The 576716-nt window shown below is 39.9% G+C and overlaps 2 protein-coding genes across 3 annotated transcripts; one reads left to right on the forward strand and one right to left on the reverse strand.

Annotated features, from left to right (window-relative positions):
* Positions 1 to 251373: 251373 nt before the first annotated feature.
* VSTM2A (V-set and transmembrane domain containing 2A) lies at positions 251374 to 276110 on the forward strand. Its single transcript, XM_045564089.1, has 5 exons — positions 251374 to 251589; positions 253382 to 253548; positions 254515 to 254565; positions 257376 to 257712; positions 275843 to 276110. Exons 1-5 carry the CDS (start codon positions 251511 to 251513, stop codon positions 275929 to 275931), a joined length of 723 nt encoding a protein of 240 aa, XP_045420045.1. The 5' UTR covers positions 251374 to 251510; the 3' UTR covers positions 275932 to 276110.
* Positions 276111 to 426017: 149907 nt separating this feature from the next.
* On the reverse strand, positions 426018 to 432049 carry SEC61G (SEC61 translocon subunit gamma). Of its 2 annotated transcripts, XM_045564901.1 has the most exons (4): positions 431962 to 432049; positions 430500 to 430599; positions 429130 to 429232; positions 426018 to 426176 (listed from the first exon to the last, which is right to left on the reverse strand). In XM_045564901.1, exons 2-4 carry the CDS (start codon positions 430591 to 430593, stop codon positions 426167 to 426169), a joined length of 207 nt encoding a protein of 68 aa, XP_045420857.1. In that variant the 5' UTR covers positions 430594 to 430599; positions 431962 to 432049; the 3' UTR covers positions 426018 to 426166. The 2 variants fall into 2 exon arrangements, with proteins under 2 accessions (XP_045420857.1, XP_045420860.1); XM_045564904.1 differs by lacking the exon at positions 431962 to 432049 and having other exon boundaries at positions 430500 to 430602.
* Between the last annotated feature and the right edge of the window lie 144667 nt (positions 432050 to 576716).

Genomic DNA, 576716 nt, shown 5'->3' on the forward strand with positions numbered 1-576716 from the left:
CTGGGGTCACACATCCTTCAGGACTGTGCTACCCACCCTGCATTCTTCAGGACTTTGTCCAACAGTTGACTCAGGGAAACACTAGAGACATCAGCTGGTGCTGCCTGGACTCCCCAGACACAAGGTGGGCAGGTACAGGTCCCCTGTCACGTCAGCCACCTGTGCTCTAAGACAAAGCCAGAGCATCTTGTGCTGCACCACAGCAGATGTAGCCGGGTCTGCTGGGATAAGCCTGGGAGCAGACTTACAGGGATGGAATAAACATGTGGGTCTCCAGTGCTCGGCACTCCGAGTATAGGTGTCACCTGTTTAAGAGCCTTAACTTAAGTTGGGCTCCCCAAGAGGTAAACCTTTTAGACAAGAGTTTAAACCTCTCCAAGTAGTTTACTTGGGAGGCATGGTAGCTTGTCAGCAACACGGCCACCAATAATTCTCTGGACAGACATGCCACTGTGCAGACATGCCCCTCCTGTCACCAAAAGATGGAGCCTATTTCTGTCCTCTTTGTATCTGGGCTGGCTCTGTGACCTGTTTCGGCCAACACCAGCTAGCAAAGGCGGTGTTCTGAAACTTGTGAGCCGAGCTTTAGGAGCAAGACAATAAGGATTTCTCACAGCATTTAATTTCCTAACCTTTTATTTTTAATTGACAAATAAAATTGTACATATTTATCAAACACAATGTGATGTTTTTAAATATATATGCTTTGTGGAATGGCTAAATCAAGCTAATTAACACATCCATTACCTCACATAGTTACCATTTTTGTGGTGAGAACACATAAAATTTACCCTCTTAGCACTTTTCAAGAATAAAATATGTTGCTATTAACTATTGTCACCGCAATGTAATAGGTATCTTCAATTTATTCCTCCTAACTGAAATTTGTGTCTCTTGACACACTCTCCTCAACCTCCCGTGCCCCACCAAGCCCGCTAACCATCATTCTCCTCTCTGCTTCTGCGGATTTTAACTTTTTTTTGACTTCACGTATATGAGATTATGCAGTATTTGTGTCCCTGTGCCTGGCGTGTTTCACTTAACATAATGTCCCCTAGTTTCGTCTATGTTGTTGCAAATGACAAATTTCCTTCTTTTTTGTAATCTTGGGTCACTTAGCTGCTCTCTTCATCCTGCTGGGCTCCAGCGGCCCAGTGAAGAAGTTTGGGTGTCGGACTCCTGCGCTGGCGACAGCGCTCAGCGCAAGGCCGGGTGACAGTGCAGGTCCAGAGAGGCTGCCCGGCAGAGCCCAGCACACACTGGCATGTCACTGTGAAGGCCACCGAGTTCTGAGCGATGTGTTAGGCAGTAAGAGCTGACTGGCACAGGGGGAGATGAGGGGCACCCGAGGGAGGAAACGTGGATGCGGGAAGGAAAAGGCCGGGAAGCGGGCCCCCCGCTGCTGCCACGGAGCCCGCAGCTTTCCGGCCTGCGGAAATGGGGAGCGGAGCGATTTTCCCGCGAACTCCTCTCGGTCATCGAGTGGGACGCTCCCTGGGGGGTTCCCTGCGGTGCACGGGGACAGGGCGACATCCTGGCGCAGCCATGGCGGACACGGGCGGGGGTAGACTGGGGCCGCGGACGCCGAGGCAGGTGCCGGCCCGGCACGGAGAGCTGGGGTGAGGCCACGAGTGTGTGCAGGAGGTTCCCAGCGCCGCCGTCGGCGTCCCCTGCCCCGCAGAGCCGGAGCGGGGCCGCCCGGGGTGCGGCGCGGCGGGCGGGGCGCTCCGAGCGGGAGCGGGGTCCCCGCACCCCGCAGACTGACGGGCGGCGGGCGCCCCGCACCCTCACAGCGCGTCTCTACGGCCGGCTGGGAAATGAAAACATACCAGCAAAATGCCGCGAGCCCTGCCGGGAAGAACCCGGGCCCGCACCCAGCCGAGGGGCCCCGAAATCCGGCCCCGGGCTGCTGGGCACGGAAGCGGTACCGCGTGGCAAGACGACAGACTGAGGCAAGAGCCGGAAAGAAAGATAAAGGAGCTGAGTTAAGGGAAGATAGTAGCAAACTAAAAACAAATATTTTTAAAAACCCGAAAATCCAAATTAGAAGTAGTTTACAATGTATATGATCTAACAAGCCTGTGACGGAAAACGTGAATCAAGATCCACAATAATTCATAATAATAATAATTCATAAAAAGATGCGGAGAAGGTTATCGATGTGGCAAACGGACTGTGAGACGTGCGGAGCAGCCGCACTTCCCCAGACGGAAACCTGCGCGAGGACACGGGCCGCGCCGGTCCGCGGGTGCCCGGGGCGCGGGCCACCAGCTCGCTCTCCGCCGGCCGCGCGGCCCCCCCAGCTTCTTGTCCAGTTACTAACATGCACAGCAGCTTATTTCCTGAGAGAACGAGGCGCTAAGCTGGGGTGGGGTGCGGTAATTCTTTCAAAGGGCCGCATAGGCTGGGTGGGGCCGCTCACCCTGAACCCCAGCGCCTGGGGAGACCGAGGCAGCAGGATCACGTGACCCAGGGGTTCCAGGCCGGCCGCAGGGAGCTGCCATCACCGCTGCACTCCGGTGAGGAAGACAGAGGGAGACCCTGTCTCTCTGAAGGAGGAAAAAAAGGCAGCGCAGAGGACCAGTTAGAAACACAGGCTGTGGCTTCCAGGGTTTGAACTAAAAGCTCCTTTAGTTTTTATACATGAAGGCCTGGGGCAGGTTCCTTTTCCTCTTTGTCCCTCTGTTTCCTCATTTGTACTGGATATAATTTCAGTCTTCCTAAATGTGCCAAGACTTGTCTTGTGCCTTGCATACGCTCTGTCCTAGAGAGTGTTCCACGTGCACTTGAGGAGCGCGTGTTTGCTGTTGGTACCGGACCGCGAGTTGTAGCCGTCTGTGACGTCCACTGGCCTGAAGTGCTATCCAAGTCCCATGTTTCCTTACGGATTTCTGTCTAGATGCTCTGTCCATTATTGAAGTGGAATATTGAAGTCCCTATTATTGTTTGCTGCCCATCTGTCCCTTCAGACCCTTTAATATTTTGTTTATATATTTAGGTGCTCCTATGTTTGGTGCTGATGTATTTATGGTTGTATATTCTCTGGATAAATTGATCCCTTAATTATTACATAGTGACTTTCTTTGTCTCTAGTGACAATTTTTTACTTAAAGTCTCTTTTGATTAGTATAAGTACAGATACCCTTGCTCCCTCTTGGCTTCCATTTGCATGAGTCTCTTTTACATCCCTTTGCTGTCAGCCTGCATGCAGCTGGAGCTGGTCTCCTGCAGGCAGCAGACAGTCATGTCTGGTTTTTATCAATTCAGCCACTCGGTATTTTTTAATTGGAAAATTTAATGCATTTACATTCAAGGTAATTATTGATAGGTAATAACTTGTTATTGCCATTAATTATTGTTTTCTGATTGTTTTGTAGACATGTTGTTTCTTTCTTCCTCTCTTGGTATCTTCCTTTGTGGTTTGTTGGTTTTCTCTAGTGGTATTCTTTGAATATTTCCTATTTTTGTTTTGTGCATCTACTAGAGATTTTTGCTTTATGATTATCATGAAGCTTTACACAGAACATCTGATAACAGTCTATTTCAAGCTGATAACAACTTAATTTTGATTGTGTACAACTGTACACTTTTATTCCCTCTTGCCACTTTTTTTACCTATAATTGTTATTAAGAATTCTGTCTTTTAACCCTCATACTAGAAATAAGATTGCTTTAAACGCCATTATTACAGTTCTAGAATATTCTGAACATAGCTTGTATTCTTGTATTACTTATACTGTTGAGTTTTGTGGATTCTTTAATTTTTATGTTATTAATTAGCAGCATTTTGTTTCAGCTTAAAGAAATCCTCTTAGCAATTCCTGTAAGGCAGTCCTAGCAGTGATGAATTCTGTTAGCTTTTGTTCATCTGGGAAAGTTTTTATTTCTCCTTCATTTGGGAAACACAGATTTGCTGGGTAAAATATTCTCGATTCGCAGGGTTTTCTTTTTTTTCCCCTTCAGCTCATGAAATATATTATCCCATTCTCTCTTGGACTCTCAGATTTCCTCTGAGAAATCTATTCCAGTCATATTGGGACCCCTTTTTCTATACTGTGTTTTGTATCCATTGCTATTCTCAGAATTTTTTCTTTGTCTTTGATTTGCGATGGTTTGATTATTATGTGTCTTGGAGAATTCCTCTTTGAGTTGAATTTGATTGGAAACATCTATGCTTCCTATACCTTGATGTTGTCACCTTTCTTTAGATAGAAAAGTTTTCAGCCAGTATGTCTTCAAATGTACTTTCTTGATCTTTTTCTTTTTCTTCTCCTTCTTGAATTCCTATTATGTGTATATTAGGTCTCCTGATGGGGTCCCATAATTACCATAGTCTTTCTTCATTCTTTTTCATTCTTTCCTTCTTTTTGTTCCTCTGATAGAATAATTTCAAATGTTCTATCTTCAAGCTTACTGATTCCCTCTTGAGCTTGTTCAAGCCTGCTGTTGAAGTTTCCTACTATTGTTCAGTTCAGTCGCTGTCTTCATCTCTAGGATTTCTATTTTTTGTTGTTTCTATTTCTTTATCAAACTTCTAATTTTATTATTGTTTTCCAAATTTCATTTAATTTTTAAATCCATATATTCTTATAGTTTGCTGAAATTCTTTACAAGGATTCTGAATTCCTTGTCATTTCTTAGATTTCCCTTTCTTTAGAGTTCATTTTTGGATCTTTGTCAGTTTCTTTTGGAGGTGTCATGATTTTATGTGTCTTTGTAACCCTTGTGTTGTTGCATTAGTGTCTGCACACTTGAGGAGCATACACTTTTTCCAGCTTTTGCAAATGTTGTTTGGCAGGGATAGACCTTCACTATTTAGTCTAGGCTAGTGATTCTGGATGGGCTGGCTGATAATGGCCCTGGGCAGGCAGAGCTTGCTTTTAGGTTCTCTAAATGCCTTGGCCACTGTCTTTGCTCAGAGTTTGGGTGGAGGAGCTGGTTGGGCTCTGGTACTGGGCACCAGTATCTGAGCTCCGCAGTCAGGCTGAGTTGCTGGTTAGGCCCTTCAATCACCTCTGATCTGGCTGGGCCACAGCATGTTTTCCCAAGCTAGGTGGTGCCAATTTTTGAGCTTGGCATCTGGACAGGTCTTCAGGAGGATCCTGGAGGTTAAGTGGAATTGCTGATCAGGATGGATGGGACTAGCTGCTGGGCTCAGTAGGAATGCATGGTTGAAATTTGCCTCCCTGCCCAGATGGGAACTTGGGGTGGGCTTTGAAGCTGATCTGAGCACTGTTTAAACTCCTAGCTGTGGCAAAGATATCTAGCCTCTGCTCTTTTCTAAATTTGCTGTGGCATCTCTCTCCCTGGGTAGAGCACCAGGGTATGTCAGAGGCTTGTTCTGGAAGTTGGCCATGTGAGATTTCAAGCCACGTGGAACTTCCCTTTACTTCTGGAAGTGACCAGGCCAACTCTGTGGGTGGGCCTTCCCATTAGCTGTAGGTTATGCAGTTAAACCTCTGACTGGGTGCCAACCTGCCAAATACCCGGAGTTACCAAGATACTCGCTGGTGCCTGTGGGCTCGACCTCCTTGGCTTTGTTTCTTTGATCCCTCCTGTGTTTCCCTTGAGGTTAGAATAAAGTGGGTTCCTGGGAAGAATCCCAGAATGCAAGAGAAGCTTCATGGCAGCCTGCAGTTCTCCTTTCCCTCTGCAGTAACCGTGGTCCCTGGGGAGTCATCTCTGGTGACACTGTGCTGACTTGGAGGAGCCTGAGGCGTGAGATGATCAAAATGAGACTGTTCGTCTTACCCTTTCTGTGTGGTTGTTATGCTGCTCTGTGGACCACACAGGTGACCCAGGCTTATTTCCAATTTTGAGAGTTTTCACCAAGGTGTTCTTGTTTGTGGCCAGTTGCTACTGAAATTTCTGTGGCAGGTAGTGAAGCTGGCCCTCTTATCCTGCCACCCTGCTTACCGCCTGCTTCCTAATGTGCAAAAGCACATCCACCCCACAGATACAGGCTAATATGTGTAAATATAATTATAACAGGGCCTGACACATATTAGCTGTTACATAAATACTAGTCCTCATGATTTGGAGGGCATCAAAATTCTGTTTCAGAGGAAAGTGCATATAGTTGATAGCCTTACTAATTTTAGTATTCCATTACTATCATGTTAAAACTGGTGAGTATTCCAGCTGAGATTTGGCCTAAAATAATCTCTGTACATTGTGGTACTGTTTGATACTATCTTTAAAATAATGGTAATGATTATTATTATCATTTTCATGAATATTTAATGGAAAATTCAGGAAAAGTAAATGTAAAATATAGTGTCTACTACCAGGCTAGTCCAGACCTCTCAAGTCAAGTTTGCAGCAAAACCATTAAGTAGAAAATACTTGTCTTCATCTTGTTCTTTTACAATCTCTTCATTAACTTTTTAAATTTTTTTTATTTGTTAGAGACGAAGTCTCACTATCCTGGGCTCAAGGAGTCCTCCCACCTCAGCCTCCCGGGGAGCTTGGACTATTGGCAGGTGCCACTGCCCCAGCTGTACCCTCATTTCAACATCCCTCCCAGAACGGCACTGGGATAAAGGACTTCTCCTCACGCTAAAGAGCCCTTTGTTCTGCCACGTGACTGTTAATCAGTCAAGCCAAGTCCTTTCCTCATGATTTCCATATAAGGCAGTCACCCTTATGTACCAAGGAACGGCACAAAGGAAATAAACATTTCTGGCTTGGAACATCTAGGACGGGACACAGGAAAATGGACACCCAGGTTAGTGGCCTTCGTAGTCAGCATAGCTGACAGGGCGTCTTAATCTCAGATCGCTCCCTTTGGGATCTTTCAGGACCAAATCTCTTTTCATGAATATATTGACTTCTGTTCACATTTCAACACAGCTCACTTATTACAATCTGTTTGCCAGCACTTTTATCAATGTCTTAGTTAACATAAACCTTTATTATTACTCATAAAATTACCAAGACATATATTTACTTAGCTATCTTTCTGTGGCTATGAATTTTACAAGGTGACTATCTGTTGCATAAAGAAATATTTATTTACCATGCTTTAAATTTACTACCCTCTTAATTTCCCTTAGTGTCTCTATGAGAACCTTCATACCCAGGCATTTGGAAAGTCATACTCATTTATCTTGTTGCTCATAACTCATTTAAAAGCCATAACATTTACACTCTCACCAATCACTGGAGTGCTGCCCTAGACCTTAGCAGGTTTAAATGCCAAATTTTAAAACCACAATTAAAATATTTCATCAATTCATGAGGCTTATCCTTACTTTTTCATAATTTCTTGAAATATTGTGGATGTTTTTGCCATATTCTGCATGTGTTTAAACACACTAACACAAGATTACTCAAACAATTCTTCATTTAGATGTCAAATTGTGCTTAAAATAATCAGAGAAAACATATTTACACTACATTTTGAAAAAATGTACCTATGCAATTTATATAAGCTATTCTCATGTTGGCTTCACTTAAACAATATCTTAATAGTGAATAAAAGTTATACCCTAATATTTGAACTGCAGCTGTTTTTTGGTGGTATTTTTTTCTCAATTATTTCTGTCATCTTATCATAATTTCTGTGATTGTTACTACGTTGTCTTATCAGCATTCCTATAAGTTTTATTATGAACTTAAAATATTTATGAAGAAAAAATAAAATTGTAAATAATAGCAATTTTGAATTTTGTGAAAATGCTATATTATAGAAATTGATACTCATTTGTATTTATCTAAAGATATTATTCATATCAATGTCCTTGCTTTTTTTTTTTGTATTTTTAACAGCTTTCTTGAGATATCACTCATGTATCATACTATTCGTCCATTTAGAGTACACAATTCAAAGGATTTTAGCGTATTTGGTGTTGCATAATCACCACCATAATCCATGTGAGGGCATTTTTGTCACTCCAGAAAGAAACCACAGACCTATTTCCCCGCAAGTTCCCAGGAGGGAAAGAGAAGTGAGATGGAGGCAGAGGCCGGCGTGAGCAAGGCAGGAGCCGCGAGTCGAGGACCATAGAAGTTGGGCCTGCAGAGGTTGGGAGAAGCCAAGAACCAAATCATCCCGCTGAGCCTGCAGGCAGGAGCGAAGCGCTGTCGACTGCTTGACTGTAGCCAGTTGAGCCCCCTGTCACCCTGCCGACCCGCAGAACTAAAAGATAATACATTTATTTTATTTTAAGCCCCCCAATTTTTGGTAATCTGGTATAGCAGCAGCAGTAGAAAACTAATACACCAGTGTAAAAATAAAACTGATTTTTGTATACTGATCTTCTGTCTTGTAACCTGCTGAAATACTATTTATAATACTTTTTTAGTGGCTTCCTTAGAATTTTCTACATACAAGGTCTGCAAATAAAGATACTTTTATTTCTACCGTTGCAGCCTGGATGCCTGTTACTTCTTTCTCTTGACTGATCGTCCTGTCTGAAGTTTCCTGCACAATTTTGAATAGAAGAGGCAAGACTGGATATCCTTGTCTTGTGTCTGATATTAGGGGACAAACATTCCTTCTCTCAACAATAATGTGATGTTAGTTGTGAGTTTTTCATAGATGTTCTTTATAAGTTTGAAAAAGTTCCCGTCTATCTCTAGTTTGTTGAGTAGTTTTATCATGAAAGACTGCTGGATTTTTTCAAGTGCTTTTTCTCTGTCTATTGAGATAAATCATGTGGCTCTTCCCTATGTTTTAAGGGAACTCAGAATTTTTAAAAATCCTATATAGTAAGACACACATACAAGGAAATGACTGTCATGAAGGAAGAAGTTTACTCAGAGTTCCCCAGAAACAGGAGGTGTTTCTTCCATGTAGGGCCACGCGAGGAGCAGCAGGGTCTGCCAGGAGACAGAAGGACCCAGGGAAGCAGTGGGCAAGGGCCTTTGCTGTAGTTTCCATGGGGAAAAATGGGCAGGACAGGTTAAATTGGCTTGGGTTTGCTAGCTTTAACAATTCCAGCTGGCTCTGAGACTCTCCTAGTAGTCTACCTGTCGGACACTTGACCCTGGGGAATGTATCCCTGAGTGTGAGAGCCCAGTAGAGGAGGTGCTTGGGTGTGTGGGCTCTGGGCGGGCTGGTTTATGGGTGAAAGGTGTTCTTGTAGGCAAGTTGTTTGCTGTGTCTAGGAATTGACTAGCCGCGCAAGGAGCAGTTGCTCCAGAGTCTACAAGGCTCAGATGTGAAAGAATCAAAAATAACAAACAAATGAACAAACAAAACAAAAAACATTAAGAAAAAGACATGCTTAAGGACAGGCATGGTGGCTCATGGCTGTAATCTTAGCACTTTGGTCTCTACAAAATTAAAAAGTTAGCCAGGCATGGTGGCCTGTGCCTGTAGTCACAGCTACTTGGGAGGCTGAGATAGGAGAGTCGCTTCAGCCCAGGAGGTTGAGCTTACCATGAGCTATGATTGGGCAACTGCACTCCAGCCTTGTAGGAACTCAGGAACTCAGGGCAACAGAATGAGACCCTGTCTCAAAAACAAAACAAATAAACAAAAACAAAACAAAAATCTTAATACACTATTCATTCTATTGAATGATATATTAATCAATTTGGGGATAATTAAACTAATATTGCATTCTTAAGATAAATCTCACTTGATTAAACTATATAATCCTTTTTACACATTGCTGGAATCTGTTCTATTGAATCATTTTGTATCTATATTAATAAAACCTATTGGTATGTAGTTTTGTGTCTTTTGTTTTTTCTTTTTATCCCCTTGTGATGCCTTTTTCTGGCTTTGTTATCAGGGTAATTATGACCTCACAGAATGAGAGTAGAAGTGTTCACTACTCTTTTATTTTTTGGGAAGAGATCTTAGAGAACTGGTATTAGTTTTTCTTTAAAGGTTTGGTAGAATTCACCCATCAAGCCATCTGAGTTTGGACTTTTTTATGGAAATGTTTTAAGTTATTAATTCAATCTCCTTGCTTGTGATAGATATATTCACATTTTCTGTTTATTCTTGATCCAGTTTTGGTTGTCTGGGTCTTTCTAGCTATTTTCCCATTCTAAACAATTCTGGGCCAAGTTTTAAATACATAATTTCATGAAAATTTTCAAATTCATTAGCAGTCATATAAATATCTCTTTAATAAGTTATATTTCTTTTATATTTGGTATTTATTTTATTTTTTTCTGCAAGCAGAAAAGACATTGAGATAAATTTGATATTATATCTCCATTTTCTTCTACGATTTTCTGTTTTCTTGGTTAGAGGTGTCACTTTTATCATGTCTCCTTCCATGAATCCTAAGCAAAAAGTTCCTGGATTTTAAATAAATCTCACTATTTCCACTTTCTAATTCATGAATTACTACCTTCATATTTATTTCCCTGCTGTATTAATTAGAGTATTTTAACAAGTCTTGTAGAACTGTGAATTTATAACAGAACATTGAGCCATAGTGGGAGACTAGGCAGAGGGACTGAGTTTGTGGGGTCATTCTGAACATAAATGTAAATATTTATTATCTTATTTCATATGAAATTGCCTTTTATAGATACAAAGGTGTAACTGTCTCCATGAACAAAAATGTCTTTTTGCAGTTCTCTTATGTTTCAAGTTCCCGGGCCAGTAGGATTTGCTGACCAGAGCTTTGTGAATTTCTGTTTCACTGATCCATTCCCTTTTGAGTAGTTTTTCAGAAACAGTGAACCTCCGCGCAGCCACAAGGTAACTACAAGGCCTCACATCACTTCAGTGAAGTCAAAATAAGTGACATTCCACCACAAATGAACAATCTAATCCCCAACACCTGCATGTGCACAAGACCAAAATGATGGCCAGTGTTAACCGCTAGCTCATCATACTACTATTTATAAAATCTCTACTTTCGGAGGGGCTTATCTGCCATTTTTTGAGCATGCCATGTATGTGCCAATACGATTTCTCACTGTGTTTGCATGCCCTGCACTCCACCCGAACATGTAGTGATGCTCACTCACTGCATGCATTATTTATTTCACCTCTAGAAAAACCCCTGGCCCAGGGAGGAGGATTTGAGGCAGTCCTCCCATCTTCCAGTTGACATAATTCACAATAAACTTCCTTTCTTCCTTCACAATCTTCCTTGTGTCAGTAATTAACTTTCTATGTGGTAAGCAACTAAGCCTAGAAAATAAATAAAACCTTTTGTGGGTTCACTAACAAAAATGGTCAAATATTGTCAATTTCATGTGGCTTAAACTTTGAAGTTGGCCACACATATCTCAAGCTTGGTCTGTTTAAATAAAACATTATCTTTCCATTCCTATTTACTGTTACTCTTCTATTCCCTACCTTAATCTGCAAATCCACCCAAATATGCAAGCAGAAACAAAATGCAACTTAGAGACCTTAGCTCCTTCCTGTTTAACCTCCTTCCAAACCAGGTCTTGGGTTGCTGCAGATTCTTACGTGTTGGGGTGTCCCGTATCTTATATCCAGCTCCTTCTCTTATCCACAGTGTGGTCTGGGGCTAACTTCACGTTTGCTCTCTTTTGGATTACTGCCTCTAGTCATTCCCTTCCCCCTTCCAAAATTCATTCTGAAATCAGAGTGACTTTTTCTTAATATAAAGCCTATGTTTTCCTCTGCTTTAAAATCTTACACTGACTATAGGATGAAGTTCAAAGTTATTTAACAATAGTTTATCTTCCTCTTCAAAGCCTTTCCCATTCCTAGACCTTAAGACATGTTTATAATTATACCTTTTTTATTTTCTAAATTTCAGGTATCCCATATTACTTCCAGTGCCTTGATTCTTTTATGATTTCACTGCTTGGACCTTATTTCTGCCTGGAATATTTTTCGTTGTTTAGTAGCCCAGTAAATGTCTGTTTATATTTTAATTCTTAGTGAAAATATCTACAACCCTATGTTGGTTCTTCTGTTATCCTTCCTACCCCATACCTATTAAAATATATCTACACTTACATGTTTTCAACCTTGCAAAAATTCTGTCACTGAAATTGCAACATATTACTCCTGAAAACATATAGGTACACACACACAGTCCGCACCTGTCTGTCAGAGTCTACGGTCCTTGTGGGCAGCACCATGTCTTACTGGTACAGTTGTGCCTGCTAATTACTGTACTGGAGCTCATTCAGAAAGAGTTGCCAAAAAAGTAAGAAGAGACAGATTTATATATGTGATGAGGTAAAAACATTGTTTAGCAAACAAAATATTTCAATGAACAAATTTGTCTTAACTTAAATGTGGATTTCTTAGGACATAGCAGAAGCAGCAAACAGAGGGTTAAGCAAGAGCTGTACAAGGAGGAAAGAAATGATGGCTCTGCAGGGTTTGGAAATAAATGAGAATCAGTGAATAAGATGCAACAATTTTCACCAAGTAGGTCAAGATTTGACATAAATATACATTTATTTTGTACCTAAAATATAGCGGGTACATAGTATTTTTTAGATTTATTCCAAATAAAATTCTTATAGCATGAGTAGATTTTTCTTAGTCCACCTCTATTTGTGCAATGATAATGATTCAGGAGTTACTTTAAAAAAAAAAAAAAAAAAAGAACCCAAAATCTTTTCTCAGCTCTCGTTTGTATCCCAGTGAGGCTCACTAGTCATAAGGTATCTCAAAGCAGACACTTTTGAAAAGGTTTAAACAACTCTTTTCTATATTTCTTAAATTACAAAGGCTCAGAATATCATGAGAAATTTTTATATATTAAGGTAAGTGACCTTCTCAAAGCCGGCTATCACACAGAAGGGAAAACTGAGTGTTTTGTTCCAGATTCTGCACTGCCTGCGCGGCGCTGCCCCGCCCGGCGCCGTCTGCGGGCCAGACCCGCTCTCCGGCCACGGGCGGGCCGGGCCGGGCGGAGGGACCGACGCGGGTCAGCCCCGAGCCCGCTCCGCACCGCGCTCCCGCCGGCCGCTCAGAGCGCTGAGTGTGCGCCGCCCGGAGCTGTCCATGCGGACGCCGATGGGCACGGACAAGGCTTCGGGTACTGGGTTAAAGAATCACCACTGAGTCCTCTGCAGCGTGTCCCCCCACCCGGGTTCCAGGACGGCTTCGTATTGTAAGCTATCGTTATTTTTATTTGTTAAGTAGAAAACTAGAGGTTAAGCAATCTCCTCAGACTGTGAGACTCACTCCTCTCTCTTTTCTTCTCTGTTCCATGGGAATATTTCTGTTTCCCAAGGAATGCAGGCAGGTTATGCTGTAGCAGTGCAAATTTTGTGATGGCTTGTAAGAGGGTGAGATGGCCTTTGTCCCTGACATCAAAAGGTTTAAGTGTCTGGGTCCCACCAAGTGGTAGTTCCACGTCCTTGGACACTGTGGTTGGGCTTCCTCATCTCTAGAACAATGAGAATAACGCCCACTTTACCTATGTCTCAGAGCAGTTGGGAAGATTAAGTAAGAAGTTATAAATAGTGTCTTGTGAACTAAAGAAGTCCCTCTAATACTAGATGCTATTATGTAGAAGAGATGAATAAAAAGAAAAAAATGATTTTTAGTAAAGACAAAGTAAATCACACAACATGAAGAACATGCAGATGTAAAAGATTATATTAGAAAAAGTATACACCCCATGTTTTCTCTAGATTAAGTATGGATTGCATTTTAAATACCTTAAGCATCATTTAATCTCTCCATATTTTAAATAAACTGTTTCATTTTAAAAATCATTGTTCTTTGAAGAGAGCATGAAAGATAGAAAAAATTTACATAAGAAAATAAAAAGCCTTTATAACTTAAAGCTGATTTAGAATATCGAAGTTGCCCATAATTTATATGCATATTTTTACATATATATACTATTTTGCTTTTTGATGCCTTTTTAAACATATGTATGCACACCTTCAAGATCCTATGTAAATACTCATTTAATGAATATTCTCACAATGCATATTTTACTTTTCTTTTAACTTCTGTGTAGTACCAGTCCTCTCTCATCTTAGCCAGCTCAAATGACACGCAACTGTATTCGACCTCAGCCCATTGTTTCTCATCCCAGCCTGTTCTCTCCTTATGGCTCCCAGTTACTGATGAATGGAGAAATATATTCCTGTAAGTGCCAACTCCTGCCTGTGGCCTGATTCCCTGGGATACAGAGAGGGACTGAAACCAGTGGGCAGATGCCTCCAGGTTAATGATGGGGTCTCTGCTACCCACTCACCTCCTGGGGAACCAGCTAAGACCAATGCTATGGCTGTCCTCTTCCAGTTGCTCCTCTGGTCTAAAGCTCCCAGGGAGCTCTGGGTCCCTGGCTGCATTGGGCAAGTCCCTTTCTCTCTGCCCTCCTCTGTCTCTGGACATGGATTTCCCACAGGTGTGAGAGGCTGAGCATGAGGGGAATACTGGACTCAGCACAGTGGAATCCCAAACGCAGAAAGGGTGTGGCTGCCCCATCTTAGGAATCTTCAAGCTGGAAGGCTGGAAATAGGGAGGCCTAAACCTGCCTATTCCAAGACTGCTTTGGGCAGCTGTCATGTTTGTGCTTCCTCTCTCACTGGCCCTCTGTTTGGTAGAAGTCCTTTCCAGAGTCTGGAAATAAGTACACTGGTAAACTATGCATTCTTTTCTGTTGTGACTTTGTGAATTTTTTCCTATCCCTTTGCAGGTGGTAGAACCTTTGGAAAAGCTGCTGCTGTCCAGACACATCTCATCCTGGAGTCTAAATCATGCTGTTAATATGTGGGGGAAACAGATTCATTTGGCTGGGAGAAGAGATGAACTGTGACACCAAATGTTTAATATGGTGTGATTTTTAAAAGCATAACAGCAAAATGAATAATGTCCTATAATAACTTTTGCTATGTCACAAATAATTGGGCACAATGACATAAAGAGCAATTCAGAATGATTTTTAGAAAATTTATTAAATACAGTAGCATAGCATTTTATTGAAAAGATAATTATCTGCTTTAAATAATTACCGATTTATTTTAAATGTAAATTCATACAACATTGTACTGCAATTCTTACCCTTACCATTAATTCACAAATATTTCAGCTATGCATTCTAGTATTTTACTTCAAGTTCATACCAAGATCATAAGCATTCATTACCAAGTCAAAATAAAAATGAATTGGTACCAGGAAAAAAAAAATCTTCCAGTGGGTTTCATAAAATTTGCTTTAAAAGTTAGCACTCAGAAGATAATCAAAAGAACTAGCACTGTATATTCAGATTCCAATTCCTTTGTCTATTTGAAATGTGGGCAGATAAAATGACTTCAAGGAAATGTTTGTAATTATTGTACTAACATGTTTCAATATTCTTCATGTTAAGGGAATGCAATAAAATCTTAAGTAATAGAATTTCAAAATCAAAGTTACTCTTCCACCATTATCAGCATTCTAATGGTCCCTTGCCAACAATATACCAGCACATTCTAAAAGCTTTGCACATAGAAAAAGAAATGAATACTTTTTATCACTACTAAAAAGAAACCCACAGAAAAGGGTTTAAATATCCAAGGTAAAATATATATAAAAACCCTGACTGCCATATAACTCTCTTTATTACAAAGGTTTATGAAAACAAGTGTATTTGGTATTTTAGGAGGAATAAAAAGTTCAAGCAGTTTTTGGAATTTGAACATAAAATATAGCTTTTATAGTCATACAACAACTCTTTGTTCTGTGATTTTTTTAACTTCTAAATTTTTAAGTATTTATTGAGACAAATTTTAGAATGACTAATATTTTATATTTATTAAGATTCGTTATTGTAATATTAAACTGTTTAAAAGTTTGTACTGGCTTATTTCTTATTTTACAAATTATTGTAACTACCTAGATGTGATTATATCTAGTAACTTAGAAACATTTCCAAAGACGAGGACATTTGTGGTTCGAAGGCTGAATGTATTTCCTTCCATTAAATTGTGCTGTAGCAACATAGAGTGAAGTGAAAAATAAAATTTATTCTATTACTATCTCTACAGTCTATTCTTCAGCTCAATAGTAAATTTTTGCAACTACAATGTGAACTGTTGTGTTTAACAGGTTAATATGGAACACAGACATACGTGTTATTTTTGTTGTGATTTCCCCATTCCCATCCACCTGCATCCTCCCATGTTGTGATGTTTTGGGCAAATTGAAAAGGAGTCACGTGCTGCCATAGGAAAGCAGAGGGCTGGCAAAATGGTGTTAATTGATAATAACATAATCAAATTTACTTCAATACTTTCAAGGAAGAAATGGAGCCAGGTTGTCTTCTCCCCTACGTCACTTCCGCATCCCGTCGGGTCCAGACACATTCAGTCACATTGCGAGTCCTGACCGCCCTTTCCCTTCGCTCCCACGGACTGACTCGCAGCTTCTCCCTTGTGCCCAAATCACCGCAGCGGCCGTGCAACCGGCCCCTCAGAGGCTCTTTCAAAACGCATGTGTCATAACACTTCTTAATACATGTTTTCTCAATTGCACCCTTCCCTGCTGAGTAATTTATAGTGACTCCCTCTCGCCCAGAAGTAGTTTACTAATAAAAATAAACAACAATTTGTCACAGCCAGTATCCATATTTTCCACAGTTTTAAAAACTTTCAAAAGCAAATTTTGTACAAATAGATTTATGATATTTCTTGAGAATTACTTGCTTACAAATTGACAAGTGGAGTGAAAACACCATCAATTCCACGTGGAGAGATCATGCTTTAGTCTGTGCTGCTATCAAGGAATGCCTGAGGCTGGGTACTTTGTACAGAAAAGAGGTTTATCTGCAGGTGGTATGAGAAGCACGGTGCCAGCATCTGCTTTGGTGATCAAGGCAGAAAGCAAAAGGGTATCAGGTTTGTTGGGTGGCCAGAGATGGAACAAGACAGAGGAGGAGGTGCCAGGCTCTTTTAAACACCCAGCTCTCCCATGAATCCATAAGGCGAGGACTCACTTATTACAGCTGGTGGGGCACCAAGCCATTCATGAAGCATCCGCCCTCTTGACACAAACACCTGCCACCAGGCCCCACCCCCAACACTGGGAATCACATTTCAACATGAGATTTGGAGGAGACAAACATCCAAACCATATCAAGGACGCATCCTTTAAACATTCTTACCCAAAGCACACATATCATGTGACTGAGCCACGAGTTGCCCTCTGGATGGAGAAACCCAGCCTGTTTGTCCTGTTCTGATCTGCTCCTGTTGCTGCTGCCTGAACTCAGCTGGAAGCCAGAGGGCAGAGCGCCCAGCCATCAGGCACACAGAGGTCATCTTCCAAGGGCAAAGGTTGGGGCAGAAAAGGGCAGACAAGTGGACCAAAATGAGCAAACAGAGAATATCCAGTGCATAACCCCGGTCTGGAATTCCACCTGGATTAAAAATTTTAAGGCCAGATTACCTGATTACATTTTCCTAGCATGGTTCATGGAGAATGTAAACATATGGGAAGGACTAATTTCAAGCCACACTTGCCAAAATTTAATATTACACTTTAAAAAACTTTATTTACAATATCTCCTAATTACACAGCAGGTTCAGGAGACTCCTGCCACTGGCCCTTGTGGTTTCAACTTCAGAGAAGGAGTCCACTGATTCCGCGCACAGAGCATTGCTGACGCCGCGGAGACTGTGCTCTCTCTAGCCTGTGACCTCGCAGGCTTTCATGCTCTCTTAGCGTTTTCCCCAACTTAGCCTCTTTCCAAAGCACTTGTCAGGACATTCTTATAGATGGAATTTCAATTACGGATGTTTCCTAGTTTCAGAGAAGGAATTTTCTGAATCTTTTGATGCTTACAGCATGTGGTTAGTGTGAGGAAGAAAGAGGAACAGAATTGCTATCCTCCTCTGTCGTTATCTGGACAGTCCGCTATTATATATGTTTATTGAGATACGACCCAGGTTTTATTTGCATAAGAAAATGGAAGGAAAATACCAATTTGTATGAATTGTAGTATTTGGGCATAAATATTATAATTGACTGAGATTACATGTTTGTTTTAAGAGGTACATATCCCATGTGTTATGCAAATAAAATGTCTCAAATGTGTATATACCATGTGAAAATTATACAACAAAAAAACAATAGTTCAAAAGGCCAATGGTTATCTACAATAGAGAAATACACTTGATTAATTCTGAATTTCTAAACTCTTCTGTTGATTATTTATAACTCAGACTGACATCTTCATTTCTGATTTTTTAGCCAAATTAAAGTCTTATATTTCATTTCTAATATAATTTAATTATCTCTGTAAAAGCCAACATCGTTCTTTGACTAAAAGACACCAAATTTTATTCAGTCTAGCAATAACGATAATAAAATGAAAGTATCATCATAAAGTCTTAAATCTTGTTACCTGTTATGGGCATTGGCAAAACTTTGTGACTACTGCATTGCTTTGAATCAAGAACCATGTACTCAGAGACATTCAATGTTTTGCACTTACTGGAAAATTGAAATGAATACAATCCAAAATCAATTTTTTCTCCTAAATATAAAAAATTTAATGGAATACTATGATACAAATTTTATAATCAGAACACCCATAATGTAGTGGATAATCTACATACTTTGAAATACAACTTCATAGTCCAAAGTGCTGTTGGGGCTCAGAAAGTGACACCCCCAGATGCTTTGACACACTGGACTGGAGCAGCAGCCTGGGGCTCCTTGATCTTCCCAAACCCACCCTGTCTCCCAAAGCACAGGGTAAAGCTGAAGTTCCTTTATCTGCATAAAATCCAGACCTCCCAAGGAGAACACCTGTTCTTCCTTCCTCTTCCTGTAAGACTGCAACCAAACTTTTCACAAGGTAACCTACAAGCTAATCTGTTTCCTGACCCATTCATTCTCTCTAGCAATTCCTCTTCTCCCCTCTCTCATAACCTGTTCTGCCTGGGTGGTATATGAGCTTCTAGACCCCATTGAGGGGGGCAGTAATCACTCGGTGGTTTCCCTATGTCCACATTAATAAAAATGTGTGTGCCTTTTCTCCAATTAATCTACCTTTTGTGAGTTGATTTTTCAGTGAAACTTCAGAGGACAAAAGGGAAGCTTCCCTTTGATATTCTCTTTGATATTAAAATGAATAATTGGACTTCTCCTGTGGATAGTCAGGACACACCCCTGGGCCCTTGGGCTGTGGCTTGGGACAGCACAGTTGTTAGGGTCCAGGGAACCAGAATTTAAAACTGATCTGGACCTGCAGGCAAGGCATCCTGGATTTCCTGAGTCCTATTCTCCAGCAAAGCCGTTTCATACTACAGAAAACTGTGCAATTTGGGCTTTTCCGTAATCCCACTGAGGTCTTACTGGGAATATCATGGTATTTTTTTTTCCTTTTTTTTTATTTCAGCATATTATGGGGGTACAAATGTTTAGGTTTTGTATATTGTCCTTACCCTCCCCTCCCCCACCCTGAGTAACAGCTTCAAGCATGTCCATCCCCCAGACGGTGCACATACCACTCATTATGTATGTATACACCCATCTGCTCCTCCCCTCACATCTGCCCAACACCCAATTAATGTTATTCCTATATGTGCACGTAGGTGTTGATCAGTGAAACCTGATTTTTCTTCCATTCCTGGGATACTTCACTTAGTAGAATGGGTTCCAGCTCTATCCAGGAAAATACCTGCAGGCAAGGCATCCTGGATTTCCTGAGTCCTATTCTCCAGCAAAGCCATTTCATACTACAGAAAACTGTGCAATCTGGGCTTTTCCGTAATCCCACTGAGGTCTTACTGGGAATATCATGTGTTTTTTTTTCCTTTTTTTCTTATTTCAGCATATTATGGGGGTACAAATGTTTAGGTTGTACTAGAGGTGCTAGATCACCACTGTTTCTTATAGCTGAGTAGCACTCCATGGTATACATGTACCACGTTTTATTAATCCACTCATATATTGATGGGCATTTGGGTTGTTTCCACATCTTTGCAATTCTGAATTGTGCTGCTATAAACATTCAGGTACAGATGTCCTTTTTATAGAATGTCTTTTGTTCTTTTGGGTAGATGCCCAGTAATGGGATTCCTGGATCAAATGGCAGGTCTACTTGTATCTGTTTAAGGTATCTCCATGTTGCTTTCCACAGAGGTTGCACTAGTTTGCAGTCCCACCAGAAGTGTATGACTGTTCCTGTCTCTCTGTGTCCACACCAACATTTATTGTTTTGGGACTTTTTGATAAAGGCCATTCTCACTGGAGACAAGTGATATCTCATTGTGGTTTTGATTTGTATTTCCCTGATGATTAGAATTATTGAGCATTTTTTCATATGTTTGTTGGCCACTGTTCTGTCTTCTTTTGAAAAGTTACTGTTCATGTCCTTTGCCCACTTTTTGATAGGGTTGTTTGATTTTTTTCTTGCTGATTTTCCTGAGTTCTAAATAGATTCTAGTTATCAGCCCTTTGTCAGATGTCTACCATAGGAAATTTTTCTCCCATTCTGTAGGTTGTGTGTTTGCTCTCGTGACAGTTTCTTTGGCTGTGCAGAAGCTTTTTAATTTGATCTGGTCCCATTTATTTATTTTTGTTATTACTGTGATTGCTTTTGGATTCTTCTTTATAAATTCTTTGCCTAAGCCAATGTCTATAAGAGTTTTTCCAACATTTTCTTCTATAATTCTAATAGTTTCACACCTTAGGTTTAAGTCTGCTACCCACTCTGAGTGGACTTTTGTGGGAGGTGAAAGGTGTGGGTCCTGTTTCAGTATTCTACATGTGGCTATCCAGTTTTCCCAGGATGATTTATTGAATAAGGATTCTTTTCTCCAGTGTATGCTTTTGTCTGCTTTGTCAAAGATTAGATAGCTATATGAGGATGGTTTTATATCTGGGTTCTCAGTTCTGTTCCACTGGTCAATGTCCCTGTTCTTGTGCCAGTAAAAAGCTGTTTTAATTACTATGGCCTTGTAGTATAGTTTGAAGTCTGATAAATTGATACCTTCCATTTTGTTCTTATTGCCTAGGATTTCTTTTGCTAAACGGAGTATTCCCTGGTTCCATATGAAGCATAAAATTATTTTTTCTATATCTGTGAAAAATGATGTTGGTATTTTAATAGGGATTGCACTGAATCTTTTTTCATAGTATAGACATTTTAACAATGTTGATTCTGCCGATCCATGAGCATGGTAGGGGTTTCCACCTGTTTACATGCTCTGCAATTTCCTTCCTCAGTGTTTCATGGTTCTCCCTGTAGAGGTCTTTTGCCTCTTTAGTTAAATTTGTTCCTAGGTAGTTTATTTTATTTTTTGATATTGTAAAGGGTATTGAGTCTTTGACTTGGATCTTAGTTTAACTACTATTAGCATATATGAATGCCTCTGATTTGTGTGTATTGATTTTGTATCCTGAGACTTTACTGAATTCATTTATCAATTCCAGGATTCTCTTGGTTGAATCCTTGTGGTTTTCTAGATATAATATCATATCATCAGCAAACAGTGAGAGTTTCATCTCTTCTGCCCCCATTTTGACATCCTTAATTCCCCTCTATTGTCTAATTGCTGTAGCAAGGACTTCCCATACTATGTTGAATAGAAGTAGAGATAGTGGGCAACCTTGTCTTGTTCCAGTTATAAATGGGAATGCTTTCAATTTTTCCCATTAAGTATGATGTTGGCTGTGGGTTTGTCATATATGGCTTGTATCACTTTTAGGTAAGCCCAATCTATGCCTATTTTGTTAAGCGTTCTCATTATAAAAGGGTACTGAATTTTGTCAAATGCTTTTTCTGCGTCTATTGAGAAGATCATACGGTCTTTGCTTTTGCTCTTATTTATGTGGTGAATTACATTTATAGATTTGCATATGTTGAACCATCCTTGCATCTCTGGGATGAAGCCCACTTGGCTGTGATGGATTATTTTCTTGATAAGCACCTGGATTTGGTTTGCTAGAATTTTCTTGAGAATTTTGCATCTATATTCATAAGGGATATTGATCTGTAGTTTTCTTTTTTTGTTGTTTCCTTCCCTGGTTTTGGTATCAGGATTATGTTGGCTTCATAAAATGTGTTGGGGAGGATTGTGTCCTTCTCGATGTTGTGGAATAACTTTTGTAGTATAGGCACCAGTTCTTTGTAGGTGTGGTAGGTAAAATTCAGGTGTGAAACCATCTGGTCTGGGGCTTTTCTTTTTGTGAAGGTTTTTTACTGCTGTTTTGATTTCAGTTCTTGATATTGGTCTGTTCAGGAATTCCATTTCTTCCTGGTTGAGCCTAGGGAGGCTGTGTGTTTCTAAAAATTTTTCCATTTCCTCCACATTTTCCAGTTTGTGTGCATAAAGGCTTTTGTAGTATTCATAAATAATATCTTGTATCTCTGGTGCATCAGTTGTAATTTCTCCACTTTTGTTCCTGATGGAGCTTATTAGATATTTTTCTTTTCTGCTTTTTGTTAGGCTAGCCAAAGGTGTGTCAATTTTATTTTTTCAAAGAACCAACTTTTTGTTTTATTAATCTTCTATATAGTTTACTTCTTGTCAAATTCATTTAGTTCTGATTTGATCTTCTTCTGTTGGGTTTGGGGTCAGTCTGTTCTTCTTTTTCCACCTCTTTGAGTTGATTCATTAGGTTGTCTATTTGTGATCTGTCTGTCTTTTGAATATAGGCACTTATGGAAATAAACTTTCCTCTCGACTGCTTTAGCTGTGTCCCACAGACTTTGATAACTTGTGTGTCTTTTGTCATTTAGTTCAAAAAATCTTTTGATTTCCATCTTGATTTTCTCGTTTGTGAAATAATCATTCAACAGAAAGTTGTTTCCATTACTTTGTGTATAAGTGAGAGTTTCTGTTAGGGTTGAGTTCTACTTTTATTCCCCTGTGATCTGAGAAGATGTATGATATAATTTCTATTTTTTAAAATTTTTTAAGACATGCTCTGTGTCCTAGGATATGGTCAATCTTAGAGAATGTCCCATGAGCTGATGAGAAGAACATATATTCAGTGGCTTTTGGGTAGAATGTCCTGTAAATGTCAATGAGGCCCATTTGTTCTAGAGTTCTGTGTAAGTCAATTATTTCTTTGTTTATTTTCTGTTTGGGGGATCTGTCCTGTGGTGTCAGTGGGGTGTTGAAGTCTCCAGCTATTATGGTGTTACTGTTTATCATTTTGTTTAGATCCAGTGGGGTTTGTTTTATGAATCTTGGTGCACCTAAGTTGGGTGCATACATATTTAGAATTGTTATGTCTTATTGAACTATACCCTTTACCACTATATAGTGACCTTCTTTGTCTTTCATTACTTTTGCTGATTTAAAGACTAAGTTATCTGAAATCAAAACCACCAGTCCAGCCTTATTTTGGCTTCTGTTTGCTTGAACTATTGTTTTCCACCCCTTTACCTTCAATCTAAATGCATCCTTGCAGGTTATATGTGTTTCCTGAAGACAGAAGATACTTGGTTTGTATTTTTTCATCCATACAGCCAGCCTATGTCTCTTGAGTGGGGAGTTCAAGCTATTCACATTATTGAGAGAACTGATAGGTGGGTCAAATTTCTGTTCATCTTTTGTTGAACTTCATTGCTTTGTTTTCTTGAGCCATTGTGGTATCTGGCCTTTGATCTTTAGCTTTTGAGTGGTTTTACATTCATGAGTATTTATTGTGCTGAGCTGTGTGCAACTCTGTTTGAGTACTTCTTGGAGGGCTGATCTTGTCTTTGTGAATTCCCTCAGTGTTTGCTTATCTGAGAATGTCTCAGTTTCTCCTTTGCATACAAAACTTAGCTTAGCTGGGTACAAGATTCTAGGCTGGGCATTATTCTGTTTCAGAAACGTGAGAATGGGGCCCCAGTCTCTTCTTGCTTGTATGGTTTCTTTGAGAAGTCTGGTGTAATTCGGATGGGCTTTCCTTTGTATGTTACTTGTTTCTTTCACCCTACAGCTCATAGAATGGCCTCTCTAGGGGATATTTTGGTCAGTCTGATGACTGCATGATGTGGTGTCTTCCTATTTGTAATCAATCTCCCAGGGTTCCTTTGGGCTTCTCGAACCTGGATATCTAGATTTTTAGCAAGGCCTGGGAAATTTTCCTCTATTATATCTTCAAATAGCTTATCCAACCCTTGCGCGTTATCTTCTTCACCCTCAGGAATGTCCATAACTCTTACATTAGGCTTTTTCATATAATCCCACATTTCTTGCAGGCTTTCCTCTTTTCTCTTATTTCTCTGCTCTATCTCTGTGACTGACTTATTTAATTTGAAGATGTTATCTTCAATCTCTGAGATTCTTTCTTCTGTTTGATCTACCCTATTCTTGAGGCTTTCCACTGTGTTTTGTAGTTCCCTGAATAAATTCTTCATTTCTAGGAGTTTGGTTTGATTTTTCTATAATATTTCAATTTCTTTCACAAATTTTTCTTCCAAGTTCTGGATTTTTTTGTGGTTTCTTTGTTGGTTATCCATTTTTTCTTGCATATATTGAGTTTTCTTACAATCCATGTTTAAAATTCTATTCTTCTGTCGTTTTAGTGTTCTGAATTTGGTTAATGTACACTGCTAGAGAGCTGGTGTTCCTCTTTGGGGATTCCCTTTCCATTTGATTCTTCACACTTCCAGAGTTCTTTCACTGTGTCCTTCCCATCTGGATCAGATGTTGCTTCCCACCTCTCAGTTTTCATTTGGAAAGTAACATGCCCTGTGTAGGCTCTGTTCCAGTAGATGCTGTAGGAGCAAGGCAGATCGCAGCTGCTGCCTACCAGCCTGGATGTGTGCGCTTTTATGGTTGTTTGATCTTCTGCTAGGGCAAGCCAGTAATATGTTGTTCAGGGTTCTTCTATCACAGTTGAGAGGCTGCTCCTGGTGGGAGGGGTTACTTGGGGAACCTGTTTTGGACTTTTGCCAGGGTTTTTGTTCCCTGACCATGGACCCCACTGTTGGCAGCTGACTGGAGTTATTATCCTACTGGATGACTTAAACCAGTCTGACAAGCAAAGTCACTGGGCTGTCAACTGTTGATCTGCACCAAGGCTGCACAGATTCACGCTAGTTGCTCAGGGAAAGTGGCTTTTCTTTTCTCACCCTACCTCCAGGTGTGGAGCCTACCACTTTTGGCCCAAAAGATGCTGGCTACAGAGAGGCGGTGGTGCCCCAGTCTGCCTAGCTCCCCACCACCTGTAAGTTTCACAGGCATTAGCCTCCCACAGCTAGGGAAGCACTCAGAACTCACCATCAAAACGGGCCTCGCTAGTTGACCATAGATTGTGTAAGGAGAGAGCTTGTCCTGAGAGTCCCTGGGTTGGGGGAAGGGAGCCACCTCACACGGTATCACACTGCAGTGGCTGGGTTGTGGACCCCAAAAATGGTGATCGCGGCCCTCAGAGTGCTAGCACTGGGGGCGACTGTTCAGGGGTTGACAGGTGCAGGGTTGGGGGCTGAGTCATCAGGATGCCCCCTTGTCTCTTTTATGTCACCCTCGCGCAATCTCTTGCCTGTCCAGCAAGAGCTCTCACTCTTTCTGATCCACCCTGAGAGGGCCTATTAGCCCACGTCAGTTTCCAGGTTAGAGTCCCCTACCTAGTGTTCACCTCCACCAATCTGGACCCACTGAGTGCCAGAGGCAAGTTACCTGTCTCCTAACTGCCTCCAGTGGTAGCCCAGACCAGTCCCTCCCCCACCCAGTGCAGTCCTGGCGCAGAGCTCGGGGGTCCAAGATGCTTCAGGCTAATGTCTCCTCTCCACAGAGCCCCACGTCTCCCGTGGTGACTTTGCACCAACTTCAGGCAGATCCCTGTCTGAGTGGGTGTGGATGTCAGTGGGGAAGCAAGATGCTCTCCTGTGGGACTGATCCCACCTCACTCACTGGCCAGGCAGGCACAGTTGTCCCACGCTCCACTCTCTATTGTCTGTCTGGCACTCTCCAGATTTTTCAAGATCTTATCTCCTGTTCACCTGTTCTTTTTCCTGCATTTTGTGTCCCATGCTGACTCTCTGTGTGGATTCACAATGCTGTTCTTGCGGGGAAGCGATCCACTCATGTGTCTACACCATCCTCTCTGGGAGCAGGAATGCAGGAGGTCACCTCCACTCCGCCATTTGTGTCTCTCTCCAATATCATGGTATTTTGAAGTGAAACCAAAATATCCAGAATGATTTAACTGTAGATCGGATTGCAGGACCTAGGTCTTGTTTAAATTTCTAAGGTTCTTTTCTTATTTCTTTTCTATTCTCCAGTCTATTTTTTCCTCACTCCGTCTTTTCCAAACTTTATGTGTGGGGGGCAGGGATAAAAAAAATGAACTTTATGCTTATTGACAGTACATGGTATCACTGACCTCTGCTTCATAATAAAGAGAGAAAATCACAGAAATGTGAGTTCTCTTGATGATTTCTTGTTTTAAACATTAAAAACATATGCAGGCTTGAATGTAAAAGAGCTAATTTAGTTAATCCAATTAACTTCATAATGCAAGTGCGACATATCATTAATGCTATTTCCTCCCATTTGTTTAATGGATTATCTAATTGGTTTAATATAAAAAAGTAAAGCAGAATTAGAGTCAGATGTTGAAGGATTTTATTGAGAGATTGTGGGATAGAAAAGAAACAATGTGGGATTCTGTAATGACAAAGCTTAGGCATGAAAGAAGCCTGATGCATCCATAAGCCTTTAACTAGATTTAATTTCAACAGAACTGAATCGAGCCATTTACATAAGCGGGTGCCAGGGCTGTTTCTGAGTTGCCAGGTGCCCCTTACACACGAGCTCCTGAAGCCTTAAACTCACCTTTCCTTGCAGCACAGGAACCTAAGCAAATCCAGCCCCAGGTTATGTGACTAGACATTATATCAGATTGGCTGTCTTTGCTCCATTTATACTTTTCCTTTGATCCATTATCAAATTGCTGTTGAATTTTGAAAACTAGGCTGTTTGGAAGCCTGCTCCCAAACACGCACCAATGTAACTGAAACTCCTGCACACCTTCCCTAGCTCTGTTTCTCTTCCTCTCTTCCTTATTTCTTCATTTTTAAAATGGAAATAGGTACTGATGCAGGTTAGTTTTAGGCTCATAGAGTACTAAATGTTTTAAGTAGAAAGAAAAAACACATTTCTATGTTCTGACAAACCAGAGAGAAGTTTTCTTAAAACTTTGAAGCTAAAATATAATCCTTTTGTTTTGCTTTGTTTTTCTTTTGTTTTGTTTTATGGAAAAAATAATACAGGTGGTTTATTTTCTGGGTCTTTACATACCAAATATGCCCTTTTATCTTCTTACTTTATTGTTTCTATGGTTTAAATATAACCATTGCATATAGTATGACTTTTTTAATTCAAACAGAAATTCTTTGTCTTTAAACAGAATAATTATGCACATCTTAATTCTGCTCTTATTTTAAATCTTACATATATTTTGTAGTTTTTCTTTCCCCATGCCTCAGCTTTTGCTAGATTACACGTTTATTTTTAAACTAATTTTTGCCTGCTTTTGTATGTTATTTTTATCCTCCTAGTGAAATCCCTCATATTTTCCTGTTATTTGTAAAATATAGAGGATTGCCTGCATTTTTCTAACAACCTCAAAAATTAGTCAATGCCAGCAAGAATAGAAGAATATAGAATTATTTCCTTCCCTCATGTCATGTTGTGGGTTTGTTGAAATCATTCGAAATTTGAGTTACAGGCTGTTGTTTGTGTTTATGTTAGTAATTTGTGCATCATGCCCCTTCCACTTCACAAGTCTCCTTCACAAATGCATTGATTATCATACTCATCGCAAATCTGTTTCCAGTACTTTTTTTTTTAATTAACTCATGTTAGCTAATGTATACTGCCATTGGGTTCAAATTCATTCAAAATGAACCCTGTCAAGAGTGGTGGAAGGAATTTGCTGGGCATATGGGAGGCAGAGATGGTGCCCGCAGCTGCCCTGGTACTCCTGGACCCGAACTCACCTTGTAGGACTCACCTTGTCAGTTCAAGTGCCACCACAACTCTGCATCATCTCAAACACCACTGCTGCTGAATCTCTAAAATGAGGTGTTGTATGTGTAGTATGATTTGCTAATTCTTTCTGTTGATGATGAGTTTTAAACAGCCACAAAATACAGCTTAAACACCCAAGTCTACTCGTCTTCTCCCTCTCACCCTCCTTGTGTTACACAGAACCACCACTGTGCCTGGCCTGCTTTGCCTAAGTGTCTTATGACTATACTTCAGAAATAATCCATACCAAGTCCTGTTCTTCAGGACAAAGAGCAAACCTGCAGAGGTTTCTAAGTTTCTGTGTTCTCCTTCTCTTTTTATTCTAGTACGTGCAAGGAAAAATTGCAGGATTTATGTCATAACTCATCAATTATGACACACCTTTCTATAGTTAGATGTAAGAGATGAGTATAATCAGTTTGAATTTCTTTTTCTTTGTTAAAATTGTATCTCATAACTTTCCTCTTATTTATTTTTAAATTTATTTTTCAGTTTGGTTATTATTTATGTTATTATAGAATTGAGAAATTTATTTTTAACTTCAAATTTTGTGCCTTGTGTACTTTTTGAGTCATTATATGACAAACTTACACTTGAATGAAAGTTTGGCTAGGGAATGTAGAATAACAAATTAAAATTGTGTATTTTTCCCTACAGGGTCTATATAATGTTTTCATTGCCTTATTACATTTGTCCTGTGTCAAGCTGGCTGTCTTTCTTTGCAAGTACCTATTTATTTTCTTTCCTCTCTAGAAGTTTGTAGAAGATCTCTTGGTTCCCTTTAGCCTATCAAAGTGAGACTTTCCTTTGACATATTCCATATGAGTACTAAATCTTTTCTTAGTTCAGTTAGATTTTTTTCTCTGGCTTCTTTTGTCTTCTTTGTATTCTTTCCTCTCTGTTGTCTTTCGTATTTTCTATGACATAAATTAGATTACTACTGTTACATATCTTGCATATATCCCACATTGCTCTTTAAATTTTGCCTAATATCAAACTCTTTCTCTTATTTCAAAGTCTGGTAAAATGGCTATTTGATTTTCCCCATTTCTGATACAATTTTCAGAAATATCAGTTTTGTTATTTTTTTTTTGCAATTGGTGTTCTTAATATGTACTGTGTTTTTCCTTCTCAGTATTTTTTAACAGTATATTATTGCTTTTGAGTACAACGTCCTCTCAATATTTTGCTGATAACACTATTTGGAAGATAACATGGGAGAAAATTTAGATGACCTTGGGTACGGTGTAGACTTTTTAGTTATAACAATGAAGACCCAATCCATGAAAAAAGTGATTTATAAGCTGAGTATCACTGAAATGAGAAACTTCTGCTTTAAGAAGGACAAGGTCAAGAAGCCGCTGCCTAGGAGTGGCTTCTTTGGCTTTAGCAAAAGACACATCTGATAAAGAATTGTCATCCAAAATATACCAAAAACTCTTAAACTCAACAAGAAAAGAAGCTGAATAAGAACTGTCAAAAGTCTTTAATAGACGCCTGACCAGAGAGGACGCGCAGGCGTCAAATTGGCGCAGCAGAAGCCGCCCGCCGGGTGCATCTTCAGGGGACGCCAGCTAGAGCCACGCGCTGGCTCCGGTGCGGAGCGGCCAGGCCGCAGCGCGCAGCCCCAGTGCGGCCTGAACGTCGCGCAACAGGAAAATGGCACAGCCGCTGTGGAAGTCAGTTTCGCAGTTTCTTCCAGACCTAAACACACTCTTACCGTACAATCCAGCAGTCACGCATTGGTATTTACTAAAAGTAGTAGAAAACCTATGCCCACTCGAAAGCCTGCACACGGATGTTTAGAGCAGCTTTATTTATAAATACAAAACACGGAAGCAACCAAGGTGTCCTTCAGTAGGTGAATAGATAAGTAAACTGTGGTCCATCCAGACAATGAAATATTACTCAGTGCTCAAAAGATATGAGCTAGCAAGCCATGAAAACACATGGAGGATATTTAAATGCATATTATTAAGTGAAAGAAGCAAATCTAAAAGGTCTACATAGTGTATGGTTTCCATTACATCAGAACCGCGGGAAAGGCAAAACTGTGGAGACAGTACAAGAATCCGCGGGGCCAGGTGTTGTGGGGAGGGAGGAGGAGCAGATGGAAGGCAGGGAGTGTTCACAGCCAGGAAAGGTCACTGTGTGACGTTGTAAGGGTTGGATACATGTCATTATGCCTTTGTCCAAACATAGAATGTAAAGTACCAGAGTGAACCTGGTGTAAACCATAGGTGTTAGGTGATCACTGTGTGTCAACGTAAGTCTATCGATTGCGAAAATGTACCACTCTGGTGGGGAATGCTGATGATGGGGAGGTTGTGATGGGGGGGTGGAGTATGAGAGAAACTCTGTATCTTCCTCTCAATTTTGCTGTGAACCTACAACTTTGCTAAAAAAAAAAATAAATAAAGTCTATAAGAAATAATAATAATTTAAAAATAAGCAAGCTGTGAAAAGACCTGGATGGGTCTTAGTGCATATTGCTTAGTGAAAGAACCGGTCTGAAAGGCTTCACACTGTTTAATTCCAATGCTATGACATTCTGGAAAAGGCAACAGAATATCGACAGCACACAGATCAGGCATTGCAAGGAAACTGGGAGGGTGGGTTGAGAATGTGACGTCCAGGAGATTCTTTGAGGTGATAAAACTATTCTGCTTCGTGATATGATGTTGAATATAATGCATTGAGCATTTATCAAAACTCATAAATATTTCTGTTTTTGTTTTCTTCACTTTTATTTATTCACATTTTAAAAGTTTATTTTATTTTTTATTGTGGTATGAACATATAACATGAGATCTACCCACTTAAATTTTTAAGTGCACATGTAGTATTGTTGACTACAGGCACAAGGTTGTACAGAAATTCTCTAGAACTTATTCCTCTTGAATAACTGAAACTTTATACCTGTTAAAACAGCGCCTCCCCATTCTCCCCTCTTGTCAGCACCTGGCAACCACCATTCTGCTCTCTGCTTCCACCAGTTTGGCTATTTCCCACAGCTCCTGTGAGTGCAGTCACCCAGTATTTGTCCTTCTGTAAATGGCTTATTTCGCTTTAGAATAATGTCTTGTAGGTTCATCTATGGTTTGCGGATGGCAGGATTTCCTTTTTATTTTAAGGCTGAATAATATTCTTTTGCATGTATGTACATTTTTATCTATTTATCCATCAGTGGACATTTACACAGTTGCCATATCATAGCTATTGTGAATTTCAGTTCTTTTGAATATATACCCAGAAATGGGATTGCTGGATCAGACAAGAGTCTTATTTTTAATTTTTTAAGGAACCTTTATACCATTTTCTGTAGCATCTTTACCATTTCACATTTCTACCAATAGTGTACAAAGGTTCCAATTTCTCCACATCCTTGCTAACACTTGCTATATTTTGTTTGCTTGTTTGTTTTTTATAATTTCCATTCTAATAAGTGTAAGGTGATACCTCATTGTGGGTTTGATATCTAGTTGCTTTTCCCTGATGATTAGTGATCTTGAGCATCTTTTCATATACCTGTTTTTTGGTCATTTGTATGTCTTCTTTATAGAAATGCTTATTTACATTTTTTCCTATGTTTTAATTGGGTTATTTGGGTTTTTTACTGTTGAGATGTAGGATATTAACCCCTTATTATATATAGAGTTTGTGAATATTTTCTCCCAGTCCACATGTTGCCCTTTAACACTTTTCATTGTTTTGTTTGCTGTGTACAAGTTTTTTAGTTTGATGAAGTTTCACTTTTCTACTTTTGCTCTTGAAAAACCCATAAAACTTCACAGAACAAAGAGTAACTTTAACATATGCAATTTTAAAAATCACTTCAGTCAGAGCATCCCAGTATGGAAGGCAGAATGTGACAAAGAATTCTAAATTCATTAAAAATATATGAAATAACTTTACTTCTGAATGTTTTGGGGAATAAGTTGCTAACCTGAGTAACTTTGGAAATAGAGTCTGTAAAACTATAGGTAAAAGCAAACGTACACGAGCACTGTACTCTAGTTGATAAAATTGTTTCCCAAAAAGGTACAAGTATACAATTCTAAGACCACTAGACATGTAGACGGGAACTGAACAGGTAGGTGCATGGTTGCAGAGGGAAGCCACGTGTCTTGCTGTTGGAGGTTACAGGTAAGCAAGGAGAGGAGGCTGGAATGGTCCATACAGTAATGGATCAGAGCCAGAGACGTCAGCATAAACTCTTGTTTTGCTTAATGGAGACACAAATGGCTACATACAAAAATAGAAAGAGACATGTGTACATGTGGGTTAACACACACACACATATGCCTTGATCCTGTTGGCTGAGAGAGCCTAGAAATGTCAGCACCCCAATGCCAGTCTAGTGCCCTGGTCTTGGTTTCTAATATTTTTTCCCAAAAAAAGGAATCAGGGATCCTTGGAGAAACAGCTGATGCTAGTACTTGGGTAGGAAATATGCAAGATGAGTCCGGAGTATCTTATGGCCGAAAGTAAAGCAGTGGTGAAAAACAAACGACAGCAAACAAGCAGAAAAAACCCATGGTGATGCAAGCATGTCAGAGGGACTCAGAAGCTAACTGAAGAGCTCCCAATGGTCACAGCTGGAACCATTTGAGCAAGAAAATAAAGTAGTATTTAGATTATAACCCAAAGTATTAAATAAATACCCCATCAATGTTGATATAAATAAATGATTGAATAAATAAAGAAGAGAGAAATTCCAAATAGCAGAAAAATTCCAAATAGCATACTTTCCACTTCTTAAGTGTGGGCTACACATAGTGATTTCTTTCAAAGAATACAATACGGAAAATTAATTCTTTAAAAAAGAATTTTTTTCTTCTTTGCAAAGAAGAAAACTGATAACAACTACCTCAAGCCAGGTGATAAAGTTTAATAGTAATAATGATGTATCATATTGATAATATGTGCACTTGATATAATGTGATGAAAATGACAGTTTACCTCTGTGATCTGCCTCCAATAAACATATTACCCCAGTCTAGTCATGAGAAAATAGCACATTGAAAGAAATAATTTAGTAGTGCTAAAAACATGAAACATATATATAACTATTCTTTTTCTGCATGTAGTAATCATAAAATACTTGTCCTTGAATTCCTCTGGAAGGTAACCTTTAACCATCATAATATTTGAATTTGTAAATTTATGTATATAATTTTAGAAGATGTATAAACAGCAATTCCTCTTTTTTTAGTCAAAAGAATCTTATCTTTCCTTCTGTTCTATTATGCCAAAAGAGAAATAAATTGATGCTGTCTTATTTTAAAACAATGGGTATACATGATTATTGCCCCATCATCTGTGACACACAGGAATGAACAGCTTCAGACACATCATTCCACATGGCCATGCTGCATGTACAAGGAGCAACATTGAAGTATCTGTCATATTGCTGGCTTTTTACTGACCTGTGATTCCATGGAAATTTATTCCAACAGCATCACTCCATATGTGGAATCTATACTGTGGGAGGAGTCTATGAACAAACCGACTAACTTCTGCTCAGATAAATTATTGCTGATATTATGGTATCATCCTCTTTTCTTTATAATTTATTTCTAAATCACCTGACAATCTTTTGAATGAAGGCCTACTGAAACATTAAAAGATAGAGGTTATATGCAAATGTTATGTGCAAATAATAGAGAAGCCCAGCACAGGTGAGTCTGAGAATTGTGCACTTAGCTCTTTAGTTTATGAGCTCTTGTCCTATGCTGTGACACTTTCTAAACACCAGCATTGTAGGAGAAAACATTCAGGTCAGCTGGGTGTGAGGAAAATCAAGTGGCCAGCTAGTTGTCTGTTGGCTAAACTCCTAGGACACCTCTGCTTTAGTCAAAAAGCCTTGTCCACTCACACAGTCTAATTCATTAGCTCTATACTGGAGTCTAAAGCCAAAGCCCAGCTGTATTTTAAAAATATGTTTATGTTCTGGTTTTCATCTTGTGTACATGCATTTTCTTTCTGGACATGAAAAGGATCAAATTAAGGTGTTTTTGAGTTGTAAAATACTTTCTTAACATCACTCTTTCCCCTGAGCTTTTATAAAAAAATCAACCCTACATACAAATTTACTCTGTGATTCCACTGAAAATATAGTGTATAGTCTCTGACACACCGCCACTCATTATTTAGCAAAAGCTCAGCTGAGACACACTTTTCAAGGAGAAGTTTTTGGAAAAAAATGCAAACCACCTGCACTTGTGGTATATTCAAAAATTTACTTTTTCACATACCTGTCATTAAAGACCAGAAGCAATATGGGTAGTTGGAACAAATCACATAGAACTTCTGGACAATTAATTTTATCCAATCACATTTTGATTTGTTTCCAGCACCCTATATTCATGATTTTTAAAAGAAACCACCCAATAAAAACTGCTTGTATCAACAATAAATATTTATAATCATTATAAGCTTCTTTAGGAAGACTGCCATCAGAATTCCTATTGAATTTCTATTACTGTCATCACAAATCACATCACCTTAATGTTGCCCCATGCCCTTCGCTGGGTGTGCGAAGTTTAGGGCCAAATCAAGGCCTATTTGGCTAATGGGCTCATTAGACCTAATTTCTAAATTCACTGTGTCCTGTCACTTTTAGCGTACAGTAGAGGTCACTTTTAGTGTTCAGTAGAAGGAGACGAAATGAGTGATTTCTTGATGAAATTATATGTTATTATGTGTGTGTGCATGCGCACATGTAGGACAACACGTTAATATGTATAAAAGTTCTTAAAAATGTTCATGCACTTTGACTCAACAATTTAATATCTCAGGATATAGCCTAAGAGTATAATCAAATATACACAGGATGATTTATGAACTATTATTAATTTCATATAATTGAAAGTAGTTAAAATTATGAAATTGCATCAGAATACAGTAATAGGAGAATTGTTAATTAAATTCTATGCTAATAGTACAAAACTAGTGCTCATAATACATTTAAGGACAAGGGAAGGTCCTTATGCTACGATGCTGGATGAACTAAGCAGAATAAAGTTACAATGAACGTAGGAACTATGTGTACTTTAAAGGAAGAGAAACTGAAGAGCCCTACACCATAATGTTCTCAGAGGTTCTCCCAATGAAGGGATTCTGGATAATATCGTTAGCTTGTTGTATTTTTTTTCATTTTCTAAACTTTCTAAAATAAATGTGTATTATATTTTATAAGCAGAAATGAGAGTATATTAAAATGATGATTTTGCAGGGCCAAAGAAAAAGAAAATTACATGGAATATCTAGTAGAAATTTGGTCTTTGTTTTGTTTTGTTTGCAATTGCCTTTCCAATTACCAAAAAATAAAACATTTAGCAGTTGTCTTGTGCATTGAATGATTACATTTTTATGAAAGAGTTAGATAAATTATTTATGAATTTTGAGTATATTTTTTAAAATGCTCACTTGGTAAAACATTTTCTGGGAGCTATACAAAAATTCAAAATGTAAAATCAACTATAATTAGGAAAATTACCAAGAAGAAAAGAGACAGGACTGAAACATTACATTTGGAAAACTGACCAGGAGGACAAATAAAGCTAAAATAGTATGTTTTTGAATTGGAGATTAAGAACTGACTTTAATGCGATCAGCAAAAAATAGCAAAAATAAGAATTTCTTAACCCTGTCTCTCTCAACTGTGGGAAATTCACTGTGTACACATGAAGTGGTTTGTCTGGAAATAAAGCAGGTGGTGTTCACAGGCCCAGCCTGTGCCCTGTGCTCGTGGTCATGCCCACTTCCAGGTTCCTGCCCTTCTTTCACTCATCCCAGTCTGAAAAGCCTCCCTGCAGCACACAGGATGCTGCACAAAAGAATATGTGAGAATAAAGTGATATCACACACTACATTCTGTACTTCAGCCTCTTAACAACTAAAAACAACCACAAACATATAAACAAAAACTTATGATATGTTTCCTATAAAGACAAACGCGTGAATATCCACTCTTGCAAATTCAAGATATTTTACAAATAATGCGTTTTCTTTGATTTCTATTTTCATGTGTTTCATAAATAAATAGCTAAAGATGGAAATAAAATAAATGTACAAAGCCTCTTTAGAGGTTATATAGTACTTTTGAAAAATATTTTACAAGGAAGATTGAAAGAATTCACTTTATGATCCATAAACTCACAAAACAACTTCAAAATATAAGAAAGAATAAAAATAAGGCAAAAGTAAAAATTATTTTCTTTCTTTATCTCTATTTTTGAATCCATATATTTTGTTCTTCACCATTTTTAAACAAATCCCTATTGGCATACACATGGTAAAATTACTTTATTACACAGCACTAAACAAAGTTATAAATGTAATCATAGATTAATATGCAAATTATTCTGGCATAAAATTTGCTTTAGTATAACTAGAAATCATATTTATTTACTTATTTGTAACACACAAACTGCAAATAATTAAAATGTGATCTCTATTAAAAGACTGAATTTCAGTTAGAGCTCACTTATAATAAATGTGATCTAAAATACTCTTGAGTAACTGACACTTAAAAGATTTTAGTTGGTGCTAAATATTTCTACTGAGGGGTTAGATTCAATAGTTTAGGAAATACGCCCTAAATTAAAATTCATTTTAAATGCATTTCTGCGCCATGATAGTCATGTACCTTTCTCCTGGGCATCTGATCAGATGTCAGCAACATGCTCCCTGAAAACTGAAGACATCCACACCATGCCTGCCCCTGTACTTACAATTATTAAAATTATTGTTTGATGAAGAGAACAGATTCTAGATATTCTGTTTTTTAACCACAAATTTCTCTAAAGTAAGTACGTATATTCTTAGATGTCCCTATATTTATACATGCAACAGAAACCCAGGCAAACGCTCACAGTGCCTCTCTAACACCTGTCTGGATGTTGAAGGGACGAAAATTGGTCGTCTGAGACACCGACAGGCAGAAGACACGCTGGGTGGCCCTGAACACTTTTACATAGAAGCGGTCTATAGTTGACATTTAATGTAATTCGGGGCTTTGGAAAAACTTACATGAAAGATTCCAACGAAATAACACATTAACACATTCATGGTAAATTAATTCTGAAGAAAAAAACAAGAGCAAATTTTCCCCCTACTTTATTACACAATCACACGAAACTCAATCCTTCACCTTCCGTCACTACAGTGTGTGGGACTTTCACCCCGACACGAGTAGTTCCCCAGTGAGCACCAAATGGGTGTCCTGCAACTCAGTTCAGTTCGGACACGGTCTACCCGGAGGTAGTCAGGCCCCCCAGGTGACGGGATCGGTAGAACAAGACGGTCCCCACTCCAGACGCCAGGTCCAAACCGCCGCAGACCGGTCTACATCGGGGCTCCCACGACCCCTGCTCGGCCCGTGTATTTGCTAGAGTAACTCCCAGGGCTCGGCAGAACACATTGTTACGTCTGCTCGTTTATTACAAGGGACATTGCGTGGGACACGGACGCACAGGGCAGGGCGGGGGAGGGGCGTGGTGCACCGCCCTCTGGGCGCCTCCCGGTGCTCAGCCACCGCCACCGCCACCGGGAAACTTTCCGACTTCCCGAACTTTCCTGTTGGGTTTTGATGGCGGCTTCGTTAAGTAGGCATGATGGTCGCCTCATGGCCATTGTAGACCGAGTCTACCTCCAGCCAACCCCCACTCCCCAGGTCTAATCACAAGGCTGGTTCCCCTGGCAACCAGCCACCACCCTGAGGCCTCCCAGGAGCCCGCCAAGAACCCCTCCATTAGAACAAAAGAAGCTCCTGTCTCTCAGGAAATTACAGAGGTCTTAGGGTGCTTTGTCAGACACTGGGGTCAAGGAACACACATTGGAACAGAAGATCCCTCCAGCACCTACCTGCAACTGCTTTATGAGCTACGTCCCAGGAGTAGGGGGCCAAGATGGCTATATATATTTCTTATTATCAGTGCCAACGAAATGACACAATAATGGTAAATTAATGTTCAATATTATGTAAAATAGTCACTTTTAATATATTAACGTTAGAAATGTAGAAATAAATATAAACATAATTAAATATATAGAGAGAATCTTTAGCCTGAAGAAAAATTCTAAGATATTTTGTACTAAACATTTATTTTCTTGTATTTACATTTCTTATATATTTTGTTTATATTTATGTTTATATGTTTTATATAACATTTTATATTTATGTTACATTTTATAAGTAAAAATAATTTTATTCTGTCATGTACACATAAACACACACATATATTCATATTTGGAAATCTATATACAGAAATCTACCTGCAACATTTGAAAAACATTTTCTAATTAAAGTATTACAAGCAGTAGAGTTTAATAATTTAAATAAATAAAAAAGATTTTCTTCTACAATTTCCATACTAAAAAGGATCTAAATCTTCAATTTTCTCTAAATCCAGCTAGGAAGAATTATTATTTAATAGCAAAGAGTTTTGAAGGTCTGTTTGTAATGTTAAGCAGACTCAGATGTTACTTTGGAAAATCAGCTGAGGCTGTAAAGAGCTGACTACAGCTGTCCTCGTGGACAGATGATAGCCATTTGAACACACAAACAAGGCCTCAAGGCGGCAATCACAGTAGACACAGTAATCCATTAAATTATTTTAAGATAAAACCATAGTAAATGTTTCAGGCCATAGAGTGCTCACATGAGATTTCTTTTATTTTATCTTAATCAGGAGAAAATTACATACTTCAAGCCATCATGTTAAGGACATAGTTTTCATTAAATCTTGGTTTTATTTTGAACCAGTTAGCAAATTGGAAAGCAGGAAACAGAGCTAAGTGCTGGTTGTGGAAAAATTAATGTATATTAAAATGTTCAAATTCTGAAACTTACATTTAAATTATTAATACAAATATTTTTGTGATTTTATAAGCATACCGTGTAAAAATATAAAACAAAATATTCATTCAAAATCTGCATCATATCATCAATAATTATTGGCTGATAATACAAAAAGTGTACTACATTTTTCTTAGTAACTGGTCATATGATTCTATTCCGAGAAACTTTGAGATCCTATCATTTTAATTACAGGTGGGAGAGCAAGCTCTTATTCTTTCGTCCCACCTTAACCTACCTTGAAACACACATATAAAACCAAATGATTACTTGGGACATTTCAAACTAAAATGCCCCCACTCTAGGTACTCTCTCAGGAATACCTCATTTATTATTCCATAACTCTAAAATCATTTTAGAAATTGTCTTCTGGGCAATAAGAATAAAAAAGGAATGAAGTCCCATGAGCCCCAGATAGTTAACATATAAATATGCTATTTATAAGCAACACTTTTTACACTCTGGAATTTTAAGGTAGGTAATGGTTTATGATAAGAAATATACATATAAGCTAAAGGACCCAAATGCTTTGCGGGACATAATATTCTAGAATGTTCTGCTTCAGAGAGCACTGTTTCTAAAAATCACTTTCAAGGAAACAGTCTATTTTGGCTCAGTGTTAAATGATTGCATTTCTAGTTCATTCATTTGCTATCCACTGGAATTCTCTGCAGTGTCAGACACTGAAGCAAGCTTCAGTTAATATCTCAGAAGACATATAAGATGTGGGTGTCAGTTGGGCCCAATCATATAAATATGACCAGGAATATTTGGAAATTGTCTATCATGCCAGGAAAGATAATAGCTTTCTGAAAGCAAAGAGGCGAAGACTTTAAATGCTTAGAATACCATGTGGAGGAAATATAAAGGAAGTATTTATCTGTGGGAGAGGACACCATTAATCCACTGAATATGAATTTGAATTAAAATTTCTCTGCAAAGGTATTCCAAAATTTTAAGGCACTTCTATAAGAAAAATCTTTTTTATTTGTCTTTACATTTAAATAAATTAAAACTCCAATTAATTTTCAGAATATGAATAAGAACCCGTGGTAATATAATAATGATGTTATGGAATAGTAACCTTCAAATGGCTCCTAGATTTTATTGTTTTTTAATTATAAATACATCAAGCATATAAAAGACTACATCCAGTATATTTTAAGCTTAAAGGAATAATGTTAAAACCAATGTGTCCATCTTAAGAAACAATGTCACCAGTTCCGTCAAAACCTCCTTTGTGCCCCTCCAGCCCACCACAGTAGCAAATGACTGCTGTCTTAGATTTCTGTAAAATATTCCATTGAATTTCTCTAAAATTTTTAACCCCTATGAATGATTTCCTAAACCAGTGATCCCCAACATTTTTGGCACCAGGGACTGTTTTCATAGAAGACAATTTTTTCACAGACCAGGGGTGAGGGGGATGATTTTGGATGATTCAAGTGCATTACATTTATCGTGCACTTTCTTTCCATTATTATTACATTGTAATATGTAATGAAATAATTATACAGCTCACCATAGGTTGGGGACCCCTGCTCTAAACAGCATGCTGTTCAAATTTGTTTAGTCTGACCTCTACATTAAAGCAATCATTTTTTGTTTATTCTTCTATGACTTGCTCTCCCCCCCCCCCACCAATGGGTTTTTGAGTTCATGGCATCTTTACTTGTGATTCACCATTTTCCATTCTGAATTTATTGCGTGAATAAGCCAAAACTTATTCTTTTGTTGATGGGCATTTGCATTGTTTCCACTTGTGGCCATGACAACCAGTGCTATCAAAAATACTCTTCTTATATTTCTTCTGGGACACAGACACAATACCTCACAGTAAATATCTAGGAGCAGCATCTTTTATACTCATAAAATTGGTGAGTAATTTTATTTTTCTATTCTCTGAAAGAATTTGCATAAAATTCTAAGGATTTGTTCTTTGAATGTTTTAAAAAATAAAATCACGTGTAAAACCATCTGGGCTGAGTATTTCTTTAGGGAAGAATTGTAACTACTCTTTTTATTGTGGTGACTGTGCTGCTCAATTCTAAAGCTGAGGTTCTTGCAAAGTAGATGCAGTTATATTTGTAAGGATTCTTTGAAGTAGCCGGCGCCAGAGAAAGAAAGATGAGCACAGTTGAAAGGGATAGTAAAGAGGATTTATTGGAGCGCTCCGGGTGGGCGTAAGGAGTCCCAACAGAGGGACCTGGGCGAGCCTCACGGGACCCACGGAGTGGTACCAGAGAGGCCGCCCCGCCCAGCAGTCTGAGAGGGTTTAAATAGGTTCTTAGGCCTGGGGGATGGGAGCTTCTTCGGCCAGGAGATGTCCCTGCGAGGAGTGAGGAATTTCTTTGTTTCAGCTTTGGAGCGGGTATTGAGGGATAGGAGGGACTTCTTCTTTTTTCATTAGGGAAGGGAGGGGTACCTGCCACCAGCCTTACAATATTCCCATGGCCTCTACCCCTGAAGTTCAACACAACCGAGTTGGGCAAACACCAGTGCTGCAGCATTAAGGCCCATTTCGCATCCCAAGTGTGGAGCACACATTTCTCACTTGACCTCCCTCTCTTCTGAGTGCCGTGCAGGCATCACTACCTCATAACAAACCTCCCCAGAGCCAGGGAAGGGCACGCTCTCAGCATGGGGCTGAGAGCATTATCTCGCTCCCACCAGAATTTCACAGATGCTCTTCTCATGTTTTCATATAGTATAATATTTTTTATAATATAGCTTTTTCAAAAAATCTCAATTTAATTCTTTTCTGCAGTAGAACATTAATTCACAATTTGACTGAATTCTACCTCTGTTAGTGATTTGCTATATAATTATCTCTTCTAAAGGCTAATAGAACCAATTGAACAATTCTTGGGGAAATCTGTGGCTTCTAAATAAGATTGTTTTTTAAAAGAAATGACCTTTTTATCAGTTATTCGTTCTTTTTTCTCATACCTCCTTTTTGCAAATATATTTTCTATATTTCATCTTTTGGTCTGAATACTGAATATACATTTGCTAAGTTAATCATCACAGCATTCATTTGAGATATGAAGTAATATCACCACATACAGATAATAAAATTGGGACTCAGAATGGTCATGGAATTGTTCAAAATCACCTTGCTAGGAAATGGGAAGTTTCAATGCAATTCTTTGAGCAGAGCTTGTGCACAAGACTTTACTCTGAGGCAACTGAAAGGATATTCTATTTTCATTGTACCCATGGGCCTTTCTTTGGGGCTGAGAAGATTATAAAGTCTTTCAATGATCAATTAGAGAACTACAATAATATTCCTTAATATAGTTTTAAAAATGAAAGAGGTCTTGACTAAAAACTGTAAATTGGATTAGGCATTGAGCCTAGCAGAATATTTAAAAATACAATAACTAAGTTAAAGAGCATGTTAGATAAAACTGGAGAGAACATTACAGAATTGGAAGAGAGATATGAAGAAATTATCTAGAAGGCAGACTGAAAAATAAAGAAATGGAAATATACAAAAGATGTTAAAGATACAGGGAAGGAAATTAAAAGGTCAAACATATTTCTGATTGGAGTTTCAAGAGGAGATAGTGAGTGGGGTGGGATCATGTTCTAAGAGATAAGAGTTGAGGATTTTCTGGAATTAATGAACAAAAGAAATCTTTAGATTCAGGAAAGCTAACAAACATCACACTAGGTACAGAAAAAGAGCAGAGTAAAACTATAGAGCAGGAAAGGTAAAGAAAACAATTTAAAACAACAAAGAGAACAGAGATTTTCCATAAGAGAATGGTGATTAGGCAAACACCGCTTACCAACATGCTGATGGGACCCAGATCCAGTGGACTATACCTCCAAACTCCTGGAGCACACAGCTGCTGACTGACTACTGTTCCATAACATTTCCTAGGGGTGTTTTGTACAATGCATTGGAAACATATGCCAGAGTGTTTATTGCACCATGGACTTGAGCAAGATACTATATCATTTAAAATACAGTGAAGAAATGTGAGAACAGCTAAATGAGAAATTTGGAAGGTGACAATTAGAGAAAAATTCAAAGATATTGCCAGGAATTCAAGAAGTTTAGAACAGGTGGTTCCTTGGCATAAAATGAGGCCCGATCACTGATGGGAAAAAATGGAAGAGAACCTTGAAATAGAGTTTTAAAAAACAGATTCACAAAAAAAAAAAAAAAAGGAGTTGATCCCAAAGATAATCCAGAAAGAAGCACTGTACCTAGAATCTGCACTTCTGGAATTACTACCAAACTGAAAGTGTAGTAATTTTGTCACAGGAAGAAGGATGCTTTATCATTACTTTGTGATAAGACTTAGACATGCTCTAGAATCTTAAAATTCCATCTTTGTTATATGATTCTTTTATGCCAATGTTATAGTAAAACTAATATAGCTAGAAATTTACAAGACGAGAGTAAAAATCCTGTTGATTTTACGTCGTGTGTATGCAAGTGTAACATCTGTACAGTGTTCCAAACCACTGCTAACCACCGAGACCAAACCCCCACCACCTCCCACAGGAACTGCACAGCTGCTTTCATGGCTCTGTGCTTTCAGTCTTGTTTTTTGACAATTACTCACTGCTCTGCATAGCAAACATAATTATTACTTGATTATTACCTCTGATCAAAACTGCCTCCTAAAACCCAACACATCGGCGTCCCCTCACGCCTGCAAGGCCTTGCATGAGCTGGACCTGCCCCCTTTGCCAGCCTGCCTGGTGCTCCTCTCCTCTCTCCCGAAGCTTCATACTATTTCGGTTTTCCAGACCTGGCAAGATACCTGGCATTGGGGACGTTTTCTCACCTCTACTCACAACAGTCTTCGTGCTCTCCAGCTGGTTGACTCTGACTCACCTTCAAGTCTCATCCTAAATACTTTTCCTTAGAGAGGCCTTCCACAACCACCCAATGTAAATTACTTCTCATTTAAGTCTAACACCCTGCACATTTCCTTGTAATATTATATTAGGAATATTGGAATATAGAGATATAATATTCTATATATTTTATGTGTATATCATATTATAATATTATATCTATAATTTCTTCCTCCCATTTTGTGAATCATTGCTTTCATTCATTTCCCTCATATATAAGCTATAATCATTATGTCACTGCTATTTTTTTTTTTTTTTTTGAGACAGAGTCTCCCTCGGTTGCCCGGGCTAGAGTGCTGTGGCATCAGCCTAGCTCACAGCAACCTCAAACTCCTGGGCTCAAGCGATCCTCCTGCCTCAGCCTCCCGAGTAGCTGAGAGTGCAGGCATGCACCACCATGCCTGGCTAATTTTTTTCTATATGTATTTTTTATTTTTATTTCAGCTTATTATGGGGGTGCAAAAGTTCAGGTTATATATATTGCCCATACCCCCCCATCCCCCCGAGTCTGAGCTTCAAGCGTGTCCATTCCCCAGACAGTGCTCATTGCACTCATCGTAGGTATGCACCCATCCCCTCCCCCACCCCCGCAGTCAGAACTTCAAGTGTGTACATTCCCCAGACAGTGCGCATCCCACTCATCAAGTAGGTATACACCCATCCCTTCCCCTCTCCCCCCACCTCTGTCCAATACCCAATTGGTGTTATTCCCAAATGTGCACTTAGGTGATGATCAGGGAAACCAGTTTGCTGGTGAGTACATGTGGTGCTTATTTTTCCATTTTTGGGATACTTCACTTAATAGAATGGGTTCCAACTCTCTCCAGGAGAACCAAAGAGATGCCATATCACCGTTATTTCTTATATCTGAGTAATATTCCATGGTGTACATATACCACATTTTGCTAATCCATTCATGAATTGATGGGCGTTTGGGTTGTTTCCACATCTTTGCAATTGTGAATTGTGCTGCTATAAACATTCGGGTGCAGGTGTCTTTTTTATAGAATGACTTTTGTTCTTCTGGGTAGATGCCCAATAATGGTAGGTCTACTTGAATCTGTTTAAGGTATCTCCATGTTGCTTTCCACAGGGGTTGCACTAGTTTACAGTCCCACTAGCAGTGTATGAGTGTTCCTGTCTCTCTGCATCCATGCCAACATATTTGGGCACTTTTTCATAAAGGCCATTCTCACTGGAGTTAAGTGATATCTCATTGTGGTTTTGATTTGCATTTCCCTGATGATTAGGGATGCTTAGCATTTTTTCATATGTTTCTTGGCCATTCTTCTGTCTTCTTTTGAAAAATTTCTGTTCATGTCCTTTGCCCACTTTTTGATAGGGTGTTTGATTTTTTTCTTACTGATTTTCCTGAGTTCTAAATAGATTCTTGTTGTCAGTCCTTTATATGTATTTTTAGTTGTCCAAATAATTTCTACTTTTAGTAGAGACGGGGTGTTGCTCTTGCTTGGGCTGGTCTTGAACTCCTGACCTCGATCGATCCTCCCGCCTTGGCCTCCCAGAGTGCTAAGATTACAGGCCTGAGCTACCAAGCCCGGCCATGTCATTGCTGTTATTAGTTTAAGCAAACTGTTATCTGTTAGCTCAATTAAGAATAAGGGAAAAAAAGATTTTATCTTCACTTATTCCTTCCCTAGTGCTTCCCTTTCTTTATTTATGTAGATCCAAGGTTCTCACCTAGATCATTTTAAAGAACTTTTTAAAAAACATTTCTAGCAAGACAGGTGTACCAGTAACACATTCTCTGAATTTGTGTTTGTCTGAGAAAGTTTTTATTAGGTCATTAAATCTGAAATGTTCTATTTTGAATCAAAAGTGTAGTTTATTATATCTCAAACAAGAAGCAGTATAATTAATCAAAGTATGCACCTAAACTATCAGCCCAGTTTTGCCACCCTAAGGGTAGCTTTTGTATGCCAGCAGCGAAGAAGCCTGGAGTGCCAGGGGTGATGAAATTACAAAAGATGTTTTCCACAGCTCCTTGAGAACTGCATATTTTTCCTTGCAAAAAAACGGTCCAAAGTTAGGGGGAAGTGGTAGTCAGTTAGTGCAAGGTCTGGTGATTATGGTGTATGCCAGAGAGTTTACAAGTCCAGCTGCTGGAGTTTGAACAGCGTTGTTAGTGCGACATATGGTCAAGTGTTGTCTTGCAAGAGGACTGGCCTGTCTGTATCAACCAATCTCAGCTGCTTAATCACAAGCAACCTCATCATTTCATCCAGTTGGTTGCAGTAGACATCCGCTGTAATTGATTGACGAGGTTTCATGAAACTGTAGTGGATACCAGTGCTGGACCACCAAACACACACCATTAGCTTTTTTTGGTGAATTTTTGGTTTTAGACTGTGTTTCGGCACCTCATCTTTATCCGACCTTTGTGCCAAATGCTTGCGAATGTCAAAAATGATCCATTTTTCATCACATGTAGCAATACGGTGTAGAAATGTTTGCCTTTATGTTGTGACAGCAAAGAAAGGCAAGCTTCAAGACGATTTCCCTTCTGATGCTTGTTTAATTCATGCGGAACCTATCTGTCCAGCTTCTTTACCTTGCCCTTTTGTTTCAAATGGTTCAATATTGTTAGAATAGTGATGTCAAACCTTGCTGCTAATTCACGTGTAGGTTGAGATGGATTCACTTCCACTACAGCTTTCATTCAGCTCATCATTATCCGCCTTGGTCTCAGGTCACCCACATGGCTCATTTTAAAGATTAAAATCACCAGAGCAGAACTTCTCAAACTATCCATGTACTGTGCGTTCATTAGCCACATCCTTCCCAAACACTTCATTGAAATTTCTAGCTGTCTGTGCTTCATTGGTTCCACAATAGAACTCATATTCAAAAATAACACAAATTTTTGACTTATCCATGGTTTCACAAAAATTGCTCTAAAAAAATGTGAAAGATAATCACAAGCTAAACAATGTGTTTGGAAGACTGAGGATGTGCCTTCGCAACAGAAAAAAAAGAAGTGTCAAAGTGAAATGTCAGAGATATCAATTGTCAAACTTAGTACTTAAGGAAATTGCACATTCCATACTTACTGATCTAAAATATTTCTCCTTCATGTTTGAGGAGTAAGTTTGAAGAGTACAGAATTCTAGGTTGGTGGTTTTTCCTCGCAAAATTTTAGATATTTCCCTCTACTCTCTTCTTGCTTGTCTCATTTTTGAGGAGAAGTCAAATGTAATTGCTGTAATTACATCTCTATAAATAAGGTGTTTTGGGCTTCATTCAAGATTTTTTCTTTATCTTATATTTTCTGCAGTTTGAGTATGATATGCCAATGTGTAAGTGTAAGCACTGGGTATTTTTATTTTATTTTATTTTATTTTATTTATTTATTTATTTTTTGCATTTATCTTACTTGATGTTCTGTCATCTTCCTGAGACTCTGCTTTGTCATCTGCCATTAATTTGGAGAAATTCTCAGTCATTATTGTTTCAAATATTTCTTCTGTTCCTTTTTCTCGTTCTTCTCCCTCTTGCATTTCCTGTGGGTGTTTGTTACACATTTTATAGTTGTCCCACAATTCTTGGATATTCTATTCCATTTTTTCAGTCTTGTCTTTTTTGGGGGTCTTTCAGTTTTGGAAGTTTTTATTGACATGTCTTCAAGCACATGGTTCCTTCCTCAACCATGTCCAGCCTACTAATAAGCCCATCAAAGGCATTGTTTAAAAATTGTGTTCCTGTGTTTTTCATTCTGGAATTTATTTTTAATTCTTTCTAGAATTTCCAGCACTCTGCTTACATTGTCCATTTGTTCTTGGATGTTGTCTATTTTTTCCCTTAGTGTTAATCACAGTTTTCTTATATCCCCAGTCTTACAATTCTGACATCTCTGCCGTATCTGAGTCTGGTTCTGACGCTCAATCTGTCTCTTTAAACTGCATGCTTTGCCTTTCGTGAGCAGCACACCGTGTGATCCTGGTTGCAGGCCCAACACGAGGTGCCTCACGTTGTTGCCTGCAGAGCATGTGCTCCTCCTTATCTGCCTGTCTGTCTCTTCAGTTTTGGAGGCAGCCGTTTGTCCTGTAACTTCATTTCTCTGATGGGTCTTAAGAGTTGCTGGTGTTCAGGTTATTCAGCTGTTCACCTGTCAGGATGGAGGAATGACGTCCAAGCTCATTCCGTTCAGGGCCAAAGGCCAGAACCACGTTTCCTTCGAAGCACACATCTTATATATAAATCATTCCTTTGTGACCTTATTTTCTATGTCTCTCCTAGAAACCTAAAAGGGACAGAACCTGTGACCCTTATGCTTAACAACTTATCCCTAGTATTAGCTGCAAATGCATAGTAGAAAATCTGTCAGTATTTCAGATCTAAGGAAAAAGAAATTAGGTCTTAGATCTAGTTTGTCACTGCAGCAGATAAATACTACTACTTTTTTGGTCATTATTTCTACTTAAAGATTCTCTACTGAGCTGCAGCTTTTAACATACTACTAACTGCTCATTTGTACCAAGAAACACTTTCATTACCAGTTTGTGCTCATGTGAATAACATAGAGGTTTTTGAAATGTATGTGCACAAATTCCTCTCTCCGAGGTGGTGTTTACATGTCACAACACCAGGCAGAGTGTTGTAACCATTGCCTTAAGGTTTGCAGTAAACCCAACTCCTATTAGCATTAATGAGAATTGCTCAGTTGCCTCAATGCATAAAGGACTAGAATCCCGTCCCTAGGTCATGTTGCCTTTGGGTTTGTGTGGCTAATATATGTCATTAAGCCATAATGGTAAACATAACTACTTCGAAATTACTTTTCGCCTTTTTGTCCTGCAGATCCCAAATCAAATTGCAAGCAATTAACTGTGCTTATAACACTACTGCAAAGTACTTTTGAAAGGCAATATATGAAGATAACCTATACCACTTTTGAAGTTTCAGCTGAGGGGAAATGAATTCTTATATGACAGCATACTTATAAATCTACAATGTACAAAGGTAGGAAATGTAAATATGACCTCATTATAATTAGAAAAATAAATTGGCAGGTATATTTAACTCTTAAAAATTCTGCCAGGACCCTAGGTTTAATAATGGCAGAGTAATGTAAAGTGTTTAAATACAGCTTAAATTCCATTTTCATGATCTGTTTTCAGCAGATACACTTTCTCTAAATAAATTAAATTATATTTGTAGAACACTAAAATATTACCTCCTCGTTCCTCATGACTTTGGTACACTCTGGGAGCATCTGATTAGCCAGGGAGGAAGAGGAGGTATGTGAGTGGCTTGGACCTGGCATGGGAAAATGGCTCAACTACCAGCTGGGCAGAAGCTGCTGGGCCTATGGGCCATGATTTAATGGGGTCTGTGAATTCAAACTGGATTTGCAATCAGGGACAGCCAAGGAAATACTTGTCAGTGCTGTTTGCCAAGCCCTGTTCAACATGATGGAGACAAACGCCTTGGCATAATCAGGCAAGGCCTCTGTTCTCATGATTCGTACCTTCTAGAGGGCAGAGACAGAAAGCAAATTAGTCAGTGAGCATTGCCCAAAGTTTTTTGGTATGAGGACCCCTTTATACTATTAAAAATTGGGAGCTCACAAAAACTTTTGTTTCTGTGAGTTATATCCACTGATATTTACTGTAGTCAACATTAAGGCCAAGTCTTTTAAAAATAATATTTATTTATAAATAACAATAAAGTCATTATATATTAACTTTAAACTATTTTATGAAAAAATAACTATTTTTTAAGTAAAAACAATGAGTGTCGTTGTTTTACATTTTGCAAACCTCTGTAATATCTAATTTTATACAATACAGCTGGATTCTCAGATCTATGGCTGCATTAAATGCTATAATATATTGTTTTGAATGAAGTATATAAAGAAAATTTACCTTGGAAAAGGTGGGTGTATTTTAATAGACTTTCAGATACTCTCCTTTGATACTGCCCTGAAACTCTACAAGAAGGAGCTTTATAAAGATTAATTGCAATGTGGAATCTATAGTCATATCAATGAACTTTCCGCATTCTGTTACATACATATCATTTTATCTTGCACTTTGAATGGATCTTTTACCCATTGATGATTCTATAAAATTATGAATTAATTATTTAAAAAATAACAAATGATAGATTTATGCAGATCTTCCAAATGTTAACACATTTGATTACATTTTTATATGAGTATTTTTAATCACATTTATTAATATCACCCCAAATATCAATGAAAAGACTTTAAATATTAGGAAGCTGTCAATAGTGGCAGATATAAATTTTCCAAAAGTCTAATTTTCACCTCAAAGCTGTAATTTTATTATTGGCAACAAAATACCATCAGTTGTGTGACATGTTCTCTTGGTTCATTTCCAAAAAATACAGAGTCTTCACTCATTTATTCAAGTAAAGATAGTTGTTTATAAAAAAACCTCTAGTTTGGCTCGCAATTGAATTTCACAAGTGAGCCGTCAAGAATTTCCTCTTACTCCAGAAGGCTGTCGAAGTGCTTGATGTGTACTTCCCATTTCATAGCACGCATATTAAAAATACATGGACTAATGGCTCACAATATAGTAAAATTAAAGTAAAATTAATTTTTTGTGCTTCATCCAGAGATACTTTAAGTCAAACTAGCTTTATTTCACTTTTTGATTGCAAGTGTGCGGCAAAGAAGAATTTAGTGCCCTGCTTTTACACAGCTTGTGGACGCTGCCTTGATGTGCCCATAGACATCAATAGCATTACTATAATTGCTTTTGCACTTTGACAGCAAAGGCAATGCACTTGGCATTTACAAATAACGGCTTGATTATTATGCTAAGGACAAATAACATGTTAGTATTATTAAAAATATATTTTTAATTTGGAAACATGCACAAAGGCTTGTGGTGGGTCCATGTACCATGCTTTGGGAACCACTGGAGTAAACACATGAATTATCATGATCGTTACAGAGATGACGAGGACCGTAATTATAATAAAATATGATATGGGGGAGGGTAACTGCTCACTGAGCTGTATTAAATTCATTTAGTGATCTAGGAGCCTGTCTATAAAGGTGATGTTTAAGTCAAAATCTCACCCAGCCATACAAAATCTGCCAGAAAGATGCGAAATACATAGGTCCTAAAGTCAGCAACATGACTTGTTCCAAGAAAAGAAAGAACACAGTGTGACCAGGATCTAACTAGAGAACCGGAGAGCCAGGACGCTGGAGAGACAGGCCGGGAGGTAACTTGGAGGTTTGTGAGCCATGGGAACAGACTGGAATCATATTTTACGGCCATAGATACTATTAGAGGATTTTATTTATTTATTTTTTATTTCAGCTTATTATGGGGGTACAAAAGTTCAGGTTATATATATATTGCCCATGCCCCCCACCCCCCCGAGTCAGAGCTTCAAGCGTATCCATTCCCCAGACAGTGTGCATCACAGTTGGGTGTATACCTATTAGAGGATTTTAAAAAGAGAAGAATATAATCTAATCCATCATTTTAAAATGATACTTTAAGAAGTGTAGATAACAGAGGGCAAGAGTGGCGATGGAGAGACCAGGTAGAAAATAAACAATGATGAGCATTTGAACTCGGTGGCAGCAGTCAAGGCGGAGAGAAGCACACATGTTCGAGACCCGCTTTGTGCGCCTCACTTCTAGATGTCCATGGATTGGACCTGGGAGGGCAAAGTAAAAGGAAAGATACCAGGAAATTCATGGAACATGGTGCTGTTCATTAAAATTTGAAAAAATGGAAGAGAAAGAAAGAGATTTGATGGGTGTGTGGAAAATTTTTGGAGGAAACCCTTAGGAAAAACCAAGGGGTCTGTTTTGAACATATTCATATTAAGTGTGAAGCACTTGTAAGGTTTTCAAGTAGAGCTAGTAAATACAGTAAAATAGCACAAAGAGAGAAAAGACTCAAGACTGAGTTCTAAGTATGACAACACTTAGATTGACTTTTTGCATATTATAAGTTATTTTCTTTATTATGGATATCCTATTGAACTAGCATTGTCTCTTGATGTAATTGGCATGTCTTCATTGATCTGCACTGCTATCTTTATCATAAATCAACCTTTCGTATATGTGAGACTCAGTGTCTGGACTTGCTACTTTATTCCTATTAGCTATTTTCTATTATTGTATCCTGTGTTGATTACTGAGTTTAGTAAACCACAAGATTCTGTAAACCAAGTTTTCTCATATTTTTCTTCTTCTAAATTGTCTTGGTTATTTCTTGTCCTAATTTTAGAATTAGCTCATCAAACTCCATAAAACAATATAAAACAGAAAACAAAAATGTTGCAGCATTTTAACTGGTATTGCATTGAATCAATATATCAATTGAGAAATGAAATGTTTACAATACTGAACATTCCTAACATAAACATGGACTATTTCTCCATTAATTTAATTTTTTTTTATTTTTCTAAATATTATTTTATAGTAACATGCTTAATAATCTTGCAAATCTTTTGTTAAATTATTCTGATATATTTGAATTTGTGAAGCTATAGAAAATGGCATCATTTTTAATTTTATTTACCATTTATTTCTGTTATATGTGGTGTGAATAGAACTCATATAAAAATAATTTATATTTTTTGTATGTTGAACTTTATTTCCACAAATTTGCTAAAATAATTTATCAGTCTCATAATTCACCAATTTTTGTATTGTTATGTACACAATCATATTATCTGTGAAAAATTACTTTTGTACATTTTTCTTTCCAGTTCTTAAATTTTTTGTTCTATTGCAATGGCCAAGAAGTATAGTACAATAGCATTTACTTTTAGCTTGCTGTAGCCCATTATTTTTTTTTAAACTATGTGCAATTTTATTGTTCATATCAAATTGACATCTATTATAGAATTTATCATCATAAATTTAAATAGTTACTAAAGTGTAATTCCCAGAATATGTGAACATTCCCATTTAAATATAAAACTGTATTACCTATCTTTTAAGTGAATCAAATGTTATTTATTTATTTATTTATTTCAGCATATTATGAGGGTACAAAAGTTTAGGCCCGTGCCCCTCCACTCCAAATCAGAGCTTCAAGCGTGGCCATCCCCTAGATAGTCTGCATCGTGCTCATTTGAATACTGTAGCAATTTTATATTTTGCGTCTTCTATTAAAAATATACACTTCAAAAGTCTGTCATTTCACATCCTTTCTCTTCCTTGAACTTATATTTCTGTTTCACTTCCTTCTCAGAATTTTATTTTCATGAAGTATATTTTTATTCTTGTAAGTCTTTTGTTGGTCATCTTATAATAATAGTATTCTGAAGTAAAAATGACTATAAGCTTTAAAATTTGTCTTATAACCACAGGACAATGAGTTAAAATGTTATCAATTATTGCTATAATTATTATTACACAAACAAAATACATATATTACAAATTTTTATTAAAGAGAGAGAGAGAAAACATTAGGCCATTAGTTAAGTGCTAAGCCTTCAAAGGTATATTAGTGACTTCCCTAAGGATACCAGGATAGAATAAAAAGTTGAAAAGAATGAGAGAAAATTTAAAATACATATGCTGTTGTCAACAGTCTAGGAACACCAGGAGAAAAAAGAATAAATTTTACCAAAAAAGGGAAAAAAAAAGAATGAAAATAAGAATAATGGCTGAGAATCCCCCAGAAATAAAAATGATGCATATAAAACCTTAGATTTTAAAGCTTATTAACATCATGTGCCGAAAAGAGCTCAAAAACATGTCGGTGGAGCCACACAGTAATGCACAGGCAGAGGAGACAGCGGCGTCCCCAGCCCCTTCCCGAACCATCTTGGAGCAGTGGGCTAGATACACCAGGAAGAGGAGTCCAGTAGAAGAGATCGACCCTCGTAATCTCACACACATGTTTAGGCATGAAGGAGCAGGGGGACGCACGCAGCAAAAACAATGGGAACTTTCCACTCAAGGTGGGCCCTGGGGAAGTGATTTCTGCAGCATGCGAAGCTGGAAGCGGGCTGTTTCTCCACTGAGTTAACTCAGATGCCGCAGTGAGCTCTTTGGTGAGCTACCGAGCTGGAAAGAAAGAAGCTTCCAGGTTTGTCGAGGTTCATGTCTCATCATTATGACTATAATTAGAATAGTCATTATTGCTTTCCAGCTTAAACATACTTTGGTAGTAGAATGTGGTCTTTATTATACTGATTCGCAGAAATTTCTTAGTTAACTGAAATATGGTGAAATTTCATAAATGTTTTATAGGTTTAAATTTCTCCAATATTGTTCACATCTTCAACTGTTACCTTCATTCACTTTCTTCCACACAAATCCTAATCATCCTCTAGAACTCAGGTTGACTATGACACACAAAAAATTTCTTCCTTTGCTTCCCAAAGTATACCATGGAGTGCTATTCAGCTGTAAGAAACAATGGTGATATAGCACCTCTTATATTTTCCTGGATACAGCTGGAACCCATTCTACTAAGTGAAGTATCCCAAGAATGGGAAAATAAGCACCACATGTACTCACCATCAAATTAGTTTCACTGATCAACACCTAAGAGCGCATTTAGGAATAACATTGATCAGGTGTCGGGCAAATGGGGGCGGTGGGGATGGGTGTATACACACATAATGTGTTCGATGCGCACTGTCTAGGGGATGGACATGCTTGAAGCTCTGACTTAGGGTGGGTGGCAAGGGCAATACATAACCTAAACTTTTGTACCCCCACAATATGCTGAAATAAGAATAAAAGTAAATAAATAAATAAATAAACAAAAATAAAAACTAGTTCCTGATAATATGTCTGCTAAGTACCCGAGACCATCATTTTTTTGCCTTGGTTAGGCTTGATTAGAACTCCCCATATTTCAAATCACTCACCAGAAGAGTGATTGATAATTTGGTTTGTGTGTGCAAATGTGTGTATTAAAGTTATATACTCCATGAATGCATATTTTGTCTTGTTAAACTTTTATTCTTAATGCTTTACTCTGGATCTGACTTGAGTTAGAGTTTATATATATATATATAGAGAGAGAGGACATAAATTTGAGAGGGAGAAGTGGACACAGTGAGTTCTGTTTTCCACATTATCAACATGATCTACTTGGAAAATGGCTGACAAAAGGTGGATATGTGAGCCTGGCCCTTAGCAGAGAATTCTGTGTTAGAAATATAGATTTGGAGACTCAGCTTATAATTGGCAATTAAGATCATGGAACAGAATAATCTCACACTAGACTTTGTAATAGTTTGGAAAGGGGAAACAGCCAGGGATAAAATCCTGAGACAAACTGACATTTGGAGAAACAGTGAGAAACGCAAAGAAGAAATTGAGAAGTGTTCTCCTACACGCTTGGCTTAAGCCAAGATAATCACTTTCCTACACAGTAATTATTTTGTTTACATGACTGTCTCTTCAAAGAGCCATATTTCAATCATCTTTGTATCCCTAGCAGCTAGCACCTAATATCCATCAAATTTAATCCATTTTATGAATCAGTATTTCAATGAATATGACCTTATCATTTAAATTTTGTTCTTTTTTCCCCACACATATTTTCTTTCATTCCATTAGGAAACATGGAAAATAAGATTGCTGTTGTAGTAGGATTATCTCCAGTGTTTTGACTGCTTGAGTGTTCTTTCACCTGCTACTTGCCCTGTTTCTTAAAAAATATCCCTTCTTAGAATTTGACTTTTTGATAAAGAACAGATCTTAGTTGGTTAGCAATATAGGAATATAAGAAAATGAGTCCATCTTTGGCTGACAAGTCAATAGGATTTTTCTGCTTACTTATTTTTTCAATGCAGGTAAAACTTTTATCCTCAAAATGCATGGTAATAAGCCATTTAAAAAGTGAGTCACTAACAACTTCACTTAGGGCTATGTATATACATTCTCTGTAAAATTCACCCTGCTTTTCAAAAAGTTTTATTGAATTCCAAAATCTGGTTCTCTAAAAATATGTGGTAAATATTAATAATTTTCATATGATATCAAGAAACATATTTCAAAGATGTGGATAAAGTCATTACCATCTTAGTTAGGAAAATTAAATCTAATTTTCCCTGATCTAAAACTAAGAAACAATACATCACAAATTTAGAACTAAGTTTGCATAAAATACAAAATATCAAATGTACAAATCATCCTGATGTAATTAAGACCTGTGCTTTCATGGAACTATTTTAAAAACCACAGGCATACATGCACATAAGTCAGTAAAGACTCAAGTTGTACAATGCAGACTATAGATGTGTGCACATGCACACACATGCACACATAAAACAATGCTCCAGAGAAAAATACACATTTGATAAACAGCAAATTAAAAATTTCATCTTCTTTTTCAGTAACAAATGAAAATATATAGACCTTGAGAAACTGAGAAAGTTGGAAGATTCTTGAAGAGGCCTTAGTACTGTCTTTTGGGAATGGATCACCTCCACAAACACATGAATACAGAAATATCCGTGGACTCTTACTCAGTTTGCTGACCACACAATGAAGGAGGAGACAGGTGTTCATAGGATATTTGCAGGTACCAAACTTGTACAGATTGAGCATCCCAAATCTGATAATCAGAAATCTGAAATGCTCCAAGATTTGGAACTTTTTGAATGCTGCCTTGACAGTCAAAGGCAATGTTCATTGGAGCATTTTAGATTCTGAATTTTCAAATTTAGAATCTTCAACTGGGAAATAAAATGCACATGTTCTGAAATCCAAAAATATCCAATATCCAAAATACTTGTAGTCTCAAGCATTTTGGACAAGAAATATTCAGTCTATACCTTTAAAAAATCAATTTAAAGCTTTGAATTTAATAATGGAAAATAAAAGTTTTCATCTAAATTACCCATTTATTTCACACAATTTTAAATCCATCACTTAAATATTGTGGCCTCAAATCCCCAAGCCAACGTTGATAACAATGTTAAATATTAACTTAGGCTACAGAATAGTTTATATATTGAGTCAACATCAGTCTCACGTCTCCGTAGAGGCAAGCTGTTAATAAAGCACATGGGGGGGATTTCTGGCCACTGTGAGGCTATAGTACAACATTAGTTGCTTTATACTTAACCCTAAAAATACCACTTCCTTTGCAGACACATGTACCCAGGGTTGTATTCAGGTTTAGCAGGCTGAAACTTACCCAATTTAGGAAAAACATCTCAAAATTGGTAGATAAAATTATGAACCACATCTTAAAATTTCAAAAGCCATCTGAAGGCTGCATGCGTTTCCAGCCTTGAGGCTTCTCCACGCCACAGACTCGTAGCACCTGGCACTTCCTGGGCTGGGACCTCGCCTGCCAGTCTCTCTTCTGCTGGAAAGCATCTGGCCTCACCCGACTGAGCAGGAACGTCTGTAGCCTGGCGCTGGGGAGCATGTGGTCCAGTGCTGCGCACACTCTGCAGATGTGCTTTGCGAATAGTGATGTTTGTGATCCCATCTATTTACTTATTTTTCCTTGTGAATACATGGGGTTTCCTCTTTCTCTGAACTTAATGTCATTACTTCACAGCCATGACTTTACCTGGCTGGCTTCCTCCTGTCACACTGCCCAAAGCAGTGGTCACAATGATGCATTTGGACTAGAAAAAACTCAAGGCCTTGAGCAATTGCCCCATTTGCTAAATGTTGGGCAAGGCTCTCTCCTGGGATCTATTGCTAAAGAATTGTAACACCAAACCCTCTTTACTTAGGTTTAAAAGCATTCCTTTGCTTGTTCGTTTTTATCACCATTTAATAAAGATATTTCCCCAAACTGAAAAAAACAACTCATTTTTAACCATCTGTTAGGAATGAGTACTGGTATACTTTTAAAATATACAAATATAGCATTTTTATGGATTAGGCAATATTGAGAAGTGTGTGTCAATATAATGAACTATGTTCTTTAAAGCATTTTAGGAAAGTTAGTGGAGCATACAAAGAAATGCTATTTTCAATAACATTGCAATGGAAGGTCCACAGTTTTATAGTTTTTTTTTTTTCTGATAATGATTCCACCAATAACCTCCATGTATATTATCTCATTTAATCTTCATCCCAACTCTATGAGTCAGCAGAGGGTGGTAAAGCCCCCAATAACATCATTCTCTTGATGTTTCAGGAATAATATTTTGGAGGTATTATCTGTGAAGTTCAACAGCTTTGGCAAAGATTTTCCTCTTTCAGCAGGGCAGAAACTGAGCTTAACAAAAGTGAGGAGGTAGAGAATCATTGTCGAAGATGTTTCCTTTTCCCTTTGTCAGTTTAAAGGAAGGGTCACAGAATACAGGACTGAATGAAAGTCATAGAGTTTTGAAGTTCGTATGGAATCCCAGACACCACAAGCTGTATACCCTTCTATCAAAATGAAAATTATAGCCCTGAGCTCCATTTCTATCAGAGAAAAGCAAATGTTGTGATTTCTGCACTGAAATCAAATTTAACTGGAATGATTCGATAAAATGATGGTGTCATTATGAATGTTGCACTCTTTCTTAAAGCATGATTAGTCTAGACACCTGAGTTGAGAAATGACTGATGCTTAATGCTTCAAAGCATACTTGGCAACTTTGATTAAATATTTATGTTAAATGTAGATGACTTAAAATAAAATGTGTTCCAATCAAGACACCAGCAAGCTGAACATGTGTACTTGTCAGTTTTAGAGTGCTGGTTTCAGGTGGTATAATGTGAGTTTCAACCAACTCCAAAGGAGCAGCCCTCACAAGCCCACTAGTTCAATGAGGGTTACTGCGGTCTGTGATTCATGCGATCATATCTAAGCAAGTCGGTATCTATAATCACTCCAAGCTTTCGGAAAGAATAAAAAGTAAATGAGGAGTGCAGCATGTTGTTTTCTCTCTTCCTTCGTCCCATATCACAACAGAATCTCCCCATGCATACTATCTAGTAAGCAAAATTTTAAAATACCTCCTACGACAACTCTAACTCTTAATCTTTCCTTTTAAAAATGTTTTCAATTCTCATTCTTATTTCTAATAACCTGAGAATTAATATATGTTTGTTCAAGTAAAAATAACCCTATTGCATTTTCTTCTAAAGTAGACTAAATCCAGAATATATTTGCACTTACATTCTGAGAGAGAATATTAATATCTGCTTAATTGCTTAAGTCAGGAACCTGGAAGCCATGTTTGGTTTTCCTTTTTCATTCTTCCCGCACCCTATCAGGTACTGAGCACCGTCCAATCTACCTGGCCTGTTTTGTGTCTGTTGTTTTCCTGCCCAGCTGTGCATCCAGACCGACTCTCTGTTGCCCCTGCGGCAGCTCAGGCCCTCGTGCCCCCAGCCCTGACCGCTGGGCGACCCTCTCTGGCCTGCTAGGGGGCTCCCCTGTGCATCTCTAGTGGGCCACAACCTACCACGTGCTTCCAGAGCTCTTAGGTCAGTCAGTCTGACATTTTGCTCGCTTTGAACCCACATTCAGATCTTTGTTAATTCTAAAGGTACTTTGTACCTTTTTACAATTCTACTATTTTTTGGCTTTTTAATTGTGTATCATATGTTATAGAAATGTGTACATAATTTTTAGTTTCATTGTATTTACTAAAAAAAAAAAAATGTCTTCTTTACAAAACTCAAACAATACATACTTTTAAAAGTGAAGACAGAGTGACCTCTACACTTTTCTCTCTGGCCCCAAATTAACCAGTGGTAACAGTGTATTATCTACCTCCCGGGAGTTAGAATTTCTTCAGTGGCCTCCCTTTGCAGACAGCGTAAATTACACGTTCCTCAGAATTCGTCTTTGGACCTTCCCCCTCTTTTTTTCTCATAAATCGGGGACCCAACTGGAAAGAGAGGAGGAGGCACAATGTGTTCGAACTTTGCCCCTGTTTTGCTGCACCTATTAATTAAGATTAAGCAACACTTTCTCTAGTAAAATTTTCTTATTGGCTTCTCTTTAAGTTAGTGCTTTTTGTTTAAAAAAAAGATACGTAAGCCAACCTAAGTTGGGCATTAACAGTTGCTTTTCAGAATATATCAAGTTATTTAAAAATAAAAACTTCAGTTGTGATGGATCTCATGGAAGCTGGAATTAGAATTGAGGCAGCATCATCACCCTTTTCATATTGTCTCCATTTTTATCTTAGGTCATTTCTTATGCTCTCTGAAACCAGGCCCTTCTTTTAAATAACTGAATACCCTTTATTTACTTCTTCCTTATGATTTTGATTTATACATAATTTTGATTATCTTGGCCCTGGCTTAAAATTACACAAGCTTCCACTTTTTGCCTCTCAGGTTGTTTATGCAGCTTTCATACTTTCCAATTGCAAACTATTGCAATAAAAATATTTTTGGTACAATGAATTTTTTTCCGTCTAGGTCAGAAGACATAAATTGCTCTCTAGGCCGTATGAGGTTTTCCCAGGGCCGGGTGCCCACTGCTAGCTAGGATAAGAGACTACAGGGTGAAACAGACACCCATTGCAATAGTAAACTTACATGTCAGCCAAGCTAGGACAAGGTGTCCAGTTGTGTGCTCAAACACTAGTCTAAATGTTGCTCTGAAGGCATTTTGTAGATGTGATTAACATTTGCAATCAACTGACTTTAAGTAGAGGAAATTGCCCTTGATGTGGGTGATCCTCAGTCAGCTGAAGACCTTAATAGCAAACATCGAGGTTTACAGAGAAGGAGGAATTCTGCCTCCAGACTGTGACACCAAAACCCCACCTGAATTTCCAACCTGCCAGCCTGCCCTGCAGATTTCAGACGCATCAGCCCCACGACCACATGAGCCAGTCCAATTCCTCAAAATAGATCCATCTCTATCTATTAATCTATCTGAAAATCGCATTTGTCCTACTGCTTCTGCTTCTCCGGAGAGCCCTGACTGGCACGGGGAGTAATCTCCCTTTAGATGTGATGGCGGGTTGGCACCATAGGGCATTTCTTGACAGTGCTCTGCTGGATCATTACGGTAACACTAACTGCCATTACGCATTAACCCCACATCTCAGCTCTGACAGTGGAAATGAACACAGCCCGCTCACTCAGGCCCACGCATGTGTTCCCCTGAGCAGTAGGCTGGAAGGCACACGGCCTCTCCCAGCTGTGGCTTTGCCTCCGCCAAAGCCTGGGTGTCCCCTCGTCCAGCTGCTGGGTGAGGAAAGAGCGGACCAGGCACCTCTTCATTAGGCTCCTTGCTTCAGAAGTGGCATGCATCACCTCTCTTCGTGTTCCATTGATACAACAAGTCATGGGTCCTCCCACATTTCCAAGGGAGTCTGGGAAAGGAATCCCTCATGGGGTTGCCAGTCTTCAGGGGCAGGCCTCTGGTGTAGAAGAGAAAGGAAAACTTTATGTGCATTTGCCCTCTTTAACACACTCACCATATATGATAGTTCAGCAATAGCAACTATAACACTTTGGCTTTTATATATAATATGTATGATATATAAAATATATCATGTATATGATATGCAAAACATTTTCTTTGCTAGCCTATATGATTTTAAGTGCCTGGAGCAATAAATAATTTAAGTCATTACCCAAAGTTCTGTAAATTTTAATATATTAAATATATATATTGCCAAATATTTTTTAAAATTGTGATTTTATTGGAGGCCAAATTATGTATATATTAGTTTGTCTGATGATTTGGGAGAAGAGAAAACTAATACAATCAATTCTGAGCTACAATACAAATACTATGTCGTGGAACAGGAATATTATGCTCCATTTAGCACATTGCTGCTGACCTGCACCTAGAACACTCTTCTAGCTGATGACACAGATGTAAGAATGATGAAGTGAATTCGGTAGAATTAAGAGAACAATGAAAAGAACAATAGAGTTGATGGGATGTCATAAGGAAACAGCAGGAGGAACTAAATAATAGCTGCCAAGCACTAAGGACAGGGATCTAGAATGACGTGATTCTACTCTGACCACTGCTTATGACTGAACTTGATTTCATTTTTCAATACTTTCATTTAATAGTATATCCTTCATTACATGTGAACAACACTCCAGGATAGTAAATCATGAAATGGAAATAAAGCCTATAATTTTAATTAACATATTTTAAACTGTTTCTAATTTGTATGCATTTGATCAAATTTTCATTTGCAGTGAGCTATTTTTTTCTTTCTCATGTAATGTTTGACATTACCATTTCTTTCCTTAATGAAATACCAATATTTAATAAAATATATTCCATTCTTAATAAGACTTGTCAGGAATTTCTCTTCCTCAAATATTTGTGTAATGGAAACTAAAACAGCCAGATTTAATCTCAGTTGACAAGGGAAAGTAAGCATTATCGATGTCTTGTTCCCTTCCTCTTACCTCCATGAGGCCAAAATAAACGGTCAGAGCCATTCACCCTCACTCCTGACTCCCTTCCAAGGCCACATCTGTAATCAGCTGCTCATTTGGGGAAGTAGGAATGGAATATGCAATACAAAAATGAGGATTAAAACTATATAACCTGCAGAGACACTTTATAAATATATATTTTTTCTTTTAGCCAGATATAGAACACTTTTATTTGCTTAGTTCATGGCAAATAGCAAGTCTGATTGGTCTGGACTCTGCACAGGATGCACCGAGCCATTCTGCGCTCTTCTGCGCACGCGGGTTGTGAACCGTCCCCTCATGCATCCATGCAGGTGGCCAGCGGGCATGTGAACACACAGCTCACAAAACAAAAATTGTTCCCAGTAAGGAATCCCTAAGAGCAAGGATCATGTTTAATTTTGTTAGTACTCCCTGGACTTATTGGGCACTCAATAAATCCTTTTTTGCCTTAAGTGGAGGTTAATAAACGTGTCTGAAATTTCAGTATGAAAAAATAATATTCTCAGGCCTTCAGACATGAGCTTCCTCAACATCCTTCCCCTCCTATCCGTGAGTTCTTTCCTCCATTCCATACCTCCCAGAATGTGGAAGAAAAAAGAGACCCACTAATCGCCACATCCAAAAGTCTCCTCTCCCCTCAAGTTTCATCTCACCTAACCTTTCTACAGAGTTTGCCAAATCCAGGTACTCTCTTTTTCCAGAGGCAGGATGGCAGGGGGGGTGGGGGGGGGGGAGATCCTGCTGGTGGGAGGCTGGATTAATGTGAAACCCAAACAAATTGTTTATTACAGGGCCTGGTACGTAGTAATTTCTCAGAATATATTACTGTTATTATTACTTTGTGATCATTAAAGATGCCAAAAACATTTATACCTCTGTGCTTTTAGCCATGTAGTTATTAGTGCTTAAGATGTACCTTTGCTTACGTTTTTACTTGTCAAAGAGATGCTTATCTTTAAAGGAGTAATTGAAATGTCACTTCCTTTGATTACTTCCCTGATCCTCTTTATGGGGAAAATTATTGGTTCCCTTCCCAACTCTGCTGTTTCCAATGAAAGTATTGCTAAACTGCAGCAGTGAGAAGTGAGGTGTAAAGTCAGGGTGTAATTTATGCATCTGTCCTCTATGTGAGCATTCCTTGCAGGAGGCAACAAGTTTGGAAGGGGGGCAGGCTTGGTCTCCTAGGTACTAAAACACAGAATTATCAAGATAAGAGCACAATTTTTTTATCTTAATAAAAACAAACTAGATTAGAATTTTGCTTTGTTTTTACATTACATGGATGTTCGATGCATAAATAAGAAAAATACACAAATTTGATCTTCAAGTTTTTGGTTTCTTTGTATTCATTTTTAATCTTACCACAGTTAGCATACTGGCATATATACTAAGAGCACCATCTCTACATATCTGCATGTGCTTTTAAAAATTTTTCATGGCATAAATCAGTTTTGTATTCATTTTCTAAATTAGCAATATACTATGAACATTGTCAGCAGTCAGTAAGTATTACTCTACGATGTGTATTTTCATGACTTCACTGTGTGATGTTCCACGTTCCAGATGCACCAGATATCTAGGGATTAAATTTGTATTTGGCTGGGTGTCATGACCATCCCTGCATGGGTAGAAACACATTGTACTAACAGAGAAAATTTGTGGAAACACAGAGAAAAGGAAATAATAAACACTTATAATGGTATATTTTACTCTCTCTCTCCATAAATATATGTCTTTTTATTTATATACTCTATATGTATAAAGTTGTTTGTATCTTTTTGCTTATAAACAATGCCAAAACACATATTCTATACACAAAATTATGGAAAATTACTGGGAGAGGAATCATTTCAGCAAAGCCTTGCAAATTGTGAAAGCGTTTTTAATACACATTTCCAAACATCTGTATAAAATATTTGTACTGCATTCGATCCCATCAATAACTGCCTCTCAATCTAGGCAGGACTGTGTTCTTTCAAACTGTTGCAGATTTTGCAGGGAAAAGGGAGCAGGCTGTGGAATAGAGTTTATCTTTCATTTTTCGACTTAAATTTCTTTAATTGCTGCTGAGCTCAAACATTTACATACCATTTCAGTTGGGAGGGGGGCTGAAGTGATCAGTTAATAACCTCGGAGAGTTTGTAAAGTTGTGGAGACTGATGATTTGTCATAGCTTACCTGGCACATAATTTATCTAGCACTCATAAGAATTTTAAAGGTATGTTTGTGAACCACCATGTTAAAAGTACATATCTTTTCTCATTTCAGATTCATTCTTTAATTTTAACTTCATTCCCAGGAAACTGAAGGACAACTTCATGTAATATTTTTTCAGAAATATTCTTTGATAAAATTCAAGATTGGTGCTGTCAGGAATCATTTAGACACCTGTTCAAATGATTCATTCACTGATAAAGAGAGGAAGGGACGGCGTCAGCTCTGCATGGGCCTGCCCTGCCCGTCAGGTGACAGAAAGGAGAGGTCCCACGGCGGACTGGCCGGGAACGCGCCGCCGCTGTCCCCGAGAGAGTCAGCGCTGCGCCCACTGCACGGAAGCGCCAGGAATTCTTCTCTCAGTGAGTGACTTGGGATCACTAACAGGAGTGTGACTTTGTCCTCATTTGCTTCTCAGCTCCGGCTCCTCTTCCCGCCTCGCTTTCGCGGGGGAAGTGGCGCAGGTTCCCCGCGGCCCGGGGGGCGGGCTCCGCCTACCGCCAGGTGCACGAGAACCCGCGGCTCCTTCCTCGCACCGCGGCCAAACGCCTTCGCCCCGGCCAGAGCCCGGCATGTGCCCGCTGCGTTTCCGTTTTTGGAAGGCGGGTTCCTCACGACTCGCGCCTCGCACCATCGGGCTAGAAGCTTCTGCTCTGCCGCGGGCTCGCGCCGTTCCCTGGGCGCTGTGTCCGGCGTCCCTCCGAGGGCTCCGTGCTGTCGCATTTTTCTGGCTTTGTTTCATGTGAGAATTACCTGAATTCTGTGCAGGCCTTGTGGCTGAAGCAAAGGCAGGCGACGTGGAGCCCCATCACCCGCATTCCTGCTCCTTTTGCACTTGGACGTCGTGGGATCGTGCTGCCCACAGTGACCACCCGGGCGTCGTGGGATCGTGCTGCCCACAGTGACCACCCGGGTGTCATCGGATCGTGCTGCCCACAGTAACCACCCGGGCGTCGTGGGATCGTGCTGCCCACTCTGACTGTCCGGGCCGGGGTCCGCGAACAGAGCAGAGGAGCTCAGGCAGGCCTTAGTTCTTCCCGGACATCTGTGTTCTCATGGTTTCCCCATGGAGGTGAACATATTTGTAAATCAATCTTCTACTGATCCCTTGATACTTATTTGTTGAGCCTTATTCTCTATGCTGAAAAATCAGTGGTAGATAAGACAGAGAAAGTCTCTTCCTACAGGGACTTTGGTTTGAGAAGGGGGTAGAGTGAAGACTGTCAATAAACGTAAATAAAAAAAACCAATATAATTGTAGATAGAAGCAAAGACCAGGAAGAATATTATTTCAGGGATTACTATCACTTCATGGTGATAAGATGAGGACTAAAATGAATTGAGAGAGAATGTGTTTTATTTAAATAAGATATTAAAAAAATATATTTTTAGGATAATTCTACTTGTTAGGTTACAGCTTACTTTGAAAAGCAGGTGCAGAGAGCAGAGGAAAACCCAAAGAATACCAATAATACAAAAAAGAAGTGATGTTGAACTTGGTGGAATGTTGGTGAGCAGTCTGGTTAAATGAGGCCAGTGTCCCCTGGATTTTGCACCATGCAGGACATGATGACCTCACCAAGAAGGGAAACTGAGGAGAGAAAGGTGGGCACCTAGTCACACAAGGAACAAACAGTATGTCAATAAGATGACTTAACATCTGTCACTATTAAAGCATTGTGTACTTGTTTGTTTTTGTATATTTTAACCAAAAGCAGGCCACCTCCAATATACTGATAGGTGATTGATTTATCTTGCCTTTGAACAGCAGCCCCCTCTCTTGTAGCTGCAGTTAGTCCTTCTTTTTAAGTTTTTGTGCTTATTTAAGTTGCTATGGGGGAGATGAGCTTATGTTACCCCACTGCTGTGGAGCTGGCTTGAATCACAATATCCAAAGGGGTCCTAAAACATTGTGATGATAATGCATGTCAGTTCAAGTTTCTAAAGGCAGCTCAGTATATGTAAACTCTGTGACAAAAAGATATCAGCATCACCCTGGCTTTCATGCAGGCAATAAGCTCTTTATTTTGGATTTAAATTCCTGTTCAGGAAAATGTATGTATTAGGTTGAACCATGTGAAGTTGCAGTTACTGTAGGTTAAAATCAGTCAAATATTGGTCATTTCATGTAGTTCAACCCAATGTATTTTGTGTTAGAATGCTACACTGCCTGCTCAGAATGGTGCCCCTTAGCAAAGGGTGAATCCTTTGGTTTCATGAGCACAACTTTATGTTTCGTCTTCGTTGCATATTTTTAAAGACATCACTAGATAGGGCTGGAAGTATGCAAAATTTAGATCTAGATACTGAAAGTTTAAATCGTTCTTCATTGGACAGGAAAAGAACTTCTGTGTGGATATAGCCAGGGAAGACTAGGACAGGAAGAAGAGGGGACTAGAAGGCTTCAAACACTTTTTGCCTTGGAGGAGAACTGACAGCTCAGCAGTTCGCTCTGCATGCTCCCTGTGGGTGTGTGCTCCTGGGGAGGCCTGTGTGTGGAGAGTGCTCCCAGTATTCAGAAGACAGCCTCACAGCCTTCTCATTCTTTCTTCTTCCTCTCACTTTTTTTTTCTTTGTCTTCTCCCTCTTTTATACAGAAACAGACACTGCTATTCTTCTAAATTCTTTTTTAGCTTTCTTATCTTTTATTTCAGAATACTATGGGGGTACAAATGTTTTCGTGACATAAATTGCTTTTGTACCATTTGAGTCAAAGTTATAGGTGTGCCCATTACCCAGATAATGTGGATTGTACCCATTAGGTGTGAATTTACCCATCCCCTTCCTCCCTCCACCTGCCCGATTTCCCATGAATGTTATTTCCATATGTGCCCATAAGTGTTGATTGATTACTTCCAATTTAATGGTGAGTACATGTGGTGTGGTGCTTGTTTTTCCATTCTTGTGATGCTTCACTTAAAATAATGGTCTCCAGCTCCATCCATGATAATACAAGAGGTATTAATTCATCATTTTTTGTGACTGAGTAGTACTCCATGGTGTACATATACCACATTTTATTAATCCACTCATGTACTAATGGGCACTTGGGTTGTTTCCACATCTTTGCAATTGCGAATTGTGCTGCTATAAACACTCCAGTGCAGGTGTCTCTTTTATAGAATGTCTTTTTGTTCCTTGGGTAAATACCTAGTGGTGGGATTGCTGGAACAAATGATAGTTCTACTTTTATTTCTTTGTGGTATCTCCATACTGTTTTCCATAGATTGTACTAGTTTTCAGTCCCACCAGCAATATATGAATGCTCCTGTCTCTCCTTATCCATGCCAACATTTGTTGTTTTGGGACTTTTTGATAAAGCCATTCTCACCGGAGTTAGGTAATAGCTCATTGTGGTTTTGATTTGCATTTGTCTGATGATTAGAGATGCTGAGCATTTTTTCATATGTTTGTTGACCATTAGTCTATCTTCTTTTGAAAAGTCTCTGTTCATGTCCTTTGCCCAGTTTTTAATGCAGATGTTTGGAATTTCTTGCTTGTTTGGTTTTTTCAGCCCTTTATCAGATGAATAGCATGCAAATATTTTCTCCCATTCTGTAGGCTATTTGCTCTATTGATTGTGTCCTTGGCCACGCAGAAGCTTTTTAATTTTATCAGGTCCCATTTATTTATTTTTGTTGTTGCTGTGATTGCTTTTGGGGTCTTCTTCATAAATTCTTTGCCTAGGCCAATGTCCATAAGAGTTTTGCCAACATTTTCTTCTAGAATTCTTATGGTTTCATGCCTTAGGTTTAATTCTATTATCCATAGTGAATTAATTTTTCTGAAAGGTGAGAGGTGCAGATCCTGTTTCAGTCTTCTCCATGTGGCTATCCAATTTTCCTAGTACCTTTTATTGAATAGGGATTCTTTTCCCCAGTGTATGTTTTTGTCTGCTTTGTCAAAGATCAGATGGCTATATGAGGATGGTTTCATATCTGGGTTCTCCTTTCTGATCCATAGGTCTATGTCTCCGTTTTTGTGCCAGTACCATGCTGTTTTGGTTACTATAACCTTGTAGTATAGCTTGAAGTCTGGTAAAGTGATGCCTCCCAATTTGTTCTTATTACATAGAGTTGCATGGCTATTCAGGGTCTTTCTGGTTCCATATAAAGTGTAGAACTATTTTTTCTAGATCTTTGAAAAATGGCTCTGGTATTTTAATGGGGATTACATTGAATCTGTAAATCACTTTGGGTAGCATAGATATTTTAACAATGTTAATTCTGCTGATCTATGAGCATGAAGTGTTTTTCCATTTTCTAACCTCTTGTACAATGAAGAGTTTTATACACGAATGTTTTACAATCATGTGTTTTGTTTTTTGCCAGTTCCAAGGAAATAAGAGAAAGTTGTTGATGATCTTGTCACTCTTTAATGTCAGCTTAATCATATTAACCAGTGCAGAGAGGTTTTTATCAGGGACATTTCATTATGAGGAAAGGGTCATCTACTCTATATTCAGCAGCACATTTATTTTACTTCCCCACTTGCAATTGCTATTTTTGAAAAGGACTGATAATCTTAAATTATTCCTTGGATTGGAGAAAGATCAGTAATACATAATTGTTCTATTTAGCGAACAGCATTTAAGTTTTTATATAACTTGAAAAGTAAGAAATGGTTATAAGAAACTCTTTACATGTGCTGTTTATATCACTGATCCTAGAGAGAATATTCCATTAATTCAATAACTACAGCACCTTACTACATACAAAATGCTATTAATCTTCATTAAAAATTACAGGCTGGGCACAGTGGCTCACGCCTGTAATCCTAGCACTCTGGGAGGCCGAGGCAGGAGAATAGTTTGAGCTCATGAGTTTGGGATTAGCCTGAGCAAGAGTGAGACCCTGTCTCTACTAAAAATAGAAAAAATTAGCTAGTCAACTAAAAATAGAAGCAAAAAAAATTAGCCAGGTGTGGTGGCTCATGCCTGTAGTCCAGCTACTCCAGAGGCTGAGGCAGGAGGATCACTTGAACCCAGGAGTTTGAGGTTGCTGTGAGTGAGGCTGATGCCATAGCACTCACTGTAGCCTGGGCAACAGAGCGAGACTCTGTCTCAAAAAAAAAAAAAAAAAAAAATTACAGAGTATACTCAGTTGAAATTACTATCAATTATCCTTTGGAAAATTTGGTGGAAGTTACCAGTATTTTCGAGTGTGACAAGGGACCAACTAGAACGTAAAATTTTAAAATGTGTTAATGTCTGTTAGTATAAATGAAATGTCAAATAAAATAATTTTCTCAACAAGTTTGTCTAAATGAATTAGGCTGAAAGCAATCCAATACTCCCTGGAAGTTATATATTCCTTACTTATTAAGGAATTCACAAGTTTTGATATTTAAGAAAATTTACTATGATTATTGGCATTTTGATTACATACCTGCATTTGGGTAATTGTGTATCAAATGTATTTAGACTACTTATCAAATAATTAAAATATGCTACATGAGTAGGGGTTATTTTAGGACTTAAGATACTGGTTTGAAAATGCACACATATAACTACTATAATCTCTAAAATCTATAATAAGACATTTAAATACTAAATCATTCAATCATACATACATTCAATGTATAGAGTTTACTAGATACTAAAGAAGCTACAATAAACAAAATGTATATTGTCTGCCTTCATAGCGTTTCCAGATTTATGATAGAGATAGTGATATAAAAAGTGCTCTAAATTGTACTGCTACAAAAGAGAAGTATATGGTGCTACAAGAATGTATAATTTTACCTCCTAAAGTCATGAAATTCAGCTTGTCAGGAATCTCAAGCTTAGCTACAGGAGTAAATCTTTAAATTCCATATTGGAAAAGCATATACCCATTGCAGTATTTGTCACTGAAACCTCCCAGTTAAGCCAATGGGGTAACAACCTGTATATATCCCGTCAGAAGCAGTGGGAGAATTGTCAGAAGAATCCTTAACAAGTCTGAAACCTTGACTGGCAACAGGGAGGCAATTGTAACTGGAATTTCCAATCATAGGTTTTGTCATGATCTTGGGAGCTCTCAGAACCTTAAGAGTTGCAGCATTTGTCCATTAATACTGGGAAAGTCTCTAGATGGATACTAAATATGGCATAAATCTAAGTATATCTCACATCAAATGCCACAAAAGTACACAAACTTGAAGAATCCCAGCTGAGAGTATAAACCTCGTGATCTTTGTAAATGGAAGTTACAGAATGATTAAAGATAGGAAAGAAGCATGATACTGCTGGAAGACAGATACCGGAATCATGATGAAGGCCCACCTCAGAGACAGAGCAGAGGGAAGAAGGGTGATGTCAAAGTAACCAAAAATACACTCAAGACCCACCTTCCTCAGTGGGACACAGTAGAACGCACTGAAATTCTACTTGAGCATTTTTCTTACCTACCTTCCCCCACAGAAAGTGCTTTTCTGGGAGAACACGCCACAGTCATTTTTCTTTGTAGAAGACATCGGCCAAAGGTGGACCTTGTCAGAGGCTATATTCTGAAAAATAACTTAGATAAGGAAAGTTTCTTCCACTTACATAGAGATAGCAAGTAAAAAGTTCGTGCTAAAATTATATGTTGCTGATCTCTTCTTCTACCAAATTAGGCCATTAGTGTATTTACCATAGAAATATTTTCCCCCATATATCAGATTGTGTGGGCAGGCATACAGAGGTGCTGTGTCAGCATACCTTGTCAGTCAAGAAGTTTTACTCTCAACTCAGAGGAGTTCCAAACATTGTAGAAGTTTATAGAGAAGCAAATTAGTTTTTTGGCCTGGGAAGACTCTCTGGGTTGTGTTACATGCAGAGAGGCAAAGCAGGTTCAGAGTGATCGATCAGTTAGACATGACAGGGGCACTTCTATAGTACAAACTAAGACAAGAATCTTCCTAGAATGACAGGGAACTTGTGGTTCAATCCATTGTCAGAAGTCCTCGTGGATTAAAAGTCATCACAGACCAAAGAATTCCCAGGACCAATTCACATATGTGAATTTAATATAAATCATTAGAAATGACCATTGGATCATTTGGTTTTATGGGTGACATATTAATTAGTAAGATAGGATTCGGGAGAAAGATGAAAGTATGTATAATCTTTCTTCAGATTATTAACAAAACAAGGTTTTCCAAAAAATTATAGTATTTGATATTATATATTAGTTACTGAGTACCCAATAAAAGACAATTTGCAAAAAAATACTTTATATAAATTAAAACATATTTCATTTAGAATTATAAAATACATAAGTTTTGTTTGTTTGTTTTTTACCAGGAAGTATGTATCATTAGTTTTTAAAGCAAGCATTTAAAAATGTTATGTATGGTACCTACGTTCTCAAAGTTAAACATGTTTGCAAGAAATACACCACTTATTAAGCAGGCCCTAAAGAGCAAAAATAAAACAAATAAACAACTCATAGTTATGTTGGAAAATAAAAGACATCCAGTAAAAGAGAAGAACTAGATGTTATATTCAGTCCTATTCAAATTAGTGAATAAATATTAAATATTACTGTTTTCAATTATTCAATGATATCATAAAATAATAATTTTAATTGCGTGTGTTTTACATGGCATTCAAATAATATAAACAATGACAGAGTTAATACACAAGTCTCTTTCATATTATGCTTACTGGAGATAAAGAAATAGGAATAACAAGTTCATTTATCATAACACTCATGAGATTAGAGTCTTCAAGCCTTAAACCTACTGCAGAAAGCCCTTATGTTTTATTACTGGATAGTTCAAATCAATTAAACTAGTGGATAAATAATTAATGCTTCCTGTAAATAATGCAAGGAGTTTCTTTGGCCAGTACCACCTTTCCTCTTTGTGAGTGATTCTCTGTGGTGGATATATGACCAAATTCTAACATCTCAAAAGAAAACATTTCCAGAGATATACCTATTAAAAGTAATTCAAGAATTATTTTGCCAAATAAGTAAAAGCTGATATATATTCCCTCATTAATATATTTATGAAGTTAATACATCTTCACATATGAATGAACAGATCTAAAGACAAATGCCTACCAATAGGAATGCACCTGTAATTAATTTACTTCAAATATGTCTATGAAACTCTCAGTTATACTTATGTTTTTATTTTATTTGTGACTAAAAAAAATCCAACCTTATAGATTCCCCCCAAATCAACTTTTTTACATGTTATTTTTATCATAGTTAAACTTGACAAAACAAAATATTATTTGACTCACTAGATAAATCAGATACACACTTGGATTTAGGCAAGTGGGAACGGAGAAGCAATCCAGGAAGAAGGAGTTGTGTGAACAGCCATGTAGGAGAGTGATGCAGGGGGTGCATCCAGGAATTACCGAATAATAAGCACTCCATGTTCTTGAGTCCTCCATGGGCTCTGAAGCCTCCAGAAGGATGCACCAGCCTGGTCCCTTCTGACAGCTGTATGAATGCTCTTGCTCACGGGAAAGCACCCAGAGGACCCATCAGTCATGCCTCAGCTCAGCCTTGGAGAAATGGTGCAGAAGGTAGGTTCTATGAAAGAGGCTTTGACATTGGCCAAAGTGAAGCCAGAAGGACCCAAGTTAGGTGGACTTTGACATCTCGTGGCTTAGGTAGGGAATCTGATTTAAGAAAGAAATAGACACAGCATATACTATAAAGGCTTTTCCAGGAGTGAGTGTCTCTGCCTGCGATTGTAGTTACAAAAAACAAAAAAAGTGATTCTTGGTCTTAAAGGGAACAGCTTAGTTAACATGGAAGACACAGTTAGTTGTCCATATAATAACCATCTCCCCCTTTTCTGCAACAACTGAGCTCTGATTTTCTTTGTCCTCCTCAGAGCATTCATGACCTTTGTGGGAAGCTGCTTCTTAATCAGCTTAGGTCAGTTCTGAATGTCTAATTCTCCTTCCCAGGTATGTGAGTTTTCTCAAACACACTCTGCCCAACAGACACTGAAGAAAGTTTGCTGGAAGGTCCAGAAAAGGTTTTCCTCATTCATGAAAATAGATAGATGGTGGGGATTTTCTCCATTCTGCCTCTGCCTGCATGTGACAATTTGAAGGGCTGCATTCATCCCAGGACTGTCAGGCGAATGCCTAGAGAATTGCAGAAAAGTGAACTGGGCCCATAAGGAGACTGAGATTTTTAACTAAACAATCATTGCCCTCTTACTTTCCTACTTCTTTTTTGTGATTTAATAGGGTCTTTATTGTTTATGCTACTTTTAATATACCATGTGTGGCTTGTAGGCAAAGCATGCTCAGATGTATACTAGGAGGTTGGTTGCAAGTTGGTAAGGCAGTAAAAGCAGGTGGAGACAAGATTGCCAAGGAGGCAGAAGTCAGGCCAAGGGGTGGGGGCTGTACTTCATCAACAGTGGGGAGCCACCGATGGTTTTTGAGCAGGGAGAAACATGATCAGTGCTGTGCTTCGAAGGATTAATTTAGAAATTGTGCGTGGGAAGGATTTAAGACAAGCCTTGGAACATTTCGGCATTTTGAAGGCATTGTTAAATATTCATAAAAAACTAGTTTATGGCTCAGCATAAATAATTTTTAAATACAAAGTAAAATACAGTATGTGTTGCCATGGAAGTGACAAAGCCTAGGAAGATAATGACAAGCAGAAAAGATGGCACCATTGTAATTTAAATTATTATAAAGCTTTCTAGAGTTTAAGCACATTTTCAGGCAGAGTATTTTGAATACACGAGGAAAAGATTATGGCTATTTTACAGTTTTATAGTTCTTACTAAGAAAGAAAACAACAAAAGAGGTTTTTGTTGTGTGTGCCTTTTTTTTTTTTTTGCACATGAGACCTATAAAGCTAAACAAAATAAAATTCACAAAATCAAAAAGCTGACTAGGGTTTGGAAGAATGAATGAGTCCGTCAATAACAAAGACCCCGTGCAGGGCACTGTCTGGTGAGGATGCCATTGGTCGCATTGGTAAGCAGGGCTGAAAGGCATCGATTCCGATGACGGGCGGGCTCTGCACAAGACACCCAGGGCACGCAGCGTCTCTTCTCCCTGCCCGTCACTCACACTCACCAGTGACGATGGTGTACAATGCGTGTAAAGAAGACATCTTTGCTGAATTCAGAGATACAGCAAACACAAGCAAATGAGAAATAAAGCCATATAATATACAAATGGTTATTGTCAAAATTTCTGAAAGCATGAATTAATAAATTATTTAAAAAGGATGATGGGCATATGGATATTAATTTGAAGGAGATAAATATTTCAGGGTTTAAAATTGAAGACGTTTTAAGCAATTTCTTAAGTGTAAAATTACACTAAAGAGAGAGGTTATAAAATTTAAAAAAAATTCCTCAAATAAATAATTATACTACAAATGTTATATTAAGTCAATGCAAGTGGGAGTTGAAAGCAGATAGAGAAGAATAAACACACCAGAAAATCAAACTTCTTGAACATATAACTTAAGACAGCAACTTCACAAAACTTGGGCACGATATCGTGGCAAGGAGTCTCCGTTTCTCAGATTCACCCATTACTGTTTTGGTATGGAAGGCACTGTGGGTACACACTTGCATGTCTCTCTTTTTTAGACAGCAATAAGTGAACTAAAGAAATTAAGAATGGACACGCTTATAACTTTGACTAAATCTGTACAAAAGCAAATCATGTAACCAAAATGTTTGTACCCCCGAAATATTCTGAAATAAAAAGAAAATTAAAAAATTAAAATTAAAAATGGAGAAGGAAACTCCACCGGTTATGAGGGTGTTCATTGGCTATAGTTTATCTCCATAAACCTTAAAGAATATTCTAGAGCATTGCTTCCCTAGGATCTGCCCCCAGAGGTTCTCATCAGTGGTTTGGGGGCAGGGCTCAAGAAACGTTCCCACACGTTCCCAAATGATGCTGACGCTGCTGTTTCTGCCACTGAATCCGCTGCCCGAGATCAGAGGGTTCCCAGACAACCTCCGGCCGGGCTGCTCACGGCCGTCTGAGGGCAAAGCGTGCCGTTCCCTGCTCCCCAGACACTCCTCAGGCCACTCGCATTTGGCTTTGACTTCAGACGTGCTGCAGAAGCAGCTGGTTAGGGTTACCACCCCTCCGACACCTTAGCAGACCTCTCAACGCCGGGGTGCCTTACTGCACCCTGGACTTCCCGGCTTTCAGTGATAGCACCCCCTTCTTGTTTTGTTCCCCGACACCAGTGCCTTTCTTCTCAGTTTCCTTCGTTGACCCAAGCTCCTCCCTAGTTTCAACTTCGAACAGAGTAAATTGAGGCCCCATTTAAATCCTCAAATTTCTTCCCACCTCTCTGGGGGTTTCTTCCACCTGACTGCATGCATAAGACCACTACGGTTCATGACTGGTCATTTTTCACCTCAGTCCCCTGAGGAAAGTAGTCCTCGCCCACTGTACTCTCTAAGAGCACCTTGAACTTTGTGTAAGTTTGCTAGGGCTGCCATAAACCATGCACCACGAACTGGGCGGCTTGTAAACACAGAAAGTGCCGCCGTTCTGGAGGCTGCGAGTCCAAGATCAAGGCGTTAGCAAGTTTGGTTTCTCCCAGGGCCTTTCTCCTTGGCTTGGTGGTGGTCTCTTCTCTGCGTGTGAACATCCCTGGGTCTTATCAACTCTCTCCGTGAGGACGCCAGTCAGATCGGATTAAGGCCCATCCTAAGGGCACCATTTTAACTTAACTACCTCTGTAAAGCCCTACATCCAAATACAGTCACATTCTGAGCTATTGGGAGTTAAGGCTTCAACATACGAATTTGGGAGGAGCACAATTCAGTCCATAAAAAAATCTACATTGCGGCTTTTATTAAAATTGTGATTAAGTTATTGTTCAACTTCACGGCTAGGGTGCTCAGTGCTGGATCTGAAGCACCTGCCATCTGTCTGTCACATAGAAGGGTCAAGGTGAGCTCCTCTCCTATTGAAGGAAGGAACCATGGTCAGAAAAAACAGGGACACGATGAACTTGGAGCAGCTTTCCCTCCACTTGACTGGAGGTTCCCACACAGACCCACCAAGCAAAATGCCCATGATCCACACGGCTTTGCCACAACCCTACCTCTCACCAGGAACTAGGGGCTCAGCACATGCAAAGGGCAATTCCCTGCTGTTCCTGGGATAGATGTGATTCCAAGGCAGATCAGTCAAATTCAAAGGAAAGTGTTCAGAATCTAAGAATCCTGTCTATAGGCTACATAAAGTTGGTGACCAAGCACAGTTCCTTCCCCAGTTCTCCTTGTCCAGCAGCTAACTACACAGAGTGAGAATAAGCAATGTCCAATCAAATTCTCATTATTGAATCCAATAACACCAAAGTAAACACGGTATGAGGGAAATCTATTCTTTCTGTCCTGCTGCACCCTTTCTTCTGCCCTTGGTCAGGCAGAACAAGACACACTTCCTTAGGTGCAGGCTGTTGTCCAATGCCAGATTCTCAGACCTTATGCAGCAGTTATATAAAATAAAGGTAATACATTTTTTTACTTTATTGTAAAGCATAATTACTGTTCTTTGGAAAAAGAAAGTTTACAGAAATATATAGATAGATATAACTAAAAAATATCATTCAGAAGGTAGCTACCATGCACACAATTTCCATGTGCCTAATTTTATATGCATATATTAAAATATGCATGCATGCTTTATGCAAACATGCATATTAAACAAAAAGGCAAGTATGACATTCAGTGATTTTTTCAGGTGTTTTGTCTTTATAATGATCCTAATTTTGAGGAAACCTTTAGACCTTTTGGGTTTCACTTATTACATCTCTCTCTCCTGTCCATATAGAACTGGTTTTGGTATATTCTATAATGTGAGATATAATTATTCTTCTTTTCTTTTTATTTTAAAATAAAAAGGTATTTTTTTTTCCTTTAAAAAATTTAAAATGAAGCATTACCCATTGATAAACAAGTGATTCTGTGCAGCTTTGAGTGAAATGGACTGGTAATCCATTCTCTCCCCGTACCCTAAGCCCACAGAGCAGAGGTTGCCACAGTTTACATTTTCCATGTAGATTTCCAGACATTCTTCCTGTACATATCGTTAGTGGGCTAGAGTCTTAGTCCCATTCTGGCTGGGCTGCTATAACAAAATGCATTGTATTGGGTAAATTATAATCAGAATTTATTGCTCACAGTTCTGGAGGCTGGGAGTCCAAGACCAAGGCACCAGCAGATTTGGCATCTGATGAGGGCTCTCTGCTTTGTACACAGTGCTTCTAGCTGTGTCTTCATAGGATGGAAGGAGTAAACAAGCTCCCTGGGGCCTTTTATAAGGGCACTAATCCTATTCATGAGGGCAGAGCCCTTAAGACCTAATCACCTCCCAAAGCCCCACTTCTTGATACTATTGCATTGACAATTAGGTTTCAAAGTATGAATTTTGGGTACACGCAAGCATTCTGACCATAGCAGCTAGTTATATCTCTTCTTTTGTAAATCGAAGGTGGTCAATAAGTTATACTACAACTTGCTTTCTCATACATAACATTTACTTGGTCATTTCATGTTTCCAAAATAATTTACAACATTTTTCTTTAAAGTTACATGTGATTCCAGAGTGCCATAATAAATTTAACTGTGCTACAGATCGGTATTTGTTTCTAGTTTTTTTCTATTGCAAATAATATTGCAACAGATATTTCTGTACGTACTCCATTTCATACAAGTGCAATATGAATGTAGGACTAAATTCTAAAATTTAAATTGTCAATTAAATGTTGACAGACTTCCAAACTGGCTTCAAAAATTTTTCATCAACCTACATTCTCACCAACAGTGTATGAGTAATCTTTTCTTCCCACATCACACCAACTTGGCATAAATAAAGCTATCTTCATTTTTTCACAACTAATGGACAAGAAAATTGTATCAACTTTATTATTTTGCATTCCAATACTTTTCTGTGTACACAATTTTCTTATTTATATTTGTATTACTTATTTGTATTTCTTGTTTTTAAATTGGGATCTCAACTTTAAATTATTTTTCAAGTTATTTGAAGTATTTATCTTCATCTGTTTCCCTTTTGCTGAAAAATAAAATCTTTTTTCTGCTATATTGATGGCAAATACTTTCATCTGTCCATTGTTTCCTTTTTACCTTTCTTAATTTTCACTTTTTATGTAGTCCAACTTCTCAATTTCATGCTTTAAGAAGTTCGTACTATAAGGTATAGATACATCCCTACATACTTTTGTCTAGTATTTTAAAATTTTGTAGCTTAAGTTTAGACCTTTCATCAAGTTGGGTTTGGCTCTCTGAGCCACGTCTGGGTCCATGTGGTCCATGCAGCTCGCACAGACCTGCAGTCAGGGCGTGTTCACACCTGCTGTGCCTAAGGCTTCTCTTCCCATCCCTTCGTGAATCCACTCCAGTAAGATTTTTGTCTCTCAGCTTCTCCAATAATCTCCACATTACCAAATCCAGTGGTTATGTTTTAATGTTCCTCACTTTCAAACTTATGGGCACATTTGATACTGACAGCATTCCTTTTTCTTGGCACACTTGCTTCATTCAGTGTCTGGAGCTCCATGCTCTTCATTCTGGCCATGGCCCCTGGGTCTGCCTGAGCAGTCACCGCCCCAACTTCTAACCATTAGCGTGCCTAGGGCTCAGTCCTGCACCTCTCTCTGTCCACATTCTCTTCCTGTGTGATTTAATCCAGCAACATTTCTGAGTTTTGGCCTGTCCAAAAATTTATTTATTTTGCCCTCACATTTGAATGGTAGTTTCACCTACATAAATGCGTTTTCCTCAAGCCAGTCTGAGGGATAGCCTCTGTAATTAGGCTTCCTGAATTTGAATCCTTTTCCACCACATATTAGCCGCATGTCCTAGGCAAGTCTAAACTTCCTTCCCTGAAAAACGAGGCTAAAAATAAAAACCCACCTCATCAAGTTCTTAAGAAAATTCAAAGAGAAATATGTACAAAGAAGTTAGAACAAAGCCGGCACTAAATGCATTAACTATCAATATTGTTTGATGACATTGTGCATAAAAATAGCTGGTGTTGCTCTGTGCCTTGATGCTCTATCAGTAATCTTGTCAAGAGTTTCCACTCTGAAGAGTTGTAGGATTTTCTTGTGGAATACAGACATTCACTAGGATGGCTCTAAATGTGACTCTTCTTTTCTCCTAAGGTATTTCCACCTTGGTGCTTGTTAAATCTTTGGATCCCAAAACCTGTGTCTCAGTTCTTGAAATGTTTCAACACTCAATTCCTTGATTTGATTTTTGTGGTTTTTTCCCCATTCTTGTGATTCTTCCTACAGAACTCCTGTTGTATAGATAGTGAAGCTCCTTGATAGACGTTCCATGCCAGTTACCTCACTCTTTCACATGGTTTCATCTCCTTTTCCTTTTACACTATGTTCTTTCTCTCCTTTTGACTTAATCATCCAGATCACTAATGTGTTAGTGCTTTGCATTATTTTCTTTTGGAACTGACTTGTAATTTACTAAATAACTTAGGTTGCTTTTTTTTTTTTGCATATATGAGCATTACCCTAGTCATTTCTCATATGGAATAACACTCACATTTTCATTAAAGTCTTCTTTTCTCTGTTGTCAAAAATACACCAGATAATTAAGGAAATGACTTGATTCAGACTACTACAACAGAGAAAAATGTTCATTAATGAGGAATGTCTCAGAAAAAAAGAAAGGGGATTTAGAATTTTATGGGGACAGGTAAACAAGTGAGTCTTAAGAAACAACGGAGGCAGGTCTTATCTCAAAACACAGAGTGGTCTTCTGAGGTTCCCAGGGCACAGGAGTCAGGGGAGCAGTTCTCGACCTTTGCCACTGTTTTCCGGGACCAAAGGACTCAGGTAACACAACACCATCAACTGTCTAGTTTTTGTTTGTTTCATCTGGTAGGTGAACTTGGTACCTTACTTTCACACTACTGAGTTGCCAAAAATTTATGATAATTCTTTGTTTTATATTTGTTCTGCTACTGAAAGTTTGGTACTTGTCTCTGAGGCAGAATCAGTGAGAAAGAAGAATGAAGACAAGTGGTTTAAGGAAAAGGAAAGAGAAGTTTATTAATTTGCCAGCAAATGGGGAGGGCAGCAGACTAGCATCTCAAATTTCTGCCTTTAAGCAGAAACACAGGGCTTGGTAAAGGGGGGTTTTCAGAGGTTGGGCTTAGGTGCCAGTGACCAGTGTCACATGTCATGGCTTTGGGCTGTTGCCGTTTAACTGAAGTTGGTGGTTTTGGTCAACCTTATCTCCAAGGAAGATGATCTCTGATCTCATGACCTCAATTCTGTTGAGCCATCTCCTGTGGTTTAAGATACTAGAAAACAGAGCAAACAACATTTTTCTACCCCTTTTAATTACTGGTCTTGGGCAGGAATGCAGGTTTTAATTCCCAAAAAGGGTGGAGGTTTTAAAGGGACAACTTATAACACATTTTCCCCTTTTCCAGACCTTGCCTCTGTTACAGTTGTGTGCATTCATGTGAAATGAGAATGCTTGTAACGTTACATCCTTCAGCTGTTTTCATTAGTCACACAAATCATCATAAATGCTACCATGCTTTTAAACAGAAATAATATGGCTAGCTAGGATTTAAGAGCAAATTCATATATCAATATTATTCTCAACTTCTTCATTTCTTAACTGTGTTAAGTTTTTTCTTGCTGAGCCCATTCTAGTGTTTCCATGGCAAGCTCTGGTGTCATATAAATTGTGAAGATCCTTCTCTTCCTGTTTCCTTTAATTTGAGTGGCCATATGTTGCTGCTGAAGTGGAATATATGTAGAATTTTCCAGATGTCTTTTTAAAACTACATTAGAAAGCCATACACAGGGCCCTAGTAGTAGTATTCATCAAGCTGGTTGCAGGAGCTCCATTGTATAAATAATTGTCCCAACTTGGTTTCCAGATCATTTTAGTATTCAAATAAAGACTGTCAAAGATCTCAGGGACTCATCCTGCCTAATTGCCTGATTTGAAGGACGGAGATTGCAAGGGTCTCCAAATGTGGTTAATCTCATGGCAGTTTTAAAGGTTGTACTTGTTTAAAACCATCATGACCAGGAGCGTACTACGTGTTCATATTTACAGATGGGAGTCCCAACAGTCAGTCTCTCAGAAGTGAGTTAGGGAAATCACACTGCTTCTCACAGGCCAAGGGTCCACCTGGGAGCCCCGGGGTCAGAGTACCCATGTTCATGTTTTCATTGTAGCAGTCTAATGATGTTATTGAAAACAAATTTAAAATGCAGAGAAAATACCTAGAGAACTTGTTTGGAGGCTTGGAGGGATACTGATGTAATCAGCACTGAAAGGCAGAAAATTCCAGAACAGGAACCTCCCAGAGAGATGGGTCCACATCCCCTCAGGGCCTTTGCCAATTCTAGGCCTAGAGCAAAAAACAGAGATCCATGCAGAAAACGGAACAAGAACCAGAGAAATCTGAAAAACTTTCACAATCTTGCAGGGGTAGAGAGGGAGGAGACAAAAGGATATCTGTGAGGTCAGGGTTCTAGGAGGAGAGAGGAAGGTGGAAGAATTCTCAAAACTCACCAAGCCCAAAATCCCTTTCTCGTGCCATTCACCAAGTTCTGAAGCAGCTTGGAACAGAAAACCAAGAAGCCAAACAAAAGTTGGACATTCTCATTCTCAAGAACTAAGAAAACAAAGACAAGCATTACGCAGGATCCAAACCGCAGGACCCACCCCAACCACCCTGGAAAAAGGAGTCCTTAAGCTCTCAGTACAATTGAGGGTGACAAACCCTAGAAACCGGAGAAGATTAGAGTGTGGTAGAGCCCTACACAGCTGTGAGTTAGCTAGCCTTGAACTGGATTAGGGTAATTAGCCCCATTCTATCTTCAGGAAGAAAATATTTTATAAATATCTGCAATTTTTCTAATATAATGCATAGCATTTAGTGAAAAATTACAAGTCACTCCAAGAAATAAGATCAAAGGAACAATAAAGAAGTACAAAAAACAGTTTCAGAGGAATAATTTCAGAGATGGTCTACTTAGTTATCAGAGCTTCAAACAGGATTTTAAAAAGCTGTGTATAATACATTCAAAAAATAGAGGAAAAGATTTTAAAATTATTTTAAAAATATATAGTTAACAAACTAATGGAGCAGAAATGTTGCCTAAAATATGTTTTGATGAATCCAACAGAAGAAACATAAAAATAAAAGAAAGACAAGTGGTTCAAATAGAAAATAAGTATAATTTTTAAAAACCCCAAATATATTAGTAATTATATTAAATGAAATGCTCTAGTTTAATAAACAGATTAATACTGTCATACTAGAATTAAAAAATAACTATATGCTGCCTATAAGAAACATACTTTAAATATAAAGATAAAAGTTTAAACAAAAGTAAATTTGAAGTAAAAATAAAACTACATCATGCAACAATTAACCAAAAGAAAGCTCATGATGCTTTACTATTGCCAATAAATAGGTATTTTAATGACAAAGGAATCAATCCATCAGGAAGATATTATAATCCTAATTAGTATAACCCCCCAAAATATATATATATATTTTATATATCGATATACATAGGTAAGATAGATGGAAAACTACTAGACTGCAGCTAAAAATTTGCTTAGGGGAGAGAGAAGTCTTAAATACAATATTAGAAATTTTAAAAAGCTAAAAATTAATTATCTAAGTGTACATCTCAAAAAATTACTAAAGATAAGGAAATTCAATCCAAAGGAAAAATTTTTACATTGTTTTTTAAGAAAAGAAACACACAATTAGAAAAATCATTAAAACCAAACCTGTTCTTTCATAAGACTAACATAATGCCTAGCCTTATAACAAAACTGCTAAAAAATAAGAAAAGCGGAGTTTATCAATAGCAAGAATGAAAAAGAAAACATCATTAGAGATCCATAGACATTACACAGTTAAAGAGAGATTATTATGAACATTATTTGAGGAAACACAATTTACCAAATCTGAAACTAAAAAATTTGAAAATGTGAATAGGTGTCTTTCTTTTAAAGTAATTAAATCTGTAGTTACAAACCTATCCATCTCGTGAAGATATCTATAGGCCCAGATAAACTCATTGGTCCATTCTTTCAATCATTTAAAGAAAAATTAGACAAGATCTTAAGACAATGAAAATGAAGGACAGTTCAGCATTGTGTGAGGCTGGGACAAACTTCATACAAAATCTTATTAAGGACATAACAGTAAAGAAAAAAATAAATTTTTGTTACGAACATAGAAGTAAAACAAATATTATATATAAAATATTATACATGAAATTTACCAATATAAATAAAGGATAGCACATCATGACCAAGTTGAATCTATTCCAGGAATGCAAGGTCAGCCAACAGTTGAAATTCAGTTTATTTCCACATTGAAAGTGAAATAAAAGAAAAATATTATGTAATTATCTCAATATATATGGAAATATTCATGGATAAAATTCAACATCCATTTATGACTTTTTAAAGAAAGTAACTCTTAGCAAACTAGGCCTAAAAATTAACCCTTAGTCTGAGAAAAATATTTATAAAATATCTTCACAAATGTACTTAATGGTGAAGTATTGTAAGCTTTTCCTCTGGGATTAGGAACAATTCAAGGATGCTCACTGTGATCACTTCTATTCTATTCTCCTGAAGAGTCTAGCCAGTACAATATGATAAGAAAAATAAATAAGATATATAACTTGGAAAGAAGAAATTAAGCTGTTGCTATTTGTAGAAAATGTGATGATGGATATATTTAATGCAAAATTCAAAAAGACATTGAATATAAGCAATTCAAATTAATAACAAATGTGGCAAGGTTGCTGGATACAAAATCAACACACAAAAATCAATAGACGAATCAATTTTTATATATTAGTGACAAAAAATAAAGTTTTAAAAATATTAATTTCAATAACATAAAAATAACAGAAATACCTATTAAAATTATTTTTAAAAAGTCTAAGACCACCACTTTAAAATTGTAACACAGTATTGAGAGAAACTGATAAGATTTAAGTAAATGCAAGGATATGCTATATTCATGTTTGGAAGACTCAGTATTGTAAATATATGCTTTCCCCAAAACTTATCTATTAATTCCTCTCAATTTTAATTACAGTTCCAGCAGGTAGTTTTTTTATTTTTATTTTTTATTGAGGTAAAATATACAAATATAATTTATCATCTTTACCACTTTTAAGTGTATGGTTTAGTGATGATAAATACCTTTATATTATTTTTTTCACTTTATTCCCCCACTCTTGCCTCCCCTCTGCCAGCCTCTGCTTACCACCTATCTACTCTATCTTCATGAGAGCCACTCTTATGGCTCCCACATATAAGTGAGAACATGTGACATTTGTCTTTCTGTGCTTGACGTAGTTCACTTAATGTAATGTTCTCCAGTTCCGCTCATGTTGCTGCAAATGACAAGAATTCATTCTTTTCTACAGCTGAATAATATTCCATTGTGTATATAGACCACGTTTTCTTTATCTATTCGTCTGTTAACAGGCACTTAGGTTGATTCCATATTTTGGCTATTGTGAATAATGCTGAAATAAACTTGGGAGTGCAGACATCTCTTTGTTATATTGATTTCCTTTCTTTTATACATACATCAAGTAGTGGAACCCAGCAGGTAGTTTTTGTTGAAGTTGACATGCAGATTCTTAAATTTATATGGAAAAAAAAAAGAGCAAAGAATACCCAAAACAAATATGTGGAAGACGAATAAAACTGGATGTTTTACAATGCCAGATATTGAAATATTATAAAGTTACTAAAATTTATAAATCAATACTAAGTTATACTTTATATTATTGGTGCAAGTACAGATAAAAACACCAGTGAAACAGAGTAGGGAGCCCAGGGATAGAATCTGCATATATGTGATCACTAGATTTATAACAAAGTAAACCTTCAGTACGCTGAGGAAAGGATGATTTTTAAAAATAAACACAGCTAGGTCAACTAGATATTAATATGAAAAGAATCCTGATTCCTCATATCATACACAAAGGAAATAACAAATAAAATGTAAATCTTTGTGTAAAATATTTAAAAATATAAAGTTTCATAAGAAAAGGGGAGAATATGTCATTGGAGTAGGCACACATTTCTCAAACAGGACACAAAAAACACTGAGCAGAAATGAAAATCTTGACAAATTACATTACACTAAATTTAAGAGCACTTAGTTATCAAAAGATCACTATTAAGAGAGTGAGTTTATCAAGCAAATCACAGAGTGGACAAGATATTAGTTAAATGGATATTGAACAAAGAACTCATACCTATAATATATATAAAATATCTACAAAAGAATAGGAAAAGGAAAGAAAACCTAATAGAAAAAAATGACAAAAGATTCAAATAGATTGTTCACAAAAATGTATACCTGTATGGTCAATAAACCTTAAAAAATGCTCAGCTTTATTAGTGATCATTAGTAGCCACTAGGCATCCACCAGAATGGGTAAAATAAGAAATGCAGGTAATACCAAGTGGTGTCAAGGATTTGCAGTGGCTGGAATTCTCATGCACTCCTTGTTGGAGGGTGTATTGGTACTTCTTTGAATAGCAGTTTGGTCATAGCCTCTAAACTGAGCATGTGCATATCATGTTATCCAGCAATTCCTCTTCTGTCTGTGTTCTCAACAAAACATATGTAGTGCTTCTTTAAAAGACCTGCATAAGAATGTTCATTGTGACATCATTGATAAAAGACCCAAATCTGAAACATCCTAAATGTTCATTAGTAATAGAATAAATAAATAAATTGGAATTTTCATTCAATAGACTCTGTAACGGGAACACTATAATTGACAATTTATGTCCTATAGGCCAAATCTGGCCCACAGCCTGTGTTGGTAGGGGCCACAAGCTATGCATGTTTTTACAAATATTTTTAGAGGTTTGCTTAGAAAATAAATTTTAAAAAAATACTTGACAGAGACCAAAATGTCTAAAGTATTTACTACCTGGTGCTTTACGGAAGTTTGCTAGTCCCTATACAGCACTGACAATAAGTAAACTATTTGCTACGTATTGTAATCTAAGTGAATCTCACTGACTTAATACTGAGACAAAGAAACTAAATACCAAAGTGCATGCTATTTTCCATATACCATCTTTATGAGGTTCAAAAACAGGAAAAGCTAATCTATGAGAACAGAAGGTCATGGCAGTGGCTAGCTTTGTGGGCAAATCCTGCCTGGGAGGAGGTATAGCGGGGTGTCTGGACTGGCAATGTGCTAATTTTTTATCTGGAGATGCTTACACAGGTGTGTTCACTCTGTGAAAATTCATTGAGTTCCACACTTTGCTTTGTGGACTTTTTGAGCCTGTTTTAATGAAATCAACATTTAAAGTATATCCCTAGAAAAATAATGAAACCTGAATCTCAGAAAGCAGGGAATTTTTGGAGCTGCCCACAGTTACCACTGGTATACCCCATATTCCTCTGAGCATGGCCTACGTAATGTTGGGTTTTTCTGTAAAAGCACTCTTCTTGGAAATCCTTCTTTGTTTTGAAGATTTATTTGTATCTATTTAGGATTGCAGATTGTTCAGCTATTTGGGCTTCACAATAAATTTGGTTGCATTTTATTTATGCCTTTTGTATTTTTAAAAAATTTTTCATTGACTTGTGGGGTATGTGTGCAGAATTTGTTACGTGGATATATTGCATAGTGGTGAAGTCTGGGCTTTTTGTGTAACCCTTACCCAGTTGGTGTGCATAGTACCCATTAGGTAATTTCTCACCCCACACTCCTCTCCCACCTGCCCACACTCTTGCCCTCCAAGTCTTCGAATCTACTGTTCCACTCCCTGTGTTCATGTGTACTCAAATGTTTTTAGCTCCCTCTTATAAGTGAGAACATGTGCTTGAATTTCTTAATTCACTTCTATTTCACTTAAGATAATGCCCTCTAGTTCCATCCATGTTGCTGCAAAAGACACGATTTCTTTTTCATGGCTGAGTAGTATTACCCAGTAGTGTGTGTGTGTACGCACACACACACCACATTTTCTTTATCCAGTCAATTGATGGACTAGGTTGGTTTTGCATCTTTGCTGTTGTGAATAGTGCTGCAATAAACATACGAGTGCAGGTATCTTTTTTATATAATGATTTATTTTCCTCGAGGTAACAACCCAATAGTGGAATTGCTTGGGTTAAATGATAGATCTATTTTTAGTTCTTTGAGGCATCTCCATACTGTTTTCCACAGAGGTGGTACTATTATAATTTACACTTTCACCAACAGTGTATAAACTTTCTCTCTTTTTTTGCATCCTCACCAACATCTATAGGTTTTTAACTTTTAAATAATGGCCACTCTAACTGGAGTAAGATAGTACCTCATTGTGGTTTTAGTTTGCACTTCTGTGATGATTAGTGATATTGAGCATTTTTAATATGTTTATTGGCCATTTGTATGTCTTCTTTTTAAAATGTCTGTTCATGTCCTTTGCCCACTTTTTAATATGGTTATTTTTTTCCCTTTGTTCAGTTGTTTGAGTTCTTATAGATTCTGGATATTAGTCCTTTGTCAGATGTATAGTTTGCAACCCATTCTATAGGTCTGCTATTTGTTGATTATTTCTTTTGCTACATAAAAACTTTTTAATCTAATTAAGTTCCATTTGTTTATTTTTGTTTTTATTGCATTTGCTTTTATTGCATTTGCTATTAGTCATAAATTCTTTACCTAGGCAAATGTCCAACAGAGTTTTTACTAGGTTCTAGAATTTTTATAGTTTCAAGTCTTAAATTTAAGTCTTTAATCTCCTTGAGTTAATTTTTGTATATATATGGTGAGATATAGGGATCTAATTTCATTCCTATGCATATGTCTATCCAGTTTTCCCAGCACCATTATTGAATAGGGTATCCTTTCCCCAGTGTATGTTCTTGTCTACTTTGTCAAAGAGCAGTTGGTTGTAGGTATGAGGCTTTATTTCTTGGTTCTCTCTTCTGTTCCATTGATCTGTGCATCTATTTCTATACCAGTACCATGCTGTTTTGGGTACAGTAGCCTTATAATATAATTTGAAGACAGATAATGTGATGCCTCCAGATTTGTTCTTTTTGCTTAGGGTTTCTTTTGATATTTGGGCTTTTTTTTTAGTTGCATATGAATCTTAGGATTTTTTTTCCTAATTCTGTGAAAAATGATGTTTGTATTTTGATTGAAATTGCACTGAATCTGTAGATTGCTTTGGACAGTATGATCATTTTAACAATATTGATTCTTATAATCCATGAGCATGGGATATTTTTCCATTTGTTTTTGTCATCTATGATTTCTTCCATGTTTTTTGTAGTTTTCCTTGCAGATGTCTTTCACCTCCTTGGTTAAATATACACAGTCCTTAGGTTATGGATGACCAAACTTATGGCATTCTGTGCTTACAAACAGGTTACCAAGGCTCCCCATAATGATAATTTATAAATAAATAATTAATAATTATGAAGTAGTTTCTTCCACATATGTAAACAAACCCACATGGCATAAGTGGTACCTTGGTACAACATCTTTATGTTAGCAGTCAGTCTCATTCATAGAGAAGCAACTGATGGCAGCATAAGAATGCAAAAATCAGAATATTCAAAGCCAAGACAGTTTACAGTAAAAGAATTAGCTGCAGGCTTTCATCTCACTGAAGCAGGACTTGCTAAGCTTGAAGAATAAGATCCTAACATTGAGCAGTTTACAAAGGTTTAACATTCAGTTAGTAAGAACAGCAGCTGCTACAAGACCATTTATGATGTAAAAAAGAAAAAGACCTGAAAACAACCCTAGATAGTTTTTCAAGAAACTGACCTCAGTGGTAAGCTCCCCACTTCCAGCATCAAAATCAAATCCTGACTCCCCAGCACCCATCACCATCATCATCTTCTGATTAATGTCAGCTATCTTCTTGCCCTCAAAATGCCCCTTTCAGGAAGCAAGACATTGATGCAAATTAGGTGCTAATTTTAATATTCTTTTTTGAAATTTTTCTCATCTCTTATATAAACTTATTGTATCAGTTTGTTTTTATGTTGTTTGTTTGAATTAAAAGAAAGAGCACAATAGTTTTATAACTTACTATTTTAGTACAGAGATACTATATTTATTACAGTATTACACTGTATTATTATTTCCACATATGAACCATTATAGTGTTATTATTATTGTATATGTGCTGTTCATCAGGTATCTGAGTTACATATAAATCCAACCTAAAGATGTTCTCAGGAATGTATCCCATCTGTAACTGAGGGATCGCCCTTCGAGCATGCTGCAGCTAGGAGTCACTCTGATCTGCCCTTGAAGGCACACACACCTCAGTAGACTAGTTCACAAATATCCCTTCTGTGTCCCCCGGCAATGTGATCAAGACCTGGGTGTATGAGATCTGGCCTGCAGGCCTGTACCCCAGGCCCCAGAGATCAATCCCTGACCATGCCAGGGAGAAGAGTGCTGGTCTCAAGTCACCCACAGTGTGTCCAAGCTGGGTCAATGTCTCTCCATCTTGAGATTTGTCCCACTCTGCTAGCATCACCAGGCAAGCAGCACCGGGGAGGGCTGGCAGCTAGGGAGCTCACAGTCTGAGTACCCCTCAGTCCACTGCAGGACCCCAAAAGGAAAGGTCCTGTTCCCTGCAGACACCTCCAGGTGGTGGCCGCAGGTAGGGGAGGGGAAGGGAGAATGAAGCTATATGGCGCCTGCTGCTGGGCTCGGTTCTGTGGGTTGGGAGGTGCTCCGAGGGAGCTGGGAGCCTGGTGCCTTGTCTGTGGGTTGGGAGGTACCTCGAGGGAGCTGGAATCCCAGTGCCCTGTCCACAAGAGGCTCACGGGCAGCAACTGTCTGTCAGCTGATGTTGGCAGGTCTCTCCAGCAGCTCAGGATCCCACCAGCAGTCCGAGATGCAAGGGAGGGGAAATTTAACCGCTCTACCTACCCTTGTCACTGGTCTCCAATCCTCTCTGGGTTTAGATCCTGCCAGTGCCTTTCTCCTTCCAGTTCTGCTCCACAACTTCTTCCTGTGGAGTCTCCTGTAGTTTCAGGCACCCTTCCTTCTGACCCTCATCCACTCTATGTTTGTCTGTCTGTTTGTTTTTATTCTCTTTCATCTAAAATCTGTCTTGCACAGACACTCTGGCTGGAGGTTTTTTTCATCTGCCATGTTGCCTCCACTCCCCTCTTTAGGATTTTCTACCTATAAGGTGATGTCATCAGTGAACAGAAATAATTTGACTTCCTCTTTTCCAATTTAGATGCCTTTATTTCTTTCTCTTGCCTGATTGCTTTGGCTAGGGCATCCAGTACTATGTTGAATAGGGGTGGTGAACATGGGCATCCTAGTCTTGTTCCAGTTCTTAAGGGGAATGCTTTCAACTTTTCCCCTTTTAGTATGATACTGGCTGTAGGTTTGTAATATATGGCTTTTATTATTTTTAGGGAGGTTCCTTTATCCATAGTTGAGGTGTGCTGAATTTTATCAAATATATTTTTGCATCTGTTGAGATGATCATATGGTTTTCGTTTTTAATTCTGTTTATGTGGTGAAACACACTTATTGATTTGCATATGTTGAACCATCCTTGCATCCCTGGGATAAAACCTACTTGATCATGATGTATTATCTTTTGGGTGGGCTATTGGATTCAGTTTGCTAACATTTTATTGAAGATTTTTGCATCTATGTTCATGAGAGATATTGTTCTGTAGTCTTCTTTTTTGTTGCACTATTTCCTGGCTTTGGTATCAGGGTTATACTGACTTTGCAGAAAGTTAGGGAGAATTTCCTCCTTCTCTATCTTTTGGAACAGTTTCAGTAGGATTTCTACCAGCTCTTCTTTGCATGTCTGATAGAATTTGGCTGTGAATTTGTCTGGTCCTGGGATTTGTGGGTGGGGAGATTTTTTATTACTGATTCAATCTCACTACTTATTATTAGGTCATCTGGAATTTCTATTTCTTCTTTATTCAAGCCTGGGAGATTGTATGTTTCCAAGAATTTATCCTTCTCTTCTAGAATTTCTAGTTTGTGGGAGTAGAGATGTTCATAGTGGTCTCTGATGATATTTTATATTTCTGTGGTATCAGTTATATTTTTTTTTCACTTTGACTTATACTTTTTAAAAAAATCTTCTTTGTTACAGTTTTCTGATGGCTCTAACACAGACTTTCCAAGTTTTAAGTATTTCTCTTCTTAGCCTTTATCTTGAGAAAATGATTTTCAATATTTTTTTTACCAATTAAGTCTTTCAAGTCGTTTGAAATATATTTAAAAGTATATATATCTTGCAATTAAATAGTATTTTAAACTTTACAAGCTGCTTCATATTCATTATGACTCAGAATTCAAATAAAACAGTACATAGTTAAAAATAGCCAAAGCAGTTTTGGGGAAAAAAATTGAATTGTGTGTGAGTGCTGGGTAAGAGGGCTTGAACTAACATATGGCAAAACATGTTAAAAAATTATTATAATAAAAACAATGTGGTACTGGCACAAGTACAGGAAAGTGGATCAACCAAACAGAATGAGAACTCCGGATGAATTAAAGGCAAAAGGAGAAGAAAAAGCAATGCTAATGTGTTGGGAGAATTGGCTTATCAAGTTGGAAAGGGAATTTTTTTCTTAAACATAATTCCAAAGGCTAAAGTACTAAACTAAACTTAAAAAAATGAAAGTGACAAAACTTAGTGACACAGAAAGATACCATAAAGTAAAATACAAGAAATAGATTGGAAAAAATTTATAACATAAATATACATTTACATATACATATAACTCATAAAAGATATGTGCTTAGAATATATAAAGAAATGTCAAAAACATCAGATCAGATACCATGCTCTCCTCTCCTCATCTGCTGCAGTCTAGGCTCCTTGGCACACACAAGTCCGCCTTTTTGCTGTCTTCCTTTCTCTCAGCTCCCCAAACCCTTCCAGTGTTCCCTATAAAATTTATGGTTTGCTGTCAGCAAAATCCTTTATGTCTTCAGTCCTATTCTCTGAATGTTCCATTCACCTCTTGCTCTAATAGAATCTTGACTCTTCAAGACTCTAAACCTTAAATATTTAAACCTTTCAAATACTGGCTGTCCTTTTATTCCTCTCTGTTCTGACCTTCATGTTACTAAACCTGTAGATAGAGTGTCTTCTTGATCCTTCCTTCATTTGAGACCCCTTTTCTTTCTTTCTTCAAACACAAGGCATAACAAACCAAATCAAAACAAAACAAAAGAAAATAAAAAGTTTTGGATATTATATGATCAGATTAAATCACCCATACCCCTTCAAGGTGGCCCTCCCCCACCATGTCCAGTAGTGTCCCCTTTGTTTTCCTGGATCACTAGTCCTATTGAATTCTTGGTGATTTCAGTATCCACCACCCAGGACACTCAGTTCCTCATCCTCGTTGTCTTCTCCCCCAGTGAGCCTGCCTCCCTCTCTGCCACAGCCGTCACTCCCACGACCTTACCCCAGTGCTTTTCACTGCTGCAGCCCTCCTTAACTATCATGTCCACCCTGTGAACTCCATCTGCTATTTTTCACATACTTCCGCCAGTAAACTGCACTCGACAGCCTTCCAACCCCATGGGGACTTTCTTTCTGTTAATTCCACCAACATTTTTCCCTGGCAATTACTCTTTTAATGGGCTCACTTACCTCCCTACTCAGCTTAAATTCTGTAGTCAGTCATTATAACCATGCTGCCCTGATCACGTGACAAAACTACAGCCCTGTCTTCATCTGTTTCCGTGGCCACTCCTCGCTTGAGCTTCCGTGCTGAATGTGGCTGGAGGAGAAGAGACAAGCAAAGCTAAGTAGACGTGCACTAAACTCATGATCATCGTCAATTGTCGTGTTATGGGTCCTCAATCTATTTCTCCCTTTCTCTTGCACATCTATTTTACACTTTCTCCTCTCTCCTCAAATTCCCAACACCTTCTTCCCCCCTCCTTACTCTCATATTTTCTACTGAGAAAATTTGAAGAATCTTAAAAGAACTTCCATAAGCCTCATTTTCACATCTACCTGCCCACAACACCTCCACCTACATCCTCTGCAGTCCTGCCAATTGCCAAAGAGCTGCCCATGGTCCTGTCTAAAGCTAATCCCTCCGACTGACCAGGGGTCCCATCCTTCCAGCCTCTTCATCAATATAAAATTATCATTGTTGAATCATTTCCATCGAACATACATTTTTGTTTCTCCTATAAAGCAAAAACCCACTTTTCATTTCCACCCCAGCTTTCCTTTCTCTTTTACCCTCTTAAACACACAGTAATATGATCTTTAACCCATTACTTTACCAAAACTTCTTCTGTCTAGTTTATTGATGGTCTCTGTGTTGCTAAGTGTGTTGTTGATTCACAGACATCATTGACGTAATCTACGAAGGGTGTTCGACACAGTTTCTCTCTCCCTCCCTGAGACATTTTCTTCGCCTGCCATCTGAGATACCACACTCCCCCAGTGTCCCCTCCCGCCGCTGTCTTTCACAGACCATCCTCTCTACCGGGATTCTTCCCAGTGCAACACCGTTGCGCTCAGTCTTTGCTCTGCATTCTACACTCACCTCCCTGGCAACCTCTTCAAGTTCCAGGACTTTAAACATCCTCTCTATGCCAACAGCTCCAAAAATGTATATCCACAGTCCTGCACTCCCTCCCAAATTCCAGATTTATGTATCGAACACCTACTTGACTTACCACTTGGCGGTTTAATAGACATCCCAAAGTGAACACTTACATTACAAAATCACAACTGCAACAAAATAAAGGCAAAGAGAGTTGGGAGAACCTGGAATGAGACCTGGGGTGTGGCGTAGGCGTGCTGTTGTGCCATTTAGGGCATAGCGGGGAAGCCTCACTGAGCAAGGACTTGGAGCAGGTGACGGCTGAGCCAAGCATACTGTGTTCCTTTCACCAGGATTACGGCATGACATGGTTTGCATGCTGGTCCCTCCAAATCTCAGGTTGAAATCTGATCCCCAGTGTTGGAGGTGGGGCCTCCCAGGAGGTGTTTGAGTCACCTGGGGTGGATCTATCATGAATGGCTTGCTGCCCTTCCCAGGATAATGAGTTCACACCAGAGCTTGAGAGCTTGTTGTTTCAAGAAGCCTGGCACCTCCCCCTCTTTCCCCGTGTGACGCACCTGCTCCCCGTCACCACCCGCCTTGATTGGAAGCTCCCTGAGGCCCTCACCAGAAGCAGATACTGGCCTGACGCCTCTTGCACAGCCTGCAGAACCCTGAGCCAAATAAACCTCTTTTCTTTATAAATTACCCAGCCTCAGGCATTCCTTTACAGCAACACAAACCGGACTAACAGAAAATTAATTGGTCGGGAGGGGTGGGGCGTTGCTATAAAGATACCTGAAAATGAGGAAGAAACATTGGAGTTGGGTAACGGACAGAGGCTGGAAGAGTTTGGAGGGCTCAGAAGAAGAAAGGAAGTCGCTGGAAAGTTTGGAGCGTTCTCTAAGAACAAGTTCTTAGAGACTTGTTAAGTGGTTGTGCCGAAAATATTGATAGAAATGTGGACAGTGAAAGCTAGGCCCATGAGGTCTCAGCTGGAGATGAGGACTGTATTGAGAGCGGGGGCAGAGGTCACCCTTTTACATCTCAGTAAAGAATTTGGCTGCATTGTATCCTTGCCTTAGGACTTCGGAAGGCTGACCCTGAGAGAGAAGACCTAGGGTATCTGGCAGAAGAAATTTCGAAGCAGCAAAGCATTCAAGGGATGGTGTGGCTGCTTCTAACAGCTTACAAGCAGATACAAGAGCAAAGAAATGACTTAAAATTGGAACTTCTAATTAAAAGGAAAGCAGAGCATAAAAATTTGGAAAATTCACAGCCGGGTCACACAGTAGAGAGACAAAGAGCACTTTCAGGAGAGGAATCCAAGCAGGCTGTGGAGCAACCACTTGCCAGAGAGATAAGCAGGACTGAAAGGAGCCAGGTGCTAATTAAGACTCTGGGGAAAAGTCCCCAGAGGCATTTCAGAAATCCTCCAGAGGCTGCCCCTCCCTGTGCAGGCCCAGAGGCCTAGGACAACTGGATGGTTTCCAGCAGCTGGGGCAGGGGAGGGCACTGTGCTGCACCGCCTGGGAATGCTGCTCCCCCATCCTGGCCCCTCCAGCTCCAGCTGGGCTCAAAGGGCCCCAGGTACAGCTCAGGCCTCCACTCTGGAGGACACAAGCAGTAAGCCTTGGTGGCTTCCACGTGGCTTCCACAGTCTGCAAATGTGCAGAATGCAAGAGTGATGGAGATTTCAGAGGATGCATGGGTAAGCTTCGGGGTCCAGGCAGAAACTGCTGCAGGGATGGAGCCCCTGCAGAGAGACTCTACTAGGGCAGAATCAAAGAAAATGTGGGGTTGGAGCCCCCACACCGTGTCCCCACTGGGGCACTGCCTAGTGGAGCTGTGGGTAGGGGGCTGCTGCCCTACAGACCCCAGAATGGTAGAGCCACTGGCTGTGTACCCTCAGCCTGGAAAAGCCGCAGGCACCGGATGCCAAACCGTGAGAGCAGCCCTGTGCTTTGTGCCCAGCCAAGCCTAGGGGCAGAGCTGCCTGAGGCTCCAGGGCCCATGCCCTGCACCAGTCTGCCCAGGAGGCCAGACACGGAGTCAACGGAGATCATTTTGGAACTTTAAGATTTAATGTCTGCCCTGCTGGGCTTTGGACTTGCACGGGGCCTACTGCCCTTTCTTTTGGCCCATTTCTCCCTTTTGAAATGAAAATGCCTGAACCACCCCCAGTATCTCCAAAGTAAACAACTTGGTTTTGATCTTACAGGCCCATAGAAGGTAGGAACTTGCCGTGAGTCTCAGATGAGACTTTGGACTTTTGAATTGATGCTGGAAGGAATTAAGACTTGAGGACTATTGAGAAAGGGTGATTATATTTTGCAACACGAGAAGAACATAAAATTTGTGGGGCAGAATGATATGGTTTGGACGTTTGGCTCCACCAAATCTCATGTTGAAATTTGTGTTGGAGGTGTCCGGTTGTAGTTGTCTGTTCTTGGTTCTTGGTGTGCCCTTGGCCAAGAATGACCAGACACACCAAAGTCAGGCAAACACGAGGTGAAGTTTATTCAGTAAAGTTAAGATATGTTCACCACAGACAACAAATATACCCCCTGTCATAATGAGAGGGCCCTGATTATGATCTGGGGTCCTGTTTTATATTGCCTAGGCTGGGCCCTCCTCATTATAGATGTCACCATCGAACCACTTTGAGGGACAGTTGGGAGTTATATGAGCTGAGTCTTACTGAGCCTTCGGATCTCCCCTCAGCCTCTCTGAAAGCCCTTTTGGGAGCTGGGGAATCCTCTGTGTTCCTTTGTGTTTGGTGCACTAAGTTCTGATGGGCAGATGGTAGGGTGTTCCCTCCTCCCCCAGGAGTGGCAGTTGCTGGGGTGCCTGCCTTTGTCCCCAGGAGGGCTGGAGGTCCCTCACTGTCATCTAACAGAGGTGGAGCCTGGAGGGAGGTGTTTGGGTCCTGGGGGCAGATCCCTCGTGAATGGCTTGGTGCCCGCGCTCTGATAAGGAGTGAATTCCCACTTCATTCAGGTAAGAATTGGTTGTTTAGGGAGCCTGACACCGCCTCCCTCTCTCGCTCCCTCTCTCACCTGGTGACACACCTGCTCCCCCTTCACCTTCGGCCTTGAGTGGAAGCTCCCTGAAGCCCTCACCAGAAGCATATGCTGGTGCCACGCTTCTTGTGAGCCAAATAAACCTCTCTTCTTTACAAATTAGGTAGACTCAGGTATTCAGTTATAGCAACACAAAATCAATAAACACATAGCAGTGAAAGGAAAAGACAAAAAACCCTACCTTCTTAGAGTTTACATTCTAGGTCAACCTTTATTGTCAAGTCATTTAAATAATTACTTATAAAAATAATAATAAAAATATAAATTGCAAACAAGAGATAATGGGTAACTAAATGTGCTTATTAAATTAAACATAAATGAGTTTTTCAAGATACTATTTTAAGAAAGCAAAAAAAAGGACTTTTCAGCAGAAAAGTGCTAGCTTCTGGAGAGTTTACATTTGCTGCATTAAGAAAGATGGATGCAATTTGACTAAAGGGAACTACATACACTCTTACATCTGCAGTATAAATGTTATAAATAAATAGGCTTACAGGAAATAAGCTCTTCTTTCTGAAATATTACTGCTCCTTGAGCAGAGGCAAAGTCAGACAGGAGCCCCGAGCCCCAGGCCCAGGGCAGGGTGCTCTGTCGCACCCTCCCCCTTCACCCTGAGCGAGTCCCTGCAGTGGGCCCCAGGTGCCACGCATCATGGTGCAAGGCGGGCACTGAGACCCTGGGAGTCCTGCCAAAAGTGCAGGAGCAGCAGATCAGGAAGTGATGGAGGCAGGTACTGGCTTTATCACATCCTGTGTCACGGTGACAAAGAGAAACAATCCTCTGCAGAAATGCTCCAGAGCGGAGCTGCAGAGGACTTCACCATGAAGTGGGTGAGGGAAGGCGGGGATGGACTCTCTCCCTTTGGGGTCATGCAAAATACAGCTGTAAGTAACTTCTTATCTGTCTCACTATGTCATTAAAAGTAGAAGAAAAACTCAAACATAGTGCTTAACTCTGAGTGATGGGTTATCGGAGATGATTTTTATTTTCTTATTTAATCATTTCTGAATATATCAAATTGTTTATTTCATATAAATAGCAGTATGTATTCCATTATAACCAGAGAAATAAACTGTACATTTAATATTTTTAAAATAGCAATAAAGCCTTCTTGTCTTTCCCTAGCATCAAAATCAAGTTCATCAATATTTTTCCTCAAAATCAATCTTTTAAAAAAAATCCCCACCTGAATTTTATGTAGATCTTTATATTTTATCTATGATAATGAGTGACAAATTACAGATCATATTTAGTTTTACTGTAGGAACAGGTAATTGATACATATAAACAAGGTCATTTAGGAAGCCAGACCCCTTTAACTAGCCCCTTGTCTATCTCCAGGTTCAATTTCACTCCAGCCATGACCCATTCACTCTTTTACATTTTAAACTTGCTTTACAGAGAAAGAAGCAAAACACAATTTGAACACCATGCTTCCTGATTTTGTAAGACATTGTCAATTCATACTCAGATTAAAATTAAAAGATTTTATGCTCCTTAATTTTTTTTCCCTCAAGCCTTAGTTTATTCTTAGACTTTATTTTCCTGACACCATTATTATAGGTTGGCCCCACTCTTTTGAAAACAAAGAAGGATGACTGTACCATTCCATATAGTTAAAATTACATTATATGCTTATTTTGCTTCAAAGTTTTAGCAAGAAGACTAAAACAAGTATTCATGGGTAGTCTGTAATTATGTCCAGACACCAATTGTTTGTCCATCAGATAAATGCACTTCTAATTAGATATGGAGAAAACTGAAAATACACACCAATCTTTTTTGCATTTACTGAACTTTTCCTCTTTCTATTTGGAACACATCATCGTTCTGCAAATGAGCATCCATCTGTTACAGCGGGAAGAAAATGTAACCCTTTGCTCTTTAGTTCCTATGTTCCCATTAGGCCATACAAGGAAAGGAAATGAGTTCTAGGCTATACTTTTGATTTATTGCAGAACTGAACACATTTACACAGAGAAAAGTGCTATTTTAATTTTACACACTTCAATAAACACACATACACATGTTCAACCTTTAGATGTAGTCATAAAAATGAAGATTCTGGAAATAGAGTGAAAACATATATAAAAGTTTCACTTTTAATAGTATTGTTCAGAACTCTATTATTCAAAATTAAAAATAATTTTCTAATTTTTTTTAAAATGCACATTCTTAAATTTAGCCTTTCAAAACTATTTACATATTACATTGCAGTATCTTTTCTTCATTATAGTATTTAATGCTTATCACATTGGAATCATATGTTATAGATTTTTTCAAAAGATTTTATTTTTTAAGAGCAGTTTTAGGGTCACAGAAAAAGGCAGAGGAAGGTACACATACATGCCAGAACTCTCCTGCCCCTGTCCGTGCAGAAGCCTGTCTCGTCGGCAGCATCTCCCACTGGAGTTGCACATTTGTTACAACTGACGACCTTACACCCACACATCGTTATCACCCAGAGTCCAAACTTCACATTAGGGTCCACTCTGGGTGTTGCACATTTTACGAGTTTCAAAAGAAAAATCTATAAAGACAGGTGTCCACCATCACAGTATCGCACAGGGTGCTTCCACTGCCCAAACATCCTCTGTGCTCTGCCTGGGCATCGCTCCCCTCAACCCCGGGCAACACTGATCTTTCACTGTCTCCACAGTTTTGCTTTTTCCCGAATGTCATGTAGTTGGAATATTGCAGTATGTAGTCTATTCAGATTGTCTTCCTTCAGTTAGTAAGATGCATTTACATTTCCCCCATGTCTTTTCAAGGTTTCATAGCTCAATACTTTTTAGAGCTGAATAACATTCCATTGTCTAGATGTACCACAGTTTATTTCTCCATTTTTGTACTTAAAGACATCTTGATTGCTTCCAAGTTTTGGCAATTATAAGTAAAGCTGCTATAAACACCCATATGCAGGTTCTGTGTGGACCCCTTTCAGTAAATACCAAGGAGTGTGACTGCTAGATCATATGCTAAGAGTACATTCAGTTCTGTAAGAACCTGCAAAACTGTTTTCCAACATGGCTGTACCATTTTGCATTCTTTTCAGCAATAAATGAGAGTTTCTGTTGCTCTACATCCTCATCTGTGACAGGATTTGATAATGCATTCTGTTTGGGCTTGGCCATTCTGATAGGTATATAGTGGGATATAATTGTTTTAATTTGACTTTCCCTGAATACATATAAATTTGAATATCTTTTTATATGCTCATTTGCTATCTTTATATCTTCTTTGATGAAACATGTTACATTCTTTGGCTCATTTTTAAATTGTGTTATTTTCTTATTGTTGGGTTTTAAGAACATCATATATTTTTGATAATAGTCCTTTATCAGATACAGCATTTGCAGATACTTTCTTCCAGTCTGTGACTTGTCTTTTCATTTTCTTGGCAGCATCTTAAGAAGAGAAGAAGTTTTTAATTTTAATAAAATTCAGCTTATCAATTATTTCTTTCATGCATTATACCTTTGGTGTTATATCTAAAAAGTCATCACCAAATCCATGATCATCTCTATTTTTTCCTATGTTATCTTCTGTGAATTTTGTAGTTTTGCATTTTATATTGAGATCTGTGATCCATTTTGATTTAGTTTTTGTGAAGGGTATGAAGACTTTGTCTAGATTCATATTTTTCCGTATGGTTGTCCAGTTTTCCTAGCACCATTTGTTGAAAAAACTATCTTTTCTCCATGGTATAGTCTTTGCTCCTTTGTCAAAAATAAGTTGACTGTGTTTATGTGGGTCTATTTCTGGGCTTTCTATTGTATTCCATTAATCTGTTTGTCTATTCTTTCACCAATACCACGCTGTCTCGATACTGTAGCTTTATAGTAAGTTTATAAGTGAGGTGGTGTCAGTCCTCCAACTTTGTTTTCCTCCTTCAATATTGTGCTGGATAGTCTGGGTCTTTTGTCTTTCCATATAGACTTTACAATACTGTGTTAGTATCCACAAACTGTGTTGTGGGATTTTGACTGGAATTCCACTGAATCCATGGATCAAGTTGGGAAGAACTGACATCTGACAATATTGATTCTTCCTATCTATGGATACAGAATAGCTCTCCATTTATTTAGTTCTTCTTTGATCTGTTTCATGAAAGTTTTGTAGTTTTCCTCATATAGACCCTGTACATATTTTGTTAGATTTATACCTATTTCATTTTTTATTATGCTAATATAAATGATACTGCATTTTTAATTTCAAATTTCTCTTACTCATTGATAATATATAGGAAAATGGTTGATAATTGTATATAAACCTTGTATCCTGTAATGCTATAATGGTTTATTAGTTTCAAGAGTCTTTTGTCAATTGGTTCACATTTTCTGCAGAGACAATTCTGTCATCTGCATTTAATTCTGTTCGTGGTCCTACAATTTTTCATGAATGACCTCCAGCATTTTTCTTTGTAATCAAGTTCTTGAAGACCTTATTGCTAAGATTTCAAATCAAATCAAACATAGGTTTTCACGAATGCTTCTCTTCAGGAAATTCTTATTCTTAGCATTACAAATTTTTTAAAAAATATATTATTACATTACATTTCTCTCATATTTGTCAATACTATTTCAGCTAAGATGTACATTTTGAATGACAGTTTCCTTACCACACCTCTCCCCCAAAGTTCTAAGATAAACCTGGAACTATTAATATGTACCCATTGGTAAAGTATTTTTTTAAATTTTGGAATCTTAACTTTTTCTTTGGCTCATTGCTATTTTTTCCTCTTGCTTATGTACTGATTCTTCTCCACCTAAAACATCCTTCTATCCCTATAATATTTTTCACACCTATTATGAAGCTCTTGCCTATTTTTCTAATGACTTTTGTCTGTTTGTTCACTATATTTGTCTCTTCATTCTTTACGTATAAGTTTCCCAGTCTAATGTCTATTATACTTGTCTACTATTGTATTCAGTGTATTTCTAAATACATTCGTTATATTTAATTTTTTGGAAATAACATTTTGTAATCTCATGTTGTTCCCTCTAAACTAATGAAAAGCCTGCTTAGATATGATATTTGGGGAATGTTCTGTACATTCAAAACACTGCCCATTTTCATGGGAGTCTCAAAAACAAACAATACGAAATAACTTCTGGAATAACATGTTAAATCAATTTATATGTCATCTTTCATTTCCGCTCATTAACTTGTAAAATGAGCACTCTGGCTGCTGTCTGGAGAACGAACTGGAGGGGGCAGAATTATAGGTGGGAATCAATTAAACCAGTTGTTAAAACCATTAAAGTAGAGGGTGATGCTGATTTGGACTACAGAGGTGGGAGTAGAAATAGAAATGACCTCATTAAAAAAGGTAAATAAAACTTAAAACTTAGTGAAGGATTGAACCAGGGTTGAGGAAAAATAAAGCCAACGTGAAGAATGTCTCTGTGTTTTTGGATTTTAACACTGGATTGAGAAAGTTTCCTTTTACTAAAACATAGAAAAGTGGAAGGGGAGTAGGTAGGTGAGAGATCAGGGGTTCAACTCCGAACACCTGAAGCTTGAGGCACGTGTTGCCTGACCAAGTGGGTATGTCAAACTGGGAGTGAGAAGGAACATTCAAGATTTCAAAAGAGAAATTCAGGCTGGAGTTATAAATCTGGATGTAACCGGCATGTAGACGATATAATTAATAAAAATAATCGCTAAAATTTATTGAGTCCAAGGCACTGTGCTCAGTGCTTTACATGAGTTACCTCAATTAATATTCAAAATACCCTTTCACCTAAAATCAGTATCAACTCCATTTTACAGATGATGAATCTGAGACAAACGGTAGTTAAGCAACTTTTCAAAGATCACACAGCATCTAAGTGACCGTCAGGATTCAAAACTTTTCACTCTAAAAACTCTGCAGTCCTCACTGCTACATTACATCCATAATCCAGCACGAGAGGGGAAAAAACAGAGCGCAAGACTTACCGCCAGGTAGCTCAGCATTTAGAAGACAAGTAAATAAAAATAGCAAGTAAAGGCCACTAAGAATCCCTGACCAGAATAGTATGTCATGTAAACCGAGAAAAAGAAACTTCACGGAAGAAATTAACTGTTCCAAGGAGGGCCACGGTGCGCGGTAAGATGGGTACTGAGCACCAGGGGACCTAAGAGACGCTCCGTGCCGGCCAGGTCGCTCCGAGGGCGGAGCGAGAGAGTGGGGTCGGCAAGGCGAGCGTGTTCGCCACGCGGCGGATCCTGTGCTTCAAACACGCGGAAACGGTGAATTAAATTTAAAATAATAAAAATAAACTAAAATAGTAATAATAGAACTGAAGAGGCATATTCACGCTCAGAAGTAAGAACAAAACAGAAATGCAAACATCAGGGCGGAGGCTGTGAGCCCGTCAGTCCTGAGCCCGGGCGGGGACTGCAGCTGCCCCTGGGAGTGGGGAGAAGGACCCGCCACACAGCCGAGCCGGTGGCGCCGGTGACAGGGGGACAGCCGAGCGCACAGGCGCGCTGTGATACGGGTGCCAGGCATCACATACATATGGACACATACAAATATATGTACATTCATTTCAAGTATTCATAAAACACAGAAAAAGTGAATATATACCAGAGCATAAAGTAAGCCCAACAAAATTTCAGAGATCCAAAACCATGTTGATCATATATTTAATTATAAAGTTGTAGGAACCAACAGAAAAATTCAAATTTTAATTTTTAAATTTAATGAATAATAGCAAAGGCACATAATTGATCATTTAACAGATGGTACAGTAGAAGGAGGAAATCATTCTGAAAAAGAATAGAAAATAAGAGACACAAAAATAAAATGTGTGTTTTAGAAGATGAAATAATAGTAAATAATAATAAAATTTGTTACAAAATTTCAAAGATTCATCTCTGAGGCCACTGATAAAATAGAAAAGAATAAAGAGCGAATACACATGTACATTAAAAGTGGGACTAAGGGGCAAGGGCAATATACCTAAACTTTTGTACCCCCATAATATGCTGAAATAAAAAAAATTGGGACTAAATGTCATTATGTGCAATATAATAAAATAGCAGTGAAATAGAAGGAATAACAAATTACAAAACATAAATTGAGAGAACTTCTTACACTACAAAAAAATATCAAAAGGCAAACAATGAAAGGGAATAATTTTGTAATTATATTTATATATATATGAGACAAAAATTCAATATACTATGGAAAACAGAAAATCTCATATATTGTCATAAATATGGAAAAGAGTGCAGCCACTTTGAGGGCAATTGGACAATCCTTTGAACTGATGAGTTAAATGTTTTATAAACATGGGGAGAAGTATGCTTATTTTAAGTACAACAAAGCTCAGAAGTCACAAGAGTGGCGTCGCGTCATCAATCTGAAACGAGATCTGCGTGCTGTGTTCTCTGAATCTTAGTCTATAGACGAAGGAGCATGTCGGGTTAACCTCCACTCCTCACCGTGCACTCATTTCCCCAGGACGGTGCGAGCAAGCCTGTCACACTACCTCCTATCTAGCAGTGACACTACTGTATCCCTCAAAACTTTGTCGTTTGTCAGTTGTGGATGCTAAGCCTCCCTAATTAACATAGACAATAAGGGTTTGTTTGCTTTTTGCCCTATTTTTATATGCAATGGGTTGTTTCAATGTAAAACACCTGTCCTCACACTTCCACTTACTTCAGAAATATTTTCTTGGTGATACTTTGAAATATTGCCTACACTTTTATATTTCATCTAGATGGTTACCATCTCACAGGCATAACGTTTATCTCCTCCCTTCAGATTTATGCATGCACTATTTTCAGTGTTCCACTAGTGTCTTTTACTCTGGTGAACATCAATGTCATCATTGATATATTTAATTTCTTAGTCCCCCAGTTTATTCCTGTATAAAATGGGATGTTGGGCTATATGTACATATAACTAAATAATTTTAAAGGATTCATCCACCTACAAAAAACGGATATGGAAATGTCCTCTTCTATGTTAATTCAAGAAAGCCATTAGTTTCTCAATATGGAGAAAACAAAGAAGGAAAAATTAACAGAAGTTTTGAGAAGCAAAAGTTGCTTGGGTTTTTACTTATTCTATTTTTGTTTGTTATTTTTAATTCTAGCTTCCTTTTTTTTAAATAGACTTTATTTTTTGGAGCAGTTTTGATTCAAGCAAAATTGAATCAACAGTACCGAAAGTTCTGTATATCCCTTGTTGTAACAAATGCCTAGTGGCACTAACAACATCCTGCACCGTCGTGGTGCATTTATTGTAACTGATGAACTTGCACTGACACATCATTATCATCTAAAGTCCACCCTTTACATTAGTTCACTCTTGGTGTTGTACATTCTATAGGTTTGAACAAATGTATAATGACATGAATCCACTGTTACAGTATCACACAGAATAGTTCCACTGCCCTAAAATCCTGTGTGCTCTACTGATCCCTCCTCATCTGTGGTAATCGCTGATCCTTTTACTATCTCCATAGTTTTGCTTTTTCCAGATTCTAACTATATGTTAAAATCATGCAATATGCAGGAGCCTTTACAGATTGGCTTTTTACACACTTAACAATATGCATTTAAGTTACCTCCATGTCTTTTCATGGCCTGATAGCTCATTACTTTTTAGCACTGATTAATAGTCCATAGTCTGGATATATCACAGTGTAGTTATCCATTCACCTACTGAAGGTTGCTTCTTTGTTGCTTCCAAGTTTTGACAATAACGAATAAAGCTGCTATAAATATTTGTATGCAGGTTTTGACATAGAGATAAATTTTCAATTCATTTAAAATAAAGAAGCCAATTGCTGGATTATATGGTAAGATCATGTTTAGTATTGTTAATAAACTGCCAGACTGCCTTCTAAAGTGGCTGTACCGTTTTGCATTCCCACCAGCAATGAATTAGGGTGTCTGTTGCTCCACATCCTCACCAGCATTTGATATTGTCAGTGTTCTGAATTTTGGCCAGAATGCTCTGGATTTCACAGAGCAGAATGTTTTAATTTTAATGATGTCCAGCTTATCAAATTTTTTTCATGGATCTTGACTTTGATATTGACCTAAGTTCATCTAGATTTTCTCCTATGTTATTTTCTCAATATTTTACAGTTTTGTATTTTACTTTTAGGTCTATCACTTTTTTTTTTTTGAAATAATTTGGGGGAAGTGGGTAAGGTCTGTGTCTAGATTCTTTGTGTGTGCATGTGTGTGTGTGTGTGTGTGTGTGTGTGAGAGAGAGAGAGAGAGAGAGAGAGAGAGAGAGAGAATGTGGCTATCCAGTTGTTCCAGCCCCATTTGTTGAGAAAACTATTCTTTTTCCTATTGCATTGCCTTTGCTCTTTTACCAAAGATCAGTTGACCCACTTTCCAATGATGTGCTACATGCTAATAAACAATTTCAACATAAATAAGAGATCAGAGCACATGGTTGTTGATGTGCTAAGGTGAAAGAGAAAAAAAACAAGAAGTAGAAAACAAGCTGAGTGAGCACCTGGAAAATAAGAAGCTCAGAGCATGTCATCTTGTCCCAAATGTTGGAAATAAAGTGGATGGAATCGTCTCTGAAAAACAGATTCAGGACTTGCTATGTCTGTGAAGGGATGATGTGTAAAATATTGGGATTTTCCTGGCTTGCTTTTCAATTCCCAACTGCAATCTGTAAGACTTATTTAATATTAAACTGGCATTTTAACAACTAGACATTTATTGTATTCTTTATGCCTCTTTCTGTAATCTTGTCTTGAAAAGGCACTGGTGGGAATAATGTGTGCTTTCAACATAGTTGCAATTCTCAGCTGTAGTGTTGATCTATGACAAGATGCAGGTGACAGTCCTACATCAATCACCTGTTGTCATGACAGTTCATTCTTAACATAGAATTCTGGTCTAGGTTCAAATATTCAGATTCATTATTGTCCTATTTCTGCTGCCTTACTGATTTTTCTGCAGTATTTAATACCAAAGTAAGACATTAATTCTTACTTTCCATGACTTAGTTGGTATAACTCAAAGAATCAAGGAGACACAGGATTCCCTATAAGAAATACATAAATTAAGTATATGATGCCATGCAAAAGAGCCAACTGTGTCAAATGGATGGCATAATTAACCAAAAGTAGCTTTAAAAATACCTACTAAGATGAAGACAAAAAGAACTGAAAGAGATCAGTAGTATTGTTGCTAATATTAATATTACAGTTGTCATTTTGAAACTAGTAAACTTATATTGTGGAATTAATGTAATTAGAAATAAATATTTTAGTAGTAAAAAAGAGAGATAAAATTATCAAGTCAAAGAAATTAAGTAAACTTCCTATAATCTTAAATTTGATTCAAAATATTGATACAAACTCAAACTTTGTTCTCCTTTCCAAAACAATACAATTATTCAGCATAAAGGTCTAGAAGCAAAGACAACCCAGTAGCAATACATATCCCTAAATCCCTGAGTGTGGTCTTCAAGTATTCCATTCCACTAAAATGAACATTCTGGAAAATGTGTGATTGTAAGAATGAACAAGAGATGAGCAAGAAGACCATGGGGAAGCAAAGGGATGATCAAATGCAGTCATGTCAAAAAGACATGAATCTCATTTTCTGATCAAACATCAAAAAAAGCTTGGAAATCATCACTCCTACCCTTGCAACAAAGAAGAGCTGAACAAACTGATCATCAAGAACTCCTCTTAGATACACGGAAGAATTGAAGTCCTAGGGGAAACCACTGCCCAGGGGGCTAAGACGGCAAAGACTGAGTCACCGCTGTCCCGGAGCAGAAGCCCAGGGCAGAGCCCCCATGGTGGCCACACTGGCAGGACGACAAACTGTGACTGAGGAGCTGCTGAAGGCTCAGCGTGGACAGGTCTGAGAGCTAAAAACTCCAGGAGGGTCCAGCCATGAGGAGAGTTTTACCTCCAGGAGCCTCGCCAGGTTGTCGGGGCGAGGATCACAGAAACATCCCCCGGTCATCCCATGACGGGGAGGAGAAAAGTAGCCATTGTGGAACACTCCCGAGCTCTTTACTCGCTCAGCAAAGTGCCGTCTTTGATAGAAACTAGTTTACCGAAGTCTACCTGACCTTGGACCAAGCCACCTCTGTCCTTGGACCCAACATTGGCCCTCGGGCCTCACCGTCCACCTAGCGGGCACAAACCCGGACAAGCGCTTGTGTAGCTCGAGCCACGGGCACGGCCCCTGCAGGCTGGAAGCGGAGCGTCTCTGTGGCGTGTGAAGGCATGCAGACACGTGTGCTTGCATTTGGCAAGAAGGTCATTAAATCGTTACCATTTCTATCAAGATGCTCCTTTTTAAAAGTTATTTCATTTCTTAACTATTTTTTTCTAGGTCTACATTGAAGTGGCAGTTAAAAATAATGTCACTAGTTAGGGTAAGAAGGGTCTGTATTTCAGTCTTGACTCTGCGTCCTAACTTGGGCCAAACAGCATGGCACGGGTGGGAGTCTGTTCTCTCATCTCTAGCGAGGCTTTAATGCTGACTTTTTCTTTCTTTCTTTCTTTCTTTCTTTCTTTGTTTTTTTTAATTTATTTTTTTTTTATTTCAGCTCTTCATGGGGGTACAAAAGCTCAGGTTATATACATTGTCCGTGTCCCGCCCATCCCCCTGAGTCAGAGCCTCAAGCGTGTCCATTCCCCAGACAGTGCGCCTGGCACTCATCATGTAGTCATACCTTCATTCCCTCCCCCCACCCCCCACCTCCCCGAGTCAGCACCTTTAATGCTGACTTTCTAAAGGTAGTTGGATGGCCGCTGTAACAAATGACCACGAATTTAGTGGCTTGAAATAACACAGATTTATTATCTTACAGTTCTGAAGGTCAAAAGTCTGAAATCGGTTTCAAAGGGCTAGAATCCCAGGTGCGCAGGGCTGTGCTCCTGCTGCAGGCTTGGGGACAACCTACTCCCTGGCCTTTTCTGCTTTGAAAGGCTTCCTGCGTTCGGGGCTCTCATTCCCGCTCCAGGCTGCTTCCTCCGTCTCAGCGTGAGCAGTGGCTTGGGGAGCCTCGTGGGCTGCATCCCTCTGACAGTAACTCTCCTGCCTCCCTTTTGCTTGTAAGGACCGTTGTGATCACATCCGACCCCCCCGCCCCAGATAATCCAGCATAATTTCCCCATCTCAAGATCCTTAACTGAATTATATCTGCAAATTCACTTTTGCTGTGTAAGCCAACAAATTCAAAGGTTTCAGGAATTAGGATGTGGACATTTGCGGAGTCATCATTCTGTCTAGTACAGTATGATTAGGCAGCTTAGGAGAGAAAATGCACAAATTAAAATAATGCTATGACAAAATGATTTCCTTTCTCTCTCTCACAGAAACACACACACACACAGAGTCTTTGGGTCCTCCTCCTCTTTCTCCTTCTCCCTTCCTTTTATGGGACTATATATTTTAAAATTGATTTTTGCATCTTGTATTTGAGAATTTAATCTCATTTTTATTTACTGCATTTTTTCCTCCTTCTCATTATTTTCTACCCTCTACCTGCCAATATTTATTTCAGCATCCTTGAGTCTTACAAAAAGTAATCGTGTTTGACAGTCAATTTCTGCTTGGTATTCCCTTGTGATTGGCTATTTCTATCTCCCTGCTCTATGCAGGCACCATCCACACGCTCTCTATGCAGGCTCTTCTCTGTCATATCTTAGGATGCATCATTTATGAACCATTCTCCTGAATGTTTTGACTATTGTGTTACCTCTAGATGAACACTTTTTCTCTTGAAATACTAAATACACTACAGTTCATACATGTGCAAAGCTCGGATACCTCCTGGTTGCTCTGTTTTATCTCACTCTGTTTTAAGGGGCACGTTTTTTGGTAGTTTTCCATATTCTCAAGTTTTCCTCACATATTTGAAGAACTATTAATGGAGAAACAATTTCATCAACTTTATATCTGAGTAATACAGCAATGTAGAACTTCAACAAGTATCTAGTGAGCAAGATCAGTGCAGATAGCTAATATAACACAGTACACAAGATGGCATTAATGTTAAATTGAATTTTAGAAATGTATGCAAAAGAACAGTAAAATAAAATGTAGATGGACAATTGCTTAAGGTGTTTCATCAATGTAGAATGCAAGAACGGATTGTTTGATATAGCAAATAAATGTTTTTGAAGCAAGATTGTCCTGATGAATACCCTTTTTTATTCAATTCATTACACAGTATACTTTGACTCAATTTAATACTGTTTTCATGAATGAAAATGGAGAGGCTTCTGTGCACCTATTGACTGTGTCCTCTTCCCTTAATTAACTGCAAATAGTAACATTTAGGTATGCTGGAGCTAAATATATTCTATTTATTTGTGTACAAATAATATAATTATATAACACATTAAGTATATTTATATATAAATCACTAAAAATATTTAAAATTATCAATGATATAATATGTTGTGATATAAACAAAGTCTACATCTAAAAAATGCCAACAAACCAGAAGAAAAAAAAATCCCACATTTTAAATTTGCTTGAACAGGTATTTGGAAATATCCAGTTAACTTAATGTATTTTTTTCCATGTTTATCTTAATATTTGTCATTACTAAAGCACATTTTCCAGGAAATTGCTTTTGTCTCTCTGCAATTGTCATTTGATACCTAGGCAATAGTCCACTTGGATAAAATAATATACTAAGTTATAATAGTGCATTTTTCTGGGTAAAGACTCTCCATTAGCAGTATAGGTATATCAATGCTGATCAAAATTACATATATGCTTTGCATAATATCATAATAGAAATAAAATTAAGACAAAAATTGTCTCATTTGTCTAGAACACATGACAAGAACCCAAAAGCATCACTGCCATTTTGCTGTATGACACTAATTTTTTTTATTTGTTTTTTTTTAAAGTTTTTACATCTTTTTGTTTGTTTGTTTGTTTTTAGACAGAGTCTCGCTCTGTTGCCCAGGCTAGAGTGAGTGCTGTGGTGTCAGCCTAGCTCACAGCAACCTCAAACTTCTGGGCTTAAGCGATCCTTCTGCCTCAGCCTCCTGAGTAGCTGGGACGACAGGCATGCGCCACCATGCCCGGCTCATTTTTTTTTCTATATATATTTTTAGTTGTCAAGATAATTTCTTTCTATTTTTAGTAGAGACAGGGTCTCGCTCTTGCTCAGGCTGGTCTTGAACTCCTGACCTCGAGCAATCCACCCACCTCAGCCTCCCAGAGTGCTAGGATTACAGACGTGAGCCACTGTGCCCAGCCAACATCTATTTTTAATTATAATACATAACATTGTTCTGTGTTAATATGGTTATTTTATTATTTTTTACCTAAAATTCACCTTTTTATTTTATTTTATTTTATTTTTTAGGATATTATTGGGGCACAAACATTTTGGTTACATGTTACGACTTTGCCTCACCCAAGCCAGGATTAGAGGTGTGCTCTTCCCCCATACAATGCTCACTGTGTCCATTAGTTGTGAGTTTACCCACCCCCATACCCCCAGCCCCGGGTGAATATTACTACCATTTGAGCACCTTAGTGTTGATCAGTTAGTGCCAATTTGATGGTGAGTACATGTGTTGCTTATTCTTCCATTCTTGCGATACCTCACATCAGAGAATGGGCTTAAGCTCTATCCAGGATAATATAAGAGGTGCTAGATCACCATTGTTTTCTGTAATTGAGTACTATTCCATTGTATACATATACCATATTATATTAATCTACTCATGGATTGAAGGGAGCTTGAGTTGTTTCCACATCCTTACAATAGTGAATTGTGCTGCCATAAACATTAGGGTGCAGATGTCTTTATTATAGAATGTCTTTTGTTCCTTTGGGTAGATGCCTAGTAGTGCTATTGCTGAATCAAATGGTATTTCTATTTGCAGCTCATAGAAGTATCTCCAAATTATTTTCCACAGAGGTTGTACTAATTTGAAGTCCAACCAGCAGAGTAAGAGTGTTCCAGTCTCTCCACATCCTTACCAGCATTTATCATTTTGGGACTTTTTGATAAAGGCCATTCTCACTGGAGTTAGGTGATATCTCATTGTGGTTTTGATTTGCATTTCCCTAATGATTAGAGATGTTGAGCATTTTTTTATATGTTTGCTGGCCATTATTCTGTCTTCTTTTTTTTTTTTTTTTTTTTTTGACACAGAGTCTCACTTTGTTGCCCGGGCTAGAGTGAGTGCCGTGGCGTCAGCCTAGCTCACAGTAACCTCAAACTTCTGGGCTTAAGCAATCCTACTGCCTCAGCCTCCCGAGTAGCTGGGACTACAGGCATGCACCACCATGCCCAGCTAATGTTTTTTATATATACTTTTAGTTGTCCAGATAATTTATTTCTATTTTTTTTTTTTTTTTTTAGTAGAGACGGGGTCTCCCTCAGGCTGGTCTCGAACTCCTGACCTCGAGCGATCCACCCACCTCGGCCTCCCAGAGGGCTAGGATTACAGGCATGAGCCACCGTGCCCGGCCTATTCTGTCATCTTTTGAAAATTTTCTGTTCATGTCCTTTGCCCATTTATTGATGGGATTGTTTGATTTTTTTCCTGTTGATTTTTTAAAGTTCTAGATAGATTCTTATCAGACCTTTATCAGATGTGTAGAGAGCGAATATTTTCTCCCATTCTGTAAGTTGTCTGTTCACTCTAATGATAGTTTCCTTAGCTGTGCAGAAGCTTTTTAATTTGATCAGGTCCCATTTATTTATTTTTGTTGGTGCTATGATTGCTTTGAGGGTCTTCCTTATGAATTCTTTGCTTAGGCCAATGTCTTAAAGACTCTGCCCCACATTTTCTTCTAGGATTTTTAAGGTTTCATGTCTTAGGTTTAAGTCTGTTATCCATCGTGAATTGATTTTTGTAAGAAGTGAGAGGTGGGGATCCAGTTTCAATATTGTGCATGTAGTTATCCAGTTATCCCAGCACCATTTATTGAAAAGAGATTATTTTCCCCAGTGTATATTTTTGTCTGCTTTTTTAAAGATTAGATGACAATATGCAGGTGGTTTCATTTCTGGGTTCTCGTTCTTGTTCCAAAGGTCTATATCTCTGTTCTTGTGCCAGCACCATGGTGTTTTGTTTACCTTGCAGTAAAGCTTGAAGTCTGGTAGCCTTATACCTCCCAGTTTGTTCTTTTTACTTAAGATTTCTTTGGCTATATAAAGTCTTCTCTGGTTCCATACAAAGCATAGAATTATTTTTTCTAGATCTGTAAAGAATGATGATAGTACTTTCACAGGGATTGCATTAATTCTGTAGATCACATTGGGTAGTATGGACATTTTAACAATGCTGATTCTGCCAATCCATGAGCAAGGTAGATTTTTCCATCTGTTTACATCTTCTACAATTTCTTTTCTTAGTGTTTCATAGTTCTCCCTGTATATGTCTCTCACCTCTTTCATTAAATATATTCCTAGATATTTAATTTTCTTTGAAGGTATTGTAAAAGGTGCTGCATTTTTTATTTGATTTTTGGCTTGACTGTTATTGGCATGTATACATGCCACTGATTTGTGTGCATTGAGTATATCAATATCAAGCACAGAAATTGGAGCAGCAATTAAAAACATTCCAAAAAGGAAAAGTCCCAGACAAGATGGGTTCACACCTGAATTTTACCAATCATACAAAGACGAACTCATACCTATACTACAGAAATTAGTCCATCACATTGAGAAAGATGGTATCCTCCCCAACTCATTCTAAGAAGCCAATATCACCTTGATACCAAAGCCAGGAAAGAACACAACAAAAAAACAAAACTACAGACCAATATCCCTCATGAATATAGATGCAAAAATCCTCAACAAACTCTTAGCAAACCAAATCCCACAGCATATCAAAAAAATAATTCACCATGAGCAGGTGGGCTTTATCCCAGAGATGCAAGGATGGTTTAATATATACAAATCTATAAATGCAATTCACCACACAAATAAAAGGAAGAACAAAGGCCATATTATTCTCTCAATAGACACAGAAAAAGCATTTGACAAAATCCAGCACACATATTTATGATAAAAACCCTTAACAAAATAGACACAGATGGGACCTACCTTAAAATTATTAAGGCCATATATGATAAGCCACAGCCAATATAATACTGAATGGGGAAAAATTGAAAACATTCCCTCTTAGAACTGGAACCAGACAAGTTTGCCCACTATCTCCACTTCTATTCAACATAATGCTGGAAGTCCTTGCCAGAGCAATCAGAAAAGAGAGGGAAATTAGGAGCTTCCAAATGGGGGCAGAAGAGATCAAACTCTTGCTCTTTGCCAATGATATGACATTATATCTAGAAAACCCCAATGAGTCAACCAAGAGACTCCTGGAATTGATAAATGAATTCAGTAAAGTCTCAGGATATTTGTTTGTTTGTTTGTTTGTTTTGAGACAAGTTCTTGCTCTGTTTTCCAGGGTGGAGTGCTATGGCATCATCATCATAGCTCACAGCAACCTCAAACTTTTAGGCTCAAGAGATACTCCTACCTCAGCCTCCCAACAGGCTGGGACTACAGATGTTCAACCACAATGCCCAGCTGTAAGAGCCTAAATTCAATTGCTGTGCCATGGACCAAAAACAGTTTAGTGATGTGTCAAAGTTTAGGTGTTATCTTTGAAATCTGATTCTCCTTCATTGGCATTCCTTTTACTGTGGCCGAATCAAGCTAGTCAAGACTGGGCCAGGCAAAATATGTTTACATCAGCAGTTGATGGCTGTAATATTTAATCCACTGTAAAGTATAAAGAAATAGAAATTTCAAGTATGAGAGTTGACTTAGGTTAATAAAACCAAGTGAACTTTAGGATATATGGTTTGTCAAAATATGAGAAATTAATAATTTACAAAATGCTGAGATATGAGGGGAGGAGTTAGAAAATATGGAGAAATTTAGGGTACTCTGAAGCCATAGAAGAAAGGAGGCAAAAAAGAAAAATGAACTGACTTTCTTACTTGTGTTTAGGTTTGTGGATGGAATAGATACAAAAAAATAACTGTCAACTGTTATTTTGCCTGGTGCCTGGACCAAATAATAGACATCTGAAAAAGGTTTTGGCAACATGAGGAGAAATTAAAGGAGAAAATGTCAACCATATCTCCTTCCTGGACTTAGATGATGGTGTCCAAGCAACAACATGTAGATGCCTTGGAGGAATGTGGCAATGATCCCAACACCTCTGGGTTCAGGCTGTGACACTGATTTATAAATAGATAGCAAGCCATTGCTCTGCAGGAACTGAAATGGGGCTGGTTACACCTTGGGGTCTAGAAGACCAAGAAATAAAATAGAAAATAGGCAGAAAAATTAATCTTAATAAAATACATTAAAAAATTACTTTGTCCTTGAAAAAAACAAGGCCTTAGGCAGATAGGAATTGCACGGAATCTTTTTGTGAGCCTGGTCATGGGGTGATGCAGGCTTTTTGTTATCTGAGATCATGACTGGACTATTGGCCAGTACATCCTGGAGAACTACCTACTACAACTGTAAATGTGCACGCACCTATTGAGCACATGCTATGTATTTCACATTGTTCAGAGGACTTGAGATACTTTGTCTAATTTAACACAACAATCACACCAAAAAAAAATAGTCTCTTTAATTCAAAGAAAACTGAGTCCTGGGAAGGTCAAGTCTCGCTGCATCCCATCTAAGTGCTACCCAAGAGTGTGAGCCAAGGATGCCTGGTTTCATCACATTTCTGTTAAACATGTCAAATCAAAAATTTTAGATCAAATTGAGAAATATACAGCACCACTTCTTCAAAAGTCCTCTAGCCTTTAAGAATAGATATCACTAATAAATAAGTGTATAATAATTTTTAGTTTCAACATAAACCATGTAAAAGTAAGAGGGTATCATTTCCATTTCTGAGCAAGATTAATGTTTTCTGTAGCTCATTTGCAATTGAAAAGGATATACTGTGTTCAGTTTGTTTTATCTGATCTTGGCAAAACTTAATCCCTACAGAAGGTGAAATGTTATCTAGGCACAAATTTTCCAGAGAATTCAATTATATGTGTAAAATCATACAAAAGAGGACCTGAAATGTGTGTATATGTGTGTACATGCATACACACATACCAGTAGTTGGGAGCTGGAGAGGAAGACAGGACCATAGAATAGAAGAACATTCTATTCCATTTGCTTTTTATGTATGATCTTACCCTTCTCTTTCTGGTTGACTGTGAAACAGTCACAAATTTCCTTCCACCTTTTACTTCCTCTTTTTTATCTAATTTCCTTAATTTTAAATTGTCTGTCTTTACTCTCCTGTTTCTCCTTTCATCTTTCCACAAGGGATTAAGGTCATAGAGTTAGCTGAGCTGGAGAAGAATAAATATATTGCAATTTTTTATTTTTCCTCTTCAAGTCTTGATGGAGACAGTGAATTATTTGACTGGCTAATAACCATCTACAATGTAACATAGAACTTTAAAATGTTGAGAGTTACTACAGTGGGGTTTTTTGTTGTTTTGTTTTGTTTTAACTTTTAATACCTAGTGAAATAGGTAATATTCTATCTACTATTTGGAAACTTCATGTTTTGTGTAAGAATTGCTTTCCTCTAAAAAATTTAGTTGACTTAATTGAATTGATTTAATTAAAGTAACAGTCTGAAGACATCCAAAGACGTGTGTTGACCTAAAAATAGTTTTAAAAATTAAAGAACAATTGTCAATTGACATAAAATTGAGTGATTGGTTAATTCATGGAAATTAACTATTGAAGTTAATGAATTGTAAAACTGTATTAGAGTTGTCTTGGTCATTACAAATAAATTTTTCTGGTGTCTGTTAAAGCTTAGGAAGAAAACAATTATAAAATTCTTTACAATTCTATTTAGTGAGCCAAAGATTGCTTATCCTTTCTAATACACTTAATTCATATATTTAAGAAAACTATTTATAGAGAGGCTGAAGTGTATTGGGAAGATCAATACTCTACTAAACTTGAGATTTTTCAACATTTTCTTTACTTGATGGTTAACAGGGTGCCAGAAGCACTAACAGAATCCTTAACTCTTTGTTAGGTCTCTATTTCCTCTAATTACCTACATTTTAATTATGGTCAATTGTTATACAAATTAAATAATGCTTCTGGAAAGTTAATAAAGAGATTCTAAACCAAATTATGGTGGTCAGGGAGTTCACTCTAGTCAGTCTAGAATGGAGTAGCCATTGTGAAAAGAAAACTAAATTTAATGGCTACTAGTATTTAAATCTTTAAGTACAACATTTCACATACTATGATTAGAACTTATTGAAAATATAATATAAAATGAAATTTAAAATCTAAAAATCTACTAAACAGTGTTAAAAATTCAAATACAGTATTTAGTTTAATAGTTTTATAACTAATGAGAGAAAATGTTAAAATGAGAAAAACAGTTTTCACATCTGATTAAATATAAGTGCATATAATACCAATATTTAAATTAAGAAATGACATACATTATTAAAAAAAAACAATAATATAAAAGTGGACATAATAGTATATCAAATTGAACAGCTACACAAATTAAATGTGATATCATTCTCATATCTTTTATAATTATCACAATGAATTTATAATAAAAATATTCTCTGGGGAAAAAATGGAACTGAAATCCTGAACTCAATAAGTTCAATAAAACGTAAAATAAAACCATATTTTGACCAATAAAAATATTCCTAATCATCAGTTGCATTTATAATGTTTTATTATGATTAATTCCTGTGACATAATTAGTATAGAATTGAAAGAAGGTCATGATTTAAAATACATTACTGACTTAGCCCAATGTAGTTCTATCTGTTTTTCAAAAATTGAGTGGGAAAAAAAGATGTTTTTGCTAAACAGAGGAAAGAGAAATTCATTTATGTGAATACCCAACCCTGACTCACACTCTTGCCTTTGTGAGCATCTGTGTTCTGTAATGGAAAAGGACCACCTTGTGGGAAAGAAGAGTTATACGCCCTGTTACAACATCCTTGATAACTTTCATTCTATTCCATTTTGGCAATGTGGTTGAAGAGTTTCAGATTGGTAATATGAAAATATAGATGATAGTGTTTACTATAATGATAATAATAACATTTCCTAAATATTATCTTGTAGAGAACACTTAACAACTTTAAAGAATTCATACTAGTGTATGATTGCAGGGCTGGTATGTCTCCATTTAACCTATGAATAACAGATAGACTCAATAAGATTGCTAGGAGGTGGTAAAACTTGGCAACATTCAATCATCAGATGTCAATCCTAAGACAATTTCATTATCTCATAGCTACCTTTACAATTGATTCTGGATGTACCAGTAAGTAGCGTTCTGATCAACAGTTGGCCAGCATTGGGTCATACAGTAAAACATATTTAATTTAATAAAAAATTACTAACTGCTTTACACAGTGTCTATAACATTTTGTATTCTTACAAACAATGAACAAAAGTATTTCCAATTGCTCAATGTTCTCACTAACACGTGGTATTATCATCACTTTTTAAAAGTATAACTCATTCTAATAGGTTTATAGTGCATCTCATTGGCATCAATGAATGGGTCAAAAAAGAAAACAAAAAGGAAATCAAAAATTATCTTGACACAAATGAATATGGAAACACAATATACCAAATGTATGGGATATAGCAAAAGAACTTGTAAGAGGTATATTTGTAGCAATAAATGCCTACATTAAGAAAAAAGAAAGATATAAACAAAAACCTAACTTTACATTTCAAGGAACTAGTAATGAAGGACAAACTAACCCCAAAGTCAGAAAAGAAAGGATGTAGTAAAGGTCAGAGCAGAAATAAATAAAACAGAGACTAATAAAACAACATAAAAGGTCAATGAAACTAATAGGTTGTTTTTTGAAAAGATAAACAAAATTGAAAAACTTTTAGCTACAGTAAGGAAAAAAAAAGACTCAAATAAGTAAAATTATAAATGAAAAAGGAGACATTACAACTGATAACACAGAAGTACAAAGGATTATAAGAGACTACTATGAACAATTACCTACCAACAAATTTGATAACCTAGAAGAAATGGAAAAAATCCTAGAAGCATACAACCCACAGAAACAGAATCAAGAAGAAATAGACAACCTTAGCAGGCCAACTATGAGTAAGGATATCAAATCAGTAATCAGAAACCTCCAAAAAAGAAAATCTCAGGACCTGATATCCTCACTGGTGAATTCTATCAAACATTTAAAGAAGAAAATAGCCCCAATTCTTCTCAGACTTCTCCAAAATTTAGAAGAGGAAGGAATACTTTCAAACTCATTTTATGTGGCCAGAATTATCCTGATGCCAAAGCCAGACAAGCAAAGAGAATTACAAGCCAGTATCACTGATGAGCACATATGGAAACACCTTCAACAAAATACTAGCAAACTGAATTCAACAGCACAATAAAGGATCAAGTGGAAGTTATCTCTGGGATGGAAGAATGGTTCAACATACACAAATCGATAAACATGATACACTACATTAACAAAATAAAGGATAAAGGTCATATTAATATAATCATCTCAATAGATTCAGAAAAAATCTGACAACATTCAACATCATTTTATGGTAAAACTTAACAAATTAAGTATAGAAGGAATGTACCTCACTATAGCAAAGGTCATATATGACAAACTCACAACCAACATCATACCCAATGGTGAGAAGCTGAAAAATTTTCCTCTAAATCAGGAACAAGACAAGGATGCTCACTCTTGCCACTTCTATTTAACCCAGTACTAGAAATCCTAGCCAGACCAGTTAGGCAAGAAAAAGAAATAAAAGTCACCCAAAATAGGAGAGAAAAAATGAAATTTCTTTCTTTGCAAATGACATAATTTTATATATTTATATATGTTACCCTAAAATCCCCACCAGAAAACTATTAGCAGTAATAAACAAAGCCAGTAAAGTTATAGGGTACAAAAACCAACATACAAAAACTAGTAGCCTTTCTCTACACTAACAACAAACTATCTGAAAAAGAAATCAAAAACTCATTTACATTTATAATAGTATTACAAAATAAAATATATAGGAATAAATTTAACTAAAGAGACAAAAAATCTGTACACTGGAACTATAAAACATTAATGAACAAAACTGAAGAAGACAACAATAATAAAAAGGTATCCCATGTTCATGAATTGAAAGAATTACCATTGTTAAAATGTCCATACTATCCATGGTAATCCACAGATTCAATAGAATCCCTATTAAAATTCTAATGATATTTTTCACAGAAATAGAAAAATATCCTAAAATTCATATAAAACCACAAGAGACCCTGAATAGCCAAAGCAATCTTAAGTGAAAAGAACAAAGCTGGAGGCATCTTTCTACTTAATTTCAATATTTATTACAAAGTTATAATAGTCAAAACAGCATGGTACTTGCATAAAAGTAGTCATATAGACCAATAGTACAGAATAGGGAGCCAAGAAATAAATCCATGAATTTAATGTCAATTGACTTTTAACAAAGACATCAAGGACACACTGTGAGGAGAAGACAATCTCTTCATTAAATGATACTGGGAAAACTAGATGTTCACATGTAGAATAATGAAATTAGACCTTTATGTCACAGCAGGTACAAAAATTGAGTCAAAGTAGATTAAAGATTTAAATATAAGACCTGAAACTGTAACACTACTAGAAGAAAACAGTGGAAAAGCTCCATGACATTGGTCTGGGCAATGACTTTTTGGATATGATCCCAAAATCACAGGTAACAAAGCCAAAAATTGACACATGGGATTGTATTAAATTAAAAAGCTTCTGCACAACAAAGGAAACTATCAACAGGATGGGAGAAAATATTCCAAACCATATATCCAATAAGGGGTTTATAGTCAAAATATATAAGGAACTCAAATAACTTAATAGCAAGAAAACAAATAACCCAATTTAAAAATGGGTGAAGGACCAAAATAGACATTTCTATAAAGAAGACATGTAATGGTCACCAGGTATATGAAAAAAATGCTCAACATCACTAACCATCAAGGAAATGCAAATCAAAAGCACAACAAGGTATCACCTCACACCTGATAAAATGGCTATAATCCAAAAAAATAAAAGGTAAGTGTTGGTGAGGATGTAAAGAAATTGGAATCTTTGTACACTGTTGGTAGGAATGTAAACTAATTCAACCATTATGGAAAACAGCATAGAGGTTTCTCAAAAAATTAAAATTAGAGCTATTATATGATCCAGCCATCCTCCTTCTGGGTATATATCCAAAGGAAATGAAATCAGTACATTGTTGAGATATCTGCACTCCCTTGTTTATTGCAGCATTATTTACAATAGCCAAGAGATAGAATCACTCTAGTGTCCATGGACATATTAATGGATAAAGAAAATGTGATATGTAGAGAGAGAGAATATCATACACACACACAGACACATGAGGGGAGTTAGCTACGCTCCCAGCAAAAGTTTGGGTCCCTCAGACAAGGGTCATCACAAAGGATGAAAAAATAGTAGTAAACAGAAATAAAAATAATATGCAGAGCGAAAGATATAGTTTATAAAGTAAAGATTTATGAAGATAGACAAAGCAGGGTGCCCGGAAGGTTACATTTCTTCCTGCCGAAATGCAACCAAGACTGAAGTATTACACAGATATTTATAGCGCAGGTACAGTTTTTTGGTTGCCAAGGGTAACATGATTTACATAATAATAGGGAGTTTGGTTTAGGGTCAGAGTCTTCTAAAAGGCTACTACAGATCTTTTAACTAACTCTATCTAGGTGAACAATGAGTTATAAAATCTTCTTAGGGCAAACTTCTAAGTTTTATGATAAGGCTATTACTTTAGCAAAAACAGAGACATCATGGCTCTGGTTATTGTGTATTAGAACAAAGATTTCAGAAGTCAAGCATGAGCTGTCTTTTATGCTATTTAACCGCATGGTTCTGTCTGGGCCTGGCTCGGGCAGCATATCTGTTTGATCAGCTCTCATCTCCAGAGGCCTGTCATCAGCTCCGGCATCCCATGGCTCTAGGCAAGACCTGCTTTGTCTTTCAAAGCAGGTGAGAGCCACAGGCCTGGACTGCAGCATCACCTTGGAATGCAGCTGCTACTGACCATTAAGATGCCCTCCTGAGGCGAGGCAGCTTTTGATATGTGAACTAACATGTTTACATTTTCCTTTAGGGCAAAGCCTTGCAAGACTTCTGAAATCATTTGTGTCTCTAAAAATATATTGGGCATTTCTATAAATCAATATTTCTTAGGCTCAACAGACACAGAGGAATATCATTCAGTCTTTAAAAGAAGGATATCCTGTCATCTGGGCAACCTGGATGAATCTGGAGGACATTATGCTAAGTGAAATAAGCCAGGCACAGAATGACAAATACGGCATGGTCTCACATACATGTGAAACATAAAAAAGTCAGACTCAGAAGTAGGGAGTAGGACGGTGGTTGCCAGGGACTAGGGTGATGGGGAAAGTGGGGTGCTGTTGGTCAAAGGCACAAGTTTCAGTGTGCAGGATGAATCCATTCTGGAGAGCTGGTGCATTACATAGTGACTATAGTTAATAATATTGTATTCTATACTTGAAATTTGCTGGAAGTAAATTTTAAATGTTCTCACGGCACACACACAAAAAGGAAACTATGTGAGGTGATGGATATGTTAATTAGCTTGATTGTGGTAATCATTTCACAGTGTATACACATATTAAATCATGTTATATACCTTAAATATACACAATTTTGTCAATTATTCCCTAAATAAAGCTGGGAAAAAGGAAAACTTCTTTCTGTATCCTTTTATCCAACAAAACTGCTAAAACACTGAGTAGTTTTTAATATTTTTTCCCATATTACTTTAAGTTTTTCTAGTGGAAAATTATATTATTTTATAGACACTTACCTTATTTATTCCTTTACTATTCTTAATTTTCCCAGATTATATTTTTATTTGTGTTTTCCATTAGCTAGGACCTTCAATGACCCATGTATTTTTTTATGTTCATTGATTACATAGTGGACATGAGATAGATGAGAGTTCACAATCCCCAGTAATGGCTTGGAAGGGGTCCGCAGAGGACACTGCAGGCCTCAACCCTCAAGGCACTGTCAGCTTCGGCTTCCCTCATTCGCCTAACTAAATGCATCTGAGATAGATGTACTTTTTACCTAATTAGGTTAGCTAATGATTTTGGTTGATTTTGATTTCCACATGGTAACAAATGACTGTGTAAATATTATTTAGTTTTTATACTTTACCTGATTGTTTTGGCCATGTGCTGCTGCTTTTGGCATCTGGTCTGCTGGACTCCATGATCAGAGTCCTGTAGAAGACCGGTTTGCACTCACATTTGGATTAACAGGAACATGGAGGTTATTCTATGTAAGGTAAAGAATAAATTCTAGAATATTAAAAAGAAGAGCCGTTCTCCTGCATGTGGACAGCATGATGAACCCTGCCAGTAAAGGACAGCAGAACAGAGGGCCTACTGGATCTTCACTAAGGTACAGGAAAAAGTCTTTCAGGATTAACTCAGCAAATTGATGTTGTTAATGTGACTGAAAATTCCTTCTCTTAGAACAGCAAATACTCCCTATAAAATCTTGTTTATACTTAACTTTCTTTCCAAAACGGTTTATCTCTAAATTGCATAAATAGCACTTTTTCAAGTTATCTTAAATGCTGTATTAATGACTCTAAATTAATAAGGCTTTGCAATATTTCAGCTATTCCATAATTAAAACAGCATTTTTATCAGCCTAGAATTAAAGTATTTTAATCTTGAAAGATAAACTAAAAATAGTAATAATTAATACAACATAAACTATATTACAGTATCATTTTCCTGATTTTTTAAAGCACTGTGATAGAAACAAATTTAAAAAAATTTGTTACATATGGAAAATTTGCTATTTTATGTTGCATCTCAGCAGGTAAACATCTTCAAGTGGATGTGCAAAGTAAATAAAGTAATGTTTAAAATCATTTTTTAAACTTAACCCTTTCCATGGTCTATAAATATAGATGCTAATCATATAAAGTGGTATGAAGTGGTGGTAATGTAAGATTATACAAAAAGGCCAAAAAAAAAAGCCTCAAGTGTAAACTTTCAAAAATATTTTTAATAAATTGTATTATTTCAATTTGAAATATGTGTGTATAATTTTTTTAAATACTTCCTAGTTATAATCATACATAAAATTAGACAATCCCAGGCATTTATTTTGCCCATATATATATACTTCTTTTTTGTTTATGAAAGCGAAGCTTCTGTTTAGCCATTTTCAGGTGATTTGGCTAGATTTACATCAGCAAGTTGAAAGAAATTCAAGAAAAGCCTCCTAACATATTACTACACAGGGCATGTGTATGTGCACATTCACAATTGGATTCTCCCAGTTAAGAAATAAAAATATTTGAAGAATTTGGAGGAAAAAGTCTTTTTCCTCTGACTATTTAAACTAGGTCAGGAGTTTTTACCCTGGGGTCCATAAATAGGACTTATCCTGGGAAATCTCTGAATATGTCTCTCTCTATATATATAGTTTTCTATCTTTAAGAAAGAGAATTCAGTGGTTTCATCAGAACCTTGGTGGCGTCAATGGCCGGGCAGTGCAAGCGCTCCCTATCCAGGCGAAGGTGCGAGTCGGCCCCTAGCCAGCTCTGGCCAGTCCGACACAGCGCACTCCGCTTGCAGCCTTGGAGAAGCTAGGGAACTTCTGTTCCACGTCACCTCAAACCCTAGGCCATCTTTAAAAATGTTAATATTCAAGAGTATTTTGCCTATTTGTTCTGTATTTTTGACAAATCTCAGGAATTTCCAAATAGGAAAAATAAATAAATTATGGCTTTTTATTTACCAACAAGTTTAACCATGGTTATGATGGACATCCTTCATTACCAAAATGTCCAGGAAGAAAGTTTCCTATTTTTTTTAAAGTTATGCATATTTAAATGCCTAAATAAAAAATTGTAAGGTGAACCCACATTTTAACTTTCTGATTATTCCTGCATTAAAGGTGATAGCAAAACTTTGTTCAACGTGAAATAGAAGGAGATCTGTTGCCAGTGTTAGCAGAACAAGGAATTTGAACAGCCCTTCCCAGAAGAACAACTGAATAAGCTAAGGAAGATATTTTAAATATGTATATCAATGCAACATAGAGTGAAAGAGATAGTGAGGAACTTTGTCGTTGACGCTTCCGAGAAGAAGAAAATCCGGAGATGCGAATCTTGTTTTTCGGTATTTCCCAGGGGAATCTGCTCATCACAGAGGCCAGAGAGAGGCCAAGAAAATGAACACTGTGTCCAGCCACATGTGGAGCCAAGAATAAAAACAACCAGAATTCAGGGCCCACTAAGAAGGGGGAAGTGATTGGAATTTTGAAGAGTAGCACCACAGGAGAGCAGTTTTCAAAGTGTAGTCCGCGCACCCCAGATAATTTCTCCTCACCTAAGTTCCAGAAGGAAGTGTGGAGAAACAAAATGATGAAAAATACAGAAAAGATCTAGCACATGTAAATTGGAGTCTTGGAGTCCATATAGGAAAACAACCCCTTTCCTCTTCTCGGCTCAGCACCTCACTCCAACATCCCGTGTTGGCAGGGGATGGGGGGTGACAGGGGAGTGTTTCTCACGCCAACAAATTATCCAACTCTCCAAACACTAACTTGGTGTCTTCAATTCAATTATGGCACAAAATACCTGGAGTTAGTGCAGACCCTACAGGCTCAGGGATCACTCCCACAAGACTGCCCTGCACTTTAGACACCAATTACAACTAATCAGTCCCTACATCACATGCATTTCTGTCTGACTTGGCTAAAAGTCAGAGGTTCCCATGACCCCTTCCTCAGGTTCAACACTTGACTAGAACGGCTCACAAAACAATGAGCTCACAGGAACAGAGGTCCTCCCTTCTTCTAACAGGAGGGGCTGTCCCCAGTTTAACTTCCCATGGGACATTAGAAGAGAGTTGGCCTTGCAGACAGTAGTGAGGCTTTAACCCACCTGGGAATCTTCTGGATGTTTGGGTCCACAGCCTTGGTCAAACCTGGAGCCACTGCCACTTGTGGGCCATTCCTTCCCTCTGGCAGAGGAATTGAGCAAACCTATCATTCATCCTTTTCCACCCCAAAACCACTGCTCTGTGGTTTCCCAAGGACCAGTGAGTACTAACGTCCCATTAAGAGGCTGGGACTTTCCTGGTCTGTGGCCACAGGAACTGTCCACTCACTCAAGGGCTATTAATTAAGCACCACATGACACAGATTTGGGCACCAGGGAACAAAAAATAAAAACCCCTGCCCTGTGACACTTCCATTCTGAAGGACAAGACAGAGAATCAACAAAACACATGAAATGAAGCAATCCACGTAACACTGCAGGGAGATGAGAGGCGGGGAATTAGCGTGGGTGGGATGTGGTGGGCCAGGGGAGGAAGATGGAAACATAAATCATTCAAATACAGTTGCCAAGACAGAGCTTGTCGAGCGGGTGATTAGAGCCATTTGACTTTTCCAAGCCCTGAAAGTCATAAGTCCACACCTGACTTACAGAACTTCTGAGAGGATAACAAGGGGTAAAAAAATACACTTCCAACTTCTCTGAAAACCTGAAATCCCAGATGTGTTTAAGCTATTGTTTCCAGGTCTTTTGTGTGGACATTAGTGCCAGGTAAATAAACCACCTTCATAGTTTCTGTTCTTTGTGAGTCCTTTGAAACAGTATAAAGTGAATTAGGCCCCCTAGAAATATTTTATTTTAGTCAAACAAACCAGCTGTTGTAATTTCTTTCTTCTGATGACATTTTGTTGCCATTTGTAAGAGGTTCATGCAAACTGGGTTCCATCCAGCTCATAATACTGGGAGCCCATAGGTACCCATAGAGTGACAAGTCTCCACAACATAAAGTTTCTGGGTATAGAAATAAATTTTGGTGAATGGAAAATTATTTATCAGAAAATCTAGTGCACATTTTCCCCATCAGCTAAATTGTTCTAAAACTTTACAAATACAAAATGATATCAGCTTTTAGCATCTCTAATACATTCCTTTATTGCAGACAGCTTTTTGAATCACATTAAAACCACAGGATTGGAGTTGTCATGAGTTGCATTTTATCAGCACAAATGAGGGTGCTTTTTTTTACCATACAAATTAGGGCGATTATTTCAATTCAAGCTGTGATAGTTCTGGGGAGAATGATTGCACATATATTATTCAAAAAAAAAAGAGAGAGAAAGAAAGAGAAAAGAAAAGCTCACAGTAGGAATCTGCAATGCAGTGTTTAGTTTTGTTTGTGTTTGTTTTTTTTAATCCAGCTACTTAGCAGTAATTTATTGCCCTATTACTTCCGCACTTTGCTGCATTCAGAAAGTCTATACTTGTCATGTTTACAACTAAAGATACCCATAGTCCTTTTTTTGTACTGAAACTTTAAGAAAGCCATAAACCAAACTAGACATCAAGAGCTGCTGATTTTTAATTTAAAAGACATTAAATAAAATTTTTTAAAAACTGTTCTCTAAGGTTTCATAGAGTACAAAATTATACATTTAATAAACTGTTCAGTCAGTGCTTATCCAGGTTGCATAGCTTCCTGGTCTTTGCTGAGGGGTTTTCAAAATAAGTGGATGCAGAAATTTCTGTAAAATGCCCTTCTGCACCAAGCTCCCACTAATATTTTTCAGCACAAAATCAGATTAAAGGGGAGTTCAGGAAGACCTGTAGCCTACTTTGATATATCTGAATGTAGGATAGAATGTATAAAATGAAATTTGTTCTCACTTTTTTACATCTAAAAGAAAGTTCATTTTTTATAAACCTCAATAATTAAACACAATTTTGCTTTCAAATTTTTGAAACTCATCTACTTTGTGTTAATTAAATTAAAAATTTTAAACTTGAAATGAAAACTCTACGTATTCAAAGGTAATTTATACTCTTGCTTCTGACCCTATTAGAAAACTGAGGCTGAACCAAACTCAGCACTCGGTGAAGCTAGTGCAAAGCCAGTTTAGGTAGAGGGTTGGGTCTCAAACGCGGTGGCAGCAAGGAAGGGGAGGAATTCAGCCCTGGATGGAATAGTGGACAGTGGGGAGAAGAAGACCGGAGGAGTGGCCGCTAACTCAGGCAAAGATTTTTGATTCTTCCAAAGAGCAGTTTTTCTGGGGCCACTGCTGGAGATTCACTTACAATGGGGTACCTGTGGTTTTCCAGTAACCAACAGTTTTACATGTCTAGGGAAGGAAAAAAGAAAAAATACGTTTTTACTGCTGGTGAAATTAATAGAATTTGTATATAAATGTCTTTTGGAAATCGTTTATCTTATGCAGGCTATCCATGTGTTGTTTGATGTGTGTGGTTAATACTAATTGGGGCTAATTGATTATAACTCAGTGGTTAGAGGATCAGTACTGTATTAATGGTGTGACCAGCAGTGAGTAGAAAAAAAACATGCTGCTGATCAACATCCCTTGAACATAATTCCTACAGGAATAATGAAATTCTCATGAATGAATTCCCCTTGTGTGAGTCTGTGAAATTCCAGAGTCATTTTTCTAAGGACTTATGGCTTTTCCCTTGCAGTTTTAAAACCAGACTGCATCCTGGCAATACTTGATCATGCTGCTATGTGAAAGGATTCCTTGAACCTACTAGAAATATAAATCAAGTTTAGGCATTAATAAAAAAGAGTCTCTTTCAAAGTTATACAAGATTCTCTCATATTTGAGAAGAATAGAGGAGAAATAAATGCTATGTATTTTATTTCTCACTTTAGTTTGTATCTTTTGATTTAGGTGTATTAGTGCTTTTTCAGAAAAAAAGTAAACTGAATCTTAAGAATAAAACACTAACTATTAGGGACACTCTCATGGGGCAGAAAGATATATCAAAATAATTAAAGATACACCTTATTGACATCCCTTATATGATAAACTAAACTTACCTATCTTTAAAAAAAAATAAGGTATTTGAATTCATTCTTCTCAAATTGAGTATCAGGAGACATCCCAAATTCTTGGAAAAGTAGCAAACATATACATTATTCCACCTAAGGCATAACTAGTTGAAGGTGCCCTTCAATGTGATGCCATAAATTACAGCTTGAGTATGAGGGAAATTGCAATATGAATATACATAAATCATTAAAAATACAATCTGTCTTTCAAGCTATGTATGAAATGGAATGAGATAAACTATAGGACCATATTTCAAAACTGGAAAGAAACCCAGAATAATTTCCGCTGGATGGAGAACAGTGACATGCTATTATGATAAAAATTTCCCCAAACCATCATTAATGTCTAATACAAAGAAAAGATAGCAATTATTATTATTAGGTTAAATAAGAGAAATACAAATGGCTGTGTGGTAGAGAGAGGATAAAATAAATAGAAGGGAGCACATTTTAGTTATAAGGCAAATTAAACAATGAAACAGTTGGCAAGGGAAATTTACTTTCATTGCTATCAAAGTTGGCTTCAGATCTAGTAAGAAATTCTTTTAGAAATCTTTTAAAGGACATTGTTTACTAATTTGCCAAGTTTCTGGTAAAAGACAACATTTGAGATTTCCTTGTAATACAAGAGATATCATAATCTAGTTAAATATGTTTTGATATAAAATTAACTAATCTCAAGGTTTTCCCAACTCATTTCCAAATGTCTAGAGCTATATAAACATAGCTCTAGAAAGCAAGAGCTTTACGAGAAAAAATTTGACTATTTAAATTAATACTTTAGGTGTAGGGAAAACATGATACACATGTAAGATATTAGAGCAGAAGGCAGAAAAGTCCACTAACCCACAGCTAATTATGTAATGACAAAGTTGCCTACACAGGGGCAAATAATATATGTGCTCATTTCAATCCATTGCTGAAAAAAAGGATTTATCATATGTGGAATACATATGTGTGTGTGTATATATGTATATGTATATACATATGAAGAAAAAGGGCATTCATTAGTTATGTAAATATAGAGAATAAAATAATTATCACTGGAGAAAAGAATGACTTAAAAGTATTTTAAATCTGTATGGGCGGGTCATTCCCTTTGAATCTTTCAAAGATTTTTTGCCTCTATTTCAATTTTCATCTGTCATTTCAATTTATAATTATAAAAAGAACATTGCTTAGTGGTTACCATAATGGGATATCATAATGAAATCATTAACAGAGGAATTTGAGACCTTGAGATGAAAAGAAATGTAAAGCACTAGCTTTTAGTAATAAATGTCATAACTTAGATTGTGCCTACAGCAACTAAAAGTTTCAGTAACTGGGGGCACAAGAAAAGAATCTATCATCTGATGCTTCCAGATGCCAGGTCCTCTGCTAATTGCTACAAATAAAACACAAGGACAGATACAGTGCCTGACTTTAGCAAGTGGAGGAGGCACGCACTAAAACCACATTACTGATTAATAACAACTGGTGTCAGGGCCTCAAAGGAAAGATATGGGGAGCAAAGAGAGAATATACCTAGAGGGCTTAATGTAACTCAAATAATGATGGAAGGCGTTCCTCAGAAGACTGAAGTGCTAGGAGCCAACCAGGAAAAAGGATGGGAGGAAGATATTCTAGGCAGAGAAAACTGCATGAGCAAAGGCCCTGAGCTGAGAGATACCTTAACATATTAGAGGAAAAGAAAGAGGGTCTGGGTGGCTGGTCATAAGGCCACAGAGAAAGTGGAGCCAGATGAGGTTGCAGAGCTAAGCAGGACCTAGATCACACAAGCTTTTAAGACTGCATTGAGAATTCTGCAGTTTATCACTCAAAAGTGTGAAGCAAGGAAGTGGCAGGATGACTTTACGTGTTGCCTCAATGAGACGTTCACCACCACATCATCAGGAAGTTGGCCAGAAGTCTGAATTCCAGTGGCAAGAGAATAAAACAAATCTAGGCTCAATTTAATTACAAGTTAAAATCCCCAAGTGTCTTAATCTGAGAGGTGAAATATAGTAAGGGGAATATTTACATGCTTTGCTAATATTCAGACTGATTCTGTGGTAAAAGTAGGGATTACAGGTAGGTTCCCTTGAATCAAGTCCTAAGTTAGCAAAGAAGAGTCTGGGAAACATGATCTATTAAGTTCTGGGGTTAAGGGTGTGCAAAGGGCAGACTGCACTGGAAGAGGCTTGGTCAAGGGGAGAAAGGTCTAGACTGAGGCATGGTACAGGCCCCTCCGCCTAGGCAAATGAGGGCACACGGTGAGGGAGGCTGGGGCACAATGAGCAAAGCATTGTTCCACACACAGATATTTTCCTTCCCTTCCTGAAAGAAGCAGTTGAAAGTTTGTTTGTTCTGTTAATATTCTGTTATTATTTACAAGATTATAGATGAATGCATTCATTTCCTATTGCTGCTATAACAATTTACTGCAAACTTACTGGCTTAACCCAGCACAAATTTATTATTTAACATTTCTCGAGGTCAAAAGTCTGTAATGGGTTCCTCTGGGCTAAAATCAAGGAATGCATCCCTCTGGAGGCTCTAGAAGAAAACAATTGTCCTTGCCTTTTTCAGCTCCTAGAGATTACCACATTCCTTGGCTCATGGTCCCTTTCTTACATCACTTTAACCTCTGCTTCTATTGTCACATCTCCTTTGCCTCCTGCCTCCTTCTTGCACTTACAAAGCCCTCTGTGATGACACAGGGCCCACCAGGTAATCAAGGATAATCCCCCATTTCAAGATCCCTAGCCACACCTGCAAAATCATCTTTTCCATGTAAGGTAATATAGTCACAGGTTCTGAGAATTGGCATGTAGACATCTTTGGAGGACCATTACTCTGTCTACCACAATGACTTAGCCAAATTTCTGGGAATAACAGAAACATTTTACTAAGCATTCAAACCTCCCTTCTCAAAATAACTGAAATGAAAAAGGCCCTCCTCAGCAATAGTAGAAATCGGGAATATATATTAAACATACTTTCTTTTAAATAGAATAGAAAGGAACAAATTAAAGGAGGACACAAAGGTTCAACTCAAGATTTCATCTTCCAGATGAAGCACAAATTTATTTCAAGGAGTCAATAGGTGAGATCTAGGCAGGACATTCTCAACACAGCCTGAATTAGAACAACAGACTTGTCAAGAAAGATGTACCTTGGAAAAGGAAGAAGCTGATCCACATGAAATCCCACTCACTACTGTAGGTCAGTATGTGCCTAAGGGAACAATCACACCAAACAAAGCTTCTCTCTAATTTGGAATCAACATAATGCTTTGAAATTCTTTTTCTGTGATTCATTCATTCATTGATCTAATCATTCAACAAATACTTAATAAGTACACCCACACCTATTATAAATTCCTGGGATACAGCAGTGAATAAAACAAAATATTTCCTGTCATAAAACTTGTGTTCCAGATAATAGAGAAGGAAAACAGAAAACAAATAACTTGTAATATAGTATCAAGTAGCACTAAGTTTTATAAAGGAAAATAATACAGAATAAGGTAAAGGGAGGGAGAAAAGAGAGTAAGAGACATTTGAGTAGAAACTTAAAGGACAGAAAGGGAGTTATCTCAGTGGATGGATATTCCAGGTGTAGGCAGAGAGGAAAGCAAGAACCAGAAACCTCTCTTTGGCATTTCCAATGAACAGTGAGGAGCCAGTCTATCCGGGGAAGAGAAAGCAAGGGGACAGTTGGAAGGTAATAAGGTTAGGAAGGTGTCCTAGGGTCTGATCATGTAGGTTAAGCCTCTAGATTTTATTTTAAGGCTACTGGAACAGGGGAATAAGGAGATCTAATTTACATTTTAAAAAGCAAGGTGCAGTTTTTCAGCTACCAGAGAGACAGTAGAGCAAGAAAAGATAATAAAGATAGTACTTTGTTGTTACAGGGTGTAAATAGGGCAACTGCAATCAGAACTCTACTTGAATTCTGTAATATGGAAAGGGAAAGAAAAGAAGTTTCCTCAGTCTATTTTTGCTGCTATAACAAAATACCACAGACTGGGTACAATAAAAATTTATTTCTCATGGTTCTGGAAGCTGGGAAGTCCAAGATCAAGGTGCTGGCCAGACTGGTATCTAGTGAGGGAAGCTCTCTGCTTCCAAGATGATGCCTTGTTGCTGAATCCTCCACAGGGTAGCAACATTATGTCCTCACATGGTAGAAGGGATGGAAGGACAAGAGAGCACTCCCTTCAATCTTGAGTGCTTTTATGAAGGTGCTAATCCTAATCACAAGGGTGGAGCCCTTATGACTTTGTCACCTACCAAAGGCCAGACCTGTTAATTCTGTTGCATTGGGAATTAAGTTTCAACATGAATTTTGGAAGGAAGGGACACCATGATTGGGGACACCATCATTCAAACCACAGCAGAAGTGATTATGTGCTTCTGGAGAGAGTGTGGCATTCCTCTTTAACTCTGTCCATAATTTGTAGACTTTTGTATCTATAGCATTGTTCAGCTTCATAGAAATGGCCCAAAGGTATCAATGACCATACATGCAGAGAGATGGGCTTCTCCCTGACAGTGGTTCTCTATGGGGCAGAGAGACTCTTCGCTGAGATGGGGGGAGGGGAGACAAACCAAGTTAGAAGCAGTATACTGTGAGTGGAGGCCAGACAAAGAAAGATGACTCGGTAAAAAAGGACTCTGACAGTATTCAGATGTACAGTAATGTACATCATCATCTCAATAGAGGCAGAAAAGGCATTATATAAAATCCATCACTCTTTCAATGTAAAAGCCCTCAACAAATTGGGCATAGAAGGAACACATCCCAAAATAATAAAAGCAATATATGACACACTCACAGCCAATATTATGTTGAATGGGGAAAAGTTGAAAACATTCCCCCTAAGAAGTGGAACAAGACAAGCGTGCCCACTGTCAGCACTTCTATTCAACATAGTATTGGAAGTCCAAGCCAGAGTAATCAGGCAATTGAAAGAAATAAACGGCATCCAAATCAGGAGAGGGGAGGTCAAACTATCCCTGTTTGCTGATGTTGTTATTTGGTATCTAGAAAACCCTACAGACTCCACCAAAAGACTCCTGGAATTGATAGATAAATTCAGCAAAGTCTCAGGTTACAAAATCAATGCACATATTAGTAGCATTTCTTTTTTTTTTTTTCTTCTTTTTTTTTTTTTTCTTCTTTTTTTTTTTTATTTCAGCTCATCATGGGGGTACATAAGTTTAGGTCATATACATTGTCCATGTCCCGCCCATACCCCCGAGTCAGAGTCCCAAGCGCATCCGTTCTCATTCTCCAGACAGTGCGCCTGGCACTCATCATGTAGTCATACCTCCATCCCCTCCCCCCCCACCTCCCCAGGTCTGCACCTTCAAGCATGACCATTCCCCAGAGGGTGTGCAACGCACTCGTCATGTAGGCATACACCCATCCCCTCCCTCCACCCCCCCATCCCAGTCTGATATCCAATAACAGTCAAGCTGAGAGTCAAATCAAGGACTCAAGACCATTTACAATAGCTATATACCTAGGAATATTCTTAAGGTGAAAGATCTCTACAATGAGAACTACAAAATACCAATAAAAGAATTTGCAGATGACAGAATCAAATGGAAGAACATCCCTTGATTGGTAGAATCAACATCATTAAAATGTTCATACTGCCCAAAGTAATTTATAGATCCAATGCAATCCTTATCAAAATACCATCATATTTTACAAATCTAGAAAAAAAATAATAATCCTAAGCTTCATTTGAAACCAAAAAAGAGGCCAAATAGCCAAAGCATTCTTACACCAAAAGAATAAATCTGGAGGCATCACATTACCTGACTTCAAATTATACTGCAAGGCTATAGTAATCATAAAAGCATGGTACTGGTATAAAAGTAGATCAAAGGAACAGAATAGAGAACCCATAAATAAAACCATGTACCTACAACCAACTGATCTTTGACAAAACAGACAACAACATACACTAGAGAAAAGAAGCCCTATTTGATAAATGGTGCTGGGAAAATTGAATAGCCACATGCAGAAGAATGAAACAGGATCCCTATCTCTTGCCATATAAAAAAATTAACTCAAAATAGGACTTAAATGTAAGGCATGAAACTATAAAAATTCTAGAAGAAAATGGAGCAAAAACTCTTCTAGACATTGGTGTAGGCAAAGAATTTATGACTAAGACCTCAAAGGCAAATATAGCCACAGTAAAAATAAATAAATTGGACTTAATTAAATTTAAAAGCTTCAGCACAGCAAGGAAATAATCAACAGAGTGAATAGACAACCTGCAGAATGGGAAAAAATATTCACAAACTATACATACAACAAAAGACTAATATCTAGAATTACCAAGAACTCAAAAAAATCAGCAAGAAAAAAACAAACAACTCCACTGAAAAGTGGGCAAAAGACATGAACAGAATTTAAAAAAAAAAAAAAGACGAGTGACCAACAAACATGAAAAAATTCTCAATGCTCAACATCATTAGTCATCAGGGAAATACAAATTAAAACTACAGTGAGATACCACCTTACCCCTATCAGAACAGCCATTATTAGAAATTCAAAAAATAATAGATGCTGACATGATGCAGAGAGAAAGGAACGCTTATACACTGTTTATGGGACTGCAAATTAGTACAACCTCTATGGAAAACAGTATGGAGATTCCTCAAAGAAATAAGTGTAGACCTACTATTTAATCCAGTAATACCACTGATGGGTACCTACCTAAAGGAAATGAAAAGACACTTGCACTCAAATATTTATTGCAGCACAATTCACAATTGCAAAGATGTGAAATCAACCTAAAGTTTCTTTACCAGCTCAATTCATGGGTAATTAAAGAAAATGTGGTATACATACATATACACCATGGATTACTACTTAGTCATAAAAAGGAATGTAATAATGTCATTTGCAGCAACTTGGATGGAACTGGCGACCATTACCCTAAGTGAAGTGTCTCAAAAATGGAGGACCAAACACCACATATTGTCACTAATAAGTGTGAGGTAAACGATGGTTACATACAAAAACAAAGCAACATAAAGGACATGAAATACCAAGAAAGGGGGAATGTGAGATGGAGTGTGGCATAAAAACTTACCTGTTGGGTACAATGAACACTACTCTGGTGACAGGCATACCAAGAGCCCTGACTTAAGCATTATACATGGTGTTCATGTAACAAAAACCCTTGTACCCCCTTAATTAATATTTTGAAAACAAAACAAAAAAAGCAATAAATGTACTTAACACAGTTTCTTTGTGGTACTTTCCTACTCTTTGATACCATGTGGCTGTCAATGTAATATTTTTTGAGAAAACATGTACAGGAAAGTTCAACTTACATTTCAAATAAAGGGCTATTTATGCTGACATATGGACATTAACCACTGTAGTATCCATATAATAAAGCAATAACCCCATATTTGAAATGATCATGGCAGCACTAAATAGCAAACCTTAGTAAAAATTGCCATACCCCTTAAAATTTTATGACTAAATAGGAAAGAATAAAAATAGTGCCAAAAATAATGATCAAAAAAACAATTACAAAATGTAAGACCTATAAAAGAGATTAGTTGATAAAGACACTATAAATTCAGAAATTAAAAACCAGAAGGAGAGAGAAAAAATGGCGGAGTGGAGGTAACCTCCTGGATTCCTACTCCCAGAGAGGGAGGCGTAGATCTTGGTCTGCTACACATGAGTGGATTGCTCCCCCGCAAGAACAGCATTGTGAATCAGCAGAGAATTAGCATGGGACACAAAAAGCAGGAAAAAGAAAAGGTGAATGGGAGATAAGATCACAAAATCTCGAGACTGTGAGACAAACAATAGAGAGTAGAGTGTGGGATGGCTGCGCCCACCTGGCCAGCGAGTGAGGTGGGATCAGTCCCATGATCAGGAGAACATCTTGTTTCCCCACTGGCCTCCACACTCACTCAGACAGGGATCTGCCTGAAGTCAGTGCAAAATCACCATGGGAGACATGGGGCTCTGTGGAGAGGAGACATTAGTGGGAAATATATTGAACTCCCCGAGCTCTGTGCCAGGACTGCACTGGGAGGGGGAGGGACTGGTCTGGGCTACCGCTGGAGGTTGTTAGGAGACAGGTAACTTGCCTCTACCACTCAGGGGGTCCAGATCAATGGAGGTGAACACTAAATAGGGGACTCTAACCTGGAAACTTCTGCAGGCTAATAGGCCTGCTCAGGGTACACCAGAGAGAGCAAGAGCTCCTGCTGGACAAGTGTGAGATTGTGGGAGGGCAACATAAAAGAGACAAGGGGGCATCCTGATGACTCAGCCTCCCGACGCTGCACCTGCAAACCCCTCAACAGTCGCCCCCAGTGCTAGTGCTCTGCAGGTCGGAGGTCACCATTTTGGGGGTCCACAACCCAGCCGCTGTGGTGTGACACGGTATCAGGCAGCTCCATTCCCCCAGCCTGGGGACTCTCAAGACAAGCATTGCCCTTACACAACCTACAGTAAACTAGCCAGACCCAGACCCGTTTTGATGTGTGAACTCTGAGTGCTTCCCTAGTCATGGGAGGCTAATGTTTGTGTGACCTACAGTTGCTGGGGCATGAGAGACTAATGCCTGCTGGATTTACAGATGCTGGGGTGCTGGGTGGACTGTGGCACCAATCCCTCCCCCTAGCCAGAATCTTTCACACTTAAAGGGGTAGGCACCACCTGTGGAGGTAGGGAGAGACAAGAAAAGCCACTCTCCCTCTTTGAACTAAATGAAAAAGGAGACACAAGTTATCAAAATTTGTGGGACACAGCTAAAGCAGTCTTGAGAGGAAAGTTTATTTCCATAAGTGCCTATATCCAAAAGAGAGAAAGATCACAAATAGACAAACTAATGAATTGACTCAAAGAGCAGGAGAAAGAAGAACAGACTGACCCAAAACCCACCAGAAGAAGTGAAATTAATAGGATCAAATGAGAACTAAACAAAATTGACAACATGAAAAGTATATGGAAGATTAATAAGACAAAAAGTTGGTTCTTTGAAAGGATAAATAAAATTGACACACCTTTGGCTACACTAACTAAGAACAGAAAAGAAAAATCACTAATAAGTTCCATCAGGAACATGAAAGGAGAAATTACAACTGATGCCACAGAGATAAAAGATATCATCTATGAATTGTACAAAAAATCTTTATGCACACAAATTGGAAAATGTGGAGGAAATGGACAAATTTTCAGAAACACACAGCCTCCCTAGGCTCAACCAGGAAGAAATAGAATTCCTGAACAGACCAATATCAAAAATTGAAATTAAAACAGCAATAAAAAACTTTCCTAAAAAGAAAAGTCCCAGACCAGATGGTTTCACACCCGAATTTTACCACACCTACAAAGAAGAACTGGTGCCTATCCTACAAAAGTTATTCCATAACATCAAGAAGTATGGAATCCTCCCCAACACATTTCATGAAGCCAACAGAACCCTGACACTAAAACCAGGAAAGGACACAACAAAAAAAGAAAACTACAGACCAATATCCCTTATGAATATGGATGCAAAAATTCTCAACAAAATCCTAGCAAACCTAATCCAGGTGCTTATCAAGAAAACCATCCATCACAACCAAGTGGGCTTTATCCCAGAGATGCAGGGATGGTTTAACATACAGAAATCTAAAAATGTAATTCACTACATAAATAGAAGCAAAAACAAAGACCATATGATCCTCTCAATAGATGCAGAAAAAGTATTTGAAAAAATTCAACACCCTTTTATGATAAGAATGCTTAATAAAATAGGCATAGATAGGGCTTACCTAAAAATGATACAAGCCATATATCACAAACCCACAGCCAACATCATACTGAATGGGAAAAATTGAAAGCATTCCCACTTAGAACTGGAACCAGACAAGGTTGCCCACTGTCCCCACTGCTATTCAACATAGTGCTGGAAGTCCTTGCTACAGTGATTAGACAAGACAGGGGAATTAAGGGCATCCAAATGGGGGCAGAAGAGATCAAATTCTCACTCTTTGCTGATGATATGATATTATAACTAGAAAACCCCAAGAATTCAACCAAAAGACTACTGGATTGATAAATGAATTCACTAAAGTCTCAGGATACAAAATGAATACTCACAAATCAGAGGCATTCATATACACCAATAACAGTCAAACGGAGAACCAAATCAAAGACTCAATACCATTCACAATAGCAACAAAGAAAATAAAGTACCTAGGAATATATTTAACTAAGGAGGTAAAAGACCTCTATAGGGAGAACTATGAAACACTGAGGAAAGAGAGAGCAGAGCACGTAAACAGGTGGAAAACCATACCATGTTTGTGGGTCGGCAGAATCAACATTGTTAAAATGTCTATACTACCCAAAGTGATCTACAGATTCAATGCAATCCCTATTAAATTACCAACATTTTTCTTACAAACATAGAAAAAATAATTTTACATTTCATATGGAAGGAGAGAAGACGCCCGTTTAGCAAAAGCAATTTTAGGCAATAAGGACAAAATGGGAGGAATTAATTTACCAGACTTCAAACTATACTACAAGGCTGTGGTTATTAAATCAGCTTGATAGACACAAGAACAGGGACACAGACCAGTGGAACAGAACTGAGAATCAAGATATAAAACCATCCTCATATAGCCATCTAATCTTTGACAAAGAAGACAGAAACATACACTGGGGAAAAGAATTCTTATTCAATAAATGCTGCTGAGAAAACTAGGTAGTCTCATGTAGAAGACTGAAACAAGACCCACACCTTTTACCTCTCATAAAAATCAAATCACGGTGGGTAACAGACTTAAACCTAAGGTGTGAAACTGTTAGAATTCTAGAAGAATATGTTGGAAAAATTCTTACAGACACTGGCCTAGGCAAAGAATTTATGAAGAAGATCCCAAAGGCAATTACGGCAACAACAAAAATAAATAAATGGGACCTGATCAAATTAAAAAGCTTCTGCACAGCCAAAGAAACTGTCATGATAGCAAACAGACAACCTACAGAATGGGAAAAAATTTTCACATGATACACATCCGTTAAAGGGCTGATAACCAGAATCCATTTAGAACTCAGGAAAATCAGCAAGAAAAAAATCAAACAACCCTATCAAAAAGTGGGCAAAGGACATGAATAGAAACTTTTCAAAAGAGACAGAACAATGGCCAACAAACATATGAAAAAATGCTCAACATCTCTAATCATCAGGGAAATGGCAAATCAAAACCACAATGAGATATCACTTAACTCCAGTGAGAATGGACTTTATCAAAAAGTCCCATAACAACAAATGTTGGCGTGGATGCGGAGAGACAGGAACACTCATACACTGCTGGTGGGACTGCAAACTAGTACAACCCAGTAGAAATCAATATGGAGATACCTTAAAGATGTACAAGCAGATCTATCATTTGATCTAGCAATTCCCATTATTGGACATCTACCCAAAAGAACAAAAGACATTGTATAAAAAAGACATCTGCACTGGAATGTTTATAGCAGCAGAATTCACAATTGCAAAGATGTGGAAACAACCCAAGTGCCCATCAGTACATGAGTGGATTAATAAAATGTGGTATATGTATACCATGGGGTACTACTCAGTTATAAGAAACAATGGTGATCTAGCACCTCTTGCATTTTCCTGGATAGAGCTAGAACCCATTCTTCTAAGTGAAGTATCCCAAGAATGGAAAAATAAGCACCACATGTACTCACCATCAAATTGGTTTCACTGATCAACACCTAAGAGCACATATAGGAATAACATTAATCAGGTGTGGGGCAGATGGGAGGCAGGGGATGGGATGGGTGTCTACATACATAATGAGTGCAATGCACACTGTTTGGTGGATGGACACACTTGAAGATCTGACTCAGGAGGAAGAGGGGGTAAGGGGAATATATGTAACCTAAACTTTTGTGGCCCCATAATATGTTGGAATAAATAAAAAAAAATTTTAAATCAAAAGGTACAAAAACTTTTAAAAATACTTATTTATCATAACTTTTTTAGCTCTCCTTTTAACAATATGTTCTAAGACTACACCACAATATTAATGAGCATTGTATCTTAGAAGACTCATTATAGTTTTTTTCTAATTTATATTTCTCATTTTGGTTCTATTTCCTTTTTTATATGATAGATATTCAATACATGTAAATTTGAACAATACATGAATGTTTCTGTTTAGGATGTAGGAAAATGGAAAGAGGATCATTCCACTCATACATCAACAAAAATAAGGTCTGAAAATATGCAAATTAAATTTCTTGAACATATCAAAGAACTGAGGTCACAGGTTTGGGTACAGCTTCTTTGTCTCCACCAAAACTTATGTTCAAAATTGATCCCCAATGTGGTAGTGCTGGGAGATGGAGCCTGGTGGGTGGTGTTTGAGTCATAGGGCAGATGCTTCATGATTGGCTTCGTGCTGTTCTGCAGTTGTGAGTGATTTTTCTCTCTAGTGAGACTCAGTTTCCAAAAGAGTGGGCTGTTACAAACCCAAGAACTCCCTCAAGTTTTGTCTCTCCACACGTTTGCTTCCCTTTGGCCCTCTCCACCATGGTGTGGTGCACGTGAGAAGCCCTTGCCAGACATTGACCAGCTGCTGTTGCAATGTTTCTTGTACTTCCCAACCTGCAGAACCATGACCAAAATAAACCTCTTTTCTTTGTAAATTAACCAGCCTGAGGTATTCTAAAACATCAAACAGACTAGAACATGGGAAACCAATTAACCTTTAATCTAAAGAAAGACAGGCACTTCCCTGGAGAGATGAGATGTGAACTCTGGTTTACCTGGGCTAGATGTTAGTGGATACTGGTAAGAATTCATCCGAAACTTATAATGAATTGCAAGCCTGGCTGTGGGCTGCAAAGAGAATAGAGAACCTCTGGAGACTATAGACAAAAGGTAAATTCAACTCCACCTGCAAGCTGTTCTCCACACACCTCATTGGGTGCTCTCTCACACACCCACACACAAAGACTAGCAATGGTCCTGAGGAAACATGCCTGCTGATATAAGTATGACAGAAGGGGATGGCAGGTGTGCAATTTCAACTGAATCCTTATCCTTTTATGCTTATGGAAAAAAAGAAAAAGTTGCACTGCTTGATAAAAGGGCAACAAATCCTTTTGCTCTTTAGGCACTGGGGAAAACCTACTGTATATGGGGCAGAAGGAGACAGGAAAGAATATCTGAAACAATCAGACCTACAGCTGGAAGTAGGCAGGATGACTGAGAGGGCCACTCACAGATCTGAGACACAGTGGAGGAAGGAATCCATGAACCACAAGATAAGTCAATAGAAATTGCTCAAATGAAACACAGAGAGGAAAAAAAGATGAAAAAGAAGAGATGCATGGAAATATAAAATGCTCACAGGTGTGTAATTGTAATCCCAGAATGAAAATGAAAGAGAACAATGCACAAGAAATATTTGAACAAATAACAGCTAAGAACTTTGCAAAATATTTAAAAAAAAAATCAAACCACAAATTCAAGAAGCTCAGAGAACTAACTAGGGTACATACCAAACAGATACACAGTGTGCACAAACCAGAACACACACACATACATGGTGGCATATGATATTCAAACTGTCAAGAAGAAAAGACAAAGAAAATCTTAAAGGCAGCAAGAGAAGAAAAGACATTATAGACAGAGAAACAAAGATAAAAGTAACAGCAGACTTTGCATCAGAAAGTATGTGAGTGAGAAGAAAATGTAATGAAAAATTGCCAATCCAGAATTCTATACCTGGACAAAATATTTTTCAAAAATGAAGGAGAATTAAAACCACATGTCCACACAAAAACTTGCACATGGATGCTTATATCAGCTTATTCTTAACCAAAACTTGGAAGAAACCAAGATGCCCTTAGGTAGATGAATGGATTAAAAAAATAAACTGAAGCAATTTAATAATGAAAGGATCATTTTTTTCAACAAAAGGTGTTGAGACATTTGTATACTCACACCCAAAAACAAAGAAACAAGTGAACTAAAACACATCAATCCATACCTCACACCCTATAAAATAATCAACTCAAAATGAATCATAACCTAAATATAAAACCTAAAATTCTAAAACTTCTAGAAAAAAATGGGTGTGAAAATATTTCTAATTTTGAGTTAGAAAAAGATTTTTTAGATACAATCAAAAGCATAATCTATTAAAAAATAATGTAAAATGATAAACTGGACATCATCAAAATTAAGAATGCCTTCTTTGAAGGGCAATTTTAAGAGAGTAAAAAGATGAGCCATAGACAGGGGGAAGGTTTGCAATCATACATCTGATAAAGGGCTTGTAATCATTAAATACTCAAAGACTCTCAAAACTCAGAAATAAGAAAATAACCATCTTCAAACAATCCTACCATGTATGCCACCATGTATGTGTGTGTGTGCATTTGGTTTGTGCACACTGTATATCTGTTTGGTATGTATCCTAGTTAGGATCCTAAATATCTGCAAATTCACACACAAGATATGTGAACAGTCAATAAGCATATGAAGAGTTGCTCAGTGTCAGTCACCATTAGGGAAATGCACATAACTATAATGAGATACTACTATTCACTAATTTTAAATGAAGTGCTGTCAGGGATGCTAACTGGACACTCATACATTGCGTTTGGTAATGAAAAATGGTATTAACATCTTTGTAAAATATTAATAGTTTGGTGGTATCTTATAAAATCAAACTTATATTTAACATAGTTACCACTTTTAGGTGTTTGCACATATGAAATAAAAATGTGTTCAACAAAAAAAAAACCTGTATACAAATGATGATAGTGGTTTTGTTCATGAACTGGAAATAGTCCCTATGTTCTTCGACCACAGAATGTGTAAACCCACCAGAGTGCATATATACAACGGAGTACAGCTCAGTAGTAACGAACAGTGCACTACTGATGCACACAACAGATGACTCTCCAGTGGGTTATGCTACATGAAAGGGGCTGGGCTCAAAGGGTTACATACTACATCATGCCATTTATATGTCATTATTTCAAAAGCAAAACTAGGGCAAAAAGTAGATTAGTGGATGTCAGGGCTGGGAACAGGTGAAGGGTTGAATACAAAGAGTTTATTAGGGTGATGGAGCTGTTCTAACTCTTGATTGTTATGGTGTTTATATCACTATATGTTTGTCAAATTCTCAGAACCATACACCAAAGTAGGTAAATTTTACTCTATGCAGCTATGCCATAATTAAAAATGGGAAAAATTAAATACTATAAAGCAATCATATAAATTATCTTAATAATATAAATCAGAGATGTGAACAAAAAATGCACGTGGAAGAGGTTTAAAATCATTTAATTTACTTTCAATAAAATTTAGTAATTATGTAGATATTCACCAGTTTAAAAATCTCAAAAGTTGTTACACAAGAAAAGAATATTTTTTAAAAAGGAAATCATAACAATTACAAGACTAAATGTTAAAATATATTGAGAAACAGTCACACACACACACATCAATGGTATGTCAAGATACTTGAATATTTTCTACTATTTCAGTAATATCTTTACACACTGATTCTTGGGGGTTTATAACAGCTTAATTCAAAAATGTTTTTATCTTATACCTGCGCAGACACCTAGAAGTTTCAAGTGAAGAAAGCTTAAAACACTTTCACAATGTAACTTCTGGGAGCACCTCTTGTGTTATTGCTAAGAGATTGGATAGGTCATAGTGGTTTCACCATAAAATGTTTAGAAAAGCAAAACAAGAAGGGCCGCACTGCCAGTGTGGACTGCAGTGTCACTGAGAGGCATCTTTTCTCAGTGGATCCCGTGCAGGGCCAAGGAACCCTTCTGTGCATTTCTCTGTGACTGATATGGTGCAATCACCAGCTTATTTGTTGTTTTGTGTTTAACAAAAACCAACCAGACATGGTAGTTTTAAAGGTAGTTGAAACAGAGTATAATAATTGGGTTGGCGGCTGTCGGGTGGACCTCAGTTCAACTGCCAGCGCCACCACACCTCAACCACAAGACCACAGAGAGGTCACTCACCTTTTTGGCTTCTGTTTTCTGATTTAAGAAATGGAGATTGGAAGAAGAAAAGAATGGAAACTGTCGTTCAGTCACTTGACAATCATACACTGAGTAACTACGTGTCATGCACTGACCTGGAACATAGAGGTGCAGGGATTTCCTGAAGCCTCCCACAGCTGTGTAAAAGACATGTTAATCCAATGATAACACTAATGAGTAGATAAATGCTCTAAAGAAGCTCCAAATACTCCACGAGAGTTACGGGAAAGACCAGGCTGGCCTGGACTGGGATTGAGGCTGAGGAAGGAGGGTGGGAAAGGTTTCTCTGAAGACAGGGTATAGAGCTGTGAGCACAGGGACGAGGCAAGCCTGCGACAGAACCTGCTACCTGCCGTCACCTGTGTGTTGGATAGAACTGCCAGGGAAAAGAAGCAATAAGCCTACGGCACTACCGAGATGCCTGCGAAGTTTGGAGAGACACCAGGGAAGAGCAGAGGGGCTTGCTCGGGGGGCACCTGCAGCCCTGCTGGGCCAGCCTCCCTGTAGGCACCGCCGGCTGCCACAGGAAAAAGTCATTTCCTGAAAGTTGAGTGCTCCTGCTTGCCTAACAGTCTCCTCTTTCTAATCATGCAAAGCTTTTGGCAAAAGAAATTTCTCAACATCTAACTGGCTTCAATCAATATGATCCACATCTCCCTCCGTGGTGGGGACTATAAAAATAGATCTGAAATTTAGGCCTGGACTCTGGGGAACAGAAGCACACAGAAGTAAGGGAAAGTGTTTCGCTTTGAATTCTGATACTTGACATTTAGACCTGAGAAGTCAGTGGAAATGACAGAAAAGTAAAGCAGTGTAAGAAATGGGAGCCTCGCAGGGAAATGATGTCATTAAGATTTTTCCTATTTATTTCCCTTCTTTTCAAACTTTGACCTGCAGTTATGAGAAGACTTCCCAGAGCTTTTTAATATAATTTGCTGTGGGTAAAAGAACTTTACAGGAAATGCTCATCTTTGGAGCTGCTCGTCCCTGGGACTGCTATGAACAAAGCCTGAGCTTCACGGAGTTGGGGCCAGAGGACAAGGCACAAAGCCAATACTTAACAGTGTGGTGTGTTTGTGTCATTTCCCTATAGTTTCCCTCAAAATTGGTAAAAGAGCCAGGTCATCACTTGCTGTCACCTTCTAAGCAACCTCAACACGTAGGTGATTTTCATTGTTACATAAGGGAGAGGTTTGCCTCCTGCTGACTTAGATCTATCTAAAAAACAGAGCTTTAGAGTGGGGAGAAAGCTGACAGGGAGACTCCTTCACATTCCACCTTTTAAAAGTGAAAAACCGGAGGCCCACACAGATTCCACGACTTTCTTAAGACTTTGCTGTTAGTGTCGTGGACGCGACCCCTAGTCTGCTGTCGAAGTGGGTGCTAGCTGCGGGGTCTGTTGCCCCAGTCTTGGGTCATCAGCCACTGCTTTAAATTGTGACCTCTCAAGTAACTCAGACCACATCAGTCAAATCTTCACGAGATATTCTTCCAGATAGGTATGGTTCTGTCTCTCTACACGTGGCCCACTTTCTCTAAGCACCCTTCCTGCTGTGTCCTGGCTCACTGACGATACCAGAGCAGGCCGTATTCCCAAAGGATGTCTGCCTCAGTCCTCACACCGCACACTGTTCCACAGTGTGACTTTGCCACCTTCCCATTCAGGGTGGGTCTGCATTCCCCTCCCTTAAACGTGGGCAGCCTTCAGTACGGATTTAACACTGTGTGACTTCCAAGAAGGGGTCATAAAAAGCCATGCAGTCTCACAAAAGAAGTTATAAATTTGCAAATAAGTATATGAAAAGATACTTCACATCATATGTCATCAAGGGAAATTAAAACAACAATGAGATACCACACACAGAACATCTATTAGAACAGTGAAAATCCAAAATACTGGCAACACCAAATGCTGGCCCAGATGTGGAGCAACAGGAACCCTCCTTCACTGCAGGTAGGAGTACAAAGTGGTACAGCCACTTCAGAAGACAGTTTGACAGTTTCTTACAAAACTGGGCATACCTTTTACTGTATGACCCAGCAATTGAAAATGTGTGGGCACTCAAAACCTGCACGGAGATGCCAAACTTTGGAAACAAACAAGATGTCCTCCAATAAGAGTGGGTAAATAAACTGTGGTACATCCTGACAATGGAACATTGTTTAGCACTAAAAAGAAATTGCCTGTCAAGCCATGAAAAGACATGGAAGAACCTTAAATGAACACTGCTAAGTGAAAGAAACCGTAGCAGCAGGAGGAGCAATAGGTAAGACAGGTAAATGGCACCTGGGAGGTGTTATACGTAGAGAACTCTCCTCCCTCTGGTCTTCAGCTGAGTGTGACCAACATGCGTGCAAGGAAACAATGCAAGGCTGGGGAAAGAATCAGCAGAAAGGAGCAGAGACGGAAATCCCTGAGCTCACCCAGTGACAAGAACAGTTTATATTCCTATTGGCCAGCCTGGGCATGGAGCACTGGATGGAGCATTCAGGAGGGTCTTTCTGAGACTGGGCAAACCAGCCCAAGATGGAAAGCCACTCTGGTCCCACCATGCTTGTTAAGCTTACTCTCAAAAGGACCAAATTATTTCCAAGCCACTTGGCAGCATCCTAGACCTAAAAATGAAAATATTTATGGGAATATAAAGATAAATAGCATCTAAGAAGATAAAATACACAATGTCTGGCATCCAGCTGAAATATCCAGACATGCAGAAGACAATGTAACCCATACTGAGAAGACACTCAATCAATGAAAACAGACCTGGCTGTGACACAGATCATATAATTAGTAGACAGGGACATTGAAACAGTTATTATAAATATAATCCAAGTGTTCAGGAAGTAGAGAAATACCTGCGCATTTTTAACTAGAGATTTAGAAGACATTTTTTTAAAGATCCAAAGTGAACTTCTAGAGATGTAAAATATGTCTGGGATGAAAAATATACTGGATAGGATTAACTGCAGGTTGAACATTCCACAAAAAAAAAAAAAATTAATAAACTTGCAGACATAGCAATATAAACTACCCAAAATGAAATATACAGAGAAAAAAGACTGAAAAGAAAGAAATAGATACACAGGAAGGTATGTAGACAGTACAGAGAGATCCTACGTACACTTTACCCAGTTTTCCCAATGGACACATCTAACATAACTATAGTACAATATTAAAATCAGCAGCTGACATTGGTTTTGTGTGTACAGACCCTTGTCATTTAATCACTTGTGTAAATCAATGAAAGCACCACTTCAAAAGGCAGAGCCATCCCATTACCACAAAGACACCCTTTGTGCTACCCCTTTATTGTCACTTCCCACATTCCCCTCCTTCATCTCTAACCCCTGGCAACCACGAATTTGTTTTTTATATCCATGATTTTGTCATTTAAAGAATGCTATAGAAGTGGAATGGACAGAATGCGACCTTTGGAAATTGGCTTTGTCACTCAGCACAATGCCCTTGAAATCCGCCCAAGCTGCTGCATTCATCAACAGTTCATTCCTTTTTATTCCTGAGTACTACTCCATGATAACAATGTATCACAATTTGTTTAACCAGTCACCTGTTGTAGTGCATCTTGGTCATTTCCAGTTTTTGCCATTGCCAATAAAGCTGCTATGAAAAATCATAAACAGGTTTTTGCTTAAGCATGTCTTTGATTCCTTGGGATAAATGCCCAGGAGGGCAATAGTTGAAATTGCCAAATGATTTCCAGGGTAGCTGAACTATGTCACATTTTCCCCAGCAGTTAATGAGAGATTCTGTTGTCCACACCCTCACCAGGGTCGGGTACCATCGCTGTGTTTTATTTTAGCTGTTCTGATAGGTGTGTAGTGTCATTGCAGGCTTAATCTGCCTTTCTCTGATGGATACTGGTGTTGAACTTCTCATATCCTTATTTGCTTTCACTGATCCCCTCTACGAAATGTCTTTTCCCATCATTTACCCATTTACTAACTGGATTGTTTGGTTTTACCACTGAATTATGAAATTTCTTTATATATTCTAGATAAGTTCTTTGTAAGATGTATGATGGGCAAATATTTTCTCCCAGTCTTTAGCTTGTCTTTACATCCTCTTAACAAGATCTTTCACAGATAAAAATTCTTAGTTTTGATGAAGTCCAGTTTGCTGATTTTTCTTTCTATGGATTGTGCTTTTGATGTCATATCTAAGAACTCCTCACAAAGCCCCAGATCCCCAACATTTTTCTCTTGTGTTTTCTTCTAAAAGTTTTATAGTTGTACATTTTCCATGTAGATATATGAGCCACTTTGAGTTTATTTTTGTATAAAGTGTGAGGTTTAATTCAAGGTTCTTTGTTTTACCTGCAGATATCTGATTGTTCCTACACCATTTAGTGTAAAGACTATCCTTCCTCCATCAAGTTGTTCCTGTACCTTTGTCAAAAATCGTTTGACTGTTCTTGTGTGGGTCTATTTTTGGGTCCTCTATTCTGTCCCATTTATCTGTCTATTTCTCTATCAATACCACAATCTTGATTACTGTAGCTGTATATTAAATTTTGAAATGAGGTAGAGTGATTCTTCCCACTTTATTATTTTTCAAAATTGTTTTAGCTATTCTAGTTTCTTTGTCTTTCCATATTATTAATAGTTTTAGAATAATCTTGTTAAATAAAAATCTTGCTGGGATTTTACATTAAACCTGAATATTAATTTGTGGAGAATTAACATCCATACTCTGTTGTCTCTTCCAATCCATGAACACTGTATGTCTCTCCATTCATTTACATTGTCTGAGATTCCTTTACAGCCTTTGGTAGTTTTCAGGATGGAAGTTTAGTACGTGTTTTGTTAGATATGCACCTTGATGTTTCACTTTTTGAGTGATGGTAATGGGATTGTATATTTGATTTTGGTTTCCACGTGTTCATTGCTAGTATATGTAAAAAAAATTTTGTGGATTTTTTTCTGGTATTCTGTGATCTTGCAGAGAACTCACTATTCAGTTCTAGCAGTTGTTTACTTGTATTGATGGATCCCTTGGCACTTTTTATGTAAACAATGAGTTCATCTGCATATATGGACAGTTTTATTTCATCCTTTTCAATCTATATGTTTTTATTTTCTTTTGTTTCCTTATTGTATTGACTAGAATTTCTAATATTATGTTGAATAAATGTGGTGAGAACAGACATCCCTGATTTGTTCTCAATCTTAGAAGGAAAACGTTGAGTCTTTTACTATTAAGTAGAGTTCTAGCCAGAGGGGTTTTGGAGATGCTATTTATCAAATTGAGGTAGTTTGTCTTATTTCTAATTTTTTGTTAGATTTTATCAGGAGTTGTTGGATTATGTCAAAGGCTTTTTCTGCATAAATTCATATGAACATGTGATTTTTCTTCTCTAGCCTGTAAATAGTGGTTTATATCAATTGATTTTTTTGAATATTGAATCAACTTTATTGACTCCATCATGGTGCATAATTCTTTTTATGTATCATGGAATTCTATTTGTTAATATTTTGCATCCATACTTATTATTTTGCAAATAAGGGTTTTAACATCCACATTCATGAGGAATACTGGCCTGTATTTTCTCATTTTCTACTGTCTTTTTATGGTTTTGATACAGTGAATACTTATATTTTCTGAATTCAGGCATATTCCCTCATCTTTTATTTTAGAAAGACATTGAGTAGAATTAGTGGTGTTAATTCATCTCTAAATATTTGGCTGAATTCTCCAGTAAAACCTTCTGGGCCTTGAGAGATTTGCGGGAATTTTTTTTTTTTTTTTTTTTTTTTATGGAGTCTCACTCTATCGCTCAGGCTAGAGTGTCATGGCGTCAGCCTAGCTCACAGCAACCTCAGACTCCTGGGCTCAAGCGATTCTCCTGCCTCAGCCTCCCAAGTGGCTGGGACTACAGGTGTGCACTACCATTCCCAGTTAAATTTTTCTATTTTTAGTAGAGACGGGATCTTGCTCTTGCTCAGGCTGGTCTTGAAGTCCTGACTCTGAGTGATCCTCCCGCCTCGGCCTTCCAGAGTGCTAGGATTACAGACGTGAGCCACTGTGCCCAGCCTGGAGGGATTTTTTTTTATTTCAGCTTATTATGGGGGTACAAAAGTTCAGGTTATATATATTGCCCATGCCCCCCATCCCCCCAAGTCTGAGCTTCAAGGGTGTCCATTCCCTAGACAGTGCACATTGTACTCATCATGTAGGTATACACCCATTCCCGCCCCACAACCCCCATACCCCCGAGTCAGAACTTCAAGCCTGTCGAATCCCTAGACTGTGCACATCGCACCCATCACGTAGGTATCCACCCCAGTCAGAACTTCAAGCGTGTCCATTCCCCGGACAGTGCACATCGAACTCATCAAGTAGGTATACACCCATCCCCTCCCCCCAGCCCCCAGCTCTGTCCGATACCCAATTGGTGTTATTCCCAAATGTGCACTTAGGTGATGATCAGGGAAACCAATTTGCTGGTGAGTACATGTGCTGCTTATTTTTCCATTCCTGGGATACTTCACTTAATAGAATAGGTTCGAACTCTCTCCAGGAGAACCAAAGAGATGCCATATCACCGTTATTTCTTATAGCTGAGTAATGCTCCATGGTATACATACACCACATTTTACTAATCCATTCATGACTTGACGGGCATTTGGGTTGTTTCCACATCTTTGCAATTGTGAATTGTGCTGCTATAAACATTCGGATGCAGGTGTACTTTTTATAGAATGACTTTTGTTCTTCTGGGTACATGCCTAATAATGGGATTGCTGGATTGAATGGTAGGTCTACTTGAATCTACTTAAGGTATCTCCATATTGCTTTCCACAGGGGCTGTACTAGTTTACAGTCCCACCAGCAGGGTATGAATGTTCCTGTCTCTCCGCATCCATGCCAACATGTGTTGTTTTGGGACTTTTTGATAAAGGCCATTCTCACTGGAGTTATGTGATATCTCATTGTGGTTTTGATTTGCATTTCCCTGATGATTAGAGATGTTGAACAGTTTTTCATTATGTTTCTTAGCCATTCTTATATCTTCTTTTGAAAAATTTCTATTCATGTCCTTTGCCCACTTTTTGATAGGGTTGTTCGATTTTTTCTTACTGATTTTCCTGAGTTCTAAATAAATTCTTGTTATCAGTCCTTTATCTGATCTGTAGTATGCGAAAATTTTTTCCCATTCTGTAGGTTGTCTGTTTACTCTTGTGACTGTTTCTTTGGCTGTGCAGAAGATTTTTAATTTCATCAGGTCCCATTCATTTATTTTTGTTGTTGCTGTGATTGCCTTAGGGAACTTCTTCATAAACTCTTTGCCTAGGCCAATGTCTGTAAGAGTCTTTCCTACATTTTCTTCTAGAATTCTAATAGCTTCACACCTAAGGTTTAAGTCTGCTATCCACCGTGATTTGATTTTTGTGAGAGGTGAAAGCTGTGGGTCCTGTTTCAGTCTTCTACATGTGGCTATCCAGTTTTCCTAGCACCATTTATTGAATAAGGAATCTTTTCACCAGAGTATGTTTTTGTCTGCTTTGTTGAAGATTAGATGGCTATATGAGGATGGTTTTATATATGGATTTTCTGTCCTGTTCCACTGGTCTGTGTCCCTGCACTTGTGCCAATACCAAGCAGTTTTAATAATTACAGCCTTGTAGTATAGTTTGAAGTCTGGAAAATTAATACCTCCCATTTTATTTTTGTTGCTTAAAATTGCTTTTGCTAAACAAGGTCTTCTCTGGTTCCATACAAAGCGTAAAATTATTTTTTGTATATCTGTGAAAAATGATGTTGGTAATTTAATAGGGATTGCATTGAATCTCTAGATCACTTTGGGCAGTATAGACATTTTAACAATGTTGATTCTTCCGATCCATGAGCATGGTATGGTTTTCCACCTATTTACATGCTCTGCGATTTCCTTCCTCAGTGTTTCATAGTTCTCCCTATAGAGGTCCTTTACTTCTTAGTTAAATATATTTATAGGTATTTTATTTTCTTTGTTGCTATTTTGAAGGGTATTCAGTCCTTAATTTGGTTCTCCGTTTGACTGTTATTGGCATATATGAATGTCTCTGATTTATGTGTATTGGTTTTGTATCCTGAGACTTTACTGAATTCATTGATCAATTCCAGGGGTCTCTTGGTTGAATCCTTGGTGTTTTCTAGATATAACATCATATCATCAGCAAAGAGTGAGATTTTGATCTCTTCTTTCCCTATTTGGACTCCCTTGATTCTGCTCTCTTGCCTGATAGCTTTTGCAAGGACTTCCAATACTATGTTGAAAAGTATTGGGGACAGTGGCACCCTTGTCTGGTTCCAGTTTGAAGTGGGAATGCTTTCAATTTTTCCTCATTCAGTATGATGTTGGCTGTGGGTTTCTCATATATGGCTTGTATCATTTTTAGATTGGCCCTGTCTATGCCTATTTTGTTAAGTGTTCTTATCATAAAAGGGTGTTGAATTTTGTCAAATGCTTTTTCTGCATCTATTGAGAGGATCATATGGTCTTTATTTTTGCTTCTATTTATGTGGTGAATTACATTTATAGATTTGCATGTGTTAAACTATCCCTGCATCTCTAGGATGAAGCCCACTTAGAGGCCCTTCTTCAAGCTGTAAGGAGAAAGAAACAAGTAACATACAAAGAAAAGCCCATCCGAATTACGCCAGATTTCTCAACTGAATCCTTACAAGCAAGAAGAGATTGGCATCCCACTCTCACTCTTCTGAAACAGAATTATGCCCAGCCTAGAATCTGGTACCCAGCTAAGCTAAGTTTTATATACGAAGGAGAAATTAAGACATTCTCAGATAAACAAAAACTCAGAGAATTCACCAAGAGAAGACCAGCTCTCCAAGAAGTACTCAAAACAGACTTACACATGGACCAGCACAAGAAAGACCCACAGATGTAAAACTACTCAAGAGATAAAGATCAAAACCCAGTTTTCACAATGGCTCAAGATAGAAAACATAACAATGAAGTTCTACCCAATAAGATGAATAAAAATCTTTCTCACTTATCAGTTCTCTCATTAAATGTGAATGGATTGAATTCCCCACTCAAGAGACATAGACGGGCCCAATGGATAAAAAAATACAAGCCAAGTATCTGCTATCTTCAGGAAACTCACCTAACCTGCAAGGATGAATTTAGACTGAAAATAAAAGGGTAGAAATCGATATTTCAAGCAAATGGAAGCCAGAAGAAAGCTGGTGTGGTGGTTTTAATCTCTGATAACTTAGTTTTTAAATCAACAAAAGTAATGAAAGACAAAGATGGTTACTATATGCTGGTGAAGGGTACAATTCAATAAGAAGACATAACTATACTTAATATATATGCACCCAACTTAGGTGCACCCAGATTCATAAAGCAAACCCTAATGATCTGAACCAAATGATAAATAACAATACTATAATAGCCAGAGACTTTAACACACCGCTGACAGTACAGGACAGATCCTCCAAACAAAAAATAAACAAAGAAATAATGGACTTAAATAGAATGCTAGAACAAATGGGTCTGACTGAGATTTACAGGACATTCTACCCAAAATCCACTGAATATACTTTCTTCTCATCAGCTCATGGGACATTCTCCAAGATTGACCATATCCTAGGACATAAAGCATGCCTTAAAAAATTTTAAAAAATAGAAATTATACCATGCATCTTCTCAGATCACAGTGGAATAAAAGTAATAATGAACCCTAACAGAAATTCTCATTCCTACTCAAAGTCATGGAAGCGAAACAACCTTCTCCTGAATGATTATTTTATATATGAAGAAATCAAGATGGAAATCAAAAGATTCTTTGAATTAAATGACAAAGGAGACACAACTTATCAAAATCTGTGTGACACAGCTAAAGCAGTCCTGAGAGGAAAATTTATTTCCATAAATGTCTATATCAAAAAGACAGAAAACTTACAAATAGACAACCTAATGAATAGACTCAAAGAGCTGGAGAAGAAAGAACAGACTGACCCCAAACCCAGCAGAAGGATAGAAATTATTAAGATCAAATCAGAACTAAATGAAAAGGACAACAAAAAAATCGTAAGGGAGATTAATAAATCAAAAAGTTGGTTCTTTGAAAAGATAAACAAAATAGACACACCTGTGGCTAGACTAACCAAGAGCAGGAAAGAAAAATCTCTAATAACCTCTATCAGGAACATGATAGGGGAAATCACAACTGATGCCACAGAAATACATGATATCATCTATGAATTCTATAAAAATCTTTATGCACACAAATTGGAAAATGTGGAGAAAATGGACAAATTTTTAGAAACACACAGCCTTCCCAGGCTCAACCAGGAAGAAATAGAATTCCTGAATAGACCAATATCTAGATCTGAAATCAAAACAGCAATAAAAAACTTTCCCCAAAAGAAAAGCCCTGGACCAGATGGGTTCAAACCCAAATTTTACCATACCTACAAAGAAGAACTGGTGCTCATCCTACATAAGCTATTCTCCAACATCGAGAAGGATGGGATTCTCCCCAACACATTTTACCAAACCAACATAATTTTGATGCCAAAACCAGGAAAGGATGCAACAAAAAAATAAAACTACAGACCAATATCCCTTATGAATATAGATGCAAAAATTCTCAATAAAATCCTAGCAAATCGAATCAAAGTGCTTATCAAAAAAATAATCCATCACAACCAAATGGAGGGATCTTTTAAATTACAAATTCAACTTCTTTAATAGATGCAGGAACAGTCCGTTATTTATTTCAAATTTTCTTTCTGGACAAATTATGGTAGTTGTGTTTTTTGAGGAAATAGTACATTTCTTCTACATTTTACAGTTTATGTGGGCAGAGTTCCTTCCAGTAAATCCTTGTTATCCTTTTGATTTCTGCAGTGTCGGTGGTGATATTTCTGTTTCATTCCTCAGACTGGCAATATGTTTCTGGTTTTCTTGTCAGTTTTGCTGGAGGATTGCAGATTTTATCAACTTTTTCCAGGACCCACTCTTTGATTCTTTGCTGTTCTCATGTGCTCTGTCTTCAGTTTCATCGATTTCTGCTCTTATCTTCATTTCATTCCTTTTGAGTGCTTTGAGTTTATTCTGCTTTTCTTTCTCCTCATATCCTGAGGTGGGACTTTCGATTCTTGATTTGAGACTTTAGCATTTTAGAATGTAATTTTTTTTAGAATCCAACTACTCAACATGGTATAAGCTTTTACTTGTATAAGTTTCCCCCTTAGAACTGCTTTACCTGCATCTCACAGGTTTTAATATGTTGAATTTTCATTTTCATTCAGTTCAATATATTTTTTAAATGTGTTAAGCCATCCTCTTTAGCCCATGGATTACTTAGTAGTGTGCTGTTTCTAAGTGTTTGGAGATTTTCCTATTTTTTCTATTATTTTTTCCTAATATGAGTTCCTTGTAGTCAGAGAACAAGCTCTGTATTGTTTCAAATGGTTTAAATATGTTGAGGGTTTTTTCCCCCCAATCATCCAAGATACAGTCTATTTTGATGCACATTCTGTGGGCACTTGGAAAGAATGTGTACTCTACGGTTGTTGAGTAGAGTGTTCTATACATGTTAATTAAAATCTGTTAGTTAATGGTATTGTTGAGTTCTATATGTGAGAAATGATTTTTATATAATTACTTTGGAAAATAGTGCACTAAAAACTAACAAAATTAATTATAATAAATCTGAAAGATGAAAAAATATAACCTTAAAACATAAAAATTTGTTCCAATGCAAAGAGCAAAACATTAATTTATCATGGGCAAAGGAATAGAAAGTAACATGTCATAGAGAAACAAATACAATAATGCATAAAGATGAAAAATTTTTAAGCAACACTACTAGTTAAAACTAGAGATTAAGAAGAAATACTTCTTTTTAACTCATTAATGTAATAAAGATAAAAAGGCAATATTAATTCCAGTGATGATTTGTTGAAACTGAACCCTTCTTAATAGAGCAGAAATTTAAGTTGTGAAAAATTTTTAGAGGAAATTTTGACTTTTTGTTTATAATTTTTATGTGGAAAACTTCCTAAGGAATGTGTTTACTATCTTTCTTTGTTAAATAATGAGGGAGGAAAAACTCAAGTTTATTTATGAACCACAATGCTGTGAAAAAAAAGACCATGAGGCCAGGCTTAGTGGCTCACACCTGTAATCCCAGTACTCCGGGAGGCTGAGGCAAGAGGATCCCTTCAGGCCAGGGCTTCCAGACCAGCCTGGGCAACATAACAAGACCTCACCTTTACAAATTTTTTTTTTTAAAAATTAGCTGGACATGATGGTGCACTCCTGTAGTTCTTGCTACCCAAGAGGCTGAAGCAGGACAATCACTTGAGCCCAGGAGTTTGAGGTCACAGTGAGCTATAATAATGCCACTACACTCCAGCCTGGGGAGTAGTGAAACCTGTCTCCAAAATAAATAAATAAAATTTAAAAAGACCTTGAGGCCTTGACACAAAAACATTATAATCATAATATTAGTAAAGCTTTTCTTACTAAATAATATAAAATAGTTGAGATAATAGTAATCAGATACCAGACTGAAGTGTAATATTCCAGTGAATATTAAAATTCTGACATAACAAATTTTAAGAAGATGGATTGGTGAGGAACAGGCAGTGATCAGAGCAATAACAGAAAATACATTTAAGAGGCTGAATCCTGGTTGAAACGTGGGGTTAACTCAGTGCACTTCCTGCTTTTGCATAGCACGCTGAGCCTCTCAGCCTGCACCTTCCTGCTTTGAACAAGCATCTGTGCGGAATGCTGTCCACCAAGGGCCATTAGCCTGTTCTCAGCCATCAATCACATTCATTTTGAGGCCTAAACCAAGAGTGAAAGAATGAGTGTTAAAAATATTTTTTTATTTTCCCATTGTGTCCCATTTTAAGACTGAAGAATTAGATATTTAATTCAATTTATGAGATTGATTATTAAATTGTTTTACCCAAGTTTTTGTTCTTTGTTTTGTTTTTGTGTTTGGTCTTTACCAAGGATGATATTTTCATTTTAACATTACCTTTATGCTAATTACATTATGTATGTGCCTATTGTTCTTTTTTTCTTTCATAAGCTTCTGCTATTTAGTTGACAAGCTTAAATACCACCTGACCCTCACCTCTTACCTACTCAATAAGCTTGTTCTATTTTCCCATTTCTATATTCTTTGAGCTTCCATTTATAAGTTGGTTATTAACACCTTACAGATCATATCACAAGTATATATTATATTTTCAGCCCATCTCTACTTTAATTTAGTCTTAGATTTACATTCAATATGTTCAATTCTCCCTGCCATTTCCCCCCTATGTTTCTTCCATTATCTCTTGTTTAAATAAAGCTTTTTTCTACCATAATCCTCAGGAAAGGTTTCTGAATACAAGATTCCCAGTGCTCTTGTATGTTTAAATTGTTTTTCTATTGCTTAAAGAAACTGAAAGAAATTCAACTGGATATAAAATTCTTGACTTGCACTTTTCTTCCTCAAACTTCTTGATTATGTTGTCTCACCACTGTTTACCTGAGACAATGGGCACCATGCTGATTGTCTTTCCATTTTAAGTGATTGGACATCTCGCCTGGAGGCCCTCAGGATTTTTTTTTAATATTTATGTCTAATAACTTTGCTAGGATAGATTTCAGAATTGACCATTTTGACTCAATTTCCCTGAGTACATAGTGGGTTCTTCTCATATGTAGTTAAGTCTTTTTTCTTTTCTAACAGAATTTTTTGTGAGTTTCAGATTAAAATATTAGTTCTGTCTTATTATTTTTCCTCTTCATTGACTCTAATCATATATTTTAAGTCATCTTCCCTTATATGCTATGTATGTCACAAAATTTCTATTGGATATTATTTCTTTCTTTTTTATTGTGTTTTCATTTCCTTAGTTCTTTCAATTCCTAGTGTTCATGCCCTTATGGTACCTTTTGTCATCTCCATTCTACCTTGGGGTCTTTGCAATTATTATTTCTGGAATGATTTCATCTGCTTTGTTTTTAATTTATGGTAAGAATTCGGCTGGCTCGCTTTTTACTTTCTCCTTGTTGTCCATTTCCATTCTGAGTCTTGAAATTTCAGATACATGGTATTCTTTTTCATGTGCAATTGCTTTATTTTATTTAATTAAATTTGATTCATTTTGGTATCCTGCATTATCATTTTTCTCTATTTGGTGGTTTGACGGTTCTTCTCTTTTTCAAACCTTTCGGTCATTGCACTTTTTCGTTACTTTGCATGGATGTTCATGATCTTTTCATGATTCCTAAGTGAGATATTCCTGAAGCAGCAATCACAAGCCATCCTGGGGTGGGGGTCAGGGTTCTGTGGCTTCCTTGGTTTCCTAGTTCAGGAGTGCCCTCTCCTGCTGCTGCTGCAGGTGCACTTTTTGTGACGAAAAGAGCCTACCGCTGCTGCTGTCAACTTAGTCTTCGTTCTTCTGATGTTTGAGACTAATCTGATGCAGGAGGGCCTGCTTCCTTCTCCTCCTTTATGAGCAAGGCTCCAAAAGTGTCTCCTCTTTCCGAGTAGCTCCCTCCTCCTGAGTGCTGTGCCTTCTCACTGCTGCCACCCTGCACACACGCCCTTTCCCAGCCACAGCCTTTCCATTCCCCAGTGGCCAGTGCTCCGGACCACCGAGTCTCACATAGGCTTTTAGCATGTTCCTTTCAGAGCAGACCCTTCCCGACTGCGGATGGACTCTGGTTACTGCTGTCTGTGTTCATCACCGGTAGGACCCGACACACCCTCTTCCCTTGCATTCCTGGTTCTCAAGTCTAGTGTCCGCTAAGGCGTCTATTGCCACAAGTTTCCTTATTCTCTGTCTCCTAGTTCTACACTAACGTGGGTTCTGGATAATTTCATTCCTCCTCCCCGCTGGTCTCTATGACTTTCTCCAGGGCTTAGGGAGAGAGTCTCCCTTCACTCTACAAAGCCAGGCAGTTCACCTTTCTCAGGCTTCCTTCCTCCATGCAACCTAAAATTTACCTAAAGACATCTGATAGAGTAACTTCATTTCTAGAAGGTGAAATTAAAGAAAATTTGGAATTCAGATAAAAATTTATGTAAGGGATACTAATGACAACTTTAATTATAATATCAAACTTGAAAATAAATAAATTGACCAAATAAATGAAAATAACTTGCTATAGCCATAGTCTAGAATAGATTTTAGCTGTCACAAATTATGTTTGTGAAGAATAATTAATGATGTCAGAAAATACTCTCATTAATTGGAAGATTAAGACACAATGTTTTATATCCAATATAACTTCACTTTTAGTATTTCTGTGTGTACACACACAGAATGGCAAGAGGGAAATATCGAATGCACAGCCTTTCAGTGGGATGTTGGGTGATCATGTTTGTTTATATGTCTCTATAAATTTTAAAATTCCCTCAATGAGCATATATTTTTCTATGCTTCTTTTTGCACTTAAAAATATATATGTAATGTATGACCTTTGTAGAAAACTTAAAAAATTCAAAAGGACAACAATAACAAAAAATGGAAACACCACCAACAAAAAATGTTCTTGTGTACCAAAAACACTCATTAGGATACAATGAAGGAACAAATCCTGTTCATAGCGGCAAGTAAAAAGCTTTAAAAAATCAAAGCTTATTAAAGTTAACTGGACTCATCTATTATCAAAAATTATAAAACTTTACTGTAGAACATAAAAGAATATGTAAATTTTAAATAACTGGATTTATTAGCTGCATTTGTAGCTAAAAAAATTAAAATTATAAACATTCATTTTTCCCAAATTCATCCATAAATTATGCTATGAAATCACATCTATGTGTGAAATCACATCTATGTGTGTGTTGATATCCATAAAGCTAAAATCACAAATGGAAGATACCTGAAGAGTACAGAAAAATAAGAACACTCAAGGGAAACTGCCTTTTCTGATACTTAAATATATTCTGTAGCTTCAAACATTAAAAATGCTGTTGGCATAAATAAGCATAAATGTAAATAAAGGTAAATGAAAGAAGAAAAGAACAAATATGAAAGTTGCATAATTATAAAAATGGTATTGTAAATCAGTGGGGAAAGCGTGGAGTATAGTGTAAGTACTTTGGCAGCAAAAGGACATTTATTAAGAAAAGTTAAAAGACAGGTAGGTTACAGGGACTCTGGTTTTCTGTGTTTTGAGTAGCAGAGGAAAGATAGTGTTTGCCTATTCTTTTCTTAGAAATTTTTACTTGGAAAAATAAAGAAAAAAGAGAATAAAAAACAGAAACCCAAACTCTTATATTCAATGACACAAGCTATATCTTTAACTATCCCAACCCACAAAATATAAGACTGTGCTCCCAGGTGCAGTAAAGGCCAGCAGGTGTGGGCAGGTTCCCAGAGCGAAGGCTTTTAGTGCAGATCTCAGAGAGTCACCTGGGTCAGTGAGTTCTCGTTCAGATAAACTGGGGCAGCGATGAGTTCTTAGCTGGGAGACCATTCTTCTCAGTATTGTCATCGTGATGAAGAAAGCTTCTAGCAGATGGCAGTAGGGTGTCTTCTAATTGCACCAAGCCACCCCCTGTGTTGGTGAGGCTGGGCTGAGCTGCTGTGACCCCTCCCAGTGGGCTCACACCACTGTCAGCTGCCCCCAGATGGGAATGGAGGGAGGGACGTCTCTCTCCAAGGAAGATTGAAAGACACAGATCACCAAGAAGTCCCAGAGGCAGTACCAGGCTTTCTCTAACAAGTGATAATGATCCAGGTTTGGCTGGGTGTAGTGGCGCATGCCCATAATCCCAGCGAGGCGAGAGGATTGCTTGAGCCCAGGAGTTCAAGACCAGCCTGAGCAAAATGGCAAGACTCTATCTCTACAAATATATATATATATATATATTTTTTTTAATTAGCCCGACATAGTATACTTGTAGTCCCAGGGGGAGGACCACTTGAGCCCAGGAGTTCTAGGCTGCAGTGAGCTATGGTCATGCCACTGCACTCCAGCCTGGGTGACAGAGCAAGACCCTGTCTCTAAAGGTTACTTGTTACTCCCCTCTTCAGCAAGTAGCTCTTCCCCATGGCAGGGTCACCAGCAAAAGCTTCCTTGTGTATTTTGTTGTGACCCCCAGTGAGAGACAGAGAAAGAGAAGAAGTTACTTCTCTTAAGTTAAAAGAAGCTACTTTAAAGTAAATGCTGTAAACACATACTATATACACAATTAAGACATTTTCTCCTAAATTTGATTATATTAAATTTTTAAACTATAATTTTGAAATTTAAAAAACATGACAAATCACTAAACCTTAAAACTCATTAAAATATGTCTTTAGAAGAGCTTTATTTCTGAAACAGTGGTATCTAGCCTTCCTTTTAGTGCGTGCCCAGTCTGCCCGGGTGCAGCTCCACCTGACCCTGCTAGCGGGGAGGCAGAGCGTTCCAGCCGAGTTCTCCGGGACAGGCACCGGGGTGTGATTCGGATGGGTGTGATTACTGTTGTCTGAATCACTGGGTACTTTAACAGAGAAAAGAGGGAAAGTGTGCTTCCGGCAGATCTTCCCAGGAAGTAACATCTCCTCTTCCATTGGGAAAGTTTTCAAGATATGAGGCAAAACTAATTTCACATATTTACTATTTGTCTAGATCTGACTAGATAGGCAGTGAGTAAATATCCTGAAACAGGATTAACCTGATTTCCCTAGCTCGCTTTTAGAAAGACTGAAGATTTTATGGCCGATTTGTAATACTAAGGTATAAATCTTTAAAATATTCAGGAAACAAAAATAGTAAACATGGCAGTCAAATCCCCCAGACAAAGAGTGTCGTAAAAGCTGTGTGAACTCAGGTCATTTTTAAAGGCCTTGCTTGGACCACAGATCCACAACATGGGCATGGACTGGGAGCCGATTAGATTGCAGAATCAGAGAAGTGGTAAATGGTGCAAAAATCATGAGTATCATTGGTAGAAGGAAAACCTAGTCAAAAATAATGGACAAAGCTCTTAAAGTTTGTTGGTTTCCAGAACTGGGATTCCAGATATGTGACTGGCAGTTCGGTGCTCTTTCCATGTTACAAGCTATTTATGCGAATGCCTCAATCAGTTACCAAAAATAGTCTTAAATGTCTATACCCAAACATAGAATTTTATTTGAAAATATCACTGGTATAATACCAAACTAATTTTTAATAATCTCTCTTCTACCTCTCCTTTTAAATATTGAGATCTCTACTATTAAAAAAGCACTTATTTAAAGTTTAAAATTCAAATAAGTGAGTTAGTTTTACCTCTGTTTCTTTTTAAAATCAAGTTTAATAAAATTAAATGTATAACCTTACTTAAAACTAAAATGCAGCATCAATTTATGTATGACTAAGAAAGGAAAACTGCCAATTAAATAGTGACACAGTGCTTCCTTATAACTCAGGATTTTTATTTTATACTTACAGAAAGTCCTCTTTTAGATAAGCTTTTATCCTAAATCACCCTTGTACATTCATAAGGAAAATATAAGCAAAATGCATTAATGGATGTATTCCCAAATTTCTTCATCTCTAGATGTCCATTCTTCTGAAAGTGCTTTGGTTACTCTCTGTTAATATTCTGCTATTTCCACACAACCCTGCTCTTTGTGTGGTAAAGGGCATTGACCCTGCAGCACTTCATAAAACGGCTTCATTATCATCTCTGGGAATTTTTTTCAAGGCATAGATGTCTTTCTGTAAGTTTTGATGCTCTCACCTTCTTAATCCTAACAAATAACAGCTGGGACTCAGAGCCCTTCCTCAAAGGGTTCTTAAAAGTTTTGCTGACTGACACCCTGTGCCTGACACATGTCCCCAGGAGAAAGAATGAGCTCTGTGCAAGCCCCTCCACGCCACACTCTGGGAAACAGGCTTTGTGAGGCCCATCAATTGCAATGCACATCCTGATTTCAGAGATGCAAAAGAAATGAAAAGTTGTGTACTTATAAAGCTTCTTTCTCCCTCCTTTTCTCCCCTCTTTTCTTCTCTCTTTTCTTTCCTTCCTTCGTTTTTTTTATTTGTTCTTCCTTTGAATTCCTTTCTCCTTCTCATTTTAATGTAGGAAAACCAGCTCAACGATAATAATACAGAAGTAATTTAAAGTGGAAACAGGCGCTGGCTTTTTAAATTTGCTTTGCATTTTGATAGAATGGTAGCTTTGAGAATTCAAAAATATAGAAAACACAGCAAGCCTCCCATTCCAGGGAAATAGAGCTGTACTTGGAAGTCTTCTAAAACACTTTTAAATTATATTATTTAGAATCTGTAGGGACTTATGAACTCATAAAAGGAGGTAAAAATGTTATCCAAGTAGGCACACCCCCATATAGGAGGTCTCTGGGTTTTATTAATATTTCCTCATTTTTTTGATTGTTGGAAGTAGCACATAGTGGGACATATTAATATTATTGGACAAAACTTGAGAAATTGTTTATGCACATACAGTTTGACTTAATGAGAGACTAGAGGATTGTAAAATTTCAGCAATACAAGAAAACAGAAACAGGTTTTGTTGTTTTTTTTTTTTTTTTTTCATTTCTTCACTGCATAACCCTCAAGTATCTTTTATCTTTTGGCATGAAAAAAGTCCCTGACCTATTAAATTTTCTGCAGACTCAAATGGAATGATGATATAAATAAATACAAGAAAAGAAGCTTAAAACTTGAATTAATTTTCAATTTGGTTTGTTTGTATTAATATTTTTAAAAAGATACATTGGTATCTCAGTAATTACAAAACCTCAATATAATAATTATAAATTAGACAATGATTATGGTAAGATTTCTAATTTGACCTTTCAAAAATGTAATACACAAACTAAAATTTGAATATCAGAAAATTAAAGTTCTTTAAAATTGACACTATGCTTATTATTTCACATGTGGAACCAAAAAAAGCACATAAAATACAAAGTAAATTTCAATTGTTAATTCAGATGCGTATGTTCGTGTGTGCATTTCAGTCGCTGAATGCTTACTGGTCTGCATGGCCATGAGAGACGGTAGTGGCCCCCGTGTTCTGTGCTGTAACGTGGTGGATATCTTCAAATCTTCAGTCAATCTACGCTGTAGTGGTTACATTGACTCTCTTCTTTTAATGAAGAAATTTCCTGCAAATTAAATAATAAAATGGTTTAATTCATATGTACACAAAATGCTCTCAATTACAACTAAAACTTTCATTTATAAAAAAGTAATACCTAATAACTAAATCCACAAATAATGAATCTGAAAATCCAATGAAGTAGTAAATATGTTGCTAACATCTGTCAACACCGAAGATATGTGCCTAATAAACCTTTTTTTTTTTTTTTATTGACACGGATGTGAACTCAGGGACAAAAGTAATTAGGAACTAGAAAGAAAAATTAGGGGCTAGAATAATGGTAGACCATGAATTATCGTGTTTTTCCTGGAATTGCCGTGCAGCCTTGTGCGTGCCTCGCAGCCGCGTGAGGAGCGCTTGTGCGCAGGCGCGGGCGCTGCGCTCGCAGCCTGGTCAGGGTGCCCACGTGGCAGCGCGTAGTCTCTCCAACCTCAGTTTCCTGGTCTATAAAATGGGGAATGAGTGCCTTTTCCTAAGATTTTTGTGAAGTTTGTGACAGTCGATGTAAATAAATTCACAGTGCCTGGTCTCTTTAGAAATAGCAGCTCTTACCGAGATGGTAGTAAAACTCCTACTACCACTGAGGTGGCACTTTGACTTCAGGACATGTGTGGGAGTAATGACTATGAGTTGTTGGGGCTCAGAAAATAATACCCTGAAATGCGGCGCTTTGACCCCTGAACGAAAGCAGCAGCCTCAGAGTTCCCCGGCCTGCCCTCCTTTCCTGGCTCCTCTCAAGCTCCCGTGTCTACCCGGAAACCAGTCCCCAGGGAGGAACCAAATTGCCTTTGGTCCTTTCCGTGACATTTCATTAACCACAGGAGATTAAAACTCATATCACAGAGGAAGAGACGAAATTAAATACCACACGTGGAGGCCTGTTACACTTTGTCCCAAACCATTGTCATTCTCAGGTGCCATTCAGTACACAAAAGGAATCATTTACAAGCTAATTTCTGTCTCCCAGATTGATTCAATCCCCTAAAAATCATTTCCTACCTCTCAAAACTGCCACATTTCCCCCATCTCCTCATCCCTTGTGAGGAAGGCACGAAAACATCTGGACCTGATGGGGTCACTGGACAATCACCTTCCAAAGCCCCCACCCCCCTCACCCCTGGCTCACGCACAGTAAATACAGTTGTACACCTTTGTCTCCTCCTAACCTGCCTGCTGTCAGTTCATTTCCCCGTGAACCTTCAGAGAGAAAAAGGGAAGCTTTCCCTTGGCCCCTGCATAGTCTAGCATGTTCTGCTTGTTGAAAGCAGAATTCGTTCTTTCGGGATTCAAGTTAAATCTTAGGGATCTGCTATTATACATCAAAGCATCAGGTACCAGTCTAATTCCAGACACCAAGGAGCTTGTTCCACCAAGATTTTTTTACATTGAAAATGTTAAAATATGGTCTCCAAACTTCTCTAAATTTGACCTCATGCCATCACCAAAGCTTATATTGCATAATATAGGAAGAAGAGGAAAGTTGTGCTTGTATTTCTTTTCCTAATGTGAATGGTCTACAACACGGATGATTTATTATCATTTTAGACCACTCACATCTTACAATGTTTTCTTCCCGACAGTATTCTATGAAAATTGCAAACATTGGACCAGATAATTGAAAATTGCAAAAATGTCCAGATTCTTAAGAAAAGGACCGCAATGATACAAAGTGTAAGGAAGGTGTTCTAAAGTAATTAGCTATGAATACAAAGGGAACACAAGAAAGGCCATTATGCAAATAGATAATCATTCAAAACTAGTCTTCTGGAAGAAGTACAAGATCCTTGGTTTGGATCTCAAACAGAGCACTCCTTTCTAAATCCTCTACCCTTCAAACTAAGTCTTCATTTTATTGCACTTCATTTCTGAAATTTCTGCTATAAGATAGACCACAGAAAAGAGCTCTAGGTATAGAATTACAAGTTTTCTGCTCCAAAGGAACATATAGTCCCTGAATTAGTCAACTTTTGCTGCAGTAACAAACTCAAAATCTCAGTCCTTTGCACCAACGTTAATTTCCTGCTCATGTCACATGGAAGTGGTAGGTTGTTCTGAGTGGTTGATCACATTTCTTCTTATACCTGGCTGAAGGAGCTGCCCTTCCTGGGATATATTGCTTTCCTAGCAGAGAATAAAAGCCCAGAAATGCTCAGCTGAACCCCATGGTGGCATTTAAAGCTTCTAGGCAAAGGTAGCCTATGTCATACCAATTTACATTCCTCTTTCTAAAGTGTATCATTCCATGGCCAAGCCCAACATGGATGGGCTAGGAAGTATACCCCTCCTATTGTGGGAGGTGGGAGTGAATATTTGTTACACAAAATATTTGTTACACAAATATAGCCCCATTGATGGTACATTATGTATAACAGAGAAATAATATAAACCAAATAGTCAAAAATAGTGTGAAAAACAAACATATCACTTTTGGAACTAAAAACGTAAGCCATAATTATTTACAAAGATTTCATAGAAAGAGAACTTAACATTTTGGAAACCAGTGGATCATCATTTTAGCTTCCAACCCTATCCATCCATAAATCATGTCAAATCAATCTCATAGAAAATCTCATAATTCAACCATTTCTCCCCCAATCTTGTGTCCACTCTTGTGGTTCAGGGGACAGTATCTCTTCCCTGGTCTGTTAAAATAGTCTTAGTGCTTCTATGAGGGCCTTTCTTCAAATTTTTATCCTATTGTTGCCCTGTTGATTTTTCCATTTAAAAAATCTGAAAATGCTACTACCACACCTCAAATTCTTCAATATATACATTGCTTGCTGTTTAAAATCCAAACTTTTTGCACCAAAGTGCTTCATGCCTTGGCACCTGCCAACCACTCTTGCCTCACATCCTTCCTTTGCTCCCACTCATGTTTCCTGTTTCAGGGGCACTGACTTGACTATACCTCATGTTCCTCACCTCCTTAATCCTTATTAAGTTAAAAGGCACCAGATCCATAAATTTGGAAGGAGCTCTACTTCTTATAAAGGGCTGCAGCTTGTGAGGGGGCCATTCTGACAGGCTGGGAAGAAGAGCCCCTGGCAGAGCCCACAGATGGGTCCTTTGAGGGAAGGAGGGTGAGAGAGAAATGGGAGCTGAGTGGTCTGCCTAAGTATACGTATTTAATAGGTTACAGGAAGAGCTATGAGTATTCATAAAGGTGGTCCTGACTCATGCATATTGAACACACATGCACGCTACATATGACCCATGTCCAGTTTGGAGTGGAGATATAACATTTAAATATATCACAATAGGCCCTATGCATCAAAAGCTCTTTTCAGAACTCAACGACACTCAAATGTACAGACTCGATAAAACTTGCCAGAACCAGTCCATGGTCAGTGAGCTCTCATCAGGAGAAAGTTATGGAAATCCCTCTCTTGTCTAGTCAAAGCTGTAGTTGTGGATTACAGAGCAAGGGGCTGGGGTCAGCGTCTGGTGGTAGAGCTGCAAATTGTTTCCATATTTCTCATCTGGGGGCCAGTGCTTGTTTAGCTGTTATTAGAAAACAAAAACCTTGTGGCAGTTAGAGCAGGGTTTATTCTCTAAGTGTATAGGTGCATGACTTAACCCTTGCCTTAGGTCCTGTTTATAATTTGGTATCTTATTGTCACAAACAGTCTGTTCTGTCAGACTTATAATCCCTTTAATATTAATGCTGGTCAGTTGAAGTGTCTAAATCCCAAAAGGGAAGGGGTATAATGAGGCGTGACTGACCTCCTGTCCTATTGTGACTGGGAACTCAGTTTCTCAGATTTCTCTGGGATCCCCTTGGCTGAGAGGGGGTCTGCTCCATCAGGGGGTAGGATTTTATTTTTAGTTTGTACCCAGAATATGATCATCTACACTTCTTGTTGGGAATGACCTGTCTGTACTTCTGCTTTTGTGAATTCTTGTTCCTCTTCCAAATCTCAACTCAAATACAGCCTCCCCTCTGGAGTTCATCCTGATTCTCTGAAACAAATGGGGTGCTTCTTTTCTGTGTTCCCGCTGACCTCTGTCTATCCATGTCAACATATCATAGCAGACTATGAATCTATGAGTATTTGAATACACTCTGTTTACTGCCTCTCGGATTCCCTTACTCTTTTACTCTTCCTTTATTTTTTTTGTCATATAGTCATATATGTTTCCATAACCTTTTGTCAGCCTAACCACACCCTAAATGTTATTACATTCTCTCATGCTTTCCTCTGAGAACACTCATCTAAATTTACCTTTGAAAGAAAAAATAGTCCCATTTGTTTACAATCAAACTCTTTATTTGTGTTACAATTAATAAGTGCTTTCTGCAAAGAAATTAGCATTTCTAATTAAATTCTTAAGCAATTTTCACCATAGCTATATGTGCTTTAACTGCTCTACATTTGAGTACCAGGAGTGTGGGAAGGCATAGCAAAAGAGAGAGAGAGAAATTATAGCTGGTACTGGGATGAGCTTGAAGTATACAGAAAAGAGTTATCACTGGTGGCCAATAGGTAGTTACAAGAGTTTACATATATTTACTTATTGCAGTTCGGAGATATCATAATAGTTTCATAAATCAAATGAAATTTTTATACATATCAAAGGAGTGAGTTTCTCTCCTGTAAATTTTTGAATAAACACTTTAAAATTGAAATGTGTCCATGTGATTACAATAATTTTTTACAGAAAGCAATACTACACATTCAGTTAAGAAATTCAACAATCTACTAACTAATATACTATGACTGAGAAGGACTACTGTCTCAGTCTATTTATGTAGCTATCACAAATGCCCAAGACTAGGTAATTTATAATGAACAGAAATTCATTTCCTCTGAGTTCTGGAGGTGAGAAGTCCAACTTGAAGATGGAGGTGCTGGGATTCTGTGTCTGGTGTAACCCATTCCTCATGGGTGACACCATCCAGGAGTCCCCGTACGGCAGGAGGGACAGAAAGGGCAAAGGTGGAAGAAGAGATGGAATGGGGAGAACCCTCTCCCTCAGGCCCTTTAATAAGAGCCCTAATCCCATCCATGAGGGCTCCACTCTCATGAGTGAATCAACTCTTAATACTACCACACTGGCAACTAAGTTTCAGCATATGAACTTTGGGGGACACATCAGACCACAGCAACTGTCCCTGTAAAGTGTTTCTCTTTCCTTTGCTGAATGTGCTAAGGAGGCTCCTGGGTGCTGGGATCCCTCCACCTCCCTGCGGCCACTTTCCTTCCAGTGTTGCCCAGGACTGGACCTCTGTCCTGGACAGAGCACGGGATGGGACAGCTCCTGGGACAGCACTATTGGCATCTCTCACTTTCCCCAGCTCCCACCACCTGTTTGTGAAAAGTGCAGCGCACATGTCCACACAGAGGCTGAAGAAAGACAAAGGTGCCTTCTGGAGCTGTCTGACTGTCCTTGGTCACATGACACCACGGATTTGGTAATCACCCACATCTTCACAATTTCTCTCTTTGCATTTCCTACTCATAAAATTAATGTCATCAGTGTCTCAGAGTTGATAAGATTCCCAGACACTTGTTCATGCTAAACAGTCATATGAAACTGATTGACAAACCAATTTATAGTTTAAATTTCAAATTTTAATTATGAGTCAGACTAGACATTTGTGTCAGTTCAACCAGTGCATACTCTCCCCAAAGTAAATTTTTATGAGGTTGTACTATAAACATAGTTTTGATGGGGAATTAAATTATATGATTAAAATTTAATAGTATTAGTCTCCAATAGCTTTGTGCACCTCTTTAAAATAGAAATCTTACTGCAAGGCTGAGTGAAGACTCTAATTAGCCTGGAAGGCCACTTTTTCTCTTATATAGGGTCTGGATGGCCATGGTCAACTTTGCCACCGTAATTCTCCATTTGTCAGTCTTACTTGGCTAATGACTTCCATTTCTCTTGATGTACCCTTTCTTTAGATAAGTCATTATTTTATCTAAAGAATGACTTGAGCTGACAGACATGTTCTATTGACATTACATAGGTAACACACATAAACTTTTTTTTTTAATTTCAGCTCATCATGGGGGTACAAAAGCTCAGGTTATATACATTGTCCATGTCCCGCCCATCCCCCTGAGTCAGAGCCTCAAGCGTGTCCATTCCCCAGACAGTGCGCCTGGCACTCACCATGTAGTCATACCTCCATCCCCTCCCCCCACCCCCCACCTCCCTGAGTCAGCACCTTCAAGCATGACCATTCCCCAGACGGTGCACAATGCACTCATCATGTAGGCATACACCCCTCCCCTCCCCCCCACCCCCCGTCTCAGTCTGATATCCAATTGGTATCCTTCCCCAATGTGCATTTAGGTGATGATCAGGGAAACCAATTTTCTGGTGAGTACATGTGATGCTTGTTTTTCCATTCTTGGGATACTTCACTTAATAGAATGGGTTCCAACTCTCTCCAGGAGAACCAAAGAGATGTCGTATCACCGTTATTTCTTATAGCTGAGTAATATTCCATGGTATACATATACCACAGTTTACTAATCCATCCGTGGATTGATGGGCATTTGGGTTGTTTCCACATCTTTGCAACTGTGAATTGTGCTGCTATAAACATTCGGGTACAGGTGTCTTTGTTATAGAATGACTTTTGTTCCTTTGGGTAGATGCCCAATAATGGGATTGCTGGATCGAATGGTAGGTCTACTTGAATCTGTTTAAGGTATCTCCATAATGCTTTCCACAGGGGTTGCACTAGTTTGCAGTCCCACCAGCAGGGTATGAGTGTTCCTGTCTCTCCACATCCACGCCAACATGTGTTGTTCTGGGACTTTTTGATAAAGGCCGTTCTCACTGGAGTTAAGTGATATCTCATTGTGGTTTTGATTTGCATTTCCCTGATAATTAGGGATGTTGAGCATTTTTTCATATGTTTGTTAGCCATTCTTATATCTTCTTTTGAAAAATTTCTATTCATGTCCTTTGCCCACTTTTTGATAGGGTCGTTCGATTTTTTCTTACTGATTTTCCTGAGTTCTAAATAGATTCTTGTTATCAGTCCTTTATCTGATGTGTAGTATGTGAAAATTTTTCCCCATTCTGTAGGTTGTCTGTTTACTCTTGTGACTGTTTCTTTGGCTGTGCAGAAGCTTTTTAATTTAATCAGGTCCCATTCATTTATTTTTGTTGTTGCTGTGATTGCCTTAGGAGTCTTCTTCATAAATTCTTTGCCTAGCCCAATGTCTGTAAGAGTCTTTCCTACATTTTCTTCTAGAATTCTAATCGTTTCTCATTTAAGGTTTAAATCTGTTAAAAATTCAACACCCTTTTATGGTAAGAACGCTTAACAAAATAGGCATAAACGGGACCTACCTAAAAATGATACAAGCCATATATGACAAACCCACAGCCAACATCATACTGAATGGGGAAAAATTGAAAGCATTCCCACTCAGAACTGGAACCAGACAAGGCTGCCCACTGTCCCCATTGCTTTTCAACATAGTATTGGAAGTCCTTGCGAGAGCTATCAGGCAAGAGAGCAGAATCAAGGGTGTCCAAATAAGGAAAGAAGAGCTCAAACTCTCACTCTTCATTGATGATATGATGTTATATCTGGAAAACCCCAAGGACTCAACCAAGAGACTCCTGGAATTAATTAATGAATTCAGTAAAGTCTCAGGTTATAAAATCAATACACACAAATCAGAGGTATTCATATATGCCAATAACATTCAATTGGACAACCAAATTAAGGACTCAATACCTTTCAAAATAGCAACAAAGAAAATAAAATATCTAGGAATATATTTAACAAAAGAGGTAAAGGACCTCTATAGAGAGAACTATGAAACTCTGAGGATGGAAATTGCAGAACATGTAAATAGGTGGAAAACCATACCATGCTCGTGGATCGGAAGAATCAACATTGTTAAAATGTCTATACTACCCAAAGTAATCTACAGATTCAATGCAATCCCTATTATATTACTAACATCACTTTTCACAGATTTAGAAAAAATAATTATACACTTTGTATGGAATCAGAGAAGACCCCATATAGCAAAAGCAATTTTAAGCAACAAAAACAAAACGGGAGGTATTAATTTGCCAGACTTCAAACTATACTACAAGGCTGTGGTTCTTAAAACTGCCTGGTATTGGCACAAGTGCAGGGACACAGACCAGTGGAACAGAACAGAAAATCCAAATATAAAACCATCCTCATATAGCCATCTAATCTTTGACAAAATAGACAAAAACATACTTTGGGGACAAGAATCCCTATTCAGTAAATGGTGCTGGGAAAACTGAATAGCCACATGTAGAAGACTGAAACAGGACCCACAGATTCACCTCTCACAAAAATCAAATCACGGTGGATAACATACATAAACTTTGAAATTCACTTTTCAGTGGCCAATACTATTTCCAAGTACAGTGCACACAGGAGAGAATAAAAACATGTCTCTTCCTGTAGCTTTAGCCTGTTAGTCTTCTCATTCCTGAGGCTACAGAAAAAAATAGCCCACTTTTTTTTCAATTGACACCCTAGTCAAGTATGTGAAGATGGCTTTGCTGGTTTTCTTGAGCCAGTCTGAACACCTCTTAGTATCTTGAACTCCTCTCTGATTGCAAGCTTCAATCCCCATGCCATCACTTGAATGCTCTCCAATTTATTTACATATTTCTTAGAGAATACTATTCAGAAGGAACAACATAATCTAAATGTGAATACGAGTACCTGTGTCAGTGCTCCCTTCTCCCTTTCTGCGCTCATTCATTCATCAGCCAATTCAGATAGGCCACATGCTGTGCACTGACGACATAAAGTTAAATGCACAGGGTAGGAATTGAGACATGTAATACACTGCACACACTTGCTGTGTAAGAGCGGGACTCAGTTTCTTATCTCTTCCCCTTGAAGGAGCTTGTTCCAGAGTCACATTCCAGAGGAGGAGATGAGAAAGGCCTCCTGGAGAAGGTGATGGCTATGTTGTTTATTGAAAGATGACAGAGAACTTGCAAATTGGAGAAAGACCTTAGAAACGGGAAGGAACACGCTAATGTTTCAGGCGGCCGGGTATAACTGGGAAAAGCCGACAATCCAAAAGACAGGAAGGTGAGATGGCTACACAGAGCCTGTTGATGTCAGAAAAGAAAGGTAAACCGTAGAGCTGGAGCTAAGAATAAGGGGATCTTTACGTCTTGCTAAGGAATTTGGTCCTTATAATTGAAGGCAATAGAAAGAACTTATACTAGATTTAAAAAAAAAACAACAACAAAGGAGTATCATGTCATGCTGGTTGATAAGCTACCAAGTGAATAAATCCAGTGTGTGTGTGCAGAGAAGAGAATGAAAAACCCCTAAGGGCAGGTGTGGAGACACATCACAAGGAGACGGAATCGCTTCCGCCAGACGAGATGAGGCCCACAGTCAGGCAGGTCTGGCAGCGAGTTGACGGCGGAACGCGCTGAACTCAGAGGTGGTCCTGGCGGCCGGCAGGGCGAGGAAGCCTCCACAGAGCTCTCTGTGCCTGGAGTAACTGAGGGACCTGAGACGCCGAAAGCGGAGACAGGGACCCCAGCAGGAAGAGCGGGATGAAAGAAGTGAAGAAGTTGAGTTTTAGGCAAAAACAGAGAAACCATTCTGAAAAAAATCAGACATATTTTAGAAGATAATTTTAAAAGAAATTTTAATAATTTCTTATATAAAATATATTTCTAGATGTAAAATGTGGGAAGTACCTAGTGAGTGAAATCAGATAACTTATGAAAACACAGAACTTATTGTTTAGCTCTTTTATATAGTATATAAAGGCTTTTAATACACAAATTCAATTTCTATTCCTAGAAGTTGAGAGCCCTTTTATAAATGTTTAAGTTTGATTATTTTTATATAGATTTTGCTTTAGGTAGTTTCCTCTCATGACTAATTTGGGGAAAAATAATATTTGAACATATTAATAATTAAGAGCCTTGTAGGGGCTTTTTTTTTTCATGTGGAGGAACTGAATTAATGAGCTTTTAACATATTTGATAACGATTTTTTTTTGCAAAAAATGGTGATTTTAATGGAGTTAATTTTAAATGTTAAAGTTTTAAGTTTAAATTATAAGAAAACCAGTATAAGTTAATAATCCATTAATTACTAATGTTAACCAACAATTTTGAGTAGCCTGATTGAATTTTGTCATATCCATTTTTATTGAACTGATTCATGTAGCACTTTATTTTATTTTACCTTCTTTTTTTTATATTTTTATATTATTTATTTCAGCTTATTATGGGGGTACAAAAGGTCAGGTTATACAGATTGTCCGTGTCCTGGTTTCAGTGACCTCTCCTTTAACAAGTGTTGCTTCATTTAGACTGTCCACTCAGTTTTCTGTAATTTCAATTATCAAGCTCTATGAAAGAATAAAGTTTTATTTTGTTATTTCAAACTCTGGTTATACATGGAGATTGTTAATAAGGCTTCGTCACCAAAATGACCCTTTCGTCTTTTTGTTCTCAAATAATAATGTAAACAAAGCAATTGATTCTTTTATCTCCATTATAATCTTGACATTGAAGCCTGCCTCCAGGGACGAGGGAGGAGCAAGATGGGAAACAGCACCCGCCACCGGGACGCCCTGCTCGGGTTGGGGACGCAGCGGGAGCCTCCCGCCGGCGACTGGGCGCGACCCTCCCCGGGAAGCCGCCGCTGCCGCCCCCGCAGGAGCCCGCAAGGGTGGGACGGGAACGAGGAACCGGCCAACGGAGGAGCCCGTGACTCTCACTGTCACAGTTGTCTTGTATTTTCTATCACTACGGGCACGTGTGGAAATACGCTAGGAAGCAGGCGAGGAAGAGACAAAGCACAGGCTCTAAGCAGCTTGTGAGCAGTTTCCTCGGGGGAGCTCCTGAGCGCCACGGCTTCCACGTGCCCGAGGAAACGGTTTGAGGCAGCTTCCCAAGGACGGCGACGTCGCATCACCACCTGGGGCGGATCGTCCTCTTCCCATGGCGGAAATCGCTCCTCCAGAGCGGGTGCGTGTCCACCGAGAGGGCTCCTTCCTCGTCCTGGCTGCCTGCTCTCTGCTGCTTCCGGGCCCCCTAAAGCCAACGGTGGCCCCCGGTCTTCCTCCTCTGATTGCTCCTGATCCATCTTACTTGACCCACAAAGTTGTAGTTAACACCTCTCTTTTTTCTCCTGTTAAAGTTCTTTCTAATTATGTTTCACCAGCTAAGTTCAGAGAGGGTCTCAGCACCCCTTCCAGGACCACAGTTTGCACGTGGGCCCCTGCCTCTGGGTACCACTGTGCCAGACGGGGGCCCTTCCCATTCACGGAAGTCCCTGTCTGCTGGGCAGTGGGTAATAATTCCTGGAGAAGGCGGTGTTGAACACCCAGCCTGCGCATCCCTGCCTGTCTGGACCCGACTCGGTGAATGTGAACTCCTACGTGGCAACAACAGCCCACAGGTGGCTGCCCTGCACCCCAGGCCCTCCCTCTGGAGCACAGTACAGAGTCTGAGCACAACAGCCTTTTGTCTAGAAGGGTCCTTCCCTCATCCGAAATGTAATAGGGGAGTGGTACTTCTGCTCTCCTGACTCCCAAGGCACACCTCGGGAGCATTGCCCTTTGGGAGGTGGATACCTGTCCCTCTCACAGCCAGGATGACCACTGGCTGTCCCTGGCATCACACCATAGGTCAGTGGTTCTCGCAGTATGGTCCTCCATCCCGCCAATATCACATCACCTCGGCAAATTCTCTGACCCCTCCCCAGACCAACTGAATCAGACGCTGTGGTGGGCCTGGCAGTCTGGGCGTAGCAAGCCCTGCAGGTGATTCTGACGCTGCCATTCTCAAAGTCTTGGGAGTTTGCTGGAAATGGAACAAACCCCTGTATGGGTCCCACCCTTACCTACTGACTCAGAATGTCTAGGGATAACGCCCAGGAAGGGAGTTGTCACCAGCCCTGCAGATACTGCTCGTGCCCATTGAAGTACAAGAACGACTGCTCTGCATCACTGGGCTGACAGGGGAACTGTCTCCACAATCCCGCCTTGTCCCAAGTCTACCCCATGCAGACGAACACAAGCAGGTAGCATTTCAACTGAGGACTGTAATTCTGTTTGTGGCCACCTGTTTTCATTTATAAAAAATGAGTGGGCCTATCGTCTTGTCTGGGCCCAAAAACTCTCTGGAAGGCCAGATGGACGAGACTTGAACACTTTTGGATCCCAGCTGACTCTGCAGTTAGTCCTGCCACATTCGAGGCTGAAACTCTATACTATTAGCTAAGATAAAGGTAACTTACTGAAAACTTCCAAGGTGTTTCATATCCCCTGTATAGGCAGAATATTTTTAGTTGTGTTGATCAGGGTTCTTTGCCCACGCCGTTCCAGTGTAAATCGCCCTCCTAATGCCTTGTTGCAATTGAGCCGGGTCCCATTTCTCCCTTTGATAGCACTTTACTGAATGTCCCTTTGCAAAAGTCCCTCTAACAGTACATTTTCTGATTCCTGTTGTCTTTCATATTATTGCCTAGACAGAAATTTGGCACACAAGTTTCAGCTGTTTTCTACACTGTTGGCAGGGCTTGGGCTATGGATCAGAGACCTGTGAGCCCTGGAGGTTTGCAGGCCCTGCTAACCCACCTTGGTTACCCTGCTGGGTCTCTGAGCTGCAACCCTAAGCATTTCAGCAACCTCTTCCAACCGCATCTCTCAACTGTTCTGAGACAATCTCTAGAGTCCATTTGTGAGTGCCTGGGAAAGAGCTCAGTGTCCCCAGACAAAGTGGGAAAGGGACTTTTGACCAATCCTGGCTTGTGTCTCTTGACTTTCCTTTCTCTTTGCAGAAAAGAGTTCATTACTTTTAAGATATCAGTTGAATCTGGCTTATACACCAATATTCAGCTTCCACCTTGTCACTATAGCATTTTAATATTTGTTTCCTGATAAAAAAGACCTTAGAGGCAATAAAATCCAACCCACTAAGCACTAAACATGTTTGCATTTTTTCTGTAACGCCAAAGAATACCTTCCAAGCCGTAGTTAATTCCCTTGCAACAAATCTCATCCTGTTTTCGGACGATCCTCATGATCAAAACAAGTCTTGTCTAAAATCTCTCTGCTTTTCAGGACTTGACACAGGGAGCTGTACTAGGAGTTACACCTTTGGCTGACACATCTAGGAGCTAAAAGAAAAATAGGCTGTTTCTTCCTTGAAAATCAGAGTTAAGTATTTTCAGTCAATGACATGTGATTTTACCAATCTGTGCTTTACTCTCCCTCTGGAAATTACCCAATCATTATCATTCATATTTTCAAGTTTAAAAATTTTAATTAGACTACACAATAAGGGAGCAATTAAAAAATAACCAAGGAGAAATATGGATATTGAATGAATTATAGATTTTGGAAATATGTACTGCCTAATACACTTTTATAACTAACTAGATTTACTCTTTGAGGGGAATATCAAACAGAGAAGTGATATTTATTGTCCAATATAAACAGTTCTAAGTATTTTTATTATTCTTACTATACTGCGATCATTTACTATTTCTTGGAAAATGCTAATTTTCCCTTTTGCAGATGGTGTATTATGGTTATATTTATCTAAATATAGATGGAATTTCCCAAGAAGAAGACTTAAATAAGTATGAAGAATAATTCAATGTTCCTTAGTAGAGCATTGTAAGCAGCATATTTCTTTGGGGTAAATAAATGTTTATGTCAAAAACCTTCTTGCATATTGGAGGAATAAAAATATACTTTTTTATTTACTCTACAACACAGTAATCCCAAAACAGTTTGAAAATGAAATACATGATAAGATAAATTGAGCACTGTATCTCACATGCTGTAAGTATTTAATGAATGTTTTAATGAGTAAATGAATGAATCAATTAACATGTTTAGTCAACAATTCCCCTCTTTTGAACTTAATATGGGATGTGCTTTAGCAAAATTTTGATACTGATTTTATTTGACTTTTTCCCACCCTTGTTTGAGATTTGCTTTCTGATTCACTGGTTACTAAGCTAATTATCAGTCCTGGTAAATCAGGTCTAAGCGCCACTCAAAACACAGCCTCTTGGTAAAGAAGATCGAAGCCACATCAAATTGTCATAAGATGTGCACGTGAGTCACGACTCTCCCCAGGTTCTGAGGTAGAGTTATTGAATCCTCAGTGAGCTGGAAATCCAGGAAGGTAGGTCATGAACAAAATATGTTTATGAGTAAAATTATGCTTCCACAATATCAAGCATTTTATCTTTTCTATTCTCCTTTTATTTTTTAATATGGGAAGTAATTATTGATTCAATAAAACCAAAAACTTTTTTACTTTTGTTAAAAAAAGTATTTGTGTGTAACAAAATTACCACTAAAGGATACATTGAAAAGGATAATAACAGGCATAAAGGGCAATGATACATACTTCACTTCTATCACTAGAATACTCTCCTCTAGGGATACACTAAGCAAAAAAAAAAAAAAAAAAAAATCATTTAGAAGAATTCTTTGGCCAAATGTAGAAAACCTAATTAAAAATTAAATTACTTTATCTTTGTTTCATAATTTCAAAACCTTTTCACTGAATTGAAAAGTTGGTCATAAATAGTTAACAGAATTAACAACTATATTAAAATACATACATGTGTCTTAACATACACACATGTCTATGGTAGCAAATAAAGTATTGAATTAAGGTGATTATTCAGATGATTAACAATTAAATCTACTTCTGTTCCTGGTCCACACTATTAAATGAGTTTCCATCACCTATGAAATAAAGTTCAAACTCTTCTAGGCTGCAGCCACTAAGATACAATTGTTTTAGTTGGAATTTGTCTATTTGAAGTACTGATAAAATATTGCTCTCTGATTCCTTCATCTTTCACATTGCCCCATATAGCACTGGAATGCCTTAGTTTGGAAACATTAAGAAGTAGACTTTCATCCTATTATACCAATATTTCATAGAAACAGAAGAATTACAACTGTGGAAACTTCTATCCAACTGTCTTCAGATCATGATCACACATGATTGTTAGGTCTTAGGTTCATGCATCCCTACAATGGTCCCCTTAAAGCTTGATTGTGCCAGTCTTCATCCATTAACTGTGATTAGGTCAAACATCCTTGATTGGAGCCTCCTTGTCTCAAACGAAGCTTCGATCTCATTGATGGACTCAGCCCCTCCCTAAATGTCCTCCACCATCATAGGAGTAACTTTCCTATAAATAATTCACCTATTACTTGTTTTATTTATTTTGTATTCAGACTGTAGGAACAGTTATAAATGTGGAGATATGTAGAGGAGAAAATAAAAGTCTAAGTCATGTGCACGAAGGAAAGAGTGCTCGGCTGTGTCCGGTGTTCACCCTGAGTGGGCATCGCAGCCCCGGCTCTTCAAGTGCGTCTGCACGTCAGGAGACTCTCCCACGGCCCCGCGACCTTGCCATGCTCTATGACATGCACCACGCACAAAGGAAGAAAACATAATTTATTTTATAATTCCATCCTCAGGTTAATGAATATTTACTGAGTTCCTACCACAGCACTATTTTAGGCCCTGGGCTTATATCTGAGAACAAAAGACCACACTTTTGTGGAGCATACACCCTGAAGCTTGGTGGGAAAGTCAAAAGACAAACATATGTGATATGTGGGGTATAAATGTGTGATATGACAGGTAGGTGATAAAGCTGTGGAAAGGATGCAGATTAAGCTAGTGTTGGCTATGTTATCTCTGTGTAATGGAATTATAGGTAATTACATTATATCTTTATCCTTTTGCTTACATGTGTTTAATACGTAAGCCTGCAGCTCACCAACTTTTAAAATATATATTTTATATAGGTACATATATAAACATGTGCATATATAGGTATATACAAATATGCGTATAAACTCTAGTTGTCTTTAGCAAAACTTAATTAACATGCTGTGCTCCCCTCCCCCAGAGATGAAGAGTTTGAGGTCTACCCCCAACCCAAGTCATTTTCCCAAGGCTAACACCACATTCTAGGAAGCTCACACAGTGTCAAGCCTTCATTGCAGGAACTTAACCAATTCCTTTCTGTAGTCACTTTACTGCATACTTTGTCCCTATGAAACAGGGATTTGTTATAGCACTATTTTTTTTAGAAATATTTCACCTTAGTTAGTAACTGGTAATGTTCAATTTCTTCACCCGAGTGGTGAATGCATCTTTTTGTTCCCTTTGATAAGTCTCTGAGCCTTATGTCTGGATATTGGGTTTCAAGAGACCAACTCTTTTTGTACTTTAATGCAGGTAATGCGCTAGTCCCCGTGTATGGCTCATGAGGGGACCCAAAGGTGCCCAAAATCCAGGTCCTTTGGAGTCTATTTCCTTTCTCTCTCATGAGGAAAATCAAATCAAGCACTGATAATGTCCATATTATTCAAATAAATATGATGCAATAGCTGCAGACTTAAGAGCATACGGATTTTCCTGACCCGCGTCCCGCCCCGCCCCCACGTCTGGGCTTTCCTGCCGGCGCAGCAGCAGCCCCTGAATTGACCAAGCCTCTCTGGGCAGCGCTCCATGCCTGCACCACTGGCATCACCGCACATCCTGGGAGAGGATAAAAAGACAAGGTCTGACGCCTGGTGCTTTGTGAACACGAAGCAGTTCCCTGAAGAGACCCAGTGATGTGCCTAAGACTGACCACCGTGCATGTAGTTACCCAGTCTTAGCTAATGTTCTGCGTTCACTTTCTAATTATGGAAGCTGCTTTCTGGAAAGCAGTTTCTCTTCTCGTTGTTCTCCGAATCATGAGAAAGCAGAATACCTTTAAAAAGCTCTATGAGGTCAGAGACCTTTGATTCTTGGATGTTTCCCAAGTGCCTAGAATAGTGGCTGCTTCATAGTAGATGCTCACTCAATATTTATGGATTGACTGAATAAACGATGACTTCCATGCCTCAGCACAGAAAACCATCATACTAGAGTAATAACGAAAGCAGTCAAGGCCGTGAATTCTGACTGAGAGTAGCTTTTGCCTCTTCCTATAGACGCTGAGCCATTGTTATTGCCAATACAGTCTTATTATTTCCATTTTCAGTTACACAGGTGAATATTAATTGTAGAAAAATGTGGAAGGACCGTATTTTGATATCTCTGTCATATTAATCAATGTAATCTATCTGCCCACCTGCAACCCCAGTGTATCTGTTACCCCAAGACTCTCCCATGGGGAAGCCAGACCACCCAGCTTCACTATTGCTGCTAAGGAGGATTTCTAATATTATAGCATAACATAAAATGTAAACAAGTCAGATTCTTGGCTTTTGCATTTTACATTCCAAGATGCTGCCATAGACCAAAAATTTGGATGAATATATGAAGTATAACAGAATAAGAAGGATTCCATCAGATGACAGGAAAAAAGAAAAGAAAAGTCCAAGAAGAAGCAGTAAGTAGGCACTGGAAGTGTTTCCTCAGGAAAGAGTTTTTTGCAGTCCATCAGGTTCCCATCCGTGGACCAGGAATGAGAGAAATCCCAGAGAGGTTTCTGGAACAGGTAACCACTGCTCACAATTAGTATTTATCTTTTTTATACTTCATTTTCTAGGCACATAAATTCAAGTTTTGTTTGTTTAGCCAACATGCGTTTTATAACCTGATTTTTAAGATATAAACTAAGTATCAGTTACATTTTTTGGTTAATAAAGTTAATTTTTATAAAATCCTAACTTCATTAATATAATATAAATAACCAGAGTTGGCATAGACAGGCTCCAGGGTATGGACATCACCAAACTCCCCTTCACAGAGCTGGTGTCAGTTTAAACCTTCACCAGAAGACAAGAAGCATCCACTGTGCTTCCAGTCATCAATCCCAGATGCTGCTGATGTTAACTCAGGTCTAGGTAAGACAAAAGCTACCTGATCGGATTTCAACTCACATTTCTCAGATCATATGTGTGGTTGAATATTTTTATATCCTAATTAAGCATTCCCATTTCACATTTTGAAAATTGACTGGTATTGGCCTTGTATTCTATGTTGTATCAGTTTTCTGAGTGATTTCAAAGAAAGCTGAACCATTAGAGATATTAACCCAGGATCTGCCACTTACATTGAAATGACTTCTAAAGACGTGGGTAGTTAGTCTTTTAATTTTATTAATTTTATTAATGGTATTTTTGCCATATTTTAAATTTTATGTATTCACATTTATTTTTTAAAAATGTGCATATGTATATGATTTTTGCCTTTGGTGCTTTGCTTTTAAAAACCTTGCCTAGCCAATGATGATGCACAAATTCAGTTAGAAATGCTCCCATTTTTATAATGATATTATTAGCTTTTGTGTGCAGGATTTTAGAATTTAATTTTATCCTTTTACAGTTGGTAATTCCATTATCACAATACTCATTTAAGCTGCCATTCTATTACTACTCAATTTTATTTGTGTCTGGAATTGTTTCCCAAAGTTCTGTCCTATTAAATTAATCTCACTGTTTATTCCTGTTCACATTAATTGTTTGAGTTTTATTACACATTTCAATATCTGGATAAAGAATAACACCCCCGTATTACTTTCAAAATATTCTTTCCTCTCTTTTTTATTTATCCAGATAAACTTTAAAATTCCAAAATTATTTCTTACAATGTTTTGTTACTGTATTACATTAATTATACAAGCTTATTTGGGCAAACATATTTTCCCAATATAAAGAATATGTTGTTCCATGTATTCACATCTTCTCTTATATCTCTCAGAAAAATACTGTAATTTTTATTTTTTTTTAGGTCCTTGTTACTACCTAGTTTTTCAACAAACATTATGTACCTGCTGTATTCTAGGCACTAGACTAGCCACTGGTATGAATCCATGGGCATTGAACAAGAACAGCTTGGCTTTTTTGTTTCAAGTATATAGATTACTGGGCAATAAAGACACTAAAGAGTGTATTATTAATACAATCAAATGGCATGAATATTAGTAGAGAGTGTGCAAAAAGACACTATGAGAATAAATGGTGAAGAACCTAAGCTCGCAGTGGGAGGGCCAGCAGGGCCACACTGATGCTGTAGCCTGCTGAGACATAGTCCAGGAAAGGGACAGGAAGGTGCTCTAGGAAAAGGGGGTGTCAGAGGCCAAAGGTGTGTGAGACCACAGAGCAGGGAGGGAGTGAGGGCTGCAGCGTGGGCAAGAGGGAGGTGGGAGATGAGGCTGGAGACCGGGCAGGGGCCAGAGTTCAGGAACTGCCTGCAAGTCAGAGTTGATTTCATGGCATGGTCATATTTAGATTTTTGAAAATTTTCTCTAGTTATGGTATTGACAATGAATCTGAATGGAGTAGGCATAGAGACAAAGACCTTTGAAGAAACTGTTATTAAAAATAGACTCAGGCAAGGAATGAAGATAGACTAGAATAGAGCAGGGCCAATGGGATGAGGACAAGGCAGTGTGACTGAAACCAATGTCTAGTCAGAGTCACAGGCTGAGGACACATCAGCAAAAAACAGTATTTATTCCCACAAGGTAATAAGTAGGTAATGACACAGCTAGTGATATGCTAAAGCTGCTCATTCCGCTGAATATTATTAGCTTGGTAAGCCCAGATTTGTACTTTCTTATAAAGGACTTTGGAATAATTTTTAGATGGAATACCTGCCATCTCATCCAGTGGGGTTTTTTTGTTTGTTTTGTTTTTTTGTTTTTGTTTTTTTTTTATTGTGGGGAGGAAAAAATGGGATAAAATGTACTTTGGCAGGAGATTTCATGAGACCACACCCACTGACTTAGGGCAAATTGTACTATTTCTAGCACACCAATTGGAGTAATTTCTTTTTTCTTTTTTTCTTTTTTTGAGACAGAGTCTCACTCTGTTGCTGGGGCTAGCATGCTGTGGCATTAGCCTAGCTCACAGCAACCTCAAACTCCTGGGCTCAAGAAATCCTCCTGCCTCAACCTCCAGAGTAGCTGGAACTACAGGCATGTGCCACCATGCCCAGCTAATTTTTTCTATATGTATATTTAGTTGTCCAGATAATTTCTAATTTTAGTAGAGATGGGGTCTTGCTCTTGCTTGGGCTGGTCTCAAAACTCCTGACCTCCAGCGATCCTCCTGGCTCGGCCTCCCAGAGTGCTAGGATTCCAGGCGTGAGCCACCGTGCCCAGCTGGAGTAATTTCTTAATAGTCTGGAGTCAGAAAATACTTGACTGCTTTATTTAGACTGTAGTCTAATTGTCTTTATTTTCATCCAAATGCAAAAAAAAAAATTGGCCCAAGTAAGAAATAAAAACCTTGAATGAACCAATAATTATCAAATACATATTTTAAGGTTTGTAATATTTCTATGGCTTTGTTAAATTTTTCATTTTAAAAATAATCAACACACACAATAAAACCCAACAGAGATAGCTCAAGAAAAGAAACACATATCACTTACTAACATAGATGCATAAACCCTAATTAAATACTAGTAAAATGCCTAAGTATTGTGATTAAAAAAAAAAACTGTAATGACCAAAAATGTTTTAGGAATGGATTAAAATTAGGAAACTATTACCATAATATATATGACCAACTGAGAGCAGATAAAGTATGCAATAAAATTCAAACATCACTGGAAAAAAGCAAATCCTCGTGATACCAGACACTAACATAAGATTGAAAGGTACTAGCAGGATGACTATGGTTAAAAACAATGTACTGTGTTTTTCAAAAGAGCTGGAAGAGAAGACTTGAAAAGTACCAGCACACAGAAATGGTAAGTACTTGGGTGACGAACAGTCTAACAGCCCCAACTTGATCATTACACATTCTATGTATAGAGCAGAACTTCATATGTATCTCATAAATTCCCACAAATACAATGTATCAAAAAAAGTTACATGAACAAAGCAAGACACATAGTAGTAAGGTCTTTGTGCTTTAGCCCAAGTAAAATGCATCATAAAAAAACCTGTAATGATTATAAAATTTATTAATATAATGTTGGTCTCTCAACAACAAAAAAGGACAATGTAGCATAATAAAAACTAAAAACTCAGCATTAGAGACAGACTTTTCTCAAAAGACTTTTGCCAACTTCACTCTCACATCTTCTCTTGTCAATTTGATTCTGCCAGGCCAGCCCTGGGTAATCAAGTGTCCCTGTAGTGATTTATGGCCAGTTTTTAACACTGCCAGCCTTCCTCAGCAAGACCACTTTTCTGGACAGGTGAGTTAATGGGGAAGGAGACACTCAGAAACTGCACGCTCAGCACCGGCTGCAGCCGCCCTCAATCCCCAGCACCGGAGGCCGCCCCAAGGCCCTGGCTAAAGAGGGCCTGACACGCACTGGTGACAAATGAGCAACCCGCATGATTGCCCATCAAGCGGTGAAAGGCACGGGACTCAGAACTTTGGCTTACAGAGCTACTGCGCGTAGTAACACCTTCATAGCAGTCGCACCCGCTTTGTGGTGCAGGATGAGGGACATTCCCGCAGCAGGGACAATCCTCCCCTCGCCGTCCACGGCAGAGGCCCCGCACCTGCGCCAGCCGAGCTGCCTCTGCGCAGGCCCTGAAAAAGACGTTGATAATCTCTCAGTTTAAGTTTTTATTCTAGTTAGATCCTACCTTGAAATATGAAATAGCTAAAGTAACTAATTTTCAATGCTTCAGCAAAAAGTTTGCCAACTCCTATTAACTCCTCCAGTCTCAGATTTTTCCAGTTGGCCCAGAAATACGTCTATAAGAATTGTGAAGAGAAATTAAGCCCAATTAGTGTCACACATGGCAATGAAGAGGCAAGTAGAAAAATCAAACCTTTACCAAGAGTGAATGTTTCAACCATGGCTGAAATAAAGGTGGTGTACCCAAATATCACTGCCATTTGCCATTTATTATCTCATGTTGCATGTACGTGTTTTTGTTCTTGTGTATCACATTTTAATTTGTGAGTTTTCCAAAATGTTTGAAACTAAAGATAATTTTTAAAAGAGGCCTTTGAAAATATTTTCCCTATGAAATATTTAAGTGAAACAGCATAAGGATTTGTTGTTTTTCCTCCTAAAATGTTATATGAAAACTAAAAACAGAAAGAAGAAAAAAGATATGTCAAAAAATAATAACATCCTCCTTTCTGTCTCAAATTACTTAATAGTCTTCTCCACCATTCAATTGCATGTGCACCCCAAAATCAGTAAATGTTCCATATTCATTTCCTCTACCAATTAAATAAAGTTAATCCTATTTGACTAATAGTTGCAGAAATACATTATTCTTTAGAAATAACTATTTCATCCTGTGTTCTTAGAGTCACTGGACTTTCACTATGAACCTCCTGTTTTCTTACAGCATTTCATATGACATGAAATTTCAATTCCTAGTAGCAAATAATGATGCCATTTACAATGCCATTTTAATAAATGTATCTTTACAAAATAATTGAAATGATAGAAAAGCCTTAGCAAAATTCAAACTGCCAGTGTCAAATCTGGGAAAGGAAGAAATTATCTTTCATCTGAGGGAGACCCAGAGGCTGTGACTTCTGCTCCAACCGCCTGCCATGGCTGGGCGTCTCCTGGGGATCCATCCTGTCTGGAATGTTCGGTTGTCCTGACACTGAGAAGCCCCAGTTTGGCCAGGAATTTGATACTCTTATCCAGGTTGCATAAAAATCTTCTTCTTTTTAAAGATTGCTGTACTATCTCATACTTTATGTGTTCAGGTTTGTTCTGCCTTACATTTTGTTATGGATATTATGTATATGTTTTATTTTAGAGTCTGAAATGATTAGAAAGACACACATCTCATTTTAGATTGTACAAGTTGTTCCTAAGTATATTTTATGTACATTTAATAATAAAGTTAAAAAGTAGTACTTCTTGGCTCCCTTTTAATCCATTTGCTCCCAAACATACACCTCAACCTTGTTTTGGTCTACAGTAACTTAATATTTCCTACACACCCACTGTTCTAAAAATGCATTTCCGAGAAGGACTATATTTCTCAGAGACCACAAATCTCTGTTCCTGTTTCTATGTCATGGACTTTCTCCCCATCAGTTCTGTATTGAATTATTTGAAACAAGAGGGTAATACATCAAGAGGCAACTCTCACCCTTTTAAAAGTTCCACCAGCCATGGAGGTAGGGTGAGACAAAAAAAGCCACTTTTCCTCTGCAACTAGCGTGAACCCATGGGGCCTTGACACAGATCAATAGTTGACTTTGCTTGTCAGAATGGTTTAAGTCATCCAGTAGGATCATAACTCTGGGGCTGGATTTCTGCCTCTGGTCAGCTGCCAACAGTGGGGTCCATGGTCAGGGAACAAAAACCCTGGCAAGAGGCCAAAACAGGCTCCCCAAGTAACCCCTCCCACAAGGAATAGCCTCACAACTGTGGTGGAAGAACCCTGAACAACATATCAGCAGTTACCCCTCGCAGCAGATCAAGCAACCAGAGAAGTGCACACATCCAGGCTGGTAGGCAGCAGCTGCGATCTGCCTTGCTCCTACAACATCTACTGGAACAGAGCCTACACAGGGCATGTTACTTTCCAAATGAAAACTGAAAGGTGGGAAGCAACAGCTGATCCAGATGGGAAGAACTCAGTGAAAGAACTCTGGAAGTATGAAGAATCAAATGGAAAGCACACCCCCAAAAAAGAACATCAGCTCTCTGGCAATGGACATTAACCAAATTCAAACACTAAAATGACAGAAGAAGAATTTCAAACATGCATTGTAAGAAAACTCAATATATGCAAGAAAAAATGGATAACCAACACAAAGAAACCACACAAAAAAAAAATCCAGGACTTGGAAGAAAAATTCACTAAAGACAATAAAATATTAAAGAAAACTCAAACCGAACTCCTGGAAATGAAGAATTTATTCAGGGAACTACAAAACACCGTGGAAAGCCTCAAGAACAGGGTAGATCAAACAGAAGAAAGAATATCAGAGATTGAAGATAACATCTTCCAATTAAATAAGTCAGTCACAGAGATAGAGCAGAGAAATAGGAGAAAAGAGCAAAGCCTACAAGAAATGGGGGACTATGTGAAGAGCCTAATGTGAGAGTTATGGGCATCCCTGAGGGTGAAGAAGATAATATGCAAGGGTTGGATAAGCTATTTTAAGATATAATAGATGAAAATTTCCCAGGCCTTGCTAAAATCTAGATATACAGGTACAAGAAGCCCAAAGGATCTTGGGACATGCATTGCAAATAGGAAGACACCACAACATGCAGTCATCAGACTGACCAAAATATCCACTAGAGAGGCCATTCTTCGAGCTGTAGGGTGAAAGAAACAAGTAACATACAAAGGGAAGCCCATCTGTATAACGCCAGATGTCTCAAAGAAACCATACAAGCAAGAAGAGACTGGGGCCCCATTCTCACTCTTCTGAAACAGAATAATGCCCAGTCTAGAATCTTGTACCCTGAAAAACTAAGTTTTGTATATGAAGGAGAAATAAAGACATTCTCAGATAAGCAAACACTGAGGGAATTCACCAAGAGAAGACCAGCCCTCCAAGAAGTACTCAAAATAGAGTTTCACATGGATCAGAACAATAAACACTCATGAATGTAAAACCATTCAAAAGCTAAAGATCAAAGGCCAGATACCACAATGGCTCAAGAGAGAAAACAAAGCAATGAAGTTCAACCCAACAGGATGAACAGAAATTTGCCCCACCTATCAGTTCTCTCAATAAATGTGAATGGCTTGAACTTCCCACTCAAGAGACATAGGCTGGCTGAATGTGTAAAAAAATACAAGCCAAGTATCTGCTGTCTTCAGGAAACACGTCTATCCTGAAAGGATGCATTTAGACTGAAGATAAAAGGCTGGAAAACAATATTTCAAGCAAATGGAAGCCAAAAGAAAGCTGGAGTAATGGTTTTCATTTCAGATAACTTAGTCTTTAAATCAATAAGAGTAATGAAAGACAAAGAGGGTCACTATATAATGGTGAAGGGTACAGTTCAACAAGAAGATATAACAATTCTAAATATGTATGCACCCAACTTAGGTGCACACAGATTCATAAAACAAACCCTACTGGATCTAAACAAAATGATAAACAGCAACACCATAGTAGCTGGAGACTTCAACAACCCATTGGCACCACAGGACAGATCCTCCAAACAGAAAATAAACGAAGAAATAATTGAATTACACAGAACTCTAGAACAAATGGGCCTCATTGACATTTACAGGACATTCTACCCAAAAACCACTGAATAAACGTTCTTCCCATTAGCTCCTGGGACATTCTCTAAGATTGGCCATATACCTGGACACAAACCAAGTCTTAAAAATTTAAAAAAATAGAAATTATACAATGCATCTTCTCAGATCACAGTGGAATAAAAGTAGAAATCAACCCTAACAGAAACTCTCATTTGTACACAAATAAGTGGAAACTAAACAACCTTCTGCTGAATGATTATTTCATAAATGAGGAAATCAATATGGAAATCAAAAGATTGTTTGAACTAAATGACAAAGGAGACACAAGTTATCAAAATCTGTGGGACACAGCTAAAGCAGTCCTGAGAGGAAAGTTAAATTCCATAAATGCCCATATCCAAAAGACAAAATAGACAACCTAATGAATTGACTCAAAGAACTGGAAAAAGAAGAACAGACTGACCCCAAACCCAGCAGAAGAAGCCAAATTAATAAGATCAAATCAGAACTATATGAAATTGACAACAGGAAAACTATACAGAAGATTAATAAAACAAAAAGTTGGTACTATGAAAAGATAAACAAAATTGACACGCCTTTAGGTAGATTAAGAACAGAAAAGAAAAATCTCTAATTCGCTCCATCAGGAACATGAAAGGAGAAATTACAACTGATGCCACAGAGATACAAGATATCATCTAGGAATTCTACAAAAACTTTATGCACACAAACTGGAAAATTTGAAGGAAAATGGAAAATGGACAAATTTTTAGAAACACACAGCCTCCCTAGGCTCAACCAGGAAGGAATAGAATTACTGAACAGACCAATATCAAGAACTGAAATCAAAACAGCAATAAAAAACACTCCCAAAATGAAAGATAGTGGACCAGATGGTTTCACACCCGAATTTTACCACACCTGCAAAAAAGAACTGCTACCTATCCTGCAAAAGTTATTCCACAATATCAAGAAGGATAGAATCCTCCCCAACACATTTTATGAAGCCAACATAACCATAACACCAAAACCAGGAAAGGACACAACAAAAACAGAAAACTGCAGACCAATGTCCCTTATGAATGTAGATGCAGAAATTGTCAATAAAATCCTAGCAAACTGAATCCAGGTGCTTATCAAGAAAATAATCCATCATGATCAAGTGGTCTTCATCCCAGAGATGCAGGGATGGTTCAACATACACAAATTTATAAATGTAATTCACCACATAAGTAGAACCAAAAACAAAGACCATATGATCCTATCAATAGATGCAGAAAAAGCATTTGATAAAATTAAGCACTCTTTTATGATAAGAATGCTTAAGAAAATAGACATAGATGGGGCCTACCTCAAGTCATATATGACAAACCCGAAGCCAACATCATACTGAATGGGGAAAAATTGAAAGCATTCCCACTTAGAACTGGAACAAAACAAGGTTGCCCACTTTCTCCAATGCTATTCAGCATAGTGCTGGAAGTCCTTGTGAGGGCAATCAGTCAAGAGAACAGAATCAAGGGTGTTCAAATTGGGGGAGAAAAGATCAAACTCTCACTCTTTGCTGATGATATAATATTATATCTAGAAAACCCCATGGATTCAACCAAGAAACTCCTGGAATTGATAAATGAATTCAGTAAAGTTTCAGGCTACAAAATGAATACACACAAATCAGAGACATTCATATACATCAGCAGTCAAACTGAGAACCAAGTCAAAGACTCAATACCCTTCACAATAGCAACAAAGAAAATAAAGTACCTAGGAATATATCTAACTAAGGAGGTAAAAGACCTCTATAGGGAGAACTATGAAACACTGAGGAAAGAGAGAACAGAGGATGTAAACACGTGGAAAACCATACCATGCTTGTGGGTCGGCAGAATCAACATTGTTAAAATGTCTATACTACCCAAAGTGATCTACAGATTCAATGCAATACCTATTAAATTACTAACATCATTTTTCACAGATATAGAAAAAATAATTTTACTCTTTGTATGGAAACAGAGAATATCCCATTTAGCAAAAGCAATTTTAGGCAATAACAACAAAATGGGAGGTATCAATTTACAAGACTTCAAGGCTATAGTTATTAAAACAGCTTGGTATTGGCACAAGAACAGGGACATCAACCAGTGGAACAGCACTGTGAACCCAGATATAAAACCATCCTCACATAGCCATCTAGTCTTTGATAAAACAGACAAAAATATACACTGGGGAAAAGAATCCTTATTCAATAAATGGTGCTGGGAAAACTGGATAGCCACATGTAGAAGACTGAAACAGGACCCACACCTTTCACCTCTCACAAAAATGAACTCACGGTGGGTAACAGACTTAAACCTTAGGTGTGAAACTATTAGAATTCTAGAAGAAAGTGTTGGAAAATCTCTTATAGACATTGGCCTAGGCAAAGAATTCATGAAGAAGACCCCAAAGGCAATCACAGCAACAACGAAAATAAATAAATGGTACCTGATCAAATTAAAAAGCTTCTGCACAGCCAAAAAAAACTGTCATGAGAGCAAACAGACAGCCTACAGAATGGGAGAAAATTTTGACATGCTACACATCCAACAAAGGGCTGATAACTAGAATCTATTTAGAACTCAGAAAAATCAGCAAGAAAAAAAATCAAATAACCCTATCAAAAAGTGGGCAAAGGATATGAACAGAAACTTTTCAAAAGAAGACAGAACAATGGCCAACAAACATATGAAGAAATGCTCAACATCTCTAATCATCAGGGAAATGCAAATCAAAACCACAATGAGATATCATTTGTCTCCAGTGAGAATGGCCTTTATCAATAAGTCCCATAACAACAAATGTTGGTGTGGATGCAGAGAGATAGGAACACTCATACACTGCTGGTGGGACTGCAAAGTAGTGCAACCCCTGTGGAAAGCAACATGGAGATACCTTAAAGAGATACAAATGGATCTACCATTTGAATTAGCAATCCCATTATTGGGCATCTACGCAAAAGAACAAAAGACATTCTATAAAAAAGACACCTGCACTCGAATGTTTATAGCAGCACAATTCACAATTGCAAAGATGTGGAAACAGGGGAGAAAAAAATGGCAGATTAGGGGTGACCTCCTGGCTCTCTGCTCCCAGAGTAGGAGGTGAAGAATGTGGACAGCTACATTGGAGTGGACCACTCTTCCATAGGATCAGTTTCGGGAATCTGCAGAGAAGCAGCCTGCGACAAGCAGCGCTGGCAAAAAAAAAAAAAAAAAGGTGCATCTAAGAATCGTCCACAAAGTCTGGAGAGTGCGAGATGTATAATAGGGAATAGAGCATGGGGCGGCCATGCCTGCTGACCACCCGGGGCAGTGTGATCTGACCCACAGGAGAACGACTCTTCCTCCACCGACCTCCACAACCATGAAGGCAGGGAAGTGCCTAAAGTTAGTGCAAAGTAGTAGCACGGGCCAATAGGCTGTGTGGAGTAGAGACAGGAGTGGTAAACATTTTGAACTCTCCAGTGCACTGTGCTGGATCTGCTCTGGGCAGGGGAGGGACTGGTCCGAGGGGACACTTACTGGTTCCGCAAGAGGAAGCTTGGAGAGAGGCTTCTCCCTTCAGGAGGCTGCCTGGACCACAACAAGGGAGGTGAACACCAAAAACACCTCAGAAATCACCGAAGATTTGGCTGGCTCAGGGTGGGACAGAGTACAGTTCCCTCCCACTGAACAGTCGTGAGTCAGTGTGTTAGGGAAGTGGTGGGCTCAGCAGGCGACTCTTAGAGACAGTGCGCCAAACCCAGCCCCACTACCCACCGTACAGTCGCCTTCAGCACTGGCTCTCTGTGTGGCCGGCCACCATTTGGGGGTCTATAGCCTAAAATCGCTGTGGAGTGGTGCCCAGGCAACGGACTCTGCCAACGTCCCCGCCCCTGCCCGTCAGAGCAGGTCCCGCCCTTGGAGGAGGGGAGTAAGGAGAGAAGCCACTTTAGCTCCCAACCCAGCCGCTGGCCTTTTTGCACCGGCAGGTCGAACCCCGCCTTTCAAGGGGCGGAATAACGAGAGAAGCCGCTTTCTTGTCTGAGTCACTAGGCAGTCTCCGGTGCCCCCCCATCCCACTGAGTCAGCTGTGTTTCACGCCAACGGGAAAAAGCCCACCTCTAGAAGGGCAGAGTAGCGAAGGAGGCCATTTTGCAATTCGAGACCCGCTGCGGGATTGCCAATGCCACTTTTCTGCAACTCTGCTGCTGTGGTGCTTCGCGCCAGTTAGACCCTGCCCTGGAAGGGCGGAGTAGTGAAAGAGGCAGCTTTTCGATTCGAGACCTGCGGCGGATCACGACCACCCCTTTGCATTGTCTCCGCCACTGGGCTACTTTGCATCAAAGGGACAGACCCCACCCCTGAAAGGGCATACTAGTGAAGGAGGCCGCTTTTCGAGCTGAAACCTGAGGTCACCTCTTTGCTGCAACTTGGTTGCCAGTGCCTCCAGCCAAAGGGACAAACCCCACCCTTGGAAGCGCAGAGTGGTGAGGGAGGCCGCTTTCAGGCCTGAGACCCACAGGAGTGGTGGCGGAGGGCCCTGGGCTGCTACCAGGCTGCTGGTATTTCACGCTGAAGGGACTCACCCTGCCTCTGGAGGTGGTGGACTAGTGAAGCAAGCCCCTTCCAGGTCTGGGTTCCTCAGTGGCTTTGGGCAGGGCTTCTCCAGCAGCCTTGAGGTGTGTACTTCATGCCAACTAGACTAACCCTGCCTTTGGAGGGGCGGAGTAACGAGAGTAACCACTTCTTGGACTGAGAAACCCAGAGGCCCCAGGAAGTGCCCTTCCCCCAGTCCAACGGGTGATCTTCCCCTCTGGCAGGGCAGATCCCGCCTTCGGAAGAAGGGAGAAATGAGAAAAGACATTTTCCGGCTGGATCTTGCGGAAGTCTCAACCAACACCCCTCCCCCAGCCCGTCAGGACAGACTCAGCCCTTGAAGGTAGAGAGAAAGGAAAAAGTAGCTTTCCCTGTGTGACTAGATTGAATCTGTGGGACCCTGGAACTAAGCAAAAGGGTACAGACTGCGGCCTTGATACAGTGGGTTGGTTTTGATCATTTGATCAAATCATAACAGAAAGGCTTGCCCTTGGCACCCAGGCTGTTGCCAGCTTAGGGGCTTGTGATCTGGGAAGGAAAATCTTGACCACAGTCCTTGGCAGTTTCACCAATTGACACCCCCGCCATCAGGAGCTGCTTCGTAAGAGTTGCAAAAGAGTCCTAAGTAACATATAAGCAACTCTCCCCTAGCTGCAGACCAAGTATCCTCTGAGGAATACACTATTAGGCTCACCAGTGCCTGTTGCTCTTCTCACCCCACCTAAACTGGTAACAAGGCTCAAGTAACCCTTGGGAGTGGCATGACATTCCCCAAAGACTGAGGCACCTGTATATCCCATTTAGGGGGTTAGAGCTCAACACAAAGGTATTGGAATACCTTGATAACGGACTCCTCCACACAAACTACAAGAAACAAAAGAGATGGTAACCTTATAGCCCAACACTGTGTCTTCCACCTCAAACTAGTGGTCGGCGGTTGAGTCACACACACAAGAGTGATCCAACTCCTGGGAGTCTAAGCAAGGGATCCAAACTGACTAATCTCCTTAAGTAGGAGGTGAAGACAACAGGTCAGAGATAACCCAACAGGCTAAAACACCTCTAAGACAATACAGGACCAAAGCACATCTCCCCAGCATTGTCAAGGAACATCCTTTGGGGACCCAGAATTAAGTCCATAAACCAGTCCCAGCACCCCCAGTCTTTGACAAAGTAGCCTGATGAGAAAGAATCAGCTAAAGAACACAGGAAACATGCAAGATCGGAGAGAAAAGTCATCTCCAAAAGAAAATATTCAATCTCCATCAATTGATACCAACTTACATGATATGATTAAACTGACAGAGGAAGAATTCTGAATATGGATTGTAAGAAACAATGGAATTGAAAAGAAAATAGAATCCCAACATAAAGAAACCACAAAATAAATTCAGGAAATGAATGAAAAATTCTCTAAAGAAAATGAAATACTACAGAAAAACCAAACACAAATCTTGGCAATGAAGGAAGCATTCAAGGAACTACAAAACACAGTAGAAAGCCTCAAAAATAGAATGGATCATGCAGAGGAAAGACTCTCAGAGCTTGAAGATAATATCTTTGTGCTAAACAAGTCAGATGAAAAAAAGAACACATAATCAAGAGACAAGACCAAACTATACAAGAAATGTGGGATCACATAAAGAAGCCAAATATAAGAATCACTGGCATCCCAGAGGGAGAAGAAAATTCACAAGGACTGGAAAACTTATTTCATGGAATTCTGGAGGAAAATATGCCTTGTGTGGCCAGAAATCCCAGATATCCTGATACAAGAAGCACACAGAACTCCTGGGAGACTCAATGTGAAAAAGCAATCACCACATCACATAGTTACTAGGCTGATCAAAGTAAACATGAAAGAAGCAATTCTCAGAGCTGTGAGATGAAGGCAACAAATAAACCACAAATGTAAACCTATCACACTAATTGCAAATTTCTCATCTGAAACTTTACAAGCCAGAAGGGATTGGGTGCCTATCCTTAATCTTCTAAAACAGAATAATGCCCAACCTAGAATTCTTATCTTGCAAAATTAAGTTTCATCTATGAGAGAGAAATAAAGTCCTTCCCAAACAAGCAATCACTGATGGAATTTGCAAAGACCAGACCAGCCCTACAGAAAGTGCTCAAATCTGCATTACACACCAAACAGTGCAATACTTTTCAAAGTAAAATCATTTGACAGTCAAAGGCTAGAACTTGGACTTAATGACGGCTCAAGGAGTAAAACAAAACAACAAGATTTCACCCAACAATATAAATGAAAATCTATCTCAAATTTTAATTCTCTCAATAAATGTGAATGGCTTAAACTGCCCTCTGAAGAGACATAGACTGGCAGAGTGGATAAAAATCCACAAGCCTAGTATCTGCTGTCTACAGGAAACATATCTAACCCACAAAGAGGCCTTCAGTTTCAAGGTCAAGGGCTGGAAAACTATCATCCAGGCAAATGGAAGTCAAAAAAAGCAGGGGTAGCTATACTGTTTTCAGATAACACAAGCTTCAAAATAGCAAAAGTAAAAAAGGACAAAGATGGCCACTATATGATGGTGAAAGGGAAGAACCAACAAGAAGAATTAAGTTCTTAATATGTATGCAACCAACTCAGGAGCACCCAGTTACATAAAGCAAACCTTGTCAGATCTAAATAGCATGATAAACAATAATGCCAGGGCTGGGCATGGTGGCTCATGCCTGTAATCCTAGCACTCTGAGAGGCTAAGGCGGGAGGATCGCTCATGGTCAGGAATTTGAGACCAGCCTGATCAAGAGCGAGACCCCATCTCTACTAAAAAATAGAAATAAATTAACCAGACAACTAAATATATACATAGAAAAAATTAGCTGGGTATGGTGGTGCATGCCTGTAGTCCCAGCTACTCAGGAGGCTAAGGCAGTAGGATTGCTTGAGCCCAGGAGTTTGAGGTTGCTGTGAGCTAGGCTGATGCCACAGCACTCTAGCCCAGGCCACAGAGCCAGACTCTGTCTTAAAAACAAACAAACAACAACAAAGAAAAAAACAATAATGCCATACTAGCAGGGGACTTCAACACCCCACTGAATTAATGGGCAGAACTTCCAAACAGAAAGTAAGCAAAGAAATAATGGACTTAAATAGAGCTCTAGAGCAAAAGGGTCTGGCAGATCTCTACAGAACATTCCACTCAAATAAAGCTGAATATACATTCTTCTCATCAGCCCATGGAACTTTCTCCAAAACTGATCACATACTAGGCCATAAATCAGACCTCAACAAACTCAAAAAAATAGAAACTATTCCATTTATCTTCTCTGATCATAGTGGTATAAAATTAGAGTTCAATTCCAATAGAAATAATCACCATCTCACAAAGTCATGGAAATTAAACAATCTATTGTTGAATAGCTATTGGGTCAAGGAGGAAATACAGAGGGAAACAAGAGTTTCTTCAAACTAAATGATAATGTAGACACTAGTTATCAAAACCTGTGGGATACAGCAAAAGCATACCTGAGAGGAAAACTAATAGCAATAAATGCTCACATCCAAAAAACAGAAAGCTCAAAAATGGACCATCTAATAAACAGTCTCAAGGAATTGGAAAAGGAAGAGCAAATCAATTCCAAACCTAGTAGAAGAAAAGAGATAACTAAGATCAAAGCAGAACTAAATGAAATTGAGAACAAGAGAATTATACTGAAGATCAAGAAAACCAAAATCTGGTTTTTTGAAAAGATAAACAAAATTGACATCCCTCTTGTGAGACTGACAAGAATTCACAGGGAAAGGACTCTAATAAACTCAATTAGAAATGAAAAAGGAGAGGTCACAACAGATACCACGGAAATACAAAACATTATTTTTGATTACTATAAAAACCTATATGCCCAAAAACTACATAATGAAGAGGAAATAGACAAATTCCTGGAAACATACAACCTCCCTAAGTTCACCCAGGAGGTTACAGAATTTCTAAATAGAACAATCTCAAGCTCAGAAATTGGAGCATCAGTTAAAAACCTCCCAAAATGGAAAAGTCCCGGACCAGATGGCTACACTTCAGAGTTTTACCAAACACACAAAGAAGAACACATACCTATACTACAGAAATTATTCCACAACATTGAGAAAGATGGTATCCTCACTAACTCATTCTAGGAAGCCAATATCATCTTGATACCAAAGCCAGGAAAGGACACAACAAAAAAAAGAAAACTATAGACCAATATTTTTTATGAATAAAGATGCAAAAATCTTCAACAAAATTTAGCAAATGGAATTCAGCAGCACATCAAAAAAAATACTTCACCATGACCAGGTGGGCTTTATTCCAGGGATGCACGGCTGGTTCAATATATGCAAATCTATTAATTCAATTTGCCTCATAAATAAAAGCAAGAACAAAGACCATATGATTCTCTCAATAGATGCAGAAAAAGCATTTGACAAAGTACAGCACACCTTTATGATAAAAACTCTTAAAAAAAATAGGCATACATGGGTCATACCTTAAAATTGTCAAGTCCATTTATCATAAACCCATGGCTAATATCATACCGAATGGGGAAAAATTGAAACCATTCCCGCTTAGAACCAGAACCAGACAAGGCTTCCCACTATCTCCATGTCTCTTCAACATAGTGCTGGAAGTCCTTGCTAGAGCAATTAGACAAGAGGTATTAAGGGCATTCAGATGGGGGCAGATGAGATGAAACTCTTTCTCTTTGCCAATGATATGCTATTATATCTAGAAAACTCCAAGGACTCAACCAAGAGACTCCTAGAATTGATAAATGAATTTAGTAAAGTCTCAGGATACAAAATCAATACACACAAATCAGAGGCATTCATATACTCTAATAACAGTCAAGCCAAATTTCAAATCAAAAACACAATACCTTTTACAATAGTCTCAAAGAAAAAAGATGTGAGAGACATACACAGGGAGAACTACGATATACTAAGAAAAGAAATTATAGAAGATGTAAACAGATGGAAAAACCTACCTTGCTCATGGATTGGTAGAATCAATATCATTAAAATGTCCATACTACCTAAAGTGATCTACAGAATTAATGCAATCTCTATCAAAGTACCATCATCATTCTTTACAGATCTAGAAAAAATAATTCCATGCTTTGTATGAAACCAGAGAAGACCTCATGTAGCCAAAGCAATCTTAAGTAAAAAGAACAAAGTGAGAGGTATAAGTCTACCGGACTTCAAGTTGTACAAGGCTATAATAACTAAAACAGCATGGTACTGGCACAAGAATAGAGACATAGACCTTTGGAACAAGACTGAGAATCTGGAGAAGAAACCATCTTCATATGGTAATCTAATCTTTGACAAAGCAGACAAAAATATACACTGGGGAAAAGAATCTCTTTTCCATAAATGATGCTGGGAAAACTGGATACCTACATGCAGAAGATTGAAACTGGATCCCCACCTCTCACCTCTCACAAAAATCAATTCAAGATGGATAACAGACTGAAACCTAAGGCATGAAACCTTAAGAATTCTAGAAAAAGATGTTGGGAAGACGCTTTCAGACATCGGCCTAGCCAAAGAATTTTTGAAGAAGACCCCCAAAGCAATCACAGCAGCAACAAAAATAAATAAATGGGATCTGATCAAATTAAAAAGCTTTTGCACAGCCAAGGAAACTATCATTAGAGCGAATAGACAGCCTACAGAATGGGAGAAAATATTTGTTCTCTACACATCTGATAAAGGGCTGATAACAAGAATCTATCTAGAACTTAAAAGAATCAACAAGAAAAATCAAACAACCCCATCAATAAATGGGCAAAGGAAACAAACAGAAACTTTTCAAAAGAAGACAGAATAATGGCCAGCAAACATATTTTAAAAATGCTCAACATCTGTAATCATTAGAGAAGTGCAAATCAAAACCACAATGAGATACTACCTAACCCCAGTGAGATTGGCCTCTATCAAAAAATCCCAAAACAACAAATGCTGGTGAGGATATGGAGAGACAGGAACACTCTTGCACTGCTGGTGGGATTGCGATTGGTGTAACCTCTGTGGAAAATAATTTGGAGATACCTCAAAGAGCTAAAAATACAAATATTGTTCAATTCAGCAATAGCACTATTGGGCATCTACCCAAAAGAGCAAAAGACATTCTATAATAAAGACATCTGCACGTGAATGTTTATGGCAGCACAATTCACTACTTCAAGGATGTGGAAACAGCCCACGTGCCCATTGATTCATGAGTGTATTATTAAAATTTGGTATATGTATACAATGGAATATTACTCAATTATAAGAAACGACAGTGACCTAGCACCTCTTATATTTTCCTGGATTGAGCTTCAGCCCATTATCCACAGTGAGGTATCACAAGATCAGAAGAATAGCCTCCACATGTACTGGCCATCAAATTGGCACTGACTGATCAACACTATGGTGCTCACACGGTAGTAATATTCTCTAGGGTTTGGAGGGTGGCAAACTCACAACTAATGGACACAGACATGGTGAGTATTGTAGAGGGGAACAACATGCCTGTAAACCTCATTTGGGTGAGGCAAAGATATAAACTGTAACCAGAAGATATTTGCACTTCTGTGTTTATTGCAGCATTATTCACAATGGCTAAAATGTGGAATCAGCTTAAGTGTTTATCAAGGGACAAATGGACAAAGAAGAGGTGGTATGCGTACACAATGGAATATTATTTAGCCATGAAAAAGAAGGAAATCTTGTCATTTGCAGAAACGTGGATGGAACTGGAGGACATTATTTTAAGTGAAATAAGCCAGGCATAGAAAGACAAAAAAAATATTCCATGACTTATTCAAAGTGTTTAAAACATAAATAAAATGAATAATTATGAAAAAATTTTAAAAAGATGTGGAAACAATCCAATTGCCCATCAATACATGAGTGGATTAATAAAATGTGGTATATGTATATCATGGAGTAGTAACTCAGCTATAAGAAACAATGGTGATCTAGCACCTCTTGTATTTTCCTGGATAGAGCTGGAACCCATTCTACTAAGTGAAGTATCCCAAGAATGGAAAAATAAGCATTATACGTACTCACCATCAAATTGGTTTCGCTGATCAACACCTAAGTGCACATGTAGGAATAACATTTATTGTGTGTCGGGCAGATGGGTGGGCAGAGGAGGGGATGGGTATATACACACAGCATGAATGCGATGCGCACCCTCTGGGGGAAGGACGCGCTTGAAGCTGTGACTCGGGGTGGGGGGCAGAGGGGAAAGGGCAATATATGTAACCTAAACATTTGTACCCCCATAATATGCTGAAATAAAAAAAAAGTTCCACCAAATTGTTAATAATGTGCAAAATAGTGGAAACAGTATCACCACTGGAAACCAAGTGCTTAACATGGTCTTTTGTGCATACTGTTGGTGTATGTGGGCCGCGGCATGGTCCTTCCTCCTAACTTGCCACAGAGTGAGGTAAGTAAGGTGTTCTCAAAGAGTGAAGCCCACGCACACTCGGCAGCATTAGTCATCCGTGGGAGTAAGTCAAGATTCTGTCAGTGTTTGAAAACACCCAAACCCCAGTAACTGTGACCCAAGTCTAATCTCAGAAAACTTGCCTGGAATGTGAGCGCAATGTAATATGTACAAACCTAATGAGTTATAGCAGATTATGTTGATACAAAAACACTGTGCACGTAGCAAGGTAGTCGCATGGAACAAGGAAGGCAGGCGGCCAGCGTCCGCGTCCACAGGACCCTCTGCATGTGCTCCCAGCAGAGGGAAGATGTCCTCACACAGACCCAAGCCCACGGGCCCTAGCGTCAGGCACGTTCCTCTGGTGACCCTTGAATACACAGCCCTTCTCCGCATTCCGTGTTCACAGAGAACGTACTACCACGGCTCTGTTTCTGTCTAGTTGACTCACTTCAAAAATGTGCTCTTGTGTCCCCTCAGTGTTTGCCTGACATGCACTGCTCATCATGAATTCACAGGGTGCCACTTTACGTATCACACCCTATCAGCTGCCTTACTGTGAGCCTGAAAGTGCAAACCGGCAAAACCAGAATGCTGAGGGCGGAAGGCAAGAGCCAGACCTGTGCAGTGGCAACCTCCTCCTTGCGCAGTATTTAAGACCTCTCCACTGGACTCAGTAGCCAACATCTTTGCTTTCTACCCCTTAACTACCACCTCCCTGCTGCCGGACAACGCCACTTGGCCTGCAATGCTGAGCAGATGCCTGAAGTACTGTTTTTCGCTACAGAGTGCCAATAGGGCAAGACTAGGAAAATATTTTAAGTGTTTAATGATATTGAGTGAATTCTGAGCAAAGTCTTGTGCAAGAACTTTGTACTGAGCTTGGTAACCACGCTGAGCTACTCCGTTTTGGCAAGCACCTTTACCTGAGAGGTGATTTGGGGCTCCCTTCCCATCCGATCGTTTCTGTGCCACTCTTGGCCACCCTGACAAGTCTCTCTAAACTCAGTCTTGGGCCAACGTCTTAGTCGTTTCTCTCAGGGGCTTCCAGTTTAGCTAAATGTCCTTTTAAAAAATAAATAGTGGCTCCTCATGGCACACAAAATAAATTTTTATTTCTTTGGCATCTTCAATACATTCTTTGATAATTTTGACTCTGAGAAATTTTCCAAAATCATCTCTTCCACTACTTACCGAGCTTCACCATTTAACAAAACCAAATGACAAAAATTCCCTGAGCATATGAAGATGTTTCGTAGCACTTTCCCCCCACACACCCTCCTCCTTCCGCACAAACATCTTCCCATCTCCTCGTCCTCTTCCAGGCACACACTCGGTCGGTTCCTCATACTCAGCTGCAGGGTTAGCTCTTCTCTGCTCCCTTTTGAACTGCATTTTCTTTGCGCTTATCGGACAGCGAGCGTTTGGTTGCCTGTCTGTACCGCACTCAGACTGTGAAATCCTTGGGCAGTGCCCCCAGATCTCATTCCTGCGCGTTTACCTAGATTTTGCTGCCACACCGGCATGCAAACTAGCTTCAATGAGCACGCGTGCAACTGAATCGGAATACTAAAGTCTCATCCTCATTACACTTCTGCTCCCACCTCTGCCCAAGGTGACTTCAAGAGCTCCCGCTGTTTTACCCCGTGCAAACCATTGATGGAAGCCCTTTGTAGATCATTGGCAAGGCACGTGTATGTTGACTTTTTGCTTTGGGGCATAACGGTTTCCACTGGTGAGGCGAGTTTAAGTGCTGTAAAACAGACTGAGGAGGCGGATTACTGTCATGACTTCTCGCTCTTACTTCACTAAACCGTAGGCTGCGCTGTTTCAGAAAAGATACTGTCTGATGGAAAGAACACTGGCCAGCAGGTTTGAAGGGTGGGTTCCTGTCACTTCTCTGCCACCATCTAGTTCTATGACCTAAACACTTGTTAATCTCTCAGGCTTTTTTAATTTGTAAAACACATGGGGAGTTGCAATTGTTTATGTTTTATTTCTCTTCTGACTATGCAGTTGTCTGACTCAATAATAATTAGGGTAATAATGCCATGTAAGGGATTATTTTATGTTGAAATCCAAATTTCTCTTCCTTGACCTACTGAAAGTGGCAAAATTGAACTAATGGCCTGACTTGCAAACTCTCACTCCAGCTTTCCTCAGTAAAGCATAGATCATCTTTTAATAATTTTGAACAGAACTCAAAGCAAAGCCTACTTAAATCATTTGTAGACAACTTTCTTTCCTACAAATTTTAGAAAAAGTTTTTCAAACTTTAAATAAACAATAGAAGAGTGAGAGCTTCTAGGTGGCTTTATCTCCTTGGGTACTGCAAGAATAAATGCACACAGGACAGATGCCTCCCTGTTAAATTCATGTCTTGGTGCAATATATGTGATCACCAAATATAAATAATTTTCCACACAAAAAGGAGCCTTAAGCAGGTAAAGATTTAGTTTTAATTAATCAAATTAGAACAGTGTTAATACAGAATGCCGTTTCACAGATTGTAACCAAATTGGACCAGTAAGTAAGAAAGCAGACTGTTTTTCTTCCCAGGGATATTAGCTATAAGCACCATTTAAAGAAAAAAAATTCCTCTTTCTTCTGAAGTAGTAATGCAGAATACAAAATAATATGAAAAACAGAGAGAAACCCCATAACTGTAGTCCCTAGGGAGAGAGTGACTAATAAAAGTACAAGTTAATTTAAGCCAAAACCTGCGTTTACACAGGGTTTAGAAGAGGAAAGAAAAAAATCTAAGAAGTAATGTCTGAGGAAAATAGACAAAACACAGTAACTTACCTAGTAGTGAAATGTTTTAAAATATAAGTGGGCATGAGTCTAAAAAGAAATCCCTTGTCACAAACTGTAAGACTGTTAGAAGCCAGGAGAGATAGGAGAAAATCTAAATGACCATGGGTATAGAATGACATTTTTATTAATATTAGCACCACGCTCTAACCAACTGAGCTGACCATCCACGCTGATTGTTTTAGATACAACACTAAAAGCACAGTCCACGAGAGACTGTACCTCATTCAAATTAAAAATTCTTGCTCTTTGAAAAACACTGTCAAGAGAATGAAAAGATAAGCCACATACTAGGAGAAAATATTTGTAAAAGACATGTAAGATAAAGGACTGTATTAGAAATATGAAAAGAACTCTTAAAATTCAACAATAAGTTAACAAACAACCCAATTAAAAAATGGACCAAGGTCCTTAAAAGCTGTCTCACCAAAGAAGATACACAGAAGGCAAATAAGCATGTGGAAAGCCGTGCCACAGCCTATGTCTCTCCTCAGGGACACGCAAATTCGCACCAGGAGACCCCTGCATGCCTACACACCTGTGAGGACATGGCCCTTTATTTTGTGAAGGTTTAAAAAGTACAGATTTAATCTCTGTGCTAGTTATAGGACTAGATTGTCTATTTCTGTTGGTGCAAGTTTTGGCAAGCTCTATTTTTCTAACAGTTTTTCCATTTCATCTAAAATTCAAATTTATTAGCATAATATTGTTTAATGCTATTTATAATATCTTCTGATGATCTTTTTAATATCTACCTCTCCACACTAAAAAAAAATTTTGTATCTATATGACTTACCACTTGCATATGGAGATATTCTCGACCTGATTTCCAATTCCCTAAGTTTTTCTTCAATAAAGTACATTCTGTTATTTTTCCCATGTATGTTCTTTATCTTAAATATTAAATTTTCATAGCTGATATGTCCACTTGACTTCTCTTTATGACTCCTCAAAAGCAAAAATCTTCCTTTGTCTTGCAGCGCACATGTATCATACTTGTTTAAATTCTTTATGTTTTTTGTTTCATTCATGCTTCCCCACGTGGCACTGGCCATCCAATGTGTTCTCTTTGCTGCTATGCTGGTCACACTGCTTAGAGTGAACACCCCTCCCTGAGAGATTTAGTAAATGTCCCTTTTAAGAAGGGGAAGGGAGGTGCAACGAAGCCTACAGCCAGAGGCACAACCCTACCGCCTTTGCGGCTCCACCAGGGCCTCCCCATAGACCGGCCTTACACGATATGTAAACTCTGACAAAAACAGCCCAGGGAAGTGGTAACTTCCTTTTCTTGTCATCCACCAGTCCTGGAGGAGTGAAGCAGTGAGGAAATATGACAGTAGCGGACACTTGGAGCTGGTGGCTGTGCTAAAACCTGTTCGCGTCTGTCCCTTGCCTAGGCAGGTTGACAGCACTGCCCCACACTTCCCCCTAGTTAACTTGCCTGGCTCTCTCTCCAGCCTCATTTACAAGGGCGCTAATACTGTTCTCGAGGATTCTGCCTTATGACCTAGTCACCTCCCAAAAGCCCCATCTCCTAATACCATCACCTTGTGGGGTAGGATTTCAACACACAAATTTCAGGGAAGGGCACACATTTTGGGGTCATAGCAAGTATTATTTATAATAGCAAATATATTGAAACAACATAAATACCCAATATAGGAAAGACATTAAATAAACCATGCTTGCTATATGCTAAGCAAAGTGACATTAGATCAGCTTTAAAAATCACATTTTAATGACATTAGAGAATTGTTAATGCTATATATAATGAAAAGGATAATTCTAGAAAAGTGGGAAATACATTTCCACAGCCAAAGAAAGAAATTATACCCCATAGTTTTAAAAGCAGACATGAAGAATGCAAACAAGTAATACATCCCTCTCCAACCACACACAAACATAGATTTGTGATATATGTGGGGAGTACGTATGTTTATTATATATTAATGTTTAATACTCACATATGAGATGTGTAACATATCTATGATATTGAAATTTATCACACGAAGTGAGAGGGTTTTGGATTCAGATATCTGAGCTAGGTCTCTGCCTGTCCCTTTGAAAATTACTTTTCCCTTTGACACTTGTCTAAAAATGGTGGGTACTTATCAGGTTTGTTGTAAGGATTGACTAAGATAATGATTAAAAAGCAAAATTCCTGGCAAAAAGTGAGTGGTATCTTAATAAGTGTTCATGAAAAATTGTTAGCTTTCATCATTATAACATATCACTTTTAGTATTATTATTTTAGTTATTACCTTATATTATTGTTACTGCTACAATATGACTGCATGTCGTATTGCTCTTTAAATGTACATTCATCATCATTATTCTGCAGAAAATGCAATTAGGAATCATGCTTTATATGGTGTCTTTATTTAATACAGTAGTCTATTAGAAGTTATTTGTAAATATGACATTTAATGGTTGTATAATACTTTGACAATGATCCTGTCACTATCTATTTAACCATCTTATTATAACAAGGAGGGGGTCATTGGATCGTCACCCTAGAGGTGAAATCAGCGTGGCCCACCCACAGGTCTGTCTCTCTGCTCCAAACCCGCCCTTGCCCACTCTGCTTTGCGAGCCTGGGGCAGGGACCCTGTAACCCTCATTTCTGTTTTGCTTCCTGGCTGTTGGGTAGGCTCTGCCAAAAGGGATCCTGAGAGGGAACGGGAGGGGCCAGGACTTGCTCCATCCTGTTGGCTTCTGTTCCCACTTTGCTTGTTTCCCGGAGTCTTTCCTGGTGAGGTGTCCCGCCCCAGGCTGTGGCTGTTCCGTTTCCGACACTGAAGAACAGAGACGTGGAGCCCTCCCTTGCCGCGGCTCTGGAGAGCTCCAGGCCCCAGCCCCGCGGCGCCACCCTGGCGTTCCTAAGGCTCCAGCCCGCTCCGGGCCGGCAGGCCCTGCTCCGAGACCCTCACTCCAGCCCGGCTGGGCCACCCTTCGGCGCCTCCGCCTTTGGATTAGCTCCGTGTTCTCAGTCCCGGGGATCCAAGTGTCCTCGTACCTTCAAAATACATTAGCATTCTACTTCTCAGTCTCGAATACCTAATTCAAACCCCTTGTGTTAAGTTTTATGCTACAATGGCTGGAACGGCTCCTCTGGACTAGACCCCAGCAGGCGGGGCGGCTGTGCGCATGCGTGCTGCCCAGCTGCCACCTGCCGCAGGTGCGCTTCCTCCGCTCCACGCCGACTGCCCGTGATCGCAAAAAAGAATTTTGACATTACGATGTGTCCTACTGTGCCTTTATTTGATTCCTAGGTTGAAGAGTGCCTCCTAAAGTTGTGGGTTATCTGTTTTCTTACTAGATAATATTAATATTTTCGTGTCTTTTAACTCTTTTTAAAATTTTCTTCCTTTGTATTTTGAATTTCTTCTACCTCTTAAATTGAATCTTGTTTTTTAATGCTTTGATTTTTCTTTTTTTAAACCGTTTTCTGAAAGGAGATTTTTTGTTTTACTCTTTATAAAACAAGTTGGTCGCTCTCTGGTAAACTCCTAATTTGGTAAATACTTGTGTTCTTTAGTTTCCTGTTGATCTACTTTCCAGTTCCTCAGTGCAGCTGCTGCACTGTGCTGTCCCTGTCTCTCTGTTCGCCCTGTCCCCTACCTTCATTGTCGTGGGAGCTGGACCTGCTCGCTTCCGACTAGGCAAGGAACCCCGACTCCTGCGCCCCCGGCCCCAGCTCCGCGGAAGCTGCCTGCGTCCCGCACACCCATGACAGGGACGGGGTCTGCTCTGGGGCTTCACTCCCCTCACACCCTTGAAAACTATTTTTTTTTTTTTACTGAAAAAGTATTTATTAATTATCTACTTTATGCCATATATGGTTCTTTGCACTAGAGACGGCAGTAAACAGAGATAGTGAGCAAATACACACGCGTACATCTTAGGTAGGTAGAGAGAGCATTACGTGCTAGGTAGTCGTGAGTTCTGTGGTCTAGTAAGTGAACGTGTTTACTGAGAGAGTAATAGGGCCTACGAGTCGGGCGGGCTTCGGAGCAGCCTGTGTGTGCAGGGGACTGGCAGGGTCTAAAGGAACAGGAAGTGAGCCAAGCGAGTTCAGGGGGACTCACAGACAAGGCAGAGGAAATAGCAAGCTCAAAGAACATGTCAGGGGAACGCACTTGGTGGGGTTGAGAAGTGGCAAAGTGGCTGTGTGTTTGGAGAAGATTGAGAAAGGGGCACTGCACTGAAAGACCAAGTCAGCAGAGCAGTTCTCAAACATTTTAGTCTCAGAACTTATTTACACTCTTAAAATCATAGAAGACCCCACATAGTTTTTGTTTACATGGGTTACACCTGCCCATGGAGTGTACTGGAAACTAAAACTGAGAAAATATTTATCTGTTAAGTTACTAAAAATAATATTAACGTATCATACGTGAACAAAATCTTATGAAAAATAGCCATATTCTCCAAAATAAAAAATAATATCTGAGAAGAGCATTGGTATGGTTGTTTCCCTTCCAAAATTCAGGAGTGGCCAATGTGATGGTGTTAAGAGATGGGGCCTTTAACAGGTAATTAGACCCAGAGGGCTCTTCCCTGGTGAACGGGATTCAGGACTAGGTGCCTTTTGTAAAGGGGCTTGATGGAGGGATTTCAGCCCACTTGTTCCTTCCTGTCCTCCTGCTGCAGAATGCAGCATTCAAGCTGCCATCGTGGAGGCACAGAGCAGCCCTCACCAGACAATCCAACCTGCCAACACTATGGTCTTGGACTTCCCAGCCACCAGAACTGTGAGAAAGAAATTTCTCTTCTTGATAAAGTACCCAGGCCCAGGCACTGTGCTGCAGTAGCACAACCAGACTAAAACAGGTATTCTTTTTTTTCTTTACAAATCTCTGTAACCTCTGACTGAAGAGACATTCCCATAGCTGCTTCCTCATGAGATGTCTTGTAATATCATGTTTTAGTGAAGTATATGAAGAAAATATGGTCCCATAAAGATATATAGTTGGAAAGAGAGAAGTATTTTAATAAACTTTTGAGGTAATTGTAAACATTCTTCGTTGTTACTCTACCAGAACTTGATAAGTAGTCTTAAAGACTAGTTGTGATGTGGAATCTGAACCACATCAGTAAACTTTTCATACTCTCTTACATTAAAATACGCTGGTCTATCTTTTACTTTGAATGGATAATTTACCCATGTATGACATGCAATCACATGCATTGGTCATTGGGAAGACATTAATTCATTACGATCTTCCAGATGTTGACACAATTATTAATAACACCAACAATCTCATCAGAAAAGTCTTTAATGGAAAACGTCATGCTCACAATGCAAATTTTTCAATATTTTAATTTTCACTAGTTCTACTTGTTTTACTTAAAGTGACAAGTTCACTACAATTATTTTTTTAAATGTCTGCCAAATACCAAGGATGAATAATTTGTATAGTTTGTATATAAGTTGTTATTTCAAGTTAAAAAATAGTTTTATGAAAAACAGCTGATTTAGCTCACAACTTGAACACTTACACAAATGCTTTTCCTTGAGAAAACTATGCTATTTTGTTATGTAGCAGAAGTGTTTCATGTCACACAGAATGTAAAAACACTGTACTCTAAGATTGGAATTTAATATAAATAATAATGTTAACTCTTTTATCAAGCACAGTCTTAAATAAAACTTTGTTAGAAAACGGTGTGCACAGAGGCTCAGAGCACAATGGCCACTAGTACACTGAGTGCTGCTGCTGGTTTGTGATAAGGTCCTCACAGTTTTACCCACCATTACTTTGTCACCATCATTGCAGGTGTCAACACAGTGAAAAAGACAAGTAATGTCTTAGTGTTACTGTGACAATATTAACAGTTTTGACCTCACTTGATGCCTTGGAAGGGTCTGGCCATGAGCCTCTCGAGTGAATGGCACTTTCTGGACTGCTAAGCTAGAGAGAGAGTCAGGTCCAGGTTGTGGAGTAGGGCCTGGAAGGTGAGGCAAAGGTTAGTAATGACCTGATGTGACTTACACTTTGAAAGAGTCACTATGGCTACTTTGTGGTGAATCTACGGGGGATGGGGGGACTACAAAGTGGAAATGGGGGGGCTACTGCAACAGTCCAGGAGAGAGATGACGGTTACTTGAACTAGGATGGTAGCCAAGGAAAAGGAAAGGAGTCAGGTGTGGGATGTATTTGAAGCAGAGCCAACAGGTTTTATTTCATGCATTGGATGTTGAGTATGAAAGGAAGAGAGCAGTCAAGGATGACGTCAAGGATTTTAGCATTAAAAACTGAATACTAATGGCACTTGCTGAGATGAGGAGCAGTAGGAGAGGACCATGCTCACAGAGAGAAAGCCAGAACCCACCCATGGTTCATTGCCTTTGAGATGCCTGTTAGACATCTGATGGAGGTACAGTATGAAGTCTCAAGTTCAGGGCAGAGATTGGAGATGGAGTCACAGATGTAGGAGTCAACACCATATAGATAACATTTGAGACTGTAAGAGTGGATAAAATCACTTAGGGGATGAAGGCACAGAGAGAACGGAAGGAAAAAGAAGACTTTCAAGAACTGAGCCATGGGAAATGTGACCACCTACAGCTTTGTTCTAACTGGTACAGTTCTCACAGTTGAAAGAAGGCACTAAAAATAATTCAAAATACATACTTTAGCATATTTATTTCTAGACTGAAATGAGATTGGCTTAATTGATAGCCATACAAAATAGATCTATCTATAATTATTTTTAAAATAAAATTATTTCCAAAAAATAAAAATAACATATTAGAGGCCCTTATAACAAAATTTTAAAAGTTTTATATATATTGATCATCTGAAAATTAAAAATAGCGCAAACAGCATAATTATTCTTGGTAATTTTCATGTATTTGAATAAACTTCTTCCCTTCATTCTATAATATTACGACAATAACATGTTTCCGAAAAATCTTCTGAAACTGCATGTGTTCAATCATTATCTTTCACAATAGTCAAAGAACTGTTTTTAAAGTTCTTTAAAAGGTTCTTAAAGAATTTAAAGTTCTTTAAAATTTTTTAAAGTTTAAATTGTTTTAAAAGTAATTTATAATAAAATAACTGCAAAAGTTTTCAGTCTTCTTGTTTTCATGAACCAACATCACCATACCACCTATGATTAGTAAATATCAGCATATATTTATGCATGTTACGTGTTCATCAACTTTCCTGAGACATATAAATTCAGTATTTATTTGTCTTTGACTATGTCCTTTTGTAAAGTTTTACTGCTACAAGGAATTAAAAAGTTACAAGACAATATAATTAATAATTGTAGATTCTTACCATGCAATACTTGACAAATTACTGTAGAAAGAGTATTCATCCCACTCTCTACAACTCTACAGAGAGCCTATCTTTTATTGCTGCCTCACGAATTTCAAAACCAGTTAGTCCTCAGAGGGATGCTGACTTCTGGTGGCCTGGCAGCTTTGTGCCTCCCTGGCGCTGAGGTCTGAGTTCTGGATGATACGCCATGTGACCGGCAGGTGTGGCAGCCTCCAGGGGCTCCCACCCACGAAGACCAGAAGGGATTAGCTTTCTCCAGCCACCTATGTCTGAATGCACTTGATTTCAGCACTGAGTGCCTTCCGTGCTGTTCTTAAAAAGGAAGTGTTAGTTAAGCTGTACCTGTAAAGGATCAGGAGAGAGATAGGTTTTTACTGATCATCTTCTAGCTTTAGTTACATGATAAAAGCAGAAACGTGTTCCCTGAGTGTGCATCTCACACACAGCCAGACAAGACCATGGTAGAAGGTAGAAGTACATAGTGAGGTCTAACAAACCTATTTTTATGAAATTATTAATAATAATGCTTTAAAAATGAAAAATCCTGGAAAAACGCTAAACCAGATAGGATACAAGAGTTAGACGCATAAACCAAGACTCTTTGGGGGGAATTTTTGGCGATATTAGCCATGGGAACTCTAGAGAGAGACTGAGTGAGATGTCATGTTATAGAAGCCAAGTGAAGGGAGTGCCTTTAGAAGGGCGCAGTGACCAATGCTCAACCACATGGCTTCCAAGAGGTTGTGTAAGATCCATTCTGAGGACTAATCACTGAATTTAGCACTGTTAATCTATTGGTTGCTTACCAAAAACAATTTCCATGAAGCTGTAGGCATAAAGGTGTAATAGAAACACAGAAAAATCCCAAATGCCTATTGGCAGGAACATAGATAAATAAATTATAGTATAATCAATGAAATATTAGCAACAATAAAAATAAATAAACTGCAGTAACCCATAATAGTATAGAAAAATTTCCATAATATAATAATGAGTAGAAAAGTTGAGTCCTAAAAGATTACATAGTGCATGGATGCCAGTTTTATGAAGTCAAAATATATATTTTTTATTACAGAATGAATGTAAGATTCACTGTGGCTATTACCCCTGGTGGGGGGGTTGCAGGGGAACAGAATGAGAAAAACCACATATGTAAATGTAAGTTATTGTCAATATTCTATTTATATGTTAGGTGGCAATGAAGAAAAAGGAAAGGAAGAAATTAAAGAGAAAACTTTCCTTCCTGAACAATGCAAGCTGCAATCCTTTGGGAAGGGCTGGTCAGGGCAAGTATCCACTGGGGAATGGGGAGGGGCAGCTACCACAGCCCAGGAGGGGACACAGAGTGGCACAAGAAGGGCACATCTTGGCGGGAAGAGAATGGCAGGAGCTAGGCAAGTAAAGCATCAACGCAGGCAGCTCAGTGCAGGGTGGGGCCTGTGGAGTGAGCAATGTGTCCCTGTAGGTGGGTGGTCCATGCTGGATGCCGGGTACTCGAAGGTATGGAAGGTGCCTGCATGGGGATGTATGTCAATGCAGGTGACAAAACCAAAGGGAGGTGAAGAGACTGCTCACATGGTGCGGGTGGGGTAGCTCTGCCCAGGGTGCCAGCGCCCGAGAGGGACGAGAAGCCTCAGCACAGGGGGATGGTCAGGGACAGAGTGTAGGCAGGAGGGCTTCTACATAGGGTGCAATGGGTGTATAGAGCATTTGGGGTTGAATCATGTCTCCCAAAAAACGTGTTCAAATCTCAGTCCCAGGCACCTGTGGATGTGACCCTATTAAGTGAGGTCATATTGGATTGCAGTGAGCCCTACTTCCATGACCAGAGCCCTTAAATATGATGAAAATTTAGGCACACAAAGGCACATGCAAGAGAAAAGGCCCCCTGAAGAAGGCAGAAATTGGAGTGATGACACCCAAGACAAGGAGCAAGGCTGCTGGCAACTACCAGAAGCTGGAAAGGCAGGAAGGATCTTCCCCAGAGTCTTCAGGGAGAGTACAGCCCTGTTGGCACCTCGATTTCCAGCTTTGAGCCTCCAAAACTGTGCAAGAATAACTTTCTGTTGTTTTATGCCACTCACCTTGTAATCGTTTGTTCCAGCAACCTTAACGGCAAATGTGGGAATGCAGTCATCAGCCGAGCAGGGATGTTGGGTCCTGCCTGGACCAGAGCAGTCCCTGCAAAGAGGAGGGCAGCGGCAGCCCAGCAGAGGGCAAGGGGACTCCAGGGAGGTGAGGAAAGTGTCCTCGTGGTCGCAGAAGTTTCAGTGGCAGAAAATTGGCTACGTACTAGGGCATTGATCAAGTCAGTGAATATGTCAAAAATATTAGAAACCAAGATTCTCATAGTTGGAGAAAAAGTTACAAGAATGGAAAGAGATGCAACTAGCGTGAACCCTGTGGAATGGAGCTGGAACTAGATATCTCTGTGAACTCATGATGTTTAACACATGAGGGTGGATATCACAATTATAAATGTGTATGAGGATGAGGCTGCAAGCGTGTGGATGTGCATGTGTGTACACCCAAGAACATGTGTACATACATGTGTATCTCCTCTGGCTCTGTCCCCTGAGAGGGCCCGGGATCAGGAAATTTCCAATAGCAATGAGGTCACTACTGCCCAGATCTGAGTTTTTAAATGGCATTCTCCTGTGAAAGGAATCAGAGCTCCTTAGAGAAGTGGAAATTACTGTGGCTAGGACAGGAAAAGTACAGGATAAGCCCAGAGCGTCTTCCCATTGTGCCAGAAAGAAAGGCAGTGTTGAAAAATGGATAGAGGCGTGATGAGGAGGCAAAAAGCCAACTTTCAGAGTGTCCTGCTGACCAAATCTGGGATAATCTGAATATCAAAATTAATTGATGATAGTAAATAAATTATGATTACCCATTGCATAAAACTAGAAATCATGAGTTTGTATTTATGTAAATAAATGATGAATTTGAAAATTTAATGAGAAATATATACTTGTACAATTTGAAATGATCTCATGTACTAAATACAAAAAGTAAATTGTGACTTTACAGTGGAGAAACCTGACAGACACCATCTTACCAAGTGATCAACACTAACATCACCGATTAATAGGACACAGTGAAATCACGTGCCACCCAAGAGGATTCCATGAGAAAAATGTATCATATGTTTTTGTGATATTCCTGCCAAAGATACATAATCAGAACACAGTTTGAGGGCACAACAGACTAAATTGACGGTGTTCATCAGAATAACTCATGTGAAATCTTCACACTTGTAAAGATCATAAAAGTCCATAAAAGAACAAGGGACAGCTCCAGATGGAAGTAGACACGACAATTTAGCACGACTTCTTGTTCTGGATTTGGTCCCCTTTTTGTCAACAACAGTATTTGAACAATTAGTGAAAACTGGCTAGAGCCTGAGAATCAGATGGATGTAGCATGTCACACTAATGCTGATGGTTGTGGTCATGCAGGAGGATAGAGAGAGAAGGAGAGGAAATAGTGACAGCATTATAAATCAAACAGTAGCAAACAGATGAATAAATAAAGGATTGTAGCTGGAGGGAAATGTGGAATCCGGGAAGATTCTTAAGGTGGATATACCCCATGTGTAAGCTATTGGGAATGATGCAATGGAAAATAAGTTTATTATTGGATAAAGAAGGGTAGCTTTGCAGCAGCAAAGCCCTTGAGGAGATGAGGGGTTGTATTCAGGCATGAGAGCAGGAGTTACCACTATTTAGGTGCATAGAAAACTAATCTATTGAAAGAAAGGAAAGACCAAATCCATCAGTATAGATGCAGCCAAGTTTGCTGATTTAATGGTGGGATCATAGGAAGGTTCCTTGTTCTATTTTGTTAGTGACATTTCCACTTGTCAGGGAGAATAGACTGAAAAAAGTTGCTTATGATATGGATTATGGAATATAAAGATTAGAAGAAAAATTAGTAGGTAATTAGCATGGTGGGCCATGAGGAGGTGATGGGGTTTGGTTGGATGACAATGTTGAGCATGTGCTGGGGAGTAGAGGCAGGAAAGCCAAAGACAACTATTCAGAATGGATGCTTAAAAAATAGGGTACTTGTCCTGCTTAAGTGAGTTTCATAACATCAGAAATAACTGATTTCATTATCTTAGGACTGGAGATTTGTTGGTGTCAGACATGATGTGATTAGGTAAGAATTAAGTTTCTTTTGGAATGTATTAGATGCAGATTGTAAAGATGGTGACTGTTAGGAATATCATTCAGAAAAACACTGGGACATAGCAGAATCAAGCTTTGTCACTTTTTTGAGATTTGCATTTTAGTTAAATGTGCAAGGAAGGAAAGAATTTGGAGATCATAAAGTGAGTAGGTCCAAAAGCACACCCATTAAATTTCAAAAGCCATATACAATATGAAAGGACTATATTTAGCCATTTTACTGTCCTTAATTATCTACAATTATTAGGAATGGATTTGTCCTACTGAGAAATGTCTGTGTCATAGTCTAGTGGTTGCTGAAGAAAGATACACACAAATGAGAAAGCTAAGTCATTTTGATAATGTCATATTTGGAACCATTTAAAAGTATATTTGTCCTGAACTGTTATCAAAACCCAGTTAAGGTGTATTTTATCATTGCATAATACATAGAAATCTTTATAACAATATAAGATATCAAAATTAATTTATATTTTATGACCAATAATGTCAAAGGATATGTTTGATGGAATAACATTGGGTTCTTTTCTGCCATTGTCTTGGCTTCACTTGAGAAAACACATCACCGGTGGGTTCTTCTCTGGTCTGTGACCTAAGAGGAAGGTGAAGAATGGATGGTCATTTTTGAGGACAGCTGGAACTATATGTAAGTGGCTAAATACATACATATTTCATCTATTTTTTCAAAATAACTAAGTCACAGAAAGTTGACGAAGACATATGCACACTTTGAATGAGTCTCCAAGAGCTTCCCCCCCCAGGCCAACCTTTACCACATTCTCTGTCCTGCCCCTCCCGACCACCGGCCACGGTCCTTACACACACCTTGCATTTTTCATAGAACTGTGCCCACCTTTTCTGTACAGAGCTTAAACAGATTTTAAAATAATTTCCATTTGTTCTATGACACTTTAGAAGAACAGAACTAAAAAATGTAAAGTTACTTTTTTAGATCATTTTTTAAATTAAATTTACAGCTTTTAAGATGGAATTACAGAGTAGAACCAGCTGTTAGAAAAGACAAATGAAGTCCTGTGGACTTGTGTGGTGGTTTCCATGTTTAGGAGCTATCAAAACCATCTTGGAGACAAAGATTGAGAATGAGAGCCTGGCAGTCAATAGTACAGTCTCTAAAATTCACAAATTTAACTTAACAAAATTTAAAAATGGCCCAATCCAAGCAATAAATTCCTAGCTTTCTAAAATGTAAAGATTTTAAAAAATTTTTTAAATTATCTTATGTATAGTTTACAAGTACATCAATAGAATCTGAATTACAATTTCATGAATGTTGACAAATATGTACACATTCAACCAGGACTTCAATCATGACACGATACATCTCCATCACCTGAAAGACTCCTTGTGCCCTTTCTGATCAAACCTCTCTATGCCAGAGGTAATCATTATTGACTTCTACCACCATAGATTCGTTTTGCCTGTTCCTAAACCTTATATAAAGAGAATTGTTTGTAACTAAGCTACTGTGTCTAACCTCGATTGCTCACTGTCACAACAGTATGATTCATTCGAGTTGTATTGTGCACCGGCAGTTTGTTCTTTTTCATTATGCAGTATTCCATTGTACGAATACACCACAATTTATTTATCCCCAATTCTGCATTAATGAGCATTTGATTTTTTTTCTATTTGGGATAAAGCTGCCCTGAGCAGTCTATGGCAATGATTTTAGCAAATGTGTGTACTCATGTACACAGGGTATGTCTTGCCAGTGGAACTGCTGAGTCATGCAGCAGGTGTGTGTTTAGCTTTAGTGACCCTGAAAGCAGCTTTCCACTGCTTACACCATTTGACACTCTTTCCTACAGTGCATGAGGATTCCCATTGCTCTGCCTCATAGCCAGAACTTGGTTTTTTCGCTGTCTAATCATTCTGGTGGGTGTAAAGTAATATTTCCTTGCAGTTTTAATTTGTATTTCCCTGAAGGCAGGGCCAAGACTAAGGTAAGGCAAGTGGAATTCCACCTTGGGCACAGCATTTAGGAGGAAGGACCCCAAAAAGCTCAAAAATCAAGATAAATACTATTGTAATACAATAATTAAAGAATAAAAAATTAATGCAAAAAATCCGTGTGGAAGAAAATTTCAAAATTTTAAATAAGTATGCTATGTTGACAAGGATGGGAAAAAGCCTTTATTATTTGTTGCTTAGTATAATATTAGCTGTAGGGCCCTGGTAAAAAGCCTTGTATGACCTCATCAGACCAATTTCTGTCTATTCCTAGATTTTGTGCATCTACTGAGATGAACATTTAAAGAGTTAATATTCCTTAAATATTAATATTAAATTTTTAAACCAAACATTCTCCATTAATAACCCAGCTTCATTGTAAGGTACTAACCTATTTACACACCATTGGATACATTTTGCTAGGGTTTATAAAGTACTGTTGTCCCTATGTTTCTAAGAGGATTACCTGTGATTTTTATTTTGATATCAAGATTATATTAGCCTCATAAAATATGATAGAAGTGTTCCCACTTCTTCTATTTATTGGAAAAATTTGTGTAAAATTGATATTATTTCTTTCTTAAATATTAGGAAGAAATCAACAGTGAAAACACTTGTGCATGAAAGTGCCTTCACAATCAACTTATTTATAGATATGATACTATTTAAGCTTTGTATTTCTTGTAGTGGTGGCTTCAGTAAAATGTGTTTTCAAGGAATGTGTTTTCCATTTCATTTATGGCATCAAATTTATTTTCAAATAGGTGTTCATAATACTTTTTACTATTGGTTTAATGTCTGTAGGTTCTATAGTGATCACCTTGTTTTATTTCTGATATTGACAGTTTGCATTTTCTTTCCTGGTGCTGCTATAGGTTTATCAATTTATCTATTTTATTAATCTTTACAAAAACAACTTTTAGCTTCTTGGTTGAGTTTCTATATTTTATGTCTCCTTTCTATTTCATTGATTTTTTTTTCATTCTCATATTTTATTCCATTTTGATGACTTAATCAAGTGCTGTCTTTTACTAACTTATAAGATGAAAATAGATGACTGATTTTAAACATTTTTTCTTTTCTCCTATATGAATTTAAAATAACCCATAAACTTCCTCACAAGCATTCTTTTAGCTGTATCTTACAAATTTTATATGCCTTGTTTTCCTAAAACTCTCATTTTAAATATTTCAAGTTTTTATTATGATAAATTTTATAATCTGTAATTTATTTAAAAGTGTGTTGGTTAATTTCCAACCAACTGAGGAGTTTTCTAATTACCCTTCTGTTGTTGATTTCTGGTATAATTTCATTCCTTTGAAATTTGTTAGGACTTGCTTTAAGACCCTGCACACAGTCTACTTTGGTAAAGGGCGCATGTGCCCATGTGCACTGGAAAAGAATGAGAATGCCAGGGTTGTAGGAAACGGTGTTCTATGTGTGTCGATTCTGTCAAATTATTTAATCATGTCATCCAAATTTTCTGTATGTTTAACTGATTTTAAGATTAGCCTATCTGTTACTGGGGGGGGAGGGGTGTTGAAATCTCTGATTATGGATTTGGCTATTCTTTTTTCTCTCCTATTTTCCATTTTATATATTTATTATTTTATTTCTTCTTGTTCAATCAAGGTTTTAATCATTATAAAATCTCACTGTTTATTTCTAGGAATAATTCTCATTAATAAGTCTGATTTTTCTGATAGTAATATAACCACCATGATTTTATTGGTTAGTTTTCTTCTTACAGTTGATTCTCATTATTTCCATAAGTATGTGCTACAAAGTTGCTGAATTAGTGTTAGTTGTGAACACTGAATTAGCAAATACTAAGCCATTCTCCTAGGGGAAATGCAGAGTTAGGTTCCAGTGAACCTCTGATCACATTTTCATCAAGGGATCAATAAATAACTTTGTTTTATGTGTGTTTCTACATAAAGAAACCTTATTTTTTATATATTGTTGATTCATTAACATTGAGCTCACACCCAACAGCGATACGCCTCATGACTGAATGGGCTTTGTGGAACGTGTGTTTTCTCCGTAAGGCACATAACAAACAGCCTTCTTGTGCTTAAGAACACTAGACGTCACCGTGGCACTACACTTGGGGCCATTTTAGACAGAACCGCCCACCTAAGAAGCACAAAAATGCAAAAACTGTGCCACTAACTAGACTGTGAAAAGGATACTCTTTCATAATAGGAGAGCTGAAACAAGAATGCGGAATGTGGCCTTGTTTGACCCCAGCTGGGAATGTTGCTGTTAAGAGAGAAGATTCTCACCAGCCTGTGCAGGTGTGAGAATGACTGTGACGGCCTTGGGAGCACTGATTTGGGGGTTACAGATTCATTTCTACTAGTAGGCGAACTTGGAATCTGTGAATAGTGAAGTTCAACTTGCTTTTCTCTGTTCTTCCTATTTAAATCTTTCTGTGTCCTTATATCTAACGTGTAATGATTGGATTATGCTCATTTCTAAATACCTATTCTTTGTCTTGGAACTGAATTTTTTAGTACATTTAAAATTAATGTAATTACTGATATAATTCACTTTGAGTCCACCATCTTTCTACTTACTTTCCAATTGTTTGATTTGTTTTGTGTTCCCTTATTCTATCTTTCTTGCCTTCTTTTGGATTACTTATTATTTATTTTACCTCTTTTTTAGTTATATTTTTTAAAAATTTTATTTCAGTGGAACTCTATAAGATTGCAGTATTAGTTCTTTCCTTATTACAGTCTACCTTAAACAGGTATTGATCTCTAATAAACATCGTGTGTCGCATACGTCACCTAAGCGTCTCCTTCAAGGGAACCCAACCTGAGGTGGTCACTTTCTCCAATCAGTTTTATCAGTAATGAAGCTAATAGTTTGACCTCCAGCTGTCTGACTCCTCTATCTTACTTCTGAACCCAGAAGTTGGGGAAAGAGGCGATTAATTATTACCCCTAAGACGCAAACAATTACAGCTCCTCTTGTTACATAATTTACAGTGGTACATAGTCTTCCATTGTTTCAGTATCTGTCATTTCACGATTATCTTTTTTTAAAATGCCATGTGTTGTTTATCTGGAGAACAGATAAACATGCCTGTAAAAACTTTCAAAAACTTCCCAAGCAGTACAAGAACCTTAGAACAGTTTGGAGAAGAGGATCCTGCAACATCTCAATAGCACAAGCCCCTCTGGACATGACAAGGTCATTTACATTCCCTTCCCAGTTCATCACCAGGTCAGACAATGGTTGGTTATTTACAGAAAGGCTGTGTTTTAAAGAGATCAACTGAGGATGTTGTTATATTTATATGATATTGTGTTATGCAGTTTCCGCTGTAAGAGATAGTGCTCAGACGTGCTTTCCTTGTTGTCCAACAGCTACACATCAAAGATTAGATAAATATTAATATTACATAGAACCTACAAAACAAGCTCATACAAACTTTAAAAATCTCCCTTAGGGCCGAGCGGGTCCCCGGAGCAGCTCCCTTTTACAGTCCGTGACCCCACGCCAAGAGCTGTGGCTCTGTGTGAACTCTGTGGACAGGAGACATCAGGGAAAGAGCTTAGACTCTGGGGGATCCCCGTGGGATGAAGCAATTAAAGGGAAAAGGGGCGGAGCTGCACCGAGGCAAGGGACTGCGATCCATCGTGAAATTATAAAGTGGGTTTTTTTTTTCTCTTTTTCTTTTTCCGCGGCCCGCTGGCCGGGGAGCTGCTGTGGGCTGTGGTGCTTGCCGAGCCCCCGGCTCTGGCGCCTGCGGAGCTCTGAACGCTCTCCCCGGTGCCAGCGACCCGCCGGCGCGCGGTCGCCTTCTTGGGACCCACAGCGTAGCCGCTGGGGATCCACAGGGGGCCGCGCGGGTCCCCGCACAGCTCCCTTTTGTAGTCCGTGACCCAACGCCAAGAGCTGTGGCTCTGTGTGAACTCTGTGGACAGGAGGCATCAGCGGGAAAGAGCTTAGATTCTTGGTCGCGGAATACCAGGTTGTTTTGTTTTGTTTTTCTCCTTGTTTTCTCTTTTTCTTTTTATTTTTATTCATATTGGTTTTTTAAAATATTATTATTATTTATTATTATTATTATTAGTTTTGTTTTGTTTTGTTTGTTTTTTCTTTTTTTGTTTCTCTTTTTCTTTTTCTTTTTATTTGTTTTTTTTTTTTTTCTTTTTTTTCTCTTTCTTTCTTTTTCTTTTCTGCTTTTCGGTGGCCTTCTAGCCCAGGAGCTACTTTACACTCCTGAGCTCTCCAGGCCCCCAGCTCTGGTTCCTACCAGACCCTGAACATTCCCCGCCAGTGCCGGTGATCTGCGGGTGGGCAACCACCATTGTGGGGTCCAAGGCCTAGCTGCTGCAGAGCCATAGGGTGCCAGGCGGCTCCCCAGGGGGCTCCCTCCCCTGGTCTGTGGACCCTCTCCAGGTCCCCTTCCCAGGTGTGAACACTGAGTGCTTCTCCAGATGCAAGAATGTGGACCCTGGACCTTGGGGACATTGGGACAGGGTAGACCTTTCCCATGGGAGCTGCAGCAGCTGGGGGCACTGAGCGAGCAAGGGCACTGCCTCCTCCCACTAGCCAGTGTCTTTCCTGAAGAAAGAGACAGAAACCACACATCTAGAGGAAGAACCAAAAGACAGGGGGGAAAAAAATAAAAGAGAGAGAGAGAGTCTTTCTGCTTGCAAATAGTGTGAATCCTGCCTGCTAACTGAAAGTCCACAACACAGTGACTTAACTTGACAAACCGACCTTAGGTCAAGCCAATCCTCTGGGGGTGGACCCATCAGAAGCAGTCCCCCAACTGAGATAGAAAAAACTCTAAACAACACACAACAGTCACCCCCTCTTGACAAAGGAAGCAACATACCTAGATTGTTTCACAGCCTAAGAACAGAGTACAAGAAGTGCTGTTAGCCAGACTAAAGCTGTGAGAAAAGATCTAACGATAGATCCAGATGGGAAGGCTCAGTGGAAAAATATGGGGAGCACAAAAACAAAACGAAAACCTCGCCCCCAAAGAGAAATACCAGCTCTCCTCCAATTGGCACAAACCAGATTCAAAATATCAACATGTCACCAGAAGAATTTCAGTTATGGATTATAAATAAGCTGAATAATATACAAGAAAAAATGGATAACCAACACAAACAAACCACAGAAAAATCCAGGATTTGGAAGAAAAATTCACTAAGGAAATTGAAATATTGAAGAACAACCAAACTGAACTCCTAGAAATGAAGAATTTATTCAGGGAGCTACAAAACACAGTGGGAAGTCTCAAGAACAGGGTAGATCAAACAGAAGAAAGAATCTCATAGATTGAAGATAACTCTTTCCAATTAAATAAGTCAGTCACAGAGATAGAGCAAAGAAATAAGAAAAAAGATCAGAGTCTACAAGAAATGTGGGATTATGTGAAGAAGCCTAACGTGAGAGTTATCGGTATTCCTGAGGGTGAAGAAGATTATAACCAAGGGCTGGATAAACTATTTGAAGACATAATAGAGGAAAATTTCCCAGGCCGTGCTAAAACTCTAGATATACAGGATCAAGAAGCTCAAAGAACCCCTGGTAGATTCATAGCAAATAGGAAAACACCACACCACGTAGTCATCAGACTGACCAAAATATCCACTAAAGAGACACTTCTTCTAGCTGTAAGGAGAAAGAAACAAGTAACATACAAAGGGAGGCCCATTAGAATTATGCCAGATTTCTCAACTGAAACTTTACAAGCAAGAAGAAGTTGGGGCCCCATTCTCACTCTTCTGAAACAGAATAATGCCCAGCCTAGAATCTTGTACCCAGCTAAGCTAAGCTTTCTATATGAAGGAGAAATTAAGACATTCTCAGATAAACAAGGACTGAGGGAATTCACCCAGACAAGACCAGCCCTCCAAGAAGTATTCAAAAGAGAGTTACACATGGATCAGTACAACAAAGACCCACGAATGTAAAACCACCCAAGAGCTAAAGATCAAATCCCAGCCACCGCAATGGCTCAAGAGAGAAAACATAGCAATGAAGTTCTACCCAACAATATGAACAGAAATCTGTCCCACTTATCAGTTCTCTCACTAAATGTCAATGGCCTGGATTCCCCACTCAAGAGACATAGACTGGGCCAATGGATAAAAAAACACAAACCAAGTATCTGCTGTCTTCAGGAAACTCACCTAACCTGCAAAGATGCATTTAGACTGAAAATAAAAGGATGGAAATCGATATTTCAAGCAAATGGTGGCCGAAAGAAAGCTAGTGTGGCAGTTTGAATTTCCAATAACTTACTCTTTAAACCAACAAAAGTAATAAAAGACAAAGATGGTTACTATGTACTGGTGAAAGGCACAATTCAACAAGAAGACATAACCATACTTAATATATATGCACCCAACCTAGGTGCACCCAGATTCATAAAGCAAACCCTACTTGATCTTAACCAAATGATAGACAACAATACTGTAATAGCTGGAGAGTTTAACACCTCGCTGACAGCACAGGACAGATCCTCCAAGCAGAAAATAAGCAAAGACATAGTAGACTTAAACAGAATGCTAGAACAAATGGGCCTGACTGACATCTACAGGACATTCTACCCAAAATCCACTGAATATGCATTCTTCTCATCAGCTCACGGGACATTCTCTAGGATTGACCACATCCTAGGACATAAAGCATGTCTTAAAAAATTTAAAAAAATAGAAATCATACCGTGCATCTTCTCAGATCACAGTGGAATAAAAGTCATAATGAACCCTAATAGGAACTCTCATTCCTACTCAAAGTCATGGAAGCTAAACAACTTTCTCCTGAACAACTATTTTATAAAGGAAGAAATCAAAACATTCTTTGAATTAAATGACAAAGGAGACACAACTTATCAAAATCTATGGGATGCAGCTAAAGCAGTCCTGAGAGGAAAATTCATTTCCATAAATGCCTATTTCAAAAAGACAGAAAACTTACAAAGAGACAACTTAATGAATAGACTCAAAGAGCTGGAGAAAGAAGAACAGACTGACCCCAAACGCAGCAGAAGGTGAGAAATTATTAAGATCAAATCAGAATTAAATGAAAAGGACAACGAAAATACTATAAGGAAAATCAATAAAACAAAAAGTTGGTTCTTTGAAAAGATAAACAAAATAGACACACCACTGGCTAGACTAACCAAGAACAGAAAAGAAAAATCTCTAATAACTTCCGTCAGGAACATGAAAGGAGAAATCACGACTGATGCCTCAGAGATACATGACATCATCTATGAATTTTACAAAAATCTTTATGCACACAAATTGGAAAATGAGGAGGAAATGGACAAATTTTTAGAAACACACAGCCTTCCCAAGCTCAATTAGGAAGAAATATAATTCCTGAATAGACCAATATCAAGAACTGAAATTGAAACAGCAATAAAAAACCTTCCCAAAAAGAAAAGCCCTGGTCCAGATGTGTTCACACCCGAATTTTACCACACATACAAAGATGAACTGGTGCCCATCCTACATAAACTATTCTTCAATATTGAGAAGGATGGAATTCTCCCCAACACATTCTACCAAGCCAATATAACATTGATACCAAAACCAGGAAAGGATGCAACAAAAAAAGAAAACTACAGACCAATTTCTCTCATGAACGTAGATGCAAAAATTCTCAATAAAATCCTAGCAAATCGTATCCAAGTGCTTATTAAAAAAATAATTCATCACGACCAAGTAGGCTTCATCCCAGAGATGCAGGGGTGGTTCAACATACGAAATCTATAAATGTAATTCACCACATAAATAGAAGCAAAAATAAAGACCATATGATCCTCTCAATAGATGCAGAAAAAGCATTTGACAAAATTCAACACCCTTTTATGATAAGAATACTTAACAAAATAGGCATAAATGGGACCTACCTAAAAATGATACAAGCCATATATGACAAACCTACAGCCAACATCATACTTAATGGGGAAAAACTGCAAGTATTCCTACTCAGAACTGGAACCAGACAAGGCTGCCCACTGTCCCCATTACTTTTAAACATAGTATTGGAAGTCCTTGCAAGAGCTATCAGGCAAGAGAGCAGAATCAAGGGTGTCCAAATAGGGACAGAGGAGATCAAACTCTCACTCTTTGCTGATGATATGATGTTATATCTGGAAAACCCCAAGGACTCAACCAAGAGACTCTTGGAATTAATTAATGAATTCAGTAAAGTCTCAGGTTACAAAATCAATACACACAAATCAGAGGCATTCGTATATGCCAATAACATTCAACCAGAGAACCAAATTAAGGACTCAATACCCTTCAAAATAGCAACAAAGAAAATAAAATATCTAGGAATATATTTAACTAAAGAGGTAAAGGACTTCTATAGAGAGAACTATGAAACACTAAGGAAGGAAATTGCAGAACACGTAAATAGGTGGAAAACCATACCATGCTCGTGGACTGGAAGAATCAACATTGTTAAAATGTCTATACTACCCAAAGTAATCTACAGATTCAATGCAATCCCTATTAAATTACCAACATCATTTTTCACAGATTCAGAAAAATAATTATACACTTCTTATGGATTCAGAGAAGACCCCATATAGCAAAAGCAATTTTAAGCAATAAAAACAAAATGGGAGGTATTAATTTGCCAGACTTCAAACTATACTACAAGGCTGTAGTTCTTAAAACTGCCTGTTATTGGCACAAGTGCAGGGACACAGACCAGTGGAACAGAACAGAAAATCCAAATATAAAACCATCCTCATATAGCCATCTATTCTTTGACAAAATAGACCAAAACTTACTCTCAGGACAAGAATCCCTATTCAATAAATGGTTCTGGGAAAACTGGATAGCCACATGTAGAAGACTGAAACAGGACCCACAGATTTCACCTCTCACAAAAATCAAATCACGGTGGATAACAGATTTAAATCTTAAATGGGAAACAATTAAAATTCTAGAAGAAAATGTAGGAAAGACTCTTACAGACATCGCTCTAGGCAAAGAATTTATGAAGAAAACCCCTAAGGCAATCACAGCAACAACAAAAATAAATGAATGGGACCTGATTAAATTGAAAAGCTTCTGCACAGCCAAAGAAACAGTCACGAAAATAAACAGACAGCCTACAGAATGGGAAAAAAATTTTGCATACTACACATCAGATAAAAGACTGATAACAAGAATCAATTTAGAACTCAGGAAAATCAGCAAGAAGAAATCAAACAATCCTATCAAAAAGTGGGCAAATGACATGAACAGAAATTTTTCAAAAGAAGATATAAGAATGGCTAACAAACATATGAAAAAATGCTCAACATCCCTAATGATCAGGGAAATGCAAATCGAAACCACAATGAGATACCACTTAACTCTGGTGAGAATGGCCTTTATCAAAAAATCCCAAAACAACACATGTTGGCATGGATGTGGAGAGACAAGAACACTCATACACTGCTGGTGGGACTGCAAACTAGTGCAACCCCTGTGGAAAGCATTATGGGGATACCTTAAACAGATTCAAGTAGACCTACCTTTTGATCCAGCAATCCCATTATTGGGCATCTACCCAGAAGAACAAAAATCATTCTATAACAAAGACATCTGTACCCGAATGTTTATAGCAGCACAATTAACAATCGAAAAGATGTGAAAACAATCCATGTGTCCATCAATCCACGAATGGATTAGTAAACTGTGGTATATGTATACCATGGAGTATTACTCAGCTATAAGAAATAATGGTGATACGACATCTCTTTGGTTCTCCTGGAGAGAGTTGGAACCCATTCTATTAAGTGAAGTATCCCAAGAATGGAAAAACAAGCATCACATGTACTCACCAGAAAATTGGTTTCTCTGATCATCACCTAAATGCACATTGGGGAAGGATACCAATTGGATACCAGACTGAGTTGGGGGCTGGGGGGAGGGATTGGGTGTATGCCTACATGATGAGTGCATTGCGCACCATCTGGGGAATGGTCATGCTTGAAGGTGCTGACTCGGGGAGGTGGGGGGGGAGGGGATGGAGGTATGACTACATGGTGAGTGCCAGGCGCACTCTCTGGAGAATGGACATGCTTGAGGCTCTGACTCAGGGGGATGGGCGGGACACAGACAATGTATATAACCTGAGCTTTTGTACCCCCATGAAAAGCTGAAATAAAAAATACGTATATATATTTGGTGAGATAATATTAAAAAAAAATCTCCCTTAAACCATACCTTAATTGCAAAAGTAAATTATAAAAGGTTTGTACAATACTGGCAATTTCTCTAATTTAATTGTAGTAATTAGTCATATAATTATACTCTAAAATTAGATTGATAAGATTTAGTTTAGCTTTAAAAAATTATTTGGATGCTTTTCAATTTTTTTTTTGCTCTCTTCAATAGAAATTTTCTGATTCTTGATACTCAAATAACAGACTAAAACTAGCATGGTGGAGTGTCTATGAAAAGTACTGTGGATGAGAGGCAGAAATAATGATTAACTAGTTGTTAATCATTACTAATATTTAAGCATTTCCTCTATGGTTCTTAACATTGTCTGCTTTACTTTGAGTACATTTGTAATCCATAATTTTGTAAAAAATTATCTGTATCATTAGAATTTTCTCTTTTTTGCATAGGTTTGTACACTGTTTATTTTCAAACATATATGAATTTGCATTTTATTGTAAGTGCAAAAAATCTTATTATAGAAAATTAGAAAATACATTAGCAAAAATAAAAACAAGTCACCATTAAGCTTAAATGCCCAAAAAGAATCACTGTTAAATTTTAAGACATATATTTTTATCAATCAACTAATATCTATTCAATCTAACCATCTCAAAAGAGGTAATACTATATTGGTTCTCTTTTCTATTTTTATATTATAATGGGTTTTGGTTGATAAATTAAGTTGTAAAAAGATGCAGTCAATATAATAATACTTAAGATTTAAAGAATAACAATGAAGCATATATTGTGGGTACATACATATAAAGGAAATATGTTGAAAATGAATAAAAATTACAGCCCTCGAGTAGTAATTAATGACAGGTAGAAATAGAAACAGGATGGAGGTGGAGAGGCTTTGAACTCTGTCTGTAAGTTTTTTTAAAAAACAAAAAGAGGACAAGTAGAGAAGCAAGTATGGCAAAATACATCATGCCTCGCTGATGAGTATGTTGTTGATTTTGTTATTATTTTCTGGGCCTTTCATTGTTTGAATATTTTCTCATTAAAAATGTTAAATTAAGCAAATAAAAAGAACCAGGACTTGCATATACTTATCAATTTTATTTTTCTTACTTTCTAATTCAACACTTTCTCCCTTTAAAATTCCATCCATTGTGCTCACTTCGGCAGCACATATACTAAAATTCCATCCATCCATTTACTTTCATGAAGCTTTATGAGAATTTTTTAATTTAAATGTCTAATTAATTCATTTTTTAATTTCTTGACTAGTAAGAAAAGCATTTAAGCCTAGACAGTTTCCTCTCAGCACAGCTTTCGAAAATGTCATGTATTTGGGCATGTAGCATTCTTGCTGTCTCACACACATGTACTTTTACAATTTTACATTTAAGCAAATATCTTACATCACAACCACTTGCTTTAGGATCATCCAATAAGCATTTATTATTGCTTAATCTCATTCAATTTTTCAGAGTCTCTAGTATACATTCATGTATTTTACCTTACTTAGTACTCTCCAAAATCCTCAAAAATATTTAAAAAAAAACAGAACCCCAAAATTTCTTCCCAATATTGTGACTAATTCATAGAGAATCCTTATGTAAAATTTCAAGCTGTACAATTTTGTAACCTCCAGTATTTTTGGCATATAGCCTACTTTAAAAGGAAAATCAGAGGAAAAATTCAGTGAAAGTCCACACTAAAAACTCACTTATTCAAAAAATAGTAAAATACAAGTAGGAATTTTTGCTTTTTAAATTTTTTTCCAGTTGCATTATCATATTCTCATTACATCCACACATTCTTCAGCACAATTCAAGTATTTCTAGAACACCAATGGCAAGATCACAGTTTTTTCAAGAAAAACAAAGGAAGAAAACAAAGAAAATGATGTATTGCCTCTCAGTTTGTTGTTAATTCTATGTGAAGGCCATTGAAGTACTTCTTTCAAAGTATCTAAGTTACTCACGTTTAAATCATCCTACACCTGTTAATGTGCCACAATATTGATTTTTATAGTGCCATACATCCCTACCATAAAAGAATTTTTAAAACTCACTAACTTTATTTCACACAAAAAATAACCAAATTTTATCTGATTTACAACCCAGTGAAAGGAAAATATATCCAAAAGTTGAAGAGAAAAATCAAAGTGAATTATATGAATACCAATTTGTCATATGTTTGTCAATGATACAGTATTATATTATGGTAGTATGAGGTCCAATTTTATTCTTCTCCATGTGGGTATTCAGTTTTCCCAACACCATTCATTGAAGAGACTGTCATTTGCCCACTGTCTGTTCTTGGCACCTTTGTTGGAAATGAACTGTCAGCAGATGCGTGGATTGTTTCTAGGCTCTGTTCTGTTACTGGTCTGGGTGTCTGTTTTTATGCCAGTACCACATTGTTTTGTTATCATCATGCTCCATAATAGCATATTTTGAAATCAAGTTGTGTGATGCCTCCAGCTTTGTTCTTTCTCAAGATCGCTCTGGATATTGGGGGTCTTTTGTGGTTCTATATAGATTTTAGGATTTTTGGTCTGCCTCTGTGAAAAATACCACTGGAATTTTGATAGGGAGTCTATTGAATCTGTGGATTTCTTTAGATAGTATGGAAATTTTAACAATATTAATTCTTCCAATCCATGAACACAAAATATCTTTCCATTTATTTATCTTCTTCAATTTGTTTCACTAATGTTTTATAATTTTCAGTGTACACGTCTTTCACCTCCTGGGTTAAATTTATTCTTAAGAAGTTTATTCTTTTTGATGCTATTGTAAATGAGAATATTTTCTTGATTTCCTTTTAAGATAATTCATTATTAGTATATAAAGCACAACTTATTTTTGTATATTGATTTTGTGTCCTGCAACTTTATTGAATTCATTTATTAATTCTAACAATTTTGGGGTGGAATCCTTAGGGTTTTCTATATATAAGATCATGTCATCTACAAATAAAGACAATGTTACTTCTTCATTTCCAATGTTAACACCTTTATTTCTTTTCATTGCCTAATTACTCCAACTAGAATTTCCAGTACCAAGTTGAATAGAAGTGGTGACAGTGAGCAGCCTTGTTTTTTCTGATCTTAGAGGAAAAGATTCAACTTTTGGCCATAGAATATGAAGTTAGTGATGGGCTTATCACACATATATGACCTTTATTATGTTGAAGTACATTCCTTCTATACCTAATTTGTTGACAGTTTTTATCATGAAAAGATGGTGAATTTTGTCAAAGGATTTTTCTGCAACTATTGAAAAGACCATATAATCTTAATCTTTCATTCTGTTAATGTGATGTATCACACTTACTGATTTGCATATCTTGAATCATCCTTGCATCCCAGGGATAAATCCCAGTTGGTCATGATATACGATCTTTTTAAAGTGCTGTTGCTAGTATTTTGTTTAGGATTTTTGCATCTATGTTCATTGTTCATCAAGGATTGACCTGTAATTCTCTTTTCTTGTAGTCCTCTTGTCTGGCTTTGCTATGAGGATAATGCTAGCCTTGTAAAATGAGTTTGGAAGTATTTTTTCTTCAATTTTTTAGAATAGTTTAAGGATAATTAGCATTAATTTATCTTTAAATGTTTGGTAAAATCCATTAGTGAAGTCTTCAGGTTGAACTTTTGGAGGGGGTAGTTTTAATTACTGATTCAATCTCCTTACTTGTTGGACTGTATGGATTTTGTGTTTTTCATGATTTGGTCTTTGTTTCCAGGAATTTGGTCATTTCTTTTAGGGTAACCAATTTGCTGGTATATAATTGTGCATACTAGTTTCTTATAGTAGTTCAAAAAATCCTTTGTATTTCTCTGGTATCAGTTGTGATTTCTTTTTTCATTTATAATTTTATTTATTTGAGTCTTCTCCCCTTTTTCTTAGTTATTATAGCTAAATATTTGTCAATTTATCTATTGGGAAACCATCTCTTAATTATCTTTTCTATTTTTGTCTTGTCTATTTCATTTATTTCTGATTATTATTAATATTTCCTTATTTCTGTTAACTTTTGGCTTAGTTCTTCTTTCTCTAGTTCCTCGAGATGTAAAGCTAGGTTGTTTATTTGAGATCTTTCTTTTTTCTTAATGTAGCCATTTACCATTATAAATTTTCCTGTACAACTGCTTTTCCTTCATTCCATAAGTTTGTGTTATTGTCTTTCCATGTCATTTGTCTCAAGATATTTTTTAAATTTAGTTTTTGATGTCTTTTTCAACCCACTGGTTGTTGAGAAGTGTGTTGTATGATTTCCACATCATTGTGAAATTTCCTATTTTTGTGTTGTTATTTATTTCTAAATTCATATCATTGTGATCAGAAAAGATAGTTGATATTTCAATATTCTTAAATTTGTTAAGACTTGTTTTGTGACATAACATATAACCTACCCTGGAGAATGTCTATGTGCACTTGCAAAGAATATGTATTCTACTTCTGTTGGACAGAATGTTCTGTATGTGTCTGTTAGGTTCATTTGGTATAGTATTGTTCAAGTCCACTGTTTTCTTTTTATTTTCTTTGTATTTTTTCTTATATTTTTTTGTCTGGATGGTCTTCCTGTTGCTGAAAATGTGGTATTAAAGTTCCTTACTATTAATATTAGTGTTTTGCTGTCTATTTCTACATTCATTTCTATTATAATTCGCTTTATGTGTTTAGGTTATCCCATGTTGGATGCATATATTAATATATTTAGAAATGTTATATCCTCTTGATGAATTGACCCCTATATCATTATATAGTGACAGTTTTTTCTCTCTTGACAGTTTTTGGCTTACAGTCTATTTTGTCTGATATAAGTAGACCTACCCTTGGTCTCTTTTGGTTACCGTTTTGCATGAACTATATTTTTCCATCTCTTCTCTATCAACCTATGTGTGTTCCTAAACTTGAAGTGTGTCTCTTGAAGGCAATATATACTTGGGTCTTTTTAAAATCCATCTAGCCACCCTATGTCTTTGGATGGGAGAATTTAATTCACTTACCATTAAAATGATTACTGACAGGTAAGGACTTACTATTGCAATTTTGTTAATTGTCTTATGACTGTGCTGTAGTTCCTTGCTCTATTCTTCCTCTCTTTCTATCTTCTTTGTGATTAGATGATTTTTGTAGTGGTATACTTTGAATGCTTTCTCTGCTATCTTTTGTTTATTGACTACAGGTTTTTTTCTTTGTGTTTACCATGAGCCTTATATAAAATATCTTATTTTAACAGACTATTTTAAGCCAACAATAACTTAACTTTGCATACAAAGACTCTATACTTTAACTTCTTCTACCCCCAAATTTTGTACTGATGTCACAATGTACATCTTTTTATATTGTGTATTCATTAACAAATTATTATAGTTATAGTTATTTTAATACTTTTAAAACTTTTATAGGGTTAAAAGAGATTCATATATCTTCATTACAGTATTAGACTATTCTGAATTTCACTATATTCTTATCTTTTAGTGAGTTTTATATTTACATATGTTTTCATTTTTTAACTAGTATATTTTTTCAAGTTAAAGAACTACCCGTAGCATTTCTAGTAAGGCAGGTTTAGTGGTGACAAACTTCCACAGATTTTGTTTGTCTAAGAAATAAGAAAGTCTTTATCCTTCCTTCTTGAAGGACAGCTTTTATGTATAGTATTCTTGGTTGACAGGGTTCCTCCCCTCACAACTGCCCAGAACTTTGAATACATCCTCCTTTTCTCTCCTGGCCTACAAGGTATCTGCTGAGAAATCCACTGATCGCCTTATGATGTGTAGAGGAGAGTTTCTTTAGATGTGATGAGTCACATCCCTTTTGCTGCTTTCAAAATTTTCATCTTGTCTTTGACTTTTGACAATTTTATTATAATATATCGCAGTGAAAAATCTCATTATGTTTAAGGGGTGAGTTCTTTGGGCTTTGTGGATCTGAATGTTTGTTTCCTTGCATATTTCAGAAGTTTTCTATAATTATTTTAAAATAAAATTTCTACCCTATTCCCTTTCTCTGCTCCAACATTTTCATGATGTGTATATCAGTTTACTTGATGGACTCCCAATAGGTCCAAAGCCTTTCTTCATCCTTTTTTTCTGTTATTTCTTCTGAATTGATAATTTAAAATAACCTATCATTGAGTTCACTGATTCTTCTTTTTGATTGAGTCTGCTCCTGAAGCTCTCTATTGAATTTTTCAGTTCAGTCACTGTATTCTTCAGCTTTCAATTTTTATAATGTCTACCTCTTTGTTGAAATTCTTTTTTGTTCATGTATTATTTTCTTCATCCAGAGATTCCTGGAAGGCTAACTAGTGGGATCTGTGGGTGAGCTTGCTGAGGAGTTAGTCCTGGGATGGGTTGTCTCAGTTCCTGGGTAAAGAGGCAGGTGTATTTGGCACCTGAATCCATGAGGGTGGATCTGAATCCTTGCTCTAAGGGTAAGGGTCTAGATCCTAGGTCCATGCAGGCTTACCTAGTGCCAGAGTCCACCTGAGGTGTTCATGGTGTCTGGATCTGTGAGGGAAGTCCTGAAACCTGGGTTGGTGGGGGAAGGCCTGGATCTGTGGGGCCAAACTGAAGACTGTATCTGTGAGAGCTGACCTAGAAATAGGGAAGTCCTTGAGCCTGAATCTGTGGGGCCAACTTGGTACAGGGCAAGCCTAAAGCCCGGTTTTCCAGGGTCTGCCCTGTTGCTGGAGCCACCCTAAAGCCTGGGCCTATAGGGGCAGACCTGGAAATTAGATCCATAGGTGCCAGCCTGGGGCCAGCATTCACTGGGGCAAGCCTGATGCTGAGGTGCACAGTGAAGTCAGGGGCTCACTTGACTCTTCTTCCACAACGTGAAGGGTATCTTTGTGCTGCATGGTCTTGAGAGAAAGGTGACATGAATAATGTAAAGCTATACTTCCTACTTCCTTCAGTGTGCCTTTTCTTATTTCTGCACTCCTCCCAGACGCTGTAATCTCTCACATGGATCCCTTTGCTTTTATGAAGGTATTTTCATGCATGGATGGTTGTTCAAATGCATGTTACTCTAAAGAGACATGTGCTGGAAACGCCAATTCTACCATTTTGCTCATGACATTCTTCATGTATTTTTAAATAAACTTTTTATTCCAGAGCAGATTTATATTTACAAAAAACTGCAAAGTTAGTACAGAGAAATCCTATATACTCTGCAGCCAGTTTCACCTTTTATTAATGTTGTATATTAATGTGGTTCTTTTGTGACAGTAAAAAGTGCTAATAAATCACTACTAAGTAAAGTTTATGCTTTATTGAGACTTACTTGTTTTTTACCTAACGTCCTGATTCTTTTTCTTTTTTTTACTTTTGTTTACTTTTTTTTACTTTTTTTAATTGCTACAGGACCTCACCCAGTGTACCACAGTACATTTAGTCATTTTATTTCCCCAGGTTTCTCTTAGTTGTGGTAGTTTCTCAGACTTTCCTTGTTTTTGGTGACCTTGACAGTTTTGAGCACTACTGGTCAGGTGGCTATAAAATGTCTCTCAGCAGAGGTTCAGGTGATGATTTTCTCATGAATAGACTCAGGTTGTGTATATTTCCCTTTCCTTTAATCCTACAGACCCTACTTATTTCTAAAGCTACTTAGGTCAGCACCTTTTCCCCATCCCATTCAGTGACGTTGTTTTAAATGTTTGCCATAGAGCTAAATTCTTTTGTTATATTCTGCATTCCATCCTGAGATCACCAAACTCCTAATTGATTCCTCAAAATTTGCATACATTAAGGTTCAGTCTTTATGCTATAAAGGTCTATGGGTTTTCAAAAATACATTATTTTATGTGTCAACCATTGCAGTGCCATACAGAATAGTTTTACCACCCTTAAAAAATCGCCATGTTCACTTACTCAACCCCCTGGCCCCTCAGACAGTGGCAATGTGCCATATTTACAAGTCGCATAACTGAAATCATACAATATGTAGCCTTTCAGGCAGGCTCTTTTCACGTAGTAACATGCATTTGAAATTCATCCATGTTATCATATGAATCAATAGTTCATTCTTTTTTCCTGCTGAAGAGTATGCCATTGTATACTCACAGTTTATTTCTCCATTCAACTGTCCAAGGACATCTTAGTTGCTTCCAGCTACTATGAATGAAGTTTCTGGTAGCACTTTTTGTATATTAGTTTTGTGTGGACATACATTTTCAAGTAAACTTGGCAAATACCTAAGAGCATAATTGCTGGATCATTTAGAAAGATAAGGTGTAGCTCTATTGTGAGTCACCAAACTGTTTTCCAAAGTTTCTGTACCATATTGTATTCCTAGAAGCAATGAATGTGGTTTTCTTTTGCTCTGCATCATCACCAGCAATTGGTATAGTCAGGTTTTGGATTTTAGCCATTCTAACAGGTTTAGTGACTTACCATTATTGATTTAGTTTGCATCAAAAGACAGCTGATGCTGAATATCTTTCCACGTGCTTATTTGCAATATGTACATCCTCATTGCTGTAAGATATATGTTCATGTCCTTTTCCAAATTTTAATGCAGTTATTTCCTTATTATTGAGATTTAAGAGTTTTCTGTATGTTCTGCACACAAGACTTCTAGTAGTAAGTCTAACAACTATTTTTATTCTCTTTTATGAATTGTGTTTTTGGCATTGTATCTGAAAATTAATTCTAAAACCCAAAGTAACATTGATTTTCTTCTATGTTTTCTTCTAGAATTTTTATAGTTTTGACTTTTACATTTTTGTCTATCATCATTTTTGAGATAATTTTTGTGAATAGTGTAATGTACATGTTTAGGTCCATTATTTAACATCATGGAGGTCTGATGGTTAAAAACACTATTTTTTAAAAATGCTATCCTTCCTCCATTCAATTATCTTTGTATCTTTTCATGTATTTTTAATCACAGATGTGGAAATATTCTACAATCTCTTGATGAAAGAATAATAGATTTAGACTAGTTTCATTATTAAAGAAGCAATTATTTTTCTCAGTAATAGTCCAAGCTTCTAGCAAAAGTACAGCCAACTTCTAAACGTTCAATTTTTATTGTGTTGTATTCATTCTCTCTTCCCAGGGACATTTTTTTTACTGACAGACACTAAGCTAGGTACTGAAGGAAAAATATTGAGCAAAATAACTCAAATTCTGCACAAACAGTGCTAATTGTCTGTCATTAAAGACAGAAGATTAATAAACAATTACCGAACAATATGACAAGTTTTATAAGAAAAAATGCAGGTGAGGGGAACCACAGAATAGGTGTGTTCTAGTATAGAGTGATTAGGGAGGGTTCCCTGAAAGCGTATTCAAGTATTATCTTTATGTTAATCCAAAGTAATCCTGGTGGAACCTGGAAATGGAAGAGGTGGGGTTAGAAATGTTGTTCAGGGAGAGAAACTTCCTGTGTGCTCACAAAGCACAGTTCTTTACCAGACATGAAAAAGGAACATGGAATTCAATGTGTCAGTGGCACAAGGTAAAGCTGAAAAGCTAGGTGGGAATCTTGCTGTGAAAGGTCCCCAAGACATGGCAACATTATTCTAAGGATGACGTCGAGAGAGCGGCAACCTCTGTTGTGCGGTCTGGAAGATCATCCTTATTACTGCAGGACGGACACGACAAGGAGTAGCGTGAGGGTGAAGGTAGAGAATCGTGTTCAAAGGTTACGCAGTCACCCAGGTGAGAGATCACAGCAACCCGGTGTCAATAGTAGGAGCTGAAATTCAAATAGTAAAGCAGGATAAATCCACAGCACTTGTTCACTCACTGCAAACAGGGAAAGAATAAAAGAAGGAAAATGGCTCAAAGCTCTCTTAATTGCAGAATTATTTACAACATAATGTCTTTGCTGAGTTAGCAAACAGTGAAATAAGTGCAGATTTGAGAAGTTCACAAGATAAGTCCTGGGTATGCTGAGTTTAGTGTGCCTGTTATATATTAACGTGAATATTTTCAATAGTCAACTGGTCCTAGACCTCAGGCGAGAAGTTTTGGGTTAAAGACACAGGCCTATGGCCAGGCGCGGTGGCTCATGCCTGTAATCCTAGCACTCTAGGAGGCCGAGGCAGGCGGAGCGTTTGAGCTCAGGAATTCGAGACCAGCCTGCTCAAGACCGAGACCCCGTCTCTACTAAAAATAGAAAGAAATTATATGGACAACTAAAAATATATACAGAAAAAATCAGCCGGGCATGGTGGCGCATGCCTGTAGTCCCAGCTTCTCGGGAGGCTGAGGCAGGAGGATCGCTTGAGCCCAGGAGTTGGAGGTTGCTGTGAGCTAGGCTGATGCCACGGCACTCTAGCCTGGGCAACAGAATGAGACTCTATCTCAAAAAAAGAAAAAAAAAAGACACAGGCCTAGGAGCTATCAGTGATGTAGCTGAAACTGAAGCAGCTAAGATTGTTAAGGCTTGGGTGAAGAAAGAAAAGAAGTGACGCGGGGCAGGGTTCTTAGTACCAGCATTGAATGGAAGGTGCAGGAAGAGGGCATTGCAAGAACTGCACTGAGAGCAGCCGAGGAAATAGGAGGCCAGTGATCAGGAGAGTGTGGTGTCCAGAAACCCAGGGAACAGACGATGTGAGAAGCATGAGGTGAGTACCAAAGGTAAATTATATCGAGAAGTCCAATTAGATAAGTCATGAAAAATGTCCCCTGGTTTTATTCTGAAAGGAAGTTTTTAGTCACCTTTGGGAAATAAGTTTTGGTGAATTTTTGTTGGCTCAATCCAGATTACACTGGATTGACACATTGACTGCCACACTAGGAAAAAAAAATTTCCCTGGGGCCACGATGTTTTATTAAAACAAAACAATCCTATCTAATTTATTATTTTTGGTTGTTTTATGTGCATGAGTTTTATGCAATACAATCCATGTTTTTAGAAGTAAATTATTAATATTAATTGTAACAATAAGAACATCAACAAGTAAGATTTGCCGGGTTTTGCTTCATGTGGCCCCGGGCTCAAAACTAGCCTGAGTTAAATGCAAATCACAGTGCAGTTAATATGTTAAGCAGTGAGTTAAAATAGACATATTATTGGTGATTTCTGTATGTGCAATAAAGAGGGACCATGCTGAAATGGGTGAGTTGGTTACACTGAAACCGGCTGTACTTGATAGAAGTTGTCATGGATAAGATGCATCACAAGTGGGAGAGAAAGCCGTCTTAGAGTTAGTCTAAATTTGGCCACGGGGACTGTCTGGGAGAGTAACGTGACAACCACAGAGTCCCTGTGGAGTGACCCCTAGAACATCAGAAAAGCTGAAAGCCAGCTGTAGAGAATGTGCATTGCCCATCACAAGGCCTCTGTCACCATCATGTGACACCTGTGTCCTTTGCTTTCTCCTGGCCTGTTGTCTGGAATGTAGATGTGACCATATTGGACCATGAGGACAAGGGCCACACCCTGCCTCTCTGGGGCCTCCAAGAGCTGGATATCAGATGAGCCCTTAATCACTGACCTCCACATATTGTTTATGTGACAAATAAAATTCAATCTTGCTTAAGGTATTGTTATTTGGGGGGAGCGGTTATCACTCTAGTAAGAAACCTGTCTTGTCTAAATAATTAACTTCAAGCCTGCAGGTAAGCTTGTGTATTTGGTGACAGCAAGTTGGATGAGCTCTTCCTCTGAAAGCCTCTATTTCATACTGAGAATGGCAATAGAGGTATTGCACATCATGAAAAGGGAGTTTTAAGGTTCAAAGTTTGAGGAAGCTGGCAAAAGTTTGAAATGGTAACTGTGGAAAATGTAGAGTGAACTGAGTAAGAAGATAATAGATTTATAATTATTAATATGAAAATAATAGCAATATGAGCATCATTGAGGGCCCATTTGTGGCTGTTAAGAATGAATGTTTAATGATATCAGTTTAATAGTAATAGTTTTGAATTTCTTGTTATTTAACTTTTCATTAAAGGAAACTGAAGAAAACATAAATATCCAGAGCAATAAATTGTCACCCAGAGAACACCCCTGGAACTCATTTCCAGGTAAGGAAACAGAGTATGGCCAGCCACCTTGAGCCTCTTCCCACAAACACCCCTTTCCCTATCCCAGTGTTGATGTCTAGCACCATGGTATTGTTCCACCTGCTCTTAAAATTGTACTGAATGGTACCATAGAGTCCATATCTGCCTGTCTGAACTTCTCGTCCTCAATATGCTTATAAAGTTTATCAATATTGTTGTCTACAGCTATATTTGTTAATTTTCTTTGATGTTTGATATTTCATTGTATAGGTATGCCACAATTTATTTACTTATTCTACTGTAGCTGGACATCAGGTTTATTTCCAGTTATGAGCTATTAAAGGTAATTATTGTGATATTCTTGCACAAGTTCCTTAGTGTACATATACACAAATTCCTATTGCACATATACCTGGGAATGGAATTAGAGTTCATAGTATAAGTGCATCTCACACTTAGTAGATATACTAAACTGTGTTCCAAAGTGCTAGTACTAATTTCATAATATTCCTACCAAATTGCATGAATTTTCCTATATTGCTTCGTATCCAGGCCAACACTTGAAAATAACAACCTTTTAAATTTGGCTGTTCTAATGAGAATATACTGATAGCTCACTGGGCTTTTCATTGACATTTAAGTTGCTAGTTGCTAGTAAAGAGATTAAACATCTCTTCATATATTTATTCACCTTTTAGATACTCTGTTTTGTATAGTGAATGTACCATCTTTCTCTGATTTTAAAAAAATAGTATGTCTTTACTTATTGATGTATAGAAATTTTTTATATATTCTGCATATGAGCTTTCTGTGGTTGTATGTGTCCCAATTCTCTATCCTACTCTGTGTCTTTTATTCTTTCTCAATTAATGGTGTGTTTTGGTGAACAGAATTTCTTACTTCTTATAGAGTCGAACTTATCAGTCTTTTGCTTTGTGGGTAGTGTTTTTTGTACCCTGTTTAAGAAATATTTCCCTATACCAAAATCAAGAGTATTTTCTCCTATATTATCCTCTAGGAAATTTAATGTTTCAGTGTCCTCATTTAGATCATAATCAACCTGGAATTTACTTTCTGAATGGAGTGAGGGAAATATTTTCCTTTGTTTCCATGCAGACATCCAATTGATCAACTATCATTTACGGAAAAGTTCTTTCTTTGACCACTTACCTCACATCTCACTTTTGTCACATATAAAAGTCCATGTATACATGGAAGATTTCTAAATTCTCTGGTTTAATATTGTTTGTCCATTTGTCTGACCTCACGCTAATATGACAATGTCTTAAGAATTCTTTATATTATCTTGATACCTAATAGACCAAGTCTTCATAGCTGCTATAGTCTGAATGTTTGGCTCCCCAGCCCAGAATTCATATGTTGAAATCTAATCCCCAATGTAAGGGTATTTGGAAGTGGAGCATTTGGGAGATGATTAGGTTGTGAAAGTAAACAACTCAGGAATGTGATTAGTGTCCTTATAAAAGAGATCCCAGAGAGCTCCCTCACTCTTTCCTCCATGTGAAGACACACTGAGAAGACAGTCACATATAAACCAAGAAGTGCACCCTCAGCAGACACTGAATCTGCCAGCATTTTAACCTTGGATTTCCCAGCCTCCAGAACTAGGGGATATAAATGTCTGTTGTTGATAAACCACTCTGGTATTCTATTGTAGCAATCAAACAAAGACAATATCTCTTCTTCTTTTTAAAAGAACTTTGTTATTCTTTATTCTCAAAAATTTCTAAAATAAATTTAAAATTCCTTGTCAATCACCACAAATTACTTCTTGAGATTTTGATTGGGTTGCATAAATACATATACTCATTTGTTTTCTAGTCAATGAAGATGAGAATACCTTCATTTTATGAAAGTTTAGATATTCTTTTATTTTTCCCAATATGTTAATAGTTTTCTATGTAGAGATCCTTTACTTTTTTCTTTAGATTTATTCTTGAATATTTGATAATTTTATTTTTATAAATTATATCTTTTTAAACTATTTTAATAGTTAACCTTTGTTGCTAGAATATAGTACAATTGATTTGATATATTGACCACATGTTCAACAGTTTTTCAAAATTTTCTTATAAATTCTCACAATTTAGCTTTAGATTTTGTCCTTTCTACTTATATAATCATATCAGCTGCAAATATTGATGGTTTTATTTCAACCTTTTGATTTTTATATATTTTATTTATTTTTCTTGATTTAATGCATTAGCTACTATCTCCATTACAATGTTGAATGATAGCGAAAGTTATAAGTATCTCTAAGTCCCAAAACTCAGAGGCATACATCCACATTTTGCAGTTAAATGTGATATTTGATTTTGGTATTTAATAGATGTCCTTCATAATATTAAAGAAGTTCTCTTACATCTCTTGTGTGCTAAGAAATTTTTTATAATAATCTTAAGTGGATATTTAATTTTGTTATAGTTTTATTAATTTTTCAAAGTGGTTCACAAAATGAGATTCGAGATTTAATATGTTCGCATGAGAAGTTAAAAATGACTCTAAGAGTTTGCTTGGCTCAGTGGGTGTGGCTTGGGTTTAAAGATGGCCTACATTCAAGGAAGTCACAATGACGAACTTCCACAGTGTAATGTGGAGGAAGATATCCAAAGACTCAGGAAGACAGGAATGCTGCATATATTTCTTATGTGATACACTCAGATGATACCCCATTTTTCTGAGACACTAACAGGCAGTAGATCTGATCAACATAAACATGACTTAGGTCATTATAAAAAAAAAAAAAAATCTCTTGGCATGTTCCCAGAAACAACTTAGATCACATGTGGGACCTCCATACTCACTGGAGCCACCCCACAGCCCTTCCCCCTGAGCTAGAACATGGCTGCATCAAATGGGTAACACTGGACTGCTTTGGCCCCTTCTCATACACATTGCATGAATACGGTCTCAAGGCCCCCGTGTATTTATGATTCAATCTTATTGTTTTAAACTAATTCAAGTTTGTCTCTCAAATATGAGATCTTTATTCCTCTGATCCAACAGATTATAATTCACCACCAAAAAAGTCTTTGATTGGAGGAGTGTCCGGGTCCCCTTGAAAAAGTTTCCTGACACACCAATGCCTAGGGATTTGAAATACCACCATAATTCGCCAGATTGGAGGCTTGTGGATATTAGGTCATAACTGGAGTTTTGGTCTATGGACCAACCCTGTAGTTACTTCCCTTGTTTCTGAATGAATGTTAGGATACCTACACTCAGAAACTTGTGAAATACTTATATTGGTTCTTTGACATAAGGCACGAGGCCAAGACTGGCTGAAGTGATAGCATGCTGACTCTCAAGTTTGAGAAGGAAGGAAATGAAGAAAGAGGTAAAGTGATACCCTTTGTGGAAATGTCAATAGAAAAGCTAGAATGTAGTTTGTGAAATAGTTGACCAACTAATGTCTTAAAACTAGTTTAGTAATAGAATGGGAAGGATAAAATATTTTGGTAAGATTTGAAGTGCCTAAATCTATTATTTCTAAGGTACAATGGCTCTAGAAAAAGCCCATGATAAGATAATGAAAGTGTGTGGCTGAAGTGGAATGAAAAATAAGTTTATTTTATATAAAACCACAAGTCTGAAATGTCAGAATTTTTATAGCATCAGGCAACTGATGGTTGAAGTAACTAAGGGATGAGGGCAGGTCACAGGTTGGAGATGGAGAGATAAAATGCCAAATCTTCAATAAGTTAAGGAGAGAATCTATAAATACATAAGAAGAGAGATAATATTCTGAGTTGATTCAATGATGTGAGTTTCAAATGGACATAATGAAGTTCAAGGTGGAGAAACCAGGTTGGGAAATTCTGGTCTTTAGCTATTTGAAGTATGAATGCAAGAATGGTCTCCATCAGAGAAGAAAGTTCCTGGGGATGTGGTGTCATCTGGAGAGAGGAGGTTTCTATCAAGGATGCCGTGTGTGTGTGTGTGTGTGTGTGTGTGTGTGTGTGTGTGTGAGAGAGAGAGAGAGAGAGAGAGAGAGAGAGAGAGAGAGAGAGAGAGAGAGAAAGAGAGAGAACATTGAGTGAAGATGCAGTGAAGTTTGTTCATCTTAGAAAAGAGAGCTCTGAGGCGCGGTGGAGGCACCGACGGAGACCGCCGCGTGGGAGGGCGGCCGCAGCTTTCGTGAGTGTATCCGGCACGTGTCCGGTATGGTCATCTGGCTGAAAGACAGCAGGAGAATTCGCGCCAGCTGCTGTCTGCCTTTAACCCTGCATCCGTCCCCTTCTCCCCTGGTCCACCACAGCCCTGCACATCACTGTCCCAGCGCACCATGCCCGTGCACTCACTCACTCACACACACACACACACACACACACACACACATTACTCTCAACACGGAGCAGCAAACACAACTTTCACAGTTAGTAATCAAGCCCTCCAAATATAGAACAAATCCCAGGAAATTCTAAAGACCTCTTTTATCTTTTTCTTTTCTCCTTCTTAAGTTGCAATGCAGTTTTCCAACATACAGTTTCCTGTACTCACGTTCCCTTAAATCTAAACCATCTTTGCCCCCTCTTAGCGAGGACCCAGACTAACCGGTGATTCGGCCCCGCCGTCAGGGCCAGGCCCACAGGGCCTGCAGGCCTCTCCAAGGAGAATGTGAGTGGCTCCAACTCTCTGAATTTAGAATACTCTGACTTGGGATCAAAATTTTCTTTTACCCAACCTCAGACAACCTCACAACTAGATTCTGACCATTTAAATCAGTCTTAAATGATCCTTTGTCTCGTACCCTGCCAGTTACCCAGTCCCGATCCTTCATTTGATTCTGGATCTAAGGGCTTCACATTCCTCTTTAACTAGGGTGGTCTTCTTATCATTTATCAGCCAAAGAGGGCTGCTTTTGAAACCAAAAGTGTGTGCTACCAATAATTGTGGTGGGACAATTGATATGAACTAGGGCCATTCCACAGTGAGGTCACCACATTTTTAACCAACCCAGGATCTCCATGATGCTCCCTTAAGTCTCTGGAAAGAGTTCAGGGAGCACATCAAGTTCTGTAAAGACTGGGATCCTTTATCTGAGTCACTGACCCTTTCGTGCTGCAGCCTGACTCCAGCAAAGCTTGTCGCCACACAGAGCCACTTAATAGCTATTTAACGACATGCCTGGCTTAGTTTACTTGGGGATAGGTGGAAACTCCATACATACTAGAATCAAAGCCTTTTCCCCAAAATCTCTGCTAGAAAATGGCTAAATCAAATACGGAACTCACTCAGGACCGTGGCCTTGGCCCTCTTCACATGCACATTTCATAAATACAGTCTGAAGGCCCTAGTGTAATTTTTATTTAGTCTTCTTGTTTTGAACTAATTCCAGCTTTTTGTTTTTCTTTTTTCTCAAATAGTAGTTCTCACTTCCTCCAAACCTACAGAGTGTAATTACCACAGGTTGCCTCAGGAGAAGCTCAGAATATTCTCATACTTTCCCCCTAAAAAGATCACCTCCTAAAAGACTTCCCTTTTCATTCTGTCTGAATTTGACAAAACCTCAGGTTTGTGAGTCAAAGATAGATAGGGTAAATGAAAATAAAAATAAGTAATCTTTAGTTGAGCACTTACTGTGTACCTGTCACTGTGATAAAGCACTTGCACACATCACCTCACTGTGTCTGCCCACGGCGTGAAACAGGAGCTGTTATTGACAGGGAAAACGGGGGGTCTAGAAAGGACAAGTCACTTGCTTTGGACACATAGATAATAAACACAGAGAGGAAGCTTGAACCTAGGTCAGTGGTACTCAAAAACCACTTTTAATTGGGAAATGCATACTTTAAAATATAAAGCTAGTTAATTGTTTATAAGTTGCTTTGTTTCTTGAAAGATTTTCAAAAGCATTATGATAAGTTATTATTTACTTTCATTCAAATTGTAAATATAGGCATAGAACCATGGACAAGCTTGGAAATGACAGACTCTTAAAAATTGCAGCTCTTCTTGTATTTTTGTTTTCATTTTCTACATAATTATCTGTTTCAAAAAAGTTGATGTAGAAGGTAGCAAAAAACACAAGATTTTTTATGAGAAAAGCATATATGAAATTAATAAATATCACAAATCCTGAGCTTTAATTGAAGCATAATTTTGAAGCAGAAAGAAACCTTCCTGAGACCGTAAGTAGATTCAGCTACAACAGCCTCAGCTTTTCTTATTTGGTGGTGTCAAGCTGAAGATTTTCTTTTTCTCTAGGGGATGGACACACAATATTCATGTAAACTTATTTGGTAATGAAGAAATTAAGAGACACATATTTGATCATGAGTTCATTTTAATTTCTCAGAAGAGGAAAACAAAATGAATGCAGGGGTCCGTGAGTTTTACAGACGGCATCTAAGCAGATTGTGACATTAACTTTCACAGCAAACGTGAAGCTTCCCTTTGCCTCTAGGCCAGACATTGCAGTTTTAAAATGACATAACATGACCTCATGAATAATTTGAGGTCTAACTTCGTGAACTTCAATTACAAAGTTACATAGAGTTCCACAGAATAAAAGGCAGATCTAAGCAGTTTACATTTCAGTCATGGATTTAAAAAAAAAAAAGATAAAAGGATAAATGCCATCTGGAAGATTAAAATGAACAGTGGGCCAGGATGGGCGGCTAGTCCACATAGGCCGCCTGTCTGTTTAAGACATGTGGTCGCTTCCAATAACCAGCAGTTATTTTCTCTCTACAGATTATCTACTTTAAAAAACACGAGATGTGGAACAACAAGAAGTTGTGTTGAGGAGTTCTGAGGACTATGGAGTCTGGACTTTCAAGTGCCTTCTTTACCAATGTCTCAGAAAGAGTTTGGGTGCAATTAATTTTGTTTTACATGGTCACTTTCTCAAGTATAATTTGTAGAACCAAGGGCATGAACAACAACTTTTGTCTGCTTGCTTAAGGATACTTAATCCTCCACTCTCCTTTTTAAGCATTTTAGGTCATAGGTCTTTCTTGAAGAAATAAAGTATTGATTTGTTTTTGTGACACAAGTGACTGGCTATGACTGGTTCCTCATATGTAGCATGAGCAGTTTGGATTAATTGTTTTCTAAACTCCCCATTGCAGTTCTGAAATTCACTCATGTTGTGAAGACAGTGTGTACATGTATAGAAAGGGATGTTATTTATGTTGTTTCCTCTGTCATTATCATATGTCCTTGACTCTCTTGTATCTTTGAAATTGCAGCATGTGGAGACTGGTAAATCCAGCAGTCCAAGGCATTGGCTTGTATAATCCGTGGAAGACAAATATGAAAAGCTCATCTTTGGTTACTGTGAGTTAGTGGCTTCCTCCTGGAATTTTATTTTCTCCAGTTGAAATAGAATTTGTGGATTTTTTTAATATTGCTTCAACATTTAAAGACTTCATAATATTACCTTTTATTTCCTCAAGTGAGAAAAGAATTTAATCCAGACATGAGATTGTGAGTAAAATTTTTTCCCAATACTCTGACATATTCTCTCTTAGGCAGTTTTGATCATCTCCAAAGGAAATGTTCAAAAACACAGTGGGATGTGCCCCCAGGGGCGTGGGTGGAAAAGCACACACAGCTCTCCTAACCCAGGGAGATGCCTGCCAGAAAGGTAAAGAAGTGAAGTTTGTCTCACTGGGTACACACAGATTATTTTCCAATTCTTTAAATGGCTATTTTACATATTTTAAAGGCTATTTCTAAAGAAAAGATCTAATTTCATGCCTAATTATTCGGAAAAAAAAATTTAAAGTTTATATTTGGCACTTAAGCCTCAATTTAAGATAAATTTTGAAACTGTGATATGGAAAACCATCTTATCATGAGCCTATGGGAGTGAAATATGGTGATTCCCCTCAAGTTCAAGATGGACAAATGCCCCAAAAGTCCTCTTAGGAGAAAGGGATGATGTAGTCCATAGCCACAAAGCGTAAAGCCCTCCCCCTCTAGTTTAGCTCTTGGGTGGATCCATTGCTTTGAAAGCTTATTTAAGCTTGCAGACATCACAAAGAAACAGTGTTTGGAAAAGAAAGTTAAGCAAGTTTGAATATGCAAAAAAAATGAATAAATGTAATCTAAATAAGACACCAAAGGAACATAATGGAATGAACTCAGATAAATTGAATTACATCTGAGGAAGGAGCATATTCAGACAAACATTCCTATTACACTTTTTAGGGGGAAATGTTTACATTTTTTAAAAAGCAAAATAGTGACCAAAAGCTAATTCAGATAGTGAGAAAATAATCACAAAGTAAGATGGTAGACTTTTATTTTCAGAGCACTAGTTTATAAATAGGTATATTTTTAAGAAGAGATTTGCAGTCATTTTTATAGGATAAGGTATCAGCAATTATTTGGTGGAAAGAGCAATGGGCAGGAAATGTTTCTCTTGTATCTGGATGCAGACAAGTTGTCTTTCCTGATAATGTAACTCTAATATTGTAGGAGAATACAGTGTTTTACAAGAACTTGTAAAAATAATTGGACTTAATCTCAGGCCTATTTCATGTGATATGCTGAATATATTTACTTCTTCATTAAATTTTCTTATTTTAAGATGTTAATATGGAGATGTTTGTCTTTAATGGGGCCAATGGCCTATAAGAGAGAATGCACATGTGTTTTCTAGCACTATTTATAGTCCTTGAGATGATACAAGATGATATAATAGATATTTAAGAAAAAAAATTGGTCTATATTGGCTACAATAAAAATAAAATGTCCATCAGGCACTTTTCCTAAGTAGAACAAAATGCTTTTTCAGTTTTGTCTTTCCTCTTCATTCCTTTCTTCCTTCCCTTTTTTCTTCCTTCTCTCTTTCTTTCACAGCTTAAATGTTTATAACTTTCTGTTTAAAGTAATTTGATGGTTTCTCTCTCCTGTGAAAGCTGTTCTCACACTTTTAAACTTATTTTCATTGTACCTTTACAGCTACAGTGATCAAGTTCCCCTTAAAAGCTGTTGAAGTACTTTGCTGAATTCGTTCAGAACTTCCCTTGCTTAAAATGGATGCCTTTGCCTTTACGTTGAAATCTATTTTAACAGCAGATAACCTTGAAATCAGGTCATTTTGATGATGTATGAAACTCATGCTTATACTTCATGTTGAAATAAAGCTAAAATCTTATGATCTTGTTGAACACATCCTGTTAGGCATAACATTTAAAGCATATGCAATGTTTTGTTGTTTATTTTCCAGGTAATGTTTAGTATGGGGCAGGCATGTTAACTTGGATTGTGTTTCTATGTTCAGAACACATTCTCCATGAGAGAATGAGCATAAAGAGACTTCTTTCTCAGAATGACAAACTTCAAAATCTTTTGCTGGATACAGGAAGGATATAGAGTCTAGTTGGCCTAAACATGAACAGATATAAAATATCCCCCATGACTGTCTCCAAATCTCATATTCTGCCCCTACCCAAAGTGAAAAATAAATAATATATCTTAAAAAAATAAATAATATTGTTATGAAGTTATTATATCTTAGTTTTCTAATCTTTTAAGTTATTGCTGCATTCAGCAATAGATAAGTGGTTTAAAAATCCAACAGCTATATTAAGGTTAATTTTTTCTGTCCAGTAAAGGCATTTGCCAACTACAAAATCTTTTCTATAAAAAGAAAATATATATACTGCATCAGTTTCCTGATAGCATTGTTAAGACCAACTCATATTTCCAACTAATACTGAAGACTTGTATTATAGTTGCATAGAAATAATAATGGAATAAAAAAATGTGTACTCTGCTTTGATGGCAAATGATTTTAACTTTGTTAAAAATATTTAAATCCACTGAACAATACTTGGATTTCACAAGGAGAAACAAAATTTTTAATGTGATATATATTGTTGTCTCGGTTCTTAATAAAGAATAGGATATACATCTCAAATCTTCACTTGGTCAGATAAGTACATTTCATTTGTTCCACATTCTAAAACTTACTGTGTTTTCTGGTGCCTAAAATAATATTCCTTATTCTTAAAATCCCAAGAAACATTACATAACATTACATAATTATTGTGTTATGCAAAGGAAAAGCAAATATACAAAACAAAAACACAACATGTAATGAAGACCTTAATGTTATTTGAAACCTCTTCTCCATTCCAAAATGTACGTCACATGGAGGAAAGGAAGGCAGGAGGTATATAAATTTAAAAACAAGAAAAGTAAACATAGTATGGTGGGCTTTTATTTCCAGAAAATTCTCTCGGTGTGTGACTTTTTGTACTTTTCCTCTTCCCAGTTTGCTTGCTGGAGTGATGCGGTGCCTGCATGAGCTGCTTCTCTTCCACCGGAGGCTGCTGGCAGTAAATTCGTGCGAAATAGTCGCATGTGACCGTTGTGGTGCGAACAGTTAATGACTGGTTGAGCCGCCCTTCCCTCCAACGCCTGTCCTCGGCGGGCCCGGGCGGCCTCCCGCCGCACCCCGTTGCTCCTGGCCCTCCGCGACCCCCCAACTCCCCTCGCACCCCGCGCCCAACCCGGCCTCGCCGCAGCCCCGCAGCCGTATTGCCCGCTTAGGCACCGAGCCGCCCGGGGCGCCGGGGCGGGAAGACTCCGCCGATGGGGAAGGCGAAGTGGAGAAACGCGGGCGCCGCCGCCCTCCGGGGGGGACGCGAGACGGAGCCGCCCCGCCCCCGCCGCGCGGGCTGCGGCCGGTGCGGGCAGGTGCGGCGGCGTCCGGCGCGCAGAGAGTTAAAGGCATCATCGCGGCCATTAGAGGGAAAAGTTGCGGCGGCGAGCGCGGCGGAGTCCCCGCGCCGCCCTGCCCGCCCCTCTCCCGCGGGCTCGGCGCGTGGGGCGCGGATCGCGCGGCTGCCAGGGGCGGGCAGCAGCCAGCCCGCGGCGCACGCACCGGCCGGCGCCTCGCGGGTCCGCCTGGAAGCCGCCGAGCCGAGCCCGCCGCTCCAGCCTCCGCGAAGCCCAGCCCCGCTCCGCAGCCAGCCCAGCCCGGCCAGCGGCGCAGGGTCGGGCGCCGCGCCCGGGCTCGGAGACCAGCCTGCCGATACGTTCGCGCTCCTCTCTTGTAGGGCTTGGAGGCTGTCGGCTACACTGATGTGACCCCCCCTTTGGAATGATGGGGATCTTTTTGGCGTATGTTGGATTTGTTTTCTTTTCCGTGTTATATGTACAACAAGGGCTTTCTTCTCAAGGTAAGTCTGTGCTGGGTGGCACATGTACGTTTGCTTGCGGGCTGTGTGTGTTCCCTACATTCAGAGAAGGGACAGGCAGATGTGATAAGGTTGCTAGCGAGGGACCGTGGGTTGAGATTGCGTGAATAGTGTTCTGTTTGTCATTTTTCTTTAAAGTTGATTAAACTGTCAGCATGCGAGGTTTGGGGAGAAAATCTAGCTGGTGCCTGACAATGAGGTGGGCTCCTCGGTGAGCACAAACACAGGGTTGTGTGTGTGTGTGTGTGTGTGTGTGTGTGCGTGCACGATTTCCATCTGTGTGCATGCACAGGGTAACCACTCATGCATACATAATCATCACAAACAAACACAGAGCTGGATATGGGGGACTTTCCATTGCCAGTCCTCTTTGCTCCTGTAGGCAGACTGGGTTTAGAATCTCTCTTTTCTGGGTCCCTGTGACTTCATTTGTATGTGTGTTTATCAAAGGACAGACTTCTCTGAGGACCCATAAAAAGGCACGACTTGCATTACAAGCAGCGGCAGCCTGCTGAACCCAACTGTTCAGGACTTCGTAGGCTGCAGTGGTCGTTTCAGCACCATGAACGGATCACATCTCTGCTGCCAAAAGACTGCATCACTTCTGCAAGCAGAAATGCCATACTCTTCCAGCTTGAACACAAAAGTCCTTTTCAGATAGGAATGCCTTCTTAATAGCTTCCCTTCCCTTTAAGTGTAAATATAGTTTCATTTCACTAGAGATCATTTTGGGATTTCATAAAATTTTGAAAAGAGACACTGATGATGTCCCTCTTTAAAAAGTGGGGGGACAGTGCACCCACCCTAAATCATTCCTGCAGTCCCCACAATCCTCCTTTCCTTAAGTATGCATTGTGGCTGTGCACTTCCATCAGCCACAAATTTTTCCAGGACTACTTTTAGGGAACCATCAGCTCTTTGCAAAGTACCCCTTAGACAAGATAAGAACAACCATGTTGTCAACGAGATAGAGCATTCCATGTTCAAGAAATGCCTTTAGGAGGAAGAAAACATTTTATTTTTGTGAGTTTTACTATGGTTCCATGAATCCTGCAAACTAGCAGTGTGAAGGTTGGTAATAAAAATGCTGGGGAAAAAAATCTCCATAGTGACTTCAAAATAATCTTTAATCTGAACAAGCCTGGATGTGTTACATCTCAAACTGTATGGCAATTTACTATGCAGTGGCTTGATGGGGACAAATAAAGGTTAATTTGGAGAGAAAGAAATATACACAGCTTGTAAAATATGCAACTTGTTTCACTGCTGTAGCTTGTAGCTGTTGCCGATAACTATTTTCATATATCAGGAATGTGCATTTTGGCGGATAATCATGATCCACTCTGTTACATGAAACATCCAGTTAGTCATAGATTGTTTAGAAACTTAGAGGCAAGAGGCTCTCCTCATATTCCAACTTGACAGATCGTCTAAATTGTACCTCACCGAATTTCTCAGTAAGTTCTGTAGAATACTGCAATCTGACAAAAGGCATTTAGATCTAACCGTGGGCAACCTGGCTAACAGAGAGTTATTGGCAAGCTTGTTAACCTTTCCATGGTCTGATTTAGACACGAAACCAAAAGACAGGAAAGAGGCAAGGAAGGGGGCTTGGGGAGCCGGCAAAGTCAGGGATGTCACTGATAGAGGGGTTTGGTTACAGGGTTTTTTGTTATGTTTTTTCAAGTCCAAGAAAAATTTAGCAAGCTCTCAAGGAAAGAGACGATGGCAACAGTGGTGTAGGTATTCCAAAGGATGCGTTTCTGTTTTTCAGCAAAATTTACCGAGTTTCCGCGGAACGTGACTGCGACCGAGGGGCAGAATGTGGAGATGTCCTGCGCTTTCCAGAGCGGCTCCGCCTCGGTGTACCTGGAGATCCAGTGGTGGTTCCTGCGGGGGCCGGACGACCCGGAGCCTGGGCCCGCGGGGGCCAGCGCGCAGGTAGCCGAGGCGCGAGCCCGCAAAGGCCCTGGCGTCTCCCCTCGGCGGCCTGACCCTCCGAGTCCCCAGCCAGGGCCTGGGGCCCAGGATGGTGCCTGGGCCGCTGGGGTCCCGCCCGGCTCCTCTAGGGTGAGCGGCCCCCAGGGGTGCCAGGGAGTGAGCTGGAATTTGTCCTGATGACGCTAAGTTAAACCCGAAGAGGAAATCATGATGTTGAGTCTTTTTCGGTTAAAACTGGGAATAATCTACTCCTCTAAGTATTGATTTTTATTAAGATGTCCCGATGGCACTGCAATGTGGACATACCCAGGACAGTGGGTGTTGGCGATGGATCCTGTGGGGTCTCCAGCCCCGACCGCAGCCCCTTTCTGAGCCAGATCCTCTCGCTCTGCCTTTAACAGAGGGGGAGGGGCAGAAGGGAAGAAGGCAGGAGAGGAGGGAGGAGGAGGGAGAGGGAGGGAGGGGGAGAAGGAGCGAGGAGAGAAGGGGACAGGGGATCTGGCGAAGGAGGGGCTGGAGGGTGACTAAGGAAGAGACCGGGCAGCAGGGCGGGAAGAGGGAGATGGGGGAGATGGTGGGAAGAGGAAAAGGGAAACAGTGGCAAGAGGGGAGAGCGTTGAGCAACAGCGGCCGGCACGTGTCTGAGCGAGTGGAGGAAAACGTGCAGGCGACAGCCCGGGAGGGACAAAGATGCAGACACCCGCCCGGGAAACTCGCTCTCGTCCCCGCCCACCCCCGCGTCTGTCCCTGCCCGCCCGGGGACCCGCGTCCCGACCGACCGGGCGCGCCACCGCGCGGGGACCGGGGATCGGGGGCCGGGGCCGGGCGGGAGGCGGCCGGGCCGGGGCAGCGCCTGCTCCGCGTCCCCACCCGCACGGCTGCGCTCGGACGTCGGGCCACCGGCGCGGCCCGGGGGCGCGGGCGCGGGGAGCGCGCAGGGCTGAGCGTTGCGTCCTTGTCCCGCAGGTGGAGCTCTTGCCCGACAGGGATCCGGACAGCGACGGAACCAAGATCAGTGTGAGTCTCTCGGGCCCGGGCGGCAGGGGGCGCCCCGCAGGCCCAGGCGGACTTGAGATGGAAAACCTTTTAATTTACTGTCCCTGAAAAAGACAATTTTGCAAACGCAGGGTGAGAGCCAGTGGCCTCTTTCTTACCTCACCAGGTACATAAAACCTGAAGAAAATTTAGAGTCCACAAATAAAAGTGTGCGTTTTAATCACGGAAATACCTAAACAATTAACTAGAGAATCATTGTGCTATGCAAAGAGGTTGTGTGACACTTTCTGTTCTTGCTCTTTGTAGCAGTTACATAACTGTAAGAGTAAAGAGCTGCAATGTTAATGTCTATTATGGATATAATTATCCTTTGATAGTAAGTATAACACTAATGTAGGAAAATATTCAGCACCCAACAGGATGTTGAATTTGTAATGAAATAAAACAACTCAATTTTGAATGTCATTTATAATGCATGCAATGTATTTCCTATGCCGATGTTCAAAATCATATAAATATAAAAACAAAAGCTAATATAAAATATAAAACCATTACTGGAGGAGGTTGACCTACTGAAAATATAAACTTGTAGTTCTACTCTATTGGTTATTACTTTTAATAACTGTGTATAAAATGAGAAAAAATGAAAATCTTATTTTTTACTATACCTCAAATGAAGCCATGTAGAATCACCAAATATTAATACTACTGCTTAGTTTGATAAATAGAAAATGTTTTAATTACTAGAAATGAAATAGTTATATAATAAAAAGGAAGAAATTGACTAAGCATAAATATATTATTATTATTTGTTTTCAGGAATATAGAAACCCAGTGACTTACATTTTAAAAGGAAATTTATTTTGAGGGCTCTTACATCATAAAATGGCACAAAATTGGGGTTACATCATAATTAAAAGTACAAATACATTGAGTACAGAATCAAATTCTGTGATCTAAATATGTAATCTCAACATGGAAAAAATTGCAAAGATAAAATATAAGTGGGAAACTCCAATTATAACTCATAAAACACTGACTTTTATGAATATTTCAATTTCAATTGTTCTTGTATCACAAACTTTTGTTTCCAATGTTAGAAGTTTTATTGATAAAATTTACAGTGTTTTTCTCACCTGTTTTATTTTTCATATGCATATGTAATTAGAGTGATTGTTGACTATTCATCTTCTACCCTTTACCCATTCCCATATTGTTTAAAGGCCAGTCACAACAGCCTTGCACATCTCGACCTATAAAGGCATACAGGCAGATAGGTGATCACGCACATGACATTAACAGCATTACGTATTATCTATGCCAATAGTTCATAAAATCTGAGTTGAAAAGAGTTCTAGATACCAACTGAGGCAGAAAGAATTTTGTCCCCAGTTTAGCCACTGTGTGACCTTGAACATATATTCTAAATCACTAGCTATTAACTTAGATTTTCCAGAAGAGCTTTTGTAAAATACTGATATAAGCTCTACCTCCTGGGTGCAGACTTAATGTTTCTGCATTAATCACAGTGACAGTATTTTTTAATATCTCCCTAGATGATGCTAATGTACAATGTTGAGAAACACTGACCCAAAGCCTCCAAGCCTCAGTTTACTCAACTATAAAATGAGATAATAATTATAAAGAACAATAATGATAACAAATACTCTATCTCAAACTTTTTTAGGAGATTTAACCTAGAATATATGTGGAACGATTGATTTTCATTATTCTATATTATTGGTATATTTATATGTAATTTTGCATACACATAAAAACATACTTATGGCAATGGTTCAAATGTTGGAAATTATTTGTATATATACCACTATATTTAAAAGAAAAAATGAATACTTCTCAGGTTTTCTTAATTATTTATGGCCATTTGAAAGTGCAATGGCCGTTAGCAGAATAAATAACTTTCTGCCTCCTTGACTTCTTTTCTCTATCTTTCAAAATTAGCCAAATCCTTAAATCCCAAATGTTTTATGAAATCTTTCATTCTGTCCATCATGGATAACATATGATTATATAAAAAATCTAACTGTTGTGATAAAGATGCTTATATAAGCATAATTATGTCATATATATTGCATATAATATAGAATCATATATCTAATATAGTGTATTAACTGGCATAAAATTAACAATAAAATTAGAAAGCCAATTTCGGTTTTGAAAATCAAACCAGTGTTTTCTTGATGGCATCCCAAGTTCCTGTAGAATGAAGTCCCTCTAATGTCTGGAAGTGTGTACATTAATCTGCACCCTGAGCCCTGACACCTTACACCTATAGGCTAGACTGCTTCAAAATTTGAGAACGAAAATATTTAATATCCAACTATTTTAATAGTGTCTTTAGTAGCCATCCCAGTGTGGGGATAAAAGTATATCCCCACTCAAACTGTTAGGACCAACAAAATATTTTTGTGATCCCTCAGAGGATTCATTTATAGCCCACAGTGAAGAAAGGATGTGTAACCTGTAGAGTTGGCCTCACTGGGTTCAACTGAGTTAAGCAGACAGAAGCCAACCCTGTGATGAGAAATGACAGTGCTGCTACTGGAACCTGGGGAACAGGGGCTGCATGGCTAATGGAATCTGGCACTGGCTGGACTGAACTAATTATCCCCGGAGTCTGTGAGTCCAGTTGTTAGTGGAATAGCATAACTAAGACCTTCAGATTTGACATTAAGGAAATAAAAAGCTCCTTGACTGTGGCTATGTGGCCATTAAGACCCTTTAATTTCCCAGCATTACCAAGCTCAGGGTAAGGAATGGGAACAAAATCATTTGATGTAGTGCTTTATTTTTTACCTGCAATTTTTCAGACAGTGAAAGTCCAAGGCAATGACATCTCCCACAAGCTTCAGATTTCCAAAGTGAGGAAAAAGGATGAAGGCTTATACGAGTGCAGGGTGACCGATGCCAATTACGGGGAGCTTCAGGAGCACAAGGCCCAGGCCTACCTGAAGGTCAATGCCAACAACCACGCGCGCAGAATGCAGGCCTTCGAAGCCTCGCCCATGTGGCTGCAAGACGCGAAGCCTCGCAAGAACGTCTCCGCGGCGGTGCCCAGCAGCATCCACAGCTCTGCCACCCAGCGAATGCACTCCACCTCCAGCCCTCACGCGGTAGCCAAAATCCCCAAACAAAGTCCGCAATCAGGTATGGAAACCCATTTTGAGCCTTTCATTTTACGACTCACAACTCTCCATAGAAAGGTCAAATAGAGTAGACAGATTTACATGTGCTGGTTTTTAAATTAGAGACATAGTTCAGTACAAATAGCTACAGGATGTGAGGCCCTGGGAGCCTGAGGTGGCCTGCTCAGAGCGTGTGAGTTTGTCCCATTAGTCACTGATGGTACTTCATATCCAGGGCACCTAAGAGCTGGACTCTTTTTTTTTCTTTCTGTATTTACACATCATAAGAACAATAAATCATGTACTTTTGGTTACATTATAAATGCATGTTCATTTTCTCTACAGATTTATGTATTGATAATGACCCAAATTAAAAGGCTTTCACTTAATCTAAATGTACATGAAAGAGATACGCCACGTCACGCACACTGTCAGTGACTCATAGCTTTGAGCAGGACTGTGCCCCCAGGGCTTGTGAGTCTGAAGGGGCAGCCTCAGCTGCGGGTGATGAACGGGATGATGCTGAGCGGGGGGAGAGAAGGCAGCGACTGGTGCCGTGAGCGGTGCTGCCCCTGCGAATGGGCCTCCAGGCCGATTTAGCAGCTTAGTCACGTGGTTCCTAAGGCAGCTGTGCAAGTTAAAGTGTTCTGAACAGCATTAATTTATGCAATCATTCTGCCAATGGAAGCTCACTGAAATTTTTTTTAACCTTGATGTGGGATAAAGCCTTCTTGCAATGAGCTGTGCCTTGCACGAGCCCGCGCTGTCCTGATTTTCTCAAATACTTGACATAGGACAGAGGGAACACAAAAATATTTAATGTTTCCTTCTTTAAGTTTTTCCCATTACATTTTATCATTAAAGAATTATTGATACCACGATGGGTAACAGAGAATTATATTGCTAATGTTTAAGGTCTCTTCAGCCATTAATTAAAAAATTTGATCCCTTCTTCAGGATGATTTCTGAGATCCCCTCTTATATATATATACATATATATGTATGTATGTATATATATATATATATGCATGTGTGTGTGTATATCAGAAATTATCCTGACCAAATATATGTATTTTATATATATATATATATCAGGAATGAAATATGTATATCTACAAAGATATACATATCTTTAAGTTCTAGCTTGTGAACAATGCTTTTACAATAATGTATGCCAACATAGGTTTTCTGTTAATGAGTGTGATTTGTAGATTTGCAGGGCCCTAGGCTTAGGGTGTCTGTGAGTTTGCACTGCCTTTTGATGCAGATGTGCGACTATCCCAGCATGCCTTGGTCAGAGAAGTTTGTGTCAGTCTGAAGCATAGATGGCTTAGCCTCTCTTTTATCAACTACTTTGTTTCCCAAATTAAAATACAAAACCAACATAGCTAGAATATGTGCACGTGTGTGTGTCACACGCACACAAATGCCCACACACATGTATACCTTACTGAAAATTTTGTAACCATTCTTTAACAAAGGCTTGATGTCTTTGGAGGCATTGCTCCCTCTTCCTTCACACTATCAAAAGAAGAATCTAGACGCTGCATGTAAAATTACAGAGTAGCCCCAGCAGACAATTTACAACCTAATTAGTGAGAACTCCAGATCATAGATGAAACTGTTAGCCTACATAGACTATTCCAAGTTAGATATCATAAATCTGTTCTGTGGAATAAAATCAAACAGATTATCTATTCTAAATGAAGGATTCTAAGCATTGAAACGTTTTATCTATTTCTGGAATATTTTCTTTACTGTTGGGGTTAAATAACACACTCCCAAATATCTCTATTTTATTTTAATATCTCTTAGCATTATGATTGGAGATACGTGGTACACTCTAGATATGTTATAAAAATTTACAAATAAAAATGACTACTCATTTTCCATCTCATCACCAGCCTTGATCTTAGATACAAAGTTACTTTTTCTAGAGTTAAAGGTGAAAGGAGACAAGAAATGCTGACTCAGGAAAGCCAATATTCACTAAAAGCCCTTTTCACTAGAATTATTTGCATATAGCAAGGATTAATCTGAAATATTTCAAAATATTTAATTTCTATCTTTTCTACCAGTAAACTCTGGAAAATACTTTATATACTTTTATGGACATTTTCTAACTTCTATTTCAGAGGCTGGGCAGCCTGGCCACCCATTCTATTTGCGTGTAAGTTCCTACGCTTGCACAATCATTGGTTGTAATACAATATCTGGGGTGGATATTTATATATTATATTCACTGTATTACCTACATTCTGATAATTTTGCTTTACAATTTTCAGATTATATTCAAATAAAGCTTATTTCAATACCCATGCTTCATCTATTCATTCATTCATTCACCTTCCATCCCTTCACAGAACTCTCATGTCAGGCACAGGAACACAAAAATGTGAGAGACACTTCCTCTCCTCTCCTTTTAGTTTGTGAGAAAACAAAATATTTATAAATTCCATTTATCATGTATCTTTCGCTTGTCATTCTTAAAGACAAGACGTGGTGAAGGCACAAAAATTAAAATCTGATTTTTACAGACCAAGAGCTCTATTGCACCAGCCTTTTGTTGCTTATCATTTGATGCAAAGAGGCATGCTTTATCTATGGTATACATGACATCACAATATCAACCCCTGTCTCAAAAGCTGGTCTGTTTGTGCTTTTATTTTCATCGTAATCTTTGACTTAGTCAACTAAATTATTTAGTCTGAAACACTAACTCTTAATTTGTACTATTTTTCTGTCAAAGAATTTCTGTCTCTATGAAGGAAAAACATTAGTTGAAAATAACTTTATATAAAATCTTCATATTGTCATACAATTAACTTAGCCAGTTTTCCTAAGACAAAAATTTACACGAAAAAATAAGATAGAAGAGGTAGTCTATTACCATCTACATATCACAAGATAAAGTAGAGTTTAACCATTATTTACACTGGATAGTCCCATATTTTACCAGCTATTTTTCCAAAAGTTGTTACCTCTCGAGCAGGTTCCTTTGCCTGCTGCCCGAGAAGCCAACGTGCTCAGTCAGCTGGTTTTGCAAAGCAGAGAGATAATTCACATAACACTAAGTGGGAAGGTCGGAGAAATTTCTCAAATCCGCCTCCCCAGGAATTTGGGAGACAGAGTTTTTAAGGATAGTTTGGCAGGCAAGGGACAGGCAATTAGGTTTGTTAATTAGGGCAAAATTATAGAGGTATAGGAATCATCTTCTTGTGTTATGAAGTCCCTGGGGTCACAATTCCAGTTGAGTCGGTGCCTCCGTTTGGGCCGCTGGTCTGGGTGGGGCAGCCAATCCCCTGGAACATACCTTAAAAACTACCTTTAGGCTTCAAAAGGTGATGTTATCTACGGAGAAAGTTAAGAATCTTTATGGACACAGCTATGGGGAGTCGTGGCTCCAGAGTGGCGATTACGGGGAGCCAGTTACTAATTATTATTGTTATTTTCAGCTGGGCCCTCAGCACAGTTCTCACCTTGCACCCTGTCGCTGAAGGGTGGTTTTAAAGTTAGTGAGTGTGTGACTGTCCCCTCCTGCTTGAAATAAATTAAAATTTTTAACATTAAAGTTATTTTAATTCTACCTCCACTTTGTAATCAACAGTGAAAAGCAAAATAATAAAGAAAAATGCTTAAGCACACAGATTAAAGTTGGCTTTTGCAACCCCGTCAGAGATTCTCCTCTCCAACTTTGTGACCCTCCCCAGCTTTGTGTGCCTTTGGGACGTTTCTCATGTCCCGCACACCCTCATCACAAGAAGCTTAGAGAGAGAAAGAAAATGCCAATAAAGACAATGTATGAGGAAAGCAATGCCTGGAATCGAAAGCTGAAGGAATGTGCTGCGGCTGTTCTGCGCAGGGAGAATGCCTGAGTGTAGCGGTGGGCAGGGAGGGCCCGGAGTGACAGGGGGAGCTGCACGCGGAGGCAGCTCGCAGAACCCTTTCAGAGAGGAGGGCGGCACTGGGTGTGAGAGATCACGGATCTCCCCGGGGCAGGCGGTGTGGCTCCCTGTTCACAGACAGCACCGACGTCCACCGCAGCCCCAAGCGTCCCGACGCACTGAACCTGCCTCCCCCAGCACCGCCAGTCCTTTCAGAAGCCAACGTCTCCCCACGGAGCAGCTCCGCTAGCCCTTCCTTTGCTCTCTGTCTTCATTCTTGTCTGCTGATTCCTCCTCCCACCCTTGCAGACAGACAGGCAGACAAGACTGTGGGCAGCACTCCGTGGGGCTGCTCTCCGGAGGTCGCGTGCCCACCTCCCCCCCCCCCCCAGTGGGCCCTGTGTGCCGGCTCCTCCGCCCCCGCCGTGTCCCTCTCCAGTCTCTTGATCAGTCCTATCCAAGCGCTCTCTCTCTTGCAAGCCGTGGGTGCCTCCTCTTCCTATCCCCCCACCCCCCTCGTATCTCCTCCTCCTGAGCTCCTGGGCAGCCTTCGTCCTCTGGCCACCCTTTCTTGACAGTCTTCCCTTTCTTCTAGCAGGCTGGGTCCCTGCTCGCTGGCTCTGAGCATGCTCCTCTCTCCTTTGTTGGCTTCCCCACCTAAATTCCTGTCTTAAATGTGGCTCTTTTCCCATTCCTCACCCCGTGGTCTTCCCATCCACTTCCATGGTTTTGAAGGCTAACTTTTCCTTAAAAAAAATTTCCCATTCACCTTTCTTTTTCTGACTTCTTTCTGTAGATCCAGACTAGAGTTCACTGTTGTCCCCAAAACATCTCCACATATAGGTCCTACGGGAACTGTGGAGGACTAAGGATAGCTGCACACTTGTCCACACTCCACGCAGTAAGAGCCCATGTCCCTTCCCCTGGAGCCGGGCTGGCCTGTGAGCACTTTGAGCAATAACGTAGGAAGAACTGATGCTGTGTCAGTTCCAGACATAGCCTTTAAAGGCAGCCTCTGCCCCGACCTGTTGAAAGCCAGCTGCTCTACAAGGTACACATCGGCCTTCAGGCCACCTTGCTGAGGGAAGCCCCAGCCAAGGCCCTGGATGTGAGTAAGGAAGCTGCCTTGGCCCCTCAGCCCACCCCGCCTGCATCTCCCCAAGCTCCAGCTGCTACTCACGGCAGCCTGAGGGAGCCGGGCCCGCACTGCCTCGCTGAGCACGGACAACAGAAGAGTGAGAGAGAATAATCTGCCGTCCTTTTGAGGCACTGGGTTGCAGGGTGGTTTGTTTCACAACAAAGATACCCAGATCAGGCACCCAGAGCTCAAAGATTCCAAACTGAATGTGTTATCTTAGCTTTCTGACCAAAAGGAAAATGTTCTTCCTCCTGTATTCCCAACTCTTTTAATAACATCATCACAACCACAGGTCTTGAGGACACCTTGAAAATGTCCTTGTCTCCTCCTCTGTGGCCACTCTGCATTGTCCTAGTAATTGCTGTCTCCCTAAAACAGCCTGGAAAACTGCATCTCTTCTGTTCCATCAACACTGGTTTCATTTTCAACATAAACCCGCTTCGCTTTCCTCAGCTATTCCAACGGTTCCTAGTCATTCCTCTGTTCTGAGTCTAATACAAGAAACATCACGACAGAGCACGCCGGAAGTCACTGGCATTTCCACGCACCACCGCTGAACTGCGTGCTCCCGCTTCCAGCCTGGTTTCTTCCGCGTCCCTAATCCTCACGCTTAGTCTTCCTGGGATTGCCTGAAGGTTGTCAGGTACTTTCTTAGCTCCCAAATGTCTGTTCTTCGCCTGGGTCTTTCCCAATTTGTTGCGTTCCTACTCAAATGCAAATTCCTTTATAAAGCTTACTCCTATTTTCTCAGTCAGAATTGATTGTTTCCTCATCCAGTTCTGCTCAGCAACCTGTTGACGCTGACTTCGAAGCCTTACTCGCCGTGCCCTGTCCTGTAGTCGGTCCTCCTCTGCTGCTCCGGTCCGCGCTCCGGGACAGCCCTCAGGCCGGGCGGGCGGCGGGCGGAACTGCCACTGCCTGGAGCTTTGGGGCCACAGACGTCCTAACTTGCGTTCGCATTCCTCCGAGTGTCTCGAACAAGTAGAGCTCACCTTTTTATTTTCTTTTTTGTGTAATTATGTTTTCGTAACTAGATAAGTTTGCCAATATTCCAGAGCTGATCAAGACTCCCCAGCAGTGTTTGTCAGACTGAGTAGCGCGGCCTGTTTCCGTCAGACTCACCACGGAGCTTGTTAAAGATTCATGTTCCAGGACTCCACCCGGCGCCCACTGCGTCAGCACATCCATGTCCTGGTACGGAACCAGAAATAGGCATTTTTATGTTCCGTTACTTATAAGAATCATTAGCTTTAAATTTTTTTTCTAGGCGAGAGAAACAAATTTGTATCATTTACTATGAGACGTGTCTGTGTGTGCCATGCCAGCGAACACTGTGTTAGAGACTGCGCACTTTCGCTATTATTTTTTCCAGTGTTGAGCTGGACTTTTTCAGAGCTGTTCGCTCCTGTGATCAACAGCTAGCATTTGTAAGAAAACTGGCCGTGGTTAAGGTTCTTTCTCCCGGCGTGGAGTCTGCGGCTGCCCAGCAGGAATGCTGGTTCTCTGAACCCCGACGTGCGGTTGCGGTGTTTGCCCATGATGTGAAACCGAGAGCTCACGCAAGCTCCTCTGCTGCCGGCAGACGTGGCCGCTTTCCAAAAGTGGCCGCGTCCAGCAGGAATGATCTTAAAACAGAATTTCAAAGCTGTTGGGAGGACGGAGATGAGGAGCTGAAGGTCGGTGCAGGGAGACTGTTTGCCTGATTTAATATACGAGTAAATGGTTCACTGCTTTGAGGTAGAGTCAGTCGTATAATTCAGACCTTAATGTTGATTTTGGTTTAAATGATCCAACTTGGCTGCTTACACAGGTTAAATTAATTTGATCACTATAATTCTATCAGTTAAATGGCCACTATGTAAATCAAGTGTCTGTGAATAAGATGAAAAATAGATTTGAGGCAATGATTTGGATTATACAGGCCAAGGAATCTGCTAGAGCTATGTTTGACCCAGAATTATGTAGATTAAGAGTCTATACTGGTTAAATTCTCCTGTAAACCATATTTAATTTTACTCACAAAAATTCAGGTAACAATTTGGGCCTACAATACCAAAACCCATCTGAGGCTGGATGGGCTTTTCAAGTCATGACTGGCCACGTGAACTTGGGACTCCTAGGTCCTCTGTCATTGAGTAGACAAGAAGCTGAACATGCCAGGGCTCCAAGCTTTTGTCTCCAGTGATTTCAGGGTCCTTGTGGTTTCAGGCAGCTACCACGGGTGCAGCTTGCTGGATAGATGGCCACAGGGCTGGGAGGTTGCTGGAAAAGACTTCACTCTGCTGGTCAAAATAAAACATCCTGAAAGGGAAAGGAAGGGCCAGCGCTCCTTCCTCCACGGGCCCCTTCCGCCGTGGGTAGCCTGACGCAGGGGACTCATCTCAGCTGTGAAGGGCACCGACACCTTCTGCCCCTGGCTCTGCCTGGTCTCCAGGAGAGGCAGGAATGCTCTGCAGTGACAGAGAGAACTGGTTTCCATCTCAGCTCCATCACTCACGGCTGTGTCTGTTTCCTCATTTCTTAAATGGAAACTATAGTGCAGTCCTCATAGAGTTTTGTGGATTAAATAAAGTTATATACATATAGGGCTCCATAAGCCCGCAATAAATAGTAGCTAGTTATGTTAATATGACTGTGGGCATGGGCTTGCATGTGATTGTTATTATCAGCAAAGAGATGATGAGAGCAAATGGTCTACACTACCTGGCTCCTCTAGGCGAGTATTCTCCTTGCTGGAGTGTGTAAGTGATGAGTTAAGGCAGGAAGACTAGGTCTTATGGTTTATAATCCCAGAGCTTCCTTTTCTTCTTCTGTCCCCATGCCATTAATTGCTGATAAACTGTTCACATAAGCGTAACATACTAGCTACCAGCTGTCATGCCCCAGCTTGTCACTAGATCTTTATTGTAAAACACAATGAAATTCCAAAGGGTTTTCAGGAATTTAAACTGTGACCTGAATAAACAACATGTATTTAGAAGCCATAATCCTACAACATGGCTGTTATCTTAATTAAATTCAAGCTCTTAAGAAAGATTTTCTGAATTTTTAAAGTCACAAAGTAATTAGCAATACATCTGAAAACATAAACAAGTGAGAATATTTTTAAAAGCTTTACAAAGACAGAAAAATAAAATGGGAATAGCAAGTAATGATGAAAATGTCATAGTTTGTGGTGCTGGATAGGTACAGATTTGGTTCCTAGATTCACCATGTACCAGCTTGTTATTTCGAATGAGCTGCTCACAAAATCTCTCTGAACAACAAAGTCCTTATTTATAAAACTGATATGGTAATACTTATCATTTTCAGCATTAAGTGAGATAATGGATTTTAAACATCTAGCAGGGTAAACCCAGCACATGAGTGAGCTCAGCAATAGCTTTCTTCCTCTTTACTTATCAGATGTACAAATATGTTATTAAATAACCATGATTTAAAAGGATAATAAACATATATATGAATAAATATTAAAGAAAATAAAATAAGCCTGAAAAGCTCTCAAATTATATAAAATATTGTTTGATGAATTAAAGATAGAATATTAACAAAGGATTTATTTAATAAATACCAAAAGGAAACATATTGTCACAATTGACCATATGTATCCAAATGAACTCTGATAAAAGAGCTAAACAGTAAAGAAAAATTAAATATAGGAAGATTAGCATAAACCAGAGGCCTGAGGCTTTGAAGGTTTAAAGTTACAAAATAATTTATAAATGAAAATAACATTTTACTATAAATAATTTAAAATATTTGTTTAATTAGGCCAAATGTAACTAGAAAGTGAAGCAACAGGCAAGGAAATATTTGTGTCTAATACTCAGGAAAATAAAAGTGTCAATATTTGCAGATGCTACAGTTATGTAACCCCACTCCAAATCCCTTAGACATTTCAAAAGTGTTCATGTAATATGAATAAAAACAAGGTAAAGGTAAACTTAAGTCAATCTTATATATAACTGCAATATCAAAATAGAAAATATTTGGGGCATAATATAGAATCCTCAATAGTAGCAACAAGAAAAAGATATAAAATATAGAGTCTTTTAAAAAAGACAATAATAAGTAGTATGAAGACTACTAGAACACTTTATTGAGAGCCTGTAAGTTTGAATAAATGCATGAATACTACATTTTTGGATGGCTAGTCTCAGTACTGTAAATATGTCAGAGTTTTCAGAAGTATTTATAAATTTAATGCAGTCACAGTCAAAATCACTTGTCACTTTTTTTAAATTTGACAGATAAAACGTTGTCAAAGATTTTTTAAATCTGTAAGCATCACCAAGGTTACAGTGAACAGGCATTCTGCTACATTATCACTTGCACAGTGAATTGGTCGTTGCCTTCTGAAGGAAAATTTGTCAGGAAAGATCAGTCACAGGGCTTTAGATTGAATAGCCGCTGGAATGTCCCTGAAATTATACTTCTGAGAGGAAATTCCAAGCAAATCAGTAGTGAGTCATGCACAGCGGTGTTTATCACAGAGTTTTTCATATAACTGGAAATACACAAAGGATCAAAAATAGGGAAGTTACCCAATGAATATGTTAAAACATACAGTGACTATTAAGCAGCTTCTAGAATCATGTTTTCAAAGAATGTTTAATGACATTAGAAAGGACTTGATAATATAACATGAAAATATATGATACAAAACTTTAGTGAAAAAATATAACATACAAAACTTTAGTCTGAGCTATGTGCATAGAAAAATAACAAGAAAAAATATACGAAAATGTACGGCAGAAATCAAGATAAGGCATGGTATTTAATTTTTTTATTATTTTGCTTATATTTATAAAACTTGTACAATGATGACTTATTACTTTGTTATAAGAAAAAAAGGAAATTTAAAATTTTCCAGATTTAAAAATGATAGGCAGGTATGTGATGAGAGAGAAAATAAATTAGCAAACATATAAATTATTTCAACAAATAAAATAAAATAATGGTGTACAATTATGGAGCTCAGGACAAAATTTAAAAAAATATATACACATGTACATGTGTATACATACAGTACTGTTATGAAAGACATATACATAGAAACTGCTAGTAGCATTAAAATTAGGAACATTGAATTTTATCATATCTCATTTCCTGGAGACTGGGTAGACAACCTGACCATCCAACTATTCTTCTTGTTTTTCTAAGCAAATAGGTATGATCTTCATGAATGTATACTGATCAAATAAATCAAGCATCTATAAAGTTTATAAATAAAATATTGTGCAGCCATTTCTCCTCTCAGTGGTCTGACTCACAACCCCCAACTCCAAGGGAGATCAAAGTGATGAGTAATGCATCGTTGCTGGGAGTATCTAGGGACTTCAACACACGGGAATATTTATAAATAAGAATTATGCTTTTACTTAATAGGACTGCTTCAAAACAGACTCTGAGAGAGCATTTCATATGAATTCAGAATCCTATGGGTATAAAAGAGGCCAAATATAGGTGGCACTCTTAGTGCTTGAATTAAAGCAAATACTAAAAGCTAGAAGTTATGATTTCTCATTCCATGAAGCTGACAACTATGGAGCTATAGAGAAAATAAAAAATAAAAAAGATGAAATTAAATTAAGCAACTGTATTATCTTCACAGACATCAACATTTTAATGAAGATTAAATAATGCAGTCAGATATTCCAAATTCTAAAATATAAAGGTGTCATCCGTAGTGAGGGGGTCTGTTGTGAGGGTAATCTTTTTCTTGCTTCATTTGGATGTCTTCTGTTGCAGACATCTCCTTATCAGCATCTTCTTCAGCTATTTATAAAATATTTTATTGTTAATTTTTATGATTAAACAAATGCATATGCTATGAAGCCAATTTTTTCACTTCTAGCATTGTAAATAGTTAATTTGAAAAATGCTACATTTAGGGAGCAAGCAGGAGAACCATAACCACTAAATACAAAAAACCTTTAAAATTTAAAAGCTCACTATTTCAAACTATCTGAAAATATTGTAAGGGTTTTAAAGATAAGAATTCTGTCCTGAAACTTTTAGTGTTATGGCAACACCTAGCACTGTGTTAAGCATGTAATTAGAGTGAAATCCTTAGGGATTGAAAATTATGTTTTGGTTTATGTGTAGTACAAAACATTTATGAGGATAATATCACCACTAAAAATATACACGAATTTTTATGTAATTTGGTCAATGTTTAAGAATATAACCTCAGACCACCTAAGGAGTAATGGTCAGAGCAGATCGGAAAATAGCACTTGTACCATCATCCTGCATTGCATACTCATGACAACAATGTTATTGATCTATTTAAAATGATATTCAATGATAAATTATGTGTAGGAAGTTTAATTAACAGTCCTTGGCAATGGCTTACTCCTATACTTTTATTTGCATGTCTTGATAAATAGGATATGAATAAAAAATATTGCTTCAAATATTTCAAATTACTTAATTCTGATAGCTAAGAAGGTAATTTCCATTATGATGATAATTTTTATGTCATTCTAATTCAGAAAATTTTGAAATAGTTAGATTAAGAAAAAGAGTAAAGCCATTGGCTCTAACTTTGAAAATATGTAGGTAAAAATCTTAAGATATTCTCCTTATCTGAAAACAAGTATATTTTCTAAGGCCATGTAATTGATGTCTTTGTACATCCTACTGGCATTAGGTCCTCAAATAATTCCTTCCTCAAAATCAAACATTACTGAATAATAAAAATTATTTTTTTTAATTTAGGCAAATTACTGCATTTATAAATTATGATATCTTTACTTTTTAATTTATATTATGAAGATGTATGGGAATTGAAATCACATATTTACAGCTATGTTTCTTTCCTTCTCTTTCTTTTTCTTCTATTTTTTCCTCTGTTGTCCTTTTTTTAAAAATATAGGAAATTTTTCTTTCATGGCATTGTAGGTGGGGATCTATAACAATATGCATAAAAGGGTGTGGGTAAGAAGAGATATTCTCTATTTGACCAATTAGTGAGCAATTGCTCAAATATTCAGCCAAACAGACTCCTACTTCTTCAACTCAGGAGTTATTAAAATACATTTCTCTGGGCTCTTCACTTAGTAGTCAGTAATACTAGCTGTGGTGCACTTTGTATCAGCTTTCTAATTCAGGGCAAGCTGTGGGGTAAGTTCTCTGGGTGCACAATCCCTGAAAAGAAGCCATTCCACATCAGTACTAATTGTCCTCAAAATTTCCTCTTTGCATTCCCCAACATGAATGTACCTCCTGAAGCCCTTAGTTAAATTCAGCATTATTCAACATCATCAGTGCAACAGAACTATGTGTGGAATTCCGAATATGGAATTTGTGATCAAATAGTCTGGATTGATATATAACTATGCATTGTGAATAAGGAGTTTGCTAATTAATAATGAAAGTATACAGGCAGGAAGCATATTTAAACTCTGTGAGCAATACTTTCAAGCACTTTAGCAGCATTTATTTATATACCAGTAAACAGAGTGCTAATGATACATCCTTTTTATTTATGCATTGAAACAGTTATTAAATGTATGTGATATTAAAACTTCATCGTTTAAAAACATTTTGTTTTTCTACCAAGTTGCATTGTTCTCCCTTCCATTCTGTCAAAACCACTCATATTTCCATACATACTTAATAGTCAGCATTGGGACATTATAGAGTTTTCAGGTATGAAGAATGGCCAGGTGAAATTATGATGCACATTCATTTGTAGCATTTTAGTTCTAGAGTCTTACAGAAACTGCACTGGAATCTCAGCTACACTCCTACCAGCTGGGTAAACTTGAACAAGTCACATAACCACTTTCAGCTTCAGTTGCCTATCAGTAAAATGATTATTGTGACCCATGGGACTGTGGTCAGGCATAGAGAAAAATGTGTTCAAAAAACAAAGTACTTCTATCATAATCATCGTCCCATCTGTACAAGCTGCGTTCTTACTTGTATAGGTGAGTTATATGAAAATGTGCTGTTTTAAGATGCACTGTGGCTTCAGCAGGAGGGAGGCAGCATTGTTTTCACGTGTCCATTCTCCAGTAACTGCAGAAGGTAGAAATCCCAAAAGGCTGCAGAGACTGGTTATAAGCAAGAGGAGAGTCTGGAACATTCTCCAGTGAATGGGGCATCACACATGTGCATTGTTGTGTAGACCATGTGTTCGTGGCAACTGCACATTTTCCCCCAGCTACAGCAAGAGGCCTTCCAACTAGAATAGAGCTATAAACTCGCTGACTAAAGGAAAGCGACAAAGAAAATTTAAACAGCTACTGCCAACATGCTGAGGCATATTAAACAAGCAATTTATGTATTAGGTCAAAATGAGGCACAATACTTTTCAAAAATGGATTTCTGAAAGAAATTGGCACTGGACCTGTAAAAATTCTAATAAAAAGGGATTCTTCTCAAAAAATCATAGGATAAAATCATCCTATTATTTGACCTTTCCCCTTAAATAGTGCTTTAGTATGTGCAAAGTTGAATGAAAATTGCATTAACAGTTAGCTCAGACTTTCCCACCCGGCGATTTCATTTCTGAAGCAGGCGTCTTGCTGAGAGGGGCTGTGCCGGCGTCTGCTGGGAGAGCTGCGAGGGACGCTCAGCTCCTGGTCAACTGCCTCGTCACACAGGAGAAGTTATGGGCTCTGCAACTTCCACTGTTGGCGGGTTTCCATTTTTAGGTTAGTTCTTGGGATGCGCCTCACACTACTGTTCACTTTCACAAATATTCTGGGGCCTTTCACCAGGGAGCCACCGTGGGAGAGAAATTGTTCCCTTCCCTTTCTCTTGCTCGTTTTGCTTCCACTAAAAACTCAAACAAGAAGATAAAGAGAAGCCGAGCGAGTGGAGGCCCTGTGTGCTGCATGTGCCCCGGCTAAACATCCCATTTGCATAGGAAATTACACAGCAAATTAATCCATCAGAAAATATTCAAAGCCAAGAGAAGGTGGATATTTGGAGAACTGGTAAAGTTTACACAGGAGAAATTGTTTCGGTGGCTGTCTCAACTCTCCGCTTAGTACTTTGAAGCAGATAGCTGCACCTCCTCTTTGGGTGGCCTTTCCTGATAGCCAAGAGCTCTAACTGCCATCCCCTCCCTGTCACTAACTAATGATGGCACTTTGACCTACAACTTAAACTTTCTTAGCCCCAGGCTATCAAATTTGAATCTAAAGCTTGGAAAAGAGAAGTCCTTGGAAAGAAGGAGTACTTACGTCTGCAGGATGGTGGAGCCAGGCCTCACGCTAACATGCAATTGAATTCAGAGGAATCTTTAAACTGTGAAAGTCTATAATATGGAAAGTTCAAAATATTGTTATGTGATAAGACAGCTGGCTCACTGTGAAGAGCAAAGCAAGCTTTACTTATTAATTTTTAGGAAAACCAAGAAGCTGGTAATATTTTCATATCCATCCAATATTTATCAGTTCAGAATTGAGGAAAAGTTAAGTTTTATATCAAGTGAGTTTTTTTCCCTGAAGTATGTTATATCTGGTGCATTTTCGCAGGAAAGATGAGTAGATATTCAAGTAACAGCTTCACACCGCGATTTAGCAGATGTGAGGACACTGGAGCAACGCTGCTTGCCTCCGAGATCCGTGCTCTGTGGTGGCCGTGTTGCTGTTTCATTTCCGTGTCATCGCTTTACTCCCTATTACCTATGTCATCTAGAGGGGGCTGCTCATGTGGCCACGCGACGTTTGACCTGTGTTTGTACTGTTGTTGTGAGGACTCACTGAGACGCCGGAAGCGCGCACGGGGCCGGCTCCCCGCGCGTCCTGTCCCTGGGAGAGCGGGGCGGCCATGGGCGGAGCGGCCTTGCCCGGGAGCCCGGGTCCGCGCTGCCCACGCCCGGCGGGTGGCCCGCGCTGCCGAGGACAGTCCCTCGGCTACTGCGCTTTGATTGTTTTTCATCTTGCTCTTTTTTTTTTTTTTTAAGAAATAGATGGAATTTCTGTTATTCTCTGAAACAGTGATGATAGTGAAGATAATGCCTTTAAGGCTTTTTCCATATTTCTCCGTGGTCGGACTTGCATTTGTCACGCTGTCGTGAGAAGCGCTTGCGCGACGAGGCTGTCGCGCGAGGAACGAAGGGCGGAGAAAGGCCGCGCCGCTCGCACGTCCGAGGAGACTTCCCGGCGCTTCCGTTTCCGACGTGGAGAACTGCCGCCTCCGCCGTGCGAAGACACGGGAGCTGCACCCGAGGGCGTTACGAAATCTCTAAGCGTGAAGCCAAATGAGAGGCGTCCTGATTAGACGGGAGTCGCGGGATGCCGTGAGTGGCGTTCTGATCCTGGGCCGAGTCCTCACCCCGCGGCCTGCGCGTCTTCGCGCAGCTCAGACAGTAGCGCCTCCTTTCTTCCGCACAGGGCATCTTGCGTTGGGTGCAAAGTTTTGAAACTCTCAAGGCCTTGTTTTAGACATCGAAAGTCATCAAAAAGAAATCACTAACAATGTCACTCCGTCCTCCTAACGTGCTAACAGTGAGGCCAGCGGAAGCGGACGCTGCGGGGTCGAGGACGCGGCGCCGCCGCCGCCGGCCCGAGGGGAGGGCAGGGCTGATGGCATTAGGGGTGTGACATGTTACCCTGCTTGACCTCAACCTGCAGCAAGGAGCAAAAGAAACCAGGTAAAACAAAATAGGCGAGTCCATTGTAACCCCGTGCCTGGAACCCTAATGTGAAAAAATAAAACAATAATACATGGGCAGTTATGCCGCTCATCTTAGGAAACATAGAAAAAATAAGTATCCTATCTGAGACGTCAGAGGTGAGGGGCAGCCAAGGAAATTCGCACTCGGGGACCCTGGCAGCGACCCCGACTCCCAGGATGGCACAAAAGTAAATCGTTCGTATGTGTGGAAACCAGCACGGGGCGTGAGGAGGGGCCAAAGTTTGTCACAAAATTTTTTTAAATATGGCAGTAGAATAAATCATAGCATGTTTGATAAACAATAATGGTACTATGAAAGTAGTATAAGTCTGGATGAAAATGATTATGATGATCATTTGTTAAAGTTACACAGGACAGTTACAGCATTTCAGAGTCTCAGATTTCACTGTGCAGAAGTCTTCAGAGCTGCCAAGAGAAAGGGGTGCATACCTCTTTATTCATGACACCCACAAAAAGCAGAAAGAAGAGAAACGCTATCGGGGACCTGATGACAATATATGTGCTTCAGCACTTAATATGTAGGGAAAAAAATGTATCATTGTCCTGACAGAAATGAATTTCATTTCATTAACAATTTGCTAGTAAATTCGTGCACCTAGGTGGATGGATGATTAGAATCTGAAGAAAATTATACTCTGTTGCAACAGCATAGTGCATATCTGGTGGCAACTCAAAATTTTAGTAACCTCAAAATGTCTTTACACTTTGGGTACCTTTTCAGTTATAATAGTCATGTAAATTATGCTTTAACTTGCACATGCTGGACGTACTATGATAGGCAGCATCGGGTTGAAATGAAGTAGCTGCTCTCTCAGTAGTTCACAGGGCTGACGGGGCAGGTGTTTACCATGCAGGGATGATTAACTGGGAAGAGGCCACATCAGACACAGCGCAGTTTCAGCAAATTTGAGCTAATCTGCAATGCCTAGGCTGAAAAGAAAACTGTTATTTCATGAAATACCTTTTTAAAGAGTGAACTGTTTTATTGCTTTCATATTTTTTAAACTTTATTCAGTACCAGATATATTTTGTATCAAATCAAGTGCCATTGACTATTTAGGGAGCCATCTAATAATTTTCTTTTCTTTCTTTTTTTCCATCCATCAAATGAATCCCTGTCAAAGAATCTCTCATCAAAAGATAACAAGAATATGTGTTTAATTTTGGAAAGCTCTGATGCTAGTTGTTCTACATAGAGTGCATATATTTTCCTTACATGTTCTCTATACTTAGAGCTACACATGGACTGAAGTATCACTTTTGCATTTTGGGAAGCTTGTCACCCACCTTGAATAAAGGAACACTTTCCAGAGACCCACCACTAACCTCTGAGTCTGAAGTCTAGGTTTCTGTGAGGAGAGACAGTGTTACACATATGGCCCACTTTATGTTGATTTGCCAAAAAGGCAAATCAATGATAACACTAAAGTAGCCTAACAGAAAAACGATAACAAAAAACTAATGTGAGTCTTCGAAATGGCCACATTAAAAGCCCCAAATATTTATGCTGTGTATACAGAGACTTTTTGAGAACAAGGGGTTCTGACACAATTATTATCTTTGCCAATGTGGACCTGAGCATGATTTGGCTGAAATACTCAAAAGATGGAATGTTCCCACTCTTACCCACTCTAAACACCTTTAACTTTTCTCCAATAAAGAAAAGAAATGTTTTGAGCCTCATCACATTTTAATTTTTACTAATAAATGTATTTAATATGTCATTTGTAGTCAGAAGCTTATTGCATAAAATAGATGAAGAAAAAATGTAAACGCACACTTTAACTTCTTCCCTTAGATAGTCTTGGTGCTCTTTTAAGAATTTCCAATTCTTGATAGCATTAACTTTTCCCCAGATTTCAAGGATAAAAAAATAAGAAAGATCTTACTTATTTTTTTAAAACCTACCCAAGATAGTACTTCAAGAAAGAGTTTACTGTAAAAGTAAATGCCCAAACATACCCACCGTACGGCACATTCTCCCCATTGTTGAGAAGCCCGCAGTAGTAAAGCAGGGTGTGTTTTTAGGTACCAATATAGGAACAACCAATGACTATAGGGAGTGATCCTCAAGGAATTACTTGAGGGAAAAGTATTTGGATTTGTTCCTCTAGGTGTTCCCAGCTATGGGATGGCAATGTTTGAAAACAGACAAAACAAACACCACCAACTTCCCGGGACTGAAATCCTTTGTATGTGTTGTTATTTGCAGTGCATGCCAAGACATTCATGAGCACCAGAGCCAAGCTGGCGAGCTAATTAAATATATAATGTATGTGTTTAAAACAGCCTAATAAGGAGCATTGGAAATCTTCAAGATGAGCGAATATCTTATAACTTCTTCCGCAGGTGCGAGGATAGCTACAAGCCATGGACTTTCTGTCCTGCTTCTTGTTTGTGGCTTTGTGAAGGGTGCTTTGCTTTAATCTAAAGTGCTGACTTTTTTCCAATATCACTTTCTCTTCTTAAAGCAAAGAGCAAATCGCCTGTAAAATCTACGGAGCGGACAGCAAAGTTGACCCTAAACTCCAAGCACCACCCTGCACCCACTGTACTCTAATTAACTACACAAGGAGCGCCTGCTTCCGGAGGCATAAACGAAGAGGCTATCACACGCTTTGTTGATAATATTTTCTTTGGCAAATCACTGATCTTTTATTTCAAGAGAATTAGTGTGGAGTGATAGGACATTTTCTAACAGCAAGATCTATTTTTTTCCTTTTCTTTCGGCGACTAAAATCATCATATCACTGACTGCTCAGGGGTTGGCCTGAACATCCCTCAGTATACTAAATATTTACTATGGATACCACCGATTTCCTACTAAATGACCCTATTACATCTGCAGGCAGCAAACAGAGATCAAAAGTCAACAGAACATAAACTACCATCAAACAAAACACCCTTTTGGGGGCAAGAACAAAATTATCAACATTGCAAGTCAACAAGGAAGACATTATTTTAAATAAGGAATAACAAAAGGAAGAATTTTTTTTTTATTTTCCCTCTTTTTCTTGGATTTTTCTTCTTTTTCTTGATTACAGTTCTTGTTCAATGGTGGCAAGTGCTGATTATGGCCAATCCCTGTCAATCCTGGGAGGTTTATATAAATACATTTTGAGTGTTCTATATTTCAGTGTATTTTAATTCATTTCACAATTCCTGTATATGCAAACCTGAAAAATTCTGTAAATTGCTTAGAGTATGTGTGCTATAACTTCAAAGTAGATGTACTATGACCCTCATGCAAGCTGATTTTTATCATTATATATATAAATATATACTTACGAATATTTGTATGTTGGGCCACCAACCAACTTTTTTTGATAAAGCATTTGTTTTCCATTTATGCTTCACACATCGTGTGACTTCTGTAGCACGTTGCTTCACTGCCACAGTTTGGCAGCTGCAGGTCTCTGCTGTCCTCTGCTTCCTTCTGGAAAATGCACATTCACAGTTGCATCAGTCTCTGACGGATGGATTGACTTTATCGCGTGTGCCATGTTGGAGTTGGCTATGTTCCTTCACACACAGTGTTTGTTGAGATTTGAGAGTCTCCTGGTTCTGAAGAATGTACATGCTCTGGTTGTGACAGCTGTCCCTGTATTGTTACCATTATTACTATTGTTAAAAAGGATGTTGCTTCTAGAAAATTTGCCTTGCTGGTGAGTGTGAGGAAGGCCATGCTATTGCCGTGGCTCCCTAGATTCTGGAGGATCACTTCTCACTATGGCTGGAAATGCTGCTTCCTTTGACCTTTACAAATTTTCATAGCTTTGTCATTCTATTATTTGCTGCTAATTATATTTTAATGTCTCCTAATTAAAAATTAAAATTTGGTTGTTGGCTAAATACAATATGCAAAAGATGACTGCAGATCCCTGACTACAGAAGATTAATGTGTTCAGTTTTCACTAGTTAAGTGAATTATAATTTTAAATATTCCATTATTATTTTTAGACTTCTGATAATTCAGATTATTTTATTTAGAACCTGTTTTCTGCTCTGGCAAAGAAAGACAGATGGAACTATTGGTATGCTCCGCATACACTATGGACTCCATATGGCTTGTGAAAGAAGTGACCTCAGTTTTCCTTCCAGAGAGAGTCTTCCATTTTCTTTTATTACAAAACCAGAAGATGATCTGTGTGGGACCAACAGCTCCCAGCCTACAGGCCTAAATGAAGCTCGAAGGCTAAGAGTACCTCTGCTTTTCAAAGGTAAACACATTGATTTTCTGCAATTCAGTTATAAGCAATGTGCATATTTTCATGATATTCTTGGCATTATCTTCTGAGAAGTAATGTTTCATGCTAAATCTTTTATTGCCATTTTTCTTGTTCATTTAGTTTATTATTTCAGCCTAATGAGAAAAAATAAATAAAGGTTTGGATTGCACTATTTTATTAATCTAGAAATGTATTTTCTTTCAAAGTTTAATATTTAAAAATGCATAAAATAATGGTAAGGTAAATATCATCTATTAACTCTATCTGGCCTTAAAGATTACGTACATTAAAGCATAATTTAGTATACTATTTCAAATTCAGTCAAGCTGGGAAAAATCTACCATGTAATGCACTTTTACCCAAAGTTCAGGTCATGAGATTGGTCAGTTCTAAAGCAAGACAGATTTGTACCTGTACAAATGATGTTTATCAAGCTCATAATAAAGGACATGTGCTAGCACAGGAAGAACTCTCATTAAACTCATTGTGTCCGTGTCCAAAACAATGAAGATTTGTCTGTCACTGTGCTACCAAAAGTCCAACTTGATGGCCGCTTTGAGAAAGAACATGGCACACTTTGCTCCAAACTCAAAAAGTTAATATGGAATCTTCAATATTGGAATAAAAACTGTGACACATTAAGGAGACCCTCTAGTGGTTTTCCCTTATATTGTGTCTCCCTGGGACTATAACTTTTTAAGTAACCATGATTATGGAAATTAATAAAGATTGAAAAATATGTTATCTGATATTCTCAACATTCCTGTTACCAAGGTTATATAATGTCTATCATAAGAGAGAATCATAAGAAGTTGAAATTTATTTATTGAATTCAAGTCCAGTACTTGGTTCTTTCTTAAAGACTTACAGATAGCTTACAAACGAAATAATGCAAATGGAACACTTGAAGATAAAATAAGATAACAAAAATTACCTAAAGCAGAAGCTATTAATCGAAGTTAATAAATAAACTGGGTGGAGTCCATGAACTCTCTGAAATTACACGTATATTTCTGCATATGTGTATTTGTTTTATGGAGATGGTCATTCATATTCATTGACTTTGAAAGAGATTTGATGATTTGCTGACCTAAGAGAAGAATGCTTAAATACAATAATTTTGAGCAACCGAGAGGTCTTAATTTATTATAATTATGAATTGGTTTGCCTTAAAGTTCTTCAACACAAGACATGTTTAGGAAAATATGTTACAGTGCACACACATATATATAGTACATAGTATATTGTATATTATATATATATCATATATATATATATGTATATATTTGGCAAAGAAAACCCATTTTTGAGTCCAGAAATTTGTTATAAACAGCATGGAATAATAGAGATGACATGATGTTCATTGAATTTTTAGAATAGGTACTAATATAATTTTGCTATGGGTACATAGATACCATTCAAATAAGTGATGCTGATATTGATCCTATATAAAAAAATAAAATATTATATATAACTTAGTGTTAGTTTTTATAAGAAAAAATAATTGCAGGAGGTATATGTAATCTGTCTGAGATAATACATAAACTCTGGTGATTGTATCTTGGAATTAAGATTGTGAAGCTAAAAAAAATATGTGTGCACATAATTTTAAATATTAAGCCCAAATAACATCATTTGTTTAGTTTTTTTTAATTTCAGCATATACCAAATAACATTATTTTTAGAACTGCTCACTAACTAAGGGGGCATTCGGTCGTTCACCAAGTGTGAAGAGGTCAGGGTTTCAGCAATGATGCAGATAGGGTCCTTTCCTGTATCTAGGGAAAGACAGGCAGTAAACATTCAATGGCAAGAAAATATAAGATGCTGAGAAGTTCTAAGAAGAAAACCCAACAGGATGATATAAAGGGGGATGACTAGGAGGTCAGAGGAGGCTGCTCTGAGGAAGTGACATTTCAGCAAATCTTGAATGACTAGAAGCCAGTGGAGAGAGGGTCTGAGAGCAGAGCCTTCGTGGGGGTGCGGGGAGCAGCTTGTGCAAGACTCCTGCAGCGAAGCCATCGAGGCTGGATCAGGGATGAGAAAGAGGACAAAGTGAGGGGACAGCAGCCAGGGAGAAGAGCCTCAGCCATGCCCGGGAGAGAACAGGCAGAGCAAGAGTGTGTGAAAGTCCCTCGAGAGCTGTTACTGGAGACATGGGCTCTGCCAAGCCCAGCCTCTCACCACGTAGTCTGACCGACTTGTTAGCAAGACTCACTTGGGAACAACAGTGAATCTTCCCAATGGCCAGGTTATGCCTTTGCTTTGACCTGGCAGGGATACAGGAGGCAGACTGTATTTTAATGCTAATTTACAGTTGATAATTTTGAGGAGCAAAAGGAAAGTTGAAAGATAATCAGGACTGCTTTGAGCATGGCACTGAACAAGTTACGGTAATTACAAATGTAATTTAAATTAAAAGCATGAGTATATAAATTGAAAGAACAGGCAGACTGAAAGAAAAGAGACTCCTAGATACTTGGTGGCAAAGCACTGTAATTAAAAAGGTGCAGACGGTGGCAGGTGGGGAGCTCCATGCCTCACATGCACTCAGAGTTACCAAAAAATCAGAAAGTGAGATCTTAGAGTTCTCCATGGCACAGATACTGGAAGACATTGGATTAAAGAAGAGTACAATGTTTTCAGGGGCAAAGATTGTGATAAAATCATTATATATGTAGTTAAATTATATTTTCATTGTTAAAAAAGGTAAAATCATTTTGAGGTAGGTAAGGCTCAGAGAAAAATAGCATGTGTGCTATCTTTGCAAGCTATGCTTGTCTCCATGCCCCAACTGGGGAATCAAGCATGAGGTTAAAAATAAACAGGCATAATATAAGCTTTCTACCAGGTTGAGTTAAATCTAAAGAATATTTTATTGTATTTCACTACATATGAAAAGAAACAAAAGTGTCACAAAACAATACTTAATTTTATGTTGTCCATGTAATGCATTCTAATATTTTTTATTTTGTTCTATTTCTTTCTTATTTGTTCCTGCTTGTTGCAAAATATTAAATTGATTTTACAACCCACAATTTGAAATAAAAATCACAGGTGTATTTACTCCAAAGTAGAAAACAAATGGCAAACATAATTAAATGAGAATGTATAATGTAAAACAGTACCTTGAGTTCTAAACTCTTATGTTATTAAAAACCGTGAAGTTAGAAATGATCTGGAGGGAAAAAAACTGCATGATTTGTCCTCTGCTAGAAGTGGCTGTGATGCCTGTGGGGGCCGGGGCTGCTTTCATTTCTGTGCTCTCTGTGTTTTGCTTTGTTTTAGGTTTGTGTCTTTCTTTTCTGTCTTATTCCCATCCGAATTCCCTTCCCATTTTGAGATCTTCCCCGCCCCCAGTGACACCTGGGAGGTCCTCAGCAGACACGTCCACCTTCGAAGCTCGGGAAAGGCACTGGAGCCACGGCCTGCCCGCGTGCGGGTCCAGCTCCACGCCGCCCCCAGCACCCCGAGAAGCAGTGGTGTTTAGTCACTGACCTGACCCGGTTTGAATGGTCGACTGACCATGGAGTCTCTAGAAAGGAAACAGAAGGACAACCTTCTTGAAGACACTCGATTTGTGTAACTTTATAAGAAAAATCCTCCATTTCTTGAGAGTAGAGTTGTGCCATCACAATAAAGTCACATTCCCCATCCAAACCCACCACCACTGTTCTTCATGGACCTAGAACACCTTCACCAAAGAGACCACTGGTCCCAACAATAAGATCCATAACATTTCATGTGCATTCTGGGAATATTACTCAAAGGGAGCACCTTGAGAGAGCATCAGAGAAAGAGGGATATTCACACCTTGCTGTGTCATCAGACCATGGCTCAGACCTAATATTATATCCTAGGGCCCCTGGGGTGCCCTAGTCAAAGACTTAGGGGGTAGGTGATTAAGAGAGTATTTATCGGAGTCCATAGTCCCAAAAAGACCACTATGCTCACCCGCAATTATTTCTCCAGCTCCGAGAAACACAGTTGAAATGTGTACTTTTAGAGGTGGAAGAAATTCTACCTTGGTTCTCTATCCTGTAGGGCAGTAGCTGTAAGTACATGAAGGGCCTGGAATTTCTCTTCTGTACCAAAACAGTCAATAGAAAACAATGTTTTGTCCCTGGAGGAAAGGCAGAAATAGCGATGCTATCAGAATCATGGATGAATATTTGCCTTTTCCTTTGACAGTACAGGAGGCTGCTGAGTCTTCAGTCCGGATAATCATTCGCATGATCAGATGCGTGTGTGGCGGCTGGTCCAGACGTGCCTTCCTTACTGGAGCAAATTGGCAGGGGTCCCAGCACCTGTCCTGTAGTTAATAATTTGATGATTTTTCTTCGCTATTGCAATTAGAATTTTAAAAACAGGTTTTAGGTGAACCTGGAAAGAATGAAAATACTCATTTATTATCTCACCTCCAAGTTGCATTTCTCCAGGTCTGAGCAACAATTTAGTCCATCTCATCAGCCCCCAGGATGTCCTATTGATAAGCTATGGCAATCAGGAAGAAATAGGACCTTGGAGGCCTTAATAAGCTACATATGCATATACTCTACAGGATGGAAGATAAACTCTATAAAATATATGGGGCCATGGATGGCTTCAAACGTATCTTTAAACATTCAAAGAAGTAATAATTCCAGTCTTTTATAAACTGTTGTGTGAATAGAAAAATATGTTACACTCCGCAATTCATTTTATGAGGCTATCATTACCTTGCTAGGAAGCCTGACAATGACAGTGTGAGAGAAAAGGCAGTTACAGGTTAGTCTAACTCATAGATATAGCTGCAAAATCGTCCACAGAATCATAGCAAAGCAAACCTGCAATATGTTCCATGTCACATGGAACAAACATGGCTTATTCCAGGAATGCAAAGTTGGAAAAATCAACAATGAAATTCTCAACAATCCTAGGTTGGATTTCCCCCAAAGCAGATAAAAGACAAGAATTTGAGTCTAATTAATTTATTTGGGAGGTTCGGGAGCCAAAGTAGAGGAGAAGGAAGTAAGACACACACAAAAAATAAGACGGAATGTGTTTTCAAACTAGCTACCACTGCAAGCAACTGGAGTTTAATGCAGTGGGGGAACTCTGCAAATAGTCTAAAACACCTACTTCGGGGTTATCCTCAACCGAAGGGGAAGCTGGCATATTTAAATACTGGCTCCTGTGGGTCACTGGTTGAGGGTTGCTGACCCTGGGGGGAAGAGAGAAGACTGAGGGTTGATTCCCGCGTGCTTCAAGCCTGCGTTGCACAGAGCAGGAACCGCCTTCTGCAGCCTGAGACCCTCTGCCCAGGGAGAACTGCGGATGGCGGCAGCTGGAAATTGCTTGAGTATGTTGAAGTGCTAGGGCAGGTATGGGCCACAACAGTGCTCGCTACAAAAGAATAAAAAAGACTAAAAGAGAAAAGCAGATGTAGATCTCATTAGATGAAAGAAAGGCATTTGATCAAGTTTAATACCCATTCATGATTAGAAAACTAGGAGAAGAAAGGTCCTCTTAGAAAACTAGGAATAGAAACATCTCTCTTTACCCCAGTAAAGGGTATTTTTGAAAAATTTGTAGCAAATGTTGTTTTTTACTATGAAACGTTGGATGTTTTCCCTTTATAATCTGAAATGAGGAACAAGAAAGTGATGAGCACTATCACACACGTATCTTCCATACAAAAACGTTCTTAAAAGAATTTTAATAATCCATAATTGGGAAGAACATAAATGATCGTGTTAATACAAGCAAATAGTATATTCACAAAAGAGAAAATTGGATACCAAAGACCATAAATAAACTAGGGCTATTTACAACATTATGGATGAATCTGAAAGCTGTAACGATTGATTAAAGGCAAAGGAAAATACTTATGGTAGGATTTCATTTACAAAAATTTTGAGAATGAGCAAAATTACATCCGTTGCTGAAGCATGCTAGAAAACTCCTTCCATACGGGGGAAAGAAGAGACCCTATTCTCTCTACCACTACAACAGAGGCACATATTTCACGGGTCGGCTTGGATTCTGGAAACAGCCCACGCTACAGTCAGGCGCTGCTCTGGTTCATGTACTGAGTGACCTGAAAGTTTGTCATGTTTCAGTGCAAACCAGAGGGAAAGAGGCCTTTTATCTGGCCCGGGCCCCGGGGCAGCGGCTCTGCCTCCTGACCAGCACTGCCTGCGGCCAGTGGAGCTCGGAGTATCTTGTTCATTTCTATGAGACCTCCTGAAACCTTTATAGGAAAGTCATTCTGAAGGTCACCAGACTTTTGCAGGAAAGCCACGCCTTCTGAGCACAATAACTCGCCTACATTTAAGAAACAGGATCCCACCATGCCGGGTGGAGAAAAAGTGAAGCTGGACACTGGGCCCTCGTGCAGCGCTGGACTGTGTGTGAACTGCGGAGTCCAGTCAGCGACAAGAGTCCTCCACGCAGAGCAAGAAGGTACCTACGATGACGAAGGCACAAGCGGTCTGCACGGAAAGGCCACCGGCCCAGCCTCCCTCTGCCTGCCACACCCTCAGTCCTCTGTCCACACCAGAGTGCCACCAGCAGTTACTGCTCCATAAAGGCAAAGTTTAAACCTCGTTTATGGATGACTTTGAAACCAGAAAATTTCCTTCTTTTAAGATAGAGGACGTATAAAATGTGACTTGAAATATTTAACAGCAGATTCTCAACAATCAAAATTGTACAAATTTGTACATATAATGCATATATCAGGTAGCATGTGATGCTGGCGGCATTCCAGATCGCTGGGGAAAGAGTTGGTCTATAAGCAATCTCGGAATACTTAAAGGACGTTTTGAAAAAAAAAAATCAAAATAAAATCCAAGTGAGAAAAGAGTAAATGTCAGCATAAAACTTAAATTTTAAGTAGGGAAAGCTTCAAAATTGAAAAATAAACTACGGGAAAAAAAAAACACTTCAGCATACATGATAGTCCAAAAATCATGAATGAATTGTGTTCCCTTTAATATTTAATATGTATCCTTATGTATTAAATTAAAAAAAAACCTAATAAGCAGAGAAAAGAAAACCTGTTATATAAAAATTACACAAATAATCATAATTTTTAAAGAGAACACATATAAATTGCCAACACTCATGAAAATCTTCAGTCTCACTAAAAATAAAAGAAAGCAGTTATTAAAACAAGACTGTGATCAGCTAAATGTTTGGGTCCACCAAAATTCACATGTTGAAATCCTAACCCCAGTGGGAAGGTATTAGGAGGTGGGGCCTTTGGGATGATTAGGTCATGAAGGTGGAACACTAGTGAATGGGGTTAGTGCCCTTATAAAAGGGACCCCAAAGAGCTCCCACTTTCGTTGTCACCATATGAGGACATGTTAATAGCAAGAAGACAGTGTCCGTGCACCAGGAGGCAGGCCAACCCCTAGTCTGCTGTCGCCTTAGTCTCACTCTTACCAGCCTCCAAAACCATGTGAAATTCGTTGTTGGAGACACCCGTCTATGGCATTCTTGTTTTGGCAGCCTGAGTGAACTAAAACAAAGACTAATGCTTTGTACATGTAAATCTCAATTTGAGAAAAATGGATATTCTTAAATATTTTATTATCAAACAAGAAATAAATTGTACAAATTATATTTTCAACCTGAGAAGGTAAAATTACCATTTAAATGAACCACAGGACACCTAACAGGTACAATGCACACTATCTGGGGAATGGGCACACTTATAACTTTGACTCAAATGGTATAAAATCAATTTATGTAACCAAAACATTTGTACCCACATAATATTCTGAAATTTAAAAAAATAGAAAAAAAAGAATAAAATAATGAACTACATAATGGGAAACGTTAAAGAGCAGATATAAGAGAAAGTTCTGGGAGCCTGGAGCAGTGGCTCAAGCCTGCAATCTCAGTGCTTCAGGAGGCCCAGGCAAGAGGATCACTTGAGCCCAGGAGTTCAAAGTTACGGAGAGCTATGATCATGTCACTGCACTCCAGCCTAGGCAACAGAGTGTGAGACCTTGTCTCTAAAAAAAAAAAGAGAAACAGTTGTTTTTAACAGGTAATGATAAAATAAGCAAAACTCTGGGTAATAGATCCAAGAAAAAAGTAGAAGAAAACAAAGAAATTTTTAACACATATAAGAAGACATGAGACATTAAAAGTTACACCAGGGTATAAGTACGTGTCATGATAATCTATAGCAGATTCAGAGACGTGAAAGCTCACAACGGCAGGTAGCAACCTCAACTTCCAATTTGGTGGAACAGTTCTTTCACCTGGCAGAGGCATGCCTTCCTTGGGAGCCAAAGCCAGCAGAGCGTGAAGGTGGCAGGAGGTGAGTTTCCGTGAGTGAGAAGTCACGTGTAATGTGAGGAACAGCTCCCACCTGAGGTTCCTGGCCCCACATGTTCAAGCTTTGGAAAAATCAGCACCCCATATCAGATGTTCATTCAAATCATATCTTCGAGACCGGTGTTGATTGCAACAAGGGCACAACTAAGCCTTCACTAGGCCAGGCCGTTGTTTCATCAGGTCAGCTGCTTGTGGGTGACAAGGTCTATGGTAACACAGAGAGTTCTCTGGTCATAGTCCCTTGGCACCAGGTTGTGTGGGGAAGGCCCAGTCATTGGGTCCAAGCATGTGTATTAATTGAAGATAAGATGAAATAAGGAACATAGTACAAGTTTGTCATATGGCTAAAAAAATAGTGATCACATCTACAGAAAACAAATGGTATTTGATGACATTTAAAATCCTTTAAAAACAACCAAAAAAAGTTCTTTATAAACTTTCTCAGGAATGCAAATAGAATCTATCTTAAACTAACAACAAACTGCATTGTTAGCATTTAGTCACTATGAACACTCTTATTAGCTTGAGAAGCGTAACCAGAATCCCTGCTACTGTTGTTTAATATTTAATACTGATCTGATCATCTAACCAGCACCAAAGACAGAAATAAGAAACAAAAACTGGAAAGATTATGATCATTACAATTTGAAAATAATATAATTATCTGCTGAAAAGTACAGTAGTATAAACTGACATTTTTAGGGCTAGTAATTATAATATGATAAAAGATAAAATATTAATATACAAAAAGCTCTTTCTTCTATATTAGTTAGAAAAACAATGGAAATAGAAATGCATTCACAATGAGAATACACACATGTACAAGTTAAACAAGAATAACAAAAAACAAGCCTGACCTAAGTGAAGAAAACAAACAAAGATACTGATGGCAAAAAGAAGATTAATTATTAAAACATTATGCCATGTTTCAGGACATTTCCTTATAATGATAAAAACGCTTCCCAAAGTCATGCATTTTCACATATTTCCTAGATAGTTTTTGGTTTTGTGGAGGGGTTTTTATTGTTTTGTTTTGTTTGTTTGTTTGTTTTGCCAAATTACTTTAAACTTGATCTGGGAGAAGAAATGAAGGAAAATAGCCAAAGAAAATTTTTAAAGATAAATAAAAGGAGAATTAACCTTACAGATAATGAAAATAAAATAATTAAAATAATGTGCTAAAGGTCCAAACATTGACAGAAAGATAAATGAAACAGTGAATGGTCCAGAAAATACTTGAGTGTATATAAACAGTAATCCTGCATGATGAAGGTGATATACGCAAGCATTGGGAAAGTGGGTTATTCAATCAGTGATTACACTTTAACTAAAAAGGCAGTTGCATGGTCACTGTTCACCATGAACCCATGCACATTCTAAGAGGATTAAACAATTGAATGGAAAATTAAGACAGATTAAAAATTAGTGGGAAAAACTTCTAAGCATGAAGCATTGGAAATAAGCAATTATGAAAGGAATCAATAGATAAACTGCATAGAAAAATAAAATTTCTGCAAGTAAAAGAAACTTCAAGACAACTTAAAAAACATGAAAAAATAAACACACAAATAAATGGATTGTACCTTTAATGTTCAAGAAGATCATAAATATGAAAACAAGATACTAACACTCCAATTGGAAAATTGGCTAAAGACACATCTAGCTATCAGACAAAAGAGAAACTTTCTACTTTAATATTTAAAATAGGAAGAAGAAAGGAATAAAAAAGGTGTTACAGAGGACATGAAAATTACAAGAGAGTACTTTGTATAAATTTATGCAAATACATTGGAAAATATAAATGTAGTGGAAATATAGATAGTACATACTTTTTCCATCTAATCGATACCTTTATAGACATATATAGCCCAGGTGATCTAAGGTGTTTAACATTGTAAAGAAAATGTCTGAAGACAGTCTGAATTTTATCTCCGGGTTGGTGAACTGGTTTTGTTTTTTTTCCCCTTAGAAGCTTTTATGATTTTTTTTTTATCTCTTTAAGTTAAAAATTGTTATGAAGATTTTTCTTTCTCACTTGAATTATCTATTTAACCTTTGTCTAAATGTCTGCTATTTTTATTGCTCCAAGATGTAATGATAATTCCGAAATTTTATTGATAAAAAAAAAACTGCCTCTAGGAGTCTATATAATTGTACTGCAAAACTATTAAGCATCTGTCTGAGAATGAACAATTCATAGACATTTCTCTTTAACCTGTTTTCACTCACATTTCCAAAAGCGAATTGCTCAGGATCTGGCACAAGCAGATGAAAATAAATATTTCCTTCTGTTGTTACTCTTGATGACAAGATCACTTCAAGAAAGGGTCCAGACTTCCATTTTGCTGTCTTAAGCATGAGGTACATGTCCGAGACAGAGGATAAACCCACAAGCTGGGAAGCATCACACAAATGGTGCAAATGACACGCAAGTCAGCACCTGAGGAAGAACAGAGCAGAGGACTGGCCCCCCTCAACCCAAGACTTACTGTAGAGCTAGGATAATCCAGACGGCGTGGCGCTGGCAAAATAGACCAACAGATCACAGAAATGGAATGGAGAACTCAGAAATAGACCCAGACAATTATAGTCAACTGGTCTTTGACACAGGAGCAAAAGCAATTCAATGGAGCAAGGTAATGTTTCCACCAGAGGTCTGGAACAACTGGACACTCATCTGCAAAGAAAAAATAAATATATAAAGTGAATCTAGATTGTGACCATACACCTTTCACAAAAATTAACCCACACTGGATCTCAGTATAAGACTTAAATGTTAAATACAAAACTATAAAACTCCTAGAAGAAAATATAGGGGAAAATCTAGGTGACCTTGGACTTGGTAATGAGTTTTTAGAAAGAGCACCAAAAGCATACTCCATGAAAGAAAAAATTAATAAGTTGAACTTTATTAAAATTAAAAATTTCTGTTCAGTGAAAGACACAATTAAAAGAATGTAAACACAAGCCACATACAGGGGAAAAATATTTTCAAAATACATATCTAATAATTGAGCTGTATCCAAAATATAAAAAAACCTCTTAAAACTTAAAACTTAAGAAAACAGCTCATTTTAAAAGTGGTCAAAGGATCTGAGCAGTCACCTCACAAAAGAAGGCATTCCAGTGGCAACTGAGCACATGAAAATCAGATGCTTAGCATCATGTGTCATTGGAGAATTCCAGATTGAAACAAAGAGATACACTACACACCTATGAGAATATATAAATCCTAAACATGGACAACACCAAACACCAGTGAGGATGTGGAGCAACAGGAACTTTCATTCACCATTAATGGAAATTCAAAGTGGTATAACCTGTCTGGATGACAATTGGTAGCTTCTCACAAAACAACCATGTAGTCCCATACAATCCAACAATCACACTCCTTGGTATTTACACAAAGGGGCTGCAAACTTACATATGCACAAAACCCTGCACAAAAATATTTACAGAAGCTTTATTAATAATTGCCAGAATTAGAAACAACCAAGATGTCCAGCAGTAGGTGAATGTCTAAATAACTGTGGTATATAAAGACAAGTGAATATTATTCAGCACTGAAAAGAAATCAGCTATCAGGCCATGAATAGACATGGAGGAAACTTAAATACATATTACTAAGTGAAAGATGCCAGTCTAAAAAGGCCACATACTGTATGATTCCAAATATATGACATTCTGGAAAAAGTTTTTACTTTTTACTTTACTTTGGGTAAAAAAGGTCAGTGGTTGCCAAATGTTGGGGGCAGGAAGGGATGAATGGGTGGAGCACAAGGTATTTTAGCACAGTGAACCCACTTTGTATGATATTATACTGCTGGACACATGTCATTAAACATTTGCCAAATGTAACAATACCAAGAGAGAACCCTACTGTAAAGTATGGACTTTGGTTAATAATGATGTGTCAATACAGGTTCACTGATTTTAACACATGTACCACTTTGGTAGGGGATGTTGATAGTGGAGGAAGCTATGCATGTATGGAAAGGAACAGGACCTGTATGGAAACTCTGTACTTCTGCTCAATTTTATTGTTAACCTAGAAATCAGTATATAAAAGGGATACCTGCACTCACATTTATTGCAGCACTAGTCACAATAGCAAAGATATAGAATCAACCTAAGTGTCCATCAAGGAATGACTGGAAAAAGAAAATGTTGTATATACACACAAAGAAATACTATTTGGCCATAAATAAAAGAATGAAATCATGTCATTTGCCACAACATGGATGGAACTGGAGGTCATTATGTTAAGTGAAATAAAACAAGTACAGAAAGACAACTATCACATGTTCTCACTCACAGGTGGGAGCTGAAAGAGTTGATCTCATGGAGGTAGGGAGTAGAATAATAGACACCAGAAGCTGGGAAGGGTGTGTATGGGGTGGGGAGGATGGAGAGAGGCAGTTAGTGGTTACAAATATAAAGTCAGATAGAAGATGTGAATTCTAATGTTTGCTTGCAGGGTAGGGCTACTATAGTTAACAACAGTGTATCGTATTTTTCAAAGTAGCTAGAAGAGAGGACCTGAAATGTTCCCAACACATAGAAATGATAAATACTCAAGATGATGGATACCTCAGATACCTCTGCTTGATCATTACACATTCTATGCATGTAACAAATACGTACGTGTTATAAATCAATAAAAAATCAATCCTATTAAAAAATAAATGAGCTACCAAGTTACAGAAAGACCTGGAGAAATCTTAAATGCATATTGTTTAGTGAAATAAGTAAGTCTGAAAAGGGTACATACTGTATGATTCCAACCATATGACATCTGGAAAAGCAAAACCACAGAGATTGTAAAAGGATTAATGGTTTCCAGGGATCTGTGGGGAGGTAGAAAGAAGAAGGGGTGAAGCTCAGGGGTGTTCAGTGCAGTGAAGCTATTCTGTATGACACTGTTGTGGTGCATACATGACATTGTGCAGTTGCAAAAGTCCATAGAACATACAATGCAAAGAGTGAAGCCTAATGTAAACTATGGACTTTAGTTAACAACAATGCATCAATATCAGCTCATCAATTGTTACAAATATACACTAGGGCAAGATATTAATAATAGGAGAAAACTGAGTGGGAGGAGAGAGAGGGTATATCAGAGTTCCTTATACTATCTGCTAAATTTTCTGTAAATCTAAAACTACTCTAAAAATAAAATCTATTAATATTTCTTAAAAAGGTGACTCCAAATGCTTTGCAATATGTCAACACTTTACTATGTTTCAAAAAAAAATTGAGACACTATAACCACTCACCACGATTGAGGTCAAGGATTTTAATAGGGTTGTAACAATCACTTTGCTATTATTCTTATGTCTTTAATGTAAAATGCAAATGTTACTAAGTAGTCATACAGTCAGTATCTTCAACTAAAATAAGCAACTCAAACAATAATTGAATCTTCACACAGCAAGATACAAAATATACACTAAACCTTACACTACTGAAAATGTTATGATTATGTTGATTATGGAAAGAAAACTATAATAGAAGCAATGAGCCCTTAAAACACAACATTGTATGTATTTCCTACATCATGCCAAGTTAAGAATTCATTTGCTACAAGATTTCATTCTGCCTGCATCTCAAATTCAAAGGTGTGAAAATGTGAATCATAGGTCTATGGATAGAAGGTGGTGGTATATTTCATAAGTTCCTATGAGGTGTATCTCTGTATCTCTCGATACAGAGAGCAGTGTAGGCTCTTGCCCAGGGTAGAAATGCAATGCATGAATGTAAATAAATAAACAGTAAAGAATGGAGGAAGGAATAAAAAGAAAATAAATAAAAGGATGAAGATTCATTAAGTTGTGTGTGAAAATGCTTAAATTCATTGCCTAAGCTTGAGGGAGCTCTGAGTATTCTAACTCATTGCACACATGCCACAGAATTTAGGGATCATAAAGGCAGTCAAATTCTGTTGTATCTGACTTATATTTCAAATTTCTGAGAATATCAGAAAGTGTTAGCTGCACCATTGGTTGCCTTGAAACTGAGTTCATTTTCTCCTGTACCTCATGCAAGTTTTTCTTAAAGAATCTCTTTTGTGTATGTATTTGCTTCAAAAACAGTTACAGACAAGGCTGACATGCCTAAAATATTTTAATGCGTGAAGACAGAATGCCTAAAATGCTTAATGAGAGCCTGTTTCGCTTGTCAACGGGCAGCAGCCGTGGGCAGTTCTCACGTCCCCGGCACTAGCGCAGGCTGCTCCCTGGGCCAGAACAACTCACAGCTGGAGTGGACAGTGTGGTCATGCCATTGCAGGTGTTTATTGTGCTGCATCCTTGCATTTTATTATTTATCATTTGGGGTAGTGAATTAAAATGATTTACACAAGCTTCTAAAGTCATACCTAACTGTAGAGATATCAACTATGCTTTTAGATGATAGTGATGCATCTTTTCATTATATATTAATTTGATCATCTTTTTTCTTCTTCTTTCATCTTTTTTTATCCTCTTTCAGGGAGTGTGAGTGTGAAAAAGATAAACTCATAAATTTGAGAAGAGAGTGGGTATGGGCATAGGGAAATAAGAAATAAAATTGCAAAGATAGGAATATCCTCTTGGCATTGGACAATAGACATACCCCTGGGAGAACAATCTTACAGCATTATAGGAAAGAATTCAATCAGAATCTCTAAAAACAAATTACTAATTATATTGATAGTAGGAGAACTGGAAGAGATGAGATTACTGATGTCACCATTGAGCTCTCAGCAAATTAGAATCTGAGTGAACACTGATGCGCTTCCATTCCCTTAGGTCCCCACAGTATACAGCAGGGAATGTACTGAATAGTTGAATTGAATAGTTTCAGGAACTATTGCCACATATTAGCCTACATAATCTTTATAATATCTATTAGTACCTACTTCTCATAAATATCTAATAACTTGAGGCATATGCACACAATTATAATAATATGCAAACCCTATAATGTAAAAAGTTTAGAATTTTAAAAAGTCACTTAGCTTGTTAAATCCAGCTGGAACCCTATGAATGCATTCCATGAAGGCGTAGTAGAACTCTGCGCAAGGCTTTTCAGTACCTCCCGTTTGTTCCCTGGAGCACAAATTATATAAACAGGCAGTCAGGAGTCTCCAAGCCCTGGACTCATGCTGTCTCAGCCTCGCTGCTTACTGATTCTGCCCAGATGCCCCCGGGTCCAACTGAAACCCTGCTCCTCACACTCCAGTACACTTCAAGTTGTCATTAGAGTGATACAACCCAGAAATGCATTACTCAAGCCTTGGGGCCACAAGTCTCAGGCTATTATTTTTAAAGTGCCTCTTCACAGAGAACACCTGTTCCTCCAATACTTTTTAAGAAGTGGCAAATATTACGGAAAAAGGTCACAATTTCCAAGACAATAAGGTCCACATGTTCTTCACCACTAAAAATGTTTTAGGTCTTTAATCAATTGTATATCCAGATGAGTGTTTCAACAAAGGTAATAATTACAAATACAGTCATGCATCACTTAACAACAGGGATACATTCTGAGAAATGCATAGTTAGGCACTTTTGTTGTGTGAACATACACAAACCTAGATGGTGTAGCCTTCTACACACTTAAGCTGTATATTCTAGCTGATTGCTCCCAGGCTACAACCTGCACACCATGTTACTGTACTGAACACTGCAGGCAATGATAACACAGTTGTAAGTATGTATCTAAACATAGAAAAGATATGGTGAAAATATGGTATGAAGGCTAAAAAAGGATACAACTGTATAGGATGCTTCTCATGAGTGGAGCTTGCGGGACTGGAAGTTGCTCCGGTGAGTCAGCGAGCGAGCCGCGAGTGAACGCGAAGGACATCACTGTGCACTACCGCAGATTTTAGAAACACTGTACACTTCGGCTACATTAAATTTATCTAAAACTTTTTTCTTTTTTCAATAACAAGTTAACCTTAGTTTACTTTAACTCCTTTACTTTATAAACTTTTAATGTTTTTCTAACTTTTTGACTCCATTGTAATAACACTAAGCTCAAAACAAACATTATACAGCTATACAAAAATATTTTCTTTTTTTTTCAGTTTTATTCTACAATTTTTCTATTTTTATTTTATTTTTTTACTTTTTAAATGTTTTTGTTAAGAATTAAGACATAAACACACGCACTAACCTAGGCCTGCACAGGGTCATGATCATCAACACCACTGTCCTGCACCTCCACTTCGTGTCCCACTGGAAGGTCTTCAGGGGCAGTGACACCGTGGAGCTGTCATCTCCTGCGATGACAATGCCTTCTCTGGAATGCCTCCTGAAGGACCTGCCTGAGGCTATCTTACAGTTAACTTTTTTTAGTAAGCAGCAGGAGTGTACTCTAAAATAATGATAGAAAGTATATTATAGTAAGTACATAAAGAGAGTCGCTCATCATTGTCAAGTATTATGTACTGTGGAGGCTCTCATGTGTGACACTGTCACAGGACTGGCAGCACGGTGGGTTCCTTACCAGGACACCACAAACGCGTGCATGACGTGCTACTCTGAGACATCAGCACAGCTACGGTGTCGCCAGGCGATGGGAACTGTTCAGCTCCATTATGATCTTATGGGACCACCATCGTATGAACAATCTGGCCTTGTTGTTGACTGAAACATGGCTATGCGGCACATGTCTATCATAGTAACGAAAGTTGCCTTTCCTCTCCATTTGCAGCATTCTTATCCCTTGCCTGTCTTGTCGCCTTCCCTTTTGTTAGCCTGGCCCAACCCTTGCCTGTCTCACTCACTCTCGGCTCATCATTTTAAACTTCAAATTACCTGGTGGGTTTGTACTTAAGGTGCTGCTGTGGTCGGGTGGGCTTCACTTTAGGCGTCTCATTGAAACACACAGACTGCAGGGGATGGAAATCCCGTGGCGGCGCCAGCACCAAGAGAGGGGAAGGCAGGATCCTAAGATGCTGTTTCCTGAGCTGGTGTCTTCCCCCCAGGGCCCGCTCCTTCCCGCACAGCTGATGCCTTTCAGCAGGGAAGTCATAGAACCCCCCTGGCCCCCAGTTTCCTCGGCAGTGGGAATTACGAGTCCTGCCCTGCATGTCTCACGGGGCGCCTGCAAGAGGCAAATAAGATACTGTGTGTGAAAAAGTTTCTGAAGTGCTAATAAAAAATTAAAAGTGTCATTTTATTATCTTCACATGGAAGATAGCTGAAGCACTGGGATTAAAAATATCAGATTTAACTTCTTACTACCTGTGTTTCCATCGCAAATAACGAAAGCAGTTTGGGCCTAATGTTCTTCCAAACTATGAAACAAAAATGTTAAACAAAATACTCACCCAGTCCATACTAGGGACTGAGCCCAGGCTTGTAATAGACTGATGCTGATTCATGCCTTCCCAGCTCCCAATTAAAACAGCCTTTAAGACATCAAAAGAAGCAGCAAGCTCGTGAAAGATTAAGAGTGTTTAAGAATTCTTAGAAACACTTTTCCTAAAAGTACAATGCCTTAGGGTTTTGAGTAAGAAAACCCACTGTGCCTAAATTAAACTGAAGTCTCATTAGAAAATTCCAAAGTAAGGCCCATGGACACTGAGAAAAACTCTTTCCATTTCTGAAAGCTGAGATGGGCAGTAAGTGTATCCAGAATTTGCAAGGATGTTGTATTAATTATAGCACCAAGGAGCTGGATTTAGAATTGTCCTTGGGGATCCCCCAGACTGGGAGCAGAGCGAGCCCGCCGCCGCCTGGCGGCTCCTGGATTACAATGGCCACGCCCAGGAGGGAGGAGCAGCCCGCGTCGGGGCGGAGAGGTGGACACCCCCACCCACCGCGCACCAGAGGACTCGATCCGGGAAAGACGGGAGGAGGTCTGTCGCCCAGGCAACGCGGGAGCTGACGTGTTCATTATGCCACCACCTCCTCCATGCCAGTAAACGGGCGGCGCTGAAGAACCAGCGCGTTTTCATCCAGCAGAAACGCACCGGAGCGATCCCGGGACGCTTGCTCACTTCGAGGCTTTGCTTGCTCAGCAGCTACGGATTGGTGATGGGAATTCACAAAGGGCCAGACTGGATGTCGGAAGGGCTGAGACCAATCCACATACCTACCGTGGTAGCAAACGATAGCTCTTGACAGAGCACGCTCAAGTAGTTCATATTTTGCAAAAAGAGAAAATTCGTACATAAATAAATTGAAGAATAAATGAAGCAAAAATAGTGTAATTTAATGAAGAAGGTTCATGTTGCTCGCAAACACCAATCAGATGTATGTTACTGACATTTTTTATTTATTTTATTTTTTGTACAGATGGAGTCTTGCTATGTTGCCCAGGCTGGTCTCAAACTTTGGCCTCAAGTGATCCTCCCATCCTGGCCTCCTAAAATGCTGCTACCACACCTGGCCTGGTATTTATAAAATAAATGCAATAATATATAAAGCTTTAAAATATTGTAATCTCTTCTCATAGTATATTCCAAGATAAATGACTCCAAACATGGAAAAAATAATTTATATATCAGTTCAATGGTAATATAATCAAAGCAGCATGTTGATGTGTAAAAGGACATTTAAGTGTTTGTAACATCATAAAAAAGTTTTTATAAAATATCAAAACATGAAATTTTATGCAAATTATGATGATGATAGCTAATATTAAGTACTCACAATGTGTCAAGCACATTTCTAAGATATTTACATATATTATTTCATTCTTATAAACATATGAAATAGACATTACTATTTTCCCATTTCTTGAATGAAGAAACTTAGATTCAAAGAGGTTAAGTAACTTGTAAACATTCAATGTCACAGAGAGAATGTATGGCAGTGTTGGAATTTAAAATAAGTCAATCTGGTTTCAGATTCCTCACTTATAATGACAGTACTATATTAACAGCAGCAGCAACACGTACATTCAGTGTGTATATATACGTATGCATAGGTAATGCTAGACTATGTACATAGAAATAGTAATATACATTAAGCTATGGGAGTCAAGGATATTTACAGTCTTTTACAACTTAATAATTTTTATTATTAAAAAAACCTTGCTACTTCTAAAATGTTTAAATCTTTTACCTAAATTTTTTTTACCATCCATCCCACAGATGTGAGTGATAGGATGGCTGGAACAGCGGGAGTGACACGCCTACCTAACCGTGCAGCCGGGCTGAGACGGCTGCTCCGCAGCGAGGAGCCCTGTGGGTTCGGGTGTGCTGCTTCCAAGCCAACTCCACTTAGGCAGCTCAGTTCCCGTTCTTCTTATGTAGGGCTCCCTTATTCCCTTGGTCATATTTTTTAGATTGTCTAAAATAAATAAATATACATTTTTTTTAATATCAGGGAAATAATAGTAAACTATGGTTTTAAACCAGATAGGGTAAAAAGGTAAAACCAATAATAATATTCACATAAGTGGAACAGGCAGTAAAACCTGGAAGGAAGCAAACCGTGCAGGATGCATCCAAGACTATGCAGCTAATGCGGGTGGAGACTGCCCCGGGCCCAGAGCTCTAACGCCTGCAATGAGCACTGCTTGGGCAGCCGCACCGCTGACCAGCTGGGAGGGGAGGTTTCCTGACCCCTGTGTCTCAGTGCCCTCTCCATAGATTGCAGATAGTAGGACCCGCACCATAGGGTTGTTGTGAAGATTAAATAAAACGTAATGTTGCTGTGAGGTTCTTAATTAGAATAATACTTGGCATATAGTAAGTGCTCATGAGATGTTAACTACTGTTCTTACTGAGAAAAAAAGTAACAGGCAATTAAAATAGGCAGCATCTTCCAAACAACGTTCTTGTACATCATACAAAGGTCTTACATGAAAATGAAAGTGAGTAGACTAGAGCCTTCCTGCTCAAAGTGTGTTCCTTGGATCCTCAGAGTCTGCATCACCTGTGAATGTTAGAAATGCAGATTTTCAGCACTTCCTCTCCACCCCCACCCCCCCCACACACACACACACATACACTCCTGAATCAAAATCTGCATCTTAACAGGACCTCCCAGGGGAGTTGACTGCTCCATCCTCTGGGAAGCACTGGTCTAGAGCACAGACATGGCTTATTTTGTGACTGTCCTAAACACCTGGGGTCAGAGACTTGGCCCACGGGCCTTGCCCCTCTGTGTATTCTTCCCCAGCCTCTAAGTTCAAGAACCTCAGCTTCCTTTGGCCAAACATGCCTCCAGCCAGCCTTGGCCTGGCCAAGACAATCACCTGTCACTAATTCTCCCAGAGTTCAATTTAAATTCTAATGATTAAGAAAACATCTAAAAACAAATTGCTATCAGAAATCTTGATTCTATTTTATTTCTTTTGCAAATTGCTTCGAGCAGAACCTGACAAGAAATAACCCCTGCTCTTTCTGGAAATGATCACTCGTCACCATAAGGGCACAGTGTGTCTCACTAAATTATGCTGTCAGCTGGAAATTAGCCATTGATCTGTGGATCCCTTTCTAATAAGAACATCCCTGCTGGTATTGATTTATAGGGAGCATTATTTCCTGTTGCAATATGAGTAGTAATTTTTCCTTGGAGGCATCTTAAGTTTTTAAGAGTTCCTATAACAAATGAGATTTTAACAAGGCAGGAGTGATTGTGTGTGAGTGGAGGCTGATAGTTACGCACTGGTGATTTGTTTAATTGAACGCGATGTAGAAGACTCCAGTAGTTCAAGTGCACATCAGCAGCAGCTGCTTCACACGAATCCGAAAACAGGAACAGAACGTGAGATGATGAAAACGTCAAGGAACTTTTAAACACACAGACAGAAAAGGCACCCAATTTTAATTTGGAGCTATCTAGAATGTCCTGAAACATCTTAAATTTCCATGATATTAGAGTCTTCCACGTGCCTAGTAAATATTTAACTTGCCTACGGACTGAGTGTTCCATGTGGACGTCAGCAGGCGTTGAGCTTCTTGGTGACGCTCCGTGTTCTGCCGCAGCTGTCCCCTCCTGCTCTCGGCGGCGAGTCAGCTCTTTGCTGTTGCTCTGGTGGCCCTGACCACCTCGCCCACCTGTAAAGGAGTCTCACTGAAATGGATGAAGGTGTATTTCCAGCTGGGCAGAGGCCTTGCTCATCTCAAGCTGTCAAAAGAGAATATCGGCTCCACCCACCAGTCATTAACCGTTTTGTCATGTGGCGTGGTCCCCATTAGGGAACAGACATAGATACCCCCAGGTAACTTGTCAGGGCACAAAACTTTCAGCTCATTGCTACCCAGCTCATTGCTATTTAGCAAAATCTTTGTTGAGGTCATCCACGTTTCAGGGGACGGATTGCTGCCTTGCCCTGAAGGTATTTCTTCATCTTTAAGTCAAAGGAAAGCAGACAGTAGGTACCCGGGCCATGTCACTTGGGCCACGAGAGTTCCCACTCTTATTCTAGTTCACTTAGCGTGATAGCACACACGTCTAATGAGTGTCGGTGTGAAAAGTAGAGAAGTTGTGCACACATTACCAGAGCTTAGGTAAATGATGCTGTCAGGGCTAATGTCATGTACAGCATGCCTTGATTATCCTGGGAGGAAGTCCCGTGTGGTGCTCATAGCAAGCTAGCTACGCATCTTCTGGAACTTTCGTTTACTTTCTGCTCCTGGACACGGGTGTATATAGCCACCAGGTTTTCATTTTAGCTCTGTCTGCTGCCCTGATCTTTTCACTTTGCCTCGGTTCTGGCACCATTTTCTATCTCCCTCTTTGGTCTCTTTTCGTTTTGTCACTTCCACTTTTAACATTTATTATCTACTGGGATTTTAGTTTGCTCTATAAGTTGCCATAAATCTTTGATGGAAAAAGATGTGGCATGTGTAAAGAAAGAGCGGGGCCAGGTGACTATGCAGGAGAGTGCTCTGCCCACCTCCCGCTGGTCCCACGACCTGGACGCAGTCTTCCGCACAGTCCAGCCAGAAACCACCATCTACACCCTATTGTGCACTTTCAGTTTTTATTAAACAAACCAGCAAAAGGAAGTTGCATTGATAAAACAATGGGAAACTTTGCTGACCACAAAAGTTTTTATTACTAATATAAATAGGCAAGTGGGAAAAAAAAGGAGTTTTAAATAGAGAAAAATAACTATTCACTTCCTCCATTTACATGAATAAAGGTAATTCTTACTTATGAAAAATGGCCTTGCTTTGGTAATTCCCTAGAGGTACCTGACTCCTAGGGAATTTTCCTCCAAGATATTTTACATTTGCAGAAACACCTGGAGATGGAGGATTAACTTAAATCACTCCCAGAACCCAAGTGAAGAAACTTTTTCAAACAAGAACAGAAGAGCAAGTTGTGTTACACGGTGCTGTCACATGTAGGAAGATGAGGACTGAGGACTGATAGTTGCTGGAACTGGCAACAGGGAGATCACAGATGACCTTGCAAATGGGTTTTTGTAGAATGGTAGGAGTAGGAGCTCATAGCAGACAGTGCAAGAGGGAATGAGAGAAAGTAAGCTGGAAAAAGGAAATGCAGGAAATGTTTTCAAAAATTTGTGTCTAAAAACTGGCACAGAAGTGGGGCATCACTGGAAGAGGATATACAGTTGAGGGAGTTGGGTTTTTTTTAAGTTACTTTTTAGGCTTGCATGCATGATGGTGGCAATGGTCCAACAGACGGGGAATGTGTAATAACATAAAAGAGAGATGATTCAAGCATGTGCTTGAGTCAGAAAGAGGGGGCAAAAGTGGCTGCGAGAGTGGAGAAGCCAGCCCAGGAGGGCCATGAGTGCTGTGTGATGGGAGGAAGGTGGAGCGTGCACACAGGTGCAGGTGGAGTGTTGCGGGGCCCGGGACAGTTCTTATTTAATATTTCTATTTTCTTGTAGAAATAGAGTGGGGGGGGGAGGAGGTTTTGGAGACTAAAAGGAGACCTCTGGAAGAGTGGGGGATTACAAAGATTAGGGAAATGGGGTGCAACTTGCACCAAAATCTCTCTTAAGTATATTGGTCATGAATTTAAGGTGAGACCCAGTGGTATCATTGTGTAGTTTCCTCTGGTCTTGGGTGCAGGTGTAAAATAGACAGGGACTCAGAATTAACAAGGTGTAATATTTTGCCAGCAGTAAAGGGAAGGAGTGGCAAGGGATGTGGAAATGATGACAGGAAAGGCCCAGGGACCCGCAGCTAGGAAAAGGAAGGAAGTGAGGGAGGCCTGGGGCTGAAGGACAAGACAAGGCCATGGATCACTTGATTGGGTGGCCCAGCGGGATGAATGAAGTTGAAGTATAGAGATAGCAGATTGGAGTGACTTAAAGTTGGGGTTAGAGTGTAATATTTAAAATTTAGGTTATGGAAAGGTTGAAATTATTGGTAATGACAACATTAAAGGTAAAAACAGGGGTGACTGACCATTGATCATGGATAAGACTTATTGGAAGCAGAAAGCCCAAGGAAATGCGAGTGCCAGGGACTAAAACTATTTTCTATGAGAATACTGGCTTAACCCAGAGAGTGTGAATCATGAGTTGTTAGAAAAGGAAGTGACAAATTCTGAGCTAAAATATCCAAGGGGTAAAAAGTAGCAAGAAAAAGGAGTAATGCATGATATCCTCTACAAGCCTGAGCCTCAGCGGTCTTGGGTTTCGGAGGGAGGAGGCCGGGATGATCACCTGAAAACAGCGATGAGAAACATTAAGGCCTCTATTAGTTATTTATTGTTGCATAACAAATTAACTCAAAACATAAAACAGTAATGATCATTTGTTATCTTTGATGGTTTCTGTGAATTAGGCATTCAGGCAAGGCGCAGCAGGGCCAGCTTCTCCCTAGGTCTGGAAGCCCACCCAGAAAACGTGAAGCCTGGGGCCGGGACTAGCTCAAGGCTCATTCGCTCTCTGATGCTGGCTGGGAGCCCGGAGCCGCCACAGCACCCACGTGTGGCTCTCCGTGGGGCCCGGGCTGCCTCACAACATGGGAGCTGGGTTTCAAGGGCAAGTACCCTAAAAGAAAGCAAGCTAGGCAGAAGTTCTGTAGCCCTTTATCTCCTAGCCTTGGAAGTCCTGCAGCAACACCTGTGCCACATTCTGGCGATTGAATCGGTCACAATGGTCCATCTACATTTAAGGCAAGTGAACACATCCCAGTGAAGATGTGTCAACATCATGTAGTAAGAAGAGCACATGAGATAGGATATATAATGGTGTAGTCATCTTGGAAAACACAGTCCGCCACAGCCACTTGCCCTAACTCCAGCATCAGTTGTAGGAGGAATGTGAAAAGAAAACACCTACCATATAAGAGGGCTCTGGGGGAAAGGCAAACGCAATGACATCGGGAAGCTAAAAGAGGAAGGTGAAGATGTGGAGCGTTTTGCTGACTCTAGACGTGGAAGAGTTTGTCAGGTTGAGGAGGACGGCCGTCTGAATCATGCTTAGTGGTGGATAGCCAGAAAGGGTAAGAGTCTGAGTGATGAGGGACAGAATGCCACAGACTGGGTAATTTGTAAAGAAAATAAATTTATTTCTCACAATTCTGGGGGCTGGGAGTCCAACGTCAAGGTGCTGGCATCTGGTGAGGGCCTTCGTGCGGTGCCATCCCACCGAGGGAAGGAGAAGGGCAAGGAGGAGAGGGAGAAGACCAAACTCATTCTCGCAGCCAACCCGCTCTTGGAGTAATGGGCCCACCCCTGCAACAGGGAAGCTGATCTGTTCGTGAGGGCAGGGTCCCCCTAACATAGCCCCCTAATCACCTCCTAAAGGTCTCACTCTTGGTACCATTGCTTTGGGGATTACATTTCCAGCACATGAAACTTGGGGGACACATTCAAATCACAGCTAAGGGATGATCTAGAAGATTGAGGCTTCTTTTGTTAAAAGAGATCAACAGAGAGGTAGGGCAGAGTCAGTTAATCCTGAGGGTGTGCAGCGCCAGAGAGGGAGAGGTCGAGCCAGGAGCCTGGGAGCCCACAGCACACGGGCCCCGCCACACAGGACCAGCACCAAGTCCCCAAGGACATGTCGCCAAGAGCACCTAAGCACACCATGACCATGAAGGTTGATTCCAGTATTGTCAGCATATTTTCAATTAGAAAAACAATTTGAGCCACCTTGTTAACAGACACTGTGAGGAAAAGCTGTATGTTCACTACAACAGATGCTGGAAAAGCATTTGATAACATGGCACTCACTTATAATAAAAAGAAAGCTCTTAGCAAACTAGAAAGCAAAGTGAATTTTTTGAACCTGATAATGTATCTACCAAAGACAACCAGCAGTCAGCTGTCTCGTGTTCAGCAGCTGATGCACTCCCTTTAAGGTCAGGAGCGATTCAGGGACACCTGCTGTCACTGCTTGGTCATGGAAAAAATGTATGAAAATGGATAAAAGGTTTATAATTATAAGAAAAAACAAAATTGCTATTCACAGGTAATTAGTAATAATGTGATTGATTATAAGAAAATCTAAGAGACTCCACGAATTATTAAGTTACCACTAACCAATTACATTCAATACCTTGAGCACCAGCAATAACCAATTATAAGTTGTACTTTTAGTGAGATACAACCCCAACAGGCAGAAAAAAAAAAGAATACCTAGAAATACATCTTAAAACCATTCAAGAGGACATTATAAAACATTTTATTGCAAAACAAAAGAAAATCTAAACAATAGATTTATTCTGTGTTTATGGATGGAAGACTAAATATTGCAAAGAGGGCAGTGCTTCTCAAATCAGCCTATACATTCAATGTAATTATCATAAAAACCTTAAGAGTTATTCAAGGAACTTGGCCAGATTGAAAAATAAATGAAAACATATCTACATGCAGGATCATGATTGTGGAATTTCAGATCAAGGACAAAGAGCAAATCTTAAAGCCTCCTGAAAGAAAACCAGGTCTCCTTGCAAAGGATGAGAGCTCAGGAGGCATCTGGCCTCTCAGCATTCTGCCACCAGAAAGCAGTGCAGCAGTGAGTTCAAAGTTGAAAATTTCCAAGACTAAAAAATAAATAAAAAGGAAGAAGAAGAAAACTTCCTATCTGCTCCTTCTCAGGAAGTTTGTAGAGATTATACTTCACTGGAGAACAGTAGAAAACAGACCAAGACGTTAGAAGACGTGCAACTTGCAGTGGGAGAGAAGGAACGCCTCAGGAAGGCAACTAGGAAACGTGCCATCAGTTTGGCTGCAAGAAAGAGCCCACTGACTATTTTGCCTAAAGCAGTGGTTCTCCAGGGATAGCTCTCAGTTCATCTGGAAACTCGTCAAAAATGTAAATTCTCAGGGTCAAATTCTCTGCGTCAAAATCTCTGCGGCTGGGCCGGGCGCTGGCGTCGCCGTCAGCCCCCCGCCCGCGCCTGACCAGCCCAGGTGCGGAAGCCGCCGGCCCCACCTGCCCTTGTTCTCAGCACTCCTTCAGGTGATACCTACTTCCCTAAATACTGCTGTCGCTTTCAAACGTGGATCTTTATTTTTTAATGAGTTTCATTCTTAATTTGAATGACAATAGAGACAATAATACATTGTCTCTATTGATACCTTGGAAAATACAGAAAAGCATAAATGAAAAAGAAAACTCATCTACAATTCCACAATCCAGAAAAAAAAGTAGTAAATTTATCTAGTATGGGGTATGCGTGTGTGTGTATAAATATATGTATTTGGATTATGTGGCATATGCTTTTTGAATATCATTTTTATTCAAATTTATGTGAGTATTTCCCACGTTATTGAAATAGCTTCCAAACTCTATTTTACTGGCTGCATATTTCATAATATAGTAGTAGTATGATAAAAATTCACTTCTATCAATGGTTCTTCTAATTTTTTTAAAGAATAATTAATGCTGCAATGAATTTCATGGCAGTTCTTGGTGGTTCTGTGCCATGGTTACAGGCATGGACCTCGTAGTCAGAGACCGGGTGTCACTCTGAGATGCGCCATTCGCTGGTTGCATAGTTTCTGTTAACTCACATCTCAGAGTTCCGGTTTCCTCGTCTGTAAAATGGGACATTCGTATTTTCTTGGAAGACTGTCACGAGGACGAGCAGCCTGAGGCACACACGACACTGGCGCAGCCCTGCTCTAAGGCGAAGGCCACGCGAGCGTGAAGCCGCAGTAGGAGAAACAGTAATATCAGGAGAAGTAATCATGTACCTCATTATGAGTTCTTATAAATTAATTGTTAATAAATTATTGGGTCTTAAAACTAAAATCATTGGGTCAGCAACTTGTATCAGTAAGTCTTTTGTTTTCTCTCCCAGAAAATGTTTTATTGATTTAATATCTACCCATAATTTATGAGAATAGCCATCCCAGCACCCCCCCCCCCCCAGCATGGAGCATCTGCTATGACCATTTAATAAGCAAAAGACACCACGTTGTTTTAATTTGTTGTTTTTTATATGAACAGTATTGACCGATAGCCGACAGCAATGCACTGCACACTTAGGGGGTTGTGAGGCGGGCAGATCTGATGTCAAGTGCTCTTACCACAAAGAAGTAAAACATTTTACAAGGATTATTTTTAGCACATACAGTGATTCTATTTCCTAGCACTAATCTGCCCCGACGCTTCAGCTGGGCTTCCATTGACTGCTGGTAGGTGAGCTGACATGTCCGCAGGAAGCCGCAGGCCCTGCGGGGACTGAACCGCACGCGGGGACGGGGTGTGGGGACCGGGTGCGGGCGGCGCGGACGCGGCAGGGGCCCAGCTGTGCGACGTAACTCCGGGGGTGCGTGGGCAGAACTGATGGAGAGAGCAGGCTCTTTTCAAGGTATGGTAAGGGTTAGAAACTATGTTTACTGGGGATGAAATCAACCAATTTGCGTGACTGGATTTTGTTTTAGAATAATAACTGGTAATCCTGAAGAGGGCACGTTAGAAATTAGAAAGCCTAGACATGAGGTATCAGGCCTCTGGAATCTTCTAGCAGAAAGAACGTGGCTGTTCAGAGCCAGCGGCTGTGGAGAGGTGGGGGATGGGCTCAAAGGTCCTTTCTAGGGAGAATCTAGAGGTGGGTGAGCAATTACATTTTAATGCTGAGGGGAACTTTAGCGCTTGATTTTTTACTTTGACCAAACAAAATTGGAATTTTTGCCCGAATGATTTATAGAATACAAGGGAAAGAAGAGAAATACACACACATTTATAATAGCACGTTATTTTGGAGATTTTTGCTGCCATTTTCCAACTTATGTATTTACTTATTTTTAAATTTCAGAATATTATGGGGGTACACACATTTTGGTTACATAAATTGCCTTTGCCTTGCCCAAGCCGGAGCTACAAGCTTGCCCATCCCCCAGACAGTGCGCTCTGCACCAGTTAGTTGTGACTTTACCCAGCCCCTCCTCCCTTTCCACCTGCCCAGCACCTGATGAATGTTACTTCCATGTGAGCACCTTAGTGTTGATCAATTAGTACCAATTTGATGGTGAGTATATATATTTTTCAATCCTTGTTATGCTCACTTCGAAGTATGGCTCCAGCTCCATCCAGGGTAATGCAAGAGGTGCTAGATCACCATTGTTTTTTGTGGCTAGAACTCCATGGTGTACATATACCACATTTTATTAATTCACTCATGAATTGATGGGCACTTGGGATGTTTTCATATCTTTCAATTGTAAATCGTGCTGCTATAAACTTTCTAGTGCAGATGTCTTTATTATAGAATGATTTTTTTTTCCTTTGGGTAGATGCCTAGTAGTGGGATTGCTGAATCAAACGATATTTCTATCTTTAGCTCTTTGGGATATCTCCAAATTACTTTCCACAGGGGTTGTTCTAATTTGCAGTCCCACCAGAACTGTAAGAGTGTTCCAATCTCTCCACATCCATCCCAGCATTTGTTGTTTTGGGACTTTTTGATAAAAGCCATTCTCACTGGAGACAAGTGATATCTCCTTGTGGTTTGATTTGCATTTCCATGATGATTAGGGATGTTTAGCACATTTTCATATGTTTTTTGGCCATTATTCTGCCTTCTTTTGCAAAGTGTTCATTTCCTTTGCCCACTTTTTAATGGGGTTGTTTGATTTTTTCTTGTTAATTTTCTTAAGTTCTATATAGATTCTAGTTGTCATTCCTTTATCAGATGTGTAACATGCACATATTTTTGCATTTTCCAACTCTTATTATTTCTTGCAATCTCTCTTATCTGCTGACAATCTTTTCAAGTAATGTTCTGTGTCTGAAATTTTCTTTCTTCATCCCAAATGTTCCTTTTCTCCGGTGCTGGAGACACAGCCTCTATCTGGATGTCTTCCTTTCACTCCTCTAAACTGAGTTTTTACCTTTCTCTATCCCATTACGTGCCCCTGAAGGCTGATCCATCACACCTTGTTCAAAGGGCTTCCTTGCACCCTGTCTTGTGGTTGGGTCGCCAATAAGGGAGAAGGAGCAGGAAGGATGGGGATTGGCTTCCCAGGCCCTGTCCCTCTCTGCAGGAGAGCTGCTGGCAGGGCCACCACATATGGCTCTCTCTGTCTTCTCTCTGGATGGGTTCTGGGGACTCCTGGCTCCCCTTCTCTTCTCACTTGTTCAGGCCTAGGGATGGGAACGGTGCCACCCTCATTACTAAATCAGGGGTACTGTCCTCTCCTTTTCAGTTTCCCTAGATTTCTCCCACATCTATGTAAATAGTGCCTTGATTAAACTGTTGTCAAATTGCTGAAATTGAGCATAACATCTGTTTCCTGCTGGGATGTTAACTGATACAGAAATTGGCACTAGAAATAGCTCCAGGAAACAGACCCTCAGCATGGGATTCTGGGATTGGGCTACTCTCCTTGCCATCAGGCAGGGGGACAGGAGTGACCAACTGTGGGTGGGAGATCATGGCTCTCCAAATTAAAGTGGAGCAGAATGAAGGGCAAGCGGAGGGCGAGTTGCTGGGAAGTCAATTTGCTGTAGCAGTTAGTCCATGTGGTGCCAATATGAATGAACAGACTGGGGCAATAGGTGGCTTTTTCTGATAGCTCTAGAGCAGTGGTTCTCAACTGGTGGCAATTTTGCCCTGCAGGAGACCTTTGGCAATGTCTGAAGACACCTTTGATAGTCACAACTTGGGGATGGGGAGCCACTACTATTGGCATCCAGTGGGTATATACCAGGGATGTGGTTAAACATCTTACAACGTACAACCAGTTCAATTATCCTGCCCAAAATGTCAACAGTGATGAGGCTGAGAAACCCTGCCCTACAGGGGACTGGAAAGCAGTGAATACCAAATTGAAGACATCAGTAGAAATCAGAAAGTCTCAGCAGCAGATGTGACAGAGTCTTTCATCTCCTGAAGCCTTGGGACAGATGGGCCTATGGACCAAGCCAGGTGTGTGACCACAGGGCCTCAGAGGAATGCTTCACCCTGAGAGTCTCATACGCGCAAGCACAAGGGCCCCGCTGAAGAGGCATGGGGCCCTGAGACATTGGGCCCAGAGATTTGAACTCCTGAATCTTTCTGAGAGCTCCTTGACTTCCCCATGAGAAGGGGCCAGTCTCCCATGCACTAGACCTTACAGATGACTTCACCTAAATCACAAGTGGATGCCAGTTCTCCTCTGAACACTGTGCACACCAACTCCATGCCCACAGCCCATCATTAGAGTGAGACTCCAACACAGCCAGGACGAAGACACACCAGGCCTGCCCAGGAAAGAGAATCTATTAGAAATTATAGGATCATGCCAATACTGATTAGCAGGAGCCTGGGGTGCATGTGAGAGAGTGCAGCATAGGGGGGTGGGCCAGACCAAGGAGGATTAGCTGTGAGGTTTGAGCCAGCATATTCAATAAAATATCTTCACTCACTGCAGGATCTGGGTTTAACGTGAGTGTCAGACTCATGGAGATGGCATAGGTCACCCACTAGGTTCGCTAACGGAGGCTGGAACTCCATCGGGGTTTACAGTCTGAAGAGCAAACACTGCAACTCCCCTGGCATGTTCCAGCAGAGACTCTCAGGTTCTGTCAGCATCGCCTGGGAAACTTGGGAAAGACGTAGAAGCCTGCTCTGCTCCTGCTCCTGCTCCCTGCCACTCTACAGCAGCGATTCACAAACTCCAGTCATATCAGAGGCACTTGGGGAGCTTTCAAATTTCACAAAGCCTAGTCACATCCCAGACCAATTAAATCAGAATCTCTGGGGGTGGCACTGAGCACCAGGGCTTTGGGAAGCTCCCCAGAGGCCTCTAACAGGCACACAAGGTCAACGGCCCCCAGATGGAGTTCAGAGGTCCAGAGGAGGGAGCTGGGTTCTTTTGAGAAGGACCCTGCAATGTGGATTCCAGAGCACATGTTCAGTCTTCCCCAGACTCCCCTGAAGACTGTGTCACCTTTAACGAGCACTCTATGCAGGAAGCACAGGGATACTGCAAGGCTTTTGGACTCTGGCTCTGACCTGACTCTAAGCCCTAGAGACACAGACTTGTGCTGTGACCCAAGGCCTGCATGACGCAGCAGTGGTCAGGTGACAGATGGAGCCATGAGCTGAGTTCTTCCCACAGTGGGGCTACAGGGACTGTGGATCCATGCCATGCTATTTCACCCGTTCAGAAAACATACTAAGGATGAACATACTCAGTTCCTGGGAGAATTTCCTTGTTTATTTCCTGGCCAATGGATTAAAGACTAATATAGTAGAAAAGGCCAGATGGAAGCCCCAGGAGTGCACCCTTCCCACTGAGCTCACCAAGAGAGTCAACCAAAACTGCCTGTCTGGAGAATCCAGATGCCCCCACTGGGTACTCCGACGCTGCCTGGGGAACCTATCGCATCCCTGTCCACCTCGCCAGCTGGGCTGGTACAAAAGGGTAATGGGTGGCAGGCTCCTCCTTGCCAGTTGTAGTGCTAATCCAGCTGCCCCCACGGGGCACCTGCCATCCCACCACAGACCGTGACATCATGGCCAGGTGAGCCACCTGCTACCTGACAGCAAGGTGTGCACCTCCCTTTCACAGAGGTGGTAACCTCTCTGCACAGGGACAGACACATTGTTGGTAGAAATTGAGAAACTGGTCTTCATTGCCATCACTTCTGCCATTGCACTATTCACAGACTCACAGAATGTCTCATCCACCTTCGAGCGATCCTGCCCATGTTCTGTTCCAGAAATTCATGTTCCGGCGAAGGATGTGTGCAGTGCAACTCACTGCTCTCACTGCCTGCTCTTTATCCCAGAAGCGGAAAGCCCAGTTATGCCAGTGGGGAGACAGCATTCTGTGAGGCTGGGTACTGCCCTAACCAGGGGCTGATATACGTTGGCATCTCACCTGGAGTCAGCTTCAACACCCAGGGCATGAAGGCAGAAGTGTTCCTGGTTACTAATGAAAGCCTTGACAAATATTTGACTCCAGTCCCCCAAACCTCAGCCTCATTGGATTTAGAGGTCTTATGCCCAAGGGAGGGGTGCTTTCATCTGGAAACTCAGTCATGATTCCACAATGTGGAAGCTGAGACTCCTGCTGGTCCGTTTTGAACCCCTCACATCACTGCACCAACAGAGAGAGAAGGGGTAACTCCATTATCAGATCTGATAAATCCCAGTTGGGTTACAACTACACTATGAGGGCAGGGAGGACCATGCTGGAACCAGGAGATTCCTTGTCACTAGAGAACTGGGCCCATCCGAGACCTGGCCAATGGAACTAAATAAAAATAGGGTTCATCTCCATCGGGCAAAGGGCCCTACTTAGACCAGGTGCTAACAGAGCGTAAAGGGGTAGAGAGCCGATGGAGGAAGAAGACAGTGACGAGCTCCATCCCAGGGACGCTGGCAGTTCTGCTTTCTTTCATTTTTCTTCCTTTCACTCTCTGCTTCCTTACCTGCAGACGCCTAGTTGTGGTGCGTGTTCTAGGCTCTGGGCGGGAGTCTGTGTGGCAGTCTCCGTGATGACGTGCTACCCTTTGGGATTTCCCGGGTTCCCTGTGTTGAGGACCTGGGTTTCTTACTTGGAGGAAGCACAGCGGTGGAGGTCGAGGGATCAGAGGACTGGACGGTGTGAACACCTTCCTCTCGCCCCTCTGGATCCACAGACGCTGTGTGCCCTTGGAGGATGACCAGCACCAGTTGTACCTGTGGCCTCTGCCTTCCAGCTAGGTCACTCAACAGGAAGCATTAACAAGAAATCAGAAGGAGGTAGGAGAGTGGAGAGCAAGGTCAGGTATTTACCCCCCAGTTTCCGCCCTGTGGGGCTGTATGGACTAAGCACCTGCGTCCACCCAAGGTGACAGTCCCCCCACACAGCCTGCCCCTTCCCCAGATTCTGGTTAATCTCCTCCTCCATGTGCCTCACCTGCCCGGGGTGCCCCAAGGCGCTGCGCTGTGCCGTGCTCTGCCCACACGTTTGTAACAAGTCTCTCCGTTAACTCGCCTCCAATTACCGACTTTCAATGTGCCATCTGTTTTGCCAAGACCCTGACTGATACAGCTCCTCTTTTAATGAGTATTTTTTTTCTGTGCTTTTTTCTTTCTATGCTACATCTAAAAAGATATAGGAATTTTAAATTAAAAGAAAATTTTTTAAAAAGAAAAAGAAAACTCATTTCTTTTTCTTTCTTCCTTTTTTTTTTTTTTTTACATTTTGGGATGATGAAATTCTAAAGAGCCATGATTTTGGATTGCAGTCTGCCAAATTACACTGTAAATAGCTTTGATTTGGAATTGTATGCCCCAGATTCAAGGTTATTTGCAAATTTATTTTGCCAAAATCAGAAACCAGGTTTGAGAGTCCCAATCCTCTTATTTATGGGAAATATTTTAACAAACTGAGCATAATTGTAGAAGGAAAGTATAGAAACATTTTTCTTGCCTGTGTATATCTAATTTGCAAACCACAAACAATATTTAAGCCATTCATTTGGGATCATTTGCTCAGTTATTGTGGTTCCTTCAATCAGAACTATAGTTCTCTCAGCGTGCTATTGCCCAGCTGACAATGTTAATTCGGCACCCTGTTCTTAGTGCACTAAATCAGAATTTCTAAAGAATCTTTAACTAGCTAGCCACAGAAATTAACACATTCTGTACCACTTCAAAAATATTCAAAATCAGCCAGGCAGAGGCTCTCACCTACAATCTCAGCATTCTGGGAGCTGAGGCGGGAGGATCACTTGAGGCCAGGAGTTGGAGATCAGCCTGAGCAAGAGTGAGACCCGGTCTCTACTAAAAATAGAAAAATTAGCTGGGTACAGTGGCATACACCTGTAGTCCCAGCTACTTGGGAGGGCAAGGCAGAAGGATGGTTTGAGCCCAGGAGTGTGAGGTTGCAGTGAGCTATGATGACGCCACTGCACTCTACCTGGAGCGACAGAGCGAGACTCTGTCTCAAAAAAAAAGAAAAAAAGAAATTCAAAATCAAAACATAGGCAAAAATGAAGACATCTCGGGAAGGGAATTATAAAATAAGAGTTCAAAATAACACGATATTTAATAATAACAGGACTAAAATTATTTCTACTAGTTTTCCAGGTAGCAATTTAGTTCATTAGTTTGTTCCTATCACTATACATATGTCTAAAAACTATATTTAATCACTGACTGTATTCTTTCATGCTCATAATTTCAGGACAGTTTTTTAATTATCTCTATGTTTAAGTGTGATTCTTTTAGACTCAGTCATTAACGAAGCCCCAGCATTTTAGAACAAGGTGGGAGAGAGCAGACAGTACTGGACAAAGGTGAGCACTTGCAGCTGGTTAGGAGAGTCGCAAGATGACCCCCGGCATGTCCACATCCGTCGCCTCGGCAGTGGCTCTGACTTTCACTGCGTATCAGAATCTCCGAGGGTCTTTGAAAGTGTCCGCGCCTGGGCTGCGCTCCACGGCAGCTGAAACAGAACGTCTGGAAACAGGAGCAAGATAGCGGTGTGTTTTTAAGATCCCAGGTGATTCTGAAGTGCAAAAAGTTTGGGAACCACTGCTTAATGTTTGAGAGAGCATAAGAACTAGGTATCACCCATCTTCGAAAAGACAAAACGTAACACATTTCAGTTGCAGCTGATTAACTGAAGAAAGATAATTGTATGCAGAGGGGGGTGACGTGTGGGGAGGGAGGTGGACTCTGGACCAAGACGGGCTGCCACTCCAGAAGGGGCGGCCTGGGTCACCCTGTGCCGGACTCAGCGCAGCGGGGCTTCCGCCCGGGTCGAGGCAGCCTCAGGAGGAGGAGGCCGGGCACCGCGGCATGCAGAAGCTGCGGAGTGGCAGTTAAGTGGCTACCAGGGAAGCTGTGTCAAGAGGAATGCCAAAGCCACCCAGGAGACAGCGGCACTGGACTACGGTGGCAGGCAAGTAACACTCGTCCCACTTCTTTGCCTCTCTCCCTCCTCACTGCCAGAGAGGTCAAGAGAGCAGCAGGCTACGGAGGACCCTGCCCGCTGCCCCTGCGGGCCTCTCTGGGCGGAGCAGGTGCCAGCCAGGGCGCAGAAACCTGAGCTCCGCGGACGTCCGCAGCGACGGTCACCACAGGTGATGGGCGTTTCCCTTACTGAGAAGGCCCTGCTCTTGGCACTAAACATACGGCAGGGAATTTTATTATCTGAAAAGATAATAATAAGGTTTTCTTCTGTTTTTCACACTTTCATGCTAACTTGCTCAGTAAAACGGTTGTCACAGTGCACTTGAGGTTCCAGAGGAAACAGTGCCCGAAGGCACCGTGTCCCGCGCCACCTGCCTGTCCTCAGGTCCCAGACTGAGGCCTCTCCTCTCTGCTGCACATGGCTGCTTACCAAGGAGCTGGAGTCCTGCTCTATCCACCCAGCTGTCATTGCTGGTGACCCATCCAGAAACTGGAACTCTCAGCAACCAATGAAAAGAATAGCAGTGACGGTGGTTCTTTGCATCCTGAGAGATCTAAGCGCCCCAGAAGCACCGAAGGCTGGAGCAGAAAAGGGAAGTGCCCTGCTACAAGTGCATAGTGTTCACGAGCCCTGTGGACCCACTAGTCTATCAAAGGCCAGCTAATAAAGGTCTGTATAAAGCACTAATGTGTCTAAATGTGCAGGCGAGCCACACACTAATGGCAGAGCACACATTTAATGAAATTTAACAGTTGTTGCTGGAAAGGGGAAAAACACCACATAGTGAAAGGTGGTCTTACTAAAAACCTATCTAACAGAGGAAAATAAAACCATCAAACAGAAAGTAAAAAAACTCACAACACAACAACCCTTTGTTTAATTAAAACACTGTGACCTAACCTGTCATCTCTGAGTTCTTTCTCGGCCTTGAGAACGTTCCCGAATAGACAGTAGGACCGAGACCTTCCCCTGCATCCCCAAGAAGGGACAGAAAGAAGAAACTCATTTCTGCTATCAGTCTGCTGCATGAGAAACAGAAAAAGCCCACAGGGCAGTTTCCCAGCCATCTTCTGCTAACTGGGCCGGGGGTACAACCCGCCCTCAGCCCGCCCTAACAGAGTCACTGCTCCTGGTGCAGTGTGTGCCAGAGAGAGTGAATAAAACTTTGCACTTCCATCTATCCCAAACCTCGTCTGAGAAATGTTTCTCACCTGCGTACTGACTTCACACACATAGCAAAAGAGAGAAAAAAGCAAACCTGGTTAGAAATGTCTACAAAACACCTACAGCAATCACCATATTTTGTAGTACTGAAAGCATTCCTTTTAAAAGAAGAAAAATGGTATAAGGAAATGAAATGAAAAAATAAAATTGTAATTATTCTTAGATTTATTTGATTGTCTACATAAATACCTCAAAGCATCTATAGGTAAACCATTGGACTTAGAGTCTAAAATTGTAAGAGTTATTCATTTTAATCTCATAATGTAAAATCAATATTCAAATGGGGGACTTGCCCTACCAGGTGGGTGGACTTGCACTATCAGACACTAGGAATTATGGCAAAGCTCTAGCCACTAATCCAGGGCAGATTGGTAGTGGAATACACAGACAGGCACGTGTACATGCATCTTTTGGCATGGAGGAAAGCATGTTTTGGCATATAGGAATCAAACAATGACAAAACTGTCTTTCAAGAAAAGGTGAGGTAGAAACATTTCCAGAAATACAGATTAAAAGAAGTTACTACCAATGATGCTTCATTTTTAAAGTATGTACTTCTGGCAGGTTGAAAACAGCCTGTGAATCAAAGTCTGAATGCAAGGAGAAAAGAAGAAGAAAAGGAAAATATATGGCTAAATCAAACCCAGCTTTAATCATATAAAACAATAGAATAATTTCTGATATATGGGCTTTAAGATTAAACAAAGAAGAAGAACAAATGAATTTGTCCCAGGAATTCAAGACTGGTTACCTGATTCATGCAACAATATGAATGAATCTCAAAGGCAACAGGTTGAATTTTTTAAAAAAAGACACAAAAAGCTATATATTTATGATTCTATTTAAATGACATTTTGGCATAAATCAGGTTAGAGTTTGTCTGCAGGTGTGGGAAGAGTTTGGGTAACTTTATGGTATAAAAAATAATGTATGTATTGATATGCAGTGATGGAGGCTGCATAACTATATATGTTTGTCAAAACTCATTGAATTGTATACTTGAAAAATGAATTTTACTGCATGTATAGCATACTTCAGTAAATCTTTGAAATAAAGCTCTTCTCTATATATCACATATATATGTGAGATTAAGATACATATATATATCTACATATATATACACATACATACATATATCTACATATATATACATACATATATATAGAAACCATCTTCCCAATTCTATTTTAGAATATTTTGGAGGCTCTAGGCTGTATAAAATAAATTAAAAAGTGAAATATAGTCATAAAACTTGGAAAAAAAAAAGATAATTTCCGTTATTCACACACAACATTATCGTCCATTTTGGAAACCTTAAAGTGTCTACAGAAAAATTATTAGATTACTAACAAAGATTAGCAGCATTTCAAGATCTAAAATCAGTATAAAAATGTCATGTGCATTTTATATGCTCGAAACAAGCAGAAAATTAACTTTTAAAAGATGCATACTAACAAAAATTAAAGGTACCTAATGAAGAATTACTATGACCTTTAAATAGAGAATTTTAAAACATTACTTATTTCATAAGATCCAAAGAAGAATCACCAAGGTGTACCATGTTAATGGACAGGAAGACATAATATCATAAGGAGATCAATTTTACTCAAAGTATGGCACAACAAATTTATATGGTACAACAAACAGATAGAGAAAGCTAAGAATTTTCCAAACAGCAAAATTTATGTGAGGGCTTTTGTCCTAATATTTTTTAAGCCATATTATAAGATGCAATTATTATTAAGATAATGTGGAGTTGTTACTGGGATAAATTTAGAGGGAACAGAATAGAGATCTTAGAAACAGCCCCATGCAGATATGGAACTTTAACAAATGTCACAGTGTGGAATATTCTCAGTGTGGAAAGGATGCACTTAATGCCGGTACAGTAGGTTTAGAAAAAAAACAAAACTAGATCTCAATTTCCACCATACACTCTACATCAATTCCAGGTGAACAAAAGAGTTAAATTTCAAAATGAAACTTTAAAATTCTTAGAATAAAATATAGCAGGATATCTTTAAGACATCAAAATAAAGTATTTCTTAAATAAGACATTAAAATGGCAAACCAAAAGTAGATTGATTAAATCTGACTACATTAAAATTAAAAACTGGGCCGGGCACGGTGGCTCACGCCTGTAATCCTAGCACTCTAGGAGGCCGAGGCGGGTGGATCACTCCAGGTCAGGAGTTCGAGACCAGCCTGAGCAGGAGCGAGACCCCATCTCTACTAAAAATAGAAAGAAATTATCTGGCTAACTAAAATATATATACAAAAAATTAGCCAGGCATGGTGGCGCATGCCTGTAGTCCCAGCTACTCAGAAGGCTGAGGCAGGAGGATCGCTTGAGCCCCGGAGTTTGAGGTTGCTGTGAGCTAGGCTGACGCCACAGCACTCACTCTAGCCCGGGCAACAAAGCGACACTCTGTCTCAATAAATAAATAAATAAATAAATAATAAAAAAAATAAAAAATTAAGAACTGTTCATAGAAAAATACCACAGAGTAAAAAGACAAATCATGAATTGAAGTTATTTACAACAAAAACTGAAAAAAAAAATGGAGAGCTAGGATGTACTATAATTTATTTTAGTATATTGATAAACAGGTTATTTTTATGTTTTCTCTTCAATTTATGATGACATGCTAAATATCATTGTGTGCCTCTCTTTTTGCTAAGAATGAAATTTCTATGTCAAAAGTGACATGATTTCGTTTATATAGATATTTCTCTACAAAGATGTTTTTCCAGTTAACGCTCCATGGCAGGCTGGTAATGGCTCCCAAAGATAAGTCCTCCTGCCAGTCACCAGAACCTGTGAATGCTGCCTTATCTGAAAAAGGGGTCTTCGCAGATGTGATTAATTTAAGGACTTTGAGATTAAGAGGTGATCTAAAGGCCACCACAGATGTCTGTCACCAAGGGAGATCAGACACACACAGAGGAAGAGGATGGAACGTGAACAGGGAAGCAGAAATTGAACTGATGTGACCACGAATCCAGGAACACCAGCAGCTGCCAGGAGAGAAGGTGCATTTCTGTTGTTTGAAGCCACCAAACTTCTGGCAATTTGTTACAGCAGCCACCAAGTACTGCTCACTTCCTCCAGCGCAAGTGTATGAGAATGCCTTTTTTCCTATGCCCCTGCCAACAAAATACACATTCTGATAAAGGGATACTAGCACACCATAGATTTAATCTGAATGTTTCTTATCACAAAAAAAGATTGAGTATCATGCTTAAGACACATTTACATTTGCTTTCTCCGACCTGCTTTTTCATGTCTTTGTTCACATCCAACAAGTCTTTATTGGATTATTATTTTCCTAGGAAGTCTGTGGACCCTTTTTACATGTTACGGAAAAGAATCCTTTTACTGATATGTGTAGCAAATATGTTTCTCTTATTTTTATTTGTTTTGTTTATTTTCTTCTATCCAGAAACCTTTCTTGTTGTTGTTTTTATGAAATGAGATGTATCAATTTTTTTTTCTTTATCACTTTACCAAGTAAAGATTACTTTAAAGGTACTCACTTTATCTTGTGGTAATATGGGGTTCATTCTATAATTTAACTTCTTTGACCCACCTTCAATTTATATTAATATGAGTCAATAGAAATCAAAATTTATATTTTTTCAATAGAATTCTGATCATTTCTCAATCAGTCCGTCTCTTTCCCACTGATGTGCCCAGATACTTTTACCAACTGTTAGCAACCTTTATATATATTCAGGTCTATTTATGGATTCTCTATTTTATACCAATGACATTTTTACATTTTCATACAATAATACAAATTGCTTAACCAATATTGTTTTAATTTTTAATCTATTTTAATAGTAGTATTGCTAGCCCCACCTCCTCCTCTTAGTACATTTTAAGTACATATGTATTGGAAACATTAACTTTTGAATGAACTTGTGTTTTCCCCACATATTCCTTCAAATGAAAAAATCTGTGTGGTCACATTAACTTTATAATACATTAGGACTGACATCTTTACAATATAAAGATTTACTTACACCCTTAAATGGCATTGAAAGTTTTCCTCACACAAATCTTGCTCATATCACATAAATTTCAATTCTAGACATACCTTTTTTGTAGCTCTTGTAAATGTGATTTTTCTTCAAGATTTGATGGACTTAATTCTGAATGCAGAAAACTTACAAAATTTTTTATTATTTCTACTATTTTTTCAGTTGATCATGGTAGGTTTCCTATATTGTACCCTACCAAAGATAATTCATATACCTTCTTTCCATTTTATTCATTTATTTCTCCCCCTTCTCCATTTATATTGCCTAATAACTTCAGAATAATTTAAATTCTTATTAATTAGAGTTAATATGATTGTCTCATTTTTAAGTTTAACAAGAATGCATCTAGGATTTTAAAATAAATATCATAATATATTCAAGTTCTATATCTATCCATATATGTTCCTATTTTCATTAGACTTAATTTTTATAAGGAATGTCTGTTAAATTATTTGCAAATGTATTTTGTTTTTCAAAATTTTTTATTTATTTTTAAGACAGTCTTGCTCTGTTGCTAGAGAGCAGTGGCATCATCACAGCTCTCTGCAACCTTCAGCTCCTGGCCTCAAGCGATCCTCCTGCCTCAGCCTCTTGAATAGCTGGGACTACAGGTGCATGCTACCACACCTAGCTAATTTTTTCTATTTTTAGTAGATATGGGCTCTTGCTCTTGCTCAGTCTGGTCTTAAATTCCTTACCTCAAGCGATCCTCCCACCTCAGCCTCCCAGAGTGTTAGGATTACAGGTGTGAGCCACGATGCCCAGCCTTCAAATGTATTTTCATCACTAATGATGATGGAGGGAGATAACTGTATGCATTTTTCTTTTGAAATATTAAAAATTACAGGTTATATTAATATATTTCCTAATATTGACTACTTATTGCATTACTGTTGTAAGCTTCACTAGTTATGATGCAAAATTCTTTTGTTTTGCTGCAAATTCTGATTGTTAATATTTTATTTTGAAATTTTACATCAATATCAGCCTGTGAATTTATAGGGCTATGTCAAATTTTGATATAATTATTTTGATGAATTTATAAAAATAACTCGAAAGTTTTCTTAATACATACACACACACATTTGTACTCTGGATAAATTTATGTAGCACTGACATTTCCAGTTCTTTAAATGTTTGGTCAGTTTCCCCAGTGAATGTATCTCAGACTATGGAAAGGACTACTCATGGAGGTGGGGCTGCAATATGGGTCTTTGACAACTTGCTTTCTTTTATAATATTTTATCTGTTTGCATTTTCTTTCTCTTCTTTGGTCAGTTTTGATAGTTTATATTAATTTATATTGTATTATAACTCTATTATGATTTCCACTTTTCTCACCTCTTGTGTTTCCTTACTTTTTTCCCCTGTTAATATTAGATTACATGAATCACTAGGTTTTCTCATATAATAAGCATGCATTTATGAGATAAACCCCAATCTTGGTCATGATGTATTACATTTATTATACATCGCTTCATTCAGTTGGTTAACATTTTGTTTGAAATTTTTAAATATGTGTTCATAGATGAGATTGACCTTTTTTTTCTTTTTTGCATAGTCTTTGACACATTTTGATATCAAATTCATTCTAATCTCATAAAATGGGTTGTGAAATGTTCTCTCCTTGTCTGTTCTGTGAAGGAGTTTGTATAAATTTGGAGTTATCTAGTGCTTGACTATTTGGTAGAACTTCCCTGAAAACTCAAAAGTACTGATTATATGACACTGTCTATCATTTCTTCCGGAACTGAAACACGTCCAGAATCCAATCCCGTCTCGCAGCCCCAGTGCCACGTCCCCTCTGGAGACAGCACCTCTCCCGCCCGGTGTCCTGCTGTCGTCTCTCCCCGCACTCCCGTTTCCAGCGTCCGCACAGAGCAGTGCTGCCCAGAGTTCTCTGCAGGGGCGGGGAGGTTCCGGTACAGCAGCTGCTTGTCACGCACCACGCAGCCACTGAGCACGTGGACTGTGGTCAGCATGACTGAGGAACTGGGTAATCAAAGTTAAATGTCAGTGACTCCCTTTGGCTGCTCGCTACAAACATGGCCATTTTATTACCCACCCTGCACTTGGCCCGCTTTTCCTGCTTCCCTCCTTTCTTTGCCTTCTTTTGCCTCAATTGAGAATTTTTGAAATATTGTTGATTTCATTTTATCATTATATTTCTCCTTTACACCTTTATTTTTCTCTTTATAAAATTTTAGTGATTATCTTACAGTTAACCCATACAGCACTTTAATCTTCCTCTTTAAAATTGAGGTATGAAAGCTTTAACAACCATCATCCCCTTTCAACTTACATGCTATTACTATCCGGTATATTAGTTTTTCTTTATTCCCCCACTCTATAAATTAGTTATTTTATTTTTGTTGTTTTATACAGTCAGTGTTTGCTTAATTTTACCAACTTTTTTCTCAATATCTTTGCTCATTATTCTGTTTTGCATTTTAGACCTTCAGGCAAACTTTCTTTCTGATGTAAGTTCTTTAGAATTCCTTCTAATGGTGATCTGTTAGTGCACTTGCTCTGTGTTTTTTTCTGAAAATGTTTTTTTTTTTACCCCAGTTTTTTAAAACATATTTTTACTCAGTATAGAAATCTGGCAGTCTTAATTTATTTTAACTTGGTGGAGATATTATTCTGCTCACTTCCAGTCCTGAGCTGTTTGTTGGAAGTGGGCCGTTCTTTGGCAGGTGAGACCCGCTGCCTTTGCAGCTGCTTGGACGCTTTCTTTCCCTTTGATATTGTGTAGTCTTGATTGTGGGACAGTGATGTGAAGAAGACTTCTCACTGTAAACCCTCTCTGGAAGAGGTATGCATTCATTACTTGTGCCATTGTTTTAATTTTAGAAAAAAAGGAACGGCTTTTAAATTTTATGAGATACCTATTCAACATCAACAGATATGATTGTATTTTTCTCCTATAATTTATTGATGTAATGAATTATTTGACAATATGCTCATTTTTAGCTATTCTTTTATTCTGTATTAAAAGGTACTTGGCATAGTGCATTACTCTTTTGATGTAGTCCTCAGTTCTTTTGCTAACATTCTATTTAAAATGATCTCAGCTTTACTTATTGTGATTTTCTATAATTTTGCTTTAGATGCTATCATGATTAAGTTTTATTATTAAAATTTTACTGAACTATATCTTCTTTATATTTTCCATAACATTGTCAGTCTTTTAAAGATTATTTAGAATTCAGCTGTGGAGAGACTTGGTCTGGGTGCCCTTTTCGGTGGGATATATTTTATGACCTCCTGAATTCCATCTACTGTAATTGGCCCGTTAAAATTTTTCACTTCCTTTTGGGTAATTTTGGCGTCTTATATTTTGCAAGGAAATCATCCTAGTTATTTATCTTGAATTTCAAAGTTACTGACTTTCACTTACATGTAGCAATGTTTCAAGACTTTTAAGGTTCTTTTCTTTATGTTACGTTATCTTTCTCATTCCTCCCTCCTCTTCCTCAGCAGCACTGGCAAGCTGCTCACCAGGCCATCAGGCTCCGAGGGAAAGTCTGGTGATGGTTCATCCTTCCGATTTCTATTCTTTGTAATCTCATCAGTTTGTTTTTTTCTATAATAATTCCTACTTTCTGATTTCTTTTGATAACTTTCATTGTTCTTTCAAAATTTCTTTCTATTACTTATTTACTTTAATTTTCTTCTTAGTTAATTATAAAGGTATTTAATAACACAAATTTTCCTGTTACTGCAGCTTTTATTGTGTTACATATGGTTTTATATATTCTTTTTATTTTATTCTAAATTGTAATCCCTTTATGTGATCAGCCTCATTAACACCCTACCAACCACAATCCTAACTGTTAAGAGGTCATGGCTTAGAGTGATTTACAATTTAAAAACTTAAGACAACCAATAGAAAAAAAGTTAACAGTTCATTAAGTTAATAACATATGCTTTACAAGTTCTACTGTGCACTGATTGGAAAAGACACACATAGAAAAATAATGTAGATAAAAATAAATTACCAGTGTAGTAACTTCAGTCAAATCTGATTTCTCAAGAGTAAATACTAAATAAGACCAATTGTTTCTAATTGATAAATTTCACCCACATTTGAACAGTAATAGTCTCTCTGTGTTGAAAACATTTCGGTAGCCACATTTAGGTCCAGGTGTACCAAACCAATATAAAATTTCAGGAAGTAGAAAAAAATGATGTAGGCCTGTGACACTTAAATAGACCTCTCAATCCTTTTCATTGAATTAAAAGAAAATAAAATAAAGATCTTCAAAAATAGGTGCATAGAGAAGATCTTCAAAATTGCGTGAATTTGGATTTCCCATCAGTGCCTGTGTGTGGGAACTCAGAAATGGTTTTATTTATAAAAAATGAAAGAATATGCCATGTTTGTATTTCTAGTGTAGTGGGTCAAATTTTTTTCCATGTATGCTTTTCCCTCACCATTACATAATTTCATACTGCTACAACACACTTACAAAAAAGATAATTATATTTGCTATTAAACAACATAGAATAATAATAAATTATTAAACCACTGCTCAAGTTATAAAATGCAACTTCAAGGAAAGTAGGAGGGAGAAAATACATGAATACAAATAAAATACAATATGCAAGTTATTAAAGAAAACAAATTGAAAAAACTTATTTGACAAAGATTTAAAGGCATGCAAGTGATGGAATACTAGAAAAACTAATAAAATATTAATATCAATGCCAAAGGAGACCACATGGGATTTCCCTCAGAGACGGTCTGTGTAGAGGTGAGGAATAGAAGAGAATTAAACCATCATCTCCCCTAGTAGGAAGGCAGCTGATAAAACTCTAAACTGAATCATCGTGCAAGAGCAGGATAAGCAGGCTGTATATTAATAATAACACAGTTAAATGCCAGAGAGAACAGCTGCAAGTATGAAATGCAGTTGCCCTTAGGAGCAGGAATGGAGAGTAAGAAGGAATCAGTTAGGAGACACCTTTTTTTCTGTTATAAGCCAGGCAATTCAATTTGACTTTTAAAAGATATCTATAAATATTGCAATGATAAAAATTAAATGAAAAGTTCCAAAAAACATATGGAGTACAACTTCAATTATGTATTTATGGAGCATGTGTGTGTGTGTGTGTGTGTGTGTGTGTGTGTGTGTGTGTAGGCATATGTATAGACACATGGACATGCATAAAAATGCTATCAGATAAATGATAAAATGCTAAGAGTTCTATCAAAGAGTAGTAGGATTATGGGCAAATATATTTCATTCCTTATACTCTTTGTAATTTCAAAATGTTCTATACTGCTGAAGACATTTATATTTAGAAAAAAATTACAGATTAAATCTGTCAAACACATGCAAGTAGTGCATTAAGTGCTGGGGATGCCGAGAGGAATAGAACACACTCAGCAACCACCAGGGCTGCTGTCCGGAGTGAGGTCACCATGGTCGAGAGGCAACCTGGCTGCTCTCCACCTCTAACCAAAGTCTTTTAATCAGTTTACTGTCTTGTCTTTCCTTTGTCTGCTGCTACTCTGGGGTCGCTCTAAAGGAGGTAACAAACTCTGCTGTCACTGGCGGAAGCTGGGAGCAAAGGCAAAATGTCCCTGATCATTGCCAAGTGTTAAGGACATCAGAGTGTTCGTATTTCTATTTGACATCCATAAACCTGTGCTGATTGCCCATATATTTTGAAATGCAAGAAGATTGCATTATTTATCTGGGAAGGTATTTTTGCAGTCTTCCTTGGGCATTATTTTTATTTTATATGAACTTCCCATCTTTGAATCATTATATCCTTAAACATATGTATAACAAAATGATTGATTTAATGTGAGACACTGCTTATATTTGCTGTTATTTCTTAGGACCTGTAAAATATTTTTAGATAAATGTCATGAAAATTAAATTCTTACATTATAAAACAAAGGTATGTAATAGAGAAACAGATGGCTTATGAGCTGTGACTTGTCACAAGTGGGTTCTAAGTTTTACAACAAGAATCTATCAGCAGATAGGAAAATGTATCTGGACAAAGACCAATTGCTTGGAGTTAGTACACAGTCTAATTTTAGATCATTTCACTTTTTTTCCCTGAGCGACATGAACAATATGATTAAGTCACTTTGCTGAAAACAATTGAACAAGACTGACAAATGCGTAATGTCTCAGACCATGAAGTTCCAGTTGGTCCAATCACAGATGAATTTATCATGCCTGCAGAGACATCACTGTAGCAACAAGTCACATCCTCCCTCCGCAGTGACCACCGAATGGAAGTGGGCCAGGTTTGCGGCCTACGCTACTCATCATGTGTCTTTTGATAATTTTTTTAATCAGGGGGTTCTTCTGTAATTTAATTTCTTTTCCTCTTAATATTCTGGATAGACACCATTACAAGGTCTCTTGACAAGAGATTGTATGCAGTATCTGGAGTTGTTTCTGCTGTAATTGTGAATAGTCGTATGGCAACAGGAAACACAACTGCCCACTTGTGGGGCGGGAGAAAACGAGCCAGTGACTGCAGCAATACTGTGCATGGGTCATAAGTGAAGCCCTTGCAGAACATGCTTTGAAAAATGGAAGGTCATATAGAGGAATCACACCAAGAAGCTGAGAACAATTCCGGGGCAGAGTCCAACAGCAAACAGGTTGTAGCTGGGAATCACAGATGTGAGCACACAGTCTACAGGACAATGAATGAGTGCAGGTGAAAATCAGCAGCTCTACTGCCTCCGCACAGAATTTGTCTCCAGTTTAACGTGTAGGTCTCATGGCTTCCTTTTCCTCCTAAAAAAGCCCACTTGCTACTGACAATGGAACCTGGCCTCAAAGCTGGCTCATTTCTTCAATCCTCCATCTTCCTTAAGGTAACTTGTGCTTGGAGGGTGGCAAAATGGACTGGAAAGCCTACTAGACTCGCTGTCTTTGCTCTGAGTGTGCAGTGGTAAAACGGGCTCTTGCCAAGCCAAGCACATGATGACAGTAGGTTTCTCAAGAATGTACCTTCTAGGTGGCCAGCGTCTTCCAGGCTCCAGCGGTAGCAATGGGGTGAGGTGCCGGCGGGAGAACGTAGCTGTGAAGGGTCTCAGGTTCCACAGCTGAGTTCCCTTGGAGGACAGCTGAGGAGTAATAGTCTGAAAACAGAGGCTTTGAGATTTCTCTAGATTTAGGATTTTATTGTTGTTACTGTTTCATTTTTTTTTTTCTTACAATAGTAACAGATTCCCAGTTTAAAGCATGGGATATATTCTAAAAGTATTAAAAAGGGAGTAACAGCCATTCATAAATGTCCAGTCTGGACGTGGTCTCTGCAAAGACTTCGCCACTCTTGAGAGACAACAGGCTGTCGCGGCCCAAGGCCCTGGGCCAGCTTTACAGGAGTCCACAGCCGCCGACACAGGGGTCCCACCTTACCCCTGAGGGTCTGGCCACATCCCACCTTTCCTACGCCTAGTTTCAGAAGAGCCAGAGAGAGAAGTGACCCTGTTGAATAACATTTATAAGCGGTGCCCCCCGAAGCGGAGTAGCCTTTGGGGGTGCGGCACTGGTGTGAAGCCCGGAGCTAAGGAACCAGGAACGTGGACAGAATCGTGTAACCGAGACGGCTTTTTCTACCTGTTCCTTTCCTCCTCCCTCTGACCAAGATGGTGCTGTTAAACTCCAGTCACAATGAGTAAAGGGCAATTCTAAACCACTGCTCTTTACTCTGACACACCCTCCACACCGCTCACCCTGCAGGGGGGTGTTCACGGCACTCACCGCTCCTGCTCACAGAGTGTTCCCCACCGGTCAGGCACAGTCTTTCCGGGATTCACTCTTTAATCCTCACGACAGTGCCATGAAATAGGAACTGTGATTACCGCTACATCACAGATGGAGAAGGAGGGGCACAGAAAGGAAATGGCTCAAGGTCACACAGCTAGTGTGTGCTGAAGGTGGAACTCTTTTCATGACTTTTGCCCATTTTCTACTTGAATAAATGTTTGCTTTGTTACTGTTGAGGTGTGAGAGTTCTTAGTATTCTAGATAACAATCTTTTGTTGGATATGTGGATTGCAAATATTTTTCCCATTCTGTATCTTGTCTTTTCACACTTTTACCAGGGTCTTGGACAGAACAAAAGTTTTTAATTTTGATGAAATAGAATTTGTCAATTTCTCTTTTTATGGATCATGCTTTTGATATTAAACTTAGCCCGAGTCCTAGATCTGGAAGATTTTCCGCTATGTCTTTTTTCCTGAGTCCTTTACAATTGTACCTTTTACATTTGAATTTGTGATCCATTTTAAGTTAATTTTTATGAAAGGTATTAGACTTGGGTTGAGGTTCATTTCTTGCCTACGGATATCCACTTGCTCCAGCACCATTTGTTAAAAATCTCTATCCTTTCTGCGGTTAGTTGCTTTTGCATCTTTATCAAAAGTCAGCTGGACATATTTTTGTGGGGTTATTTCTGGGTTCTCTATTCTGTCCCATTAATCTGTATGTTTGTCCCTTTATCAACATCACACAGTTTGATTACTGTAGTTATAACCAGGCCTTGAAATTAGGTAGACTGATTCCTCCCACTTTATTCTTCTTTTTCAAAACTGTTTAGCAATTCTAGTTACCTTGTCTTTCCATATAAATTTTGGAATAATGTTGTCTATGTCTACAAAAAATCTTGCTGTGATTTTGGTAGGAATTGGATTAAACCTATACATCAATTTGCGGAGAATTGACATCTTTATTATGTTGAGTCTTCTAATCCATGAATATAGTATTATTTAAGTTTTTTGCTTTATTCCATAGGGGTATGTGTGTGAAGAGAATGGAAGAAAGTCCCAACTCCCTGCACGGATGTCTCTGATGCTGGCTGGAGGGGCAAAGAGGGTCACCTGACAGCCAGGGAGGCTGGAAGCCTAGGCTTTGTCTCAGCCTTGGCTGCCTGGGATGGGCATGGGGCCAGCTTTTCCTGTCATCTGCAGGAGGAGAAGAGTGGTTACTGACTTGAACTTTTCTGTCTTAGTAGTTTGCTATTTTCGTGGTCCCTTGGCTAGAGAAAGCAGACTTTTATTGGAGCTTTTTATGTCTTTGCCTATTGACATTTCTGGGTTCTCTGCTTCTTCATGCCCAAGTCTTGAATACATGAGGCAAAAAATGAAAAACAAAACAAAACAAAAAAGACGCAAAAGCCTAGGAAACTCAACATGGTGTGATTTCTTGGATCTCGAAGTCACAGTGTCACGCTCCAGGCTGCCACCTTCTCTCTGCCTTTCAAAGCCTTCTCATGGTTGTTTTATCTAAAACATCCAGAATTTTTAGTAATACTAAGCAGGAGAAATAGGGAAAAGTATATTCACCCCATTTTTCTGGATGAGAAACAAAGTCTTAATTTAATATTGATTCCATTATTCTTTTATTTAAAATTCACCATTTTAGGGTCCCATTTAATAGGCCCCTCCATTCTTCGGATTTATAATACTAGTTTCCTGTGTTAATTTTCTACTGCTGTGTAACAAACTAACACGCATGAATTCACTTAAAACAACACAGTTACTTGTTTACGGGTTCCGTGGGTCAGGGGTCGTGGCCAGGCTCGGCTGGGTCTGGCGCTCAGAGCGTCCCAAAGCGCGTCGGGACGCCGAGCCACCCCGCTGCGCGGCCCTGCGGCGCTCAGGGCTCTCGGCCCGGACCCAGTTTCCCTCCGCGGCTCCCTGAGGCGGTGCCACCCGCGGACCCTGCGAGCCTGGCTGTCGGCTGCTGCGGGATCCGCAGTCGCGGGACCCGGTTCTTCCCCTCAGTAAAGGTCGGGGCCTGCTCGCCTGCTTAGGGGAAGCCCACCGGGAGGGAGCTTCCTTCTGGTGAGCTCGAACCCGCTAAGCAGGGACCGTAAGCGAGCCTGCAAACCCTCCCCTGCGCCTTGGAAGTACCGTAACCTCCCCGCGGGGTCCCCCCACACTCAGGCCAGCGAAGAATTCTGCCTCCCGCAGTTCCTGTATTTTCTTCTGAAGTTCACACATCAGATTCTATCGAGCAGAAGATGCCGTTTGTCTACGAGGTGACGCAGGCCGGCAACTTCCTTTCCCGCCTCACCCCCCCTCTGTGCCCCGCAGTGCCCGTCTGAGCCGGGTCCCTGCGACCCCGCGTGTTGGTGCTTCCGTGGTCTACTTATCTCACTGGTCAGTTTATCTACGCCTGTGCCACCGCCAAATTATTCTAATTTCTCTCTCCATATCAACTCTGATCATTTAGAAAACCAAACTCACTGCCTTGGGTTGTTCTCAGGCCTTTTGTCCTTCATATTAACTGTAGGATCAAAGCCACCTGAAAACTCCTTGAGAACTTTAGTTGAAGTTCCAGTGTATCTTTAAAGGAATTTGAGAAAAATTAAATCTTTATGTTTGTGCATCTTCCTATTTATGAATAGAGTGAATATCTCCATCTTTCTTTAATTTTCAATAAATCATCATAATTTGCTCCTTACAAATCTAGTCTGTATTTTATTAATTTTTTTCACAAGTACGCTGTTTGCTATTATTGTTGCTGTTATTATAAATGGCACTTTAGAAAATAAATTTCTAACTATATGTTGCTGACATATATTAATATTAATTTTGAATATTGATCTTCTATCAAACCAAATTTTAAAACTCTTATTAATGTTAATAACTTGTCTGTATTTCTTAAATAAACAAACATACTATATAACAACAGACAATTTTATATTTTCCTTTTCCAGACTCATACCATTTTTTTTTTCTATTTTAAGGCATGACCAGGCCTTAAAATAAAATTGAAATAGTACTAGTGATAGTGGACATCATTGCCTATAGCTCTATTACTTCACAGAATAATGTCTTTGTGAATTTTCAAATATTATTTTTAAAATTTTAAAAATTTTCTTTCTTTTATAGCTTGCAAAGTATTCTTTTTTATTATGTACACATTTTGAAGTATTTTTGTACACCCATTTATAAAATTAAATTACTTTTCTCCTTTAATTTGTTAATGTGATGAATTACATAATTTTCTGCCATTAAATCATTCTTGCATTCTTAAAATTCATACAACTTGGTCATGATATATTTTGTTTATATTTTTCAGATATTTTCTTGCTAATGTTAATATTTTATTGCATTTATGCTTATTACTGAAATTGATCTTTAACACTCTTTTTTATGACTTTTCTGGTTTTGTATAAGGGTTAAGCTTGACTCTTAGAATGAATTGTGATATATTCTCTCTTATTCCATTATCTGGAATCTTGTAAGGCATCGAAATTATTTGTGCCTGGAAAGTTTAGTGGAACTCTCTGGCAAACCATCCTGAGCCTTTGGATTCTTTTTAATTTTTCAGATACTGATCTGATATTTTTAATGGTTATTGACCATTCAGATTTTATATATTCTTGAGTCAGCTTTTCAAATTATATTTTCTAGGAATTTATCTACTTCATCTATCTTAAATTTTTTAATTCAACTCTCTTCAGTGAGAGCCATAATTCAAAGGAAGGTGCACATGGTGTAAGTGGTTATACACTGAGAAGCTTGTCTTGTTGCTCAGTCCTCATCCTTTGTCCTGTACCCCTAAATAATTAATTTGATTAATTTTTTAAAAAATTAGTCCAGTGTTTCCTTATGTAAACACAACATATACAAATGCATATTCTTATTTAATCTCTTTCCAACAAAGAGTATTTACAAACTCTGGACCCTGGAGGCGGGAGAGACGGAGAGAGGGCCGGCTGGAAGGCTCTGTGGGTCTGCGCCGGTCCATGCAAAGCGCAATTGAGGTTGCAGGAGGAATTCAGTTTGCTAATCAGCTGACTTTAAAATTGGAAGATCAGCCTGGATTGTCCGGGTGAGGGGAGTGTAATCACAGGGTCCTTAAAAGTGGAAGAGGGGGCAGAGGGAGCCAGAGCGAGGCAGAGAGAGGTGTGCCGGGGAAGATCAGAGTGATGCGATGTGAGAAGGACTTCGAAGCTGAGGAAGGGGCAGAGCCAGGGAACGCGGGCAGCCTCTGGGCACCGGGAGCGGCGAGGATATGGACTGCGCACCGCAGCCTCCAGAGGATGCGGGACACGTCGACGTCAGCCCAGCGAGACCTGGGCTGGACTTCCACCCGACAGAACTGCAACGTGATAAACCTGTGCTGTTTTAAGTCAGGAAATTTGTGGTAATTTGTTATGGTAGCAAGAGGAAACTAACGCAAAGTCCACTTTATATGTAGATATATTTTATTTTGATTTTGTTATTACACTTGAATCTTGAACAACACAGCTTTGAACTGCACAGGTCCACTTATGCACAGATATTTTTAACCAAACTTGGATCAAAAATACATCACTTAAAGGATTTGAAATCCGCATGCAGGGAGAGCCGGCTTTCCCTATGCGGATTCTGCAGGGCCAACCGCAAGGTCTGAGTGTGCGGGACTGCGGCACGCCGGCAGGTCCTGGCACCCATCCCGGCACAGGGAGGCGCGGCTGTAGTTTTAAATCTTGACACAGCATTTACTAGTCAAATATGATGGGCAACGACCTTCTGCATCCACACACGAGCCTCTGGTGCTCTAGCACCTCTTCTGCACTCTCTCCTTGCACAGATCAGGCGCACAGTGAAACACTTTTTGAATTTAATCATTATAAAAATGATATCCACTTCAGGTGAACATTTTTCAAACATGTAATATGTGATGTGGAAAGTAAGAAGTCCTAGCCCCCTTCCGCTCCGTAGAGGTAACTACTCAACCTTTTTATATGTATCCAACTATTATACTTCCTCTTCATGCACAAACCTATGTGTATATTACCTTTTGGGGGGTAAAAAAATATATATGCCTGTTGGAATATACATGTGTAAAGTGTAAATAATTCCTATTTATTTATTTATTCTAAATTGACAAATAATAATTGGGTCTATTTTTAGGGTACAATGTGATGTTTTCATCTATGTATACATGTATTTTCAAACAAGCTTCTTTATTTTGCATTTGCATTTTCACCTCTACTTCTAACTTATAAAAAAATGTATCAATCCAAAACTATATCCATGTTTGGTCAGGGAGCAAGCAGCATGAAAATCTGAATTTTGGGCCTAATGCTCTGTGTTAGGGTTATTTGTGTGAATCAAAACTGAGCTCCCACACACTTAACACTGGGGTAGTGGGCCTGACCCAAGTCTTCTCACAAAAGGAGGCCTCCCTGGCAGAATTAATTCTAGAAAGAGAAGGAGTTGATCAGAAACACCTACAAATCAAGCCATAGCAGGTGGTGAAGAAAGGCAATTTTGAGTTTGCATAGAATCCATCACAATAGTTTACCCAACCTTGCCCACCAGGGAGTCCCCTCTGACTCCCAGGAGAGGGGGAGATGTAAATTAAAATATAAACAGCTATTTTCACTCTATACTATGTAAAGCATCAGGGTTCAAGCCAGTACCTCTTTGCTAACCCTCAATTTAAATAGCACAAATGCAAGAGAAAATTTTTTCCAATTCAGCGCAGAGCACAGCATGGCTTCAAGTACATCGAAAGTTCCAAAAATACAGTGACAATGTTGGCATTTTGGCAAATTGCGTGTGATGGCGGGGGTGTCCTGGGCAGCGGTGACTGGCGATGATCGCAGTGCACGAAGAAAGCCAAGGTGGGAAACGGGGCCTGCGGCAGGAGGGCAGCCTGCAAAGGCCTCCATGTGCGGGGACACGATGTCCCCGGGTTCTCAGGGCAGTGACTGGCACTAGCGGACAACGGGGCCAGGAAGGAGAGTGACAAACTTGCCTTTGCTTGGCAGAACAGTTAAGAAACACTCTGGAAGTACTAAGAGTAAGGGGATGCCATGCTTCTGGGCCACAGGAGCCCAGGGCAGCCAGGCCGGAGTGCAGGTGTCAAGCCACCCCAGACGGACGCGGCAGCCACAGGCTGCGGTCCGGTCCTCTCAAAATGACCCTGTTTGTACCCAGCCCCAGCCTGCTGGAGAAACATGGTTTACACATAAAGTTTCTGGATTTGCAGTGAATTTTAGTAACTATGTCAGATTGCCCAAAATTGCTGATCTGTGACAAACTGTTAGCTTAAGGACTTCTTTCTGAATCCACCATCTTCTATTGCCCAAACCATGAAAGAAATGAGTTTAAATGTCTAAAGACTTCCCTGAAACCAGAGTAACACTTCCTGCAAAGCAGGGAAGGTGACGCGCTGGCCAAGAGTGCACACGGGAGCTGATCGATCCTAACCAAGGTGATTTTGTCTCCCACGGCTTCAACAATTGCTTTTCACAGATCTTAATGCTTTATATAGTTTATCCTTATTAAACTATTTCTTCTATTCTCTGTGGGCAGAAAAAGAAATTGCCTGATTAAACTTCACCATACAACTTTCACTACATTATTAGTCTCCAAGTATCGTACCCTCTGGCATTCAGAGCTTCAAGAACCTTTTATTCTTACATATTAACAATTTTACTCTTGACTTCACACAGACACATCACATCAGTTTTTTTGGATTAGTACTGTAGGTTAAAAGAATAAATTCAAAGACACAGAATCTGGGGATGCATTAGGTCTTTTTCCTCCACATTGCCAAATCCCACACTTTTGAAGAAAATGTGAAGAAAAAGGCATGTGGTCAAATAAAAATTCAAAGATCCAGGAAGATCGAAATACAAGATTAGCTTTTTCCCTACAAACATTATTTCTGTCTTGCCTAATTATGCATATGTAAATTACCCACCTTGTGTTTAATTGTTCTCATTATAAAATAAATGTATTTTCTTTAATTTCAAATTTGAACCATAGGAATGAAAATGGAAAGAAAAAACAATGGCTAGTACCCAAAACCAACCATTCCCAATATTTTGGTATATTTTTAAAATATTTCTCTACATTGTTTATATAGCTAGAGTCTATATTTAATATATATGTGTGTATGCAATTGCTTTTGTTATTTTTCAGTTAATATTATACAGCAGAATTTCTGCATGTTATAAATTCTTTGTAAACTTTTCAAATGCAATAATATTCCCATCAATTGGAATTTACTTAATTCTCATTTGTTGAATATGTAATGTATGCCCCAATATACATCTGCATTAATGATAATACTAATGCTAAAATAGACATTTCTGTACATCAAACTGTTTTCTCTATTTCACTTATTTTCTTCGAATACTTTCTAAGACATGAAGTATGGAATAAAAGGATAGAAATATTTTTAAATCTCTTGCCAAATTGTTTTCTAGTGCAATTGAAATAAATCGTACTACTACCATGCATATGAATGCCTTTTTGTTCATCATATCCTACCATGACTCCATCACTTAAGGAAAATGAAAATAGTTTTCTAGTCCGATGGATTAAAAATGGTTATCACAGTTGTTTTAAGAACTTGTATGATAACCTGTGTCATAACTTGCCAATGATAGCAAACATTTCCAAAGAACTGTTCACTAGGTAGCTTGGCCCAGGCAAGGAGGGGGTGCTAACAATTTATCTGCCTTCGGAAGGTGCGGTCGGGTCCAGGCAGAGCGTGGAAGCATCTGCGCGCTGCACTGAAGTTGCTGCTAGGTGGAGCCGCGAAGGGGCACCGCAGAGTCCTAGTAAACTCGATTACAGACACAGAAAATCTCCACTGCAAGAAGGAAAAGAACCTTGCAGTAGTCCACGGAAGCGAGAAAGGAGAGAGGGTTGAACTGCTGCTCAGGAAAGCGGCTCCCGGCCCCTGCTCGCGGGGGACAATAAGTGCGACAGCCAGGTGAGCTACCCACGAGGAGCGCAGGGGAGAAGGCCACAGGAATCTGAAAAACACACAGAAATAATCAGCCAGACTCTGTCTTTGTGATTCTGCTTGTATCCATCTCACCGTCTGTCTATTGGAATACTGAGAGAAAACAGATGAAAAACGTGCGACAAATAGGCTTGCTTAACGGTCCCTTTTCATGAGTCTAAACCCTAAAAGACAATAGCTAATATTTCTTAGAATTGGGAGGAGAAAATAAAGTGAACCTGGAGTTCTTTACTCACCCGAGATTGTGTTATCACGTGAAGGTAACAGGAAAATATTTTGAGTTCTAAATAATCCAAAAAATATATCAGGCTTAGGTCCTTCCTGAAAAGATTATTCAGTCACTTAAAAGAGCACAGCATACAAATATTAATTAAAAGAGAAGTTTGACCATTTGCACTGACATTCATTTCTGTGGACCCATGTAGGCTCTCCTGTTGGTGTCATTTTCTGGAATAACCTAAATAAAATATCTGTAATTATTCTAGAAGTTACCTGCTCAGTGCCTCAGTCATTTTTAAACATTTTCCAGAAATGAGTTATTATTCATTTCTCCCTCCAATTTCCCAATTTTCAAACATCCAATTGGGCTTATACACTCCATTTTTAATTTTATAGATTTTTCTTTCAAACCGAAAATATTTTAGCATCAGTGCTATAGCTACATTTAGGATGATTCTTTGATATTTGTACATTTTGACTGATTTCAGTGCTCTTGTTTTTTTTTTTTCTTTTTTCTGGTCACAATTTCTTCATTCCTTTGTCAGCACATTGATTCATTTTTGTTATGGAGAAAATACTTCAGTCACTTGTTCAGGGGAAGCACGTGTGTATTTGGTACTCTGTTGGTGTGTGAAAATATTGCTGTTTTCTCCACAAGCAAATGTTGCCCGGTCTCACCTGGCTGTGCCTCCAAACACCAGCTGGTGTTTCAGAGAGTTATGAGAACTGTTTTCTGTTCCTTTATGCATAACCTGATATTTTTTCCTATTCTTCAGAAGACTTTAAGTTTATCTGTAATTTTTCCAGTGTACAATGTGATGCTCGCTGCCCCCATTGCAATTTTAAATTCAAGAATCATATTCTTTAACTTCATGACTGTAACAATTGCACTGTCATTTTCTGGGTTCACCCCACCAAACCCAGGCACTGTGCTGTAGTCTGTGTCCAAGACCACATAGCCAGTGAGAAGAACTAACCCGGACTTCAAGACCAATCTTTCCAACTTCAAAGCCTGTGTTTTCCCCACCTGGCTGTATAATTTTGGGTACCTATGTCAGCATTAGTTTAGCTCAGACCATGCTGCTTTCATGAAGTCTTTCTATAGATCACTTGTGATGGTTAATTTTAGGTGTCAATTTGACTGGGCCATGGAGTCCCTAGAGATTTGGTCCAACATTCTTCCTGGGTATGTATTCCTGGGAAGGTGTTTCTGGATGAGATTAACATTTAAATCAGTAGACTGAATAAAGCAGATTGCTCTCCTCAGTGCAGATGGGCCTCTTCTAATCCCTTAAGAGCCTAAATAGAACAACAGGCAGAGTAAGGGAGAATTTGCTCCCTCACCTGCCTGTCTTTGAGCTAGGACATTGGTCTTCTGCTGCTGAACTCAGACTCAAACTAAGCCTTAGGCTCTCCTGGGTCTCTAACTTTCTGCCCGCAGATCTTGGGACTTCTCAGCCTCTGTAATCATGTAAGCCAATTCCTTATAATAAATCATATGTATGTGTGTACACACACACACACACACACACACACACATGCACACAGTGAGACAAAGACAGTGTATCTCTAGCTATACAGTAGAGAGAGATGCAGATATCAATATCAGTATAGATTCATAGATACATCCTATTGCTTCTGCTCCTCTGGATCGGACTAACAACACAGAGCTAACATGGGATCACTAGGTGGCTTTTAGGGACACCATAAAGCTCTTAACATTTTATGTAAATACATCTATGTATGCATGTTAGCAACGTGTGTTTTTCTGGATAGACATCCATAATTTTCATAAGATTCTCAAAGAGTTCTCACATTGAATAAATACTAAGAAGCAAAGTTACAGATGCTGTTTTCTTTTAACTCTTGTGGAGGAAAAGAATCTTGTATTTTCCACATTTTCCCCTTTTCCTTTTAGTAACTCGAGGCTATCAAGGACTGATATTTTTGAGAAATGCAACATCCTACTTTGAATGTGTTATGCTTCGCATATTCCCCCCTTAATCTGTTGTCAAAAACACAGATTTGTACTTATCCAGTTTGGGCTTACAGGTAGTAGAAATTTAAAAATGTTCTGAGAACATATTCATGGATCCCATACTGATTTTCCTAGTGTTCATGTTGTTTCTTCTTGCTCTGGGGGAGAAACACAGGGCAACAAGTGGAAGTAGGTCCTCATTGCTATCCAGGAAACTGCAGGAGCTATGGGGAGACATTTTTATGGAAATTTTCTCTCCATGGCTGTGCGAGGGTGGTACATATAAGGATACCACACCACACGCATGTGCTTTATGGCACCGTTTGTATGAGACGCTTCTCAATGCAGAAAGGAGCGGGGGACGCTGCTGCCACCAGCCCTCGGGCCCTGGTCAGGGCCTGAAGGGGACTTGCCCTCGGGCTCCTTTGCACTTACTCCTTGGGTTTATTATTTTTCTCTTAGAAGAAGCTTGCTCTTCAGCACTCTTGACTTCAATTTGACTCCATTGGCAGTAAACATAGCAGAAATTCTTTCCTTTCTTGAAATTAGATACCTATTTCTAATTTCCAAAATTGGTGAAGATTTTTCCCCATATTAACAAATCTTGCCATTCATTTTAATGACCGTATGGGAGGGGACAGTACCTGCCTAGTCACACTTTATGTCTTTAAACATCTATAGGATCGTGGATCCTATAGAATATGAATTGCATTTATTCAATAAAGATTTCACTTACCTGGGAAGAAAAGTATGCAGTCACTATGAAGGATTACTAGACAGCTCTTTTTTCTGAGTTCATATTTCTTCCATAGAATTTGACCTCTAAGTAGGAAGACTCCCATAAAACTGGCTTTCCTCACCTGTGCTTGAGAGTAGTAGCCGTCTGAGTTAGGATTTGTTCAAGTAATGGAATCTTGACTGTCTTTTATGTTATCTTTGGTGCACAGGCTGGAGGCTTTATCTTTATCAGTGTCATGGGTCTGACAGCAAAATAGCTCTAGATAACACATAGTGACAGGGAAATCATTTAAAAACAATTGTACAAAAGTTTTTTCCAGTTGTGATTATCTTTCTTAATAATAATTCCTAAACCTGTCCATTTTAATGATTCATGAAGTCACTCCCTAATAGTATATAAAACATGTACTGTCAAGATTTTCAAATTTTATAGTGGTTATAAACATGGAAAAAAGATGTTCCCTTCCTTTTTCTCACCAGGTGAAGAAATAACAGTTCAGGTTTACACTCTCCATAAAATAAATAAAAACAGAAAACCTCACACAATTGAAATTGATTCTTTTGTTATTTCACCAGTGGCAATAGCACCTGAATTCAAGTGGAATGTCTCACAACAGAACTATTTAAAAGGGTTCAGTACTAACAAGGAAAAAATTTAAAACATTTTTCTCAGCCACAAAATCATTTGACGTGGTTTTTATTAACCTATTTTTATTATTGTCATGCAAAACATGAATGGCAATGCGTGCTGGGGCAACAGATGCAGGCAGAATCATTCACAGTTATCACCTAAGATCAGAGAAACATTAGAGAAGACAACAATCTGATTATGTGTCTGAGGAAGGTCTTCCTGCCTCTAAAACTATAGGTCACTGGCTTGACCAATCTCCGTTCTCAGTTTACTGTGTGTCAACTGTCCTTCAAGATTCCATAGGTTTAAAAACCAGTAAGATTCTCAGTTTCGATGCAAGGAAATTAAAGAAGAGCACCAGTGACAGAGATGTGGATAAATAAGTGTCACAAGAATATGGCAAGTGAAATAATAGAAGTATGCAAATTCTATACCCATATTATGCAGAGATGAATAATTGGCTTTCTGCTGGGGAAATCACATGTATGTGACAAGGAGGCACAGGGAGAAGGCCTAGCAGTTAATGTGATTGGTTGGCAATGTGTAGATGACTTCAGGATGTGTAGAGTTCTTAGAATATGATTTTGAGAGAAGTGGTCAGGGATGGCAGGTGACATTTACAGAGAAGTAGGCAAGGCAGGGTCATGAAAGTGACATCAGAAAGCAGAGTTTCACTGATGGGAGCCATCAGTTGGCTTTAAGTAGAGCCCTGATTCAGTCATATATGCATTTTATTGTAGCATGGAGGTGGAATTAAAGGCCAAAGAGGTGGAAGAAGAGGCACAAGAATCAGGTAAGAGGGCATTGCTATAAGCTAGATGTTAACAGATCTGCAGTCAGTTAATAGCTATGAGGACAATGGAATTCAGCAGTGACATGGCATTATAAAGGCAGGGCTGGCGTGGGCTGAGAAAGAGAAGGGAAGAGTTTAAGAAGATTCCTAGGAGCCTGGCTTGAGAAACTGTGTGAACAGTTTTGCCATTCACAGAAGCTGGCAGTGTAGAAAGAGACGCTTGTTTGTTCAGGGAGATAATAAATTAATTGGGAATTACAATAAGTAATCTGTGGTGCAGCCAGGTACAGATGTGTTTTCTTTGTTTTTATTTATAAATCTGAATGAATGTGTTTATTTTCTGAAAACTTACACTTTGAGAAAAACAATAAAGATACACTGAAAGCTTTATTTACCAATGACGATAAGTGCATTTTGCCTTTTCTGTGGAATTGTATGACAATACTTCCTATACTATCAAAACACTACTCTTATTTTAACTCCATTAATTCCATTCAACAGACATTTATTATGCATTTCCTATTGCTATAAGGTATCTACTAAGACAGTAGAGAGGCAGAGATAATTAAGGAATAGTCTTTGTCCTCTAAGAGTGGGTAGTCTGGTGGGGTTGGGAGAACAGAAAAATAACTGAGGCTTCAAGGTATTAAAAGAACCACAAAAGAGGAGCAAAGAAGTCACACAGGGTGGGGAAGCCACAGGCGGACTAAGGCTCCCTCTGGCCGTGCAGAGATGGGGACGCAGTTTTCGGAGTAACTCCGACTCTGGGCGTCCGAGTCGGGAAGCAGGTGGGGAGAAACCATGGAGCCTCCCGGCCTGCACTGCAGTGTCCCTGTCCCGTCCTGCGAGAGGCCGGGGCGCGACGCGAGCTGCGGACAGGCTGGTTCGGCCGCGTGTGGTCTGGCAGCCTCGTCCCCGCACCGTGTCATCGCGCCCCCGTCGGTCGGATACAGCAATGGGTTTGCATCTGTTTTCTTTGCCTTCACAGGTATTGGAAAGGCTGCTTTAAAAATACCATGTTTGACACTGAATACATAACTTTTGATTTTAAAACATTTTTCCTCAGTGAAAATTTTTCTACACATAAAACTCAATGCAGAAAACATAAAAGAAAAGATCGATGGGTATAACTGTGAGCATTAAACATTTCCACGCCATCAGTTTAAAAGAGTATGGTCAAATATTTTTAAAAGCATATTCATATCATTTATAAATAAACTTCTTTTGAGTCAGTAGAAAAGAACAAATATCCCCGTAACAGAAAGTTCGGAGGTCGTGACTGAGCCCTACGTAGAGACCCAGACGGACGACCTGCCGCGGCAGGAGGACTCAGCGCAGGGACGCGCGAGACCCGCAGGGGACACAGCGAGTTGAGTTCTGTGCGAGGCTGAAGGCGCAGCCGCGAGGATCTTCAGCTACACGTGGACTCTCACCTGCAACTCATGAACTCCCGAAAAGGATCTGTGCTCTGCGAGGACGGGATGAACCAGACACCGCATAGACTTGGAGCGATAGAACAAAGACGAAACACCGACCCCGAAAAGGCCGGACAGCGTTTGGAGACCGCCTAAGAAGCAGGAAGCAAACCCGGAGCAGTTCGGGGAGCTGGGAGAGCAAAGTCAGGAGGCCGCAGAGCCAGGCGATCCCAGGGGTGACCAGGGACCGCACCTGCGCGGAGAAGCGGTCAGAGGCGGCCTGGGAAGGCGCCGGTGACCTTGTGCGAACAACTTCAGTGCGATGCTACGATTATGGCGCAATGATAGTTGGAAGAAAAAAGAAAAGTGAACACAGCGGCATATGCAAAGTGTGATTTCACATAGATACCGGAAAATGGCCTGGCCGGATTTACCGGGAAATGCTAATAATTACTATGTCTGAAATTAAGAGCTCTTTGTTCCTTTACATTTTCTCTTTTTTAATAAATTCCATGGAACATATGAAATATTTTAAAAACATAAAATATTATACAAAGAGAAAAAATGGATAAAGTTCCTCCCATGAACCAGCAATCACCAGTTAGAAAACCTAGCCAACAAGAGAAGACAATAAATAGGTAAAAACAAGTCAAATAAAAATGTGCATTGCCTACAATGAAACATTAAACATCTTACTAAAAATACAGGTTACTTGAACAAGAGAAAAATTAACAAATGATTAAATAATATTGGGTCAAGGGACTGATAAAAATAATTGTAGAGCTGGAGTATTTGTGATCACAATGACATCATATCCTGCAAAGAAAAATAACTGGGAAACAAAGACAAAGACTGGCAAAGCACTGACAGTTGCTGCAACTAGGTGAGAGGCACATGGGCTTTGGATTCATGATTCTACCGCTATGTAAAGTATGTATACAATTGTAAAAAGTGAAATTAAAAACATATATTGAGATACAAGAAGAAGAAACTGAGACCACGACAAATCAAACTCTCTGGGACATTCAGTAAATAAATAATTTTAAATAAACATTACTTAAAGTAATAAAATAACCTATCTGACATAAGAACTTACAAAAACAAAGTCCAAGGTGATTGGGAAGAAGCAAATAATAAATGTCCGAGCATAAAAATGTAATAGACAGCAGACCCAAACACCAAAATAGGTCAATAAACCCAAATATTCATTCTTTAAAAAATAGAAAAACCTCTGAAGAATGTATAAAAATAAAAAGAAATCATTTAAAACAACTCTGATATTTTTAGTCTATCTGACATTTGCATTTTTTAGTTTATCTGGATAGTAACAGCACAAGAGAAAAAAAACAATACTCTAATGAAATTGAAGTAATCACTTTCATCAAGCAGTTATTATCTCCTTTCCTTTCATCTCCCTCAATAAGCATGCAAAACATATTAATCAGCCTGCTCATAGATTTCATAAAAAGTGGTTCATTATCTGTTCTAATAGCTGCCAGGGTTTTTGAATTGGGAGTTGGTTTCTGGGAACGATTAATATTTACATAAGTTGATTTCTCCCAGTTGAAACCAAGATTGGAATAATAAAGTGAGAGAAAGTATATTAAAAAGCACATGGAGATGACCATTTTTTGTCAACCGTGTTCAAGAATGTTTCTAGTTCTCATGCAAGCAGTGCTATTCTAATCGTTTCAAACATAATATTCCCTATTAAAGCAATCTCTCTCTTTCCACCAACACTTTTGGTCCCTTCCCTTTAAAATTATCAACCTAATTTTTCTCAGGCTTCACTTTTTTTGCTACTGATGCAACAGTTTCTGCCCTTTTGGGTTTCCTCTTGATTCCTATCTGCTTACTGCTCCACCTCCTGGAATAGTGCTGAAAGTGTTACGCAATCCTTAGCAATGTAACAAAGTCTCCATCCCCATAAGGATCTGCCTAGATCTCAGCTTTCTGTCTCTCCCTCCAAAACAAACAAACAAAAAGCAAAAAACAAGGAATGGCCTGAGTTCCTTCTGTGGCTTAACCTCATTAATTAGCAGATAAAAAGCAGTTAACATTTTAATGGAGATTATTATAACAGTTCTTATCAATTTACAGAAAGTCTTTAAATTGCTTTTTGTAGCGATGTGGCTGATGTATAATGGCATTAAAGAAATGCAGGAGTTGGTTTTGTTTTCTTTAATTTTGTTTATGTATAACTTTTCTGTATGTGCTGACAGATGAAAATAAACAATAAGTACCACAAATTACTAAGGTGGCAAAATCTGCTATTCTGAAATAGCCCAACTTTTTCTGAAACTCTCTCGCTAACCTCTTCTACTCCTGTGGCACCTGAAATAGACAGGGAAGAATCTGGAGTCTCCTTACTCCCTAGACTTAAATCCATCAACATCTTTGCGTGTCTGCATTGTGCAGTAGGGGTGGGGAAGAAAGTTTTTATCTGAGGAATGGGCTCCCTTAAGTTATCAGGCGAGGGACATTGGCATGAAATAATGATCATGTCACTCCCCTTTGAGCTAAACAATTATCTCTTGAAGCTGCTTGCTATGTGGGTTCTAGACTAACTGACACCAAGTAACCTTAAAATGCCCTAAACTGGACACACACCCTATAGCTCGACAGTGTCCCACGTACAGCCAATCCCTGACCAGCATCATTTCTGCAAACAGTGAGAATGCCTGTCAAGCTACTTTGTATCAGCCCACCTCTTGCCCTGCTTTCCCATTAAAAACCAGCTTGTAACCCAGGCCTACAGAGCTCACATCCAAAGTCAGTTGCGTCCGAGTGAGACTGAGGGCCAGCTTTCACTGCCTCGGACGTAAGATGCTAAAGTCAGCCATGCTTTAGATATTTCTGGAGCCAGAACTGGTGTGAGAAGATAAAAAAGGCAACAAGGAGCCTGGTTAATCACCTTCTGTGATCTTTGTTTCCTTTCCTTCTCCTCTTTCTGTTCCTGGGGACACAGAAGCTGTGATTCCAGAAGCCATTCTACCCAGGCTCTTCGCCCTTCTATACACCTATGCAACTGGGGGTTTCTCTTCCACAGCCAAGTTTCTGCACTTCAGCACTTTGACAGTGTGGGTCAGATGGTCTTTATGTGGGGACATCCTGTGCATCGTAGAATGTTTAGCAGCAGCCCTCGCCTCCGCCCACTAGATGCCAGCAGCAGCCACAAACACAGCTGTGGCAACCAAAAATGTCACCAGATATTGCCATTGTCCCCTGAGGGGCAAGACTACCCTTGGTTGTAAACTGCTGCTCTACAAAAATAATTACTTTGTACATTCTTATGCATGCTTTAGATTAACTTTTTTGTAATTTAGTGAATTTTAATACAGGTATATTTAATCCTCACTGTTCATACCTCATGGTACAGGTGATAAGCTTAAAGCAATTAAGTATTACAGTAACATGCTAAGCTGCTGCCTCTCTCTGTTTAAAATGCATAGAGATCACCTGGGGATCATATTCACAATTCTTGCTGTGCAGGTCTGGGTGGAGCCTGACATGCTGCATTTCTAAGAGGCTCCGAGGAGACGCAGTGATGCTGGTCCAAACATGACTCTAGGAGGAGCGAGACCCGCGGATCCTTTGACCAAACGGCCAAGTTGTAGTTCTGCGAGAGCGTCGTGGTGCTGCCCCAGGTTTGAGAAAGGGCAACATTCATCTTTAGATTCAGATTTCAGATATTAAAACATTCTTTTCAGCAAAAGATGTTGAACACTCCTCCCTCTGTACACAAAGAGAAGGAGGCTGAAGGATCTCGACAAAGGAAAGCCAGTACTAGGGCACTACGTGGGGCCCTGCGTGGGGACAAGCAAAGCCTCCACGGCTCTGAGTCCTGGGTGAGAGTAAGGGACGTGGTGCAGAAGGGCCATTCTAGCTGAAGCCGGAATACCAAGTACACGAGGGGTTCACGGAAGATGCACATTAGACCAGCATAGGAACAACCACACCTGTTGAGTGCAGACGAACTGCAGAAAAATATTAAGAGCTACTGTCTATTCTTCATGTTTTATTGCATCCAACCCAATGTAGCAAGCAATATAGCTCACATTGCAAGGCATAGCTGTAGGTGCAAATGATTTCAACAAACACCATTTTCATCAAGTTCCAAGGTAAGTAGCTACAATAACCATATAAAACATATAATAAAATAAAACTACATAAAATATGTAATAATATAATGGCACGTATAAAATATATGTAAGAATAAAATAGTGTACAAAACAACTATCTGGATTGTTCAGCTCTGTCCTTATCTGTTAGAGTCAAGAATTAGGTGTTTAGAATAGGCTGAACCTCCTAAAACCACCTCTTGAAGAAGTTTCATCTTAATGTGGCTCCTATTTTACTAAGAATTCTTAATGATACTTTCAACACATTCTAAAAATACAAAAAAAATTTCTTCCTAGACGTTCATATCTTATGTTTTCCACCAAGTCGTTACTTACTAGCAGCATGAAGCAAAATAACCATTAGCACAAAAAAGTGCCAGATCAATTCTGTGTCATTTTATTTGATTAGGCAATTGTCGACAAGTTTTTCGGCTGCATTTATGCATCTGCAGCTGGGGTTCAGGTGCACCTTGGTTGGAAGGTTGGGTGTGGACCCTGAGAACAGGAAGCAGGTGGGAGGGAGCAGAGGGAAGCGCCGGGCCAAGCCACCAGGATGTGGCGGTGCGAGTGTGCACTTATTACCTCAAAGTGGAGAACGCATGCGTTCGACTTTCCTAAAGACGGTGCACTGGGTGGGCGAGCCCCCCAATGACCCTGCCTGCTGATCTGAAGAGCACAGGCCCCCTGCCCTGGGCCTCCCTCCCCCACTCTGTGCAGGAAACGCATTTGACAAGATGATTCCTAAAGTACCGGCACAGCTGTGATTCTACGACTTTAATGCCTTTAATGTTGAAGGAAATGTACGTGAAAATGTGTCCTCTCTGCACATCATCTAAAATAGGACATGATTAAATAATAAAATGTCAGGTTTCAACTGCATGGGTGTAATTTTTTAAAATGCATTTTGAGACAAGAAGATTGTTCTAAGCTTCCATAGATGTTAACATTTAAAAAATTATTCTTTGCTCACATAGTGCCAATAGGAATAATTTATTCCTGGGATTTTTCTGTCAGCCTCTATCGTAACCTTGTTGAAAAATATTACATCGTCAGCACATAGACACAAGTATCCTGAACATGGAAATCTAAAAATCAAGCAGAAAATTGACACTGAAAGAAAATAAAGACAACAAATTTAAAGTTCAAATTTCTACCACCTTGTTTAAAGAAAGTTTCTAAACATATATAGAAATTGATATTTTAGAAACAAACTATCCTTTCATTAGCTTATTTTTAATTTTCTGTCATATTACTCATAAAGTTGACAATACAATAAAATGTTATTAAAATTCATTAAGTTAGAAGATCAAATTCCAACTGTGCCAGCTTTATGACCCCCACCCCGTTACACTTAACATTTTGGTTTGTATTTCCATCTTTCTCTGTATGTTGTATTATGCTATCTGGGAGGCTAAGGCAGGAGGATCACTTGAGCCCAGGAGTTTAAATTCGGCCTGGGCAACATAATGAGACCCGTCTCTCAAAAAACAAAACAAAATATATATATATATATGCATATATATATATATATATATATATATACACACATACATACCATTCTGTCCTCTAATGTTTCATTTACATAACTGTATGCTTGAAAAAATTGGGTTGAGTTCTTACCAAGTTGTCATTGCACTAATGTTTGACAGATAAGGACACACCAGCCTCTTGCCTTCTTCAATCTTTAGGCATATTTAAGATCCACAGAGGTCTCAACTTGCAGGCATTTTGGTGGAAAATGGGTGAGTCCTTCTCACACAGCTCATGTGCAGCCCACACCTGGCCACAGGGGGAAGCCTGGATGACTCCCACACGCTGTGAGCCACCAGCCTGGAGACAGGCCGGCTTGCCTCTGCGTGAAACTAATCCTGATGAGGACACTTCTTATTTATAGCCACAAACCAACACGATTTCGTATTTTGAACTAAACTTTTGGAAGTTTTTTTTTTTTTTTTTCCTGTTATTTTCACCATCCTAACCCCATAAGGGCTTCATGAAGCCCCTAAGTAATGTAGACAGCTGGGTTGAGTTTTAATTTACTAGCATGAATTTTTAACATTTAGAAATAAGTATTACCCAACAGAGGATAAAAAATTGTGTACAATAATGTGGCCTTTTATGCTTAGACAAATTTTATGGGAAGTAGCTGGTTCCAATGAGAATATTTCTGCTATCACCACAAACTCAGTTTCTATGTTAACCATGTAATTATATCAGTCCTGAGAAAAACTAAAAGCAGCACTGCTAAATGTTGACTTTAAATCACCAGGTGTCTGTCTAAATCATGATGAATACAGTGATTAGAAATGGCAGTATCGCTTGTGAAATGTCAGAAAGAATGCACTAATGAAGTTATGAAGACACACATTATATAAGCTGATTACTGTGACTAGTAGAGCCAAAGTCCTCAGTCAAAAATTCCCAAAACTCTAAAAAATATAAAAGAAAGTATCTATGACTATATCCATGACAATAATAATTCACCATAACATTGACCTTGTTCAAAATATGTTTTCATGATAACATTATGGATATAAAATGCAATTTATCACTCAAAATACAATCACTGTGAGCCTGCCGTGTGCACTGGATGCCGAGCCCGCCGGGGTGAGCACAGTACACAACACTCCTCACCCTCCCGCAGGAGGGTGGGTGGAAGAACAAGGAAGTAAGCAGATGCGTCCTTACAAAAGATGACAGCTGCTATGAAGTAGGTGCCAAGGTGCCGAGGTACGGGACGGGGTTGGGAAGGGGCCCAGACGAGAGGCAGTGGACCCGGGAGCTCTCCAGGCAAAGGCTGAGCCGAGGAAACCTGCTGAGTGGAGGAATGCGGTTGCTGGAGGAGTGGAGACGCGGCTCCCCGGGCCAGGGCCTTGCAAATCCGGGCGAACAGTGTGAGCGCGGCCGGAGAGCCGGTCAGCTAAGATCATGCAGGGCCTTGTACGCCACGCTGTGGTTACAGCATCCCAGCTACCTCTCCCACTTTTTCAGGGCAAAAATCTAAAAGATGCTTTGATTTTTCCCTTTCTTTCACTTACCACAACCGTCTAACCTACCAGCACATCCTGTCAACTCCGCTCTGAAAACACAGCCTTGGTCTCATCCCGTCTCCTTTGCAACCACTATAGTGTAAGTCCAGAATCACCTTTGAAAAACACGGTTTAGATCAATCCTTCCGTGTTTCAGTCTTGTCGATGACGTCCTGTCCCTCGCAGGAAGCAGGCTGGCCTCCCTCGCAGGAAAGAGGCTGGCCTCCCTTCCCCGGTTCTCGTGCCCCCTTGGGCCTGAAACGCGCTCCCTGCCTCCCCCAGCCCTGCGGCTGCAGCTCCAGCCGGGACTCGCAGTCTGCTTCTCCGGCAGGGCGCTCGCTCCAGGGAGTTCCTCTGCCCGAATTTCTCTCCCAGCTCTTCACACAGCTGAGTCCTTGGCATTTCACTCAAATCTCACCCTGATGTCACCTGCCCGGCGACCTTCCACAGCCATCACAGTCTGAATAGCCAAACAGCAGGGTCCCTGTCTGTCCTCCGGCCGTTGAGTGCTGTGCCTGGCACTGGCGCAGGTGTTCCGGGAGGACCTGGGGCTCACTGCCGTCCCACAGCACCCCGCGCACAGCACCCCGCCCGCAGCACCCCGCCCGCAGCACCCGGCAGCGCGAGTGAGGGCCGTGCGGTTCACTTGCGGCCCAGCTCCTGGGACAGGGCAGGCACATGGTGGTTCTCAGCAATATTTGCTGAATGAATCAAGGGCTGCATGGCTGCCCAGGACAAACTCCTCACGGTAGAGAAAGGAGAGGGGAACGGAAAGGTGGCGAGATGGCGCCCAGAGCGCGCAGGAGGCGGTCCGGCAAGACTACCGAGCGGTCAGCACTGTCCACCATGCTGCCCGCTCCGCCAGTCGGGCTTCTGTAAGTCCAGTCGGTAAAGAGACAAAGAACCCGCATGCGTCAGGCCCTTGGCTGCCCTGGTAGAGCAGGCGGTGTGAGCTGCACGTTTGCACCGGACCGCTTCTCCCAGGTCCTAGGGGCGCGGCAATGCGGAGGCAGACACAGCAGGTCTGTGTCGCAGCTGAGGAGCTCCGAGAGTAGGAGACCCTGGTCGTACAGAGGACTGCCAGCAAGCTTGGTCCTCCGTCCCTCTGGAAAGGCACACTCTCGTTATTACCCTGGAACTTCTGCAAGGAGAAATGTTTCTAAATCTCTCCAGAGGGAGTCACTGTCTTTCTGCCGCCAAAGCTGTCTGCTGTGCAGCATCCTTGACCATCCATTGCTCAGATGTGCGCCCTACACCCAGACCGTGGAGGATCATCTAACAAAGGGATCCTGTGACCTGGCTTGGGGCAGGGCCCCTGGGAAGCAGAGAGTGCCAAGACATATTTGGAAGACCTGAGAGAAGAAGAGATCTTCACCCACTGCCCAGGGAGCAGTACTAGGAAGGCAAAACCTTGGGGAGTTTAGAGCTGCACAGGGTGTCAGAAGCTGTGGGCCCAGGGACAGCCTTGCAAAGCTTTCTCTGAAACGGCAACAGGCCGAGGTTCTAACAGGACTCTCAGGCGTTTACTCTGCAAGCAGTGGAGTCCCCAGCAGACTGGGAGACAGCAAGCAGAGGAGGGCAGACAATGCTTCAGAACTGACTTAAAACGGCCAGTTCCCAAGTGCCAGATGAAATGTTCTGGACAAATGAGTGAAGGGACAGGTGGGCGCGTCCTCCCAGAGCCTTACACTGTGGAAGATCCCTAGAGGATTTAGAGGGGACATTTTGTCTTGAATCACTTTCAGGACAAATAGGGATTTTAAACACCTATTGTTTTCAAAGTCTGTTATTGGAGATGCTGATCTCTGGAGCCCGGCCTGGGTGCAGCTCAGGCCCTGTCAGCCGCGGCTGCCTTGGAGTCACAGCTCTGGGGCTGCCCCCTTGTCCTGTCAGCTCAGCTACCACTGCATACATCTCTCCCTCCATAGTTTATTTTGTATTTTATCTCACAAGAGTGTCCATCCGGAATGGACTGAAAGTAAAATTGAAAGGAAAAAACTGGCAGGTTCTTCAATACACATGGTTCGAGAAGTGCTGGTCTGGACCTGCCCTACCCACCAGAATGTTCTACAGCTGTGGAAACCTATTCCTGCCACGACCAGTGCAGGAGCCCTAGCCACACGTCACCACGGGGCACTTAGAATGTAGCTATGCAACTGGATCTGAATGTTCCACTTTATTTAATTTTAATTAAATGTAAATAGTCACGTGTGCCTAGTGGCCATGGGGATGGATGCTGCAGTCTGGAGTGCAGGCATGAGCTTGAGAGCCCAGCTCTGCTGCCTGCTAGCTTTGTGCCTTGCTCTCTCCAAGCCGTGACCTTATTGTAAAATGTGGGTAAAAGTAGAATCATCCACATAGAGGACTCCTGAGGCCTAATGAACTCATCAACATTGGGTGCCCAGCACCTGCCTGGCACACGGCTAGCACTCAGCAAGACCCGATGAGGACGGGGACTATAATGATAGCGATGCTAGTGACACCACAGAGAGAGAGTCCCAGAGGCCCTCTGCAAGGGTTGGGGGAGTGGGTGCCTGGCTATTAGGTAAGAAAAGGGATGGGCCATGTAGCTTGGGTCTGGAGCATGGGTGACAATGGGGTGCTGGGGCCTGTGTCTGGCTGTATCTGAGAGCACAGGCCGTAAGAGGCAATGCTGGGTGGGTCTTAAGGGCCTTGCAGAGGATAGTGGATGCTCAGCACCCAGGAGGGGCCCAGAGCCCCACGGGCTGTCAGGCAGCTGCTCCCTTGGACTGTGCACAACACACACGGCCGTGCTCTCTGAGGCTGTGTCCAGCATCCAGCTCATTTACTCCAATTCAGAACACATGCATTTTGGACACATTTATCAAGTAATTTGGATCAAAGAATATATTTGTCTAAATCATCTGAAAGTTTATATCAAAAATATTTTCTTAACCTCTATGTCATATATGTCTAGTTTCAATCAGGAGATGCAAACCATGACATAATGTAAACAAGGAAGGTTGGTTTGATAGAAAGAAATGTCAAGCTATTTCTTAGGAAATAGGACAGGAGCGTATCTATGTATCTATTGAGGTAGAAAGAGCTTAGGGGCACCTAAAATTGTGGCTGGGCACTGAAGGAAGACACACGTCAAGGGGGCCCAAGGTCTCCATGAAGAAAGCATGACTGCACTGACTGATCCAATGATGGAGAATTTTGCTGGGTTTCCCAGGCTAGAGCTGGTCCATGGTGGCTGGACAGTTGGGAACACCCTGTGTGCCACAGGAAAACTGAGGCCAATGAGCAGGCAGAGTGAGTAGGAGCATACTTCAGGGGTGAGGCCTGAAGCTCTCCAGGACTCAGGCAAGGGGAGGCTGACAGGTAGGGTGCAGGGTGGGTAGGGGCCTCCTTCTACAGGTGCCCAGCACACTTCTGTGCATGCCTTGGGCCAGGCAGCTCTGGGCCCCTGCACGGGGCAATGGTCCAGCAGTCAGACTTTTGGATGGCCAGCCAGGAGGAGCCACAGTGTACCTGTACAGACAGCAGTGACCAGGGCCAGGTCAGGCACAGTCCTATGTTGTCTGCTGTCTCTGGCTACCCCAGCACTACCCACACCAAGAGCCGCAGAAATCACTGTAGCAACATGCTGGAGAGAACTGCAGGCACCCTGCATACACCTAACACTGGAGAAGCCACACTGCTAAGCAGCAAAGACACATGCTTGCCAGGAGCCTGGCAAGTGAGTAGTGAGAGCTGGGAAGGAAAAGCCCTACTCTCTACAGTGTTTCCCCAGCACCACCTTCGACTGACAACCCTTAACATCAGACAGCTGGCAAAGGAAAACTATGGAAGACGCCCATCTCCGTTTTCACAGGTCAGACAATGAAGGGTGAATTTGGAGCTGAGAGCAAATAAATTGACAACTGGCAGAACATAGCCTATGGTGGCCACCTACTGGCCCCACCCACCCATGATACTCTTAAAACATTTCCTGGGACCTTATCTGTGATCTATGAAAAGCATTGTTTTCAAGGACAGGAGAAGCATTCCTTGGTAAATATCCTTCTCTGGATGAAACACTGTGCAATCATCACCTTGCCTTCAGTGAGTTCTCAATAGAGCAGACTGAGCCAAAGCTGTGCAACCAAAGAAGACGCACTTCAAATGTCTTCCCTGACTGGGAGCTTGCCTAGCTCAGAGTACTATGGACTCAGCATCTCCCAATGCCAAAATTTACCCTGTAGCAAAGAACAACCCAGGACTAAATGCCCTATGACCTAAAAGTTAATAATTCTTTCTATACAATATAGAGAGGGGGTACAAGTTTCAGTAGTAGTATGGAAAATACTGAAAAATCTTTGAAATCAATAAAACTAAACAGTTTATAAAACACTGTCATTTATATTTAGGTGTATTCTTGCATATTTTCTGTTTCCTTAAATAACTAAAACAAATATCACATTTTCTGAAAAGTAAGGGAGAATCCAATAAATTAATAGAGAGCATCGCTATCATGACTCATAAAATTTTTTGGAATAAAAATATACTAAGAATATTCATAGAAGTTGTTATTCTTGGATCTTCAGCAACATTAAATATGTAATATAATTACACCTCTATTTCCTTTTAATACTTTTCCCTGCTTCATTTATAAATCACTGGCTTTTCCACAATTTACTCTTCAGTTATGTAAGCGGTACGGTAAGCTTGATTTCAGCTAGTTGTAACTAAAATATTATCTACCAGCACTTTCAAGCCAGATTGTCATCATCAAAGCAAAGGAAAGATGAGGCAGTTTTGGAGAAAGCTCAGTGCCCAAATTACTTAGATAAACGCTTTAATTTTACTATTTTTCTTCAACTCACTTTAAAATATGTGGGTGATTATATATGGATTCCATTCGCGTGGTACAAAATCAATGCAAACACAAATAAGGAGCCAAGAGGAGACAGAGGAGAGCCCTGAGGTGGGTGCTTCCCGCCGGCCGACCGCACTCTCTCCCCGCCCGGTGCGTGTGCTCAGCGCCCGCGGCGCAGCCGACAGTGCCCTGATTACTCCGGGTGGACAGCATCCTGCGTCACACCGCCTCTCCCGGAGGACACGGACGGGAAACAGTGAACAGTCAGCTCACAGCTGCAGGACCGGGCGGGCGCCGTGGACATCAAAGGGCATGAGAGGGAAAGGTAAGAGTGTCGTGGGTGTGGGGCAGGGAGGGAGGTGTTGCATGGTGATACCCACCCCGGGGTCTGAATGACCGAACTTGTGAGGTGTTCCAAGGAACCCAGAACGCAAAGGCTCTATTCAGGGAGGGGGAGGGCTCCCCACCTGTTAAGGATCCTTGGTGGGGAGGAGAGAATGGTATGGCCTGCCATCGGGGAGGTAGGCCTAGTGCCCTGCTCTCGCTAACTCCAGCTGAGCCCCATGGCGGAGGCAGGTCCTAGGGTCCAAAGGAATGTGCCCACCTTGAGCCTGCAACCATCCTTTTAGAGGATGCTTTGGTTCACGGACTTGGCAACTCCTGCCCCAAAGATTCCAAGCCTGCGTCCAGAGCCTTTAAAGATCTCTTCCCTTTTCTGCCCCAAGCACCAAGTGGGGAAAGGAAAGGGGTGAGGGCAGCCTTTGGCTGTGCAGACCTGCTGCTGCGCTATCCATGGGCCCCCTGCTCAGAGGCAGGTAGGGCAAGAGGAGGCTCCCGGGGGCGTGGGCGCCTTCCCTGCTTGCCCGCCGGTGCCTGCCCAGTTCTGCCTCTCTCGCAGGGTCTTGTAGGAGCTGGCCAGGAGGATGTGGTGGCAAGCCACTGCTTATTTTCAGCAAGGACCAATGTAAGTTGCCTTGACCTTGAGCCTACACAAATTCACTCTGTAAACATGGCCTGAGCGCTCAGAGGCAGGAAGCACCACAGATAGTTCGAGGGGCGCCACAGCCTGGGTTCCCAGAGTTCAACACCCAGCAGGGAAGACAGACCCGGAAGAACCGTTACACCTGCGGAGCGATCTGCGGATGGTACGGCACGAGGGCTCCGTCTGGGTGGGCTTCAGGGATGCTTGGCTGACGTGGGGATGAGCGTGACAGCGCAGACAAATGGGACCTGAACACAGAAACAGAGTCAGTTGTGGGGACGCCACATCCAGGTCTAGAACACAGCATAGCCTTGAAGCAGGAAAAACCTGAAGACTTCCAGAAGCTGAGACAAAGACAGTACCCTCAGGCAGGAGGGTGGAGAGTGACATTAAGGAAGCCCGAGGGCGCAACACTGAAAGTGGATGTTAGCACCAGCTAACTAATCTGCATTTTTAAAAGGTCACAGACCACGGTGTGTCGGGGTCAGAAGGGGAAACAGCTCAGGCAGATGTTGGTGCCACGCCCCTGCGGCTGAGGGGCACCCTGGGGCCTGGCTTCACCACTGCGCAAAATATCCACGGGACAAAATTACACATGTACCCCCCACATTGCACAAATAAAATTTAAAAAACCAAATGCAGAAAGGTGGTCAGAAAGCTGTACGAGGTTAAAAGGGCTACGGAGGGTGCCAAGGCCGGGAGCGAGGGAGGTGCTTTCAGCGCCGCCGGGCTGGGACAGAACGGGAACGCCGTGGCTATGCGTTGAAAGGGGGGCTGTCACTCCTTTTTACAGCGGAGACAGGCGTTGAGTCCGAGTGCGGGGCGGGCAGGACGGTGCCCTCAGCACGAGCACGGGCCCCAGGCGGGGAGGGGGCGGCGGATAAGCAGGACGGGAGCGCCCGCCCCCTGCAGCCACCTGTCCCGCGCAGCCCCCAGAGCCCGTGCAGCCCGGGCAGCATTGGTCTGGAGGGAGCCTTCCTGGCAGAAAAGAAGTGTCTGGTCTGGGCGGAGGAGGAAGGTGGTAGCCGATGGAAAGGCGGCAACTGCAGGAAGAAATGAGATGCGTCATGTGCTCCCTCTGCCCACCCGCCCTGTCAACCGCGCGCTTGGGCCCAGCCGGCGCCCTGTGATCACTGGGGTCCTGTGACCAAGACTGTGACAGTCGCCGCAGCTGGGGCGCACTGCCCCAGGCACTCAGGCTAGCTGCTGCAACAACAAAGCCCCGGATCTCACTGCTGGACACAGCGCCTTTGTCTCTCACTCTCACACAACCAAGGCAGGTGGCGGGACACTCTAAGACTGGATTTAGGGACCAGGCTCCTTCCCTCTTTGACCTCCTTCAAAAGCTTCCCAGTTTCCTGCCCAAGAGAGAAAGGGGTGGGAGATTTTGTGGTCCAGGCGGTTAACCCGCAGTCAGGGACACAGCCCCGCCCAATGCAGAGGTGTGGGGAAGCCTGGTTTCTCCCGCACCCAGGGGAAGAGGACAAAAGAGTATTACCAGAGCACCGACTGACTGGCCAGACACCTCAGGCCTCCTGAGCATTCCTCTGTCAGTGCCTAGAGTACTCTCAGGTGAACTGCCCGGGGACCAGCCACAGTTCCACTAGTCACTGCATCCAACGCAAAGGCCAGAACCCCAGGCAATCCCACTCCATGGGCCAGTTGCCTGCTCTCGGTGCTGCCACCTGCCAACTAGAGGGACAAGTGGTTGCTCTCCTCCTAGACAACATGCAAACACAGGATGGCTGCAACAAATGCAGCCTCCGGCAGGGCAGGCATTGCTAAGTTCCTCTGCCCTGGGACTCCAGGAAGAGCTCACGGTCTGTTCATCTCAGGGGCCCCTGGATCTGCCCTTGTGGGCATTCTTCCTTGCTCCTCAGTCTCCATTATCTGAGTGGGTGTTGGGGAGTATTCTATCACAGGATCTACATAGCCTTGGATCTCTTTCTGCCTGCTATAGCCTGAATGGTTGTGTCCCCCAAAAGTCCATATTTGAAATCCTAATCTCCAATGTGATGGTCAGTCCTGTGGTGGGTGATTAGGTCAAGAGGGTGGAGCCCTCATTAATGGGACTAGCACCCTTACAAAGGGGACTTTGGAGAGGCCCCTTCACCCTTAGGCCATTGAGGGCACAAGGATAAGATGGCTACGACCAGGAAATGGGCCCTCACCAGACACCACATGTGCCAGCACCTTGATCCCAGCCTTCAGAACTGTGAGAAATAAAATTCTGCTGTTTATGTCACCAAGTTTATGGTATTCTGTTATAGCAGCCCAAAGTGACTAAGACAATACCCATGCACCAAAGAGTTTTTAGATGCGGTGTATAGCTTCTTTGGCAACATAATTTCTTCAGAATCTTTGAGGGCATCTGATCTAGTTTGCTTCCAAAGAGTTCTGCATGCCTGTAACCGCACCCAAAACATTTTCATAGACAAAGTTTTCAAACCTTCTTTTTCGTTTCTTTTTTTTTTTCACTTTCTCATATACTTACCTATCTCAGCTTAATAACAAACAACAAGAAACCACACTTAATCTAATCATTGCCATGAGTCTGAGTCATAATATGGCTTTGCAGCCCAAAGACTTTTATTTCACTGTCTTATTTCCTACTATTTGTGTTCCAAAAACAGTTGGAATTTCCAACCCTTCAAGGACCCAAATTTCTGGACTTCATGCTCTTAAACCAGCCAGTTTTCTCCTGAGTTCTTCTCTTTCTTTGAATAGCATGCTAACACATTTAATTGTAGCAAATGTGCATTCACACTGATTTTTTTTTCCAGCTGCACATGCCAGAGTTGCTGAATCGTGAGGCTCCTGGTCCGTCTCCGCAGACACTGCAGATGGCAGTTCTACTAAATATTTCCACTGTGCATCACAGAGCATCGTCTTTCTTGCCACCCACTTCCCCACTGAGTTGATGTCAGGCATTAGCTTCCTGTTACTTCAGCACTCCCTTTTGAAATACCAATTTTTGTATTAGTCCTGGTCATCTAATTGGTGTACAAATTCTCAAATCTCAGTATCTTGAGACAATAAATGTTTCTTTTGCACCCATATTACAGTCTTGCCAAAGTTGGCTGGTTCTCCCCCAAGCAGAGCCTCAGGGACCCAGGCTCCTTCTATCTGTGTCATCTCCATATTCAATGCGCAGCCCCAAAGGTTGCCCTGAATGGGGAAGGGAGACCTGCATGCCGCACGTGGACACGCTAACATCGTGTCTGCCACATCCCGTTGGGCAGAACACGCAGCCCATCTCACTGCAAGGGCACTGTGAGGTCGTCAGTCTGTATTTTCAGGAAGAAGAAAAAGATAGTATTGAAGAGCCTGGCGATCTTGGCTGTGCTGCTTACAATAATCAGAGATCACAGATGGGTTCTTTTAGTCCCTGTCCTCTACAAGTTTACAGGTAATATATAACAAAGCAAATAAAATTAAGATGGGAATGAGAATTAATTTCATAGTTTCAAGAGGCCATTTAGATGTCACAAAAGGCACTGCTTACAGTGCTGGTGTAATACGTGTGTTGAAAGGCGGGGGTTGGGGCTTGTTCCATTGAGGACTCTTTCTGATGCTCATACACCAGTAACAATCATGTCTGTTATTCAAACAACATTTCCTGGGGGCCGCTAAATACTAGGCAGCACGCTAGTAGCTGAGAGTGCAGTGGTAAACACATCTTCAGTACCTGCTCTAGTGATAGTTATATTCTAATAGGAGAGACAATAAATAATCACCCACTTACACGACAATTGATTGATTTGCTAAATGATATGCACAAAACGCGCAGGCCAGGGCAAGGAGGCAGAAGACAGACCCGACTTGGGAGGGTAGAGGTCCAGAAGCACAAAGCTGGGACCTGAAAGGCGAGGAGTTAGCCAGCTGCCGACGGAGACGAGACACCACCGTTTCTGGGTTTCACCACTGGGTGGGGGATGATTTCACCCTGAGCTGGGGAACACTGTGCTTTCAGACAGTAGCCTTGGATGCGAAGCCCATAGATTTATTTTAGGATACATGGAGTCTAAAGTACCCATGAAACCGCCGAGTGGAGACGTCAAGGAGGCAGTGGGTACTGAAGTACAGCGATCATTGGAGGGGACTGGAATGGCGCTGTGACTTCAGGGGTGCCTTGCTGACACTCTGCTCCATTCTCAGAGGTGGGCCTCACCACCTTCCCCAGTGCCCCACGCAGGGGCAAACTCCCAGGACCCACACCTGCCATCACCCACCCGTGCCATCTTGGGGCTACACACCTCCAGGAGGATTGATTGTAAATGGGAATGTTCTTACTGACACACTAAAGAGTTTGTGAAATAGTGAATCATTAACACACAAGTAAGAAAACTTTCCCACTTTTAAGAGTCAATGCTCAGACAAAGATAGAGGACAGCAACAAACTCACAGAAGCAGCCGCAAAGAGCCCTTGGTCATCCCAAGGAGCCAGGATGCCATAATAACATGAAAATGCCCAGTGAGGAGGAAGACAAGACAAAGGGCTAGTTCTTCTATTTCTCTTTTGCCTTGTTTATTCAGTGCCTTAGGCAGCAAACACTGATCTTAAATTCAGCTCTGCATTGTTTTAAATATCTGTCTTTGCTTAAAAAATGAATGTTCATCATAGGTTCTGAATATGAATACATTAGTAGGAGTGCATTTATTTTAACTCCTTTGAGGATCACTTTACTAAAGCTTAGGATTGGGTCATGTGTCTCTGAAAAAATTATTTGAAATGACTCTTCAGGTGAGTGCAAATACATGAAAAGAAAACCGGTTGAAGGTCATCGTACGAAGAGCCAGTGCCACAGCAACAATTAAGAGGAGGCATCTATTTTAGTTTTTCAGGTGTGTGTTGATGAGCAGAGCTAAAACCATTTTAATTGCTAATCTCTCAAAGGAAGGAACACACCATGTTAATTAAATTCACTGATGATAGAAAATGCGGAGGTGGATTAATCACTTCTAATGGCAGAACAATTTCCTTTAAAAGCTAGTTTTACAAATAAGAACTGGAATTAGCGAAAAGAGAGCTCTGTTCTTTGAGAGTGTGTGTAAGCGCCCACAGCCTCACTCCCCCCAGTGCATAGATTACAGGACGTACACTTTGAAAGTTGTTTTTATAAAGGTGCAATAATCATTGAAGAACAGCATCTCAAATTTACTCTTTTAACAAAAATGCACCAAGAACCTGCCATGCATATAAAACTGTGCTTTGAATAATGAAAAAATACAAAAAGAAAAGCACCTCTTCAAATATATTTTTGGACCATGGGTGTTCCTGTACAGTTTTATGTGTCAGTCATTAGAGACCAAATTCACTTTTCTCTGGCACCTCAATAAGGTAGCATCAAAATACTTTAAGGGGATGAAAATGTGGTGTATCATTTTATATTAACTGAAAATGCTTTAGATGACCAGGCATCTTAATAAGGAATACATCTCTAGGAAGCATCTGAGTTTTGTCTTTATAAACAAAGAAGATGGAAAGGTGAATAAGGAACAAGTAATGAAGATCATGCCATCAGTAAAGTCTCTAAACACAGGATGGCTGGATCTCCAGACCCCTTGCTGAGAACATCACAAGGATCCAGATACAGAGCTGCAGTGGCAGTTACCAGGCTAGACAGGGAATCGCGGCTAACACAGGGGAGGAGGGGGTGGGAAGTGCGGTTTTGTGTGGTTACAGATGCTCACACAGTACAGTTTCTGCAAGTGCTGTGTCCAAAACAGGGCCTGAGACATAGGGCACAAGCATGAGAACCAGCTACCTGTTGCTAAAAATGAAAATTGTGCTTTATTGGTAGTCTTCCTCCTGGCACCCAGAACGCCTAATTGGAAGCAGCAAGTATCAAAAAAAAAAAAAAAAAAAGCAAAATTGAGCTAATCAGTAGCCAAGATTCACAATTTGTATCTTCTACCTTTTATGCGTATATGTACGTGGTTCTCATCACAGTGTAAACTGCACAAAACCCCACTGTTTTTACTCTAGTTTCTGATATGTGGACACTCTACCAACACTTCCTACCTCCGGCTCCCTGATCTTAAAGAAGGCTAAAAAGAAAAGAGATGATGCGCGCCTGGCTTTTCCATTTCCTTCTTGTCATCATTGTCAGCATAAGTGTTTGGCAAACATCGGGAAATGAGGAGAGTAAGAAAGAACACGAAAGGTCTCTCTGGTTCACGTTTAGTACAATGTAAACACCTTTGTGTTGTCGTTGCATTTGAGGCAAGTTCTGGTTCAGCAGAAAGTGATTTGATCCTGCAAGCCACCACCCCACGGAAGACTTGATGGATATGGACGTGAGCCCCTGAGGGCCCAGAACTAAAGGATGACAAATATTATCCCTTTAAGGTAGATAATGATGAAAATGAGCACGCCTTGTCTTTAGGAAGGGTCAGTTTAGGGGCCAGTGAGAGGAGGAGTTGCACACTGTTGAGGCAGAGGCGGTGAATGACGATAGGAGGACAGTTCCATTAAAGTCACACCGGCACCTTTGAAAGCGTCTTGCAGCCGGCAGCTTCCCTGGGCGCGCGGGAACGACACCGCCTGCGGCGTTAGCCGGCAGACCCGGTCGCTGCGGGGCGGGACGTGAGGATGTGAAATCCGCCGTCTGCCGCTAGAGGTAGCAAGGCTTCGCAGCGAAAAGCAGACCTTGCTGCTAACAAAGACGATGATGATAATGATTAAGAAGATGATGATGGCTTTGATGAGGAAACTGAAGAAAAAGCTCCACTGAAGAAATCTATACGAGATACTCTAGCCAAAAATGCACAAAAATCAAGCCAGTTTAGAAAAGACTCAATACGGTCAACACCAAGATAAAAAGATCAAGAATCTTTCAAAAAGCAGAAAACTCCTAAAACACCAAAAGGACCTAGTTTTGTGGAAGACATTAACACAAAAATGAAAGAAAGTATAGAAAAAGGTGGTTCTTTTCCCAAAGTGAAAGCCAAGTTCATCAGTTATGTGAAGAATTATTTCCAGATGGCTGATCAAGAGGGTATGCAGGGTCTCTGGCAGTGGAGGAAGCCTCTTTAAGAAAAGAGTTTAAAGAATTTTTTAAAATTTTCCATCTTATTTCATTTCTGTTACAGTTGATATCTGGCTGTCCTTTTTATAATGCAAAATGAGAACTTTCCCTATCGTGTTTAATAAATGCCACCCAAGTTCCATTGCCAAGAATGTGTTGTCCAAAATGCCTGTTTATTTTTAAAGGTGGAACTCCACCCTTTGCTTGGTTTTAAGTATATACGGAATGTTATCATAAGACATAGTAGTAGCGGTGATCGGACATAGATCTGGGAGGGAGACAAAAATATGCATGTGAAATAAACTCAGTATTTTAATAAAGTAGCACCATTTCTCTTTCTAAAAACTCATTGTGAGTCTCGCTGGAGACCCAGCCTGGTAGGTTCACTGAAATTCTGTGCTTATGGGAAATGTGATTGTGGTGGAAAGGAACAGAATGGAAGACACACAGATTGTACATCTCTGCTCTGCTCACAAGTTCAGACATAAAGCTATTAATATGAATTTCTGGATGGTGACAGCACAGCATTGAACCAAGCACAGGACCCTTCTGAGAGGGGAGCCCTTCTGAGGTTGGGATTCTTGGTGGCAGTCCCATGCCCCTAGAGCAGCCCCTTGGGGAGGACATTGTGCAGGGGCAGCAGAACTCCACCTTCCTCTTTGTAGAGTTTCAGCTGGGCCCAAGAATCAAACTGACATAAGGTAGATTGACAGATGGAAAGCATACAAATTTATTTTATACGTGCTGGACATAGCACAGAAGCCCCATGATGAAATGAAGATGCCAAAAGGCAGTTAGAGAGTCAATCACTCATATAATGAGTTGGGCAAAGAATAGTAAGTTGTGAAATTTGATAAGGCCAAGGGGCTTGGGCTACAGTAGTTAATTGGGTGGAGAAGAGACTAGGGAGGTAAGAGTTACTTTAATACAGTTTGTTTGCACAAATTTCCTTCTGCCTCAACTTTCTGTCCTTAGTGATAAGAATGTTATTTTACCGGGTGGGCATCTTTCACATGGGAATTACATCTCCTGCTTTAAGAAGCAGCACAAAGTTCTTGCACCTGCTGTTTTCTTAGTGCCTTTAACTTAAATAGTCAATATACCAGAACGGCACATTTTGGGTGGCATATTCTTAACACTTTCAATTGCATCTTGGGAGGTGTGGTCCCTATATGCCAAGTGTTGCAGATAGGTCAGAACAAAATGATGCCCTGTAAGAATTTTCACCAGGCATCGGAGCTTTTCAAGGTTTCCATCTGCTCGATGTGTCAAAGAACTGGGCTGTAGGGTAGGAAAATACTGACCCTTAGCAAAAATAACAGCAGCCCATTGTTCAGTGCTTATTAAATTTCTGCTCCACACTGAAAATCATACAGAAGGAATGTTTTGACCATTAACCTACCTTGCACCCTTGGGTTGTGAAGATAGTTCATCAGCACCCACTGGGTGCAGCCCTTCAGACTGGATAACTACACAGTTGAAAAAAAAAATCAGGATTCAGAACTCTATCTGCAGAATCATCTAATATTATAAAAGACTGGAATAAGAATACCCATAAATTTAAAACTATACTTTTTATTTCTGTTTACAAAGCTTGCATTTGATATAATGAGTAAAAAAATGTTGCTTTCGGTTTTTTTTCTTGAAAAGTGGCACTAAGGTTTCTGATGTATGGGCATTGTCTTTTTGCTTTCTCCAGACTCTGATGCTTGTATTGTTCTTGCTGTGAATCAGTACAACAGAATTCAATAGAATAACAAAATTCAGGCACACACGGAGGGAACCTTCCTTTTTTTTTTTTTTTTTATTTTTGTCCTGGTAAGTCGGCTGACAATGATAAAATATGTTTGAGTGCAGGGAAGATTAGAAAACAACTTTTCTTGTAAAGAGCAGCTGGAAGTTGGAATTTAAGAAAAAATTCATTCAACCTTCCACCTCACTTGTGGGAGGGGCTCAGTAAGTGTGTGTAAAATTACATCAAAGATTTTCACGTTTTTCTCTCTGTCTGCATCTGATTGGTTATAAAGATTTTGCCTAACATATTAGAGTTGGAACACAAAAGGAATTTTGTTTGCTTTTTTGTTTCCCTAGATCTATACCTGTAAGATTTACACTTTGTATATAATTTGAAGATTTTGCAATCTCTTTGAAATACATGCATGCACATCTTTAGCAAGCTATGCCAGAGAATTGAAAACATAAAATAAAATTACATGCAAAGTGAAGGAGTAGCAATGATTTCTTTAAAAGTGATTGTAGAATTATTTCCCAAGATTAAGGCTCTGGTCTCCCCACTAATCTAGGAACAGAATGAGTAATGAAAATAAGCACTAGAACTTAACATTCACTCCACCTACTGAAATTTGCAAATCATGGGCTTCTTCTTGATCTGACTTTAAGAATATTAAGAATATTCTAAGAATATAATAATATTTAGGAAAAGCTAATATATACTCAGAAAAATGGATAATATCTCAATTGCTATTTAGAAAAATAACTCTAGCATGTCAGAATTCACATCTTTACCACCCTTTGTTTGTCTGTGTTTCAGAACAAGAGTGGTCTTCTTCATAAATTCTTTGCCTAAGCCAATGTCTATAAGAGTTTTACCAACACTTTCTTCTAGAATTCTTATGGTTTTGTGCCTCAGATTTAAATCTGTTATCCACCATGAGTTGATTTTTGTGAGAGGTGAGAGGTGCGGATCCTGTTTCAGTCTTTTACATGTGGCTATCCAATTTATGCAGAAGACCCCAAAGACAATCACAGCAACAACAAAAATAAATAAATGAGGCCTGATCAAATTAAAAGGTTCTGCACAGCCAAGGAAACTATCACTCAAGTGAATAGACAACCTACAGAATGGGAGAAAATATTTGCTTTCTACACATCTGATAAAAGGCTGATAACAAGAATGTATATAGAACTTTAGAAAATCAATAAGAAAAAAACCAAACAACACCATCAATAAATGGCCAAAGGACATGAACAGAAACTTTTCAAAGGAAGACAGAATAATGGCCAACAAACATATAAAAAAGTGCTCAACATCTCTAATCACCAGGGAAATGCAAATCAAAACTACAATGAGATATCACCTAACTCCAGTGAGAATGGCCTTTATCAAAAAGTCCCAAAATAACAAATGCTGGCGTGGATGTGGAGAGATTGGAACACTCTTACACTGCTGGTGGGACTACAAATTAGTACAACCCCTGTGGAAAGTAATTTGGAGATATCTCAAAGAGCTAAAAATAGAAATACCATTTGATCCAGCGATCCCACTACTAGGCATCTACCCAAAGGAAAAAAAAAATGCATTCTATAATAAAAACATCTGCACTCGAATGTTTATTGCAGCACAATTCACAACTGCAAAGATCTGGAAACAACCCAAGTGCCCATCAATACACGAATGGATTAATAAAATGCAGTATATGTATACCATGGAGTACTACTTAACTATGAAAAATAATGGTGAACCAGCACCTCTTATATTATCCTGGATAGAGATTGAGCCCATCCTTCAAAGTGAGGTATCACAAGGATGGAAAAACAAGCAGCACACGTACTCACCATCAAATTGCTACTAACTGATCAACACTAAGGTACTCACATGGTAGTAATACTCACTGGGTGCCAGTCAGGTGAGGGGGCTGGCGGTTGGGAGGTAGAGGGCATGGGGGGTAAACCCACAGCTAGTGAAAATAGGGTGCACTGTATGGTGGAAGGACTCGCTTGTAGCCCTGGCTTGGACGAGGCAAATGCGTTACCTGTAACCAAAATGTTTGTACCCCCATAATATCCTGAATTGAAAGAAAGAAAGAAAGAAAGAAAGAAAGAAAGAAAGAAAGAAAGAAAGAAAGAAAGAAAGAAAGGAAGGAAGGAAGGAAGGAAGGAAGGAAGGAAGGAAGGAAGGAAGGAAGGAAGGAAGGAAGGAAGGAAGGAAGGAAGGGAATTTGACAATATGAGTACATACACTGATTATTGCTACTATTAATGTTATTCTGTAAGTTAGTTGATGGAAAAAGCCCCACCAATGAAAATATAAATACCCTCAAAGAAGGAAACTTTACAAAATTTTCAGGTGATTCATTCACACGTTTAGAAGTTTTGAGATATACATCAGGTGCTATGATCATCTAGCTCACCATCCCAGAAGGAAGATGTGAAAATGTTTGTATCTAATATGATGATTCAGATGGTAGCAAAATATAAAATAAAAACACAGACATCAGTTGTTTTCCTTTTAATATTCCAGAAAAGTAGCCAACAGTAGAACGGAAGAAGAGACCACTCCGCAGCCCCCTCAGGCCTGGGTGGCTCTCAGAACACAGGCCAAGGAGGTTGCAGAGCCAAGGGTCTCCCACAGACCCCCAGCTGGTTCTGCTCTCCCAAAGTTGAGATTCCCTGATGCAGTAAGTAAAAGGAGACATTGTGTGGATTTGAGCAAATTATTAAGACAATTTAGGCTTCAGTTTGCTTACCTGCAAAAGAAGAGTAAGGGTAATACTGATATCCTAAGGGACTTTGGAGGAAATGAAATAATGTAGTGTAGGTGAGGGGTTTGTGATACTGCCTAGTGCAGAGTAAGTATTTATTGCTATTAGATATTAGTAGTAAATATTGAAACAAAAAGATAAAATATGTAAAAATAAGCTCAAGAAAGAATTTTCAGGGCTTAAGCAAAGAAAACAACAGAAAATAAGAAGGAATACTTTTTTAAAATCATATAAATTGAGAGGCATACTATGTTTCCATGGGGAACAGAAGGAGAATACAAGATTACAAAGAGATCAATTTTTTCAAAATTGATTTTTAAGTCTCAAGTAGCTCTATTGCAAAATACCAAATGGACACTTTTCATAACTCACCAAATGACACTAAGGGTCATCTTGAAGAACACGTAGAAAAAATTATCCACTCCCCCCCAAAATGCAATCATTGCTGGATGCACTGACTGTGCATTAGGCCAGACGTCACCGTGTACAGTTATGACACAGCTGACAGTGCAGAACTATTAGTAAAATGGCAGACACATCAATAAAGCTGAAGAGAAAGTACAGGAATCTTTCTAAGGACATGATAACTTAGAATAGGATGCAATTGGCATTTCAGATCAATGGGGAAAATAGGAATTATTTAGTAAATGGTGACTGGATTACTGAGTGATTAGGACAAAAATAAGGTCTCTGCAAATTCATTTCCAAATTCCTCTCCCATCCCTCGCTCTTACTTTTTGGATTGTTATGATGGACATCTTCCTAGCGTATTTTTGAGTTATTTATTTCTTAGCTTGTGCCAAGCCAGACACGAAACCCTGTGTTCTGTTCTTTCTCTAACATAAGAACCTAAACTACAACTAAATAACAAAAAGGGAAATACAATACAATAGACTTCTTCTTAAATGCAACTTAAGGTCTCATGAACAACAAATACAGGTAGATTTTTACTTTTCTCATGTCCAGAAGTTACAACTTACTGGGCCTGTACTACACACACATATTTCTGCTACAAAATTTCAATCACTCCATTTTTAATGTTTTTTAAAGCAGTTAACCTGACTTTTATAAAACTGACAATGTGTATTATGTATTTTTCTATATAAAAACCTTGATCTATGTCATAACTTTTAATGTCATAGTATTATATTTTATGAATATGTCATAATTTATTTGGATCATTTTCTATTATTAGAAACACAAAATATTTCATTTTTTTCAATGATGAATAGTATTGCTATTACTACTCTTTTATAAACATCTTTAAAAACATCACTAGTTATTTTCTTAAATAAATTACTACAAGTGAAATTTCTGAGTCAAAACATATGCACACTGCCAAAATTGTTGATGTCCATTATCAAGCTGACCTCCAGACAGGTTTCACCCATCCACTCCCAGTGGGAGATCTCTTGTCCTTTAGGAGAGTAGCCCTATCATGCGTGTCCGCACACTCCCCCCACAATCATCCCTGAGAGCCCACGAAACACGGCCACCTTCCCCAGGCTGGACATGGTTATGAAAGTGTTAGGAACAGGGCACGTCTCTGATGCACACTGGTGAGGGAGGTGCTTTTGCAGCTCTCTTTGTTGGCTCTGGGAGCTGATGGGACTACTATGGTCTCTGGTTTCAGGAGGTTCGAGAACACGCCGGGATGACCGAGGGCAAGTCTCAGATGCGCAGCAGTGTAGATGGGGAAGGTGGATACCGCCCCCACAGTAGACGGTGCGGCCAGGGTGCTGTCAGGATGGTCTGGCCCACCGAGATCTCTGGAGCCCCACTTGCCATTCTGTTCCTGATTAATATTTCTGACATTGGAATGATTTGAATGTAGTTTTTCTGATTATCATGGCATTAGTATGGTGAGAGTATCTAGTAACCCAGGCAACCATGAGTGGTGCTGATGCATTTGGTCTTAGCCAGAATGCTTTCTCTACTTGATGGAATGTTCTTGGCTTCTCTTCTTATGTTCAAAAGATTGTAAATACTATACTACCTGTTCCTCTTTATTTTGCCTATCTCTTCTTACATTTGACTAATCAAACATGGCTTTCTAAAATCACTGATTTTGTATTATAGTTTCTGTTTCTATTAACATAATATACAGAATGCTTCCAAACACTATTCTATGTACTCCATTTTCCTTTTTTAAAATAATTTAATTGTAAATTAAATGGAAGAAGGAAGACACCTGCACACCCGGGTGTCTGGGCACCGGGACAGGCAGTTCCCGACGCTGCACAGGCTGGCGCCGAGACTCCGGGGCCAGCACTGCTCCAGACACCTCTCCTTTGGCGCTGGGGACACTGGGGGACCTGGGGAGACAACAGCCCATTCAGGGGCCCTGCGTGTGCGCACGCGCTTGTGTTCACACGCCAGCGGGGTTCTGTGGTGAGCACCATAGCACAGGAGCGAAAGACAGAGAAACAATTAAAACATATGAGTTATTTTCTCAAAATAGTGGAATTACTAATGACTTTGCTTGTTTGCTTTTTTAGAGCTTATTTTTCTGTGTGTTTTGGAGAAAAGTTTGGAGTGATGCCAGCAACGCTGTGGATGGGTGTCCCTCCTTCCCCTTGCATGAGGCACAGGTAGGAAACAAAAGTTAAAATTATCTTCTTAGAATCGGCTCATAAGATGAAGTTTAGGGGCAGTTTGTATTGTTTGGCAAATACATTTCTTGTGTGTGTGTGTGTGTGTGTGTGTGTGTGTGTGTGTGTGTTATGTTTTTCTTTCTGCAGAGCTGTTTTGGAGGAATAGTCGCCATTTTTGCTGACTGGTTTTTGGAACTGAATCCTTTTGGAGCAGTCCCAGAGAGAGAGAAGCCTCTAGGCTTCCATTGCAATAAAGCATACAGGTTTTGTGAGAATAGAGTCAGGACACCCACCCTGTCCCGGCTCTCGGGAGCGTGGCAGGGTAGTGCAGGGGAGAGACTTCCCTCAGGGCTCCTTGTGCCACTGGGTCTGTCTTCTGCCCTGTGTTTTGCAGGGACTGGCGGGGTGGGCGGCTGCTGTCCTCGGCGCAGCAATGACAGGGGCCTCGGGTCTCTACCAGCCGTGCTGACTCCCATTTCCACTTCCCCTCCGTGTTCCTTCGTTTGGTTTTTCCTCTTTCACTGAAGATTTGGAAGGTACACAGAAGTGCCAAACAGTAAAAAAGTAAAGATAAACTAAAATAAAACTGGATTGTGAAGGGTTTATTCCCACTCATATTGCCCTGGGTCTTTGTAATAAAAAAGAGTCAGGAGAACGTTGGTAAAAGTGGCAGACTACATATGTTTATCTTTCTTCCTCCCCAAGCTCTGCTAAAACGACAGTAAAGGAGTTTTTACCCACAAGGACAAAAATTGCAAGAGAGAACAGTAGGCAAGCGATTTCAATTCCTACTCTGAAAACTGAAAGTGGACAGACATGTGATGGGCAACCAAGGAGAGCCAGGGGTGGTCCACAGCCAGGTCCCCGCGGAGGGGACTGGAACAGCGCAGCCACCCTTCCTTCCTTCCTTCCGCGCAGAGGCCAGGACTGCAGCGCCCGCCCCTGCGCGCCGGGAACACAAAGGTGGGCGGGGCCGAGGGAGGAGCAAGGGGACACCTGCCATCTGGGTGCAGCGCCGCGCCCTCCTGGGTTCTGCCTCCTCCGCATGCAGCAGGTGCAGGTCACTGGTTTCCAATCTGGAAACACTCCACATCCACAGAAATCAGAGGAACTGGTGAACGTTCACAAATGCAGCTGCAGAAAACTCTCCGGCCGGTATTCTTCCCCCTCCTCATCCCCATCTCTGCCCCTCCCCACTCTAGTCACAGAAAGGACAATAAGGTCACTAATTGTTACAGAGGCGGTAAGTGTAAGTCAAGGATACTTTTAAAAACTGACAGATGAGATAACAAAATATTAATTAAGAAAAAAGAATCAGGAGCACTATAAAGGAAACTTCTATTAAATAGAATGATCATACAAGTTTTGCTAAACACCAAATGCAAATATTTTTGGAAAGTAAAGACACATCAAAGAGAAATAATGCAGCAAAATACACAGACATGTAACTGAATTCTGCCAACAATCACATGAGCTTGGAAGAGGACCCCGGGCTCCGGAGAGGCCAGCAGCCCAACCAACGCCACGTGCCGCCGCCAGCCCTGGCAGAGGGACGCGGCAACCGCGCTGTGCTCCTGACCCACGGAAGCCACGTAGGAAATGTGTGCTATTTTATGCCACAGAGTTTGCGGTGATTTGTTATGCAGCAGTAGAAAATAAATACAGATGTCTACAGGAACAAATAAAAAAATAGAACTGATATTAAGTGCACAGAAAATGCTATTAATATTCTTGAAATAGATATAGCAGAATATGTGGGAGGCAGTTACATAGAAATAGAGAAATCAATCAATTCATCAATCAGTAAATAAAAGGAGAGGGTTATTAATACCAAGAATATATTAAGAGTTTTATAAGAAAGGAGAAATGTTAAGCACAGGGCTCAAAAATACATTTTCATAATATTGCAAATACTGATATTGATTTAACTATAAATTATAATGTAACTGTGTTAGGCGATGTGTGTAGCAGAGCAACACAGAAAGTCAATAGATTATGTCTTGTATTACTAAATCAAGGAAAAGGAAAAAAATAAGACTTTTCTTAAAATGTGGAAATATACCAGTTGATCAGCGGGAAATGTTGAGGCTGCTCACCTCTGGGGAGAGGCTTTGGGTGGGAAGAGGTGGAGCCAAATGCGGTCGGCCTTCTGTGTCCAGAGTTCTGCACCCGTAGGTTTGACCATTTTAGAAATATTTGGGAAAAAGTTTTGATATTTTCAAAAATATTCCAAAATAGATTTTCTGTACTGAACACGTACAGACTTTTTTCCTTGTCATTATTCCCTAAACGAGCCAGTACAACATGTGTTTACCTGGCATTTCCCTGGTATTAGGGATTCTACATAATCTGGGGAGGATTTAAAGTGTGCAGGGTGTGGGTGGGTCATATTCACACACTGCACCAAGCCCCGTGAATAATGAGGGATGATTGTACTACTACTTTTTTGTGATATGACATTTAACACTTCTTCTTTTACCATATGGAAATAAATTTCTCATTACTGTTGTGGTTAAATCATAGTGGACTGGAGCTACCTCACAGTAGCTCGTTTTCATGGTTGACATTTTCAGAAATCTTGATGCCAGTTAGTAAAAGCTGTCATTATTAAAGGTGAATTATATAACTTTACAATTAAATAAATTATATTTAAAAGATAGTAAATGCTCAAAACTCACAGTGCTCTATTCAAGAAGTCTGTGGTCCCTCCTTTGTCTACTTCTAGAATTACATATATTTTACGATAAATTCTAAATAAATTGGCACCACCTCTTCCAGAGTTATAAAACATGAGACTCCAGATAGAGTGGCCCCCAAAATCAAACATGATAATGAAGGCTAACATAAACGTCTTACAGGCAACTTGCCTATGTTTCAAGAACCTTAGGATACTCCAAATTTTTATCAAACAATTTTACATTTAAAAATATTACACAAAGGAATTTATTAGAAATATGAACACTATCTATACAATAAGATGCTCATATTATTTGTAAAAGCAAAAATTATGGGACATTAAATATTTAAAATATAATATTTAAAGTAATTATAATACATCTAAGTGGTAAAATACTTTATAACTAATAATTAGATTTTCAAATAATTTTTATAAAATTAAATGCATGTGTAATATGTTAACAATGCATAAAAATAACAAAATCTCAAATATGCAAATAAAAATGAATTTTTGAAAAATATCAACATTAACTGTTGTTTTTGGAATGTATGATTATTTTTATTTTTGCTGTTGTCACATATCTGTGATTACCACATTTGTCCAATAGCACTTTCATAATGAAGACATATAAGGATAGAATAGAAAAATTATGAAAAGAAATTGAATAGAACACTCTTTGACCTTTGAAGAAAGAAGTTGCTATATTTAGAAACCATGAAATGATGAAAGAAATTAGATAAATAGACAAAGGACATAAGCTTTTTAAAAATAAGAATATGGTATAGTAAACAAGCATATGGGAAAATGTTCAATCATAGTAGCAGAAAAGAAAAACAGTATAAAATTAGTAAAATGAAGAATAAGATATGTATGGACAAACTGAAATAAAACAGTAACTTAAAAATGTTTGAATTGGAGTATAAACTGAAATAAGAGGCTTTGAAAGTACATGTAGGCATTTTATATATATGTTATACACAGTGTTTATGTGTGTATATCCATACATGTAAAAACATATACATGTTTTCTCATCATTACTAATCACTGATTGAACAACTTTAGTCCTAGATTTCAATACTAAGCACCCAATTCCAAAACAGATAAGGCTTTTTCTCACAATGTAAATTACCAGAGAAAAACAGGAAAATGGTAGGTTGATCACAGACACAAAGAAAAGACACATACCTACTGACATACGATGGAAATATTATTGGCCCAGTTAAAATTGTATTTAAATTTATTTAAAATATTCATATCTGGATGGGAAAAGTATACAGTATCATGTTAAGTGAACCAAGCAAAGTACAAAATTGTACAACCATGAAAATATAAAAATTAATATTTATTAAATACTGTATGTTCAGGACTGTACTTTGTGCTTCATCCATTTAATTTTGTTTAATCTTCACAACTCTATGAATAGATACAAGTATTACTCTAATTTTATAGATGATGAAACTTCATAAATTAAAAGTTACATATAAAAAAATTGAAATGAGCAGTGGCTCATGCCAATAATCCCAGCACTTTGGGAGGCCAAGGCTGAAGGATCACTTGAGGCCTTGAGTTTGAGCTTGCAGTGAGTGATGATGGTGCCACTGCACTATAGCCTGGGCAACTGAAAGCCTGTCTCAAAAACAACAAAGAAAAGCAAAAAAATGAGATATAACAAAGTTAACAAAAAATTATGTTTTACATCATGGGTGATGTTTTTCTTTTTACTTTTCTGAATCATTTACACGTACTGTAAATGGGAACTACTGTTTTTATAATTGGATAAAAAGCAATGAACTTAATTTTTTAATTGCTCATTTGATAACAGAAACATAGATCAAAGAAACAATGAAAAAACAATGGGAAAATGTTTAGTCTCAGTAGTAACAAAAGAAAACAAACGGAAAGGTCATAAAAAGTGCAACTGTACTTAAAAATGTAGGATTTAATAAGATAGTATTCTTAGTGCCTAGCCATTGTGTAGAAATCATTAAGGTAAATCCAAACAAAATAATTTCCAGATTAAACAAAAAATAAAACTTTAAAAAGAAAATTTACAAGTAATCGAACATCAGATCTGTGTCCTCAGAGCAATCTAGGCTTTGAAGCCATAGAAGAAATCACTAAGGGAGAAACAAACATATTTGAATATAAAATATTCACAACAAGTAAAGGGAAGAAAAAAAATAAACTAAAATATACAGCAGACTAGAAAAATATTTTTAAAAATATTACAGTTGGAAAATAGTCACATTTTTTAAAGCTTAATTTTGCATTTTAATTGGATCTTTCTATTCACATCATCAGATATTTGGGAAAAGACTGAAATATTTCACACAAAATTGCACAGAGGTTTACAAATAGTAAATGAGACATTAGAAGATATGGTCCTAAATAATAATCAAAATGCAAATTAGAGCAATAGCTGAGTGTCTTTTTCATGTACTTAACTAGCAAAAAAAATAGTATAAAAATGATATAAGTACCCAATGGATGTTGTCGTCTTGAACTAGATTATTGTGAAACTATCGTGGCTCACTGTAAATCTTACCTCCTTTTAGGAAAAATGTCTGGCACAAAGCGATCTCACATCCTTCGACTTCTCACTTTCCCATATGGGACTTTGATTTTATGAATTTATCTGAGGCCCAGTGAATGTAGTGAATTCTCACAGCCACCCCAAAAATAGGGACTACGGTCCCCATTTAGCAGGAGAGAGTTAAGGCTCAGAGAGTTTTACTAACTTGTCCAACACAATTAACAGAACCTCATTGCAGCCCCGAAGATTGCGTTTCTTGCCCCGAGAAGCGTCGCTGCCACGCAGTCCGTGGTCCCCAAGCAGCCACAGGAGAGCCGCCCGCCACGGCTTCCCGGTCGCAGGGACCACAAGCCCGGGGGACTCGCAGGGTTACTTACAGCAGAGCCAAATCAGCATGTCCTCATTCCCACCGAGGGACGGAACCAGACGGCCAGGTGACAAGCAGGACGTGCCCGCGCCGGGCCGATGAGCTGCTGAGCAGCGACGCTGGGCCTCAGCCTGCCCAGGCACCAACGAAGGGTGCGGACGAGAAACAGCTCCCTGGGACATGGGGACAAGGGGAGGGGGACGAGCCACCTCCTGTGGCAGCTCCCGTGGCCTAGTGAGATGCAGAGTGCCCTGCAGAGCCTCCGTGGGACGGCGGCCAAGACCCCCGCGGGCCGCCTGGAGACCGACAGGCTCTGCAGCCACAGGACCCCTGCCGCCCTTTGTCTTTCTTCCTGCCTTCCTGATCCACGTTCTCCCGCGCTCTCCGTGGAGATCTGCCTCTGCAGGGTGCCTCCAAAGTCAAGGGGGGACGAGCATCCATGCAGGACTTCAGGGCCTGATTCTAGCAGAGCCCTGTCGCTGGCAAGGTGACCGACCCGACATCCCCAGGCCCTGCGTAGGATGAGGAGCTACAGACTTGCATGAAATAGAATCACAGCACCCGAATGGCAATCTTCCACTTAGAATATAACTTGTGTTTCAGTAGAAGGTTCTCCCACTTCCTCCACTACCATGACTGCATTCCACAGCTTGGCAGTGTCCCCTGGGTGGGACGGGCTTCATCCAGGCACTGCCACGGGGGGTGTTGGCACCTGGCTGGCTGCGTGCTCTGCGCCAGCCGCAGGCGTCCTGGTCGGAAGGTCTCCACGGCAGGGCCTCTCCAACACCTAACGCCGCGGCTTATGTGGGGGGACATCTACTGGGATGTGCTCATGGCCAGATGCCTGGTAGACAGAATTCAAATAGATCAAGAGAAAAATTTTTAAAAAGCCCTGAACTTCACTTTTATTTTCCTGTGGGCTCTCATGATCAAACTCTTTTAACAGGGACCGACAAAACTCACTGAGCAAAAGTGTTGTATTAGTGTCCTAGGGCTGCATCACAAATTGGGTAGCTTAGGACAACAGAAATATATTCTCTCACAGTGGCTCAAAGTCTGAAACCAGGCAGGGTTAGGTTCCTTCTGGAGGCTCTAAGGAGAACTGGCTCTGTGCCTCCCTCTGAACTTCTGGGGGCTGCTGGCAATTCTTGGCTTTCTGTTGCTTGCAGATTCATCACTCCAGCGTGCACACGGTGTGTTAGTCGGGGTTCTCCAGAGAAAAGAGAGAGAGATTTATTACGAGGAATTGGCTTATGCGATTATGGAGGTGGGCCAGTCCCAGGATTTCCAGGGTGAGCTGGCAAGCTAGAACCAAGACAGACAACGGTTTAGTTCCAAGTCTGTTGGCTCGAGAACTGGGAGAGCCGGTAGTTGTAATTCTTGTCCACAGACTGGCAGGCTCGAGACCCAAGAAGAGCCCCTGTTTCAGTTCAGGTCTGAAGACAGGAGAAAAGCTGATGTCCCAGCTTGAAGGCAGGGAGGCAGGAAGAATTCTCTCTTACTCTGGGGACAGCCAGCCTTTTGTGCTATTCAGGCCTTCCACAGATTGGATGAGGCCTACCCACATTAGGAAGGTTGGCTGTCCCCAGAGTAAGAGAGAATTTACTCAGTCTACTTAAGTAAATGTTAATGTCATCCCAGACACCCTCGCAGACTCACCCAAGATAATGTTTGTCCAAATATCTGGGCACCCCACGGCCCAGTCAAGTTGACACCTAAAATTAACCATCACACACTCTTTCTGTGTGTCACTGTGTCTCTGTATTCAAATCTTCCCTCCTATAAGGGCACCAGGCACTGGAGTAGGGCCTACCCTACTTTCATATGACTTCATCTTATCCTGGATAACATCTGTACAGACCCAATTTCCAAATAAGGTCACATTTACAAGTATAGAGGTCAGGACTTAAACATATCTTTGGTGCGACAAAGTTCAACCCAAAACAGGTATTCATATTTGAAATCTGACTTGATTTCTGACAAATTACATCTTCATGGAATAACAGACCTTGACTGGAATCAGTTGAAAATTTTGTTGAAAAAGAGGAGACCGAGGTCACCTAAGCCATAGCCATCTTGCAGTGGGCTGGCATCTGTAGTGAGAGAGCTATCAGTTTTGGAGATGTTACACTGAATTTGCCTGGATGCAAAATGGTTCGTTTCCTAGAATGTGATAATGATGGCCTTCAGCAGCACAAGCAATTTCCCTTTCCTGACAAATCCAGGGTAGAAAAATGAAGGGGAAATAGCCAGTAGTTTTTGCTGGTCAGGGTGTAAACTGACACAGCCACTTTGGAATCCTGTTTGGCAGTTTCCCCTAAAGTCCCCTAGGGACTCTGCAGTCCCCTCCTGGATGTACACCCTAGAGAAATGAGTGCATTTGTCCTCTGAAAGACGTGTGTGAGAGTGCTCACAATTGCCAAGAACTGGAAACAGCCCACATTGCAATCTGAAAGCTGACAAGTACATGCCAGTGGGTTCATACAGCAGAACAGTTCCCAGCAGTAACAATAAAAGAACAGACCAGGGCACCGCAACAGCATGGATAGAGCCCACAGTCGTGACATTGAGCAGGAGAAGCAAGACGCGAAGGAACACAAAGTGACCCTGCTGCATTCACTTCAAGACCAGGCAGAGCTGACCCGAGGTGACAGATGCCAGATCCATGGCTCCATCCTGGGGTGGGTGCTGTCTGGAAAGGGCAGAGGGAGCTGTCCCGTGTGATGGAGACACTTTTTGTCTTGCTCTCAGGGGTGGCTGTGTGTGCACATGCATACATAAAAATTCAGTAAACTGTGTGTAGTTAACACTTGTGCACTTTACTGGATATATTTCACACCTCAATAAAATGCTAAAAAATGAAGGTACTGAATCCCTACTGCACAACAGGCATTATTCCAGGCACGGGTAGAAAATCAAACAGTCCCTGCTTTCACGGAACTTACAGTTTAGGGAGAAAAGACATCTTATAAACTAGTAAACAAACAAAATGTGTGCGTGTGTGTGTGTGTCCATGCATCTGCAGAGCAACATAGGCAGAGACAGTGAGGGAATGCATGAGAGAGGGGCACGGTGATAGAGACTGAATAAAAATGAAGCGGTGAGGGGAGAGGTGCAGGGGACATGGAAAAGACTCACTGTTAAGGTACCACTGAGGTAGACATCTGTAGGAAGTGTGGGCCAGCCAGGAGCTATCTGGCTGGAAGTGCATTTCAGGCTGAGGGAACAGGAGGTGCAGAGGTGAGTGAGCGCAGAGCGTGACTGGACCACAGTGGGAAAACAAGACCTTGCAAGAAGTGAGTGAGGTCCTGAGGCCACCATGAAAATGGTAAGATTCTTTTTACTTTTTTTAGAGTGTACGAGATATTAATTAATTAATTTTTATTTCAGGATATTATGAAGGTACAAACATTTTGGTGACATTTTATGACTTTGCCTCACCCAAGCAAGGGTTAGAGGCATGCTCTTCCCCTCTACAATGTTCACCACGTCCATTAGTTGTGAGTTTACCCCCCCAACTCACTAATCCGTGGAGAATATTACTACTGTGTGAGCACCACAGTGTTGATCAGTCAGTGCCAGTTTGATGGCGAGTACATGTGGAGCCTATTCTCCCATTTTTGTGATACCTCACTTCTGAGGATGGGCTCAAGCTCTATCCAGGAAAATATAAGAGGTGCTAGATCACTGTCATTTCTTATAATTGAGTAGTGTTCCATTGTATACATATACCATATTTTATTAATCCACTCATGGATTGACGGGCACTTGGGTTGTTTCCACATCTTTGCAATAGTGAATTGTGCTGCCAAAGGAAATGGTAAGATTCTGGTAATATCGCAAAGACAGAGCAGCCAAGATTTGCTGACGTGTGTGATGTAGGATTTTAGAAAAGAGAGCAGATTTTTATTTTGGGGCTGATCATCTGATAGCCTAAAGTTGTCTTTTACAGATGTGAGGAACACAGCCAGACGCAGGCTGGCAAAGGACGATCAGGGACCTGCGATGCCTGTCGAGATATCTAAGTTCAACGCTAAGGTGCAGCTAGACACGCATGTCCAAAGTACAGAGGTGTGGTCTGTGCTAGAAATTTCCATTTGTAAGTTCATAGTATGTATTTAATTTAACTTCTTCTGTTCTAATAACAGAACTGGATAAGACTGATAAGAGAGGGCTTGAGGGGATGGAAACTGTTGGGTTTAAATTTTAAAAAAAGCTCTAAGTATTATTTCATTCCTTAAAGTGTCTTCATAAAACAAAAATTAAAAATAAATGTAATAGTTAATTAAACTTACTGTCATAGTTAATTAACTTCTGTACACATTCTATCCATACCCGCCCTCCAAGTTTATTTTTCTTCTTTTGAAATACACTTCGATAGGTTTCAACAGCTGTCCTCGCTCTTAGCCTTCTTATATCTAAAAACGTGTAACTCGTCCTGATAGTTTGGTTAGCATAGTAGGATGCTGGTGGGAAACTCAGGGCGCCAAGGCTCCCCGTGGGCTGTGAGACACAGCCGAGTAAGAGGGATGCGGCATCACGGGGAACGGCTAAGCCGCCTACTCAGTGTCCGCGAGGAACCGCGGAGAGCTACTGTGTCGCGTGCTCGTCCCCCCGGACGTGCGCGGCGCGGGCCGACCCTGCTGGCCGGCTCCACCCGGACGACCTGCGCGGGCAAGTGCGGACGCGGGGTTGGCCAGCGACAAGCAGGACAGCTGCGGCCGCAGAGCCGGGGAGAGGCGGCTGGTCCGCGGCACCCCCAGAGCTCGTGGGGACCAAGAGGAGCGGTACTCTACCAGGGACGGGCCTCCTACTGGGACGCCGAAGGTGGACCGCTGGGCTCCCAGAGGCCCGAGCCGGGTGGGCAGGGACGGCTGCGCCACTGGGCGCCAGCCGGGCCCCCGCCGGGTCCCAGGCGTGCGCCGCCGGCTCCGGACTTGCTCGGCGGACCGGCTGCCCTCCTTGGGCTCCGTCAGCAGGGTCAGTTATATGAGTTTGAAAGAAATGCGCTTTAACTGCAGAGTGGGACTGGCCGAGGCTCCGGTTTGAAACGTGGTTTGCATCCAGAGTGCCCATGCAACTGTGTATCAACCTAGGAGTGCTCAGGCCCAACACTGGCTGCTCATTTGGAGTGAGGAACAGGAGGACTTCCTTCGCTGAAAGTATTTTAAAGGCGGGGGGACCACGTAACCATGTGACGACGGCACCATCCAGCCTGCAGGGGCTTTGGGAACACCAGCCCTGCGTCGCGGTGCCCGGGCTGCCGCCGGGTCGTGCCCGCCCCTTTCGGATGACCGTCTATTCTCTCAACATGCACATTAGGCTTTCTTTGTACCTCACTGCTCTGCATGTTATTATGTGTCTAGTGTGGGTTCGCTTTTTATTTATCCGGCTTGAAAAGCATAGGCTGCTCCCTGGATCTGAGGTCTCAAATTCACTTTTTATCTGTTTGTTTCAATGCTGAAAGTTCCATCTTAAAACACTGCCTCTCCAGCCTTCCTTTCACTCTCTGCTTCTGGAACTCTCACAAATACGCGTGGGAGGTTCTCGATCCATGGTCCACGTCCCGAAAGTGTTCTTGCACGTTTGGGCTTCTGGCTCTTCTTCAATCGTGCTCTGGAGCCAGTTTCCCAGGATTAGCTTCTAGTTCACTATTTCACTATCCAATTGTGTCTAGTCTTTCCTGTCTAGCCGGCACGGTGGCCTGTGGTCCCTGCTCCTCGGGAGGCCGAGGCAGGAGGATTGGTTGAGCCTGGGAGTTTGAGGTTTCTGTGAGCTGTGATGACACCACTGCACTCTACCCAGGGTGACAGAGAAAGACTGTCTCAAAAAAAGAAAAGAAATACGAATCAGTGAATAAATCACCTCTTTTTCTAAATTTAAACATTTTTCAGCTGTTCTATATATACATTTCCCACCACATGAACCATGAAAGAAAATTCCCAAGTCATCAAAGTCCCTATTTATCTGTCCGCAGGAAGAAACACAAGAAATACTACCTCAGCAAGCCTCATAGCGGTTTCCTGTCTGTCACTGCTGACAAGATTCTGGCTAAAATTCCCCATAGCTGACAGTATTACCAATAAAATAATATGAGATTTTTTAGTAACACATGCCTCCACTCCATAATGTTAGCTTGACTTTATTTTTTCTCTATCTTATACATACTCTGACAATTCAAATTGAGTGGAGAAATAAAGAACACTTCAGGAGACTTATTTACATCCATTTTATTAAATTCAAACTCAATCCACTAAGGCAGTCAAGAGGAGCCTCAGAGATGGAAGCTACTTGGGGCAAATTTCTCTATTTTTCCTATCGCATGTTGTTAGATACAGTAACAATGCATTGAGAAGCAGATGGGGAGCGTTGAATGCATTTAAATCTATTTCAGCCTCCAGCTTAATCTAATGAATGTGTGCCCCTCTTTTGAAAGTGAACTAAATGTCAACATTTGAAACAGGCTCTGTGAGAGGTGCAGTGAAGGGCTGGTGGAGGAGGCCGAGGTCAGCATCGTGTGTCGTGTGAGCTGCTGAGGCGCCGGCAACTCTGCAGTCCAGGCGAGCAGGTGAGAAGAAACGGAAGTCAGAACTGGGCTTGGCAAAGTTTGGAAGAGAAACAACCAGGGAGGTCTTCCCTCTAGGAGGTGTCTGATTCAGAGCTCTGATTCTCAAAGTGTGTTCCTGGAGCCAGAGCACCAGTTATATCTGTGAGCTTATTAGAAATACAAATTCATGGGCCCTTCCGTGTCCTGTTGAACCAAAATCTCTGGAGATAGAGCCCAAAAAACAGGGTGGCAAAATGAGATGTTAGTTAAAGGGTACAAACTTTCAGTTAAAAGATTAATAAGTTCTAGGGGTCTAATGCACAGCAATAGACCTGTGGCTATAGTTAGTAATACCATATTGTACACCTGATAATTGCTGAGACAGTAGATCTAAAGTGTTCTCACCACAGAAACAAATAGTAACTATGCGAGGTGATAGATGTGTCAATTGGCTTGATGTGGTCATCATTTCACATGTATGTATATGTCAAGTTGTCAGGCTGTATGCCTTAAATGTACACAAGTCTTGTCAATTATACCTCAATAAAGCTGCAAAAAATCTTAAACTGTATTTTCCAGTTTATTTTTGGTAATAGTATCAGTATTCTTATTTCAAAAACAATTATATAGATATACATATGGATGTATTGCAGGGTGAGGAAATAAGTAATTTAGCTAATGACATGGGAGGCCAGATTTTCAGCATAGAGATACAAAATCGAAGGATCCAGTGTCGGGAGGCTGAGGAGGGAGGATCCCCAACCAGCCTGGGCAACACGAGGAGACCCAGTGTCTAAAACAACAAAGCTCACCAGGAGACACTTCTGCACACTCGGCGAAAGCCTGAGAGCCGCTGAAGCAGTAGGGGAAGAGAGTCCATTAGGCAAGTTGGGTAGAAGGACAAATTCGAGGAGTCAGAGCTAACTGTTGGGGGACACACAGGAACAGTCATCTTGGCTTCTGGGACTGGTGAGGCCGTAACAAGACCATAGCCCGTAGTTGGTAGAGGAGGCATCCAGGGAGGACGCACAGAGCTCTGGTTGGCAGAATTCTTGGCGGAATTGTTCAGAGCCTTAGGTTCTAAGCAAGCTAGACGGAGTACAGATTTTATTTTACTTACAGCAGGGAACTGGATCATTAAGCAGGTAAACCAAAATTTAAGTCCAGTCATAAAAGTTAGAATCAAATTAGGATATACTTTAATTATTAGACAAATTGGGTGGGAAAAAATTGAATACTGCTGTGACAAATGTTGTGCAGATGTGCAGAGCAAAGCCAGCCAGGAGGTCTGTGTCAACAACACTTAAGTTTAGATCCCACTAAGGGGTGAGTTGAGGACCATGATTTGGTTTCTGCTTTGGTCAGCACTGATTTGAGAACTAGTTTCATCATGACAATGCCTGGTGGGCAGAGGCAGGGACAGGATGGAGGAAGGACACACAGTGGAGGAAAATGGGAAGCCAACCTTCCGATTTTACTGCTGAAAATCCAAGATCCTAGCAAAACCCTTGATCCCTGGGAAACTGGGACAGTGGGTCACCCTATACCCAAGTAAATAATTTCTAATTTTCTAGGGTAGCTATAACATTTTGTATACTCTGTTATCTTAGCATCTTGTCAATGAAAAAATATTACTTCAATAATCACTTTTAAATAATTCAAGAAATTCATGAGATTTGAAAGCATGTATTTTCAAAAATTTGCATAACTGTGTGTTCTCTGTAAATGGTAGACCAAAAATAATTAAAAAAGCAATGTGGAATTGTGTGCTATAGTTTTCTTGAAAAAATCACTATTCAAGAAAATGAAAAGTTCATATTTTTAGTTTTCAATCAGTGCTTAGTAGGCAGATGAGTCTCTGAGGAGCTCTGGGAGACACCTGGAGTGACAATGCTCATTGAAACTCAAAGATGAAACTCTGGAGCAGGTGTGTCATGAATGAATCCCAAGCAGATGAGTGAGTCACTGAATCACAAAACTACTGGGCACACAAAGAGACGCAGACAGGTGCAGGATAAAGCAACTGACTCTGATCTATTCTGTCCAGTCTGAGGGCTTATGCCATGTTATTTGGAACACTTACAAAGAAAACCAATTCCCCTTAACTTGAAAAGAATATTTCAGCTTTTATTTTACATTCTGTGATATACATCACTTAATATTAGAATTTTCTCTGGTAAATCTCTGAAAATGACTATATCTTTTTAAAAACTTATTGTGGGTAATAATAGTTGCATATCTTTACAGGGTACATGTGATGTTTTGATACAGGTATACACCGTGAATTAACCAAATCAGGGTAATTGGGTACCCATCACCTCTAGCATTTATCATTTCTTTGGTTAGGAACATTCCAATTCCACTCTTTTAGTTATTTTAAAGTATACCCTAACTTATTGTTGATTATAGTCAGTTCACTGTGTTATCAAATATTGTTCATTCTAACTATCTAACAATATTTTTGCACCCAATAACCATGCTCACTTTATCCCCTCCACCCTGCTGCCCTTCCCAGGATCTGGTAACCATCATTCTACTCTCTGTCTCCATGAGATCATTTGTTTTTAATATTTAGTTCCCACATATGAGTGAGAACATGCAAGATTATTCTTTCTGTGCTTGGATTATTTCACTTAATGTTCTCCACTTCTATCCATGTAGTTGCAAATGACAGGATTTCATTCTTTTTGTGGCTATATAATATTTCATTGTGTATATGTACCACAATTTCTTTATCCATTCACCCATTGATGAACACTTAGGTTGATTCCAAATCTTAGCTATTGTAAACAGTGCTGCAATAAATATGGGCATGCAGGTATCTTTTTGATATACTGAATTCCCCTCCTTTGGATATATACCCAGCCATGGGATTGCTGGGTCCTAGGGTAGTTCTATTTCAGTTTTTTGAGGAACCTACAGACTGTTCTCCATAGTGGTTGTACTAATTTACATTCCCAGCAACAATGCACAAGGGTTCCTCTTTCTCCACATCCTTTCCAGCATTTGATATTGCCTGTCTTTGACAAAAAAACATTTTAACCGGGGTGAGATGATATCTTATTGTAGTTTTGATTTGCATGTCTCTGATGACTAATGATGTTGAGGATTTTTCATACACCCATTGGCCATTTGTATGTCTTCTTTTGAGAAATGTCTCTTCAGATTCTTTGCCTATTTTTTAATCACATTATTTGGCTTTTTCCTATTGAGGTGTTGGAGCTCCTTATATGATCTAGTTATTAGTCCCTTGTCAAATGGGAGTTTGCAAATATTTTCTCCCATTCTGTGAGTTGTCTCTTCACTTCGTTGATTGTTTCCTTTGCAGTTTAGGAGCTTTTTATCTTCATATGATCACATTTGTCCAATTTGGGTTTGGTTTCCTGTGCTTTGGGGTATTACTCAAGAAGTCCTTGCCCAGAACAATGTCCTGAAGCATTTACCCAATGTTTTCTTTTAGTACTTTCATAGTTTCAGATCTTAGATTTGAGTCTTTAATCCATTTTGATTTGATTTTTGTATATGGTGAGAGGTAAGGGTCTAGTTTCAACCTTCTGCATATGGTTACCCAGTTTTCCCAGCACCATTTATTGAAGAGACTGTCCTTTCCCCACTGTGTGTTCTTGGCACCTTTGTCAAAGATAAGTTCACTATAAATCTGTGGATTTATTTCTGGGTTCTTTATTCTGCTCTATTGGTCTATGTGTCTGTTTTTATGCCAGCATCATGTTGTTTTGGTTACTACAGCTCTGTAGCATAATTTGAAGACAGGTAATGTAATTTCTCATTTTGCTCTTTTTGCTCAGGATGGCTTTGGCTATTCTGGGTCTTTTGTGGTTCCATATAAGTTTTAGGATTATTATTTTTGTTTCTGTGAAGAATGTCATTGATATTTTGATGGGGATTGCATTACATCTGTAAAGTACTTTGGGTAGTGCGGACATTTTAACAATATTGATTCTTCCAATCCACAGGCATGGACTACCTTTCCATTTTTTTGTGTCCTCTTCAATTTCTTTCATCAATGTTTTATAGTTTTCATTATAGAAAGCTTTCACTTCTTTGGTTAAGTTTATTCCTAGGTATTTCATTTTATTTATAGCTACTATAAGTGGGATTACTTTCTTGGTTTCTTTTTCAGATTGTTTACTGTTGGCATATTGAAATGCTACTAATTTTTGTATGCTGATTTTATATCCTGCAACTTTACTTCATTTGTTTACCAGTTTTAACAGTTTTTTTTTTTTTTTGGAGTCATTAGGTTTTTCTAGATAGTATATCATCTGCAAACAAGAATAATTTGACTTTTTCCTTTCCAATTTGGATGCCCTTTATTTCTTTCTCACATCTGATTGCTCTAGCTAGCACTTCAAGTACTATGTTGACTAACAGTGGTAAAAGTGGGCATCCTGGTCTTGTTCCAGATCTGAGAGGAAAGGTTTTCAGTTTTTCCCCATTCGGTATGATACAAGCTGTGGGTCTGTTATATATGCCTTTTATCATGTTGAGGTGAATTCCTTCTCTACTCAGTTTTTTGAGAGTTTTTATCATGAAGGGATGTTTAATTTTATTGAATGCTTTTTCAGTATCAATTGAAATAATCATATAGTTTTTGTCCTTTATTCTCTTTATATGATGTATCATATTGATTGTTTGATTGATTTGTGTATGTTGAAAAATCCTTGCATCCTGGGATGAATCCCACTTGATAATGATGAATAATCTTTTTAATGAATTGTTGAATTCAGTTTGATAGTATTCTGTTGAGGATTTTGCATCTATGTTCATCAGTGATATTGGCCTATAGTTTTTTTCTTTATTGTGTCTTTATCTGATTTTGGTATCAGGGTGTTACAAGCCTCATAGAATGATTTGGGAGTATTCCCTCTGCCTTGATTTTTTTGAATAATTTAAGTAGGATTAGTATTAATTCTTCTTTGAATGCTTGGTAGAATTCAGCAGTGACTCCATCAGGTTCTGGGTTTTTCTTTGATGGGAGACTTTTTGTTTCTGCTTCTATCTTGTTACTTGTTATTGGTTTTGGATTTCTTCTTGGTTCAATCTTGGAGGTTGTATGTGTGTAGGGATTTACCCATTTATTCTAGGTTTTCCAGTTTATCAGCATGTAGTTGCTCATAGTAGTCTCTAATGATCATTTGGATTTCTGCAATATCAGATGTAATGTCTCCTTTTTCATTTCTGATTATATTTATTTGGGTCTTCTCTTTTTTTTCCTTAGTTAAAAAAATGACTACATATTTTAAATAAAATTCATTTTGTAAAATCCGTTGATATGTGTGAGGGACTTACTACCCCTTCTTCTACATTGTCATTCTATCAGTGAAAGCTTTACATTCTAGGTTCTGTAAATAAAATCAAAGGTTTATCAAACCTGAAAGATTGTATTAACATTATTTCCTGCAGAGAAACAGCTGCATGGGAGTCAGGAACACAACGACTTGAAGCCCTTTCAAAGATGAACATTTTTATATGACTGATGTTTGAAAAACCCTTTCCACCAACTCCATTGCACAATCTTTGAGGCAGAGTGATTGCTGAAGATGAGGATTTTCACAGGAGACAATGGTCCTGATAAATTGTAGTCTAATAGTTCAGATTTTCTCGACCAAAACTTGTCTAAATTTTATTTACTGAGGTCCAAAAGAACCTTGAAGAAACAAGTAAAGGGGATCTCAGCAAAGTTATTCTGAGATAGGCAGGGAAAGGTCATAAAGGAAAGTCCATTTTTAATGTCTGGGTCAAGGTATTTTGCTTTGAAACAACTTCAGTTCCTGGGACAAGGGAGAAAGACTGCCTGGGTTCTTCTACCCCCTCATTTTTTTTTTTTTTTTTTTGTAGAAACTGGGTCTCACCCTGTTGCTCAGGCTAGTCTCAAACTCCTGGCCTCAGGTGATCCTCCCGCCTAAGCCTCCCAAAGTGCTGGGATTATAGCATGAGCCACCATGCCTGGCTATTCCACTTCCCCCTAATTGATATCATGCCTCTGAATAATTCTTAATAACACACTTCAACAATATGTCATAGGACAGAGCAAAGAAATAACCCATAATTTAAATGTATTTTTGTCAATTATTTGTTTTTAACCTAGTTCATCACATGACAAAATGATGTTTTTTGATAGTAAGTAATTTTCAACATGAAATTACCGGTTCACTATTGATAATTTGTGGCCACAATATGTCCAACATGCAGATCTCCAGCAAATCATAAGACCACAGCCATGCCCAGGTGCAGAGTGCGTGTGCGTGAGAGTCACATGGGAGAGAGATGAAAGAGAGCCAGTGCTTGCGTGTGGGATGCTGAACTCTCCATGATGCCAGAGTCTCCATGGTTCAGTCACAAGCAGTTTTAAATAACTAAGCACAAGATAGGGGCTCTGGTTTAAGATGATGAGTAGTTAACAAAGTTGACTTGCCCTTTCCTAACTCCCAGTTAAAGTGCTAAGATGGATGGATGGATGGCAGATAGAGAGATAGCGCTATTAAATAAGTAAATAATTATCCATAGGGAACATTTAGGGTAACTCAGAAGTGGATGCAGGTAGGTAATGGAACAGGGGTTTGATGGTGAGTGGGGAGGTAGAGAGTGGATGTGAAGCTGATGTGAGCGGCAAGTGGGTGTGAAGTGCAGAGGCAGCGAGTGGTGTGGGCAGGGGCCATGTGGGGGAGGGGTGAGTACTAGGTGAGTGGCACACAAGGGGATAATGAGTGTGTCTGGGGTGGGGTCGACAATGAGTGTGTGTGTGTTTTGGGGGTAACTACCTCTAACATTCTAGCCCTCCAGTGAGCAATAAAGGGAGTTGGGTAGGTGGGTGGGTAATGAGTGGGTGTAGAGTGGTTAGGCAGTGAGTTCGCAGGACAAACAGTGTAGCTTTTGAGTGGGCTTGGGGAAGATGTAGATAATGAGTAGAAAGGTAGTGAATGAATGTGGACATTAGACCTGGTCCATATAACCAGATTTTTTCAGCTCATTGGACCTGACCTTGTGCACGTAACTTAGTGTGAGAACTGTACTTTGGACATGGCTCTTAGGCCAGAACTTTCGCTCTAGAGTCTGAACTTCTGCATTGGATGTGGACTTTGTGCTGGATACTGGAAGGAGTGCTCTCCTCTCTGACAAGGACTTTAGCTTTGGCATTAGATCCACACCTAGACCAACTTTTCTCATGGATGTTGGATCTGGACCTTCAACCACGTGCCTGACCTAGACCTCAGAAGTGGAGATGGGACCTTGCAAAAGAACAATGGGTGCAAACCTCAGACATGGATCTTTGATGTAGACCTAGCATTTGGACCTATATCTTCCACCTGGACCTGAACTTGGACCTGGAAATTGAACTGCAACCTGAATCCTGAACCTAGATCTTGGACCCTGCTCTGATCCATACATCAAATCTGACCTTAGGCATAAAAATTGGACCGGACCTGAACCTCAGAATTGGGTTTGGGGCCTTGGATCTGAACTTTGGACCTGGACATCAAATCTCATACTTGGACCATGACCTTATACCCTGGACTTGAACCTGAGCCTGAAATGGAAAGTGGACCTTGGACCTGGATTTGTTCAGAATTTGGGATTAAAATTGGTTCTGGTTTGTGGACTCTGGTACTGTGCTTTAACTATGATCTGGAGTTTGCACCTTATCTTGTGGTTTTCTTGAGTGAGCACAGTATCAACTTTGGTTCAGATATCAGTGCTAATAATGCCACACAGTCTCCAAGAGGATATAAAAAGTTTCTTATTCACGCACTGAGGCTTTCTGGGGACGGCAACAAAGGCACCCTGGGTAGTCTGAGAGAGGCTGGGAGAGCAAGGAGGGGCAAGCAGCCTGGGGTTTCACTGTGTTAGGATGGGGTCAGGCTGAGCACGGGCCAGGACTTGCACGGTTTGAACACTTTGCCCGTGCCAGGGGCGGGAGCACCTGGCCTTTCTTATTAACTTGCCACGCTGTAGGTAAGGGGCAGAGAGAGGAACAGCTCGAAAGCTGCCAGTAGTCAAACATTAAAAACAGAGTCAGACTCTTCATTGCAATTCACCCCTGATAAATGACTAATGGCTGAAATATGTCATATTCCACATAATTGAATTTAAACTGGTTTAAGTAAGCCATTAAGATGTTTTATGAGGCCCATAGCCTGCGTTCAGTAAGGGAGATAAAATTCCCATCGAATGCCATGTTCAAGAACCCAACATTGCGTATTTTTAGAAGTGAAATGAGAGTCTCGGTCACTATCAATAATACCTCAAACTTTGAAGGGGATAAGGAGCACCTGAACTATAGAATGCTCTGTGCTAAGACATATGTGACCCTGGTCTATATTTTGGACAGCTGTGAGGTAAGAAACTCGAAGAGTTCTTTACCCCAAAATGGTGGTCTTAGGGAAGGAATTATTGTTGCCATTGGCTGGACCCGACGGCCAGGCCAGAGGGTGCCCACCGGCCTGTAAAAATGTGCAGGTAGGGCTGGCTGTGCAGCGGGCTTTCTGTGCCAAGGTGACTTCTGAAGCTCAGCCAGCTGCGTGGAACCTTCCGGCCCGTTTATCCGAGACGCCGAGAGAGGGGCGGCCAGCAGCCCTCCAGCAGACGCCGGCAGGTGCGATGTCGGCCGTGCTGCCCATCAAGCTGCCCTTACTTACTCAAGGTCTCCAGGGGACAAACAAGTCCAGGAGAGACGTGATTTCCTCCAGTGCCATATGGCAAAGGAGTGAGGACAAGGAGAAGCCATTTTCTCCTGCAGAGGGGGTATGCCAGAGGGCCTAGGTCTTGCTTCATCCTAAAAAAGAAAAAAAAAAAAAAAGTCCTTTTTATTTTAGCAAGGTTTCAGTGGATATGCGGTGCCTGCGGGTTGCTGTCTCCGTGACCCAGGGCGTAATGGTGCGGAGAGACACGCAGGAGAGAGACTCCAGCTCCAGAGGGACCCGTATGCAGCCAGCAATGCATCTCACGGTACGTGGCATGGGGCCCGGGAGGGCAGAGCCCATGAGCAATTTATACCCTTCCCAGGTGGTCTTCAGAGTCCCGAAGGCAGAAAAGGAGGTTACTGAAAGTTCTAGAACGAAGGAGTCTCTGGAGCCACTAATGGGAATGCCTGTTATACTACCATTTGGACAGATTCTAGAGCCTTTTGTTGCAGAAGGCCTTATTCAAAGTGGGCCAATTAGCAAGCATCAGAATAAAGGGTCTTAAGTAAAATTGTAAATGAGGAGTATGTTGCCTCCAAAACCCCCAAAAGCCTAAAAGATGCCAAACTGTTCTAACACTGTGGGGACTGACAGGGTCCATAGTTGTTTCTTAACAGTGTCAGGGATAAAGTAGACCTCAACTAACCAAATAATGTCCCAAAAGTTCACTAAGGTGGCCTTGTGCTATGTGTGGGACATCTCTTTTGTGAGCTCCTTTGTGAATGTGTGTATGTCCTGAACAAGTGTGCTGAGTGAATCTCCTAGGAGAAGGGTGTCCAGTGCAATGTCATGCCTGTGCTCCTGGAGAAAGGTGGACAAAGTTGAGCTCTTTCCTGCAAAGGCTGTGTGCTGGTCGGGCTATTGACACACCCCATGGGCAGCCAGGTGACGGTGCATTGTGTCCCCTTGAAGTGAAGGCAAACTGTTCTATTCGGTACCTGTTGAAATAGGCACAGAACAGAACATACTAGCAAAATCTGTTACTGTAAAGTATTCACCAGTTGCTGATTGGTTAAAGTCAGTGATCTCAACACAGGGTTTGGGGATACTAAAGAGAGGCATTCAATAATTAATGGCATTAAATAATTTATTGTGAGGTACCATTCATTTTTTTCTAAGTTTCAAAACGGGCTAAATTGGGCCCAAATAGGACTTACATAATGAGTTTTGATCCTTGAAGGTCCTGACTTAATTTATTTGGGGCTGTGTTAACAATTAAGATGCCTGGGGGGAAAGCCCAGGGGCTCACATTTTGTCAAGCCAAATATAAGTGCCAAAGACTTAATTTAATTTTAATTTATTGCTCATTGGGTCAAAGAGTTCTTACTCACTATGGGACATCTTACAGCAACTGGAACTGTGACCCTGGGGAATTTAGACACAAGGCAATAGTTTCCATTGTTCGGGGGAGGCATACTTATGTTTCTTCAAGTTTATGTTTGCAGTTCCTCTAAAAGTACAGGTATATCTTATTTAAACTTAGTGAGGTCCTCAGGCATAGAACATATTATTTAAATTGTATGAGATCTCCAAGTATAACAGTAATTTGAGCTCCAATATAGATTAAAGCCATGAAGGTTTACCAGTTGGACCACTTCAGCAGAGGTTAAGGTTAACTTAGAACCTACACTGAAGAGGCACAAAAACCAATCAGCACCCCTTTTATCTTTTTATTATTAATTTTTTAAATAAAATTAAATAAAAATTTTTTAAACAAAAATATTAATTTTTAGAAAATTTTAGGTCTCCAATTCGATCAAACTGTGGTACAGAGTCCAACACCCAGATCCAAAGTCTAAGTCCAGGTCTAGCACCAGTGTCGATGCCAAGTGAAAAGTATAAGTCGAAGTTTCAAGTTTCAGGTCAAGAAACTGGAAAATCCCAGATCCAGGTTTCACGGCCAACATCTATGCCCAAGCTCAGGCTCAGCTCCAGGTGTAAGGTGTAAGGTCTTTTAAACTTTTAAACATTTTTAAAAGACAGCTCAAATATGCTCTGGCACATGTAACAGAAGGACTTACCTCACAGTTTTTAATGAAATGATGCTTAAACTAAGTGATCTCAAATGGGACCCCCTAGGAGGCATTTTGGAAATTCATGTGGGCAATTTTCATTGTCACAGTGAATGAGGTGCTTCCAACATCTTGTGCATAGTGGATGTGACAGACATTTTATATGCAAGATGTCTAGTCATAAAAGTGAGGCAAAGCCAGACTGGAGGCAGTGAGAGGAGTAAATACGAAAATAATAGGTAAAGATTCTTGGAATGAGCATGATACATATCTAACATCAGAACCCAGGACAAATCTATGAAAATTGGAATGTGCAGCAGTGGCAAGGGAATAGGTAGGACAGTGAAATAACACCCAAATTCATAATGGATTGTTATAATTATAAAGGTGTCATTGCCAATCACTGGGGGAAATATGGATTGACCAATTATACAAAGATAGTCATCTAACAATATAGAAAAATTAAGATTTGATTTTTACCTTAGAATACTCATCCAAATCAATTTTTGATAGATCAGAAATTGAAATGGGAAAAAATAGATCATGTAAGGATAAGAATGTAGATAGGTATAATGAAATATTTTTAATTCTTGAAGTAAAGACTATTTAAAGCATATTATCAAAGAAAGAAAGTTCAAAGGAAAAGATTGGTAGTTTTGATGATTTTTAAAAGGTGAATGTAGAAAACAAAGAGAGAGAAGAGAAGATGTTGGATGAGAAAAACTGCCAGCCAGAGTGTCTCTTCAAGAAGGAAAGATTTTAGATGAAAGTGAAAAATACAAACAGGCAGACAAACATAGATCAGATGAGGGTTGGATGGAAAGATGCCTGAACTTCAGGAGATTCCACAGGAGGAGGTTGCAGAGCAGAACTGGAAGGAGAAAGGCATCGGCAGAGTCTAAACCCCAAGAGGCTTGGAGACCAGAGACAAGGGCAGATGGAGAGGTTAAACTTCCCCTCCCTTGTGTCTTGGACTGCTGGTGGGCTCCTGAGCTGTTGGAGAGGCCTGCTGACAGCAGCCCAGAGATGGCCACCGCCAGTGAGCGGAGACCCTCTTACAGACAGGGCACCAGGCTCCCAGCTCCCGGTCTGCAGACCCGAGCCAATTGGCAGGTGCCATATTGCTTCATTCTCCCTTTCCCTTTCCCTACCCACGGCTGCTGAGAGAGACAATTTAGCCACTACTGGAGGCATCCCCAGGGAATGGGACCTTTCCTTTTGGGGTCTTACAGTGGACTGAGGGGTACTCATACTGTGAGCTCCCTACCTGCCAGCCCTCCCAGGTGCTGCTTGTGTGGAGACTCCAGCAGAGTGGGGCAAATCCCAAGGTGGAGAGACATGGATCCAGTTTGGGTGCCCTGTGGGTGACTTGAGACCAGCACTCCTCTTCCTGGCAGGGTCAGGGATTGATCTCTGGGGCCAGGGGACAGGCCTGCAGGCCAGATCCCATACTCTCAGATCTCCATAGCATTGCCAGGGGCACAGAAGTGATATTTGTGAACTAGTCTACTGAGGTGTGTGTGCCTTCAGGGTGGGTCAGAGTGGGTCCTGGCTGGAGCGTGCTTGAGGGGCAACCCTGCTCCCATGGGAAGGAGGTGCTCCCAGCTGAGGTGGTGATCTTGGTCAGGGAAGCTCCTGGCCTGCATCACAGTCAGGGGAGATCTATTGGCTTGAGGTCCTGCCTGCCAGTGGAAGCCTGGGAGAAACTACGGAATAGGGGAGGGTGGAATGGAGTGAGGCCTGCTCCAGACTGCAGATCTCAGACAGCCCCAACCCCACACACAGACTTTTTGGCTGAGTGGGGCCATTTCAGCCCCCCCTTGGCAGCTTTTCCCAGAAGCAGAGAACAGACCTTTGACCCTTGCTAACAGCATTTATGATGCTTGAGAGCAAGCTCACCCAACCCAGCTCTGCCCAGCCTCACTCCTCCACCTGCCCCCACTGAGATGGAGCATAAGGACACACCGGGAAGTCCCAGGGCACCACCCACAACCTGAGGCACTAGAATGCCTCTCCAGAGGAAGGAGAGCTGGTTACAGGACCCAAAACCAACTGCAGCTTACTTCTCACAGCATGGTGAAAGGGAAGATCTAACAAGCAAAATTAACAATTCTTAATATTTATGCACTCAACTCAAGAGTGCCCAGTTACCTAGAGCAAACCTTGTCTGATCTAAATATCATACTAAGCAATAACGCCATAGTAGCAGGAGACTTCAACACCCCACTGAATGAACTGGACAGATCTTCCAAACAGAAAATAAGCAAAGAAATAATGGACTTAGAGCTCTAGAACAAAAGGGTCTGACAGACCTCCACAGAACGTTCCACCCAAATAAAGCAGAATATACATTCTACTCATCAGCCCATGGAACTTTCTATGAAATTGATCACATACTAGGCCACAAATCAGACCGCAACAAATTCAAAAAAATAGAGATTATACTGTGTATCTTCTCTGATCATAGTGGTATAAAATTAGAGTTCACTTCCAACAGAAAGACACACCACCTCAAAAAGGCATGGAAATTAAACAATCTATTGTTGAATAGATATTGGGTCAAGGAGTAAATACAGAGGGAAATAAGAGTTTCTTCAAACTAAATGATAATGGAGACACTAGTTATCAAAACCTGTGGGATACAGCAAAAGCATACCTGAGAGGAAAACTAATAGCAATAAACGCTCACATCCAGAAAACAGAAAGTTCAAAAATCAACAATTTAATAAACAGTCCCAAAAACTGGAAAAGGAAGAGCAAATCAATTCTAAACCTAGTAGAAGAAAAGAAATAAATAATATCAAAGTAGAACTAAATGAAATTGAGAACAAGAGAACTATATGGAAGATCAACAAAGCCAAAAGCTGTTTTTTCGAAAAGATAAACAAAATTGACATCCCTCTTGCGAGACTGACAAGCATTCAAAGGGAAAGGACTCTAATAAACTCAATTAGAAATGAAAAAGGAGAAGTCACAGCAGACACTGGAGAAATACAAAACATTATTTTTAATTACTATAAAAACCTATATGACCAAAAACTACATAATGAGGAGGAAAAGGACAAATTCCTGGAAACATATAACCTCCCCACATTCAACCAGAAGATAATAGAATTTCTGAATAGACCAATCTCAAGCTCAGAAATTGGAGCAGCAATTAAAAACCTCCCAAAATGGAAAAGTCCCAGACCAGATGGCTACACTTCAGAGTTTTACCAAACATACAAAGAAGAACTCATATCTATACTACAGAAATTATTCCACAACATTGAGAAAGTTGATATCCTTCCTAACTCATTCTATGAAGCCAGTATCACCTTGATACTAAAGCCAGGAAAGAACACAACAAAAAAAGAAAACTACAGACCAATATCCTTCATGAATATAGATGTAAAAATCCTCGACAAAATTTTAGCAAATCGAATTGAGCAGCATATCAAAAAATAATTCACCATGACCAGATGGACTTTATTCCAGGGATGCAAGGCTGGTTCAACATACACAAATCTATAAATGCAATTTGCCTCATAAATGAAAGCAAGAACAAAGACCATATGATTCTCTCAATAGATGCAGAAAAAGCATTTGACAAAGTACAGCACATCTTTATGATAAAAACTCTTAAAAAAATAGGCATAGATGGTTCACACCTTAAAATTATCAAGTACATTTATGATAAACCCATGGCCAATATCATACTGAATGGGGAAAAATTGAAACCATTCCCACTTAGAACCAGAACCAGACAAGGTTGCCCACTACCTTGCTCATAGATTGGTAGAATCAATATCGTTAAAATGTCCATACTACCTAAAGTGATCTACAGAACTAATGCAATCCCTATCAAAGTACCATCATCATTCTTTACAGATCTAGAAAAAATAATTCTATGCTTTGTATGGAATCAGAGAAGACCTCATATAGCCAAAGCAATCTTAAGTAAAAAGAACAAACTGGGAGGTATCAGTCTACCAGACTTCAAGCTGTACTACAAGACTATAGTAATTAAAACAAGATGGTACTGGCACAATAACAGACACATAAACCTTTGGAACAGGAATGAGAATCCAGAGATGAAACCATCCACATATGGTAATCTAATCTTTGACAAAACAGACAAAAATATAGGCTGGGGAAAAGAATCTCTTTTCAATAAATGATGCTGGGAAAACTGGATAGCTATATGCAGAAGATTGAAACTGGATCCCCACCTCTCACCTCTCACAAAAATCAATTCAAGATGAATAACAACTTAAACCTAAGGCATGAAACCTTAAGAATTCTAGAAAAAAATGTTTGGAAGACGCTTTCAGACATCAGCCTAAGCAAAGAATTTTTGAAGAAGACCCCCAAAGCAATCACAGCAGCAACAAAAATAAATAAATGGGATCTGATCAAATTAAAAAGCTTTTGCATTGCCAAGGAAACTATCATTAGAGCAAATAGACAGCCTACAGAATGGGAGAAAATATTTACTCTTTATACATACAATAAAGGGATGATAACAAGAATCTACCTAGAACTTAAAAAAATCAACAACAAAAAAATCAAACAACCCCATCAACAAATGGGCAAAGGAAATGAACAGAAACTTTTCAAAAGAAGACACAATAATGGCCAGCAAACATATAAAAAAAATGCTCAACACCTCTAATCATTAGAGAAATGCAAATTGAAACCACAATGAGATACTACTTAACCCCAGTGAGAATGGCCTCTATCAAAAAAATCCCAAAATAACAAATGCTGGTGAGGATGTGGACAGACAGGAATACTCTTACAGTGCTGGTGAGACTGCAAATTAGTGCAATCTCTGCGGGAAAGAATTTAGAGATACCTCGAAGAGCTAAAAATAGAAATACCATTTGATCTAGCAATAGCACTATTAGGCATCTACCCAAAAGAGCAAAAGACATTCTATAATAAAGACATCTGCACCCAAATATTTATGGCAGCACAATTCACTATTGCAACGATGTGGAAACAACTCAAGTGCCCATCAGTTCATGAGTGGATTTAAAATTTGGTATGTGTATGCAATGGAATATTACTCAGTTATAAGAAATGACAGTGATCTAGCACCTCTTATATTTTCCTGGATAGAGCTTGAGCCCATTATCTGAAGTGAGGTATCACAAGATCGGAAGAATAGGCCCCAAATGTACTTGCCATCAAATTGGCACTGACTGATCAACACTATGGTGCTCACACGGTAGTAATATTCTCCAGGGATTAGGGGGTTCAGGGGGGAGGGTAAACTCACAACTAATGGATGTGGTGACCATTGTAGAGGGGAAGAGCATGCCTCTAATCCTTGCTTGGGTGAGGCAAAGACATAAAATATAACCAACGTGTTTGTACCCTCATAATATCCTGAAATTTAAAAAAAAAGTTGGTTCTTTGAAAAAGTAAACAAAATTGACATGCTTCTTGCTAGATTAATGAAAAGCAGAAAAGAAAGGACTCTAATAAGATCATCAGTAATGAAAAAGGAGAAATTACAACTCATGACATGGCAATACAAAATATCATCTATGAATACTATAAAAACCTCTATGCACATAAACTTGAAAATGTGGAGGAAATGGACATATTTTCAGAAACACACAGCCTCCCTAGGCTCCATCAGGAAGAAATAGAATCACTGGACAGACCAATATGAAGTACTGAAATTGAATCAGCAATAAAAAACCTTCCTAAAAAAAAACTCAGGGACCAGATGGTTTCACATCCGAATTTTACCATACCTGCAAAGAACTGGTGCCTATCCTGCAGAAGTTACTCCACAGCATCAAGAAGGATGGAATCCACCCAAACACATTTTATGGAGCCAGCATCACCCTGATACCACAACCAGGAAAAGACACAACAAAAATAGAAAACTATAGACCAATATTCCTTATGAATATAGATGCAATAATCCTCCATAAAATCCTAGCAAATCGAATCCAGGTGCTTATCAAAAAAATAATCCATCACCACCAAGTGGGCTTCATCCCAGAGATACAGGGAAGCTTCAACATATACAAATCTATAAATGTAATTCACCACATAAATAGAAGCAAAAACAAAAACCATATGATCCTCTCAATAGACATAGAAAAGGCATTCGACAAAATTCAGCACCCATTTATGATAAGAATGCTAAATAAAATAGGCATAGATGTGACTTACCTAAAAATGATAAAGCCATATATGAGAAACCCACAGCCAACATCATACTGAATGGGGAAAAATTCAAAACATTCCCACTTAGAACTAGAAGCAGACAAGTTTGCCCTCTATCACTGCTCCTGTTCAACATAGTGCTGGAAGTCCTAGCCAGAGCAATCAGATAAGAGAAGCAAATCAAGGACATCTACATGGGGCAGAAGAGGTCAAACTATCGCTCTGTGCTGACAATATGATCTTATATGTAGAAAACCCTAAAGATTCTGCCATGAGACTACTGGAATTGACAAACAAATTCAGTAAAGTCTCTGGTTACAAAATCAATGTACAGAAATCAGGATTCGGCCAGGGGCGGTGGCTCATGCTTGTAATCCTAGCCCTCTGGGAGGCCAAGGCGGGTGGATCGCTCGAGGTCAGGAGTTCAAGACCAGCCTGAGCGAGACCCCATCTCTACTAAAAATAGAAATAAAAATTATCTGGACAACTAAAAATATATATAGAAAAAATTAGCCGGGCATGGTGGCGCATGCCTGTAGTCCCAGCTACTCGGGAGGCTGAGGCAGGAGGATCACGTAAGCCCAGGAGTTTGAGGTTGCTGTGAGCTAGGCTGATGCCACAGCACTCACTCTAGCCCGGGCAACAGAGTGAGACTCTGTCTCAAAAAAAAAAAAAGAAAGAAAGAAAGAAAGAAATCAGGATTCTTATACACCAACAACAAACTGAGAACCAAATCAAAAACTCAATACTCTTCACAGTAGCAACAAAGAAAATAAAATACCTAGGAATATATTTAACTAAGGAGGTAAACAACCTCTATAGGGAGAACTACAACACACTGAGGAAGGAAACAGCAGAGGACGTAAACAGGTGGAAAACCATACCATGCTTATGGGTCAGCAGAATCAACATTGTTAAAATGTCTGTACTATCCAAAGTGATCTACAGATTCAGCGCAATCACTATTAAAATACCAACATCAATTTTTGCAGATCTAGAAAAGATAATTCTACACTTCGTATGGAACCAGAGAAGACCCTGTATAACTAAAGCAATCTTAAGCAAAGAGAACAAATTGGGAGAAGTCAATTTACCAGACTTCAAGCTATACTACAAGGCTGTAGTAACTAAAACAGCATGGTACTGGCACAAGAACAGAGTCATAGACCAATGGAACAGAACTGAGAACCCAAATATAAAACCATCCTCATATAGGCATCTAATCTTTGACAAAGCAAACAAAAATATACACTGAGGAAAAGAATCCTTATTCAATAAATGGTGCTAGGAAAACTGGATAGCCACATGTAGAAGACTGAAATAGGATCTGCACTTTTGACCTCTCACAAAAATCAACTCACGGTGGATAACAGACTTAAACCTAAGGCATGAAACTATAAGAATTCTAGAAGAAAATGTTGAAAAAAACTCTTTCAGACATTGGCCTAGGCAAAGAATTTATGGAGAAGACCCCAAAGGCAATCATAGCAACAACAAAAATAAATAAATGGGATCTGATCAAATTAAAAAGCTCCTGCACAACCAAGGAAACTATTGGGAGAGCAAACAGATGACCTACAGAATGGGAGAAAATATTCGCATGCTACACATCAGATAAAGGGCTGATGACTAGAATCTATACAGAACTCAGGAAAATCAGCAAGAAAAAATCAAACAACCTCATCAAAAAGTAGACAAAGAACATGAATAGAAATTTTTCAAAAGAAGGCAGACTAATGACCAACAAACATGAAAAAAATGCTCAACATCTCTAATCATCAGGGAAATGCAAATCAAAACCACAGTGAAATACCACTTAACTCCAGTGAGAATAGTCTTTATCAAAAATCCCCAAAACAATAAATGTTCGCATGGATGTGGAAAAATGGGAACACTCGTATACTGCTGGTGGGACTGCAAACTAGTACAATCTCCGTAGAAATTGATATAGAGACACTTCAAAGAGTGACAAGTAGAACTACCATTTGATCCAGCAATCCCATTACCGGGCATTTACCCAAAGGAAAAAAAAGACATTCTATTAAAAAGACATCTGCACTCGAATGTTTATGGCAGCACAATTCACAATTGCAAAGATGTGGAAATATCCCAAGTGCCCATCAGTACATGAGCGGATTAATAAAATATGGTATATGTATACCATGGAGTTCTATTCGGCCACAGAAAAACAATGGTGAACTACCACCTCTTGTATTATCCTGGATAGAGCTGGAGCCCATTCTACTAAGTGAAGTATCACAAGAATGGAAAAACAAGTACCACATGTACTCACCATCAAATTGGTATTAAGTGATCAACACTCATGTGCATATATAGTAGTAACATTAATCAGGTGTTGGGCAGTTATGAGGGGGAGGAGGGAATGGGTATATTCACACTTAATGGGTGCAGTGTGCACCGTCTGGGGGATGGACACACTTGAAGCTCTTACTCAGGTGGCACAAAGGCAATATATGTAACCTAAACATTTGTATCCCTGTAATATGCTGAAATAAAATAAAATAAAAGGTGAGTGTGTATATGTAAAAAAATATATTTGCACTGAATATTAGGTGATATAAAATTGTTGACTTTAAGCATAGCAATGGTATGTGGTTATGTAGAAAATTCCATATACTTACAGATACATATTGAAGTATTTAGGGGTGACACATGATTTCTGCAATTTATTTTCCAATAGTTTAAAGAAATATGTAGAGAGCACACCAAACAAATATGGAAAATTGTTAACAATTGGTGAAGATAGGTAGAGAGTATACAAATATTCATTGTATTAGTTCATTGCTTCTGGATTTTTTAAAAATATCCACAAGAAGATTATGAAAAAACACATCATAAACAAAATTAAAGGCAAAGTATACACTAAATTTTTTTTTCAATTTACAGTACCAGAGAACGTAATCTTGCCTCAGCATGTAAAAACTTTGATCATTTGCCACATGAAAAATGTCCTTCCTTCCTTCATCCATAAAGAAAAAAGAAAATGTTGGAAAAGTGACACTAGGGGATTATTGTGCCCCAAGTCTTGTATATAAGTTATAACAAACAAAGAGAACAAGAGTATGAGATAAACAATAATTATAGTTTGTCCTATATCATGAGAATATCTCGATGTGTGGTCCACTGTACTGTTTCCACTGGAGTATGTAGGAAGCCCAGCCCTCTGTACGTTGTATGAGAAAGAAAAGCCATCACTGGAAGCCCTCACTGCCGATCATTCCACATATAAAAGAGCAAGGCAGGTCACTTCATTTAGGGAAAAATCAGGATGAGATTGTGTCCACAAAGGTTTACAAGGGATCACCTTCATTTTTGTCCTTACCTCTGAAGACAGCAGTCTCCAATACTGCATGGCTAGGAAACAGATCAAAGAAATACACCTTGCCCCCAGAAAGCTGTAACTCCAGTGCAAATTGCATCTAATCCTTAATGCTGTTTATCCACAAAGTAAAGGACTTTAAAAAAACTCTTCTGACTAATGTCACCCTCTTGAACCCTTTTCACAGAGAATCAATGAATAAAACAAGAGCTCTGTGAGGAGACAGCAGTCTCCCCTAATCTTTGGTTTAGAATTCCTAAAACAAACACAGGACATAGAAAAGTCAACATTCTTCTGTCACATAAAGAACTCTAACAAATGAATAAGAAAAATATATTTTAAGAATAGCAATGTAGGCAAAAGCCACAATCATGAAATTCACAAAATAAGAAATACAAGTTCAAATAAACAAATGAAAACAATTTCAATCCTACCATTAATCAATTAAAAGCAAATTACAGCAACCAGGAAATGTTTGTATTTATTAAAAAGGCATACATTCTTTAAGGAACCATAATATGCAGTAATAAACATTTCTTATGCACTGTTCACATATGACAGGTACAGACATAAATTTAAAGATAATTTGGAACAATATATTTAGCAGGCAAAAGTCTTGAATGTGTGTATATCTATGTATGTATGTGAAACAATAGCTAATTAGTGAAATAATTCCTAAGGTACAGTCAATAAAAATGAAGTTCAATTAAAATACTTACAATTTGATCAAGTAAATACATACATACCCTAACCAATTTTAAAACAATTAAAGGTTCATATGTAGGCAAAGAACAAATATTATAAGTATTCATACCAAGCTTAACCATGTTTATCCCTCTGTAGTAGAATTCTGAGAGATTTGTTTTCCCCTTTTTTGGTGTGTTTATTCATTTTCCATGAGCATCTGTAATTATTTTTTAAACATATTATTTTTAAAAAGAAAAAAGTTGGTGTGAAACAGATGTTCATAGAGGTATCCTCACTTACCAAAAACCAAATTGGCAATAAATAGTAAAACCAAAATTCCTACGCGAGTGTTTTTCCCTCCTAAGTTTATGTTTTTATTGCTATGCAACATAACTTGACAAAATATTAAAACAGTGGAGCCAGAATGTGCAAGACTCTTGAGAACATACACGATGACCTCTCTGGGTGGATGACTAGAAAGATAACCCTTTCCTCCCCTGCTGATACTGCTCCGTGCCAAGGCTCCAAGCCTTGGTCCCCTCAGAGGACAGCTCAGCCTGTCCACCCTTGTGCCATGCATACAGCGCATCACCATTAGTGGTGCCCAGGAGTAGGAAATACCTTCAAGATCACTCAAAGGGCATTGTATTTAAGATTTACAACCACTTCAAGTTCCCTGTTCCCTCAGAAAATAGTGGCAGATAATAGAAGCCAGAATTTCGTTGGCTGAGTGCTCTTGCACCAGTGAGACTCTCTTAAGTTCTAGGGAGGAAAAAGCCCTTCATTGTATGAAATAGTAATTATGCACGGCCAGCCGCACTGAGAGAGAGAAGTCAACCACACTGAACAAGCGGGTGAGCAGGTATTTATCAACCAAGGCAAAGAAGATGGAAAAGTAGCTAATAAACCCTAACAGACAGCTAATAAGACCTAAACATCAAGATTTTTTCCAAAACAGAGAAATTCAGGCTAAGAGGGAAAATATGTGTAAATATGAGTGATTTTATCTAAAGATGTATGTAGCTGTATTCAAAGTGAGAAAAATTTATGAGAGATTCTATGAAATAACCACATGTTAAGTATATAGTTTTACTAATACAATGTGGTCAACAAAATGTATAAATAATCGAAGATATTATAACTGAAATTAGGCATTCACTTGATGTTAATTTCAGAAAAATCTTTCCAATGTTCGACTTCTTATGCAGCATTCTATTTGCAAAATCATGATCGAATCATTCCAATTTTATGTCTCTGGCATTGACAGTTCTGCCACAATTCCATCGCATCGTTTGGCCTCTGTCCAAATGCCGACTTTTGTTAACACACTCAAGGGGCTTGGGTTGTAATAGGCAAAGATCCTCCTCCAACAGCTCCCAGCCAGATTTCCACTGGCCTCTCCCATGGCTTCCTTCATCAATCCCTTGACAGTTCTGTTTGTGGTCTGACATTGGGGGGGTGTGCCCACGTTCACCCCACTGTGCCCTGTAGTGAGTGCAGGAAGCCCTCCAGGGCACACTAGACAGGGTTGACTTAAGGTCACCTGCCAAATGTTATCACTTATTCTCCTGTGTTCAAAGAAAACACACACACACTATCATATGAGGATAGTGTATAGCACCAAAAAGCAGGCACATTACACTGAGAATTCAGAGGAAAAGCCATCTGAAAAAGCAGACAGGATGCTGGAATTCTATGTTGACTTGGGTGTTGCTTACCTGGATGAATGCTTATGTAAGAATTAATTGAGCTGTATACTTTTAGAGGTGTGCGCTTTCGTACGTTTATGTTATCTGTCTATTTGTAAAAGGGGGAAGAAATACTAGGGAAAAATATTCAAAAACTGAGATTGATTGAGAAACTATCACTGGCAAACCTCTACGCGCAGGGAAGGACGTGAGACTGCCCTCACAGCCACCATTGCCACCAACAAAGAAGGCCGAAGAAAAGATAAGGGGTTCGGAGGGCGGAGGGCGGAGGGCGAAGAAATGTTGGTGAGAGAGAATCAGAAGCAATTGTCAAAAAAAAAAAAAAAGGAGAACTACTTATTGATGTGTTAACAGTCTTTATCTTCTAAGAGGATGGGTCCTTTTCTTGTCATGTAATCACAACTGTGTTGTGTCAGTTATCTGTAGATAAAACACCCCCAACTCTTAATGACTTAATAGCCACATTGATCTCCCCACAGCCCTAGGGGTCAGTAATCGGGAGGGTGTAGGAGAGGGGACTCAGCCGGGACTGGGCTCACTGGTGCTTTGTCAGCAGTGGGCAGCCGGGGGTCTGCTGGGGGGTGGCTGGCCGCGATGGCCTGGCTGCAAAGTCAGGGCACCGGGACTTCTCTCCCCTGCGCGGTGCCGCCCCGGGAGCCGGCTTGGGCCTGCGCACAAGGGGCACGCGGACGACGGCCTCTCGAGGTCGGGGCTCCGAAATGCCAAGGTCTTACTGTCACCGCATTCTTTTGTTCGAAGCCATCACAGCCCCAGCCCAAATTCCACGGAGGGGGAAGGCGCAACGGAGCCAGGGGGCATGCGCAGAGGGTGTGAGGGGTGCGGACGTCATCGCTGCAAACACATTCCCAGTTTTTCATCTGACTTAGAAATTTATTTGTTGAATGAATTAAAATGCCCAATGTATACCACGCTGTATTTGTGCTTTCTTATTTAGTTGTTACACTGAGAAATTCATATTCCAAATCAAGTAAACATTCACTGATAGTTTCTTTCAATAATTGTAATTGTTTTAATTCAGCATTCAGCAAACTTTTTTCTGTAAAGGGCCAAATAGTAATTATTTTAGGCTCCGTGAGCCATAGGGTGTCGGTGGCAATTCCGCCTGGGAAAGCAGCCGTAAACAAACTTTATTTACAAAACCAGGTAATGGGCTGGGTTTGGACTTTGGGTAGTGGGATGCTGACACCTGCTGTAAGGTATCTGGTTTTGTGTTTGTGTATGTGATGGGAAGAAAGAAACTTTTTCAACAAGTTTCATAGAATAATTGTTAAATAATCCTTTTCTTATTGCTTTGTTATGCCAAATTTACCATCTAGTGAGTAGATTCAGTCTCCTTGTTATCCATTTGATTTCATAATCCTTTTGTTCATGCACTTTATATGTTTATTTACGTTTGCCCTTAGATTATTTTTTTTTTTGCCCCAAAAGTCAAATACACTCTCTTTTTTCTTGTTTTGCAAAAGTATCTCTGCTTACCTTTCCAATGCAGTCTTGTAGGTGAACTTTAGGATAATCTTTTAAGTATCAAAACAAACTTAATTTTTGTTGATATTTTTACCAGAACTACATTAAAATTTAATATTTTTATTATTTTACACTTTAGGAAGAGAAAATACATCTTTATAATATTAGGTCTTCCTATCCAAGATCATGGTATTTCTCCCTTACTTAACACTTCCCTAATGTTCCTATGTCCAGTTCCACAGCTTTCTTCTACCTGGTGCACATATTTCTTAGCTTCCTACTAGATGTTCTCATGTTCACAAATACCCATGCTGTGCCCCTTCCTCCTGGGCACAGAGGCCGACTGCATTTCCCAGCTTCCCTTGATGCAAGGTGGGACCGCAAGACTGAATTTTGGTCAGCAGGATGTGGTGAAAGTAGTTGAGTCTCTGATTCTCCTTCTGTCTTCTGTTGTCTCCTGGATGGATGCAAAGACCCCATGGGAGACTCCAGGCCCTGACACCACCAAAGTGACTGGAGGGAAGGAGTCTGGACATCCTTAAACCAGGAGAAATGCTGCCTGCCAAAAACTCATTTGCATCACGATGGGGAAGGTGAACCTTCCTGTTGTCCACCAACTGAGAATCTATGTTTGTTTGGTTTGTTAGAGCAGTTAGTTTTCCCGGATTTACACAGTATTTTATATTTTTGTCCCTGTTGTAAATGAATTCTTGTTTAACTAATGTGTCGTTTTTCACTTTATTCTCTTGTGATTGCCAGCTGGATATGAGCCAAATAATGTTACTTATAATGTTCCTTTTAGAATCATTATAACTCTTATTTCTGTTTCTTAATTTATTGGATTCTGGAAATTCTGCAATAATAATAAAAGAATAAAAAGAATGAAGAGCATCCTTGACTTGAGCTTGAGATTACTGAAAACGCTATCTTTTCCACTACTAAATATGTTTCTTTTAAAAAGGTCTATACTCTTTACCATGATAATTTTGTACCAATTTTTTTCAAAAATGAGTTTTGAATTTAAGAAAATTGTGTACATTGTTTTTCATTGACCTACATTTAAATAAACCACATTCATTGATTTTCTAATGTTAAACCGTTCTCCTATTGCCTACTTCATTCCTGGGCTACAATATTGTTTTGAGTTTAAGAGTTAAGAAATTTGTGAATCTCAGCCAGGCGCGGTGGCTCACGCCTGTAATCCTAGCACTCTGGGAGGCCGAGGCGGGTGGATCGCTCAAGGTCAGGAGTTCGAGACCAGCCTCAGCAAGAGTGAGACCTTGTCTCTACTAAAAATAGAAACAAATTATCTGGCCAACTAAAAATATATATAGAAAAAAAAATTAGCCGGGCATGGTGGCGCATGCCTGTAGTCCCAGCTACTCGGGAGGCTGAGGCAGTAGGATCACTTAAGCCCAGGAGTTTGAGGTTGCTGTGAGCTAGGCTGACGCCACGGCACTCACTCTAGCCCGGGCAACAGAGTGTCACTCTGTCTCAAAAAAAAAAAAAAAAAAAATTAAAAAAAAAAAAAAAGAAATTTGTGAATCTATGTTTAAGGAGTTTATGTATCTTATATTTTAGATAATATTTGTAGCTTCAGTTTTGATTTGTGCATATTAAGTTTTAGTATCAATATTAGTTTTAGTTTCATTGAATTTTGGAGTTTTCCATCTATAATCTAGTTTGGAATCAACTTTGTTCCCTTCTTGTGGCCCAAGGATAGTGAATAGTTGGGCTAGTATCACTGAGGATATGAGATAGTATAAATAACAGTGAACAAATTTTTCCCCTTTCTGCATGAGAATTTGACCTTCAATAAAACTTCTAGATTGATTCCCTGGAGACATAATAAAGGTATGATGTCTACTAGTTTCAAGGCAACACAGCTTATGCTAAAAAATTAACTCCTAAATATTAATAGTAAAGATGCTTTTGACTAGGAGAATTATAAATACCTAGAAAACCCTATGTTCAGGCTTCTCGGAGTGTAGTGACTGTTGTAACTGGACATCCACCTTGCAGACTCCCTGGAAGACAGATCTGTGCAAGTATTACAAGGGATTTCGGCTCCTGGGCTTCAAGAGGGTTTCAAGCCAGGGGCTCACTCAACTCAGTCAATAAGTATCCCAACTCTTTGCACCTCAGGTGTTACCTGGGACCAAAAATATTTTTGTCAGATGACGTTGTGGGCTGCTGCAAGGAATACCGCAGAAGAGAAGTACCTGTCGCTCCGCTGACGGCAGGCTCTGCTTCTCGTCCTGCGTCTTCCTGCGCTAACGCTGCCAAGAGCAGCCCATGGTCACCTGCAAGTCTGAACACCTAGTTGAGCTGAAGAAGACCCTTGGAGAGTGCTGAAGCACTCTCATCAGCACAATGCTCTTCTTCACCAGGGTTCCAGTGCAGCTCATTATTGGAATTACCTCGGTAACTATTCTAGTTTCGTGATTGCAGCACTTACGCGCCTGAGACTAGAGCACAGTACGTCTTGCCGCCCCTTCCACGCTGTCAGCATGGCGTGGAGGCCAGACTTTGTGTTGGTGGACGTGTCATTTCAACTCATATTCCCACTTCCGTGGTAGGGCTTTGCAGACCCACCTGGAGTACTTGTTGTAGCTGTCTGGAGAAATGCCCACCGCTCCACACTGACAGGAAGCTAACCACAGTTATTATGAAGTCTTTATTTGATAAAAGTTCAATGTTTGAACCACTTGTAGTTCTGTTTTTATTGTCTGACATTACTCTTGGTTATCAATCACTTGGTCTTGTTCCCAGACATGCCTGGTGACTTTGTGTGAATGTACAAGTTTTCAGTTTAAATAACTATGTTTTTGTATTTCTAGAAATTCTATTGCTATTTTTAAAATGTGTTTTACGATGTCTTTTTCTTTCATTACAGTGCGTATTTCTTCTTTTATATTTATAATTATTTAAAAATAATTAGTATTTTCAAATAAAATAATATTACCTGGTTGATACTTCTAGATTGTCTTTTATCTGAAGTTCTTTAAGCACAATACTTATGCTTTTTTGTTTGTTAACGCTCCCTTAAATTGGATCATTTCTTTGTGTAGTTTATCAATTATGATATGCTGAGTTATGCCATGAAAACAAAGAAACTCCAAATTTGAATGTTTTAAAAACTCATATCTATTCGCTACAGGTCCAAGTTTCTCTCCTCAGCAGTGTCTCCAGGTGAGGGCTGAGGTGGCTATTTGTGACCAACATGTTTCCACAATCAACCACCATCGTGGAGCAAGAGAAATGTAAAGAACAGCACAGAGACTTAAATGCGTCCACGCAGAAGTGACACGTATCATTTCCAAGCACATTTCATTGGCCAAAGCAAGTCTCACAGCATTAAAAAGGATGAAAAATATGTTACCACTGAGTCCCTAACAGGGGAAAAACCAAAAATGTTGATGCATAGCTGCAGAAACTGCCACCCAGGGTCTCTAAGTTTTTACTGTGAGCTCAAATTTGGGGGGAACCATTTTTACTGTGGGCACTCTATGTGCTCTGTATTTGAGGTGTCCTTACAGAGAAGATTTGTGTTAATTTCTGCTTGATGCCACAAGGGTTTTAGAATTTTATAAACATAGCCAGTTTGTGTGTTAATTTTCAGCTTTGGTTTATCTACCTCATAAATTATTGTCTATGCCCATATGTTGCTCAGGTTTAGCGTTTCACTATTCCACTGGATTTTTATAAAAATAAGCTTCCTTTTTGCTCACCTAGAAATTTTAGCCCTGCTACATGCAAGATACAGCAATCTTAGTTTCCACTTTCCACCTTGCCTATCCTATGTACATACAGGACAAAGCTTATACCCTGTCTGTTACCTCACACGCACCACAGCATCACTTTACCCACTTGCTTAAATGAATATCCTCTTTATTTATGTCACTTGAAATTTCCTGGCTATGCATCTGAAAATCTGATCAAAGTTTATTCTGCAGTTTTGTAATTTGTCTCTGTTATTTTATCTGCCATGGTGCCAAAAATGCAAATGCTACGTACTTGTTTAATTGTGAATCTTCTCTACAACATTGTAACTGTCACAAAGGTAGGAACTATGTCAATTTATTAGCTCTATCCCCATCTTGTATACAGCCTGGTAAATGTTTTATAACTGACAAATATCACCACCCTAGGATAACAGATACTGTCCAATGAAAGCAGCCATCAATTCTTTCTCTCCTTGTATAAGCATGCCTCTAATCCCATCAAGAAATGGTTTCCCTCTCTTCAATCTGAGCTGTTTTCCCTCTCTTCAATCTGCAATCTGTGACTTGCCTTGTCCAAGAGAAGACAGTGGGACTCCATTTCCCGGGACTTCCAAGTCTACATCCTAAAAGAATTACAACTTTCTTTTGGAGCTTGGCCATTTGGATACATGGAAGTCCAGACTACAGTACTCAGTGAACAAGAACACATGGACAGAAGTCCTGTAGAATGAGAGGTCACCTTGGATATTCCAGTCCCAGCCAAGGTTTAAGTGAACACATCTGCACAAGAGGCCTCAAACAAGGCCATCAGGAGAACCACTCAACTGAGCCCCAGGCAACCCATGAAATTTTGAGAAATAATAAATTTTGGTGTTTAGGTGACTAAATCTTGCGATAGTTTGTTGCCTAGTGAATTGAGACACTTAGCTAACGACCAGTAGCTGACTATGCTATGGAAAGAGACCATGGAGGAGCACTGGTCATTTATCTTAAAATTACATCACAATTTTTAAGGGAAAAATTCTAGAAAGTATAATGACTGTCTTAAAGCTGACAGGACTAAAAGAAAAAATTTATTTAAGCAATACTGAATGTTTTAAAGTTGATTCTAAAACTCAGATTATTGGTATTTGGAGACTGGTCTCTTCTCAGGTTAAAAGTTGTACAGTTAATCATTTTGACTTTATCAACTAGTTTCTTAATTTGCTGAATTTGAGGCTAGTTTTCCTTGTATGTGCACCACATCTTGGTTTTGTACAGTGGAATTTCTATATAACATTCTGAATAATAAACTATAGATTTCTGGCTGAGGAAACTCACTAAGGGCTTTCTTTTCACATTCAAATGAATTCAGCTCTTTACACATGGGTCTTTAAATCTGGCATTTTAAAATGATACCACTCCACCACTGATGCCAAACAAAGCCTTCAGCAATAATCACCATAAAGATTATAATTTTTCATGCTTTTGACATTTCATAAATTCTGGCTGTAGGTCATAGAGAAAATGGAACAAATTCTAAATTGTTAACCTATTTTATTACAAACATAAAATAACACATTTCGTATTATAGGACTATAATTTTTATTTTATGAACGTCCAAATCAAAGCAATAAAGCCATTTCCATGCATTTCAACAGAATTGTGCAAAAGACGCGCCAGGCTGCATGGAAGAGAACAAGCGGGGAGGGGCACCGCGCGGGACAGACAGCGCGTCGCGGCTCCATTGCTGGCGACCACGGTGCTTCTGCAGCTGCTAGAAAATGAAGAACTGACGCTTTCTCTAGACTGAAAATTTGTTTATTTAATTGTATAGAAATGAAGTATATTTATCATTCATATCATTTATCTTGCCGACTAAGCATGAAATAGAAGTAAAGAGGAGAAAAGAGGGCCACTGTTCATTGCTAAGCACAGGTTAATGAAATCCCTGCCTTCTGTATGTGCTTTTTGCATAAAACTGTCTTTTGGTCTTAAAATAGCTCTTCCAACACAGTTCTTCCCACATTATTCTTCCATTAAGTCATCACCTAGGTAATTATATCCTATTGATGAAAGAATCTATTGATGCTCTATTTCCTTTTTGTCAAGTAAAGGTCACATTAAGTGAAACTGGCTATTAAATAAACAGCAAATATACTGAATTCTGTAATAAATGTCTTCATCTGCATATATCACAGAAAGGAAAAATGAATGTGCAAATAATGTAAAAATATTGTAGTATCTTGAGAAAACACTGCATAAATGAAATTCAGATGGCTCTTAAATGATGGACTTCAAAGTGTGGACAATTTTTTATTGCTGTAGAAAACTTTTATTATTAGTCCAATAGAGTAATAGACATTGATACTTTTCTGCTGGTTTGAACAGTATAGCCATACAACACTAAACAACTAGAATAATAATAAAGGATTATACAAATTTTTTGTCCCTTATCCATAGTGTCATAATACATATTAGGAATTTTATGGGGACTTCAGTTATTAGCTAAGAATCTACACATAGTAATTCTTGAGGCTCAAACTCAATTAAGTTAAAATAATCATACTTACTATCAAATCATGAAAAGAAGTAATATATCTTCCCCTAAAACAAAACTATATTCTAAATATAACTAAACCTAAATTTTTAACAAGGATAAGTGTTGAGTACCAAAAGAGTCTTCTAAACAAGTGTAAACCAAAGATGATTATTCCAATTCCCTGATGTAGACTCCGTAACATAAAGAAAATAGTATTTTCCACTAAATATTCACAAGTTTCTCATCATATATGTAAATCTTAGAACCACAGCACATATTCCACTGAGTAAAGCGACACGGGGAAGGAGGCCGTATTGACAAAGGACGTGTTTGTGACAAACAGATGAGAAGAGGAGGCACGGATTTCTCTTTTCCAGAGTGAGAACTCTGTGAGAAACCAAAGCCCAGTTTACAGCACAAATGGTGTGAGGAGAGGGCCTTCTATACAAAGACAACGTCAGGTTTTCAACCCTAATGGTGGAAAACTGACTCTACGGGATTCTAGGGAGCCTAGGAATCCCTGGGCGCTGGTACCACTTTTCCCCAAAGGACAATGTGGTTTTAATGACACTGGATTTTACTCAAGAACCAAAATATCTGGATGTCTGTAACTATTTTCCTTTGAGACCACAGACTAATGGTTTCTGTCATACATAGTTATATATGCCTCAATTCTAAAAAGGTGTGTAACATTATATAAAATAAGGATTTTCACAACTGCCAAGACCCTTACCTTTCATGGACAATGTCAACAGCAGCCAAGTTCCCTGTAGAAACTCAGGGTCCTCAGGTAGCTGCACTGAGACTGGTTCTTCTCCTGCTTGGAGCGGTGGCCTAGTTTTCAGTGACGCATTATGGAAAGCAAGAACCTAACCTAAGTGTCCTGGAAGTGTGGCAGGGAGGATGCCATTTCCAATAATCCTTAGGCCTCAATTGAAGAACGTTTTACCCATTGTAAATTAAAAGTATTTTTAGACTTGGTATTCAGAGTTGTAGGATTAAAATTAGTTCAAAATTTTAAAAATAAAGACAAAAAATTCAGTTATCAGAGGATGACAAGAGTGGGTAACGTCCTATGGCAGAGTGAGCGCAGAAGCTGGGGTTCTAGGGCGAATGCTCAAGACAGGGCCACGAGCACAAGGAAACACCGCCCCCACCTCCCGTCTGCTGAGTGGGCGGGTGGGGAGGGGAGTGGGGGAAGTGGAGGGCAGGGCTCTACTGTACACTTCACACTTACTGTAAGAGCGTGTCTAGCAAAGCACTCTCAAATAAAATCGCATCTCACTTAACAGAGTGTCAGAATACCGGTGGAACAGACAGAAATTGCGTAACTATCCACAGGTAGTACCTATTTGCTATTCATGAGCTGCCTTACTGGGGACTCTCCCGCTTACAAAGAAGAGAGACCCACCCGTGCCAGCTCAAGTGAGCTGTAAGGAGAGACCATGAAATCGCCGGGTAGTGGGAAGCGCAAGAGAGACCTAGACAGACGCCACGGGAACCGAGAGCGGAAGCCAAGCCACTCTGAGGTTCCCACGTGTGCTGTTTCTCTGCGTCTCCCCACACAGGGCACCGGCACTCAACAGGGAATGAGAAGAGGGACAGAGGACTCACCCCGGGAGCAGGGAAATCACACAAACACAACTGAACTTGCGTTTATAATAAATTATGTTGACTGTATGCTAAAAGAAACAAGAGTTCTAGAGTAGTACATAGGAAAGGGCATCATTTAGTCCATTGGTCAGCAAAGTTCTTCTGGGAGAAGTGACCTTTCAACTGAGACCAGAAAGACAGCCAGCAGAAAGAAGAGGGAGAAGGCTCCAGGCAACAGAAGTCTCTGCAAAATGCTCGCTGCCCAGCCACTGAGACCCACAGACATCATGGGCGGGAGAACGTCAGGGCCTGACCAGGAATCCAGCCCCTCTCTGCAAAACTTCCTGGGCTGCATGCACAGGCCCTTCTGCCCCTCCTGAGCTCTTGCTGTCTTCTTTAAGTATCACAAAATACTATTGTCTCCAACCTCCAGATTATCTTCATTTATATTCCTTGGCTTCACTTAGCGCCTAGACCCTTGAGATCTCTGTGGCTACTGATGTAGTATTGCTTACTATGACAGTAGGAATGTTTTGGCTAAAATGATTTTCATTTCATTATAGGAAAGCTTTCTTGTGCCATATATTTGAAGTTGCCTACACTTCCCTGACTGGTCTCACGCCTCCCTACATGTATGGTTTGTGGTGACAAGGACGGATGCGAGACCTCACTCTCCCTCTCCTACTCTCCTGGGACGACCTTTCATTACGATCTAGAATGGCTGAAAATTCACTGAGGTATTTTTCAGTAACACCTTCTTCATACAGGAATTAATATAGGAACCATTTGTATTCATTCACCAATAAATATTTGAAAACCTACTATGGGTTGGGCACTATTTTATGTTCTTAGGATACATCAGCAAAAACAACAAAGATCTCTGCTATTGTGCAACTTACACTCTATAAAATTGTCTCCTTTTAATATGTTAATAGGGATTAATTTTATAACAACTGTCCAGTCCCACCCAAATACCTGTGTTACCACTCTTTCCCCATCCCTACCGCCCCTACCGGGTACAAGGCCCCCATCCTGGAGGCCCTCTGCAGAATGAAGTTGTCCTCACCGAGCAGGCCACGCAGGCATGAGCAGAGTGTTAGAGCACAAAGAGGCAAACGCCTGCTGGCCGGTGCACGGGCAGCATGCCGGCAGCCATCATGGCAGGCCCACACCCCACAGAGGAGGTCGAGCCATGTAGATTTTCTTCCAGAACAGTTTATGCTGTTCCCTTCAAATTCATTCTCTGCAATGAAATGGTCTACAGAGAGTGCTTAGCCATCCCTGGGTGCTTCCCTGGTGTGGTCCAAGAAGTGCTGGCCTCTAACAGGGAGCCTCATTCCAGGCCCCACTTCCCACCAGGCCAGAGCTCCTCCTCCCCCTCCCCCACTCAACTCCGCTGGAATCCAGCCCTTCCTTCCCAAACCCAAGTGCAGGTGAAGACAGAGGGTGGTCTCCTTCTTCCTCTATATTCCTGTGTTCCTTCTAATTCTACTGTCGAGTCATATACTGCTCTGTGCCTGCTTATCCTCCAGATTCACTCACCTTTGACTCTCAAAAACTCTATTTTATAAGTTAAAAAAACTTCAGCTTTGACTTTGCATAGCCCTTTTTATTCGCTCCCTATCAATCCCTTCTCTTATAAGCAACGTGTTGCCCCTGACTGGCTAGGGTAACTCTCAAGGGATCAGGAATGAAAAGCACAAAGTTGAATGTTTCTAGATATTATAATACCTTCTCTTGAAGCAAGGTGTGAAATCCAGGAAACCTTGAGCAGCAAAACAATTCTAAACCGTTTGAGAAGACATTCAGGTTCCCTCCAGCGTCTGCCTTTTGAAATCCAATGCATTTTTAAAGCTTCCTGTACAATACATGCTTCTTAACGAAACCCTTCTCATCCCCACCCAATGTATGCAAACGACCCTAGAAGTTTTGTCATAAATACTCTGATGTTCCTTCTCCCTCCTCTACCCTTCCTTGCTCCTCAAAGTAGCACCAGCACGGCCTGGGAGCCCACGCAAACTCCGTGGACAGGCAAAATCTCGGTCCCCATCTCACACCGCCTGAACCGGAGTCTGCCGCAAAGTCCCCAGGCGGTTCCTGCGCACACTCGCGCCCGGCGGGTGCAGAGACGCCGCGTGCTGCATGCACGTCCGGCTCTACCTCCCCGTGCCTGTTCTCATCGCCTTGCCAGCACGCTCATTAAAACAGGGGCAAAACCACCGCGCCCTTCGCTCCAGCTTACTGCAGAACACCCAGACCCCCGAGCCTCGCCGGGAGGCTTCCCCTTTCTCCGACTCCATCTCTCGTCTCCTTACCTCCCGAGACCCTTCCACACTGGCCTGGAATCCACGGCCAGTGCCCGGCGTCCCGCCTCTGTCCCGCAGCGTCTGCGTCACCCCGCGCCGCCCCAGCACCGCCGGGGCCCTGGCCGTGGGGGTCTCCCACCCTCTCCCGCCGCTCTGGGGCCGGGGCCGGGCGCGGGGCAGGGGCTCTCCTCGCGATCACGCTCCGCTCACGCCCACCCTCCCGCCTGGATGTGTGTCCTCCGCCAGCAGCACCCGCCACCCTGCCCGGGCAGTCACCGCGAGTCATTCCTGCCCAGCCTCGCTCGGTTAGACCGTGCGGCTCGCTGCCACTCTTTCCAGACTTACTTCTACTGTCATTCTTGGTGACTGAATAGCCACAGACAATCCTTTGCAACACACTGGCTTCCCAGTTTCGCACCTTCCTCACCTCCAAGAATCTTTATTTTCAACCTATCTTGGCTACCTGAGTGACCATGATTCCCAAGGCCCAGAGTTATTGGCCGTTACCAGCAACTACCACTTCCCCGTAATCTGAGCTCCAGCTCTCTACTTTCCAACCACCAACTCTTCTCTTTCCAGTTCTCTCCTCTTAGTCCTCTAATGTCAACAAATCTTTATTTAACCCACCGGGACTCACACCTGCCCTCATCCAACTTTTGTCATCCCGTTCTTGCTCAGCTGACTTCCACAGTGAGCCATTGTATCACTCTCTGACATGTACCTGCAAAGAGATGACCTCTTTTTCCTTCATTTCCTCACTTGGGAAAAGTCCAGTTCTCCCCACACCCTCCCTCACGAGCAGGGATGAGCTACCCCACCGCCACTCGAGCAGTAGGCCCCGTCTCCGCACCCCTGGATTGTCAGTTTCCCCCTCCCGGGCCATTTCTAGCACCATAAAACACATTGTTACTCCTTCCAGACTGAAAATAGACCCTCTCTTGACTCCAGTAGCCCTTTCAACTACCACCTCCACAAAACCCTAGAGTTGTGCATAGTCCTCATCTTGTGTTTCCACCCTACTATCTTCTGAAGGTGCTCCAGATAGGCCCTCAGGAAACAAATAACCACACATGGCTAAATCTGAGCGTCAGATCTGAATTTCCATCTCACACAAACTCTCCACAGCTCTGGCTCAGCTGGTCACCGGCCCCTGGGAGCCCTGCCCCAGCCGGGCTCTTCCCCTCACTGTCTCTCCTTTCCACTCGGACACACAATATTGCATCTCCCAGGACCTGCGGTGGGACTTCCTTTCTCCTCTTACTACACCTACCCCTTTGATGATCTCACACCTTCTTAAGGCTTACAGAACACCTTGACCTGGGTGATTTCCAAATGCATATCTCTGGCAGGAACATCCTGGCTACTACTCACCAGTAGATCCAACTGCCCACTCAACACCTCTAATAAACATTTCAAACTGGCATGCCCCAAACCAAACTCCTGACTGATTATCCTCCAAAATCCATCCCTCTCCTAACCTTCTCTTACAAACTTGCTACTTTTAGCAACTGCAACCTCACCAGGACTATATTGTTTGAGTGATTCCCCACAATTTATACACAAATTATTCACAAAGGAGGAATACTTTGATGCCTAGTTAATGTTCAGGTCCTTTGGGATTGAAATACAAAGTAAAATGGATATTTTTAAAGTTGGCAGGGGATGACCTATTGTCAGTTGGAATTGATTCCTCCGAGACAGAAAAGATTTTGAGTAGATAATGCACTGGCAGTTGCCTTAAAAAAGAATCAGAAACTCAAAGATTTTTATTTCCCTGACCTCTGCCCCACTCTACATGGTCACCTGAGCAGAGAATTTAATGAGCTCAGTGTGATAATTGTGCGACCGTAATTGCTTTAAAAGCATTCTCATCTGGATATGGCTGTCCATGTTACTGAACACTTACAGGAGAGCTATACTTACCCAATCACATGGCTTTTATCTACTGCAAAGTCATAGTGCAATAGCTAGTGACCTCCCACCTGAGCTCTAGCCGGAAGGATGAGCTGCCAGGGTGGGGCAACGTTTCTGCCTTGACTGATGTTAAAAATCAACACCTAGGGGCATTTTTAAAAAGCACAGAATCCAAGGCCCATCATCTACAGCTGCGGTCCCCAGTGGTCCACGGCCTGTTAGGAACCAAGCCGCAGAGCTCTGCTTCCCTCCCCTTCTCCCCATCCGTGGAAAAATTGTCTTCCATGAAACCGGTCCCTGGTACCAAAAAGGCTGGGGACCACTGACAGATTCTGATTTGGTAGACCCAAGATAGATCCAGGATCCGAATTTCTGACAAATGCCCAGGTGAGTCTTGTATTTGGGAAAGTTTGGAAAGCACTGGTCTGTGAAAATTAGAGTGGGTAATCCTGTAAGAATCCAACAATATTAATAATAACAGACACAAAAGTTACAAATGTTAAGTGAAAATATTGATATATTAAAAATACTAACACTAAAATTCCTTCACCCCAAATACCATAAAATAAATGAAAACACCTGAAAAAAACAAAAAGAGATAGTTGAAACATAACACCCGAAGAACGCAGAGCAGGGTCTCTCGCGTTGGTGATAGGAGTTAGCACGTTCACTTCAGAAAATGATGGACGTCACTGAGGTTGAAACATGGACATACTTTTGACCCTGCAGTTTAACTCTTAGGTATGAGACCAAAAGCAACGCTTGCACAGGTATTCCAGAAGACAAGCATAATCATGTTCTTAGCAGAACACTTAGAAGAAGAACAATTATTAACAGTAAATGAAAACAACTCAGATGTCCATCAATAGTGAAATGAATAAAAAAGTTGTGGAATGGGATGTGACACAGCATTGAGAAAAATGAACTACAGCAACTATAGCTATGTATCAGCTTATATAAATCTAAAAAACACTATTTTGAGTGACAAGGCAAGTCACAGATAAATATGAATGGCATGACTGCAATTATATGAAGTTCAGAAACAGGGGACCTAAACAATATGTTGTCCATGCACACATACATAAAGTATACAACCTGAAGAAAAATTAGAGAAAACCCATGAGTTATAACTTCTAAGTGAGAGGAAAGGAGGGACATAGAAGTGCGAAGCACATAGAGTGCTTCTTATATGATTTGATTTCTCACACTGGATAGAGAATACATGAGCATTTGTTTCATTATTCATTAAAATGTTTTGTCACATTGCAGACAATCTTGCATATAAGATTAACATCCATTTATAAATAAAAATGACTATTTATTGGACAATTACTTTCTTCACCTCACTGTGAAATGAACTTCTTGACGTAACCAGTTGACTATTTACAACCCTACGCAACACGTATTTTCCCCATATTTTACAGGTAAGAAAATAACCAAAAACTTGCCTGAGTCCTTCTGGCTACTAAAAGCCAGAGCCAGGATTTCTCCCAGTCTGCCTCCAAAGTCCTCTGCTACCCTGCTGCTCATATTAGTAATGTTCGTTATCCGTGTGCCTCGAAGTCTTCCAAGCACTTCACATGTAATTTTTACAATCCCCCAATTTTACAGATTAGGGAATTGAGGCACAGAGAGAATATATGATTGATCCACAACACAACTGCTAAGTGGTGAAGCTGTTTTATGTCCTCTTTTATCCTTTACTGTCTTCCAATTCTAAGCTTCTCAGTTCTCTGTAATCTATTAATATATCTCAACCTCCTCTTTCCTTCTACTAGTGTTCTTAATTCAGGAGCATCTCATCATCCCTTAGGACATTAGACAGCAAATTATTTTCCCTGCTTTTAGTATTACTCCCTATTATTTCCCCACTCAATATATCCTCCGCACTGCTCCTACTGTGGTCTTTCTAAAATAAGATTCTAACTAGTGCCACCTAATACAGACACCTCATACCGTAAATAGAAAGAACTACTGGATAATATGTAATGAAAACAAGTTTAATACATAACCCAGGTTGAAATATAATGCTGGAAATAAACAAAGTCCTACTCCCCTTCCTCATTATATGCAGAGCATACTGACAGACAAGTGTTTTTTCTCTAGGAAAAAATAACAATAAAGTATTCTGCTCTAAAACATTGTTTCTCCCCAGAAAGATACTTCCCATTTGGGCATTTTGAGGATGGCAAGCATAGTGGCCAGCTACTTGCCAATCATTCTGAAGAAAATTTTATTATTCTACAATCTCCAAAGATATGTCCGTAAGGGTCCAGTCAAGAAAAGAGAACATACTTCATGTAGCCCCAGACAGAAAATGTGATACTGGAAGCTAGTTTCAAAGGTGTTGGAAAAGTTAAAAAGGCAAAGAGGGAATGGCGAGAAAACTCCAAAATTAGCAAACTCAGGAAACCCCTCACATCTCTAGACCTGGAGGCATGAAGGGAGGTGGTGGTGTTCCCCAAGGCTTGGAGCCCTGGCCACCCGGTAGCAGCAGGGCCCAGGAACCTACCAGAAAGGAGGTGCAGGCACTGCTGGAAATGCTACCTGGAGCCAAGCGGGAACAGAAGCAACACACTGGCTTCTCTCCTCCTCCTGCCAGCGCCTCCCCATAGCGGCACCAGTTTCTAAGAGTGTGGAGCAGAGTTGGCAGGGTCAGCCCCTGCAACACAGCACAGAGCAGGGGAGGACAGGGAATGAAGCTAAGAGCAAACAGGTAACTACTGGCCCAAGGAACTCTCATCCTATTTCTGTGCCTTATTCTTACATATGAACAATAACAACAAAACTACTGATGAGGGAAAATAATACAAAGAATGAAAACATAAATGTTTTAATCAGAAACAAAAATTATCTTCTCAAAGAGATTTGAGATGTTATTGCATCCATGAAACAACGTGATGCTATTAAAAAAACAAAAAATTGAGCTCTTAGAAATTAAAAATGGTACTACAATAATAAATTAAATAAGAGGTTGGAAGATTAAATTAAACTCTCCCAGAAAAAAAGAGCTCCAGGCTAAGGAGTTAGAAAACCAGTAGAGAATTAACTGAGAAAGTGCATTTGACCAACTAGAGTTGCAGAAAAAGAATAGAGAAAATGAAGACAAGAATATTTCAAAGACAATTTCCTAGAGTTGAAGGAGATAACTTTCCAGCCGTAAAAAGCCCAGTAAATACTGAGCACAATAAACAAATCACATTAAGGCAATTCTTTGTGAAATTTATCAAAGGAAAGACCCTAAAAGCTATACTAAAAATAACACTCATAATAAAAATAACAAAATCCATCAGCAAAGACTGAGAGTCAGACTGAAAATATGGTTCCTATAAGTAGCGTTGTATTAGCAAAGGCAATGAATTATCAATATCTTAAAGTTCTCAGGGGAAAATATTGAAGTTATTTACAACCTAGTTTTTTTAATATGCAGCTAAGCTGCTCAACTATCAGACTAAAGATATTTTGACCTCTTACACATTTTATTTAGGAAGTTATTTGGTGACATACTACAGCAAAATAAGAGAGAAAGTCAAGAAAGCGAAAGATCTGGAATTTAGGAAACATTATATCTAACCCAGAAAATCAAGGGAAGATGGATCCTAGGGTGACAGCTGGGATCAGGTCAAGAAAGTAACTCATCTAACATGGACGGTGGGGGACAGAGGGCTTCAGGAGGGAGGGTTGAGAGAGCCGCAGAAAAGGCAAAGCCCATACATTTGCTACTTCTTGAGAGACAGCGATAAAGGCAGACAATGATAAAAGGAAAAAAAGAGAGAGAAACAAAAACATAAACACCCAAAATACATAAAGCTGATCAAAAATGGAATATAATCATAGCACATTGCTTGGCTGGGAAATTAGCAATATTTACTTTGTCATAACAATGTAAACACCATATACTAATTTTTACCTTTTAGACTCCACCTATACACAAGCAAAAAATGACAGAAAGTAAATGTTATCAAGCCTTACAGTGAATAATTAAAAGTTCAGGTAACAAGAGCTGGGAGGTGATGGGGAGAAGCCAACTGAAGAGAAACCAAGTCCACAGATACCCTCGTCCTCAAGGTTGGGAGTCAGGCATTGATTGCTACAGCTGTTAGAACAAGAACAAAGGTGTGCACACATCCTTTAAAGTCACAAGGGTGGCATCTAGTTAGAGAAATTAGGAACAGTGGTTTGACTATGTCAGGAAAATGGGATGGAAAGTGGCAGGTATCAAAGTGAGCTAAAGCATCACCTATCATAACAGGAAATCGATGGTTTATCTAAGAACATGCTCCTAGAAATAATACATGACTTGGAGATTAGGGTAATTACCAGAGGAAACAGCTATAATAAGAGCATGCTCTGCAGAGTGGGCGTGTGAAGAGACAGAGCAGAAGGCTGCTGTTATGTGGAAGCCTCTGTACCACTCAACTTGAAAACTTTGCTCCTTATGAGTTTGATAAAATGCATGTGTGTGAGGTGCAAAGATTCACAGCCACAGAATACACTAGGCATCAATTTTAGACTATAAAACTAGGATGCAAGAAATTCACATTCCCTTTTTTAACTAATAAAAATCAAAGTGTTCTAATGCTCTATCCTGCAGGTTGTCAGGAATTTGACCTCACCTATTTTCAAAGACTCTCCTACCAGGCCCTGCATCACGCAAAGGCCCTACTGGCTGACTTGGTCCTGAGCATTCAGAGAACTGATGTTCAGCCCATGCTGGTCACCAGTGATCAAGCTCTTGATCAAAGCCCTCAGTCCTCTGAAGGCAGAAAGCAGTAACTGTCTGCCCTTCTACCTCATAAAGTACAAGCCTCTGTTTTTTAAAAACTGAAACAGAATACAATTAACAGAAAATATAAGAAGGCACAACATGCAGTATGAAGTTGTTCCATTAAGTTTTCCATATACACATGCATATGTACATGTATGTACATGTACTCACATCTATGAGTGTCAATTCTTATGACAGGGAGGGGCAGGGCCTTTCAGTCTCATTAAAGAGAAAAATGCCAGAAGAGTTGAAGGAACAGGCAGTTTCTCTGGTGCTTCACATAGGTTTCTTTTTTTCATAAACCCTGGAAGGCATCCTGGAGATTATTCATTGCTAACCCGGCCAGTGTCAGAATCATCTTCTCCAAGTGTAAGTGCTTTCTGTCAAGGTTAGCCAGTCCTGAGCCTTAACTGCAAGTGGCCCTCAGAACATCATGTGTGGCCCTTGAGCAGAGAAGAAAATCTTATAAATTGTTTTTTGTTTTTTTTTTTGAGACAGTCTCACTCTGTTGCCCAGGCTAGAGTGCCGTGGTGTCAGCCTAGCTCACAGCAACCTCAAACTCCAGGGCTAAAGCGATCCTTTTGCCTCAGCCTCCCGAGTAGCTGGGACTACAGGCGTGTGCCACCATGCCCAGCTAATTTTTTCTATATATATTTTTAATAGTCCATATAATTTCTTTCTATTTTTAGTAAAGACGGGTTCTCGCTCTTGCTCAGGCTGGTCTTGAACTTCTGAGCTCAAACGGTCCACCCGCCTTGGCCTCCCAGAGTGCTAGGATTACAGGTGTGAGCCACTGCACCCGGCTAAATTGTATTCATATATGACTAAAAGTAATCGCACCTGAAAAGACCAAAAATTATATAGCCATCAATGCAGGAAGAGATTTTCTACATAGGCCAACGGGAGGAAGAGAGAAGGCACAGCAAGTGAAAAGCCCAGAACTGCGAGTCCCAAGTTGAAGAGCTGAGGAGTATGCAAACCAGGACCTACGACCGTGATACAGGGGTGAGCGTGTGCGATATATATGTCTGTATGGACACATTAATACATGCACATGCATACACGTTTTCTGGTATTAGAGTACAGTGGTTGCACGATACTAGGCCAGTGGTCTAAATAATCATCTGTACTTACAAACAAGGAATGATTAAACCAGCAAACACTTCGATGTCATTCACTTAGCAATATTTATCAAGTAGCTACAATGTGTAGACATTGGTTTAGGCATTTGTAGTGAACTAAAATAAAATCTTAAGCCTCCCCCCCGACTAGCAGACTGAATGGACCCCCTCTTAGCCAATGCCTGCCATGAGGAGGGAGGTCAGACATGCTTCATAGCAGCCCCCTTCCCTTCCTGGGGACATCCTTTGTAACTCATTACCAGGCCTAAGGCCATGCAAGACAAACCTGCAGGTTCTCAATTTACACAACAAACACATGGCCCAGTAGCTAATCTCAGATTAACAGACTTCCTTAAAACATTCCAAGCTTTTACACAAAAGCTTCATTTTTTAACCAATTACAAGTCAGAATCTTTAAACCCACCTATAACCTGTAAACAATCCCCCTTTGAGATGCCCCACCTTTTTAGGCCAAACCAATGTATGTCTTCTATGTATTGATTTATGACTTTACATGGGATTCCTGTGTCCCTGAAATGTATAAAACCAAACTATAACCCAACCACAGCAGTCCACTTGCTCAAGGCCTCTTGGGCGTGGCTCCAGGTCATGGTCCTCAAATTTGGCTCAGAATAAACCTCTTCAAATTATGTTACAGAGTTTGGCTTCTTTTCAGTTGACAGAGTATAGCAGTAAATCAGAGAGACAAAAATGTCTGTCGTCTGTGGAACTCATGTTCTAGTGGAGCAGCTATCGGAGTAAACACCCAGATGAGATGGTGCAGTGGCAGCAGAGGGCATGAGAAGTAGTTAAACTGTGCATATATTTTGAAGAATATAGTATCTACGTTACTTGTCAAACAGGTGTTAGGTTTGTTCCAGGTGGGAACCCCACAAGTATGTATAGGACAGAATGTGGTTAATGCAAAACTTAGGCTGGCAAAACAACAGCCACAGGAGTGTGGAGAGTCCCCAGACCTGTAAATCTCACAGATAGCTGCAGCCAGCACTCCTTCCCCCTCCCCATAGGGACGGAAGTTTACCCCTCCCTCTCTCTCCTGATAAGGACCACGCCTGAGCTCAAAAGGCTGAAGGATGGATGTGACTTGGGCAGGGGTCCCAGGAGCTGGTTGTTTGAAAAAGAATTAATTACAAGCAGCTGTTCTGGCCTACTTACTCTCCCCAGAAAAACCCTCTATAAAACCCAAGGCTCTCATCTTTTCTCTGGTGGACGCTCTTTGGCATCTACCCAGGTGCACCCAGATGCTCAAAATAAACAGCATTTGGCCACACCATGAGGCTTCGTCTGTCTCTCTCTGGGCTCTGAACCTAACAACAGGATTATTGTGAGGATAACCTGAGAAGAAATAGTTTGAAAACTATAAAACCCTATAAAGGCATCATTAACCCTTTAAAGCATATGATCTGATCTCTACTCAGTCAATCAGCATTTGTAACAAATACCATTCATGTAGAGATCCAACAAATGTTTCCTGAGTGCCTCTCGAAACAATCAAGCAAGGATTTTCTGAGGGGAGGTGGGGAGGATGGGAGGAGCATGCAAATACATCTTGATTAAATTGCAATTAGTGAATTGTCTGAGGTTCTATTTTTAACAATCTCTAAATCACAGAATCAAGACACCAGGAGCCTCTTCTAGATGTATTCTACAAAGCCTAGAAAACAGTGCTAAAAAGGTTGATTAAAAAAAATTAAGCAAGCTAAAAAATTTTAAGGGAAATGCACACATTAGTGCTCACATAGTCAGAGTTATAGGTAGAACAAGTCCTGGAAAATAGGAGATATGTACATCCAATGAATATAGAAATCCACTTTTTCTAGAGCAAAAATAATAACCACTATGTAACTTAGAACACAGATCATTTTAAGCAAAAGCTTTCTGTCAAAAGGTGCCAGTTGCAAGCACAAAAAAACATGGCATCTCCTGCACTCAGGTTAAATCAAGCACCTTTCTTTACAAGCAAAGCATAACAAATGGGAGACAAATGCTGCAAGGACGGATTTTGGAGTAAGACAACGCCTTCCAGCAGTAACAGCAAGGGCAATGGGAAGCAGCCTGTATTTCCCAACCGCCCATGTAAAGGCTCTGCCATTCTCTGTTTGTTACTGTCTCCCTCCTTGATGTCTTTCTGTTGATTTTTTCGTTGTTCAATAGATTTTCATCTGGACCAGCTCACCAAGGAAGGACTTGCTTGTAAAACATTAACAGAGGGATTCGTGGAAAAGGAAGAACTGTCAAAAGGGCATTGGTACGTTTCACAATAGGTATTTAAAAAATAGAAAAAAATTCAAGAAATTCCTTCAGGTGATTCGTATGCATGCTTAAGTTTAAGAGTCCTGTTTTACAACACAATGTACCAGCTCTTGTACACACTAGGAGAAAACTTAATAAGAAAAACCTATTTATTCTTTTCTACCAAAGAAATTCAATTGTTGCTTGTGAAGGTTATGCTGGTCTATCATCAGAGTTCTTGGTCAACCCTTGTTATTTACATGTATAAATACAAAATACATATTTTATCTACCTATCTGTCAAGAACGAGTTATCAAAATAAACAGCCCAAATGTATGCTATAAATAGGGATTTATAATTGTCTTACATCAAAAAGGAATGTTCAGAATCATTTTATCCTGCAACAAAACGCCTATTTGCCAGCAAAGTCAGTCCACATTTTAGAATAATTTATACCATGTTTAATAAATACATATATATGAGCATATACTTGCATATGTGTATATATGTAAATATATATACAAATATATAAGCACAAACATATATGTATATAAAAACACATACAATTTGGGCCTTTAAGGAGCTAAATATCTTCTATAAAATGTGGCCATATTGTCTCCTTAAGATTAGAGATGGCAAAGTTTCACTCTATTTTTATTTCTTTGAAGACATCAATTCATTCAAGATTAAAACAATGTCTACATTTCAACATCAGGTAGAAAAATCTGTAACTATCATGATAAAAACAGACTTTAGTCTCTGAATCACGGATCCCAAAATTGAAGAATACCACCCAATCATACTAATTAGATACTTGCCTACCTTATTCACTAAAAATCAGAAAACATTTATCCAAATGTGTGCTTCTAACCAAGTTTGAAAAACATATTAGAACTAGGAAAATAAAGTTCACTAAATAAATATTGAATGAACAAATTAATGTACTTTTTTTTAAAGGGGGAATAAACTGTCTCATATTTAAATTACTGTTTTTTAAAAGGAGAAGGATAAGTCCCCTTTTCATTTCAGATTCAATCATCAGTGAATTCTTCATAAATTCAGAACTCCAATGCTCATTCATGACAGAGTGACTAGTGTAGCTAGGAGAGGACTTCTGACTATGAAGTTTTAACCGTGATCCTCAGGAAGCTATTTCAAGTAGCACCTAAACTCCTATAACTTTGACTACCTGTTCACAATTTAATTACTTATGGATAAAACTCATACCCTACCCTCAAACTGTAGTAGGAATTCACTACATCTACCATCTTTTACCTGCTGTTTTCTCTTCCACCATAGGAAAAACATTTATCTGATAGACAATGCCATAACTTGGCTGGGCGCGGTAGCTCATGCCTATAATCTTAGCACTCTGGGAGGCCGAGGAGTTGGATCATTTGAGCTCAGGAGTTCGAAACCAGCCGGAACAAGAGTGAGACTCCGTCTCTATTAAAAAAATAGAAATAAATTAGCTGGACAACTAAAAATATATACAGAAAAAAATTAGCCAGGCATGGTGGCGCATTGCCTGTAGTCCCAGCTACTCAGGAGGCTGAGGCAGGAGGATCGCTTGAGCCCAGGAGTTTGAGGTTGCTGTGAGCTAAGATGACACCTCGGCACTCTAGTCCAGGCAACAGAGTGAGACTCTGTCTCAAAAAAAAAAAAAAAAAAAAAATTGTTAAAAAAGAAAAAGAAGATGCTATAATTTGAATGTTTATAGCTCTCAAAAATTCATGTTGAAGTTTGATCTCCAATATAATAGTACTAAGAGATGGGGCCTTCAGGAAGTGACTAGGTCATGAGGGCTCCTCCCTTGTGAATGAGATTAAGAATTTCTCTCTACATATAGACGTGTATAATATAGATTGATTGAAACAGGGTTTTGCAGTCGCTTGGGCTGGAGTACAGTGGAGCAATCATAGCTCACTGCAGCCTCAAACTCCTGAGTTCAAGTAATACTTCTGCCACAGTCTCCCAAGCAGCTAGAACTATAGGCATGCACCAGCAAGCCTGGTTAATTTTTAAATTTTTTGTAAAGGTGGGGTCTTGCCATGTTGCCCTGTCTGGTCTCAAACTCCTGGGTTCCAGTGATCCTCCCACCTTGGCCTCCCAAAAGTGCTGGGATTATAGGTGTGAGCCACCACGCCTGGACAGATTAAGACCCTTATAAAAGAGGCTTCACACAGGGTTTGCCATTGGCCTTTTTTGCCCTTCCATCTCTTTCACCACATGAACACACAGCATTTAAGGCACCATCTTGGAAGCAAAGAGTCTGGCCCTCATCAGACACCAAACCTGCTGGTGCCTTGATCTTGGACTTCCCAAACTCCAAAACTGTGAGAAATAAATTTCTATTACTTATAAATTACCCAGTATCAGATATTTGTTATAGCAGCACAAATAGACTAAGATACAAGAGTACTCAGAAAGTGTAATATTTCACCAGGCCCTTTAATTTCTCCTATACACCAAAAAACACTCAAAGAAATAAAGAAAGAATCTATTATTTTCTATAATGAAAATGTGATACTTATATCTATGATGGAAAAAAAAGAGATGTTTACTTCAAAATTATTTTAATTTAGAAATAGGAAACACCTTGGAAGAAAAAAACACAAAATATATAGGCAAATGTTTACTCCATGAGCTTCTCAAACCCTCACTTGTTCACCAATCCCTAAGATGGAAAACACTCTTCCAAAACGTATTCAGCCACCACTGTAAAAGAAAGAAAAATGGTCATTTCTGAGCATTTATAAGATTTTCATAATATTATTTGAAATGCAATATGGTATAATTTTAAGGACTCAAGACCAATTATTTGAGAATCACCTAACTTTATCCCAAGATAGCATAAATGAAAGGCACATTGAACTTTAAAATCTTGGAACTGAAAAGGTCCTTAGAGATGATATGGCTACTGAACCAGGTGTATTTTAAAATTCACAATGCTCATTTGGGAAATGCCATTTTGGAACAGTCTGGCATAATGTCTCTCTGAACATGACAAAAAAATATGAATTACATGAGAGGATGGTTGAGAAGCTTTTCAATTTCATATACAGTCAACAAACCAGTTGAAAATAAAGACCGTACACAAGCACAATGGTTCTCAACCAATATATCTTACTATAGTCATTCAAAAACCTGGTTTAATCATAAAAACAAAAACCACCTTTTCCACAGAAGAACTTCTAAGTTTGAAAAGCATAAACACTAAAATTGTATAGTCAGATATACATTTTAGTACTACAATGTTAAATAAAAATAATGCCAATACTAGATGAAAACTATAAAATTATTCCTGAATATATACTTTAATGCTAAGTATTTTAAGTGCTTATGTTATTAAATAGTATTGCTGTAATTAAAACACAGCAAATGCATAACTCCTTTAAATTATGATGCTGTGGATATTAACTTTGACCGCTATAATTGTAAAGAAAAAGAAGAAAAAAAATCATAAGAAAAAAATGTGATAACAATTCAATCTAATGAAAAAGAAGCCTGTGGTTATATTTCCCTTGCTATTATCTCAAAATGATTTAAACAGTGATTTGTGCTCTTTCAAGTAGGGAAAAAAAGATTTCTTTGTTTTATAGCTATCATGGCATAACATGAAAAGAGTAAGTTTTCCTTAGCCTTTCTCGCAAAATGTTTTAATTGGCCTTTAAGGTAAAAAATATCTAAAGATAGATTTTCAACTCAAATACTGAAACAATTTTTTAACTAGAAGAATAGTTTTCTATGCAACTAGCTTCCAAAAGGTTTTATATGCTGCTCTATCACTTACTAGCTGCGCAACTTGAGGAAATAACTTAATCTCTCTGTGACTCAGTTTCTTCATGAGGATTAAATGACTTGACTCACATACAGCAGGAACAGTTCCCAGCACACGGACAAGCTCCCAGTAAATGTTAGCTATTATTATTACCCTGAACACCATTAGAAAAAGGCAAAGGACTGTAAGATGTTCACTTAATTAAACAAACACTTATTGCTTTTAAGGGATGCTTTTAAGGGAAGTGGACTAGGTTCTATAGGAGATACATATGATATAAATAATCAAATAGGTTTGCCTCAGAACTCATAATCTAATGTGAAAGACAGGTATATCTAAGTATGACTGAAGGCAGACAGTGATGTCTGGCAAGGGAGACAAAAATATAGTGCTAAGTGAAAGCTGGGGAAAAAATTCAAAAGATGCTTGTATATCAAAAAAATGGAAAAGACAGGCTTACATTTTGATCTGTAGGGTAAAACTGAGAACAATGAAGGGTGATTCTCACAGGAAACTAATTTCATACCAGTTTAAAGAAACACTTCATATCCATTAAACCTGTCCATGAAGGAATGGGAAAGAGCAGAAGCACAGACTATGAAGAAGAAGGGACCTGACAGAGACTAAGCCACCCCTTCTTTCCACAGATTCGGTAACTGGAGCCCAGAGAAGGTCTCGCGTTTCCTAAATACAATTCCACAATTCTACAGTTGGCACTTCTCACTAGTAAAATAAAAGGAATTCCTGAACTGACAAAGAAGTTCTGAACGACTGAGTCCTATCCAGCTCTAACTCCTCATGATCCTAAAATATCACTTTGTGGCATTTCTGCTTAATATAGTAACTATGGTAACCTACTTACGAAATTCCTGACAACATGCATTCAGTCACTTGTCATTGAAAAGACAAGCTTCACCAGTATCAGTGATAAAATACCTGCTATTTAAGAGATTTATAGTTTAGAAAGCTTTTTTAAAATCATTGCTTCAAACTTTACCATTCCCTAAAATAAGCCTAATAGATATTACTACCTCCAAATGGCAGATGAGGCTGAAAGATTAAATGAATATAAAACCAGCGTAAATTTATTGAAACTCATACCAAGTCTTTATACTAAACTGAATTACCTGACTGTACTCTAACCGCTCAATGCCATAAGGTATCCCAGCAATTTGTAATGAATTTAAAAAAGCAAAAATATTTGGAAAAGAATAAAGTGATCTCAATGTTCTCAGACTTTTCTTCTCCTCTCTAACATACTTAAAGGTTATGATATATTCATATCAGTATCAATGGCTCATTACAATAACAACTTCCACTTAAGTTCTTACCTAAATTTATTTTTAGGGCTTTATATGACTTCAGTCATAATCCAAATAAGAACTATTATCCCCACTGAATAAAGTGGGCACAGAGAAGCTAAGCAAATTGCTCATGGCCACGACAGCTACTGACAAGAAAAAGGATGTGAATCTACACGATCTGATCCAGAGATAGAACTCTATCATAAAAGTGATTTTTAAATGGGGAGCATTTCCTCTACACCTTAAAAATCAACAAGATATAGCATAAGGAGGTCTTGGATTTGAATATTGGGTCTGTCACTGAATACTTCCTTTGTGACATATTGAGCACCTTTAAATTATTAATACTTTCTTGATCCTGTAAAATTTTATTTATTATAGAAAATAGTGCCTAGCTCACAGAGTTGCTGTAAAGATCTAAAAGCACTTTGAATTAGTAGGTACTCAAAACATATCAGTAGACTTGAACAGCACTAAAAAGTCAAGAGACATATCTGTGTAGTAATGAAATAGCAGGCTGTCAACTCACATGGTTTCAATTTTCATTCAATCTTAGGTAACAGTCCATTTCACAAAGTTTACTTACACAATGATGTTATTAATAGGGATATGGATCAATTTCACAAAGAAGCCAATGAATCCCATTATAGCAAATCCTATTGCTGTTGCCATGGCAATCTTCTGGAATTCTGCATTTAAAAACACAAAACTCACATTATTTTTTTTTATACTGTCACTGAAAGTATGGGAAAAAAAACATCAGTAATATAAACAAACTGACTGGCATACATTTCTCCTGATAAGTAGATATATACTTTTATAAAAAAGAAAAAGTGAACTATTGATAGTAAACAACTTGTTAGGTTTTGAAATTTCCATATTTTATTGATATTTAAGGAAACACAGAAATAATAGTGTATGTCTGTGTTAGTGAATTCATCAATAAGCACTGGAAACATTTGATCTTCCTAGCAAAAAACCAGAATTAAAAAAAAAAAGATCATGAATAGAAGGAATATGTAAATATTTCTCTTAAAAATTATTTAATGCAACGTAATTTTTATTGTAACATACTAATAAAAGCAGAAACATACTTTTTTGGTACATTATAAACAATGGATCCCGTGTCATTGATATTATGATGAAGACAAAAATAAGGCTTAAAAAGTCAAATTGGGTTAAGCGCAATTTTATAAAAAGGCTTCAGAGCCTGATAATGTTTCGGTTTTATGTTATTTCCTCAGGGAAGCTTTGCCTGACTTCCTGACGTGGTTAGTCCTCCTATTAAGTGCTGTCAAACTTCCTTCTAGTTACCTTCCATAATACTTACCACAGCAGTAACTAAAAATATAATTGCAATCATTTACTTATGATGGTCTTCCCTGATAGATTCTAAGTTCCATAAGAGCAAGGACTACTATTATATTTATTCATATTTAGTTATATGTTACATATATTCTCTATTGTATTCCTGACTCAGTCAATGAATAATAAAAGTATACAAATTCTGGTGTACCTTTTAACACATGAATCATGTGATATAACAAACTTTCTAGGTTGGCAACAACTATATTAATTGGTATCATGTTAAAGTTTTGTTCATTGGGGAGGGAGCAGAGCAAGGAGGACTCTAAAGATTTCCCAAAGTGGAAATATGCAATATACTAAAAACTCTAAAATGATAAAATATGACTAACTTAAGTCTAACATAGACAATAAGGCTGAAATAAATAATCTTATGCCATTTGGAAATCCGTAAAACAGAAAAATTTAGACAACAAAGAGTATATAAAATTTAGGAAGAAATGACAATTTTAAAAAAGTAATGAAGCAAAATAAACCAATAAAAATGTTGATGAACGTAATGCAACAGTTATTAATCAGGAAGATGTTAATTAAATAAAAAACTCAGAAAATGCTAAGATTTAATTTTTTCTCTCATGTTCAAGCTATTACCTTTTCTATCAGGTTTGGTGCATCTTTTAACCAGCCGAATCGAGTCCTTTACAAACTGCCGACTTGGCTCAACAAACTGCATTACCTGATCCATGACGGCCTATTTAAAAAAACAAAACGGGAAAAAAATATTCACTGGTATTAATTAACATATAAGAAGGACTTGCTCAGTCATATCAAGATGTAAATAAGACCAGCCATGAATTCATGCCTGATATGGGTCAATTTCATCTCATGAAATAAAACAAAACAAAACAAAAACTCCAAAGCCTAAATTAACATTATTTTTGTAAATTCCAGTAAAGCATCGGATCAAAGGCAATAAGAAAAGCACAGATCTCACTCATATTATCCTCATTAACAAAGAATCACACATTCTTAATATAAAAGGGCTATCTCTATTAAAAGGTTAAACAATTGACAATACATCCATGCCTTACTCACTCTGCAGTCCTTTCACTGTTCCTGATAAGGAACCAACAATGTTGGGATACAACAATTGTTTCCTGTATTTTAAACTATCCAGAAATTAGTGTCTAGTACAGTGAATGCCAACTATGCTGCTGCAAAAGCCTAGAATAGAGGCAAATGTGGATTTTAACCTGAGTGTTCCAAAACATGCCCATACAACACATTTTGAGAACAGTGTATTGTGTGGGATTGATAAAGACACAGATGAAATTTTCAAAAACCACAAAAATTGGCTAACGCAAGATCCAGATTCTTAGAAGTTATTAGCTCAACTCCAGACTGTTAGGTTTGAACACATCTGTTAAGTAAACAGGTTATCATACAGGTTCTTTTGAGGAATCTATTACCCAATAGAATTGTCATCCAATTTGTTTTGAGAGCCATTGGTATAAGTGATGAGGCCAGAGTATTATTTGTATTTTACTCTATTTCCAGTGCTTAGAATAGTGGCCAGATGGTGGTTCAGATCACTACACTTCTGTAACATCCCGGGACAAAAACACAGGAATGCCTGTTCTCTCAGTATTTCACTTAATTTTCTTCTTGAAACCCAAAGGACTTTCCTCTCACTTCACACCGCCAGAGTTGGCAAGCCCAAGGCTGAACTCCACACACAGACACCCTCAAAGCCAACCCCGAAGGGACCCCGGTGGCAGGCCACCGTCTCTGACTACAGCACAGAAGACACCGGAAGCCCCAGAGCTAAGAGTCCACACGGAGCGGCAGAGGACGACAAGCAGAAGGGCGAACCCTAACCAGGACGCTAAGCCCTAAGGACCACACGGGCCGTCGATGCCCTCTCGCTCGGGCGACCGCGGCCTGCCCGGGTCTTTCTTCCATCAGAGGCCGTGCCGATACGTACGGCGGAGACCGGAGCGAAGGGTCTCTGTCACCGACCGCCCCGCGAAGGCCGCCCGGGGAGACGGCGTCCGCGAGTCACAAGGGCCTGGCCGCCCCGTTCGCCCTTGCCCACCCGCAGGAAGACCCTCACCCGTCCAGCTGCCACCTAAGCCGCCAACGACACGTAGCACAGGAACAGACTGACTGAGGCCCACCGGAACCGGAAAACGGGGCTCTGGCAACAGCCCGCCCACTCCGCCCGTCCAATCGGTTCTTTACGCGAAGACCTCAGTGCGCAGGCGCAGCGCGACGCGCGCCTCGGCCTTGCTTCCGGAAGCCGCCGGCGGAGGGGCTCGGTGGCCGGCGTGCGTCCCGGCGGCCGCTTTCGTTGGCGTTTGGGCGTGGCCTCCGCGCTGCGCTTGCCTGGCTGCGTCCCGGACCTCCGCGCAGCCGGCCTCCCCGCGTTCGCGTTGGCGGCGCCAGCCCCGTGCGCCCTTGCGCGGCGCCTGCTCGCCGGTAGCGGCCTTCTGGGTAAATGACAAATGGACTCCGTTTGTTTGGATGGTGGGTTTCTCATAAGAGTTTTTGTTTCCTGCGGCCCAGCGTGGGGCGTGTGTCTCCTTACTGTACATACTTTTGTATGTATACAGTGTTGGTCAAAGTGAGGCTTACAGACAATATGTTACGACCCAATTTATGATAGTCCCGCCTCCGAAACGTGGCCTTCCGCTGTCAATCATGGGAATATCGCGTCATTTGGCGTGGCAAACGCTAGGTCTGTTTTGAGGAAGTAGTTAAAATGTATTATAAGCTTTGGTTGCGGTTTAAAAAGTAAATAAATGAATATGTATATAGTATTCCCCCCTTTTCCCCACTGGGTGCCTGAAATCTCGGATAGTACCGTACCCTGTACATACTGATATTTCCTATACTGTATATACATACCTGTGATAAAGTTTAATTTATAAATTAGGCACAGTATGAGCTTAGCAAAAATAACTAATAAAACAGTTATTACAATACACTGTAATAAAGATTATGTGAATATGGCCTTTCAGGCTATCTTATTGTATTGTCCTCACCCATTTTTGAACCAGATTTTCCTTGGAGAAAAGGGTACCACTGTAGGTGCTATGACTTCATGTGTTTTCTGATAATATAAACCCAGACATCTGAGTGAGCTTGCCAACGTATGATTTTATGTTTTTAGAATAAATTATTGTTTTGACAATTAATATTGAGTACCTTCAGTGTATAAGACTTTACTAGGTGCTGTAAATAAGCCAAACATGTCATACCCTCTTGGAGCTTATGGTCCAGTAAGGGGATTTAGAATGTAGGGAGGGAAACAGACAAGTAAATAATTGCAAGTAAATGCTATGCAACAAATAAAGACGGTGTTGTGAGAGAGGGGAAAAAGACTGAAATAAAGACAGGATTACCTCGGATGGGCACTATAGATCTTTAAGGAGATGACACATGGACTGAAATTAGGGAAGCATTAGTCAAACACACCTCATTTTTTTCAGAGCTTAAAAGTGACTTTTAAAACTTAAGGTAAGGCATATATAATGTGCCTACACTACCTACAGTAGAATGTATGGAGAATGTGTTAAAAATGTAGGTTCATGACCTCCAGCCCAGGCCCACTGAATCAATATGGAGGGTCAGGCCTTAGAATTTTACATTAAAAAAAATTTTACCATGAGATTTGAGGTACTGAGGTTTAAGAAGCACTGGGAGTTCTCACACCTCTGTGCTAACTTGGTTACTCCTGAGTTATATTTGTTCTTCAGATACCTTTGTTGTGCTCCCTAGTTAGGATAAGAGAGGAGAAACAGTGCATAGACCATGATGTTTTGAAATAGTTTTCACTCTGCTTCATATCCAACACATGTTGTAGTTAATAGTCCTGTGAAACAAGTATTGATAGGCTGCAGTGTTTTGCTGTGACATCACATATTTGGGAAACCTAGGATCTCATCTAGTGAAAAGTTATGCCTTTCACCATAATGCAGATATACTACAAGACCACTGAGTATTATGGGACACCACATTGAATCATTATGGCCTTTGATATTTGAATGAGTTGTATTGGTACATCTCCACATAGTGATTAGAATTTCTTTTTGAATTCAGAGCTTACAGACATTCATTTTATAAATGCTAAATATCATACAGTCATAACAGCCTTTGACCATGGAAGGGGTAAATGAAACTATATTATTACAATATTCTTATATTTCTCCTGAAGTGGTACAGTATTAAGACTATGTTAAGAATGCAACCCCTGCTGCCCCCCCCCAACAATTATTGCAAACTGAAAAGCCAATAATATATTAGAATGGCATGCAAGGAAATACACAACCCAAAAGAAGGCAGGAGAAATGAAAAAATAAAAAGCAGTCAAAAAGTAATAATAAAATGGGAAAACTGAATAAAACTAGATGTATAATTCCATTACATTTGTTTCATGTAATTTTTATGTTTAAAAATTCCCCTTAAACAGATGTCAAAGTGGGTTTTACAGACATAAATAAACAAAGATTGAGCTGTACGTTGATGGCAAGGGTGCACTTTAAATATAATGATATACAGGTTACAAGTGAATAGATGGAAATGGAAACAATGACAGGACATCAGAATTTGGTACCAGGATTTGTCAATACCAGATGGTATTAGATATATAGACTTTAACATAGGGGTATTTTATAATGATAAAAGATCAATTTATCAGGAAGACATAAATGTCATAAATTTACATGTTTCTAATAACAGCTTCAAAATATGTGAAACAAAAATTAATAAAAAAATAGGCAAATCTATAAGCAAGTAGGACATTTTAACAGTGCTCTTTCAGCAATTGATAGAATTAAGCAAAAAAGAAAAATCAGTGAGGAAATAGAATATCTGAACAACAAATACCTTGACCTAATTGCTCTGTAATGAAGCACTACCCTACCCCATGAACTACAAAATACATATTCTTTTCCAGTACATGTGGTAACTTCACCAAGATAGAACATATCCTGGGTGATAAAATAAGTCTTAATAAATACAAAATGCTACTATAATGTCTAACAGTCACACTCCTTGGTATTTACCCAAGAGAGTTGAAAACTGTGCCCACACAGAAGCTTGCACGTGAAGTTTATAGCAGCTTTACTCATAATTGCCAAAACTTGCAAGCAATCAAGATGTCCTTCAGTAGGTGAATGAATAAACTGTGCTATACCCAGACAATGGATTATTACTCAGCCCCAAAAAGAAATCAGCCATGAAACCATGAGAAGACATGGAGGAAACTTAAATGTATATTACCATGTGAAAGAAATCAATATGAAAAGCCTGTGTACTGCATTTTGCAACCATATGACATTCTGGGAAAGGTAAAACTATGGAGAAAATAAGAAGATCAATGGTTATTGGGGGTGGGATGAGATGAATAGAAGGAGCACACAGGATTTGGGGGCAGCGAAAATACTCCATATGGTACTATAAAGGTGGATACTGCACAGGTTCCCAGGTACGGTGGGAAATTATGAACAAACCCAGCTGCCAAGGTGGAAGTCCTGTGAAACAGAGCACTCACACAGCATGTCAGGGAAAGTAAATGTTACTTGCATATAGGCAGCAAGGATAAACAAAAGCCTAGGACCCATGGTGAGCTCAGGAAAGCTACCCAGCGTGGATGGAGTTTTCATCTGCCCCATTTTGCAACACGGCTGAGGGACCCCAAAAGGCCTCTCCTCTGGGTTTTATACCCCAGCATGACTGGGCTTACTATGCACAAGTGTTGTAGGATATCCTGTTCTAGGAGAGATGAGGACAGAGCCAGGTCTTTCCACACATTTTCTGCTTATCGCAGAATGTGGAATTCTGCCTAAGAATTACAAGCACGAGGTAGGCCAAGGCCATTCAGAGACACGTCCTCCTGCAGATATGCAGATACGTGTCATTACACATTCATCCAAACCCCCGGAAGGCACAACACCAAGAGTGAACCGTAATGTTAACTACTGACTTTGGGTGATTCTGATGTGTCAGTGTTGTAACAACTGTACACTCTGGTGGGAGACATTGATAATGAGGGAGGCTGTGCATGTGTTAGGCATATGGGAGATCTTTGTACCTTCCTCTCAATTTTGCTGTGAACCTAAAACTGCTCTAAAAAACAGTCTTAAAAAAAGATTTGAATCATACATTGTTTTCTCTTACCACTGTTAAATTAGAAATCTATAACATCTAGATAATTAGAAAATTCCCAAGTATTGAAAATTAAGGAACATACTTCTATAATCCATGGGTCAAAGAAGAAATCACAAAGGAAATTATAAAATGAACTGAACAGTAATGAAAATAAAGTATATCAAACTTTCAGGTACCACCCAAAAATAGTTAAAACCGTTTATTAATGGTTTTAATTTTAAAACACCAAATCTGCAAAAATATAGATCAAGGAGAACTCCCATACGTGGTTTGTAGGAGTGTAAAATGGCATAGTCCTTTTGGTAAAGGTTTAATAGTTTGTTATAAAACTAAGGATATACCATCCTATGATTCCACAATTCTAATTCTAGGTATTTACTAAAGATATATGAAAATGAATTCACAAAAAGACTTGTACAGGAATGTTAATAGCAGCTTTATTCATAAAAACCAAAAAACTAATGTTATAATGAAGAAACATACAGGTATAGTCCCACAACGGAGTACTACTCCATAATTGAGGGAAAAAAACAATTTACAATGACACTGATGCACGAAAAACACATTATGGTGAGTGAAAGAAACCTAAGTAAAGGCGTGCCTACTATGCAATGCCATTTACAAGGAGTCCTGGACAAGGTAAAACCAACCTATGGTGGAAAAATCGTAACAGTGTTTGCTTCTGGAGGTACAGCTTGAGAAGGGGGCGAGGGGACTTGCAGTGAACGTCATGTTCTGTAACCTGACAGGGGTTGCAGCTGCACAGGGCTCTCAGTCAGCCTGGGCTGCTGTAACAGAATACAGTAGACTGGGCGGCTTAAACAACAAACTTATTTCTCACAGTTCTGGAAGCTGGAAGTGGGAGATCAGGGTGCCCGCATGGTCAGGTTCTTGGTGGAGGCCCTCTCCCTGGTTTACAGACGGCTCTTTCCCCACTGGATTCTCACGTGGCCGGCGGGGGAGTAAAAAGCACTAGTTTTCTTCCTCTTCTTATAAGGATACAAATCCCATCACAGGGGCTCCACCCTCCTGACCTAAGTACCTCCCAAAGATTCCACCTCCAAATGTCATCACATTATGGCTTCAACATAGGTATTTGTGGAGGGGACACAAACATTCAGTCCACAGCAACAAGTGTGTGCATTTGTCATAACTCATCAAATGATGCCCTAAGGTCTGTGTATTCTACATCAAAAAATAAAACACTGTAAGCAAATATTGAGCTCAAGTTAAATGATATGACTGTTGATATATTTAGGAGTGAAGTGTACAGGTATCTACAACTTATTTTGATTTGAAAACGGATAGATTAATGGTTGGATAGAGGAATGGTTCAATGTGTGATAAAGCAAATATAGTAAATGTTAAATGTAGACTCTTAGTTGTAGGTGTAAGGGTGCGCATTAAACAATTCTTTCATAATCCATGGGTCAAAAATGATTTCTGACTATTTGAAAAATTTTTATAATAACATGGAAAAAAGTCTATACGCAGATCACTAAATCAAGTTTTTTTAAATTTTGTTTTGACATAAATTATGATGAATATAAATTGACTGTATACATAGTAGAAATTTTAAACTGCCCCTCAATTTAAAAATATCAGTGAAATATTAATAATGTCATTTGTAATCAGAATCTGAATTAATGTTCCATTTATATTCTTGATTTTATGCTTGAAGCAAAAAAATGTTTTAAAAGATCTAGAGAGAAACAAAGATTCCATAATGCTTGTCTTACTGGTGTGTATTACTTCATTTAAGTATCATAGCAAAGTGGGAAGAGCCGTATTTTTTAAAAAGTGGAGCTGACACTCATACACTAAGCATAACAGATCCATGGTTGGAGTGGTATAAAATTATGGAAGCGTTAACAGTTCCCCAGGAAAAAGCAAAGATTGGACATAGATACAAACATAGTCTTTCAAACAAGAATATTTTAGTGTTAAAATGTAATCAGGTCAAATAAAGTTTTCTTCACTCCCTCAAATCCTTTTTGAAAACAGACAGGTTTTTAAGTACTATCAAAAAGTTATCCTATCTTATTTTGCCAAAAACACAGTAACTGGAATAGGGTGGTGACGATGACTTGAGAGATTTAGATACCGTGTACTTATCTACCAGTGACCCTATGTCGTCAAGTCCAGTAAACGGTTTTGATTCACTACTTCCTCTTGAAACTCCCTATTCCCTTTACTTTGTGATAATTTTCTTTAAAACAAAAACAAAAACTTGTCTGAGTCTCCCTAACGGGCTTCTTTCCCGCCGGGCCGTGGGGACGGGGCGGGCTGTCCGACGCGGGGGCCCAGGCCCGGGGCGCGCCGGCGTCTCACCAGCGCAGTCCCCGCGGCGCGAGGCGGGACCCGTGTCACACGCTCACGCAGCGTTCCGGCTTCTCCCGGCGTGAAGCGCGGCTCCTTCCTCGGGCCCTGGAGCCTGCAATGTACGGTCGCGTCCGGGGAAGAGAGGAGGGAAGAGAAGGCGACGGCGTGCAGGGTCCTGTGGGAACTTAGAGTCCGGAAAACAGCATCCCCCTTCGGCCCGCTGTCGCCGCCCCGCGCTCGCTCGGCGGCAGCGCCGCGTCTCCGGAGCCAAGGAGAGGGCGGCGTGTCACCAAGCAGTCAGCCGGGCTTTAGCAGTTTCTTAAACGTTTATGTTCTTTGGGGTTCCACTCTCAGACTGCGTCTCTTCCCGCATTTTAGACTTTTCAATTGACTTTTGGGGCTTCAACTCCTGTGAGTGATTACTCTCAAGTCCGCGACTCTGGCCAAGGTCTTTCTCCTAAAATTCCTGTCTGTGAATTGAACATGTTCTTTTTGCCTTGAAACTGGCAACCCCATCCACACAGTGGAGTGGTATAAACTAGCACAAGGGAGGCCTCCTGGTGGTAAGCTGCAGCACATGCTGTTAAGTGAAAAAAATTAAAAGGAAGGTGGAAAAAAAAAGGTCTACATTTTTAAAATCTCTCACTTCATATAGATAAACATATGTATGCTTATTTTTTAATGGAAACATAAACTTTTAAAATTATTTAACTACTTATAGTTAAGACAGGGATAGAAGCTAAACTAACTTGAATATATTTCATTTGGTATATTTTATACGATTATTTTTTAAATTATTTGTTTTTCGAAAGCAATTACTAAAAATTGAAAATTATTGAAATACAGAGCAACTGCTCCAAATGACTTTAAAACACAGTATTTGTTCATGGTATGAGGACAAAAAGAAAAGCATAAAAGTCTTAAATAATTTTCAGCAATCATATTTTAGTAGGATTGTTGTTATTGAGACTGTGTTACGAGATAAAGTAAGTGAGTAATTATATCGATGTCATTGAGAACAAGGATTTTCAAAGAGGCTAGAAGGGGAAGCAGATAAAAGATTGATGAGGTTAAATTAAAATCCTGTAATCCCTGGTTTGAATTGGAAATGGTATTATGAATCTATGAGATATTTTATCTGAAAACAAATAACAAACATGATTTCCTAGTTCTGTTCACTCAAAAGGCCTAGAAACAATGATCAATCCAGTAGCAGTGAGCTCCTGGCCCCCAGATTATGGTCTCTAAATACTGTTTTCTAGTAAAAGAAACTAGATCTCCCCGGAGAAACGGAGGAGTCCAAATCTGGGGCAGGAACAGACAAGCTGAGTCTGGACTGTTACTACACAGCAGACTCAGAGCTAACCTGGAAAGCTCCTGCTGGCCAAAAGGGGACGATTTGATCATCAATAAGGATGATAAATGCACTGAAACACCATGAATGTATTTAAATCCTTGCATTTATCATTACCCCTAAAAACTTTATTCCTCTTTGGAGAACATAAAGAAAATGTGAAAGTGTGGTTATTTTGAAAACTGGCTGATAATGGGCAAGAATCAAGCATTTTCCTCCCCATACTGGCTAACAAAATCATTGATGTGGGGTAACTTCTTTTTATAAATTTATTTTAGCTAAAATAAATACCAGCAATGAAATGATATAGTTAGAATATCACCGTTTTGTAATAAATTAATGAATCTAGGTTACAAGTCAGGTCAGTCAGCATTTGCAGTAAAGGGCCAGATAATAAATATTCGAGGGCTGGGGTCCCTACGGTCCTGTGTGTAAATGGAAACGCAGCCTGCTACAGCCATAGGAAATATGTGAGTGAGTGGGTGTGACTGTGTCCCAATAATACTTCACAATAACAGAAGAAGGACTCATCATCTGCCAACCCATAATCATTCTAGGCAATGCTCCTCAATAGCTGGTAACATCACAAAAGAGAGAAGACAGATGTGTGCCTCAGAACATAGCATGGCCTATGATGTACCCTTGCCAAAAACGATTACAATGATAGTAGTTGAACCTAGTCTCTATCAAAACTCATCAATTTACAGGAAATATAGGGACAGAGAGCATGTTAAACACCACCACTAGTGTGCAATCAGCAAAATGAACATTATGAAAAACTCTACAAGACAAATATCTAGTTTAAAAAAAAATTGCAAGACAAAAAGGGGAATCTATGAATTAAATATATTTAGAAGGCATATCAACTGATGACAATATATGCATCTTATGATACATTCATTTATCCTGATTGCATAAACAGGCTGATGTTTATAAACATGAATCATATTGGATAATATTACAAATTCTTATTAGTAATTGAGGATGATATGTTACTATCCTAAATTCTTAAGGAATGTGAAGTAAGAGTTCCTAATTGGGGGGTGGGGAGGTTGTTCTGCCAATTGGACTGCCTGAAAAAGTGGGTTCTGAATGATAATTAGGGTCTGCTCTGCAGTTTTGGTTGGTGTGGCATTTTAATCCCTCATCTAGGGACAGAGGGGAAGCTAAGTCAGTGATTTATACCTAATTCCCCAAATTATGCAGTATTGCTTCAGAGGGCAGAACATGTGTAAACCAACATTAGTGTCAATATCTAACTAACTATAGAGTGTGTATTTAGAGCAAATTTCATCCGTATGGACATAGGGCTACTTCTTAATTTTCTTGTTGAGTGCCTCTTTTTAAAGAATTTATGACTATATTTTTGAAATAATATTTTAGTTAAAATAATACATTCTGACTATTTTAGAGATTGAGATAATATGGATCAGTACAAAGAAAAATGTCAAAAAATCAACCACAATTCTTCAAGAGTACATACCTTCATTCACAGGTAAACTTCACTCTGGTTCTCTATGGTATATACAGACAGAAGGATATCTATGTAAACACCTAGAAAAATATACATATACATAATAAGATTTGATCATATTAAAATTACGTACAAAATAATACATTTATTTTTTTCTTTATGTACCCTCATCCTCAGATTAAATTTATTTTATTTGGGTTTAACAGAAGAGAAATAAACTGAAATGAAAATGTAAGAATTCCTAACGTTCTGAATGTAAGATAAACATTTGCTTTCTACAAGCAATATTGCTCCTTAATTATAACTCAGGTTAAGAAATTGTGAAAAACATAAAGATTGAAGTTATAAGATTTATTCTAAAAATGTTTTAATTTTGGATGGTGTTAGGTTTGGAGCCGAGAGAGAGAGAGACACGAAGCCTCGTGTGGAGCAAAATATTGTTTTATTTTGAGCATCTGGGTGCAGACGGGTGGAGGCGAAAGCCTTGGGTTTTACAGAGGGTTCCTCGGGGGAGTGAGGACCTGGGCCAGAACAGTCACTGTGATATATTTTTTTAAACAACCAATTTCTGGGACCCCTGAGTTGGTGTCATTCTACAGAGATAAGGGAGGGGATAGGAATGCCAGCGCAGCTGTCTCTTAGATTTACAACCCCAACTCTCCAGACTCCTGCGGCTATTGTTTTACAAGCCTAAGTTTTGCATTAACCGCATTCCATCCTATACATACTTTTCAGGTTCCCACCACAAACCTAACAGATAGTAACATTGGCACCTATCTATAGTGAGAAAATTAACATACTTCCTCCCTCCCCAGACCCTTCCAATTTCTGTAAGTCCTTTGGAATATTGCCTAAATTAGGGATGATTCTTTTATTAAAGCCCACTTTAATTCTTTTAAAACAACAAGGTATAAATTGTAATACCCCTACACTTCTATTCAACATCTTACTGGAAGTCTTAGCTAATGCAATAAAACAAGAAACGGCAGGAGGCGTATAGATTGGGAAAGAAGAAATAAGATTGTCTTTGTTCACAGATGACACGGTTGCCTATGTAGAAAATCCCACAGAATCAACAAAAATCCTCCTGGAATTAATAGGCAATTACAGTGAGATTTATAGGATACAACATTGGTGTACAAAAGTCAATAGTTTTCCTAGATAGCAGCAATGAAAAATTGAAATTTGAAGTAAAAGATGCCATTTTTATTAGTACCAGAGAGAGAGAGAGAGAGAGAAAGGAAGGAAGGAAAAAGGAAGGAAAGAGAGTCACTGAGATGTAGGTATAAATTTAACAAAATATGTATAAGATCTATAAGAGGTAAAACTCTGATGAATGACCAAAGAAGCTCTAAATAAATGGAGAGATATTCCATGTCCGTGCATAGGAAGACTTGTCAAGATGTCAGCTCTTCTCAACTTTGTCTTTAGATTCAATGTAATTCCTATCAAAATCCCAGCAAGTTCTTTGTGGTTATCAATAAATTGATTGTAAAGTTTATGGAAAGGCAAAAACTAACCAACACAATTACTGTAGAACAATAAAGATAAAGAACCGGTACCACTCAGCTTCAAGATGTATTGTAAATGTATAGTAATTAAGACAGTGTGATGTTGGTGAAAGAAGAGACAAACAGATCAGTTGAGCAGAATAGAGGGCCCAGAAATAGGCCCACACAAATGCATCCAACTGATCTTCGGCAAAGGTACAAAGGCAATTCGATGGATTTTGTCTTTTTGTCTTCTCAACAATTGGTGCTGGAACAACTGGACATCTACATACAAAAAAGATGCAACTATACACAGACCTTACACTTTTCATTAAAATTAATCCAAAATGGATCACAGACCTGAATGTGAAATGAAAAAGTATAAAACTTTTATAAGATAACATAAAAGAAAACCTAGGTGACCTTGGTTTGGTGATGAATTTTAGACACAACAAAAACAGAATCCATGAAAGAAAAAACTGATGTCTGACTTCATTAAGATTAAGAATTTCCACTCTATCAAAGACACTAAGAGAACAAAAAAACAAGCCACAGACTGAGAAAATATTTGCAAAACACATATCTGATAATGGACTCCCATCCAAAATATGCAAAGAACTCTTAACACACAACTATAAAACAACCCAATCTAAAAAGTAGGCAAAAGATCTGAACAGACACTTCACAAAAGGTGTACAGGTGAAAAATACACATATGAAAAAGTACTCAACATCACATGTCATCTGAGGACCGCAAATTAAAACAACAGTGAGATAGTACTACAAGCCTATTAAAATGACTAAAATCCTAAATATTAACACCAAGTGCTGACAAGGATGTGGAGCTTTAATCCTCAGAACATCTATCAGAAAAAAAAAGAAAAGGATGTGGAGCAACAGGAACTTTCATTCATTGCTGGTGGGAATGCAAATAGTACAGACATTCTGGAATACAGGCTGGCAGTTCCTTACAAAGCTAAACATAGTCCACCATACTGTCCAGCAACTGCACTCCTTGGTATTTAAATGACAGGAAAATTTATGCTCACACAAAAACTTGCACACAAATGTTTACAGCAGCTTTATTCAAATTTGCTAAGACGTGGAGGCAACCAAGATGTCCTTCAATAGATGAGTGGATAAACAAACTGTGATAAACCCAAGCAATGGAATATGCTAAAAAGAAATGAGCTATCAAGCCTTCAAAAGACATACAGGAACCTTAAATTTATATTGTTAAATGGAAAAAGACAGTCTGAAAAAGCTACATACTGTATGGTTCCAGCTATATGACACTCTGGAAAAAGCGAAACTACAGAGACAGTAAAAAGATAAGTGACTGCCCAGGGACCCCGAGGAGGTGAGGGAGGGAGGAAAGAACAGGTAGCCCAGGGGTGTTTAGCGTAGTTGAAACTATTCTGTATAATGCTACAGTGGTGGGCACAGCACACGATACTTTTGCCAAGACCCACGGAAACGTACAGAGTGAACCCTAATGTGAACCACGGACTTCAGTTAGTAATAACATGTGGGTGTTGGTCCATCACGTGTAACATGTTCACTACTGTTAGACGATAGGGGAAACTACACAGAGGGAATCTGGAAAGGCTTATGGTAGCTCTCTGTACTTTCTGTTCATTTTTTCTGTAAACCTAAAACTACACTAAAAAATAAAGCCTATTAGTAAAAATTTAAAATAACTTATAAAACCCCTGGAGATGGAGAGAAACTAGAGAATCTTCCCACTGTTTCCTTTACACTCTGTCTGTAGAATGCTAAGCAACTCTGAGATCCCAGCACTCTTTCCTCTATGACCAGGAATTATTTTTACAGAGATTCGGGGCATCCAGCACCTCTCCCAAGAGGCTGACAGTGATGGGTGAGACCACACACCTTGTTATAACAAATTGACTTATTTAAAAAAGGCAAGTGGTTCTGACACCTTTATCACCTTCTCTGGGGCTTAAGTAATGAAACATGATGGCATCCAGCCATACTTTCTTTAGATATTATTTGAGCTGTGGAGGATGTTACAGGCTGAACTGTGTCCCCCAACATCCACTTGTGAGGCCCTAACCCCGGACCTCGGAATGCAACTGCATCAGGAGAGAGGATCTTTAAAGAGGTAGCTAAGTCAACATGAGGGCATGGCGTGGGCCCTATTCCAATACAATTGGTGTCCTTTTATGAGGACAGGAAATCTGGACACAGACGTGTACAGAGCGGCTTCAGAAGAAACCAACCCTACTGACATCTTGACCCCAGACTTCCAGCCTCCAGGACTGTGAGAGAATAAACGTGCTGTTCATGCCACCCACTCTGTGAGGCAGCCCTCACAAATTCATACAAAGAGCAAGGTTTTATTGCCTTTTTTTCCTTCCTGTTTTCCTAAAAGAAATATTAAAAGTTCAAGCAAGTATAATTTTTGGACACACACAATTTCATAGGAATATAAAAATCATGAAATGTTAACTTCTATTGTTGCAATGTAGAGTTAACCCTTTAGGAAGAAAGTTTTGTGAAAACTTATGTTAGGAAAATGGATCATGGTTTTTAAACTTCATTATTAAAATTATTTGTTGTCAGTTAAATTTTACTGTCAAGTATTTTCTTTTTTTTTTTTTTTAAAGGGGCTTAGGGACATTGTATTTCCTGAATTCATGCATGTTTGAATATATTTGTTTTTATACTTTAGTGACTTGGATAAGTATAAAATTGGACATCACTTTCATTTCTTTACAACTTGGCTGAAATATAAGCATTCCATGATATTCTAGCACTAATTGTTCCTAAGGGGAAATCTGATGCTCAAATTTTTCCATCTTTTGTTCCCTCCCTGTGATTAAAGAATTCTTTCCCTAGCCCTGAAATTCAATGACAGACAGGATCTGCCTCAGTGAAAAGTGATACTCTATCATTTTCCCCCTAGACTATTAGATTCTTACGTCAATTCAGGGAAATGTGTTCTTACCTCTTCTGTTAATATTTTCTGTTTGATCTGTTGGGGTATCTGCTTAAGGAGACTATCCTTTTGTTAGCTTTTCTTTGTTCTTTTTATATTTTCTTAATTGTTTTACCTTTCTTGTTCCTTCTGTACTTACTGTGATGAGCTCAAGGTTTTTAGCACTTTATTAATTCAGCTTTTAACTATTCTGTTTCTTGCTGTTTTAAATTTATTCTCTGATGTTATTTTGGTTCTCAATTTTTCTTTCAGTGGTACAATCTTCCATCTTATTCCATTCTATTTTTTAAATTAGTTCACTGATGAGAAATCATATTATGGAGTTCATGTCCTTATGATTCTTTTGTCACAAAAAGTAGTTGTGCAGACTTTTCTTTTGTTTCTTTGAGATACCTACTGTATTAGATTCTTTATCTGTCTTCTGTATGTTATTATATCTTGCTATGTATTTATCTTTCGGTAGTATATTTGTATAATTTAAATTTAAATGATCCTTTAAAAATATTTGTCATAAAAAGTTTAAAACTCAAAAATGAAGAGAATAATATAATCATGTCATTTTTTTTCTTCTTGCATATGCAGAACATGGGCAGCTTGTTCAGCTTTCCCTTTCCTCTCTGTAGTGTGGCTAAACTCCCCTCAGCGTCCTTTGCATATTTTCAGAATGCTGTTTGCCTCCTAGAATTGTAGCTTGCAAGCTGTCTGCTGGTTCTGTTCACTTCTCTGCAGCCTGAGGATGCAGGCAAGGGCATCAGCCTGGCTCCAACTGTGTTTCCTTTGCTTAAGGATATGGATGTTGTTTCTCCTCTGAAATCTGACCCAGTGCCCCCTTCTGTGATTCACTCAGCTCAAAGTGCACACAGTTAACAGTGGCAGCAAACCCTTGGTCTCAGACTATCTTGCTGTAGAGACTTCTGCTCTTGAAGATTTCTTTTTTAATTTGCCCAAGTTTCCTGCTCAACCACTCAGAATACTTTTCTCCAAAATAAGAAATATTTATGGAAATTCTCAACAGTTTACTCACTCTGTTTCTGGGCCTTAGGAGCTATGCCAAGTCATGCCAGAATTTTCTTTTCATTTTACATTTCTTAGTTCACTATTGATTATAGTTTATGCCATGAAGTTGCATGCTTTTTCTTATTTGGTTCTTGCTCTTGAAATTTTTGCCGCTGTTAACAATTATTTTTTAGTACATTTGATGTTACAGGAGGTGAATTCTGGGCTCCTGTTTTACTTCACAATCATTGTCATTGTTATAAGAAGATGGGAGATTAAAATATCAGGTCCTGCTATCCTGTGATCCTTTTAACCCGGAAGTTCTTTTTAACTAGAAAATACAGAGATCTCTACATTATTACAAGAAGCTCTTTGATATGTTCTGTTTTTATCTTCCACTCACTTCTTAGTATCTACTTTGTGTCATTGGTACAATAGGAGTAACTTATCCCTTGAGAAGATAACTGCTCTAATCCACCGTGGCTATACCAACGAACACGGGATAATGCTAAGAACAATGGAGAGAAAACAAAACAGTAGAAAAATGAGCAAGCCAGAAGGATCATTATAGGGTAAAGAGTTCAATTGCCTATTTTTATAGACAGAAATGGAAGCAAGTCAGGAAACCAAGCTTCCTAACTCCCAAGCCAAAATTTTTTTCCACTTTATCTATGTGTTTTTCTGTCATATCTCACCGGCCTCCTGGATGGTTATTTTCTAGCCATTTTTAGAAATGAGAAATTTAATACCTCATCCTCAGTTTGGTTCACTCCAGTCTAAGAATTAAGTACCCAGGAAGGACATAACTTAGTCACTATGCAAGAGGATGATCTGGGTGCAATGCCCAGTGTCCTCGGAGGTAGCTGGTATTGATCCATGGATTTCAATAACTCCTCCCATCTTATTGTTCATAACTCATCACACTTGAGACTGATAGTGCCGTCAGGAGCTCTGTCAAAGAGGCCAGGATATCCTCAATGAAGGAAGATCACTGGTTTCCTCACAAGTATACAAAGGACTTCAGCTTCCAGCTGTGGAGAAGAAACTGGAACAAGATTTGTCTTCCCAATATAAAAAATAATAAAACTGCACAAAATACATGAAGTAACTGTTTCAGACACTGGGAAACAGGAAGTACAAGACTGTGATCCATAAGGGGAAGGTAAAAATAAATAAATAAATAGAGTCCTAAAATCACCCCAAGTGCCCATCAATACATGAGTTGAGTGGATTAACAAAATGAGGTATATGTACACCATGGAGTACTACTCAGCCACAAAAAACAATGGTGAACTAGCACTTCTCATATTATCCTGGACAGAGCCGAAGCCCATTCTACTAAGTGAAGTATCACAGGGATGGAAAAACAAGCACCACATGTACTCACCATCAAATTGGTACTAACTGATCAACACTTAGGTGCACACATGGAAGTAACATTCATCAGATGCTAGCAGGTTGCAGCAGGGTAGAAGGGATGGGTAAGATCATAATTATGGGTACAGAGTGCACTGTCTCAGGGATGGGCACACTTGTAACTCTGGCTTGGCTGGTGCAAAGGCAATATGTGTCACCAAAATGTTTGTACTCCCATAATATTCTGAAATTTAAAAATAAAAAAAAAAAGACATGTCAATTGGTACATGAAATGCCAATGAAAATCTCAGCTACCTATTTTGTGAAACTTGACAATCTGATCCCAAAACTAATAAGTAAATACAAAGGACTAAGTAAAATAATTTAAAATCAAGGAGTAATTTGGAGGACATTAAGACTGACTACAGAGTGACAGCAGGCAAGAGAGTGTCATATTGGCCTAAGGTTTAATAACTAGATATATGGAACAAAGCAGGGAGTCCAGAAGTCAGCCCATACAAATATGGTCAGTTGATTTTTAAGAAAGGTGCCAAGGTAATTCATGGGGGAAAAATAGTCTTTTTCAACAAATGGTGCTGGTATGGTTATATATCCATATGGAAGAAAATGAACCAGAGTACTTTCTTCAAATGATACACAAAAATTAATGTGAAAAAGGATCATAGATGGAAATGTAAAAACTAAAACCATAAAACTTCTAGCAAAAAACATAGGAGAAAATTGTTGTGATCTCAGTAGAGGCAAGATTTTTGAGGTAAAAGAAATCTATAACTATAAAAATTGATAAATTGGACTTTATCAAAATTAAAAATGATTGCCTTTCAAAGGACACTATGAAGAATATAAAAAGGCAAACCACAGAGTAGGAAAAAATAACAATACGTATACGTGGCTAAAGACTTCTGTAGATCATATATAAAGAAATCCAATAACTCAATGATTAGAATACAACCCAATTTTATAAAGGGGGGTAAGCAAACAAATTAAACAGACATTTAACCAAAGAATACATACAAAGAATACATACAAATAGCCAATAAGCATGTGAAAAGATGCTCAGTATTATTAGTTAACATGAAAATGCTGATTAAAATCATCATGCATTACCACTGCACACTCACTAGAATGGATGAAATTCAAAAGAATGATGATACCAAATACTGACAAGGATATGGCTCAACTGGAACTTTCATTGGTTGCTGTGGGAATATAAAATGATACAACTATTTTAGAAAATACTTTGGCTGTTTTTTAACGAAGTCAAACATGTACTTACTCAAAGACTCAGCAATCTACTTCTAGGTATTTACCAAAGGAAACGAGAACATTTATACACACTGGTTATGCATATTTGCTCACAGCAATCGTATTCATACTAATCAAAAACTGGGAACAACGCAAACGCCCATCACCCAAAGAATGGGTATATAATTGCGGTATGTTCATACCAGGAAGTAGTACTCAGACGTGAAAATGAATAAGGTATTGCTAGCTGTAACAACACGAATAGATCTCAAACATGTTATGTTGAATGAAAAAAGCGCATATTTACAGAAATACAAAAGAGTATGTGCTGTACCATAATTACATCATATAAGGTTTTAAGAAGCCAGAAGCGCTGTGCGGTGACAGGAAGCAGATCCGCGATGGCCCGCGCAGGGCTGAGGCAGGACCACCTGTGCGTGGGCCCAGGGGTGTTTCCGGGAGGTGATGGAAATGTCCTACATCTTGGTTGTGTTGGGGGTTGGCTGGGTGCATATGCATTTGCCAAAACTTGAATTGATACACTTTAAAAGGGTGCGTTTTATTGAATGAAAGTTATGTCTCAATGGGGTTGTTTCTTACACAAGGGTGTATAAGTATTTATGTTCTCTTGTTTGAACTTTGAAACAAAATTTCAAATTTCTTCTGTTACCGAAGTGTGCCAAGAAACGCAGGTTTTCACAGTTTTGTCAGAAGTACCTAGAAGTGACGCGAGATGGCGACGTTGCTCCGGGAACGCGCGTGCGGCCCGCGCGCCCAAGTCGCCCGTCTCCGCCCGGGTCCTCCCGGTCGCGGACGCTACTGTCCGCAGGACGTTCTGTTCCACGCGCTTTGGGAATCTTGCCCAATAAAGGTAATCACTGTCTACATTTAATAACTATGCCATAGATCCTTTAAACACCTCAAGAGCTTTTAAAGAGCTTTTTTCTGTTGTTAATAAAAGTCAAAAAGGTAAACAGTTGGCAATCAGTAAGATATTTTTTAATTAGGGAAGACTCACGTCTACTCTCATTTGTTTCTCACCAATTGAACTGTCTGAGAAACCGCCCCCCTCGACACAGGGCCGTGCACTTCAGTGGGCCGCGCCCGGGGCGGTGCCGCAGCCAACCTGGCACCGCGGGGAGCCCGGGACGGCTCCTGCCCCTGGAGCGCGGCACCAACGACACCTTTTACAAAAGGAGACTATAACCAGATTATTAGTGAGCTCCAAGAAACATTCATCCTAGCAAAAGAAAAAGGTGAAAAGACAATGAATGTATTTCTAAAAACCACCTTTTGATACTGAAATTTTTTGTTTAAAATATTATTTCTCAATAATGACAAAGTTGTGACCATCAGACTAACGCTCCTTAAAATACCTATAGTCTCTACACTCAAAATGTAAAACAACTATATGAAGACGGAGAGAGAAGAAAAGCAGGCAGATTGTTCAGGGAGGTTGATACTCGGAAGAAGAGAAGGCGCCGAGTGGAATCCCCTTTATATGACTTGTACCCTCAGGGCAGATGCCAGTCTGTGCCACGTGGATGGCGGGAGCTCAGAGAGGAGACCTCATCCTGCTGGCTTGAAAAACCAGAGGACAGAGTTCAGAACAACCACCGTGACTGGGAAGCGGAGGCAAAGCCCACATGTGTGGTCTAACTTCTGGCAGATCCCTAGACCACGCGTGCTCAAGGCAGGCTGCAGGCAGCCCAGGCTGGACACCGGAGTGCCCCTGAGTCTCTGGGTGGCTTGGCTGAGGTCCTGCGTGACCTGGGGGAGGACCGTGGCTCCTGGGGTTGGGCAACTCTGGGCCGTAGCCTGGTTCTTCTCCCGACTTCTAGTCAGAATGCCTTGAGCTCGTTACTAAGACTCTCTGAGCTTAGGTTTGTTCTTCCAGAGAACAGGGCTGCTTTTGAGGATTAGCTGAGATGATGTGTGTCAAGTGCTTGACACGTGGGATGTCACTGTGCCATTAGTTTGCTTCCCACTTCTATTTTGTGCTGTGCCTGGAATCTTGTGACTAAGGCCCACATCTTGTTAGTGGACTGGGAGCTGATGGGTGAGGGGGTGTCTGAATGTACTACAGCCTGTAACTGAGAATAGCAGCAGTTACCAACGTGACCCCAACTCTTTGGAGTTCTACCATTGCTTTTAAATACACACCTATGCTAACCTCGTGCCGTCCACAGCTTCATCTATGGAATTTTTTTTTATTTTTTTTATTTTTTAGAAACGGGGTCTCACTCTTGCCCAGGCTTGTCTCGAACTCCTGAGCTCAAGTGATCCTCCTGCCTCAGCGTCTGAGAGTGCTAGGATTACAGGCGTGAGCCACCGCGCCTGGCTATCTACGGAATTCTCTCTATCCAATTGACATGCGCTGTCTCTTAAATCACTCTTTGGTATCAGAACAAAAAATTCATGTTCATTTTTGTCAGGGACACAGACTTGGATTTGGGAGGAGACATGTTCCAATTGCCCTTAATACCAAGGAAAATCTTTTTTATTTATTCTGACTATTTTGTTCATCTCAAACCAAGATCACAGTCTGCCCTGGATTGGTTTTGGCAGCAAGAGTGCTCATGAAGTCATGCCCACTGTGACAAGGTGGACGTGGTAATGCTGGTAATACTTACCACATCGTGGCCAATTTGGGGGATGCTTCTAAATTAGAAAAGTGAAAAATGTTAAATGAAAGAAAAGTATATGATGATCTCAATCCTGAGGAATATGACTAACACCACCACGTAAAATACTCGTCAAGCACTGACCACATCGGTCTCTTGAGGATTTCTCATTATAAGACACTTCCCTGGAGATTAAGACAGTGTTTTAGTTGCCCTAATTTGACAAATATAAATCCTTGGAAAAGATATTACTGACTTGTAAAATGAATAAAACTTATTTTTAAAATGTCAATAAAAACTGTATGGTAAACAAAACAAACCTTTAGCATACTCTACCATGCCACTTATTGGAACCATTTTTCTCCACCTGTGTAACATCTGTGCTTCAGGTCCCTTAGGAACTGAAAAATTACATATAATGGAGAAATTGCACAAATTAGGTCAGCATGTGTTTCCACAAGTCATGTATTCTGTTGTAATAATTTTAAAGCAATTTTCTTAAACTAATGATTAGTTTAACTCAATCTTAAACTCTCTGAAATTTTCCACTCTTGACTACTCTGTCCTTAAAATTCTCTTCAGCATCATCTTCTCCTGTCTTTATTCCACTCTCTTCCAGTTCCTTCTTGGGTTTTTTAATGACTTTCTTTCCTTTGGTCGCCTCCTAAACACTAATGATCTTCCACAGTTGATCCACCATTCCTCTCATACTTTCCATTTTTTTACCTCATCTGATCACATAGCTCTAAATTTCACTTAAATAGAGGCTTTAAGTCAAACTTCGGAATAACTTTTGTAGTCACATATAAAACAGGACATGTGTCCCTTGACTGTCCTGCAAGTTCCTCCCACTCAGCTCCCTGCAGCAGCCCAGCCACCACCAAACGCTGCCTGTCTTCTTGATTCAGCGATGAGCATCATCCACCTTTCCGTTTACGAGCCCGAGGGTCTTTCTGTTCTCCAGGCTTTTCACCCACCCCTGCTTTCTGAGCCCAGCCACCAAGCCTAGGAGTAACCAAAAACATTTGTACCCCGTTAATACTGTGAAACAAAAAAATCTTCTCCTGTCTCCTCCTTCCTGACATCTTCATTCTAGAAGCGCCCGCCTGGTCTCTCCCTGGTCAGCAGGGTGCTCAGGATTCTCCTTCAGGCCTCCCAGGACCTTTTCAGTGTTCACAGGCTCTACACATATTACACTGAAATGGGAGATTATCAGCATGAAATAAATTATGCTAACAAATACTTCTATATAAAGAATGTATGAAAATTTGGGAATAAAAACCATGGAAATGAAAAATAGAAATCCTGGCCTCCAGAAGGAGAGGAGTGAGTGAAAAACAAAGGTCGGAGTGTCCTGGGTTTCAGTTTCAGCCCACTGTTTATTTGACACTGGGCAAGATATTTATATTATTTTAGCTTTGGTTTCCTTATCTGTAAAACGAAGATAAGAATCTCTCACTGAAAGGGACATTTTGACAGTTAAATAATATTGTACACACAGTTTCCATCCCAGAAACTTACCCGTGGAAGATTCTCATCAAGTCATGACTATTATTACTTAGGAGCACAAGACTTTTATACTTGAAAGGTAAAATGTCAAGAATGGCTTAAAATAACAGTTTAAGAAAATAATGATAGAAATGCCAAGAAGAAATACACCCTACCTGCTAAGGAATGGTGCTGACAGCCATCCCTGGGGGAGCCCCGTTGGAATGAAGAGAACTTGGAGACAGGGAACCCTTACTTAGACACAGCAGCACCACACACCCAGTGTTCTCTGAATCCTCAGCTCCTGAAAAAGAAGATTTTGCTGCATGAAGCAAAAACAGTGAGGAACCATTATAGATTTTTATGATCTTTAAATAAGATCAGTCTAAGACTATCCTTTCCCCTATGCCCAGGGATTTCTAGGCTTAAAAGTACTTCCAGACACTGCCAGTTACCTGGGAAGCACCGGGGGAGATACAGGTGACTAAACCTTCCCTGCAGATGCACTGCCTGGACCACCAGGCTCAGCTCGGTGTGGGCTGGGTGGGGAGGGGGACGAAGATTGGAAACTGCCGTTTATGTCTACTGCAGAGGAGAAGAGAAAAGAGATTTTAAGTTGGCTTGGGATTTTAAAGGTTATTTAGTCCAACCTTTCATTTACCAAAGAGGAAACCCAAGCCCAGACTGGCGGAGTTGGACAAAATCACAGGGCTGCTGGAAGGCACAGTGGGCCAATCTCTCTGTCCTCGTCCAAAACTTTTTCCTCCACACCACAGCTGCCTCTTTGTAGTACTGACAGTTTGGAATTGTACTCATTCAAATGCAAATGTTTTGTGTGCTCCTTTAATAGGACATGTTTTGTCTTACTTTACTAAGCAGGGTTTGCTGTACTGAGTGTGAACTGGAGGTGTTAAAATGTCCGACCTCTTTTAAAGCACCATTATTTTTCCTTTGTTTCCACTAATAATGTGAACACTTGCTTCTTTTTCTACCTTACAGCCTGAATGGGATACAGCAGTGCATGTAACTTGCCTTGCTTGTTCTAGCGGATGGTGCGAGTAGTGGGGATGAGATGAATGACATCATGGCTCACAGGAAGGCGTCCCGTTCCCAAGCTCACCAGTTCTTCGGGACACAGACCAGCGAATTCGTTGCTATGAAACAGTGCTGCAGCTGGGCTCAGTGGGCTCTGGGTGGTCTCACAGAGGCCAGCAATAGCTACAGATTTGAGAAGGCTAGAAATGTCACAGGCTAGCCAACATCAGGCCACCAGGATAAGCCATGATCAACATCTTCATACAGTCCACTGTTCACCCATTCAAGTAGTCATTGAAATTGTACTATATTCCAGGTGTTCCCTTAGGTTCTGGGGATGTACTTCCCCTACCCCTTAGTCGAGAGGAGTAGAAAGACAAGCAAACAAGTAACTGTAATGCGATGTCACGTGATAGACACTGGGGTGGCGTGAGACAAGGTGCAGATATTAACACACCAGAGTCGCATCTAACCCCATCTTCCAAGGTCAGTGAAGGCTTTTGGAAAGAGAAGATATTTAAGCAGAGACCTGAAGAATAAAAGAGTTTGAGTAGATGAAGAGGTGGAACCGAGAATGTTCCCGACAAAAAAAACTATTTGTCAAAGGCTCAGAGGCGTCGGAGAGCCTGCGGAATGTAGGGATGTGCAAGGGACCAGCGTGTGGGAAGTACAGGACCAGACAGGAGGAGGTGTGGGGGATGGACTGGGAGCAGTGGAAGGGCCTTCAATGCCATGCAAAGCCTCTTCCTATCTGCCCCGGGACTTTGCTTGTGATCACAGCACCTCCAGAAAAGTGATGTGCACTGCCTCCCCAGAAGTCTAGCCTCATGATTTTGGGGTCTTGGGGTATGGAATGGAGATGATACAGATTGGTGCTCATGAGGTCAGAGAACCAGCCACTCTGGAGTGGTGGAGGGGGCACGGTTTTCTGACTTAGTCAGAGCCTGAGTCTTTGAGCAAGCAAGATGGCAACAGAGGTAAGATCAGCTTTGGCTAACAGAAAAAGACAGATTTCAAGTAACAATAGCTTGGTACTCAAATGTTTATAGCAGCACAATTCACAATTGCAAACATGTGGAAACAACCCAAGTGCCCATCAATCCACAAATGGATTAGTAAACTGTGGTATATTTATACCATGGAGTATTACTCAGCTATAAGAAATAATGGTGATACGACATCTCTTTGGTTCTCCTGGAGAGAGTTGGAACCCATTCTATTAAGTGAAGTATCCCAAGAATGGAAAAACAAGCATCACATGTACTCACCAGAAAACCGGTTTCCCTGATCATCACCTAAATGCACATCAGGGAAGGATACCAATTGAATATCAGACTGGGATGGGGCGGAGGGGAGAGGGGATGGGGTGTATGCCTATGTGATGAGTGCGTTGCGCACCATCTGGGGAATGGTCATGCTTGAAGGTGCTGACTCGAGGAGGTGGGGGGTGGGGGGAGGGGATGGAGGTATGACTACATGGTGAGTGCCAGGCGCACTGTCTGGGGAATGGACATGCTTGAAGCTCTGACTCGGGGGGATGGGCGGGACATGGGCAATATATATAACCTGAGCTTTTGTACCCCCATAATAAGCTGAAATAAAAAGAAAGAAATAACAATAGCTTGAACAAGATAGGTGTTTCCTTTCCACACACGTAGCAGCAGCCTGCATACAGGCAGTCTAGGCCTCATCGGGCAGCCACACAATGTCATCTGAAAGGAGGTCTTGGGTCATCGCTTCTGAAGCATCATTCTCTGCATGGGGCTTTGACTTCGGGGCTCCTGTAGCTTCAGCCTTCACCTCTGCACTCCACCATGGAGCTGGCTGGACAACTCGCCCCTTCCAAATGGTTAATGTATCTTCCTGTTTCTCTCCAGGTTGTCAGGCTGTTTGATGTGGAGCACAGCATGCCTGCGTGCTACTGATTGGGTTCTCAGCCTTACTCCACAGCGCTGCAGCTGATGGGAGTTTCCACGACTACCTTCTTTAAGTAACTATCGTGTGCCTAGCAGTCACTTACTGTTATTTCCAGTGCTGTTGTATGTGTTTGTCTTTTAAAAAATGATTCATTATTTTTTACTTTTTATTTTTAAATGATTTCATACTTACAAAAAGTTGCAGAAAAACTACAACTACAAAGAATTCCTGTATACCCTTCTCCCACCTTTCTAAAATGTCACAATCCTAAATAACCATAGAAAAAATGAACTTAAATTGATAGAATACTAGGAATGCATCCATGCACCTCATATGAACTTCAGTGCCCTTTTTCTTTTTAAAAAAATTTCAAAGTATCAAGGGGATACAAATGTTTTTGATACATGGATACCTTGCATAATGTTTAAGCCAGCACTTCTAGTGTGCACATCACCAGAATAGAGTTTATTGTACCCAGTAGGTAAGATTTTGCCCCTCCTCCTTTCTTGGATTCCAATGTCCCTTACATCTCTTTGTGCCCATGTGTGCCCAATGTTTAGTTCCCAATTATTAGTGCATATATGTGGTATTTGTTTTTCCATTTCTGAGATACTTTGCTTAGGATAATGGTCTCCAGTTCTATCCAAGTTGCTGTAAAAGACATTATTTCATACTTTTTATGGCTGAACAGTACTCTATGTTACATACATATATCACATTTTATACACCACCATATGTATTGCATATATATTTAGAATTGTTATGTCTTCTTGTTGAATTGCTCCCTTTACCATTGTATAATGACTGTCTTTGTCTTTTTGTACTGTTGTTGATTTAAAGTCTATTTTATCTATTATGAGAATGTCTACATTGCTCTCTTTTGGTTGCCATTCTGTGGAATATTTTTTCCCATTCCTTTACCTTGAGTCTGTGTGAGTTCTTGTGCATTAGATGTGTTTCTTGGAGACAGCGTATACTTGGGGTGTGTTTTTTCACCCATCCAGTTAGTCTATGTCTTTTAAGTGGGGCATTACCATTCACACTTGTATTAGTATTGATATGTAGGATACTGTTCTGCTCATCATGTTGGATGATACCTTGTTGTTTTGTTTTCCCTATTGCGCTGTTGTTTTATAACAGCTGTGAGCTTTAATTTTTGGGTGTTTTTACGCTGTTTGGTGCCTAGTGTGCTGTTCCATGTATAATGCAGTTCTGAGTATTTCCTGAAGGGCAGATCTAGTAGTAACAAATTCTCTTAATGTTTGCTTGTCTGGAAAAGCCTTTATTTCTCCATCATTTATGAAACTCAGTTTTGCAGGATATAAAATTCTTGGCTGGCAGTTCTGTTTAAGAAGACTAAAAATGGGTCCCCAATCCATTCTGGCTTGTAAGGTCTCTGCTGAGAAGTCTGCTGTTAGCTTGATGGGTTTTCTTTTGTAGGTTAGTTGTTGCTTTCATCTTGCAGGTTGTAGAATTTTCTCCTTCATTGTGTCTTTGGCCAGATTGATGACAATGTGTCTTGGAGATGTCCTATTTGCTGTGAATCTTCCTGGTGTTCGATGACCATCTTGTATCTGGATGTCTGAATCTCTGGGAATACCAGGGAAGTTTTCCTCAGTAATTTCCTCAAATAGATTTTGATGCTTTTTTTGCTTTTTCTTCTTCTCCTTCAGAGATACCTATAATTCTTATATAGATTTGCTTATCATAGTTCACTATTTCTCTGAGTGATTGTTCATTTTTCTTTACTTTTTTTTCTACATCTGTTACTGACTAGGTTAGTTTCAGAGCCTTGCCTTCAAGCTCTGAGATTATTTCTTCTACTTGGTATAGTTTGTTGCTGAAGCTTTCTTCTGTAATTTGAAATTCCCTAAATGATTCTTTTATTTAAGTTCTATTATATCCTTTCTTATGTTGTCTAGCTCTTTAGTGACTTTTTCATTTTTTAGTTGATGCCCTGAAATATACTTTTGGCTTTTTTGTGTTGGTTTTCAACTTCTTCTTCAATCTCATTCATCTTATTTGCCATCTATACTCTGAATTCCATTTCCGACATTTCTTTTTTTTTTTAAATGCACATTTATTGCTTTATGTTTTTTTTTTTGCTAATGACTTATTACTTGCTATTTCTTTTATATTTATTTTAGACTATGGAAATGATGTTAGACAAAAAACAAATTCAAGCGATTTTCTTTTTTTTTTTTTTATTTCAGCTCAACATGGGGGTACATAAGTTCAGGTTATATACATTGTCCATGTCTCGCCCATCCCCCTGAGTCAGAGCCTCAAGCGTGTCCATTCTCCAGACAGTGCGCCTGGCACTCACCATGTAGTCATACCTCCATCCCCTCCACCCCCACCTCCCCAAGTCAGCACCTTCAAACATGACCATTCCTCAGAGAGTGTGCAAGGCACTCATCATGTAGGCATACACTCATCCCCTCCCCTCACCCCCCATCTCAGTCTGATATCCAATTGGTACCCTTCCCCGATGTGCATTTAGGTGATGATCAGGGAAACCGGTTTTCTGGTGAGTACATGTGATGCTTGTTTTTCCATTCTTGGGATACTTCACTTAATAGAATGGGTTCCAACTCTCTCCAGGAGAACCAAAGAGATGTCGTATCATTGTTATTTCTTATAGCTGAGTAGTACTCCATGGTATACCTATACCACAGTTTACTAATCCATTCGTGGATTTATGGGCACTTGGGTTGTTTCCACATCTTTGCGATTGTGAATTGTGCTGCTATAAACATTCGGGTACAGGTGTCTTTGTTAAAGAATGACTTTTGTTCTTCTGGGTATATGCCCAATAATGGGATTGCTGGATCAAATGGTAGGTCTACTTGAATTTGTTTAAGGTATCTCCATATTGCTTTCCATAGGGGTTGCACTAGTTTGCTTTCCCACCAGCAGTGTATGAGTGTTCCTGTCTCTCCGCATCCACGCCAACATGTGTTGTTTTGGGATTTTTTGGTAAAGGCCATTCTCACCGGAGTTAAGTGGTATCTCACTGTGGTTTTGATTTGCATTTCCCTGATGATTAGGGACGTTGAGCATTTTTTCATACATTTTTTAGCCATTCTCATATCTTCTTTTGAAAAATTTCTATTCATGTCATTTGCCCATTTTTTGATAGGATTGTTTGATTTTTTCTTGCTGATTTTCCTGAGTTCTAAATAGATTCTTGTTATCAGTCTTTTATCTGATGTGTAGTAGGCGAAAATTTTTTCCCATTCTGTAGGCTGTCTGTTTATTTTCGTGACTGTTTCTTTGGCTGTGCAGAAGCTTTTTAATTTAATCAGGTCCCATTCATTTATTTTTGTTGTTGCTGTGATTGCCTTAGGGGTTTTCTTCATAAATTCTTTGCCTAGACCAATGTCTGTAAGAGTCTTTCCTACACTTTCTTCTAGAATTCTGATCGTTTCCCATTTAAGGTTTAAATCTGTTATCCACCATGATTTGATTTTTGTGAGAGGTGAAACTGGATAGCCACATGTGGAAGACTGAAACAGGACCCACAGATTTCACCATTTCCGACATTTCAACAATTTTCTTTTGGTTGGTGTCCATTGCTGTTGATTCACTGTGATCCTTTGAGGGTGTTGAACTAGCTTGTTTTTTCACGTTGTCAGAGTTCTTTTGCTGGTTTCTTCTCGTCTGAAAACTCTTCTCTCAGCTCAGGGCATATAGGTTTGCAGTGCTCCTGTTCTTGTAGGCTGGGAACTCTCCCAGTTAGTGAGAAGAAAGAGAGCTTCCTAAACGGTGCTTTTGGGATGTTGTCTGAAAAATTGACCATGCTTGGGAGGGGTGGATGCACTGCGAGTGTGTTGTGCAGCTGTTCTGTGTTGTCCCTTTCCCCTGTGACTGTCACAGTCCAAACTGGTGCTGGGTGATCTTCATATGGAGTGGTGTGTTGGTCCCCATCGGAAGCTTGGGTTGGGGACTGCGTGATTCCCTCTCCACAGAGCCTGACCTTAAGGGAGATTGCCCTGCCCTCGTCTTCCCTCCATGGTGACCCTGGTAGCTGGGCGAGGCTATCTGGGTAGTGGTCGTTGGCTCCAGCTGGATCCGGGTGCTGAGACTGCCGGGGCTAGCAGGCCTTTAGCAGAGCGTCGGACTGCGGGGCTGCTCCCGCCTGGCAGCCAGGGAGAGCGACGGGGTAGGCCCAGTTCCAGTGGCAACGCTGGCCCCAGGGCCCCGGCCGTGGGTCTGACGACAGTGGGGGCCTCGGAGCTGGGGCCGGGGCAGCTCGAGAACCACAAGCGCAGAGCCGTGGGGCCGGGTGGCAGCTTGTGGGCGTCCGGGCCCGGCCGCACCCAGGCCGCTGGACAGCGGGGCGCTCCCTGCCCAGGTCCCTCAGAGGCAGTCGCCGCAGGGCTTCCCAGGGGCGTCGGTGGTGCCTGTTCTCAGAGTCCCTGGGGGCCGGGGTGCATGGCTCCAAGTCGGGTGCGGGGGGCTTCGGCTCGTCCTGGCCCTCCCGGGCTAGGGCAAGGGGGCAGCTGCAGCAAAGCCGAGCCCTGTGTAGACCCGGCGCTCTGGACCTGAGAGCCCAGAATGGTGTCAGCCGCAGCAGCGCAGGAAGGGGAACCGCCGGGCCCTGCTGAGCCCACTCTGCCTGCAGAGTCACCGCGCAGGCTCCAGGCAGCGCCAGTCAGTCCCGAGGTCTGGGTGATGCTGCGGCCTCGCAGCTGGGGCGCAGTGCCTGGGCCGGCTGGAGCCTCGGGGCTCCTCCTCCCGTCCTTCCCACCTGGGGACGCCGCCCCCAGGCACCTTCTGATCTTGCCGAGTGCATCGCCCTGTCGCCTCCTTCACTGTGTCTCCTGTCACTTCTCCAGTGACTCACGGTGCTCTCTCCAGGAAGGGCCAGAGTAGGTGGCAGCGCCTACAGCTTGCCGCCCTCTCCTCAAGAGCAGCGCACCGCTGCCCCGGCCCAGGTGCCCTTTCCTGGGCTCAGTGTCCTGTCCACATCCACCAGTGGCCTTTGGTTGTCATGTCCTCTCAGTCTCCCCCAACACTTCACTTTTGTGCCTTTCAAATGTATCATATCAGAAGACATATGATTTCTGTTTCTCCACACTAATACTTTAAACTTTGATCTCTTGGTTAAGGTGGCATCTGACAGGTCTCTCCACCATAAAGTTCACTGGTTTTCCCTTTGCAAATGTTAAGTATCTTGTAGGCAGGTTTGCTGACACTATGCAAATATCCTGCTTCTCAGCATACTTTTCCCTCACTGGCTTTCCCACCTCCTGATGGCTTTTGCCTGCAACAATTGCTACTGTGGTATTTGTCAAGCGGTGATTTTGTTTTGGTCTTTTAAAGTGCTATGGTGGGTACACAAGCTGAGGCTGGGCCTGGGAATATCTGAGGGTCAACTCCTGTCAGACCACTGCCCGCTGTGGCCGGTCCCTGTTCCTTCGAGGCCAGCTGTGTCAACCGCGGACCACTCCCCGGCTGTGTCGTGGAGGCCAACCCCAGGGGGCAGCACCTGGTCCAGGGTTCACTTCCCGCTCCCACCTCACCTGCTGCTTTCACTCCTCTTTCTGGATCTAGATTCTGGGCTTTACTCCTGGAATAAATCTGCCTCTGAGGCTTTGCATGTTTTGGGTTCAGGCCTCATTGTCCCTCATCTTTGGTTTGCTAAACTTGACCTCCTCCTAGGTTCTCAACCTTGTGCAATCCTCTGGGTTTCGTCCATCACAGCCTTGATCATGCAACTCCCTCATGCATGTCCAGCTTTTCACATCCCAGCATCTGTCTAGATGATTCCTAACATGTTCTCCAGAAGAGTAAGAGCCAACGCTGGACAAAGTATTCAAGTACCAGGGAATTTTGTGGACGTAGTCAAACTGAATAAGTGATACTTTTGCCATAACAAACAAACTATATTCACCCTGATTATCTACATCAGGGGGTGATGGAACTAAGAAACAGGGTGACAGAGGCACATCCACTAAGGTGTGTGTCCAAATCTTCTTGGATAGCTGGCATAATGCTTTCATGTTGATCAAAAGCATGCGTGGATCAAAAAGGCTGAGAAAGGGTGTCTTAGCTCAAAGTAGGCTACTTCCAAATCTGGATGTGAGTATAAATGAGAAATAGGATTGGGGCAAAAGAGTCAAGCTAGCCTCAGAAGCTGCAGTACAGGAAAAGAAGGACTGTGGTGATAACAATAACAATGTGTTTACTGAGCCCTTACTACGCACCAGGCACCATCCTGGGCTCTTAACACAGACTAACGCATTTAGTCTCCACCGTAACCCGTGAAACAGGAGCAACTGCTGCTCTCCTTTGAGCGCTGCTGACTGCCAGTGAGAAGTGACCGCGGGCACTCTGGCAGCACTGGGGCAGCTGGGGCTCCTCCCCTCACAGCCTGACTCCAGAGCCACATCCCGGCCCTTGCCAAGCATGCCAGGCCAGGTGTGAAACCAGAAGGACGTTTTCTCTGACACTTGGGCAGCCCACCTAGGTTCTACCATGTTGAGAAGGCGGGTGGAGAGCTTCCTGGGACAGCTTTGTTGGCCGAGACGCGGTGATTCCCACTGCTGGCTGATAAGGACGCTCGTACTGATGACTGAACTTATGCACTAGCAATGGAAATGCTTCTCCCCATCGGATGTCCCTCCCAACCCTACTCTGCTACTGTGGGTGCCTGCTGGCATCCTGCCCTGGGCAGGAACAGCCCCCGGCCCATTGGCAACAGAGGACTTTACTTCAGCTGTGGGATCCTGGCTCACCGGGCCTCAGCCTCACCTCACCAGTGAGGCTACCTGTGGGATCCCAGTCCCGATCACACATAAATCCACTCGGGACAGGAAGCACACCAGGTGACCCACAAACAGAGGAGAGGCACTCACCCTCAACTGACAAAGGCAGAACCAAAAGGAGGCTGCAGCCACCAAGGGGAAGAAGAGAAGGGGAAGGACTAAGGCAGATAACCGGTTAATAGTACTGATATGGCCATGCTTTTGTAACAATACTGAGGTGTTTCCAACTGGTTGGGAGACAGCCACTGCCCAAGCCCACCCCTTCCCATGCCCTGTCACCTCCATCATCACCTTTCTCCTTCCAGTAACCAAAGGGTTAATGTGCGCTTGGTTCATAATGATGAGGCCCTAACCACTTGATAAAAACTTTAAATATTACCCCAAAGGGAACTAATATTGAAAATTTGGCAGAAGTACAGGCTCATATCTGCCTTTCATTGTTTTACTCCAGAGAGGAATTTGCATGAAGCACAGTCTCTCTCTGTGCAAACACGGCCCCAGCTGGCAGCTTTCACGGCGCAGTGATGACCCTGCTTTCAGTCCCCTCCTCGGCAGAAACACCCAGCGGAGAGAACTTTCGGCTCAAAGGCCCCTCAGCCACTCAGTGTGGCCTTGCTCCTTAGAATTTCACCTTCTCAGAACGAGAGGCCCGAGGGGCCCGGCCTGTGCTCCCAGGGCCACTGCGCCATCCTGGTGAGTGTCCGTCGGAAGAGGGAGGCGCCATAAACTCTGCAGCCCTGTGTGACTTTTTTAAATACAATTAATAGCTCATATAAGCAGCCACCAAACTAATTTAAAAGGTATTCCAGTCACAGTGGCAGATGTGATGATTTGATGTTCATTTACGTTGCATAATGGTTACCACAATCAAATTAATTAACACGTCCATCACCACCCATCCTTAGCATGTGTGCGCGTGTGCAGGCATGTTGAGGACACTGGAAATCTGGTCTATCATATTCAAAACCAAGAGCAACCCTTCTCCAAAGTCCCCTCCTTCAGTGCCCCATCCCTTGCACCCTAGCGTGGTTCTCCTGTGACGAACCCCAACACCCACCTTGAAGCCCCCACCCCTCCTTACGGCGGGGCCTGCTGTGGACAAGTGGCTGCTCACAGCCCTCCGCGCGTTCCTGCTTCCTCTCAGCTCCACGTCCTTCTCATTCCCCCCTTGTAGATGACTTGTTATCAGAAAAGGTTCACAAACTGTATAATTGAGGAAGTGAGTTGGCATGAACAGAGAGAGAGAGAGGACCCTTGCTCTGTCTGGGCTCAGTGGAAATGACATCCCTGCCGTCCGCATGGGTGCTGCTCTATGACTCTGTTTTGCTCTGGGAAGATTCAAGAAGGTAAAAAACAGACTTTGAGAATGTTAGCTTTTACACACTGAAGCAGCTCAGGGCTGACTCTTGTCAACAGTGGTTGCCTAGAATACCAGGCCGCAGGCCTGCCTTTCCTAGGAGGGGCAGCCCCTAAGGGAAGGCGCGTGTCTGGGCCATTAAGTCAGTCATCCAAGCAAACCCACTTCCTGTGAGTGACACAGGTTCACCTCAGGGTTAGTCAGAGAACTAAGGTGATAAGGAAATGGCCTTCCAGCCTCCTCCCTGCCTCAGCCTGGTGACTTGCCCTTCCGGTTTCCTTATCTGTGCCTTCTCTTTGGCTCATTCTCCCACACTTCTCTCATAAAATAATGTATTCAACTCTTAAATGAAATTGTTAGAAAAAATCACCCACAATCCTAAAATCCTAAGTCATTAAAATAATTGCTTTAACTTTTCAGTGTACTGTTTTTGTTTGTCCATAGCCATAGAAATAATTACCTCCATAACATTAAAATATTATCTCAAATAGTTTTCATGGTATTACATAGTATCCCAAATTACCATTTTAATAGCTAAATATGGCATGAGCTACTAGGTCCTAATTTCCCTAACCATTTCCTTATTGTAAGATATTTGATTTGTTCTTATTATTCTATGGTGACAGAACACCTTACAATCATGGGCCTAGCTTTTTTACCTTTCTACTCTTTTCTTAGGATAAATCCCCAGGGGTTAAAATACTGGTCGAAATTATATGAATATTTTCGTAGGCATTTAACTTTTTATTAGGCTGAACCTTTTATACCTTTTGCCTCATTATATGTATGTATTCTACCTGTATCTTACCCACTCTTCTTTTGCATTGTGATTTTAACCCTTCTTTTGCTTAGAATAACTTTACATTTTTATGTAATTGTATGTGTTATTTTTCTCTTATCTTATATTGCTTTAATTATCAGAATGTTATCATCACTTTAAAGTTCTAGCAAGTTCTGCCTTTCTATTAGCCCATCCATGATTTCCCTGATATCGAGTTTTTTGACATATTTGGAGACTTTTGAATATGGTTGTATAGTTATGTCTTCCAAAGCACTGCATAGTTAACTCAATGTCATTTATTAAATTTTTGCTGTTTTAGCAATGTTATATTAATCCCATACTAACCCAGGACAATTTCTGGGCTCTCTATGATTTTCTATTCTCATGTTTTTCTATTTTTCACCCATATTTCTTTGCTTTAAGCAAGATGCTATGGTATATTTTGATATCAGGTAGAGGTACTTATCCCTTGTTATAATTTTTCTAAAAATATTCTCCTCTTCCCTCCTGACAATCTTCCTATTCAAGCTATCTCTGCTCTTGCCACTCCCTCACCCAAACCAGACTGTGATGGTCCCACCTCCAAAACAGCAAACTCAAATCGCACTTGCCCTTTGCCTTCTCCACTGTGATTCCAAGTCAGGCTGCTCTCTGCACCATTCGGACGTACATCAGCCTGGCTGAGCAACACGGTCCCATCAGCACTTCACTTTTCTCACTTCCTTGTCTTTTTACCAAAGCTGCATTGCCAATTCCCAGCTCTGGGGACACCTGCCTATCTGTGTTCTCTGTTCTCTAGACAGAACCTGAGTGCTGCTGGGTGCATCGTGACAGGTGGCTGCTGCTGAGTGAGCACTTAGGATTTGTGTGAGGATGAAGACTGGAGTCAGCAAATGAAAACAGAGTGCACTCTTCGATCTGCAACGTTATTGTCGTCAGCGTTAAAGAATTCTAGACAGATCTTAAAAGACGTGTCAGTCTAGGAGACTGAAATGTTCAACTAGGAACATGGCGTATAAGAGCATAGTTCCTTTTGTCACAGTAATATTAGTTAAAATAAGAAACTATAGAAGGAAAAATATATCTGAAGGAGGGGTGAGGGAGAAAGAGAGAGACAGAGACAGAAAGTCAAAGAATCCTATGTCAAAAAACCCAATCTGCTGGAGTTTTCATACATTACCTTTTCCAAACCTGATAAAAATTCTTCACAGAAGTAATGACCTCGACTGTAGAAGAGGGAGTTGAAGGTCAGAGAAGTTAAGTAAACTGCTCAGGGAACCTTCACTGAAGCTGGTGGCAGGTGGACCCCAGCTCAGTCTGTGTCCTCCGTCTGCTCCAAAGTGGCTTCATGATGTTCTTGCAAGTGAGTAGAAGAATAACGAATAAAACAGTACTGCAGCCATGGAAATTCACATTTTGTTGAATGAATGTATGCTGCTACTGTTTCTTCACGTCTGATCCCCAAATCCATAATCTAACGCCCAACCGGCCACTCCTGCTGCCCGTGTAGGCACAGGCACCGCCGACCTGGTCGGTTTGCCTCAGCCGCTCGCCCTGGCCCAGGGTGTCCCGTCTCGGCGAGCACTGCACCCCCTCCTGCTCACTCAAGTCCCACACAGGGCGTCACCCTGACGTCCGCTTGCTCCTTGCGCCTCTGCTCACTCTCTTCCCTGACAAGCCCTGCTCCAAGCCACGGCGGCCCTTCTGGACTGCGATTCCTGCCTGGCCACGTCCCTCTGACCTTCCTCCTGGCAGTTCTCCTTTTGAGAGGCTGTTTTCATCTTGGTCGTATAAAAAAAAATGGAAGGGCTTCCTACTTCGGTGAGAAGAGGGGGTCATGACGTCCAAAGCTTGGCTTGCACAGCCCAGAGTGTCCTGGCCCCTAGGAGTCCCTGGGCTGGGCTCACATCACTGTCCCTGGCTGTCCACGTACCAGTCACAGACTAGCCTTTCCGGGCCCCAGGTCTGCCACACTCAGAATAGGGGAATCTGAACAACTGATAACCCCCACGCTATTCTATTTTTTCTCCATAATACTAACTATTGCATACCTCATTGATGACGTCATTGTTTATTGTCTGTCTTCCTGCAGGAGAAGGTGAGTTCTGTGAAGACAGGTTATTGTCCATTTTGTTCACTGATTCCCTGTTCTTGGCAGTTATTTAACCATTGTTATAAAAATTGTCTCATTCACTATTCTTCATGACATATGAATGAATAAAGCATGTGCCCACCAAATGTTTGGATAGCATGGACTTGTACCTGCCAGAGGATAGATGTATGCCGTGGCAGAAGCAGGGTCAGAGAGGATCGGGCTGGGGCAGCAAGGCAGCAAATGAGCCAGGTACTGTAACAGGGACTGAGTAGAAGCCTGTCTGTGGGTCCCAAAGGTCACAGGAACACGGGACTGTGGGGGGAAATGACATGGTAGAAGGGATTATGAAAACTAGTTTTTTGGGGGGTTTTTTGGACTATTTGTAAAATTAACATTTTGCATTATTGTAGCACATTTGTTATAATCAATGAACCAATATTAACTAACATCTGAACTTTAGGGTTCGTTCTTTGTGTTGTGTAGCTCTGAGTTTTGACGAATGCATAACATTGTGTATCCACCATCACAGCAGCATGCAGAGCAGTCCCGCTGCACTGAAATCCCCTGGCCAGCCCCCTCCCCTCAGCACCCCTCCCTGGCAGCCACTGACGTTTATACCATTCCCACAGTGCTGTTTCCTAGAATGCCATGCAGCTGGAATCATGTGGCATGATTCCAACTTTCAGACTGCAGACTGGCTTCTTTTACTTAGCAATATGCCTTTAAGTTTCCTCCCCGTCTTTTTTATGGCTTGAAAGCTCATTGTTTATTTCTGAATAATACTCTATTGTCTGTCTGAATGTACTGAAGTTTGATTACTGATTCACCTATTGAAGGAAATTTTGGTTGCTCCCCAAATTAACAATTATGAATAATGTTTTTAGTTAGTAGGAAACACGTGACGTCGTACTGTCCGTAGAGCTCCATGAAGTGCCATTCCGTCCAGGTACAGTGAGAGAGTGTCCGCACACGGCCCGCTGCTCCTCCCTGCAGACTCCACATGGGATCTCTGTGCTTTTCATGATTGTCTATCAAGGAATCTTGTGTTAAATTCTGAGCCCAATATTTTCTGATAAACTGGCACATTCAGAAAAGAAAAAAGCCATGAAGACAATTGAAGGACTCAAAATCCTCTCCTTTGAGGAAATGCTGAAGGTACTAAGTATATTTTGACTGGAGAAGAGAGAACTCAGAGACCCTGGCAGCCATCATCCTCAAGGATGTTAAAGGCAGTCGTAGGGAGGGGACCAACACTGTTTTGCAGGACCGTGGAGAATGGAGCCAGGGGCAGTGGGTGAAAGGCTCCCTGGAGCTGGTCCTAGGTTTGGAGGGTGCTGAGGTCACCCACCCATTCTGTAGGAGACACTCCCCTGTGTCTGTCATCGAAAGCCAGGGGACAGTTGCCATCTGACAATCAAGTCTCAAAGTACTCAACCCCAGTAAATCCTTACATATACCTCACATGAACACTATTCCAAATCTGTCAATCAAGAAAATTTCTGAGTAGGAACTTTCTGAAACGACCTTGAAATAGAGTCATGTCCAGTAACCCATACGATATAATTTTATATCTCAATGTCACAAGAAACCCTTAAAGGTGATTGAAATTTTTTTTTTTTTAAGTTAGTTTTCAAAACCCTTAAATGTGAACATCAACTGTAGCATGGGGTGTAATCCCACCTGGGAAAAGGTAGGCATTGCTTTCCTTTGGAACTCCTGAGTTTTGATGTTCAACATGTTGTCTGTGTCCTCTCAGCTTCAGTTCAGAACTCTCCCTGCAGCTCACATCGGGAGCGGTACCCCCCAAGTGCTTCTCGCTACGTGATGTGTGGATCCTGCTCTTCTTCTTCTCCACGGAGCCAAAGGCGTTGCCACGCGCCTGCCCTCGCACCGCAGCTCTCGCTCACCTCGTGAGTCCCTCTTCGGAGGATGGTTAGTGCCACATTGATTCCAGCCAGGGCCAGTGGTTACAGCAACTCCTGAGAAAGAATCCTGGCTCTTCTGTGGAACTAAGCTCTTCTGGACCTTAGTCTTGTGCCTGAGTCTCCCTTCATCTTTGAGACCCAAGTTATCTGGTATTTTCCCTAACCGAAATTCTTAAAATAACCTTGGTTCATCACCCCCCCACACCCTTTGCCGCCAGTTTCTCTGTTATTTCTACAGAAAAACAGACATCCAGGCATTAAAATACTGAAGTCCTAGACTTGGCCGTTCTCTGTTTTCTGAAGCCCAACACGATCTCACTGCGGCTGGAGCCCGGCCTGGGCAGGAAATAGTTTTCCGTACGTGAGGGCAGCGCCCCTGCACGTTCGTGGCCTGCAGAACTCAGCCTGGGATCCTCCCGCGAGAGTCCTAAAAGCAATTTGACCCAAGCTTATGTTTCTTTTGGCTTCAAGGTGGAACTATAAAAACCTTAATTTGGCTATGCAGGTCAGGGAAATAAAGGTCATAGCAGGCCTTCCTTTAAGATTAGACTTTATATTTGACACTCTTTCTGTCAGAGTACATAGAAATAACACACCATGCTTATAATGCCACCCATTTAATTAGTTTGTACACACTAATAAAGTATCGAACGTTGGCAAAGTCACATCTGCTGACCGTGCCCCACTCACACGAACGCATTGCAGTGCTATCCTTCTAGTGTCATATTAACATATTATTTCATGATTTCATACTCCCAAACCCTTTATTTGTTCAGTCAGCCGCGCCAAAGTCACTGAGGAAGGGAAGAGCAGACCGCGAACACAAAGCCGGCCTTTGTGTTGCTGCAGATCGGTGGTCATTTTAACCCCACACCATTGCTGTATCTTTTTGAAATTTTCCTAGGTTGCAAATTAAAGATCCTTGAAGAAAAGTTATTTTGTTTAAAGACCTTGAAGAGACAGAGGGAATTCCAAAATTTGTCCTGAATATTACAAGTCAAGTCCAAAACTGGGGGCTCTGTGTGTGAAGGAAGTGAGGGAAGAGGAGAGCCACTGCATTGATCCAGCCTGCTAGGCATTGTTCAGTTTGGTCCAGCAACCACGCTGAGGGTGGGACCTCGCACCCACTCGGGGGGCCCAGCACACAGGAACCCCCCACCATGTGGGTAAGCGCCACCAGGGTGGCTGAATGGGCAGAGGAGAGAGCTGTCCACTGCCCGGGGGCAGGATGGATCACCTGGAAGGACTCTGGTTTAATGTGTGGCAGAAGTGGGAGGAGGCGATCCTCTCAGCACTGTCAAAGACACTCAGGTGTAAGAGGTGACAGTGCTTTGGGGCCATCCGTGCTCATGGCAGAGTCCCCAGTGCAATGGCTGTAGGGTTGATGCATGCTGTGAGCAATTTCTGAGTTTCATGGGTGTTGAAGAGACCCTGTTAGAAGCCTCTAGGATTGTATTCGCAGCCCACCTATTGGGCAATCTTATTGACTCAATGTCCCCACTTTCGAAGAACCAGGGTTTGTGCTTTGCAGATTAAGACATTTATAATGTGAGTGCTTGCTCGCAACTTTGGGACCGTGTGTTTATTACCACAGAAAACTACATTAATAAAAATCCAATTAAAAAAGGATTAAGCTCACGTTAATACTGGAGGAACCTGAAGAGATTAACGGGGTTAGCCTCTTTTCCTCCTCAGGCAGATAGTTTTCTTTTTCAAACCATCACAGATGGATGTGCGTTCTCTTCCTGAGAATATTCTAATCTAGGAAGGCCATGTGCCAATATTTTTCTCAAAGTGCTGTTACTGAATGAAATATTTTCTGTTGTATGGGAAGCCACTTGTTCTTCCTCAGTTATCTGTAAACACTGACAAATATTGATTGGTACTTCCCAGAAAAAATTATTTATTTGTCCCATGATCAATGGACTCTGAAGTATGTTTTGTGGGTAAAGATGAGAGTAACAGTGACAATGATCATTTTCTCAACACTCTTTAATAAGGGCAAGGCATGCTCCCCAGGAGTGGTAGGGCCAGCGGGCTGGGGTGACAGACCCCAGCCGGCCCAGCTTTTCCTCCTCACCGGTGGTGGTCATGCTGCCTCCACCTTCGACTGAGATTTTTAGGTTTTGACTGTAAAGTGCATGCCCTTTACAAATGATATGGTATAATTCCTAGAACCTTTATTTAATTTTCCATGATCAGAAAAAACCTTGATTTATATCTTCTAAAGCAGTAGCAAGCTAATTCTTGATGTTCTAGCAATTCCACTACTGGGCATTTACCCAAAGGAAAAGAAGTCATTTTATCAAAAAGATACCTGCACTCAAATGTTTATAGCAGCACAAGTCACAATTGCCAAGATGCTGAATCAACCCAAGTGCCCATCAATCCATGAATGGATTGACAAAATGTGGTATATGTACACCATAGAGTACTACTTAGCCATGAAGAAGGATGAATTGAGGCCTTTGCAACATTGGATGCAACTGGAGACCATTATCCTATGTGAAGTATCTAAAGAGTGGAAAAGAAAACACTACATGTACTCGTTATTAAATTGGAACTAACCGAAGAGCACACAGGTGCACAGAGGGAAGTAGGTAGTGCACGTAATCTGGGTATTACACAATTAAACAGTAATTTCCTGAGCTACTTCTGGGTGGTTCTTTAACAGAGGGGGAGGAATCGTTTACTGGTGTGACCTGCGACTTGCCATGGCACATGGAAAGCAGAGGGTCTGTTTGCAGCCTCCAGGAAATTACTTTTCTCATCAATATTGGACTGAGTAGCTTGTGGTGCTGTGCCTTTGGGGCCACACCACTAGTGGGCAACAGCACGTCACCATGGAAAGCTGCAAGATGCTGCCTAGTGTGATTCTCAGAAGCCTTTCCAGACAGTTCTGTGTCACTGGAAAGAGCACTTTGATAGGCACTGGGCAGCACAGGCTCAAGTAACACCTGCTCACTGACCTGCCCACAGGGAGGTAGGTCTCGTCCCCATGGGCTCCTGTTTTGGAGAAAGATAAGAAGTGCTGACAGGGACCACATTCCTTCCCAAGCAGCACTCAGCCTTCTCCTCTGGAAAGGCACTGGACAAAGGCAAAGAATGCCCATTTAAGGGGACATCAGATGATTACTCTGCCCTCTACTAGACCTGGTTGAGCACCAATTTTAAGTTTTTCTCATGGTTAATGGCATCAGGACAAGGTGCCCCCACTGTCCAGAGAGGGCAGAGCCACGGACACGAGTCTCTTGCAGAGTTCCGTCTCAGCAGGACTGTGTTGGGTCTGTGACATTACCTCATACTTACAGACTGTGGAAAAGTCCTGTATTGGAATTCATAGACATAAAATTAAACTTTCCCATGGAAGCAGGTTATAATACTAGGATATGTATTTGGCCAATGGTGTCATACGAAATAGTTTTAGTAGACATCTATTCAGTCTTTTCATTCACTGTAGGCACTAGGCCGAGTCTCAAATACTCTTCATAAACAAGATTGAATTATTAAGGAAACATGCCAAAACATCATTCTGGAAGCTTTTTATTTTGTTTTTTCAGAATTCTGCAAGTCAGAGTGCATGTCAAAACCTCTAGTTTTCCATTTTTCCATCACTGATTATTAAAAAGAAAAAAAAGCTGCAATTCTACTTCTATCCTCAACCTAAGCAGATACCCAACCACTTCTACTGGTGTCCTGAGTACCAAGGAAGTGGAGCTCACACTTATGTAGAAATATGCATTTCCTATTTCCTTCCCACCAACCTTCTTGCCTCAATCAGTGCACAGAGCAGTGCCCCCCACTCCAAATTCTGTGCCGAACTACAGGAAAGATACCAGCTACCTCCTCCAGATTCATGGAATGCTCTCGCAAAGGCAAATGGGGATTATTGACACCATGACCTTTGCCCCCTCAAAGACCTTCCAAGGAAGAGGCCCTTGTCTGTGTATCTTTCTGCCCCAGGCATAGCACAGTGCTTGCTGGCGAAGCCGTGTTCCACCAATTACTATTTGCAAATGAACCGATGAGTGTGTGAATGAGCTATTAACCAGAAGAAGACACGGAAAGTTTACCTCGTCTAGGTCCGTATGTCTTTACCACGGTTGGCCAGGGAAAGCCCAGACTTCAGGAAATGGCCAACCCAAAGGTTGCTAAAGGAGGACTGATCAGCCCTGGGGGTACCAAGGCAGGACGTGCTCCTGCACCAGACCCAGGTTGAGACCAACCACAGAAATTCAGGTCAAGACACAAGAAGGTTGTAGGCTAAAAGCTGCCTAGGTTTACCAGTGTGACAAGGGGAGGAAGTATTAGGAGTTCAGAAGGATTAAAGGTACATAAAGGAAGTGTTCTAGGATGTTGAATTTTTGCTCAAGGCCCTGCTCATTGCTAGAGGGATGAAGGCTTGCCCTGTGCAACGTGAGGGACGCGTGAGAGACGGTGTGTGACCACCTCACAACCCAAGCAGCCACCAAGGCCACTGGACAACAAAATGTTCAAGACCATTTTAGCTCCTGATAATTCAGCTTGGTTCTCTCATAGGTCCAAATTCACTTTTTTAAAAACAGTAGACTGTGGGACTATAACAACGAAAAACCAACAAGCTCCCACATTAAGCCACACACATCCTCTGTTTTTAGAAGAAAGAGAGCTCATATCTCGACTTGATTTGTTCACATTGAGGTGCAAATGACTGGAAAGTTTAAACTTACTGGAAAATATTTGCATCTTAACAGATATTTCCCTGTGAATGAATTTCTGAATTCATGTGAGGTATTGCAGAGATACTTTTAGTACCAGGACCTTCCCCAAACCCTGCAAGGGCAAAAGGCATCACCTTGGGATGGAGGTATGAAAGTCGCTAATTCGTGTTCAGGAATCTGAAATCTCTAAAATCTACAATATTTCCTCAGTCACCCTGTGAACTCTGAACTTGGTGTACTCCCTTCCCTAGCAACTGCTCTTTTGAAGCTTACTCAGACTTTTATTTAGAACTAAAAAGCAAGAAGAATTTCTTTCACAGGAGAAGTTACACCAAGTAGGCTATTACACACCATGTAACCATAGCTCATAAAACATGAAATGGCTTGAATTAAATTATGATACTATAGGATAAATTGCTAGAAGGCTTATCACATTCTTAATTTGGTTCTACCTGGTTGAACATATCAAACACTTCTTCAGAAACATTTTGGTGAGCAAGATAGAATGAAATTGTCACTGATGTGTCAGGGAACTTAGCGTTTGGAAGATAGCCCCAGATAAAAGGAAAATAATAATAGATAAAAGTAATGAAATAAGTATTAATAAGTTCTTAGCTATGAATAAACTATGAAAAACTTACATAAGATGGAAGTCAAATGAGAAGGAAGGAAGGAAGGATTTTCGATAGACTCGGCCAATGAGAAAGGCAGTCTGGGGCCGGCAGCGCTGCACGCTAACCCTTCACGGCACGGTCAGGTCAGGTCTGGCCTGTGCTCCTTCTGCACCCACATCCCACCCAACGGCCACCTCCACTCCCCCTCCCTTGGCGCTGCTCAGCGCAGCCCAGCAGAACTCAGCCCGCGCCCACGCTGCCTCCTCGCTTCCAATCCGAGTGGCCGGTCACCAACTCGGGAAGGAATAGGACGCAGCATCGCAGAGCTGCACCAGGGCGACCGATGTTCTTAACGCTCAGCTGCCTAACAATTTCATTTAATTCTTCTAATCGTCTTTGGTCAGGATTTTCTCTTTTTTTTTTCTTTTTTTTAAATCTTTTTTAAATTAAGTAAAAATTGTACCTATTTAAATCCTCTTCTTCTCCTCAAGGCTCCTACTTACTGACCCCTCATCAGCTACCAAGTTACTGCATCTACTTCTTCAAGGAAATTGAGGATGTCAGGCGTGATCACCCCAAACGCAGCCCCTGAGCTTTCAGTGTATCTACATGTGTGCACATTTGCTGATCATTTTATTTAACATCAGACAACAAGGTCCCTAGAGTGAGGCTGTATCTGTAGCTGCGTCCCGCCCCATCGCACCTCACTCCACGGGCAGCTCCCCTTCCCCGGCTGCCGGCCTGGCCCCGGGTAGCCCTGCCTTCTCCGGCTGCCCCGCAGCTGCCGCTTGCTTTACTGGCTTGGACCCAAAGTCCCTGTCTGCCTGCTCACCCCTCACACTCTGCCCTTAGTTCATGTCGCGAACATGTCCTGGACTCCATCTAGCCCATTTCTGATGCCTCTCAAATCCTCTCTCTAGCTCCCCCGTCCCAAGCTTCAGAAATAAGTACCTAGTTGCCCCCGGGCATCCTCACTGCATGTTCCTTTGGCGTCACCTCTCGAGCCCCTGCCTCTTCCGCACTTTGCTGCAGCTGGCGGGGGCTATTGCCAGTTACCAAAGCTCAAAACCTAGACGTTTAGTCTTTTCCGTCACCTTCTCTACCCCCGTCAAGTCGCTGCCGGTCCCGCCATTGTACTTTACAAATATTTCTCCAGTCTGCTCCTCATTCCAGACCTGCGCCCGCTACTGTTGTCCAGACCTCACCCTCTTACCTAGACAGCTCACAGCCTCCAAAACAATCTCAGACCTCAAGTCTTGTCCCTCTGCACCTGTCCCCCTTGGTGCCTGAGCACTCGCCGTGGTGCCTGGCTTCTGCCTGCACCAGAACGCCCGGGCTGCCCCCAGCAGGCAGGGCCCTGCTCGCCACCCCTCTCCGGCCTGGCCTGGCTGTCTGTCTCGCGGTCCTCCAGCCAGCAGCGCTGAACGGCGTGTCCCTGCACTTGCCATGCCCGTTCTAACCTCTGGACTGTTTTGTCCTGCTCTCTGGCCAGCACCTGTGCCCTTCTCGCCAACTCCCGTCTTAAGACTCAACAAAATTGTCACCCCCCCCCAGACACCTTTCCAATTCCACAGACTGGGTGAGGCTGCCCTCTGCATCCCCATGATGCTAATGTTTATGAGCTTTTAAAGTCCTTATTACTGTCCCTCCCAATGAGTTAGAGCTGTTAAATAGTTATTTTCTCCATGTCTGATGACTAGCGCAGCTACAGCTGAGTGGCCCAGCCTTCCTCGACGTGACCATAACGTGCATCAGGCCACTCGCACGGCAGCACCGCTGCGTGACGGCCGCGAGTGTGGGAGCCTTTCCCCGTGTCCCCGCAGCAGCCCCTGCATCCCGCGTTCATTCCGCAGGGACAGAGTGACTGCTGCAAGACGGGTGCTCCATAGGAACCTGCTGAATTAATGAAGCATTAACACCTTTTTATCCATCTCAGGGCAAATCTTTCTGCATTATGGCATATGGAGATTGCAAGTTTTGAGCTTTTAGCCCAATAATTTGTCAATCAAGGGATATGAAAATACATTTCCTCATTTCCTCCTGGAACAGAAATAATCAATAACATCAGCAAAACCCCATCCTTCCATCCACTTCCTGTATGTAAATAAGCCTAACACCATTTAAAAGGGATTGTGTCACTTGAGAAGGCTTCTCTTAACACTGGGACTCGACTTTGGTTTTACTTGCTCTGTGAGGCTGTGGGCTGAATATAAATACACGCCTAGGCCCTTGGAATCAGCTTATTATTTCTTTGCAAATACAATTTGTAGTGGACTTCCTGGAGATGTTTCAGAGCAGGAATTAGCAACTTATTTGTTCCTTTTTAACTTTCCCTTTAAAATATCCAAGACAATCTAAAAGGAGAGAGAGGAAACCTGCAGCAGCTCTGACAGCAGAGATCGGATCCATCCCAGCCGGAACCGGAGCGCTTGCCCTGACCACAGACCCCGCCGTGGCCCACTCCGCATCTGACAGCAGAGATCGGATCCATCCCAGCTGGAACCGGAGCGCTTGCCCTGACCACAGACCCCCCGTGGCCCACTCCGCAGCAGCAGGCAGGGCGGGGCCAGCGGGCCGGGCTCCGGGTGGAGTCTGCGCCTGGTGCCCCCTTCACATCTGCATTGGCACTTTGCACTCTAATCCCTTACTGAATCTTTCCTTTGCACCTAAACGGAAGGACTTTTTTCCCCAGAATAAGTTTGAACCACTCTCTCAGACATTGCTTAGTATGTAGGTTTCTGCCCAGAATAAAGTTACTTGAATAATTGCCCTAACTCTTCTTACGTCTGCCCTTGGATTGTAACTCAGGGCCTCTGTGCCCTCCCTAAGTGGCAGATGTGTGTCTTCCTTGCTCAGATAATTATTTACATCTTCCTCTCGGTCTTCAGGCCTAGGCTCCATCTGGTGTTTCCATGTCTATGAATCGGGTTCATTCACGCCTTTATGTGGCATTTTGACGCCTGGGTCTGCTTGATCGGGTCACTGCTGAGATGAGCAGGAAAACTCCTGTACGTGCTCTTGTGCCCAGATTCTCTCCCTGCTCACTCATACTTTGCTCTTGGCCTCTTGGGCTGTTGTCTTAGCGCACCGTGAGTCAGTCAGGAGCACATTCCTGTCTCTCTGACTCACTCTCAGCCGGAAGCTGCGCTTTCCCTGCTGACCCTGCTGACCCGCCCGGGCCTTCCCTGCACTGCGCCTGCCCTGGGAGGAGGTGACCAGACTTCCTGCAAGGTCGCCACGGACTTTCTCTTCCAATATGCACGCGCAATTTCCTGGCGGCTGCTTTCTGCTGCTTCTTCACTAGACGTGCTGAGGAAGCGTGTTAACCATTCGAGGAAAGCCTTTCTGAAATACAGGAAACAAAACATTGGCTAGTTAAGCTTCATGCTGAAATTATCACCATAATTTGAAATGATAATTATAAAAATATGCAGGATGTGGATCTTTTACGAACCAATTCAACTTTAAGAATTGAATTCTCAAATCCATAGACTGAAACTAGGCAGCTTTTTAAGTTTCAAGTGTGAGCATCCTGTAATAGTGCTCTGACTTTTCCATTCCTCCTCCCGGAGTGTGGCACAGGAGTGCAAACAGCTTTCCGAATTTAAAAAAGGACAACTTTGACTTGTAACATTTGCTAATTTCTGTGGTGTAAATGCTCTCACCACAGCTGATTTCAAGTTATAAACACTTTAACAGCTGTCTCAGAAAATTCCTGCACATTTAAGAGTTGGCGCTTTGGAGCTGGCAGCCCTTGCGTCCAGCATAGCCCTGCCGTGGTTCTGAGCTGAGCCGCCCGCTGTCTCCCTGACGCCCAGCCGACGACCAGCAATGCACGTGGTCACTCTGGAGACAAAGTGGTCTCAGCAATGAGCATTTCCAATAAACTCTCCTCTATGATTTGAAAACCACAACACATCACAGCATAAACAGGCTTTCTAATTTATTCAATAGGCTTTAAGTTTATTATTTTTCTACTTGTATATAATTGACAAAGAGACAAGTTCATATGTTCCACAGACTTCTACAAAAAAGAGGTATTTTGCTCATTTCAACACCTTTTGTGTCAATGCTGCGTGGGATGGCAGCTGTGGTTCTGGCGCTGAGTCACCAGGACTCTCGCGGACGGCGCTCTGTGGGAGTGTGGCCCACCTGGGCTTCCCGAGCTGCGGTCCCGGTACCTGGGAGGACCCGGTCAGTCCAGACAGAGGTATAACCTGGGACGCTTGTTTGTTTCCACTCTTGACCTAGTAAGAAAACTGAATAATTTTTTAACTGTCTGTGGGACATCCTTAGTGTTTGTGCACGCACTTCCTCACAGGCCCACTGAGGAGCAGCCTTTGTGAACATCGCCCGAAGGACTTGGTGTTCCTGCAGAGCGCAGTGGTCTGCTGTCCTCGCTGCTGAGGCGGGTCCCGGCTCTGCTGTCATGGTGACGGTGTCTGCGATCTAGGGGGACTTCGTCCAGACACCTTCTCTGACTGGGTCCTGACTGGCTGAGTGTGTTGGGCGAGGGGGACGAGGGTTACGCATCTTGACCTCTTTTGAATAAATCAGGTTTTGAAGTAGATTTATCAAAACAAGTTTGTCATAGCCTTGCTGAGTGGTGATAGTAAACTCTCCCACTGACAGTACTAGTTTGGAGTATTACTTACAAGCAGTGTTATTTATTTAGTGGTTCTAATCCCAATACATTTGGGGCCACAGGCCTCCAGTATGTATGTGTTTGTGTGGGAGAGGTATTGAAGGAAAACACATAGCCACTCCTTTTCCCCCAACGCATTTCTGGCGACTCCAGGAGAGAGAGGGCAGTTCATAAATGCAGAACAATGCTTTGTTCCTAAAATAAACAGGTAAAATCAGATGCAAGACAGAAGACTGGATCCCAGCTTAGGTGTCCTGGACAGGAAGGGAACAGTCCCTGAGCACAAGAGGGCGGCCCTGGCGAGTGGCCATGAGTGTCCCCAAGCCCTGGAACCCTCGCGTTGCCTACGGGGCCTCTGCAGGAGTCGCTACCTGGGTGTGAAAGGTTGGGGTAGTGTCGCCTCAGAGCTGGGTAGTGTCACCTCCTGTGCATTGACAAATCATGGCTGGGCCTTATGAGCTAGGCAGGGAGTGTGGGATGCATACGCACCACACACACACACACACACACACACACACACACACACACACACACACACCAAAGACTAGGAGCACAAATCTATTACCCCAAATCCAAATCCCTGGGCTCTTACCCACCATGTGAGAGCATGCCAAGGTTCCTCCATTATTCCAGAAAAGACATTAAGAGTTAAAATCCTGAAACAATGATAGGGAAACAAAAGCATAACTGTAAGCCAGAAAAAAGTCAGATGTGAATAAAAGAAGAACAAGATAAGAATGTACAACTTTCAGGGGTAGCAGAGAAAGTTTGATCTATTCAAGGGAAGGTCAAAAAAAGAGGGAAAAAGAAACAGAAAATATAAAAAACTGAAAATGTAAAATAAGATGAGAGAAACAAATCTGTACATAGCAACAACTAAAAGGCAGGAAGACCCTACAGTTGGTGTGCACACCCCTGACACTGCTGAGTGGCCTGAGCCAGAACATGAAGGATGTGTGTGGACATGAATGTTCCTCGGTGCCCAGGTGTGTGCACACAGAGCCAAGGAGGGGCAGTGGGAGGGCGTGGGTCAAGGGCCGGCTGCCATGCCACCCTCTCATCAGTGCCTCATTCTGTCAGGCAAATGCAATGACTCCCGGAGCTCCACAGAGCCTACCCTTCCACACCAGTAGGAAGGTGTTAGTTTGGTGCAAAGGTAATTGCAGCTTTAGCATTGTTGAAATTTGTCATTTGATATTTGAATACATTCTTAAGTAAATGTGCTTATGTTATACATCATTTTAATACACATTTATTGCTTTATGCTTTTTTGCTAATGATTTATCACTTGCTGTTTATTTTATATTTACTTTAGACTATGGAAGTGATGTTAGACAAAAAGCAAATTCCAGTGATTTTCTTCTTCGAGTTCAAAACGGGTGGCAAAGCAGCGGATACTATTCACAACATCAACCACACATTTGGCCCAGGAACTGCTAATGAACGTACAGTGCGGTGGTGGTTCAAGAAGTTTTGCAAAGGAGATGAGAGCCTTAAAGGTGAGGAGCACAGTGGCGGCCACCGGAAGTTGACAACAACCAATTGAGAGCAATCATCAAAGCGGATCCTATCATAACTACAGGAGAAGTTGCTGAAGAACTCAAGGTCAACCATTCTACAGTTGTTCAGCATTTGAAGCAAACTGGAAAGGTGAAAAAGCTCGATAAGTGGGTGCCTCGGGAGCTGACCAAAAATCAAAAACACCATTCTTTTGGAGTGTCCTCTTCTTGTACACAACGAACCATTTCTCAATTGGATTGTGATGTGCCATGAAAAGTGGATTTGATATGACAACCAGCAATGACCAGCTCAGTGGTTGGACTGAGAAGCTCCAAAGCACTTCCCAAAGCCATACTTGCACCAAAAAAAGGTCATGGTCACTGTTTGGTGGTCTGCTGCCAGTCTGATCCACTACAGCCTTCTGAATTTCGATGAAACCATCACATCTGAGAAGTCTGCTCAGTAAATGGATGAGATGCACCGAAAACTGCAACACCTGCAGCCGGCATTGGTCAACAGAAAGGGCCCAATTCTTCTACACAACAACGCCCGACTGCATGTCCCACAACCAATGTCTCAAAAGTTGAACTAATTGGGCTAGGAAGTTTTGCCTCCTCCACCATATTCACCTGACCTCTCACCAACCAACTACCACTTCTTCAAGCATCTCAACAACTTTTTGCAGGGAAAATGCTTCCACAACCAGCAGGATGCAGAAAATGTTTTCCAAGAGTTCATGGAATCCAGAAGCATAGATTTTTACACTACAGAAATAAACAAATTTATTTCTAATTGGCAACAATGTGTTGATTGTAATGGTTCCTATTTTGGTCAATAAAGATGTGTTTGAGCCTAGTTGTAATGATTTAAACTTCACAGTCTGAAACCACAGTTACTTTTGCATCATCTAATACATTTATCAAGGAAGGATGAGAGAACTTTGTTTTTATTTTATTTAACATTTTGAATTTTTATTTAACTTTTTTTATTTAACAAATTAAAGTTTGTTAATTTGACTTAAAACTTTTTAAATATTTAGACGTGTGTGTGTGTGTGTGTGTGTGTGTGTGTGTGTGAGCCTATTGGAGCATGCGGATGGGCCCGGCGGTGAAGGTGTGAGGCGGGCAGATGCTGGCCAAATTTAATACTCAGTTGTGGTCATTTTATCCCTTCGTTAAGCGTTCAACAAACGCTAGTTAATATTTTTATTGATAAAGATTTTCAAGGAGTTAGCGGATAGAGAGGAAATCAGTCCAACAGAAACCAGTTACAATTTGATCACTAATACATGTTAAAGTGATAAAATTTAATACATTTTAATGTATTAAAATAGATTTTTGCCTCTGTTTCATAGGAACCTGGTGGAAGACCTGGGGCAGATGTGGAAACAGTAAGAAATAAAGCCACTGCTTGGCGGCTTTCTCCCCCCTCACAGCGAATTCACTTGCATGCTAGCAGGTGTGCGGAGCAAAGCCGCTCCCGCAATCGCAGCACTATATGAGTTCTAGAACACAGACACTCTTAGGAACACAAAATGAAATCACGCCATGCTCTGAAGTTAGGTTGTCGTGTGGATGGCTGGTACCAGTTCACGCTCTTCCTGGAGAGTTCCGTGCCGAGGAGGACGGCGGTTCAGACTGAGGTGCCGCCTCAGAGGCGAGGTGGGGACCCCACGGCCGCCTTTTTACAAGAACTGACCGTGTTGTCTCCTACTGGAACACTCACGTTACCAAAGACCATTTCACTTCCTTAACGCACACCCCGGGGGCATTTCCAAGTTTCGGGAAATGTTTCTTTCTTCCTAAGAAAATGAGCTCTTATCCATCTTAAATATTTTCTTACCAATTCAGTGAGGCTGCCAAAGCGACAGAATGAATCACTGAAGAACGGCTCCTACGCAGACAGGAAAGCGTCTGTAACCCTTGCTGAGCAGAGTTCCTTTTCAGAGGAAGTCCCAGAGTACACATTAGTCTAAAGAGCACTCCGAAGGCCTTCAACCGGCTTTTAATACAAAAATACATAAACGAAACAAAGTTAGGAAAATTTGCTTTAGTGCCTCTTACAGGTCCCTTGATTCACGGTTTACACCTTTACACTGGCGTCCTTGTGTTAACATATTGTTGCATCATTATTACTGTAGTCAGTGTCATTTCGTTTATGGTTTCTTATTATTTTTTCTTTTTCTACACATATACAAAAAGATTTTTTGTGTTGGTTAAAGAATTTCACAGAGAAGACAACACACACACACACACACACACACACACACATAAATGTTGCTTGTTATCATAAACACGGTGGTTGAAGAATTGTTAGAGATCGTATTTTCTACACCCAGAGGTTTACAGAAACATAATGAAAACCCAAAACAAACAGGATTTTTATTTTCTGCAAAGAGGAGGTTCCTGTCCTATGAGGTCTTGACACAGTTATTCTATTTTCTTTCAAACGAATGTGAGTTTGTGTGTTTAAGTCCACTCTGTTGCTTTCCTGTTTCTCTTTGTGGAGTTTCTCTACTTCCATCAAATATGGCTTTTCCCTGGTTTTTACTTTGTGGTTTTGTGGGAATAAAATTCTTAATGGAGTACGTAAAGACAATTTTCCATGAAATTTCCTGGCTTCATGCCGTTCTATATTTGAAAATAGATTGATAAATCTGCTATGAGAAACTGTCAGGCCTGTCGTCCCCACTTCACCCTAAGCTCATTTCCTGCTAGGCAAGACTTGAAATAGTTCAAGCAAAATAATCCTAAGCACACAACAAACTATGCGCTGATCTCACATGAGAGCATTAAGTCTGTGGTTTGACAGGAGTTCATTTCTAAGTAATGCTAAGATACACCACTTGCCAAAAAAATTGCCATTTAATGTTTTAGTTGAAGAGTGATTTATTTGCAAAAATATTTGTTCCAGATGTTTGAATTTACCTCACTTTAAAAGGCCACATTTTAAAAGGCGAGTGACCTTGACTTGCAGCTACTTCATCAAGTAATGCACTTCTGTTTAATATGTTAAAAGGAAGATGCCTATTTATTTTGCCTTGGTGCTCTTAGCTCAGGAAATCCCCACTGCAGACGTCCCCTGCAGCGGTGAAGCAGGCCTGCGGGGCCGCGGGGACTGCGGCCACACCTGCTTCCAGGGCGTCCCCCTCGGAGGGGACTGGGCGCTTCTGCTGCTCCTGGGAACCGGGCGCACACCTCCCGTCGCCAAAGAAAGGAAACGGCCAGGTTGCCGCACACGTCTCTGTGTGAGCACATTTCTGGGGGCGTGTGTGGCAGTCAGAATGACACAGCTTGACTGCACTGAGGGGACAGAACGGGAGCGGGTACACATTCCGCGGAGATTTGAACCTGGGCTCTGGCTGACACGTGCGACGGCCACAGTGGTGTGTTTATCCACTGTCTGCTTGTCTGGTGTAAGCTGGGGAAAGCCATTTTCTACACAGAATTTGAAAACAGTATTTAGTTTATTTACACTGAATACAAAGAAAGTTTCATCCTCCCTCTGAATTAGAGGCTTATTGAACCTACTACTTGAAAGTTGCTTAAAAATATTTTGACATTAGATGTATACTCCTAGAAAAGAAATATATTGATAAAAAAATAAAATCTTCTAAAATGACCTTTCTCTGCAGAAAGCTAGCTAGAAATGGATATGCAATGGGTTAATTTCATTACTGTAAGTAGTATTCTAATTTATTGATATCAGGTGCATATTGCTCTTGTAGTAATATCCCAGTAAGAACAGTTTCCCGATTAGGAGTCCTCTTCATGGGGCACTTCCTTACGTGGTCAGTGTGTTTGTGTGGGTCTTCTTCAGACTGTGGGCTCCAAGAAGATTCTGTCCCCATGCTTGTCTGAGCCAAGGCTCTTCAGGAAGTTCGCATGACGATTACCAGTACAGCCCTCGGATCGCTGCTCGGGAATCCCAGCCAGCTCTGTGTCCGCTGGCTGTGCCCGGAGTCCCCGCCTTGCCAAACGCAGGCCTCCCCTTCCCACTGCTGCGCGCAAGGAGGCACGCAGAGCGCTGCGCTTCCGATAGCGTTTGGAGCATGGTGAGTGCTCAGCATAGTGCCTTATTATTAATATTTGATTATTTCCATTGCTGTCGCTACCAACTATAGGCCATCTTAATTATCTATGGTGGTATTCTACAGTAATTCTCCTTGAATGAGAATTCATCACTTACAGGAAACAGTGGAGACAGTATTCTTCACTCAAGCTATAGCTTTCATTCAGTCATTTTTGGAATGTCACCTTCCCCTTAATCAGCTTGAGAACATACTTTTTCTATTTTGGTTGTGGATCTTTTTCATCAGAGACCTTTCACTATAGGATATGATTTTCCCCTTTTTAGGAGCAGACGGAAGTTAGAAAGCAGGAGAGCCCTGCAGGGCATGGCCCTGCAGGAGACCGTGGAACAGTGCGGCTGGAGCGGAGTGGTTTCCTTACGGCCGTGCTCTGGTTTCGTCCCTGTTGTACATGGCTACCCTAAATTCCCACCATTCCATGTGCAAGTGCAAGCTCACGCCCTGAAACTCTGTGGCCAGGACATGTGTAGCCGTGTGTATAGGAGATGCCACGGTGTCGAACAGCGGCGCGTCCGTGTTCAGCCCTGATGCAGAGCAGGAAGCACCTCCTCCTGGCAAAGAGGCCTCACACTTCCAAAGCCCTCCTCCACTTGCCTCCAGCTCGGCCTGTGGGCTTCTGTTGTGCATTTGTTTCCTGGAAGTTATGCTTTCCTGCATGTTTCTGAGGACTCTTCCGACATGGGTTTTCCTGGATGAGGTCATCATCTGCAGCCCCTCCTTTGCCTTTGCTCTGCACCACCTCTTCTCCATAGGCCCAGGTTGCTTTATTTCTATCACAGATTTTGAATTGGGGAAGGTCTATCAGACACAGCCTTGGTAGGGTGACCATTTGTCCTGGTATGCCAGACTGCACCTCTTATTCTGACATAACTAATAAGAGAACCGCTCTTCCCTGAAAAGTGGTGCAGCTCAGAAAACACATTACATGGTTGCCCCGAGTCTCGGCCCCAGACAGGTGGGCATGAAGTCTTCAGTCTCACCGCTGCTCTCGGCCTGCCTCTCTCCTTCCTAAGCAGCCTTGCAGGAAGAGGCCAAGTTGCATCTGCTTCTATGTTCATCCTTTAGTCTATTTCCCCAGGGGGAGGATGCCAGCAGTGCAATGGGATGTTGGCTGGCTCCCTTTGTGCCAGGTCCCCTAACTCTGCTACTGATTGCAAGGCCACCTGCAGCCCTGTGACGGGTTTGCAGTGAAGACCGACAGCCCCAGCACACAGCATCTCCTGCACTTTCTCACCTGCCCATGTCTAGAATTGCTGCCCCCGACCGTGACTGTCAGGAGAGAATGCACCCCTACAGGGGCTCTGCCAGCCGTCTCCTTCGAGTTCTGGCACTTCCATTGTCTCAGAAAGATCTAAGCTGATGGGGGTATCATGAAGGGAAGAAGCTACATTCTGACCAGCTCTGAGGACTGCTCTGAGCAGCTGGGGTGACTGCGTAGCTTTCTGTCCAGTGCACGTGGACATTTGGGCCTGTAGTGGAATAATAACTTGTTTCCCTACCAGCTGTGCCACTCTGCATGTTGTGTTGGGTCAGAGAGTCCAGCGTGAAACTCCGGGAACATATTTTCTACATATCCCCATTGCTGATGCACTTACTAAAATTTTTCTGATTTGGGCATATGGCAGTCTCCATTTTCTAGTGACATTGCTGATATTTTTTTCTTGGCTATGATCATGGTCATACATCTTTTCATGGAACTTTAGTAGAAGATAAATCAAGTACCATTAAATTGACATCAAGTGAACCTCATATTCCCAATTCAGTTAATACCTGGTTGAGTTACATCTTCTGATATATTTCATTTAAGAATTTTTGTTCTGTATTCAGATGTGGTTCTATGATTTTGTATTAATGCCGTTGATATGACCACTAATAGAAAGTGACTCTGGCTTAAACAAAAGAGGACTTTTTGGAAATGTATTGGAATAACTCACAGAACCAGGGAAGAACTCAGTAAGCCAGGCTTGAAGGAGGGACCCAGGGCAGCCCTGAGGTTCTTGGCCCAGGGCTCAGTCCCCTCCAGAGTATGTCCACTAGTGCTGTGCGGGCCGACAGTTTCCACCTGTTGATAGGTCCCTAGATTCTCAGGCCCAGGTTTGTGCATTCCTGGCATGAAATCTGACCCGCCCAGTTTGAATCAAATACCTACCAACTCTAGCCTGGGGGCAGGGTCCCTTACACACACATGACTCTTGGTAGCAACTGCTGTGTATTGAATTGGAGTCAGGCAGCCCCCTAAGAGGGATCTACCCCATTTTTGTATGTGTGCTATCTCAGCTGCAGTTTTTATATTGGAACCAACGTTGAATATGAATATGAAATGTCTATTCTCTCAGTAGCTCCCTTGGCCCTCTACATTCATGCATTCATGCCAGCTGTGCTCTTTGCCTAAGGAAAGGCATGGGATAGCTAAAAAGAGAGAAAAAATAGATCCTTTTAGGAGAAAGAAAGTTATTACTGGATTGTAAGGAAATTATTAATAGCAAGACTTCTTCACCAAGAATATGATTCCTTAAATTGGAGAATCATAAAAAGTTGGAAGGAAACTTTGAGATGAAAATATCTGTAGGTCCAAGAAAGAGTGACCCATGACAGCCACCCTGCTCCCCAGATCATGCTCCAGAGGGTGACAGAAACCCAGGGTTTCCTGGAGAGACAGTGAGATTCCAGAAGAGCTCATTCCCATGCACATTAGAGCAGCATGGGCGTGGCCGAGAGGACCACAACACCCAGAGACCCTGCAGGTGAGGAGAGGGATGGCCCCATCCACAGCTTGCTCACTGAACTGCTGGTCAGGAGGAGACAGGGGCATGGCAGCAGCTTCCCGGAATGCAGCCAATGATGAATCAATGAATCAGTCCATCAGTCAATGTCACTGAGGGTTAAATACTCAGCTGTGACTGACATTTAGTGAACCCCCTGGAATCTACACACAATCCTGGGGAAGCTGGGATTACAGTGCTGCCAACTTGAACTGAAAAGAAAAACAAAAACAAAGAAAGTTACATTTTTTGCATGGTCTAGGTTGTGAACTGAGATTTATACTTGCAATATTTACTTGTTAAAACTGAATTGCTTGCTATCGTAACTTTCACTGTTTTGTGACACTGTTTATATTGATTGGGACTCATTCATTTCTTGAAAGCTAGAGCAAGTCAACCATCAGTACTAATTGTACATGCAGACAAATACAGTTTGGGGGGAAATGAACAGAATTTTGTCCATTTAACAGTGCTTTTTAAATTTTTTTAATGAAATCACATTATTTACACTATCTTCTTGGATAATAAACGCTATTTTCTTTTGTTAAACAGTGATATGTATCTGTTGTAGAAAATTTAGAAAATTCCAGTAAAGCAAAGGAAAGACATTTTAAATTATCCATAGTTTCATGACTTAGAAATACTGTTAAATAATTGGTATTCATTATCTATAATTCTTAATATATCGTGCTTAACATTTTGATCTTCTATATTTCATATATTTCTATTTCTTTTAGACATTTCAATTAATTATTTTATAATTATACATAGTATTTACTTGTAATTTGAATTTTAAAATAATTTATAATATTATTCTTTTTATAATTTTAATACTTCTTATTGTAAGATTTGGGAAACATACAAAAATATAAATAATACAATAAAATCACTTGTAATACCATCACACAGAAAGAACAATTGTTAATATTTTGGTGTTTTATTCTTTCAGTCTTTATGTATATAAATACACACACAGAAATTTTGATTATATGATATATTGTTTTATAATTTTTAGATTTAAAAATTTTCTTCATATATATATATATATACACACCTTCATTCTTTTCTTTGGAGTTACTATGAATTTTTGTATTTCAGTTATCTTCTAAAACAGATTTTTTAATAATTTTTATTTATATTCTGTCTATTTGAATTATTTCTAATTTAGCTTTATTTTTTCCTTATTCTTGTTCTTTTAAGAACTTCTTTGTTGCCACACTTTTTTTTTTACTGTGTAGTTTATTTTATCCCTTTTATTTGGAATAATGAATACATCTATGACTATGGCAAAGTTAGGTCTAAAAGTATGTTATATTCCCATTATTTTTTAAATCCATATTCTCTTGCTTTTATTTTTCCTCCTTAACTCAGTAATTATTTGAGAGATTACACTGAAAAACTAGATAGCCAAGTTGATTTATCTTTAAAGTAGCATTTTATATGATTATAACACTTCAGAGAAAAATATGACAAACACAATAAAAGTAAAAATTAACTGTATTCCATAATACAGAGGTAACTGTTATCAGTGTTTAGTCATATATCTTTTGATTTTTATTCAAAGCATATGTAAAATACATTAAATGAGATAATATTGTATATATTGCTTTGAGAAATGCCTTTATCTGCTTCATAATACAGTGTAAATATTTCTCCACAGTATAATTTTATAGAATCTTACTGTATTACTATAAGATAATTGATATTAACTGACCCCATTTTATTGACTATGTGGGGCATTTACCCCTTTTTTTCCTATGGCAGACACCTTTGTTCATAAAATCATTATAGATATGTCTGATTATTTCTCTAGGAAAATTCTAGAAGTTGAATTATTGAGTCAAGTTTTAGAGGCATTTTAAATTTTTGATTCTGTAGCAATTAGTTCTACAGAATTGAAACCCAAATTACACTCTTATCAGTAGTAGGTGAAAATATCTTTTTCCTCCTACTTTTGTCCACAATGAAGATAAATGTCCATCCATTTTATATGTTATCTTCATCCTATCATATTTTTATTTACAGTATTTTTGTATTTGGATGCCTAGTTGTATTTCTTTTTTATGAATAACTTCACATGTTTATTCACTAAAAAAATATTGGTTTCATTTGTTTCTTATTTATTTGTTATAGCTTTTATAAGTTTATTATTCCTTTATAGACTGTATGGTTTCTCTCTTTGTCACTTATTTTTTAAATTTGCTTTTTGCTTGCTTTTTCTATTTTGAACATTTATTTATTAATTTCTAATTTTGTTGCATTTGGTAACTATAAAAATACCATATATGATAATTGCTGATACTGTTGTACACATGAGTATGACTGTCTCCTAGTGTTAAGTACATCTTATCTTTTTACGATTGTCTTCCTGTTGTCTCGAGAAAAGTGCTTTGCTTAGTTCTTTGGCAATGTTCTTCCCTGTTCTTTGTTAATTCCATAAGAGCCCTTGCATTATTTCATTTTCTGACTCTGCCTTCTACTTGTCTCAGCACATCAAATCAAAATTGGTGTTTATGGAATGAATAAACCAAGACTATCAGAGATCACAGTTTTTTGGAAGAAGAATGATAAAGGAATTGTCGGTGTAATACTTATATTAAAAAGTAAACAGTTGGTAGTCAATAAATTAAGGAGTAACTGCCTTTTTAAATAACTTCAAATTGTTGCAATTTCATCCTAGTTTCTTCTACAATTATTCTTTCTTCTGAGTCGTCTACTTTTTCTCTCTCTCTGTGAGATCGTTCCGAATATATGCATGTGGGCTGATATCTTCAATTTTAAAGTGAACAAGCAAACAAAAAACCGGCAAATAAAAAATAAAGTCAGCCTCCCTGATTCTGTGTTAGTTTGTGCTCTGTGTCTCCGCAATCCTTCAAAGCAAAATGCCTGGCTAGTGTGGAGAGTTGCCGCTTCCACTTCCTCCTTCCCGTTGCCTCTGCAGAGTCTCCAGTCATGCTCTGGCCCCATCCTCCACTGAAGCAGCTCTTGCTGAGGTCACCGATGTGCCCCGTTTTGTCACACGCAATGGCTGCTTCCCTGGCCTATTTCACTTGCCCTTTCAGCGTAACAGACAAAGAGGACCGGAGCGTCCTTCTCAGGACGTGCTCTGCTCCCGGTGTCCACGGGGCCGTTCTCCCCAGGTCTCCTCCTGCCCCCCCAGCCGTCCCTTCGCAGACTCCTTTCCGGGATCATCTTCTTCCGTGTGGCCCAAAAATACTTGCAGACTCTAGAATTAATATTGGGCTCATTTTCTTCTCTAGCTACGTAATCTCCCTTTAAGACTTTATCCTGTCCTGGGGATTAAAGTTCCATCTAAAGGCTTTTTTATATCTGGCTTCTTTCATTTAACAAAATGTCTGTGAAATTCATCCTTGGGATTGCGTGCGTTGTTTGTTTGTTTTCATGTTTATTGCTGGGTAGTGTTATATTGTATGACTATACTACAGTTGGTTTATTTATTCACCTGTTGGTGGATATTTGGATTGTGTCCCGTTTTTTGGTTACTGTAAGTAAAGCTACTATGCATCTTCAAGTTAAGTCTTTATGTGGATATGATTTTCATTTTGGGGGTTGGGAGTGAATGCTTTGGTGAGGAATGATGGGGGCTTTTGGTAAGTGTATCTTTATAACAAACTACTGAACTATTTTCTACAGTGGTTGTACCATTTTACATTACCATCAGCTGTGGATGAGGTTCTTCTTGTTCCACGTTCTTGCTATTATCTGCTATTGTTGTATTTTTTTTTAATTAGCCATTCTAGTGGGTAGGTAGTGGTTTTAATTTGCATTTGTCTGATGAGTAATGATGTGGAGCACCATTTTATGTACTGACTCTCAAAATGTTTTTTTCTCATTTTTTATTAGGTTATTTGCCTTCTTGCTATTGAGTTGTACAAGTTCCAGATACATACCCTTTATCAGATGTATTTTCCGGGAATACTTTTTTCCAGTTTATATCAGACTGTGTCCCTCAATCTAAGGTCATAGCCTCTCTTCAAACAGCTCACGGAACAGGATTCTGCTTCCTTCTGGATCCAAGTAGCCCTGCTGTCCCCGCCCCCCTGCAGGCCTACACAGGACAGGAGTGGGGACCTGGCACTAACAGCATGGCTCTCTACGCATGCTCTTCCGTGCATACTCCCTCTGGAAGACAGCCCTCCTGGGCCACGTACCGCCTCAGGGTCCTTTCTTTTCCTTCTTCCTTCTCTCCACCCCCATTTCCTTCTTTCTTTCTTTCTTCTTTCTTTTGATCATCTTCCCCCACTGGAATATAAACTTCATGAAAGAAGTGATCAGTGTATCTTAGAAGTGACTCCTGTTATCTTTTTTAAAAGCCTTGCTAAATAAATATTTGTTGAATGAATAAATACATGAATAAAGAGCAAAATTTTGCCCAGGAAGAAAGCCTAGTTTGATTCTACACTAATAGATGGTTTTAACAAGCCTTATGAATGACATGGAAGGAGAGTTTCTCATTCTGCAACACCAAAACCCGGCCTTCAGGACGGCTTCTCCAGCAGGGCATTGTCAACATGGGGCTGGGTAGCTGGGTGTCCCCTTCAGAAGACTATCCCCACAGCAGAACTGCCCACAGATCGTTTACAGACACAGCTTCCCAGGGTTCACCCAGGACCTGCTGAGGTGGTGTGTCTGCGAGTGGGTTCCGGGAACCTCCAGCTTCCACAGTCTCTCGGGCGGTGTTAGCACAGCTGGCTGCGTCCTCTCGCCTCACATCTTGCCGCCGTAAACCGCGTTCTCTGCAGCTCAGAGACAAAGGTCAGTATGGGCACAATGAGGCACAGTTTTAAAATGAAAGAAAAACACACTGAATGTTTACAAAAAATTCCAATAATGTTTGGATAAGGGTTCTCTTAGCCTTTGTCCTTCAAAAACGCATATCAGTCTATCATTGCATTCAAAGGCAGAATTCAGTCTTGTGGTTTGGCAAGAATTTCAAAACTTGATAACACTCTGTTATAATCTAAACAATTAACACAGTGTTCCTGAAGCAAAATGAATTGTTTTTACTTCATTCTGGCTAAGAAACATTATAAGGGATTCTATCACGGTGCAAAGTGCTCCTTTAAGTCTAAAATAAAATCGTCATAGAAATGAGCCTGTTTGGAAGGAACTTGGAAGTTCCAAGTGCTCTATGCACTGTGGCTGCCATGAAGCAGGAGTCAGCACAGAGCTTTTTCCTGCAGGTGGCGCCGGGTAACTGGTGGCCTTCCTGATCCGTCTCCACATGACCATGACCTGCCGCCTGGCTGGTCTTTCTCTCCACACCCTTGTTTCTGTCCTAACCGCCTGATTGCTCCAGGCAGCTTCCGATGCCTTTAAGTGACTGCGGTCTCTAGTACATTCTGAACCCTCCCTGCTGTAACTCCGTCTTCGCAAAGCACAGCTCCACTCACGTCCCTCTCAAAGTTCAAGACTCTCAACCTGCTTTAGCGATGTCCGCGACCTCATCATCCTCCAAAGACGTTTTTCAAATTCCAACCTCAGTGCCTTTGTTTTCAAATATCCCTACTCATTCATTAGCAGTTCCAAAATTTCTATAAAGGAGGGACTCTGGGTCAGCCATCTGATTGGAAGCACTGAGGGCTGCCTCCATGGAACTTTAAGATGGTACGTTGGTTTTATTTATAATGCAGCTCCATTTTTTGGAGCTCTGTTTGGGGCTTTCATGGGTATCATGATTACAGAGTGTGGGGATGGGGATGCTGTGTTCTTACAGACTTTCCCTTGGTGTGTGGCTACTGATTTTTTAATCTCCCCAAATGCACTCCTCCTTCCCATGACCTAATGTCTACTCATTTTACAAAGCCTACCTCAAATAGTAACTCCTTACAAATTATTCTTGAAAATCTCTGGTAACTTCCTTAATGTTCTTTGTTCTAGTCCTGCATTATTCATTATGCTTCGAAGTACATCTGGTCTCTCTGGCTACACGACAACTAGGCTGAGCATAAGCAACATACCTTGCACTGACATGTCTAGCTAGTATTTAACATGGTTCTGTTCAGGTAGCAAAAATTTGGCTGACATTTTCTGTCCATTCACTTAAATAACTAAAACTGTAATGGAAACATAAAAATTAAGTGTGTGAAATAAGTAATGATCAACCTCAAAGTGTCTTGAAGATGCTTTGAGTCAGAAGACCTGGGATCGATGCCACTGCTGTGACCTTTCCTGAGAAACTGTCATGCCTGGTTTTCCAATGTTTGCAAACCACATATCTGATTATAAGGGGTTAATTTCCAAAATATATAAGGAGCTCTTACAACTCAATAGCAAAAAAACTAATAATGTAGCTTAAAAGTGGGCCAAGGACCTAAATAAACATTTCTTCAAAGAAGACATAGAAGTGGCTAATAGGTATATGAAAAGATGCTCAACATCACTAAACATCAGGGAAATGCAAATCAAAACCACTATTAGATATCACCTCACTCCTGTTAGGATGGCTATTATAAAAAAAACAAAACAACAACAAAAAAACAAAGACAGCAACTGTTGGTGAGGATATGGAGAAACTGAAACACTTGTACACTGTTGGTGGAATGCAAAATGGTGCAGTCACTATGGAAAGCAGGAGCTGTCTCAAAAAAACTAAAAACATAACTACCATGTGATCCAGCAATTCAACTTCTGGGCATTTATACAAAAGAATTTAAATCAGGATCTTGAAGAGATATTAGCACTCCCATGTTAATTTCAGCACTGTTAACAATAGTCAAGGTGTGGAAACAACCTAAATGTCCACTGAACACTATATACGCGGTACTCAACAGTCGATCTGATCACTAAGACAGATCAGTGACTGACAGGCAGGTGGCACGTGCACAGAGTGGCTCTACTGGACACAGGGATGGTTCACATCCCAGGCAGGATGGAGCAGGATAGCATGAGACTTAATCACCCTACTCAGAATGACCTGCAATTTAAAATTTATGAATTGTTTATTTCTGGAATTTTTCATTTAATATTTTTGGATTGTGGTTGAGCACACATAACTGAGACCGAGGAAAGCAAGCTACAGATAAAGGAAAACTACTGTACTTCAAAACATCATGTTATACATGACAAATACATACAATTTTCCCTGTCAATTAAACAAAATAATGAAAGGTAAAAATAAAATGTTTGCTGCCATTAAAAAAAAAAGAAAATGTGGTATATACGTACTATGGAATACTATTCAACCTTGAAAAGGAAGGAATTCAAACACATTGCTGCAACATGGATGAACGTTGAAGACGTTGGGCTACATGGACTGGGCCAGTCACAAAAAGACAAATACAGTGTCACTCCACATATACCGGGCAACTAGAGCAGCCAGATTCATAGAGATGGAAAATAGGACAGTGGTTGCTGGGGCTGGAAGGGGAGGGACAGGGAATGACTGTGTGACGGGCACCGAGGATCAGTTTGGGAAGATGGGAAAGCCCTGGAGATGGATGATGGTGACAGCTGCCCAGCAGTGTGAAGGTAAGACGGTACACTGTATGTTATGTATATTTTGCCACAATAACACCTTTTTTAGAGACTGTGGGAGAGGAGATCCCGGGAGATAAACCCCTTTAACAGGCCTCTCTTATCCCTTTTTTTCCTTTGCTTTTCTAATGGAGCAGAGGAAAAGTCACAGACGACAAAGAAAGCTAAGCACAGTGGCAACAAGAAGCTCTCAGAACAGGAGCTGGAGGCAGCAGAAATAAAAAGAAAACAGATTACCAATCTGAGAAAGAGAGCGTCTCAGTAGGCTCAGTTTGATTGACTTCTGGGGAAGATGAAACGTATTGAAGAGGAAAAGAAAGGACCCACCTGACCTGCAAACAATCCAAGAGGAAAAACAAGTAAATTACTTGTGGAAGCTTTCTGATTAAATACATATTATTTCTAAAAATGTACTCCACACCCATCAAAATACACCACACAACTTTTACAGACTCAAAACATACATTAAAAAGTATAAAAGAGAAAAGATGTCAGGACTTACCTTAGTATTTTTACAAAACAGTATTTAAAAGATTATAGCAGATGGAAAACAGTCAAAGTAATTAAAAATAATTGCAATAAAGAAAGCTTTAAGCATCATAAAAAAAGATTAAGTCATTATTGGTTTAAAAATACAGTCATCTCTCTCCATGTGTATAGAGAGAGCAGAAAAGAAATGCAACAAATATTATCACAAATTATCTTTAGGAGTTGGGATTGTAGAAATTATTTTTGTCTGTGTACATGCTTTTGTATTGTGTGAGTTTCAAGCGATGATATATTACTTTTATAATCGGAAAAGCTGTAATGCTATTTCAAAGTAGAGGAGGCTCCCACTCCTGGTGCGGTTTCTCCGTCCTGACGCACAGAAGAGGAGACAGTCATAACTAATTGTCCTCCTGAAAGGGTCGGGACGCAGCACCTCCCCGCCTGGGGTCAGCGAGAGCCTGAGCGCATTCGGCTGGCGTCCCGGAGCCGCGTGGACGCGGGGACTGCTGTCGCCGCAGGTCTGCAGATAGGGGCGCCCAGGCGCGGAGTCGCCGAGCGACTTGGCCCTAGCGAGCGCGAGGCAGCAGCAGGCCGGGCCGGTCGGACACTCTCATCCCGGCCGCTGGCCTGAGGAGCCCGGGAAGACCCTGGTCCGGCTCTGCGAGGATCAGGGCATGTGGTGAGTTTGGTAACTGGCGCTGCCGGGTCGCTAGAGGCACAGACTACGCGGCCAGAGGACAGCAAAGTGTCACTGATGTGTTGCTTTTCTCTGAGCCTGAGTATGGGATGCATTCCTTTTCCAGAAACAACATAAATCTTGGTTGAAGCTGGCACAATACAGCTGAAGCAGTGCGGGCTGGCGGTCAAGACACCCGGCCTAGCGCTGCGAAACTCTCGAAGCTCACTCCACACAGAGCAGCGTCCTTCAGCCCTTGGCAACCTTATGGCAAGACTGAGGTTACCGGTCCCTGACAGCAGCTGTGACGGTTGTTTCTGGAAGCTCCTGGCGCGATGACGCTGGCTGACCCTGGAAACCTCTTTTACCCTGGTGCGTGGGCCCTTTATTTCTCCTTAACTCCTGCCTTGAGCCGGTATAGATTTCTGGACATGCAGGCCTAGACACCTTGAAATTGGGCAGGTATTTCTCAGCAGTCGGTTCAAAACACGCACAGGGAAGCCCTCCCGATGGTGTCCCCTGTCTCTGAGTCCGCCAGGGTCTCAGCCCGGCTGCACGACACAGCGGCCTTGGGGGCTGGGAAACTGCAGGCGCTGGGGTCTCACCCAGAGAGTCTGACCCTGCGGTGAGGGTGGCCAGGGCCTTGGGGTTTTCAAAGCTCCTTAGGATTCTGGCGCGCAGTGAGGGCTGAGAGCCATGCTCGACTCCGGCCTGCCATCCTCGCCAATTTGGCCCTTTGGTGTTGAGGCCACCCTGACACTGCTGAGCTCCCTGCTCCTCTCTGTCAGGGCCCATCCGAGCAGGGACTCAGGTCTGTCAGCTTCCTGAGCTGATTGTCTGGCGTAAGGAGTCAGAGGGGCCACGGTGGGCCACTGCGGGCAATGCTGGAAGAAGATGAAGGCTCTGACCAAAGCAGCTGTCGGGCAAAGTGCGCCTGCTCGGGTGCCCCTTGGGGAAGGGCCAGGAGTCCTCGCAGCAGTCCCTGGGGCCGCTCCTGCCTTCCTGCACCCGGTCGCGTGCCCCCGTAGTAGAACCTGACAGGGACCAGCCGGCAAAGGAGAAACTGAGTTGGCAGTTACATTACTGAAAAAAGTCACTACAGCAGAGTACAGCAGACGGGAGGTTAGGAGCTGAGAGCTGCGGTCCCTGAATCACTTATTTAATGCCCTTTGGTCAGCTCGGAGCCCAAACCTAGCTGTGCACTCCCACCGCGCTGGTCCCACCCCAGCGCGAGGAAGACCCGCGGAACTCTCGCCAAGCCCCGCATTTGCCCCCAAAGCCCCTGCGCGTCTCTGCTCCTTCCCCCGCTCTGCTCGCCTTCAAATCCCGCTTCCATTCTCAGCGCCCCACCTCTCTAGGTGGACCCCTCAGTGCCGCGGTGACACCTGGCCTGGCGCAGACGGCGTCTGCTCGTGCTGGTGTCCGAGCTGCCCCCTTTGCTCGCTCGCACACCCGCCTGGTGCGACGGAGGCCCTCGCCGTGTCTGCTCCATGGAGCTTGCGCGGTGCACTAGGCAAGATTCTTGATCTAAAATATGTCTTCTTCACGGTCACAGACTTTCTAGGGAGCTGGAACATAATGTCCAGGTGCCCCAGGACCTTTGCCTGCTTTGTTCGCTGGTGAAACCTGAGCGCACACCTGAGAAGAGCGGTAGGCTGTGAGGGACGGCGACACCCCTCTGAACACCCCTCTGATTTCTACACGGCATTTGCTTTCCCCTTCCCGGCTTCTGTTACCAGCGTCTCACTGAGCCACGCTGGCTGCCTCTGCCGCAGGGCCGCGTTTCCCCCGGGAGCCTGGAGGGTCTCTGCGTGACTGGCGCCCGACCCGCGCACGGCCTTAACCCCGCCCTAGCCTGAGCCCCGAAATCCCCCTGGAGTGGAGCCTCCCGACCCCTGATCTCAGTCCCAGCCGCCCGCCCTCTGGCTCAGCCTGGCTTTGCCACGTCTCTGCGGGAGACCGCGCGTCTCCCGGCCCTGCGTCCGACCCCTGCGCTGGCGTCTCCGCTTTCGATTCCTCGTCTTACGTCCAGGCTCCTAAATACGATCATTCCTGTTGACACAGAGAGAACAAGTTTTTTCATGATGATCTCTTCCTAGATAAATGGGACATAAAGAGGTTGTTCACATAAGAAATATCAATAATCAACAAACATAGGCAATGCATTTCATCCTTGCTGATCATCAAGGAAATGCTGCGGAAGCTACAATGAGAAACAGGTTTTCACCAATCAAATTAGGAAATATTTTTAAATATTAGTGCTAAGGAAAGTGTGGTAAGAAGAACAGTCTCATAGCCTGCAGGTGGAGTAGAAAGTAAAATAAAATGTCTGTAAAGCAATTTGGCAACGCCCAACAGGGCCTTAAGGTATTTTCACTCTCATTTCCAACAGCTCCTCTTCTGAGAAAAATATTATAAGAATGTAATCAGAAAGGTAGACAGAGAGTAAATACAAATGTAATTATCATTACTTGCAGGGAAAAAACTAGAAGCAATCTAAATATCTTACATTAGAGAATAATTAAATAAACCATCACTCCTTGATAGAACATTATGACTCCATGAAAATACTATTATCTGTGAATTTTGTTTTGACTTTGGAAACACTTTATGATATGAAGATAAAGGGAAAATATAACATGCTATGTACTAAATGATGTCAACTGTGCAAAAAATGTACAGAAAAGAACCAGGAAAAATAACCAAATAGTGGATGACTCTAAGTGGTTGGATTGTGTTTTATTTTCTTTTATCTTCACTTTTTTTTTTTTTGTATTTTCCAAATTTTCCACAAATGTCACGCTCAGTAAATCAAAAACGTCTAAAAACTAATGACCTTTACATGAGGCCTGGGTGGATATCCACACCTGGAAGGGAGTGAGAGTGCTAGCTACCACAGTATCCAGCGAGGATGGCATGTTGACAGGGTCACCGCTCAGTTCTGGGACCTAAGAAAGAAATACAACTATTCTGAGGTCTCTCTGCTTGGGTGTGGATGAGCAAGAGCAAGCATTCTTCCATCACCCCTCGGATGCTCCACTCAGGGACACAGATGCTGTGACTCTTAGTGGAAGGAGACAGACAGGAGAGTGAACCCTGGGATCACGACTCACCATGCGGTGTCAGAAGCAGATGTCCTTGAGTGCACTGCACGGATCTCTCCCTTCCTTCTCCTCCTTCTGAGAAATTCATGGGGCAGAGTGTGGTGGAGGGGCAGGAATGGATGCTAGCACAAAGGCAGAGACCACCACTGGGCCTCTTTGGTGGGAAACATGTCTATTAATTGATGAGACTTCCAGGGACAGGACAGCCACTCTGACACAAGGAAAAGATAAGCAACATCCAAAACCTTACCTGTCACCCTGTTTCCACTGGAATAGATTCCTGCTCTTATTATATGTAGTTTCTCTCTCTCTCTCTTTCTCTCTCTCTCTCTAACCCACGTACACACACACACATGCAGAGACACTCTCCTTCACTTTGACCTGAGGAACAGTGACCCAGAGGCCTGACCCAAAGCCTGCTTCCTTCACAGGCTCCTTGGCCCGAGCTCTGGGGTGAGTGGGAGCTCAGCACCCAAATACACACCTTCCCCGGGGCAGTGACTTCTCAGGCCTGCCTGGGCATGTCAGTTGGGTGCTGGATACTGCATGAGAGATAACCCAGAATGCACCCCGACAATCCATGGAAGAGCAGGGTTTACAATACTAACCACCAGTGGAAAGTTTGAACATATTTCTCAGGAAACAATCCCTGGCACGGGAACCCTAACTTAGGAATTTTGCACAACTCCAGCACACGATGAATTTTGAGTTTCTAGTATCAGATGTGCCAGAAAGTTCAGAGTTAGGAGGCCAGTCTTGCTTTAATTGTCTTCTTTGGCTTTTTATAATACTAAAGATTAAAGACAGTCAAATATTTTGGGATATTTCAGTTAAGCAGATCTCTATGTTTCAAAGCAAAACCAATAGTTAATACTTTTTACCAGTAGAGAGGAAGCTCACGCATCCCTGCTGCCTGAAGACGGCTCTTCAGCAGAACGGCAGCCCTGCGCCCTGCACACGCCGGTGATACGGGCTCTGAGTGGACGAAACAGGCACCCAGGCAACGAGGAACCTGAAGTTTCCAACAGCAAATTCAGTGGTTGATGTCCAGCAGAGTTTCATGAGTTTTAAGAAGGATCTTAGCCGAGGCTGCCCCCGAGTGGCCTCACACTTCCGTGTATTTGTGATGTTACACTGATGCTATTACAGAGCTAGGTATTTGGAATAAAAGTGAACTGAGCCCACCTTCACGTGAACTCTAATTTTCAAATCAGTTTTGAGGTGTTTGCTTCATTGCAATGTCCTTGATCCAAGCATTCCCCTCCAGTCAAAAGACCAATAGAATGCCAAGCATTACTAGGAAATTTTTTGGAAAAAATGCACACTGAATTAGCCTGTCATTGTACGAAATCATTGCACATCCACTCTTGGGTAAAACAATACAATGCATGTAAAACACTCGTTAGTGCAAAGAGCTATATAAACCTTAGTTATTATTATAGTATCATTGACAGAGCTCTGGTCTTGAGTCATCCAAGAAATAAATTATAAGTGCCTACCACATGCCAAGCAGCATTATGGGCCCTGAGAATAAAGGAATGAGCAAAAGATGCAAATCCCTCAACCTAGTGGAACTTCTAGAAAGAGACACTGAAAATAAGCAAGATGAATAAGTAAAATAAACTGCACACTTGGGAATGAGAAGAGCAGGGAGAAAAATAAAGTGAGAAAGTGGGGTAGTTAGTCTCGGGAGGGTGGGAATGTTACCTAATAGATAAGGTAGAAGGGAGGCCTCCCCCAGGGGTGACATCCAGGTGACATTGAGGCCAGCTCAGCTGCAGCTCCTGAGGCATCAGAAGGGAGGAAGTAGGAGATGCATGAGGAGTAGGGGCCTAATGAACCCTCTAAGGGTGTGACCTTAGGGGACATTTTAAGGTCTTCAGCTCTTGCTCTGAGATGGGAAGTCACTGTAGGAGTCCAAACAGGGAAATGGCACACAGTGTAACTTCATCACTCTGTCGTCTTTTCTGAGCCCTTTCCTGACCTCAGTTGTCCTGCATTTACAAGAGAAAGGCACTAACATGGCTGTGTGCCAGGCCTACCATGCGCACGTGCGTCTGAGTCCTGTTGATGGGTTTCATGATCTCTACTTTATTCTGGGGCTAACAGAGCTAATAGCCCAGAGTCACGGAGCTAGTGAGTAACCAAGCTGCGGCTGAAACAAATCTGTCATTTTCCATCCTAATAACCACATGGCCTGTCACAAAATAAATGCATCTGAAGAATTGTTGTCCAATCTTGGGGACATAAGGAAACAAAATGCAGTCACAGAAAGGTCTAGTTAAAATATAGATGACTTCTGGACAGTATGTACAGTTCACAAAGGACTTTTGTAGCCATTACCTCGTTTGATGAGCACAACGGTAACGAGAGCACTGTTGCCAGACTTTAGAGAAGGCCCTTGCTGAGGTGCGGAACTCGGATGTCTAGCGGACCTGCCCAGGTCACTGTTCTGCACAGCCCTCCCAGCGCTGGGACATAAGGGCTCGGTGGGCGGCAACAGGGACAGAGCGTTACTGCAGAGCCTGCTCTGAGATCACCTGTAAAGGTAAGAATTAGAAATACAAGCTGTGCAGCCAGGTTTATGAGCTTCCTAAGGTGATCCCCGGGGAGAAAACTGGCAGCTCTGCCTTGGATCCCAAATGCATCCTTCAGTCACCATCGTGCTGCTTTAGTAGCTGACGTCTGCGTCAAATCTGGTTTCCTCTTTGACTTCTCAGCCTTCATCCAGGGCCCTGCTCCCACCGATTCAGCCGCACCCCGCGTCCCCAGCTTGACCCAGCTTCCATTAGTAATTCGGGCTCCACCCGGGCCGACCTCTCCTCTGCAGGCTGCCCTGCCCTTGGCTTGGGACAGCCGTTGGCCAGGGTCTACTGGAGGTCCCCTCCCTGCCTGCTGCCTCAGCTGCCCTGCCCTTCACCTCCCTCTGGTGGACACAACGGGGCCTCCCGGCTGCTGGGCTCAGTCATGTCCGGGAAGACCTGCCGGGTCAGACCCTTTGGGGCCCTGCGAGGGTCAGGATCACCCACAGGGCTTGTGAACACGCACGTTGCCAGGCCCCTGCCCCAGAGGTTTCCGTTCAGTCAGTCTGGGGCGCTGCCTGAGAACCTGCGTCTCAAACTGGTCGCTGGACAGGGCACCACGCCGAGGACACCACTGCTCTCATCCCGCGGTGAACGGAAAGCGGCCTCGGGGTGTGAATATTTAAAAACTACTGGGGCACAGACCAAAGCCTCTATTCCCTGAAACATTGAATAAGAAGTCTGGGATTCCCTGAAGCGGACAGCAAAGGCACCCATTTACTTAACAAAGGTTTATGGAACCCACAGTGCGAGGTGCAGCCCGGTGGGGACGCGAGGCGTGACCTGGTCCCCAGGACTTTGCAGTCAGCGTCAAAAAGAGACACCAAGAGTCAAGTTTCAGCGGAATTAGCGTTACCAGCTTCAGGGCAGTATCTCTGAGGAACTAGGCCCCTCCAGTGTTAAATTGTGTTTGCTTTGGAAAAGTCCTCCTGCCACTGGTATACTTCCAAGTTCATCAATAAAACGCTTCAGTGATTTAGAAATAATAACTCAGCACAGCTAACATTTTCAGACTGCTGGCCACGATGCAGGCGCTTCCAGCGCGCCGAGCCCTCGTGCCATGCGGCAGCCCGCGGAAGCAGGTCCTGTCCCCTTCCTCCGCTTCACACACGTTGGCGCTGAGATCCAGGGCGGTGAAGTCACTTGCTCAGGACCACACAGGCAGGAAGTGCAGACGCTAGGAAGCACACCTGGCAATCTGGACATCACGGTCCATCCCACAATGATCGTGATATATCTGAAAACCGAAATATGTTTTTTTCTGTTAAAAAAATAATATAAAGAAATGTATAAATTTTGAAATTAAAATGTGAGAATTAAAAAATGTGTATCAGCCATACCTTACCACACAGAGAGCTACTATTTTACCTTTTGGTCTATCAAATTTTGGGGGGCCAGTGGCTACAAATATATGGTGCCTAATTGAGATATGGAAAATTATTGTAATACATGTTTTATATAATGGTGCTTAGAAATGCAGTGTGCATATTACTATACAAAATGTGTGTTCATTAAATAATGAAATAAAATCCAAAGAACAAAATAATAATAATTCAATATTTCAAGATTATAAACTCATACTCCAACAGTTTGTGAGAATTAACATGTTACCTGCCGAGTGAGCCGTATTCAACCCGGCCTCGCGAAGCATATGTAACGCACAGGTCTCCTCACCTTGGCTGCGCGAGAACTATTTTTCAAGTTGCGTATAACTCATGCGCTGAAAACTATAACAAAAGCAAGTTTTTCGTTAAATTAGAAAGGATCGGTTTGTTTTCAAAGTTTTTATTCTATTTTTGTAATAAACCACCGTGGCCCCAAGGAAAAAAATGTTTTTTCCCTGCGTGGCCCTCAGTGTGTTAAATGGAAACTAAATAGCTTCTGTAGAGCCGGGTGTGGTGGCGCCTGTGGCCCCAGCTACCCGGGAGGCTGCTGTGAGCTGGGTGGCGCCACCGCACTCCAGCCTGGATGACAGAATGAGACCCCTTCTCAAAAAAAAAGAACATCTGCGCAGACGCAAGGTAACAGAAGATAACAGAAGGAAGAGGAATGTATCTCCATGCTGGCATCACGGAATTCCTGATTTTCCTAACTTGCTTCCCTGCACTGATATTTTTTCTTCGCATGTTGTCACTGAAGATGCGCCTGCAGACATTTCAGATATTCCGCTTTGTCTTGTAGCAGCGGTAGCACAGCGGGGACCCTGAGAAGCTGCGCAGCTTCCCCACTCAGTAATCTTCAACTTCTCACCCTAACTAACCACAAAAAGGCACAGAGTTTATGATATTAGAGACAGGATTTAACAGAAAATTGGCAGGTCTATGGATTGTTAATTTCTCTAGAGGATTGCAGGGCAGATAGAGATATTTTAAGTGAGTTTTTTACAGTTACACCAATACTTTGTTATACGTTTTGCTTTGACCATTGCACTTGAAGATTTTCTCTAACTTGCTGAAAGATAAACTTAGAGAAACATTTCTGTGTTGTTATTGGTTTGTGTTTAAGATCGTGAATTCTGATAATAGTGTTTCCTGAAGAATATTCCTTGTACATTAGGCCTTCGTGATGTTCTGCAAAAGAAAGGCTCTGTACTCTAATATGTTTTGAGAAACGCCACAAATCTTCCTCTGGGTATGTGCATATCTGACGTCTACAGAGGAAAACAATAATTAAAGCCACTTCATAAATTTTGATCACTTTGAATATCTTAATTCATTTTCACTCCATTGAAAGCTACCTCGTGTGCCTGTCCTACACATGCTGTGCGATTTGGAGATTTTAGATCACGCCGTCGTGGATCAGCCACCAACACTGAAACATGTCAGCCATGTCCCCTGGACAGTTGCAGGGCCAAATCTGGCTTGTCTATGGCCTTAGGTTGAAGCAGCGTTAGCAGCGGTGCTTTGTTCTCTCTGCTTCCTTTCTTATGTGTACTAAGGACGCAAAGTAAACCAGGATGTGTGCCGAGCTTGAAGGAAGCCAGAGATCTGAGAAACTAGAGGCTTCTCTGCACCCAGAGGGAGTGATTATTCCTGGAAATCAGACTTACTTTTTCAAAGGCTAACCTCCTAGGCGAGGGAAAATATTGAAGCTTCTCTATTCCATACTGTTGGTCTTCCGCAACAAGAAGAGCTTGGCCTCGACAAAAGAGCCAGGCACCAAGGCTGAGGGGAGGCTCAGGAAGACACAAAGTCTGGTTGTTGCAGCCCGGTTGACTTCGCTTGCACAGCGCTGAAATCCATGTGGTGAGGGGCCGATCATCCAAGCAAAACTGTGATGTGAAGAAACAGGATGCTGCATGCGATTGGTTTGTGCAAGCGTCGGGCTGCTGAGGTTTAGCCAGCTCGCAGGAAAAGCACTTCCCCGCCGACTCCCCACTCCCTTCGAGTCGCTATAAAGTCATTCCCACACTGCAAAATATGCCTGCAAAGTCCCATGCCCTGCGTGAGACCACATTCTTGGCTTTTGGAGGGCTTTCCCCACAGCCTGAAATTGATTCCCAACGGCAGTTCCTCTGTGACTTTGTTCAAACAAACTTGGACTCTTTTGGCTCATGGCACCAACAGTAATTGAAAGAAGATCTCCACAGTCGTGTTCTGCATGAGAGGGTCTCCTCGGCAGAAATGTGTTTTCTTTCCTGATTCGGATTTTACTGTGTGGCAATTATCTTTGGTCCCATGTGAGCATGTTTATCATTCATAGCCATCATTTTTTGTTGTTGTTTAGCTGTTTTACTTTTCAAAAATAATTTCAATAAATTGCTATATACATAATGGCATTACATCTAAACATGTGCACATACTGTATATAAATTATGTTACATCTAGGCATTATAGCAGAGACATAAACATTCATAAATATATACTTGGGAAGTTCCAGGGAATTTCAAATTTCCAAACATATGTAAATATGTGGACTCAGTAAGAGTTTTCATTGTTGTTTCAGGTGAACAATATTTATGCAGTCAGAAAATAAAAGCTTAAAAAAATTTATAACTAATTCCAATATGAAGAAGAGTCTCTTTTTGCTTTGTAAAAAATGTATTTTCTCTAGAAATATTACTCTGAGCTGACAAGGGTTTGAGAGAAGAGTACTTTCAAAAAGAAAGCAAATGTAAAACCAGGTAGGAAAGAATGAATTAGAAAATTATGTAACATCTGGAAGATTTTCCTGTTTTTTTCTATTCTATTCTATCTTGCCTTGACATTTACTGTAGATATAGGTGGAAAGGTGCTCTTTCTCCAGTATATGTAGGAAATAGTCTTGGTGATAGGGAAATTTTTCAGATACAAATAAATGAATTGTAAGCACCAAAACATTTTTTCCTTGCCTTAGACAAAACAGTGCTGAGTTTCTTAACCATAGCCATAAATTTTTTGGCTTCTGGCACTAATAGTGACTGAAAGAAGTAGTAATTGATCCATTACTGCATTGATGTTATCCTATGCATTAACGAGAATGTTTTCCTTGAAATCTTCAATGTGGCCTTCTAATAACAACAGCATTTATTGTGCACTTGGCATGTGCCATACACAGTATAGAGATAAGCTCACTTAACCTCAAAACCTGTAAGGCATAGTTGTTATTACTGTAATTATCTCCATTTCTCAGAAGGAGAAACCAAGACAGAGGTTAGATAATGTGCTGGAGGTCACAACTGGCAAGAATGGCATAAGAATCCAAACCCTGCTGGTATAACTTCTGGAATTTTAACCAACCACTACTTTTAACACTTTATCTCTTAAGTTGAAAATGCTCATTAAATTAATCCAAATATCTATCAGGCTCTGCTTTAAAAACACTCAGAGCAAAGATAAACAATTAAATTAAGTATTTTCTTGCCTTTGAACAATCAACCTTTCTTTAGACAGAGGTAACAATTGTGGTTGGATTTGGGTAGATGCAGGAATTGCTGACAACTCAATTTAAAGTCCTAGGAAAACTGTCTGATGAGATTGGAGTGTTCCCTGAATCCTTTGGCAGTCAGGTGTCTGCAGTCATTCAGTCATTTGCCATTGGGCTCAGTTGCCCCATCCACATATTCATTTTAGTCCATGAATGATGCAGTTACTACCCACTGACGGCTATTTACCAATTCCTATAATTCCTGCTACTTCTAAAAATAAAACAATACAAATATAAAGAAGGTATTTCACTTTCACTTTAAGGAAGACGTCATGATACAAGGATGACTTTAGTAACAATCAATGATCTCTGATACCTGGAGTTGTCCTTTGGTGAAACTTGGTGTCAGGCTTCCTCCACTCAAACATAGCCAGTATTCAACCTTTCTCACCCTTGCTTTTCTCACTACTTCTGAAATCAAAACCCTGGCTCTGAATTTGGATCCTACTCCAAGCCACCATCATGTCTTACCCGTATTTTGATAATAACAACCCAAACTGTTTCTGAGATTGCCACTCTTGTCCATGTTATTTTCAACAGGGCAGCCAGAGTGATCCTCGTAAAGTGTAAGTGACATCATGTCATCCCCTTACTCAAAATCCTGCCCTTCCACTCGAAGGCCTTACTTGGGCCGCAAGGCAGGAAGTCGTCCAGTTTCCTGTCACGTCTCTGGCTTCCTCTCCTCCCACACTCCTCCTGCTCACGCTGCTCCAGCCCCACAGGCTTCTTGCTGCCAAAACACGTCAAGCCCACCTCACCACACCCAACCTACAACGTGAGTGGTCCCCTCAGTCTGCTCTGTTGTTTCCTTAGGATGCATAACTCCAGCATCCTATGTAATTTATATATTTATTATTTTTTGTGTAGCATTTATTATTTATCTCACCTGATTAGAATGTATGTTCCAAGCAAGCAGAGATTATTGTCCACTTTGTTTGAACTAAACAGAACAGTGCCTGGCCAATCGTAGCACTCTGTGTATGCTATTGAATGAGCAAATGAAAGAATGGATGATTCAATCCTAATAGTTGGACCCACATTACTATGGCCAAACATGATATTAAGTCATTTGATTCAACTGGTATTTGTACAAGGTATTGGCATAAAGGGAAATGATGATCATACGTAATGAATTAAAATACATAGTGAATAATGAAAGGCATTAAAAGTCAGTATTACTGGCTTCAAAGTAAGATATGATAGTGGAAATGGGTCCTGGTTCTGAAGTATACTAAACTTTACTCAGAATAAGTCCCTGTTCCACCATTTATCAGCCCGGTGACCTCAGCCAGGCCATTTTAGCATTTTCCAGTGCTCAGTTCTCTCGCACGCACAGCAGTGAGGGCTGTGGTGGCCTGCTTGGCAGGGGTGTCCAGAAGAGTAAATGAGTTTATATATGTAAAATGCTTAATATGAAGTAAGTGCTTAATAAATAATAACTATTAGGGGTAGTAATAACAAACAATAAATTTTAAAAAATATATAGAGAGCCTCAGAACTATCCGAAAGAGAAAACATCTCCCTCTTAGTTATTATAAGCAATTAGTTTTGAATCAATAAATATGCATATTAGATTTTAAAACATGGGCAAGAATTTGCTTTTGGTCTTTGAGAATCTCAGGGCTGGAAGTCGCAGAAGCATCTGTGACGTGGTCAGCACTGAGCTTCCACCCTGCCTCAGCCGTCCTCAAAGCCCTGGTCTTGGGGCTCCTGCACACTCTTAAAACTTGAGGACCCCAAAGAGTCTATTCATATCAGTTATATCTATTCATATTTTCTGTATTTAAAATTAAAACTGAGAACTTGAAAAATTATTTACTAATTCATTTTAAAATACCAGTAATAAACCCATTAGATATTAAAATAAATAAATTTTTAAAAACTACATTTTTTTAAAAAGAAAATTTAGTAAGAAGGGCAGCATTGCTTCATGGTTTTACAAGTCTCTTTAATGTCTGGCTTAATAGAAGAAAACTGCATTCTTTTATTTTCCTTTTCTTATTTTAATAAACTCAGGGTATACAAGTTGACTTCTGTCACATTAATATGTTGTATAGTGAGGAAGCGTAGGCCTTTGGTATACCACATCACCTGAATAGTGTACATTGTATTCCCTCGGCTTTTTTTTTTTTTTTTTTTTTTTTTGAGACAGAGTCTTGCTCTGTTGCCTGAGCTAGAGTTCCGTGGTGTCAGCCTAGCTCACAGCAACCTCAAACTCCTGGGCTCAAGCGATTCTCCTCCTGCAGCCTCCCGAGTAGCTGGGACTACAGACATGCGCCACCATGCCCAGCTAATTTTTTCTATATATTTTTAGTTGTCTAGCTAATTTCTTTCTATTTTTTTAGTAGAGACAGGGGTCTCGCTCTTGCTCAGGCTGGTCTCAAACTCCTGACCTCGAGCAATCCTCCCGCCCCAGCCTCCCAGAGTGTTACAGGCATGTTCCATGTGCTTTTGAATTTAATTTGTTGTGATATCACATATTCTGCAGCCTTTAGAACCCCTGTCCCCACTCACAAGAAAATGAGAGTGAAAAAGACAAATTAACATATTAGTATTACAGTCTTGCATTATGTAACAGCGGGATACGTTCTAAAAAATGCATCGTTAGGCGATTTCCTCACTGTGTGAGCATCATAGAATGCACTTACCCAAACCTAGATGGTAGAGCGTACGGCACATCTAGACTCTATGGTATGGCCTACGGCTCCCAAGCTACACACCTGTACAGTAGGTTACCGTACTGAATACTATAGGCAGTTGTAACATAATGGTAAGTATTTGTGTATCTAAACATAGAAAATGCACAGTAAAAATATGGCAAAAATGATAAAAAATGGTACACCTATATAGGGCACTTACCGTGGACAGAGCTTGCAGGACTGGAAGCTGCTCTGGGTGGTCAGGGAGTGAGGAGTGACTGTGAAGGCCTGGGACCCCACTGCACACTCTTGCAGACTTTATAAGTGACAAACACTTAAGCTACACCAAATTTATGGAAATATTTTTCTTTCTTTAATAGCTAATTAGCCTTAGCTTACTGTAACTTTTTAACTTTATCAACTTTTTAATTTTTTAACTTTCTGGCTCTTTACAAAAGAGTGTTACAAGTAACACTCAGCTTAAAACACTGTACTGCTATATAAAAATATTTTCTTTCTTTACATCCTTATTCTATAAGCTTTTTCCTATTTTTAAAACTTTTAATTTTTTTACTTCTTAAACTTTTTTGTTAAGAATTAAGACACAAACACACACACTAGCCTAGGCCCACAGAGGACCATCGACACTGTCTCCCACCTCCACGTCTTGTCCCACTGGAAGGTCCTCAGGGCCCATAACACGCACGGAGCTGTCCTCTCCTGTGACAACAGTGCCTTCTCTAGAGTGCCTCCTGAAGGCTGTTTTTTATAGCTACCTTTTTAAATAATAAGGAGTACATTCTAAAATAATGATAAAAAGTACAGTATAGTAAATACACAAGCCAGTGACAGTTATGATCATCAAGCATATGTGCTGTACACACGTGGTGTGCTACGCCGTTACGAGACTGGCAGCGCAGCAGGTCTGTTTGCAGAGCGTCACAGCCAGGTGGGCAGTGCACGGCTCTGAGACACTGCAGTGGCTACGACGCCACTCGGTGAGAAGAGTTTTCAGCTCCATTGTGATCTTATGGGGCCAGAGCTGTATATGTCGTCTGTCATTGACTGAAATGTCATTTTATGGCACATGACTGTATTACGAGAATTATTTTCACATTGTGGACTCTCTGAAGTGGTTTTAGAAATGCTCCCAACCCTGACTTCCTTGACACAAACTTTGAGAACCACTAGGCTATGTTATGGTCTTTTTCTTCTTCTTTTGTTTTCTTTTTATTTTTTTAATTGTAAATTGACTATTTACAACTGTACATTCAGCCCTCAGTATCTATGGATCTTGCATTTCAGAGTCAACCAACCACAGATCACAAATATTTGGAAAAAACAATGAAAAATAACAATACAGCAGTAAAAGTAATACAAATAAAAATAGAGTATAACTATTTACATCACGCTTACATTGTATTAGGTATTATGAGTAATCTAGAGATGAGTTAAAGAACACGAGGATGTGTGCCCATTATAGGCAAATATTATGCTATTTCATATTGTAACAGAAGGAATGGACTGAAAAAAAAAGGCAAAAATATTTTCTGACTCTTTAAAACATCCTCCACTCCTTTTTGAGAACTAAAGCCTGCGTTCCTGCCTCAGGCCAGTTCTGGGAGAGGCGGGCAATTCTTCTGTTATTTGTGCAACAGGAGATGGCCCAGCCCGACCTGGTAAAGGGAGGTCCTGGCCGGAGGTCATGAGATTGTCTTCAGCAGAGATGGGATGATCAGAATCATCAGACATAATTGAACAGCAATTGCCTGAAGCTGGATGGCCACTCTTTAAAAGCTCTGTATTTCTGATTATTAGGAAGATGATGGCATTTCAGACAGGAGTCTCCATCCCCCTCCTTTGCTGGCAAAGTAATAAAATGTCTCTTTCCTTCCTCCCCAAACATTTGTCTTGGTTCTTCTGATTCAGCCTCATGGACAAGTGCCGAGCTTTCAGTAACAATATAGAGGACTTGAGCATCCAAGGATTTGGTATCTGTTGGGGTCCTAGGGCCAATCCCCTGGGGATACGAAGGGAAGACTAGATAAATTTATGGGGAACAAAGTCTTATAATTTATAAATACAGCATGGAAATTAAATCAGTCTAGTTAACATATCCATCATCTCAAACACTTAATTTTTTTTGAAGTGAGAACATTTGAAATTTACTCTTTTAACAATTTTAAATGTAGAATACTCTGTTATTAACTGTATTCAACTTACTGTGCAATAGAACTAAAAAAAACCCAAGAATATTCTTTCTAACAAATTTTGTACCATCACATCCTCATTTCCTGTAACCATTCTATTCTCTGCTTCTGTGCATATGATTATTTTAGATTCCACATATAAACTGTAGTCAGCCCCCCACAGAACAAATTTCAATGACCCCTACATAATCCTCTCCCCTAACTGACTACTTGACCTTTTGAGTTGTTCCCCTGAAATGGAGGATCTTCTGCAAGACAAGGAGCTGAGACTCTGAAGGCCCCGGCAGACTTCCTGACGCCAAGATTCACCACCCCCCAACCTGCCTCTAAGGGGGTAGCCCCTTGTTAGTTACACCTGCCCCGAGCACATGGCCCCTGCCTGAAAAGCCCATGACCTCTGGGAGTTGAAGACACTGATTTGAGGCAGCTTCTCCTGTTCTCCCAACAAGATGTCTGTCGTATTAAAAATCCCTCTCTTCTTTGGCAATCCTCGTGGTCTTGATGATTGGATCTTTGCAAGAAGCAACTAGACCTAGACCAGAACCTCTTTGCAGTTTCAACAGCAAAATGAGAACATGTGCTATCTGTCTTTCTGTGCCTGCTTTATTTCACTTCGCATAATGTTCTCCAATTCCATCCATGCAGTTGCACATGACAGAATTTCCCTTCATTTTTCAGGCTGAACAGTATTCCGCTGTGTACATGCACATATACCACATTTTCTTTATTCATTTGTTGATGGAAATAACTTGACTATTATTGGTTGGTTCCACAACTAGACTGTTGTGAACAGTGCTGCAGTAAACATGTGAGGGCAGACATCTCTTCAACAAACTGATTTCAAATTTTTGGTGTAAATACCCAGAAGTAGGACTGATGGATCATCTGGTGATTGTATTTTTAGTTTTTTGAGGAACTTCCATATTTTTTTCCATCATGGCTGTACTAATTCCCACCAACAGGGTACAGTGGTTCCCTTTTCTCCACAACATCACTAACACTTGTTACCTTTCATCTTTTTGATAACAGGCATTCTGACAGGTATGAGATGGTATCTCATGGTGATTTTAATTGGTATTTTCCTAATGATTAGCAATGTTGAGCATTTTGTATATATCTGTTGACCATTTGTATGTCTTGTTCTGGCCAATATTCAAGTTCCTTGCCCATTTTTTAACTGGGTATTTTGGTTTTTTGCTATTGAGTTGTTTGCACTCCTTATATATTTGGGATATTAATCCCTTATTAGATGTTAGGTTTCAACTATTTTCTCCCAATGCATAGATTGTCTCTGCACACTGAATTATATCCTGCTCTCAGAACCTTTTAATTTGATGTAATCCCATTTGTCTATTTTTACTTTTGGGTTCAAATTCAAAAAAAATTTTACACAGACTGATGTCATGTAGTTTTTCCCCTATGTTTTCTTTTCATAGTTTTATAGTTTCTGGTCTTATGATTAAGCCTTTAATCCATTTTGGGATGATTTGAATATATGGTGTGAGATAGTTTATTCTTCCACATGTGGAAATCCAGTTTTCCCAACAATGCTTATTGACAAGACTGTTTTTTTCCTGTTACCTGTTCCTGGCACCTTTGTAGGTAATCGAGTGGCCATACATGGATGGGTTCTCTATTCTGTTCCATCGGTCAATGTGTCTATTTTTTTTTTCTTTTTGCCTGTATGATGGTGTTTTAATTACTATAACTTTGTAGTATAGTTTGAAATCAGGTACTGTGACACCTACAGCTTTGTTCTTTTTGCTCATGATTGCCTTGGGTATTGGGGGTTTTTTGTGGTTCCATATGAATTTTAGATTTTTTTTATTTCTATAAAAAATGACTTGGAATTTTGATAAATTGCATTTGATAAACAATTTGGTAAATAGTTTTGGGTAATATGAATATTTTAACAATATTAATCCTTCCAATCCATGAACACATGACATCATTCCATTCATTTGTGGCTTCTTCAATTTCTTTTATTGTCATTTCATAGTGTTCAGTGTACAGGTCTTCCACTTCCTTGGCTAAATTTATTCCTAAGTAGGTTTTTTGTTTGTTTGTTTTGTTTTGTTTTGTTTTATAGCTATTGTAACTGGGATTGTTGGCTTGATTTCTCTTTTGGATAGTTTGTTTTTAACATAGAGAAACACTACTGATTTTTGTGTATTTATTTTGTATCCTGCAACTTTATTGTATTCATTTATTATTTTCAACAGTTTTTTGATAGCACTTGTACAGTTTTCTATACATGAGACCATGACATCAGCAAATGATAACAATTCACTTCTTTCTTCCTTTCCTATTTGGATGCTTTTATTTTTTTCTCTTGCCTACCTCCTGGGTCAAGGACTCCAACATTATGTTGAGTAGAAGTGGTGAGAGTGGGCATCTTTGTCTTGTTCCAGATCTTAGAGGAAAAATTTCAATTTTTCATCATTAAATATAGTATTAGCTGTGGGTTTTTCATGTACAGCCTTTAAGTTTTTATCATGAAAAGATGTTGAATTTTGTCAAATGGTTTTTCTTTTTTCTTGAAGGTTAATAAACATAGAAAATTTCACAACTTTAGTACATGTATCTTTTCCAACTTTTTTGTTTGTTTGTTTTGACAGCCAGCCTGATAGAAAAACTTAAAGCTGGAATTTAGGCCCTTTATCCCATTCCTGTTACTTTTTAACTGAGAATATCAAGAGCCACAGAACAAAGATTAGAATTTGTGTTCCTGACTTAATGAGTAAGAGTCTTTCTACCACACATTCAACACTTATCTTCAAATGGTTTGTAATATAGTTGTATGAAGCACTAAGAGTTCTTTGAAAAATATATACTTAATTAAAAAAAACAAATTCAAAGCAGTTTTTTCCTTGTTGCTGAAAAAAATTTTTTAAGAAAAATATTTTTTAAAATCCTAGGAAATAAAAGTAAAAGATGTCACCCAATTTTCATTAAAACACTCTGTAAATCAAGTAGGAAAATGGTTGCATCAGTATTGGAAACTAAAGACAATAGTTAACACATACCAGAAATTGGAGGACATGTCACTAAATAAATCACCAGTTGGACCAGATTTTAAAACACCCTTAATGGACAACATGTGCTCTGCGCCCTGAGCCAAAGCGGTGCAATCAGGAAGTCAGGAGTCCCCAGTGGCCCCGCTGCCCCGATCTCAGCTCCCGCAGCTCCCACTGGGAGCAAACACTGAGGACTTGCAAATGGGTCTATTCCATAGCCCTTTGGGGCTTTTTGTTTTTTTCTCTGCAAACCAGTGTCATAAAAACTCTGCATCAAAATAAATGTAGCAAAGTTTTTTTACAAAGGCAAAATTGTGGGAGCTCCCTTGAAACAGAAAGAGCTGAAGCAGTGAGTACTAGGCAGTGGGTACAAAGAGAGGCCCGAGTTTAGATTGTTGGAGCTGAACTGACACAGGAGGTGGAAGGCTGGGGCTGGAGGCAAGTGGGGTGGGGGGTAAGGACCTGGGGAAGATCGGTCAAGCTCACTTTTACCTTTGTGTGCCTGAGGGGCAGGAGGAGGGGTGGGCGCTGGTGGTGGGAGCAGCTGGGGTGGGGCTCTAATTGGGGCGTTCTGCACCCTGGATGCAGCCCAGACACCATGTTCTCCTGCCTTCTTGTGTCTCTGAGCCACAGTCCAACTGCAGGGAGTTGTACCCTTTCCACCTTGGACCTGAGTGGACCTGTGTGCATGGCTTGAAGGATCCTTTGACATTTGGCACCAGCCACATCCAGTGGTCTGTGCGGGAGCTAAGGAGACTGGGGACATAAGGACTGGTTTAAACAATGGCCTGAAAGAGTTTCTGGTGCTGTAGGATAAAAAAGCCCAAATAATCTGCGTGCATGTCTAGACCAGACTGCTATTCCTGATGACTCCCTTCCTGCCCTGCCAGGCCTGCCGGCCCTCTGGGAAGAGTCACTGCTGCCAGAACCCTTGGGCTCAGGAGAACTCCCAGGCCCTGCCGTCCACTCATCGATGCTCTTTTGTCCAGCTGCTGGTTTCTGTCCCATGGGCTCACGGTCAGATTCTCCTCTCCCGGGGAACCCTGTGCATCATGACTCCCCACGTGTTTCTCCCGGTGGCCTCCTTTGGCTTCATGCACTGCCGTCTCTGCCTATGAGGGGTGCCTTCTGGGGGGGACGCCCACAGACTCCGATCTGCGTCTCGCCCCAGTCCAGAGCCGCAGAGCCCAGTGCTGGTAAGGCAGGGTCAGGACAGGCAGAGCAGGCAGGTAAAGACAGAACTGCAGCCCCATGGAAAGGGAGCAGTGCTTAAGGAGGTGAAGGGAAACTTTCTCAACAGAAGAAAATTTAAAAATATATTTGTTCCATATCCTTAAAAAGAAACCAGAAGTGGTCGAAGCAAGAAGAGATTGTATGAAAACCAAAATCACAAGAGCCAAATTGAAATGTTTGTTGGAAAGAGACAATAGCAAATTTGACACTGCAGATTGTCATATTGTTGGATGTAAGGAAGAAATTTGAACAATAATTCCAGAATATGGAATGAAAGAATGAATGAAATGATGACAGAGAAAGATATCAGAGAGGGAGTAATGTGTACACAATCCAAATGGCAGAGCTGGTCTTCCCAAAGGAGAATGCTGAACAAAAGGAACAGAGTAAATAATTCAAGGGAAAATAAAGGAAATAAGATAATGTGTTAAAGGAGAATCTCTCTTCAGTATGAATAACAAATCTGAGTGTGGAGAAGTACAGTCACGATTTCCATATTATGGGTAAACGGGAGAAGACACAAACCTGGAAGGGTTCTCTTTCCCGTCGCCTGCCCAACACACCTGCCCACACCAGCATCACGCCCACGTTGCAAAGCCTGACTCAAATCCACCTCTACCATGAGCAATTTCCAGATTTTCTTAACCAATTGTTGCATCTCCCTCTTTTAAACTCCCAGTGAAGTTTTATCATATTCTGCCAATATCAATTACAATAATGAAAGCTCCTTGTATTAGTATGTGTCATCTGAGAAGTAGATGCCAAAACGGGATTAAATGTGCAAGAACTTTATTATGGGGAAACATTGGTGAAAGAAACTGGGCAGGGACAGGCTGCGAGTGTGGGCAGACCAGCATGCAAGTCTTACCCCACGTGAGGGAGGGAGGGAGGGCAGGGCCGGAAGCATCCTCTCACCCTGTGCAGCATTTGGCAGTTTCCACAAGGCTGCTGGGGGGTCCTAGGGCCAGAGTGGGTGGGAGGAGGAGTCCTGCATCTCCCCGCAACAGGCCTGGCTGAGCACCCTTGCAGCACCGAGTGGCTGGCGGGCCCTATCTGCGGAGGGAGGTATGCCTCCATGCGGTGCAGCGGCGAATTTCAGAGCACAGCAGCTAAAGCCTTTGGGTCAGTTGCACTGTCTGTAGTTGGAAGTCTGTCAGACACAGCCTCCTGGCTGCTACAGTGTTCAGTAAATATTCGTACAGCAGTCAGGTACGAGCAACAAGGCACCGTGTACCATGCTCAGCACACACAAAAGTACACATGCTCACAACACAAAAATGATAACGGCTGCATCCTTACATTAGCAGAGTTGAGAGTCAGAACTGGGAGGCTAACATGGGAAATAGGCAGTCACCCAGAGCAGGTAAGCGTTAGTGCAGAAGCACGTCCCAAATGCTGTAGGAACAAAGAGGAATAAAACACCTGACTCCACCTGGCAAGGTCGGAGATGTAGCAGCAGAGGAAGCCAAGGTTAAGCCAGGCCAGGCAGAGATAAGCATGGAAGAGTATCCCAGGCAAAAAGAACGCTAATAGCTTTGTGTGGTAGCCACAGCTGGTCATCTCAAAGGCGGGCTCCCCGGGGGGAGGGGTTGCTTTCCTATCCCCTTACTGTTGGACGTCACCGCCCACGTGAGCAGAAACGGCCTGCGGGCTTCTGGGGGAGCCTTGGCCGCCGGCCTGCGCCGCGCCTCACTCTCCGTGCCCTCTAACTGGACCCATCAGCCTTTGCTCCAGAGCGAAGGTGACACGGACTGGAGCAGCAGCTGCCCCACGAGGGACATGGAACGTACCCTTTGTTTCTCGCAACCCACGAAGACGTGTGCCAGCAGGGCCTGCTCCCCGCCCTGACTGCTGCTGCCCGCACACAGGAGGCCCAAAGGTGCCAGGGAGCCCGCTGGGCTTGCGGGGACTCCCGCCCTCCGGCCCTGGGGCTGGGGTCCCGGCTGTGTTGGGGGCAGGGGTGGAGTAAATTTGGGGAGTGGGGCCGGTGGTACAGCGAAGAGTCTTTTTGACGTTACGGACACAGGGAATAAATAACCCACAGGCTGCAGAGCCCGTGGGTGCTCGCGCAGGGCGTGATGTGCGCACTCTGGTCCGCGGCGTGTGGCCGGGAAGCCTCCACGACGCGCCTGTGGCTGTGCAGAGAGGACGCTGAGGCCGGGCAGTGACGGCAGTAGGGCGGGCAGGGTGGCTCAGCGACCGCGGCAGACAGGCGGCCGCAGGAGGCGAGCCGAGGGCAGCGGGGCAGCGCGCCAGGCACCGGCGCGAGCCGTCCGAGGGAGAGCTGGCGCGCTCAGTTTCGGGAACCCGGGATTTGAGGTTCCTTCAGGAAGTCCATGTGACAACATCCAGTAAGTTGTTAGAAACGTGTGTCTGGAGCTGAGATAGCAGTGAATTGAATCATTTTAACAGCTGAATTTTAGGAACTTTTAATCTTTTTCTTTTCCAAGCATGGCCGCTGTGAGTAAGTCTAGCCCGCTGAAAACACGCACCCGAGGGTGCGAACCGGCGCACGCAGAGCGGCCCACGCTCCGAGCCGGACTGCGGGTCCCTCGGAATCCGCCCGGGCCTTCCCCGCACCCGTCGGCCGTGTGCAGGAACTTGTTGGCTACGTTTTCCCCAACACGGATGTCCCCATCCTCATCCTTGTCCTCAGAAGTTCTCTTCTGTCATGTTTCTGTAAGTTTCCTTCCCCTCCGTTCTCCACCGCCAGCTCCCACCTCCGTCCTGACTGCACAGTCTCATCTGTTGAGCGTGTACTTTTATTGTATGTGTTCTTGCAAAATCTGTACGGGGCTCACGATTTCTAACTTAGGTAGGCAGCACTGTGTTACACTTCAGTGTGTTCCGTGGCACATACACAGCGCTTTCCTGTGTACTTTTCTGCCATGTCACCCAGGTTGCGCCTGCACTGTACCGTCACACTGGTGCTGCAGTGACCATCTGCACACACTAGCCTTGTGCCGGTTTGCAACCATCTCTGTGGGCTGCGTCAGCGAGCACAGTGTGCCTGGTCCGCCAGCGGCCCCCCTGGCCCGGCCCGCGCGGCCGCCCCGCCGCCGCCCTCCGTTCCCGTAGGAATGTTCCCGCACCCACGTCTCTGCCAACACTTGGCATCATGCAGCTTTTTGCCAAAATAGTCACTAGTAAATGATATCTCTTCTAAAATTTTTCAATTTTACTGGCTCCTAATGGGGTCGAGCGTCTCTTTATGCGTTTGTTTAGGTTATCTTCCTCTTCCACTATTTCTGGCTCCTATAATTTCCCACGGTGCCTCTCGGCGTTTGTCCTCTTTATGTGAGACAGGAAGGCTAGAGGGAGGTGGTGTTGGGGGTCTCCCGTCCCCCATTTCGAAGGCTACAAGGGCTGGCGTTGGCTTTTCCCCTCACCCTATACCAACTAGGCTCTGGCAAGCCTACGGTGTTCAGGCTTTGTCAAAATAGTTTTCTGAAGGGCAGGTCTTTGCTAAGGAGCACGGAATGCTCAGCGTGTGTTTCAAAATGGTGCGTCTCCCCTCCTGTGCCAGAGCATGGGGGGACTTTTCCTCCCTGGCCGCTGTAATAAGCTGCTGGGGTGTCTGGACATAAGGCCAAGGCGCTTCAGGAGCCTTTGCCACCCCAGCCGCCCCGCAGGCAAGCTCCACCTCAGCAGTGTGCGCGCGGCAGCTCCCGCTCCCAGACGCTGAGCTTCCGTGCACCCGCCTGGCTGTCTCTTCAGTTCTCAAAGTGGCAGTTTGCCCTATGACCTCAGCCTTCTTATGGGTCTAAGAAAAGCTGTTGATTTTCAGTTTGTCCAGCTTTTTTTCTTGTTCTGAAGACAGAAATGATGACTTCCAACATCTCTGTATGCTGGACCAATATCAGAAAGCGCAAATGTTGCTTCTAGATATGAATATCTTTCCTCATCCTGTCATATTTCAGTCATCGTCATGGCTGCCCTTTATTTAACAGAAACCCTTCATTTGTCTGTCATAGTGTCATCACTACTTCTGTCCTGGAGTTTGTCTTTACAATTTTGTTCAAGACTTTTCCTGTCCCTAGTTGAAAAGACATACTCCTACATTTTTTAAATTAACTTTGTAATTTTACCTTTCACACTTAGTGCTTTAATCCATCTGGAATCCACCTTTTCATCTGATATTCCATTTTGTTTTTCTCCAAATAGTGAGCCAGTTTTCCCAACGGAATTGATGAAGTGGTTCATTCTTTCCCATTTGTTTTATGGTATGTTAAGTTCCCATTTATATATCCTCCCCTGTCCTAGGTCTCTGTTCAGTGCCATTGGTCCATTTGTCTGCTCTTGTGCCAATACTGCAGTGTTTTAATGCTAGGTCAATATCTACAGGACAAATCCCTCTTCTTTCTTCTTTACGTTGATTGTGTTATTTAAAAATGTCCCTTTGAAGTACATTTCTTCTGGGTTTATCTCTGTACCCTGTTTCTCCTACCTTTAATTTAAAAAAAAGAAACACCAGAGATTTCTTTTAGGCAATGTTTCATGCAAACAATCCCTTTCTTTCTTATGTAAAGACACCACTAGGAATCCAGCGTCATCAGGCTGTTTCTGCAGAGGGCACACCGTGAGCCTGTCGTGACCAAGCTGACTGCTGGGGAGAAGAGGGATCTTCTGTTGGGGACCACAGCTTGGAGTCATCAGCATCATTCCTGACAAATAAGCCAGTCTGAAAAGACTCTGCTTGCAGAGACCATCATTGTAACTGGTTTTCTGGGTGAAAGCAGCGAGGCTCCACTGAGTGAGGTTATTTCCCGAGATCTCACATTTCCTCTTCACAGACCAAGAATCAGACTTTCTCATTGACCCTTAGTTCATGGCTCCAGCCACCAGCTGCACCACATGGCTTCCTTCAGCAGACAGGGCAGATGAAGGCTCAAGTAGTAAACTCTGAGATACATCTAAAGATAAGTGTGCTATTCATTTTGTTTCTAATGGATGGATGGGAATGCAATACATTCTTCAAGAGAATCATCAAACATGAGTTAAGACTTTACTTCCAGTTACAAACTGGAATTTCTTTTCTTGTTTACTGACAACTTTAGTCATCTTGGGTTTCAGCATTCATTCTGAGTTACTTAAAAATAAGGTAGATTTCAAGGTCTACTGCAAATATTTTGAGGACAGCAAAGCTGTGACATCAGGAAAGGGACTGAATTAGAAGCTGTAGTGACCCAAGTGCCCTAATATTGACAAATGACTAATTGATTCTGTACACACAGCTGCTAGAACCAAAGCGTAGACACAAGGCTGGCCACATTGTTAACATAAACCATGTATCATTAAAAGTTAATATGCGGTTTCCTTTAAACAATGAGGCTCCTTCTGGATGACAGAGATATTCATCAAATAGTTGCTGCAACAGAAAAGGGAGAATATCGTATTGCCTTCTATTAAAGAAAAAATTACCAAGAAATAACAATGCATCAAGATAATATACACAGTTGATCCTTGAACTCGTGGGTTTGAGTGGTGTGGGTCCAGGTCCACTTATACATAGTTTTTTTTTTTTTGAACAAATGCTAATAAAAAATACAGTGTTTATGGGATATAGGGCTAACTTCTATATTTGAGTTCCATAGGGCCAAATGCAGGACTTGGGTATGCATGGATTTTGGTATATGCAGGGGTCCTGGGACCAAATCCCTGAGTATAACAAGGAATGACTCTATTGCTCTGTTGTATTTACTATAAGTAATACTGTTAGATTATTATTTATTTATTTTTATTTTTTTAAGAGACAGGGTCTCACTGTGTTGCCCTGAGTAGAGTGCAGTGATGTCATCATAGCTCACTGCAACCTCGAACTCCTGGGCCCAAGTGATCCTCCCGCTTCGTCCTCCCAGAGTGCTAGGATTACAGGCATCAGCCACCATTCCCAGCCTTAGATTACTTCTTAATGTCTTATGAATGATTCATCTACCCTAGGAAAATAGCCATTTATGTTTTTCAGTTTTTCCTTGTTTACGTGAATACATATTTTACATGGTTGTGACCATAGTTTACATACTACTTTGGATTCTTTTTCCCAAACTCAAACATTATTAGTAAGCATATTGCTCTGTGACTTAGTTTTAGAGCTTTTTGAGTGTGTTTAAATGTTACTTGCAGTGTGGTAGGATGATTCTTTTGAACTTTATTGGAACTGACCAGTGCCACAGAGGGGACGTGTGGCTGAATGTGGCTTGGGCACAGAGTCATGCTCTTGAGCCAGTGTGGGTACAGCCAGGAGGTCACTGTCCCGAGCTCTGTGCAAGCGCAGGGGGGGCACAGGGGGACATAAGGGGCATGGGGGGCACAGGCTCCACCCCATTCCGGGCGATGGGAGTGAAGCCGCCCCAAGTCTGTGCCTGGGTCCTCTGCAACTCCCTGGAGTGCTCTGGGCAGTGACTGGGAGATCAGGCATGCAGGAAACAGCGCCCTAGGGGAAAACATGGGGGAAAAAAGGAGTGTTGGTCTTGAAGAATTTTCTCTCTTAGGCAGACAGCTTTTCAAGTAATCAGCATGAAATCAGAACACCTCGCTGTCCTCATTCAGATGCTGTGAAGCCAGGCAGGGAAGGGACCCGGGCTGTGGGACCCCATAGGGAGCAGGCCGAGGGTTGCCCAGCCTAAAGGCTTGGATGGGAAAAGTCTTCAACCCTGCATCCTAATGGTAAAAATGTGGCACACTCTATGTTTCACGATCTTTATTATTTATAATAACATAATAATAAGATTAATAAAAAATAAACATTATTTATAATAACAACTAGAAAACAACTTAAATAATCAACCATACAGAACATATTATTGTTCATTACAATGATATTTTAAGGGGCTATATACACTGTTGTTTTTACAAATAATGAAATAAGGAAATATTTATATTGAACAAGTAAAAATATTGGAATGCAATACTTCATCCAAACAATGATTCTAGGTACACAGCAGATTCAATACACAACACGTTTCTATCAGGGAATGAGTGACCGTCCATGCTAGGTATGTGTGTGCACATATGTATAGAAAAGTAATTCCCAGGAGGAAATATCTAGATTTTCACATTATCTGGATTGTGAATTTATGAGCTATTTAAATTTACTTGTCTATATAAATTTTTAAAATGCAAGGTGAACTAAAATTGGTATGTATTACTTTTAGAAGCAGGAAAAAAGAGATCTTTAAAAAATCCTTAATTCCATCCTTTGCTGCCGAAGGGGAGCAGGTGGGCCAGGTGCAGGAAAGCGGCTTCCATGTCAGGCAGGGCCCAATCCTGTGGGAGAGGCCACAGGGGAGCAAGTTCCCTGAAACCTGGCCCTGCTCAGTACAATTATTACAACCAACATGCTAAAGAAGTAACAGGTTTAATGTACCTTGAAACTTACTTATAAAGGATTGTAGGATCACGTATCACCAGGCCTAGGTATCAGTACGAATAGAGGCCCATATAACATGTGTCTAAATTTTTTAAAGTTTCAGATCAAGCTAACTCTTAAATAACCATTTTATCATTGCGTAATTAATATCCCTCTTTGTTCCAGTTAATAGTCCTTGCTCTTAAGTCTACTTTGTCTGACATTATATAATCACTACAGTTTCTTTTTATATGTGTATGGTATATGTTTTCCACCCTTTTATGGTTATTCTAACCTTATGTTACATTTATGCTCTTGTACAGAGCATGTAGCTGGGTCTCGTTTTTTTTCAATCAAATCTGACAGCATAATTTTAATTAGTAGGTTTAGATAATTGATATGTTTGAATTTAAGTGTACCATTTCTTTTTCTGGTTTTTCTTTTTTCTCTTTTGCTCCTTTTTCCATTTTTTTCATTATTTAAATATTTATTAGTATTTCATTTTAATTTATATATCAATTTGGGGTTATATGTCATTTTATTTTAGTTGTTCTAGAAATTATAATATGCACACTTAACATTTCACAGACTACTTAATTCTGGGCATGGTGTTCTTGGCCTTATCCCACTTGGGCTTAGCTGGGCTTCTTGAGTCTATAAATTTATATATTTTATTAACTGTCAGACATTTTTATCCATATTTATTTAAATATTTTCTTGTACCAATCTCTTTCTCTTCTCATATGGGATTCCAAAGACATAAATAAATCTTAGTTCTTTTGCTGTTTTACTCTAGGTTCCTGAAGTTCAATTCAGTTTTTAAAGAGCTTTTCTCTCTCTGTTCTTCAGATTGGTAGCTTTTATTGACTTAACTTCAAGCTCCCTAAATTTTTTTTTTTTAAATTCCATTCTAATGAAAAAGGCCATTCAGTTTATTTTTTATTTCAGATATTATATTTTTCTGCTTTGAAAATGTTCACTTTGTTGCTTTTCATAGTTTCCTTTTCTGTTCAAATAATGTTACCTTGTATCCTAAACATATCCAAGATTATGTTGTTCAGACTCTGGGTCATGTTAATATCCCCCGGAGAATGTTCATTATTTGTTTTCATACACAATCCACCAGGTTGTGTTTAGACTGAAAGTTCTTTGTCACCTTCTGTGGGTGATCCTTCCAATGTCAGTTCAGTTTTCAAAGTCGTTGCTACACTGCTCGGCTCTGTCCTGCCCATGTGTGCAGTCTAGGGATCAGTCTGGGCTTTGCACCTGTGAGTACAGGGCATTAGAGGATTCCCTTCTCCAGCTCTCTCCTGAGAGCTGCACACACACAGGGACCTCTTCTCCTGGTCCTCCCTACAGAAGCTGTGGCTTTCCTCAGAGTTTTAGTTGCTAAACACATCAGAGAAGGCAGTGTGAAAGCAAGACCATAAATCTCATTTAGAAAGTCCCCAGCTGGTAAATTGCCATGGTTTGAATGTGTCTCCCAAACAGCATGTGTTGCAAAATCAATCCCCAATGCCACAGTGCTGGGGGGAGGTGCCACAGAGGGGTGATCAGGCCGTGAGGGCCCCACTTTATACATGGATTGGCGCTGCCATCGCAGGGGAGAGTTCATTACAAAGGGACAAGTTGGTCCCTTCACTGTCACATGCACGTGGTCTTCCGTCCTTCCGTCATAGGGAGACGCAGCAAGAAGGCCCTCGCTGGATGCCAGCACCCGATCTTGGACTTCCCAGCTTCCTGAACCATCAGAAATAAATTTCTGTTCATTATAAATTACCCGACCCCCAGTATTCTGTTACAGCAGCACAAACAGACTGAGACACTGTCTTTGAGAAAGGCCTTTCTCCTCTCGTTCATTGCACAGATCTATCCTTTCCTGAAAAGGCTCACTCTCCAGAAGTTAAAATTTAATTTTCCTCCTCCTATAACTTAAATACTATATTTTGCTTCTCTTTTAAGACCAGTCGGGCACAGCCTCCCGCAGAGTAACTATTTTCAGGAAGTGTCTTCTCTAGAGCGGCTCCCCCAGCTACCTCAGCAGGAGGCCTGGGTGCCCCTGGCCGCTACACACAGTCAGTGGTTTGACTGCGTGGAGCCTGCTGCAGTTTGCATGTGCTCCACTGATGCGTTTGTGGACTTTTGAATCTGGCTTCAACTCAATTAATTCTCACAAAGTAGACCAGTGACTTACAAAAATACCTGAAAAGAAAATGAATATTGAAGAAAATACTAGCAAAGAACACCAGACACCTACAAAATGACAAGACTGCTATTCCCAGGACAAATTTTCATCAAGCACATTAACAATGAAACATACCCTTAGTGGTTTTACCCTAAGTGACTCCCAGATATTATCCATCACATGTTATAGGACACTTTTAAAACTAGGCATCCAGAATGAAGATAAATTTATTCTATTTGATTTTCAACAAAGTATAATTCAAAGATATTTCAATCCAGTAGTTGGAAAATTTTATTGAACTCTGATAATTGCTTAGAAGTCTTCTTAAGGGTTTCTTATTTCATAACAAAAGACAAAAATGCTACACATTCCTGAGTTAATATTCATTTTTGCTACTGCAATAAAAAGACAGTTAATAAATGACAGTAATATTATAGCAAGCAAAATCTTACCTTTGTCAGCAAATAAATGTAAAAGATTGAAAATATGAAGTAACAAGAATTAGAACAAATGGATTGTGAGAATTTTGTTGTGCAGTTGAATGTCAGCACCGATGTTTGTACTTGTATCAGATTTTTAAATTATTGCAATAGATTAAAAACTGCTTTTTGTGAGTCATAAAGAAAGATGACTGGAAAAAAGATATATATTCTCAATAGTAATTATTTTTTAAAATAAAAGCCATATTTTATGGAAAAACTGTGGATATAAACCAATATTAGTGGTTGATTTTGCTAGCAACAAATAAGGATCAAAGAATAAGTTTATAGAAATAATATCACTCATGAAGTCCCTTCATTACATGTCCTGGAAGTGAAGTATCACACCAAAGATACTGAGTCCAGAAATACATCAAGTGTGATCTGATGTCAACAAGGTAATTCCTGCTACAAAATGACCTTTACGATATAGAAGAATCTTTACAAGAATTCTAATAACATAGAGAGACAATAAAAATATTTAGGTGGCACACATAGGAGCTTTACCACAGGTATCTCATGCCAAAGTACTTTTAAAACTTCTAAAACTCAATATTAGTTGTACATGTGCTGACCTTTAAAAATAAGTTTCTGGAAGAGCTTTTGGAAAAATAAAACAAAAAAAATAAGTGTGAGTAGCATGTTGTCAATAGCTAAAAAAATAAATATACAAAACCAACTCATCCAAAATGAAAGTGATATTTTTAATTGTTATGATGCCATGATTTTATAACATCATGTTTTAATTATAATTCATTATTGTACATTTTTCTGAAAACACATGCTATCTATTAAAACAAATCATTTCCAAAAAGTTAAAACTTAAAACCAAAACCTGTTTTAAAATCTTTGAAAAGTACCAAATTCAAGAGATGCCCAAGAAGATATGACAACTAAATGTAATATGGTAGTCTATGTGGGATTCTGGAACAGAAAAAAGATATTAGATGAAAACAAAGTACATCTGAAAAAAATGTAGACTTTACTTAATAATAATGTGCCGATATTGGTTCGTGAACTGTAACAAACGTACATACTAATGTAAGATGTTAATAATAGGAGAAACGAGGCAGGGCATATGGGAACTCTACCATCTTTACAACTTTTCTGTAAATTTAAAATTGTCTAAAAAATAAAGTGCATTTAAAACTACTTCTAAATAAAGATTTAGTGGTATAACCACCCTCATGACCAATTTATAGAATACCTTCACTGCACCTACGACCTTCCTCTTGCCCTTGTGCCGTCAGTCCCCTGTCCCTGTCCTGGCCCCTGGAACAACTGATTTGACTGCTATTCCTACAGTTGTGCCTCTTTCAGAATGTTGTATCGGCATAATGATACAGTGTGACCTGTGGAATATGTGGCTTTTGGTGCCTGTCTTCTTTCCATTAGCACAACGTTTCTGAAATGTATTCTTGCTTGGTTTTCATCACTGAGCACATGGCAGGTTGTAACTCACACTGTTTCTACATTCGCCGCTTGACAGATGTTTGGGCTGCTTCCAGTCTGGGGCTATTATGAATAAAGCTAAAACAAGCATTTATATATATATGTCTTTGTGTAGACGTATGTTTTCATTTTTCTTGAGTAAATATCTAGAATAGAGATTGGTGGATCATATGCTAACTAACTTCACATTTAACTTTATAAGAAACTGCCAAATTGTTTTCCAAACCGACTGTCCTATTTTGACTTCTGACAAACAGTATATAAGAGTACCAGTTCTCCATATTCTTGCCAGCAAATAGTATTAAAAATATTTTTCATTTTAGCCAAACGAGTAGGTTTGTGGTAGCTGTGGTCTAATTTGTGTTTCTCAAATGGCCAGCGGTGTGGAGCCTTTCCTGTGCTCACACGCCGTCTTCTGTGAAGGCTTCACGTCTTTTATACATATTTAAGTTGGCCCATTTGTCTTTTATTTTGGATTGTAAATATTCTTTATATGTTATGGCTATAATTCCTTTACCATACATATGAAGTTTTTTTAAAAAAAACATTTTCTTCTAGTCTGTGGCTTGTCTTTTCATTTTATTAACAACATCTTTTAAAAAGTATAAGTTGCATTTTGTTAAAGTTTAGATTTATTGGTATTTTTCTTTTTCTGGTTTGTGTTTATGCTCTAAGTAATATTTTCCTAAAATTCCAGTATTTCCTCATATATATAATTCTTGAAGTTTTAATATTTTAGCTTTTACATTTACATTTATGATTCATTTGAGGGTTAATTTTTTATGTGGAACAAGGTAAATATTCCGTTTTTTTCTTTTTTCTTTTTTTTTCCTTTCTTCCTTTTTTTTTCTTTTTCTTCCTTTTTCTTTTTCTTCTTCTTCTCTTTTTTTTTTTGCATATTGATGTCCAATTACTCCAGTGTCATTTTTTTAATGACATATTTTTCCCATTGAATTACTTTGACACCGTCACTAAAAGTTAACTAACCATAGATGTATGGGAACCATGGCTTGAAGAATAGGTAGATCCATTTGGGAGTAAATACTATTTATTTTTGTGTTTATTGTTCTACACACAATGTTACACATCACTTAAAAATTATGAGGCACACTAAAAGCAAATAAAAACAACTTATTTTTAAGAGAAAAGGGAATTGACATAGAGCCACAAATGACCCAGATATTAAAACTATCACATGGGACTTTCAAATAACTATGAATTATATTCCAAGTTATATAACAGAAATGGAAACTGACACAAAGAAGGAATGGGGAATTTTAGAAGATAAATAGAAACTACAAAGGACTCAAATGCAAATGGTAGAAATAAAAAATGTACACACACAATATCAGAAATAAATGCTATGGTGGGTTTATTAGCAGAATGGACACAGTTGATGAAAAAAATCAAACCAGGTGAACAGAAATTATTCCAATTATTAATAAAACACAAAATGAAAAATGAGTGAAAAAGCAGAACAGAGCATCCAATAGCTGTGTAACAATATCAAACTGTCAAACCTATATGTAATTGGTGTCCTCCAAGGAAAAGAGAGAAAACATGGCAGAAGAAATATTCCAGAAAATAATGACCAAAAATTTTCCAAATGAATGAAATTTATAAGTCTAAGAAACTCAGAGAACACCTATTAGGATTCATACACACACACAAATATGCAGAAATACACACACACCCAGATACATCTTAGTGAAACTGCTAAAACCAAAGGTAAAGTGTGAACATTGAAGGCATCCAGAGTAAAAAGACTCATTATATACAGGAGAACATAGATAAGGATGACAACAAACTTCTCAAAAATATCCAGTCCAGAAGACAATGGATTGGCATCTTTAAAATACTGAAGCTAAAAAGAAATCCATATAAAATTCTATGTGCAGTGGAGATATATTTCAATAATGAAGACCAAATAAAATTTTTTTCAGGAAAATAACATGCATTAATAAAATGTTAAAACAAGTTCTTAAGACCAAATAAGTATAATACCAAATCAAAACATGAAACTATACAAATGAATGAAAAGTGTTATAAATGATAAAAACAAGGATAAATATAAACTGTGTTTTTTCTTATGTTAAATTACTTTAAAGGATAATTGATTACCTAAAGCAAAAATAATAATAAAACATTATGGGTTTTATTACATATGTAGAATTTAAATGTTTGGCAAATATAGAACAATGAATGGAAGAGAGGAGATGGAAAATTACAGTTGTAAGAATTTTACACTATATATGAAATTGTATAATCTAATTTAAAAGTAGACTATAATACATTAAAAATGTACAAAAAGACACAACTAAAAAGTTTAACTAGATGTGTAAATAAGAAGACAGTAGAAGAATAAAATGGAATAATAAAAATAGCCAATTAATACCAAAAAAAAATCATAAACATTTGTGTACAAGGTTTTGTGTGGGTATGTTTTCATTTCTCTTGGGTATGTATCTAGAAGTGGAATTGCTAGATCATATAACCTATGTTTAATCTTTTGAGAAACTTCCAAACTGCTCTCCAAAGCAACTATACTATTTAACATTTCCATCAGCAATGTACGAGGATTTCCATTTTTCCAAATCCTCACCAACAAATATTAATCTGTCTTTTTAGTCATAGCCATCCCAGTGAGTATAAAGTGGTATCTCACTGCAATTTTCATTTCCATTTCCCTTATGGATAATTATATTAAGAATCATTTTGTATTTTTGAAGATATGTCTGTTTAGATCCTTTGCCCATTTTTAAATTTGGTAATTTTTCTTTTTATTGTTGAGTTTTAAGAGTTCCTTATATATTCCAGATACAGATCTGTTATCCAAGATATGATTTTCAAATACTTTATCTCATTCTGTGAGCTGTCTTCTCACTTTCTTGGTCACCTCTTTTGAAGTGCAAAAGTTTTTAATTTTGGTAAAGTCCAATTCATCTATTTTTTTTATCACTTGTGTTTTTCTTTTCATATTGAAGCAGTCATGGTCACAGAGATTTACTTTTATATATTCCTCTAAGAATTTTATACTTTAGGTTCTTACATTTATTAATCTATGATCCATTTTGAGTTAATATTTTTATATGGCATGAGGAAGGGATCAACCTTCATTCTTCTGTCTGTGGATATCTGGCCGTTGCAGCATGATTTGTTGAAAAGATTATTCTTTTCCCCATTGAATTGTCTTGGTATCCCTGCTGAAAATCAATTGACAATTAATATAAGGGTTTATTTCTGATCTCTCAACTCTTTCCCACTGATCTTTATTTTTATTCTTATGCCAATACCACACTCTCCTCATTACTATAACTTTGTATTGAATGTTGAAATTGGAAAGTTTGAATTCTCCAACCATTGTTTTCTTAAAAGATAACTTTGGCTATTCTGAGTTCATCAAATTTCCATATGAATTTCAGGATCAGCTGGTCAATTTGCACGTTCCCTACATTGATAGGGAGTATAGTGAATTTGTAGATCAATTTGGGGAGTATTGCCATCCTAATTAGGAATATACTTAGGAATAAATTTAACAAAAAGTTAAATAATCATATAACAATAATTAATAATAATAATCATATACTTTAGGAATAAATTTAACCAAACTTTTTTGTTATAAATAAATTTTCTTCATTTCATTTTTATATTGTTTTAGTGTATAGAATTCAGTTAATTTTTGAATGCAGATCTTGTATTTTGTAACCTGGCCATACATTTCTATTAGTTCTAATAGTTTTTACATGGATTCCTGAGGATTTTTTACATGCCAGGTCATTTCATCTCCAAATAGAGATTATTTTATTTTCTTTCTTTCCAATTTGAATGCCTAATTGTTCTGGCTAGAACCTCCAATTCAATGTTGCGGGGAAAAAGGATAAGAGCAGACATCCTTGTCTTGTTTCTGATTTTAGAAGGCAAGCATTCAGTTTTTCACAATTAAGTATGACATAAGCTGTGGGTTTTTCATAGAAGCCGGTTATCAGATTTAGGAAGTCCCTCTTCTAGTTCTAATTTGCTAAGTGATTTTTATCATGAGAGATTTGTGTTGATTTTCCCAAATGAATTTGCTGCACCTATTGAAATAATCATGTGGGTTTTGTTCTTTACTCTATCAATATGCTATATCAATTGATTTTTGGATGTTATACAAACTTTGCATTCTGGGGAGAAATGTACACTTCATCATGGTGCATAATCTTTTTTATATATTGCTTGGTTTCAGATTGCTAGCATTTTGTTGAGAATTTTTGTACATAGATTCATCAGAGATATAGGTCTACAATTTTCTGTAGTGTCTTTGTCTGGTTTTAGTATCAGAGCAATACTAACATCATAAAAGACATCTGTAAATATTCTCTTCTATTTTTCAGAAGGATTTGTGAAGAATTTATATTAATTCTTTAAATGTTTGACAAAATTTGCAATGAAGTCATTTGATCCTGGGCTTTTCTTTATGGGAATTTTTAAATTACTAATTTAATTTCTTTACTTGTTATAAATCTATTTAGAGTTTCTTTAATCTTAAGACAGTTCTGATAGTGTGTCTTTCTTAGCATTTTTCCATGTCATCTCAATTATCTAATTTGTTAGCATCCAGTTGTTCATAATATTTCCGTATAATTCTCTTTGTTTCCATAGGATTTGTAGTGATGTCCCCTTTCTTACTCCTGGGATTAGTAACTTGAATCTTCAATCTTTTTTTTTTTTTTTGGCCATTCTAACTCAAGGTTTGTCAATATTGTTGATCTTTTCAATGAACTTATTTTATTTTATTGATTTTCTCAGTTGTTTATTCTCTAAGGAATTAATTTCAACCTTAATCTTTGCTCTTTTCTTTCCTTCTCCTTGCATTGACTTTAAGTTGCTCTTCCTTTTCCAGTGTCTGAAGTGGAAGATCACATTACTGAATTGAGATCTTTCTTCTTAATATAGGCATTTACAACCATAAATTTTGCTTTAAGAGCCGCTATAGCTATATCCCATAATTTTGGTTGTTGTGTCTTGATTTTCAATCATTTCAAAGTATTTTTGAATTACCTTTGTGAATTTTTCTTTGTCTAATTGATTATTGAGTGGTGTGTTGTTTAATGTGAACAGATTTGTAAATTTTTCCAAACCTCTTTCTGTTTTTGATATCTAATGTCATTTCATTGTGGTCAGGAAATACTTTGATTTACTTCAATCATTTTAACTTTATTAAAGCTTATTTTATGGTCTAGCATATGCTCTATTCTGGAGAACATTCCATGTGCACTTTAAAAAAGTGTATATTCTGTTATGGTTAGGTGAACTATTCCATTGATAGATATCTACTTGGTTTAGTTAGCAAGACTTGAAGTCTTCTATTTCCTTGTCAACCTTTTGTCTACTTCTTTTGTTAATTATGAAAAGTGGGTATAAAGGTCTCCAGGTATTGTTATTTAAGTTTTTATTTCTCCTATCAATTCTGTCATTTTGTTGTATATATTTTGGGGACTCAATTGTTAGGTGCATGAATGTCTATATTAATACTTATTATATCTTCCTTATGAATTGGCTCTTTTCTCATTATAAAATGTCCCTTTTATCTCTAATAAAGTTTTTTTGTTTGTTTGTTTTAAAGTCTATCTTTTGGATATTAATATAGCTACTCGAGTTTTCTTATGGCTGCTCTTTGTGTCTTATATCTTTTCCTAGTCTTTTACTTTAAGCTAATTGCATCTTTGAATCCAAAGTGTGTGTTCCTGTAGGTAGCATAAAGTTGGGTTTTGCTATGATCTGAATGTTCATGTGCCCCCAAAATTCACATGTTGAAATCCTAACCCCCAGGGTGACAGTATTAGGAAGTGGGGCCTTTAGAAAGTGATTAGATTATATAGGCAGAGCCCTCATAAATGAGATTGGTGCCTGTATAAGAGAAATCCAGGAAAGATCCCTTATCCCTTCCGCCATGTGCAGTTACAGTGAGAAGACGATGGTCCATGAAGAAGCAGGCCCTCGCCAGACACGGAGTTGGAGGGCAGCTTGATCCCGAACCTTCAAGCTGCCGAAACCGTTAATGAATTTCTGTTGTTTATAGGCCTCCAGTCTATGGTATTTTGTTATAGCATCCCAAGTGGACTAAAACAGATCTTCTTTCTTTATCCAGACTGTCAACCTCTGGCTTTTGATTAGATTGATTAATCCATTAACATTTAATATTGTTTTTTATATAGTTGTATTATGTCTGACATTTTATTTTTTTGCTTTCTATGTGTCATTTGTCATTTTTGTTCCATTTTCCTCAATGTGTTGCTTTTTTACATTAAGCAAATATTTTCTGGTGTGACTTAATTTCTTTACTGAACCTTTGCATCTTTTGATTCCTTTTTATTATATATTTAGTTATTTGTGCATGTTGAGCTTACCACATATATCTTAACTCATCAGAATGCCTTTGGATTTATACTACCTTTGTTCTAGTGAGGTATGGAAATGATATTTCTGTATATCTCTTTCCCTCTTCTCTTTCTGGGGCCATTATGTTACACATTTTACCTTTACATGTGCTAGAAATTTTGTAATGTATTATTAAATATTATCATCATTAATTTATATAACTTTATATCCTTTAAAGACATCAATAGTAAAGGAGAAGAAACATGTATTTCTAGTGTTTGTTATATTCACCTTCTTTTTCCCCATTTCTGGTTAGTTTTGTTCCTGTGGATGTGAGTTGCCATCTGGTGTCATTTTCTTTCTCCAGAACAGCTTTGCTCCCATCTGTCTCTTTGGTGCTGGTGTTGTCAAACGCATTACATTTCTGTCTATTATAGGTATAATAACACAATTGCATGTATATTTTTATGCAGTTGATTTTTATATCAGTGAAGAAAAGAAAGGGGAAGGAATATGCATTTATACTGTTTTTCATAATAATTTAGTTAAATTAATGCCCTTTATGTCTTTGTATGGATTTGAGTTACTATCTGTGTTCACTTGATGTAAGTGTGAAGAACTTCTTTTAGTATTTCTTATAAGATGAGTTATCTAACACTGAATTCTCTCAGTTTGTGTATGTCTTGGAATGCCTTTATTTCACCTTCATTTTTGAAATATGGTTTTGCTAAAGATAAGATTCTTAGCTGACTTTTTTTGTTATTTGAATATGCCACCACCTCTGACCTCCATTGTTTTAGATGAGCCATCAGTTGTTACTCTCATGAGGATTGCTTAAGCATGAGTCTTACTGCTTCAAAATTTTCTCTTTCTGCTTGCTTTTAATATTTTTTACTATGATGTGCCTGAGTGAGATTTTTGGGTGGTTATCCCATTTGCAATTGTTTGGACCTATTGGAATTGTCAATTAATGTTTTTTATCAAATTTTGAAAATTTTCAGTCATTATTTCTTTGAACACTTTTTCCAGTCCTTTCTTTCTTTCCTCTCTTTCTGTAATTTCCATTGCACAATGTTGGTGTGGGTAATAATGGCATCCCACTTAATGATGTCCCACTTAATAATAATGTCCTACTTTCTCTGATGCTCTGTACAGTTTGTTTTCATTCTTTTTCTTCCCTTTTAAGATTGTGTGATCTCTATAACTTTATTTTCAAGTTCATTGATTTTTTTCTTCTTCCAGTTCAAATCTATTGTTGAGCCCATCTAGCAAATTTTTCATTTCAGTTATTGTATTTTTTAAGTGCAGAATTTCCATCTCTTATTCATATTATCTATTGGATGAGATATTGTCATTATACCTTCCTTTACTTTTTTAAGTATTTATTTTAGCTCTTTGAACATGTTTATAAATAGCTTCTTTGAAGTCTTTATCTGCTAAATTTGAAAACAGGACTCTCTCAAGGCAGATTCTGTTGCCTGCTTTTCTTCTTTTTTTTTTTTTTCTTGTGTATGGGTCATGTTTTTCTTTTCCTTTGGAAATCTTTGGATGTTTTGTTAAAAACTAGTCATTTGAGATATACTATTGTAGCAACTGTTGATATTCTGTCTCTCCCTCTCCTCCCGACTCACACACATATACCAGTAGAGCTTTTTTTTATTTTTGTTGTTTGCTTCTTTATTTGTTTAGTGACTTTGCTAAACTATTTAATAAAGTCCAATTTTTTGTAGTGTACAGCTTCTTATGCCACTCCTTAGAGGGTGCAGGCTTGGGTATGTGCACAGTCACCCTGGGATGACAAGGAATTTAGCCAGGCTCTCTTTGACATTCTCTCTCCCAGTCATTCTGTTAAGTTACCTGCCTCTTGGTGTCACATCAAGCTATCAGCCTCCATTAACTGCTGACTGATTGCTCTATTGCTTTTGATAATGTTCTTAAGCATAAATTGCTCCCTAGTCTGATCCAAATCTTTGAGCCCACACTTGAGGTTTGTTCTGACCACGGGGGGCTTTTATTAGCTGTCTTGTTCCCTGGTTCTCTCTGATGAACTTCCACCTTGTTTATAGTGGAGCTTGTTCCTCTCATGGAACTAATAGCCTTTTCTTAATTATTAGTACTTACTACCATTGCTCACCTCCATTGTTTTCCAGAGCGCCCTTAGGATCGAATTTCCCCACACTCTGTTCCAAATAAAGTCAGTTCCCCTAGGCAGAGCTTTAGAGCTCTCTGTTCTTATGACCTACATATTCTGTTGGGTAAAACTGCTGTGTCAATGCCCTGGTGCTGGGGACTAGGACAGTGACCAACTCAGAGTGACTCCTCAGCTTCACAGGCAGGGGTCCAGGCCAGGCCAGCAACCTCTGGTCTTCTCAGTTTGCCCCCCTTGGTGTGGAACCTCTGGCTTAAGAGCTGGAGCTGGGGGTAGCTGGGCTCCAGTAAGTATTCTTGGCCTGGGGTATGAGAAGAAGTTGGGTGGAGAAAGAGCACACCAGACTAGTCATAGTTCTTGTCGCTAATAGAGTCTCTGCACACGGAGCTGGTGGCTGCCCTTCCCCCAGAGGTGCCACGGCCCTCACTGAGAGTGGTGGGGAAGGGGCCCCACGTTCTCGGCTGCATCTAAGCAGAGTGACACTGGTTCTGCTGGGCTGGAATGGGGAAAGGAAAATATAGGAAACAGCTCAATGCCATAGACTCTTGCTGTTCTCACCAAGATGTAGTAGATTTTCTTAAGCAAATACTTCTTCTTGTGCTATATGTCCTTAGAACAAGTTCCAGCAATTTAAAATGTTTGGGTTCCTTTTCTGATTTTCACTAATTAGGCTATTTCAGTGAGGAGAAGGTCCACATACGTGCTTAGGCCACCATTCTGGAAATTGCCTTCTAGTATCATACAATTTTAAATCAAGAGTTTTAAAATTAATGACTCATAGTTATTGCTCTTAAGTGAAAAACCACATATATGCAATAAAAATTTTGGAGGGCCATATTAGTTACCTACTGGTGCATTAAAAATCACAGTGAAACTTAGTGTCCTATAACTGTTCATTCTGTTCATAAATCTGAAATTTGGTGGGACACCAAAGGGACTGTTCCACGTCAGCTGAGGTTACTCAAAGGTTAGAATTAGAATAATCTGAGGGCTCCTTCACTCATATTTTTGACGAGTAATGCAGGGGAGACTCAAACAGCTGGTGGTGTGATCACCAGGGCCCCTGGGGGACCTCAGTCTCCACGTGGCCTCTCCGTGTGGTCTCTCTAGCATGCTTCACGACAGCTGGCCTTTTTTACATGTCACCTAAGAGTTTCCAAGGCATGCGTCCTCAGAGAGAGCAAGGTGGCTGCTCTACAATCTTTATGACATAGCCTTGGAAGTCACACAGTGTCATTTCTGCCCTAGTCACGGGCCCACCAGATTCACGCATTTACCTATTTGATTATGCAGGTATCTCTATTTTTAGAGATGAGCAAGCATGATACAACAATGATAAGGGAATTTGTCTAAATTATATTTATAAATTATGTGACAGAACAATGACCGAACAACTGTCTGGTAATATTCAATAAATGCTATTAAGATACCTGATCTGAATTCTTATATAAAAACAAATTTGCATCTTGTGAACAAGAAACAAAAATTTCTTCTAGGAGACAGACAAATCACAGTATAGAGAACTTACAAATTTCAGCAACACTATGTGATGTGTGCACTTCACTAGTCGGAAATGCCAAGTTTCAAGGGAGCCTGAGGGACGAAGAGATCTGCCCTTCCCGGGGTGCGGGACCGCCTGGCTGGGGGGCGATGTTTGAACGGAGCCTTCGTAGATCTTCAGTGACGGTTTGTCACTGAGAACGGAAGATAAGAGCGTCCAGGCGCACAGAGCCAAACCCAGAGGCATGGAGTTGGTGAGCAAGGCAAGGAGGGCTGGGGAAGACAGGTACACATGTGAAACTGGGGTGCAACACAGCTGGAGTGCGGGGCAGTTGGCATCAGGAGATGAGGTTGAAAATAGGCCAGGCCTACACTGTGAGCAATTTTAAATGACCCCATGAGTCACTGCAGTTTGTAAGCAGAGAAGGACTGGAGTGAATTTTGCATTCAGAAGGACAACTTCAGTGATTATGTAGAGAAAAATCAAAGGGAATTAATATCGGGGAATAAGACGTGGTAGGAGAACAATGCAGTTGACAGTGCTCTGGTGTTGAGAATGACATTGAGGGCACAGCTTTTGTGTTTTCATTCCAATTCTGTTGTAAACTTCTTAGGCTTGAAGGCTGATTTAGAAAGTTCTATGCAGCAAAAAATATCTCAGTGTAAGTAGAGGAATCAGCTGTAATTAAATGAAATTTTAGCAAAATTTTAGCAACAGTGACTTTTCTAGCATTATGAAAGAAGAGAAACACCAAACTTTGAGTAATTTACTTGGCTTTTATCCAATTCCCTTTGCTCTTTCTTCCTGTGACAGAGGTTTTCTCCTAAAGGGCAAGATCAAACAAGTTTCTGACCTAGTGTGTCCCCAAACCCTCCTATTTTATCACCCTTATATCAAGGACAGCATACTTTTAATATGACATTTTTTTATCTTCACAACTTTTTTTGCAAAATGCTATCTTATCAGAACCACTGGCAATGCCCATCAGCCAGTCCACACAGCCCTTGTCCTTGGGGATCACATTCTAAATGAGAACCCACGAACGAACTCAAATGAGTGCAGACATTTCCTTAATACACACACACACACACACACACACATTTGGGATGCAGTTTCTAATAGAGTTTATTTCTTGCCTGAAATCTGAAAATACACATTACTTTTAATGTTGTCAATGTTTGAATGACAAGTAGAGATAGGAGGTCATGAACATAACGTTTCTTCTGGAAAATCTTTTCGTTTTCCCTCTAAAAATTAGAATAGTCTGTTGGTGGGACTACAAATTAATACAAACTCTATGGAAAATAGTATGGAAATCCCTCAAAGATATAAGTAGACATAAGTAGACTTACCATTCTACACAGCAATCCCACTACTGGGTACCTACCCAAAGGAAAAGAAGTCATTTTATCAAAAAGACACCTGCACTCGAATGTGTATTGCAGCACAAGTCACAACTCCCATCAATTCATGACTGAATTAAGAAAATGTTGGGGGCGTACACACACACACACACACACACACACACACACACACACACCGCGGAGCACTACTCAGCCATAAAAGGGAATGAAACAATGTCTTTAACAGCAACTTGGATGGAACTGGAGACCATTATTCTAAGTGAAGTATCTCTGGAACAGAAAAACAAACACCACATGTACTCCATGACAATTGGGAGCTAATTGATGGGCACACACGGGCATAAAAAGATCTGAAGGTCATTGGAAATCAAGATAGCCAATGAGGGGACGAGGGGGAGGATGGGCAGCATAAAAACCTCCATAGCGGGTACAACACACACTGTTCTGGTGACGAGCACACTGAAGCCTGACTCAAGCATGATCAAAGGTGTCCGTGTAACAAAAACATTTCCATACCCTTCATGTTTTGAAATAAAAAAAAGAATAGTCTTACAGGCACTGAGGAGAGTTACAAGAATCATCAAAGCTATTAGGTGCAACTTGAGATAAATAAATACGTATAAATTCTTTCAAGTGGAAAAATACTGGCTGTGTTGTGTCTTTCAGTCTCAGTCATTAAAGACAAAGTTCGGACAGCCAAGTACTACGCTGGCTGTTTAGTTCCCTTTGCTCGCAGAAGATGCACAGGGGACGTGGCATTGGCATTTCTAGCCACCCTCTTTCAGGAAGAGCTGACACACCATCAATTTTGAATAGGCCTAAACGTCAATCACTGGGACGGAGCCCACAGAGGGAGGAGCATCTTTAGTACATTTCCAGCACTTGGCGCTCACGCAGTGGGGTGGACGGCTGCAAGGGTCAGAGGAAAAACCTGAAGCGGAAATACAGATGTGAATGGAAAATATGTCTAACAGTTAATGGGCATCTCTCCTCCACACGCAGTTACGTTAAATTCTTTCAAGTGCACCCCGGGGTCTCCTGGCTCTGCCGCTCACAGCCACAGGCCCCAGAAGTGAGTCTGTCGTGTGAAAACAGAAACAAAAGCTGTGACTTGGATGCACACATGGAGAGTAAAGCTGCTTCTCGGTGTCAGAGATTAGATGAAAGTCTAAGGAGAACGGTAAAAAGAAAGAAAACAATAGGAGCAGAGCCTATGAAGACTGTGGGCAGGAAGAAATGGAGACACCTCATTCTTCAGTGGTGAAAGCAGATCAAGAAGAACATTCCTTAGAAGTGCAGGGGAGAGAACTCAGGCGGAGTTATCATTCTTCTAGCCCTTTCTGCAGGGCCATCGGCACAGCACTCACTAATTGTTTTTTTTTTTTTTTTCCATTTTTTTTATTTCAGCATATTACAAGGGTACAAATGGTTAGGTTGCATATATGGCCTTTGCCCCACCCAAGTTAGAGCTTCAAGTGTGTCCATCCCCCACATGGTGCACACCACACCCGTTAGGTGTGAATAGACCCATCCCCTCCTCCCCCTCCCACCGGCCCGACATCTGATCAATGTTACTACTATATGTGCACATAAGTGTTGATCAATTAGTACCAATTAGGAGGTGAGTATATGTGGTGCCTTTTTTTCCATTCTTGTGATATGGCACTTAGTAGAATGGGTTCCAGCACTATCCAGAATAATACAAGAGGTGCTATATCACCATTGTTTTTTGTGGCTGAGTAGTACTCCATGGTGTACATATACCATATTTTATTAATCCACTCATGTACTGATGGGCACTTGTGTTGTTTCCACATCTTTGCAATTGTGAATTGTGCTGCTATAAACATTCTAGTGCAAATGTCTTTTTTACAGAATATCTTTTGCTCTTTTGGATAGATGCCCAGTAATGGGATTGCTGTATCAAATGGCAGGTCTACTTGAATCTGTTTAAGGTATCTCCATATTGCTTTCCATAGAGGTTGCACTAGTTTGCAGTCCCACCAGCAGTGTATGACTGTTCCTATCTCTCTGTATCCACACCAGCATTTATTGTTTTGGGACTTTTTGATAAAGGGCATTCTCACTGGAGTTAAGTGATATCTCATTGTGGTTTTGATTTGCATTTCCCTGATGATTAGAGATGTTGAGCATTTTTTTCATATGTTTCTTGGCCATTAGTCTGTCTGTTTCTGTTCATGTCCTTTGCCCATTTTTTGATAGATTTGTTTGTTTTTTTCTTGCTGATTTTCCTCAGTTCTATATAGATTCTAGTTATCAGCCCTTTATCGGATGTGTAACATGCGAACATTTTCTCCCATTCTGTAGGCTGTTTGCTCTATTGGTAGTTTCATTGGCTGTGCAGAAGCTTTTTAATTTGATCAGGTCCCATTTATTTATTTTTGTTGTTGCCATGATTGCCTTTGGGGTCTTCTTCATAAATTCTTTGCCTAGGCCAATGTCTATCAGAGTTTTTCCAACATTTTTTTCTAGAATTCTTATAGTTTCATGCCTTAGGTTTAAGTCTGTTATCCACCGTGAGTTGATTTTTGTGAGAGGTCAAAGGTGCAGATCCTGTTTCAGTCTTCTACATGTGGCTATCCGGTTTTCCCAGCACCATTTATTGAGTAAGGATTCTTTTCCCTAGTGTATGTTTTTGTCTGCTTTGACAAAGATTAGATAGCTACATGAGGATGGTTTTATATCTGTGTTCTCAGTTCTGTTCCATTGGTCTATGTCTCTGTTCTTGTGCCAGTACCATGCTGTTTTAGTTACTATAGCCTTGTAGTATAGCTTGAAGTCTGGTAAATTGACGCCTCCCAATTTGTTCTCTTTGCTTAAGATTGCTTTAGTTATACGGGGTCTTCTCTGGTTCCATACGAAGTGTAGAATTATCTTTTCTAGATCTGCAAAAAATGATGTTGGTATTTTAATAGCGATTGCACTGAATCTGTAGATCACTTTGGGTGGTATAGACATTTTAACAATGTTGATTCTGCTGACTCAGGAGCATAGTATGGTTTTCCACCTGCTTACGTCCTCTGCTATTTCCTTCCTCAGTGTGTCCTAGTTCTCCCTATAGAGGTCTTTTACCTCCTTTATTAAATATGTTCCTAGGTATTTTATTTTCTTTGTTGCTACTGTGAAGGATATTGATTCTTTGATTTGGTTCTCAGTTTGACTGTTGTTGAGAATCCTACTGATTTCTGTACATTGATTTTGCAACCTGAGACTTTGCTAAATTTGTTTATCAATTCCAGTAGTCTCATGGCAGAATCTTTGGGGTTTTCTAGATATAAGATGATATCATCAGCAAAGAGAGATAGTTTGACCTTTTCTGCCCCCATCTCGATGCCCTTGATTTCCTTCTCTTGTCTAATTACTCTGGCTAGGACTTCCAGCACTATGTTGAATGGAAGTGGTGATAGAAGTAACCTTGTCTGGTTCCAGTTCTAAGTGGGAATGCTTTCAACATGTTAATCACTAACTAACTGTAACCAAATTACAGTCCGTGGTGTCAGGCATCAGCCAAAGAATATCTCTTCTGTCATTTTATGTGAAATAACAAAAAATTATTTCCCATAAAAGTGAAAAAGCCAGCCTTGACTGGATGGGACTGGAGCAAGTACTGCACCTGCTGTACAGATTTGACACAGGCTTGGATGAGAGTCCCTGGGAGCAGACGTGAAGGTGTGGGAAAGGACGGCCAAGCGGAGACCAGCTGAGGAAATTCGAGGCACTTGCAGCCTATCCTGGACCCGCGTCTGCACACCGTGGCCGGTGTTGCGCTCGCGCATTTCCCGAGCTTTCTCAGTAACAACATCTGACTGAACTTGAAGCTAGTTCTCCCCCTGACTGTTTAAGTTGTATAAAGCAGTAAACTTCTTTTCTTTTCTATCCTAGGAACACATTTACTGAAGAACAACAAACATGCAGAAGAGTGGATTAGGTGCACAGCATGAATTACTGCAAAGGAACATGTCATGAAGCCAGAACATAGATCGAGAGTTAGAACCTGCCTGTACCCGTGTTCCTTAACCTCCTTGACTTCGTACTCCTATGCCCATTTCCAAAGGCAGCTGTAATACTCTCTTGACCAGTAGCATCACAGATAAGGGCTATGCTCATTTGAACTTCATAGAGTGGCACCCTGTGGTATGCATTTCTTGTGTCTGGCTTCTTTCTCTCAATAGCCTGTCTGTGAGATTGATAGCATTGTATTGTGTGCAGCCATAATTAGTGAATAGTATTCTATTGTAGAAATATATCACAACTTACTTATTCATTATAATGTCGATGGAATTTTGATATGTTTTCCGTGTTTGGCTATTAAAGATAATGTTGCTATAAACATTCTTATACACCTCTTTTGACAAATGTATGCATTTTTGTTGAGTTTAAACCTAGAAGTGGAATTACAATTTAGAGTCTGTATAAATTCAGCTTTAATTGATAAAGAAAACAGTTTTCCAAATTGACTAGAAGCTTCTACTCCCACCAGCCCCATGTGAGAGCTCTGCGTCCCTGTATGATTGCTATTTTAGCCATTCTGATTGGTGTGCCACAGAATCTTATTGTGGTTTTAATTTTCATTTCCCTGATGACTATGAGTGTGATTAATTTTTGTATGTGTATTGATCATTTGTATGTCCTCTCAGTGAATTTCCCATTAGAATCTCTTGCCCATTTTTCTACTGGATTGTTTGTCATTTTTTTATTGATTTTAAGCATTTAAATTTTTTGATGCCAAGGTCCCTTGTCAGTTACATGTGCTGCAATATCTTCTCTGATTCAGTGGTTTGCACTTGACTGTCATATTAAATGTCTTAGTTTCACATAGTCTTTCCATAATCATTTTATTCTAAGTGGTTAACACTTTTGACATTTGAGAAAACTTTCCCTACTCCTAAAGACATACACATCCTCCTGCTATGTCTTTAGAGATTTTACTGACTTACTTATCACATTTAGATCTATAATCTACCTGGATCTTATTTTCATGTAAGTGTGAGTTATGGATTAAGATTAAACCTTTTCCTCATGGACATGCCATTAATCCAGCACCATTCATTAATTGTCCGTTCTCCACTGCTCTCCAGGCCTGTGATTGCCTATGTGTGGGTTTATGTCTGTATTCTCTGTTCTGTTAACTCAATCTGTTTATCTGTCCTTGCACCAATGACACAGTCTTTTAATTACTTTAGTTCAATAATAAGTCTTGCTATCTTGAATATAAATCTTCCAATTTTTTAATTCTTCTTCCACTGGTTCTTGAGACTAAAATCTGTAACAATTTTAGAATTAGCCTACCACTTTACATATATATACACATACAGTTGCTGTTGTTTTTAAATAGGGATTGTATCAATTTAATCAAGTCATAGAAATTTAGCATTCAGTAATACACAATCTCCTAATCCAACAATCTTTAACTTCTCTCATGCTGTTTTCAAGTTTCTAGTATAGAAGGCTTATTTATTTTGTCAGATTTCTTCCTAGATATTTGATGTCTTATGATGCTACTTTCAATAGCATACATTTTAGTTTCATTTTCTGATTTTGGTGACATATAGAGATAAAATTGTGTTTTGCATGTTTGAGTCTACCCAGCAATCTTGCTAAATTCACATATTGATTCTAATAGTTTATCCATAGATTTTTTAGATTTTCTACAAATATAGTAATGTCTGCAAATAATAGTTTTAATTCTTCCCTTCCCATATTTATATATTTCATTTCTTTATCTTGGCTTATTTTACTAATTAGCAACCTCCAGCAGTAGTCATAAAATTTAAAAGGAAAAACTTTCAATATTTCATGAATAACGATGTTCATTGCTATAGGTTCTATTTTATTCCTAGTTTGCTAAAGAATGTTGAATTTTATTATTTCATTTTTCTCCATTTATTGAAATGATCAGATGGTTTTTCGTCTTTATTTTGTCAGAGTTTACTGTTGCTTGTTTTTTGAACTTTATATACATGGAATCATTTAATATATATTCTTCATGTCTGACTTCTTTTTTCAGTATTGTTTGTATGTTGCATGTAGCTGGGCTTGTTGATTTCCATTGCTGAAAAGAATTCCATTATATGATTATACTACAAATTGTCCATCAGATAGCAAATGGAGCCTCTTCTACGGCAGCATGTGCCACCGTCATTCCCAGCACAGAGATCAGTCATCACAGAACTTCCCAAAGATGCTGTTGCCTCCTGCTCAGAGTATGTTCCCTGCTGCCTCGGGGATGTGAACATCCCAGGGCACTCCTGGGAAGCCTAGTGAGACCCTGGGCTCTCCTATTTACATCACACTTACATGTCATCATTTCTGCCTTCCCGAGTCTTCTGATCCCTTCCTCAAGGCCGTGCTGACTCAGTGCAGCTGCTCCATCACACCTGCCATAGCCGAGCTGAGAGAAGCCCTCCAGGAGTGGACTGGCATTGACTACAGTTGTCCATGGAAGGTTGGTGAACCCAGGCCATGGGTGAGTGCTGCCATGCAAGTGAGTTTTCCTCCACGAATCTTATATCCCACCACCTCTCTGAGCGTACCTATAAGATGATGAAAGGGTAGTGGGGGTGGATCTAAAAGAGAAAAAATGTCATCTTGTGAGGCATCTCTCAGGTGAGGCCTTTGCAAGGTCTGCAAGCAAAGGGACCTCTAGAAAGGAAGTGCTGTTTCTGTTGGCCCAGAAGAGTCAGGAGAAACTAGGGGTCAAGGTTCTGAGCTCATTCACAAAAGTATCCCAATCCCAGGTCTCAGATTTCATTATTTTCCTAACAGGGTCTTCACTGTATGAGAACTATGAAGGCTGTGTACTCATTTATTCTCCTTTGAAGCTCTGCAACCTTAGCAGTTAGCCCCTTGCCCCTTGTGACTGGAGAAGATAAGGACTGCACAAACACAGCCTTAGAGACCCTCTGAATTTCACAGTGTGCTCAGAATTGATAGGTAGTTGATTCAAGCATGTCACATTATTGTTTTCAACATTTTCAAGCAGCTAACAAAAGCCAGATATTAATGACATTGTTTTCCATACCATTCAAGTGCCTGTGCATCACTTATTGCCTCCCTTTCCAACTGCACCTCATCACAATCTTCCATGGATGACATTCATATTAATTGTGATGCTACTACAGGCTGGGGGTGGTCTCCACCCAGTCACAGCCAGAAATGTGTCCTGTTTCATCTGGCCAGTGAGTGATCCAGTTGCAAAATCCCACCCTGAGATCTGTTTTCTAAGGTTCTTTGTGGTATCAGCTCTAACAGGTTGGGTTCTCTCTAAAGCAGAGCCTGTGACTCAGGCTTGCATGCGGCTGCTTTGTTTGGAAAGTGATCCCACGAAGCAGGAATGAGGAGTAGGAGGAGCGAAGCAGGAAAAAAGGGAAAGCCAATGGAAGGAAGCTGTGCCAAGCTGGCACCTGCTATGGACTTTGCTACACAGGCCTGCTGGGCTTCCCAAGGAGCTTTATGAAATGCATTTCCAGGGGAGGGAGGAGGAAGTAGTATCCACATCCTCCATCACCCTTTGTTGAATGGTGGCTACACAAGTGTGCACTGCCCTGCAGTTTTGGACTGTGCATGCCAAGTGCAGAGTGTGCTGCCCTGGGCATCCCTCTAGAGCAGCCCCCCAGGCAGTGCAAGGAATTGGGCATGGTCCAAAGCGAGGCACCTGCACAAAGCTGGTGGAAGCCTTGCGCAACTGACCACTCTAGCAGTGGCTAAAGTAAGAGGGGGATGGAGAAGATCTGAAGGAACATAAAAGAAGTGTCCAGAACAAACATTGTATTTGGAAAATTGCTTGTAGAAATAAGGTCAGATCTGAGATGACATACTGTTCCCCCTGAGGCTTTACACCTGATTTTGCTGGATGCCTGGGGCACGAGCGCTTGGAGATGACCGTGATCCAGCGTAATGATGGGACTCCCAGCCAGACCGCGTCCTTGTCAGGCCTGCCGCCCCGGAGCTCACCTACAGGACCAGCTTCTCAGGATCTCAGTCACAAGTGAGGACAGAGTTGCCAGATTCATCTTTCCTCGGATCCTCCAACCCCTGAGGCTGCCCAAACTGCAGCTCAGCCTCTCGCTGTTCCCTCTGACCCCTAAGTCCTGGGTCACCTGGGTGGCCTCACTTCTCCCCTGCACCTTGGGTCAGTGTTTCACTCAAGTATTAGCTCTCTGATGTTTTCTAGAAGATATTTTGCTGTATTTTCTCGTTGTTTTTAGTGGAAGTGTTTGTGCAAATTTCTTTTGCATTTATTTAACATAAACAAGGTCATCTTTCAAACAAAGGTCACAAACCAATGAACCACAAAATAAAATGCGTTATAAATGGCTAGTACACATTTGAAGGATACCAGCTTCCTAATTATTAAAAAAAATTCCAATTAAGATGTTTTCAAATGTTAAGCTAGCAAATATTAAAGAAATGAAGATATCAGAACTTATTGGGTGCTCTCAGCTACTGCTAGTGACAGTCAAACAGAAACTTCTCTGAAAAGAATGTTGACAATATAATAATAAGAATGCCATTATTTTTCATACACATTGACACTGTAATTCCACTTCTGATAAATCTATTCTAAGGAAATTGTCTGAAATATGGGAACACATTTACATCAAATATATTCAATCTAGGATTATTTTTAATAAGGAAAATATTTAAAATTTCCTATCATATGGTAATTGATAATTAAATCATAATACATCAATAACATAGAATATTATGAAACCTTTAAAATGACATTTATTCAAGCATCCCTCCTCTCACTTTAAATAATATTAAGTGTCAAAAGCAAAATTTAAAGGATCTATAATATGAATCCAATTACTCTAAAAAATGCATAGAGGAAACTCTTGAAAAATATTCCAGATGCTAATATTGGTTTCCTGGGTGTCTAAATTATAGATGTTTTTTCTCTGCATTTTTATAGTTTCAACAGCTTCACAAATTTTCTATTGAGGACATGATTCTTTTATAATCATAAATAACCAGGAAATAAAGCATGTGACTTTTATATTAAATTAATAATGGTAGATTCTTTATCTAGAATAAGACTCCTCATGGTTTAGACATTCGTGGCATGAGGCATGCTCCTCCTCTAGCGCCTTCTAGGAGCAGCCTCGTGACGTGACTCAAAACTGTACAAACAGAAATCAGTTTTTCTCTTATAACCCATGAGGCACTTTAAGTGCTACACTCTTCAAGGGTCACAGTTACAAACATCAACTATCATTCCATCAGAATGCCTTGACCTCATTAACTGTCTCTGTCTTGTCCTCTAAGGGAGCGAGCTTGTTCGTTATGCCCCCAGCACTTTACACGTGATTTTTCATGGATTTCTCCACACTTCATTTAAGGTAAACATTTTTAATATATTTTACAAATGTGCCCCGATTCACAGAAAAGCATGTAAGTTTGCCAAATTCTGCAGGCAAACCTTGGCGCTGGGACACGAGTGCAGGCCCGTGCTCCGCTTCCTGCCTCGACTCTCCCTGGGCCCCTCCGGCTTCCAGCAGAGTGTGCTGGAAATAACAGGGGAATAATAATTATTTGTTGGTTTAATATAATTTGTTTAGTCATTCAAGGATAACTAATCTGCATTTTCTCTCTCTTTTTATATTGATCCGTAACACACACTGTTTTCCTCCTAATGGGTATTTGGGCACTAACTTGCTAGTGTCACTTTCCTGTCCTTTCATGCAGGGTTTTCACCCTGCGGGTTCCCTGGCAGCCACCTCCCATCACTATGGTGTCCTGCTTCAGTTTTGACACGACATCATTAGCAGCTGCAGCACAGTCCTTGTTCGGGCTCAATAGGACGCACCAGGCCCTTGGCAGGGAGCGAGCGGGACCTGCTCTCAGCGCGCAGACAGCGGCGCCCGCCGCCGAGCGGCCACTTCCGAAGACCCACAAAGCAGGGGCTACAGAAGCCAAGCGATGAATGCTTCCCTCTGGCCCTAGTTTCTTATTTAACTGCGAGAGATAGAAGAAAAGAACAAAACACCCTCAGCACACAGGCGGCTCCTCATACCTTGGAGACGCTTGAGCAGGACTCCCGGGCGCAGGCCGCCGGGACCAGGGGGATTAACCCGGTGGAGGTTCCTGCACCAGATCCGATCAGTACAACGCGGACGCGGCGTTGCAGGGTTACGGTGGTATAGGTCACTTAGGAACGTCACGTGATGCGCTTCTATATGCCAAGTTTAAAAACGAAGATATAAAAATTTCCAAAACAATACATGCTGGCGTGGTTGTGGAGAGACAGGAACACTCATACACTGCTTGTGGGACTGTAAACTAGTGCAACCCCTGTGGAAAACAATATGGAGATACCTTAAACAGATTCAAGTAGACCTACCATTCGATCCAGCAATCCCATTATTGGGCATCTACCCAGAAGAACAAAAGTCATTCTATAAAAAAGACACCTGCACCCGAATGTTTATAACAGCACAATTCACAATTGCAAAGATGTGGAAACAACCCAAATGCCCATCAATTCATAAATGGATTAGTAAACTGTGGTATATGTATAACATGGAGTATTACTCAGCTATAAGAAAGAACAATGATATGGCATCTGTTTGGTTCTCCTGGAGAGAGTTGGAACCCATTATATTAAGTGAAGTATCCCAAGAATGGAAAAATAAGCACCACATGTATTCACCAGCAAATTGGTTTCCCTGATCATCACCTAAGTGCACATTTGGGAATAACACCAATTGGGTATCAGACAGAGGTGGGGGCTGGGGAGAGGGGAAGGGTGTATACCTACATGATGAGTGTGATGCGCACTGTCTGGGGAATGGACACGCTTGAAGCTCAGACTAGGGGGGATGGGGGGGCATGGGCAATATATATAACCTGAACTTTTGTACCCCCATAATGAGCTGAAATAAAAAAATAAAATAAAATAAATTTTAAAAGTGCAAAAAAAAAAAAAACCACGAAGATATAAAATCATATTTACACTCTGCATACCACTACCTGAATGTGGTATAACGAAATATTCATATGCAAAAGAGGTCAAATGTACACCAACAGGACTCACAGAAGTTGTAGGTTAGGTGGTAGAAAAGTGATAGATTGTTTTGTGGCTATTAATATATTAACCTTAAGCTGAATCCAATTTAAAAAGTCAGTATTAAGACATTTTATCAAATAGCAGTGGATGTGCTACAATAAAAAAGAACAACTCTTAATTTTTGTTTTTTTCTTTTTAGTAATTAAGTTCAATGCAAAGGACAGTTCTTTTAAGGCAACAAATAAATGAGATAAAAATTCCCACTCTATTTATTATGAAACATAAAATCATATTTGAAAAGAAAACTAACTTTCTTTTTCTTTTTTTCCTTTTGTTTTGTAAGAAAAGCATGAACAGTTTCTTGAGAGAACATTCCAAAGGAAGATGTAAGGCATAGGAGTGAGGGCCCCTGCTGGCCTCACCCCGATGCTGCCCATGAACAGCCACTGCACATACTAGGTACACAAGAAATATTGCACATTGCACATACTAGGTACATCCTGTGCCCAGGATGATGCCCACAAACAGCCATTGCACATACTAGGTACACAAGAAAACTTAGCACCGTTCTTTCTTCTTATTTGGAACACTTTCTATTCATTTATTTTTTACTTATAAACAGTAATAAATCTTTCAACGAAAACCACATATAATTACATAGAAAGACAAGGAGACAGCAATACACATTTACATAGCATTTGACGCCTACTCAGTATTTTTCAATGCAGCTTATAAATAATGTTATCTCATTTAATCCTCACAGCAATCCTACGAAGTAGGTAGATCATCCTCATGTTACAGATGAAGAAACAGAGGCCAGAGAAGTTAAATAACTTACCCAATTTAGATTTCCACAAAAACTATCTAAAGATTTGGATTTGGGTTAGGTATATTTTACAGGGTAATTCCAGATTAATTGACATGTTCAGCATAATAAATCTTCATTTCCATGAGCATTCTTTGCTATTTATTTTTAATTTTTTTCTTTCATAAATCATGTAGTTTTACATAATTCTTGCTATGTTTATTTCTAGAAATGTTATAGTTTGAGTTGTTATTGTGAATTGAATCGTTTTGTATTATATTTTTATAATTGGGTATTGTTATTATATAGGGGCACAATTAATATTTATTTATTGATCTTTGTTATTATTGTACTTAGAATTTCTATATAAACACAGCATCTGCCAAAAATATTAACCAGTCCCTTTTATTAAAACACCTCATTTTAATCCCTAATTGAGTAGATTGTTGTTACTACTTTTTGTTAATGTATCTATTTATATTTAGCTCAGTTTAGATAATATTGTCTCTATTATTTATATATCTTCTTTAAATATGTGTGAACATTATGTATAGCCTAATGCAGGATCAAAATTATTTGATGATCCATTGGAAACATTGTGCTATTTGTTTTTTGGGATAAAGTTTGTTATAAATCTCCAAAAACCAAGTTTGTTAATAATGTTGCTCAAATTCTCTGTAAGTTTCTTTTCTACTTGAGTCGTCAAGTTCTAAGAGTTTTTCTGTCTACTCTGATTGTGGATCAGTTAATAATTCCTTGAGTATATAAGAATATTTTTAATATATTTATCTTCATGTGTGGGGCACAAAGTTTGATTAATTTCACCTTGTCATAAATTGCTTTTTATTAATAATATAATATTCCACTTTTTCATATTTTATACTCATAGTCTTTCTTCCATTTATCTTGTTAACATTGGAATTTCTCTTTTACTTTTATTAGACTTTACTTGGTATATCTTTCATCCTTTCTAGGTCTATTTTTTTAAGATGCACTTCTTATAAACAGTTTTTTTCTGTCTTTAGATTTCTTAATTGTTTAAAACTCTGAGTTCCTGCATTTTAAGTAGGAAATGTAACCCATTCACATATATTATATTCTATTATGTATTTGAAATGATTCCTGTCAATTTGTATTCCATTATTTCTTTTTCTTCTACCCTCTCTACCATGTCTCTATGTTTTCAGCCATTCTTTTGTGTTGATTCTATCTCAGGTTTCACTCTAGTGGTTTTCTTAAATTCTCCTCTTGCATCCTCTCTTGAGTTCTGTGAGCTCATTTTTCAAATTTTATGAAATATTTCAGACACACAAAAAAAGTATATAAGATACTATGAAGCAGAGCTATGTACCTATGACCTAGCTTGAGAAATAAAGAACCCTAAAAAAATAATAACAACTAATGTCCCTTTCCTCATGTTCAATCCCCAAACTCTTTCTCTGCACTAGGAGAAATCACAATCTTGAATTCGGTGATTGCTCTAATCTCCCTGAAATGCTTTGATCCATTGCTCTCAAGACAGTACAACTGCTTGGTTTCCTCCTGTCTCAGGCTGCCACAGCAAAATGCCATGGGCTGGGTGGCTTAAACAACAGAAATTCGTTTTCTCAGGGTTCTGGAGGCTGGACTTCTGACGTCAGGGTGCCAGCACGGTCCGGTTCCGGCGCAGCCTCCCTTCCCGTCTTGCAGAGAGCTGCCTTCTCGCTGCCTCCTCACGTGGTCTTTCTTTGGCGCATGCCAGCAATTTCATCAGATTAGCACCCCACCCTATGAGCTCAATTACCTTAATTACCTCCTAACAGCCCTATTTCCAAATAAGTCACATTGGAGGTTAGGGTTCGAATAGATACATTCTGGGAGGGAGGGGACACAATTCAGTCCCTAGCACCTCCTATGTCGCTATTTCTTTTCTTTGTCCCTCTTTATGTCACTGAATTTTAAATATTGGGCTCAATATTTAAACCTGTTTGTTCTGCACCTACCTTCATTCTTTTGGTAATTCTACCCCATCTCTAGCCTCCAATACCACCTAATACCCTGTTGACCCCACTGTCTGTGTCTCCCAATTTCTGGTCTTCCTCCAGAAACCTGCTCCCCACCACGCCACCTCCAGCGCAGGGGAAGGGGAACCTGCCCCTCCTGTTGCCCCAGACAAACGCTTGGGAGTCAGTCTCCACTCTCTCTCTCTTTTTTTTTTTAACACATTGCACCCAAACTGTCAAACCTTCCAAACTTTGGACTCCCATTCAAAATATTTCTCCTCGATTAGTTCAATAGCTCCTCGTGTTTCTCTTTTCCATTCTTACACTTACGACCTGTTCTTGGCACAGTAGCTCAGAATGACCTGGTATAGCATAAACCATTCAAGTATGTCTGTGACGAAAAACAAAAAGGTGTAGAAATGTTCCAGATTAAATGAAACTAAAGATATATAACAATATGATCCTAGACTAAATTCTGTCCTGGGTGGAAAAATGCTATAAAGAACATTATTGGGTGAATTGACAAATTATAATACATACAGTAGATTAAGATCTTGTTATAATGCCAAATTCACTGAAATTAATAACTGTATTGTGGTTATGTAAGAGACTATCTTTATTCCTAGGAAATACATGCTAAAGATTTAGGGGTAAAGGGCCATAACATATTCTCAAATGTTTGAAAAAAAACATGTGAATTTCCTTTATAGCATCAATAACACTATTGTCAGACTTCATTTTTTTCCAAATTAGATGGCAGTAAAATGCTATCTCATTTTTCTTTTACTGTGAAATTCCTTAATTACTAGAGAAGTTTAGAATTCCAGCTCTTGTTCATCTTCTCTTGTTTCATGAGTGACACTTTAAAAATGTCTATTTTCCATTTTCTTTTTTTTAGGAAATATATCTTTGTATATGTGTGTACATGCATGTGCATATAGAGAGTATGCATGTGCACAAATAGTAGAGCTTGTGGGGTCAATAGGTGAGGCTGATTGAAGGATGTACAGGTGTTTTTATACCATTCCTTTTTGTGCATCTATTCTGTAAGTTTGAAATTATTTCCAAACAAAACTGTTAGGTCAGATGAAACCATGCATCTGCCCACAGCCTTCCAGTGCTCCTGGCTCACAGAATCCCTAGGAGGGCCACTATGGTCTGCTCTCTGCCCCTGTATCCCCCAGGAGGTCCCCGCCATCTGCAGCCACCATCCCACTGAGCCCTTGCTAATGATCCACATGGCCCAGTGGGCTCCTGACTCAGGGCGATGCACTTACTTTTCCTTTTTCGCCTGGAACACTCTTCCCTCTGACGGTGGCACAGCCCTGCTCTTGCTCCCTTCAGGGCTTTGCTCAAGTGTCACATGTCAGGGACGCCCACCCTCAGCATCCCATTTAAAACTGCAACACTCTGAGCTCTCACTATCCTCCATCCCCGCTTGCTTTTTCTCAGTGTCACCCACCTTCTTCAAATACAGTCTATAATTTGCTTATATTTGGGTTATTGTCTGTCCTTCCCCCTAGAATGGAAGTTCCATAAGGGGAGCTATCTTTGTGTGTCTTCACTGTTACATCCTCAGAGCCTAGAGCAAGCACTCAATCTAGTTGCTGCATAAATTAATATATCATATTTCTTTGTAAATGTACAAATCCATATGCAACTTTTTTTTACTCAACACTGCGTTTATGATGTCTACATTGAGACACAGACCTCTGGTTTAATAACTTTCACTGCTCTGTATAATTCCATTTTAAGAATATGCCACAATTTATCTCTTCTCCTCATCATGAACATTTAGTTTATTTCTAATTTTCCCTATCGCAATGTTGTCATTATCATTTACACACAGACACATAATCACACATTTGTCTTTGTATGCCTTGGTGAGAGTTGTTCTAGGACGTGTAACTGGGCACAGAACTGCTGGATCTTAAGGGACATGCCTTGGAAACTTCACCAGCTGCTGCTCCCTGGAGGGACCGTACCAATTTCCCCTCTCATTAGGAGAGTGATATAAGATTTTTTTGCTCTCAGTTGGAACACTTAATACTTTCAGACTTTTAATTCTTGCAAAATCTGATTCTGAAACATATCTCATTTGTGATTTAATTTGCATTTCCCTAATTACTAGCAAGGTTAAGCAGGGCAGCTTATTTTTATCTCCTTTCATTGCTGTCCAAGCTCTACTTTGAATATATGTGCCTTTTTTCCCTTTCTTTTAGTTTTAAGAGATTACATATTAATTTTTCGAGACTCTGGAGAAATTTTTTCCTCTGCCATCAGGTAATTTTTCATGCAGTGTGTTATCTTTGCCTGCCTTTTGCTAATCTCCCTGGGATCCTTCCCTTCGTAGCATCTCTGCGTAGGTCTGATGTTCATTCCTTTTTAATTGTGGCGATCCTCTTTGAAGCAGCAGCTCAGTTTGATAATTAGCTGTGGTGGGAACAGGGAGAGATGGAGCTGAGGCATCTAGAGCTTTGATTCTGCTGTTTCTCAAACTCACTCTCATCAAGTCTACGACCCCCTTTTCCTTTAGAGTCCATCTCCTTCCAGTCTGAATGTTCACGGTACTGGCAGGCAGGCTCTAAGACAGCCCTTGTTCCTGTTCTCTCTTCCCCCCTTCCCCCCTAAACCCTCCGTGCCTCCGTGGGACATCAGGTCATATGCGGACGTGAGATGTCAGTGTGGCTTGTCCTTCAGCGTCAGGCCTCCGCCGTCTCTGCAGAACAGCCCCTCACTCTCTGGGGTCTGCTCATGCCTCACATCTCTCACCGAAAGAGGGTTGGGTGAGCCTGTCTAGAGGATACCACTCTTAAAGATTAAGACTCTTCCTGCCTCAAATCTGAATAACAGGTGTTAACTTTCGGCTTTCTTGTGCTTTCTGGATCCTGACTTCACATCATTTGGCTTCATAATTCGTGTTTAAGGCTGAACTTACAGCCACTTCCTTGGTTCGTTAAAGATGAGGGGCTTTTTCCCTGTATTTTCATTCTTTTCATTCTTTGTAATTTTAATTGCTTTTTAGGACTAAGATACAGTAAAAATACCTTACTTGTATCATATAGGTGTTTAAATAATTTCAAATGGATTTTTTAAGCTAGGTGATAATAAAAATAAAATTCCGGTAATGGTCACCTCCATGTGGTGTCAGGAGAATGGGACTGAGCAGGTGCCTGAAGGTGGGTATGACAGTGTCACATTCTAGTTTTCAGGTTAGCAGCTGAGCTCCAAGGTTCCATCTTGTTCCTGTGCTTCATTATTTTGGACGCAGTTTTTGTGCTTATCAACTATTATGCACTGAGCAGTTACTCATGCATGACCCATCTCTTCCAGAATGAAAGGTCAGACAGAGATTTGCTGCTGAATACAGAGGAAGGGCCCCTGCGGGCTGAGAACAAGGAAGATGGAGCAGTGCTGGCATGACGAGAAAAGAGGACAGAAACAGTGTGAAGACGCAAGGAGGGAGGGAGAGAGAGGACGGCCAGGGTCCTCTTTCTGTGTCGAGGATGGTCTTTATGGAGCTCAGCCTTACAGACAACGCGGTGCAGTCTTAGAAATCTGTGATGACACGATGACACAAGCTCAGTACAGTTGAAGAGGGAGACAAATATTACACAGCGACAACCGGGAGTGATAGAGTCAAGTATTGTTGAAACTAAAATAACTTCTTACATTTTTGTGACTAAACATTAATCATCTTTTAAGAGCTAAAAACAAGTTCTTTTTTTTCTTTCATTTTTTTCTTTTTGCTGAACTGATTTTCCCAAGGTTTTTCCACCCCTGTAGTGATTTTTGTAGTTGTAAATCCTATTTTACTTCTTCTAATGGTTGACTTCAAACTGTCAGTAAATATGCCTCTTTCAATCAATCTTGAGAATTAATTAATTAATCATCAACCCCCACAGACCAGGGAGAAAATTTTGCAGTTTTACCCTCTGGCTGTCTCCCACACCAACCATAGCTTGCTAAAATCACGTGGGACTTTAGTTCCAATATTTTTACGCTGTATCTTTTTCATTTGTAACAATACATTCTCAACCAATGTACCCAAAGTCTCCGGGTAATTCCGGGCAACAACTTGTGTTTTTCTTCATTGTATCCGTTTCCTCCAGAATAATCTTCTCTTCTTCCTCTTCTTTATTCATCTTTTTCTTTTCTCTATTGCTCATGAAAATTTTTAAACAAAATATATATTCACACACTTTAAAGAGTTAAATACTTATATAAGGTTTGTTAGGAAAGACAGCATACTCCAATATTAATAGATTATTTTGGTCTTTACCCTTACATTGCTAAGTAACATACTTATATTGTGGCTTTTCTATTTTTTTTCCAGTTTTAGGCATTTTTATCGGCATCCCATCATGGAAGAGTAAGGTACGGCTCTTTCATACATGCGTCTGTGCCACCAGCCTACTCACACATCCTGTGCTCCAGTCCCCAAATTTCTACCATAATTTTGATTAAGTTGGTATTCAGTGTTTATACACCTATACCTTCTAATTTGATTATTTTTCCTTTGGTACTCACTTTTGTTTTGTCTGGAGTGGTGTATCTTTCTTACTTTCCTCAGTTTTCTATGTGCTTCTCATTAATTTATCCCCAAATCTAGTCTCTGTTATGTACTTTCTACAGATCTGCCATCTATCTATGTATCATTCTGTCAATTTTTCTGTTTCTTAGGTAACATAAAAGTTGCACTTCGTCTGTGTCAGGTACTATTCTAAGCATGTACAGATTTATTTAAAGTTCACAGTAACATTAACGTGCAGGCATCTTATTATCATATTTCATGTGAGGCATAAAGGGAACAAATTCACAGCAAGTATTTGAAGATGGCGGAGTCTCTTCATGAGCTCTGGCTCCAGGGTTTGTGCTCTCACCGCCTCTGCCGCGTCACACCTATGACCCCTTGGCAGCTGCTCCTTCAGCCGTACCACCTCAAAGGAGTCTCTGCCTGGGCATCTGCCCCGTTCTTCTTGGTGCTGGTTGGCTCCAGCCTGGGTGCACGGCAGTCTTGTCAGGCCTCCCTTCATCATCATCACGGGGACTCCTTTGGCCCTTTTGAAATACTGGTTTCCCTAGTTCCTAGGTCCCCTGGCTTTACCTTTGTTTATCTCCCTGTTTAGCAAAGCACATCCTCTACTCACTTCCCAAGAAAAGATGCCTGGAACCAAGTTTTTAAGATATTGCGTGTCTGGGGATATCTGTATTCTATGGTCACGCTAAGTGAGAGTCTGACTGCACGAAATTCATGTTGGAAAACACCGCCCTCAGAATACCAATGTTCTATCCAGATGTTACTCCACTATCTTCTGTCTCCCAGAGTTGCAGCTGACAAGTTCAATGTCATTCAGATGCTTACTTCTTTATTTAAAACCTGTTTCTTCCCCCTCCTCAAAAGCAATTAGCATCGTTCTCTTTCTACTTAGCCCTTTAAATTTTGCCATCATGTATGTTTGTGTGAGGTTATTTTCACTAATGCTGGACACCAGTGTGCCTTTAACCTGGAAATATGTCCCTCAGTTCTGAGAAAGAGATCGGAAATTTGGAAGGAAGAAGAAAACCTCAAAGATGATTACCATTAATATCCTTTATGAGATTTAAAGGGGAAAAAACTACTGAATGCATGAAACACATAAGAAGAAATACCATTAAAAATAAAGAGGAAGTAGAAAGAGGATATTCAGAGAACAAAAAGAGCTCTCAAAAATTAAAAATGTGATGACAAAAATAAAAGAAAGGTAGAAGGATTGAAAGACAGAGTAGAGAAACTTTTTCTTGAATCATTGCTTTCATGGTTTCTTCCCTTCTGCTTAGCATGTTTGCTCTCTCTTTGGAACTCCTACAATTCAGCCGATGGGGTACCCTGTGCCATGTGCAGATTTATTGGCTGGGGGTTCACTCCTGGCTTTCCTTGCCAAATCACTTCTCTAGAGTGACAGCTCTCCAATTTTTTGGTGTCAAGATCTTTATTCACTCAGAAAATTTACTGAGGACCCTAAACATATTTTTAGAAGAATAGAGAATGGAAGACAAAAGAGAAATTGCTTCAACAGAAGACCAAACAACAATCCCTGCCCAACATAAGAAAGGAAAGTACAGATGAAGTGTAGAGGATAAGGTTGGGAATACAAACACATTGAAGAGATTGGCATAGGCTACATATTGCTATATCTTGGCAATACCTCAGGAAGAACCTTGAAAGTGTTTTTGTCTGGAGACTGACGTCATTAGAAATAGCATTCTGGAAGCCCAGTCTGGTGGCAGTCTGAGGTGGCCCAGGGAAGGACCAAGGCTGCAAGCTGCATGGGAGAATTAGGGCTGCTGAAGCTGTCTAGGAAAGACAGAACAGAATCGGAATCACCACGAGGAGGTAACTGATTGGATGGAGGTGGGTGAGACACTGACATGAGTCAAAGATAATTCTGGTTTTTGCCTTGAGCAAATTAGTAAATTATGACTATTTCAATGAAATAGGTTTGAGTGGTTATTTATTTATTTATACCTACATTTGTTAATCATGTCAAATTATCTGAGCCAAATTCTAAATTTTTATCATTACTTAATAATAACATTTATTGAACAGTTATTTAAGCCTTATTTTAAGTGCCTTATATATATTAACTCATTTCTCCTTATAAGAACCTGAGAGGTAGGGACTGTTATTACTCTTATTTTACATTTTAAAAACTGAGGCAAAAACTGGTCAAGTCAGTGGTTCAAGGACCCACAGCTAGGAAGTCGGCGCAGGGATGCGGGAGTCCGGCTGGACTGCATGGTGAGCCACACAGCTGTCTTGTTCATTTGTATGTATGTGCACGTGTGTTTTCTTAAACAAGTCATAGGTTTAGATGCAAGTAAATTGATCATGGAATCCATTTTCTCCATTGATAATTTAATATTTTCTACTTCCATTTATTCAATTATCAACTATGTATTAAACACTTTGTATTTACCAGGCTCTGAGACAGACAAAAATTCAACTATGAAAGACCTGATTCATAACCTCCAATTTATCCATCTACTGGGGGTGGGAGACAGGAAAAAACACAATGACGATACAATGTGACAAGTTAGGTTCCCCTGAGGCGAGCACAGAGGGATGGCACCGACAGAGACTGGTTGAGGCAGGCTGGCGACAGGCACAGGAGCCAGAGCTGTGTTTTAGGGACACATGGGCATCATGTGTGTGAAGGAAGGAGGTAGGAGAGGCTGGAGGAGCCGCATGTGCAGAGGAACAGAGGCAGGGGAACTTTGACGTGGTTACGGAGAACTGTGGATTGTACTATCTAGACCTGCCCAACATCCTTCATATCATAAAAATGAAAGCAATAGTGCTGCATCCTGGGACACAAGCCTGCTGTGGCAGGAGATATGGATCAGAGGCCAAGACGATTCTGAGATTCAAGATGGCCTTGGGAGCCATGACTCATGTCTTTTCAAGGTATCAACATGCACATTGCCAAGGGCTCAGAGCAATGATGGTGGTAGGGCAAAAACTAGGAGAAATAAACTGGTATTTGCTTGTATACACTAGTATAAAATATATTATCTGAGACAAAACTAAATATTGGCTTTATTTGAAGAGAGAAAATACATGGCTGTGAAGATGAAGTGGGAAGGACACCTTGTCACCACTCCTCTCTTTCTTTTTGAATTCTGATCCAGTGAGAAATATAATATTGCCTACCTATGAATATAAACACTGAATTTACATTTTGCCTGGTTGATGGATCAAGAGAGCAAAGAGTAATTAATTACATTTTAAAAGGGCTTTTGTACTATTTCATGTCCTCTGACTATATTACCAAGCACAATTGTTTGCTTTAAGCAATTTAAATCAGTCAATTTTTAAACAATTGACCAAGCTATAGTTCTATGTCCTATAATACTTACATGGTATGCTTATATTTATATGTTAATTATAATAATCAGGATTGAACAGCCTCAAAGACTCCAAAAATTGGATTGTAGTATGGAAAATTCTCGTCATCTGGAGAAGATTCTTGGATTTTAACAGTTGGGTTGCAAGCTGATAGGCTACATTTTATGACCAAGTCAATAAGAGAGAGCCCCACCTGTTTCTCCAGGGAAATAAGGCCAGGGTAGAAGTCAGATTCAACTCTTAAACATCAGAATATAAATGATGTGCCCAGAGAGGAAGAAGTGTAAAGGCCTGGGAACTTGTCTCTGAGGAAGTTGCAACATCGTCCCATATCTGAGGTCATCTTGTCCTTGGATCTCAAGGACATTTTTTTTAATGAGCTGAATTTTGGCATCCCCAAAGGTTGGTGGAACAAGAAATTATAGAAATTAAAGATGGTCTCATTCAATCTCTTCATTTTACAGTTGCAAAAGAAAAAAATATTGCTCATGGAGGTTGGACAAGTAGACTAAACTGGTTGCAAAGCTAGACTACAATGCAGGTCTCTCTGAATTAGACCCTGCATTTATGAAATCGTCATTAGATAGAATAGACTGAATAGGACAATGCCAAGCCACAATCCAAGTCTCCACATATTCCAGGCACCTGAGATAGGCCGGCTCAGTGGAACTTGTAGTCCACAGTCACAAGATGGCCCCTCAGAAAGGGGCTCCATGGTCAGATAACTCTGAGAATTGATGGAATTACCTAGAGATAAACAGAGGGTTTCGTGTGCGATTGACTGGAAAGCTGGTTTTACTGCAGGTGTCCTTAGGGCATTTTTGTCTGTATTGATCTCTGAGTGGGGCATGTAAAAAAAATGATATATTCCAGTTTTATGTGGCTACAGAGTATCATTTGAGTGGAACACCTATCATCATCTTAATTCCATCTTAATTCTGATATTCACTTATAGAATAAAGTACAAAATACTTCAACATGGCTTTCAAGTTTCTCTGCAATATGAGTACAACCTACTTTTTAAATGTCTATACTTCAGTTTTCACCTTCCTCTGTTTTTAGACTTTCCATACCATTTATGACTTCTCATATTTGTCTCAGACTGAAATAACCATTCTTCCAACTCTACTATGCAGAAATTCATAACCAACCTTTCTTTATGGAATTACCTCTAATCCTTTTTGTTGGAATTCATTTATGTTTCCTCTTTATCATACAGTAATCCTTTCTTTTATTTGTCAAATATTTGTATAGTGTCTACTATGTGCTACATACTATTCTGGGCACTGGAGATACAGTTGCAAACAAACCAAAAAGCTCACTGCCCTATGGAACTTACATTTTTATGAGTATGTAGAGACAGAAAGAGAGAATTTTTTTTTTTACAAATTAATAAGTATGCTTATAATACAACATTTCATCTCTTGTATGGTGCTTTTTAATGATACCTTAAGGTTGTGTACAGATTTGGCTCCCTTTAAACTTGGTGAGGATAGTTCCATTTCTCAATCGTTTTCCTATCTCTCAGGGCTCACCCAGTTCTTCCCATATAGTAAGACTTCAATAAATATGACTGAAGTCAATGCTTCAGAGAGAACCACTATGGGTCATCCAGCCTTGGTGGGGCTGCCCAGGGCACAGGAGAAGCAGGGCTGTGGAGGGACTGTCTGCTGGTACTCTGTGCAGGGGACCTTTTCAGGGGCAGGGGGGCTTGCTGGGTGCCTGTATGTTCATCCTACATCCTGCATTGACTTTGTCAGTATGCCCTATGTGTGCTGTATTAAGTTTTGTTCAATAAATTACAAAAATTCAGCAGTTAGAGCTATTTTTCAAATTTAATTGAGCATCCTGTCTTTTACTTTGCTAAATATAGCAATGTTACCTTTTGGACATATGAAAAGGACTGAAACTTTCATTTCTGTATGGCTTTTCTAGGCAGAAACAAACGTCCCAAAGAAAGTCAGTACAACCTTTATCTTTTTAGGCACTTGCACATGAGCAACAATGGAAACAGCAGTGCTTCTCTCCTTCATATATTCAAAATGGGTGTCCTTTGGCTAGATACGAAGGCTAGAGAGAACTTTTGCTGCATGCTGTCATAGAGTACCAGCTCAATAGAAGTTCCTTCCCTAAGCTGTAAGAGCAGGAAGGGGATCATCTATAAACCTTGTAGTGTGTTATGATTCGTTTATTGACCATTGACTCAACCAGCATCCCCTGAGCTTCAGGGAACCTGGCTCCACCTCTAGGTGCCAAGAGTGTGAGAATGATTCTGGCATCTAGGAGAACATGGAGTTTATTTATTTCTATATTTATTTATTTATTTATTCAATTAATTATAAATCCATGATTTTCATCCTTTTTCTAAAATGCACTTAAAGCAGCTTGCTTTTGACATACTACATGATAAAATACATTCAAAAATAAGTGAAGGATATACAACTCTAATGTCTAAATGGACTGAAAGTATCTAAGGAAAAAAACAGGAATAAACATGATAGGAAAAACTGTAAGGGAATACATACATATATATATATATATGCACCTATATAAAGTTACATATAATTTAAAATTTGTATATTTAAAAATCCATTCACAAAATTAAAGGATAAATAAACAGAGAAACAAATGCAATCCATATAAAATACAAGTGGTTAGCATTCTTTGCAGGTAAGAGACTCTCATCAGTAATAAGAAAACAGTGACTCTTCCACTCAGGTGGTGCTGACGGACGTGAAGAAACAACTGGGACGAACATGGAAGAAGCCACAGGACAACCTTGGTGCTACGTCAGACCCTGCTGCACCTGACTCCGGTCAGGCTGGTCTCTGACAATCACCTAGTGTCGATGGCTAGTTTGTGACTCTGTTTCAATCCAAATATTGCAGTCAGAAGCCTCCATTCATGTCTAAGGCCACCTCTTCCAGGCTGAGTTTCATTTGCTGGTCAGCACTTTTATCACGTGTTCTCCTCGGCTCATTTCGCAGCTCGAATCCCCGCGCGCAGGCCACCACGCGCGCACACGCTAATTCCACCAGCACGGGCTCCGTCCTACAGTGGGAGCGCGAAGTAAGTACCCTTCCTCTTTCAAGTTTTGCCTTGGACAAGAGCAGTTATACTGCAAAAAGGAGAAATCCACAAGAGCCAGGTTAAGCAGGAATTATCACAAGAAAGTGGGGATATCTCAAAGAATTTAAGGGCAGAAAATACAGCCAGTCTCACAGGCAACTGGAACTAAAAACAAAAACAAGACAACTCTCTCTAACGAGCAGCAAACGTGCCGGCTGTCTAGGGCGGTGGAGGCAGGACCCTGCCAGGTACCTCGTTCACGATGTTGCTGGCACCACGGGAGAACGTGTCAGCCGTGAGGACAGCACCAGGGACGGGCTCAAGCTTTAGAACTGATGGAGTCGGCGGGACAAGATTGGACGTAACGGGGCAAACCTGACTCAGACCCTCCCTCCTCGCGAGCACTGGCTGTGCTAGAGACCCTGCGCCTCTCGGGCTCGGCGTCCTCGCCTGCCGCGGGGACAACGCAGCCTTGCGTGCCGCTGCGAGCACCGGACCCTATTCGTAACGGATTCTCTTTTTTTTTTTATTAGTATTAATTTTTTTTCAGGATTCTCAGTCAAGTTTTGCCTCTCTCCTACAGTTATGTCACCTCTGGGATCATAAATAATATCATGTCAAAAGGAAGACAAATTAAAATGGAATAGTCATTCACTTAAGCATAAACACCACGTTCTAACACAGCCATTCCCAAAGGGGAATGTTATTCCTGTAGGAAGCTTGTGGGAAAGATCACTTCCAGTCAAACGAGTCTAAATCCCACTTAGAGATTTATGTTGCATATATACCTATTAAACGCATTTCTAGGTCACATTGTAAAGTGACCTAATTTGTTTAATCCAGAAACTTCTAATTCTCCAAATTGCTTTAATTATGAAATAAGGAGAGAAGAAGATTGTTTTGCTAATTATTAAAATCCCCCAGGACTATTTTTCTGTAGGATATATTTTCATAAATGCCACACTCCAGGGATTCAAGCTTAGCCCTGGATGGAAAACACAATTCTTGTTTTATCATTTATGAAATATATATAATATTATTCATATTATGATGAATTCAATAAGCCTTATTCAAATTAATTCATATATTCAATAGACATATTTGGGGCATATTCTAGAGGCTGGAAGTTGGGGATATAAGAGCCAGGCCCTGACTTCACGGAAACTATAGACTAGCAGAGAAGGCAGACGGTTATCAGAAAACATAAGCTCACAGTGAAGACTCACAGCACCTGTGGGAGGAAGGCGAGTGTTAACGCTCAGATAGCTGAAAAGTGATCACACTCATTTATTGAAAATAACATATTCTAGAGTTTTAAACATACATGTGTTACTTATATCAGAGTACAAACACTCTATTTCTCTAAAACTGATCTACTTAAGATCTCATGGTAACGCAATAAAGAAAGACTACGTTAGCTTGCAGGATTTGGAAGATTCTACTTATTCTTTTGAAGCTAGCAAAATTTCCTCAGATGACCTCTAAATACTCGTACCCACGTCACCACAACGCCTGTCACCACGACAAAGGCATCAGCAAGAAATGCTCAGGGAGAGGTTCTGACGAGTTTCTTTTCAGACGTAGTATTCAAAAGCTTTTCTTCTTCTTGCAACATTTGAGTTTTCATGACACCTCAACCCTCCAATTAGGCTGGGGTTCCTCAATGTAGCAAAGTGATAATAATGAAGATGTTAGATAAGATGTTTTCTTGATTGGGAAGATCTGAAAACTGCGGAAAATCTAGTGCAAATCCATCCATCAACCTTCTTAGCAAATCAGATCATCCCAAAGCTTAACTCAGCCACTTTATTACTAAATACATCCCATTGACCCAGCTCTCAAGGGACTAATTTTCAACATTAGTGAGATACTCCTGAACTTACTTCATTTCTGAAGAATGGAATATTATTTCCTTACTCACTGACAGCAAACAGGAAAGCAGAGCAGAAGTTGCACATATCCAGTAACTTGGGAAATAAAAGGTTTACATGACACAGTCTTGCTTCCTACACAATTAACATGACTTCCACGTGCAAAAAAGAAAACTAAAATGTCTCATGAGATTGAGTTCAGGGAAGAATGTCAGAGAAGATGAGCACATGGAGTATTTCATAATTTTGGTTAGTGGCCATTTCATCCTACTATGCATAAAGTAGAACTTCTTCATGATTAATTCAATATGTGGCATCATCTCTGGTGAGTTTCTTCATATAGACATATCCTTTAATCAGATCAATCTTTCAATACAGCAGATACCCAGCATTGGTTTCATCATTTATATGATTTTTTTTCCTTTGAAAAAAATTCTCCTTTGCCTTCATTTGCTAGGGAAAAAATGGGCTTTGATCAAATGGAAGCAAATATTTATGTGGAGGAAACTGCCACAGTAAGCAAAAGCCATAAAACCAACAGAGGGTGTGGAAAAAAAATATCGAACAGACTCCTGGTGGAAATAGACACCTTGCCGGGCTCAGAGCTGAGACCTGATTTATTATGAAACTAAATGCCCCTGTTCAAATTCTGTCCTGATTTTTTCTGCATTATATTAACATATTTACTGTTTGCATAAAAAGCCTTTATATTTAATAATAAGGGATCGATGTCAATGATAAGAGATCAACTACAAAAACAGTTGAACAAAATTTTCATTAGTGAAGCCAAAAAATAGCAACTACAACAAACCTTTGGGGAGTTCAGATTTGTCTAACTAGGGCCTCTCAAATTTTCTGTTCAGTGATTTTAAAAAGACTTTAATTTTTTAAATTGTGTTTTTAAACATATAATACGTACATGAAAGAGCATAACATATGCATGTTTGCTTGTATGTATGTGTGTGCTTGTGTGTACTTTAAAGAATAGCAATAAAACAAATGCTGTGTACATATCACCCAGCGTAAGAAATGGAACTTGGAAGGATCTTCCTGATTTTACCCTCTCCCGATCTGCTCCTCCAAAAGTAACCACTGTGAGGAATGCTTCATTCATGCTTCCCATGTTTCTGTGCATGGTTTCCCCATATACATACATGTGTATGCATAACAGTATGATATTGAGGCATTTTTAAAGCTCTCTCAGGAAAAGGGCCATTTTGCCCTTTAGGTAAAGGCCCAGGACAAGAGAGGCTGATCTGCATGTCTGCCGTGTCCCTAAGACACTGCGGAAGCCCTGTTTGGAAGAGTCGGTGGTCAAGAACAGAAATGAAAACCTGTGAAAAAGTTGGAACTTCTAGAAAGGCCGCAGTGTGGTCCAGGACGAATATGGTTGGGGTAGGGTGGGAACAGGGTATATTTTCTTCTAAGCTCTACTTAGCCAGCCTCCCGCTCTCAGGGGTCATTCAGAGCAGGACACTGCTGCAGGGTGACTTGAGTGACTCGGCTGACTGGGGCAGCGGGCACAGGAGGCAGAGCCTGGGCACTCATGGGAGTTTGCACTGGGTGCACCAGGATCCGGTCTTCACGCCGAGAAGGCCATGTGTCAACAGCAGGGATCACACAGATGACGAATGACTGCTCTCAACATGGTGGCCTCTGAGCAACACTGCTCCAATCTGGATGTTTTGTTCCCTAACCCTGGTATGATGCTTTCTTCTTGGGATATTTCTCCAAAATCATCTGGGAATTCTCATTGCTTCTCTCACCTGTTTCATCTTCTCTTTCCTGTTTCCTATGTCTTCCTTTTCTTTGGTGTTTCCACCTGTTTTGGTGGAACCCATCTTCCAATAACTTTCTGCAAAAACGTTGCTTGGGAGAAGGCATGGCAGGAAATATGTTTACAGTTGATTGTCATCATTTGCAATAGCTATGTTCTATAAAGTCCTCAACACTGAATTAGCAGATACGGAACCATTGCTCCTAGGGAAAAAAAACAAGATTAGTTTTCTGACAGTCTTTGTTCACAACATTTTCATCTACCAATCAATACATTACCTTATTTTATTTGTTTTTCTGTTCAAAGATACCTTATTTAACATACAGTTAATTCATTAACATCACACTCACAGCCAAGAACACTGCAACTTGTGCCTGAGTGAAGCTTATCTAATGTACATCACAGCGCTCTTGCATTAAGGAACACCAGCCAACACTTTGACTCTACGCTTGGGGGCCATTTTAAAGGAAATCACCAACAAAAAGCATAAAAATGCAAAAAAAAAAAAAAACAGTTATACTAAATACACCATGAAAAGGACACTTATTTATAGTATGAAAGCTGAAACAAAAATACAGTGTCACCTCAACTGGAAACACATGTTGGGCAACTAAAAACTCCACCACACTGTGCATGTCTGCAAATGACCACACAAGGGCTGCAAATATTGATCTGAGGGTTACAAATAAATGTTAGTGAGTAGGAAAATTTGCAAATATAGAATCAGCAAACAATGAGGATTGACCCTGTTCAATTCCTAAACTTAACTGATTGTTTGCCCAAATATAGATTTCCAGGATGAAATGCAATAATTTTCCTTCAGAATATTAAAGGCATTCCTCCATGATTTTCTGGCTTTTAGTGTTATTAATTAAAAGTCAAAACATTATTAGTTCTTATTCTTTGTGACCTTATTTCACTCTGAAATATAACCATTTCTTTGTTCCAAGTATTCTGAAATGTCACTACAATGGGCATGGTTTGTATTTTTTATTTTATTTTTGTGGAAACTTGGTGGGACATTTCAGTTTGGCTATATCAACGCTCCAATTATAGAAAATTTTTAAGTTTATTTAATTCATGAGTTGCTCCCCTCTGTTATCTTTGTTCTCTTTTTGAAATGCTTACCATTCAGATGTTGAACATTTTGTCCTGGTTCTCAAATTGCCTTATATTTTATGCCTATTTTTCTGTCTGTTCTACTTTTTAGTTTATTCATGAACTTTAAATTCCCAACTTCCCATCGAGTTTTTTGTTTCTGCTGTCATGTTTTTAATTTCCAAGAGCTATGTTTATTTCTTGTTTCTGTTTTGTGTCACGGTGTTATTTTCTGGGTGATTTCCTCTCTCCAAATATAGTAATAGCTAAAGATGATTCTGCATGGGGTTCTCCTGCTGGCAGAGCAAACCAGCTTGCAAGCTATCACATTTAATTGTATGTGTGTATACATATTTTTATAAATTGTAAAAGAGAAGTAACATTTCTCAACTCGTTTTATGAAGTCAAAATAACCCTGATCCCCAAACCAGACACAGGCATTACAAGAAAATAACAGACCAATATCTCTCATGAACTTGGACACAAAGATTCTCCACAGAGTAAGGGACATTCAAACCCAGCAGTATATAAAAAGACACTACATTGTGACTGAAAGGGGATGAATGCTGTCCTCTAATGAAAGGCTCAAGGAGAGTGACATAAGCCAGACGGTGGAATAGGAGCATTCAGTCCTCACCCCCCACAGAAACACTGGTCTGGACGACCACCCCCACACAGTGCCATTGCTGGAGGTCGGGAGTCGAGGGGAGAGTGGCCAGCACCCCACCGGAGCCAAAGATTCCGGAATGAACACATTCAGGAAGGTAAGAATAGCTTACGTTCGCCTGCGTCGCCCCTCCCCCGAGGTGGCACAGCCGAGTGCCAACAGAGCCCCCTGGGTCCTCGACTCCTCTTACGGGGAGGCCGGAGTGCGATGAGTGCCCGGCTGCCGCAGCCACTCGGGACGCCTTTCTTGGCCCACGCGAACCGCGGAGGGGATCAGCGGGGCTGGATCACCTGGGGGGTCGGGAGCAGGGAAAGGGGGCTGGGGCTCACCGCACCCAGGGCACGGAACTCAAAGAAGGGCTGGGTTTCTGCTAACTGCCTCATGGGCGCCACCGAGGGGCTCGCCACGCCTCCCGGGACGCCGCGGGCAGCGCCCCCAGTCCAGGGCGGCCCAGCACGCCGCGTGCCCCGCAGCCCCCGAAGGTGGCCCAGCCGGTGCCCGCGGGGGCGCGGACGCCAGCAGCCTGCTAGGCCCAAAGGGACAGGGACAGTGTGCTCAGCCTCGAAGGCTCCAGGACGCTGCCGTAGGGAAAACAAACTGGAGGCTCTGGGCGCCCAGGCCGCTCTGCAGGATGCAGAGAAGGCGCAGAACCCTTAGGCTTCCCACCCCTGACAGGTACGGCCCGGGGAAGGGTCCGAGAGCTCCCAGAACGCCTCCCTGGCTGGCTGGGGAAGGTCTTTCCGTCCCTAAGCCGCTCAGCAAACGCTGCAGGAGCTGAGGGGTGCTTCAGATGAGACGAGAGCGGTGTAAGACTTCAAGGAACATGAAAAAATTAAGAAAACATGACACCGCCAATGGAACACAGCAACTGCCTACCAGTTGCAGAGACCAACTGTCTTTTGCTATGAAAATATGCCATCGATGAGCCTTACCATCAAGTAAGAATTTAGCTTCTTTAGTTGAAATCCTGACTTGACTTCAGAGCGCTCCTTATTGCCGTGGTGCAATGTGTGACTTTAATTATTGTGTGCTAATGATAAAAGAATAGAGGAGGACTTAGTGCAGGACGGTGCCCTAGAGCCACGTGCAGGCTGCATGAGATTATAGCGTATTGTACGAAGGAAGGTTTTGAGGCGCTGAAGCAGAACCGTGGACCCGGAGAGCTGAGTTAGCCACAGAGCAGGTGCGGGAGCAGGCCCGAGGGACTGGGCCGTCAGGGCCTTCTCCGTGCTGAGGCAGAATTCATTCATGCTGGAGCCCGTTTGGAACACGTTTTTAACAGGAGGGATACTAGTTAATAAGCAATGAAGAGTTTTTATAAATGGGACTTTTAAAAATTGATAATGCATTTTGAAGTACACTACTTAGTTGGTGATCACATCTAAATAATGTAACAGTGGGTAAAATGATAATGAAGGTAATTTGTATGATGGCTCTGCATACTCAAAAGTTAAGAAAATAAAATATAAAACACAAAATATAATTTCCCAACAATGAATTCCAACAACTTTTTAGCTTTAGCAAAACATCAGTCACAGTGACACAATGGTTTTTCTGGAAAGTGCTATGGTATTTACTTATTAAATGCATTTGGTTGTATAGATGAATACTTGATTTATAGCTATTCCTTTAAAAACACAAAAAGGTTACTAAAACATGCCTCTTACACATCTAACTATGTTGGATAGTTTTTATAGTGGTTATTTCCTAACTAGTCTAGAAGGAGAATTTTAATATTGTTTTGACTTAGTACTTAAGATAGCTATTGTTGTAGATGGTATTTTTATTTTAAAATTCCTGGTGGCTTGGATTTTGTTTTAGGCTGGCTAAACTTTTGTTATTAACATCTGGATTTTTTTTTTGTTATACATAACTGGTTTTATTTTAATTTTTATTTTGATTTTTATTTTATATTGTTTTAACTTTTATTTTATATTGTTTCACATAAAAGTTTGTGAATGTCATAATTCAGCTATTGAATGCACCACCTTTTATTAATATAATCTAGTTCTCTGTGCTATTTTTATTGAAATCTCTGAGCTTTGTTCATTGAGTTCTATGTGTCTGCTCCCCATTCTCTCCAAAACTTCTCAGCTTGCTCTCTCTGCTTTGCATGTTTTAAGTATAGTATTGGATGTTTCTTTCTACTTTTTTTAATTTCAGGATATTATGGGGGTACAAACATTTTGGTTACATGTTATGACTTTGCCACACCCAAACCATGATGTGAGACATGCCCTTTCCTCCCATAACCCTCACCGCATCCATTAGTTGTGAGTTTACCCAACCCCAACCCCTCTACCCCCAAAGAATATTACTACCATGTGAGCACCTTAGTGTTGATCAGTCAGTGCCAGTTTGATGGCGAGTACATGTGGTGCCTATTCTTCCATTTTTGTGATACCTCACTTCAGAGGATGGGTTCAAGCTCTATCCAGCAAAATATAAGAGGTGCAAGATCACCATCGTTTTTTATAATTGAGTAGTGTTCCATTGTATACATATACCCCTATTTTGTTAATCCACTCATGGATTGACGGGCACTTGGGTTATTTCTGCATCCCTACAATAGTGAATTGTGCTGTCATAAACATTCAATTTCAGATGTCTTTATTATAGAATGTCTTTTGTTCCTTTGGGTAGATGCCTAACAGTGCTATTGCTGCATCAAATGGTATTTCTATTTTTAGCTCTTTGAGGTATCTCCCAATTCTTTTCCACAGAGGTTGCACTAATTTGCAGTCCCACCAGCAGGGTAAGAGTGTTCCCGTCTCTCCACATCCTCACCAGCATGTGTTGTTTGGGAATTTTTTGACAGAGGCCAATCTCACTGGGGTTAGGTGATACCTCACTGTGATTTTGATTTGCATTTCCCTAATGATTAGAGATATTGACCATTTTTTAAATATGTTTGCTGGCCATTATTCTGTCTTCTTTTGAAAAGTTTCTGTTCATGTCCTTTGCCCATTTATTGATAGGGTTGTCTGATTTTTTCTTGTTGATTTTTTTGAGTTCTAGATTCTTGTTATTAGCCCTTTATCAGATGTGTAGAGAGCAAATATTTTCTCCCATCTTGTAGGCTATCTATTTGCTCTAATGATAGTTTTCTTGGCCATGCAAAAGCTTTTTAATTTGATTAGGTCCAATTTATTTATTTTTGTTGCTGCTGTGATTGCTTTGGGGGTCTTGTTCATAAATGCTTTGCCTAGGCCAATGTCTGAAAGAGTCTTCCCAACATTTTCTTCTAGGATTCTTAAAGTTTCATGCCTTAGGTTTAAGTCTGTTATCCATCGTGAATTGATTTTTGTGAAAGGTAAGAGGTGGGGATCCAGTTTCAATCTTCTGCATGTGGTTATCCAGTTTTCCCAGCACCATTTATTGAAAAGAGATTCTTTTCCCCAGTGCATATTTTTGTCTGCTTTGTCAAAGATTAGATGACAATATGTGGATGGTTTCATCTCTGGATTCTCAGTCCTGTTCCAAAGGTCTATGTCTCTGTTCTTGTGCTAGTACCATGCTGTTTTAGTTACTATAGCCTTGCAGTACAGCTTGAAGTCTGGTAGACTGATACCTCCCATCACTTTGCTTCTTTTAGGTGTAGTCAAATTTTGTGTTGTTTTTCAACCTGTGGCTTTTAATATGAATTGAATCAGTCATATGTATTAACATGCACATTAATATGTATTTATATGTATGCTGTTATATTTAGTCTTACTTCTGACTCATGTTTACTCTTTCTCATGCTTTTTTCTCCTTTGTTTTTCTTTATCTGTTGCTGTACTGATCATGTGCTCTTTACACTTTTATATTCTTTTTGTGATTTGGAAATTAAAAATTATTTTCTTTATTCTACTGGTAATTAACTTTAAAAATAAAATAATGAATTTAAGAAATGATGTCAATGTAAAGAACGTAACATCTAATATCTCCACCTATGAAAGATAAGAAATTTAGGATGCTTTTATACCTTCTGTTTCCCAACACATCTTCCAATATTTTACAGATGTTTTATGCAATTTCATGTATGGAATTTCTCTTTTTTATATCATTCATCTTTACTTTTAGCAACTACTTTTAATGTGTGCATTGCTTTATAAAAACATTGACAATTATTTGGCTATAAAAGTGTTAATTGTTTAACATTATTTCTTTTAATGCTTCCTTTCTCTTATTTAATTACTGTTATTAATTTTTCTCTTTGCAAATTGTTCAAGTATGTTTTTCCAAAGCACACACATGGGTATTACAGGTTGAGTGTTATGCCCCCACCATGACACATTGAAACCCTAATCCTCAGAACCTCAGAATATAACCTTATTTGGAAATAGGGATTGAAGGTATAATTACTGAGATGAGTTTGTATGGGAGTAGGATGGGCCCCTAACTCTATGTAAGAGTGTGCTTATAGAAGAGGAGAGAGACACAGACACACAGACGTGCGAGGGGGAGAATGCCATGTGACCATAGAGACAGAGGATTCTATCCAGATTTTCAAAGGAAACATGGCCCTACCAACACCTTGAGTTTGAACTTATAGCCTCCAGAAACCAAGCCAATAAATTCCTGCTGTTTTAAACAACCCCATTTATGTTACTTTGTTTGGCAACCCTAGGAAACTAATAGGATAGGGTACTGTCTTGTATGATTTTGATGTTCCTGGACATGTTCCAGTTGATTAACACATGAATTTAGTGCATGCTCCAAAATGGAAATCTTGGATCACAGAATTTTTTCTCAGCTGTCAAATCATTGCTTCATTGTCTTTTTATAGATTCCTTGTTCTATATGTCCTCTAACATCTGAAGCCCTTTTCAAAAATTTGGATATGATCAAGATTTCTCCTGCAAGAATTGATCCATCACTACTTGAGTGTCCTGTTTCTGAAGGTCAGTGCTGGGAGTCTTAAGGGAGTTCTATTAGGAGTATTTTCCATTTATTTACTAATCATTGTTTTTAAATTGTTACTAAGATCTTTGCTCAATTTGCATAAATTGTTCTATGTTGAGAGGGTTTCCTTATATTTCCTGAAATATTTCCAGTTCCAATATACATTCTTTCACATTATCATGGTTTTTGTTCAATTTACTAGATATTTAGTGAAGGTGGGCTTTTCTCAGGGATGGTTACGTTGGCAAAGTTAGCCTCTAGGGAGAGTGTTGGGAGGGGATTTTAGATGATGTTAGCCTCCCGTCTTGTCTCTTTGCCTACTGAGATGTTTTTATGAGTCATTGGCCCCTTCAGCTGGGCATGAGTTTACTTCAAGGCGGGGAGCTGTGGGTTTGTGATAGAGCTGGAGCTGTTGGAAAGGGGTGTAGTCCACCAAACAGTCCACCATTTCTTACTCTAAAATTACTTCACTCTGGAGGCAAAAACTCTCATTCTAAGTTTCTCAACACACCCCTTCCTTGGACTAGTTTTATCAAATCCTCCTGACAGAGAGTTGTGCAGACCCTTGGTTACATGGCAGCAGCTCCCTGGACATCAGGCATGTGGAAAACACGGCCTCATCTGATACAGAAGAATCATAGATCCACAGCCGGCCAGTGCACCTGCTCCATGGCACAAGCACACAGCGAGTGCGGGTCGCCAGCAACACCGGCTTCTCCATCTGGTCTTGGCAGGAGAAGTTCTATAGTAGCTGCAGAAATTTTGGGGAGGACCTTCAAATTCATCTCTATTTCTGGGTAGATCTCTTTACAATCAGAAAAATAAAGAGAGGTCAGGGTCATTTTAAAATGTGTTAACATTAGTGACCCTTCTAACACTGAATCCACAAGGCCAAGTCTTAGTCATGAAGGTAGAACTCCTTGACCTAACAGTTCCTACACTCCTGCAGACCTTCCCATAATATCAGCTGGAAGGGACAGGTCATGTTGCCAACTGTGGCCAGAAGGTCCAAGAGGTCTTTGAGCAGTAGACTGCCTGACACTCTGCACGCATTTTGGACTGTGGCCAAACCCAGCAATACTGCTAAATGAAATATCATGCAGTTATTGTTGCAGAACTGGCAAAAATAAACTGTGCAATACAGGTTATCAAATCATAATGTGTAGAAAAAATACATTGGGTTAATGCTAGGATAACTGACACAGAAAGATTCAAGGTTAGGAAAGGATGATGAAACAGGAGTGATTCTCGGAGTTGAATGACAAGTATTTTCATGAAATTTGATGTAAGTATTTTGTAATGGCAAAATACACCTGACAGATAAAATTGAAAATGCCCTTCTTGTGTTCATAGTCAATTACATTTTTCACATTTTGAAATGTTAAGTTTGATAGTTTTCATTCATCAGAAAATAATCTTTTCATTGAAATTTTCAAATTTATTAGCATGCTATTCTCTTATAACTATTCTCTACATGATGGAGATGGTATATTCACTTCCTCCTTTGTAATTTTTATGTATTCTTCTTATTCTGAATTGTACTTTCTAATTTACGTGCTTTTACTTCTATATTTATTTTCCAGAGAATTGTCTATCACATATATTTTAGAAGCCAGCTTTTACCCATTACTAAGTTTATGGGTTTTTTTTTTGTTCTAATTGTCTATTTATAACTTAATTATTTATATACCAGTCCTCTGTTTTATAAGACTATTGCTTTTGTACCCTATGGCTTTTAGTGAAATATGTTAGTTTCTTTTTTTTTTTTAACAAATTACTTCTAGCTATAAAATTATCTGGGCTTTGAACAGATATTTCAAAAAAGAAGATCTACAAATGGTGAATAAAAACAAGAGAAGATGTTCAAAATCATTAGTTGTCAAGAAAATACCAGTGAAAACCACAATTGGATACCATAACCCACCAGGATCTCCAAAATAAAAAGACTGACACTGAAACTCTTGAGCATTGATGGTGGCTGTGAAAATGGAACGATCACTTTGGAAAAAGGCTTGCAGCTTCTTGTTAAACTAAACACACAACCACTCTGTGTCCCTGAAATTCCACTTCTAGAAAAGAAAACATATTATCACAAAAAGATGCACACGTCACAGCAACTTCATTCCTTTTTTTTTTTTTTTTTTTTTGAGACAGAGTCTCACTTTCTTGCCCGGCTAGAGTGAGTGCCGTGGCATCAGCCTAGCTCACAGCAACCTCAAACTCCTGGGTTCAAGCGATCCTCCTGCCTCAGCCTCCCGAGTAGCTGGGACTACAGGCATGTGCCACCATGCCCGGCTAATTTATTCTGTATATTTTTAGTTGTCCAGCTAGTTTCTTTCTATTTTTCAGTAGAGACGGGGTCTCGCTCTTGCTCGGGCTGGTCTCGAACTCCTGAGCTCAAACAATGCGCCCACCTCAGCCTCCCAGAGTGCTGGGATTGCAGGCGTGAGCCACCGCGCCCGGCCAACTTCGTCCCTAAGTGACAAAAGCTGGGTGCCCATCAGTTGGAACAAGCAGACAAACAGGTTTTCATAGATTGCTCCTCAGCATTAAGAAAAAAAAATGAAAGGACCCGACGCAGTAACACGGATGAGTCTCAAAAACATGCCACTGAGTGAAAGTCACCCTGCACAAAAGAGCACATCCTATGTGACTTCATTTACACAAAGTTCCAAAATAGTCAAATTAATCTATGGTTAAAAAAAAAAATCAGAGCCGTGATTGCCTTTAGGGTGGAGAAGAAGGTGGAGTGGACAGTGACTGGGCCGTGGCCCAAAGGAACCTCCTGAAGTTCTTTCTGTAATTTTGTGTATTGATAGTAGTTTGTCACCATTGCAGATAATACACTTAAGATGTGTGCATTCCACCCACTATATGTAAATTTTACCTAAAAAGTTAACAATGGCAAA

This window comes from Lemur catta, chromosome 11 (assembly GCF_020740605.2).
Source record: "Lemur catta isolate mLemCat1 chromosome 11, mLemCat1.pri, whole genome shotgun sequence".
Taxonomy (NCBI): Eukaryota; Metazoa; Chordata; class Mammalia; order Primates; family Lemuridae; genus Lemur; species Lemur catta.

Bases quoted from the DNA above. Each gene is read 5' to 3' on its own strand.
- VSTM2A (XM_045564089.1), top strand. From the start codon at position 251,511: ATGATGGGGATCTTTTTGGCGTATGTTGGATTTGTTTTCTTTTCCGTG. The intron at 251,590-253,381 runs GTAAGTCTGTGC...TCTGTTTTTCAG, and splicing joins ACAAGGGCTTTCTTCTCAAG to CAAAATTTACCGAGTTTCCG. The intron at 254,566-257,375 runs GTGAGTCTCTCG...GCAATTTTTCAG, and splicing joins GCGACGGAACCAAGATCAGT to ACAGTGAAAGTCCAAGGCAA.
- SEC61G (XM_045564901.1), bottom strand. From the start codon at position 430,593: ATGGATCAGGTAATGCAGTTTGTTGAGCCAAGTCGGCAGTTTGTAAAG. The intron at 429,233-430,499 runs GTAATAGCTTGA...TTTTAAATGCAG, and splicing joins CACCAAACCTGATAGAAAAG to AATTCCAGAAGATTGCCATG.